The sequence below is a fragment of the Gopherus flavomarginatus genome, chromosome 7 (assembly GCF_025201925.1).
Source record: "Gopherus flavomarginatus isolate rGopFla2 chromosome 7, rGopFla2.mat.asm, whole genome shotgun sequence".
Taxonomy (NCBI): Eukaryota; Metazoa; Chordata; order Testudines; family Testudinidae; genus Gopherus; species Gopherus flavomarginatus.
The window spans coordinates 98,526,967-99,007,116 of record NC_066623.1 but is presented as its reverse complement, the minus strand read 5'-3'; the positions used below and the strand labels follow the sequence as shown (position 1 = coordinate 99,007,116).

Genomic DNA, 480,150 nt, shown 5'->3' with positions numbered 1-480,150 from the left:
CTCATCATAGAAATGTAGAGCTGGAAAGGGCTTGGAGAGGTCATCTAGCCCTGAGGCAGGAAAAAGTAAACCTAGACCATACCTGACAGGTGTTTGTCCAACCTGTTCTTAAGAACCTCCAGGGATGGGGACGCCACAACCTCCCTTGGAAGCCTATTCCAATGCTTAACTACCCATGTAATTAGGGTGACCAGATGAGATGAAGAAAATATCGGGACACATGGGGGTTGGGGGTCCGCCGGTGGAGCAAAAAAAAAAAAAAGCCGAGTTCTGCTGGCAGAGCAAAACAAAAAACAAAAAAAAAAAAAACAGTGCTGTTGGCGGAGCAGAATATCAGGACAAATTGCGTCCTGACCAAAGATCGGTCGGGATGCAGGACAACCACCCAAATATTTTATGGGGACATCTGGTCACCCTACTTGTAATTAGAAAGTTTATCCTAATATCCAACCTAAATCTCGCTTGCTGCAGATTAAACTGATTACTTCTTGTCTAACCTTTGGTGGACCCGGAGGACAACTGATCACCATCATCTTTGTAACAGCCTTTAACATAGTTAAAGGCTGTTATCAGCTCCCACCTCAGGCTTCTTTTCTCAAGAATCTTGGGGAGAACTGTTAGGTCATCTAGTCCCTCTCCTTTCCTCCAATGCACAGTTTTTCCTTACTGTATATATGTGTTAGTGCTTCATCATCTGTCCAGTTGAGATTTTAATGACCCAAGCCGTGGAGCTTCCACCATTTCCCTTGGAAAACTATTGCACATTAGACTTCAAATAACATTGGCAGCACCACCTGCTGCACAAATAATAAATTGGTTGGTAATGAGTGGGCTGAGGGGCATAAACAACAGTTCATATTTTATAAAGCTACTTACTGGAAAATTAACATTTATTCTCCTTTTCCTCCTTGACTTTAACCCACTTCCATTTTGTGAGTGTAACTGGTGCTTAATTATAGTGACACCCGTTTGCAGTACCAGACTGCATCACTGTGTCCCTGTGGGGTCCTTCTAATGCCAGTGTAATATGAAAGTGTCAGGCAGCCGGTCTGTGTATTATAAATAGGGTACTTCATCCATGATAAGCGATTATTATCTTTCTTTCCCAAGTGGAAAAGACCTATATAACTCAGGAATGTGTGAGTGATTTAGCCCTCCTGAGTAAGAATCCAATGAGTCCTGAAGGGGACCCTACCTATGCCGTTATCTTGTTGTTGAACTTGAGATATTCAATTTATTATACGAGAATATATTTTCAGAAGTCAACGCTGGGTAAAATAATGTTAGAGGCTGTTAGGCCAACAGTACAGCACAATTTAGTGTCCCTCTGTGATGGCTTTCTAAAAACCTTAATCACCTTTGGTAAAGAAGAAAACCACTCTTAAAGTTCACTGCCGTTTATGAGCAAAAGGTGTTATTGTCTTGAATTATTTGAATTATTGAAAAAAAATCCGGATTTTCCCCCACTTTGTTTTGTGCAGTTTTGTGGTGGTATTGTGGTCCTAAATACTGCAAACGCTTATCCTATGCTTAATTTTAAGCATCCAAATAGTTCCATTATTTGAATGGATATGCTTAACTTTACGTGTTTGAAGGATAGATGTGTAAAATTTTGACAGTGTTTCCACTGTTAGACAATGCTTTTAAGGAAATTATAGCTAGGAAAAAAATTCTTCTGAATATGGGCTTTAAGCCAGAGAAATTAGTTTATTAACTTAATTTTTTTTTACCTTGAATAGAAAAAAGATTTTTTCCGGTAGATTTTCCCTGCTGAAACAGTGTGGAACTGATCAGCCTCATGGTTTCTAAATCTGCTGGATTTTCAGATTTGGGAGGATGAGTAAAACCCAGCAATAAAAACAACAAAGTATAATCTTTCAATGCACAGTTACTCTTACTAAATATGTCTCCAGATACAGCAAGTCTCTAGTAATAAGAAGCTTGCAAAAAAGCCAACATATATGCTATACATGAGGACTTTTAGCTCGTACATTTAATTACAGCACTTACCTTATCACTTTAGAGACTAACAAATTTATTTGGGCTTAAGCTTTCATGGGCTAAAACCAAAGTGCAACAAGGACTCCTCGTTGTTTTTGCTGATACAGACTAACACGGCTACCGCTCTGAAACCTATCTTATCTTATCAGTGTTCCCTGACCTTTCCAAATACATGTTACACCTACATGTTGAATTTTGTGTTAAATCTGTTAGCTTTTTGAGTCTAAGACTGTGTCTTATTCTGTTTGTATGGCACCTAACGTAATTGTAGGGGTTCATCCCTGGTTGGGGCCTTTTGATGTTACCCTTACACCTGTGTGGTGTCACTCAGGTCAGTCAGACTCTAAGCATAAAGACTCTGCCCTGATCACCTTGTATGACCTCTGTATCTCTGTGGCTAAAGTTCTGATCAGCTCCGAAAACTCAAGTATCAGGGAGTAGCCGTGTTAGTCTGTATCCACAAAAACAACAAAGAGTCTGGTGGCACCTTAAAGACTAACAAGATTTATTTGGGCATAAGCTTTCGTGAGTAAAAAACCTCACTTCTTCAGATGCATGGAGTGAAAATGACAGATGTAGGCATTATGTGAAAAGAAGGGAGTTACCTCACAAGTAGAGAACCAGTGTTGACAGAACCAATTCGATCAAGGCGGATGTAGTCCACTCCCAATAGTAGATGAGAAAGTGTCAATTCCAGGAGAGGCAAAGCTGCTTTTGTAATGAGCCAGCCACTCCCTGTCCCTATTCAAGCCCAAATTAATGGTGTTAAATTTTCAAATGAATTTTAGGCCTTGGCTACACTCACACTTTACAGCGCTGCAACTGGGGTGTGAAAAAACACCCCCCTGAGCGCTGCAAGATACAGCGCTGTAAAGCGTCTGTGTAATCAGGGCAGCAGCGCTGGGAGCACGGCTCCCAGCGCTGCACGCTACACCCGTAAGGGATGTGGTTTACATGCAGCGCTGGGAGAGCTCTCTCCCAGCGCTGCCGCTCTGACTACATTCACACTTCAAAGCGCTGCCACGGCAGCGCTACCGCAGCACTGCCGGGGCAGCGCTTTGAAATTCCAAATGTAGCCATACCCTTAGTTTTGCTGTTTCTCTTTGAAGTCTGTTTCTGAAATTTTTTGTTCAAGTATAGCTACTTTTAAATCTGTTATAGATTGTCCAGGGATATTGAAGTGTTCTCCTACTGGCGTTTGTATGTTACCATTCCCGATGTCCAATTTGTGTCTATTTATTCTTTTATATAAGCGAGGACTGGCCTTTCTCCCAAGGTCTGTGATAGTGAGGGATCATTTTCCAGGATAAGTTGTAGATCGTTGATGATGCGCTGGAGAGGTTTTAGCTGGGGTCTGTACATGATGGCCAGTGGTGTTCTGTTATTTTCCTTGTTGGGCCTGTCCTGTAGCAGGTGATTTCTGGGTACCTGTCTCGCTCTGTCAATCTGTTTCCTCACTTCCCCAGGTAGGTATTGTAGTTTTAAGAATGCTTGCTAAAGACCCTCTAGGTGTTTGTCTCTCTCTGAGGGATTGGAGCAAATTCAGTTGTATCTTAGGGCTTGGCTGTAGACAATGGATCATGTGATGTGGCCTGGATGGAAGCTGGAGGCATGTAGGTAAGTATAACAGTCAGATTGACAGAGTGAGGTGGGTACCTGTCAACACTGGTTCTCCACTTGTGAGGTAACTCCCTTCTCTTCGTGTGTCATTATATAATGCCTTCATCTGTAATTTTCACTCCATGCATCTGAAGAAGTGAGGTTTTTACCCACGAAAGCTGATGCCCAAATAAATCTGTTAGTCTTTAAGATGCCACTGGACTCCTTGTTGTTTTTCTAAAAACTCAGACTCCCAAAATTCTGTTCTTCCTCAGGACACAAATATTAGGGCACTCATCTGTTTCCGAATAGTTGAGCAAATATTCCATGCTGGATCTCTATATCAGTCTATCTCTGGGGAAATGTTGCCTGTTTCTTTATGTTTTAAGCAGTCGTTTACAGAGTGGTGAAAAAACGCATTCCACACACTTTCCACTTCCACTAGGATGTGTCCACATCAGCATCTTTCCCCTAAAGTATGCCATCATTACTACTACCGACTACATTCAACCAGTAGCACTAATAATGGGAGTGCCAGTATGGATGAGGTGGCTGCTAGCCTGCCAGGGTTGTTTTTTTTTACCACTGTTCTGAATAACTCTGCCCACAGCAAGCCTAGACAACAGTGGTTAAAACACCAGAGGACACTAGTAGCTTGTCCATACAAGTGCTCCCACTGTTGCTATTTGCAGATGAGTTGAGCCAGTGATAGCAACAGTAGGACATTTTAGGAAAAAAGTATAGTGTAGACAATCCCTAGAGGCTTAATTCTAATTTTGGCTAAGGATGCATCACCTCATATGATATCTTGGAAAATTTGCTACCGTGTTTGCATTCAGTGTAGATAAATAAATAATAATGAGTAATACTTAGCACTTACATAGTTTAAATTCATGGATCTCAAAGCACATTACAAAGGCAATTAAGAAGCATTATCCCCATTTTACAGCAGAGAAACAGATTCAAAGAGAGTTTAATTGAATCTGTGTGTGAGGGGACAGAACAGAGACATACTTATGCACTATGAAAGCAAAAGCAAAAGACTTTAAATATGTTTGTATTATTCGCAGAATGGCCAGCAGTCCTGGAAGTAATGCATCCCTTTCCTGTGAGAAAACCATACTCTCAGAAAGTTCTCAAGCAAAGAAATCGCAGTATTCTGAAGAGGAGACCTTTTATATGAACTGCAGAGCAGCCTACCTAGCTGTTTTTAAAAGCAGCTTAGAAAATATTAAATCAAAAGAACAACTCTGTTTAGGTAATGAGTAGGAGATAATTTTCTTTACTTGAATTTTGTGTGTGAAGATTACAGTAGTTGATTTTCAAACCAACAGCCAGCATTTCACTGGTGGAAATACCCCAGCGCGTAATGGAGCTTGGTCACAATAGCTTCTTTTAAGGATTCAGGCAGTTCTTGGTGGGGTTTGGGTTTTCAAGCATCAGTGGCTGTATCTATAAAGACACTTCCAAAGTTTATACCTATTATAAAATATATCATAGTTTTTCAAATAGTTTACAGAAAGTACTTTATCTCAATATTTTTCATTTTCCTCAAATTCTTAATCTATATTACAGGTATTGGATGGTTTGTTGAAGTGAGAACAATATACAGAGCCTTTCACCTCTAAACCACCACTCTGAATGAGCAAAAGTCAATACCACCTATCAGCTATTGGGGGGCCTAAGTGAGTTATTTATCAGCAGCACATTTGATGGTAGCGTCATTGCCTACTTGAGGTGGGCCTGGATACTGCTTTGTGGTGGTGACATTTTGCAATAAAGTGTTTTTCTCTCTCCAACAAGTGATAAATTACAATGAGTTATTCTCAGTTCAGTTTCTAGTGGACAAGTGTCCCTAGCACAGAAAATCACCATGGCAACTGGCATTAATTGGCACAGTGGTTTGCAGTCTCATCAGAAAAGTTGTTGATGAGAGATGGACCACCCCTTTCACACCGAGTCATGGTCCCCCAGATCAAGGTTGAGAAACACTGACTATGTGGTATATGAATATCTTTCCCTGCCTATGCTGAATGTGTTTTGTGCATAAATGGATGACTTCAGCATTTCATAAGAACTATGTGCATTAATTTTTTAAAAATATAAATGTACCTTAAGTTAAAGCACTTCTCAATTTCCTAAATTTCAAGACAGATGTTTTATTCTTTTATCAGTATTATTTTGGGCTGTCGATTAATCGCTGTTAACTCACGCGATTACTTCAAAAAAATTAAATGCAATTAAAAAAATTAATCGCGATTAATCACATCTTTATTTGAACTGTTAAAAAATGGAATACCAATTGAAATTTATTAAATATTTTGGATGTTTTTCTACATTTTCATATATATTTTATTCTGTGTTGTAATTGAAATCAAAGTGTATACTATTTTTGATTACAAATATTTGCACTGTAAAAATAACAAACAAAAGAAATAGTATTTTTCAGTTAACCTCATGCAAGTACTGTAGTGCAATCTTTGTTGTGAAAGTGCAACTTATAAATATAGCATTTTTTTGTTATATAACTGTACTCAAAAACAAAACAATGTAAAACTTCAGAGCCTACAAGTCAACTCAGTCCTATTTCTTGTTCAGACAATCACTAAGACAAATAAGTTTGTTTACAGTTACAGGAGATAATGCTGCCATCTTCTTATTTACAGTGTCACCAGAAAGTGAGAACAGGCATTTGCAGCCGACTGTTGTAGCCAACCTTGCAAGATATTTACATGCCAGATGTGCGAAAGATTCATATGTCCTTTCATGTTTCAACCACCATTCCAGGGGACATATACTGTTTCTTTTGTTTATCATTTTACAGGTCTCACTTTCAGGTGACGTAAACAAAAAGCGGCCATCATTATCTCCTGCAAATGTAAACAAACTTGTTTGTCTGAAAGTGATTGGCTGAACAAGAGGTAGGACTGAGGGGACTTGCAGGCTCTAAAATTTTATATTGTTTAATTTTTGAACGCAGGTCTTTTTTATATAATTCTACATTTGTAAGTTCAACTTTCACGATAAAGAGATTGCACTACAGTACTTGTATTAGGTAAATTGAAAAATACTATTTCTTTTGGGTTTTGACAGTGCAAATACTTATAATCAAAAATTAAATATAAAGTGAGCACTGTACACTTTGTATTCTGTGTTGTAATTGAAATCAATATATTTGAAAATGTAGAAAGCATCCAAAAATATTTAAATAAATAGTATTCTATTATTGTTTAACAGTGCGATTAATCGCGATTAATTTTTTTTAATCGCTTAACAGCCCTAGTATTATTCTACTTCATTGTGTGATTAGGTGACATCTGCAACAGTTCAACAATATATCTTTTTGGTTTGGTAAATGCAGTTAGTAGTAGTAAGTATAAATACTTGATTGAAAATTATGATGCTTAGAAAAAGTCTACAAAAATAACTCAAAATTCCACTGCTAATTGGGTGGAACTATGAAAACAACCAATTTACACAGTAAGTTAGTGAAAAAAATGGTTTCTAAGTTGGGCTAGGGGCTGGGAATTGGTTTACTTAAAATGTTTTAATTAGTTATTCTGTTAAATGAATATTTGGAATAGCTTTCACAGTTCCATCTAGAAATCAGTTAAGCTTCAGTGCTGCCAATTTTTGCAAGTTTATCATGTATCACAGTATTTGGTGTTTTTTCTTAAAGCCCCAGCACCTGGAGTCCTATGATTAAGAGAAAAACTTAGCTTCCTTTTCTTTTTCTTATAAAAGTTTTTAGGCCTCATGATCGCAGAGAAAAGCTTGAAAACATGAGCCATAAAAAGGCTGAAAGCCAGGAGGCATATAAAAAGAACCCAAATCTATTTTTTTTTTTAAAAATCCTCATGATTTTGAAGCTAATATGATTTTTGAACACTTGGAATTGGCAATGCTGCTGTGTTGCTTGCTAAGGGTTTATTAATAGTAGATTATGGTGTCAGGGAATAGCCTCTTTGTAGAAAACCATAGAGGTTATGTAATCACAGAACAAACAAAAAGTAAATAGTAAAGCATTCTGACACACTATGGTCAGTCATAATATTTAGGGGCACTGTACTCCTCTTTTCCTTAGCATAAAATTCATTATCTCCAGACTTTCATTCTCTTTAATCTTCGTCCAAACCTACATCATGTGAGCTTTTTACCAGGAAGCCAGTTAGCATGTAAATCTGATGGTTTCAGACTGACAGCTTCTCTCCAAATACCAGTACTTGAAATACCATTCTCTAACAAGCATACTCTTTCAGCATATGACTCAGTCTTCTGCAGACTGTCAGGGTTAAGATAGAAGCCCCTGTATAACATCCTAATGATGGTTTTAAAATAAGAGTGGTGTGAACAAATGTCATCTCTTTTATATATGTGCTGTGCCTTTCATCTCTATCCATATGTTACTTGGGCACATAGCAAGTGTTTAGGCATTTTGATTTCAAGGTCAGCTAAGAAAGGGCAGTTACTAGTTCACACACAGCTCTGAGAAGACTGGGAGCCTGAACGTTTTTCCCCTTTTAAACTTGTAAGCGTTAAGAGTCATTATAGGCTTATGTAAAAGCTTAGCGTAAATCCTGGCAAAGAATCAAATCAGTGGTGTCAATATTGAAGCATCTGTGGTTACATGATGTTTGGTTAATAACACAAACTATGCTATTAGTTTAGAGCCTGCTCCGACAAAACCTTAGAGGAGTCGTAGTTGCTCACTGAATGTACTATAATCTAATGTCCTATCTTATTACTCAGGTATTTAGCAGAATCCAGTTAAAGAAACATAAATAAAAGATGCGGTCTAAACAAACTTTCAAAAATATGGTCTTGGGAGACATGTTTGTAGCAATCACTGATCTCCCTGGAATGATAAATGATACAGGTAACAGCATCTTGCTGTATATTTATCAAAACACATTTATTTAAATACAAGTGAATAATCAGTTCATGAAGGGTGCTAGATTGACAGCCCACAAGACTGGGTTATGCACATAACAACACACATTGAGAATGATTGTCCTTCCTTAGCTGACCTTGAAACAGAAATGCCAAAACAGTTGCTGTGTACATGAATGTACAAGAGGTACATGAATCAAGACACGAGCTATCCCATATTCACGAGCCTCCATTCTGTGCCCATGTGGTCCTTGGGGGTCACACCTTAGATTAGCAATAAAGGTGCTAATTATGAAAAGGGGTTCTTTGGAGATTCTTTCTTTATATGGCCCACCTACTAAGAATTGTAATGATACCACTAACCCATTTCAGATAGGCTGCTGAACAGCTCTGAGCTGGTAAAGACTTACATTACAGACCTGGATAAAAAGCAAACTACTGACTTACCTAGAGAGTTCTCCTAAACCATCTAATTCTCTAAAGTGTGTCGGGGGTTATGACATCTTACTAACTAGACAGCATATTTGAGTTTAGCTTGAATTTAAGATAATACCTTCTTCACATTATAAACTGATGAAAGCCTAATGTAAGTGAAGATTTTTCAGAAGCTGGCTAGAACTAGCAAATCCAACTTCTGCAACTGCCATATACAGAAGCAGTAGGACTTGTTGCAGACATTTTATCAGCTTTATTATTTATTTATTTATTTATTTATTTTATTTTTTATTATTGATTTTATTTTATTTTTTTACTATCTAACAGTTTACTGGGAATTATTTTTCTTTTTACATTTGAAATTCATGTTTTATAATATGAACTATTTGGTTGGTGGAGAAATAATTCTACAGCTCATTTATGGTAGGCTGTACACTGAGAGCCTGACCCAATTCCTATTAAACTAAACGGAAAGACTCTCATTGACGTCAGTAGATAGATCTGGCCCAGAACATGTGGCTTTACAAATAACAGGTTGTTATATTAAAGCCTGCGGATTAAACACAGTGGGCCAAATCCCACAGTTACTACTTGTGGGGGGAGTAGGAAGGAATTTCCCTTTCAAGTCAGTGGATATTTTGCCTGATTGAGGGTCTGATCTTGCAGGTCTTACTTTTGTGAGTAGTCCCATTGAGTTCAGTGGTTCTGTGTACACAAGTAAGAGATAGCTGCTGACTGGATCCTAAGGGCTAAATTGTGGCTTTGCCACAGCCCTGTGTATGAGGCAGCACATAGTTATAGTAGCACTTAGACCCAGCCTGTATCTGGCACAGTGTACTTCCCCAGTATGCCACTGAGTGCATTGGGAGGGAAAGAAACTAAGGCACTGCCTATTCTCACCAACATGTACAGTGGGAATGTAGTACCCCATCAGAGGCTTTGGCTTCTCTGACCTTCATGCTGCTACCCCTGGTATGGGTAGCCTTGCACCGTCTTCCTTCCCAGTGCAGGTGCACAGGATGGTCCACCGTGTAGCATTATTTCAGGAACACAGGATTGAGTCAACATCCATGTCACAGCTATTGCAGTTAAGCAAAGGTTTATCATTCATGCCTACTTTTGCCTTTGATTGATTGGATTAAAAAAAACCTGTCTTAACCTATGAACTGATTACAGGATAGTTTGAAAAAATCATATCTATTTTGTCTGTCAGTGTAAATGAAGAGTTGATATTATATTTTACTGTGCAGTGCTTCAACAGGCTGGAAGAAATCCATCTCAGAAGACGGTTAATCAGTACTGGACTCCCCAGACCACCACACTGAATTTTGATGATTTTTGTAATATCTTAAAAAAAGAAAAACCAGCTACAAAAACAGAACTGCTCAAAGCATTTTTAAAAGTAGATACAAATAATGATGGATATATTTTGCACACTGAACTTCATAAAATTCTGACAATGGTAAGTATCGTGGGAGGTAAATTACAAATTTTGATATAGAGCTATAATTTGCAGAAAATTGGTATAGCAGAAGAACCAATCTTTTAAAATTTTAAAAATCACAGAAACAGTCCTGAATATTCAAAAATGATTTTGTTAGGGGGAAACAATCTATATCTGAGTTATTTTAATGATTTCTTTTTAAGTGTCATACTCCCATGGCTGTCTTTCTCTCCTTCTTTCTTATTTTTTCCCCCTTACAGTCCTGAAGTTGTGTGGTCACCCAACTGCACCTCTCAGTTCCAGCCCATAATGTACAAAGGTCAACAGAAAAATAATTAAATTACTTTTTTTTAAGGAAACACTACCTATCTGTTCCGCACTGGTGCAGCTAAATTGGAAGCACATAGCCCTTGCTAAGTTCAGTGCCTGTTTTGTTCCAGCAACTTCTATGCAAATCCCCTGCTTTTGAAAGGGCCTTTTGCAGCCTTACGGGACAGTGTCATTAACTTAGTAAAGTTTGTTCAGTTATTATCCTCCCTTCACAGATTTTGTCTCATTCATGCATGCTCAGAAATAACTACCCCTCTCCCCAAAACATGATAATTATAGGGTCCATGATCCCATTACAGCCATAACAAAAATACCACATCACTGCAGCCATACCCCTGAGCTCAGGCCCTTACCTCATCAAGTTGCACAATGTAAGCTATGATAGAGCTAGAAGCATAGTGCATAGCAAGGTGGTGTGTGAATTTACAGTGTAGTAGCTTGTTACACACCAAGTGGCCAGGCCGTGTGAACCATGCTGCTGCTCAATAAAAGTTCCATAGTATACTTCGATGTGTGCACTATGAAGCATTTAATGCGCAGCAGCAAGGTCCACACAGACAGATGGTAGGACCCTTAACAATTAGGTGCTGTATGAGCACAAATATCGATAGTACCAACAACAGAGAAATGATCTTTGTGTAGTACAAGGTGAAAGGAGCAAATCTTGAATGTAGCTATAGCCAACACCATGAAGGGCTATAAAATCAGTAGGTCTCATTTAAAGTAAATCCACCATTTTATAAGGAACCAGTGTAAGAGAACTCAGCATGGGCTTAATATAACAGCCTAAATAAGTGACTAAAATGTAAAATACTATTAAATTAGCTCTTGGTTGTAATATGTTAATTAGGTTATATGTAACACTGGGATTGAACCTAGGACCTCAATGCATGAGCCTCTACTGCATGAGCTAAAAGCCACCTCTCTGTTGGTAGACTCATTAATCTCTAAGTGGTTTAGTTGCCACTAGGGCCGGCTCCAGGCACCAGCCAAGGAAGCAGGTGCTTGGGGCACCCAATGGAGAGGGGCAGCGTGTCCAGTTCTTTGGTGGCAATTCAGCAGCGGGTCCCTCAGTCCCTCTCAGAACGAAGGGCCTGCCGCTGACAAATGAAGCAGAGCGGCAGAGGTGCCGCCAAAATGCCGCCAATTGCAGCTTTATCTTTTTTTTTTTCCCCCACTTCACTGCTTGGGGCGGCAAAAAAGCTGGAGTGGGCCCTGGTTGCCACTGCAGGGGAACAGCACCACACTCAGCTGGCATGGGTTGCATATAAATATTAATTTAATTGACTGGGAGTTGCTATGCTACAAATCCTCAGTGCCTGGTACACCTACTAAAGTCAACATTAGTTCCACACATGGAGGGCTTGTGGAATGGGACCTTGAAATTGCATGAGCTTAGCTATTCATCTTCCAAGTATTTAGTAGTGTTTCAAATACATTTAAATATCATTTACAATGCTGATCGCTATTTTGGGGATTCAAACTCAGACCAATGTAAATGTGCTGCAGATAAGATTTCTGGAAAGAATGTTAAAGTCTACTTATTTCCTTTGTGTAATCTTCAAACCAGTGATGTCGTTGAACAATGTTCTTTAGTAGGAACTGACATTTAAACTGTTTATCACAGAGAGGTGAGAAGATGACTGCAGAGGAAGTGAATGCCATCACTAAATTGGCTGATGTAAACAGCAATGGCAAGCTTGATTACAACAAGGTATGGTAAACAAGGTGACAGTACTTTTGTATATGATGTTGGATTAATCAAATTCGATAGCTACTTCCTAAGCCACACTAATAGGTCTTAGTGCTGATATTTTGAGGTTTGCAGATTACCAAGTGCTGAAGGGAGGGCTGGTGCAGGTGATATGGTTCCCAAAGTGCTTCATATTATTATTTATTTTATTTATTTATTATTAGTATTGCCATAGTGCTTGGGAAATCTTGTCATAGACCAAGACCCCATTGTGCGAGGAGCTGTACAGATAATATGGGAGCACCATTTCCCTGGCGCACAATGCACTTCCTTCGGTAATATCCTCAAATAAAGGTCACTTTGTACTTGTGAACCTAGCTATGTTCAAGAATACAACCTGGTTCCAGGGGTGGGACTGGCAGCAGTAGCAGTCAAAGGTGGCAAATGAGAGCAAACCTGGATATTCAGCATGGATTAGCACTGTAATGCCTTTTTAATCTATATTATAAATACTTCCTTGTCTAATGTGCAATTTCTTTTGTGGGAGAGGTTATTGAGTGTACTCAGCATCTATTTTTCAAAGTAGAATATCTCTTCAGTTTTATGTTATTTCAAACTGAACCTCTAAGCAATGACTAAATTTTAAACAGTCAACAGTCCATAAAAGACTTGCACCATAAACACAGTTTCACAGAAAAACAACCCTCCACTAAAAATTAGACATAAAAACGAGTCCACAAATGTCTAGCAGATAATATAAATCATCTGTTGGGGTGAAATTCATATTTCAATTTCACTTTATAGTGCGACCTCTCTACTGAATCATGGCTCCATTTTTACTATGTCACTTAAGAGTGGTCATTCTGATTCATGAAAATAAAATGAGCATTGTGCTTCAAGAGAAACTAGATTTCATCTATTGATTTATCCTGTGCTTACTAATGTGTGTGTTTTCCCCTAAAACTGTATTAAAGAACGTTTCACTTTTTTATTGTGCAAAGTTTTGTAAATTATATATGACAACCGATGAGCAATGTCGTAAGACTGCACTAGAGAAACTAGAAGTTGACAGTAGACTGAGGCGTCAGCAATTTGGAAGTCAAGTTGAAACCTCCTCTGAAAGAGCAACATCACCAACATCAAAACCATCGTCAAGGACCACAAGGAAAACTGATCACAAGCCAGCACCAAAGAGAGGTATTTACTTTTCATGCAGGGAAGCTCCATTCCAGGACTCAGGGCCCATTCTCCCAAGTGAATCAGCAGGTTGAGTAACTTTTTTTTTCACTTTTCTCATACTAGCACAGACTTAACTAATAATCATTTTGACTTTGACAACCACAGAAAAGCGCCACTCGGATTTCTGAGCCCCTTGCTCAAATGGACTTTGGGTGCATCTCTTATCTAAGACCATCAAATTTTTCTTAGGACTAAAATCACTTGATTCTTGTGTGACATAGCCCAGAGGGAAGAGAGAAAATGAGTGTACAGATGTTGCAGTATTTCAGGCTATTTATCTCATATCCTGATAAGAAATGAAGCCTAAAACATTTATCAACAGGAAAGATATTAGCTTGCATTTTTAAAGCAAGGTATTTAAACATGTGAGTAGTATTATTGACTTCAATACCTTACTGAAGAAGGGCCAAGATTACAGGAATATAATGACAGTATATGAAATTCCTGCATTTGTACATAGAGCATATCGGTCACTTTTGGTTTCAATTCAAGGAAAAATCATGCTGAAATTGAAAAAATGCAAAGAAATCCAACAAGAGGAAGTGAAAAGACTGGGATTGTTTGGTCTAGAAGGAATGTAAAGAATACTTGCTTGACATGTACAAGGAGGGAGATGGTGGTAGTAGTACTAGCCCATGGTCAAGTGATTAAATAATGATAAGAGAATTCAGTTTATTTTAATGAAGTTTTAGTTTTTTTGTGTGTGACTTTGAATGCAAAGATATACAAATACAAATACTGAAACAATGGAAAACCGCCAGTGTAAATAAGTTAATATCTATGTTATAGGTGACAAGAGAGCTTCTTCAAGGCCTTCATCAGCCCAAAGTTGCAAGGCCTCCGTTTCTTCCACTATCGGCATGGGCACCAGCAGTAACACAAATTCAGAGCTAATTGAGCCAAACACAGTAAAGGTACTGTGTATGTTAGTTCTGTTTAAATTATGCTGTTTTTGTTTAAGCACACACATTGTTGCATGTTAAATAGAAGCAGTTTTCCTCTGATTTTTTTCTCTTATGTTAGTAGTTTGTCAAGGACAGCTGTTCACTACAGAGAGATTTCATGATGCAAAATATTATTAATATTTTTATATATTGTTGGTTTTGTTGACATCTAGTTACTGAAAATAATTTTTCAGGTGTGAAGGTTTAATAAAACAAAGTGTATTTTTATAAATGAAACCACTGTTGGATAAAACATATAATGACTTTTTGAGAAATATAAAATTGAATAATTTATTAGATTGGTGAGAACTTTAAATGCTTAAGTAGTCTGAAAGATTTGTATCATAAACCTTTATAAGAATGGTAATTGGAAATAAATAACAGATCTCCAAACATATTCAGTTCAATGAATATTAATTTGTAAATATATCCTGTAGCCTGCAAATATTGATTTTATATTTAGACTAATATGTTCTATAAGTATTTTTGTTTAAATAAATCACTCATTCAATATAAATTCATGTGGGAGAAAGACAACAAAGTCACTTTGTTAAGTCAATATTTGTAGAGTGTTAATATTGATCTTTTTCCTTTGTTTTCCCTTTCTTGACTCAACCTTTACTAGTTTTCTTTCAACAGAAAATAATAGCTACAGAAATATAAAACATTAACTGGAAATTGCTAGGATACATTAAAAATGTGCACCTTGAGACCTCTGTGTAAAAGGGAAAAAATGGTTATGACCACATAGTTTAACTACTGCTAGAAAACTGAACTGATTGTTCTCATGAGGTACATTTTGTTTCAAATAACAACTATGTATTTGTTATTGAACTCCGAAGTCCTTTATATCTTTAACATTGCTGGATAGTGACATTTGTTCTATATTAAAATTTAAAAACATGATCTCAGAGGAATTTTTTTTCAATCTGTTTAGGTACCTGCACTCCCATGCAATTTAACCGCAGTTCCAGCATGTTCAAACATGATCTGTAGTGTGCAAAATCATATAGGTTTCCAATATTGGACTCCTCTTTATTTTCACAAGCAAATAAAGTTTTAATGAAAAGCAGTTTCAGAAAGTGACCATTAGTGATTAGCAGCATATCTTTCATCAGATATTAAACCAAATATTGGTCAATAAAAATAAACAGATGTAACTGGTACTGCTAATTTGTTGCATCCATACTACCTAAAGGCCCTAGCCAAAGCCCACTGAAATGAATGGACAGACACCCAATGATTTCTTGGGCTTTGGATCAGGACCTAGGAGCATACATTGTTCTCATTCTTTTTATATTCACGTTTATTTTTCTCCATGGTTCATCTGTTTTCTGGGACAATTAGAAAGAGTTGTTTTGGTGGACCTGGACCAACACTGGTGTTACTGGTCTGATAGCTGAACATAGTGTAATTCAGAACACTTTGAACCTTTATACATTAAAATTGCTGTGGACAAATGTAGCATATTGTACCATCTGCACAATATAACCCTTCCAACTATTCTTTATTTAGTGGAGCTGTGTGACAAATTCAAAAAAAGGCATGTCCAGTATTTTAAGGATCTAACAAATTATTTTAAGGAACACCACAGACTCCCAGCTATTTATCGTCTGTGTCCACAGAAAAATTAAAAAGGGGCCTCTTTTTTCAAAAGCAAACTGTATAGATAAGCTTCCCCTCCCTGCAGTCTGCATAGATCATATTCTATGTGGCACACACTCAGGAAAGAATAACAAGAATCAGGCATCAAGTATAGCCAGGTAAAAACAGTTTGCAAAAAATTAAATATGGTTAAGTCTTATGAGGGCTGAGGATGGTCACTTGGGTCAATTCAGGCACAAGTCTGGAGTCAGGAGAACTGTGTTCTGTTCCCAGCTCTTCCAAAGACTACCTGTGTGACCTTGGGCAACTCACTTCAACTATCCATGGCTTAGCTTCTCATCTGTAAAACAAGGATAAAAATGCTTCCCTAATTCTCAGGGGTGTTGTGAAGCTGGTCACATTAAGGTTCCATTTCTAAATAGTATGTAAAGGGTACGTTAATAATCTGTCACACGCATGTTCCAGACATGAATAGTATTATAGGTGGTTATGAACATATTAGTGGAAGGTGTATAGATGGTGATAAGCAACCTGTTGGACTCTATCTATATGTGTACACTGCCTCTGGGAGGTGTGATTCCTAGTGCGGGTAGACAGACTTGAGCTAGTGCACTATAAATAGCAGTGTGGACTTTGCGGCACTGACAATGGTTCAGGCTAGCCGCCCAAGCTCAAACCCCAGGGGGCTGGGCAGCCTTATATTTCGGTGACTAGCCCAAGCCACGAGCAATGCCACAACATCTGCGTTGCTATTTTTAGTGCGCTAGCACCAGCTGAGCTAGCACAAGTTTGTCTACCTGTGGTGGGAATCATGCCTCCCTACTGCAGTGTAGACACACCTTACAACAAACTGTAACAACAACAATGTAAAACATTTCTTTATTTCTATGAACCATTATTATTTAGTTAGTTCTCCATGCAGATTTAAAGCAAAACTAAATAAAAAGCCTTTTTTTTTAAAAAAAAATGAAAGCATTGTCTCCTCTTTTCATATTGTACTGGTGCATCTGGCAAGTGTATCACTGAGAACAAGCTTCTCCTGCCAAGAACGCTCACCTTCAACATTCTGCTCTCTGTGTACATGAGAAGCTCTCCACTGACATCAATGGGAGACCTGGACACATAGCAGAATACTGAAAAAGAGATCTGAGAGGAGCCTTCTGCCCCAAAGCAACATAGTTATATACCATTTTTTATGCAGTTCGTGTCCTGCATTGAAATGTAATGGAGAAAAACAAAAAATAAGCACAACCAACTCAATTCTTAGTGAAGTATGTGCCAAGATACTGCCGTGACCTATTCCTGAAGTGATAAATCCTGCTCCCTCCATGTGGAGGGGCCTCTTGCAGTGGAACTAGTAGGATTCTGTTTTGCTTGAAGTGTATGAATAGTCCCTTGCACTAAAGATGCCTTTTATTTGCATTTATGTGTAGGTAACTAGACATTTCCTATAATCCCCATAATGCTTTAGAATTGGAATGCCAATATGTAAGACTTACATAAAATTAAGTATTCTACAGTGATGGGTATTGAAAGCAATAAACATTTTTCTGATGTTTTCTCACTGATTAAAGTAAACGTAAGTGTATGTTAACCATATATTTTGTGCTTTTCCATTTCACATTCTCCATTACGAATTGGAATAAAATACGCTATATGTAGGCTGAAAATCAAGCCAGGAAGTTATTCTTTAAGTGTTTATAATTCACGTTTTTGCAATGTGATATTGTTGATAAGTTAAAGAGAGTATAGCACCACCTCATGCTCTGTTTAAGCATAACAAGCCAGTATTTGAATTCTCAAGGGCTCTCAAATTATTTCATAGTGTTGACTAGATGGAGAAAAATTGTCTCAAGACCCACTTAATCCCTGCATTTTTGGATTATAGCACATCCTTGTGATAACTCCCTAAATTACTTAACATGAAAAAGTAATGGTAGGAAAGTAGTAGCTGTTTTTAAAGTGATGTTACAGCTGGAAACAAGGAGAACCATCAGATATGTGGTAAGGTGACTCCCCACAGACCAGCAATGGTCTACGGATCAGTCTGGGTACCCCTGCCCAAGTAAGAAAGGGGAGGTAGGAAATTATTTTTTAAGAGGCATTTTTGTATGTGATTGTCATAAACAGATAGTTAAGGGTTAACGTCTCTTTTACCTGTAAAGGGTTAAGAAGCTCAGTGAACCTGGCTGACACCTGACCAGAGGACCAATAGGGGGACAAGATACTTTCAAATCTCGGTGGAGGGAAGTTTTTGTTTGTGCTGTTTGTTTGGTTCGTTGTTCGCTCTTGGGGCTTAGAGGGACCAGATGTACACCCAGGCTTTTCCAATTTTTCTGAATCAGTCTTTCATGTTTCAAAATAGTAAGTAGTAGCCAGGCAAGGCGGATTAGTCTTATGTTTGTTTTCTTAACTTGTAAATGTGTCTTTTTGCTGGAAGGATTTTTACCTCTGTTTGCTGTAACTTTGAATCTCAGGCTGGGGGGGCGGGGTGGTCCCTCTAGTCTATATGAATCTGAGTACCCTGTAAAGCATTTTCCATCCTGATTTTACAGAGATAATTTTTACCTTTTCTTTCTTTAATTAAAAGCTTTCTTTTAAGAACCTGATTAATTTTTCCTTGTGTTAGAATCCAAGGGATTGAGTCTAAACTCACCAGGGATTGGTGGGGGGGAAAGGAGGGGGAATGGTTAATTCCTCCTTGTTTTAAGATCCAAGGAGTTTGGATTGGTGTAAGCCTCTCAAGGCAACCCAGGGAGGGGAGAGTTTGGGGGGGAAAGGAGGGGGATGGTTAATTTCTCCTTGTTTTAAGTCCCAAGGGGTTTGGGTCTTGAGTTCCCCAGGGAAGGTTTTGGGAGAACAGAAAGTGTGCCAGACACAGACTTCTCGCTGGTGGCAGCGTACCAGATTTAAGCTAGTAATTAAGCTTAAAAGTGATCATGCAGGTCCCCACTTCTTGAACTCTAAAGTTCAAAGTGGGGAAAAAACCTTGACAATGATAATTTACTGTATCTTTTTGAAAAGATACAACACATTTGGCTGCTCTTTAAACAATTTACTGTGTACCTTTAAAGCTCCTAAAACCCAGTCCTACTATTTCATTAGTTTAACCCTTGAATCTCGCCTGAAATGCTGATTGTTTGTTTTTCAAACATTTGTGTAAGCTATTAAGTTTAGAGACTAAAGTGAGTTAACCAAAGGCTTTTGTTTAATTTCATCAGCTGTGTCAAATTTCAAGGACAAATCTCATTTTGCGGCATAAAGATTTTAGGGTAAATAGAAGTTACGTGCATACTGTAACAATAGTTCACCTGGGGAGGAATATTCTCCTCAGTAATGATATAAGAGGCTATCTTGCACATTCTTCCTTTAGCACTGATTTATGTTAACACTAATCTTAGTATAATTTTAAAATGTTGACCCTAATTTCTTTTATAGGTTTATGGAACTCCATCTTCCACTCAATCTCAACCCCTTCACCATTGATCTCCAGTTGTTTTTCACCTCTCTCTCTCTCTCTCCCATTTGTTCTTTGCAGGTTAGGTGACTCTTCCCCATCACATTTCTAAGGGGCAGGGTTTGTTTGGTAAAGGGCAGTGTAAAACGTTGAACAGACTCTATTCAGGGGTCTCATTGAGATCAGATCTTTTTCTTTCTACAGGTAAAAACCAAATAACTAACTATCTCTCCTAATTCCTGTTGAAATGATTTAAAAAATAAGAAGAACTCTAGCATGTTAGTCTTTCATATGAGTAGAACTCTGCAGTAAAGACGGTAGGTTAGAGGAAGGGACTTGGATACCTAGTTCCCATTAGAGATTGCAATTCCAGATACCTATTGAGCTTTGCGTATCTGAGCTTAGAGTTTTTGGTAGAGTGTAGGTTGAGGAATTCTGTTTAAATGGAAAAAAGACTCTATAAGAATTCTAAAACATACAGCAGCAAAGAGTCCTGTGGCACCTTATAGACTAACGGACGTATTGGAGCATGAGCTTTCATGGTTGAATACCCACTTCGTCAGATGCATGTGACATACAGGTTTCAGAGTAGCAGCCGTGTTAGTTTGTATCCGCAAAAAGAACAGGAGTACTTGTGGCACCTTCGAGACTAACAAATTTATTTGAGCATAAGCTTTCGTGGTCTACAGCCCACTTCATCGGATGCATAGAATGGAACATATAGTGAGGAGATATATATACATACAAAGAATATGGAAAGGTGGGAGTTGTCCTACCAACTCTAAGAGGCTAATTAATTAAGAGAAAAAACTTTTGTAGTCACAGAAAACAAAAGTTTTTTCTCTTAATTAATTAGCCTCTTAGAGTAGGTAGGACAACTCCCAGCTTGTCATGTTCTCTGTATGTGTATATTTATCTCCTCACTATATGTTCCATTCTATGCATCCGATGAAGTGGGCTGTAGCCCACGAAAGCTTATGCTCAAATAAATTTGTTAGTCTCTAAGGTGCCACAAGTACTTCTGTTCTTTTGCTAAAACATACAGTTTATCATCAGCTTCTTTTCAAGGGCTAAAAAAAAAAGTGAATTGAGCATAGTCTCAGTTACCACTAAAAAGTGGTCTACATTACAAACTATAAGTTAGCAGAATTTGGCATGATTGGCAGGCTGGAATGAAGATAATGTATATGCTACCAAAGATTGAGGCTGAAATAATTGTCACTAAGGGTCAAGTTTGAGGTCATTCACATGGCAGTGTCAACATGCTTGCATCACAGATGTATAATAATAAAGTACTTTGAGTTTACAATAGTTTCCAGATGCTACCAGTATCATAAGATTCAGAATTATCAGTATTTACCCATATTAGCTTATAAAAATAAAGCTGAGTGGCCAAAATTTTGTTAAGAATATTTTTCTTCCTACAGTTTGAAGTTATTGTTTCAGTTGGATTTGTTTCTCTGGTTTCTTTTTGGGGTTGTTCTATTATTTTGTATAATTGTTTCTTAATAATGAATGATTCAGAGGCTGTATGTGGAACTAGAGAAAATATTTTTGATAGGATCTGCAGAACTTTTTTTCTCCCAATAGCTGTGATGACCTTGCTCAAGGAAATTTTACTTCTCTGTACTTTTATACTCTTTTTACAGATAATTAAAGCAAATTTATTTATCTCAAAGTGATATTGTGAGTCTTAATTTGTAACATGCCATTAGATCCTCAGTTGAAAGATGCTAGTTATAAAAGGGCTTGATCCTGCTTCCGTTGTCTTTGTGGTGCAGTATTGGGTCCCAAAGGAAGACTTATGTTACTCAGTGACTGAATAGAGATATGCAGTTATGAATGGGCAGATCTACATATAAGGCCCAATGCTGCAAACACTACTAAGTGTTGTACTTGGTGTCATTAGTCTTCTTAGGGTAGCAAACGCTATGGGCCCAATTTTGTGTTGCCCCTCACTTGGTGTAGTCATTACACCAGTGCAAAACGCTGTCTAGTCAGAATGGCTGCATTTTACACTCACTTTTCACTGGTGTAAAAAGTCACATAAGGTGAAGTACAATGGAGAATCTGTCTCTAAGTCCAGGAGTGATTACAGAATAAGGGCCATAGAAAATTACCAGTATCTTAGAACAAAATTAAATAAGCAGTTTACCAAGGGAGACGGATCTATCATGAAATGTTGTTATGGTGCATTATCCTTACAAGAAACATTGTATTTATTATGCTCTGTTTTATTGTTGTTTAAAATACGAGATGCAAAAACTACAATGGAAAGGTTCCAGAAGCTAAGCTATGCTCAAAACCAATGTCAATAGACTAAAATGTCAGAGGATAGTGTTCTCCCATTGCTAGGAAAATAGCCACAAAAAACTTGAGGGATTTTAAAAAATAGGCAATATCAGTTATTCCTTTCTTCCCTCAAGGTTGGAAACATCCAGTGACAACACTCCTATAATGACTTTGTTTCTGTTTTCCAAGTGATAGCTTGAGGGAAAATTTGGAACATGCCATTTTTAAAATACCAAGTCTATAATTGTTGTTGTATCTTGGCAGTAGCAACATAACTTCTCTAGAAACCTTGTACGCAAATAGTGCAATCTTCCTTTTTTATCTTTCCACTAGCTTCAGCAATAGCCAAAAATAATTGTTTTCAGTAGGAAGAGGGAGAAGAATTCATACCCACTTTAGCCAAATTCTGGCAAGCCGTGTGTCAGAGGTCATGGCAACTGCACCTGGGTTTCCCCTTACTGACCCAGCAAGTGTACCCATTCTCAGGCTTCCAGCTCCCCAGCTATTGTTGGGTGGAGACACATCTCACTCCCTTCTGACTGGGGTATTTCCAGTTCCCTGCCCAGCCCAGACAGTTTGCCCAAATGTCCCTGCTTGCTTCTCTTTCAGGACAGATAAGTGTAATTGCTACAGATATAAATTGTCACAAAGACTTCCTATGCAAGCCTGCTTTATTCATAAAGTAAAAAACACTACAGAGAAAACATATTTCAAAACAATAAAAGGACATACACACATGCTAATAAGCTTACCAGAATGAACCCCAACCTTAAAATGGACTTTAGCAGGATCAGTTCTTAACCCTCCTTCTCTTCCCCCACTGAAGGGGAACCTTGTGGTTACCAGTTCAGCTTCAGATCAAGCACACAGTCTTGTTAGGCTTCAGTAGGTCCAGTCCTTTTAACCCTATCCTAAGGATTGGGGCCTTCCACGGACCAGAAGACCTGTCCCTTTGCTGGGTCAGGAAAAAAGCCATGAACCAGTTTAAAACCAGACTATTTATCCAAACCCCCTTCTTTTGTCTGTTGGTCTCTGAAGAATCTAGTTTGATCTAGTATATGCATCTCTCTCCAGCGGGATGGATTCTCTGGAGATGTCACAACCTGAGTTAATTGCCTCATCAGCCCCCGTTTTCCTATTTACCCTTCCCCTGGACATACATAAAGTTCCACAATAGCACATACACAGTTGCATTTTTAATACAATGGACCCCAAAAGTTTAATACAGTTTACTTTAATTCAGTAAAGTTCATTCAGGATATTGCAGAAAATTGTCAATTTGTTGCATCCTGAATGAAGTGTGTGTGTCAGGCCAACTTGTGTTAGATTTATAAGGGTGATGCAGCTATATGTTCTCAGGCCCAGATCCCCCAAAGTTATTTAGATGCCTAACAACCCTTGAAATGAATAGGACTTAGGTGCCTAAATATCTTTTGAGGATCTGTGCCTCAGGACCCAATTCAGCAAAGAACTTAAGCACATGCGTTAGTCCCAGTGACTTCAAAGGAACTTTTGCATGTGCTTAAATGCTTTTCTGAACTGAGGTGGATTTAAGTTCATGCATAGCTGAACGGGGCTCTAAAAGAGTATCTTTAGTGAATAATTCATGATTAATTTATTTGACAAATGTTACCTGCTTGTGACTTGTCTGAACAAAGAATTCTTGGTTGTTCAGCCAGTTCATTAGGTTCCCTGATTGGATGACCCGATTGAACTAATAACAGCACAGTTTTCAAATTGCATATTCAAGTGGGAAATTCTCAGTTTGGAGTTCACATAATTGGCTAATTATGCAGCTCAAAAATTCACTTTCCACAAATATTTCAGCAGCTGAGAGTAAAATTTGTGAAGCAGGTTTGCTAGAATATCCGCAGAAAGCGAATACAAAAGAGGTGTACCTGCTGCTTAATTGAATTCATTTAAAAATTCAAAGGAGTATTGCAGGAGATTTTATGCAGTATTCACCCAGCTGAAGCGAAGACCAAAATAATTTACTGAGAGAAAAGCTGTAAAGACCAAGATGAACTTCTAATATATATATTTGGTTTTGTTTCCAGGATTGGCAGTGTGCACAGTCCAAAGGATGCTTCTTCTTAGAGGAAGATGGTGAAATCATTACTCATAAATATAGGTTGTACTTACCTCAAAGGTCAACAATATATATCACCATTAAACCTTTAAACCTTAGCCAGTTAGAAGGTAAGCATATTTATATTTTGTTTGTTTGGAGAATCAGCAGGGAGGTCTCAGAAACTGACATGTCCTACAGAATGCCCTATGGAACTGCCAGGGGTTCCTCTGAGACAAGGTGGATGAGGTAATATCTTTTATTGGACCAGCTTAAAGCTCGAAAGCTTTCTTCACTCTATTCCTTCTACTAGCTCACCCAGCAGTGCATCCAGTCACCTGGCTTGGACATTTTTCTCCAAAAAGCTGTCACTTTTTTCTGCTCAGTCATGTGTAACAGATGCTATTGGGTCCCAAACATGCCTGAGAATCTTCTATAGTGGCTGCTGCTATTCTGCAAATGATTCTGAGACATAGCTGAGAATCAAAAGCTCCTATCGCATCTGACAGAGAAAAAGGAGGTGGTGTATTAACTACATATGAAGCAGGAATATGTCTAGTAGAAAAGCAATTCCCTTTTTTATGAGAACTTTAAAAAAATCTTTGAGGTTTTAACAAAGGAGAGGGCAATGCTTGTGGTATGTAGCATCAACCTACCTTTAACTCACACAGAATTGCTAGATGGGAGGGAAACTGAAGCTTGTACTATGGTTTTGCTTTTGTTGTTAACTTGAAGACCACTAAGTAGCTAATTTGTTTGAGTGCACCAGGGCTTGAGAAATTGCACAAAATCAGATGGAATAAAATGGAATTATGCATAGTAGCATATACAGGATCAGGCCTCCATTCAAACTGGACCTAGCACAAATCAAATAGAGGTTTTGATTCTGTGTGTGTGTGTCTGAGGTGCCTGCAAGGTAAAGCTCAACAATTGTTGTGTCCTATCCTTCAGAGACTTCTGCACCCCCAGAATAACTCCAGATATGTGAGCCATTGTACAGTAATTGAGCATATGTTGCAATTGTGAGTTATTTGAGGACAGTCATGCTTGTTTGGCATTCCAGTACCCAGGGATCTTCACTGACAGTGTATAGTACGAATACACATTGACACATTGCGCTGTTTATTAAGATTTTTCCGCGCTATTTAATAAACAAAAGCTAGATTTCCAATCAAAGTAAATTGTAACAAGATTTACAGACCCTCCGAAGAGGGACTCTCAATTGCTGACATAACTTTAATTGCAAATGCTAGGAATGTCTTGTTCAATAACAAAAGTAATAAACAGTGTTGTTATTTATTGGTAGAAAGGAACTAGTATAACTTCTATAGCTACCAAAAACACTTGGCATTTGAGACCTTTTAACAGTAATCACTATGTGTCAAAAACTAAGGGCAAATTATTTGCTCTGATATACCCTGGGGATCTCAAAAGCATATTATAAACTCATTCTGTGTGCAGCTCTTCCATTGAGGTCAGCTGGAGTTCTGCATGTGAAATGAACACAGAATATATAATAGAAAGGTTCACAGTGTGGAACAGAAGTGAGAATTATGCCCTACATTTATGCAAATATCAAATATTAGTTTTTTGGGGAAGGAGAGGAGTGTTTGGTTTTGGGGAGGCGTGGGGTTTGCTGAGTGGTTGAGGGTTTTTTGTTTTGTAGGAAAAACTTCTCCATGGTTATCAGTGGACACAGCTTTGTATGTTCTCAAGGAAAATGAAAGCCAAGAAAACCTACAGCTTGTGAGCTTTACTGAAGCACAAAATAAAGAGGTCAGACATTTTCCTTACATTTCTCATGTTGATTTAAAAAAAAATCTTTATGTATGTATCAACACAGCACAGTTTGGGGCTGCACAGGTTTGAGAGGGCAACATGCCCGGGTGTGAGGAGGCAGAAATGAGGAACAACTGCTCTATGCATCTTCCTGTGCAAAACTGTCAGGGTTACTGCCACAAAAGTCAGCAGAAGCTAATGTTATTCCTAGCAATATTAACTTCATTCCACACCTTTCAAACCCCAACACCTGAGGTGCAGGGAATTGCAATGCACAGGTAAAGAAGAGTTGCGGTTGCTCCTGGAAGAGCTGTGTTCCCAAAGGGTAGGCCAGGGAAAAATGTTGAGTTGCTGGTTCTCTGTACAGATGTTCCAAAATTCAAGGGATTTGCCTGGGGAAGCTCAGTTTCACCCTCAAAAGCCACCTTCCCTCTGGCTGCAAGAGGAACACCACAAGGTCAACCTCATGGACTTTCCCTTCACTCCTCTTTCCCTCTGCCATGGTATGAGTCCAGCCATAGTTACACATTGGTACATGCTCCTTTCCTGTGGTAAAACCAACAGAGGGAGAAATGACAATGTGAAATCATCTCCTCAGCTATCAAGCCATAGGGAAATAAGTTTGGGGCAGGATTGTGCAGACATAAACCAAGCAACACTCCCTGGCCTGGGGAATTTATAATCTTATAAATAAGAGAGAACTATTATGTCCACTTTACAAATGGGGAGCTGAGACAGAGAAAGATTAAGTGACTTGCATAAGACCACACTGGAAGACTTTGGTAGAACTAGGAGTTGAACCTACGTCTCCTGAATCCTAGCCCTGAGCCTTAATCGTATGACAAGCCTGTCTCTTGCACCTCTTGTTGCTTGTGAACGTTTACAAGGAACCACACAAAACTTTTGTTGCAAATTTGATGCAGGTTGATGAATCAGGGCCAGATTGTGAGCCGGTCTGCAGCTGATTTACACTCTCAGGGGGAAACAGTGAGAAAGTTGGTGCTGTTTTGTCAACCTGCCTTCTCTGGCAGGAAAAGTGTTTTGTTTTGATTTTATTTTCAAGCTTAAAATTTTAAATTGGTTAAAAATCTGTGGGGCAGCAGAAATGTTGAACCATTCCAGTCAGGCTGCTTGTAGTCCTACTACAGCTAGCAGATCCACTAGTTCTTCTTCGAGTGATTGCTCATATCCATTCCAGGTAGTTGTACGCGCCGCGCATGCACGTCTGCCGGAAACTTTTTACCCTAGCAACTCCAGTGGGCCGGCAGGTCGCCCCCTAGAGTGGCGCCAGTATGGCACCAGATATATACCCCTGCCAGCCCGCCCGCTCCTCAGTTCCTTCTTACCGCCGTGTTGGTTGCTGGAACTGTGGAGGGCGGCTTGCTGACCTCCACGTCCCTAGCTCTCCTGTTCCTGTTCGTCGTTTGACTTGTAAATAATTCTTAGTTAAGTAGTAGATAGTCTTTTAGTATAGAAATAGTTAGTTAGAATCTTGTAAATAGTTATCGAGCGTTGCCTGCAGATGGGCCGTTGCCCTCCCCGGCACCCGGCACCAGGCCCATGCCTGGCTCGCTGGGTTTCAAGCAGTGCTCGGCGTGCAAGAAGCTGATGCCCACCAGCGGTCCCCACGACGCGTGCCTTAAGTGCCTAGGGGAATCGCACATTAGCGACAAGTGCCGCATTTGCAAGGCTTTTAAGCCTCGCACTAAAAAGGAGAGAGATCAAAGACTCCGCGCTCTCCTTATGGAAGCGGCTCTGTCTCCGGCACCGGCGGCGCAGTCAGCCAGTTCTACTCCGGCACCGGACCGCGCCGGCACCGGCAAGACTCCCCGGCACCGACCATCTCCGGCACCGGGAGCAGATCTACGTCCCTCGACGTCTGCGACACCATCAAGGCAGGCCCGAGTGGACCGCCCGGCACCTACCTTAGCCGCGGCACCGCCTGCAGGACTGCTGTCGACTCCGGGCCCGGAAGGTCCGTCGAGTCCAGCCCCACCTAGCTCCCCCATAAGATCAGGGGTCGAGCTAAGGGTCCCGTCGACGCCGGAGACTTTCGCCTCGGCTCGGGACTTAATTGCACTGACGGAGCCATCTCAGCCTCAGCCGGCACCCCCGGGACGCATAACTTTCAGGGGTAAGCCGATGCTTCGAGCGCTGTCTCCCGAGTCCCGGCACTGATCACCCCGGAGGCGCGAACGCTCACACTCGGGGCGCCGCTCGGAGTCCCGGCACCGGTCGCCCAGACGGTACCGGTTGTACTCGCGGCACCGATCACCATCCGCACGGTCCCGGTCGGGCTTATCTCACCGCCGGCACCGAGACTCCAGGAGCCGTTCACCTCGGCGTTCGGCCCCACGGTTGACCTCCCGGCGCCGAACCGGTGGCAGGTCCCGAACCCGGTCGACCTCCCGGCACCGCGCTGGTGGTAGGTCCCGGTCTCCGCTGCCGTCCCGGCACCGTGTTCTCAGAAGGTCGCGGTCCCGCTCCCGGCACCGACATCGCTCCCGATCCCTGTCGGGATCTCGGCACAGATCATCACGCCGTTCTCGGTCCCGATCCCGGTACCGATGTGGGTCGCAGCACCGAGCCTCGGCACCGAGGGGAGCGTCAGTCACGGCGCATAGAGCTGCATACCAACCAAGCTCAGCGCCCCCCCCGGCCTTCTAGGGAGCCGTCAGTCTCCTCCCACCTGACAGTGTCTATGCCATGGCACAGGGCAGGCACGCGGCCCTGTTCCAAGACCCTCCACCACAAGAACGAGGGCCTCCACAGTGGGGGTTTTGGACCCCATGGGCATACTCTCAGGCCCAGAGTCCGCAACACATTACCCCCCGCCCTGTGGCGGAGCGCAGACCACCGGAGGCGACAGCGTCTAGAGCCCCTCACTCCCCGGAAACAGACGGTACTCACCGGGACCCAGAGCTCCCTCCAGAAACGGAGGTGCAGCCCCTCACGGAACCCCCCGTGGACACTTTGTTGCCGGGGGTCTCCTCGTCCTCGTCTCCGGATGAGGCAGTGGCGGGTACCTCGTCCTCCAGTCCCCCCCCACTGGATTTGAGGGCACACCAAGACCTCCTCCGCCGAGTGGCACAGAACCTGAACTTGCAGGCGGAGGAGGTGTCGGAAATTGAGGACCCGGTGGTGAGCATCCTTTCAGCCGATGCGCCCACCAGAGTGGCCCTACCCTTCATAAAAACGATCCAGACTAATGCCACTAACATCTGGCAGTCACCGGCCTCCATCCCTCCGACCGCTCGAGGGTTGGAGCGAAAGTACATGGCCCCCTCAAAGGGCTATGAATACTTATATGTTCACCCGACCCCCTGCTCGTTGGTGGTCCAGTCAGTGAACGATAGGGAGCGCCACGGGCAAGAGGCCCCAGCGCCCAAGTCGAAGGAGGCGAGGCGGATGGACCTCCTGGGCCACAAGGTCTATTCGGCAGGGGCGCTGCAGCTCCGGGTATCAAACCAACAGGCCCTCCTCAGCCGCTACTCCTTCAATTCCTGGGTAGCGGCGGGGAAGTTTGCGGAGCTCTTGCCCCAGGATGCACGCCAGGAATTTTCCACCATCCTGGACGAGGGCAAGAAAGTAGCAAGAACATCGCTACAGGCCTCCTTTGATGCTGCCGACTCGGCCGCTCGGACCCTAGCTTCAGGGCTCACAATGCGCCGGATCTCTTGGCTGCAGGTCTCTGGCCTTCCGCCGGAGCTCCAGCACACAATCCAGGACCTCCCCTTCGAAGGCCAGGGCCTGTTTTCGGATAAAACAGACCCTAGACTGAAAGATCTTAAAGATAACAGGGTCATAATAAGGTCGCTGGGCATGCATACGCCGTCGACACAACGCAGGCCATTCAGGCAGCAAAACCAGCAGCAGCAGCGGAGGCCATACCCTCAGTTCCCGCCCGCGGCAGGACCCTTCGAGGCGCCGAGGCAAGAACACCTGCCGCAGGCAGTCTGGTGGGCAAACGGGGCAGAACCAAGGCTCCACCAAGGCCCCTCCAGGGCCTAAGCCTTCATTTTGAAGGTGCGCCCGAGGGCGCAGTACCAGTTTCCCCTCCGGATCCTTCCCCGCGGTTTTCCAACCGCCTTTCCTTTTTCCTCCCGGCGTGGACCCAAATAACGTCGGACCGTTGGGTCTTGCGTACGGTGCAGGCCAGTTATCGCCTGCAGTTTTCTTCGCCCCCACCCTCCCACCCACCATCCCCGTCCCTCGTCAGGGAACCCTCTCACGAGCAATTCCTCCGTCAGGAAGTGCACGTGCTCCTTGCCAAGGGAGCCATAGAGGCGGTTCCGGAAAACGAGAAGGGCAAGGGGTTTTATTCCCGTTACTTTCTAATCCCCAAATCCAAGGGCGGCCTCAGGCCCATCCTCGACCTGCGGGAACTCAACAAGTATATCGTGAAGTTGAAGGTCCGCATGGTATCCCTTGGAACCATCATCCCATCCCTGGATCCCGGAGACTGGTACGCCGCCCTCAATATGCAGGATGCCTACTTTCACATCTCTATTGCCCCCCAACACAGGCGTTTCCTCCGCTTTGTGGCCGACCGCCAACATTACCAATTTGCGGTCCTTCCGTTTGGCCTCTCTACAGCCCCGAGAGTGTTTACAAAATGCATGGCAGTCGTTGTCGCACACCTTCGACGTTGCCGCATCCATGTCTTCCCCTACTTGGACGACTGGCTGATCCGAGGCACGTCGGAACTGCAGGTCCACGACCATGTCGACAGGATCAGCACCCTCTTTGCGGCCTTGGGCCTCGTAATCAATGTGGACAAGTCTACTCTACTCCCCACGCAGCGGATAGAGTTTATCGGGGCTGTTCTAGACTCTGCCCTGGCCAGGGCCTTGTTACCCTTGCCCAGGTTCCAGTCGTTGTCGGACATCATTCTGCGGTTGCGAGCGGCCCCGCTGACCTCAATACGAACATGTCTGGCCCTCCTAGGCCACATGGCAGCCTGCACGTTTGTAACGGCATATGCCCGACTCCGCATGAGACCTCTTCAATCATGGCTCATTGCGCAGTATCGGCCGGCCAGACAGTCGTTGGACACGGTCGTCACCGTCCTTCAGAGGGTGCTGGACTCTCTTCGCTGGTGGATGGACCAATCTGTAGTCTGTGCGGGGCCCCCGTTCCATCCGCCCCAACCTTCGGCATCCCTGACCACGGACGCCTCCGATCTGGGCTGGGGGGCTCACTGCGGCACCCAGAGAACTCAGGGCTTGTGGACACCACAAGAGATCAACCTCCATATCAACGTACGAGAATTGAGAGCGGTCCGCCTTGCTTGTCAAGCGTTTGTCCATCTCCTTCAAGGTCGTTGTGTCGCGGTGTTCACCGACAACACGACGACCATGTTTTACATCAACAAACAGGGCGGCACCAGGTCCTCTCCCCTCTGTCTCGAGGCAATATGTCTCTGGGAGTTTTGCATAGCCCATTCGATTCACCTTTCTGCCTCCTATCTCCCGGGAGTGCAGAACACCCTAGCGGATCGGCTGAGCAGATCCTTCCGTTCGCACGAGTGGTCCCTCCGTCCGGACGTCGCCCTCTCACTCTTCCAGAGGTGGGGTCGTCCCCGGATGGACCTCTTCGCGTCCAGGGTGAACAGGAAGTGTCGAACATTCTGCTCCTTCCAGGGTCGGGAGCCAGGGTCTCTAGCGGATGCATTCCTGATCCCATGGACAGCCCACCTGTGTTATGCTTTCCCGCCCATTCCGCTGATTCACAGAGTTCTCATCAAGGTGCGCAGAGACAGAGCCCGGGTGATTCTCATAGCTCCAGCATGGGCCAGACAGCACTGGTGCCCCATATTGCTGGACCTCTCAGTAGCCAACCCAGTTACCCTGCCCCTTCATCGGGACCTGATCACTCAGGACCACGGCAGGCTCTGTCACCCGGACCTTCCGTCTCTACACCTTATGGCATGGCTCCTGCGTGGTTGACAGACTCCGAGTTGCGATGTTCCACCCCGGTTCGCGAGGTTCTCATGGGCAGCAGAAAGCCTTCCACCAGAGCGACTTACACAGCTAAGTGGAAGCGTTTCTCCTGCTGGTGCTCAGAGAAAGCTCTTCGCCCTATGGAGACTCCCGTCACCACTCTTTTGGACTACATCTGGTCCCTTAAGACCCAGGGTCTGGCATTGTTGTCCCTCCGAGTCCACCTAGCCGCCATCTCCGCATTTCATCCTGGAGTGGACAGATGTTCTGTCTTCTCTCACCCTATGGTGGCGAGATTCCTGAAGGGGCTGGAGCGGCTTTATCCAAAAATTCGCCCTCCGGCCCCTTCATGGGACCTCAACCTGATCCTGACTCGGCTCGTGGGCCCTCCATTCGAGCCATTAGCTACTTGCTCCCTGCTCTACCTCTCGTGGAAGACCGCCTTCCTTGTGGCCATTACCTCAGCTAGACGAGTGTCAGAGCTGAGGGCCCTCACGGTGGACCCACCGTATACCATCTTCCATAGAGACAAGGTACAGCTGAGGCCTCACCCTGCCTTTCTTCCCAAGGTGGTCTCAACTTTCCATGTGAACCAAGAGATTTTCCTCCCAGTCTTCTTCCCCAAGCCCCATTCGTCCCGCAGGGAGGAGCAGCTCCACTCGCTAGATGTCCGACGGGCACTAGCATTTTATGTGGACAGGACCAAACCCTTCCGCAAGTCCCCTCAGTTATTTGTGGCAGTAGCGGACCGGGTCAAGGGGCTGCCGATTTCCTCCCAAAGGTTATCTTCGTGGGTTACCTCCTGCATCAGGACCTGCTACGACCTGGCCCAAGTTCCAACGGGCCGTGTGACTGCTCACTCCACCAGAGCACAGGCATCATCGCTGGCTTTCCTCGCCCGCGTGCCAATACAAGAGATCTGTAGGGCGGCGACCTGGTCATCGGTCCATACATTCACTTCCCATTACGCCCTGGTCCAGCAGTCCAGAGATGATGCGGCCTTTGGTTCTGCAGTGCTCCAGGCCGCGACTTCTCACTCCGACCCCACCACCTAGGTAAGGCTTGGGAATCACCTACCTGGAATGGATATGAGCAATCACTCGAAGAAGAAAAGACGGTTACTCACCTTTGTAACTGTTGTTCTTCGAGATGTGTTGCTCATATCCATTCCACACCCGCCCTCCTTCCCCACTGTCGGAGTAGCCGGCAAGAAGGAACTGAGGAGCGGGCGGGCCAGCAGGGGTATATATCTGGTGCCATACTGGCGCCACTCTAGGGGGCGACCTACCGGCCCACTGGAGTTGCTAGGGTAAAAAGTTTCCGGCAGACGTGCACCCGCGGCGCGTACACCTACCTGGAATGGATATGAGCAACACATCTCGAAGAACAACAGTTACAAAGGTGAGTAACCGTCTTTTCTCCTGTCTATATACTGCCATGAAAAGCATTTTGCTGGGATTTGCCATCTCTAAGGAAAGAAAATATGAGGGCGCTAACAGTGCCAACCTTCTGTTAATTGATCATTATTGTGGGAATATTAATAAAGAAGGCAGGCTTTGGATAAATACTGTAATGGCTCACAGATTTCTCCATTTTCCATTGAGAATAGATGTTTATGTGGAAAGGTGAACTGGGATCTGGTATTTACTGGCTAATTCCATTCACAACTGGCTGTAAGCTCAAGAAGATAAAAAAGCAAATTACTGGAGAAGCCAAACTGGTTTATAAAGATGGAGATGGAGAGCTGGCCCTTACCAAAGAGTTCAAGTGAGTCATGTTTGCAAGGAGACATGCTAGCTGTCATAAAAGTATATATTCTCAGTATCCTTTATGCTGCTGAATTCATTTCTGTCTGGATAACATTGCTTTGGAAACACATTTTTCAATGTATTGGATCATTCACTGCAATGGTGTGAGGAAGGAAGCTGAAGCATTTAAAAACTGTCTCGTTTTCTCTGTCTTTTAGAGCAGCTTTATCAGACATATTTGAAATGATTGATTTAGATGGAAATGGCCTTCTGAGCCTGGAAGAATACAATTTCTTTGAACTGAGGACTAGTGGTGAGAAATGTGATGAGGAAGCCTGGGCTGTATGCAAGGGTAAGCTTATTACTCTGCTTAATTAAACTGTCCAGTAATGTTGAACTTTTGGTGAGAAGTATCTGAGGTATCGTGTTAGTCTGGATCTGTAAAAGCAGCAAAGAGTCCTGTGGCACCTTATAGACTAACAGACGTATTGGAGCATGAGCTTTCGTGGGTGAATATCCACTGTATATGCATCCGACGAAGTGGGTATTCACCCATGAAAGCTCATGCTCCAATATGTCTGTTAGTCTATAAGGTGCCACAGGACTCTTTGCTGCTTTTGGTGAGAAGTTACCTACATTCATGTACAACGTTATTCTTAATACAGATTCATACATATATGTACACTAATTACTGGGTAGCCTAAAGCACAATAGTGTGATAAATACTGCTCCCCGTCCCCATTGTTTTCTGTCCGCCACCGCCCCATCTTCTTTCCGTGTTTTCCTTTCCTCCACTCACCCATCACTTTATTCTTCTTCTGTCCTGTTTGCTTGCAGTAATTGTATTTAACAGTCCATCTATAGAAGAAATGCTTCTCATGGCTATTTGTGCATTTCAAGTTTTGTGTGTGAGGGACATGTTCTGAGTAGAGAACTGAGTGCCAAGAACTATAAAGTTCTAATTGTGGGTCTTATACTGAATCCACCTGCTGCAGTTACTCTCTGTCACAGTTTACTCGTGTGTAAAATAGAGATGGTAATCCCTTCCTACTTCACAGGATTTTGTAAGGTCAGTTAATCAATGTGTGATTGGAACATGAAAAGCAGGACATTTAGTGCATATTATTATTATTGTTTTCACTAGAAAATATCAATTGGAGCAATGCTTCTGCAGATGTAGGTATTTTCCATTGGAAAGCAATCTTTTAAAACTTCATAAACAGTCCATAAAATTGTCCATATTGTCTTTCTCACAGATGCAAACATGCTTTCTGAGACTTCTGTGTCTTCCATATTTTAAGACTCTTACAGCCATGTATCGCTCTTGATCTGTAGGCACTGTTCTAATAATGCCAGTGAAAGTCCTGCACCTTTTGAGAGCATTATTTGGCCTTAAATGTCAGTTGGCAGGGGGAAAAACCACACATTTTTGTGGTATTGTTTAACACTCAAAATCAGTTATACACCTCTACCTCGATATAACGCTGTCCTCGGGAGCCAAAATATCTTTACGGTGTTATAGGTGAAACCACGTTATATCGAACTTGCTTTGATCCACTGGAGTGTGCAGCCCAGCCCCCCTGGAGCACTGCTTTACCACGTTATATCCGAATTTGTGTTATATCGGGTCGCATTATATCGGGGTAGAGGTGTATTTCAAAGCCCTGATAACATACAGCTCTGCCACACAAGGGATAAATTCATTAATGATTTTGTGATGCTCAGATACTACAGTGATGGGGCAGTATAAGTGACTAGATAGAAAGAAAAGTCAGAGTTAGTTGACAGTGGTGATTTGGCTACAATCCCCTCTTAACCTGCTTAATTCTGGCCACAGCATTTTAAATTTTGCAAGTCCTGTTGAACATTTCTGTCTAAAACCCCCACAGTATGTCTGGAACTTTTTCTGAATGATAGAGAGGTCATCCAAGTACTGTTCTCCTGTAAATCAGTTTTTCTACTCCTGTTTGTTCCCCCTAGATTCTGCACCACCTTTTATACCTTTATTTATATTTGTGTGTGCCTATGAGAGAGGAAGTGTCAGTGAACATGGTGGATGGATTACCAGACATTAATCAGTCGAAGGATTCAGATGAATATCATAAATCTTGAGAGCAAAGTTCAAGCAGTTTGTAATAGCATCTCAACCCTGAGATAGATTTATTAAATTGGTAATCCCTTTTTAATGATATATAGTCAAGATTTAACATTGTTATGATGAGAAAACCATTTTTAAAATTCTCTGACATAGGAACATTTCAATTATATGTTTGCTGACACATGTTCTATCAAGAGGGCCCCCAAAGCACTACAGCTCCACTGGACTTTCATTTCCTGTTCCCAGAACTCTCTTTTCTTAAAATCTTATTCCACTGCAGATATTGCCGTGGGGGAAAAAATCATTCAAGCACACACTCTACATTTTGAGACCTCTTCTCTCTTGGGCTAATGAGCCTGCGGCCTCTGCCATTCCCTAAAATCCTAGGGGAAGCCCTGTAAACAACACACATTTCACTCAAGGGAATCTTTTACCATTTCACATTTTATAATGAAATTTGGAGAACTAGAGGCTGCAAGACTAATGGCCAACTCTTGAAGTCCTCACTTAAGTCAATGGGATCTTTGGCTAAGAAAGGCCAGGGTGGAGACTGCAAGTTTGTATGCCTGAGGAAGAAGTAATTTAAGCGCTACCTTGTTTCCTTTTATACAGAGAATTTTGACACAAAGAAGAATGAGCTAACAAGACAGGGATTTATGGATTTGAATCTCATGGAGGCCAATGACCGTGAAGGGGATCCTAGTGATCTTTGGGTCACTTTACTGTCACTGGGCTACAATAAAGCACTGGAAATGACAGAGGTATGATAGTTGTGTATCAAAAATACACAACTTCCCATATAACTTGCTGCACGTTTAACTGCAACACTGCTTCTGTCCTTCATAAATTGATTTCAGTGGCCAGCAGTGCAGCTAAAAAGGTTTCCACTATGCATTTCAGGTCTGGCATTCTATCCCCTGGGCTAGCACTGTTGAGGGGGACAGCAGAGGAGGTAGAAATTGGAGCCGCTGCAGTGACAAGGCTCAGTGTTTAAAGTGAGAACTAAACTATCTTCCAGAGGTTGGATACCAGTATTTGACAGGGCCTGTTAGAGAAGGGGACTAGGGACATACCTCCTGGAGGGCTTGGTGTGACCTGCTGGGGAGAAGCAGTTCTCAGTGAGGTGGTGGGTGGGAAGATAGAGACAGAAAATTGTGGCCTGTCAATGCACCCAAAGGTGCAGGGCTCTCGCTGTCCAAGCTCTGAATCTGGTTTCCAACGTTGCCTGGCTAACTGGGAAAGAATCCTTCCCCTAGTTCAAACCACAAGGGAAGCCAAAAAGCATCTGTGTTGCTGTGGAGAGCATTCCTTAAAAACAAATAAATGGCTGCCATTTGTATTCATTCCAAAATTAACCATGAAGCTGTCAGGTGCAGAATGAAGTATCAAGGATAGAAGCAGGGGATGAGGGAGGGTGTTTGCACTGAGCAGGACAAGGAGAACCTACCCACAGGTGAAAACAATAATAAATACACCTTCCAGGTAATGTATTTTTACATGGACTCAGAGGTCAAACTCTCCAGACAGGATTAACTAGCTATTTTAGGGTTTTTACTGCTGCTTCTCACCATAGTGTCATAGCAATGCCCAGAAAGTAACCTGTATCATATATAGGATCAGGAATTCTCTTCCCCATGCACTCATGTGCCCAAGTGGCACTGAGGTTGGCTTTAAAGGCCCACACTTTTTTACCACGCCGTCAACAGAAGATGTTTTAAAAGGGTAACTCTAGCAAAGGGAAGAAAAGCAAAGCTATAAAGACACAAAAAACCCTCTATAAATATGTGGTAAAATCTAGTATTTATATCTTGTTCCCAAGAAAAGCTGTTTTTATCACCCTATGATCATTTTTTCTTTGTTTACTTTCTCTTAAACCAAAGTAACTCAGAGCCATGAGACTATGTAATTGCCGAAGAAAACCATTCAGTGCACATAAAACAAAAATCTACTAACATAAAAACACTGATGTGGTAGTATTTTGGGATTTGTGAGACTAGAATTAGCCATTCTCATATCAATGAGAAGATTAAAAAAAATTAGCAAATGGTTGTGAGCAATTTCTCACTGTGTTACACTTCACCACTTGTCCTACAAATATCCCGAACAAAGAGTATGTCTACACTATGGGATTATTCCGATTTTACATAAACCGGTTTTGTAAAACAGATTGTATAAAGTCGAGTGCACGCGGCCACACTAAGCACATTAATTCGGTGGTGTGCGTCCATGGTCCGCTACACGTCGATTTCCGGAGCGTTGCACTGTGGGTAGCTATTCCGTAGCTATTCCATAGTTCCTGCAGTCTCCCCCGCCCCTTGGAATTCTGGGTTGAGATCCCAGTGCCTGATGGGGCAAAAATCATTGACAGGTGGTTCTGGGTAAATGTCGTCAATCATTCTTTCCTCCGGGAAAGCAACAGCAGACAATCATTTCGCGCCCTTTTTCCCTGGATTGCCCTGGCAGACGCCATAGCACGGCAACCATGGAGCCCGTTCAGCTTTTTTTTACTGTCACCGTATGTGTACTGGATGCCGCTGACAGAGGCGATACTGCAGCGCTACACAGCATTATTCATTTGCCTTTGCATGACAGCAGAGATGGTTATCAGTCGTTCTGTACCGTCTGCTGCGCCATTGTAAATTGGCAATGAGATGACGGTTATCTGTCGTTCTGTACTGTATGCTGCTGTCATGGGTGCCCCTGGCTGAGGTCAGCTGGAGGTGCAAAGACAAAAATGGGAATGGCTCCCTGAGTCAATCCCTCCTTTATGGTATCTAAAAATAGAGTCAGTCCTGCCTAGAATATGAGCAAGTGTACTAGAGAATCAGTGTATCAGAGAACCAGAGAGCACAGCCGCTCCATGTCAGATCCTGCAGAAATGATGAGCTGCATGCCATTCTGAGGGGTGTCCCTGCAACAACCCCACCCGTTGCTCCCCTCCTCCCCAAACCCTCCTGGGCTACCGTGGCAGTGTCCCCCCCATTTGTGTGATGAAGTAATAAAGAATGCAGGAATAAGAAACACTGACTTGTTACTGAGATAAAATGAGGGGGAGGCAGCCTCCAGCTGCTATGATAGTCCAGGCAGGACATTAAGCGGTGTGGGGGAGAGGAGCCCAGCATCCCGCTGCTATGATAGTCCAGGCAGTACACAATCTTTTCTTTATACATGAAAGTGAGGGGGCTGATGGAGCTCAGCCCCCAGTTGCTATGATGAGGACGGTTACCAGCTGTTCTGTACCATCTACTGGGAATGACCGGGAATCATTCCTATTTTTACCCAGGCGCCTCCAGCCAGCCTCACCTGAGGCCAGCCGGGAGCACTCACAGGCTGATGATGATGACGGATAGCAGTCATATTGTACTGTCTGCCACCGGGGAGGGGAGTGGAGCGGAGCGGATACAGCTCTTAACTGCTGCAGCATCGCGTCTACCACCAGCATTCAGTAGACATAGGGTGACACTGAAAAAAGTCAAGAAACGATTTTTTTCCCTTTTCTTTCATGGGAGGTGAGGGGGTACATTGTCAAGCTATACCCTGAACCACCCCGGACAATGTGTTTGACCGTACAGGCATTGGGAGCTCAGCCAAGAATGCAAATACTTTTCGAAGACTGCTGGGGACTGTGGGATAGCTGGAGTCCTCAGTACTCCCTCCCTCCCTCCCTCTATGAGTGTCCATTTGATTCTTTGACTTTCTGTTATGCTTGTCATGCAGCACTGTGCTGTGGACTCTGTATCATGGCCTGGAGATTTTTTTCAAATGCTTTGGCGTTTCGTTTTCTGTAACGGAGCTCTGATAGAACAGATTTGTCTCCCCATACAGCGATCAGATCCAGTATCTCCCGTACGGTCCATGCTGGAGCTCTTTTTGGATTTGGGACTGCATCGCCACCCGTGCTGATCAGAGCTCCACGCTGGGCAAACAGGAAATGCAATTCAAAAGTTCGCAAGGCTTTTCCTGTCTACCTGGCCAGTGCATCCGAGTTCAGATTGCTGTCCAGAGCGGTCACAATGGTGCGTTGTGGGATACCGCCCGGAGGCCAATACCATTGATTTGCAGGCACACTAACTCTAATCTGATACAATAATACTTATTTTAGCGCTACTCCTCTCGTTGGGGAGGAGTACAGAAACCGATTTAAAGAGCCCTTTATGTTGATATAAAGAGCCTCATTGTGTGGATGCGAACAGTGTTAAATCGGTTTAACGCTGCTAAAATCGGTTTAAACGCATAGTGTAGACCAGGCCAAAGCTGGAAAGATGTGATGCTCTGTCTTTCTGCAGTTCGGACACTAGAGAGAGCTGTTCTCTAACAAAGAAGGGTTCTCTGCCTTGTACAACTGTGCTTTTTGGGTTAGAAGCTTTGTTTCCCAAAGGATAACTACAAACAAACTATATATCGTGTGCTTGAATCGTTTGCTTCAATAGCACATATAATTTAACCCCTCAGTTCCTGGATTACCCTTTCAGCACCACTTTTAATAGCAACTACAGTAGAACCTCAGAGTTACAAACACCAGAGTTACAAACTGACGAGTCAACCTCACACCTCTTCTGGAACCGGAAGAACACAAACAGGCAGCAGCAGAGACCAAAAAACCCCAAACCAAACGCAAAGTACAGTACTGTGTTAAATGTAAGCTATTAAAAAAAATAAAGGGAAAGCAGCATTTTTCTTCTGCCTAGCAAAGTTTCAAAGCTATATTAAGTCAATGTGCAGCTGTAAACTTTTGAAAGAACAACCATAACATTTTGTTCAAAGTTACAAACATTTCACAGTTACAAACAGTTCCTGAGGTGTTCGTAACTCTGAGGTTCTACTGTATAAAGTAAAAATGGAAGTAAAAAATGTGTTGGTGCTAACAGATAGCAGATTCTGATGGTCATTTTAAAAGCAGATGTACTCTTACTGAGCCTACTAAAAGTAATGCAAAATCTCATCGCCTTGTTGGCACACATACTAATCCTAAACAACAAAATGGAATCGCAAAGAGTGTTTCCTATCACAAAATTTCAATTTTAAATCTGCATGCAAAAACCACTCATTTGAATGGTAAGAGTTTGCCAAAATACTAAGGAGGAAAGGGTTCTCTCTGGTGCTCAAATACCCTAGTACTTCATCTTCGGTGCCTGATACATTTTGTAATCTGAGAAGATGAATGGTACAGTATATTTGACTGCATCAAGGCTTGCACTATCAATGAGGGCTGTTTGCTGTGTTGATTTAGTCTAATTTCTGAATTACCAAAAAAGGTTACAAAGAACAGGAGATCCAGAGTTTTCTAAGTCTGTCTATTTTTTTATACCCAATGGTGCACCTATATTTGGATAATTCTGCATCAGAGCAACTGTGAAAACAGAGTTGGGAATAAAAATCCGAGGAATAAATTAGGCATAAGAACTAAACAATATACTGTATATCATTACTGTATTTTTCTTCTATAATAGGCATGCCCCTTTGTCATTGACATCTGTGCTGAAAAATGCAAACCCAGAATTAAAGCTGTTTATCTGGAGGCAGGCAGCAGGCAACTTAACAGGGCAATTTGCAAGTCTGTTGTTAACAAAGGAGATGCCAAAGTACTGGATAGTGGTGAAAGTATAATTGTCTATACCTACAAAAGTGATACACGGATCACTTCTGTTATTGAAAATAAGGTATTGTGTGATATTTCTCTTATGCACATTACACAAAATAATTTTCAAACTAATGTTCATCATTGTTGTTATTCCCTTGTCATTAAGCTTTCTATAGTAACAATTTCTGATATATAGATTCTGTACCTACTTAATAAAAAAAGCCCCCTCTTTAAGGGATTGATCCAAAGTCCATTGAAAACAATGGGAGTTTGTCCATCTACTCAAATGGACATTGGATCAGGCCTAATGAAAACATTCATTTACTAAGAAGATGTAGGGTATTTGCATACTGTATTATCAGCTGAATTCCTATCTGTATTTACAAAGGCATTGCACTTTCGTAGTGTAAAAGATTAGCAACATTATGTCTTCATGGTTAGAACTGATCAGGAATTTTTCAATAAAGAGTTTTTGTCACTAGAAAATGCTGATTAGTTCAAAGCAAAACTGTTCGTGGAAAAGGATCAGTTTCTAAAAATTTTGCATTTAGAAAAAATGTATACTAAAAGTGAACAGTGATATGCACAGATTTTGGTTTTAGCGGCTAATTATGGATGAAGCATTAAACTGTTAGCTTTAAAGGTATCTTCTTTCTGTATCCTCCTGCCAGAGTCGGATTATGGGTTTGGTGGGGCTCTGGGCCAGAGTAAGTGGGGGCCCGTTCCCACCCCTTTCGCCTGCAGTCCCCTCTGCACCACCACCCCCCAGTGGTCCTGCCAGGGAGCAGGCTTGCCTTGATCCGCCTGCCCGGTGGTCCTGCCTGGGAACAGGATTGGGGCGCAGGAGCTTCCCCCGCCTGCCTGGCACTCCAACCGGGAAATGGGGCCAGGGTGCAGGGGTGGGCCTTTCCCTATTCCCTGGTAGGAGTGCCAGGCGAGCAGCATGAGTCGGGGCATGGGGCACCCCAACTGGCCAGGGCCCTGGGCACAGGCCCCTTTGGCCCAGTGGCTAATCCGTCACTGCCTCCTGCACCCTGAGGTGCTTAGGAGTCCACCAGTTTCTACCATTTATTTTGAGTCTTGTCCGGGTCTGTTCAGGTTTTTGAGCATCATGCTGAAGGATTTGGCTTCTTTCTCTATTGTTGTGCAAAAGATTTACTTAATTCTTAATCCAAGCTCATACATGTAAATACAGGCAAAAGTGTTCAGTGAGATGGAAGCAGAAATTTCAAACCCTTTTGCTTAGGGCCTAATGCCAAGTCTGTTCACACTCAGTTTCACTTACCTTAGGATTTCTGAATAAGGAAATAGTGTAGTCAGAAGCTAGAATAAAATTAGGGCCTATGTGGGTAGTCAGATTTTTTTAGAAGGGAACACTCACCGGGAGGGAATGACTTGATGATCTAATAGTAAGTTTGAAATATCTAGATTCCCTGGAACCGCAGGTTCAAATCCTGGCAGGACTTTCTCAGCACTTCATCCTTCAGAGGTAGATAAATTAGATGCAGCTTGGGGATTTTTCAGAGAAGCTCTTAAATACCAAGGGCCAAATTCTCTGCTGGTTAATGGAACTGTCACTTACATCAGTGGAGATTTTTGGTTCCACAAGCTTCTCTGCACTGGACCAGTTGGTTGAACTTTCATGAAAATCTTAGTAGTTTTATTTTTTTTATTACAAAAGACTGCAAAAGATAAATGGGCAATTTTATGCATATCACCATTCTCAGTCTCCACAGAGTGTACTACTAACCTTTCAAATTATAAATGCAGGCACTGATTGCAAGTATAATGGAAATAATGTTTTATTATTTCTAAAGTTAATTAGAAGAGAATATGCTAGTAAGTAAGGGATGGATTCTGTCTGGCCCTTCCCAGCAGCTATAGGTGGAGTAAAAGGCCTATCTCCCATCCTGCTGTGCATAGGCGACAGGTTATATACGTTTATGGTGCTCAGGCACCAGGAGTATTCTGGGGGCCCTGCTCCAGCAATATTTGGTGCTAGGTCTCTCCCCCGACCCTGCCTGGATCGGGCCCCCACCCCGCGGGCCTCCCCCTCATCCCACTGTGTCCCTGCCTGGAGTGGGTCCCGGCCTCCGCCTGCCACCCTTCCCCCTGCGTGTCCCCCCCCCCCCCGCCGCGTCCCTGCCTGAAAGAAAGCAGCGCGACACCTCTGCTGTGCCTGCTTGTGCTGCCAGTGTAGCACATTCCTAGGCGGAGCGGCTGCTGGCAGAACTGCTGTCTGCTGCCCCGGGGTCCTAGTGCCTGCCATCCCCTAATGGCAAGGCAGGCTGCCCTTACCCTGCTCTTCTGCCCTACCCCTGAGACTCTCCAACGCCCCAAACCCCTCACCCCCAGCCAGAGCCCTCATCCCCCTGCACTCTAATCCTCTGCCCCAGCCCTGAGCCCCCCTGCATCATGAACCCCTCATCTGCAGCCCAAACCCTCATCCCCCCACACCCTAATCCTATGCCCCAGCTCTGAGCCCCCCCGCATCATGAACCCCTCATCCTCAGCCCCACAGTCCTCACCTCACTCCCCAACCCTCTGCCCTAGCCCTGAGCCCCCTCCTGCATCATGAACCCCTCATCCTCAGCCCCAACCCTCATTCCCCGGCACCCTAATCCTCTGCCCCAGCCCTGAGCCCCCTCCTGCATCATGAATCCCTCATCCTCATCCCCACAGCCCTCATCCCTGCACTCCCTCCTATCCCCAAACTCCCTTCCAGAACATGCACTCCCTCCCCCTTCCCACACACCCCTTCCCACTCCCAAACTCCCTCCCAGAACCTGCACCCCTCACCTCTTCCTATGCCCCCACCTGCAGCCCAGAGCCTGCACTCAAACTCTATCCCAAAGCCTGCACCCCTCACCGCCTCCTGCACACCCACCCCCTGCCCCAACCCAGAGCCTGCACTCAGCACCCAAACTCCATCCCAAAGCCTGCACCCTGCACTCCTCCTGCACCCTGATCCCCAGCCCAGGACCTGTACCCCAGCCCCAGCCCCTTCCCAGAGCCTTAGGCAGGTGGGGGCGGAGTTGGGGGGCAGGTTCTGGACACCACCAAAATTTCTACAAACTTGCCACCCATGTTTCTGTAGTCTGTGTAAGAGCTCAGCAGATTTCCTGTCCCTGCACAGAGCCCCAAGGGGCGTAGAGAGTAGGTGGAGCCCTGGCTCTTGTCTGCCCATATATACCCTAAAATCAACTCTTTTATCAGGTCATGTAATTTGAAATGAAAATGTACTAAACAATCTCTGCACCTGTTTCCATGCCCACTTGTTATTCACACACAGTACAGAATACTTTCTCTATGAACCATCTTCATCTTGCTTCCCACGTAGAAATGTAGACCCCTCCCAAAGAAAAGATCAGGACATAATAATAATAATGAAAAGATAAACACAGAGTGGTGTTTGTTTTTTTCAGCCTCGGGATATTTCAAACATAATTATATTTGCATTCTAATCTACATAAACCTTTTGTACTGTGAGCATCACAGACAGCACTTCTGCCAATCTTATCTTTATAGAGTCATAGGTAGCTGTTAAGTAGAAGGAGGAGGCTGCTCTCTGATACAATCATATTTCTATTCCCTTTCACAATAAGGAGTAGCAATTGTTAGCATTCTTCTAAAAATCTCTAGCATTTTTAAATGCCCATGTGAAATCCAAATTGATCTAAACATGAGTGAATGACAATACATACTAGCATGTCTTTAATTTAAGTCTTGTTTTCCAGTTTGAAATAGTTGCTTTGATTGTTTTTCTGAGAGCACGTAACATGTTAGATCAGCTCTATGGGGCCAGTCTGGGCTATTTTATACAGCAATAAGTAGCATGTTGAATATACCAGCTCTGCACTGGGCCAGTTGATAATTAGGCCCAGCCCATAGGGGCTTTGTAGTTTGATTGCTATCCATAGAAAAGCTTAAAGTTTCTTCTTATCTGTAAGCTTTCCTATGTAGATTTTGACCATTTCTACTCCCCACTGGGATGTAGAGGTTACAGAGGAGGGCAGGAGAGAGGGTTGGATGAGTTACCTCTCCCTATTCTCTGAGAGGAGTGGGGAGGGATCTTCAGCCCAGTTGACTGATAACTCCATTCAAGAGTCATTCACTGGAAGTTGGGAGCAGCATGGCCTGTTCAGGGAGATCCAACCCCACTGTTGCTCAGGTGTTCAAAAGTCACTGTGTCCCTGACACGGTGCTTTGACTGTCAGAGGTGGCATTTGGGGTGTAAGTCACCGTCTGTGGAGTTGGACGGTCACTTAGCCATTACCCATCTACCCAGAAGGAGGGGCCTGCTCTCCCAGAGTTTGCAAACATTCCTGTCTTTGGAGCTAGAGGCACCACAGAGCTGCTTGAGGTTCTGTGCTGTGGTTGGGCCATACCATTCATTTCTTAAAAACCAGTTGGACTGTCTCCTGTTTTATTATTGGGTCGTATTTCATTCTCAGAAGTGTGTGCACAGCTTCAGTGGGTGCCATGGACACACACATCAAAGGGCAGGATTTACCTCATTATTTAAACTATTTTATTTACATTAATTTTGTTGAATATTTAAGAATTATTTCATAGGTAGGCAAGTTGTATTTTGGAAGAGATTGTTTGTAATGAATCCATGATCTGCACATAATGAACATAATTACCACAGATCTATGTGTGTCTCTTGCTCACAGACACACACAAACACACACACAAATTCTCTCTCACACACACACACACACTCTCTCTCTCTCTTTGAGTTGAATCTTGCTCCATCAGCTCCCAAATCAGTCCCCTACTGCTTGAGCTAGAGATCTCCAGTAGTACGTCCAATATCTTGGATATAGGCCTGGCCCCAAAGCATAACATTGTTTACTCATCATGCATGCCAAACAAGTACATTGTGCACCAAATTCTCTGCTGGTGTGATTTGGCAGAGCTTCAAGGAAGTTAGGGCCTGTGCCAGTTTACACTAGCAGAAAATCTAGCACTGTGGGTAAAATCTTCAAAAGCAATTGTGTCACATAGGAGCTAAAGTCGCATTGACTTTTAATCAGACTTGAGGTCCTAAGTGACACAGGTGCTTTTGAAAAAGGACTTAAGTCCCATCTCAGGTTACTTAGGTGCATTTTAAAATTTTACCCTACATATTTAAAACTTTCCATCCCATTATAATAGCAATTTCAGATGAAATAACCAGCATCTTTAAGTTGTTTTATAAAAAGCAGCCATTTAATCATGAAGACTAATGAGACCTCTAACATTTTTCCACTTACAGTCTGAAAACAAAGTGATTATTCATGTCAACAATGAGCAGAGTAAGAACTGTGTAAATAACAGGGGACTCAATATTTTTGCTGTTGAAGTGGCACCAAAATCCATGATGGTAATGTTATTATTTCCCTAATTTAAAATCTTAGTAAAAATATCATATGTGGCACCTTTAGAGTTTGTTTTTGCAAAACTTTCTGTATTGAGTATGTAGATATGAAGCAAAAGGAGAAATGTCCATCTGCATGAGAAATATAGTTAAGATGGAGGGCCTGATTTTCAAAATTGTGCACCTTGCATGTGCAGGTATTTCCTTGTGCAGATGGCCAGATAAATGTACAACAAGCCAGTTTTTGCATGCAAATGTCTAATTCGCTTGCCCTTTCACTATAATTGAACATACTAATTATGAATACCTTTCAGCATTCACTCCTATTTAAAAAGCAAGCCCCTAATGTCAATAAAAGAGAGTTGTCATAGCAGATTGGTCACCAATTAATAAATCTTGTAAATGCTAATGCAAACCTAACACAACTATTTTTAAAGCAGGAGATGTTTTGCCTGTATGAACCATCAATAATAATGACTATACTTCTTAAATGATTAGTATAAATTAAATCATGTTTTATTATGTGTGTTGTTGCAGTAGAGAGATGCATGTTCATTATACGATTATTAAAGAGAGACAGTTAACCTAACATCCATACGCTGCATATCATGTTGTTTATATTAGTGACACATTAGATTATTAAAAATTAAAAACTTAAAAATCCAATTTACTGTAACTAGGCAGTTTCACTTTTGTGCAAAATCAATTTACTTCTAACACCTGCAGTGGCATGTTTATTTGTTTTCATTGGCATTATCATCTTAGGTTTTTTTTAAAAAAGCAGCTCTTAATCATTTTAATTTTGGGCCAAATTTAAGTTTCTCTTCATCTGATGCATTCCATGAGCATGAAGCACAGACTTAGTGTGTACTTTAACCAGTCACACACAAAAATACATGTATATAATGTACGTTATGTACTAAATAATTTCCAACAGGCAGACTTTAAAAAAAACCTTAATTTATAGACAGTGCTTAGCCAATTGGCAATTTGATTGGCTGACTCCCATTCCAGAAGTTGTACTATTTTTAGTAAAAGTTGAAATAAATGGGTATACAAGTTTAAAAAACCTACTCTATAAAGTGCTAAAAGTACAGTGTCTCTCTTTCAAAGGCAGATCATTCAAACAATATTACTCTGTATTCCATCATTATCGAACTTCTGGCCCTGATCCTGGCATGTGCAGATGGACTGTTGCACCCGCTTGGAGCCCCATTTAGATTGATGCAACTCCATGGGAGTGCAGGATCGGGGTTATTCTAACACCTCTGTTGATATCTTTGATCAGATATAGGAGGCTCCATGCTGCAAGGTGTTTTATTAGCTTCATTTTCCACTGGAACCAATGAGAATTGTAGGCTTAGGGCCCCTTGCAAGATTTTACCTATAATGTAGTTAAATGCAGTAATAATACCTATTATTACACAACTTCAATTTTGCATCAGCTAACTTTTTCAATACATACAAGAAATGAAATTATTAATGTTATCTTGATGGCGTTTTAAGTAGTAAATGTTCAGTTGGGTAGGAATTAAGGAAAGAATGGTAACTAACGATAGTTCATTATATTTTCCCTCTTTTTAAATGCAGGTTTGTCAGCATGTGATGCCTTTGAAAGAGCAAGAAGAATGGATATATAATTGTGTGCATTCTCTTGTACCTTAAACACCATGTTTAGAAAACAGTCCACTCTTGGAGCTACTAAAACAAGAACTAAATCAGGATTGTCCTGTGATTAATAAATAATAATAAATAAATAAATTGATTTATCTTGTCCACTTCAAAACCAAGACTGATACAGATCATTTATTTTGTATCTATGCTTTGCTCCCATGGTTTCAGCTATTCAAGCCAATGAATCACAAAGCCTGACTTCAATCCTATCCAGTCCCTCAGATCTGATGGCCAGATATGGCTATTTGTGACTGCAGAGCCTGCAGCCACAAGCCCCCCCCCCCTGCTGATTTGAGGGAATTAGAAATATATATGCTTTCCTTTGCTGGAGGGGAACACAGCCTTGAAAGCATAAATCAGCTGGTAGGCTTGAAAGGAATAATCATCTGCAGAAGGAACACACACACACACACACACACACACACACACACACACACACACACACACACACACACACACACACACACACACACACACACACACACACACACTCTCTCTCTCTCTCGCTCTCGCTCTCGCTCTCGCTCTCGCTCCCCATAAAATGTATCCCAAAGAACCAGCTTGCTATGCCCTCTCTCACATCCTTAGCTGGTCCTGGGCATAAAGGTAGACAGTGGTCATTGACATGTAGTGGAAGTACAAGTTATTGTTTTTCAGCTGTGCCTCACAAATGTCAAGGCTGGCTCAGCCAGCGACCTTTCCTATAACTTGCTATGCAGTCCTACATGTGCGACTGTCTCTCCAACCAACTGCTCTTTCCTTTTGGATATCCCACCACTATCTCAAACTCCTCGTGTCAGAAACTGAGCTTCCCTCTCTCCTCCTTGCCACTATTGACAACTTCACGCCATCCATGTCACGCCACCTCTAATTTGGTGTCAGTTTTGACTCCTCTCCTTTATATCCAGGTTTTTGGCAAACCCAATTTCTTCTTCCTCCCTATCTCTAAAATCTATCCCTTCCTCTCTGTCAATGACACTGTGTTAAAAATCTGACCAGTTATCTTTTACCCTGATTAATGTAACTTCTACCTCCAGGCATCTCTCCTCTCCACTCTCTCCAGAATCCTGCAACTAAAATCTTCCTCTCTCTTGAGATAACACTCCCTTGAATCCCTTCACTGGCTTCTACACGTTACCCAGTCAGACTCCCTGTACTCCACTTTCAGTGCTGTGCTTCTCCACTCCTGCCTTCATCTCTGCTCTGATTCCCATCTGCACCTCTTTCAGACACACTGCTCAGTCCTTTCTTCTTCAAGCTTCCTTTGTCTCCTTCTTCCCATATTGACTTATGCCTTTTTTTCATGTTTCAGTCCATGTATGACCACACTACAAAGACTATACCAACACAGCTGTGTAGCTGTAGCTACCCCAGTATAACCCTGTAGTGTAGATGCAGCTTACACTAACAGAAGGAATTTGTCCATCCAAACTCCATCTTCCCAAATGACGGTAGCTACATCAATGGAAGCACTCTTCTGTCAGCATAGCTGTGTCTACACTGGGGGTTAGGCCCTTCTTCCTTCAGGGCCTCTGACAGACACTCTTTATTATGAAGAATGTTTGCTTTCCTAACAGAACAAATGCTTAGTTATTCCTATGCAGTCTTTTTCTGAAAAATTATTAGTGTGCAGAGTGAGCCCTACTAGAGGAATGTTGAATTTTATATAGAATTATGTAATCATGTGTATCCCTTTCTCACTTTCACCACTTCAACCCTCTTGACTTTATTTTGCAGCTCGCCAGCATAGCCATGTTGAGTTACCTTGTAAGTGTAGACCAGGCTGTATTTCATAGAGCTTCCACTTTCCTGTATGCCAGATGCCATCCCTTTGCTCCTCCTTATGCTGACCTCTTCCCACCCACAGCTGATCCTTAGCTGTTTGCATTGTGTTTAATTGACAAGGTCAGAAACTTCTTGAGGCCGGTCCTTATTTTCCTACATGGCACCACAATGATAATAATGCATATTTCCATTTTTGGTGTGGTACACTTTACAATTAAAATATGAAGCCTTTTTACATTTGTGACGTTGTTTCTCTACTTTTGGTGTGTGTTTGTAAAGCAGATTCCATGCTATAAATACTGTTGTCCCCAGTAATAAGAGAAGAATGCAATATATCTTTTATAAAATATTGCTGGCAAAGCACTGCAGTCAGTTGATTTCATCTGCCTTAGTAGTTACGCTTGGAAATATTGAAAAGGAGTCATCCCTTATCATTACAGTATTGTGTTTCCACAAAGACTGGATTCTGTAAATCCAGTAGCGCAATGTGAAAATCTGTGCTGGTTTTCCATCTGTTTGTAAACGCTTCCCTGAGGAAGAGCTTGCAATCTCAATTGGGCCTCGGGGCTCTGGGGTTTAATATACACATTTGTGGTTTTGATTGTATGTCGGACTGTTGTCTTAAGTCTGGTCTACACTATAGACCTATGTTGGTATAATTACATTGTTGAGTGTGAAGAATCCACATCCCTGAGCGACACAGTTATACCAGCCTTAACCCCTGTAGGCAGCGCTATGTCGATAGCCATAAGAGCATCTTCACTTAAGTGCTACAGAGGCGCAGCTGCACCGATGCAGCATTTTAAGTGTAGACCTGCCCTTAGTCTTGGAAATATTAAGAGCTGAGGCTCTTGGTTTTATTTTTCCAATCTATCAATGATTTGATTTTTTCCCCCCCTTTAGAGTTTGATGCTGTTAGTGCTTAACTTACACTTGCTCTGATTAAGCCACTGCTTGTTTTTTTATTCCTTTACATTTTAAAAAAAATCTGGGTATAAGGTGTCACACTCAAGCTCCACCTGCAGAACATTTACAAAACTGTTGGGTTTGGGGCCCAACTTGCTGGACCAGTGTTATTTTAAGCTCCCCTTTTTCACTGGGTAAGCTCCAGCCACTGTCTCTCACTTCAGCCTCTCTGGCACACTTCCTGGCCGTAGACTCTTTGATAATCCTTCTGGAAGTGGAATCACATAGCTCAGCTATGTAGGCCCTCAGGACCAGACTAGACCCCCTGAAGGCACCCTAGTAGCTTAAAAACAGCCACTCCCAGAGATCCCTCCTTGTGGGCACTCTGATTTATAGTTTACCCCTTCAGGGATACATGGTAGTTCAAGTATATAGGCACAGACCTTGCACAGAGTTTCTAAAATAATAGCTATTAATTCAAACAGCATAAGAGATTGTGACAAAGTTCCTCCTCTATCTTGGTGGGTCCTGCACTTATTGGTGGATTTGTTCGCCTCAGAGATTCATCATGTGGGTCAGGAAACAGACCAGAGACCTTCCCCTCTGGTAGAACCGACAGTCCAGGTCAATTTCTCCTGTGTTTGATCAGGAGTTGGGAGGTTTGGGGGTGGAACCCAGGTCCACCCTCTACTCCGGGAAGGGCCAGCTCCAGCGTTTTTGCTGCCCCAAGCGGCAGGGAAAAAAAAAAAAAAAGCCGCGATCGACGGAACTTCGGCAGCAGCTCTACGGCCGCCGTTTCATTTTTCAGCAGCAATTCAGCAGCAGATCCTTCCCTCCGAGAGGGACTGAGGGACCTGCCGCCAAAGAGCCAGACGTGCCGCCCCTCTCCATTGCTTGCTGCGCTGGTGCCTGGAGCCGGCCCTGACTCCAGGTCCCAGCCCAGGGCCCTGTGGACTGCAGCTGTCTAGAGTGCCTCCTGGAACAGCTGCGTGACAGCTACAACTCCCTGGGCTACTTCCCCATGGCCTCCTCCAAACACCTTCCTTATCCTCACCACAGAACCTTCCTCCTGGTGTCTGATAATGCTTGTACTCTTCAATCCTCCAGCAATACGCCTTCCCACTCTCAGCTCCTAGTGCTTCTTGCTCCTAGCTCCTCACATGCATGCTACAAACTGAAGTGAGGTCCTTTTAAACTCAGGTGCCCTGATGAGCCAGCCTATTCTAACTGATTCTAGCAGTTTCTTCTCAGTTGGCTCCAGGTGTCCTAATTAGCCTGCCTGCCTTTATTGGTTCCAGCAAGTTGCTGCTTGTTCCTGAAATGCCCCTGTTACCTTACCTAGGGAAAAGGGATCTACTTAATCCAGGACTAATATATCTGCCTTCTAACACTCTCCTGTAGCCATCTGGCCTGACCCTGTCACAAGATATACAGATCTAAGCAAAACAAACACCTATTTCCCATTCCTTGCCTCAGTTTCCTCTTGAGTGTTTTTCAGGATTTGAGTCAGTTTCCTTCCAGGGTTCCCCTCATCATTAGTCCTCTAAGTCTGGCATCTCTTCCAAATCACAGAGTCTCTCTGTTCCCTGCAGTCAGTGACAGTGTCCTTCACCTCTGGCTGGCTGCAGTCAAAAAGGTTCCCTCACTCATGATACAGGCCCCTTTGTCCCTCTCTCTTGCATTTTAAACATCTGCACTAACACCTGATTTCTTTGGGCTTGTCTACATCACAAAGTTGCAGCGCTGGTGAGGGGGTTACAGCGCTGCAACTTAGGAGGTGTACACATCTGCAGGGCATCACCAGCGCTGCAACTCCCTGTTTGCAGCGCTGGCCGTACTCCCGTTTTGTCTCGGGTGTAGAGGATCCAGCGCTGGTGATCCAGCGCTGGTAATCAAGTGTAGACACTTACCAGCGCTTTTCTTGACCTCCGTGGAATAAGCAGGTATCCCAGCATACCTGAGGATACCTCTCTGGTAATCAAGCAGGTCTCCTTCCCCGCGGTTTGCTCCGGTGTTCTCCGAATCCCCCCCCAAGCGGGTCTCCTTCCCCGCGGTTTGCAGGGGGGTTCGGGGAACGCGAGAGCAAACCGCGGGGAAGCAGGTCTCCTTCCCTGCGGTTTGCTCTCGCGTTCCCCGAACCCCCGTGCAAGCAGGTCTCCTTCCCCGCGGTTTGCAGGGGGGTTCGGGGAACGCGAGAGCAAACCGGGGAAGGAGACCTGCTTCCCCGCGGTTTGCTCTCGCGTTCCCCGAACCCCCCTTGAAGCCGCCCAACAGCGCTGCAGTGTGGCCACATCTAACACCACTTGCAGCGCTGGTTGCTGTAAGTGTGGCCACTCTGCAGCGCTGGCCCTATACAGCTGTACTAATACAGCTGTAACAACCAGCGCTGCAAAATTGTAGATGTAGACATACCCTTTGTTCCCTTTCTGGGGATTGTCCATTCCTCCAAATCCCGTTCCCAGCAGACCACCTGTGATGATGACTGCATTATTCCAGACTCCACCTCACCACACTCATTTTTCTGCCAGTCATTAACAACTTCTTTTGTTGTTCTGTAGCTTCTTCCAGACAGGGATTGTGATGATACCTGGTAGGCCCTTATCAGCCTTTGTCTGATTTGCTCAGTGTAGAGGATTGGAATTACCCATAGAGTTCACAAAATCATCCAGAATTCACAAGTTGAACAGAGACAGGTCCCCCAGATTGTCACATAAGGTCATAAGGAAATAAGCTCTGTAAAAAAGATGACGGCTTTGCTTTGGGTTCTTAGCTGCTGACTTTAACCAACTATCTTCAGGGTGAGCTGGAATAAAGAAGCTGGATGTAACACCCAGGAACAAGTTGAAACAGAAATTACACACTTTGTCTATTGCAGTTTTTATAGTTATGCTAAGTGTCAACATAAAGAACTGTGACACCAGTGACTGGCTTCTTAAAAGGCATCTGTTTAAATAGGTATTAAATTTATGTGACCTTGTCTGACTGAGTAGCAAGTAGTCTTGAAAAGCTATATTTATCCACCAGCAACTCTTGTACTCTGACTTATTCTGCTGTAACAGTATATTAGGCAGGGAAAGGTCAGTTCTGAAATGAGAGCACTGTTACAGGACTGCCACAATTTACATACTGTAGGTACCAGTGCTTAGACAGATATAGGGTGACCAGACAGCAACTGTAAAAAATCGGGACAAGGGGTGTGTGGGGGGGGGGTGATAGGTGCCTATATAAGAAAAAGCCCCCAAAATCAGGACTGTCCCTATAAAATCAGGACATATGGTCACCCTAGTCAGATCTTACATGTGATCTGATTTTCTTTAACCAGACAGTAAAGGTCCATTTTCAATATCATTTGGAAAAAGTGTAAGTTGTAGCAACATGCATTGTAAATATTTAATCTCTTGGGCCTGACAAGCTAAACCAGCCAACATTTAGAACCCTTCTCTAAGGGCACTGTGAAAGGATGGCAATAGGACACACCTTTCGAAAGGCTGCCCCAGGGTCTTAATAGTACGCAAACATTTGCTGGAAGTTTCATGCCACTAAGAAAAAGCTGGTAGATTGGCTGGGAAACAATAACAAGATCTTGCTAGATAAAATGGTATAAAATGCATTATTCCTGTCACTGCTGTCCCCATGTTTATAAAATCAAAGTCCAGCTGGTTGTAGCAGGAATCTGATACTCCTTGTATACTCATTTCAAGACTGCTCTTCAAAAACGTATGGACAAATTTTCTCCCAATTTTACAGAAACCATCCTTTGTCTTTGGAGAGTAAATCTGCCATTTTTCTGGCCACACTAGTTTTCCAAACCAAAGTTACAAAGAAGCTGAAATGGGCTTGGACAACACTAGTAGACTGCTACCTTAGCTATAGACGGGGACCTATAAAATCTCCATGATAAATGGAGGCACCAGGTATCGCATCCAGGCACTGACATCTTCAGAGGCTACTAACTGATATGGACAGTGCTAAGTCAATGGAAGAATTCTTCCGTCGACTGAGCTACCACCTCTCAGAGAGGTGGATTAACTACAGCAATGGGAGAACCCCTCCCGTCACTGTAGTGAGCGTCCAAGTGCTACAGCAGCATCGCTGCAGTGCTGCAGCTGTGCACTGTAACATTTTAAGTTGAGATATTTTAAGTTTTGCTGGTTGGCCGGTACTATCTTGTCCTATGTCCAGCAGATTGTGGTTCTCCATGGTTGATGATTGTATTTGGAAATCTGTGACCAACGTGGCTTGTCCCTGCGTTGTTTCTGTAGTGGAAAGCATTTTTGCATGGACAGGTTGTCAACCTGACTCACAGCTCCCTAGGGGAAGGACAAGTGGGATTGCCTTGAGTCTGGCTCCTACCCTTCAACCCCTCTGGCTCGGGTGACCCTATCAGGAGTAATACTCCAGCAGGCATAGCTCTCAGGGTCAGTACAGCATGTGAGCCTTCCCACCCCATCAAGGCGCAGTCCCTGGGGAGGTGCAGGAGAAAATGGAGGATCCTGGACACCCTGGAGGACTCTGACTTACGCCCAGAGAGCACACAAGGGTGACAAGGAAACTGAAGCAGGGAAGGGCAAGTAGGTGTTGCACTGTTTCATCCAGATCTGTGTATCTCTTGTGCTGTGTACAGTGAAGAGTAAATGTTTTAAAAACGCTTTTGCAAAGATTGTGTATTATGTGTTTCAGTCATTATATGTCCCTGGAGAGATAAACTGCAAACCAGTACCCACAAGGATGTGCTTAAGTGACTGGAGTTTGAGGGTGCAGGGTGATCAGCATGGATCAGGGGGCCTACAGCAGCTGGACTGCAATGTCCCACTTCAGTGAAGGGATGACTGAGAGTCTGTGCCCAGGAAGTGGGTCAGAGAGGCCAAAGAAAGAGAATGTAAGGACCTATTCAGACCAAGAGATGCTTAAAAGGACCCAAACACAACAGCCTGGTGATTGTCTAGCTGGAGAAGCTTAACCAGGGGTGTGACTGGGTAAAATGCTGTTTCCAATTAAGTCAATGGCAAACGCCCACTGACTTCAGTAGGGTCAGGACTTTACCCAAGAGCTATCATCTCAAAGCACTCATAGGAAACAAAGAGCAATATGTATCTTCCTTAGCTCTTGTGGCTTCATTGTCTCCCTTCACCCACCTCTTGTTACCCCAGCCCCCAATCTTTCTCTCTCGGAGACTGGCTCCTTTGCCAGAGCCTGATATTTAACCACCGAGGCCCAAATCCTGCAAACCTCTGCAGCCACCTCTGGTGGGACTGGATGAATTAAATTATTTCCTTGATTTCAGAATGAAAATTAGTGCCTTCCTGCTCATGAGACAGAAGGACATTCTAAGTGCTTCTTCACCATTCAGAAGGGTAAGCGTAGTGCTATAAACAGCTGTAGATTGAGCTTCCACTGTGTTCATTTTCCCTCATAAACAATAATAATAAAACATGGCCCATCTATAGTGCCTTGCATCTGAGAATTTCAAAATACTTTGCAAACAATTAAATTTTCTCCTGAAGTAGGTATTATTTTAGCTGTATTACCTGGACAACCAAGGTACAGAGATGTTCAGTCACTTTCCCAAGGTCATATAGTGAATCAGCTGAAGAACCAGGAACTGAATTTAGGAGTCCTGGCTTGCAATCCCCCTGGTCTGGTCTTCAGACATATTGGGTGAAATCTTGGCTCTTCAGAAAACAATGATAAAACTTCCATTGACTTCAAAGGGGTAAGGGTTTCACACACTGGCTACATACATCAAAGACAACTGCAAGCTTATAGTGTATTTGCAGAAAATAAATAGTTACTCAAATGCATGTTGTGCAAAAATTCTGTAACACAACTGGTACAGTATGCATACCTAAGCTTAAAAGGAAGGTGTATGTTGCAATAACACTGATTGTTGGTATCCATTTAAAAGAAAGAAAAACAGACCCCCTGTTGCCCAGCTTTAGGTTAACAATTGCCATTGACTTTGGCAACAAGCTGTAAGAATAGGAAGAAATTAATCAAAGTAGTTAAAATAAATACTTTACCTTTTAATGCAGGCTCTGGCAGTGCTGCTCCCTCTTCCAAATCTACATTTAAAAAAAACAAACCCTTCAACTTTAATTTGAATGAATGCTGTTCCATTTGGGTGCTATAGTGCTTTAAAAACGAGTATTGATAAAAGCATTGCTAAAAGGTCCCACAGAAGGGTAATGTAATATACACCTTGCCATCTAGGAGCTTCATGATTGTCATTGTTTATGGGTTGGATTAAATCTCACTGAAGCTGGGGGTTGTAACCACCGCCATAATTTAAAATAGTTATAAGACGCCCTTAATGTCCTTTATAGAACCAGGCGGCTTACACAATGGGGCCCCAAACCAAACCACAGGCCACCCAGGAATTTGCATGATGTGGGCAGAGGGCTGTAAACTATCTCCTGTTGTTTGATTCCTGCTGTGCTGTATTCAGAGAAGCAGGACTGTGTACATTCTTTGTAAGGAAATAGGATTGCACCAAAGAACACCTATCACCAATTTCTCCCCTTAAGTGGAGCTACCTGTAAGACCTTGAATTTTCAGCTAAGTGCTCAGGTCACCATGGCTATTCAGAACTTCATGAGCTATATATCAGAACCTTGTACTGCAAATGCTCAGCTCTGTTTCCCAAGAGCTAAAAGAGAGTTGGCTCTAGATCACTGGTTCCCAAACTTTTTGGCATCATGCCCTCTTTTTAATTTTCGAGACACCCTCACGCCCCCCACCTCTCCTTTACCATCATCCAACCCCCCCTTTTAACAAATTAAGTTCTTAATTTAAAATTAAAAATAAACACAAAAACTTGGTATATATATTTTTATTTAAAATTAAAAATAAGCACAAATAGTTTTTCTTGGCACAAAAATTTAATAAAAATGTAACTTAAAATAAGAAATACATAAACAAAACAAATTTAATGTGAAGGATGATGCTGAATTTTCTTCACAAGTTGGGAAATCCTAGGTTTGAAAGATAAAAGTGTGCAACACAAATAGTTTTCGACATCCAGTCAATTCCTTTGTTTCATTTTGTTTATGAAAGTTTCACAGCCTTGCGCCCCTCTTTGAATTTCTTCATACCCTCCGACCCCCGTTTGGGAACCAACGCTAGATGTTAGCAGCATAGGGCTTATGTTACAGTTGTGCAGTTCTGATTTCAGCAACAGAGGGCAGTGGTGCACCTACACACACACACACACACACACACACACACACACACACTAACCTTTTTACTTATTAATAGAAGCAGAAAGATGCGGGCTTCAGGGACCTGGTGCTATTTACTGTACTCAGACACAGAAATACATGGTGTGTGCCCTAAAGAGTCTCCAATCTAATATATAATAATATGTTGTCCTTATGTAAGGCTTCACATCTTTTAATTGCTTCACAGCCTTGACTGAATTAATGCTCACTTTCACACCACTCTGGAGGTAGGCATTATGCCCATTATACAGATAGGAAAGAGAGGAGGGTAAGCGATTTATCCAGGATCTCAGAGAATCAGGGGCAAAGCATGTGATTATGGTCTAAACATATGTTTTGCACTGAACAACAATACATTCAGAGAGCAGAGGTCGACAGTATCCATGTATCCATGACCACACTGGATGCCTTTATTTGAAGAACTCCACAGCATTATTACTGATTGGTACAGGCAGGTTAATCACAGGTGTGGTGACTGTGTGACTGTGCCAGTCCATGGCTGGGCAGCATCCCCTCCTGACCTCAAGTCCAGTCTTCAGAGCTTGATATACAAGGTCTTCATCTCTGAGGCAGGCAACATAACCTAAAAGGACTAGCCAACGGTAGCCAACGATGACTTCAGTCCGCTCGAGGCCATTCTTAAAACTATATCCTTATTACTGATCAAGTCAAGCCATCTTATACCCACCAGTCACTGCTGGCAACGCATATGAAATGCCTCTTGCCCTCCTGATGTCTTGTTTAAGCAACGTTCATGTTTTGCATCCATATGAGAGGACCAGAAATAGGCAGGTTTGATGAATCCATACTTTTAGATATCATTTCACCCTTGTTTGGTTCCAGGCCCTATGCAGGTCCTTCGTTGCTGAGGCTGCTAACCCAATACTCCTTAGGATGTCTGGCTGGCTGCGTCTGTTTGCTGACAGTTTACAGCCTAAATAAATTAATTAAATCATATACTACATCCATGGTTTGTCCACAAGCATAGATGTCTGATATCACAACTTTGGGCCGACCCGCTGGATTCTTGTTTTCGCCCAATAAACTCTTAGCCCACAAGCAGCTGCCTCTTGCTGGAAGCTCTCTAGTGCAGTGGGCTCTCAACCTTTCCAGACTACTGTACCCCTTTGAGGAGTTTGATTTGTCTTGCATACCCCAAATTTCACCTCATTTAAAAACTACTCGCTTACAAAATCAAACGTCAAAATACAAAAGTGTCACAGCACACTATTACTGATTTTACATTTATTTTATTATTATTTATTATTATTACATTTATTTTATTTATATTACAAATTGCTTAGTTTTTCATTTTTATCACATAATTATAAAATAAATCTATAGGAACATAAATATTGTACTTACATCTCAGTGAGAATAAACAAGTCATTCTATGAAATTTTAGTTTGTACTGACTTTGCTAGTGCTTTTTATGTCGCCAGTTGTAAAACTAGGCAAATATTAGAATGAGTTGCTGTACCCCCAGAAGACCTCTGAATACTCCTGAGAACCATTGCTCTAGTGCATCTCTGAGGGCTCATCTTCACTACTGCACTAATAAGGGCTTGTCTACATTACTCACCGGATCGGTGGGCAGCGATCGATCCAGTGGGGGTCGATTGACAGCAGAGCGCTGTCCCCTGGACTCTGGTACTCCACCAGAACAAGGAGCACAAGTGGAGTTCACAGGAGAGCATCAGCTGTCAACTTACCGCAGTAGATCTAAGTACGTCGACTTCAGCTACGCTATTGACGTAGCTGACAAGCCCCAAATCAGCACCGCTGCATCAATGTGGTGGTGCCAATTAAGTGCGTCTGGTGAAGAGGCACTATGTGGACCATCGAGGTAATTACTCCACCTCAATGACAGCATCTCCCCTGAACATAACACAGTGTAGACATTGCTTTAAGTCGATGTAAGTTACCTCACTTTGGAGGGGGGGGCATTGCGTTCTGACCAAAGAGGGCAGTCTCCTGCATAATCCAGGTCAGCAAAAGAGGTTGCATATCAGTTATGCAATACTGCACTGACTGTAGATGATTACTGCCAAAGATCACCCAGGGGAAAGCTTATAGTGGCCTGGTAGAATATTATGGTTGGAAGAGACCTCAGGAGGTCATCTAGTTCAGTGGGTCTCAAACTTTTTTATTGGTGACCCCTTTCACACAGCAAGCCACTCAGTGCCATCCCCCTAATAAATTAAACACACTTTTTAATACCATTATAAATGCTGGAGGTTGACAGCTTGTGACCCCCCCCCCCAATCTATTAACCTTACAAACCTTGATCCCCACTTTGAGAACCCCTAATCTAGTCCAACCCTCTGCTCAAAGCAAGGCCAAACCCCAGGCATATTTTTGTCCCAGATCCCTAGATAGCCCCCTCAAGGATTGAGCTCACAATGCTAGCTTTAGCAGGCCAGTGCTCAAACCACTGAGCTATCCCGCCCCTTACAGGAGCCAATCTCCCTGTGGCTCCACCAGTGCCAGGGTCGCCCTTCCCCACTCAGAGCAGACCCGTGGCCAAAGCTACGGGTTGCTGGGTCCCTGCTGCACTGCCCCTATCCTCCCGCAGTGCAGCCCCCATCTCCTGCCTGTGTCTTTAAGCGGGCGGAGGCTAGAGCTGGGGGCGGGAGGCTGATGACAGCGGCAAGCCGCGCCCAGCGGCTGCTCCCGGAGGAGGCGGGGAGCGCCGCTGCTGCCAGCCCTGCAGCCCGGACGCGCTCGGCCGCCCCAGCTGGTGTGCACCATGGTGAAGATCGTGACTGTCCGGACCCAGGCCTACGCCGACCAGAAGCCGGGCACCAGCGGGCTGCGCAAGCGGGTCCGGGTGTTCCAGGACAACGCGCACTACGCCGAGAACTTCATCCAGAGCGTCCTGGCCACGGTGCCCGCGGCCGAGCGGCAGGAGGCCGCGCTGGTGGTGGGCGGTGACGGCCGGTTCTACATGACCGAGGCCATCCAGCTGATCATCCGGATCGCCGCCGCCAACGGGGTAGGGGGCCCGGACCGCGCCCGACGTGCCCGCTGCGCCAAGGCACGCCCGGGGCAGCTCCCCGTGCAACGCCCCTGCGGTGCAGCTTGTGCGCTCCCCGTGCAACTCCCCTGCAGCTTGTGCAACTCCTGTGCGGTGCAGCTTGTGCGCTCTCCGTGCAACTCCCCTGTAGCTTGTGCAACTCCCCGTGCAACTCCCCTGCGGTGCAGCTTGTGCAACTCCCCGTGCAACTCCCCTGCGGTGCAGCTTGTGCAACTCCCCGTGCAACTCCCCTGCGGTGCAGCTTGTGCAACTCCCCGTGCAACTCCCGTGCGGTGCAGCTTGTGCACTCCCCGTGCAACTCCCCTGCAGCTTGTGCAACTCCCCTGCGGTTCAGCTTGTGCACTCCCCATACAACTCCCCTGCAGCTTGTGCAACTCCCCTGCGATGCCCGCGGTTCCCTGCCTTACAGCCCCCCTTCCTGCTGCCCTCCCTCGGACTGTGCATCGTGGGGCGCAATATGCCCCTGAGTTGTGCCCCCCCAAGCGGGCGAGGGCTGCCGTGCCGCGGTCCCCGCGCCTTGCATACCCAACAAAAGCGGGCGGTGCCACTTTTAGCCAGAGCCTAGTCACGGTGACAGCGGGTGCTTGATTCCCCTTTTCCCCATCGCACGTCCCCCTCCTCTCCCTCTCTCCCCCGTCTGCCTGGCCTAGAAAGACTGAAAACAGCAATCTGCAGGCGCGACTGGGCGGATGAGGGGCTGCAGGGGGCAACCAGTGGCTGGGAGATGAAGGCCCTAGTTATCTTGAGGGTTGGAATCGCTGTGCCCTTCAGGCACCGTCTGGCAGAGGACAGGCTCTGATGGTGCATTGAGGTGCTGCCTACCTGTGGATAGGTGAGTTACTGAGGTTTGAGGGTTTTTCCACTGACATCCCTGTTGGGGAGGGGTGCCACTGCTCTTGCATTCATCTTGGGGGAAAGCATTAGGTCTGATGCTCTTTGACATTTAAGTTAACCTTTCAGGCATTAGAGATACAGTTTCCCTAGCTTGCTTCAGCAGTGCATGCAGCCCTTACTTAGACTGGCCAAAGGTTATTCTTATTGACTTTATAGGGCTTTTGTAACACTGCAAGGCAAGACTGCCTAGCTCCTGGGAATCCATCTGATCTGCATGTCAGAAACTTGTCTGGTTAGGCGCAGTGATTTATATACCCAGTTGCAAGCTCACATTATGGCCTCTATGTACAAAGGCTGCAGTGTTTCCACCCCCACCTGCATTTAAGGAAACAGCTCTGGTCTTGTTATGCTTCTGGTTCCTCACCCGCACTAATTTATACATTAGCCTTGCACTAGAAACCAGGGCCTCAGGGCCTGTTGGCTTGGTATGATTGTGGCAGAAGGCAGGAATGGTCTGTCCCCGGCAGTGAAACTGGGTCCTAACTGCTCGTGAAACTAAAGTAGTAATTATTATGAGTATTATTTCTTACTATGAAGAAAGTTCTGTCCAGGCCTGCATTTTACACAAGGGCTAATGACAGAAGCAGGAAACTGATGACATTTTCTGCACCAATACAATGGAAGTAAATTGACTAATTATACAGCAGACATTTTCTGCACCAATACAATGGAAGTAAATTGACTAATTATACAGCAGGCACTGTTACTAGAACCTTGAAATGGGGAGTATGGATTTTAATTAATATTATCTAAGATAACTGGAAATTGTAGTCTGTTGATGTGGATATGCACAAAGATTCAGAATTTTAGTTTCATTGCTGAACTATAGAAGCAATCGGATGTCTGTAACTAAAGATGGATGTATAAGTTTGTCAGCAGTGTTCCCTCTAATTTTTCCCACCCATGTGCGGAATGAATTTTGTTACGTGCACCAATATGGAGGTGATATGTGACACAGAGCAAAATTTCGGGGTGGGTGGGAGGGTCAGAGTGCCTCTCCCCACTGCGGCACCTCCAGCTCAGGATCAGCGCCCCGGCCCTGACAGGTCCGACGGGCTGCATTTGGGCTGGGGGGAGAGGTGCCACAGCAGGTCCAGGCTGGATCCGGGCTGGGATGGAGTTAGACATTTGAATTCAGAATGTGCGGCTGCTTGATCAATGATCAGTGTTAATCGTGTGCCTTGGCTTCTTTTTTTAGCCCGCCAGGCAGGGATGTGATGCTGATAGGATAACTCAGTAGATGCTAAATCTGTGGAGATGAGCCTTGCCTCAGCCAGCTACTTACATGAAATCTGACAAATTGATCATGTCATGCTGTTCTGTGCCTCCTGCCTGTTCAGATGCCTAATCAGCATGAGAGGCTCTCCTTTGTAGAGTGGTGTCTAGGCTGAGCTGAAGATACTGGCTAGTTGCAGACAGTCACTGCAGCAGTGTAGGAGCATGGGTAATAAAATCCACTGAAGCCAGTAACATCTCACAGGGTAAAAATGTAATTTACAATTTACAAGAAAAGTCATATAGTACTTTGTCTTTTATATTCTTCTCACTGCAGCTGCTCACTTTGTAACCTTCAGTCAGTGCCCTAGTTTGTCATCCCTTAACCAGAATGGTCTCTCCTTGTGTATAACGATGAAAGGAGTGGATGAAGCAGCTTATTTTAATTTAAAAAAGAAAAGAAAACAGCTGCAGTGGAGCCGAAATTTTTTAGAAAAGGGGTAGAGTGAGAATATGAACATTAATGTGTAGCATGCGTACCTAGCTGCGCTGGCAGCAGGGAGCGCTTCAGAGCCTCATGAATAAACAAATGATGGAATTAGTTTCAGCAGGATAAAGGACTGGTTTGTTCAAGTTTTTGGAAGCCTACCCAGGCGTCTAATGGGATCTGGTGCTTTTCCAGGAAGCTGATCACCACACCATTGGTGATGCTTCCGCCCACTCCAGGGCCCCCAAGAGATTTGGGAAGAGGGATGGAAGCTAGGCTAGCCTGCATCCTAAACAGCCCTTTCGTTAGGTGTGGTTAGCGCTCTTACACTTCCCAATAACTGTTAGGATATAGATATTCAAGCCTGTCTGCAAAGGCCTATACTTTATAAGAATTTAGGTGTATTCTTATCACTTAGCTAGTTATAGAGGTATAAAAGAAAGAATCAAAAATCATTGTCTCTGTAATGGCCTTCTTTTACTGTGACAGGCTAAGGCCTTCAGCTGAGATGTAGTTAGGCAGCCATAAGCTGGGAAGTGTATGGTCACATCCTCACATTCCAAACTAGTCACATTGAAATAAGGTGCTATTGGGCTATTAGGAATACAATCCTGCCCTGATATTCCTATCACCTCCCGAGAAAGGGAAGAGCCTAGAAGATGTAAAAGGAAACTTAGTTTAATAGCATCCTGTCTGGCAAGAATTCACTTATTAATAGACACAGCTGGAAAACCCTTATGTCTGTATAGATGTAGTTGTGAAATTCTCACTTCTGTATTGTTTTGTATGTTTATTTGCATGGGCTCTGTCTGGTTCTGTAATTGTTTCTGTCTGCTGTATAATTAATTTTGTTGGGTGTAAACCAATGAAGGTGGTGGAATATAATTGGTTAAATAACCATGTTACAATACGTTAGGATTGGTTAGTTAAATATCAGTAAAATGATTGTTAAGGAATAGCTAAGCAAAACTCAGGTTTTGCTATATAATCTGAAGTCAATCAGGAAGTGGGGGGGGATGGGAACAGGGACTGCGGATGGGGGAATTGGGATCATGTTTTGCTAAAGGGGGAAATGGGAACAGGGACACAGGCAAGGCTCTGTGGTGTCAGAGCTGGGAAGGGGGACACTAAGCAAGGAAACTGGAATTGTGCTTGCTGGAAGTTCACCCCAATAAACATCAAATTGTTTGCGCCTTCGGACTTCGGGTATTGTTGCTCTCTGTTCATGCGAGAAGGACCAGGGAAGTAAGAGGGTGAAGGAATAAGCCCCCTAACAATAACTGCTGCTTCTTTGAGGCCTTGGCTACACTGGCACTTTACAGCGCTGCAACTTTCGCACTCAGGGGTGTGAAAAAACACCCCCCTGAGCGCTGCAAGATACAGCGCTGTAAAGCCTCAGTGTAATCAGTGCGGGAACGCTGGGAGCGCGGCTCCCAGCGCTGCACGCTACACCCGTAGAGGATGTGGGTTACGTGCAGCGCTGGGAGAGCTCTCTCCCAGCACTGGCACTGCAACCACACTCACACTTCAAAGTGCTGCGAGCGCTGCCGCGGCAGCGCTTTGAAATTTCAAGTGTAGCCATACCCTAAGTGTACTGTAGTGATGGCTTTTTATCTAGGGAAAGGGACCCTCCTTAGAAAAAGAATTTCTGTAGTTTGTGGTTACAAGGTTTTCCTTGTAATGTGCTTTCTGGGGGACTGGGGAGAACAAGCCAGTGTGTTCTTGCATCTTGGTCCCGCAAACACTTATACGCATGTGTAAGTGTTTGCAGGAGCAGGTTCCAGGATTAAAGCAATCATCAGCCTATGCTTCCCATCCTCAGAAAGCACATTAGAAGGGTAAAACTTTAACCCCGACTACAGAAATATTTCTTTTAAGGAGGGTCCCTTTTCCAAGGTAAGCTGTCACTACAGTACACACAGCTGAAGCAGTTATTTGGAACCTTTAGTCAGACACAGTTGCATGTCATGAGAGGCCTGTTTGCCAGGGGTGTTTGCATTGCTCAGTAATTGGTCTGATTAGGTTAAAATTCTTTGTTAGACAGAATAGGGCTCTGAGGAAGACAGACATTCTGGAAAGAAACAGGGAAACACAAAGCAAAGGAGGAAGAAAGTAACTGATACAGATTGTGTAGGCTAGGAGGCTAAAGGCTGATATGTGAAGGAAAAAGGTTTACTTTATACAGAGCAAGGAAAGGTTTAACCAACTTAAAAACCAAACAGCTACTGCCAAAGACATCATCAGAATATCAGATGGCTGATCATAGCTGAAGATTTCAGTCAAGAATATTATGGTGTTGCAACTCCTCGAAACTTCTACTGAGGCAAGCTCTGTATACTTTCCTTTGTGAAGGAACTGAAAAAGGAAGCCACCAAGGAGAAATTTTTGTCATACTGAAAAGGAGAACCAAATTTCACACTGGCAGACCAGGTCTTCACTACGAACTTGGGTTGACAGAAGCTGCCTTACCTCCACCTAATAATGTACTGTATGTGTCTACACTACCAGGTCCCTTCCGCCAACCTAACTCACCTGTAATGTTGACTTAATTACTTCACCTCCACGAGAGGCGTAGCACCTGATTCAGTGTTGATGGGTCGACAGAGAGGCAGTGTAAATGCAGCCTTGTGTATGTCGATTGAATTGAAGGGTCCCACAATGCTCTGCTATGACCACTCTGGAGATCGTTTTCAACTCTGCTGCATAGCAGCCAGGTACACAGGAAACAGCCCCTCCCGTTAAACCCCCAGGAACTTTTGAGTTCCCATTTCCTGTTTGATCAGCGTGAAGAGCTTGCCAGCCCAGCTGATCATGGCAACTCTATGCTCCAAACACACCTGGAGTACACTGGAGGTAGTGAATCTTATTCGCCTGTGGGGAGAAGAGTCGGGGCAGGCACAGCTCCAATCCAGCCAAAGAAACATAGCGATGTATGAAAAGATTGCATGGGACATGAGGGAGAAGGTCTACAGCAAGGACATGCAGCAGTGCTCCATGAAAATCAAAGAACTTCGGCAGGCATACAAGAAGACAAGGGAGGTGAACAGTTGTTCTGGTTCTGCACCCCAGAAATGCAGCTTCTACAGTGAGCTGCATGTGATTCTCGGCAGTGCCCCCCAATGCAGCGTGGATACCTCCTAAGAGTCTGAGTCCCGGGCCACCTCAGGCAACGACGAGGAAGACATTCTGGATGAGGAAGAGCAGGAGGAGGAGAATGGGAGACAGACGAGAGGTGGATACATTCTCCCCGAGAGTCAGGAGCTATTTTTACACCCGAGCCCCGCCTGTTGCAGGACAGCTTGGTGGCCAAGCCTGATGCCAGGGAAGGCACCTCTGGTGAGTATACATTTCCAATCAAACTGTAGGAGTTACATGCACTTATATTTTATGTTTAATCTGAAGAAAAAGTGAGATGCAGTGGGTATCTGCTTCCCATGGCTGCCTTCAGCAATGCAGAGGGTGCCCCCCAGAAAAGACTGTTTACGTGCATAGTGATAGCCTGGGAATCCTCAATGGAGATCTCCAGGAAACTTTCATGGTGGTACTCTACAATCTTTTGCAGCAGGCTTCTGGGGAGGGCTGCTTTATTTTTTCCACCAGAGGAGGATGCTTTCGCACACCACTCCAATATTAACTCTGCTGGCATCATTGTGTTACACAGCATAGCAGCATAAGGACCAGGTCTGTACCCAGATGCTTGCAGCCTTGCTGCCTCTCTTACCCTCAGGAGACTGATATCACACAGGGTCACCTAAGGGAGACGGTGGAAGTTTTCATTACAAGTGCTTTTACTGCAAACAATAGAGCCTGTGACCCACCACCCATGGTGACTTCCGGATCCCTTAACAATGCTTTCCCTAGCATGCCGCTGATTTGGTTGGCAGGGACTGGCGTTGACCTCAGATTCTGCAAGTCCAAGGTGACTATTACCAGAAGGGTTAAGGGAAGGTGTGTGTGTGGGGGGGGGGGGGGGCGGCTTCCTGTGTTCTCTCATGGCCGCAAATGACCCAACCCTTCCCACCCCCGGAGCCAACTCGGACAAAGACTGCAGTTTGGGAGGCTTAATGCTGGTTCCTGGTCTTAAAGCTATGTCCATGTTGCTAGCAATGTCCATGCTGTCCACCTGCCCATCTGGGCTCCTGATATGGGTTTCCCACAAGTTGTAGCACTAGGTCTGTCACTCATGCCGCTAGCCCATACTCACCACGGCTAAATAGCATACCGGTTTGTTGAATACCTAGGGAGTCTCATTATGTTTGGGGTTGCATCTGAGTGTAAAAATAAGGGGAGTGTTTTTTAAATGGCAACATTGCACTAGACTCAAGGTATGCACTGACAACAGTTGCCTTGTGCTTTGCATGCCTTACAGTGAGAAGCTTGGCCTTCAGCACATCCTTCACACCGGGAGAGAGGCTTTTGCAGATTAGAAGGTGGAAAAAGAGAACACACAATGAATGTTCAGCGAGATAATGAACGCCTCTGCGACAGCTGAGACGAGCTAAGAGCCTGGAGGATTCATTGTCTGAAAAACTGGACATGGAGCGCATCCCAATAGCATGAGCATGCCATGCAGGATGCATTGCTGTGGATTATGAAGGACCAATCAGACATGCTGAGGCATCTGATTGAGCTTCAAGAAAAGCAGCTTGAGGTTAGACTCCCTCTGCGTTCCCTGCAGAACTGCCTGCAAGCATCGCCCTGTTCAAAATCCCCCCTCCAAAAACATTCCAGGAGGCGGGGGTGGGTGGGAGGTGTGGTATCCTTTCCACTCAACACCAGGAGAGGGAACTGAGAACAAAAGGCAGCCATTCGAAGACCTTTGATGGGCAAGACTGCTGGGCTTTTACAGACAAACTGACTTTTTCTTCCCTCTCAATTTTATCCCACCATTTTTCCAAGGTTAAATTATTTTCCTGTTCTTTCAGTTTCTTTGTGCAATAAAACTCAACATTTTGAGAATGAAATGCTCTATTTATTTCAGTCATGGGGGCTGGGAGGAAGTGGGGTACAGGGAAACTGATGCAACGGAAGGCATGGTGTGGGAAGGCACAACACAGATAAGCGGCACACATTACTGTGGCTCATTACTGAAACGGGCTTTCAAAGCCTTCTGGAGACACAGCTCCTAGCTGGGCTCTTCTTATTGCCCTGGTATCTGGCTGCTCAAAATTAGCTGTCAGCCTATCTGCTCCACCCCTGCGGAAACTTCTCTCCCTTTGCCTCACATATATTGTGGAGCACACAGCAGGCAACGATACCAATCGGGATATTGCTTTCACTGAGGTCTAACTTAGTAAGCAAACTGCGCCAATGACCAATTAAACACTCAAAGGCACGTTCCACCATCATTCTGCACTTGCGCAGCCTATTGTTGAACTGCTCCTTACTGCTGTCCAGGTGGCCGGGTATGGCTTCATGAGGCTGGATTTCTCAGGATCTCTGTTGGCATTTCAGCATAGTTAGTTAGTGGTTATTTTGCCATCTGGAAAGAAAGTTCCTGATTGCAGCTTTCTGAACAGACCTGCGTTCCTAAAGATGCTTGCATCATGTGCATTTCTTGATCATCCCATGTTGATGTTGGTGAAACGCTTCCTGTGATCCACCAGCGCCTGCAATACCATTGAAAAGTAGCCCTTATGGTTTATGTATTTTTTGGCTAGGTGGTCTGGTGCCAAGATAGGAATATGCGTGCCATCTATTGCCCCACTGCAGCTGGGGAACCCCATCATGGCAAAATCATCCACTATGTTCTGCACGTTTCCGAGTCACAATCCTTCTTAGCAGAAGTTAACTAAGGACCCTGCAGACTTGGATCCCAACAGCTCCCATGGTGGATTTCCCAACTTGGAATTGATTTCCCTACTGACTGGTAGCAGTCTGGCACTGTTTGCCACTTGCTTCTCCACTGTCAGAGCAGCTTTCATTTTAGTGTGGCTGTGCTTCAGGGCCGGGGAAAGCTCTGCACAAAGTTCCTAGAAAGTGGCCTTCCACATTCGAAAGTTTTGCAGTCACTGCTTGTTATCCCATAGCTACATAATGATGCAATCCCACCAGTCGGTGCTTATTTCCTGGGACCAGAAATAGCGCTCCACCATGTTCAGCTGCTGTGCAACTGCCAGGAGCAACCGGGAATTGTTTCATATTATGGCTTGCAGCAGGGCTGCTAGAAGAATATCACAGTGTTCTGTATGGCAGCTCCTGTCTCAGCACTGGAAATACTGCAGGATAAGGCACCAGGTGTTTTGTAATGATCACAAGAAGAGTGCATGGCTCTGCCGAGTCCATGCTTTTTGGACTATGGCTAAGGCTAAGATTTAGTCACGAGTATTTTTGGTAAAAGTCATGGACAGGTCATGGTCAATAAATACAAATTCACATCCTGTTACCTGTTCATGACTTTTACCAAAAATACCCCTGACTAAATCTCTGTTTCTGGGCCCCACTGCTTTGGAGGGTGCTGCTCCGGGGGGGCCTGCTCTGATGCCAGGGGTTGACTTCCCCTGGCTGCTGCTCCCCGGGGACTGCTCTCCAGACAGCCTCCAGGTGCCTCTGAGGCCACTGCTGCTCGGGTGGTCCCTACGGCACCCCAGGACCTCTGCTCAGGTGCTTCCCAGATCCAGTTGCCTGAGGCCGCCCAAACAGTGGCCGATGCGGCTGGTCCCACGGACTGCCCAAGCAGCTGGCCCTGGGTCGCCCCGGCAGCGGCTGGTGGAGCTGGCTGTGGGGCGCCCTGGAGTCAGCCACAGCAGCTACTGTGGAAGTCAGAGAGAATCGCAGCCTTAGTTATGAATGCATAGCAGGGTTTATGGGCCTGCTGTATGTGTGCTAACAAATCAGAGAAAAGTGCTAGAAATTAGAGTGGGGAACACACTGAACATTTCATATTCACATGCTGTAGACAGTCATAGTCATCTTGTGTGTAAATGTGGAGCTATATAGACTGTAATTCACTTGGAATTCTTGCAGTTAATTAATCTGGAAAATGTAATTCTATCTTGATCTAGAGAGAAAGGCAGGTTCGTTCGTTCTTTCTGTGGGCTTTCCCAAAACTGTTTTGATTCCAAAATGTTTCTTTCACTTTAGAACTGATTGTTGTAAGGCTACTTTATCCAGTAACTTCTGCTCAGGTCTCTCTTCCCATAAGATTCTCTGCCAGAAGGTGAATGTCTTTCAAATAAAAAATAGTGCTCATAGTACAGAGTAAGAATCACTGTTACTGGTCGTATAGAACTTAAGCAATATGGAAAGGTGACTTTGAGAATCTTAGTACTGAAGGCTAAAGGCAGAATTTGGTTCTCTGCGTTTTTCAGAATCACACAGGCTTCAGTTTGTGGTACTGAAAGCCAGTATGTAGAAATAGCAGGAAAATGACCTTTTGACAAAGACTCACAGTCTAAAGTTTACATTTTCTGAAAACACAATCATGTTTAGTCTTTTTTATCATTAACCAAAGTCAGCTGTTAGCAGGAAAAAGTGCATAGCTCTGGCCACGTTCTTGCATGTCCAGTTCCTCTTGGTAGCAAACTAGAAAACTGCACCAGTAAATACTCCACAGCTTTTCTATCTTTAAAAAACAGGCGGGAAATCCAGGATTTTGCGAGAGGTGCCCTTCCTCCCGCCACACCATTCGTCCTCAGAACAAGGATGGCATGGGCAGTGGCAGGGCAAGCTTTCCCACACAATCTCCACTCTGCCAGGGTGGAGACACTGGGTGAAATCCTGAGCCCACTGAAGCCAGTGGCCCACCCACTTCATCTCTCGTTCTGCCTCAGACCTTTTTTCTTTCTTTTGGGTCTGTCAAAAGAGATACTAATTTTAATGGTGATATTTTTTTTCACACAGACACTTGCTCATTAAGGGATAAGCTGTGAAACAGCCATCAGGTAAAAAATAAAGGTAAAAGGTCTTGTATTCCATGCCTATCCCCAACCAGTCACTGTTGATCGGCACTAACATCAAAGTAAAGTAAAAGGTTGATTCCTGTTATCTGGAAACCTCTAGAGTACCTGGTCTAATTTCAGTGTGAGAACTCTGTCGGGACTGCCTGAGATGCCTCTGAAACTTTGTGACAGAAAGTCAAACTAAATGAAGCCATAGAAATGTATTAGACTTTGGTAGCTGAATTCCACTGCTGCTTAATTATACATGTATTAGGGGGTGGTGTGTGTGTGTGTGTGTGTGTTGTATAAGTATAAATCATTGGGTTCATAGTGACCTTCCCCCCTGCCAATGGGTGCGTAGTTTCATGTAAATCTCCCCCATGCAATAAAAGGGGAACATGTTCTAAGGGTAAGTCCAGACTACCTGCCGGATCGGAGGGTAGCGATCGCTCTATCGGGGATCAATATATTGCTTCTCATCTAGACGTGATATATCAATCTGTCAGGGATCAATATATCGCATCTCGTCTAGACGCGATATATCGATCCCCGAACACGCTCCTGTCAACTCCGGAACTCCACCAGGGCGAGCGGCAGAAGCAGAGTCAATGGGGGAGCCGCAGGCATCGATCCTGTGCCATGAGGACGGGAAGTAAGTCAAAATAAGAAAAGTCGACTTCAGCTACGCTATTCCCATAGCTGAAGTTGCGTATCTTACATCGACACCCTCCCCTCCCCTACCCCCAGTATAGATCAGGCCTAAGAGTTTACTTTTTGCATGTGTTTGAATAATGAGACATTTCAAGGGGTTGGACATTCTACAGTAAGTTGAACTTATAGTGCCATCTGGGAGTGAGATGAGAAACTGCTTGCCTAGATGTTTTAATAAATACCAATGGGAATTTCCTATGTAAATCCTCCTGCAGTAATCAGAAAGCAGACCCACTGTGTGAACTGAGTACAAGTAGAATCTTGTTAGTCAACCCTGGGAATTGTTTTTCCACTTCTGTACCACAAGAGGGAAACCTTTACCTAAGGACTTAACCACGGTGCCTGTGCATTTCAGGACACCAAAGTAAAGATGGGTTAGTTAATACTAGTATAGAGCTTTAAAGATGTAAAATTATTGTATTTGGCTTCTTAGCCTATTTATTTCCTCCAGTTGCAGAACTGAAACCTCAAGAAATCATCCCCATAGAACACTTTGCAAATGGTCACAACTATCGAATTGTGTTAAAAATTATTACTTTTTTTGCTTCAGTAGCAGATAGGCTGGACCGTAATGATATGTGGCTTCATAAATTGCTCAATTAATGCTTGTTAAATGTTTAGAGATACTTGGACTAAAGACTCCACAGAAGCACAAAGTATTACTAAAAAGCATTGTTGGTTATTTTTAACCAACATGTTAACTTCCCAGAATTCAGAATGATAGTACTGAATGCATTTTAAGAAACTTGGCATCTCACCAGCCCGGATGACATTTTCTTGGGATTTCAAATAATTTGGCTGTCATACTCTTCTGCCAGAGTTAATCATATTTCAATATTCACAGCTTTATACAAATGTAGTTTTTTCTAAAATAATAGCATTTTATAAATGCTTATCTGGGATAAACTCTGTTCCTAGTTGGACTGTGGTCAATCTGGAGTAACTCCATAGAAACCATTGCAGTTATTCTGGATTTTTCCCAGGTGGATTTTGGCCCATTTTGCCCAGCAGGTAACTGCAATGTTTATTAGAGGAAAGCCATTCAGTTGAGCACTATAGAATACTGGCAATGGCTGTCAATGCCAGTAATATAAGGAAACTGTAGGTAACTGAGATCTTCTGATTGCCATTTTAAGAGTGACCTTTAAGTTGCTGGTCTCCACAAAATAACTTCAGCTGTGTACAGCCATGCTTCCTAAACACTTACCTTCTCAGTATTCTCTTCCCTATGAGGTCTCTCTGACAGTGAGAGTCACAACTGGCAGAACTTTATGAATCTGCTTGTCTGTCTAAAACGATTCCAGCTCTGCATTGGTTTAGAAAGCAGAGCCCAGCAACAATGCTTTTGACTGAAGGGCTGACCTACTAAACAGCCTCTCTTGCTATCCCCATCCTAACAGATAATTGGACAGAATTAACACTGCTGTGGTCTAGTCTGTGGTAATACAAGAACTGCACAGAACTGCTGTCACAATCAGAAGACTACTGCAGGCAAATCTCTTATTTTCGTTCCATTTTCATGAGGGATTGCAGTGTGGAATTATATGTATTCTTTCTGACAGTGATCTTGCAGAACAAGTGCAAGAAAACTTCTTCAGTTACCGAAACCACATTCAGCACAAGGTTCAAGGAGCTATTTTTGGGCACTTGACTGCTTCACAGAACTTCTAACTAGTAGATGTGCCATTGCTGGTGTCAAGATTTCTTTTATTTTCACCATAATTTATTTTAAATGTATTTATATGAAAAAGAAACATGGAAGACCGTCCTCTGCTTATATTGACTGTGCCAACAGCAGCTTACTTTGACCAGAAACCGGGAACCAGTGGATTACGGAAGAAAATCTATTATTTTGAGACCAAGACAAACTACCTGCAGAATTTTGTCCAGAGTATATTTTTTTCCATAGATCTAAGAGATCGACAAGGATCTACTATGGTAGTTGGAGGAGATGGGAGATATTTTAATAAATTGGCAATAGAATTGATAGTTCAAATGGCAGCTGCCAATGGGGTTGGTATATGATAAATATGACTAAATTTCTAGTACTGTAGCTGATCTAAGCAGAAGTATAAAGTCATAGTAATTAAGAGGTATTCTAAGTTTTAATGAACTAATTTCCCATTGTCTTTTAAATGCCTGGTATTGGTTAACTGAGAATTATGGATCATTGTGAAGTGTTTAATGGAAAATTATCCTTAGTGATATTGAAATTACCCAATTAAATTTTTTCAAAACAATGTTGCCATTTAGCTTTGAAGAAAAGTGAAAATACATTTGCAATAGGGTAGAAACATGTAGAAATACCAGTGTGAAAATAAATATTGTTAGTTTCTCATTAATGCTCATTTTGTTGATTTGCATCAAGTTATTGGCATTTGTGCATTTCGTAACTATCTTCATCAGCTCACAATGCCATTGTTAGTAAGTAACTGATTGGTAGAGAGATGGGCTCTTTGTGCTCAGTGACAACTCTGCTTTGCTCTGCAAAAACAGTTTCATTATGGTCTGAGCTGCTCAACAAATGAAAAGGCAAAACACAGTGTTTGTGGTTTCTCAATAGATACAAATAGCTATGTCATGAATGTCACCAGAGCATTTGAAAATAAGGATATCACGTGTTTTAGCAATACAGCTGCACCCCTTTATAGTGGACTCCAGTTGTGGTGACATTCCACATGTTGGCATTAGAACAAAAGTCCTAACATCTTTTAGTGCAGTGCAGCTCACTTCAGTTTTTAATGGATTTCTGGATATGAGGTTTTTCTGTGAAAAATGCAAAGATTCCACTGAAGATTTTATTTTATTTTTAAGGCAGAGAGAAAATAATACTAGCTGCCTCTGCTATTAAATAGCTCATGGGGAATTTATGTGACCAAACCACTGATCTGGTGGCATTATGGTTCATAGCAAACAGGTAGAGAGAGTTCAGCCTCCCGCCTCCCCCCAAGCTCTTGGACAACAAAATAATTTGGGGTGTGTGTGTAAAAATTAGAAATAGCAGTCCACCTTGTCTGCCATTGTAAATCAGTGTAGCTCCATTGAAGTCGATACATGGTCCAAACAGAAGATCTGTAGGATGCAAATTTACATCAGGTAATGATCAGGCCCACTGTTTGGACCATAAATATTGTGTCAATTGCCTTTGATTTCCAGTTTCTTTGTAGTTCATTCACTCTTTTAAAAAGAAATGCTAAGTCTCAAAAAGCATAAAGCTGGTATCTCAGCTTGTCCCTCGTCAAGATGAAGCAATACCCATTTACAGTAGCTGAGGATCTGGAGCTGTATTTATTTCCAGTAAAATAGCCCACACGTGTCTTCCGTAAATTTGACTTTATTGTAATTTTTATATTCTGTCCTTTCTGTCACTAATTAGCAATGCCTATTGGTTTATTTATCAACTTCATGCTAACCCCAGTGCGTAGAATATAAAGTATAATTTTGAGAATATTTTCAAGTGTAAAATTATTATAACGCATGCATATCTCATTTTAAAAGTGTAAAAGGCAGTTCCATTGGTATGTGATGTAGGTGGATACTGTCACCTCTATGAATGTGTGATCAGAAGGATTTCCAAATAAGACCGCCACACTTGGTGTCCCAGTAGTCTAATTTATATTGCATACTTTAAATCTGACTTATTTAATTAAAAGAAATGACTAAGCTAATAGTCCACTAAACCTGGCATGTATAAATAAAGACATCTATATTTAGAGGTCGTAATTATGGCATGGTGTAAAGGATTGGTGAGTCTGCATGTAGTGTACTGTATAGTTCACCCCCCTTCCTGTTGGATAGATGTACTGAAGATGGGGATGGTGGTGCAGACTGCCACCTGCTTGACGTCCTTGCTATTTCAGAACCGTAGAGAGCATCCACCTGTATTATCAGTGAAGAGGAGAATAAGAGCTGGATTCTAGCATTTATCTAATTTTTTTTATTATAAAGGACTTGCATCCTATAGGTTTTTCTGTATAACGACCCAACACTGGCCTCTCAATAAGTTTAACTGGTGTATTTGAAATTCAGATCTGAGCATTGTGGGAAGGGGATTCCTATGTTATGTACGATATATTTCCCTTGTAACAAGAAACTCAGTAAGTTAAAGCTTTAGCTGCAACTTCTTCCACAAAGAAACAACCTTCACGTTGGGGAGTTCACAGAAACTGCTTGGTTATTAAGTAGGGAATGGATGATATTTTGCCATTGGACCAAAATCAGAGGTAAATCTAGATGGTGTTTCTTTTCTCCACCCTCTCCCTTCCGATCTGTACATTCCACAAATATAGATTCTCTAGACTTACTTTGGCTCATATACATTTATCAATATGTAGCTTACACTCTCCCTTACACATTGCTTCTGAATTTGACCTGCTGGGTTTAAGAATCTAAGGGTATGTCTATACTGAAATAAAATACTCGATGCTGACTTATGCCAGCTGACTTGGGCTCATGAGGCTCAGGCTGCAGGCTATAAAGTTGCAGTGTAGATGTCCGGGCTCAGGCCAGTGCCTGGGCTTTTGAACCGTGCAAGGGGAGAGGGGGTAGTTCTAGAGTCCGGGCTCCAGCCTAAGCCTGGATGCCAGCACTGCAGTTTTATAACCCTGCAGCCCAAGCCCAGCGAGCCCAAGCCAGCTGATATGGGCCAGCTGCGGGTGTTTTATTGCAGAGTACACATACCCAAGTGCTTGCTAACAGCGGTGCGTATTGCTATTCACACTCTCGTAGTCCGACCTGCAGGGCAGAGTGCTGCACTGTAACTCCCTCATGTGGACGTGGTGGGAGCAAACTAAGGTCTGGTTTTCACTACGGGGATATCGCTGCTGCTACAATCGATGCAGCAGGGATCAATTTAGCGGGTCTAGTGAAGACCTGCTAAACTGATGACTAAGTGCTCTCTGTTCGACCCCGATACTCCACCTCTCCAAGAAGAGTAAGGTGAGTCGACCGGAGAGCGTCTCCTGTCAGCGCAGCACAGTGGAGACACCGAGGTAAGTCAACTTAAGCCATGTCAACTTCAGCTACGTTATTCACACAGCTGGAGTAGCGTAACTTAAGTCAATTTGCCCCTATAGTGAAGACAAGTCCCGAAAGTAGGCTTGGAAAGATTAGGTTTTTATTGGTAAATGTCAGTAAATGTTGATTTCACTGTACACACACAAACAGATGAAAAAATGTTCCCATTTATAATAGACAAAATTCCCAGATAGGCAAATAAGAAAAAAATGGCTTGAGAACTTATTAGAGTTTGATTGAAGGATATTGACTTTATATTTTGACATTGACAATTTGTGTTTTTAATAGTTATAAAAATTTAACTTTTTGAATCTCAACTATTGTCATTAAATAATTGCTTGACTGCCCCTCATAATTTCCCTCCACTATGAAAATTTGTCTATAAAAATAGAAAAAATGCTTTAAAAATGAACATTGATATCATCTGTCAAAATTATATAAAATAATTCTGCCAAGTCTAAAATTTACACACAACTGTGTGAGAGTTCTATAAATATCTGCATCTGTAAAGTTGCCATTTCTAACTTTCATGCTCTAGTAGTCTTTAAAAGTGTGAATTTTTTTGATAGTTTGTTTTAAATCTTTGTTTTAGATTGGCCATTTAGTGATTGGACAGAATGGAATTCTCTCCACCCCAGCTGTCTCCTGTATTATTAGAAAAATCAAAGCCATTGGTGGCATCATTTTGACAGCCAGTCACAACCCTGGTGGCCCAAATGGAGACTTCGGCATTAAATTCAATATTTCCAATGGAGGTAAAGTTTTCCCTGGTGGTCAACATTTCTTACATCAGTCAATATACCTTCAGTACTGTCAGCAGTATATTTCACTAAACAAAACAAGTGTTCTACTTCCCTTGTAAAATATTACTGTTCCCAAGAGAAACATTCTCATCCCTTGTCTTCTGATGTACCTATGGAATGCATACTTACAGCACACACTAAAAACTTTCCTTCCTTTTTCACTTGTAGGTCCTGCTCCTGAAGGTATTACTGATAAAATTTTCCAAATTAGCAAGACTATTGAAGAGTATGCTATCTGCCCAGATCTGAAGGTGGACCTTGGTACCATTGGAAAGCAGCAATTTGACTTGGAGAACAAGTTTAAACCATTTACAGGCAAGTGACACATTTATCCTTGTATAAATGTAATTTTTACTTTCATGGGGCAATTACATAGTATGGTAGTGCCTTTGTTTGTCAAGGTTATTTAATAGATTTTAAGGCCAAAAGGGATATGATCCGCTAGTCTGGCCTCCTGCATAACACAGACAACAGAATGTTACCCAGTGATTCCTGCATTGAGCACAACAACTTGTGGATGAACCAGAGCATGGGTTAAATTTCCAGTAGCATCTGAATGCGTTAGGGCCCTAAGTCCCGCTTTCAATAGTGACATAGGCATTTAGGAGATTACATCCCATTGACTTCCTGTGAAAATTAGGTTCCCAAGGGCCAGATTTTCAGAGGTATTTAGGTGCCAAGTGACATTGTCAGATGCACCTAGGTGCCTAAATACTGTTGAAAATCTGACTTAAGTGCCTATCACTTTGAAAATGGGACTTCTGAAAATTTACCCCCATATCTTTTTTACATAGGCATCTAATCTTGATATAAAGACTCCAAGTGACGGAGAATGCACGATATCCAATCGCTGCAATTTAAAATGTCTTATCATAGAATATTAGGGTTGGAAGAGACCTCAGAAGGTCATCTAGTCCAGCCTCCTACTCAAAGCAGGACCAACCCCAACTAAATCATCCCAGCCAGAGCTTTGTCAAGCCAGTCCTTAAAAATCTTCAAGGATGGAGATTCTACCACCTCTCTAGGTAACCCATTCCACTGCTTCACCACCCTTCTAGTGAAATAATTTTTCCTAATATCCAACCTAGACCTCCCCCACTGCAACTTGAGACCATTTTTCCTTGTTTTGTCATCTGCCACCACTGAGAACAGCCGAGCTCCATCCTCTTTGGAACCCCCCTTCAGGTAGTTGAAGGCTGCTATCAAATCCCTCTCACTCATCTCTTCTGCAGACTGGATAAGCCCAATTCCTTCAGCCTCTCCTCATAAGTCATGTGCCTCAGCTCCCTAATGATTTTCGTTGCCCTCTACTGGACTCTCTCCAATTTGTCCACATCATTTCTGTAGTGGGAGGCCCAAAACTGCATGCAATACTCCAGATGTGGCCTCACCAGTGCCAAACAGAGGAGAATAATCATTTCCCTTGATCTGCTGGCAGTGCTCCTGCTAATGCAGCCCAATATGCCATTGGCCTTCTTGGCGACAAGGGCACACTGTTGACTCATATCCTGCTTCTTATCTTCTGTAATCTCCAAGTCCTTTTCTGCAGAACTGCTGCTTAGCCAGTCGGTCTCCAGCCTCTAGCAGAGCATGAGATTCTTCTGTTCTAAGTGCAGGACTCTGCACTTGTCCTTGTTGAACCTCACCAGATTTCTTTTGTCCCAATCCTCCAATTTATCTAGGTCACTCTGGACCCTATTTCTACCCTCCAGCATATCTACCTCTCCCCCTAGCTTAGTGTCATCCATGAACTTGCTGAGGGTGAAATCCATTCCATCATCCCAGATCATTAATGAAGATGTTGAATAAAACCGGCCCAAGGACCAACCCCTGGGGAACTCTGCTTGTCAACTAGACATCGAGCTGTTGATCACTACCCTTTGAGCCTGACGATCTAGCCAACTTTCTATCCACCTTATAGTCCAGTCATCCAATCCATACTTCAAGTTGCTGGCAAGAATACTGTGGGAAACCGTATTGAAAGCTTTGCTAAAGTCAAGGTATATCATGTTCACCACTTTCTGCCATATCCGCGGAGCCATTTATCTCATCATAGAAAGCAATCAGGTTGGTCAGGCATGACTTGCCCTTGGTGAATCCATGTTGACTGTTCCTGATCACCTTCCTCTCCTCTAAGTGTTTCAAAATGTATTCCTTGAGGACCTGCTCCATGATTTTTCCGGGGACTGAGGTGAGGCCGACCAGTTTGTAGTACCCCAGATTCTCCTTCTTCCCCGTTTAAAGATGTACAGTATAATTGCCTTTTTCCAATCGTCCGGGACCTCCTGCAGTCTCCACGAGTTTTCAAAGATAATGGCCAATGGCTCTGCAGTCACATCCACCAACTCCTTTAGCACCCTCGGATGCAGTGAATCTAGCTCCATGGACTTGTGCTCGTCCAGCTTTTCTAAATAGTCCTCAACCTGTTCTTTCAGCACTGAGGGCTGCTCCCCTACTCCCCATGCTGTGCTACCCAGTGCAGCAGTCTGGGAGCTGCCCTTGTCTGTGAAGACCGAGGCACTTCAGCATTTTCCACATCCTCAGTCACTAGGTTGCCTCCCCCATTCAGTAAGGGTCCCACACATTTCCTGACCTTCTTGTTGCTGACATACCTGTGGAAACCCTTGTTTCCAGTTTGAACTTTTCTGGCTTCTATTTAGTCAGTCTTGTTGTGGCTTTGTATGCTAGCTTAAAGCATTCACTAGTATCTGATATCTTCTCCCTGTATAGGTATTTATAGAACCATATTGAATCACTTCTTTGTCCTCCAACAGGCACTCTTTTCATGTATTGCATGTGGTTCATAACAAAAAATGTTCACTTTAATTTAAATGAGACTGTTGGGCCCTACTAAAACTAATATGAATGTTATCATTCCATTTGTGCTACAGTATCATGATACCCTTTGAAAATATGTTAGCAATAGCAAAACTTAGACAATTTTGCACTTACATTCCCCCCCTCCCCCCAATAAAAACATTCTAAAACGTTTTTTAGGTGTTTTTTAAAGTTTTGAGTTGATTTTTATTGCTGCATTTGCACTTAAAAAAATCCATCATGTTGCAGGTTTTCTGTAAAATTAGACAATTTTTGCAAACTTACAATGAAATGTTATTTTTTTTCAGATTTAATTGCCCATATTTCACACTGTGTGTGCATGTTAAAAAAAGGAACAATTTGAATATTTTTATAACAAGGAACCTGGTAAAATTCTTAGTTCCTTCAGCCCCCAGTGTTAGCACACTGGGACTTTGCATTAATACATTTTCCACCACATTGCCTTTATGTGGACCAAATTCCTTTCTCAGTTTCAAAGGTACAAATGAGCGTTAGGTGTCTGATTCCCACTGACTTTTAGTGGAAGTTGTAGTCTAACTCTGGTAAATGCTTTTGAAAGTTCCACTCTCATTGTAACTGAGAGCCGAATTTAACCCTCTGGAATGAAGAACAGAGAGATTAAGTTGTACTGGGAACTACTTTTATCTTCAGGTTTCTGGCTGTGTTGATTAGGCTGGAAACCAGCAGGGAATGGCAGTATGTAGTAATATTGAAAATCTTCTAGAAAGTAGAACTGTAAAGTGAGCTGTTACCTCAGACGATTTTCTCCATTGCCATTATTAGGAATTGATACTATGGGATGTTCAAAGACCTTCTTATTTTGAATGGCAGGCCTTTGTGCTAAGGAATGTCATCGTTGTCATAAATAGCAAAGTTACCATTTTGAATAGGATTTTAGTCTATCTGATCAGTCTGGTCATTGCTAGTCTCTCAGTGTATTGGGTTGTTTGTATTTTTTTGGCTCTGCAGTTGAAATTGTGGACTCAGTGGAAGCTTATGCGAACATGTTGAGGAACATCTTTGATTTCAGTGCTCTAAAAGAACTACTTTCAGGACAAAACCACCTAAAGATTCGTATAGATGCTATGCACGGAGGTATGAAATAATTACTGTCTCCTCATTTTTTTTAGCTATTTCTTGGAGGGAGAAACTTTCATTTAAGAACTAGCTCTCTTTTTTTTGGCTATCTTTTATTTTCCTCTGTTTGAGAAGTGCATTGCACCGTCTTTAGTCACCATGAATCCTCATTTGTTCCAGCAGAGCTTTTGGGAAAAATTTTCAAAAGCGCCTGAGTGACTTAGGATCCTGAATGTAATGGACGTTCCTTCTCCCTGTCCCAATCTTCCACATGCTAATTTTCAGTATTTTATTTGTAATGGTGGCAAAAGGGGAGTAGGTAGCTTTAGAAGGGTCTTATAAACCGAGCCACTTACCACACCAAGTGGAAGACTCATTTCTTGCCTTCTCTAACAGAAAAATAGAGCAGCATGTGCATTTGAAAACAAAATCCTACACTACACAAACAAGTCTCCCTCTGGGGAGAGGATGAGAATGAACCACACGTGACAGATGTTAGTCACATTGCTTAATACCCCACTGGAAGGCGCTCAGAAACCACAGTGATGAAGTCAGTATGAGAACCTGTGTAATACATACATATTATTGTAGGTATGTCATTGAGGGGAGGGAAATCTTATTTAATGAGCTTGTGGTTTTGCCTTTCTCCCTCTCATTTGGCATACGGGATGGAAGAGTTGGAGACAAAGAATTGAACATCCAGCTGGTCAATGCTGTCGCTGACTGATATCCTCAGAACCTGGGGACAAAAACGTATTGCGTAGAATATGGAGTACCGCATTTGTCATGCCTCATAGCAGTCTAGAGCTGTATTTGGGAGGGAGGTTGTTGGCTTTTCTCCTTCTGCTCTAGAGAGATGAGCCAAATTCCAGGGAGATGGAAACATCTGTGTAAATTACACCTCTGTGTAAGGAGGAAGGCAAGTTCTACACTAAGGAGAAGGACGGGCAAGTGGCAGCAGGGGAAACAACCAAGAGGAGAGTATGATGAGGTGAAAGATAAAGAAGGGGCTTTGCTCCACTTATGCAGAACTTGCCCCTTTTTGAGGTGAAATTTATGCCATCACTTACATCACTACTGAATTTGGCCCCTTCTCACTCATGCTGCCTCCCTGATGTCAATGGAGTCACTAGGGTCTAATGGCAAAATTTGGCCCATAGTATAGAGAACAAATTTTAACTTTCTACTGTTTTAATACAGTGTGTTGAAAGCAGCAAAAGCCAACTGGGGTCCTCAGGCCTGTCAAAACTGCAGAATCAGCTACATAGTTGCTGGACCAATCTCAGTTGCTGATGAATTGACAGCTGACAGCTGCTGCTTTAAAGAGAGTGTCATGATATTAGACACTGACAGACTTCAAAAGAATCTTGCTAGTAATCTTATGGTAAATAGAATACGTCCCCTAATAGCAAGGTTACTTCCGAACTGCACTGAAAAAATTTTAAGTTAGGGATGTCAGACATGTCGAATCTTTCAGGTTTACTTTTTCTAACTTTTCTCTCTGGTTTGAGTATTTAACATAATAAAAATACCGTGATCTCAAGAAATGAGTGAGGGGGAACTTTATAGCGGCCAGCGGAAATGCTGCACTGCTCAGGTGTGTCGCTCTCATTAAAACATTATTTTCTTGAGGGTGAAACAAGGGTGTAGCTCAATCCTGCAACCAGATCCGTGCAGGAGGAATTTTAAATCCAGGTAAAGTCCCCACTGAAGTCAATTGGGCTCCACAAAGTGTCTGTCCATCTTGATCTGATTGCAGGATTAGAGCCTTAGCTGTAACTATGTAGAGAGAAATATTTGCTTTAGAAGGTTTGTGTGCCAAAGACTTCATAGATAACCTGCCCACAATGTTGCTACAGTAAAGCTTATTCTGTGGGGCATTCTCAGCACCCTGTTTCCGTCTTTTTCAAACCACAGTCATGCTAACTCTGAAATTCCATGCTAACTTTTTTTTTTTAATTGCTTTGCTTATTGGTGTGTGAAACACAGAATATCATGTTGTATTGTTAGATGTTCAGGGAAAGCCTTCCCATTTTCTCTCCTGTTCCATGGGCTATCTTAGTGACATATATAAATTGTGAGCTTTTGGGGAGCAGGAAACATCTTTTAGTTGTGTTTTTGTACAGCATGTAGCACTGTGAGGTCCTGGTCCAGGACTTGGACATCCAGGAGCTACCGCAGTATCAATAACACATTGAGTAACTACGTGCTTGATCTTTAAAAGCAGCCAAGAGTCCTGTGGCACCTTATAGACTAACAGACGTATTGTAGCATGAGCTTTTGTGGGTGAATACGTGCATCCAACAAAGTAGATATTCACCCACGAAAGCTCATGCTCCAATACATCTGTTAGTCTATAAGGTGCCACAGGACTCTGCTGCTTTTACAGATCCAGACTAACATGGCTACCCCTCTGGTGCTTGATCTTGTCACTGTAGCCCCAATCCAGCAAAACATTTAAGCTCTTACTTAACATTAAGCACATGAGTAGTTTCATTGAACACTTTGGGACAACTTGTGTTTAAGTGTCAGGATCACAGTGCTCTACATTCCCAAAAACCACATGCTCCCAGTATATTAAAACGGAATGATCTTCTTATAGTAGACGAGCAGCCTCTGGCTGAGTTGTAGTTCGAACAAAACGTGCAGCTGGTTGAAGTTTAATTTAAAAAATAAAATGTTTAATTGTTTCTCTTTTTTGCTCCGTTAGTTATGGGTCCCTATGTAAAGAAGATCCTGTGTGAGGAGCTTGGAGCTCCTGCAAATTCTGCTGTGAACTGTACACCTCTAGAGGACTTCGGTGGTCACCACCCAGACCCAAACTTAACCTATGCTGCTGACTTGGTCCAGTCTATGAAGACTGGAGAGTATGACTTTGGAGCTGCCTTTGATGGAGATGGGGTAAATGAGCATGTGGTTGTTCTACAGAACCTCCCACCCCCACCGCATTGTCTAGTTGTTCTTAACTACAAACACTAGGGCACAAGCCTTAAAAGGAAGTGCTTCAGTTGGAATAATGATTGATGGATTCATTGATGCACAGTCTGCACTGGATTTATCCTGGGCATAAGCAGATAGAATTTCCATGGATGTCAAAGCTGAATAGGTTGTTGCAGTCTAGTGATATTTGGCAAATGGTAGCTCATCCACATGTTATGCAAAGATGCCAAGACTAGACATTTAATAATGATGCTCCTGTGGGTGATTGGGATTTTTGCCTTTGATTTCAGTGGAAGCAGAATAGGACCAAATGGGTTACAGCAGCGCTGCACTGGTGCCCAATCAGATGCTCACACAGTGCAATTGATAGGAGATGAGGGATTTCCCTCCCATTCTATAGTTATGTATGAAGAAAAATCGCTTGCTCTAGTTTGTCACTATGATAGTAGTTTACAAAGTTCAGATTATACTTAACAAGCTTTGAAGTTATTGACGATACAGTGCTGCTTAAATGATTCAAAACTCCACGCTAACTTTAATCCAGTGGAAAGTAACTCTATGGTGCTGTATGGTTTTTATATGGTGTGCCTGAAAAAGAATGTTTACTCTGATATCTTTGTGCGCACAGTTGTAGCTAGAACTGATTTGTCCTCCTTTGTCATCTTCGTTAGGATCGGAACATGATTCTAGGGAAGCACGGGTTCTTCGTTAACCCTTCCGACTCTGTTGCTGTCATCGCTGCCAATATTTTCAGTATTCCTTACTTTCAGCACACCGGTGTTCGTGGCTTTGCACGAAGCATGCCTACCAGTGGAGCAATTGATAGGTAGGACTTGGGGTATGGGGGTTGGCAATTGTTCGTGTCAGTTTTAAACCTTCCGTGGTGGGTGAATTGTGCTCTTCCCCAGCAGTGACCGTATTATAACATGCCTGAAACAATATCTTTAGTGGGAACAATGTTTAAAAGCCATTTTCATAAGATACTGTTTCAAAAGCTATTGAAAACTTGCGGTTGGGTTTTCTTCAGCTTAGATCCTGGTCCTGAGAGATGCTAAGTGCCATCAACACCCATTGAGGCCAAGAGGGACTGAGGACACTAACCACCAGATGGGGGGCTGGAACAATTTGTGTAGTAGGGGTGGTGAGAGCCATTGAACCAAACTGTAAACCAGTGATTCTCAAACTTTTATACTGGTGACCCCTTTCACAGAGCAAGCTTCTGAGTGTGACACCCCTCCCGTATAAATTAAAAACACTCTTTTATATTTTTGACACCATTATAAATGCTGGATGTAAAGCAGGGTTTAGGGGGGAGGCTGACAGCTCACAACCCCTCACATCATAACCTCGTGACCCCCTCGAGTCCCTACACCCAGTTTGAGAACCCCTGCTGTAAACCCTATGTATGATGGAAACCACTTCTAGCGATGGGGCAGCAGTACCTCTAGTTCCAGCACCTATGCAGCCAGAGAAGAGAGGCTCAGCAGTTTTCACTCATATGATCTGCTGAAACCTATTCACTAGGGGAGGAGGAGGCAGCGCTGGACTGGGACTTGAGGGAATTAGGTTCTGTTTCCAGGTCTGCTGACTGGCAAATCATTTCACCTCCCTGTGTCTCAGTTTCCCCATCTGTAAAATGGAGATAATGATACTGACCTCCTTTGTAAAGTGTTTTGAGATCCGCTGATAAGTTCTACATAGGAGCTAGGTATTTTTTTTCCTTCTTCTTCTGCACTTCCCGATCATTCCTCTCTCTCTCCCTCCCCAAGGTAACACAAGAATAAGGCAAGGGACGAATATACAAAGAATTAATATTTTTAAAAAATCGGACTGACTTGCCTTCACTGTTATGTTAAATGAGATGCTTGATAACAACAAACGTTACTGTTGCAGCATTTCACAAGAGTGTGCTAACAGTCCAGCTGTGATATAACTTACCTTTCTTGCCTTTGAAGAGTGGCCAAAGCTACAAAGATCGCTTTGTTTGAAACTCCAACTGGCTGGAAGTTCTTTGGAAACTTAATGGATGCAAACAAACTGTCTCTGTGTGGAGAGGAAAGTTTTGGTACTGGTAAGTTTTTGTTCCTAATCTCATTAATGATGATGATATTTCTCGCATTTAAACACAGTTTAGCTCTTTCTGGAGTGGTGGGATTTATCTTTCATGTGTAGGAGTTAATGTTTCCTAAATCATAAAAACAAAATTTGTTCACAAAAATTACTTATGGAAAATATACACAACTGTAAAAGTTCCCTGGTAAGTTGAGTCAGGGAAAAGCCAGTTTTCCTTTCAGGAAGGTCTATTCAGGAAGTTTAAGGGCCCCTTCACTAGCCGGTCATTGGGTCTATGGGGATTAAGTGCAGTGCTAAATGTATTTTTTTAACTCTTGGTGGCCAGGAAAACCTTATAAATGTTTTCATTTATGGGAAGAAATATGGTTTGGTTAATGCGGTTTTATTAGGGGAGGTTTTAGGTTGCTATTAAATCTCTGAGCTTAATGGGACCCTGGTTTTCCGGTTCTAAAAACAAGGTTTGATTTATAAAGGTTAAATTAACATTTGCCTTTGAACTGTCGAAGCAAGGTGAATTGAGATACAAAATGAATATCTTAGTAAATCTATTGGAGGTGGGCACGTGACTTAATACTGTAATTTGCATAGAGAAATTAAAATGTATAGAACTTCCTTTGCATAAGATAATGTGCTACAAAGCGTGTGGTATTCCAAGAGAAGTTTTAGGGCCAACTACATAGGTTCTTCTGCATCCATCACATAACATCTGAGTCCTCCTCCTTGCTCTAGCAGGGTCTTCACTGGTATGCAGGAGATCAGCATCTGATTCACAGAAAAGGTCTCTTGCCCTCTCTGGCCCTGATTCAGCAAAGCACTTAACCACAGGGCCGCCCAGAGGTGGGGGGCAAGTGGGGCAATTTGCCCCGGGCCCCACAGGGGCCCCCACGAGAGTTTTTCGGGGGCCCTGGAGTGGGTTCCTTCACTCGCACTGGGGGCCCCAGAAAACTCTTGCGAGGCCTGGGACCCTGGAGCTTGTTCCGCTCCGAGTCTTGCGGAAGGACACCCTGCCGCCGAATTATCGCTGAAGCGGGACCTGCCACCGAAGTGCTGGGTCTTTGGCAGTAATTCGGCGGCAGGGGGTCCCCGGTGGGGGTCTTTGAGGCACTTCAGCAGCAGGTTCTGGAGTGGAAGGACTCCCCCGCCGCCGAATTACCACCGGAGCGGGGTCCCTTCCACCGCCGAAGACCCCAGGCCCCCTGAATCCTCTGGGCGGCCCTGCTTAACCATGTGCTTAGAGGTTTCACTGAATAAGGATGGACTTAATCATCTGCTTAACGTTGAGCAGCACATGATTGGGACTTGTCGTGGCAGCTGCCTGACTGAAGTGCCATCAGCCTATAATGTGAACACATCACAGCTGTCTGACCATGACTTCTTGGACAAGCTGCATCATGGACGAGCCTCTGGTTGAAGGATGTTTTCTGCAGTTCTGGGCCAGTCTTCACTGATGATAATGTTTTTGGAGGGCAAGTGCTATTCCTCTGGATGAGAGGGAGAAGGACAGTTTTGGAAAAATCAGGGTCTCTCTATAAACGGAGCAAAGAAATCTTGGTGATTATCATAAGGAAAAGTGTTTGAGTCATTGCCCTCAGTACCTATATGCAAATGCCCTATTGTGTGGGTAGTGTATGAGAGAGCACCAGAATTGAAGTAAATGACTGTAGCTAGAAAGGGAAAGCACTGGATGGCCTAGGGAGTTGCTGCTAGGCTGTGGGATGGCTCCAGATCAGTGATTTTTAGGTGGTCCCAGATGAATAGTGTCCTAAAATCATTACCATTAGATGCCCCATGTGAAATGGCTTGGTGGTTTCCATCCAACCCAGGAAAGTGCGCGCCACACTGTAACTGGCACCTTTTGAGAGCAGGGAAGAGAGTGAAAGGTTATGATTTTATGACTCCATGGCCATGAAGCCTCTCCTCCCTACAGATTGACATGCTGGCACGGTTGATGCAGAAGGCAGGATTGCATGTGTTGCACTAACACTGCCTGTGTTTTATCTGCTTTGGGGATAGAAAGAGGATGCATGTCCAGGGTTGCCAATCTAGCACATAATTCACTTCAAAGAATTAAAGAGGAATGAAATCCTCTTTACTGTAAGTTACTTGGGTAGTATGGAGCTTGAGGGAGCATGTGGGTCATGTATAACTGCTGAGGGGACATTACCTATGGCAATCATATAGTCCAACAGAATGAAAACAAACTTGTACCTTCTGAAATCAATCGGAATCTAAACACAACCTAAACAATTCTGTGTAATGCAAAATGACAGAATTTCAGACTCCTTACTTGAGCGCTTTATTCCAGGGATGAGTGGATACATTATATAGGACCTTTATTTGGGTATGTACACCTGCTGGAAAAGGGTGCCGGTCTATATGCTCTAGGTCAGAGGTGGGCAAACTGCGGCCCGCAGGCCACATCTGGCCTGTGGGACCCTCCTGCCTGGCCCCTGAGCTCCTGGCCCGGGAGGCTACCCCTTTGGCCCCTCCTATGCTGTTCTCCCTCCCCTGCAGCCTCAGATCACTCCGTCACTGGCACAGTGCTCTGGGTGGCAGGGCTGCGAGCTCCTGGAGCAGCACAGCTACAGAACCCGGCCTGACCTGGTGCTCCGTGCTGTGCAGTGGTGTGGCTGGCTCCATCCAGGCAGCGCGGCTGCCTGTCCGAGTGCTCTGGGCGGCGCAACTGTAGCACTGCCAGCCACCGGTGCTCCAGGCAGTGCAGTAAGGGGGCAGGGAACGGGGGGGGGGAGGGTTGGATAGAGGGCAGGGGAGTTCGGGATGTGTGTGGACAGGGGTCGGGGCAGTCAGAGCGCAGGGAACAGGTGGGTTGAATGGGGGCAGGGATCCCGGAGGGGTAGTCAGGAAGGATGAGGGGGTTGGATGGGGCAGCGGGGGGCAGGCAGGGGCAGGGAGAAGGGGTGGTTGGATGGGGTGGGGTCCCGGGGGGACAGTCAGGAAAGAGAGGAGGGTTTGGATGGGGTGACGGGGTAGTCAGGAAGGATGGCGGCGTTGGATGGGGCAGCAGGGGGCAGGCAGAGGTTCCGGGGTGGTCAGGGAGAAGGAGTGGTTGGATGGGGCTGGAGTCCCAGGGGGACAGTCAGGAATGAGAGGAGGGTTGGATGAGGTGGCAGGGCGCAGTCAGGGGTGTGGGTTCCGGGGGCTGGCAGGGGACAGGGAACAGGGGGGGGTTGGATGGGGCAGGAGTCTTGGGGGAGCTGTCGGGGCATGAGAAGCAGGAGGGGTCGGATAGCGGGCTGGGCAGGGCCATGCCTGGCTGTTTGGGAAGGCACAGCCTCCGCTAACCAGCCCTCCATGCTATTTTGGAAACCTGATGTGGCCCTCAGGCCAAACAGTTTGCCCGCCCCTGCTCTATGTTCTCTTGTTTTAACTGTAAAATATCATCAGAATAATATCCCAGTGTAATACCCTAGCAGTACAATTCAGTATAAACCCTCAGTGGTAAACCAGCCAGCTTAAGGAGCTACCAGCCGGAGTTTTAAAGGTATTCAGGCACCTCATGGGATTTTTTTTAGGTATTTAGGTGCACTAGCTACTTTGAAAATCCCACTAGGCACCTAAATACCTTTTTAAAAATCTGTCCCTAAATGTCTAGTTCATAGATTCCAAAGCCAGAAGGGATCAATGTGATCATCTAGTCTGACCTCCTGTATAACACATGCCATAGAACTTTCCCAAAATGGGTGTGTTTGGGCTGGGGAATTTCATTTGTCTTCATGTATTAAAACAATAGTTAAAAACAGATGAGCTCTGTAAATACTATAATCCAAAGGATGTAGTTCTTAAAGTTCATCATATGTGTTGGTTTAAGTCTGTGTGGTTGGCAGCTTGATGGACGAGAGCTTTATCACGAACTCTCAAGTGAAGGAAATTGTTCGGTTTGTTTCTGCTTTTGCACGTTGCAGGCTCTGATCATATCCGTGAAAAGGACGGGCTGTGGGCAGTCCTGGCGTGGCTGTCTATAATAGCTGTCCGCAAACAGAGCGTGGAGGACATCCTGAAAGATCACTGGCAGAAATATGGGCGGAATTTCTTCACGAGGTGAGGGACGAGCCAGGTGATGGCTCACCATGACGAAGCAGGACCCTTTGCGGGGAGCAGAGTGTGCTCAGTCCCCAGCCCTGGGACAGAAAGGAGAGAACGCTAAGAAGGGGCAAGTGCCCTGACTGCTAAATACTGAAAACTTCTCCAAAACCATGTGAAGTGTGTCACTTACACTGGGAGAATCTTGACCTCCACAACTGGGATGGCTTCTCTGTCCTTAACTCAGCTTTGTTATTTTAGGGCATTACCGATGTCTCAGCAGTTCAGTTTTACATGCCATGAATATTAAAGCATCTCGGGGTAAATTTAAAATGCTAGACTATTAGTCTTAATTCTGCTTTCTGCCCAGTTTAAATTGAAGCCTGTATATTGTTTCAACACTTTCTTTTGGGTATTGATTTTTATGCAGGTTATTTATCTTCTATTAGACTAGCATCTGCATTGAGAGCACAAATGGCAAATTAATTTGTAATCTCTTCAGTGATAGAGCTGAACGGGGTGTGCAGCTCCTAGCACATCTTGTTCTTAGTGTGGGGACTCTGACAGTACTGAAATAGGAATAAACGATATACCACAAGCCAGTGCTGTTCCGTGTCTCACTTCTATAACTGCTAAATTCACCCACTCCAATGTATTCCTTTGTTACTGTTTGTGGGATTTACTTAACCAACTGTAAGACTCTCGGGTGCCTTGAACTGAAGAGACCATTTATAAGGGACTAAACCCAACTTTTAAATCAAACGAGATATTTTTAAAGTGGTGACTCCCAAAACATTGCTTGTCACCGATATAAAGCCTCCCTAACTTTTCATTCTACCATGGCTGGTTCTAGATATGACTATGAGGAGGTGGACGCAGATAGAGCTAACAGAATGATGAAAGAACTAGAAACTGTGATGTTTGACCGTTCTTTTGTGGGAAAGCAGCTGTCAGCTGGTGATAAAGTTTACACTGTCGAGAAAGCCGATAACTTTGAATACAGCGATCCTGTGGATGGAAGCATCTCCAGAAACCAGGTGAGACTGGAAACTACTTTGTCAGTAACTTGCAGTGCTAGATATTTTGAGTTGAATTTTCAGCAAGGTTATCCTTAGCTTTGTGCCAAAAGCTTTATCCCACTATTAAAAACCACCCCCCCAATCCCAGTTACATGCGTTTTATAACTATAGGCCAGATCCTGGCCTCTGGTTGGTGCTGCCAAGGAGGGACTGAAAGAGGAGGGGCCTGGAAGGCTGTTCTAACCTGACTCAGCTGACAGTGGTCCCAGCAACACTGTTAGGGCACCCAGGGATCACCATGGTGCAGGGGTGGCCTGTTCTGGCCTCTGCCCATTCCGCCAGCTCGATGGAAGATCGTGTGAGAGCTATGATGATGACTTTGCACTACCTAAGGATTTTTCTGTGCAGGGGAGATCCTTCAGGAGTTGGATTTGCTGGGTTTAGGGCTGCTTTGCACAGAAAGAGTGGCACAAACCAGGTGAAGCATGGCTCAGGCCCCTAATCTTTAGTTCTAGGTTAGCGATTCCAAAAGGCAAATAAGTTTGTTTTATATCCTGTTAATCTGTTGCAAGGCTTTGTTGCCATCCTGCAGAACTCGGGCAGCACTGCAGCAGCTGTCAGAGAACAGCGGTAGCTAAGGACTGAATTCCAGCATTTGAAAGTCAAGGAGCTATTTAATATATGCAAGATGAGTTACTTCGTACTATGCAAGTTATTTAAATAAAATTGTTCTGTAGATGTGTCTGGTTTGCAGCATAGTGGGGAGAGTGGCATATTAACTGGAAAGGAATAATGGACAAAAGCACCGAGAATTTTTACTTTGCATATTAAATGTTTGAATTATTTTCTTTAAATGGAGTTTGCACAGATGTGCAGTGGTAGCATGACAGGCTGATATGCAGAGAATCAGAGTTGGTCTCTTGCTCCCAAGCCAGTAATAGGACTAGGGTCTTCATGATATTTTGGATTAAAAAACTGTCATAATCTAAGAAATGCTCAAGAGTGGCTCAGGAGGGGGACATAGTCAGCTAGGAGCAAGAGAAACAAACAGGTATTGCAACTTCTGTTGCCCTCTGATGAAGAATGACAGGTGAAATGACATGACAGGTTTGCTGGAAGATACATCAGGTATTTGAAGAGGCATATAAACAAGTGTGTATTAATTTTGTTGTTCTCATTTGCACTTGCTAGGGTTTAAGGCTCATCTTCTCTGATGGTTCTCGCATCATCTTCAGGCTAAGTGGTACTGGCAGCGCTGGAGCGACTGTGCGACTATACATTGATAGCTATGAGAAGGATGCTCCAAAAATATATGAAGATCCACAGGTAACTGTTGTATCCAGACTTTTGGTACCACCCTGTTCTGCCTTTTCTTAAAAGCTCCCTTCTTTGAGGGGGGCATGGCTGAGAGAGCCACTATGACCGTAGGTGCTGGAACTAGAGGTGCTGGGGGTGCTGCCGCACACCCTGGCTCGAATTGGTTTCCATCACAGAAAGGGTTTACAGTTTGGTTCAGTGATTCTCAGCTCCCGCACTATACAAATTGTCCCATCCCTTCTGATTATGAGGTGACAACTATTTCAGAAGCAGGTGTTACAGTTCCTTAAATCTCTCTACTCTGTATGAAGCAAGTAGTTTATTATTCAGCATTCATCACAGTTTCCTCCACAATTGCATTTTATTTTGTCTACTTGTCTATGTGGTATGCAGCATGGTTGAGTATTTGGTTACAAGCTGGGGAAGACACTGCTTCAAAGCGGAATGATACTTTTGATTGGAGAATTGAATCCCCAAGGATCAGAAAAACATTTGGGAATTACATGTTTTAAAACAAATCCCCCAAAATCCATGGGGCACGGAAGACTATGCAGCCCTGAGATAACAGAATCTGTTATCATGTTCTGCACTAGATTTAATGTACCTTCTCCAAGGTTCCATTAAAAAAATGGTGGTAATCTCTCTTGTGCACCTTTTTAACATCTCCCATCAATGTCTCTGAACTCTTTTAGACAACCTGTTAAGCCAGAAAAAAGGAAATAATGTGGTTATATTGAGGATGGGGTACTGTGGTTGAGTGAGTATCATTTGCCATTTGTGGAAGATGGGAAAATCTTGATTTCAGAACAGCATAGAACTGAGAAGTATAGAAGTCACCAAAGTAACAATATTTGTTCACTTTGTGAAGTTCCATAGAATTACTACATCTGTCTTCCTATCTGGGGCAGAATTCACCGTTCATCTTGGTTGCATGGCAGCTACATTTCACAACTTTGAAATAATAGTACTCCAATCCTTTGTGAATGAGGGTTCAGAACTGTGTTTTAGGGACTCCAATCTAACACTCAACAATCTGTTAGAAGAGATTGAGTACTAAAGGCTCAAGTGGTAACATGCCGTTGGTCATAGTTTTGATCCGTCTTTCTCCTTTTGGCAGGTTATGTTGGCTCCTCTCATTGGTATTGCACTGCAGCTTTCACAGCTCCATGAAAGAACTGGCCGCACCGGCCCCACAGTCATCACATGAAAACGGCTAGGACCTGATGCTAACTGCGTGCAGTGCTGAAACAGCTGGCTGTGCTGAATGAGTCAAACAAAATCATCCAGTGGTTTTTATCAAATTGGTCACTAAAAGCAACATTAACTCTATTTAAAAGTATTATTTAAACTGATAAAAGGCTAGATGTTATTAATAAACCAGAATCACCTGTGTTTACACTGTGTATACTGACACATTGCCTCTTTGTCACATGGCACTCCTGTAATTTGGGTATAGTCCTCACTTAGCATATTTTGGTTTAGCATATGTAATTTTTCTTTCTCTTGCTAAAACAAAAAGCTATGAAGAGAACAGTGGTGATAATGGCCTTGTTTTCTGTCTCATGATCGTGCAAGTACCCTTTCTTGATTATACGTAATTTCTTTTACATGTCTTGTCTCAGGGCTTGTCTACATGGTTCCAGCAAAGCGCACTAGACAGGTTTGATTTGTAAAGCTCGCTAACATGTTACACCCTAGCTGCCCTATGTAGCTCCCCTACCCCCTCCTCCAAAAAAAGATACCCAGTTTGTGTTAATACATTCCTGTTTCAAACAAAGCACACCAGAAGGGTTTACATGGGGCAGTTAGAGTGCAACAAGTTAGTTGATCTTTACAAATGGCACCCTTCTGGCGTGCTTTGCCATGTCATGTAGACAGGTCCCCCATGCCCCGCCTGATAGTTTTCTTTTTTAAAGAATGAATTTATATAAATTGATCTTTATTTGCCACATTCAGTGAAACAATAACCCCTCTATACGATGCTAATAATAAACACGAGAGGCTATTAAAGTGAAATGGACCGGTATTACTGATCAGTGCTTTATTTAAAAAATTACTTAAAATTGTAATAGGTTTGTTTTTTGAAGAAGATAGATACTCCCTGAATGTAACTCATCAAAATGTAGTGTAATGATAAGATAGTTGAAATAAGATTTCAGACTCTAATAACTACATATTATACTCTTGAAGCCATTAAGCCAAAAATGGTTGCTCTGTGGATGAGAATGGCTTGAATTGCTTTTCCACCTGTGACTCATATGCTCATGTAACCTGCACTAATACAGTATGGTGCTCTGTCCCTTCTAGTGGTGGCTTAGATGAACCTGCTACTGCCTTAGTTAACAGACTGGGATCCCATAGCTCAGGCTGTAGATGCTCATGCTTTAACATCCTGAGGTCCCAGGTTCGATTCTGGCTGCGGATGATCCATTCAGAGGTATGGTATTGGGAATTCCTTTTAAAAACTGTTGTGAGACTGAAGTGGATGAAAACTGAGAGGAGATTCCCTTGGTTTCTGGCTATGAAAGTGAGAGAACCCAACAGCAGCCAGCTTAGAAAGCTGATAGGGGAGGCAGAGCCAACCAATCTGAGATCTAGTCAGCACTTGCCCCAAATAGTCACCTTTAACACCCTCGGATACCATTTAGCCTCTTAGAAACCAGCCAAGGACTGTGTCGTGAATATATTCAGCTCAGCAACACTCAACAATGTCAAGTGACAATCTCCCCTTTCCTCTGGTCTGATGAGGTGATGCACCTCCATTACCTAATATAGTCTGTGACAAAAACCTTAACAAGAGTCTCTGTTTACTATGAAAATCACCATCAAGAATATACGTGTTCCTCCACAGCTTTCTGTTTTTCTTCCCCCAGGAACAGGAATCCAAATGCATGGTGTCAGACCAGGCTTTTGGTCCAATTGGGGATTTTTCTTTTTGGTTGGTTGGTGGGTGTTTTGCAGACTTTAACGTGGCCTCCCCGTTTATTATCAGAAACAAGTATCTAAAGCTCGGCTCCAAAATCCATATTTAGGTACCTGAATAGTTACTCAAAAAAACTAAGTAGTCAGCAACTCCCATTGTAGCCAATGATTTTAACACAGCTCCATACTGGTGCAGGTACCTGCAAATATGAATGGCTTGCAGGAGTGAGACCTTAGTTCATAATAAGACTGACTTATTTCTGGTTCATTCTGAATTATAATTTACTGTATGTTGGACACTATTGACCTTTACCTTAGTTTTACAGTACATATTATAAGTAATATCTCAAAGGCGGTTTTGCAGAGATGCAGGGGTCTGCATACCTGTACTAGATGGAAAGAACAGAAAAAAACATGAACCAAATAAGACTGTGCCACAGTCATTTAAAGAAGTACAATTGCCTTGAATTGAAAAGCCCAGCAAAGTGTATAATTTCTTCCAAAGCAATTACATGCTGCGTGTGTCAAACCCAGCAATTAAAAGTTGCAAATGAATGTGGTCCAACCCAATTCCAACCCAGTTCTTAGGTTTTGGGTTTATATTATCAAAGGCAAATAAAACCAGAGTCCAAGTGCAGTCTTGGCATAAGGCAGTTACCCCATTGTATCAAAGAGATGCAACTGTTTAACTCAGGAGATGGTTAATGAAATACGGAGGCTTTCTAAGTCACTGTTTCAAATCTTGCTCAGGTTGGTAACAACTGAAAGTAATCCTCCCATGGCTGTTCAGTGTCTTACGTGGAATGAGTTGGTGGTCTCAGTCCAGTTCCTAAGGGACAGATGTCCACAGTACAGAGACTCCCATCACTTACACAATTTTGGAATAGGACTATAGTGAAGAACTATGAATCCATTTTATTCATGGCCTGTGCTCTACAGGAAGTCAGACTGGATGATCACAGTGGTCTCTTTTGGCCTTAGAATCTATGAAAATTAGCACTTATGAAAATTGTAAAGTCATGCCAGTGCTGCAGCTAACACGATGAAAATTGCACTCCATTTGAACTTTGCCTGTCCCGGTTGCCAACTTGGCTACTTTGTCACTAGATTTAGCGACTTTTTGGTTTCCCTAGTGAGAAAATAAGTGTCAAACTGACCAGTGACAAATCTAGCAACTTCTACTGCCAATTACAGTGACATTCAGAGAAAGAAGTCACCAGTATGTATAGTCACAAAATAATTCATACCAGCTCAGTAGTGTTAATAAAATCCATGCTTTTCTTACTACTCTCCCTGCACATCCTACGATGCAGGGAAAGATGGCTAATGAAGCGGGCAGGACAGGGGAGGACAGGTTAGCCAGCGAGGAGAGCCACATGGATAGAAGGGTGGGGTGGGATGAGACTAGGCACCCAGGTCGGCTGGGGTTGGTTAATTTCATCCGAGTCTTGCCGGCCTGGATTTGAGACTACAGGTCAGTGAAAGGGAGGGCCCAGAGCCAGAGGGAAGAGGGCATTCACCTGACCTGAGCTTGATGCTTCCAGGAGCCAAAAAAGTAGATTTACAAAAATCCACTAGCCGGACCCCTTATAGACTCATAGACTCTAGGACTGGAAGGGACCTCGAGAAGTCATCGAGTCCAGTCCCCGGCCCTCATGGCAGGACCAAATACTGTCTAGACCATCCCTAATAGACATTTATCTAACCTACTCTTAAATACCTCCAGAGATGGAGATTCCACAACTTCCCTAGGCAATCTATTCCTGTGTTTAACTAACCTTACAGTTAGGAACTTTTTCCTAATGTCCAACCTAAATCTCCCTTGCTGCAGTTTAAGCCCATTGCTTCTTGTTCTATCATTGGAGGCTAAGGTGAACAAGTTTTCTCTCTCTTCCTGATGACACCCTTTTAGATACCTGAAAACTGCTATCATGTCCCCTCTCAGTCTTCTCTTTTCCAAACTAAACAAACCCAATTGTTTCAGCCTTCCTTCATAGGTCATGTTCTCAAGACCTTTAATCATTCTCATTGCTCTTCTCTGGACCCTCTTCAATTTCTCCACATTTTTCTTGAAATCTTCCACCAGCTTCCAGGGTTTGATTTCTGAAAACAGCTGGGCAGCTAATCCCAGGCCAAGCCAGGGGAAGGAGTAAAGGGGAGCAAAATCAAACTAGCTTCTCCTTTGATCCTGTAGTAAGGGCTTCCTCCCTGGAGGCACAGTGCTGCCCCCCCCACCCCATTGGGGCACATGGCCCTGTCTCATCCCACCCCACCTTCCATCCATGCGGCTCTCCTCACTGGCTAGCCTGCCTCCCCAGCCCTGCCAACTTCATTAGTTATCTTTCCATGCATCACAGAGTGTGCTACCTACTACGGTACATAGCAGCACAAAAGAACACATTTGGCTAAAAACGAGCTCTGGCTAATGTGCTGCTCTCTCCAAAGTGCACCTGGCTTTAGCAAAGTATTTTATTAGCTTCCACAAACTTCTGTTCCTCTGCAAACTTCTGCAGATTATAGCTATCCCAGCCCAAGAAGGGTTTTTTTAAAACCTTAAAGAACAAAAACAAAGCCTGCCCATCCACAAGAAAAGCTGACCCCAGAAACTTAACCACTGTAAGCTGTTGTGGATATGGCATGTGCCCATCTATGCCCACAGGCTTAATTGTACTAACAGCTGATCAACAGTTGTCATACATGTGTGCTCAGCTTTGTCATCCAGCTACAAGGCATTCTGCTGTTACAGCAGAAGCTTATATCTCAGTTTGGGAGAATATTATTCCCTATGCCACAGGGCTATACGTGTTACTGTTGAGTTCAATCCTTTAGTTTCATCCCTTGTCTCTGATCTTAAAGGGAGGGTTGCAACTTGGACCACAAAATAAAAAACTAGAAATGAAGTTACATTGCTGAGACTAGTGGGGAAAAACAATTCAGCCTCATCTCTCAGCCTGATATGTTTTTTACAGTCTTTGTGCCCAAGTGACCCTGCAGTTTATGGTTGGCCTCTTTCTGAAGCAGGTCAGTCTTGAGTTCTTTTTGATGAAACTGGTGTCAGTTTCAGTAAAATGCTTCTCATTAAAAGTTGTTTTCTTTTAAAGAGCCTAGTCTATTGGAAGTGTGATCCAATCATCTAAAGGGACTCCAGAATTATTATAAACATATCCAGAACTTGGTTCACAGCTAGCTTCATTGTTGCTTTATTTGAGAGGCCATACAAATAGCCGTGAGGTGTTTCCAATTGTTTCTTTCCAGTTCACCTTGTAGTATTACAAAGCAAAAATGGAAATGTTCCCCTCTGTCATTATCACTCCCCCACAGAGACAGTTTGTCATTTGGGCTTGTTCTGAATATGGCAATTTAGGTCAGTTGCTTTGGATGTATGAATGGGACAAGGAAAATGCTTTAGGCAAAAGTGGATTGATAACAATTCCATGCTAGCTGCATATATGTAACCACCCAAAGCGCCTCAGGTACCTTATTAGTGTTTGCTGTCGGTGGATGCTATAGATAGAGCAGTACCCATGCAAATTTGCCCATTTGGTCTTAGAAAAAGACTTTGTACCTCAGTATTTCTATTAGTGCCAAATGATTCCTGCCCCAAAGGCTGTGCTGCTCCCAGCTTCCGAACTCATCACATTTAAAAATTTTATTAAAGCTAATGATAAAAAATTATATAGTACACAGGTTAAGAAAAGCAACAGAGTCCTGTGACTCCTTATAGACTAACAGATGTATTGGAGCATAAGCTTTCGTGGGTGAATACCCACTTCATCAGACACATGTGGTGGAAATTTCCAGAGGCAGGTATAAATATGCAGGCAAGAATCAGTCTTGAGATAGCGAGGTTAGTTCAAAGGCTAAGAAAAGAGTGTCTGTACATCTGGGCATAGGGCTAAGATTATCCACAAGTACAAGGTTTTTTTTTTAAAGTCATAAGATACTTATAGTGCCTAATCAGCAATAACTCAAATTTAGGTGAATAAATTTAAGAATACAATTTAGATATTAGCATCCAAGTATTCAGATATATCACTCATGAAAAGTTATACAGAGAGTTGGTTGTGGAAAGCAAATGTAGCAATGAGTGAGGATTGTCCCTCAGTAATTGAGAATATAGGGTAGGTTGTCCATTTACAATCCATGAGGAAAGTCTTTCAGTTACTTTCCCCACTGCTCTTCTCTTCGGCACTCCAGCTCATCCCTCCTGGTATTGCCGATGTTCGGTGATGTGTTCTATGTAGATGTTCCTTGACCACCTGATGGCATCCGACACCAGAGGTGAAAGTAAGCTGGTATGGTCCGGTACGGCATACCAGCAAGACAAAGACCTGGTTGGAGACCCGGGCCCTTTAAATCACTGCTTGAGCCCCGCTGCAGGAGCCCTGGGGTAGCGTCAGCGGGACTCTGGTGGTGATTTAAAGGGCAAGGGGCTCCTGGCCACCGCTACCACTGCAGAGCCCCAGGCCCTTTAAATCTCCGCCCGAGCCCCAGGTAGCGGCAGCAGCCGGGAGCCCCTGGGGCTCTGTCGGCGATTTAAAGGGCCTGGGGATTTAAAGGCCCTGCCCTTCCTGTTGAGGCCACAGCCTCTTCTGGTTGAGGCTCCTCCTCCTGCTCAGGACTCCAGAGCACCAGTAAGTCCTTTAAGTTACTTTCACCCCTGTCCAACACCATGAGTTGCCAGATCAGCTGAGCATAGCGCTGACCGATTCTGCATTCTCTCAACACTTGCTTGTTACTAGGGTCCCAGGTACTCAGGGCTCTGACGCTCTCAAGGTTTCAACCAGAGGAGCATATTTCTCTACTTTTCGAGCTCGGGCGTCGCAGAAGGGCACTGTGACATCCACCATCATTATATTTTTCTGGTCCTCATTGGTGATGACAATGACTGGTCACAGTTGGCTGTTGGCTCCAGGGATGGTGGAGTTCATGGCCACCTTCCCCATGTGTGGCAGTATGGCTCTGACTAGGCGATCTTGGTTTGCGTTCTGTCAGAGCTGCCAAGCTCTCGAATGGGGCTTGCAGCTACACAGGACGTGGGGTAGCATCTCGTTGGCGTAGCTGCACTTCCTGCATCGCTTGTCCTGATTCCCACTTCTTCTCCACTCCTCCCCTTCTCACCCCCACCCACAGGGCATTATATGAAATTATTGCCCAGAATGAAGGCAATAGGATCTGTAACATTGGTAGACCCCTTACAGGAGATATAATTCTTTAGCAGAAAATTCCAGTATCTTGTATCTTAGAGACTAGGTAACATAGCGGGGCAGCATTCTTGTCCAAGCAGCAGAATGGCTTTGAAATCCCTTGGTTTTCTATCAGCTGGTAACTGTGTAATACCTAATATTTCTTTCTAGGTGGCAGCATTGGTAAAGGGTCCCTGCCAAGCCAACCTGCTGAAAACAGATTCAACTCCCTCTTTACCCACATATATTTCTGTGAAATTTTATCTGTAAACAGTGAGTTTATTCAGATTTTAAAAATTACCGTATATCCTTGAAGTGCCTAAATGACTACATAAACTGTGAAGCCAACGACTAGCTTTTCATATTGAAGTGTGGTCTCCCGATAATTTTGTTTTCAAGCCTGGTAAGTGTTTGTACAAAACCAAGCCTGTTAAATCAAAGGTCACTTTTACACCTGTTAAAACATTTAAGGAAAACGAAGTGTCATGCCATTTACACAGCGCATTGCCACATGGTAAGAGCAAAATGTTAAAAAGACTACCACAAGCAACATTTCTAGTTACCAGTGGGAAAAGCTATGTTCATCCACACTAGTCATGAAATATGCGGGGTATTTAGTATGTGTGTCACTTGGAATTATGGAGAATTTCTTTATAGTTTGTTTAATAGCTTTACATTGTAGTTCAGTTTGCACAGGCTGCCCATAGCATTCCTCCTGCATTTTAATTCTGTAAATTCTAAGTTCTTCCAAGGTCTAAATTGTCAAACATATACATGGTTTCAGAGTAGCAGCCGTGTTAGTGTGTATCCGCAAAAAGAACAGGAGTACTTGTGGCACCTTAGAGACTAACAAATTTATTTCAGCATGAGCTTTCGTGAGCTACAGTTCACTTCTTCGGATGCATAGAATGGAACACAGGAGATATTTATACATACAGAGAACATGAAAAGGTGGAAGTACGCATACCAACTGGAGGAGTCCAATCAATTGAGATGAGCTATCATCAGCAGGAGAAAAAAAACTTTTTGAAGTGACAGTTGAGATGACCCATAGAAGGTGTGAGGAGAACTTAACATAGGGAAATAGATTCAATTAGTGTAATGACCTAACCATTCCCAGTATCTGTTTAAATCTAAGTTAATTGTATCTAATTTGCATATTAATTCAAGTTCAACAGTGTCTCTTTGGAGTCTGTTTTTGAAGTTTTTTTGTTGCAAAATTGCCACCTTCAAGTCTGTCACTGAGTGGTTAGAGAGGTTGAAGTGTTCTCCCACTGGTTTTTGAATGTTATGATTCCTGATGTCAGATTTGTGTCCATTTATTCTTTTGCGTAGAGACTGTCCGGTTTGGCCAATGTACATGACAGAGGGGCATTGCTGGCACATGATGGCATATACATGTTAATTTTGATCATAGGTGACTAATTAAGTGTTTATGAGGAAGAAGCCTCATGAAAAGTACCAGTATATATTAAATATGGCAATCTAGTCTTGTGTACCTACAGCAGAGATGAACCAAAGCAACTGTAAAGTGAAATTGGTTTTATCCAGTAAAGTGATGTTATTTAAACATCTATTCTTATGCTGTTTTGAATATGTTGCAATTCATAGATTTTTGAGTCTACTTGTTAAATAAAACCATGATTATCTGCATGAAAAACAGCCACATGCTTAGATTCTGGGATGCACTATCAACTACAAAGCAAAAAAACAAGCAGACCTGTTGGGGATTGACTGGATTCTCTGAACATTTGTTTTTGGAGCATCTGTCTAATGATGTTGTGGGCTAATTATTAACGTTGAACCTGTGAAGGTGAGATGGTATCATGAAACCATGAGACATCACACAATCTAACTGACTTATGGACAAATCAAAAATTCATTATACATACCCACTGAAATTGCATCAACTCAAAGTTTATGGGTGAAATCTTGCCCTGCTAAATTCAATGGGAATTTTGCCATTGATGTCTTGTGGCCAGGATTTCACCCTATATACCTCCTTGTGTATTTTCATCTTACAGTAGCAGTGACTTCAGCACAGGGCATTTCCTGGGGACTAATGACCAGCTAGGGTTAAATGTCCCAGCTGAATCAACTTCTTCTGGCTGATCATTCATTAGCAGGAAATCACATGGCCGTTATTACACACACGCACACCCGTCCCGAGGAAGAAGAGTGCATCAACCCCAAAACATTCCCCACTTACCCACACCATATCAAAGGTCATCACTCAAAAAAGAAAGTAAAAAAGCAAGATTGGATATTGCTGATGGGAAATTACTGTTTGTCAGGAATGCATTGTCAGAGTGTTAGTGAATGATAGGAACCTCATGGCCAACTTTGTTCTAAGCCTTTTAGCTCCTCAGACCCTGCAGCTTCCTTTTTCTGAGGAGGACTGAGCTCCCTTCCAGCCGCCTTAACTGAATGCATCAAATTACTGCATTAAAAGCATGGTCCTTTTAGCACATGGATGTTTACATCACTTCAAATGGTGCTTGGACTATGACATCACCTGAAGAATTCCCACATGGCTGGAGAGACTGTTCCGAGCTTATGGGTGTGTGCAACCATTGAGAGGTTTGGCCCTATTTTGTGTCGGTTAGACATGGTATCTCTCACATTAAATTCACACCAATTTAAGATGAATTCAGAACAGTTTCAAAGGCATTTTGGAGAAGTTGTTAAAACTTTTTCAGGCTACATGAACCAAATACCCCATAAGGTTTTGACACCACACAGGGCCAGATTTTTAAACGCATTTAAGCACTAAAGATGCAGATAAAGGCATCTAACGGGATTTCCAAAAGCACCTAGGAGCCTAACTCCTTAGACTTGACACCAATCTGCATCTTTAGGTGCCTAAATACCTTAAAAATCTGGCCCATAATGCTTATGTTTACTCGTGCAGGATATAACCTGTAGTAGGCAGAAGCTCTACACCTTGACTTAGACTGTAAACTCTTTATAGCAGGGATTGTCTTTTTGTTCTGGTGTTTCTACAGTGCTAGCACAATGGGGCGTGGTCCATGACTGAGGCTCTTAGGACTATAACACAAATAATAAGAAATGAATTCATCTGGAGAGAGATTAAGGCAGAATATATTATACTGGTGCCAGGATCTAAAAAGAAGTGCCTCGCAGCTGACAATAAGCATTTTTTCCCAAGAGTTACAATCAGACAAAACAGAACTTGTAACACTATCTGTAATAGCACCTCTGTTGACTTCCAAGCATATTACAGTCCCCATGTCGGCCAACTATTCTCTGGGGTAGCAAGTTCCCACATGTGCATCCTGTCATTTTCAGCTGCAACTACATTTCAATGTGTTAATGTCTTATAACAGGGTAAAAATAATTACCAGTTGAGGGGGGAAAACATTCAGGGAAGAGCCATGTGTCACTGTTAGTGAGTATGCAAAGCTCTGAATCATTTAATTCTGTTTATCTACTGTTCCTCTGAGAGCTAGAAGAGTTTAGGAAGTTAGCAAGCAGAGTGCTGATGTTGTTGCTAGCATAAAATCACTCTGTATTGGTCATCTGTGTCCATTCACAATGCCTTTTAGCCTCCCATGGTTAGTCTTATAGAACTTCAGAATATGATCAACTCAACTGTTGTTTTTAAATACTAGGCTCTTTACTCTGGCAGCAATAAAGCTTAGATTCCTGGAAGCAGCAGTGGAAGAGGTGTGGCGGGGTGAAGTTAATTCAGAATAAATCTGATAAATGCAGGTTAAAGTGTTAATGTTTGAGGTGGCTGCTACTGAAATGAGAAATGGCTCTCTCCAAACTATGCCAGAATTATGGAATTATAAGTTAGTAGGAAGGGATAGAATTCATCCAATTCAATATAGAAGCATCAAAAATTAAAGAGCTGGTTTGGATAAAGAAACTTCTTGTGTAATGAAACAATAACATGCTGAAACTGAGTGTGGAATGTCTTTAGAGCAGCATCCACTGTGCAGTGCTTCACTCTGAGATTGTCTGTGCGTAACAGTTGTGGGGTAATGCACAGATGACTCTAATTAGGGCGCATTATCTGCATGCTGACCCTTTACAACTAGATAAAGAGGAGGCAGCGTGCCATTATTTAAGTGAAGTCTAGAGCAGAAGTAGGTTGTTCGCTGTCAGTTAAACAAGCTCCTGGCTTGACCAAGCAGGTAATGTTCTGCCATTTAGGAGCAGGATAAACATTGCTAATATTTACCTTTTACATGTAGAAAGTTTACTGTTTTATGTGTGAGTAAGACTAGCTACTAAAATACAGAGAGAGAGACAAGGGCAGTGGGCTAAAGGTTTATCCTCTCTCTAGACTAGGCAATTGCCCAAACCCCCATCTTCTTTTATTGCTGCCCTCCTCTCTTTTCTTATTTGGTTTTTCTCCAGGGTTGCTGGTCTTACTCACACACAAAACAGCGTACTGTGAAGATAAAAGCATTAAACTGCTCTGTAATTGTAACTAGCCTCACAGAGGCAAGTTTATGATGGCAGTATTGAGATTCTTTGCTTGTAAGGTCCATGGCACAAAATGAAAGGATATAGTTTTAAACAACCTTGGGCTTTTAATTCTGCTCAGCAGCAGTTTAAATATCATTCTCCTTTGGGTAGAAATTTGAAGTGGCTACAATATTCAAACCATGTGGGTGACAGCTAAAGTACATATTTTAATTCATAGTCTCTATCTTAGTCTAAACAAACAGGTGCCCACATCACAAAAGCACAGGGAACACACTCCTTTCCAAAAAGGCTGGAACAGGGCGAATGCATTAGTCAAATCCCACTTAAGTTTATGCACTGCTTAAGTTCCCAAACATTGTGTTGGCTGTCTGAAAAGGAGTGAATTTCACCCTTAGTTTACTAAAACTAATGTACAAGTACTGCATGCTCAGGGTCTGATTGTGTCTCCTTCCCCCCCCGAGGTGGGGAGCACTTGGACTCCCATTGACTCCACTGAGATTTTTGTGTGCTCAACGCCACCACAAATCAGCCCACTGAGTTTTTTAAGACAAAATTCTGAATTGAAAAGAAGCTACCATTTTGGAGGTTAGAATCATAAAATCCATTCTTATCCAGTTAATTTATAGAATTTAAATATAGGTTTCCATTTATATGAGATTGCAATGTTAAGCATGCTTTAATTACCCAAAACTTCTTTTCTTTCTGTGTTCTACTGTGCAGTTTTCAAAACAAACAAAACCTATTGTCCCTGATTACATGATCTCATGAGAAGTCCTGACCTTGATTCACCTGAAGCTGCTAGGAACTAAAGGATATGTAGTGTGATGCTTTAGTTATGAAAGGAACATCAGCAGTCTTTGCAGTTTCAGTTTAGAAGAAGATTTATTTTACTGTTGTCACATACTTTGGTTTATACAAGTGCTGTATTGAGCAACAGGCTTCTATGCAAATTAGAAATAAGCGTAGTAAGAACAATACTTAGCTCTTACATCATGCTTTTCATTGGTAGATCTCAAAGTGCTTCACAAAGGAGGTTGGTATCATCATCTCCATTTTTACAGCGCTGGAAACAGAGTCACAGAGAGTGAGGGAATCTGGATGGGTTTATTTTCCAGATTTATCTTCTTACAGAGATAGGCAGATGAGCCACACACTTTCCTTCACTATCGACTCAAGTGTCCTGATTTTTTTTATAAACACCCTTTAAAATGGTGTAAGGGTTTTGCTGCTTCACGTATGAACGTAAGAATGGCCATAATGGGCCAGACCAATGGTCCATCAAGCCTAGTATCCTGTCCTTTGACAGTGGCCAGTGCCAGAGTCTTGAGATGCAATGAACAGAACAGGGCAATTATCAAATGATCCACTCCTGTCGTCCAGTCCTAGCATCTGGCAGTCAGTGGTTTAGGAACACCTAGAGCATGGGGTTGCATTGCTGACCCTCTGGGCTAATAGCCATTGATGGACGTAATCTCCATGAACTTCTCTAATTCTTTCTTAAATTCAGTTATACTTTTGGCCTGCACAAGATTCTCTGGCCACAAGATCCACAAATTCAGTGTGTGTTGTGTGAAGCAGTACTTCCTTGTTTGTTTTAAACTTGCTCGTTTAAAGAACTCCTGATTCTTATGTTATGTGAAGGGGTAAATATTTACTTTCTCCACACCATTTATGATGTTAAAGACCTCTGTCATATCCTCCCTTAGTCAACTCTTTTCTAAACTGAACAGTCCCAGTCTTTTTAATCTCTCTTTATATGGAAACTTATCTTCTTATCTATCCCTTTCCTAACGGTTTCTAACATTGTTAGTTTTCTTTTGACTACCACTGCACATTGAGCAGATGTTTTCAGAGAACTATCCGCAATGACTCTAACATCTGTTTCTTGAGTGGTAACAGCTAATTGAGACCACCATTTTCTATGTATAGCTGAGATTTTTTTTCCAATGTACATAACTTTGCATTTATCAATATTGAATTTCATCTGCCATTTTGTTGCTGAGTCACTCAGTTTTGTGAGATCCTTTTTCAACTCTTCACAGTCCGGTCACAGTACAGATCCTTGGAGGACTCTTCTCTCCCCAACTATTTACCTCTCTCCTCTCTGTGAAAATTGACCATGTATTCATACCCTTTGTTTCCTATCTTTTAACCAGTTACTGATCCATTAGAGGCACTTCCTTCTTATCCCATGCCTGCCTACTTTGGTTAAGAGGCTTTGGTGAGGGACTTCATCAAAAATTTTCTGAAACTCCAGGTACACTCTATCCGTTGGCTCACCCTTGTCCACATGTTTGTTGAACCCCCCCAGAGAATTATTGATAAGTCATGATCTCCCATTACAAAAGCCCTGGACTCTTCTCCAACATATCGTGTTCATCTGTGTGTTTGATAATTCTGTTCTTTACAATGGTTTCAACCAATTTGCCTGGGACTGACGTTAGGCTCACCTCTGGAGCTTTTTTACATAGCAATATGCCAGTCGTCTCGTACAGAGTGTGATTCAAGCAATAGGTTAATAGTAGTCCTGCAATTTCATATTTGAGTTCCTTCGGAACTGTTGGTTGAATACGATCTGGGCCTGGTCACTTCTTATTGTTTAATTTATCAATTTGTTCCAAAGTATCCTCCACTGACACCTCAATCTGGGATAGTTCTTCAGATTTATCACCTAACCCTTTCCCACCAAAAGATGAGGTTTTGATGAACTGGCATTTTCTAACCAAAAAAAAATCACCTAGAAATTGCAACCACTTCTTCTCTTTGGCACTGGATCTGGCTCAGCTCCTCCCATGCCTCACCACCACCAGAAAGATAGGGTTTCTTTTAAAAAAGACAGTTCCATTGGCCTCAGGATCTGGGATTTACAGTTAAGGTAATTCATCTTTTAGCCCCTAAGTATCTCATACAGGGAAGGTGTGAAGTTATGAGCCAGAAGGAAATCTGCCAAAGCAGAGTGGGAAAGGATAGAGGAGGGAGGATAAAACAAAAAGGCATCTTATCAGGCTGGAAAGAGTTTACTATTCAAGTACAACAAGGGTCTGTGTTAGAACTCTGATAATATACCAGGTTATTTTTATAAATAATTTAGATTACAGTAATAACGTGGTATTGTATGCATGATTTCCATATTTGCAGATGATTCTTTGTAATTAAAATCCCCACGTACTGAGGCAATGTGTGATCCCTGGTAAACAAAGGAGACAAAGCTGGAACTCTAGCTGTATGAAAGCTTCTTTGATTGTCTGTAGCTGGAAGCTATTTTCTTTAAAAAGCAACCCCTATTTAAGGAGGATTGTGATTCCATATATTGTGGCACTCCACATCCAAATTTCTAAGGGCAATCTCTTTTAATGTTATTTTTTACAGGTGACAGGCCATTACCTCTCGTCTGAGTAGATGTTTCTAGACATGAATGAAGAATGTGCATTTGAATTTCTGAGTGCATCTGTGATGAGGATGTAAGTGAGAGGTTGCAGGGCCCTAAACCTTGAAATCAGGTTTGTTAAGGTATTACAGTTTAAGGGTCCAGTCCTACACTTACTGCCTGTGCTTAATACCCCCAAATGGTCCTCACCTGCCAATATTTGCAGAATTCAGTCATTAATTAGCATCTGGGCTTTGGTTCACCATAATAGCATCTGCAACAGAATTTCTGGCAGTGTTTCAGATATACATTTTCATTTTAATACTTCATCTGTTTCCAAGCATACAGAGCTGATAATTTTTATGCTACCTTCCAGGCAATGTAAGATTTTTTTTTATTTACTTTTATAAAACAATGGTGATGGATTAAATCATTGCAAACTAAAGATCAGCAAACGAAACTACATGTTAGTGGTTTCAAATTCCCCAACCATGCTTGGGGAAAAGTTCTCATTCCTCCCATCCAGAAGGGAATGAAAAGTCAGTGCTCAATCTGCTATCACAACTTCTACTTCATCCTGATTATTATAAATGTTTTATAAAAAGTAGCTGAGTGGCATTTTTCAATTTCATAGTGAGGGTTTGAAAGCCACTAACTAGCTAAATATGTGTGTGCATGTGAAAGTTATTGCATGATGGATAATAAGGAAACAGGACTTTCATATCTTGCAATATCCCTCCTAGGAGAATGGATTTCTGCTCAGACACATAAATAAAATAAAAATATTTTTAGACAGAACTGAAAATGTTGTTAGGTTTTTCTCATGACATTGCAAAGCGAGAGATCTGGGGTTCCTGGTGCCATGTGTCTGCTGGCAATTGTAGCAAAACTACCTTTTTGGCTGTAGTGAAAGGTCCTAGATTTTTTTCTCTCTCTGCTTCCCATTCATGAAGAATTATGTGCAGTGATTTTACAGCACAGTACTAAATGCAGGGGCGGCTCTGTGTATTTTGCCGCCCCAAGCACGGCAGTCAGGTGGCTTTCTGTGATGTGCCTGTGGGACGTCCACTGGTAATGCAGATTCGGCAGCATGCCTGTGGGAGGTCCACCGGTCCTGCGCCTTCGGCGTACCCACCACCAAATTGCCGCCGAAACTGTGGGACCAGAGGACCTGCCACAGGCATGCCACCAAAGGCAGCCTGACTGCCACCCTCACAGTGACCAGCAGGCCGCCCCCCCGCAGCTTGCTGCCCCAGGCACGCACTTGCTGTGCTGGTGCCTGCAGCCGCCCCTGACTACATGCTCCTCCTATCAGAGTCTGTTTTCCTGTATCTCTCTCCCTCCTTTGTTTCCAGCCTCCTCCCCACTTAGTTTAAAATATTTCCCTAGTCACTTCCTTACATCAACCCAAACTGTGGATCACAACTCCCACCTTCCCCGTGTGATAAGTGGTCTGTTCGTTCATAAGTACATTACATGGCAATCATCCCCTTCCCCCCACCCTCCACAAGCACATTCATAAAGCTGCTATTCCCCTCTGCCATTGGCGCATGCAAGTCCCTAATGTGGCAGCACAAAGCATCTCTGACTTCTGTTGCCTGAGTGCATCCAGCTACAGCTGTGGTAGGTGCACTTTCTGGCTGAGTGTACTGACGCTGCAGCCCCTCGCTGTCATAGGTCCATTCAGGGGGAAATGTCTCACCTCTGGATTCAGACAGATTGGGAAGAGCACAGCAAGCCACAGTAACATGCACTGTACTGATGACACTGGCATCCGAACGGGTCTGTAGATATCTCCAAGGGAATTTCAATCTGCCAAACGCACATTCAGCCACCATTCTACATCGCCTGAGCGAGTAATTAAACCACCTTTTGCCAGGTCCTCTGATATCAGGGTACAACGTCATAAGCCCAGGCAAAAGGGGGTACGCAGGGACCCCCAGAACAACAGTAGGGGTGGTAACTCTGTTTATGACAATGTTATTTGGCAGGAATAGTGGCCTAGCCTGTCTGTGAGTGTAGACTTTTGATTGGCGAAAAACCCTGGCAGCATGAACTTTTCCAGTGCAATCCATGTTGACATTCATAAATCGACCTCTGTGGCTATCAGGGATGGCTCCAGGCACCAGCACGCCAAGCGCATGCTTGGGGCGGCAAGCCACTGGGGGGCACTCTGCCAGTCACTTTGAGGGCGGAAGGCAGGCTGTCTTCGGTGGCTTGCCTGCAGAGGGTCCGCTGGTCCCGTGGCTTCAGCGGACCTCCCGCAGGCATCCCTGTGGAGGGTCCGCTGGTCCTGCAGCTTCGGTGGACTTCCGCCGAAGCCGCGGGACCAGCGGACCCTCCGCAGGCAAGCCACCGAAGACAGCCTGCCTGCCGTGCTTGGGGCGGCAAAATGCCTAGAGCCGCCCCTGGTGGCTATGAGAGCCTAATAACGATGGAGCAGTACTCTCTATGGTTTATGTACTTGTGCTCCTTGAGGAAGGCAAACTATGGGTGCATGAGTCCCATTGGTGGCCCCCTGCACAGTTTGGAAACCTCTCAAAGCCAGCAATTGCTTCAGGATTTTATGCCCAACACATGGGGTAAACCACACACCCGACTGACTCAGAAACCTCCACCACCACTTTACCCAGAGTTGACTTTCAAATACCAAACTGGCTGGCAATGCCCTGTAGCAGGCTGGGGTAGCCAGCTTCCAGATAGCTATACCAATGTGCTTCTGGACCAGCACGACTTCCCTCACGCATGTGTGTTTATGCTGGAGGGTTGGGGTAAGCTGCTCACAGAGCTCCAGAAATGTAGCTTTCTTCATGCAAAAGTTCTGGACCCACTGCTGGTCATCTTGAGTCTGCATAACAATGTGATCCCTCCCACCAGTCTGTGCTGGTGGCCCTGGTCCGGAAGCGCCAGTTTTCGTAGGTGGCATCAGTGGCTATACTAAGTATCATGAGCTGCATCAGCCAGTTTGAATCTGCCATATCTGAGTCCTCCTCCTGCTCCATCAGAAGCTCTGCCAAAATGGTCACCAGCGCCAATGTCCATTTCCTGACACAGAAGTGAAAGTGCAAGTAAGAGAACTTCTTCAAACGGTGCTTCGCCACATTGCTGGCTTCGGCTGCTGAGCGCACGCAGACCAAAAGGACAACTTGGCAGGATGAGTTGGCAGCCTGTTCAAACTTCCTGTAACATGCAGCCTGGGAAGTCAAGTTTTCCCAGGCTGCACCACGGTGAAAGGGCGGCAGCAGCCACATTTTGGGAAGGTCATAGGGAATCTGGGTTCTAGCTGGTTTGACTCAGGTCTGTGCACTGCACTGTGGAGGCCAGAACCCAGGGTTCAAGCCTGGGTTAGAAAATTCTTCACCTAGGATTGACAATCAGTGTAGACACTCGTGCCCTGGGCTCTCTAACCTAGGGTCAGCTGACTCAAGTCCCACTGACCCTGGGCTTACTTTGCAGTTAGATATACCCACAGGGCACATCTGCGCTGCAGTAAAAAACTGCAGCTGGCCCATGTCAGTTGACTCAGGTTTACAGGGCTTGGACTGCAGGGCTATAAAACTGTAGTGTAGATGTTTGGGCTTGAGCTAGGACCCTGAACTCCAGCCTGAGCCTGCATGTCTACACTGCAGTTCTATAGCTGCGCAAACCGGAGTCAGCTGATGGGAGCGGGAGTTTTATTGCAGTGTAGACATACCTGTAGAGACTATGCTTTTCTGACTGCACATTTGGTTGCTCTGATTCAAGGCTCTGCAGTAAGGACCTTGTGAACTGGGTTCAGCAGCTCCTCATCTGATCTGACCCTAAGAGAATGGGAGAAAGCCTGCCCCCTTCCTAGAGCAGCATGAGAACTAGAAACACCTCTGGCTGGGGTCAGTTTGTAGGCTTTCTTAAAGGGGACATTTTTGTATTAGTTTGGTTTTGGTCTCACCCCTTTAGGATCCTGTACACCCTGGCTGGGAGTTTCTTCTTCAACTCCATGTAAGCTCGAAAGCTTGTCTCTCTCAACAACAGAAGTTGGTCCACTAAAAGATATTACCTCACCCACTTTGTCTCTCTAATAGCCTAGTGGGATTTTCAAAAGCACCTAGGTGCCCAAAACTCATTAATTACGATAAGTGTGAGGCACCTGTTGAAAAACACACTAGGCATATAAATACCTTTAAAATATGGCCTTAAGGAACTGTCAAGCACTCAAGTCCCCAAAGCTTATCCATACGTATTGCTAAGATTTGTGGGTGTCCTTCTCTGGTTCTCCAAAGGAGTGGGAAACAGATGAATTGGAGAGGGAGCAAAGAAGAAAAATTATTTCTAGTTTATAAACCTAATTGAATGGTTTTATTCCTTAGATATGGCAGTACAGCTCAGCAGAGGCTGGCTCAAATGACTGTTTCTCCCAACAGCAAAGCCAACTTCAACTTTCACAGGCTGACAAATGGTCGTGTAAATTACCAAAAATCCAAGACTTCAAGCTTGAACTTCTCCAATTGTTTTCACATGATGCAACTGTAAATCTCTCTTTTGAACAGTATTACATTTCCTTTCATTCCCATAAACTTCAGAAAAAGTTGACTGTTCTCACATTTCAAACTGTGACCTAGCTAGCTGGCACTTCCCCCCTCCACTAGTCTGGAGAAGGGAATAATGACATTCAGACAACAATGACCGAATGTGCTGTGTAGAACTTTCTTCTTACAAAACAAGTGAATGCTCCTGGGATCCAAAACACTCCAGGGAACAAAACTTTCAAATCTTGTAGATATAAAATAGTAAGCTTAAGTGGTGACTTCATCTCTTTTATCAGATCAGAAATGTTTTGACAGGCATTGAAATTAAAACCATTTTTTAAAATGATAAATAAGATAAATGAATTTAAAATTCCCATTAAAACAAGTAATTATTAAAATAAAGCCTGTTTTCCAGAAACACTGATGCAAGAGTGGAAAATGCATTTCAGAGCACTACAGAGATGAAAATCTTTATATTTATAGTCATAACTTACAGAAGTGATGTTGCTGAATATAAATTTTCTTTTATAATGACCAGAAAAATAAGTTACTTAATATTTGAGTTAAAAAGCAGTGAAATGTACTCTGTGTTCTGATTTTGACAAGGGCTTGTAGAAAATTGCCATGACTATGCTCAGCGAGGGGCTGATCCTGCAATTTTTGGAGTACTTCTTGTAAGGTGCTGAGCACCCTGAACTCCCATGGAAGTCTATAGGAGTTAGGGCACTCAATACCTTGCCGGATTGTGCTCTACACTTACATAGCAGGAAATATACACTTTACTCCAACATCACTGCTGGTGTGAGTGCAGTTCCAATGAAGTCCACTGTAAATTTAGCTATTTCAGTCAAAACTAAAGCAGCCAAAATGTATAAATTCAACAGAGAGAATTTATGGAGAACTAAACCAAACACTCTGCCTACAAGATTTAGTGTAGCTAAATTGTTATAATTAAATGGGGTACCTACATCATGTTGTCTCCTTGGGGCCTAGTCTCTACTCAAGAGGTATGCTGAACTCGCATTGATATCAGCAAGAGATGTATGTGCAGAATGAGTGGACAATATGAGATGTTGGATAGCATGCTATGGATCTATAAATCTGTCTGATACCTAAAACCTGCCATCTTTTTTGCCCGCCCCCGACTAACTTCCAGGCAAGATCTGCTCATAGCTCTATGACACAGTTTGTCTTAATTTAGCATCTGAAAGGTGAACTGAAATACCATTGGAATAAATACTTGTTTGAGGTGCCAACTCCTTGACTGGATCTCTGTGTAGATTCATAAATACATTTAAAAGGTGAATGTAAAGGCCTTTTTATTAACCTGCCAAGACACAGATACAGGAATCTTTATTTCTTCTGCAAGGGTTGTGATGTTCCTGCTCCTCTACATAACGAAGCATTGTACTGTTTCTGTTCCTGATGGTAAACCCTTTGAGATCTACCGATGAAGTGCTAGATGAAAGATAGATATTAATTATTATTGCTTAAGAATGTGTTGAGATGCTGCAGTGGAACTTCCCTAATTCACACTAATGATTGGAAAAATCCATTGCCAGTAATGGCATTTTGGGAATTGGTGAGTAAATCTCAGATGCCTCAGCCCATACTGTCATGGGTGAGCCCACTGACTTTGTGAGCTAGGGCTACTTGCAAAATCTTCTAGCACAGTATCATTTCATAAATCAAGATATTCGACAACATTAGTTCAGTCTCCCAGAAGATTATCTCAGTAACTCACTCCTCTCTGTGCTGTATTGTTGAGGGTTTGGATGCATACTTTTTTTTAAACAAATAAGACGACACACTGGCTCCACTGAAGTCACTAGGCACGTTGCCATTGACTTCAGTGGGGTCAGGATTTTGCACCATGTGTTTTGCAACAGTGTAAACCCAATATTTTAGTTTAGGAAGCCGTTACCACCATCTTTTCAAGCTCCACTTCTGCTGATCATGGGAAGGTCAGAGGCAGAGGTGAAAGTAAGCCAGTACGGTACAGCATACCAGCAGGAGCCAGCATGCCGCTCCAGACTGGACCTGCTTCCCCAGGCCAGTGATTTAAAGGGCCTAGGGCTTCTGGCAGCGGCTGGAGCCCTGGGCCATTTAAATTGCCATTAGAGCCCCGCTGCCAGAGCCCTGGGGTAGTAGCAGCAGGGCTCCAGCGGTGATTTAAAGGGCCAGGGGCTCCCAGACGCCACTATAGCTGTGGAGCCCTGGGCCCTTTAAATCTCCACCAGAGCTCCGAGCCTGGGGTAGCAGTGGCAGCTGGGAGCCCCTGGGGCTCTGTCGGTGATTTAAGGGACCCAGGGTTCTGCTGCAGTAGCAGAAGCTGGAGCCCTGGGCCCTTTAAATTGCCCGCTAGCCCCAGGGCTCCTAGCCACCTCCACAGCTGGTAGCTCCGGGGGTGATTTAAAGGGCCTGGGACTCCTGGCCGCCACTATCGCAACAGGAGCCCCAGGACCTTTAAATCAGGATTTAAAGGGTCCAGGGATTTAAAGGCCCCGCCTCCTGCTCAGGACTCTGGAGTACCAGTAAATCCTTTAAGTTACTTTCACTCCAAGTCAGAGGCAAAACAGCAACAAAATACACACAACGTTCCCCTCCCAAGACATCACTAAAAAGCCCAATACTTATACTTGCACATAGGCTAGCTAGATGAACATCTGGAAATATTACCCACATCTTCCTTCACCCTTTCACGCCACTAGTGTAAACCCAATATTTTAGTTTAGGAAAATATGCTCACTTGCCATGTCTTGTTTTAAGTTAATGTTTGTCAAACACCCAGCACAAAGGGGAACCAGTTCTGAATGGGGCCCTAGGGCACCACCACAATACAAAAAAAAAAAAAAGAATAATGAATGATGATCTGCAAACCAATCATGTGATAGCCTCAGCTTCCATTTCTTGACTCTCATTTCACTCCAATATTATTACTATATATTCTTGAGATATTTATAAAATGTAGAGCATAGAGAACTTGTGCTATACACAAAATTCCAGTATATTATAATTTATCACACACACACATGAGGGAGAGAGAGCTGTGGTCTAATTTTTTTTGTTGTGTTTTCTGCAGTTTCTTGCCAATTTTCAAAATATTCCAGGCTCACAGGCTGAAGTGAGCTAAAGTCCAAGATTATACTGAATACTCTAAATATGGTCTGTTTAGGGCTAGATCCTGCCCTCTCTCTTCTGGTGCAGGGCCGGGGTCCAATCTAGCTGTGAAGGAAGTATTAAGAAAATTGGCTACTGTGCATGGCTGGCACAAATGTGACCCCAAGATAGCATGGCTTGCTAGCTACAAAACAAAGCCATGGCCCCATCCAGATGACACTTGTTTTCCTGCCACATCTCCCTCCACATATACATGCACCCACCTAGCCCACTCAGACAGGGAAGAGTGGTATCATCAGCCAGCATCTGAGCACTGACCGTGCATGACTTGAACCCCAACAATGGCGGATCAGCCACTGGGCCGAAGCCCCCAGATCCCAGCCCTAGCAGAAGCTGGGGGTGGCAGGGGAAGCCCTCAGTGCCACCCTGACCCCATCCCCAGCAGAAGCCAGAGGGCAGTAGGGGAAGCCCCAGCACTGAGACCCTGCTGTGGCCCTGGGACTGGAGGAGCTCTCGCTACCTAATGCAGCCTCAGGGCTGGGGGAACTCTCACTGCTCGCTGTGGTGAGGGACAGAGTTTCTCCAGTCTTGGGGGCCACAGTGGGGAGGAGGGCAAAATGGGGGAGACCCTGGGTGGAACAGGGCAGGGCCCTGGGGAAGGGCAGAAAGGGGTGGGGCTGTGGGTGGGATCACATGTAAAGGAAGTGGAACAGGGGCAGGACCACAAGTGGAAGGGCTAGGGAGGAGCCTTTCACTGGCTCTGGCCCAGGGCTCCAGGAAACCTTAATCTACTTCTGGCCCTCAAGTTCAACTGCAAAACAGTAAATCAAGTACAGTTCATTGTCTGTCCTTCAGCACCTGGTCCTATTAAAGACACCAGCATTGATGCCAATGGCTAAATGAAGGCATTTGATTAAACAAAGGATATTAAATATGTAAGGTTAGATGCCTTAATAGTACTGAAAGCGAAGGGAAAGCCTCTGGAACATTGTGTTTTATCATGATAGCCAGTTTGAGCATTGTACTCAAACAATAACAGAAAACTGAAAAACACAGTGCTTGTGTTAAATTATCCTATAATGTTTTACTATAAAAAACAATGTACTCTCATTTCTCAGATATATATTTGTTTTCTTAAACACTGTCTACATCCAACACTTGTAAGAAATTTAACTTGCTGAAAAAGAAAACAGTAATATGTAAACTTTTATTCTCTGAGCCTAGTCTAGTCATGTTTGATATTTTCAAAACAATCTAGAGGATTTAGACCTATAGTTTCCACTAATTTTAATGGGCTAAATTATTGTTATTGTTTGTGGTGCAGTAGTGCCTAGATGCTTCAGTTGGGGATCCTTTTTGCTAGACTCTTTGTGTGTGTGTGTGTGTGTGTGTGTGTGTGTGTGTGTGTGTATATATATATATATATATGTTATAAAAGATAGTCCCTCTCCCAAAGTGTTTACAGTCTAAGCAACGATTTGTGTTTAAATCCTCTAGACTATTTGGAAAATGTCAACCATTGTTTTGTATGTTATACTAGGATTTACAAATCCAAGTAAAAGCCTTGGATTAATACTGCACATGTTTTCTTTCCCTCAATCTTTGGCATTTCCAGAAGCAGAATGAACCTTATCCTAAAATTCTAGATTGTGTAGTGTAAATGGGAGTTTTGAATGAGCAAAGAACGCTGGACCTGGCCCAAAATGACTGAAACACATCAATAAAATATGGTATTTATTAGTGAGATAAGGAACTGTGAAGTGGACAATGGATTTGGGAAAGGAAAACAAGGACATTTTTGTAACGTGACATGATCGTAAGAACCAGTTTTGCCAGTATCTTTGTAATGTTGCTCTTTTAACGTGTTGTACTTCTGAGAATATTCCCTTACAACATTTTTCTTAGCATCCCCTTGTTAGCTTTATTGTACTTACAAATCATTCCCAGACAGTGGGCTTCTTAGCTCTCTTTTCATTTAAAAAAAAAGTGTGTAATGCATTTTCTCTGCAGGAACCAATTCTGCAGGCATTTTGTTGTTTTAAATATATGTAGACGTGCATAAGACAGTTGCTTCTGCTCCCCAGAGTGACCCTTCTGAAGTTTTATCTGAGCATTACATCACCATGGAATCTAGTGGATTAGGCAGGAGAAATCTAATCTAATCACTATACCCAAAGCAGTGGGTTTATGTTTGCCTTGGTTATTCTTTGCCATTATGTACTTATGAATACTCTGTGCTATTGGTTTTTCTTTTTTAATATTTAGTCTAGTGCTTTGCTTATCTAGTTTAGTTTAGTTTTTGTCTTTAATATATTTTTAGATCTTCCGCTGTGGCACATTACAGATTTCCTGACTGCAAAATGTTAAGAGAAAAATAGGAAAAATATTTGTATTGACTTCGGAATGCTTCAGATTAAGAGCAGATGTATTCTGTATTCCCAAAATATCATTTTAACTTTCATTTATGTGCTGTGCTGAACTGTCTTCAAGCCAGGAAGTGATTTATATTTGCTAATTGAATGCAGTTTGGTAGACATGCAGCTAAAAATAAGTGTTTTTATGTTTTATTGCTATACATTTATGTGTTCCTCCCTTCACATTGAATATACCTGATCAATTTACTTCATAGATCTCTTTCATATTAAATGCACAGCAGTGATTCCCAACACAATGGCTGAGAGAAGGGTTGTCCAGTGGTTACAGAGCAGACCTGGAGTTCAGTTCCCTGCTCTGTCACAGACTTCCTGTGTAATCTTGGGCAAGTCACTTAGTCTATCTTACCTCCGTGCCTCAGCTTGGCATCTGCAAAATGGGAATAAAAGTACTTCCTTACCTCACAGGAGTGTTGATATTAGGATAAATACATTAAAAGACTGTGAGGTGCTCAGATACAGTGGTAATGGGAACCATATAATTACTGAAAACAGATAATGATCATCAATGTTTTATATGCTCATGAAGCCTCAGTATTGTCTTCTTATTAAGAAGACTGATATGGTTTGAGCTAGTCTTTAAATGCCTGTTGCAGATAATAAAGGTATATTATTGTTACCCCTTTTGACCTGCATGGTTAGCCAATATTCAGGGTCTTGTGGGTTGTTTCTGTTAAGAGCAGAAATTGATCATGGAGTCAGGTGTTTCTTTGATGCAATCCTGTTTATTTACAAAGTATGTACACAAAGTTCTGTTTATATTAACACAGTAGGAAGCAAACAACAGGAGGCAGTATTTTTGCTCAATATTCCAAGCCTCTTGTTCCAGCCAGCATTTCACCCAAACAGTTCTCTGAATTAGTTTTTTTTCTCAGAATCATGCTACAGGTCCTTCTCTGCCTGTCTCTGATGCTTCCTTCCTGCCTCCTGTGTGTGTGTCTATGGCAGTGGTTGGCAACCTTTCAGAAGTGGTGGCCGAGTCTTCATTTATTCACTCTAATTTAAGGTTTTGCGTGCCAGTAATACATTTTAATGTTTTTAGAAGGTCTCTTTCTATAAGTCTATAATATATAACTAAACTATTGTTGTATTTAAAGTAAATAAGGTTTTTAAAATGTTTAAGAAGCTTAATTTAAAATTAAATTAAAATGCAGAGCCCCCCAGACTATTGGCCAGGACCTGGGCAGCGTGAGTGCCGCTGAAAATCAGCTCGTGTGCCGCCTTCGGCACACGTGCCATAGGTTGCCTACACCTGGTCTATGGTGTTTCTGACTGCATCTGTCCACACAGAGCTCCAACAAAACAATACCTAGCTCTCTGCATTTGCATTCAACCCCGATAACTCAGCTCCTGACCAGCCTTGCCAACTTCATGGTTATAACAATGATGCAAATCATGTCCCCTTGGAACTTTATGTTGGCAACAGTGATAAAACCCTAACCCTCCTGGTCTAGGAGCACAGGCCCCCAGCTTGAGATAAAGGAGAATCACCAGTAGAGTATAGGTACAGTCACAAAGTCACATTGTGATTTGTTGACTAGACTATTTTTATTATGTGCACAAACTTCCAATGGTGCACAATTGGAGTCTCATCACAAACACCCAAAGAACACTTCTGCCCATTATATTAAGTGTGTGTGTGAGCCAAGGTTTGATGGGTGGTGGGGAGGAAGGGGAGAGTAAAAAGTGAGTTTAAATGTCACCCCCCACTCCCAAAGTGTAGGGTGACCACATCTCATCTTGCCGGGACAGTTCCCTTTTTGAGCCCTGTTCTGGACGTCCCGATTTGTTTGGCAAAACTGGGCATTTGTCCTGTTTGCTCTTGCTAACTGATCATCAGTTGGCAAGAGCAAATGGGACAAATGCCCACTTTTGCCAAAAAAGTGGGCTGTGCCCTCCTAGGGGGATGAGGAGGAACATTCAGTGGGGCAAGCACTGATGCCAGCTGGTGGGACTTGGGTCATCATCAGCAGCGCCAGCCCCAGGTGGCGAGGCTCAGATGAGCAGCAACGCCAGGTGGCTCAATCCAGCCTCGTGTGGGGGATGCTCAGGCGAGCAGTGACACCAGGTGACTTGGGTGAGTCCCATGCGGGAGGGGTAGGAGGGCCTCGGGCCAGCCCCTCACAGTGTCTCATTTTCACTTTGGGAAATATGGTCACCTCACCAAAGTATAAGGCAGCCGTTTGTTTCCCTTTCATGGACATTTAACTCAGCTAAATTGGGAGATATTTAATATATTAATATATTTTTTTTAATAAAATGAGTTGAAAATGGATGCTGGGCTGCAATCTGATGCTGAAAAGGCAGTAGGACCTCCTGGGACCTGGGTGTGGGGACAGAGAGAAGGGCTCCAAATAGTCTAGGAAATCTAAAACAACAACAAAAAAGAGTGTTAGAAAAATTCACACACAAATATATTCAAATTAGCAGAGGAAAAAGTATGTATAGCTTCCTCCTAACTACTAATCCTGCTTATTCTTTTTACTAGAAACTATTTTTAAGCAGGGCTGCCCAGAGGATTCAGGAGGCCTGGGATGTTCGGCAGTGCCCCTCCCGCAGAATTGCCGCCGAAGACCCGGAGCGAAAGAAGCTCCAGGGGCCTGGGCCCTGTGAGAGTTTTCTGGGGTCCCCAGAGTGAGTGAAACTCCCATACTTAAACACAGGGCTACCTGGGGTGGGGGGCAATTTGCCCCAGACCCCGGGCCCTGCTCCAGGGCCCCTGAAAAACTCTCATGGGGGCCCCTGCAGGGCCCGGGGCAAATTGCCCCACTTCCCCCACCACGGGTGGCCCTGTATTTAAGTATGGGAGAATATACCTGTATAGCCCCACCAGACTATTTTTAAAAGTTTTTTTTTAAAAGATGTAATATTAACCAGCCATCCTGCATTAGCTCTCAGTCACTCCAAGATATACATTGTAGCAAATGGTGTACTTTTCAGGTATGGAAAAGCAGTCAGCTTTCTGTCATTTTCTCATACATGCCTAAACTATACACTAATAGCCTCCTAACACACATCATCTCATGGATTATTGCTACACTATCTACTAGCTATATAGGACTCATGATCCACAATGGAATATTGCTTATTCTATTTAGAGCATTGTAGGTTTCTGTTTTCCATATACACAGTAGCCAGCTTGTCCTAGCACACTAAAGCCTGTTATACCATAATACTGCGAAACTGCTTAACAGTTTCTAGATGATGTGTTGTCAGTATTGTTTTGATGTAGGGATTTGAGATTCGTTCTTCTAAAGAGATCTGTAGAAGTGATTTTTGTCTGTCAGTTTGCAGTTGTTCTGGGTCAATTAGGAGATAAAGGTGAAATATCCAGATGGATGCTGCAAGGTTCAATAAAGTAGAAATTCCTCCTCAGGGCAGGCAGAGTCGAACCCACGTTGTTTAGGGTCAGAGACAAAATGACCTTTTCCTGCAGTTGTGAATGAGCTCAGAGGAGATCTTTGTGTCAATTTTGCCTACTCACTTTCAGATAAAACAGCATCCGCTGGATCACTAACAGAGCCGGTTTTATTTACCATTTTAATTAATAAGATGGAAGAGGGAGTAAACAGCTGCCTCAGTGAAATTTGCAGATGATAATACTGTAAATTGATAGGTGTTCCAAAACCCCTCAAGGACAGAGAAATAATGAAAAAAAAAAGGTGTCTGGAAAGATTAGGAATATTGGCAGCAATAACAAAATAAAATTCATTCTGGAAAAATATACATTAATACATCTGGGGAAAATAATCTGGAACATGGATATTCAATGGGGGGGGAGATGTTTAGAAAGATGAATGGATTGCAAGCTTGCATTGAATTTGCCATGAGTTATCAGGACAGCAACAAAAAAGCTAATGCAAATTTGGGTTACAAGTGAAGAGCCCTCATACTACTGAATATAGAGGCAGCAGTCCCTTTCTATTTGGCTACTGAGACCTACAAACATGTATTTAATTCTGGGCACCTCAAGTGCCAGAAAGATGTTGACAAATGGGCGTGAATTTAGGGAAAGCAACCAAAAAGTAGGATGGGTCTGGAGAGAAGATTAAAAGAACTAAATATGCAGCTTTATTAATAACTAAGGAGGATGCAACAGACATCTACAGGTATCTGAATGTGTAAAACAGACAGGAGGATTCAAAGTTGTGAAGGGTAATACAGTGGAGGCTAGCTAGGAGTAGTGAGATTAAATTCAATCAAGGGACATTTTGGCTACATATGGATCTATTAGACTTAAGGCCATGCTGGCACTGATATCCTAAGCAATGATGGGACTGAACCTCTCTCCTTCATTTCCCACTCCCTTCTCACCAAATCACCCCATACTGCAAGACACCAGATCTCCTATTGTTGCTGTTTCTTCTCCTTGAAAGTTCTCCTTGCCTTGGCTTGCATTTATATCCCAAACATATACAAGAATCCTTTGCCTTAGGATCCTTAGCTTTGAATAGAGGTGACACGTAACTCTTAATAATCAGAGGGGGAATAATTTAAAGGTTCTGGAGGTATGTAGCAGAGTTCAGAGCAGGGCATATAAACCCTGGCAGAAATCATGGAGGGGGACGTGACCCCGTGTGCCTCCCCCTCCCACGAGACACACTTGGCTTTGAAGTGGATGTTGCAGCAGCTGGCGCAAAGGATTCTAGGGCATATCTGGGCATTAAAGTTTACTGATGTACATGACTAATAGAGAAAACAGGAACCAGATGACAAACCATCCACAGAAAAACTATCTGGGACTAGTTTTGAGTAGTGCTGGAAATCACAGTGATATTTTAGCAGTGCCTCTAAGGCTATGTCTACAGTACCTGCTGGATCAGCGGCTAGTGATCTATTGGAGAATCGATTTATCGTGTCTCGTGTAGATGTGATAAAATCGATCCCCAATCGCTCTGTCATTGACTCCAGAACTCCACCATGTGCAAGAGGCGGAAGTGGAGTTGACGGGGGCGTGGCAGCGGTCGACTCGCCACCGTCCTCACGGCCAGGTAAATCGACCTAAGATATGCCGACTTCAGCTACGCTATTCGCATAGCTGAAGTTGTGTATCTTAGGTCGACTCCCCCTCCAGTGTAGACCTAGCCTCAGGATATGGGGCCTTAGGTGGCCAACTGCTTAACCTATGTCCATCTCTGATTAGAGCAAAAGGAAGTACTGGAAACTGCAGAGACATAATTAGAGGGGACAAGGAACAAGAAAGTGGCCAAAGGAAACTATTCTGTGCCCGACTGTTATCCTACGGAGTGTGACCCCCAGGGGTGCCTGGAAGGAAGGCCCAAGGATCACACCAGGGGCCAGGTCCTTCCTGATGCTGTAACACCCTTCCCTGTCCGATCCACCCCACTGCACTGCACTTCTCCCCTTCCTCAGCACAGCCTTCAGCTGGGGCCAACAGTGAGTTCTCCCAGAGGGGGCAGAGTTGCCCCAGAGTTGAGCACTGTGAGCGAGAGAAAACACGCTCCAGCACCCAGTCCATCCCTTCACACAGCCACCCCACTGCCCACAATCAGCCCCTGGCTCCTCGCCACGATCCCAGTTTTGGGTGGCTCCTGGCCCTGGCAAGAAACCAGGGATTGTTTGAAGTCCTGGGGCGCACAGAGACTCACTGGACTAAATGACCCAATAGGTTGAGTCCCTCTCTCGTGGGACGGGGGAGCGATCTAAGGGGAGGAGGCTCCCGGGCACCCCAAGTTCTCCCTCTCCCAGCGGGGCTGGAACAGTTTTTATAGTAGGGGTGCTGGGAGCCACTGAACCAAACTGTAAACCCTGAATATGATGGAAACCCCTTCGAGCCAGGGGGTGCGGGAGCACGCCTAGTTCCAGCCCCTATGCCCTCTCTCCCCTGCCTCCCAGCGCCTTCCCTGTCCCAGGCTCCCCCCGCCGGCCCGGTGCCTACCCTGGGCTGTGGGGCGAGGCTGACGAGGGGCGCGGGTCTCTCCTGCGGCCAGGCCAAGGTTCGCAGGGGCTGGGAGTGACTCGGCGCGGCCGGCAGGGGGCGCTGCTGGGCCAGGCTGGGCCGCCCGCCGGTGGGGGTGCGGGGCCGGGCTCCGAGGGGAGGTTTTGGAAAGTGACAAGTGAGGGGCTGAGGGAGGGAAGCAGCCGCCCCCGCTCAGTGCCCGGCCGGCAGAGCCCCCCCGGCACAGCGCGGCGGGGAGAGCTGGCCCGGGCTCCGGGCGCAGTCCTGCGGATGTCGGAGTAGCGCCAGCCGGCTCAGGAATGCCCCGGCCGGGGGGCTGGGCGCGGAGCCTCCCGCCGCTGCTGGTGCTGCTGCACGCGGGGAGCCTGGCGGAGCTCGGGGGCGCAGCCCGAGGTAAGACGCGCCGCGGTCCCCGCTCGGCCCCGGGCCCTTCGCAAAGTTACTTGCGGCTGCTCTGTGTCCCCCCAGCGCTCCCCACGGCCCTGCCGCTCCGCTCCTCCATCCCCTCTGCCCGCCCCCGGGGCGCCCTCTCGCTGCGGGGCCGGGGCGCTCCGCTGTCATCTCGGCGGAAAGAGGGTGGTCGGCTTCTCTCTCCCCTCCCGTCCCCGCCAAAGAGCCGGAGGCCGCTTGGCTTGGCCCGCGCCGATGTCGTGGGGGGGGGGGAGCCCGGCGGTCTTTCCGCAGGGCTCGCATGTTAGTGAATGAAACTGGGTGACCCCAGACAATGCCTCGATTCACCGGTTGTTCCCTTGTCGCTTCCACCCTTCCCAGCTGCAGCCCAGAGAGGTGGGAGGAGGAGCAGCAGCTGCGTGTGTGTGCGCGCACTATTTGCATTTGCAAAGTACGGTAAAAACTGGGTGCATCTGGGCAGTGGGCTGAATGTGGTTTCTAAGCCGCAGTCTAATGCATACTTGATCTGGATCCTCTTTAAAGACAATGGCAACATTTAGAGTAAAGCTAATAAGAAAGGCAAAGCGTATTACCTTCCCCTGCGGGAAGCCATCAGTGCTTCCCCCTCCTCTCTGTGCTGGGGCACAATGAAAGGGAAGATGGGCTGTTCCTGTGGACACAACTGATTCTTTCTTTGAGGAGGGGTGAAAAGTTGATTCAAGCTGTCAGGGTGTGGGCTTCACTTTAATATTGAATCTGCAAGAGGCAACCCAGTTTGAGTCTCTTTGGCAGGGTATCTGTGTCTGGTGAAGACAACTGAAAGAAACCCCTTTTTGATAGTGTTTTAAGCTGTATTTAGAAAAGCACCGACACAGCATAAGGTACCAAAGAGAAAGAGAGTGAGAATATCTTTTCAAGAGGCAACACTGAACAAGAAGAGGCTTTTTCAACCATCCATAGACATTAGAATGTAATTTTTTTAATTAACCAAGACTAACTTGGAAGCTGCTTATAACAGAAATTGTATGTATCTTTGGGACAGATTCAGATATCTTTACTCCCTTACTGCATGAATAGTCCCATTGATATCAGTGAGGCTACTTACAGAGTAATTAGGTGTTCATCCTAACTAAGGGTACTAGAATCTGGCTGTCTAAGATTAAATGTGTATCAGTTGATAATTTATTAACTGGGTTTTTGGAATGAAGGTGAGAGTATAACCAGGAAGCAGACAGAAGTAAAAGCTTGAACATCAGTTTGTTCATCCAGAAGAATATCCTCTTGATGAATTTTAAGTCTACAATTTACCTCTGTCAATTTGCAAACATTTTAATCCAGTAGTTAGACAAAGTTTTGTTAGGACTTTATATTTCACATCAATATTCTTCTTCTTGAAAAATACTATAACCAGGCTCTTTCTTAAGAGGCATATTTGGCTTATTTTCTTCTGATTTCCAGCATTACTATATTCCCGTTAATGAAGTCCAGTTTTATACTTGATCTGTACAGAATTGCTTTATAAAAACACTTTCCAAGAGTTTGACTGAGTTGTTAGCTAAATGTAACTATACCTAGGCCTTTCATTCTGCTTTTGATAATTTGACTTATGGTCTGTAAGGTAATATTATCAATGATGATTTGTCTTTTTAGTTCCAGCTATATGGAATGCTTTGCCAACTTACTGCATATATATAGTTCCAGGGCAAACTGATAACAATCCTTAAAGCAAATCTCTTGTTTAGTTTTAACCAACAATATTTGTGATCCGTTCATTTTAATAATGTTTTGTTTTATTTTTAATTGTAGTCATTTCAATAATTTTAGATTTGAGTTGTCATATAACACATACATAAAAGAAACGGAGGCTGATAGCCTGGATTGGCATTAGGTAAAGTGTGCATATTTAGGCTAAGATATTTTAAAATGACTAGTGATTTTGCGTGATTTTTGAAAGGCTTCAAAAATGCTGAGCATGCATGACCTAACATCAGGCACCTGTAAGGTGTGTCAAGTTGGTCATGTCACTTTTGAAAATCTTGGCCATAATGTATATTCAAAAAAGAAAAATCTACATTAATGCCATGTTAAGTTTGAGTTTAAATACTCAGAGGTCAAGCAATGAAAAAGTTAAGGTTTTAATAAAGGGTCAAAGTGGATGAGGTAATATCTTTTATTGGACCAACTTCCATTGGTGAAAGATACAAACTTTTGAGCTATAGAGAGCTCTTCTTCAGGTTCTAGGACCAACATGGCTACCAAAATGCTGAAAACAATGTTTTAATAACACCAACTCAGCCAATGGCCATATTGCACATGCTATGGAATGGTTTCTATTAAAAAGTCAACTGTAGCCAACAGTTACCGCACAGTGGTCTGAGATTATCCCTATCTTTCACTATGACCCCGATTCTGCTGTTGGATCCATGTGGATGGATCCTGTTGATGTCAGTGTGACTGTGTGGGTTCTAGGGTCTAATCATACACATTTAATTGCTGGATCAGGGTCTAGCCTTAGAGAAAGAGTTCTCTGACATCTGTGTGGTGACAGCTGGCTAATGTTGAGTTTGAATGTCTTCTGTGGAATATTTTATGTATATTTGACAACATAAACATTAAAAAAGCTAAGTTAATGTTACTATGAACCTTCACGTTTTCATTTCATGACCTTTTAGTGTTTAAATTAATAACCGTAATGTTACCTTAACATGAGGTTTTGTTTTCTTTTTAATAAAGTAAAAGTTAAAAAAAAACCCAAACCTTATTATGCTCAATCAGCTGTTTAAGCCCACAATTTGCTCTCTTGGATTTACTGTAAATTCTGCAGGAGAGAGGCTCATTCTGTGCTACCTACAAGCTGTGTAGGAGCATAAGGGTTTCAATACAGAATCAATGTCTGCATTAAAATATTTTCTGTAGAAATGTTTGCTATATTGTAGACTTTTCTCCTAGATATCAATTAGTGTTAACTTGGTGCCAGATTTAAGTATTGTATTGCCTCAGATTAGCAAACATTATCAGCGTGCAATGAGAAATTTTTAAATACGTATAATTAATTTTTGTTCTAAATATGTAAGGATCTAGACCTCAGTGAAGATTAGCTAAGTTGAAAATCTTAAATGATAACATTTAGCAGATACATCTTTTTGCTTACATATCTCAATATTACCATTTACTTAAACTGGAAGTGTTTCATTTATTTTTTCCATAATTCAAAAATGGGTGAATGGATTTCTCCACTCCCCACCCCCGACTACCACCACCAAAAAAGGTTCATGTGCTTTGGCTGAGACCAAACATGAAAATTTCAGATGTAAAAGAGGATATTTTTTCAGACCTGTGAAAATAAGGCCTTTAATGAACATCCTTATATACTGGTAACCTTAACAACTGTAAAACTTTCACTGTCAGGAAAGCTTTAATACTGATTGATTGGGAATCCAAGGTCTGCCTGCCCATTGATCTTCATGATTATTATTTAATATTTGCATTACAATAAAACCAGAGCCCCCAACGTGTACTGAAATTACCATAAGACGACCTGTTCAAACATTTATAGAGACTGGTTTCTGCTCCAAAGAGTTTATAATCTGACATCCTGATCCTGCAAACTCTTTAGGGTGAGGGTAAATTAATTCATGTCAGTAGTCAGTTCACTAGGACAACTCATATGAGTAAAAATAAGTGAGTCTTCAAGCATATGTAGGACAGGGACTTAAAAATCTGCTCATGTCCACTTTGGGTTACCAAATAATCTAGTTGAGACATGATCATGTGATGTAAACTAGCTTGCATAGTTAACTTTCTAGCAGAGCTGTCTAATCATTTTAAAAATCAACTGTCTGGTTGTTGACTGAGAGAAGATCACATGATCTTGTGAGCTAAAATAGAAGCATTTTGGCACAACATAAGCCTGCTGCATCTATTTAGTACAAAATCATCTTTGTGACATTTAGATGTAACTCATGCTCCATGCAGAATTTGAACAGCGTTTCTTTGGTCTTCAGTTTTTTGTTTTTGAAGGGTTGGCAGTCACAGTGCAGGAAACAAAACATAGAAAAAGCATATTAAAAGCAGCACGCAAGTAAAAGCGGCATGCAAGTAAATAATTTATTTTTAATTGCTCTTTCCAAGTGCACTGAGAGGTTGGCCCAAAAATGTTCTGAGTAAAACCACAAGGTTAGTGTGAATATGAGGAACAGGAATTCTATAACTTGGCTTTTTCCTCTCACTCATTACAGTATCTGTGATGGCTATTGTTATTACACGTCCAGCTTTATTATTGTTGAATACACCTCTTCCTTGATATAACGTGACCCGATATAACATGAATTCAGATATAACGCGGTAAAGCATCACTCCGGATCGGGGGGCGGGACTGCGCCCTCCGGTGGATCAAAGCAAGTTTGATATAACGCAGTTTCTCCTATAACGCGGTAAGATTTTTTGGCTCCTGAAGAGAAGTGTTATATCGAGATAGAGGTGTATCAGGTGGCTCTGTGAGCTAAACTAGGGTCATGGCAGAAATACCATGAATAGGGTAAAACAATTTTTATGCCTAAAAACATATATCCATAGACTATGTATTTTAGATAATAGGAAAAACTGTTGCCCTTTTTGAAAGTTATCTCCAGTGGCTTAACATTCCTCCATCTTTAATTAGGAGTGCTATATCCCAGTTTTCTATTGCAGTCAGTATGCATTATATGTTTACAAACAAATAAAATGTTTCTATCATTGACTAACAGCGTATGGAAGGATGGAAATATGTTTTGGACCTGTTTGACTGATTTTGGTATCTGGATGTCTATTCACAAGTTGCACTAACTACAAATGAATGATTAGAATAATAGTTTGTGTATTACTGTAATTATGTCCACAGAGAATGGCGTGCTAATTATATACACATAGGACATTTTATTTAACTTAAGCCTTTGCAAATGAGATCTCGGCAGGGGTCTACTTAAAGATTTCTTAAAGCTCTTAAATACAGATATCTAAAGCTGAACAAAAAACCTTCCCTGAGGTGTGACACTAGATACTGTGCTTCAGAGACATGCACAGAAATGCAGTAGCCTTCTGAGACACTAAAAAGCACCTCAGAGAAGAAAATTCTTCAAAAACCCCTAACTAAATGCAGCTGCTTGTAACTTATAAGCTATCTTGCATGCCAGAAATATCCAAAAAGGTAACTAATACAAAATAAAAAATAAACAGTGTATCCCTTCCAGGTGCTGTCCTCCACTGTCATCTTGCCATAGCGAGCTCAGTTATGAATTTTATGTTTAGAAGTGTGTGTGATTTTTAGAAACATTGTTTAAATCTGTAAATTTAGAAACAATTTTGTTTAGAAATCTGGTAAACTGTGGTCTACTTACAAAGCTAGTTATTTTGTGCTGCTAAAAATGCGTTTTGTTCATTATGTCAGTGAAATATACCAATCTTGCTATAAGTACTAGAGTAAAGCTGAGCAGAAAATACCCACCAGTGTTTTAGAGGTGAAACTGCTATGTGAACCATAGATAAACTAGGCAGATCATGGTCTGATCTTGGCAAAGCTAGTAAATTTCACACCTTGTCATTCATTAATAAAAAGAACAATACAGTGATAAAATAGTTCATATTTTAAAAATGATTCCTGCATGTTAAAAGTTCTTAAATGAATATACTAAATATACAGTCATATTTATAGAATTATATTTTTATTTAGTTAAAGTAGCAGCATTGAAAAACTAGCAAATCAGGCCTTACTTTTTTGATGTTGTCTTTTGTATTGAAGGCAGTCGGACTATTTATGTGATTACGTACAAGCACAACTCTCACAAGTAAGGGTTTGAAAGACGAGGTCCATATTTAGTTTTATTAGAGCACTGTACAAATGTTAATTATCAAACATCAGCTCTTTAAAGCAGAGATTGTCATCTGTGTTACTTGTCGGTATTGTGCCTGTAATATTGACAGACATTTAATTCAATCATTCATAATATAAACAATGCAGATCTGAATAGATTAGAGTAATTTTCAGTGATGTATAAATAACACAATATTTTGATTAACTGCAGTACATCTCTCTAGTTCCTGTGAGAACAATTTTATGTGATAAATAAGAAACATTTCAAAGTTCAGTGACTATTTTGATGTTTTGGTATCTACAGCATGATCCAGGAAAAGAAGTCACACCTTTTGCTATGTAGTTACTAACAATATTACTTTCATTGTGAGCACTGGTGTAATGTTACATATGGCAGACTTTGTCTTTGGTTTCATTTAATTTCTTTTGTAAATTATATGTCCATTTGAACTATATTTGCATCAATTTTAAATATGAAAATCACATAGGAAAGTGAGATTAGTCTGCTCAGCTATAAAATGGGGATAATTTCAGCTCACATAGATACTATTAAAGTATGTTTATAAAGCTTTTTGAGACCCTCTTGTGAAAGGCACTGTAATAAGTATATTTCAGAGCTGCAATGCAATGTGATGTTAGATTCCCGTTCCATTTAGCCAGATTTGTAAAGCTTTGAAACAAAAGCTATTTAAGAAAAGCAAGCCCTTTATAATGACAGAAAGCAATAAGGCAGGGTCCTCAATATCCTCCTTGGATTTTGTAGTAAAATCCCTTCTTGAAATGGAGCCAGTTGAGCTCCCCTGCCTCCAAATAATTTTGCAGAGTTACATTTGAAAGGAAATGGCTAGTGACTTGCGAAAAGAATCCCAAGGTCCATATTAGTAAGACAGACACACAGATTTGGGGATTGTTTAGCTGTTGCCAGGGCCGGTGCAACCATTTAGGCGGACTAGGCGGTTGCCTAGGGTGCCGAGATTTGGGGGCACCAAAAAGCGCCCCCTAATTTTTTTTTAAATGGTTGAGCAGCCGCTGCTGCTGGGACAGAGAGGGAGTCTGAGCAGCCGGCAGCCCAGGGGGTCCCCCCCCGGGTCAGAGCGCCACCGTGGCAGCCCGCAGCCCAAGGGGTCCCCCGGGTCAGGGCGTCGTTGCCGGCAGCCCAGGGCTTCCTCTGGGTCAGCGCGCCGCCGCAGCAGCCAGCAGCCCAGGGCTTCCTCTGGGTCAGCGCGCCAGCAGGGCCGCCCAGAAAGGGGAGCAAGAGGGCCAATTTGCCCCAGGCCCCGCAGGGGCCCCCACGAGAGTTTTTCAAGACCCTGGAGCGGGATCCTTCACTTGCTCTGGGAGCCCCGAAAAACTCTCGCGGGGCCCGGGCCCCTGGAGCTTCTTCTGCTCCCGGTCCTCGCTGGCGGGGAGTCCTTCCGCTCCGGGGTGGAAGGACCCCCCACCGGTGAATTACCACCGAAGCGGGACCCGCTGCCGACATGCAGCCCGGTCTTTGGCGGTAATTCGGTGGCGGGGGGCCCTTCTGCTCTGGGACCAGTCGCCGAAGTGCTCCGGAGACCCGTGGCGGGGGCCCTCCGCCACAGAATTACCGCTGAAGACCCGGCTGCACTTCGGCAGCTGGTCCCGCTTCGGTGGCAATTTGGCGGTGGGGGGGGCCCTGCGGCGGGTCTCTGGGGCACTTTGGTGGCGGGTCCTGGAGCGGAAGGGCCCCCCGCCGCTGAATTACTGCCAAAGGGGGGGCCCCCCGCCGCCGAAGACCCCAGGCCCCCGGAATCCTCTGGGCTGCCCTGGCGTGCCGCTGGCAACCCAGGGAGGTCCCCTGGGTCAGCACGCCGCTGCCGGCAGCCACCAGCCCAGGGCTTCCACTGCGCAGTCCTGCTTGGAGAGGATGCGGAGCAGAGGTGAGCTGGGATGGGGAGGTACCGCAGGGCTCCTCAGGCAAGGGGGTGGGGAGCTGCCACGGGGGTGAGCGGCACACTTTAGGGGGGGCGGGTAGCTGCTGCAGGGCTGGGGGGGGGCTTAAGGTGGAAGTTTCGCCTAGGGCGCGAAACTTCCTTACACCGGCACTGGCAGTTGCCACATGAAAACTATTAGTTAAATCCAAGAAAAGCACCAACAGCGATGCAAAATTCCACAGTCAGTCCTGAGGAGTTGCATCCTATCTCACACATGAGAGGAGTAGAAATTCGATGTGGCTGCAATATCCTTTTTTTTTTTTTAACCAATGCACGTATTGCTAAATCTGGGCAAAAATAGGGGGAAATCACCAATATTTAATTTTTAAAACATGACATTCCAATATTGGCTTAGCACTGTATGCTGGGAGTGAAATTTACCCCATGCAGAGAGGCTGAGCAAGGGTTATGCACCACTTAAGCCTTGCTGTGTGCTGGCCTACAGCTGTATTTCATGCTAACTGAGTCGTTTGGAAAATAAATATTCATTGTGCAATTTATTCCCATGCAAAATGTTTGAATAATATTCAGATAATTTAACCATCAGCTGTAGTTCATATAGCTGCATTTTAGCTATGTAAATGAACATATTAAAAAATTGAACAGCCCTTTGCATATATGTTCTCTGTTTTTTCTCAAATGTACATGTACATCTGTGTGACACTGTAAACTATGGCTTGTATTCTCGTCTTAGCCTCTGTTATGTCTAACTTCCTCTACTGTTGATTGGAGTTGGGTATGTGCATGCATTAAGGCAGGGGTCGGCAACCTTTCAGAAGTGGTGTGCCAAGTCGTCATTTATTCACTCTGATTTAAGGTTTCGCGTGCCAGTAATATATTTTAACATTTTTAGAAGGTCTCCTTCTATAAGTCTAAAATATATAACTAAACTATTGTTGTATGTAAAGTAAATAAGGTTTTAAAAATGTTTAAGAAGCTTCATTTAAAATTAAATTAAAATGCAGAGCCCCCTGAACCCGGGCAGTGTGAGTGCCACTGAAAATCAGCTCGCGTGCCGCCGTCGGCATGCGTACCATAGGTTGCCTACTCCTGCATTAAGGGGAGTAATAACCCTTAATTTAGGTAGTGTGTTATGACCTGAATTCCTACTGAGTAATAGAAATCATTTTCTGCTACTAATCTGGTTTTGCAGTATGTTGCTATTAAGATATGATTTTAGTCCTTTTCAGCACTTGGCCTTCTGCTAACTCTGTTTTGGAGATCCCAGCAATCTGAGTACTCCATATTAGAGCTTCTTAACACGATCAGCTCCTCTTATGCAGCAGGTTCATATGGCAGTTACTAGAGACCATGGCATAAACCTGCATTTTATTAAAAAGATTTTCCAAGCCTGGCAGGTCACGTGTTGAAACTGATACTTCACAATGGCTTCATGTGACCTGCTGCTCTGTTCCTTTGAGGGATGTCAGTGAACTAGACTTCTGTCTCTTTCCCAGATGCTCTACTTTTTCTGCCGCTCAGGTCTGAACATCTGCTCCAGGAGTATTGAAGTAGCTGGGAAAGAGAGAGAATGGTGTAGTCCTGTGTCAGAGCACAGCAGCAGGCCATGGGAAATCGGAAGATCAGAGATAAGAAAGGAAAAATGTTAAGTAACTTTATAACCTCATCACATATTCCCTCCAGAGAGTAGAAATATATTATAAGACACTTTGTCATTCCTAGCACTCAGGATTGACTTTGGAGGGATATACTCTTTCACATTCACAGCATGGGAATTCCTCTCCAGAGATAAACATCTTGGTTTCATCTACAGGCAGCATTTTCTCTTATTGCTGTGAAACCTTATTCTCAAAGGCTGGAGATGTAAGTGTAACATGCTGGCTAAGAGTATCATGCTGCTGCTCATCTAGTGGTTGGCCCACACATTGTGTAAGGATACTACTACCTAAGGTACTCTTTTGACTCAGGTTGTAGAGGTCTGTACTTTTAGTGCTGATGGTGCCAGGATCAATCCCCACTTGTGAGCCATGATGAGGGGCCATTTTAATAGCTGTAGGTGAACCTCAAAGGCCTGACTTTCAGAGGTGCCGAGTATCTGTAGCTCTCATTGACTTCACTTTCAGTGGTGGGTGTTCAGTTCTTCTGAAGATCTGGCTTCAACAGGGTTGGAGGCTTGGTTCAGCAGGGGGAATTCAGACTATTATTCTCACTAATCAAACTGCCAGGGATAGTAATGCTGGTCTGGAAGTATCAGAACAATAGCCTTTTTATGAGATATCTGGTACTTCCTATCTGCTAGTTGGCTTAATATTACTCTGCAAAGAGCCTTTTCTATTTCAGTGCTCCTGGCCAGAACCAGGAAAATGTCTGACAAATAATGGTGGTGCTTCCAGTGGGAAATAGCTGGACCTGGAGTTTGTGTTTTGGGCAGAGATAAATTCTTCATTTTCCTGAACTTCTCCCCCAGCTGTAACTGCTGTGAAGAGTTCGTTGTGAAAATTCTAACACAATCCAGCTCTCAGATTACAATATCCTAGTCAAGGCAATGTAAATATTTGCAGTGAAACTGGAAAACTTGTATATAACCTGCCTTGTTTTTGCTTCTTGTTACATACTTAAAATTCAGATTAGGATTGTCAAAACATATGCTAGGGTTCTTGAACCTATTCAAAGAACCTGGGACCAGTTTTAAATGAACCACGTTGGTTTATGATTACGTATTACAGCTGTTTCACTTTGAGTTATTGGGTATGTTTGAACCCAAAACATACAGGATATACAAACCCAAGCTTATTGGAAACCATCTCAATCAACCAATGCATAGGAAAACCTGAGTTTCACATGATCCTAAACTTATAAAAGCAAATACTACCTTTTGAATTGTGTTATGATGTTTCAGTATGGTCTTGGTATTTTTTCTCACAGTAGCACCTAGAGGTTCCAACTGAGATCAGAGCTTCCTTGTGCTAGGTGCAGTATATTACCATATGTGATAAATAAAATGGGAGGGGTTGGTCCCTTTGATGGGCACCCAGCCAGCCAGCCAGTTGTAAAATCCCTTTTGGTAGCTGTTCTTTACTTGCTTTACCTGTAAAGGGTTAAAAAGTCCCCCAGGCAAAGAGAAAAAAAAGTGGGCACCTAACCAAAAGAGCCAGTGGGAAGGTAGAACTTTTTTAAATGGGAAAGACACTTTCCCTTTGTCTGTTGTTCTCTGGGCTGGAAGGGGACGGAGCGGCAATGCTATAAGCTGGAATGCTGTGTAAGCTTTGAACCAGGTCTGAAAAAGTATCTTCCACACCTAGAAGAAATTATTTGGATAGAGAATGTTTAGTTAGACACAATCAGGTTTATTTCTTATTTTAACTTGTGGATCTCCTCTGTGCTAACTCCTGATGCTTTTGTTCACTTGTAACCTTTAAGCTGAACCCCCAAGAAAGCTAGTTTGGGTGCTTAATTTTTGGAATTGCTCTTCTAAAATCTAGTAGAAGCCTACATTACAGATGTATTTTTTCCTTTTTGCTTTTAATAAAATTTACCTTTTTTAAGAACAGGATTTGGATTTTTGGTGTCCTAAGAGGTTTGTGCATGTTGTTTGATTAACTGGTAGCCACATCTAATTTCCTTTTTCTTTCTCAGCTCTTCCTCAGAGGGTGTGTGTGAAAGGGCTTGAGGGTACACCACAGGGAGGAATTCCCAGGTGTTCCTTTGTGGGTCCAAGTTTTGGTTTTTTTTGCATTTCGTGGTGGCAGCATTTACCAAGCCAAAGTCAGAGAAAAGCTGTAACCTTGGGAATTTAATACAAGCCTGGAGTGGCCAGTATTAATTTTTAGAATCCTTGCAGGCCCTCACTTCCTGCACTCGAAGTGCCTGAGTGAGGATTTAACCTTGACACCATAGTATCAGCAAGACCCTGTCCAAAAGCATTTAACAGCGTAAAGAGACAAGACAAAGGAAGCTTTATCTGTATTTCACAATAGAGAAATTTAGCCACAGGATGGCCACGTGACTTCTCCAAGCTCACACAGGAAGTCTTTGATAGAGCTGTGAATTGAAACCAGCCCTTCTGAGTCACAGTTGAGTGCCTTAACCACAAGACCACCTTTCCAGTTTGCTTTGGTTGAAAGGCAGTGGCATACCTGTGATGTTCCTTTACAGTAGAAAATACATGGAGAAAAGAACGGGTGCTGAATACCAGTGTAATGAGGCAGGGCTTCTGCTGAACTCTGTAAAGAAGTGGGGAACCACAGAACTGTAACAGCTCTAGGTCTTAGGGCTGGTCTACACTGGAGAGAGTGAGGCTGTTCGAACTAAGATACGCAACTTCAGCTACGCTATTCGTGTAGCTGAAGTCGAAGTATCTTAGTTTGACTTACCTGGCCGTCCTCATGACGGCAAGTCAATTGTCGCAGCTCCCCTGTCGACTCTGCTTATTCCTCCTGCCGAAGTGGAGTACGGGCGTCGATTTGGGGATCAATTTATCGCGTCTAGATGAGAGGCGATAAATCGATCCCCAATCGATTACTACCTGCCGATCTGGCGGGTAGTGTAGACGTGGCCTTAGTGTTCACCATATGAACAGATTCTTGTTTGTTATTAAACAGATTGTTTTTATTCTGCTTCAGTCCCAGCCATTATTAGAAACATTATACAGTGGGTATGTTTGGTTAATCTAAACCAGTTTGCAAACTGCATTTTTATGCAAATATGAACATATTATGGAATTGCTAATCATTGAAGTCTTTCAGATATCCAGACATCTGGCTAAAGCCAGAGTGGATTAACCAAGGTTGAGTGTAATCCCTTGGGGGTAAGTGGGTGGCATTCCAGTCTCTGTATTACAGCAAATTGCAACTATTTTGAATTTTTTTTTTAATATTTGATGAAGCTTTTAATTTTTTTGCTCCTCCAAAGAAAAAACTGTCTGTACCAATGCTATGTACATTGTGTGTTTTTGTATGCTTCCTAAGAGCAGTAAAATCCTTAGTCTTTTAACTTGATCTGTAAAGGGAAATACTGAGTAGAGATGATCTGATGTATCTACCACCAGCATACTGGAATGACTATGGCACACAAGCTGTTTTTAATTTTTTTTTTAAAAAAAAAACCCAAGACAGTCCTTTGAACCTGTTTTAATCTCACTCTTCAAATAATGTATTATTCTAAATATTTGTAATCTCAGTAATTATTATTACTGCAAAGATATTTATAATCTAAGACTATTTTCCTAATCTCACCTCTGGTATGTATACAATGTTATTGAACTATCTGAGTGCATCACAGCCTTTAATATATATATATTCCCATTACATCTTTTCTCTAAAGAACTTCTTTTTCACATGTACTTCAGAAAATTTGATCTAGAGTTAGCAATTAGTGCCAGCCAGATCGTGGCTTTAGTGATGTGGACACTTGTTCATTAGGAGCTAGACTGAGCTAATTACATATAGGCCACAAAATAGCACCATCCGAGTCCCTTGATTCCAACCAGTGACCAGGAAGGGGTGGGGGGTGTTGGCATTCTAATGCCTTCAGCCATTTTCTCTTTCTCTTTTTATCCTTTTCTGAAAAACAAATTTTGATTTGCTGTTAATGATAAACTGATAGGCACATGAAAGGACACCACCACCTCAAGACCTATAGAGAGAGAACCAAAAAACAAAGGTGAAGTCCTTGTCGTTTAAAAGCTGCTGTTAATTGGTTACAGTGAATGGTTATATATGACTGTGAGGCTATGGTCGTTCTTCTCTAATATGATTATCTACTCCTGTGTTACTGCTAGGCTTGACCCCTGAAATGTGTTCTGATTAGGGCTTTGTCTGAAGCCCACTCAGGAGCTGAAGCTAGTAGAGAATGCCGCTGCGCAGCTTCCAAGTGGCACAGACTGGTATGATGCTCAGTTCTCTTCACTAGCTTCCTGTTAAAATCACGGGGCACGTCAAGCTGTTGCTGATCCTGAATGATCTGGTATCTGTTCTGGAGAGCAAAATTGCCTTTTACCTCAGATACCATGGAATCAGTTATGATCAGCAGGGAAACACTTGCTGTTGGCACTTTTAAGTTTGAAACCCTTCACATCTGGTGATAGTGCTTTCTGAATTGAGGTCCCCCCCACCTCCTTTGAAACTCACTTGTCTCAGCAGCTTCTCAGAGCCCAAGGCTACGGCCTCTATGGGCAAGATGCAAGCAACACTTGTTTTGCTCACCATGTGGTTAACTGTTGGTCCTTGTCTTTGTGGTTTTAATTTACTACCACTTAATTTAGTAGCAACACAGCGGTAGAATAAATTAATATGCTGTGAACATTCAGATAGGCTTTGAAGGTCCAGCTCAGTGCAAGCTTAGCCTTTAACTCACACCCTCTGTGAGATTTAGTTGCACCCTTTTAAATAAGTAAATCAGAAGTTGAATAGGCCATGGAATAATTGGAACCTGGTGTGGGATAACAGAGTACACTATGGAGTGCAGTGGTAAGATACATGCTACTTACCCAGAAGTGGAGGGCGATCATCACTTGCAGTTCTGCCTCTCATAAGTTATGGGACATTCCATGGGTCATAAATTGAATTATACTATTATTTATGTTCTCCCTTTGTTTTTCCTTCACAGTATACACTGTGGATATCGTGTGAAGAACACAGGTGTTTTGCCACATTAGGAGAGCAAATATTTTATATCTATATAAGCCAGATTTTAGTACATCCCAGAGCTGTGACTACAAGAGGGCCATCTGAAAAAAAAATTTGTCAAAGACTCTTTGCTCTTTCCCACCTCTTCTGTTAGGTGAGATCTTATGGAAAAAGACCCTGGGCAAGGGAAATATTCACAAAGGTCCATTCTCATAATAGAGGATTTGTCTGTTCATTGGTGAACTTCTAATTTATCAGGGTTCAAAAGAAGACGTTTCCATAACTTTTTTTTTTTAAACATATGGGCAGATTGTATCTGGTTTGCTCTTGTTATTGGTCAGAGTCTGTTCCTGGGGTATGACAGACTCTGACATCATGGTTGTAAACATGTTTTCTTCCACATGCAGACTAATTTAAATCCAAATGTGGTGCTTCCGGCCCATCAATAGCATAGAATTCCACCCCTGCCCTGCTCCCATGACAATGGTGAGAAATGTGAAAATACAATTTTGTGGACTTTCCAATGGGAGAAATTAGGTCAATTTTTCAAACAGTCAAGGGCTGACTGTCAAAATATTAGGAGGGTTTCTTTCTTGACATCTTTTTCTGCCAGGTGACTTACATTTCATTCTATGCAAGCTCCTTTCGGGTTGATCTTTAGTTTGCCACTTCTAACAACAACAAAGAAAAATCTTCTTGTCATGTGGCTGAGCTGTAGTGACTGGCCCTCAACACTTTAGCTTAAGAGCTATAGCCCTAGGGCAAATAGACCAGGTGGAAATGTCACAGTGGAAGGGGGTTAGAACAGTAAATAGTAATCAGTAGTTTGCTATTAGCTGTCCAATGCTATATATGGGACATGTTTGGTTAACTTTCCAGTTTTTTTCTGCTGGGGCTGGCATTAAAAGGGAGTGCTGCAAAGGAGATAGGATCAGATGGTCCCTTCTGACTTTAACATCTATGAGTCTGTGAAGATCAGGATGTTTTTGTGGAGGTTCCTTGACCTCTCTGGAAAGTTAAAGAGGCTCGATTGCCGGCATCAGAGGGAACACCTGTGAGTTTTCCCCAGCCAGATCAGTGGTATAAAAGCCAAGTAGAAGGTGAGGATATAAACATGAAATCCAGAGTTCTGGTTGCAACTTAGAGGACCCTGGAGTGTGTAGGAATGCTTTCTTTTCACTGGAGTAGTACATAGTATGTCCACTCCCCCAGGTAATTCTGTTCTTAGTGAGATTATATGAAGGCCTTTGACTTGATGAGTTCTTCTGCACTGGGAGAGCCCTTTAGCACTGGATGAAAGTCTATGGCCTGCTTTATGCTGAAGGGCCCATTAGATAGTCTTCTGGCCTTAAGATCTATAAATGAATTTAAGCCACCTGCTTTTTCAACTAAGTCCAGTGGGAGGCCTTGACTTGGCGGTTGCAAGTGGGCTCTTCCAGATTGCTGTAGTAAATGACCGAGTGGCTGCATGAGGCACCGTGGACGTCATGGGAAGAGCAAGGCTGGCACTGCAGGGGACTCTGAAAAATAGCACTAGGGAAGCGTGCCTACACGGCTTTCTGTTTTTTGTAGGAGTTTTGGCCAGCTCTATAGCAGTCCCATTTCCAAATCACTTAATTGTCAGTTCTGTGTATACTCCCCCCTCCAAATTATTATCTCTAATGATTATCTGCAGTAATCTCACATGGGCTGATTGTAATAACTGAAAAGGCCTAAGGGGAAGAATTGCATCTCAGCTCTGCAAGCAGGAGGATTAAGTGCATATGCATTCAATACAATTTGCTAAGAGGTACTTATATATGTATCTGTCAAAGAAACTGTAAAGTCATTTGAAATGGTTCAGAGAATAGTTATCTAATGATAGGGAAGCTCCAATTTTCATTTACTTTTCTGTGGATTAGCTCCTTGCAGTTATTTTTGTATTGTAATCCTTCTTTCCTCCCCCCAAAGCTACATGACTATTGTAAGATTCCGTGAGAAAATGCTTATATTCTTGAAGGATTATTGCAGCTAATTTTGCTCAGCTTCCTTCTGTTTGCATGGGGTGTTATCCCGCAGTTTGTTACTGTAAATTACGGACCCCTGAAATGTTGGCTCATAAAACTTAAAATCACACAGGGAAGGAGAATATTAGTTTTCAGATTTTCTCCTTTACTGACTCTGTTGCATTTCTGATTTTCTTTCACATCTTAAAGATTTCACATTGAAATCAGGTTCTTTGAGAGATGGGGCCTAATGATCATTTAATGAAGATTAATCATACTGATGGTATCAATAGGATCTGATGGACTTGCTGCTTGTGTCCATTCACAAATATGAGACACACTTTTTTAGGACGTTAACTGCTAAAATGCAATCAGTCAGTCAACCAGAATCTTCCCTGTACAAGATCACCTCCATGCTGGACACATAATGAAGATGCTCCCGTTCAGAAAAGATCCCAGTTGACAGCATTTTACAAGTTAGCCTACCTTAAAGACACATTTCATATTTTCTGTCGTCTTCTGTGAAAGCCTGAATAATCATTTGTTTTAAATTGTATCTTCCTTTTAAGACATCAGGTAAAATTTTCAAGTGTTTAAATGACTTAGAAGTCCAAGTCCAATGGGACTTAAACACTTTTGAAAAGTTTACCCGTCTTCTTTCCATCCTCTGTCTTGGATATCCCGAGAACTAGATCCAATGATCTAGCTGAGCTTAGAAACCTTGACCTTGGCTGAGGTTGTTGAATAAATGGTAGTTAGACAGTAATAAACTTACAGACTTTTCAGTACCCATGCGCTATAAAATATTTTATTTAAAACCTTTGAAATAAATGAAGCTGATTGCCTTGCTAGCAATGTTGGTTTTTTCTGATGGTTAAAATTATTTTATAACAAATATATTCTATTGTACAGAAAGCTATATCAGTATGTTCCTTTTGAACTGGAACACTGTAGGTACTACAAAGGGCTGAAGCTATTAGTGTGCCCTTTTTATACAGCTAAGAACTAAACTACACATTAAACATTAATTGGACAAATTTTGCCCTCTCATGCGCCCCCTACAACTTCAGTGAGATCAGTCTCAAAGCTCATTTGATGGGGTTTCATGAGTGTAACTGAGAGCAGAATTTTATTCAGCCTTTGAATAAAATTCATGCTGTGCAATATAAATCTATGATTTTAGTATGCTGATGATATCTTTTTACAAGAACTGGTTCTTTATCCAGTGGACAAATATTGACTTTAATTAGTGACAGTTTTATTACTACTGCATTTGGGGAGCCAGTTGAGAAGTTATTTTGCTGTTTATATGTCTGCCAACAGAACTTGGTCATTTATAGATGATTAATTTTTGTACAAAGAAAACATAGTATGCAAATAATGGTCTATTTGTGGCAGTCCGAACAATCCTCTGGTCTCCCTTTCTCCATAGTTATCAAGTACATTTTTGCAAAAGTACATTTTTTCATACAAATAGAATACAGTACAATTTCTGCTTCTTGCACTGAGTACCATGGCAGCAAACGTGGTTTTAATTAATACAAGAATCATACCATTAAGCACAACTTTCTCATCCCCAGGATGAATCACACTTGAAACACATAACATAATAGGAAGGATGTGCAGCTTCTGTTTATGCATAGCAGCCTCGGGACAGGATCAAAGGCAGTACTTTCCAGATAGTAATATGTATGCACAGAGACTGTTCAGTTTCCTTAATTAAAATATTACCTATTATCATTGTGTGCTCTTTTATACCACAGTGGCCATCATCTTTCTCGTTCTGGGTGTGCCCTCACCACACCCCGAAACACAGTGTTCTATCTGTTTTTCTGAAAGAAAAATGTGCTAATGAAATGAAATTTTATTTGCATAATCCAGAATAACTGAAATTGAATACAGATCCTAATGAATGTACAGTATATGTTTCTAATAAAAAGTATATATAAAACACTTAAAATCTTTCCCAGATTTAATGTATGACTTGAAATAAGCATTTTCGTTTCCACTGTTTAAAACCACTCTATGCCTCAGGGGTAGCATTTGTAGCATTTGATGAAAGCAGTTGTTAGATGTAATCCTTTTGATTGTATACTACTTTATATGGTTGCATAAACCACATAAGGCAGGGCAACAAATAATAGTGCTGTAGGCACTAGCTTATGCTTTGCCATTTAGAGGAAGAAAAACAAAACCAACCAGAGATTCTAATTTATTCTATTTAAATTGAGGATTCACTCTTTTTTCCATTTCCTTTATTTTTGGACATAGAAAAAGGGTTTCTTAAGTAGGGTTCTGAATTCTGTTCATTCTTTGGGTCTATAAGACTTTGTTCAAGTAAGTCAAAAGGGAAAGTATATTAGTGCATTGTTCATAGGCTGGGCAGAATTCAGTTTTTATAATTTTAACAGATAATATCAGTGTTTATTTTAAAGCATTTGACATTTTTTATCGATGTTAATTTTTCATAGTTGTGCAAAATTATCAAGTTTAAGCATTTTAATTTTAATTGGTTACAATGTTTGTAGGTGGGGGAAATTATTGGGCACAGACAATAATTATTTAATGACGGTAGTTAAGATTTAAAAAAAGGAAAGCTTTATAACTGTTAAAACACAAATTTTCAACATCACATGTCAAAATATACAAAGTAAATCTCCTTAGTCAAACTCTGAGTACTCAAGCAGCATTTTTCTTTCTTTATCTGTGAATTTCAATGATCATCGATAGATTTTTTTTTTGTCGGTTTGTATGTGTATGGTGAAAATGGTGTACCAATAAAGTCTGTTTACCATACAGATGCACAAGACATCGCCCCTTCAGGAGGATCTTACAGCCTTGCAAAATTTGGTGGTTTTAACCCCAAACCAGGAGAAACTTGGCAGCTTCAGCTGAGTTTTCTTGGAACAATCTAGTAGGTCTGGTTTAATCCAAGATTTTTAAGGTGCTTTTCCCCATAGTATCTAGATGTTGATGTGTCCAAAGCTCTATTCTGCAGTTGGTTTTGCAAATGAACTGTGAGCATCTTTTCTCTATACCCCCACTGGTGAGCTCCATGCCATTTTCTTAGTGAGGATTTGAAAATGGAACCCGATACAACATACGTTGTAATTTAGAACTTCTTTGGTAGCAGATGCTAAAACTACTGGGAAACTTCATCTGGTCCAGAATGCAGCCATCCTTTTACTTAGCAGTGCTTCTAAAGCACTACACTTTGGTTCTGTACCATCGTCTACCCTGGCTTCCAGTCCATTTCTCAGGGCAATTCAAGGAGATGGGTTTTTGACCTAGTTGGCTCATGTTCAGCTGCTGAGCTGTTTGAGTTAATATCATCCTAATGTTGATTGGGATAAGATATTTTCACTGAAGAGTCCATGCTTCAAGAACTCACTGTTCCTTTGGTTCAATAGAGCTCAAGTCTCTTGGCCTTCGAAGTGTGCTGCAAGGTTTACCTGTTCTCCTAGGCTGGTAAGTCAGGTACTTCGTTGGATTAGGGTAGCTATTACAAATAATGAAGGGAGGGGGGGAATTTGTCAGTAATACTGGTCTGAAATTTTTGCATATATTTTAAAATCAATTATTTGTACATGTGCCTAAAATATGGGATAAGTGTGTTTTTATAAATCAACATTAAACTTTCACCCTGATCTGTTGCTTAAAAACCTGCTATGTGTCAGTTCTCATGTGCACATGATAAACAACAGAAAAGCATAACATAGCGTGTTATCTTGCAGAAGTGCCAAATCCTCAGTTGTTTATATTTATAAGCAGATATTTATGCTTGGGGATCATTGACTTATTATCCACAGGGTGACTGATTTTACCAAGAGGTGACATCAGTTTGGTTCCAAGCACAGAGACAAAGAAGTTTCAAATGTTTTTTTTTTTCTTATTTTCCAGTTTTTAGCCATTACGGTTATAAAAAAATTCATCTGCAGCTATTTATTTCAAAAGTGATGTGTAAGAGTTCGGTGCTGGGGCTCGTCCTTGTCAGGCGCGGCGGGGAGCCAGGGCGCCTCCTTACAGGCAGCAATCCGTCCAGGGCCTAGACTCCTCAGCAGGGGCTGAGCAAACAAATGGTCTCTAGACAAGGCAGAGTCCTGGCCCGGGTAAAGCGGAGTCTATAAGCCCCCTGAAGCAGGGCGGGACAGTAAGCAGTCAGGCTCAGGCCTTTCAGCAGGCTGAGCAAACACAGAGTCTCTAAGCCCGGCCCTGGAGCAGGGCGGGGCAATAAGCAGGTCAAGCTCAGGCCTTTCAGCAGGCTGAGCAAACACAGAGTCTCTAAGCCTGGCCCTGGAGCAGGGCAGGGCAATAAGCAGTTCAAGCTCAGCTCCTTCAGCAAGGGGCTGAGCAGCAGTTTAAACTGTAAGTCTATGCAGAAGGCCTCCTCAGGCCAGGGAGTGGGGGAGTCTGCCGCCCTTGGAAGGGTGGCAGGGGGAACGCAGGCCCTCCCACTCCACTGCGTTCCAGCCCGGGGCCCTAGCAGCGGCCAAAACTTGCTGCGGTCAGTGGGGATCCTGGCCGCAACACACTGACATGGGTTCAGGCTCTTCGGGAGCCAAACCAGGGTCGGCTACCCCTGGGCCACTTCCGACCGTCCCCTCTCTGGGTACCTGTCTCTCGCCGGCATCGTCTGATGGGTCCCAGACCATGGGCTCCTCTGGATACCGGGCGTAGGGAAGCTCAGGCTGCTCCTCTGGATACCGGGCGGAGGGAAGCTCAGGCCGCTCCTCTGGATACCGGGCGGAGGGAAGCTCAGGCCGCTCCTCTGGATACCGGGCGGAGGGAAGCTCAGGCCGCTCCTCTGGATACCGGGCGGAGGGAAGCTCAGGCCGCTCCTCTGGATACCGGGCGGAGGGAAGCTCAGGCCGCTCCTCTGGATACCGGGCGGAGGGAAGCTCAGGCCGCTCCTCTGGATATCGGGCAGGGGGCAGGCTCGGCCAGTGCTCCTCTGGATACCGGGCACGGGGCAGGCTTGGCCAGTCCTCCTCTGGATACCGGGCACGGGGCAGGCTCGGCCAGTCCTCCTCTGGATACCGGGCACGGGGCAGGCTCGGCCAGTCCTCCTCTGGATACCGGGCACGGGGCAGGCTCGGCCAGTCCTCCTCTGGATACCGGGCACGGGGCAGGCTCGGCCAGTCCTCCTCTGGATACCGGGCAGGGGGCAGGCTCGGCCAGTCCTCCTCTGGATACCGGGCACGGGGCAGGCTCGGCCAGTCCTCCTCAGGATACCGGTCATGGGGCAGGTTGGGCCCGGCGGGAGCTCGAGCACCAGCATCTGTCCTCTCCGGCAGCCTGCGCCTAACTGAGCGCTGGGGCCAGGCCTTTATACTTCCTGTCCTGCCCCTTGACTTCCGGGGGCGGGGACAGGCGGCGGTGGCTCCGCCCATGCTGGCGTCAGTTCCGGCCCGTCCTTCTCAGGCGCGGCGGGGAGCCAGGGCGCCTCCTTACAGACCCTAACAAAATGCACAGGGAAGCAGGAATACAGATGTCCGTGTAGCCTGTCCTGTAATGATTTTAGCAAATGCTAGATAGGAGTACAGCGCAGTGTTGACTGGTAAGCTAAAATCAGTGACCTGTACGTCTTAAATCTAATCAGTTGGGTTTTTTTCCCCAGCACTTATCCTAAGAGTTCTGTTATGTGTCATGATTTTATTGCAACAGCAATTATATTTCTGTCTAATTTTGAAAAGTGATATTCATTTCACAAAAGATTTCTGGTCACCACTTACAATATCACAGAAAAGCTATTCTTGAGGCTGGATAATGTCTCAGTGTGACTTTTGTTGCAGCACACAAATAGAAGCGTCTTGACGACTTCCAAGCCATTAATATCTAACTTATGTTTAAATATATGACTAACATCACAGGCTTTCTAGAGTTTCATCTTTTTGCAATGTATTTAGTTCTGTAACATACTATAGCCAGATGAGCATTAATCCTTTAGCATTTTGGAGAATAGGAATTTCTCCTTTTTGAAGATTTTGTTACCCTCTAGCAGGGATGCACGGTTACATTACTTTATTTAGTCAGAATTATTTTCTTTTTGCTTACAAGGGTGGCAGTTAATGGAGCACATGGCACGTCTTCCTCCTTTCCCCTCCTCGTTCTGATTTTTTTGTTTTTCCTAGCCTTTCCTGCATCAGTATTTCCCCTTTTTTACAGTCCCTGCAGGCCTCATATCTCCAAATGATCTTCCGCTTGGCTGTTTGGGATCTCTCTCTGAGGAACTATCCCATCTATAACTTCAGAGAGGCTGTTTCTTTTGTCCACTTTTATGTAATTTCATTGCTTTCCATGTGACCAGCTCCTCCTGAACTGAAGAGTTCTAGGAGGAACTGGAACCTGGGAAGACTGACATCTATTTGGAACAGTTATAGTGCTGCAGAGGTTTTTGTTAATCCATGCAGTGCAATTAACTAGTTAAAGAGTCAAGTAACTAGTTGGCACCAGGAATTGCCCATGATCCATGGCAGTAATTTTGTGCAGCCTGGTACTTCTGATGCTGAGGTGCTCTGCTGCTGGTGTTTCTGTAACCTCTAGGTGGATGAGACAGGAGGCAAATTCTGTTTTGTTTTGGGTTTTTTCCTTCTGCTAACGCAAGGGAGTGTAACGTCCGTCCGCCACCACTCCATTCATAGGTGCAGTTGATAAGGGGGATCAAAAGAAATGACCCAAACTTGTTGTTACCCTGTGGTTATCTCCTTTATCACAGCTGCATGACCTACGCATTCTTCCACTTTGACCCTCTCCTCCCTTCATCTGCCTCACCCGCTCACTGGAGGTTGAACCTCTGTTTCTATTGATGTAGAAAGTCACTTAGTTTCTCTTGTGCCGTAAGAGAGAATCTACTGAAAATAGCCACTGAGTTTAAGAGCAGAGGATTTTTAAACCCTATGGTACTACAAGTTGGGAATTTGAGACGGTCAGACATTGACAATGACTGGGGACGTCCTTGCCTTTGCTACAGTTAGGCTATGTCTGCAGTACACAGCTTTTAGCAACATGGCTGTGTCACTACAGCCATGCTGCTAAAAGTCGCGCCACTGCTGTTTGTCGGAGTCAACAAAAAACTTCCATCCCCAACGAGTGGCGTTTGCGTTGTTGGCAGGAACGCTCTCCTGCCAACAAAGCGCTGTTCACACTGATGCTTGTCGTCGGCAAGAGTTTTGTCTTTCAGGTTTTTTATTTTTATTTTTATTTTAACACCTCTGAAAGACAAAAGTTTTGTCGTTCAGTTGCCAGTGTAGACATAGCCCTAGGGTGTTTGCTCAAGGAACAATGGGATATACAGCAGAGAGAAACAGAAAAGATGCATTCTTAATGCAGAGAGTATCATGTTAGTTTCTGATACATTGGGGAAAGTGTTCAGAAATAGCTAAATGTCACTTCAGGCCACAATCTAGCAAAAGCACTTTAAGCACACATCTTAACTGTAAGCACTGATGTAGACCAGTTGATTCCAATCAGAGTATTCACATGTGTGCTTGAAATTAGGCATGTGTTTGAGTGCATTCCTGGATCTGGGGGCCAAGTGAGGGCAGTCTTGGGTTGCTTTCCCTTAAGAGATTGACAAGCAAGTGAGACTTGGTCAAGGGTTCATAGTCTAACTTGAATATTCAGAAAATCTTTTCGGAGCTGTCTGCCTGAATCTTACTTCTCTTGCTCAGATTTGCAAGTTATTTTCCTCATTTTCTGTCCCATTTATTTTATCCTTCTTCCCAGGGACTGAATTATTTCAATGAAACTTGAGTATGAAAGAGGTGCAAGTAATTTGATCATACTAACATCAATGTCTTCAATGATCATCACATTTTTAAAGGGACTTCAGTGCAACTGTTAGTGCTGGGGGTGCAAGTGCTGAAGTTTAAAGATCTGTCTGATTTGTTGGCATAGATTTGCATACCTTAAACTGAAGGTCAGCTCTTAAGATGTATACATGCTATATGGGCAACTCGTCCCTCACTGATACTTGTTCTAAGTCCAAATTCTCACAAGCCCAGTCTCCCTTTTTTGAGTGCATTGTCACCTGCAAATATTGTACCCGCATGATTTGCACCACTGGGCAGTTCAGTTCTTGATCTATGCCTGGATTCAGGCATTTAGCCATGTAAGTGGTAAGATTTGTGCCCTGGTTTACCTGTGGACATGAACATAAAGGTACAAAACTGTGCCCTCTGCACCACTAAAACTTGGCTGAATAGCCTGCTTCTAAGAGAGACTTGTGAAGTGAGAAGCCCTTAGAACCAGAATAGCAACTACAGGAAACCAAGTTCAAGCTGAGAAGAATCTCTTAAAATATACAGCCTATTCCACTACTAACATGTTCTTTAACTTTTGAGCATGAATTTACCTTGATCAGAGTCACTGTATTGGATTTCAGTTACTCCCCAGTCTGAATATCTAATCCATTCTACACAAACTGCTGCAAAGGATCAGGAGTTTTTCAAACAGCTATCCCCATATGACTTTTTTTATTGGGAGGATCTCTATTAAGCAGCTCAGTCCCTCAAACCCTTACTCCTGTGAGTCCCCTTTATTCCTGGGGAGTAGACTATCTGTCTCAGTAAGGATTGAAAGCCATGAAAGTGCCATTTACTCTGGCTTCTGCCACTGGCTTGCTGTGTGAGACTGGGGAAAAGTCACTAATTTCTACCTGCTTCCCAATTTGTAAAAAGTAGGTCAATAACTTTTACTCACCTGTGTAATGCACGTCAAGATCCTAGAATGAAAAGCACCTCTATATAGAAATAAAAGGTGGCATTATTATTTTTTTTAAATAATTGAAAATGTTGACTGGTAGATATAGTTAAAAGTTTTCTTATACAAATAGGTAAGATATTACTGGTTTGAGAAGGTAAGCGCTATTACTGAGGCACTCTTCCTGTAATAGAGAATAACACTATAGCTTGAAACATTTTACTTACTGGTAAAAGACAAATTTCTAATTGTGCCCACTGATGGAAACACAGCTTCGTACTGGACAAGTCTATTTCAGTTAAAGCCACTGTCAAACTCCACCCTTCATCTTTATTGTGTGTATGATTTTAACTCAGTGTCAGGATGGTTCACTCCTCCAAGGAGAAAGCAGAATATATTTGCTCATTTTGTCACAACTTCATTTATTTTAGTGACTTTAGTGCTCATGAAATGGGCTGAGCTGACACCTGTGGGCCCCACCAAGACTTGCGCTCTGGTGTAGGCACAGTACAAACACATAGTAGAAGACAATCTTTGCTCCTTAAGAGCTTGGGCCCAGGTTTTTAAAGGATTCAGGTGTTGGTTTGCTCAGAGTTGCAAGGCCTAACTCACGCAGAAGCTTATGTCTCTTTCAAAATTGACTTCAGGACTAAATCTCCCCGACTCTCAGGTTCCTAAGTGTGTTAGGCATTGCAGTGATGAGTAGAGCAACACCTAGGTACCTTTAAACTCTGGGTCTTTAAGTCTAACGGTAAATTCCTGGTGACATTGAAGTCAGTGACAAAACTTCCATTGACTTCAGTGAGGCCAGGAGTTTGCCTTCAACATACAAGACAGACAGAGGTGGGAGGAGAAACAGAGGCATAGAATAGTGACTTGCCTCAGGTCACACAACTTTTAGTGGCAGAGCCAGGACTATACACAGCTCTCCTGAGCCCCAGCCCAGCCCTCTCTCTGCAGATCGTGCTGCTTCTCAAGAAACACATGGTGAAATAAGTGACACTACTACTAATCTTTCATCACCAGTCCTGGCTCTGTGTGTGTGTATGTGTCCAGTGTACTCTGTAAAGGATCATATAAATGTTGATAAACAAACACCACAAACACACACAAATGTTGATAAACACACACCTGAAAAAGCTATGATTTGTAGAGCCGCGCAAGGTGTCTTTACATAAGGTTGTGTGTATTAATTTGAATTTCTCTGTCTTCCTGCAGATTTTCATACAGCGTTATGTGCTCAAACTATGTCTGTATTTTGGAAGATTCAAGTTTGACCACTGTAAATGGGTTTATATTTCCAACAGGGCAGTTATTTAATTTCCTGTTGGAAGTCTACAAATATTGGCTCTGTTCGCTACTTGGGAGGAAGCCAAAAGAGAGTACAGTATCATTAACATGCTCTATTCCATTGGAGATTTCGCTTAATAAGGATTCCGTCCGTACTTAGGACTGGAACATAATAAAACATATCTTTCTAATTAAGCCCCATAAGTGTAGTTAATAGCGTTAACTTAGGGGAGATGGAGATGGAAAGGTTAGCTTGAGGACAAAGGTTTTTTTCATTTTTTCTTAGTCCTGTTTTTACTCATTTTTATTTTGCTGTGGACTTTGTTGTTGCCTTTTGCCAATAAAATACCAAAACTAAGGTCCCAGTCCTGAAATTGGATGCACAGGGATAGACTTGTATTGGGCCTCAGGCCATTGACTTTAGGATACACTTGCATGGTTTTGATTGAAGGATTGGTGCCTAAAAATGTACTAGTGACACTCTGGTTAAAATTATCAGAAGTGTCTAAGTCATTTATGTGTTTTCAAAAATGTCACTTAGTCCATTAAGTGACTTAGATGTGTTTTGAAAATTTTTACCCCTAAAGGAACAAAAAAACGTTAAATTATTTTGCAAGCAAATTCTATTGCCAAAAAATGCCTTTTCTTTAGTGATCAGATGAAATAAATTTTCTTTAACTGTTTTTAAAACTGGAAAAAAGGAACCAAGTTCTGCTTTATTTTTAGCAGATTTTTAGCAGTGAGAGCAATTAAACATTGGAACAGGTTACCAAGGAATATGGTAAAATTCTCCATCACTTTGAGTCTGATCCTGAGTAATTATGCTGGCTTCAGTACAGTTACTTTGGATTTGCACTGGTCTCCCTGAAGGTAGAATTTTCCCAGGGAACCTAGTTGACCTATGATAGCTGCAGAACGCAATGTATGCTGGATCTACTGCTTGCTGACCTATTTTGGACAAAGGATGACCTGCTATGGGAGAGAAAAAAACCTCAAATGCTGTGTGCCTGGGAATTCTGAATCATCTTGGGTGTCAGGATGGGGAGGAACTCGTGGAAAAACGCACAAAACTTGTACATTTTTGTAGATATTTGTGACCATTTACTTCTGGCTCATTTACAACATCATCAGAAGGAAGGTTACATGACAGATGTGATACCAAGAGCAGGAAGGAAAAGGCATGTCATGCATAGCTGTCATGCCCCTATATCACCTATTTCATGGCCCCTATTGGCTGATGGCAATACACAGTTTAGGGCAGTGGTTTGGATTGAATCAGAACTGGGTGTTGAATAACTTGCATATGTCAAATGATCAAGATTAAGTTCTTTTTCTTGGCCCCCCCCCCCATGAAATTAAAATTCCTTTACATAGAAAATGCACATAAAAATCCACATATATAATAAAGTGGTATGTGGGACAAAAATTTATGAAACATATAGAAATATACTGCTTTATTAGGTCCAGTTTGGGTGGATTCTCCATCACTGACTATTGTTAAATCAAGGTTGGATGGTTTTCTAAAAGATATTCTCTAGAAATTATTTTGGGGAAGTTCTATGGCCTGTGTTATACACAAGGTCAAACTAGATGATTGCAATGGTCCCTGCTGGCCTGGGAATCTATGAATCTCTGCTACCTTCATATTTTTATGAATGATTTTTAGTAACATTTGTATCTGTTATACAGCATACAGGTGAAGACTATTACATGCATTTACTTCTAGGTAGACAAATGTGAGTCTGATTTCCGCCCCTCCTCATGTGCTCACTGAATTCCCATTGTTAATAGCAGTTACATTTGTATTTGGACAGTTCTTTTCAAAGTATTAGGGAATATGGTTCTTATTCCAGTTCAGGAAGCTTTGGGAAAAATCTCTTGGATGGGCCATTGGAACAAATATGGCTCTTTCAGTTTTATTTCTCTGATGTCTGAGTGATAACATCCAGTTGTTTTGAATTTCTACATTAGGTTTCATCCAAGGATCTCAAAGTGCTTTATAAGAATGCTATTATTTAATTACCTCAATACCTTGTGAGTTACTTAAGTCTTTGAGATCTGCTGATGAAAAGCGCTATATCAGAAGTAGGGATTATTATTTTGGCTACTTATCAGCATCCCCATTTTAGAGATGGGTAAAGTGTGCAACACAGGTTAAATGGCTTGCTTAAGGTCACACAAGTGCGTCAGTAGCAGAACTTGGAATAGCACCTAGGAGTCCTGATTTCTATAGCCCTGTGTTTTACCGTTAGACCACACAACTTCACCAAGAATAAAGAAACATGCCATAAAATAATATTTTGCCTTTTAAAATGCGTGTAATAGGGCGTTAGGGCCTGAAGAAACCCATACTAGTTCATCTAGGCCATAGGACTACAGTAGGCACTTGTCTAGATATGACCTGAAATTTTCAAGTGGTTTTGAGTCCACAAGCTCTTTCAGAAGTAGGCTCTTTTACCAGGTAAATATGTGTGCTAACGTTTTTTGGACATATGAAAATGGGCTGAAGTGCTGCTTTTAATGTAATATTGTACTCTGACCCAACAGAATACAGTATAGTTCAAATTAAGGTGGCCAGATAGCAAGCATGAAAAATCGGTTCAAGGGGTGGGGAGTAATAGGTGCCTATAAACGCACTGAATATTGGGATTTTTCCTATAAAATTGGGACATCTGGTCACCCTAGTTCAAATTAATGCAGTTTACTACTGTAATAAGCTAGAATGTATGTGTGCCACTGCCCACTGCTGGACAGAATGAGAACTACTCAGTAGTGTGCCCTAAACAGCACACTCCTGCCCTAACAGAGATTGTCCTGTACTGCTGAGTTCTATCCCAACTATTGTGAAGAAGTTTCAAGGGAACATGTTGTGCAGCAAAGCGACAGCCATGGAATCCTATGTGGTCCTGGATTTGTGCTATACAAACCAAACGAATAAGAGATGGAGAAAGTGGGGAGTTAGTCAACTAAATCCAAATTTAACCAACTTCTGTGGTGAGAGAGAGAGAGAAGCTTTCACACTTACACAGAGCTGTTCTTCAGGTCTGGGAAACATACTCAGAGAAAGTTTTCCTAGACCTGAAGGAGAGCTCTGTGTAAGCTCAAAAGCTTGTCTCTCACCAACAAAAGTTGGTCCAATAAAAGATATTACAGTACCTCACCCACCTTGTCTCTCTAATATCCTGGGACCAACACGGCTGAAACAACACTATGTACATATATATACCTGCCCCTGGATATTTCCACCACATGCATCTGAAGAAGTGGGTATTCACCCACGAAAGCTCATGCTCCAAAACGTCTGTTAGTCTATAAGGTGCCACAGGATTCTTTGCTGCTTTTACGTACATAAATCCATGTTTAGGCACTTAAATAATTAGGCTCATTTGACCAAGGCTGGGGGTAGGGGGTGGGAGGAAATAATGACATCTTTCCTATAAACTCTCATTTACTGCTAAAAAAATAGAAGGCCTTGTCATACTATCTGTAGGACATAGTTGGCTTTGTTTCCTAGTGCTCAATGTAAAGAATAAGGTGCTGTGTAAGAACTAATCAGTGTATATCTGCCTAGTCAACAACTTGAATTATGTCTTGACTTCTAGACATGGATTTTCCTGTGAAGCTGGGAGAATTTATTTTTGTATGAATTTTAGCCTTTTTTTGCATAACCAAGAGGTATAATCAATTTGGATAAGTGCCTGAATGCTTAAGTTCTGTTGGAGTCAGGTCTAACTTAAATTTTGTAAAGTATTTCAACCTTTATATAATCTGTGATCTTCTTGTCTGCAAGAAGAAGAAAAAAAATCAAATTCCAAATCTAAGGGAAAAAGCCTTGTATGCTTTTTGAAAACTATATATTTCTTCATATATGACAATTATAATATGTAAATAAAATAAATGTGTATCCGTAGAACAGTTATAGTACGAATATACTACCCTCAGTTTAAAACTGGAGGGTTGGAATTTCAAGAGTATTCCAGTGTGCACAGCATTGTACAAAGCAAAGAGGGAAGACCCAATCTTTTCCCTAAGTTATTTACAGTCAAGCCAGGATCCCACAGAGAATAGCACTCATGTTGGAATAATACCTAAATTATTTTTCATGTAGCACCTCCCTGTGTTCTATATAAATATATGAGTATTTGCCTTTGGGTAGCTCCAGGTCCACAGCCTGCATACATTACTCACACATAGACTGTAAGGTATGACCCTGAAACTCTTATTCACATAAGCAGTCCTTACTCATGAGGGTATTCAAGTATTTGCAGATGTGTGGGTTGAATGTCTGATTTCATACACACCAGATTTTTACTGTTGTTTTTTTTGACTGATGTGCTAATATGCACCCATGGTGGTTCTTTAAAAGCCAGTTAAGTCTCTCTCCATTACAAAGTACATTTTTAGTTCTGTCCAAAGAGATGACAAGTATTGCCTACTTCAGTAATCACATAAGTCACTTAAGAACCAATACTTGAAATATTGTGAAAACATGAAACATCAGAATTTCTACTGTTTTTAATTTATCTATGTAATGGACTTCCTTGCACTTCTCACTTCCTGAGTGGTTCAAGTCTGCCAAGAAACGTAATCAGCCTGCCCCCCAAGACTGTATCTACTTGAGTTGACTATTGTTTTGAGGTAATATATCATTGAGTCTGGTCCAAATGGAAAAAAAACTTGTCTTTTAAAACCAGTGTGAGCCATCAGGAGGCTGAGCTCAGCAGGGACTAATTCACGTATAAGTTAAATACCAGCCATGAGGGGTTTCCGATGCTGAAAAATAAGCAAAATCTGCTGTTATGTAGAAAACAGAGGCCCATTTCTCCATGTACATATGTCTAACTCACAATTTAGCCTCTAAGGGATTTGTCTGCTGAAAAGAGGAGGCCAAGGTGGCCAAGAAAGAAATACATGCCCTGCTCAAATAACTGGAGTATACAAGAACAGTCATCAGCTCTCTTTTCTTCATTCAAATGAGCAATTTCCCCAAGGGGACTTGTTCTAATCCTATACTGTTTAACCTTTATTCCTTCCATTGCCAATCCAAAAATGGTTTTGCTAGAGTGACTCCCAAGTAAAATGACACATGCTTTCTGAAGTGCAGTGGTTTTTATCATTCTACAAAGAGCAGATTCTTATTTAGCCTTTTAATACAGATCATCAGACTTTAAGGATTCTGTGTCATACCTTATGATACAAGTCCATGGGCTTGACACATGCTCTTTTCTACAATGTAAAATATCCATGTTTTGCATGCAGTAATTTTATACACCATCTGTTCATTTGAATTCTCTCTTCTTCCTGTCAGGCTTCAGGTATTGTCTAATCTATTTTATCTATCTGTCTAATCAATTTTATCTTCCTTCTAGTTGCTCCTGGAGGCCTCACTGTGCAAGGTATGATGTAAACACATTTTAACAGACTGTTTAATGCTCTGGTGAGCTAACAGCCTAAATAAAAAAGATAGGCAAGTGGTGGGAGAGAAAACAGCCACAGAAAGGTGAAGGAAATTGCCCAAGCTCAAAGTGCCTGCCAGTGGCCAGGAATAGAACCCACAGTTGGCGCCTCCCAAGCAGGGCTGGCTCCAGGCGCCAGCGGAGGAAGCACGTGCCTGGGGCGGCATATGCTATGGGGTGGCATGCTGTCCATTCTTGGGGTGGCACAGTCTGCTTCGGTAGTTCGGGCCGCAGTCAGAGTGGCTTTTTTTTTTTTGCTTGGGGTGGCAAAAGTGGTAGAGCTGGTCCTGCTCCCAAGTCAGTACCATAATCCCTGGATTGCACTGTCTGTTAACACATGTAGGGCCCATTAACAAAGAAATTGCATATGCCTCATTCAAAAACACTGTTTTATCTCCTTTAGAGGTAAACATTGGATAGGTATTTGTTTTGGTTATGCTGTTCCACCGCTTATTTCCCAACATTTGTCTTTCCCATTTTGAGTTCTCTTCCATCTCCTCTGCATGGTGCAGGGAGGCCAGATCATCTATAATGTAAGCTCATCCCAGGGGACCTCTGATTTAAAAAAAAGGCAATGGAAAGGCTGGCTTTCCCTTACCATTGTTTTGTTGGTTTATAAAAACATGTTTAATTATTTTGTGCTGGTAGAATTCAGTTCATTTGGGTATATTGTATTCTTACACCATGCATCTCATTAAACTGATGACGGTGAGGATTGTGAATAAACCTTCAGAGTGATACAGAGGAGTGTTGCCTCCTGGTCAACTGTGATTTCTGCATCTAAGCTCCATTAAAATAATATGAACCACAGATAGGCACTAGGAGTGAGGTATGTAGCATGGTTTAATACCAAAAGAGGAGCTAAAGGTGATAATGATCTGTTAATATTGATTTGCAACACTCTACTGTGGCAGAAAAGTCTATGTGATTTCATTTTGCGGGCTGAAGAGGAACTGCAAACATACATTAAGTCATAGACTATAAAGGTGATATCTCCTCCTCTATGGCTTTTGTGGGATGCACTTAAAATATTGTATTCAGGTCTGGGAAATTCAGTGCTGTACTACACACGTTTTGGGGTAGGGACTTAGAAGAGCAATCAAAATGACCTAGGGATTATGTTTCAACGAAAAATAATTATGTAGAACCTGGTCAAACAACAACTAAGAGAGACGGTATAACTATGTATGGTGTGGAAGTATCTGACGGGTGTTAACAGGGAGAAGAGTGGGGTAATGCAGTGAGGTATAAGAAGAAATAATGGGGAGAAAATAAAGCAAATGGAAACTTAGGCTAAATTTCAGGAGCAGTTTCCTAATAATGATATCTGTTGAACTGAGAACAGTTTTTCAAAGTTAAGTTGTGGAAGCCACAGTGCTTGAGATATCTAAACTGGATTAAACCAAAACTGTAGGAAACCATATTGCTGGGAGCAGGCCTTCCTTGGCAGAGGTCTGAGCAAACAGGCTGATCCAACTCCCAGAGAAGTCGATGAGAGTCTCTGGTGAACTTTGGATCAGGACCTGAAGGACATAAGGCGTGTCTTCTGTTTCTGTGATTCAGACTGTGTTAAATGCCAGGTTTCATGTTTCTTGGTGAATTGTGAATAGAATTCCAGTGAAACAGAAAAGCCATGGAAACAAACTTGAGTGTTTTTTTCATTAACTCAGATTGCTGGCTACCAATAAACTCTTTGCTTTTAAAGTTTCTTTTATTGGAATGAGAATAAAATATATCTTATCAGCCAACTCTTCTTTTTTCATATGCTCTATTCTCCCCGCCCCACCGGGATCTCAAACTTTTTTTTAGCTGTATCAGTTTTATTGACTTTAAAGTTACAATATTTTTATTTTTGCTTGAAAGAAAAAAAACACATTTAATGTACATTCCATGTAACTTGAGCCTTGGTGGTCTTGGAAGAAACCTAAAAAATAGTTTTGGTTGATAACGTGTAATGTGAATGCAATTAACTGGAGGCTTTTTCTCCTTTCAAAAAGAAGTTGAAAAATAATGCATAGCAAATTTAGGTCAGAGCAAGGTACTCTTTAAATCTTTATTTTTGTTACCCGAAAATGTATGGAAAATGTTAATGATTCAATTCCAGGCTATCATGACTTTGTCATTAGCACACATTTACTGTATATCAGAAATCATGTTTGGAGGTCACAGTGCTATCTTTATGTATGGGAAAGGGCTGTCACATATTGTGTGTTTCCTCTTTCATTTCCCTATCTTATGTAGTCAACAGAAAAAATAACTGGTGAAGGGCTCTTCTTGGATGTACATTAATGGACAGTCAGGAAGAATAGAGGAGGCCTTTGGCTTCCGTAGTTAAGCTGTCTCAACAATCAGCTGCCGAAATAATGGAGCCACTTAATTATAGATAAGTAATCTTATTATACTGGCACGTGTTAGCCTGGCTACAGTTTAGCCTGTGGGCATAGTCTGCTTTTTAGGTTTTTATAACGTTCCAATTTCAAACTGCATTACGCTGAAACTTATATAAGCTTTTGGCTTTAATACAATTTTTTGTCCTTCTAGAACTCGCTCACATCTACAAATCCTCATCTTTATTCGTAGAAGGGGTTTTTGGGAAAGAAGCAAGAGGTTTTTGGTGGTTTATTAGTTGTGCTCAGGGTCCTGGGGGGATCCTGGGGGGATCTCTATGACAGTTCAGTACTTAGTTCTTTGGCACAGGTGAGAGACTTCTGCTGCTGCAGCCATTTCATGGGGTGCTTCTTACAGAAGTGCAGACAACCTAAACCCATCTATCCTATCTTGTGTGATCCATGAAATCCCCAGCTCAGATCTGTTACCACCATTTTGGACTCTCTCCTCAGAGCGCGAATCCCCACACACCCATTTAAACCTTTGCAAACTTCTGTACACGTAACTTCTTCACCACTGCTGATTGCATCTGATGCACTGGCCCTCAAGACGCTAGCCTAGGGGGCAGCAGTAACTCTATAAAAGGTCTCTGAATTGGTGGATTCAGATGCAAAAATTTTACCAGGGTTGGAGTGAGAAAGAAAAACGATTGTTAGGAGTGTTAGCACAGTGAGGATGTATCACATTGTTACAGGGAGAATTCTGCAGCATGGGGAGAATCATTTGCTGTCAACTAAAGTAGGAAAGAGGATTATTAATTAACCATTAACTTTAATATTGTTGTTGACTGAGTCACATTTCTCTTTCCTTTATCTTTGGCATTTACATGGCCTCCATCACTGTAATATCTGAGCACCTCACAATATTTAATGTATTTATCGTCATAGCACCCAGGTGAGGTAGGGAAATGCTATTATCCGCATAGTACAGCGGCTAAGTGACTTGTCCAGAATCATGTAAAAAGGAAGGACTTAAACCCCAGTCTCTCATTGACCAGGCTAGCACCCTAACCACTGGACAACCCTTCCTGTCTGTCTTGTGTGGGAAAAGGCACAGGCTCAGAACTGGAAGGGAATGGCAACACTGGAGGGACAGATTGGCACAACATACTGTGAGAAAGTAGGGTGCTAGTAACAGGTGCTAATATTTGAAAAATTGTTTCCAAGGACAGTTTCCCAAGTAAACCAGGTGGCTGGGAGCCAAGGGGTAGTGCACATCTTGCTGAGTTTGAGCTTTATTTGAGTGGCCTCAAAATTGTGTGACAGCTTTCAGCCTGCTCTTCTACCAGCCCCCAAACCTGCTAGATCCTCCATCATTGACTTTTTGTACCCTCTGTTACATGCTTGCAATACAAAGAACTCTACTTCATCCCATCTTGGGTGTAACTGTTGGGCTGGTGGAACGTTTTCAGTCTAAACTGTTTTTCAGTGGAAAATTGGAGTGTTTGGCTGTACAGAATTTTTCATGAAAAGTGTCTGCTTTCAGTTGGACACTTGGAGTTTTGACTGGAAATTTTTTAACTAAAATTTGAAATTTGCCAAAATCTGAAATTTTCTACCAGGGAGAGTGGTGTACCAGAATCGTTTTCTGACTGACTCAAGTGATTATGCTAATTTAAGTTATTTGGCATTTAAATGCCAGATTATATGCACCATAGTCACAGTATAGTTGGGTAGAGAGATACTAATTAATTCAGAACTGCAAATTTTGCAATGTGGGGAGGTTGGTTGGTTAGTTTATTAAAACCAAGAAACCCCTTTTAAAACCATTGATTCATTCATTCATTCCCCAGAAAGATTGCTCTTTCACACCTGGGACTGCAGGTTTGCAGGTAGTTAAGGCAGGTTCCAGATTTGTCCCATCAAAGATCTCTAAAGTATGAGTATTGACAAGGGAAGGTCAACTTCAGAGAGCTAATATTTGTGAAGTGCTTTGAGTCTGACAACTGCTTTGGATTTTAATAATGTGCTTTTTCTTAAATCAGTTACACAATATACAAGATAAAGTGCAGATACCCAATTCCTTTGTCTGGAGGTAGCATGCAAAAGCAATTTTCTATACAGATAGAGCACACCACTAATATTTCAAGTATTCTGTGTCTAACCCGTGCAGCTCTAACATCTTATTTTATTAAAATAGCTTCATAGTATATGTGAGCTTTAGTACTGTGTAATCTGCAAACAATACAATTATAGCACTAAATTAATGCAGTATAATTACAAGATATTACTCTATCAGCACAGGAATACAGCTCCTGGTCTTTGTACTGTATGAGTATAAAACAAATTGTACTTAGAGATGTATGGCACATTCCAAATGTGGCTTATGATCAGCTTTCCTGTACAAGGTCTCAGTATATGCAATTGAACTGATGATTTAGAATCATTCTTTAAGTAACTGGCTTTCACAAATAGTTGTTTTGGAAACTTAGTGCTTTCAGGAAGGTGGTGATGTAAGTTGGTATTACTGTACATACAGCCAGGAATGGCAGCTTGCCGTGAAGAGAGTGTGGTGTCAGTGAGGCTTGTTCTGTTGTATAGCATGAAGAGGGTTAATAGAGATAACACTGGGAAGGTCTCCTCACCAGAGGCAATGGGAATTGACCTACCCTGGCTGGAACAGCAGGAAACTAATAGAACTTTTCTGCTCTATTCAAAGCAGGGTAGTCAAGCATCCTAACTTTCCACCAAACTCTGTTTTCTGTTGTGCTTTTTAATTCCAGCTTTCTGCAGCATTAGGAACTGGAAGACAAATACTTGCAACTGTATATATAACTGTAATGTTAGTTCTAAAAAATGTACCAATATTTATCTTGCTTCAAAGGACTATCTTTGTTTAGGAAAATTGATTTTATAAGGCATTAGTAAATATATAGCATACATTTTCAGTGTACATGCAAAGAGAGCACATAAACATTTGTGTTCGGTGATTTTACTTAGGCTGGATTTAATAGAGCATCAAAAGAATCTTGAGTAATGTTTTAAAATGTAAAACTTTTTGATGTAGGATGAATGTCATTTTTATTTGTCTCAAGTGCCTATCCTACTACTTATGCTGAATAAATAACAAAGAGAGAGGGCCAAATTCTGCTGTCAGCTACCCCAGTTTAAATTTAACGTAGCTCCATTGACTTCAGTTAGAAGTACTCTAGATTTACATCACTGTAACTAAGAGCAAAATGTCACTCTTAATTTATGGTTTCAGAGTAGCAGCCGTGTTAGTCTGTCTCCGCAAAAAGAACAGGAGGACTTGTGGCATCTTAGAGACTAACAAATTTATTTGAGCACAAGCTTTTGTGAGCTACAGCCCACTTCATCGGATGCATGCAGTGGAAAATAGAGTAGGAATATATATATATACACACACTGAGAGGACATGAAACAATGGGTATTACCTTACACACTGTAAGGAGTGATCAGTTAAGATGAGCTATTACCAGCAGGGGAGAAAAAACGTGTGGTGCCCAAACTGTTCTGTTTTTCCTGGACTTTGTTACATCACACACTTACATTCTCTTGCAATTGTATGTGAATTACACTTTAGTTTAAGGTACCCAAAGAAAATGTATATAGACTGGTATGTGGATAATTTGTTTCAGTAGTAGAAATAATGTAAATACTCTTCAGGTGAATCACTGAACATATAGGTCACATAAAAAAAAATCTAGTATATTCTGTGAACTCTGTGTTTGTGTAATGTTGTCTAGACCATCAAAGTTGAAGTATTTTCTGAATGCATGTGAAGGACTGTCAAAGGTATGTTGCATTTGAATCATATGAATAACTCTTGACACAGACAACTGTTTGACATAATGAACAGGGAGTATCTGATCTCAAATAGTTGGCAGAAACAAAACTGCCTTGTCCTGACTTTCTGTGATCCCTCAGTTGGAGTCTTTTTGGAAATCATAAGAATGGAGATCCTGTGTTGAAAGACTGTTGGGTGCAATTTTTTTGACGGGGGTGAGGGGAGAGCACGATGAATTTAGAGCCCTTGTTGATCTACTAACCATACTGAAAAGACTAGCTGAAGCAAAAAGCCCCAAAAAGGGTAAGTGGAAGCAGGTGTGCTGTGGACATGATAAGCTGTATCCCTCTCAGCTCTCTGCAAATGTCTTATTTCTTCTTTGGAAAGGAGAAAGAAATGAGTCTAACAACTTCTTTATATCTAAGCATTTTCTTAGGGCTACTTAAGGTGTCCTGAGCCTTGTTGTAAATATTTGCACTGTAAAGGAAAATCTAACTAGCGTCAAGATAGGTGAATATTTCCCGACTAAATGAAAAGTAAATCATTTAATAGGAGTGGAGTATGAGTAAACAGATTAATTTTATCCGACAAATAACCCTCATTGCTTGCACATCTCCTGCTCTAATTATGGGCAGTTCATGTTTCATGCTGCAATCCAATTCAGCTATGTAGTGTTTTTCTCTGTGAAATGCATAGTATGAAGCACTAAATCTACTATACAGATGTATCCCATCCAGATGAGAGATACCAACAGGCTAATTCTCATTGTTTGAAACCTTATAAACAAGAATGGCTATTCTAGTCTACAAGGAGACTGTCTTAAATGCTTTACTGAAAGTTTGTTATAATAAGCATGATAGAAAATATTCCCTTCGATTCTCCCAGTTCACATTCTTGTGTTGTGCTTCCTGCCTGGGACAACATGCAGGAGCGAGTCCATGCAGAAGCCAAAGCTTTGCACTCTCCCTCTGCAAAGCTCCCCCATTGACCTGGACTTTGGGCTTATTTTACACACAAACCTTTCTCCTTCTTGTTTTATTTCCACCATTGTTTACCAGATGTGGCAGGCTGACTGAGGGGCTTGCTCCCAGCACTCAAGTCTCAAGACTTTTCAGATGCTCCGTTTTGGCTTTATCTGTGTATCTAGCAGCACTCTCCCCGGGGTTGGTTCTGCTGCTTCTCTCCCTAGGGCTCCCAGGCCTCTCCCTCAAAGCTGAGCCCCACAGGGCACTTTCAGTCTGTAGGTGATGGCTGAAAACACTTAACACTTATTGTGGTGTTATTCCCTACATACGAGGGTCTGATTGAACCTGGTGAAACTCCTTATTGGATGGTATCCCAGATGCAGGACAGTGGGCTCTGCAAATTACATCTGGTTTCACTAGACTAATCTAGTATGAGAAATAAATTCTTATTTATTTTATGGTTACCTAGTGACTCAGTAGTCGTCCTCTTGTCTCCCAATACTACAGTATTTTCAGTATTGGTACTCTAGGTGTTCTTTATTTTTAGTAGAGCTGGTAGAATTAAAAAAAAATCAAGAAATTGGCAGAGTTCTGAAGCTTTTACCATTGTGTGGGATTCCACTTATTTTTCACTTACTGACATCTTTAATTGAAAATGTTATCGCACGTGTTGTTGAAACCATTGTCAAAATCATCCTGGACATTTTTCATTTTGCCAGAAAATAGACTTTCATTTATCAGAAACTTTAGTCATTTTTAGGAAAGCACGATAGGTTCCCTGTGTTTGATTTTCTGCTGGCTTCCTGCCATGTAGCTGCTGTGAAGGATTGGTTTTACATGAGGCCTCTTGTAGTTGGCGAAAATGAATCTCTTGAAATACAAAACTCATTAGCCTGGAGGCATGTCCATCTTCAGAAACTTCAAACCCCACTCCCTTCCTTTCATGGATTTGGCTCTAAGGCAAGCTAGTCTTAAGGGAAGAACCCTTATTTTATTGGGGAAAACAACACAAACCTGCCAAACCAACCAACACCTAAAACATCCACGCTGTAAAGATGCTTCCCCCTGCAGGAAGTCTATGAGCTGGAACATTTGGAGACTTTTCCCATGGGTCAGGAACATCAGGGTAGCTTTCTGAAAAGATGTGGCTTTCAAACCTTGTGGCCATTGTTTAAAGAACCCCAGGAGGGTAATGGTGTGTTTCTTAACACTATGGTTCTATTGGGGGTGGGGGCCTGGTGAGATTCAGGCATTGTTTTTCCTCTTGTAATTATTACAGTGTTTGCTGTATTTTTTTTCACTAGGATGAACCAGTCGATGCGAATATGTGCAGATTAATCAGTGGGAGTAGGAATGAGAGATTCTGGCCCTCAAGGAATCAGTAGAAATGTAGGAGATTTGTTGCACACGGTTTCAGGTGGCACAGGCTTGCTGTAGCAGCAGCTTGGAGTACTTGGGATGGTGGATTTTATACTAATTACTCCCCCCTTCACACATGTACACTTCTGATTTACGAAGATGGTTTAATAAAGGTTCCTGTTTTAGCATTTTAAGTTCTATCAGGTTATTGTTTGGGAAGCATTGTTGCCCTGCATAGGCAGTCAGGTATCCTAATTGAAGGACTTCAAGACCTTATTAGTTTGGAGATAATTTTCACTTTGGTCTCTTTCCACCAGCTGCCTTAGAGGAAACATAACCAATTTGAATTAGGTGGTCGGAAACCGGCAACTATACTGTTTCCTTGTTGAGCTAAATGGTATTTTGTCCAATAAATCTTTCATATAAAATGTGATATCTGAAGTAATATTCATAGTAATATGCTATATTAAAGCATTACCCAGTACACACATTTTACAGCTGTAAACATACAAGCTATAAACATACAAGAAGTAAAATACTGTCTCCCCCCCGAAGTCAAGGGTAAAACCATTGACTTCAGTGGAGCCAGGATTTCACTTCAGATCTCTCAAGTTGCTTGCTTATCTAGTCTTTGTTGTAGATCAGGGATAGACTTTGGCACAGCAGCTATTTGGCACGTGTTAGAAAAAGTTAAACAAAACTCTCCCCAAAAAACTCCTGATAATGTATTAGTGTAAATACAGAGTGCTCTCTAATAGGAACTGCTATTTATTGAACGGTTTGATCTTTTAATCATAATTTGAGGCGATTTGGGTGATAGTTAATAGTGGCTCTGCTTTTCAGAGATGCAGAGCACGCACAACTGCCACTAAACTCATTGGGAACTAAAGATGCAAAACATTCTCTTCTGCAAAACGGGCCACAGATACTTTGTAAAGCTTGTCTGGAATGTTGTGTACATAGTGTCATGTCCCTTGGGGGAAAGGAAGATTTTCTTTCTCATTACTCTACACTTGCAACTTTTAGGTGGGACTGTTCCCTCTCTTGCTTCATACACCTTGAGCAGAACTCCACGATAGATTTCATTGAAGGATTTTGGCTTAAAAACTGATGGCACGATATGGCCCTTGATCTGGTAGGACTTGCTGTGGTCACTGCCTTGCTTTAGATTTAGCACTGCTCTTCCTGATTCTTCCCATTAGGGTTACTAAAATAGTTGATTGACGTTGCATGCTGGGGAGGAACAACTGACTGACTGCAATTGGGCCTACTTCCTCTCAGCCATGTCTCAGTAGTGCCCTAAACTAGGGTAACCAGGTGTCTGGTTTTCGACCAGAACACCTGGTTGAAAAGGGATCCTGGTGGCTCCAGTCAGCACTGACGACCAGACCGTTGACTGTGCGGTTGGTGGCACCATGCAGTGGGGCTGGCAGGCTCCCTGCTAGCCTCCATGCCACACGGCTCCCGGGAAGCAGCCAATATGTCCCCCCTCCAGCTTCTAGGCGTAGGTCAGGGGTGGGGAACTTAGGGCCCACGGGCTGGATCCGGCCCCGTGGTTAATTTCATCTGGCCCATAGCACCCCACGGAGGAACCGTAAGCGCAGGCTCGCCCGGTTGCGGGGCGGGGGAGGAGCCCTGAGTCTTGCCCTGCCACCCCCCAGGGTTGGAGTTGAGGCACCGGCTTTGTCTCATTGTGGGGGGAAGCCCTGAGCCTCCGCGCCCACCCCCCTGAGCAGGTGTGTGGCCTGGGATTGATTTTTTTTTCTTTTTTCTGTGGGTCAGTGGCCTGTAACAGAAAAAAGGTTCCCCCCCCCAGAGCATGTACCCCCAGCTGAAGCCCTCACTCCCCCCCTCATGCTTCTGTCCTAGCCCTGATCCCCCTCCCGCCCTCCGAACCCTTCAGTCCCGGCTCGGAGCACCCTCCTGTACCCTGAACCCCTCATCCCCGGACCCTCCCCAGAGCGTGCTCCCCAGAAGGAGCCCTCCCCTCCACACCCCAACCCCCAGCCTCATACCCCTTCCTGCACTCTGAATTCCTAATTTCTGGCCCCACACGGAAGCCTGCCCACCCAGCTGGAGCCTTCACCCCCTCCCGCACCCCAACCCTCTAAGCCAGCCCGGTGAAAATGCGAGTGAGTGAGGGTAGGGAGAGTGAGCAATGGGGTGGGGCCTCAGAGAAGGAATGGGGCATTGGAGGACTTGGGGGCAAAGGTGGTCATACCATCCTATGCTAGAATCTGTAGAACCTGAGTTATTGTGGGTAGAATGGTAGAAAGAATTTTGCAGAAATTGCAGTTCCAATAATAGCCCTGGATTTTCTCCAAATACCAGGAAACCCTCACTTAAAGGCACCTCCAACAGATAACCCTAAAATGTTACCAGTATATATTTGTTGGACCTTTAGTTAAAGACCAAGATTGATAGGTAATTGATCTGTTTTTCATTGCTGATCTCTGAGGTGGTCTCTCCAATTCCAGACTAGAACTGGTTGGGAATTTTTCTTGAACTAGTAACTTTTTGCAGGAACTTTAATTGGGAAATCTTTCTGGTGAAAAAGAGAGAGACCCTCTAGAATAGCCAATAGCTCTGTGGTTAAGGCCCTCACTTGGCTGATAGGAGTCCCAGGTTCAAGTCCTTGTTCTACCTGATTGAGATCAAGGACTTAAACTGTTTTTCTCTCATGCTATGTGATTGCCTAAACCACTGGGCTATTGGGCTAGTCTGAGGGGAAGAAGCGGAAGGGTGTGTCTCCCATTTTTTGTGAAACTTTGAAAGGTTGTGGGTTTGCTCCAGTGCAGGATGGGAAAATATTTTGAAATCTTTAAAAGTTTCACAGGACAGAAAATCTGTTTTCTTCTGCTCAGCTCTACTCCAGACTGATTTAACTGTACCTACATATTGGGTCACTGCAGCACTTAATGCTACTTAGGGTACGTCCACACTACCCGCCGGATCAGCGGGTAGCGATCGATCTGTTGGGGATTGGTTTATCGCGTCTTGTCTGGACGCGATAAATCGATCCCTGAATGTGCTCCCGTCGACTCCAGAACTCCACCAAAGCAAGAGGTGGAAGCAGAGTCGACAGGGCAGCCGCGGCCGTCAATCCTGCGCCGTAAGGTAAGTCGAAATAAGATACGTCGACTTCAGCTACGCTATTCCCGTAGCTGAAGTTGCTTATCTTACATCGACCACCTCCCCCCCCGCCCAGTGTAGACCAGGCCTTAATATCTTCCAGGAATAGCGTCTCACAGTGTCTGCCATCCCATTTCCACAAGCTGGACATGGTAGGTGGCAGAGAAAAACAAAATGTAGGGTCAGTAATAGGGGAAAAAGAAAAAAATGGTGGCCATCACTTTGCTGACAAAGTGAAGTAGGTGGGCAATTTCATGTGGCCTTCTAAGCACCTCTTCTTCCTATCCCAATTTAAATGTTTCCAAACTGGTTTAGCCCTTCTGTAAAAACTGATTATTAGTAGTAATTCATAGCACTATTCAGTGATTTTGAAGTTCCAAAGCACTTTATAAATATTAATTATCCATACAAGCCTCTTGGCAACTTAGCACTGGCAGCATTAGAAACTAGGGTTTCCTGGTTCCTAAGCCAGTGCTCAGACCACTTGGCATACTGCAGCATTTACTAATTTGTAGAATGATTTTTAATAGTTTAGGATGTCCTCACTTTGTAATAAGAAGTTTATCATAATTAGACTTACTCCAGCAGCTTATGTATTTTCCTGTTTTTTCTTTCCTGAAGGCCATGAATAATTCTTATATTTGATATTTAATATATTATTGATGCAAGCATGTCATTAAAAACATGATGTATCATCAGAGCTTTGTCTGAGGGCTTTAATGTTTGCAGGCAGAAAGAAGTGGCTGTATCGTACTTTCTATCCAGATGCACAAATAGCAGATGAGGCACATTCCTATCATTACTTGGCAATGAAAAGATCCATTAAGCTAATAGAACAATCATTGTTTATTATGCTGATTCATAGGCACATTTTGAAGCAGTTCATTGATTTGATATGCTCAGGTAATCGTATGGTAGAAAGTGTTCTGTTAAAAGAACCAGTAAACACATTTTCTTCATGCATAACTCAGATAACTTTGAAGTGTAAAGCAAGTATGTCTCATTCATTTCCATGGTCGAATAGTCAGTTTCTATTTCTAATTACTCTGTTCTAATAACTATTATAGTAAGGCTTTGTTTTATACAATTATAAATTAAAGCATGCACCATGCCACCTAATAATATTGTGCCTGTGGGAAAATATATTACACCTGTTGAAAGGCAGTAGAAGCTAAATGTATTTCAACAGGACACCAACAATGTAAAAAACACAATGTTCTTCTGAACACTTTTACATATTTATTGTTAAAATTAGCACCAAAGATCACTAGAACTGAATGGCAGTTCAGAAAAATAAGTGGTTTTCTTTAATTTTTCAATTTGTTTACTTTGTGCTTTTGACAGCCCTTTGTATAGTAAGTTTCCTCTGTTCTCGATGAGGAAATTTTACACAAAAGTGGTGAGAGAAATGTTTTTCTAAAACATGAACCAAAAAATAAATAAATTGCAAAACCACAAAAAAAGGCAGGGGGAGTTAGGCAGCTGCAATACCTGAAACTATTTATAACGCCTCTGAAAACAGACTCCTTCAGATTGACAATTTCTCTTTAAACCCTGTATGAATTGAGATTTTTATTTTATAAAAATGTGTAGGTGTTTTAGTCCATTGTATCACTTACACTGTTGAGTTTGTTGTCACAAATATTCATATTTTACGCAAAACTTTTCTGTGTGGCTTGCTTGTAGGTTGTTTAGGCAAATAAGTTGAATAAAAGGGAGACAATAGTTTAAATAATAAATCCAAATCTATACTGAACATATAAAGCATCTATATCAGCCAAGAACCTCAAAATGCTGTATGGACCGGTTACGCCTGTATTATCCCCATCTGACTTTGGGGAAACTGAGGCATGGAGGTTATGTGATTTTTCCCAAGGCCATACAGTGAATAATTTTGCAGAAAGGTGGGAACGGAATGGCTCTCCCTGATTCTTATTCCTTGTTCTTAACCCCATCCTTTCTGTATAATTTATAATGAAAGTGCTGGGCCTTGTCTACTTGCGCTACTTGTAAATATAACAAGATATGACATATAGAAAAAAGATGGGTTTTAAATATCCAACAATTACTCATCTACATGTAGTTCAAGCTTTTGATTGGAAACAAACTTCTTAAGCAAGATGAGACCTGTAAGGCACAACCATGTGCACAAAGCCTAACCATTTGATAAACATCCATCTCAGCCTTGGAATTGTCAGGTTATTTTGCCCTAACTACCTGTGCAAGAAAAGAAATAAAATGATCTGTTTACATCAAGCTTCAGATCCTAGTTGCGATAACTTTCTATGAGCCGTTTAAAGAGGATGGTAAATGCTGAGTAGTTCAGATGTTAGAAATCATCTTATTGGTAAAATAAGATCTGATGGGAAGGAAAAATGATCGCTTTATTTTATTACAGTCAGTAGCACAGAAATGTTTTGCAGTCTCCTCCCCTTTATGTGTAGTTTTCTGTTGAGTGATTGCAGTGAGATCCTATTACTGATATGAAATAAAGGAAAACCTAGTTAAATCCATTCTCTGATTATTCATCTTTAAAGGGGTGCTATAAAGCCAATGGTTGGATTACATTTAAGTCAATTAATGGAATTTTATGAGCTTGCAAAGGATAAACCGAAATCCTGCGTCATTTGGGGAAGTAGGGTTCTTATGCTGTGTTTTGTTATGTAGGAGACATTAATTAACCACAATTTATATATCAGCATGGTTTTAGTAAATGTAACTATTGTTGTCAGAAATTTTTAAAATAACCCATGTTATGGTTTAAAAAAAAACCCCTCAGAATACTATACAATAAATACATGACAGGGAATTCAGTGCATTCCCTGAAGAGCAAACAAGCATGAATGAATCCTAGATGCTAATTTCTGACAAATGCAGATCTTGGTGTTATTGTACAGTGGTCAGGATTTAGAAATTGCAGCAGTTATTCAAGAAACCCTTTGTCACAACTGGGATTGTCAAATTGGTAATAGTTAAAAACCGGACACTCCAGCAGGAGTGCTGGAACCTCCCCTGCCCTGCCTCTTTCCCAAAGGCCTTGCCCCTGCCCCACCTATTCTCCCCCCCCAAAGCCTCGCCCTTGCCTGCATTTTCTCCGAAACCCTGCCCCACTTCTTTCCCCTGAGGCCCTGTCCCCATCTACTGCTCTTCCCCTCCCTCGCTGCTTTTCCCCTCTCCCTCCTCCTTCCCCTTCTCCCCCAGCTCAGGTCAGGAGGGATTCACTTGTGGAGCCAGGGCTGGGAGTTGCAGCTGCCTAACACAGGTAGGCAGCGGCCCCATCTGAGTAGGGGCTGCTGCAGGTGATGACCTGGCGTCTCCCTGATGCTCTCGCCTGCAGTAACTGGACATTGGGTGTCTGGTCAGTAGATCTGACTGCACACTGTCTGGTCCAGGCACCTGGCCACTCTAGTCACAACATGCTAGATTCAGTTATTTTTTTGTCAGGTTGGGAATTACAGTTCAAATCGAATGTGGTTTTAAAATCCTAAAGCACCTAACAGACACAAGTGTGTGGTGCTATGAGAATGCTTCATCTAGGGAAATAATTAAACATCAGAAGAACTACTAACTGATTTAACTCTACCAGGGATCTTTGCTACTCCAAGGGGAGCAGGATCAGGCCAAATGCCAGCTAGTGTTTTGTCACTGACTTAAATCAGAGTATGACTTAGGTCCTTCATGAGTGGAGAGCAGTGGTCTATCTGCCTGTCTGTGTAGGTGGCCCCCATAACTGTAGTATCTGAGCACCTGAACATTGAAGTTTGTAGGATCCTGTATTTGGGTCTGGCAGTAAGCAGCCATTGAAAGCACCTGTACTCTTCAGTACTAGAGGACGTATATGGATAAACCGAGAGGGGAAAAAAAGGCACATGACCATTCTGAAAAATATCCTCTTACAATTCAGTGTTATAGTGCAGAGTTAACAGATAAGAAACTAATCTGGTTTTCTCACTTATTGTTTCCAGAGTTGATAAATGAGGATACAATGGAAAAAAGCAGTCCAATAATTATTATAGTGGCCTCAGACCAGCTCCTACTGGGACAGGTGTTTATATCACAAAACCCATCAAAATGGGTGCTTTGTGGCCTGTCTAAGCAGAAGCAGGAAGGAATGAACAATGTTAAGACTGAGGCCATGTCTGTACTACAGGTGCTACAGCAGCACATCTACGGCGCTGTAGCTATTCTGCTGCAGTGCCATAGTATAGATATTTCCTACACTGACAGAAGGGGTTTTTCTGTCGCTGTGGTTAATCACTCCTCTATCTGGGTGGCGGTAGCTGGGTCAATGGAAGAATTCTTCTGTCAGCCTAGCTGTGTACACACCAGGGGTTTGGTCAGCTTAACTATGGTGCTTGGGGGAGGGTGGGGGGTTGTGTGTGCATTTTTCACACCCCTGAGCGAGGTAGCTAGGGTGATCTAAATTTTAAGTGTAGGCCAGGTCCGAACTATTCTCTGATCTCCAGAGGTGGTCCCCCCAGAAGTCAGGGCACTGCCGGGAAGCTTGCAGTGTTGCTGCTCGTGCTGTATCCCTGTTTTATAATTAAAATAGGTTACTTTAATCTCAACAGTTCTGCACATGTGATTAAAGTTCGGTACTTGTGTAAGTGCCTTGGTGAATTGGGAACTTTGCTAGTAACAGCAAAAAGCAAAATTCATTTTTAAATAGAGGAACCACAGTATCCTACAGATAGTACAGAAGTCAATGAACACTTCCACTGACCACAGCAGAGCTCGGTTTTTATCTGTGGTTTCTAGCTAGAATTTATTTTCTCTGTTTTCAGTAATGTCTGGCACACTTAAATGTTAACCGAGTCCAAGTGCACTTATTGCCATGTGTTCATTTTTTTGGGGCACTGAACTTGATCCTTCTCTGCCTCAAAATCCTTCTACTAGTTTGCTCTAGCATATGCTGTTTTCTTTCATGATGTCCCAGCACCAGCTAAGACTCTAACCCTGTGAGTTGCTCCATTGGTTGGACCAAAAATAAAAGATTAACTAGTGGATCCAACTGTTTTGAGTTAGGAGGAGATGATGAATTTTGCAACCCCTCACATAAAAACATACTATTTAAAAGGACTAAACTGTGACTAGGCATGCGGGGGATGGTGTGTGGGAGGCAGAGAAAAAGGTGCATGAAGTGCTTCTTCTCCGCACAATGGGCCTGCAGTATTGCTGATTCCACGCAGTCAAAAATCATGTCAGGCCCTCAGAAAATTAGAGGTTTGACTAGAAAATCTCAAGATTTAAAAAAAAAAAAAAGGGACTTTCTGGAGTTGGAACCTTCAGAATTCACTTTTCTCAAGCTTTTCTCAGCAAACATGAGGGATAGAAGCATACATTATTTTTCCTTTAAATGAAAGCTGAGATTCTCAGATAATCACATGACTTCAGCTGGGCCTTAAAGAAGAACATCAACCATCACACGTCTCATGATAAAATTGTGAAAGTTGGCAGCACAACCACCAGTGCCACAATCTGTCCTTGCATTCCCATCACATAAGATCTAGAACCACATTGCACTAACCAGAAGAGAAGGTTGTTGCAGGGGAAGGCGTGTGCTGCATGACCCATTTTCAGCTCTGGTTTTCACTGCTCTAGTTAAAACATGTTCCTCCCTTATCCCTAGACACAAACAGCATGCTTCTTGTACCCATTCTCCAGTGCAAATAATATGCCTCCCCGTTGAAGATTCTGTCTGTAAAGATCAGAATAGAGAACTATTTTGAACTTAGTCTTGTTGAAGGGTAGGGCATGTTGATCTACTTTATCTGGATGATCCAACCAGTGGGCCAAATTCAGTGATGAATCCTGGTCACTTGCTGGGGCACATTGCTAAGAGTCTTAATCACAAGAATGAGAGCAATAGTCAGAGGTGTAGCGAGCGCCCTCCATACTCTCCAACCGGAGGGGGCCCCACAAGGAAGGGGACCCCTAAAAGTGGCAAAAAAAATGTAAGGTATAACTAGGTAAGTGACATTTATTGATGCTATTGCACAATCCATGTCGCTTTTACTGACAAAACCGTGAAGTCATTATGATACATCATAATGCTATTGGCTACATCAGTTGTCTGTCGGTCAGTTTCAAATTTTAATTGGACCCATTCAAAGAATGTGTATTTGCGTTCATAATGGCTGTCGGCGGATAAATGTTATTAATTTAGTTGTTTAGTTTTTTATCGTTTCCAACGCAGAAGCGTGCTTTGTGATGTTTAAGAGAATGTATAAGAGTGGAGCTAGTAAACGAAAGGCAGCAAAAGATGCCGAGAAGGAACTTGAGAAAATTCCAAAGATGTCAACGTATTTTACACTGCAATCCAACGTACAGCTACAGGCACATGAAACGGACAGCGCTAGCAGCGACGAATTGTATCCAGAAGTATCCAGAAGTGCTTCAAGTGAGGTCGAAGGTGAAGCCAGTTGTTCTACCAAACAGACTGTGACAGATATTCCAGCTGCTGCCGGGAAAGAAGTATCTGAATCTGAACCACTGACTGATGATCCAGGAGATTGGCCGTCTGTAATATCGGACAGGCAAGTGTGTGACATTGTTGCACGTGGCCCACCGCAGCAGAATGAAAGTTACGAATTTCCATTTAACGAGGAAAGACGGAGCTTCACAAGTACTCATTTCTATCGAACCATGGCAAATGGCGAGAAAATAAAACGTTCATGGTTAATGTACTCAGTTCAGAAAGATGCCATTTTTTGTTTTTGTTGTAAATTTTATTTGGTACTGGCGACATACCACTATGTCGTGGAACATCTGCTTGGAAAGCACTGTCAAAAAGACTTCAGCAGCATGAAACAGGCAAAGGTCATCAAGACTGTATGGTGAAATGGTTTGACCTTCGGTCAGGCATAGTAAACCATACATCTATTGACCAACTCGAATTGCAGGCTTTTCTGAAAGAAAGAGATTTCTGGAGAAATGTTGTCAAACGCATGGTTGATGTCGTTATTTTCTTGTCCGAAAGAAACTTGGCATTTCGAGGAAGTAATGAAAAGCTCGGCGATCCTTCGAATGGCAACTTTTTGGGACTGTTTGAATTGCTTGCAAAATATGATACTGTCCTCAGCAAACTTTTACAGAGGATTAAGAAGGCAGAGACACATGTTCAGTACCTCAGTCCACAGATCCAAAACGAGCTGATTCAACTTGTTGCCAGTAACATTCAAGAGGCCAACATAGCGCAGCTTAAAAAAGCAAAATATTATTCAGTTATTTTGGCTGTACTCCCGACGTGTCACATGAAGAACAGATGTCTGTGGTGTTACGCTTTGTTGAATGCAACGGTGAAGATGGTGTCAATATTCGTGAAGCGTTCGTTGGTTTTCTTAATGTTCATGATACAACTGGCGAGGGCTTATTGGAAACGTTTCTTGAAAAGGCAAACAACTTAGGAATAGACATTGCTGACATGAGAGGCCAAGCTTATGATAACGGCGCAAATATGAGAGCAAAGAATAAAGGAGTTCAAGCCCGCATGCTAGAAATAAATGACCGTGCCTTGTATGTACCATGTGGAGCTCACACTTGGAATCTTGTGATCTCAGACGCGGCAAAGTCATCGAAATATGCCGTTGACTTTTTTGGTCTGATTAACAGAATATACGTTATCTTTTCTTCTTCACCTTCACGTTGGGATATACTTCAAGAACATATGCCAATATCTGTTAAAGGCTTATCGGACACTGGTTGGGAGTTGAGAATTGATGCTGTGAAGCCATTGCATTATCACCTTGAAGAATTATGCAATGCTTTGTCATCTTTGCAAGAATATGCGCTCGAAAAGAAAGATGACAAGACAGCAACAGAAGCCGATGCGCTTTTAGACCATGTTACTACGTGGCCTTTTGTTCTGACTGTGTACACGTGGTACGATATACTATTTCACGTCAATAAAACCAGCAAATTAATTCAGTCACCAGATGTGTCAATTGACGTACTGCAGGCAGAAGTTGGTGCTACAATGAAGTTTTTGGAAGACTATCGAAATACAGGATATAACTCTGTGGTCACAAATGCACGTGAAATAGCAGAGCATATGGGTATTGAGCAGGTGTTTCCAGAAACCAGGGTGCGACGTAAGAAGAGAATGTTTGATTACGAATGTGCTGATGATTTGAGTCGTCTTTCTGCTGAAGAAAAATTCAAATCGCAGTTCTTTCTTGTTCTCACTGATCAGGCCATATCTTCTGTTTCGTCGCAATTTGACCAACTCGTGGAGTGGGATAAGTTGTTTGGATTTCTGTACAACGCTAACAGCCTGAAGCAGTGTCACAGAGAAAATGAACTGGAGAATCACAGCAAAAATTTTGAAAGAAAAATGGGAGACATTGATGCCAACGAACTCATAATGGAATTGAATCGTTTTATTTATGTCATCGAGAAAGAGAGAGGACTTGTCATGGCAAACAATTTTTTAACGTACATATACACGAACAGCCTTCAGGAGATATATCCGAATCTTTGCATTTGCATCAGAATTTTTCTGACCACACCAGTTACTGTCGCTGGTGCTGAAAGGAGCTTCAGCAGAATGAAACTGATCAAGAATATCCTGCGCTCAACCATGACAGATGACAGGCTTTCTGCGCTTGCAGTTATCTCAATCGAAAACAAGATTGCCAGATCTCTGGACTATGACGCATTGATTAACCAATTTGCGGAGAACAAGGCTCGAAAGAAGCGCTTTGCGTAAATACGGAATACATGTACACTGTAGGCCTATGTATATATAATATGAACCCTGTATATTGTATAAAATAAATACCGCATTCCAGTTTCTGCATTGTAAGGGGCCCCGGACATATGTTCGGAGGGGGCCACGTTCTTTGTTGCTACGGCCCTGGCAATAGTTGACCTACCTTTAGCCCAAAAAGATTTTTGAAGTGGTTATTACATATTAGTGTCTCGCAATTGTTAAGAGTTTCTTATCTCTGTGCGACTCGAATTACACTGATCAAACGTGCTGTTGATCGTTTCTTCCCTATGTTTCTGCCAGTGGTGGTCTTTGGCTGCCCAGAGTGGCCGTCTCTATATTCTCCTCTGGATTATTTAATTATTGTTGTTAATTCAGGAGAGCTATGATTTATGAGCTGTGAGTTGTATTCATGAATACTGTGATAGCTTCCCTCTTTTCGTGTACTGAGCTAGTCCAGATGTATCAGTATTTGTTTTATATAATAGAAAATAATAAATTGTTGAAGGCGAGTGATCTTAAATGTGAGGGAGAGATTTATTCCTATCTTGGGAAGACTTTATTATTTTTAAATAACCCAGATATTAAAGTTTGCAAAATGGCTGTACAGAATGTGCACAAGTTACTGTCTGTCACTCTTTTGCACATCTCTTTGTCAGCACCATTACGTTGTGAGAGGACCACGGGGAATCCTGTTGTGATTCCATTGTGATAAAGACCTCAGATTATGTAATGATGATGTAAGTGTGAGATGACATGGTAGAACTATTTCAGTGCATGCCTATGGACAGTCAGCTATTACAATAGGAGATGTTATATGGGAAATGATTTGGATACTCTGGTGAGAATAGAAAAAGGGATTAAACTGTAGTGTAATTTTTCTGCCATTATTAATGCTGGTTCTAGCAGATTAATTCTGATAAGGCTGCATCACTGTCCTTACCTTAGCCTATTGTGCATATGTACAGTGATGGCTGTTGTTCCCCTATATACTGAGTGCTTTCCATGCAGATAAGAAAGAATCATCTCTGCCTCAATATTCTCACAATCCACAGGGTGCTCTCAGACAAGCAGACAAAGATTAGAGAGAATAGGAAACATATATATATTTCAGTTATTATAGGCAGTGTGACAGAAGCTAGTCTTAAAAACAGACTTGGAAATCTACAGTGTCTTTTTCCACAGTGAAATGGTACAATATCTAAGGGCTTGTCTACATCAGAAAGTTGCAGCGCTGGTGAGGGAGTTACAGCGCTGCAACTTAGGAGGTGTACACATCTGCAGGGCACCACCAGCGCTGCAACTCCCTGTTTGCAGCGCTGGCCGTACTCCCGTTTTGTCTCGGGTGTAGAGGATCCAGCGCTGGTGATCCAGCGCTGGTAATCAAATATAGACACTTACCAGCGCTTTTCTTGACCTCCGTGGAATAAGCAGGTATCCCAGCATACCTGAGGAAGCCTCTGGTAATCAAGCTGGTCTCCTTCCCCGGTTTGCTCTCGCGTTCCCCGAACCCCGAGCAAGCAGGTCTCCTTCCCTGCGGTTTGCTGGGTGGTTCGGGGAACGCGAGAGCAAACCCGGGAAAGGAGACCAGCTTCGCCGCGGTTTGCTCTCGCGTTCCCCGAACCCCGAGCAAGCAGGTCTCCTTCCCTGCGGTTTGCAGGGTGGTTCCGGGAAACGCGAGAGCAAACCGCGGCGAAGCTGGTCTCCTTTCCCGGTTTGCTCTCGCGTTCCCCGAACCACCCAGCAAACCGCAGGGAAGGAGACCTGCTTGTTCGGGGGTTCGGGGAACGAGAGAGCAAACCGGGAAAGGAGACCAGCTTCGCCGCGGTTTGCTCTCGCGTTCCCCGAACCTCCCTTGAAGCCGCCCAACAGCGCTGCAGTGTGGCCACATCTAACACCACTTGCAGCGCTGGTTGCTGTAAGTGTGGCCACTCTGCAGCGCTGGCCCTATACAGCTGTACTAATACAGCTGTAACAACCAGCGCTGCAAGATTTTAGATGTAGACATGGCCTTTACTGGAAAACACTAAGTGAATAAAGCTTATCTCCATGGCTGCTCTTGATACTCATAGCAGATGGACGCTGATGTTTTTTAACTTGGGTCTCCTTTTTATTCACATTTCCCAGGTTCATGCTACCAAATGCCTCACGGTTGCTGGTTTTCTCAAGTTCTTTGCCCCATTTGGTCAGCTTTGTAGTCCACAGGCAGTAGTTTGTGCCTTGGTTTTGTTTGAGGAATTTGTTTTTCATACAAACTTAGGTATGGGGGAAATGGTATATTAATATCTGATGGAACTCCCTACCATGCTTTAATCATGATTTACTGGGGCCTTAGGCAGGAAGTTTGTTTAGTATGGTCTGGATTCCTATGTCGCTTGGTACATTCTCTTTAAAATTACTATATTGCCTGGTTTTTCGTATGATGTCCCAGGAATTTCTCCCAAGACACCTGAAATCACCTGATTTACATTTCATCAATCAATTTTTTTTGTTTTTTTAATAATTACAAGGTGTCTGTTCAAGATATACTTATGTTGACCAAGAGCAGCCCAGCAATGTAAGTGTTCAGTGTTGTGAACAGTGTTTGGAGTAAAGGGAGAGATGGAATGAGTGCAGACGCTGTCAAAGCTCTTCTTTTGCCCAAAGCAAATGTTAACTTTTGTTTAGTGTTTTATGATAAGCTAATTCAAACACTGCAATACTGGCAAAAATCCTCCATTCTGAGAAATGTGCACACCTTGCTGTTGAGTCAGGAACTGGCAGTAGTTACATCAGCATGTTTATTTCTAAAGTATATTTTTGTCTTTTGTTTGAGTATTTTCTGACCTTAAAATTGTCACCACAAAAGCATCCTGGTTTATTTTGAAAACATGGTCACTTTAATCCTTCTAAATGTATCCTTTGCCGTGTACTACCTGCACTATTGGTAATCTGTTGTAATCTTTCATAGGAAAAGTATAATCCAAAGGTGGGGATTTGTTTTGGTTTTTAAAGGAGCAGTTATGTGATTTACAATGGTATCATTACAACAAGAAGCTGTATCTTGAGTTTGAAACAGATTATTTAAACACAGGTATTTGAAAATTTAACATATTTGTCTGAATTTTTGCAGTCTGCTTTACTTTATTTTGTTTAGGTTTACTAAGTCTTTCTATACATTTGACAGTAGGTTAATTGAGAAATGCAATTTGTGTTTATGGGAAGTGAATAACAAAAGAATTCAAGAAGGAAATACAATGAATGCATCCCACAAACCCTGTCGCTCCATAATTTCACAGCCTCTCAGGAGCTGTAATAGAAAGCTCTTAAGAAGAATTATGTTTAATTACTGAAGAGAATCTTGCCTGTTCTCCTAGTTTACAGTTCATTTTAATGCCTTCTGAGAACCAGCCATTCAGTGGAACAGTCATACACAAATCTCTGTTATTCCATTTGGCCAAGATATATTCTCTAGTTTTCTTCTTGCGTCTCCCCAGACAGATTACACAGGGAAGTCACTTCAATGAGAAATACCCCATTGGAACTTGACTTCTGCATTCTCATGGTCTCCTAAAAGCCCCTGCTGTGCTATGCCCACCTTCCAGGTCCAGGGAAAGACAACTCCAACATAACCATGCTGCCTGGCAATCCTGCCTAGGCAGCTGCCACTAGACACTCTCCTTAAAGGACATTTCCCAGTTCAGAGGGGGCATTTACACTGATTCCTTGCGGGGTTTGGGAGGTGCGAAGCACATCCTCACCCCCACCCCTTCTTGACCCTGTGGAGAGCTATCTGTGAGGATTCCAGGAATGGGAGGTGCTGCTACAGAATCCCTTGTGCTGAGAGAGAGTCATGCACAGAAGGTCCTGTCCATGCCTGCATCAGGAGGAACAATCGAGCCCTTGTAGCTTTTTTTAGCCTTATTCTCCTTTTAAAAAAAAGAAAAAAAAAGATTGAGTTCAGATAATGGAACTCTATTGATCTTTTTTTTTAATAGTTGATTGCAGTGAGGATCAATGAAATGAGAATTTTTTTCCATGCAGGGAATAGAAATTGCCCAGTGATTCATTTTCAGGGACTCTAGCTGTTCTTGGTGACACTTCAAAAAAAAATAAATCAGGAAAGCACACATTGCTTGCAGCTGACTGGAATGTCTTCAATGTCTACAGGCTCAAAGATGCAGTGGCCTTGAAAGCAGGCAATATAATATGGCAAGCCGGATTTAAAAAATCAGTGCCTTTTCCCCTTCTTTTCAGGGTATATGGGTAGCCCATCGCCAGTCTGAGTGATCCGTATTTTTACTTTAGACTCTAGGAGGTTCCAAGGGGTTGCAAGGTTACCATCCCTATTCAATAATTTCCTTTCAAGAACTGCCCTGTGTCACTAGACTGCTGCAAGGCACCATTGCTATTTGGCTGTCTCCTCTTCTCCCTCAAGAAGCCAACATGTTAAATTGGTAGAGCTTACTAGATCTGACAGAGAAATTCTTCATGTGTGGACTGGATGTCTAACTAAATCTGATGTGTTTTTTGCAGACTAGGGCAAGTGCTGGAAGCTATTAGAATGCTGAACAAAAAGCTCCATTCAAGGACTGCTAGCTTCCCGCTGGGTTAATCCACGTATCAGAAATTTAAAAATATGGGATAGAGGACTGTGGTCTCCACAAATAAGAACTTTTAAAGGTGTCTAGAACATCTGCTCATTTTAACTTAAAATGTAACTTCTATGGCGTAACAAAGAAACCATATATGTATACACACACGCACTTTATTAAAAGTGCTTGATTTGATTTTTTTAAAGTATAGTTGCAAGCTGGTAAAAATCTTCTCTTGTCACTCAAAGTTAGGACAGGAAAACTTTTCTTTCCCTTGAAATAGCTGTGTTTATTATATCTGACCTGTTCTAACATCTCTGGTTTGACTTGGGAACCAGAAAGAAACAAATACTTTTCATTGTTTGATGCCTTTACGTAGAATGAAAATAAAAATGGTTTCCAAAACAAATGTGAAACTACTCGTGGAACATTTTTTATTAAAAAAAAAAAACTATTTGAATAAGTTATAAACTGTTTACTTTCTGGACAGCAATTCTTTTGGGACTAAAAATAGCAAGCGTTTTGAAGTGACTTTTTTGTGCATAAGAATTTGTTCAGAGCAGATGAAAAGTTCATTTAATACATGCATTTTGTTGTTATAGAATACCAGTTAAAACAGATCACAAATGGATTCATCTCCTAGTCAGATTATACTGTCTAATAAACTAAAGTAATGACTGTGGTTTGCAAGTGAAAATGTTATGGACAGTTGGAGAAACAATGAGGTGTGTTCTGTGCTCAGTTTGCTTTCAGACCATATTTTTGACAAACGATGTCTCTCTTCCGCCTTCATAGGTGAGAATCCTATTTGTGTATAGACTGAAATAGGCTTGCACAGAGTTGGCCTGTTACATGCCATGATTAAACATTTTAGTCACTCCATAGCCAGAAGCATGGTTAGTTTAGATTTTTTGCCTTTTACTTGATTTTAATCGCCTAAGTATCAGCCAGCCAGCTATAAAACTGACACTCATGCAGGGCTGGGGAAAATCACTATTACTGTGGTTATATGGGCCAAATTCTGATGCTACTGAGGTAAATTGGCAGCAGCTCAGTTAGAGCCAGTGGAGTTATACAGATATAAAGGAATCAAGTCCGCTTCTGGGAGGCTGTTTTGTTCACACAAATTGAAAATCACACCCGATGGTATTAGACAAGTGCAGGAGAATGTTGTTGCCCCCAATTTTTGAACATGCTGCTCATAACACTCCCCCTTCCCCCATATCAAACAATGGGCCTGATCCAAAGTCCAAATGAGTCTTCCCATTGATTTCAGTGAATGTTGGGTCTGGCTTAGCTCACCTTCCCCTTCCAGTTTGTAACAGACTTTTAAACTATTAGGTATAAAAAAAATTCTTATACTTTCAAATTGCACATGTTAGTTGAGTGTGTTCATGAGAACCTATGTCTGTCTTATTGAGGCAACACAGTTATACAGGAGTTACTCCTGTCTCTTAGGGTACGTCTACACTGCACATTAAGCCCATCTCTGTGGGATCCAGGCTTGTGGACTTGATGTTTCCAAGGCCTCACTTGAGCATTCACACTGCATTGTAAGCCTGGGTTTACAATTGCTGGACCTGGGTCTCACAACCATGCTAACGCATCCATATGTCACTACACAGACTTTCTGACTCAAGTCTGTGGCTTGAGCAGCATCCACACTGCAAAACAATTGGACTTGGACCCGAATTTCAGTGGGACTTGGGCTCTGACCAGTCTACCTAACAGTTTCCTGGGACTCAGGATCTGAGTGTTTGCTGACCAGAGTCAGACTGAATTATGTGTGGATGAAGGGGGGTTTGGCTCAAACCTGAGTCAGAGTGTGGGCTCAGTGTGCAGTATAGATATACCCTAAGCTGCCCATTTCACTAACACACCGGAAAACTCTTGCTAGTCTAGTAAAAGTTAGATCTAATTGATGTACCTGCCTTTGGTCACTTGGCCTGGTTTATTTTTCTTGTAATCATTTTGTAAGGTTCATAGGGACAACGTACACCCTGGTTATAGGGCAGTTCCTTTGTTCTTCCCTTGTTCCAGCTCAGTTCTGTTACAGCTTGATCCAAAGCACATTGAAGTCAACAGGAGTCCCCCCATTGACTTCAACAGGCCTTGAATTAAGCCCTTAGTATAGACGTTGAGATTGGCTGTCACTGAAGACGTTAATCAATTAATTTATTTAATTTTTCTTCCAAAAGCAAGGATTCTGTTTATGGGTTAAAAGCGCCGCACAATGGCACAGTTCAGCACAGCTACCTGCCTTTACTTAGGAGAAATGTGGCAATGAATGGGAAAAGGTGAGCTAGGTTAGGACTAAAGTAATAATATAACGATACCATGCTTTTGTCTAGCACCTTTTTATCTGCAGACCTCCGAGTGCTGTAAATAGTGGCTATTGAAAATATATATATATATATATATATATATATATATATATATATATACTCATTGCTCCCATTTCACAGATTGGAAAACTGAGGCACAGAAAAATGACTTTACTTGTCCAAGGCAACACAGTGAAACAATGAGCAAGTTGGGAATGGAACCCAGGGGTAATTTTCATAGATGCAGAGTAACCTCAGCTCATATTGACCCTGTTTGGAGCTCGGGGTGCTCACTACTTGTTAAAATTAGGCTCCAGCTCTCCTGAATTCCCGTGGCCTGTTCATAACCTATAGACATTGCCTTTCAAGAGGCACTGGTAGGGATGAGGTTGTGAATCAAAGTCCTATATAGAAGTTTATAATGTATCATTTTTATCTTTCCATAAAAATACTAGAAGAGGTGATTGGTTGATATTGATATTGAGTATGTATCTGTGCTCAATGTATAACACATAGTTTGAGCAGTACTAGAGACATTGTATGCCTAATGGTGTCTTAAATCTATTTTCGCCATTGAGATTCAAAACCTTTTTCCTCTGTCCCTGCCTTTCTTGTCTGCTTTTTCATCTGTCCCCTATTTACCTCTCCTGAAATTTGTGTCACTGTCCCTGTTTTTGAGGAGTTTGTCCTATGTCCAGCATCCATGTATAGGTAGAGTCAGAAATGTGTTTTAGGCTTTGCATTGTTGCAGAGTCGTAAGCGCTGAGGATATCACGTCATGATGAGAGAACATAAACAATGTATGTAATGTATCAGAGGGGTAGCCGTGTTAGTCTGGATCTGTAAAAGCAGCTAAGAATCCTGTGGCACCTTATAGACTAACAGACGTTTTGGAGCATGAGCTTTCGTGGGTGAATACATCTGCATCTGAAGAAGTGGGTATTCACCCACAAAAGCTCATGCTCCAAAACGTCTGTTAGTCTATAAGGTGCCACAGGATTCTTTGCTGCTTTTAATGTATGTAATGTAATAGTTTTGCCCTGTGTGATAAATATAAGTGGAAACCATCCTCCAGATTTAAAAGAAAAACTTTAATATTAAATCTTTTTATCTCTCTGCTGCTGCCTTTTCCCCTTTTTCCTAATTTGGAATTTTTTAAATGACTAGAAGATTTTCTGGCTTTCGTCCTGCTACTATTTTGCTGGGACTGCGTGGTGCAAACAGACCCTTGCACTGGCTTGGATTTGTTTCAGTGGTTGATGATTCAGGCACTACAATGTTGTAACCCTTTGGGCAGAATAACAGTCATAGGTTGAGATATTTCTGTAAGCTGCTTATGCACTGGTATATTGCCAGTGTGGTTTTTGGGGATCTGTTTTGTTCCAATTTTAAAAAAATAATATAAAGTCATGGGAAGGGTGTAGGGGTGTCAGGTGCAATTGGAGGTTAGTTCTTTCCTTATTGTAAATAAAACTATTTCTGGTTTGTTGGAAACTTTATGAATCCTTTACCCCATCCCTAACAACTCAAAGCAACTCTGAACTGACGTTTGTATGGATAATGGTAAAGTTCCCAGGCACATTAGGGATTAATAACAAGAACTATTGTTGTAAGATGGAGAGGCATCAATTGGAAGTAACAGAAGAGGAGAAGGACCTTGGAGTATTGGTTGATCACAGGATGACTATGAGCCACCAATGTGATATGGCTGTGAAAAAAGCTAATGTTGTCTTGGGATGCATCAGGCGAGGTATTTTGTCGAACCCCTGATAAGTGTAGACAAGACCTCAGTTATAAAACATGTTGCCTCTACAGCACTCACTCCCTTTGGGAATGAGAGACTAAGGCTGTGAATTGGAACGCAAGTTGTCTTTCCAATTTCCAGAGCATCATTTTTAGGCTGTCGACAGATCCAGCACCCTTTCATTGTAACTTTACTTTATCCGTTACTTTATTTGTCAAAAGCACTTGCACTGACATTGTTTCACTGTTATTGAAACACGGTCTTCATGGATGTGAATCATAAAGGTTTTCCTCTTGTCACCCCAGTACATAATTTCTGGGGAACCCTGGAGTTATACCAGTACTGTTACAACACTTGTTATGGTAAAAATTCCCAATATTAGTAAATGGGGAGTTTCAAACTTCATGAAAGTCTATGTATATAATTATTAGTATCATTCAAAAATACTCAAACCCGGAAATCCTGGACACCCCATCATCTTGGGCATTGGCACTCTCACTGAAGGACTGTCTGGATATGTGGACTCTCTACTCAGACCCTATGCCACCAGCACTCCCAGCTATCTCCGTGACACACTGATTTCCTGAGGAATCTACAATGCATTGGTGACCTTCCAGAAAACACCATCCTAGCCACCGTGGTTGTAGAGGCTCTGTACACAAACATCCCACACACAGATGGAATACAGGCTGTCAGGAACAGTATCCGTGATGATGCCACAGCACAACTGGCTACTGAGCTCTGTGCCTTTATCCTCACACACAACTATTTCAAATTTGATAACACTATATATCTCCAGATCAGTGGCACCGCTGTGGGCACCTGCATGGCCCCACAATATGCCAATATTTTTATGGCCGACCTGGAACAACGCTTCCTCAGCTCTCGTCCACTCACGCCCCTTCTCTACCTACGCTACATTGATGACATCTTCATCATCTGGACCCATGGGAAGGAGTCTCTGGAAAAATTCCACCATGATTTCAACAGCTTCCACCCCACCATCAACCTCAGCCTGGACCAATCTACACAGGAGGTCCACTTCCTAGACACTACGGTGCAAATAAGTGATGGTCACATTAATACCACCCTATACCGAAAACCTACCAACCGCTACGCCTACCTTCATGCCTCCAGCTTCCATCCCGGGCACATCACACGATCCATTGTCTACAGCCAAGCACTGAGGTACAACCGCATCTGCTCTAACCCCTCAGACAGAGACCAACACCTAAAAAATCTCCACCAAGCATTCTCAAAACTACAATATCTGCACAAGGAAATAAGGAAACAGATCAGCAGAGCCAGACGTGTACCCAGAAGCCTCCTACTGCAAGACAAACCCAAGAAAGAAACCAACAGGACTCCCCTGGCCATCACATACAGTCCCCAGCTAAAACCCCTCCAACGCATCATCAGGGATCTACAGCCCATCCTGGACAATGATCCCACACTTTCACAGGCCTTGGGTGGCAGGCCAGTCCTCGCCCACAGACAACCTGCCAACCTGAAACATATTCTCACCAGTAACTGCACACTGCACCATAGTAACTCTAGCTCAGGAACCAATCCATGCAACAAACCTCGATGCCAACTCTACCCACATATCTACACCAGCGACACCATCACAGGACCTAACCAGATCAGCCACACCCTCACCGGTTCATTCACCTGCACGTCCACCAATGTAATATACGCCATCATATGCCAGAAATGCCCCTCTGCTATGTACATTGGCCAAACTGGACAGTCTCTATGGAAAAGGATAAATGGACACAAATCAGATATTAGGAATGGCAATATACAGAAACCTGTAGGAGAACACTTCAACCTCCCTGGCCACACTATAGCAGACCTTAAGGTGGCCATCCTGCAGCAAAAAAACTTCAGGACCAGACTTCAAAGAGAAACTGCTGAGCTTCAGTTCATCTGCAAATTTGACACCCTCAGCTCAGGATTAAACAAAGACTGTGAATGGCTTGCCAACTACAAAACCAGTTTCTCCTCTCTTGGTTTTCACACCTCAACTGCTAGAACAGGGCCTCATCCTCCCTGATTGAACTAACCTCATTATCTCTAGCTTGCTTGCATATATATACCTGCCCCTGGAAATTTCCACTACATGCATCTGATGAAGTAGGTATTCACCTACGAAAGCTCATGCTCCAAAACCTCTGTTAGTCTATAAGGTGCCACAGGATTCTTTGCTGCTTTTACAGATCCAGACTAACACGGCTATCCCTCTGATACTCAAAAATACTGTATCTTGACTCTCTTAAAAATTTTCCCTCCTATAAGAACAGTAATAGAATGCATACATATATAATACATACTAATTAGGGCTGTTGATTAATCACAGTTAACTCACATGACTAACTCAAAAAATTAATCGTGCTTAATAGCACTGTTAAACAATAGAATACTAATTGACATTTAGTAAATAATTTTGGATGTTTTTCTACATTTTCAGATCTATTTTTATAACAACACAAAATACAAAGTGTACAGTGCTCATTTTATATTTATTTTTTATTACAAATATTTACACTGTAAAAAACAACAGAAATAGTGTTTTGCAATTCAGCTAATACAAGTATTGTAGTGCAATCTCTTAATCATGAAAGTGCAACTTACAAATGTAGAATTATGCGTCAAAAAAACCTACATTCAAAAATAAAACAATGTAAAACTTTAAAGCCTACAAGTCCAATCAGTCCTACTTCTTGTTCAGCCAGTCGCTCAGAGAAACAAGTTTGTTTACATTTACGGGAGATAATGCTGCCCACTTCTTAATTACAATGTCACCTGAAAGTGAGAACAGGCATTCACATAGGACTGTTGTAGCTGGTATCGCAAGGTATTTACATACCACATGTGCTAAAGAGTCATATGTCTCTTCATGCTTGGGCCATCGTTCCAGAGGACATGCTTCCATGCTGATGATGATCGTTTAAAAAAAGTGTGTTAATTAAATTTGTGACTGAACTCTTTGAGGGAGAATTGTATGTTCTCTGCTCTGTTTTACTCACATTCTGCCATATATTTCATGTTATAGCGGTCTCAGATGATGACCCAGCACATGTTGTTCATTTTAAGAACACTTTCGCTGCAAATTTGACAAAACGCAAAGAAGCTCTGAATGTGAGATTTCTAAAGATAGCTATAGCACTCGACCCAAGATTTAAGAATCTGAAGTGCCCTCCAAAATCTGAGAGGGATGAGGTGTGGAGCATGCTTTCAGAAGTCTTAAAAGAGCAACATTCTGATGCAGAAACTACAGAACCCAAACCACCAAAAAAGAAAATCAACTTTCTGCCATCTGACTCAGATGATGAAAATGAACATGTGTCAGTCCTCATTGCTCTGGATCTTATCAAGCAAACCTGTCATCAGCATGGACATGTTCCCTGGAATGGTGGTTGAAGCATCAAGGGACATACGAATCTTTAGCGCATCTGGCATGTGACTATCTTGTGATGCAGGCTACAAACGGTTCCATCAAATGCCTGTTCTCACTTTCAGGTGACATGGTAAACAAGAAGCAGGCAGCATTATCTTCTGCAAATGTAAACAAACTTGTTTGAGCGAACATACAATTCTCCCCAAGGAGTTCAGTCACAAATTTAATTAACAAACTTCTTTTTTTTAACAAACATCATCAGCATAGAAGTATGTCCTCTGGAACATGTGGGTTTCATTTGTAGCCATGTTGTGAGATAGTTGTATTCAGTGGCTTTTCATCATTGTCAGAACTGGTGCTCTAGCCTCACTGTTGAGATTTTCAACAAAAGCTTGAATAGGCCATGAAACATTAAATGCTTTGGATGGAATAACACATCTATCTTAAAAGGAACAGGAGTACTTGTGGCACCTTGGAGACTAACAAATTTATTTAAGCATAAGCTTTCGTGGGCTACAGCTCACTTCTTCGGATGCATAGAATGGAACACAAAGACCGGAGATATTTATACATACAGAGAACATGAAAAGGTGGAAATACACATACCAACTAGAAGAGTCCAATCAATTGAGATGAGCTATCATCAGCAGGAGAAAAAAACCTTTGAAGTGATAATTGAGATGACCCATAGAAGGTGTGAGGAGAACTTAACATAGGGAAATAGATTCAATTAGTGTAATGACCCAGCCATTCCCTGTCTCTGTTTAAACCTAAGTTAATTGTATCTAATTTGCGTATTAATTGGAGTTCAGCAGTCTCTCTTTGGAGTCTGTTTTTGAATTTTTTTTGTTGCAAAATTGCCACCTTCCAGTCTGTCACTGAGTGGTTAGAGAGGTTGAAGTGTTCTCCCACTGGTTTTTGAATGTTATGATTCCTGATGTCAGATTTGGGACAGATTTGTGGACAGAGTGTCAGAGTGCAGCCACCAACTCTTTCTGGTGGCTGCTCTGACAGTTTTTCCTAAAATACTCAGTGGCGTTTGTAAACTTGGACACCTTCTTCTGTACTTGTTGAAAAGGAGCAAACCCCTGTAATGGCAGCAAGGAAGGATTCCCCTGCACTTAGGCTCACCCCACATCATCCATGGTGCTCTTGATGCTAATGAGAAGGGGTGATCTCAGCAGGTTGCATGCACCCCACAGGAACTTAGGTGAGAGCCTACTGGTGGGGCATGACCTCCCTGCAGTGGGGCTGCTCTGGGACTAAAGCCTGAGCCCCGCTACCCCAGGGAAGGTGGGTCCAGAACTTACCATCCTCCTGCTGAGTCCCAGGATCCCTGTTCCCAGCCAGGCGGGAGTGGGGAAGCTGTCCAAGGGAGCGCCCCGGCTAACAAACACCACAGCCTCCTGCACTGACAAGAGCTGTCTCCGGTGCCACACACGCAAGCCCCACATGTCTATAGAGGTGCTTCCAGAGTCCCTGAGGAGGCTGTGCGGTGCAAGATGCCAAATCCTGCTGGGGTGCAAACACCAAGGCTGCTCATCTTGCTGCCCTTGGTAACAGCTATTCAGGAGCAACTGCTGGGCACTGCAGGGATGGTTGCTGCTTTGCCCCCCAATCTCTGCCATGTTATGGAGGCTGTCATGGCCACAAAAAAATCTGCTGATGGCTGCATTTGAGAAACGCTGCTCTATAACCTGTTATATACTATGGCCCCAGCTCTGCAGATGCTTACCCACTGGCATGTAAGTTTTTGCAGGATTGGGCCCATCTAGTGTTGAGAATATATTTAAATATAAAATGGTTGTATAGGATCAACATAATGTTGAGCATCTGAGATGCATTTTGAGCCTACACTTTTTTTTACTTGGGAAATTTTATGAGCTAATTTAAAAATGAACTAAGTTCAAGAAACATTATTGCTTCAGAACTAATTTTATACCTAAAACATTGACAGTTGAAGAGTTGCAATAACTCACTGTTATTGATTGCTGTACTAAACTGATAGCAAACTCTCATAGCTTGAGGGGGTAATGTTTCTTATGGGACAAGCAACAGGATTTCTCAGATATGATCTAATTCTTGAGTGATGGTACATGAGCAGTGGTAGTTTTCTTGGTTTTTTTTAAAATCAGATTTGTATTCTTTTCCATAACTGTTTTTCTTTTTGTTGGCATTATGTTTGACATAGGGCCAAATTATCTCATGGTATGAATTGGCACAACTCCACTGATGTCATCAGAGCAGCAATAATTTATATCACCAGGGAGTTGAACCTATAGATTCTTATCTACCCAACATACAGGTAAATGTTTGGCAATTACCATAAACTTTGAGGGGAGCAGACGTAGGCCAATATTGAGTGCTTTAGAAAATTACACTGTTATTAATTGTGTTTGTTTTCATGGTTTGTAGAAAGACTAGGAAAAATTGTAACCTCCTACACATATTGGGCAGAAAATCCAAGTTTCCTTTTGGATTTACACGTAAATTAATCATTTGTTGCTCTCCATTCCTGAGTGTAGAAAACATTACCAGGATGTGTGGTAAAGATATGATTGATTATATAAACCTACCACAATTTCTTTCCCTTGTATGGCATATTTCTCTAATACTGTGTGTAAGCAACAATGAAACTCTTTAACTGTAAATCACACATATGAACTTATGAGTTAAAAATTCAAACAGAACTCTCAGATCCTTTGTAACACAGGGCAAGACTTTAAGCTTCTCTAGTGGGCTAAAACCCACTTCATTGGATGCATGCAGTGGAAAATACAGTAGAAAGATATGCTAATTTCCCCCTACTGTTACTCACACCTTCTTGTCAACTGTTTGAAATGGACCATCCTGATGACCACTACAAAAGTTTTTTTTCTCCTGCTGATAATAACCCACCTTAATTGATTAGTCTCGTTAGAGTTGGTATGGCAACACCCATTTTTTCATGTTCTCTGTGTATATATATCTTCCTATTGTATTTTCCACTCCGTGCATCCGATGAAGTGGGTTTTAGCCCACGAAAGCTTATGCCCAGATACATTTGTTAGTCTCTAAGGTGCCACAAGTACTCCTCGTTCTTTTTGCTGATACAGACTAACACTGCTACCACTCTGAAGCTTCTCTAGTGGAATTTTTCCCAAGCAAGTATAGCATGTTGTTTTATGATGACGCATTGGGAGCAGTTTGATCCAGTTTTGAATCAGGTTTCCAGATTTCACTTCTCATGAGAGCAGCATTCCAGGATTTTCTGTTTTTTCCATTTGAAAAGAAATGTATTTTTATTATCAGCTTTCATTCTACTTTCCTCTCCCCCCACAAAATTTAAAACTAAGATGCCTCTGAGGTTCAGATCAAATCCCATCAGATGTCAGAAATCTGGCATTCTGGCCTTTGTGATCACGCCAAAAAAGAAGCTGTTTCAAACTCTATTCTTAATGAACTGTATTTATTTAAAGGTCTGATCCAAAGTTCACTGAGATCAATGGAAAGATGCCATTGATTTCAGTAAGCTTTGGATCAGGCCCTAAAATCTTGACCATTCTGAAATGTAGCAGCTTATTTCCCCATTATTCTTTTCATGAAGGAAAGAGGGTTGTTTTTTTTTAAAGTGACAAGAATAAATCTGAAAGATGAATGGAGCTCGGAAGTATTCACAGGCTTGAGGGGTTGATTCTGCCGTCAGCAATACAGGTGTGGGTCTGTGTATCTTGTAAAATCAGATAGTTGCAAGGCTAGGGTACTGATTTTACAAGATATCTAATGATTTACACCTATATACCTTGAGGACAGGGTCAGCCAAGTAATGCACACCTGTGTACCTGAGAAGAAAGTCAGTCCCCAGTTGATTAAAACTATGTATATCTCACTTTGCTAGCATTGACGTAGTGCTAATATAAAGAATGTGCAAAGGAGGGAGATAAATTTGACAAGAAGAACCCATAAAGGGGACATGTCTGGAGAGAATAAACAGTTAAAGCTGTCCATTGCCAAAGAACTGATATGGAGATCAGACCATCTTTCCTAAATCACATGGAATTACAGGTTCTGGAACAATCAGATGTACAGTGGAAATTCTTCACTCAAGTTAAAATCAAGAGAGTCATTTTCTGTTAGGCTGAATTACAAGAGTTCTATGTATGATGGAGTTTATAATAGTGCATTCACATAGATGACATTGTATTGTTTTATCCCACAAGACCTGACTATGCAGGTGTCTTGTTTATAAAGTCCTGAAATCAGGTGAGCACCAAAATAAAGCAGGCAGTTCGAAATGCTGTGGGATCCTTTTTTGCTTAATACATACCAAGCTTTCAAGGTTTTTGTATGTCTGATAATTCACTGCCATTTCCTATAAGTATTGTTGGCAGTTCTTTTTGGGGTCTGGAATTCACTGTGCGTCTCAAATGAGAGATGTACCTGATAGTGTTGAAGGCATGGGCTCCATGATGGATACATCAGTGATGTCCATTTATATAACTGTTCCAGATTGTATCAATAATTAAATATTTATTGGGTCAATGGAGAGACTGGCTCTCTCTAGTCTGGTGGCTAGGATGCACCCTTGGGATGTGGGAAACCCATGTTCAGGTCCCTACTTTGCCTGATGCAGAGCAAATTTTGCTATTTCCCCCCCCTCCCCTTTCACAATGGAGAAATGGGTTTGGTATCTTACAGGTTGGGTTAAGGTGTGGCTTGACTATGCCATTTGCAGTGAGTCCTTTTAACTAATCCATGTCCTGTAGATTTGTCCCATGACTAAAGCTATCCCTTGAGTATCTAGGGAAACAAAGAAAAAAGAATTTCAAGGACTTGCTCCTTCTCCATATAAAGGGACAAGCAAGTGTTTATTATGGAGATTGTATAGCAAAATGCATCCTTGAGTCCTACATTGATTTCAAAGGTGGGGAGGATGCAGGAGGGGAGAACCTTATGAATCCAAAGGGCAGATTACACAATAAATTACACAGTCCTGGATCCAACAGCCATTTCTGTAGTTAGAGCTTACCCCTGCTCCCCACCTGATGGTAGAGAGGTTGGACCCAGCAGAGCCAAACCAGAAAAAGGTGGAGTGGAAGTATAGGTACCAGAGATTCAGTAGAGGCGGTCCTGCTTTGTATGTTGCAGACCTCTTCTCCTTTGGGGGACAACCAGCCTCCAGCATGCAGGCAGGATTATGAACAGGGCAGGCTGGGTAAGCGATGGGAAACTACCCCTTGTCATTCTACACTATAAGGATGGAGTGTACCAGCCTTGGGGGCTATCACAGCCCTGAGCCTGCAGATTAAAAAGTATCAAAAGTGTTTTTCCTTGTCTATGTTGTTAATCTACTTCTAGACTTTTTTTTCCTGCTTGGACCTTTGGAAATTGGCCAGTTTCACTTTAGTCAGTAGTGCAATGTAGTCATTTAAAAAAAATAAAAATCACAAGTGGTCAAGACTGATCTCCTTCGGCAAACAGCATGTGGAAAAACATGGTAACTCCTTACATCATTGGCCTAGTTCTCCATTATCTACATGAATTCATTTACACTCACATTGCTGACTCGGAGAGGTTTGAGATACCTGCACTGAACTACCAACACATGTCCTGCAGCACTTTGGTTTTCTTTGGAGGTCTTCATCAATGCACTGATCTAGTCTGACCCCTATCACCTTGTGTAACCTTACCAAATCCCAGCCTGTGATATTATGATTGCAAGAACACCTGTGACACTTTTTTTTCCCCCAGTGGAGAAATAGCTCAGAGTTAACTTCTTTTGGATCCAGACCATGAAATAAAATAATCACATTTTTCTGCCTTATTTCAGTAGTTATGACCCGAGATTGCTTGATGCTCCCCATCAAGACAGCACTTAGAATTTAATAAAGAGTAAATTGGCTGAATAATAATAATAATAATCTCATGTTGGGACCGTTAACAAATGAAGAATCTGTGGTTGGTCTGTTTACCTGCTTCAAGAAGCACTAAGCCTTCCACCTGCTTTTTTTTAAAGAGGTAAATGTTTTATCTTTGTTCAAACTTGTTAATAAGTTTAAAGCCCACTTAAACATTTTTCTTATTGCTCCTCTTGCCTCTTGAGATTGAGAGAGACCTTTTTGGTTTGGATATAAGATACGCATATGATGCGCATGATTAATAGGTATAACTAGACTGTTTATATGATTAGATTTGTTATATTTCCTGTTTCTGTTTATTTAACTCCTTCAGTACAGTATCTTAAGCTCACCCATTGTGCCACCTTTCGAAAGGATATCTGTGTACTGAGCATCTGCATGGGTGTATAATGCTCAGTTGTAGGATGAAGGCTAGGACTATAACAGGGTTTAAAAGAGAGCTAGATAAATTCATGGTGGTGAAGTCCATTAATGGCTATTAGCCAGGATAGGTAAGGAATGGTGTCCCTAGCCTCTGTTTGTCAGAGCGTGGAGACGGATGTCAGGAGAGAGATCACTTGATCATTACCTGTAAGGTTCACTCCCTCTGAGGCACCTGGCATTGGCCACTGTCGGTAGACAGGATGCTGGGCTGGATGGACCTTTGGTCTGACCCGGTACGGCCATTCTTATGTTCTTATATGGATTCATGAAACAATAATAGTTTAGACACAGGGCATTTTCTGAGGATTAATCATCAGCTCGGAGATGTGATGGCTCATGATGAAACCTTCATAAAATGTCTCTTGTTTCCATTCAAGTCTGTACTGTCACTGGCTGGCTGTCAGTAATGGGACATGTTCTTCTGAGGATGAATGAAGAAAGACCAGCACTATTCTCAATGCTTAGGAAAAACCTACACCTGTGTCCCCTTACTTAGGCAATTCTCCCATTGGAAAAGGGTGTTTGTCTAAGTGCAGAGCACGGGGTTGGTCCCTCTATGTCTAAATCACAATAAAACACCTGTGGCTGGCCCAGGTCAGCTGACTCGGGCTGAGGGCAATAAAATTGCAGTGTAGATATTTGAACTCAGGGGACCCTGTGGGGATGGGTCTCAAAGCTCAGGCTTCAGCCGAAACCTGAACGACTACACTGCAATTTTATAGCCTGAGTCAGCTGACCCAGGCCAGCCTTGAGTGTATTATTGCAGTATAGACATTCCCTAATCAAGTGTACTTTACAGTAGCCTCCAGATGACATTTTTTGACAAAAAAATGACTTTAATCAAAACAGAAATTTCTGTGGGAAATGCCCACTTCAATAATGTTTTTCCTCTGGTTCTTCAAAAAAAAAATCAACTGAAAGGTTTTGGTTTTTGTCTGCAATCTTTTTGGTTTTGGAGTTGGACAAAAATCTGAAAAGTTTTGAAGAAAAAATGTCAGTGATCATTGACATCCTTTGTGGGAACAAAAAACATTTCCTGACCAGCTGTACTTAGAACACATACTCACCCAACTATTAATATTAATCTCTCTCTCTCTAGATCTCACTCCCTGGGAATTTTTACAGAGGACCAGATTTTTAATTGGGCATTCACATATGCACAGAAGTTTGCGCCAGCAAGTGCATTTCACCCCATTCATATGTAAACGTGCCTCTTTGAACATGCATTTTTGTGGGTAGGTTTATTCCACACATGTTAGAAAGTTTGGCCCATGCTGTGGTTTCCTTTTGAGTACTGGAGCCATAATCTCCTCGGGGAGATATACTGCAACAATTGCTCTGATCTGATTGCTAGTAAAGTGATTGCAGTTAGAGATAGCTGGCAGTGTCTTTTTAAATTAAAGGTCTGATGGAGAACAAAAAACACTGTGCCAATTTCCATTAAAACTATTGCTTCTGAGAAATTATAATTGCATGCTTTGGCACAAATAGCATATGCCCACCTTACAATGTTCTTCTAACTTTCCACACGTGGATGTAAAATGAATTTTATGTGCAGCAATTTGGAGGTGATGTGTGATGGGGATGGGGCCGAGGGGGTTCAGAGTGTGGGAGGGGGCTCTGGGCTGGGGCAGGGGGTTGGAGATGTGGGGGGGAGGGGGCGTGGGCTCTCGAGTGGGGCCAGCGAGAAGGGAGAGGCACTTCTCCACGCTGTGCGCCTGCATGGCCACGCAGCTTAGAGGGAATTTAGCACCTACGCCCATGCTTTCAGGTTTGTGTTCTGCCTCATCATGGTTTAATAGTTTGTATTTGCAAATGATGTGGTAGTTTGATTTTTTTTTCTTTATCTCTTGTGATTTTATTTCCGCTGTACTCATTGTTTCTAGGGATTTTAAGCCTCATGCCCCAGGCATCAAGAATTCTTGCTTTAGTTCATAATGTTCTCTCAGACTTGTGACCTTACATAATACATGGAATAACAGTGATTGCAGTACATTTTTCTGGGAGCTGCAGCCTACCTCTTACTGGACATATACTTATTGCATGTCCTGGGGAATTCAAGTGATTCTAATTTTCAGGTTATTTAAATAGTTTTGATGGACTATTTTTTATATTCGTTATATATAACACAACTGCAGGTCATTTATAAAAATAGTGGTTACATTTATATATAAATTATATATATTTATTTAAATATTGCATTGATTTAAATGTAGGATCAGCTCTTTAAAGGGGTTGCAAATTAAAACCAGTTAAGTGAGGAATTTATATCCAGTATAGCTTTGGAACACTTCAGAATCCTAAGTTTATGGCTTTCAAAGCACTTGCCTACTTTCAAATGTTTCTAATAAGATAGTGTGGTGATTTACACCTCTTGAGATATTGAACTCTGATCCAAGAATGCTGCTTGGCTCTTATATAAAGAAAGCAGTGATGGGCCTGATTCAAAAAAAGCCTATCTCTGATTTCCTTGTGACACAGACATTATGCAAAAACATTTGGTAATTAACACTTTCTCTGCACACTGTACATGTATTTGCAATTCGTTGGATGTTAATTTTTCCAGACGGAGCAAGAGGGGAGGAGACAGGAGGAAAAAGCTCCAAATTACATCATTTACACTGGTCCCAACAGGGAACACGGCATCAGAGAGAGAAAATTAGGCCCTGTTCCTGCAGTGGGCTTATTGTTTGTGGACTCCTAAGCTTGTGTGCCCACTGTTGACTTCAGTAATAGTTTGTATTAACACAGGGGTTCACTTTTTTTGCAGGATAAGTTACCTTTGATTGTAAAATCTGGGGCAGGGTCTGTCTCTGGCCTGTGTTTGTAAGGCACCCAGTACAATGAGGTCTACATTGCAACTGAAGCTGCTTGCTGCTACTCTAACACTGATAATGATAACAGTAACCATCTGTGGTTTGATACCGATGATTCACAGTTATGGGAGAAAAAATTGGAAAATAAAATAGGATGTGTTCGTTCTTGCGTGTTCAAGGGTGTGGATCAGCCTGGAGGCAAAGAAATTAAGCAGTGCTAAGGGAAGGAGAGAGAGAGAAAAAGCTTTGCTCACCTTGTGGCTCACAAAATGTATTTGTTGGAATGGTTGCCAGCAGGAAGAAACTATATGTCTTGGCTTGGAAACCTGAGACACGTTTCTCACGTTTGTTTTTGTTGGGGGGGGGCGGGGGGTGGAAGGCTTTCTGTATAAAATCTGAGAATATGTAAATGAAGAGTTCTGGTGCTGATTTTTGTGGATTTGCTCACATGCCATCCTTATGGACCAGACTGCTTCCTTTACAGCCTGTGCCCTTGCCGCCTTCGTTAGAGGTTATCCAATTACATGTGCGAACCTATTATATCAATCTGGTCAGTTGGTTAGAAGAAAGAAGGGAGGGGGAGGTGAAGTCCAGGTTTGTCTTAGCTAGTATGGTTCAAGGTTTAATCAGTATGGTATTTCCTCTTCCTGAAGGCCAGAGGGAACACCTGTGTTTTAATTTAAGTATCACGAGACACAGTTGACGGAATCTATCATTTTGAGAAACGGATTGCTCCCCAGTTCAGAGGGGAAATGAATTAGAGCCCATCTGCATACATTGTCTTCAAAGTGCACACACAACACTTTGACTAACAATTTACAAAAATTAGAGAGTGAGAGTGAAACCCTCTGACAGAGCTAATAAGATGTCTGGTAAACGGCTTTTATGAAGCATCCAGCCTGTACAGGAGGCCTGAGGGTTTCTGTTAAAGGTCAGGGAGGTTTTGTGTGACACAATTTTAAAGCATGTCTGAACCATCAAGGCAGATTTCTTGTGTCAGGGATATGCTCTTTACTTCAAAGGATATTTTCATTCTTAAAGTCATTCTGTTTTTTGTGTAAATCCACCTTAGAACCCTAGAAAAATGTATTTTTCCCCTTTGATTCCCTCCCCCACACACACCTTTTACACTTGGCAAATGTTCTCTTCCTTGCAACACCACCCTAGAAATTTGAACAAAGCTGTAATTAACATGGCTGTTTTTCAGCTTCACAGTTAAGTGTAGCAATGGGTCTTGCCAAAATCTCTTCAGCATCTTTGATGTCAGCACATCTATGGTTTGATCAGTGTTAGTGCAGGGAGAACACACACACTATGGGCCAAGTACTCTTGGAAAAACAGTACTCAGGGAAAAACAAGTCCATGAGAGCCGTTGGAATTGGATGAGTGTAACAGAGAGGAGAATTTGGTGCTATGTGTTCACAAGCTACAAAACTGGTGACTGTGTTAGTTTCTTGCCCATAATTTAGTAGATTTTTGTAAAATTTAAAACAAGAGCTGTGGGGAGAAAGGTTAATTCCGTTTTGTGGAGGATTTTGATATTTTGAAATTCTCTGCAAAAGGGAATAGAGCCCTGCCTTCTGGGGCAGTCCACCAGGTATACTGTCCTGGAACTGTGAACCCTGGAAGGAATACCTGGGAGCCCAATTTGCCAGAGTGGAATGTGGGAGCCACAGTTGCCGGAGCTTCCCAGCTCTCACGTCACTTGCAATGAACTGAAAGGGCCCAGAGCCTTGTGAGCTGGAGCTCCTAATATTTCTAGACTCTTGCTTCCCTGTCAGCCAACATGGCAGGCTGATGGGGAGATGGGAGTCTGCAGTCCTGCTTCACAGTGGCCTGCTAGACAAGCTGCAGAGAGACCTGGGAGTGTCAGAACTTGGGAGCAGGAACTTTCAGGCTCTTGAATCCTTGTCAGGCAGGCTGCTGAAGAGTCAGGAAGCCTGGGACGCTGAGGAGTTGGGAGAGCTGGCAGGAAACCGGGCAACTCTACTGAAATGAACAGTCTCCGCAAAATGTTTTGATTCTGGTGGACTGGCATTCTCCAACGCAGAAAACATTCCAATGGAGAATTTCCAGCCAGCTCCATTTGCAAATCAAAGCTTTTCCCTAATGTCTAACAACTTGAAGGTAGACTGGGTTTGAGGCCCAGACTCCACGTCTTGACCTTTTCTTTTAGAAACAAACTGGAACTTTGCATTTTAGAATAATCTTTAAGTGAAAAAAAAAGAAAAAGAAGAAGAAATGGAAATTCCCCAGAGTTTCATTTTATTACTTTATCTCCATTTATTGTTTGTAGATCTGTTTTTAGTTCTTCATTGTCAAATATCCAAGTGGCAGATAAATATTTTTCAGTCTGCCAGAGGAATCAGTTGTGTTCTTCCATTATCTGAATAACTGAGCCACGTTGACAGATAGGTTAATTCCAGTTTCTCTGTTTCTATGACACCAACTAAAACAACAGTGAGTAGGACTATCCGGAGAGCATGGGTGGAATCCTGGCTCCTTTAAGTCGTTGGGAGTTTTGTCATTGGGGCCAGGATTTCATCTCAACTTGCCATAACTGATGACTCAGGCCCTGATCCTCTCATTGGATCTTCTAGTGTGGGGCCTTGGACCCACCCAGAATTTCAGATTCACTCCTTTAAAAATATTTTGATCTAATTTTACAGAAAACATAGCTTTTCTGAGCTCCTCCATTGGGAAGCATAGTGAATATTATTATTCATCATTATAGTATTAAATATATAGTGTACCTGCAGACCTTTCAGTGGAGAATGCAGAAATGCAGGGCCATAGTATGTCTTCTAAGCTCACAGCAAACTTGCAGCTGAGAACTCCATATGTTAGTTGCAGTATTTACATAAACAGGGTGCACAACTGCTATACTGCTAACTGAATGTGTAAACACATACTTAATAACAGAATTATTTGGGCATAGGCTTTCATGGGTAAAAAGCTTTCATGGGTAAAATTTGTTAGTCTTTAAGGTGCCAACGGACTCCGTGTTGTTTTTGAGGATACAGATTAACATGTCTACCCCCTGATTTGTAATAATATTTCCCAGTGAAGATCTGACCAGAAGGACTGTTCAGTTCAAACACATTCTCCTAGGTTTTTCTGGGTGCCTGTTCATTATGCCTGTTGTGCTCACATGCAGGGCAGGGATGGGTAGAAAGGCATCCAGCATTGCATTAACATGCTTTCATATAGAAGTGTTGAGAATTTAATTGGATAGTAAATATCTCTAGGGTGGTTGGTTTCCTTTTCCAGAGTCAAAATTATGGGTCTCGTTACTGATGCCTTTAGCATTTGTTATTTCTGCCTTCATTTTTTTCACTTATTTGCCTGAAAAATCAAGCCCCTTAAAGAGATTTTGCCCCATTTTTATACGCAGGTCCTCAGCATTCTATAATCTTCTCACCATGGAATTTTCCATTTGGGCCAGGATCTGGCCTGTGAATGGTTAGAGCTCACTCACTCACACACCCACACAAAATTATATGGGTGAAACATTCCCCCATCCCTCCCCATTTCCCTTCCTGGGATTTGTCTTGATTTTTTTTTTAAAGGAACTAACAAAAGCCCCACATGATTATTGTACCTACAAACATGAGAGGGCTTCCCTGGTTCTTCCTCCAGCTCTTGTTTTCTAAGGGCTACTTAGCTTGTTACATTCCTGAGTTGGAGTTCATGCGACCAGAACACTGACTCTCCCCACAGGGACGTAGTCAGCTATCTGACCTGTTTTGTTTTTTTTTTGTTTTTTGTTTTTTTCCAAAAAGGCAAGTTCCGTGGGTGAAATCCTGGCTCCATTGAAGTCAATTGGAATTTTCCCACTGACGTCAATGTGGTCAAGATTTTCCCTTGTGTTTTCTGTGTTTTGTGTTTACTGCCTATTGTACATTCAAAGCAGAGAAGTGTCTTACCAGGTAGGCAATTAGCCTGAAAGCTCAACTTGCTGAAAGCTTTCAACGTAGCCAACAATAGCCTTTCTGAACCATTTTAGAGTGTCTTGTGTTCTTCTTTCCTGCTCCCTTCTCAACTTCCTGCTTTCCTTTCCCTGTCAACGTTCCCCCAGTTGGAGTGCCCCTCAGATAAAGGCCCCTTCATGGAGCTGATCCATCACTGTGTTTTTATTCTTTGCTCCTTTCTATAATCCTTGCTCTTTCAAACTGACAGCTTCCCGTCAGATGGTTTGCCAGCAACAGTTCTGAGCCTAATATCTTACGCCAGGCTCACCTTGTTGTCCTTGCTGAACAAACGAGGCTTATGTACCCTCCAGAGAGTGCTTCTTACCTCTTAGAAGGTTAATGTTTACTGCAATTAAATTGGCAGTGTATGGGTTATGATTAATATTATTATTATTATTATTATTGCTACAATATAAAAATGTGACTGCTTTTAGAACACCTGAGTAATGAGGGAAGAGCAAATCCAAAAGGCAGCTTTTTGCTTACTATCTTTAAAAATAATCTATTTTTATCACCTGTTAGCCCTGGCAAAAATGTTTGTTTTAGATAATGAAATCAGTGGAAAGTATACCAGTAGGTTTGCCTAAAAGGTAATCAGCCATCTGTTCCGTTCTTCTCCTCTCTTTCAGTCCTCCCTTTTTCTCAGATATGTTACATTATACCCTATATGTGAAATTATAATTTGAAAAATATGCATTTAAAGAAGAGCTTATCTTTTTATGTAATTTTTCTGTTGTACTTTTGTTCTTATTGTCTTGGGGTCCAATCCTACAATGACTTACACATGTGAATAACTTTGCTTGTATGAGTAACTCCACTCTGCTGAGTTACCCATAAGCATGTTCCCAGAATCTGGCTCTGTGTGTGCGTGGACAGTGTATGACATTGTGTATGCATGTGTTTTAGTCAATGTGCACACATTTCCTGCCATATTTTAAATAAATTATTTAGAATGTAAAGTTTTTTATTGGTATTTTTCATGTATCTCTCTAGTAAAGCCAAGTTCTCTTAGTTTCCAGGTACCGGCCTTGCCGTGAGAGGAAGAAATACAAAATTGTAACAAAAGAAGCCCTTTAAACAATGATCTGAAATTACTTTTCTGAGAATCAGGATATTGTGATCTCAGCATTCATGGGGTGATGTGGCCAGGCGAGTCTTATGCCAATGCAATCTTTTATATCATATGCTCATTATACTCTCTCTCTCTCTCTCTCTCTCTCTCTCTCTCTCTCTCTCTCTCTCTCTCTCTCTCTCTCTCTCTCTCTCTCTCTCTCTCTCTCTCTCTCTCTCTCTCTCTCTCTCTCTCTCTCTCTCTCTCTCTCTCTCTCTCTCTCTCTCTCTCTCTCTCTCTGTAAACACACACATACACATGTTCTGACACAGTGTGTAATGCATATTGATGGAGATTTTCAAAGCCATCTAGGGAATTTGGATATCCAGTTTCTATTAATTAATTAATGGGACTTGGACATCCAAATCACTAAGTCAGATTTTCACATCTCAGCCGTAAAATATAATAACTTAATCATATAAAGCCATTTTGGTACCTCAAATCTACTAGCCTTTTTTTCATTCTGTTTGACTCCATCAATGAAATAGCAGCCGAATTTATTTACTCCATTATGAGCTATATCTTCCCCTCTCTCCCAAGTGTGGTCTCTGTATCATGTCCTGACAGTGACAGAATTTCTTCCAATCGTTTTCCCTTTGGCTTTCAGGGTTTCTTCACTGGAAAAGAGCGCTGTTTGTTGTATTGCAGGGCCTTATTTTCCCAGCTGGATATATTGCGTATAAATATAAATTAGGTTTAACCAGCATCTGTAGACATCTTTTTACCCACTTTATTTCATTATTATGGCATGTACCAGAATAAACAAAGAAAAAGACAGTCACAAATTAAATGCCAATCATAATTGGTCCAGGTTGTCTTAGATGCAGATACAATCCCTTCCTGCTCACTCAGAGCACAGATGGGGGAGACTTCATCCCCCTACTAAATTCTTGGCCAGAGACGGTTCCTGGCATGGAAACTGGGATGGCCCATCAGGAGGAGACAGCAGTGCAATGGAAGGAAGTAGCTATTGTTTTCAATCTCGACTCTTCTTCCCCAAGAAATCTCTACATATTTTTGAGTGATATGTGGCATGCTCTTGATGTGAGGTTTTATGTACCTAGTCATTTCTGCAAACTTTACAGACTTTCACCTGAGAAGATTCAACTGTAATCTACTGTTCCAAAGGTGGACTGAGCCACAGCCTGCTAATGATCCTCTTTGCCCTATACAGATATACAGGGCCCTGACCATACTGAAACCCATGTGTTTCCTCTATGCTAAGGAAGTGAGAGAAGATGACAGGACTCTGTGAAGGGGGTTGTACCTTCCTTCCTGTGCATAGTAGAGCATAGCTCTGTGGGACAGAAATTAGTCTGGGGCTTGCAGGGATAGGATAGGAAAATAGTGGGGCCCGGGCTGGTAAATCCATGAGTGTACGGACCCACTGAAACTGTCTTCTTTGAACACCTTACGTAGAGGTGGCAGGATTTCGTCTTCCAAAGACACGTGTAGACCTCTTTGTACACAGCACAAGTGACCAGGCTCTACAAAGCTCCATAATAAATAAAGACCTTTTGTAATCTTGCTTAATGAATCTTGAGCACTGCAGGGATGTGGTATTGGTTGAACCATGTGTTTGAATAGGAAAGGTTTTATTTCTTTATTTTAATTGTGGGCCAGTCTCTCTGCTTAATCGTTTAAGCAATAGGGTTCTCTGAGGATGTAAATTCTGTTCCTAATTTAGTGTCCCAGTTGAAACAAATTGAGTGTTGCCATCCTGTTCCCAAACGGGCTACAATCTCCCTTTCAATAATGCCTGACTTAATTCCCCACCCACACCTACACGCCCCTGCTCCGGAAATCATCTTTCTTTAGGAAGAAAAGCCCACAAATAATGTGGAGACTGCAGTCCCTCTCCTCTCCAGGTTACAAATGTGGTCAAGCTGGCAGTCACGGATGGAGCTGAGCAGGCTGAGCTTCTTGCCTAGGCTGGGGATAAAAACCAAATTTCAATTCCTCTCATGACTGGTTCCTAATGTTTCACATGTACACATTTTTCTTTCAGAACTTAAGAAAAACTGTGTTTTGACTAAGGAATGCAATTCCCTCTCCCCCAAAAGAGACATTTATTCAAAAGTTGGAGCAGGTCCAGCTGAAATGTTGAATAGTGAGCCAGCACAGAGACATATAGCACATGTTCATCCCCATGCAGGTGTGAGGGGAAAGGGAGTTTAGGCTTGAGCAGTCTTGAAATATTATATTTACCTACATGTTTGATGTTTTCTGGCACTTTTATAAGGAGTGATGGTAGGCTACAGTTTTCCTCCATGAATAAAATGAATTTCTTGCTCATTAAAGGTGCTAGATTGACAATCCTGGAGACTAAAGTCTTCTGTTTATCCCTGGAATGAGCACAGCATGGGAAGCAGCAGTGCCAGCCAAATTTGCCTCCATTCTGACCTGGAGGGACTCTCTGACAGCCTGTGAGAGTCATGCATTTTCTATGCTTGTTAAATACTTAGCTTCCATGGTCAGGGAACAATGGAGTCAATCAGTTCCAGTTCTGTCATTGTTTCTTACAGAACTTCATTATAACTAAAGCAGACCATGTGACATGCTATCTCACAAACATTATCAATAAGCAGAATATCATTGTACTCTTCCTTTTCACTTTATACTTCAAAAACAACACAAAACCTTTTAAACATGACAGGCTAAACTGCACACACTGAAATAAAAGACGAGTGCCAGGAGAAGCTGAAGAACTGAGCACAACTAGTGAGGAAATCCAAGAGCACTTTCCCTTGTTTTTCATCTCTGGTATTAATCATTACTATATCAATTGCTTCATAGTTACAGACCACTGAGGGACCCACGTATGCAGTCTGAGTAACAATAAATAACGTCACCGTGGGATGAGAGAAATGGCCTAATGCCACAAAGTACAACTTTTCAAAAGAAAATGAAGGAAAAGAAAAACACACCCCAGGACAAAATTAAGAAACTGAAATGTGTACAAATGAGTCATTGCAATCCCTTGTTTCACTTTCATGTAATATTTGGTTAGAGGTGCTCAGATAATCCTGCTTTGGAAAAGGATCTGATGTGTAATTTAATTGGTCTTCTCTGTCAGTGGTTTTATAATCCTGGTTAATATGGTAACTCACTAAGTTCATTTAAAATAAGGAGTTCTTCTCAAAGTGGTCTACTTAACTTTGTAGCGTCTAAAGCGTTAAAAACAATTTACTACATATATTTAGTTTTTTTTTCTTTTTAAAAAAATGTCTTGAGTAATGATTTCATTACAATGCACCCCTACAGGCCTGATTCTGATCTATGGTATTAATTTTCCAACAACAAAATTCCCATTGACTTCTGACTTACACTGGTAAAAATGAGATCTAAATCTGACCCTTAATGTACAGATTTTTTTGGTATCTAATAGACTTATATGTTTCGAGGAATTTTCTTTCTCTGATGGGAATTATTCATTTAGTGGGGTTGTGATTAAAATGTCCATTCGCTAGGTGCTTTTTGCACTACTAGTGGAGAAACTGTAAGCAGAGAAGACAGTCTAAATTTTGGAAGCTGTGTCCCCCAACCTATAGACTTCCTGTTCAGTGTTGGCCCAGACAGTTCTCAAAGAAACTTAGTTTATCACACTCCAGTAAAAAGAAGATTTAACCATGGAGACAAATCTTTCTGACTTCAGCAAAGATTGTCTTGGAGCCAGAATTAAGGGTGATCATTTGTTCCGACACTAACCTTTAGGCTGTGACTATACTAAACTTTTTGGAGAAATCTCCCATTGTTGTACTACAACCAGTACAACTCCATTGGTGATAGCAATAGGCGAAGTGCTGTCGTCAAAAGAACCATAGCATCTTTGCCCAAAAGATCCAATGCAAAAGGAAAGAATCTTACAGCACAAGGTAGCGTTGTAAAATAACAGAATTACTTGCTTCTGTAGGACAAATAATATAGTTCCTACTAAAGAGAGAGAAATATGTTCTTGTTAAGGCACTGGACAGGAACACAGGAAATCTGCATTTAGTTTGAGCTGTCCCACTAACTTCCTAATTAAGTGACCTAGGGTAAGTCACTTAATTTTCCATGCCTCTGTTCCCCTTCTGTAAAACAGGAATTATTTTTAAAACAATCTTTCTTTTATCTGTTTCACCTGGAATTGTTTGGGGCAGGGACTGTCTCTTGCTATTTGTTTATACAATACCTAGCACAATGGCACTGTATTTATAGTATATTTCACTCATCTTTCTGCAGAATTCATTTAGGTGTAAGCCTTAGAAGCTGTCGAAACATTGTCACCTTCCTTTCAGCATAAAAAAGAGTGATGAAGCAAATGTCTTGAAGCCTATAAGATCTATATAGGACACTATTCTGGGGATGATAATCAAGTTTATATAGAATAAGCTGGGGGGCAGAGGAAGCATGACTATGCTCTTGGAGGGTGATGGAATATGTCTGTTAATACATGAATTCATGAGTAAGCAACGGAGGATGGTCTTTTGGTAAGATGCTAGACTGATACTCGAAGATCTAAGTTCAGTTCCTGATGTTGTGTATCTTGTCTCTAGATTGTAAGCTATTTGCACAATGCCTAGCAAAATGAAGGCTGGTAAGTGCTACCACAATACAGATAATCAAATAAAATAATTTAGTCATTGATAAAGCGTTACCTCCCCATACGTGAAATCTTGGACCCACTGAAATCAGTGGCAAATCTCCCTTTGGCTTCAGTGGGGCTAGGATTTCGATTATATTTTTTAACCAACTAAGACCTATGCTTCTCTTGATTTTCATTGGGATTTTTGTACAAGGATATCGGGATTTGGTGCACGGTGGGAAAATGAGAGGGGTGCTTCATTAGGAAACTACATTCAGCATGTGTATTACTTCTAGCATTAAGAATTACCTTTTATTCATGGAGCACCGTACTTGTGCTGTTACATTAGTGGTTTTCAGATAAGGTTTCCAGACATGAGTTCCGTGTTAGGTTTCCCTAATACAAACAATCATATGCATACATTTATTTTTATATTATATAGATAAGTGGTGTTATAAATGTACCTTTTAATTTTGCATGTCAGAGTGAATAAGACACATTTGGACTAATACTGCCGTGAACTTGCTGAGATTGTGAACTTTTAGATGGACAGTTTTACATGTCAAACCAAGAAAGGGAAAAGCAACCAAATGCCAGGGACGGGAAAACACTTAAAGGCCATTATAGATACCATATGGGAAAATTCCCTTTTTGACAAGTTTAAAAAGATAGACTGATATGATTTTGCCCCTTCTAAATAGCAGTAAACATCTATCACCAAATCATATGGAATTGAGAAAAGTATTGGGAGATTTGAGATTCAGGCTGTATCTACACTATGGAGACTATCTATATTGGCATCACTATGCCAGTATAACCTTGTAGCAACAGGAGATTTTCCATCACCTGTACAAACACCACTTCCCCGAATGAAGTGATCTTCATTGACGGAAGCATTCTTCCATTAACGTAGCTGCATTACAATTGAGGTTAAGTCAGCACATGTATATTTGCCAGAGGTCTGTTTTTTTTCATACCCCTTACTGATGTAGCTATGATGACATAACTTTAAGCATAGACCAAGCCTTGGTTACTGCAAGTGCCTGTCTGCTGAATTTGGCACCACAATACCTTTTCTTAATCTTACACTTTTTTATATTGCCATTAGGTTCAGTTGGGTTTGAAGAAATATTCAGAGGAAAAAATCATGTTTTTCTTTGCCTGGTTTTGTAAGGTTTTCTTTCAATACAGGGTAGCTGTGTTACTGATATTTATTATTGTTAGAATATTTTAAAATAAAGGAATGATGCTGTCATTTCTTTTCAGATATACCTGGTTACTTTTTCCCTTTGAATTACGTTTGTATTACAGTATAGTAATTTGGTAAGATCCACAAATCTCTAAAATTCTTATTCATCAAAACATTCGCCCTAGCATCTGTTAGTGCTGTTGACTGAAAGGAAAAATAAAAATGGGGATGAGTTTTTTTTTTTAATTAGACTAGATCTAAAGTCATAATGATTTTTGTAAATTGTTCAAATCTCTGCAAAATCTAGTTATCAAAAAATATGGATCATTGGAAGTCCTCTGGAACCCCTAAATGGATTACTTTGCAACACCAATGTTACCATTTAACCATGTGTTCTCTTAACTGGTTACTGCTGTTATGTTCCAAAATAAGCTATGGCTTTGGATTTGCAGAAAACTATTAATGATCAAGTATAAAATTCATACTTGTGACCCACCACCCTACTTTGAATGCTTAAGTAGGATACAAGTAATGCATGACACTAGTGCTGGCCATCTGGATGGGACAGATTCCATCCCATATGTCAGTAACTGGCAATCTGTATTAAGGATGATATTTCCAGTTAACTAATAATACTTCATATCATAGCTATATTCCATCTCAATTCTATAGTTATTGTTTCTGTCCTGATTTCCATTATCGCTATTATCCAGGATATGCTTTAAGCTTTCACATTAGAGTGCAGTATGGTATAAAAGGTATCAGTCATGGAATGTGCATTTTTGCGCTACACCAATTAGAAATAATAAAAATGGCATTGTCTATTTCTTAATGTATGAGGGTAAAATAAGTAGATCCTGGCTGTTTTATACTCGTATATATCATTTGACACGCTCTAGGGGGGATGCTTTTCTGGCACTGTACAAGCTTTTATGCTCATAACTCCCATTTTGATTAATTGGCAATAAGTATCTAAGATCCTTCACTCTACTATGAAACTTTAAAGATAAATACAGAATTTTCACAGTAAAATAGCAGTGGTTTATTTGCATATGTTAGAAAGTGGATGTTTTTCCATAATGTCAAACCATCATGAGGGGGGAGGGGAGGAGAAATTCCATGGAAATGATGATCATATTCTGAGGTTTATTTTGGGCATAGTGTCCTAGGAATCAGATGCTTAGTTTCCATTAGCTGGAGCTACATATCTGACTGCTTGTGCACTGCATCAAGAACATATCCTTCAGTGCCTGAGGCATATCTGCAAAAGATCACAGTTAATAAAGCATCTGTAATCATCAGCATTTTGTGTGCCTTTGCAGATAGGTTGTAGACTTTTTAACTCTTGATTTCTTGGCTATGCAAGTCTGGCTGATATTTTTAAGGTAACATTTTCAGTTAAGTTTTCCCAGCTCTCACCCATTGTGCCTGCAAATCCCACCTTCGCTTGCACAGACAGGTGTTTATACACACATACAGTAAGAGTAAACTTGTGTGCACAGTTAACAGGTTTATGTGCCCCAAATGTCCATTGTGCATAAGTTATGTGCACACACAACTTTGCAGATTCTATATGATAACTTGGCCTTTAATATTGTAGGAGCATAATATGCTGTGTAAGGGAAAAACACTGTTCTTAAGTCAGCACGGTGGACTTTACTGCATATGTATAAAAACCAAGGTTTTATATGCTATAGTGATTCCTACTGTATAGAGGAAAGTTATATCCTAAAATATAAATGCTGCACAGTGGACTTGTAATTCTTTGATTTAACTTACACACCTCCATGATTTGACTTAAACTGTGAGGCCCTGATCCTGCACCATTTAAGTCAATGAGTGCTTTACCACTGACTCCAGTGAGTGTAAGATCAAGTCCTAAACAGACGGATACATGAAGCAAGATATGAGAAGATTAATAGGACAAGTGTAGAATATATAGATATTATACTGTGAATAATAACTTTTGCATCAGTTTCCAAGCTACTATTTATGAGTCATAGTTATCACAAGATCCATTTTAGAAGACTTTCAATAAATTTGATCCACTGCAGCTGTATTACTTGCCGTGGAGGGACAATTAGAATATTCAGAAAAACAAATGGACTCTCCTGAGCATAAGTCTTAACGGCTCAGAAGTGAGTTGAGCTGGTATGCTGGCACTTAATAATTATTCTCTAAGTCAGCAAATTGATTTCTCCAAAGGTTATACAAGAATGCAGTAAGGAAAAGTGATATCATTATTAGGGTAGAAAGTACTATGTTAAGACTTATATACGCCACAGCGCTAAATTTGTATTTTCTCCCTATTTGTTTAGTACCTTTATTCAACACTCTTTCTTAAAGGGTTTTAGCCCCAGTTTTGTAGCTTGACAAAACATATTTCTTTCTAAATCTAAAATATAGGAATTGTTGATGGTTTATGGTCATCCACAGTGGTTAACTTTTGAGAGGGGAGAATTTAATCACAATGTTTCCAGTACAATGAAGCTTACTTCCTTATTTACAGAAGTAATATGTACCATAACATGTTGAACAGTTTCATTGTTTGTCTTTTTCATGTTTATTTATAATTACCTTAGCATTAGTTAATTTTAACAGACTCTTTTTATATGTGGTCTTCTTATATAATACTTCCCATAGGCCCATACAGCAAAGCAATTAAGAGACATATTTAAAGTTACAGGGATTTTTCTGGGGTGGATTCACACACTTGCTTAAAGTTAAGCATGTAGATAAGTGGTTTATTGAATTGGTACCTCTTACACTATATGTGACTGGAAATTGCTATTTACAGTGCCCTTAAAGGTGCATGTGCAGATGTTACAGATTGCAATGAATTATGCATATACAGAAAAATAAAATAAAATTTAAAACCAGTAATATAAATATACTGCAAAGGAGTGGGCCTCAGTCAGGTCTGCCTTTAAAAGATCTTTTCTATTGTGATTTTCCTTAACTGAATAAAAGTCACATAAAGGCTAAGCAAGAACTATTAGAGGGAGGCATAGTATGTAATGCAGGGGCTAATTATTAACATAATTCCTATATGTGATCTAAGGACACAGTATGATAGAACATTAATGTGTCCAAGAAAGAAGGGAAAATAAACAAATAAAAGGACCTGATCCCATTTCAGTTGAAGTTCCATTGACTCCAATTGTAGTAGAAACAGGTCCAAAAGACATTCCCATTTCCTACAACAGGGTCGGCAACCTTTCAGAAGTGGTGTGCCGAGTCTTCATTTATTCATTCTAATTTAAGGTTTCATGTGCCAGTAATACGTTTTAATGTTTTCAGAAGGTCTCTTTCTATAAGTCTACAATATATAATTAACTATTGATGTATGTAAAGTAAATAAGGTTTATAAAATGTTTAAGAAGCTTCATTTAAAATTATGTTAAAATGCAGAGCCCCCTGAACCGGCGGCCAGGACCCGGGCAATGTGAGTGCCAATGAAAATCAGCTCACGTGTCGCCTCTGTTTAGATTTGTTTATTTATTAGAGTAGTCTGGAGGCTGCTTTAAATTATGCCAGATGCCAACATTCTCCTAGGAAAATTGGCTTGGCACATCCACTCCCACCTCCTGTGATGGGAGGGGCAGGAGCCTGGTACTAGCTCAGAGCTCTCCAGGGAAGCAGAATTCTCAGGTACTCAGATCCAGATGCTTTCTACCTTTATTGTATCACTTGAACATCAAAAAGGGACTGGAAAGCACTAGGCAATCTAGCTCATAGGCAGCATGTGGGATAGCCTTCTAAATATAGCGGATACAAGATCATTACCTGGTAGTAATAAACATTGTTTTCTAGAGAGAAAGGTTGAGTAGAGAGTTATTTGTGTGAAGAAAATTTGGAATTCTCAAAATGTGATAATTTTGTTGGGAATGTAAAATTGGTCCTTGCTCCTCATGTCTATGGTTGAAAAGTTCTATATCTGTGCAAAGTAAGAGTATCATGATTACATATCATGTGTCTGCAAAGCAGAGGCATAAGCAGCTGAACAGCAGAGCCTAATATGGGTTCACTACTGAGCATGAGGGACACATTTTTTAAAAGGCCTCTGCAGTTGAGCCTTGTTTTACAGACTTTCTCATGGGTTGAGACCGTTAAGAATGCAGACCTTTTTTTTCTTTCTCTCAAAGTTTAAGGTGGTTGAACAATTAAATGTAACCATCATACATCAGGCAAAGAACAAAACTGTGAACCGCTTCCTTGGCCTTTTAAATAACAGCTCTTAATAGTAACAGAATAGTTCAGAACCTCAGGATGTGTGGAGGGAAGGATGTAGGGAGGGAAGAGGGAAAAACTGCAGGAGGCAGTTGTCAGCCCAGGCCAGATCCTCAGCTGATGGATGGAAATTGTCATTGCTCCATTGAATTTAATGGGGCTATGCTAATGTACACCAGCTGAGGATCTATCCATGAACTTCTAATTACATCCCTGAAAATCACAGAATATCAGGGTTGGAAGGGACCTCAGGAGGTCATCTAGTCCAACCCCCTGCTCAAAGCAGGACCCATCCCCAGACAGATTTTTGTCCCGGATCCCTAAATGGCCTCAAGGATTGAACTCACAACCCTGGGTTTAGCAGGCCAATGCTCAAACCACTGAGTGATCCCTTCCCCCCTAAGGGAAGGGGGGATACTCAAAATACTCCCCACCAAGCTTGCTTCCCATTTCATAGGAGCTGCTAATCACAAACTTTCACGTGTCAGCAAGGAGTGTGACACCAATAGTTATTGTCTATAATAAAAAAAAAGGTGTGTGTGGGGACGGAAAATACTGGGAACAGTTGTCCCATAACAGTTCTGTGACAGAGCCAGAGTGAGGATATATATGAACTGGAAATGTTTGCTTTGACTGGACAGAGCAAATGCAACACACCTTGAACATCAGTAGCCCTGTCTAGCTCTGTTGTACCTGAGAAAGCAAACAAGTTTCTGTGCTGGAGAAAATTTTTGGATAGACTTGAAAAAAAAATGCCAAGACCATTTTTCAATACTAGGCCAGAGGCACATATGGATCTGTTTTATTCCCATTTCATTTACTAAATCAGCAGGAATCATGCTACAGTGTGTGAGACTTGGATGTTGAATGTCGTTAAGCTATTTCCTCACTTCCCCACTTACTATATTAACTTTTCTGACATTCCCAGCAGTCTCTGAGATAAGAAACTTCAAATGGAAGAAGGTTTCAGGCATTTTAAAATACCCAAGACACTGACCTGTTCAGTTTGACTTGGGCTGTGTTTTGAAAGGAGCATCAGCAAGCTGCATAACTGATGCTTGCTTTTGTATTCATGCTAATAAATTCATGGGGAGCTCTCAAATATTGGGAACAGTATAAGGACCTAGAGTGAGAGTGTCTTAGTTTCCCCATGCTCAAAACATAATTAATACTATGTACGCACTACAGCTTACATTGGTATAAGTTATGTCACGCAGGGCTGTGAATAAGCCACCCCCTGAGTGACATAAGTTACAGTGTGAATAGTGCTATGCTGGTAGGAGAGCTCCTCATGCCAACATAGCTACCACTGCTCACAGGGGCTGGAGTAATTAAGTTGACGGGAGAGCTTTCTCTCTTAGAACATCTGCACTCGCAGTGCTACAGTGGCGCAACTGTAAGCTCTGTAGTGTAGCCATAGCCTTAGTGATATTTGGTTAACCTGCTGCTGGACTTCACACTTAAAAGAAAACCACTCACGTGCATTTTTCCCTGTTGAAGTCTGACTAAGGAGTAGGATGGTGCCTCTACATCAACATGTGCATAACTTAAAATGTCTTTTCTTTTTCTAATAGAAGATTTTCTCTCACTAGTGCTACTGTGGTTAAGGGTCTGTCAGCTTTTTCCATTATAAATTCCTATTTTCAGGGCTTTGTATTTTGTTTACAAAAAATGTTTAGTGTGTGGAAAATGCAGAAATTGTTTCACAGGCTTCTCCCCCCACGCCATTCGCCCTTCTCTAGCTCCTGCAATACTGGTTTTGTTTTTAATATTGGAATTATTCAGGCAATTAACTCACTACGTGGACTGCAGTCTTTGGATCATTTGAGGAGGAAAACAACATGAGATTAAGTTACTCTCTTACATGCCTACTTTTCAACCAACATTTAATAAGGATTCATGGCACTTGGGAATCAGACGCATGCATGACAGCCAAATAAATCATGGATTTAAGACTCCCTAAATAATCATTGACACAATACGCTGCTTCAACTCTATGAAACTTAAAGGTCACAAATTGCCTTTTAAATAAGTCCCTGAATACAGTTTTACACTTCAGAGTTTTTAAAGTCTGTTGGGTACATAATACACGTTAGGAAAGCTCTCTTAATGCAACATGGACTTGACTGAACCTTTCAGCTCAGTGCTGAGTGAGGAGCTGTGTTGAACTAGGGTAATCAGATGAGGCTTTGTCTTATATAGGCACCTATTGCCCCCTATTCCTTGTCCCAATTTTTCACACTTGCTATCTGGTCACCCTGTGTGCAACTGCTCTGCCCAAAGATCAGTTCTGGGAAGCAACTGACCTGGAGAATCACAATTCCTCCTCTGCTCTCATCTTGCCTGGGCAGCAGGGGGAGCAGCCAGCAATGGATCCTTCTTACTTTCTCCTTTGCACGTGGCTGGCTACTTCCACCCCCTCCACCTTTCCACAGAGTATCTGGCCATCCTTATGAAACCCGAGATCTGGGTGAACTAAGCAGATGAGTAGGTCTCTCTTTGGTTTATGATACATGAGCCAGGAACAATGCAGGTTGCCTTTCAAATCCCACGTTGAATTTGCTGGACTGCCAATTTTTTTTTTTAAGTGTATGGATGGGTCAAGTCCTATTAAGGGTCATTTTAAAAAGAAAGAGAAATAAAGAGTAAACAACAAAGTGAGTTAATGCATGCACATACACACACATCTCTCTCTTAGAATTGAGATTTTGGCTAACCAGCCTTGCTTGAAGATATGATCGCCATCTCAGATCAGGGGATGGTCATATGAACAGTGTGAGTTGCAGAGACAAGGCACACTGCTGGGGAAGTGAAAGGATAGAATTTAGCTTTGACTGCAAATTCTCTGGCTTCTTGGGGTTTCATTGGGTCCGGCAGTGTTATTGCTGCATAATACTAGGATCTCAGAGGAGACTTAGCATTCTTGTGCTCAGAGTTGGATATAAAAACTTTCATGATATTATTAAAAAGGCATGATTTTACTTGTAGTTCTTTCTAAACTGATTTTTTAAATTGTTTTATAGCAACTTTTTTCTTTCCAACTACACAATCCCGTGCTAAACAGTGTGGGTGAAATTCTGGCCCCATTGAAGTCAGTGACAAAACTCCTTATGACTTCAATAGGGCCAGGATTTCACCTCTGTTTACTTGTGCATTTCAACAATGGATTTAAAAAAAAAAAAAAAAAAGTAAAGGGCCAAGTCATTTCACGGTTGCCCAGCACGTGGTTTGGGTAAATAGTATTAATGAATAAGCCCATTAGGAAGAAGTATAAGGGGCTTTTTGTGTGGGGTTTTAGTGTTTGTTTTTATATTTTTTCAGTAGACATGGGGATCCCAATTTTAAAACCTACTTTCTCAATTTTTCAACTCTACACTGGGGAAACAGAATCTTTGTCAACGGTATTGTTAAGACTTGCACTTGTTCTAAGTACCTATGGGTATTTGGACATTGAAATGCCAGTTTGGGCATTCTAAACTGGGGGTTGAGTAGCTTGCCTAATTCAGGGACTTTTGCACCTGTAGAACTACATCAGGCATCGTCAATCTTTGGCACGTGGCTCGCCAGGCTAAGCACCCTGGTGGGCTGGGCTGGTTTGTTTACCTGCCGTGACAGCAGTTTTGGCAGATCGCGGCTCCCACTGGCTGCGATTTGCCGCTCCAGGCCAATGGGGCCTGTGGGAAGCGACAGGGAGCACATCCCTTGTCCCGCACCACTTCCCGCAGCCACCATTGGACTGGAGCAGCGAACTGCGGCCAGTGGGAGCCGCGATCGGCTGAACCTGCAGATGCGGCAGGTAAGCAAACCAGCCTGACCTGCCAGGTTGCTTAACCTGGCGAGCTGTGTGCCAAAGGTTGCCGATCCCTGAATTACACTGATGGAACCCCCTCCCCCACAAATCTAGATGTGTTGCACTAATGTAAAGTAGAGCTTGCACTAGTTTAAAATTATCTAATGTTGACACAGCCCGAGTTTAAGCAGCCATGTGTGCAAATTGAGCCAATTATGTTCATTAGAGAATGAATGCAAGTTTTGGTTGTCACGTTCTTTGGCCTAAAAGAGAGATGTACAGATACAAAGGAGAAGAGACAGCGTTGAGTCAAAATAAATGTCAGAAGGAATGGAAACAGGAAATGTGCCTTTAATGAACCTCTTTTTCAGTCATCTCTCTCCTGAGTTTGTGTATCGTCTCTTGCTCTCCACAGAATGACTAAGATATCAGACATATTGAACACCCAGACCATAAGCATTAGTTATAGTACATTCCTGTGAAATGTACCTACACTGAGAGCTGTAATTCTACCCTGAGCCAGCCTCAAGTAATAACTGTTAGAATTACATTCTGTTGTGGGGACTGGATGCCTCAGGGTGTGTACAGGTAACTGTCTGAATCCAGCCTAGGCTGGTTGTGACTCAGAGTTTCTTCAGGTGGCTATTGGGTGGTATATCTGAAATGAGTTTGGTCTCAGTCCAGCTTCTAATTCACAGGTGTTTCCATTTAAAAAACAAAACAAAAAACAACAAAAAAAAAAAAGCCTCAGTCACCACAGTTGTCATTTAACAGTCCACTTTGTTGAGTAGGTATGGAAATTAAACCACCTTGCATTATACTGGGTGCTTCCTCTGAGTTAAGGATGAGGATGTTAACTAACTAGTGTGTGAGACACTGCACCTTTGCTGCTTGTCCTGTTGTTCTGTTGATAAAGAATTTCATTTTCCAAGACTGTGAACCTGACACTTTCTACCAGCATCCAAATCATTAGGTGTAGTGTGTGGGTGGTGCGGGTGGTCTGTGATACACAGGAGGTCAGAGTAGATGATCTGAAGCATCCCTTCTAGCCTTAAACTCTGTGACTGACACACAACTATATTTTTGCTTTAATAGAGCATTAGAATGAAGTTATGAGAGCCACCTGGGACACTTGGATGAATTTTTATATTGATTAGTTGTTACGTTTTCTGATATAGCACAGTCATCAAACTGCCAGGCTGTTGCATGTCTTTACATTTCCAGTAAAATAAGTCTAAGAAAAAGAAAAAAAGGGAGCTGAACCTCTAAAGAAAATTTAGTTTAATTCCACTATCTGTGAACTGAGCCATCTCCTTTTGTGATTTTTTTTTAAGTGTTTACTGTAGCTACTAATACCTTGTGATTCTGTCATCGCCACACTTTGTGTAGGTAGACCTCTGCAGAGCTCACAATAAACAAGCTGTCAGGGCTGTTTGGATAAGAGCTGGGAAAAGGATAATTGTTAAAAAAAAAAATGTAGAAGATGGAAATGGTGAGGTGGTGAACAGGGATGGCTCCAGGCACGAGCACGCCAAGCGCGTGCCTGGGGCGGCAAGCCACGGGGGGCACTCTGCCGGTCGCCGCGAGGGCGGCAGGCAGGTTGCCTTCAGCGGCATGCCTGCAGAGGGTCCTCTGGTCCCGCGGCTTTGGCGGACCTCCCGCAGGCATGCCGTCGAATCCGTGGGACCGGGGACCTCCTGCAGGCAAGCTGCCGAAGGCAGCCTGCCTGCCATGCTTGCGGCGGCAAAATACCTAGAGCCGCCCCTGGTGGTGAAGACCATTCATTTTTAATGGACTTTCACAAACACAAAGTACTTTATTTTCTTTGTTTCAAATAAGTATCCAGAAGCATGCAGGTCTGTAACAATTGCTGAACCTTAGAAGTTCAGCCATGTATGACAGCTCCATGAGTTCCAACGAAGGGTGTGCAGCATGGTGTAGAAGAAAATGACTTCTACACTTGTCCATTTAAAATGTAAATAAAAGTTGTAGATCCTGGTTGTCTTAGAAGGGGCAGGTAAAATATTGCATTGTACAGAGGAGAAGGGATTTTGATGTCACATATGTATGGGACGGGTGATTTGTAAAGTATGCAGCTGCCACATTTGAAACTGTGTAAAGTCCGTTCGTTCTTTTAAAAAAACAACAACAAAACCACTTTGTCAGGTCTGTTTTTTGTCATTTTCCTACATAGACTAAATAGAAAAAAATCCAAAATGAACGCTGTATTATTCAACAGGGTCAGTAACAAGTCTGCAATTTTATTAGAAACAGACCTTCCTGTTGTGACAAATCACCTGCAAACTCTGTTTAAAGTCCCATATGAAACTCTGATGCTTTCAAGAACTTTGGACTGCAGATGGTGAGGGGGAAGGCTCCGGAACAGTGTATTTTTCATGACTGTTTTGAACAGAGGATCTTTAGAGGTCATTTAAAGGAGCTGTGTCCTACCACCTCAGTCCCTATCAGAGGCGGCAGAACTGGAGGTTAATGGAAATATTGTGGGGCTGATCTATGTTTTCACCTCCATATGTCATTCCACTGCACATTCTGGGAACCAGTGTTCCCAGTAAACTGCATGTAAGTGGGAGTGGCGATAGCAAAAGTCAGACACAAAGGGCCTGGAGTGGCCATCACAGCAGGTGGGACTGGCGCAGGGAGGAACCAAGGTAATCAGGCCGAGACCCACAGAGAGATGTGAATAGCTGAGACCCCGTACCATAGTGTCAGTAGCTCTTCTCATTCTACATATACAACACCCATCCTATCCCTCCACCCTCCCATTCAGAGTTAACCTTGTGCCACCTCTGGTCTCTGTCCTTGAAAACGATTCTTCTGTAGATGTTTAGAACTAATTTTGTACTGGTCAATTACTGTCCACATACAGTATGTCTTTGACTTATTCTTGTTTTTACCATAACATTTAGTGGATGTTGCCAAAAGTGGATTTGAATGATTGAACTATAAATGTACTTTTCTGAATCAAATGTAACACACAAAACACAAGTCACAGAACACTGCTACGATAGCAGTGTATTTGAATGTGTTTTTCTGAGCGTATGTTTTCTCTCTGTGTGTGTGTGTGTGTGTGTGTATATATATATATATATATATATATGTATATATGTAATATACACACATCCAGTATACCACATAAAAGACTGGTTTCATTATTCTTATCCTGAGCTGCCAAACACAATTAATCATTGTCACGTTTTAAGCAGCTACCTGGGTGACATTTCTCTTTGTTTGGAACAAGTCACTGATTTCCCCTATTGGAATCCTATAAAAAAGTAGGAGCCTGCTGTCCCGGTGGCCAGGAGGAGGAACTGCTGGAAAACCCTTCTGGGTGTTGCAGATGTGCTCCACAGGCATGTCTCTCATGAGAAGCCAGACTCATGACGGGTCTCTTGGAACTAAAGATTTATGTATTCTGTCAAATATCATCTAGCTTTTAAAGAGCATTCTCCCATGTTTGTTTTGTCATCAGTAGGTTTGTTGACATTAGAACATAAGAACATAAGAAAGGCCATGCTGGATCAGACCAAACGTCCATCTTGCCCAGTATCCTGTCTACCGACAGTGGCTAATGCCAGGTGCCCCAGATGGAATGAACAGAACAGGTAATTATCCCCTGTTGCCCATTCCCAGCTTCTGGCAAAGAGGCTAGGGACACCATCCCTGCCCATCCTAGCTAATAGCTATTGATGGACCTATCCTCCATGAGCTTATCTAGTTCTTTTTTGAACATTGCACCACAGACTGTAAATGGAGCAGAGTGGCTCTACTCAGCGGAGAGGATAACTGATAAACAGTTTTCCTCTATGTCAGGCAGTGCTGATTCTTTCCATTCACATTAATTCTCCACAGTGCTATCTACAGAAATCCCTGGGTGGCCTTGGGCAAGAAGGATGCAGTAGGGCAACTTAACTAGGATTGTAAATCAGTGTAAGTCTAAGCCTGGATCTGGACTTGGTCTGAACAAATTCTTTCGTTAAGTGAGTAAAGATAATCTTGTGGATAAAGCACTGGACTTTAACTCTAGTGATTTGGGTTCAGTTCTCAGCTCTAACACCTCCTGTGTGATATTGGGCAAGTCTCCTAATCTCTCTCTGCCTCAGTTCTCCATCTGTAAAATGGGGATAATAATACTTCTTTTGTCTGGCTTATCTGTTTAGATAATGAACTCTTTGGGGGCAGGGGCTGTCTCTTACTACCTGTTTATACTGGGCCTTTGCACTGTGTGACCCTGATCTCTGTTGGGCCCAGTAGGCAATACTCTAATACAAATAATCAGTAACATGTCCTTTTGGAGGTAATAGGAGGCATGGCATAGCCCAAAAGTGAGTGCTCTTCTGGGTTGCCTTATCCATTGAGGGGTAGTGCAGACAGAAATGACTATTGATTCTGCATGCCCTTATGTTGTGAATCGTAGGTCTATTTTTCATAGACCTGGGTAGCAGGATATTGTATATCCCATCTATTTTTCATAGACCTGGGTAGCAGGATATTGTATATCCCATCTCTCCCATCCCACTCCACCTTTTCCTACTCTTTGCATAGTAGTCAGGATTGTCTGAGGGAGAGATTTTTCCTGCAAGACCATATGGCCCCTTGATGAGCTTTACTGGCAGTTGTGTTAGAGACTTTGAAGTTTGCAGAGAGTCCTGTCCTTCAAAACACTCTTTTCGTTTGACTAATGTTTTGATTTTCATAGATTTGTCATACTTTTGTCCACTGAGAAATCACTTCCCATAACCAGCCCTGGCCAAAATTTGTCTTAAGGCTGCTTTTATCACATAAAAGAAAGATGTAATGGTGACTCTTGGTGCAAAACATTTGTTGTTGAAATCCATGCAGTGGCTTTCAGTTATGCTTGTATTAAAGTCATGGATTCCTCTTGTATAGCTTGCTTGGTCAAGCAGAAGTATTTGTGTTTAGATATTCTGTTCTGGTCAAGCTATCCATCCTGCACAGTGACATTTTAAAGGGACATCATCTCAATTCTGTCTAAACAGTTTTTGCGCGCTATTGTTACAGAGAATACTTATGATTGCCATAACTGAAAGAGATTATCGGGAACATATTTCTCAATTTAAAAAATGTGCTCATGCACTTAGCAGCACACTGTGTATAGTCAATGTCGTTGTTTTCTCTGTTTCTCCCTTTTTCCTGGCGAGGTTTATCCTGTGACATAAGGAAATTGTGGGATGGGAAAAGTGGTGGAGACATTTTTAAAAAAAGGAAAATGGGAAGCGGGATTCAGAGGCAGGTGTAGCACCTTAAATTTTGTTTTGTTTTTTAATTGGTTAGATTTTATCTTGTTCATGTGCCCTTTCATATTTTTTGCATGTATATGCAGCCATTATTTCCTCGTGGTTACAGTTGCTTGTTTGTTCTAGATTCAAGTTTGCTATTTATTCTTGGTTTCAAAGAATCCATATCTATATTATTAATACATTTTTTTCAACTAAGTTTTTCATCCATGAAGCACTAGTAAGTTTTTTTAGGAAACACTTTGGTTTACTCAAGTTGATCTATACAACAACTTACGGTCTTACGGTGAGTATATAAGAGTGCTTGTTAGCAAGCTTGTACAAGTTTAGCACGCCAGAACAAAGCAAAAACAATAGGAAATTGTGTTATAGCTTTTGGCAGACTGATATGCACATTCCTGGGGGCTCTCGATTTCTTCTGGGAGACTCGGATCTTCATTGTGGCTGGAGTTCTTTGGTCAGTTTCTGATGTTAATGCTTGAAAGGAGTCATGAACTCTTTCTGACCCTTCAAAGTGATATTTGAAACTTGCACAAATTTCATCTCTCATTAGAGAGTAAAACGTCTTTCCTTTTTCTTTCCCCTCAACCTGAAACTTGTCACAGTTCCAGATACAATGTGACTTGAGTCAAACATGTGCACCAGGTTAGAGGATAATAGGAATTGGATGCCAAAAGCACATTTAGGTTTAATAATAGATAAGCACTAATTTCTATTTCATGTGCAAAACTCCAAAAGGCAATGATGAATTTGTTGACATTTCTGTTAACTTAGAAGGATCTTGAATGACTGTGACCACCTCTAGCCTTAATTTATTTTGAGAGCAGTGGAAGGAGTAGAGGAAAGTCAGTGGAGCTCCCAGAATTATAGTGGATATTGTCATCCTGACCCAAAAGACTCATGAGAAAAGAGTTCCCTTCAGATTTAAGCAGGAAACACGTAAAAGAATGCTTTGTACCTGTGCAATTTCACTGCATAGTAGAAAGCACTGTCCTGGTAATATAATGCTACTCTGGGTTGTTTGGAATGTTACATACAAAGTTCTGTTAAATTAGAATAATCTTCACCTCTAGTCTGTTTCTTGTCCTCTAGCTCATCACTCACCCAGTTTTCATGGGTGGCCAAAGAGGACTCTGTTGAATATATGAAGGGAGAATAAAAATAGGAACCAGGCAACCAGAGGATATGAATATGTGCTGTTCTCTTCCACTGCTGTGAATTTGAATTCCTCCCCAGAGGAGTGCAGTTCTATGGAGGTGCTCCTTTTCCACTTCTTTATTATAATTATTTGTATTGTGGTGGTGCCTGAAGGCCTCAACCAAGATGAGGGCCTGATTGAGGTAGGCACTGTACGAACACATAGTTTCTGCCTGTCAGAACATACAATCTAAATGGATGAGAAGTGGGAGAAACAAAGTATAAATGCCCCAGTTTCACAGATGGGGGAGCCAACACAGAGAGACTAATACCCAGTGTTGACATACCCTTAAACCTGGCTCCGTGTGACCTGCACTTGCAAATCCATTGTTTCCAAGCTTTCCCTGTAGCGTTCACACTGCAGTGCAGCTCCCAGTGCTTCCTGCTCCTGGAAGTAGAGGATGAATTTTGGAGAGAAAAGGACTGGGATGCACAGGCCCAGGGGACTGTAGGACAGCACAATTGTGAGATAAGCTCCATACATGGACTTCTGCTATGTCCTCACAGCAAAGTGAGCAGACTTGGAGCTGTGCTGCAGTGGGATGTGAGCTCAGACCCATATCCCTGGATGAGTCAGCTGGCCCACATTCTGAGAGCATTCTGGCGCATGTCAGATGGCTTTGTGTATGGACAGTAGGGGGTTGAGGCTTAAACATGAGTCAGAGCCCAGGTTACTATGGAGTGCAGACATATCCACAGAACTTGGCCACACAAGGGGTCTATGGTAGAGCTGGGAAATGAATGCAAATGTTGTGAGCCCCTGTCCACTTACCTTTCTACACTGCAGTTCATTTCTCTTTGCCACCGTCTGCATTATTTCATGTTGCTGAGGTTTTGTCCTATTAATATGGGCTAAGCATGGACTGGAAGACCAGTCCATGTGGTCTTTCAGGAAATGGGCAAGCTGTGCTGTGGGTTGTACCTCTTTCAGAAACTTTCAAAAGAGAGAGAGAGAATTGGAAAGGAAACCCTAACAAGGAGAAAAGGAAGCAGGTGTAGAACAAATGTTCATGCTTCGTAATAAATTTTAAAACTCTTTGGAAGAATATTGGAGTTAACTGAGAATGTTTTCCCCTTAAATGTTTTCAGACTTTCACAAAGGTTGCTTCTGGTGAGCTGTATCTTCCTCTTGGTTATCTTTGCAGATAGGGTCTGTAGCCAGACTGCAAATGAGAGCTCTATCTTCTATACAAATAAATACAGGGATAGGACATGTTTTTAATTAGGACAATTGACTTTTGTCTTGCTTTTTTGGATGTAATAAAGACCTTATTTCTGTAAAGAGAAGAGGGCTTCAGTGACTACAAAGAGAAATGACACATATTGTACTTATTTTGATGTCTTCTTTTAAAATCCATAAAGGTAGTTTTTAGTATAAAGAGCACGTATCTCTCCAACAGCTCTCTGAATCTGTTTTAAAGTGTATGGGGAGACGTAATATAATGGGCCCAATTTTGCTCCCACTGAAGTTAATTTTCCTTGATTTCATTAAGTACAAGATTATGCCCTGTAGACTGACCAAATGTAAATATAAAATACCAGGTTGCTACAGGCTGACCATGAGAACACACACACCAGTTTGTGCTGCTGATTCAGAGAGTAGTGGCTTGCTAACCTGCTTGTAGCATTTTGCTCAGGGGTTCTCAAACTTTTGTACTGGTGACCCCTTTCACATAGCAAGCCTCTGAGTGCGACTCCCCCATATCAATTAAAAACACCTTTAAATGTATTTGACACCATTATAAATGCAGAAGGCAATGTGGGGTTTGGGGTGGAGGCTGACAGCTCCTGACCCCCCATGTAATAGCCTCGTGACCCCCTGAGGGGTTCCAACTCCCAGTTTGAGAACCCCGATTTTGCTGAACCCAACACTACAGTAATTAAACACAAAGGGTTTTGGATAGCAAACACATAGACCGAACCTTCTCTGAATGTCAAATAAAATCTGTTTTACATCAGTCGCTCTGGGTTATTTTGGTCATGTGGTGTCACGCCCACAGTGACATGATGTGTTTTGACAGCCAACCTGATCGTGTTGCATGTTACAGAAGGACATGACAACTTTTTAAGGTGGATTCTTTGCTTTTTAAAGGAAAGCATGAGCTGAACACAAAAAAAAAGTTTGGCAGTATATTTGCTGTTGAAAACTTTGTGGGATTTTAGCCCCAGAGGTTCCATTTAAACTGATGTTATGATACCAGCAAAGCAGTGTTTTTGAACAGAAATATCTTTTCTGGAAATGCTATATCTAAGGACAATGCACTCCTGGAAATTATGATTAGTGGGGTTTGTGGGAAAGCCATTGACTCATGAGTATTTAGCAAAACACCCAAACCTCCAGCCAGTCACAGCTACCCCTTTGTTCAGAATACATCATTTTAAGTAGTCTCTCTCACACGGCTGGTTGGGTTACCTACATTAACTGCTAACTGAGTGGTCAACAATGCCAAATTCTTGGCACTTTTCTGTCCGCATGTTTAAAGAAAATTTGAGAGACAGTGACAGCACAAATGTCTCATTGTTTATTGACCATCATTTTATATAAGCTTTTATTCTTCGAGTGATTGCTCATATCCATTCCAGTTAGGTGTGCGCGCTGTGCGTGCACGTTTGTCGGAAGATTTTTACCCTAGCAACTCCAGTGGGCTAGCAGGTCGCCCCCTAGAGTGGCGCCAGCATGGTGCCTGATATATACCCCTGCCGGCCCGCCCGCTCCTCAGTTCCTTCTTACCGCTGTGTCGGTCGTTGGAACTGTGGAGTGCGGCATAGCTGTCCTCCACGTACCTAGCTCTCCATTGTCTCGTTGTTCTAATAGTTGTATATAGTTATAGTTGTAGTTAGAGTTTATAATATTAGTTGTTAGTTGTAGTACTTGTTGTATATAGTTAGCGGGCTTGGGCTCTAGCCCTCCCCCGCGCCGGGCTCATGCCCGGTTCGCCAGGGTTTAAACAGTGCTCGGCCTGCAAGAAGCCGATGCCAACGAGCGATCCCCATGATGCCTGCTTGAAGTGCCTTGGGGAATCGCATATCTCTGAAAAGTGCCGCATTTGTAAGGCATTTAAGCCAGGAACAAAAAAGGAGAGGGATCAGCACTTAAAGACCCTCTTAATGGAAGCAGCGCTTAACCCTCCAGCCTCGACGCCGAGCGCCGGCTCCGCTCCGGCACCAGGCCCCGACGCAAGGCCTTTGACGTCTGCCACTCTAGCCAAGCAGATGCGGACGGAGCGTCCGGCACCATCTACTGCCGCGGCACCGATGCCAGGGATTCCGTCGACTCCGGGCTCGGGAGGTCCGTCGAGTCTGGTCCTCACAGCTCCCCCGTAAGATCTGAGGTCGAGCTAATGGTTCCCTCAACGCCGGAGACATTTGCTTCGGCTCAGGACCTGATTGCATTGACTGAGCCTATGCTGCCTCAACCCCCGGTGCCTCCGGTGCGGGTCCTGCAATCAAAAGGCAAGCCTGCGGCCATGCGAGCTCCATCTCCGGTTTCACCGAGCCGGCACCGATCCCCATCAAGATCCCGGCACCGTGGACGATCTCGATCGGGACGCCGCTTGCAGTCCCGGCATCGCTCTCCGCAGCGGTACCAGTCGTACTCGCGGCGCCAGTCCTCTTCACGGCGGTCCCGATACTCCCAGCACCGCTCTGGCTTGAGCCACCGCTACCGGCGCCGAGATTCCAGAAGCCGCTCCCATCGTCGGCGTTCGACATCCCGGTCGACCTCCCGGCACCACACTGGTGGTAGGTCCCAGTCTTGATCTCGGCACCGATATGACTCCCGGCACCGAGGAGGTCTCTGTCGTCTAGACCGAGGGACCCATATCAGTCCCGTTCGGCTCCACCCTGGCCGTCCCGACAGCCATCTGTCTCCTCTCAAACAGACAGCGCGTATGCTATGGACGCTGACAGGCCTGCCGCTCTCTTCCAGGATCCTCCTCCTCAGGAGCATGGACCGCAGCAGTGGGGCTTCTGGACCCCCTGGGCATATCATCAAGCCCAAGGGCCACAGCAGGTTTCCCCGCGTCCAACAACATCAGAGCACAGAGCTCCGGAGGCCACATTGTCTCGTCCTCCCCCGTCTCCTGCAGAGGAGGGATTGTCTCACCATCGGGATCCTGATCTCCCTCCAGAGCTGGAAACATTGCTCCAGACGGAGCCTCCTGCAGATCCGCTCCTGCCGGGTGTCTCCTCATCATCCTCCCCGGATGAGGCAGTGACTGGAACAACATTCACCAGCCCTCCTCCGCTCGACCTCAGGGCGCATCAGGTCCTCCTCCGGCACGTGGCGCAAAACATGAATTCACAGGCCGAGGAGGTCTCAGAAATTGAGGATCCGGTGGTGAGCATATTATCTGCAGATGCTTCCACTCGGGTCGCCCTTCCCTTTATCCGGAGCATTCAGGCCAATGCCACTACCATCTGGCAGTCGCCAGCATCAGTTCCCCCCGCGGCACGCGGCGTGGAACCCAAATACATGGTGCCCTCGAAAGGGTACGAGTATCTCTATGTTCACCCGCCCCCGTGCTCCCTCGTCGTACAATCTGTGAATGAGAGGGAGCGTCACGACCAACAGGCCCCAGCACCGAAGTCTAAAGAAGCGAGGCGCATGGACCTGCTTGGCCGAAAGGTCTATTCTGCGGGCGCTCTCCAACTTCGGGTGTCCAATCAACAAGCTCTCCTTAGCCGCTACACTTACAACACCTGGGCGGCAGCGGACAAATTTAAGGAGTTGCTTCCACAAGATGCACGTCAGGAATTCGCGGCGATCCTTGACGAGGGCAAGAAAGTAGCACGAACTTCCCTGCAAGCATCTCTCGACGCCGCAGATTCGGCTGCCAGGACTCTGGCTTCTAGCATTACCATGCGCCGAATTTCCTGGCTACAGGTCTCTGGCCTTCCTCCGGAACTCCAGTACACCATACAGGATCTCCCGTTTGAAGGCCAGGGCCTGTTTTCGGACAAGACTGACCTCAGGCTGCAAAGCCTTAAAGACAATAGGGTCATTATGCGCTCCTTGAGGATGCATACGCCAGTCACCCAGCGCAGACCCTTCCAGCCTCAACAGCAACGCCGGCCCTACCCTCAACCCCGCCAGAGGCAGGACTTCGCCAGACGTCGAAGTAGGAACGGCCGGCGTAGACAATCGGGCAACGAAGGGGGGCAAAACCAGAGCTCCTCCAAGGCTCCCTCTGGCCCGAAGCCTTCATTTTGAAGGTGCACCCGAGGGCGCTGCACCAGTTTCCCTCCCGGGTCCGTCCCCTCCCTTCTCCAACTGTCTTTCGTTTTTCCTCCCGGCGTGGTCCCGACTGACATCAGACCGTTGGGTCTTAACGCACATTACAAGCTGGATACCATCTGCAGTTTGTTTCGCGCCCTCCCTCCCGCCCCCCTCCTTCGTCCCTCTTCAGGGACCCCTCTCACAAGCAACTCCTCCTTCAGGAGGTGCGGACGCTCCTCGACAAAGGAGCCGTAGAGGAGGTTCCAGAAGCCGAGCGGGGCAAGGGGTTTTATTCCCGTAACTTTCTGATCCCCAAAGCCAAGGGAGGCCTCAGGCCTATCCTCGACCTGCGCAAACTCAACAGATACGTCGTGAAGTTGAAGGTTCCGTATGGTATTCTTGGGGACCATTATCCCATCCTTGGATCCTGGAGACTGGTACGTCGACCTCGACGTGCAAGACGCATACTTTCATATAGCCATCTTCCCGCCGCACAGACGGTTCCTTCAGTTCGTGATCAACTGCTGCCACCATCAATTTGCGGTCCTCCCGTTCGGCCTTTCCACGGCCCCGAGGGTGTTCACCAAATGTATGGCTGTAGTCGTCGCCCACCTTTGTTGCAGCCGCGTACATGTATTTCCGTACCTCGACGACTGGCTGATTCGGGGGCCATCAGAGGCACAAGTCCTCAGCCATGTCCGCATGGTCAGCAGTCTCTTCGAGAACTTGGGTCTCATCCTCAATATAGAAAAGTTAACGCTAATCCCCACTCAGAGGATAGAGTTTATCGGAGCCCTTCTGGACTCTACTCTGGCCAGAGCCGTTCTTCCCCTATCAAGGTTCCAGACCTTGACGGCCATTATATGACGACTGCAGACAGCTCCTTTGACCTCCATATGCACGTGCCTAACTCTATTGGGCCACATGGCGGCATGCACGTTTGTCACGCGGTATGCGCGGCTTCGCATGAGGCCCCTCCAGTCCTGGCTCATCAGTCAGTACCGTCCGGCCCGGCACCTTCTGGACGCGGTTGTTACTGTTCCCCAGGACATATTAGGTTCCCTGAGGTGGTGGCTGGACCAGTCCATGGTGTGTGCGGGGCTGCCGTTCCATCCGCCCCAGCCTTCGGTGTCCCTGACAACAGATGCCTCAGATCTAGGTTGGGGGGCCCATCTCGGAACCCTACGGACACAAGGTCGGTGGTCACCTTACGAACTAGACCTCCACATCAACGTACGGGAACTGAGGGCAGTCTGCCTTGCTTGCCAAATATTCCATCATCAACTTCAAGGTCACTGTGTCTCGGTATTCACCGACAACACAACGACCATGTATTATATCAACAAGCAGGGCGGCACGAGGTCTTCTGCCCTGTGTCAGGAGACCGTGAGGCTCTGGGACTTCTGCATAGCCCACTCCATTCACCTCATCGCATCCTTCCTTTCCAGGGTTCGGAACATGCTGGCAGATCATCTGAGCAGATCCTTCCTTTCCCACAAGTGGTCCCTTTGCCCGGACGTCGCCTTTTCGCTCTTCCAGAGGTGGGAATGTCCCCGGATGGACCTCTTCGCGTCCCGAGGGAAAAGGAAATGCCAGATGTTCTGCTCCTTTCAAGGCCAGGAACCCGGTTCAGTAGCAGATGCCTTCCTTATCCCCTGGACAACGCATCTGTTCTACGCATTCCCTCCGTTCTTGCTCGTCCACAAGGTTCTTCTGAAGGTGCGCAGGGACAGGGCCCGCTTGATCATGATAGCTCCAGCGTGGCCCAGGCAACATTGGTACTCCATGTTGCTGGACCTGTCTCTAGCCGACCCTGTCCCCCTGCCCCTTCACCTGGACCTGATCACCCAGGACCACGGCAGGCTACGTCACCCAGACCTGCAATCACTGCACCTCACGGCATGGCTCCTGAGTGGCTGACCCGGTCTGAACTCCGTTGCTCTACCCCAGTGCGGCAGGTGCTCCTGGGCAGCAGGAAGCCTTGCACTAGAGCGACTTATTCAGCCAAATGGAAGCGCTTCACGTGCTGGTGTGCGGAACGCAGTTTCCTTCCCACTGAGGTCTCCATTGCCATTATCTTAGACTACATCTGGTCCCTTAAGGAGCAGGGCCTGGCGATATCATCTCTTCGGGTTCACCTGGCAGCCATCTCCACCTTTCACCCAGGGGAGGATGGCCACTCGGTGTTCTCTCACCCTATGGTGACAAGATTCCTTAAAGACTTGGAGCATCTCTACCCCCAGGTTCGACGCCCTACCCCTACCTGGGACCTGAATCTAGTTCTGACCCGGCTCATGTCCCCTCCGTTAGAGCAGGGAGCAAGTCGCTAATGGCTCAATCTCTCCTGGAAGACTGCCTTCCTGGTGGCCATCACCTCAGCCAGATGGGTGTCGGAGCTCCAGGCTCTCACCGTAGATCCCCCCTATACGGTGTTCCACAGGGACAAGGTCCAGCTGAGACTGCACCCAGCCTTTCTCCCCAAGGTGGTCTCAGCCTTTCATGTCAACCAGGACATATTTCTCCCTGTCTTTTTCCCAAAACCCCACTCGTCCCGCAGGGAGCAGCAGCTTCACTCACTGGACGTCCATCGAGCGCTTGCCTTTTATATAGAGAGAACCAAGCCGTTCCGCAAATCCCCCCAACTCTTTGTGGCGGTAGCGGAACGTGTCAAAGGGTTACCCGTTTCCTCTCAAAGAATCTCCTCGTGGGTAACATCCTGTATTCGAGCCTGTTATGACTTGGCTCGTACTCCTCCGGGTCATGTGACTGCGCACTCTAGCAGGGCTCAAGCGTCATCGACAGCTTTCCTCGCCCACGTGCCCATCCAGGAGATCTGTAGGGCAGCGACCTGGTCCTCCGTTCATACCTTCGCTTCCCATTATGCCCTGGTCCAGCAGTCCAGAGATGATGCGGGCTTCGGCTCCGCAGTGCTACATGCCGCGACTTCTCACTCCGACCCCACCGCCTAGGTAAGGCTTGGGATTCACCTAACTGGAATGGATATGAGCAATCACTCGAAGAAGAAAAGACAGTTACTCACCTTTTGTAACTGTTGTTCTTCGAGATGTGTTGCTCATATCCATTCCACACCCGCCCTCCTTCCCCACTGTCGGAGTAGCCGGCAAGAAGGAACTGAGGAGCGGGCGGGCCGGCAGGGGTATATATCAGGCGCCATGCTGGCACCACTCTAGGGGGCGACCTGCTGGCCCACCGGAGTTGCTAAGGTAAATATCTTCCGACAAACGTGCACGCGCGGCGCGCACATCTAACTGGAATGGATATGAGCAACACATCTCGAAGAACAACCGTTACAAAGGTGAGTAACCGTCTTTTTATATCTTGGATGAAAACATGGTGAGATGAAGCTTGAAAGGAAGCAGAAGGATGGCCTTGTTGGCTAATGAATTAGCCTAGGACTGAGAAGACCTGTGTTCAATTCCAGGTGAAGCTATAGACTGAGTGACCTTGGGTAAATGACTTAATCTCCTTGTGCTTCCTTTTCCCATCTGTAAAATTGGAATAATAATCCTTCATTTCCCCACCCTTTGTGTGTCTTGCTCATTAGGCTATAAACTCTTCAAGGCAGGGCTTCTCACTTACTATGCTTCTGTACTGTGCCCTGCACAATGAAGTCCTCACACCTGGGGCTTTCAGGTGTTGCCATAATAGTAATAATTAAAGAGAGAGCAGCAAGAAGCAGAGACCAAGGCAAAGAGCTATAGAAAGATTTCTGATATTATCCAGAATTGTCCTGATTCCTTTAACAATGACATAGGCAAATACCATAATAGCATGATTTTTTTTATTGAACCTGAGTTGGCATAATTATTTTCTATTAATCTTTACTATAGGTAAGGAAATCTGAATCTTGTAATGTGGCAGGTATGAGAAGCTATATCTCTTTAGTAACTGTTCACTACTATAAAGCCTTCTTGGTCCTTTGCTAGCCCTCCAAGCATAACATACCATATGTGGATTTACATATATCATAACATATCATAGGGGCAAGAAAGGGAGGAATACATTTAACCTCCATTTCATGCTAATACAATAGTATATAACTCTGGTGTAACTTTTTATAGTGAACTGTTAATTGGATACTAGAGCCTGCTAACTTTATAGTCTTGTAAAACTGCAATAAGCGAGGGAGACACATTTATTTAGAGCTACCAAGGAGAGAAAAAGAGTTTTTGTGTTACTCTTATAAATAAAGGTAGAAACTGTTGAAGGAGCTTTTGTGTTTTGTTGTTGGGGTGGTTTCTTTTGTTAGAAAATTTCTAGGTGTCAGATTGTGTGTTTTAAATAACAGTATTGTCTGACAGAAGTGTCATGCAGTTGGTGTCATAAAATGGGCGTAATTATACATGTGTGTTAAGGAGAATTTATATATAATTTTAAAGTTCCATGTTAATTAATTAGTTAATATTTATAATGTTGTAATGAACAAAGGCCTGATCAGGATGGGGACCCTGTTAGCCAGGTTCTGTATAAATACATAGGAAAACATGGTCCTTGCCTATAAAGACCTCACAATTTAAGAAGACCAGTAAGACAAAAGGTGGAGGAAAGGACAACAACATGCAAGCAGAGTGAGCGACAGTGATGGTTGACAAAATTCATGTTGGTTCCATAGACCTATTCTGTGAAAGAAAGCTGGAAAAGGCAGGAAGGGAGGGAGAGGAAGGAGGGAAAAGAGATGGAGAGACAAAGAGTAGGGAATGAAGGAGAGAAGCATGAAGGTCTGAGAGAAGGGAGGCTGACAGAGGGAACATGAGGGAGAGTGCAGGAAGAGATTGGAGCTAATAGCTAACTAGCAGAAAAGAGAAGTTTAGTGTTTACACTGAAGAAAGTGGTCTGGGGCCATCAGTTTGTCCAGAAGTGGCAGTAAGGATAAAGGAGGTGTTTGCTATTCTTTTAAAATGTAAGCAAAATCTTGGAAGAAAGTATGGTCTCATGACTAAAGTCCAGGCCTAGGAGTCAGGAGATTTACTTTTATAGATCCATGTTTCTACTATTGGCTTTTTATCAGACCTTGGACAAGACATTTTATCTTTCTGTGCTTACGTTTCTCTGCCTATATGGGCTTGTAATGCTTATCTGCCTGCTGGGTGTAACCCAGTAGCATTGAAGAGCACTTTGAGAGGTGAAATGGAAGATGATATAAACGTACAACTTTTAACAAATAATAAGTGACCTTTACAGTACTGCTAAAAACAGGTGAAAAGTGTTGGATTCCCATTCCCTCTGCTCAGTTTGGAAGATTCCTACAAGGAGAGTGGGTTCTGTACAAAACATAGACCAGCAGAAGCAAAAGTATAGTCATCTTGTTTTAAAAAAATAAGAATAAGATTAAATAATATTTAAAAATGAACAAAACCTATTTCACTACAATTCTACAGGTTTTGGATCGCCTCAGTCTCCTAAAAATTGTAGGGGAAACCCCAATGGATATTGTCCCTGGCCTGGTAAAGATGATCAAAACCTAATTTTCCCATTTAAGGAACTTATGGAGCTTCCTGTTCATAAAATGAGTTTATCCTATTTCTGTACTAAATGTGGTATGTTCTGGATCACAAGGAAAAACCACAAATGTTCTCTCTGGACATTATCCAGAAAGAGAACAGCTCTATTTGTGTCCACTTCCAGTACTCATGCTGCTGGTCCTTCAGTTCATTCTGCTGAGCCTCCTAGCCTGGGGAAGGGATCAGTGCAAATACTGCTTGTAAGCCCCCATTCCACCTCACTCCAGGGCACAGCTAACCACACTGACACAAAGGGGTGCAGTGTTACTGATATGTGCCATCGTGGGTGAAAAGAGTCCATTGCTTTTAGAAGAGTGCAAGTGTTCACATTTTGCACTTTACCTTAGGGTTGCCAACTGTCTAACTGCACAAACCCCAACACCTTTGCCTCGCCCCCTGCCCCACCCCTTTCCCTAGGCCATGCCCCTGCCTGTCCTTTCTTTGAGGCCCTGCCTCCACTCACTCCGTCCCTATTCTTCCGTCGCTTGTTCTCCCCGACCCTCATGCACTTTCACCAGGCTGGGGCAGGAGGTTGGGATGTGGGCTCTGGGCTAGGGGGTGGGGCTGAGGGGTTCAGAGTGTGGGAGGGGGCTCTGGGCTGAGCCTGGGGAAGGCGGATGGGGTGCAGGCTCCAGCTGGGTGGCGCTTACCTCAGGTGCCTCCCAGAAGTGACTGGCATGTCTGGCTCCTACACTTAGGGGTGGTCAGAGGGCTCTACATGCTGCCCCTGCCTTCAGGAACCACCCTTGCAGCTCTCATTGACTATGGTTCCTGGCCAATGAGAGCTGCGGAGTCGGTACTCAGGGTAGGGGCAGTGTGCAGACACCCCCTGGCAACCCTTGTGCCTAGGAGCCAGAGGGATGTGCTGGTGCTTCCAGGAGCTGTGATGAGCCAGGGCACATAGGGAGCCTGCCATAGCCCTGTTGCACTTCCGACCAGACTTTTACCGCCTATCAAAATCTCCCGGATTGCTTTCAATAGCCACCGGGAAATTGAGGCTGATTCCGGGAGACTTCTGGCCAATCTGGGAGGGTTGGCAACCTTCCTTTACCTGCATAAATAACGAAAGTGACAGTGAAACAGCCCTTATGATATTTTTATAAATCAAATCCCTTGGAGAGCAAATAAATCATTTCCTTAACTTTTAAGATGTGTTAAGCGTATATAAATCTGTATATTGGACCTTGAGGGACTGCTCTCCTGGACTCATACAGGTGCACACAGTAGTAAAAGCAATAAAACGCATTAAGTGGTTGGTGTCGTTTTGTTTCATTCAAATCAATTAGCTTGTCTTTATGTGTAGAAATAAAGTAACGTGACTGTTTTTAGTTTGGAGTACACTGCTTCCATGCCTATCCTATTTATTGGGCCACTCTAATGGCTGCAATCAGTTGTGGTTTTAAACAGAGTGGCTAATACTTTGGAGCAGCATAGGGAGTTTATTTATTCAAAGTGACATGGTCAAGTATCTTGAACCCAAAATAGGATGCGCCATGAGGAAAGGGGTGTAATATGATGAACAGCATTCTCCAGATTACAAATATGTGTGTTCCTTTTAATCAGTCACTCTGTAAATGAGGAAATAAAAACAGATAAATGCTGTTTTTGTGGGTTTGACTTTTCTTGTTCTCTGCTGATTGTTTAACAAGCACACGTCTCCAGAGCCGTGCATGTGCTTGCTAACATTATTGATTCTGATAGATAAATAAAGAAGTAAAGCAAGGAAAGCCATGTTGGCTTCCTTTTTATTAGAAACCTTTAGGGGAAAAAAAATCCAACATGTGTCAAATGGAAAAAAGTGACATCAGGAAAAGACATATTAATGTAAAAATTCTTCATGTTAATCCTGCCCACGGTTTTGATCTTTCCTCCATCTCAAGCACAATACAGTTTAGACAGGCAGCTCTAAATTATGCCAAGTACACAGTGTCCCTTAAAGACCCCAGACAGTGGAGGATTGGCACAACAGAGCACACACCTGAATTGCAGGTCTGGTGCTGACACACTTGCTACCAGCAGAGTTCCTCTACACAAGGAGAACTTTCTGCTGGGCATATGCTGCTAGATTACAGTCCAGATGTGCAAAGCGGTCTTAAATTCAGCAGTGTGTGGTCATTTCATACCCATTCATATAGGTGCTGGAACTAGGGATGCCGTGGGTGCTACCGTACCCCCTACCTTGAAGTGATTTCCATCATATACAGGGTTTACAGTTTGGTTCAATGGCTCTCAGCACCCCTACTATGCCAATTGTTCCATCATCCCTGCCCGTGCACTTATATGTACGTATAAAAAAGGAGGTAAGGCTTACTAAATACAAACTTTTAGTTTTCTATAGCTAGTGTAAATGCTTTGATGTGACACTCTAAATGTACGGCCTTGGTTACATATCATGTATTCTTCCCTCAGTTCTTCATCTGTAATTACTAATCATCTGCCCTGCCTTGAGTACTTGTTATAATTTTATTTATATTTCAGAAAGCTTATTTGTTAATTATTTGGCAGCATACATATAATTCACTGTCATTCTGTATGCGTGCAAGACTGTACAGGTGTGTCGCATCTTAGCCACATTTAACATGCGCGATCTCAGCTTTACACGGTCAGCAAAAATAAGAAAAAAAAAAAGAGAAAAATAACAATTTAAATACTGTCTCTGTAGTGGGGTCAATTCCACCCGCCATTACACTCAATGTAATTTTGACTATATGCGATTTTCGCTTTACACGCTGACTGCGGAACATAACCCCAGCGTAAGATGAGACAGGCCTGTACACAGACAAGCCTTCCACTATCAAAAACCCCATGCAGAAGAGTTAGGGAACAGGTGACATTGCATTTAGAAGGCACCAACTGAAATGCATTCTTGTAGATACAATATTTCCGTTCAAGGAGAGTAAAGGCAATATTCTGCCTTTCACCTTAGGCTAACTGTAAGGGTGTAGAGACCACAGCCACAGTACTTCCTAGGTGAGCATGCTAGAGCCATCCTTGGAGCATGCTAGTGTACTCCTTGCTGCATACTCAACCAGCTCCTTAGGCTAGAGCAAAGGGACCTTGGGGCCATGGCTTCATCCTCACCATTCCCCTTCCTGCCCCCACTTCCTGCCCCACCTAGCACATATGGGGGCACCAAGAGGCATCAGGATCTGTTCTCCCCAGTAAGATTCTAGCAGGCTCCCATATGAGGTTGCCCTCCTGTCCCCAGCTTACATGTTGCCCAGAATCTGCCCCAAGTGTACTTCCAGCACCTTTATTTTGTATAGCTGAGTAGGTCTTACATTTAGGGTACTAAGACAAGGGACTTGGGAACAGAACTCTCTCGAGTCCTTTCTCAGCTCTACCACATTCTTCCTTTAAGTGCCTTAATCTATCGGTATTTTTGTTCTCCATGTATAAACAGGGGGACAAGTTACTTTGCTAATGTGATGGTTCTTGGGGTACACAGGACTGAGAGTCATCTTGTTACCCCCTGCCACCTATGTGAGGAGGTCTTGCTTGTGTCAGCTCCCTAAGAACACCAGCCTGTTAGTTATTCAAGTACTTTCCTCTGGGCCACACCAGCTCTTATTTGCCTTGAAGGTTAATGATAGGTGCATCCAAGTCTCTTTGACACATTCCCCTTTGATATCTGGCTCCTGACAAATAGTTACACACAAAACAAAACTATAACAGGCTTTCTAGAGACTAAGTTTAACTATCAGATTAACCTCTCATCTAAAGTTAACCTCACTCAAAGTCTTTTTCAGCATTTTCCAGCAAGGTTGGTTGAGATCCCATTTTCATGAATGTAAATGCACTGCCTGTTTACTTCCCAGGTGTAGGATGATGATGTCACATTCTGGGGTGCCGTGTAGACCAGTGAGGGATTGTTATCTCCTGGGTCCCTCACAGTGCTTTGCTGTTGTAGCTCTCAACCTAGGCCTCTCACAACCAGTCTACAAGTATGCAGGTCACATCCGGAGGGTCTGTGTGATTCAGCAGCCCTGACCCCAGCAGCCTGTCTACAGCCTCGCACTGGCGTCCACTAGCCTTGGTTGCTACTTGCTTCTTTAATAAAACAAGCTTATTAGCAAACGAAGATAGGCTTTTAGGTGAGTTTAAGAAATAAAGTTTAAAATGGTTGCAAGCAAATAAAAGTGAAACATACATCTAAAAGTCTAAAACTTAATCGAGCAGGTTTTGTTTCAAGGCTTTGTTCATGATGGTCTCTCACTCACTGTCTTCTACAAAGACGGCGATAGACTGCGCTCCATCTCACCTTCGGTCAGGCTCTCTTTCAGAGGGCCAGAGGTGCTGATGCATTTGTCGTCTTAGGTGAAAGAGGTAACTTATGGTTTTCTGCCCCTTTCTTTTATAGTCCAGTGAACCTGTGAAGTGGATTCTTCTGAAGGTTATCCCTCAAAGCAAAGTTATTTCAAGCAGTAAGGAAGGCGAAATGGAGTCTGGTGGTGAAGGAGGCTCCATGCTCTTTTGCTGCCCCATCCCCGAAACTTGTGTTTGTTGAATTGCAAATTGTTCTGTTCCTACCATCTCCTCCCCCTGCTGAATTGATGATTCTGTTTGCTACTTATATGTAAACTGAGGTAAACAAATGTTTATTTATTTAGGAGAGACCTATTTAACAACTTTTACTTAGCCAGGGCTGTATGATTTTTAACATGTGCTAATAATTTCATACAGAGGGAATTCATACCTTTACATATTATATTGCTACATACATTTCACCATGATAATATTGACCAGTGAGTTTTCAAATGATACTTCACAAGGCAGATTTTGTATGAAGATTATTACAATAGTGTGTAGGGTATGAGTATGGGGTGCTTTGGGTTACAGACTTGGAATCTGCTTCATCTCCTGCTTTATACCCCCAAGCTCACTGTCAGTACTGAGAGACAGGATAACCAACTGTGGCTTGTTTTTCTTGTGTGCTGCTTCCCTGTTGACTGCAGAGCCCTTCATTAATGTTTAATTTTGTATGTCAATTGGCATTCATTGTGTTAGTGTACAATGCTTAGAGTATGTCCAGACTACCCACCGGATCAGCGGGTAGCGATCGATTTATCGGGGATTGATATATCGCGTCCTGTCTAGACATGATATGTCGATCCTCAAACGCACTCCCGTCGACTCCGGAACTCCACCAGAGCGAGCGGCGGTAGCGGAGTCGACGGAGGAGCCGCGGCTGTCGATCCCGTGCCATGAGGACAGGAGGTAAGTCAAAATAAGATACATCAACTTCAGCTATGGTATTCCCGTAGCTGAAGTTGCGTATCTTACATCGACACCCCCCCCCCAACCGCCCCCTTCAGTGTAGACCAGGCCTTAATTTACATCATAGCAGAGAGAGAAATTCCTTACCTTCTATCTGGAAGAAAACCTGTTTTTTCATCTCTGCTGTTGACTAGTGCTTTGACACAGACTTCAAAAACATATTTCGTGTGTGTGTATAAAATTCCTTACATAGTATCTGTACGTACATTTCACAGTGATATTAAGGACTGCAGTGTGACCCCAGCTTTCATATAAGACATCTTGATACTTTTTGGTAAACCAGAACATACATACCAGAATCAAAATATTCCTGTAATCCTCTCCCCAGTTGGCATCTTGGGTCCTAGCTACCTCACAGGCATGTTGGGGGTTAAATACGTTAATGTATTATAGATGGTTAGATACCATAGTGATGAGCATCATAGAAACATCCATAATAAAAATGTGTCTGTGCAGTGCACAAAGGCACAAGACTGTCTGTCTGTCTCTATCTAAAGGCTTTTATATTGCTGCTCATCACTACAGTATCTGAGTGCCTTCCGTGTAAATCAATAGGAATAGCAAAGTCCCTAGTGGACTGAATGGAGTCCCTGGCTGGCACTTCAGCGAGTTACAGTAATCCACCCTGGAGGCAGGGGCGTCCTTAGCCATAGGCAGAATAGGCAGCCGCCTAGTGCACCACTAGGTCTGGGGGCACCGCTCTGCGAGAACCTAAACAGACGGGGAGCAGTGGAGCATGTAAGAGCAGGGCTGCTGGGTCCTAGACAGAGCCGAATGCAGCACAGTCTGAGGGAGGGGATTGGCTGTTGGTGTTTCTGGGAAGGGGTGGGGGAAGGAAATAACCTGTGAGTGTGACTCTTTCCCCCCGCGTGAGGTGAGGCAGGCTCGGCCGCTCTGGCAGTATCCTTTGTTGTCCCCTATAACGTCCATTCTTCTCCGCTCTGCCCCACAGAGCACCCCTCCCCTTTTTCTCCCTCCCCCCCACGGAGCACCCCTCTCTTCCCCCCCCCCTCCATCAGGGCTGGGTTGGTGAGGTGCTCGGGGGGGAGGGGAGTCTGGCTGGCTGCCTGCTGAGGAATGAAAGTGAAAGTAACTCACTTCCTCGGCAGGCAGCCAGGATTGGAATGTCACACACGGCTGGGCTGGGGATAGCTAGATAGCAAGTGTGAAAAATCAGGACGGGGGTTGGGGTAGGGTGAGCAGATGTCCCACTTTTACAGGGCCAGTCCCAATTTTTGGGTCTTTTTCTTATATAGGCTCCTATTCCCTCCCACCCCCGTCCTGATTTTTCACACTTGCTGTCTGGTCTCCCTAGATAGAGGTAATTGGTGCCTATATAAGACAAAGCCCCAAATATCAGGACTGGCCCTATAAAATCAAGACATCTGGATCTGGTCACCCTAGCTGGGGAGCGCATTTCTCCCCTGGGCTGGCAGTGATCCATCTCATCAGCGGGGAGCTGCACAGGGCAGGATGAGCTGCTGTGGCTCCATGGGTGCCCCATCCCTGAGATCAGATGCTGTGCTAACTTCACCATGATCTATTGGGCTGGCAGTGGTGCCCATTGGTGTGTGATCGGACCTGAGGGTTTACTGCTGCTGTTGCCACTCTGCACCCCAAGAGGTGGATTTTGGGGTCCTGCAGTTTTCCACCTATCTCCTCCTCTACTGAAGCTGTTGGACCAGCAGGCTGGGAGGTGAGCCAAGCATGAAAGCAGTACTATGTTGCCATTTAAAGTGTCATTTAACAACTTTGTTTGCCAAAAATGCTTGCTAACAATCCTGAATTCAATTTCAATATTTTTTTTAAAAATCAATATCTTAGCCAAAAACAGACAATGAAGTTGTTGACAATTATTTGTGACAAGTTTGCTGTGGGGAAGGGAGTGGGCCAGTTTTCATCAGAGAAACAAAAAATGTTGACTGACTTTCCTATAGCCCTGTTACTGCTAAATAGAGCCCTCCAACAACTGTAATATGTTCATCTCCTTACTAGTGTATAGAGCAGGGGTCGGCAACCTATGGCACATGTGCCAAAGGTGGTACACGAGCTGATTTTTGATGGCACACAGCGGCGAGCTGAGCGGCTCAGCCTGCCACTGCTCTGAGGTTCCGGCTGCTGCCCCATTGGCACCCAGGGTCCTGGCCGCTGGCCCCACTCAGCACCCACTGCTGGCCTGGGGACCCCCAAGGAACCCCAGGCTGGGAGCGGCTGAGCAGGCTGGCGGCTGAGACCCCGGCTGAGCCACTCAACCCACTGTCGGCCTGGGGTTCCATTCACTTAGCTGGCAGCTGGCTGAGCAGGACTAAATTCAACGAAATAGGAAAACGAGCAACTAATGGCAAAGTGCAAGAGCCTAGAGCAGTGGTCCCCAACCCTTTTCATCTGGCGGGTGCCAGATGAAGGATCGTGGTGGCGGACAAGGATCCACCGAAATGATGCCGAATTTCGGCGGCATTTCAGCAGATGCTCGTCCTCCAGCCAGTACGTGGGTGCACTTGAGAGGCCCCTGCGGACGCCGGGGCATCTGCGAACACCGCGTTGGGGATCCCTGACCTAGAGAGCCTCCTGAAGCACGGTGATCATTTTGATTTAAATAGACTTGAACTGTACGAAGAATTGAGTTGTTGCCACATGCAAAATCGATGATGGACATTGTACAGTTTATTCATACCAGCAAACTTGTTGACATATATCCTAATGTGTACATTGCCACTCGTATTCTATTGACAATTCCTGTAACAGTAGCATCAGGAGAACGGAGTTTTTCAAAACTAAAGCTCATTAAAAACTATCTCCGCTCTACAGTGAGTCAGGAACGCTTGACTGGTCTTGCTATCGAACAAGACACGATTTTGTCTTTGTCATACGATGACATTATTACTGATTTTGCAGCCAAAAAAGCCAGAAAGATTGCTTTTAATTAAAACCTAATCCTTGTTTCAATACCTCTTCATATAAATTTCCCATAAAATGTTGACAAATTAAAAAAAGTGATATTATTTGCATCATTCTGTCAAATCAGAATTTTTTCTATAGTGCTAATTCTTTAGTGCTAGTCCATCAGCATTACAGTGTGCTTAATTAAGTTAAACTGGTTTTAATAACATGCATGTGGCAAGTTTTCCAATACTATAAGCTTATGTTTGTGTTGCTAAGAGCAAGACAGGCATGGGGGCACTAGTTTAAAAATCTCGCCTAGGGCACCATAAATCCTAAGGACGGCCCTGCCTGGAGGTGACTAATGCATGGACTACTGTGACCAGGTCCTCATCTGGGAGGAAGGGACAAAGTTTCCTAGCAAGCCAGAGGTAAAAAGGCATTTTTGGAAATTGAGGCTACCTAGTCATCCAGGCTTAGTGAGGAGTCAAACATGATCCAAAGGTTTCATGCCACTTTGACAAATGGAGTCTGTCTGCCTTCAATGGAAGGTGGAAACAACATGCTGGCCAGCTCACTAGAGGCATATTCAAACTGTCTGCATGCATAGCTCCTAAAATACCCAGGGTTTTAAAGCAAATAAATATCTTAGAGCTACGCTAGATAATTGATGGGAAGAATTCAAGAAGAGCCCTCAGCCCCTTCCCTACCCCATCCTCTCCACAGCCCACCACAAAAGGCTGATGCACTCTGCTTCATAAGTGCCATTTTTTTGGATGTAAGCCAGATGTCTTGGAGGACGTAAAGGTCTAAGCCGTAGTAAATCATGCCAAAATTATTCTTAGTCAATGAAAGAAATGAATGATTAAGTGTACAAGGGATTCATGAGTGGCTAACGTGTTATCAGTGCTGGTATTTAAACTATGTACAGCATATCAGAGTGAAGTAAAGCATTTCCTTATATCTGTGTCTGCCTTTCTTCTTGGCTTTGATTTGAAGATAAGACTTGGACTATAATGAATCACTATTACTGGAGATAATATGATTGATTAGGCCTATTACTGAACAAGTAGCCAAGATACTTGCAGCACAAAGATGGACTTAAACTTTGATAACTCTAGGGCTGTGGTTTCTTTTAAAGTTAGCTTTTCCATCTATAAAGTGAGATTTTTAACTCCTTAAACCTGCCTGGTTATCTGCAGAGTAAAGAAGGGCAATATAACCAAATACACTAAATGTTCTCCTTATTTTAGACTTTTGGTGTTAACCTTAGTTACATATTCTGTTGATATTTGACACCAAGAATATGTCTACACAGAATTTGAGACCAAGCTGGATAGAGCCTCTGAGCTTGGGTTGACAGACTCGGGCTAGTGGATCTCATGCTAGCACCCTCAGAAGAGCTATATAGGTAGCACTTTGAAGTTGTGGCTTGTGTTGGAGCTCAGGCTCTGAAGTCCATCCTTGTTGCTAAGCCGCCTGAACTCCAGACCAAGCCACAACTTCAAAGAAATGTCTGTGCAGCTATTTTTAGAGCACTAGCATGAACTCCACTAGTCTGAGTTTGGGATGCTTGGTTCTACCCAGTCCAAAATGCTGTATAGACATATCGCCAGGTGACAGAGACCAGGTAAATATCTAAAATAGATTCCATTGTTAAGTGACATTCTTTCCTCTCCATTTCCATTTCATTCAGAATGTGGTAAAGCTTAAATGTTTACAAGATATAAAACTGTATAAATATATATAAGCTATATTTTAAAGGTGTAATTCCCTGAAGGAGGTGATCAGATTAGGTAGATACTTCTGCTCTGCTCACCTTTCAAAACATCAGGGATTAGCCCATATGAAAGTGTGTACAGGGAATGGGAAAGAGCGAATGAGATGCCTTCCCTTGCCTTACTGGTGATTCTGTCATACCCAAAGGACCAGATCCTGCAACACTTACTCGTTCAGGTAGTTCCTACTCCCATGATTAGACCCAGTGTGGTTAAAGGGATACTTGCATGTGTAAATGGATCAAGCCCTCAGTCTTTGCATTTCTGAGAAGAACTGTTCCAAGTCTAGCCCCAACAGTGGCTCTCATCCCCACACTTGTCACTGTGGTTGGGCAGCTCAGGAAGAGCAAACACTGTAGCCTTTCAGAGCCTTTCACAAAAGTCACTCATATCTATATTTTCCAGACACACTCAGATGTCCTGTGATTGCCTGAGGTACAATGTCTCTGGAAGCTCCTGCTGGGGATGGTGCATCTCTACAACCTATCACCATCACCAGGTGGTGGCTCGATTACATCGGCCTAATTATTCTGATGTCTCTTGTGTCCTGTTGCAATTAATCTTTTGTTAGTGTGTCTTATCATCAGGAAGATATAACCCAACACTCAGGCTTGAAAACACTCTCTCAAACTTGTCTTGCAACATGCAGGGAATTCAGGAGTAAATTACTATTGCCCATTAAAAAAACTCCCATGGGTGACTCTTAAAATGATAGATTGAAGACCTGCTTCAAGCAGATAAAGTTGTGTCAAAAATGTCCTGGAAGAGTTTAGGGGGTAACCCGACCAAATAAGGTGAGACAGGCAATTAATAAGCTACATTGAGGAATCAGTGGAGTTTGGGGTAGCTGACTTCCAGTGCTTCCATACTGAGGATACTCCATTGCTTTTGCCAAATTGAAGTATTATTTTTTCCCCATCCTATTCAAGTTGCTTCAGGCCTAGATCCCAAACTAATTGAGAAGTCTTTCCATTGAGTTCAGTGAGCTTTGGGTTATGCCCCAAAGGAAGATAACACTCCAATTATAGATTTGAGGAATGTAGTATACTTCATAAGACAGGCTGTATACTTCTGAGTCATACAGGAAATACATTCTTGGCTTGAGGCCATAGGCTTCCCAATACAGAATCAAACGTAAATGTTATTGAACTGCTGTATGGCTCCACCTACATACAATTTATGACATTGGTGTGGGCATAATTTGCAGCAGTAGTGGTTCCGTGATGCATGTGGTTTAGGGATATCTCAGGGTACAGCTCATCTGAAAGAGATTACAAGTACAGCCAGAATTAATCAAGTCTCACAAGAGAATCTTCATTTTGATTTCACGTCACTGATTCTTGGAGATGCTAGGCAATTCTAGAACATGTGCAGTCATGGCAAATGATGGTTTTGGTGAACTAACTTGGCTGTAAAGATTCTTATTCTACCTGAATGGCAAAAGTAACGTATTATCCTGACTATAACTCTCTGCTGCAATACGGATTTGGATATTACTGAATTTGAAGAGATGCACATAGTGGTAACTTTTTCTGCACAACAAAAGTAGGACAGATTTGTCTAACTTTAGCTGCACTTATGTGACCTAGATAGTAATAATATGTAACTCTGAAGTTGTTACATTTTTGTTGACTTAAATTCCTACTGGGGTAGGGATGGAGTTCCTTTCACATTACCTGTCTCAGGAATTCTAGCAATGCCTTCATAATTTTCCATTACATTTTATTACTGAGCGTTTGTTTTGTCTGTGGTTTGTTCTGTCTTGTCTGCCTAGCTGCTTCTGTAAGATTTGTGGTTGTTTGTCTTGATTGTCTGATAATATCAGTCAAGGGATCTTTCTGTTCAAATTTGTTAATGCAGACATATAGGAAGCTATTATTTGTAGAACCTTTGGGCTCTGTGTTCTATGTGGTATTGAGATGCTAGTATCATTCCTATTATGGAGCAAAATTGCATGCCCCTCTCTTTATAAACTGGATATATGTGATTTGGGATATATGAGTGGGATGATTTAGTTGGGAATTGGTCTTGCTTTGAGCAGGGGGTTGGACTAGATGACCTCCTGAGGTCCCTTCCAACCCTGATATTCTATGATTTGTGTAATTGTGCCTTTAAAATTAAAAAAAAAATAAATAAATTAAATTATGCAAATAAAATTGAGACATTTACCATTTGGGGCCTTTTTTATGCTCATGTAAATCTAAAGTGATTTTTATAAAAAGTAAAATTTCACCAGTGATTAGAGGTCAGTGGATTCATACTCATAGATAAGAGGGCAGGATATGGCCACAAATGCACTCCTCAAGTTATGTAGCAGACTTTGGAAGAGTTTAAGTCTCTTGGTTAGGTGCTCTCAACTCCGGCACTGTTGGGGACCCAAGAGCCAACCAGCACAGTCGCCAAAGTGGTGGTTGTAACCCGTGAGAAGGCGTGGCCAGGATGCCTGAGAGAGATGCTGAATGGAAATATACCTTTAGGCAGTCTCTGCTAGTGGGATTCCTATTAGATGTCTTACCACAATCTATGGCCACAATCAAACAAAAAAGGAAATAAAAACCCTAATAGATAGAAAGACATTCCTGTTGGCCTGTTTAAAGCAAAGTGAATTCTAGGGCCCAGTCTTGCTACCTGTACTCACCAAAGTTTTCCTTATTTACCCAATTACATTGTCTTATTTCAGTGAGACTGCTCACACGGGTAAATGTTCCTTATCTACATAAAGCTTAAAGGATTGGGCCCTAAGTCTTCACATCTATACTGCTGTTAGATAAAAGTTTCATTTAATGCTACTCCATTAAATGTAGCTTTGTTTCAACATGTTAAATTGCTTTAAATGTAATCATCCTCCACATCATGCTTTGAGTTGATCATTGCCGTATTTGTAAAAGTTGTGGTATAAGTAATATTGAAAGCATTTTCTGGACGTGTTGCAGTCTATGTAGTACAGTGCATAATACAGCCATGTATTGGAAAGGCGTCAGTTATTTTAGTAAAACGATTATAGTGCTGGAAGTCTCAATGTAAATATGCTGAAATGCATAAGTCTGGAATTAGCAATGATGTAAGGACTTCTAAAACTGAATTTTAGGAAAGTAAACCAATTTCACTGAGCTAGATTTATACCATTTTACTTCCAAGATCTTTTTTAGCGATTGCTCTAATACTTAAAATGTCCCTTATCATACAATCTAGATAAAGCTAAGTGACTAACTACAGTTTACTGTTGTTGCTATGCTCTGGATTTTAAAGGATATTTTGAGAATGGGATATGTTTTTTCTGGGGGCGCAGCAGCAAAAAAAAAAAGTCATTGCCTTGATAAAGGCAGAATGTCTGAGGTAGCTATGAACTCCAAAGTGAGTCAGAGCTGTTTTCCATAAATCCTTAACAGACTTTGAAAAGGGTGAACTCCAGCTGGCTATGAAAGTTCAAGTCATAAAGAAAGCTCTGAAATGAGCACACAAGATTATTGTGCTTATCCTGTAAACCTCAAATCTCATTTACGAGCTCAGATTTTTAAACATATTTGTAAATCTCATTGTGGGCAAGAGATCTCAAGGCCAAATTCTGGCTTTCTTCAGATTTTAACCCAAGACAACTTCACTTGAATGTGCGCTTGAATTCTGGCTGACTGAGGTGAATAAATGAAAAGAGGCAGCTGCCATTTTGTGTTCATATGCAGCTATCTGTAGAGAAGCGATGCTATGCACTCTTGTGGAGAACTTACCTTTGTTATTCCTTGTTTTGTTGTTAAAAAATAAACGTCTCCAGGACTTGAAAGTATGAGACAGGATCATAATCTTTGTGTATGGGCAATCATAACACATAATTATCTGACTTGTCCAGCATACAGATAGAACTAGTACTTGCAAAAGCAGCTGGTGGTTATTCATCACCAAAACTCACAAATAACCAGCAGATATCTATTATTTTAAACTCTGTGAAAACGAGCAAAACCCAATAAGTGTTTTTGGTTTGTTCCACTGAGGATAGTTTCTGAAAACAGTGAAGCTATAGAATTGCTCTATCTGTGTTCAGAATGAAGATGATTCTATGAGGCACAGTTAACTTGGTATTTAAAATCACATTTTGTTTAAACCATCTGAAGAAAAACATCTCCAAGGTGTCAAAGAACTTATTAACAGTCCACTGTTCATATATCTTTTCAAAAGTGAATGAATGTCAATGGAACTCCATAAAGGACTAATTCACCACAATCAGCATTTAAGGTCTATCCCCAAGTCAGGACATACCAAAAATGTTTTATGATATTTATCCACCATCCTGGCCTGTAGTGCAAAAATTAATTTAATCTCTAAACTGGAAAACCTGTACTACAGAGAAACACTATGAGAATGTTTAAAGACAGATATATTTAGTTTGAACAATGAATTCGTTCATTCCCATCAGCAACTTCTGAGATGCCATGGTTTCCAGCCATGACAGTATTATATAGGTAGCTATCATGTTTCAGTGTATTAAACATTTGTCAGATTGCCTCCCTTTCAAATTCTCTCAACGAGCATGTGCCGCTCTATAGTCTGACTTTATTGGACTCTGTTGAGATATGTGTGGATGAATGCTGTTTTTGTATTCTATTTTACTGTAATACAGCACATGGGAAGGTAGGAATGAGGGATCATTTTTGCCTCAGTGGATTATTGTTCTATGATTCCTTAGATTATACTAATATATGAGTTAATCATTTTCTTTTGTGTTATGATGAACTCTCTCGTATATCAGGATGAGAGGATAGCTGTTTGGCTGGTAATTAATCTAGCTTTGGATTCCTGACTCTTTAAGAATTTATTTCTTTTCCTAAATGTACAGTTAAACCATGATATTAGGGGCTTTGTCTTGTATATGGAACTATACCCCTCCCCTCCCGAAAAAAACAGCATCTTGATTTTTCACATTTGCTATCTGGTCATCCTACCTTTCAGTATCTCTTAGAAATTCTTCTGCATAACTACTCTTGAGCGGAGACTGGAGGGAGCATGCTTGGTTGTGAGAGAGCAGGCCATTTACATGGAACGCTTTCCTGGAGTGCTTGGATTACTCACAGAGGATTAAAGGTGCTAAAAACAACTGTAGTTTGGGGCCCACCACTTCAACTCCCCACAAGGGAAGGGGACCATAGTTTGGGGAGCCTATGTCTGTCTGCTCAGAGGCTGTACTAGTACTCCTGTTCTTTTAGCTGAGGAATGGAAAGCTTGGCTGGACCAATGAGGGAGTGACTGTTTGTGTCCACGCTTCATGATATGTATGGATTGTGATGAATTTCTCCCAGGATCAATGGCAGTGGGTTGTGCTCTCAGCCCCCCATGATGGGAAGATACCTAGGAGTATCTGTGGCTTTAAAACCACTGATACTTTGCATAATTTCTCTCCTCCTGTAGGGTGACCAGATGTCCTGATTTTATAGGGACAGTCCCGATTTTGGGGTCTTTTTGTTATATAGGCTCCTATTATCCACCACCCCCATCCCGATTTTTCACACTTGCTGTCTGGTCACCCTATCATCCTGTGAGATTCTGAATGGTGAGTTCTGTCTCGGAAGGTGCACGGAGACTCTTCTGAACTCAATCAGGAGGAAAGGAGAATGAAAAGGAAATCCTGCCCTAATTCATACACAGTCAAGGCACCTTAGAAATGTTGAAGATAAGTGTATAGATTCTTTTGATAAAGGCAGGCCATGTGTGATGTTGGTGGCAAAGAACAGCATGGACTTTGAGTCCTTCTCCTCTCCCTTGAAGGCACCATGATTGCTAAGGGAATTCTTGGAGCAGTATGAAACATGATTGATGGGCAGGAGGGAATTGATTTAGATGGAAAAATCTAATTATGTACAGCTTGCTTAAACAGCAATGACAAAGTGAGACAAAAGGAATGGGTTACCTAAAAGTTCAGTTGTCTCCATTGAAAGTTCAGCATTTGCTAATATTTACCGTGCGGCATTGTCTCAACACCACATATTTCCCCTAATGTTTAGAACAGGAACGAACTATTTGGGAAATCATAACTTCTGAAGTGGGCAGTATTGGATATAAAAGGCAGACCCCAAGAAGCTAGGCTCTTGAGAAATTTCAGTAGGAAAGAGTCCTGCATAGGTAAGAGAATGGAGTAGATGACCTCCTATGTTTTTCCATTCTAACCCATTGATTTCCCAGCATAAAGTGTCCCAAGTTTGATGCTCACTGGTCTACGTAAGTCTCAACATTATTTAGTGTTACAACTGTTTAACCAAATAAAAAGCATTTTTTTGGCCTGGTCTGGCCTGACCTACCAGGGTTGCAATTTTTGTCTTTTAAAAAAAAAGTTAAACAAGACACTGACTTACATCCTGTGTCTAGTGTCTAGGACAGAGATATACTGATCTGAAAGGACAGGAGGCCTTGAGGCTCTGTTCTGCCTTATTGGCACTATCAGCATAGGCTGTGCGGTCATATATCTTTTAGGCATTTTGACAATTTAAAGGGCAGTTAGAACAGCTCACATAGTTAATTTTACTTTTTTTAAAAAATTCAAAGGGAAGGGAGAGTGCCAAGGGATAATTTATTAGAGCACAGGGTACCCCCCTATTTTAAAGTAACCCCCCCCCAAACATGCTGGGTTAACTCAGAATGATTATTATTAAAGTGGAGAGAGAGTTAACTTGTTGTTTTCCCACACTGAAATGGGCACAATTTACTCAAAATGGTTAACTGTTAGAGAAAGGTGGTAAAAGTGATTGCTATTTTAACCAAAAAGAATCATTGTAATAAGGTTGCAGCAGTCAAAAAGCACCATTCAAAAGCAGAAGAGTTCTTTAGGCATGAAAAAACAATCATCAAAGAAGCTCCGAATTGGACTACAGAGCATCTAACCCTCTGTAGCTGCTGGAGGCTGCAGGGACCTCCTGACCCCCCCAGATCAAAGGCTAATTGAAAATCCTTTCCCATGCCATGCTGAGAAATTAAAAGTCAGCACCTATGCTGTGGCTGTAAAAGCAAATACAGTAGAAGGGAAAACATAGGATGATACCTTTTTGCCTGGAGAACAGAGAGTTTCCGTTGTAGAAAAATAAAATAAACAGCATTTACTAAAGCAGCTCAACTGCTCTTCCATCAGCCTGGTGAATTAATACTGAAGCAATGTTTACATATTTATCATTTCAGTCCAAATATGAAGCTCAGGGCACACATTCTTTAACTAATTTTTCTACCATCAGGCAGGGCAAGTGTACAACCGTTTACTAGATGTAAAATGCAAACAGGCAGAAAGTAGGAAAAAACAAATATGTTAAGATCTCTAGGTTAGCATCTGAGCTGCATCAGAACTACATCTCTTCTCTTCCACTCCCAAATCCCAGGGCTAGGTGAAAGCTTTTTCGGCCCCAGAATGACTGAGAACAGCCTTGAGTTAGTTCAAAAATGAGCCAAGCTGCAACTGCCCACCAGGAGCCATTCTAGCAGCTGGGGATCACCAGGGCACAGCAGTGCTCCAGCCACGCTCCCCTGGCCATAACTCTGAAATGCCCCCTACACTGGGTAGCCAGCTGAGCAATTCTAAGTGTGTTTTATACAGCTGGAGCAGTGCCAAGCAGCCTTAAAAAGAGCCATGGTCTGGCCTGTGTGTCTATGTTTTAAAAAAGCCCAAACAAATACAGCTGAAAATAAGCTAGGTATGTGTTCTTGGAAAGTCTGACATACTGCAAGCCTCGTCCTGTATTTCTGACAAAATGAGTTCTTAGGATGCAGTGAGTAATTGCAACATAGAAGTAATTGCCTATATGTAGGGATTAAAATGGAGCCATGTACATTGGAGCAGGTTTTGGTAACATGACCAATGTGGATATTGTTCACCTTTCCAAGAGGGATAAAAGAATATTGACGAATAAATAGGAAACATAATTAGACATATTACTAGAAATCCCATTGTAGTACTTGCTAATAGAAAGTGATGGTCAAAAAGAGATGTTACAAACCATCCTGCAAAGAGTATCAGTAACGTGCTTTCTGATGGACTGCACTTTGTTTCATTGCCATGGAAAACACAGAAGTTTAAGTTTGAGGGCTGTAATTGGTTTCACGGTAGACAGAACATTTTACATATTTATTTCCTGCCTTTTCTCTAATTAAAACTTCTCAAGTAATTGGTGTCTGGCTGAGAGGCAATATGGCTAGAAATAATGTTCTTTGGTCCATATTCAGTTAGGGTAATATACAACCCCTGCAGATAGCCAGCACAAGGCCCAAGGGTTGTAAGTGAGGTTTAAACAATGCATAGGCCTTGTGTTATGTCTCCGCAATGGAAGTGAATTTAACCCTTAATGTTGAATTTAGACTGAATATTCTTCTTATAGCCGCAGTGTGGGTTGAACGAAAACTGAATAAGGACCTATGGACATAGTCCAAGTTTTGGTTGCCTTACTCTCCATGACTAATTTGTTTTTATACATATTTAAAAAATAAATTATCCATCCATGAACAAGGCTATTCCAAATTAAGAGGTATGGTAGGCAACTTCAAGAATATAGTTGTACTAGGAGGATGTTAGAACATCAGGCTGGGCTGGCTGGAGAGGAAGGCAGCCATGTTGTTTTTGCTATCCATTATTATTTATATTGTGGTAGCACCTAGTCCTGGACCAAGACACCGTATTTTTATTGTGACATTTTTCTAAAAAATGCCATGGTTTAAACTCTTTGGGCAACTACCATTAGCAACGATCAAGATATGATGGATCCACTCTGTTCCTGTTGCCTTTTCTGTATTGGGCTGCCTCTCATTCTTTCCTGAAAGTATTAAATAGCCATAAAATTCCTGACAGTCATTCTTTCAGTCATTCATGAGATTTAAGGAAGAAGTACAGGAGGAAAGATCCCTGCCACAAGTCTAATTTGTAATTCAGTTATTTCCAAAGTATATATTGAATTAATAGCCAAACAGTCAATAGTTTTAGCTTCTCCACAACTATTGCTGCACAGGGATGAATTAGTTTGAACAAGCTAGTGAATTAATTCAGAAGTAAAAAGCACCCTTGTAACAGACTTTACTAGAACATCTTCAACCATGTTTACATGAGTGCTGGGTCAAGCTCCCAGTAAATTGTTTAAGCCCTGTTAGAGACTGAGATTTTTCTGAATGAAAAGAAGTCTATCCTTTATATCATGGAGATGTTGTCTGTTATATTTATGGTGTATTAATTATATTGATCACTTAAGAATTCTCAGTTAACAATCTCAGGTTTGGTACGTTCTTGTCTCAAGGTCAGGCCCAGAATTAGGAGAATTACTGTTCTGCTGGGAGCCCTGATGTGCCATGGTTACAACACTCATACTGAGAAAGAACCTTCCTAATTTGCATTAGTTTTATTAACACAATTAGTAACGTCAGAAACTGTCCAGCCCAGCAAGTTAGATAGAGATGATACAAATTGAGTGTCTGAGCATCCATACGCTCACGCCATCCCTTACAGAGCACCCTGAAGTTAGTCATTATCTTCCTCATCATCATCATTTTCCTTGTCGCCATCACCCGGGCGTCTCCCAAGAGCTACATCTTCCCTGGCACACAGGCCAGGATACAACTTCTATAATGTGTTAGGCTAATGCCTCTATGCCTAATGCATATTCAGAAGGGGTTTCATCCCCTTTTCCTTGTTTGTATTTCCTCACCCTGCTAATGTTGGGGTGCCTTTTTCCCACAGGTTACTATCCCATTTACATCAAGCTTATTAGATTATATGTCAGTTACTTAGCATGGCACTCTTGTGATCAGACATCTGCTGATGTTTCTAACTTAAAATATCCCAAGCTGGTATAAAATAGCATCTTGTGGTTACCTCTCAGCAGTTTAGTCATTACAGCATTTTATCTTGTGATACCTTATGATCTAGGGTTCCTCCTGGTTAGCAGCTTGTGATAAGGCTTTTGGGCCATATGCCTTGTTTAGCTAAGCTATTGTCTTACAGGCCTTGTAGGCTCATTTCATGACTGCCTTAGCTTATACCCGTGCCTTACCCAGCAAGTACCTATACCTAGAGGCTACAGCAGGGTTTCTCAAACTTCATTGCACCACGACCCCCTTCTGACAATGAAAATTACTACAAGACCCCAGGAAGGGGGACTGACGGCTGAGGCCCCCCTCCCCGCCCGGCCCAGAATATCCACAGCTACTCGCTGAAATGGGACCTCAATTATGGGGAGTGGCTGGAGAGGGGCCTTGACCTGGTCTTGAGGCTTTCCCACTCTTTGGCATACCTCACAAGACCGGACATACTTGGCAACGTCCTTGCCCATCCCCTCCCAGTGGAAGGACTTCCCCAACCGGTCCTTGGTTCTGTTCACCCCAGCATGGCCACTGGGATGATCATGGGCTAAGCTTAAGAGCTTCCCCCGGTACTTAGTTGGAACCACCAACTGTTTTTGCGGCTGCCATTCTTCCCGGTGTCCACCAGAAAGAATTTCCTTGTATAAAAGTCCTTGGTCTATAACAAACCGGGATCGATTAGAAGAGCTGAGAGGCGGTGGGGTGCTCCGTGCCGCCGCCCAAGCTTTCTGAAGGCTGTCATCCGCTTCCTGCTCAGCTTGGAACTGTTCCCTTGAGGCTGGGGTCACCAGTTCTTCCTCAGACTGTGGACTTGGGTTTGGTCCCTCTGGAAGCGATGTAGGTGATGGGGTTGTTTCCGTTGCTGGTGAACCGCTCTCCGCTGGTGCACTTGAGAGTATTTCAGGCTCTGGCTGAGCCTTTTGGGTATGGCTGTCTTTTGCTTCTGCCAGTTCTGGCTCGCTGGCGCCCTCTGGCGTTGAGTTTGAAGATGTGGTTGCACTTGCTGGTGCTGGTTGCTGTTCCAGTTCCGGGCCTGGGACTGGAGATGCTGTGGCTGTTTCAGTGGTAGGCATGGAATCCGGGTCCACTACCTCTGTCTGGGTCTCTGGTAACACAGACGGGGCCTCTGTGGACGGCTCAGGAACAGGAATGGGTCTGGAAGCTTGCCTGGTTTGGCTACGTGTAACCATTCCCACTCTCTTGGCCTGCCTCACCTGGTTGGCCAAGTCTTCCCCCAGTAGCATGGGGATAGGATAATTGTCATAGACTGCAAAAGTCCACATTCCTGACCAGCCTTTGTACTGGACAGGCAGTTGAGCTGTAGGCAAGTCTACAGCTTGTGACATGAAGGGGTAAATTGTAACTTTGGCCTTTGGGTTGATGAATTTGGGGTCAACGAAGGATTGGTGGATAGCTGACACTTGTGCCCCCGTGTCTCTCCACGCAGTAACCTTCTTTCCGCCCACTCTCAAATTTTCCCTTCGCTCCAAGGGTATTTGAGAGGCATCCGGGCCTGGGGATCTTTGGTGTGATGGTGGTGTAATGAATTGCACTCGCATGGTGTTCTTGGGACAGTTGGCCTTGATATGTCCCAGTTCATTACACTTAAAGCATCTTCCATCTGATGGGTCACTGGGCCGAGGTGAGTTACTGGAGACTGGTGAGGTTGAAGGGTAGGGTATCTGTGGCTTTACGTGGGTGGTATGTGGGGTCTTTGGCTGTCCTCGGTTGTAGGGTTTATGGTCTGTGTGCCCCCTGGGGTAATCGTTCCCCTTGACAGTAGCTTTCTTGCTTTCTGCCAGTTCCATCCATTTGGCTCCAATCTCCCCCGCCTCAGCGATATCTTTGGGATTTCCATCTTGTATGTACCATGTGATGTCTTCAGGAACACCATCCAAGAACTGCTCCATTTGTATGAGGAGGTGCAGTTCTTCCAAGGTTTGAATGTTGTTTCCTGTTATCCAGGCCTCATAGTTTTTTGCAATGTAGTAGGCGTGTTTGGGAAATGACACCTCTGGTTTCCACTTTTGGGTTCTGAAGCGCCGACGGGCATGATCTGGGGTTATCCCCATTCTGTATCTGGCCTTGGTTTGAAAAAGTTTATAGTCATTCATTTGCTGCTTAGGCATTTCAGCTGCCACCTCTGCTAAAGGTCCACTGAGCTGTGACCTTAATTCTACCATGTACTGGTCTTCGGGAATGCTGTACCCAAGTCAGGCTCTTTCAAAATTTTCCAAGAAGGCCTCGGTGTCATCACCTGCCTTGTAGGTGGGAAATTTCCTGTGCTGTGGAGCAATAATTGGCGCCGGGTTGTTAGGGTTGGCTGGCACATGCAGGCCAGCTTTTGCCAACTCCAGTTCATGTTTTCTCTGTTTTTCCTTCTCTTCATTCTCTTTTTGTTGTTTTTCCATTTCTTTTTGTTGTTTTTCCATTTCTTTTTGGTGTTTTTCCATTTCTTTTTGGTGTTTTTCCATGTCTCGGCGGTGGGCCGCCTCTTCTTCTGCTTGTTTCCTTCGGTAGGCCACCTCTTCTTCTTCTAGTTTTCTTTTGTGTGCTGCCTCTTGGGCTGCCTGTTCTCTTTGGAAGGCTGCCAGTTTGATGCTTTCTTCCTTTTCTTTCATCTCCATCTGTCGCCTGTGTTCAGCTTCTTTGAATTGCTCTTCGGCCTCAATTTTTGCCTTAGAAGTCATGATTCCTGTTTTCTTGTGTTGGGGTGCCCTCCGGTGTTTATCTTCTGAACTGCAGGCTCTGTTGCCTCCTGGAGTCTGCCTAGCAACAGTGCTTTTTTCCTTTTCTCTCTCTAGCGTAAACTAGAAAAACCACTTTATTTGCATATATATATAGTGCTGGTAATGACTCTCAATGGGAGTGCTATTGTGTGACAAAAGACCCTTAACAGTCTGGTAATGGCTTCTTGCTTAACATGCAAGCCACAAACTGCCAGAGAGAGCAGAAAAAAAAAATTCTCTCTGGTTCCCTTTTAAAACCAACTGTTTCTCTCTCTGCTAAAAAGCCCTTAGCAGAGAAAAGAAAAATATAATATTCCTACTGGCTTCTGGATTCTGTCTATATCCCACCCGCTGCTACACCATATCATAACCTTAGTCCCAGATTTGGACCTTAGCGTCCAAAATATGGGGGTTAGCATGAAAACCTCCAAGCTTAGTTACCAGCTTGGACCTGGTACCTGCTGCCACCACCCAAAAAATTAGAGTGTTTTGGGGCACTCTGGTCCCCCTGAAAAACCTTCCCTGGGACCCCAAGACCCAAATCCCTTGAGTCTCACAACAAAGGGAAATAATCCTTTTTCCCTTCCCCCCTCCAGGTGCTCCTGGAGAGATACACAGACACAAGCTCTGTGAAACTACACAGAGAGACTCCCCCTCTCTGTTCCCAATCCTGGAAACAAAAGTACTTTCCTATTCCCCCAGAGGGAATGCAAAATCAGGCTAGCAATCCAACACACAGATCTCCCCTTGATTTCTTCCTCCCACCAATTCCCTGGTGAGTACAGACTCAATTCCCCTGAAGTAAAGAAAAACTCCAACAGGTCTTAAAAGAAAGCTTTATATAAAAAGAAAGAAAAATACATACAAATGTTCTCTCTGTATTTAGATGATATAATACAGGGTCAATTGCTTAAAAGAATATTGAATAAACAGCCTTATTCAAAAGAATACAAATCAAAGCACTTTAGCACTTATATTCATGCAAATACCAAAGAAAAGAAACCATATAACTTACTATCTGATCTTTTTGTTCTTACACTTAGAAACAGAAGACTAGAAAGTAGAAACTGCTTCTCCAAAGCTCAGAGAAAGCAGGCAGGCAGACAAAAGACTCAGACACACAATTCCCTCCACCCAAAGTTGAAAAAATCCGGTTTCCTGATTGGTCCTCTGGTCAGGTGCTTCAGGTGAAAGACATTAACTCTTAGCTATCTGTTTATGACAATTGTCTTACAGGCCTTGTAGGCTCATTTCATGACTGCCTTAGCTTATACCCGTGCCTTACCCAGCAAGTACCTATACCTAGAGGCTACAGCAGGGTTTCTCAAACTTCATTGCACCACGACCCCCTTCTGACAATGAAAATTACTACAAGACCCCAGGAAGGGGGACTGACGGCTGAGGCCCCCCTCCCCGCCCTGTGGAGTGCTGAAGCTTGAGGGCTTCAGCCCTGGGCGGTGGGGCTTGGACTTTGGCTTTGCCCTGGGCCTCAGCAAGTTTAAAGACAGCCGCGGCAACCCCATTAAAATGGGGTCATGACCCACTTTGGGGTCATGACCCACAGTTTGAGAACCACTGAGCTACAGAGGTAATCTTCTCGATATGAAATAATGTAACACCATTTTAGGCAGCCTGAAACAGCACCTCCTAAAATAGTTGTGACCTGGCCCCATATATCTCAATCAATCTAAGCTGTGAAACCTGATGAGTAATTCCTCAAACCAATGGACACACAAACAAATACAGGAATAGTGGCCTTCCTATAAAGGCCTTGAATCACGTCTCCCTTTAAATAATGCTGAATGCAAATGCTCAATACTCGGCTAGATGACCTCTTGAGGTCCCTTCCAGTCCAACAATTCTACGATTCTATGAATAGAACAGTACTTTTCCTTACTAAGCTAAAATATAATAATAAGATTCTTATAATAATCTAAAAGTTTAGTCACTACAGAAAGACAGACACTGTGTTCTGCCTGTGATATTTCATAGAATCATACAAATGTAGGACTGGAAGGGACCTCAAGGTCATCTAGTCCTGTCCCCTGCACTGAGGCATGATTAAGAATTATCTAGACCATCCCTGACAGGTGTTTGTTCCTTTAATTGTCACAAGTGGGAAATGAGTGTGGATTTAGGGTAGTATATAACCATAATTTTGTACGCAGACTGTAATTAAAAATGTAATAAAGCCCTGTCTACAGAATGGGTTTGATACTCTTGATTGAACCATAGTTCTAAATTTGTTTTCTCCTTAGAATTCTTTTTTAGATCTTTTCCCCTGTCACTGAGTGTACTTATGATTAATCTTTTGTATGTCCCTTATTATGCTAGACAGTATAAACAGAGGGTCAGATTTAGCTCTGGCATAATCACTGACTTCACTGGAGTTGTAGTCACTAGTGCCAGGTCTAAATTTGACCCTCTATATCAAACTCTTACTTAAATTTCCCTCCAGCAATCCCTTTTCCATCTCTATTAAAATGTGTCTTAAGATAGAAGTTGTACATGTAATGTCATAACTGTATTGAAAAAGCATGGAAATCCTTTCCCATTATCTCTCTCCTCTGCTGCATAGAAATTCTCAGCCTAGAGAAACTTGTTTCATAGGCATGATCTCCTTTTTTCCTGCAAACTTCTAATTCCCCAGATTTATTTTGTCATTGTAATTCTTGAAAGTTTACTGAAGAAAAATGAGGCAACTCCTTAATGTGACTCCAGAAAATAGTTAAACTAGTGGTTCCAAGCTCTGGCCTGTGATGGTGTGGCCTGTGGAGAGCTGGCCTAATCCAAAGCCAATCAAAGTCAATGGAAAGATTCCCATTAATTTCAGTGGGTTTTGGATGGGAGCTGTGGTGCTGGCTCTCAGCCTTGTTTCCAGCTGAAAAAATTTCATTTAAAGCTGCTAAAAATATATCAAATATTTTCCTAACATTACTTTTCCATGTCAGCAGTTGCTGTGGTTGGCACATTCTGTGTATTGCAAAAAAACAACTATTAGCCATATACTTATCAAATGCCATCTTTATTTCTTAGGGCACAGACTGCTATTGCAACCCTTGCTGTTGCACATGTTGAATGCTACTCTACCACCAATCCACTCTCATTTTGTCCAGCATACCCTCCTCCAAGTGGTTTCCATTATTAAATGATAATCTCCCCAAAATATCACAACTAGGTTAACTTCATTATCTACAGCAATGCACAACATCCCTTTGTCCATGATATTCCCTCTCAGTACTTGTTCATAATGATCCAGCTGTCATGGCAATACATAGCAGTAGGCCAAAATGGTGTTGGCAGAAGCAACCAGTGCTGTTTTCTCCTCCCCACCGCCCCCCCCATCAAAATCCACTGAAGTCAATAGAGTTTCTCTGTGGATTTTGGATTAGGCCCAAAATGACCTTTAACTTCATGAGTGGTACATGCTCCATAGTAAACCTCCTTACCCTTTGGATACTGCAGACACAGGCAAAAATTTTTCAAAGCAAGTATTTGACAGTTTGGAAAATGCATTGTTCTAATGATTGATAGGCGTGTTAGTGATTAACTTCCCCATTATTGTTGTTCTATATAGCATCAGAAATTTCCATGGTGCACATAAACTGTGGAGTCCACATAGCAGCTCCGCTTTTTTTTTAACCTAATAGTTACCAACTTTTATGCTGTTTGGGATATGCAACTTCTTATGCACCAAGTAGGTTTCTTTGTATCTTCAGACATTATCCAAAACTTATACCAGATTTGGCTACTTGTTGTAAGAGCTTCTGGAGTCATTTCTCAGATCTGCTGCTAAGGACATCAAGCAAGATACAGTAAATTGCAGCACTTGCTTCCACCAGTGCTGATTCCATCATTGTTTCCATCAGGAGTAAAACACAAAGGTTAAGAGCTGCTGTAGCGAACTAAGTAATGGGCTTCTGAACTCATTCTCCCCATTTAACATTGGTCTCTTGTTTTTCTAACTTCTTTTCAGTTGTGATTAAACCTGTACACGAGGAGGAGTAAATCCCATTCCAGTAAGATGGTGTGGGGCTTAAGCTGACCCACTGAATGAAAAGATTTTATGTATATGATAAAACACATCCCCTATTTCTTATGTCTGTGATTCATCCTTTGAGTCTCTTAGAAGTAAAATTGTAGCTCTTGTGAAATAGTGATGTGCAGCATATTTGCAGCTTCCCCTTGAAATCTGGCCTATCAGGATCATGTGTTTTCCACAAATCAGTCTCTGTGTGTGTGTGTGTGTGTGTGTTGTTCTGACAGTTTCTTATATGATGATCCATTTCTCACATGATCGACGACATCATTCTAGGTCTCTTGCTGATCCCCTTTCCTTGACAGAGCAATCAGTTATTCAAGCCATTTCCTGATCTTCTGACTTGTCCCACAAACCTAATGTAAGATCCAGTGCCTTTCTCACCAGCACTTACTATGAATTCAGCAGAAATAGCATTATATTCAGAGGCTTTCCTTTTTCTTCTTTCTTTGACTATGTTTATTGCATTTTCAGTCTGACTTCTTGTGAGTGACATTTCTAATCCAGTAGTAGCTCAGAGTTCTAAATGTATAGAAATGAAGTCCGATATCCTGAAAGTCCCTTTGAACAGCATTTTTATTCTGCAAATGAATGTATTGACACTTTGCTTGAATTATTTGATCCAAGTTAACATAACAGCCTGTGACTGTGTAAGCCTGTCACCAAATACAGCTTTTCTGAGCATAGCAGTATAGACATCTGACATCTGTGCGGGACTAGATCAACAGTAGGTAATATTAAATCCACCTTTGAGATAGTATTTCACAGTGCATTCCATGTAAGGAAATATTTATTCCTTACTGTCTCCTGGCTTTGACAGAATGTCGCGATTTTGAGGTTCACATTTTTAGGGGTATATTTTCCCCTTTATCACTGTGTGGGGTGTGACGTTGCAGTCCATATGTTTTATGGAAATATGCTTATGCGTGTGAATATTATGTAACTGAAATATGTTCTATGCAAAAGGTCTCTTGTAAGGTATCCTAACAAAGGTTATAACCTACTGAACATATTCCTCCTATTTGTATGCATGTATCGTTCTTGTATGTGAAGCTAGAAATATGACGTATAACTCTGAGGTCCTATTGTAATTATGCAAAGTGTGGGCCATTAATGGTGGTTTAGAATCTTGATGGCTCCCATTGACTAGGACAATTGGTTGTAAATGGTTTATTTACCTTCAAGCCTTCCTGAGTATGTGTGGGCCAACCCATGAAGAATGGAGACTAGGGGTTTTACAGTGACGTGTGACTATGTCACATGATACTGGAATCCATCTTAATTCTTGGACTTTTCCATTGAGAGGCAGAGGTGGGGACAAGCACAGACAAGATTCCTGCCTTGTGATAAAGCTATAAAAGTGGGAGGAGCAGGACAAAAGGGGCGGCCAGACGTGAGAAAACCCCTGCTTACCACCTGAGATATTTGCTGGATCTAACAAAGACTGTACCGGGGAAAGGATTGGTCCCAGACTAGGAAGAAGTCTAGTCTGTGAAAGAAGCTTATTGGAACATCTTTGAGGGTGAGATATTGCCTGTAATCAGTTTCTTAATGTATTAGGCTTTGACTTGCATGTTTTTGCTTAATTTTGCTTGGTGACTTACTCTGGTCTGTCTATTATTACTTGAAATCATTTAAATCCTACTTTTTATACTCAATAAAATCACTTTTGTTTATTAATAAACCCGGAGTAAGTGATTAATACCTGGGGGAGCAAACAGCTGTGCACATCTCTCTATCAGTGATGTAGAGGGTGAACCATTTACGAATGAACCCTATATAAGCTTTATACAGAGTAAAACGGATTTATTTGGGGTTTGGATCCCATTGGGAACTGGGTGTCTGGGTGCTGGAGACAGGTAACCTGCTGAGCTGTTTTCACTTGAAGCGTGCAGCTTTTGGGTGTGCTGTGTTGCAGCAGGCTAGCATGTCTGGCTCAACATGGCAGGGTTCTGGAGTACCAAGCTGGCAGGGAAAATGGGCTCAGAGGTAATTTCAGCATATCAGGTGATAGGCCCAAAGTGATCTCTGTGACCGAACCTGTCACATGGGGATTCTGACTTTTTCTCTAGCTGTACTCATTCACAATCAGATTATCCTGATAGGCCGCAGGTTGCCCACCACTGCGTGAACTTTTCGGGTAGGGATATGTATTCTTTTTATTAGTGAAGCATCTGGCTGTCTTCTAGGCACTCAGTAAATAATACTAGCTCTAATGTTTTCTCACACAGTGTCTGCAATGAATGCATAACCAAAGCCCAGAGTGTCAGGTTCCTGCTGTAATATGAGCATGCCGAAATAACAGCATAGACCTGACAGTATTTCTGATTCATTCTAGAGATGGGCCAGACCCAAAACCAAGGATAAGGCCAGCCCTGAGCCTTGAAAAAGTTTTAATCCCACTCTGAACTTCGCAGCTGGAGCCTCTCTCTGGGCTGAACAAAAGCCCTGCATCTGGGAACTGTGGAAAGAGTTCAAAAACCAGATATGCGCTTTGTGACTCAGGCCTGGCTCTCACTCATTTCTAAAGTATTTTATGGCCTTGGTTATCTGGCTGCTTCCTGATGCCTTTAACAGCTTCCTGATTGCGAGTGAAGTTAGTAAATTTACAATCACTGTTCTTGTGGAAGACTCAAGTCAACATGGATTAATCACTTTCTAAAATAATCTTTTAACTTAATGGGCTGGTCGTTCTGCCATCTGACCCATGGCCCCAGCCAGGGATAGGCATTCACACGGGTATTGGTCATTTTTTTAAATTGTAGCTGCTGAAATGAAAAAGGAGAAAAAATGAAAGCTGGGAAAAGTATATCCTCCAGGATGCTGAGTGTATCAGTCATTGAAACATTCCCAAATCCCAAGGCTTGGGAACCCATATTCCTGAGACTATTCCCAACCAGAGGCCCCTGTGTGACAGTACAACCTGTTAATCACCACACCATTAGACTAGCCAGAATGCAGCTATTTAACTTAGTCTTTTGTGCTGCGGTGGATGCTGTCTGAGCGTTCCTGGAACAGTAATTTCCTTTTTGACCTCCATGGACGTTACTTATAGAAAACAGTCATAAAACAATTCTTAAAACGTCAAGAAAAATGGCATCTAACGGTGGTAGTGTAGCCAAAGAAAACATACTTTAGTTTTGAAGCAGTCCCACCAAAATGTTGAAATCTTAAAGCTACTAATAGGCCATGCATCAGTGCCTGAGCACTTTACTGTGACATTTAATAAAGTATAATTCATATACCAGGTTTACTGAAATCATAAGGTTCACCTAGCCATGCTAAAGGCTTTTTCAGAAGAGATCAGAAAAGAGAGAAACCCGTGTTAGACCAGGGCCAATTGGAATGCCTGCTTTAATGATAGAGAGAGATGTGTACTATCAACAAATCCAATTTGTTGTAACTATAGATGTCATGAAGAGAAGACGTGGTACCTGTGTTTCACTGTTATAACCCTCAAATAGTTGGATTGAACTAATATACATGATGTGCTCTGTATTGTTTTTCCAACTGCTTTTTGAAAAAAATAAGGAAAATTATTCTTACAATCTTGCTTATCAGCTGTATCACCACATTTTAAAACAATTTGGAGAGAGAGGAAAAAGTTTCTCACAAGTATTGCAAATTTTCACCTTGCAAGTCCTTTCTATTTTAGTGAATTTAATGCTGGTGAAACATGCCAGATAAGTAATTGCAGCTCATTTTGCATCTAATTTAAATTTTGTTTCCCTGAACAGTCATTGGATGATAATGTTGCATCATTACTGATCAATATCAGATTTGAACCAGCAACTCATGTCCCCTTGCTGATGCTCTGAACCCTACAGTTCTCCGAGAATGCTGAGGAAGAGGTATGCGAGTCCTCTGGCCCATAAGGCACACTGACCTCTTCTGGTCAGTATATAGTGCAAAACAGGAAGGAAGAAGGAACCTTGATCAGTCAGTTGTGCAGCCATGCAGGACACAGAGTACAGCTTTGCAGGAATGGGGATTCAGACCTGAGCTTGCTTCTAGGGGACTCATTTATACCCATAATAGGTCAGATATTGCAATATACCAAGAGATGCTGTTCATCATCAGCTTCCATTGAAGTTGAAGATAGAGCTATTGGTGCAATTTCATTTCTGCAGATGTATGTTTATACAATTCCAGGAAAATATATCAACTATTTTAGAGAAAGCTACATCTACTGTATTCTGAGCAACTGGCAAGCCTCCTGCTATAATGAATGATAATACAGATGAAGCTGTGATAGGACAAACTTTAAAAGGTTCAGAGATTGGTTCATACAAGTATACAAAGGTCTCAGGTGCTTATGAGAAGCCTATCAACCCATATCAAACTCTTTTGGTCTGGAACTTGGGCTGGGCATCTTTCAGAAATCGGCTCTTGTGAGAAGAACAGTAATTGCTCTTTTCAGACAGGCTGGAGGAATACCTTGAGAATAGGCTTCCTTGCAGTGTTTTGGAAGTTGAATTTCCATTACAAAGGGTCCTTGATTGAAATCAAATAGTATTGATGGATGTGAGAATTAAAAGAAAAAAACATTTCACCAAACTTCTTCACATCTCAGCCATGACTCAGGTGTATTTCAAGTTTTAGGTGAAAAGAGCGGGCTTTTCAAAGCTGGCTCTCCAGTGTTAAGGTGCTGTGAATATCTTGTGGACTCTTGACTTTTACACTTTTTTTTTGCTTTATCTTGCAATGGTCTTTAGGTTGCCCCCTTGCTCTTTTTTTTTAATTATCTAAAATACTCCATTGTACCAAACAGTCTGGAAAGCTTAAAAAAAATCATGTGATCACTCTTGTGTAATATTTTAAAATATTTTGGGCTATTTTAAATAATTGATTTTGTGAGTTTTTATTTTCCCCTTTTAAATATCTGCTGCTTATTAATATCTGCCACAAATTTTAGATTTGATACTTAACCCATTTACATTTGTTTTCTTTGCTTAAAAAAATCTGAAAATTGGAACTGAGCTACTTATTTCAGTTTCAGTATAGCTGATGTGGGTGTAAACTTTTACTCTTGAGCAATCAAAAAAAATTATATTCCTCTTATCTCCTCTGTGGATCCAGAGACCCTGGTTGTATATTTTCTGGAGAGAATAATGGATGGATCTTTTCCATTTGGATTTGTTTATTTTTAAGAACAGAAGTTATCTATCTTTTCACTGGTGAGACAGCTTAAAAATATCTGCAATTATTAGATGGAAAGTGGGGTAATTCACAGTGGTTAAAATGATAGATCCAATGCATTTTCTGTTTGCTCGGTGTAGTAGGAATGTAAAGATTAAATATATGAGAACTCTTGAATACATAAAATATTGACAATAGCAATAAAGGGACATGAAAGAGGAAAGAAGGAGAAAATTGCATTGCAAGAAAAATGAAATATGTAATTAATATATTTGCCTCTCTCGAGTTACCAAGTTGATATTTCACTGAAGTAATTAGGTTTTGTTTAGAGCAACTAGTGTGTTAGAAAATTACAACATGATTGATGAACTAATATGTGCGTACTTCCCGTTGATCCTTCCAAAGTGAGGTTGTAAGAGATGTATTCTTTAGCAACTGGCTTTCACTGTCTCATGGCCTAGAACAGAAGTCTTAGTAGAACATATGTACCCAAGTGGGGGGAGGGCCAAGTAAAAAGCCACGAGTGGATCACTAGCAGGAGCTGATTCCCTGGAAGCCCACGTTTGGGCAGGGGGAGGATACGGGGCTCAATGGAGAAAAGTCACGGAGAAGCCTGTAGTTGAATGTGAGGAAGGGGTAGTTTCTCTTTCAGAAGTCTTAAGGTGGGAAGATAGAGTTGGCCCTGGGGAAAGACATCAAGGGAAGCCCAAGGCTCTTGGGGCTGGTAGTGTGGAAGCCCAGAGTAAAGGGGTTGACTGCTGGGATGGGAACGCTGGAAGTGAGAAGGAGTTGGGGCTGTTTGGCAAGCCAGACTTGAGTCAGTCTCACAATGTTTGGAAGGATTGTGGGTTGATACATGTGTGCCTCCACAGCAACTGAGGGGGAAAGGTAACGGTCATCTATGGCGAGCGGTGTCAGCTGAAGGAACATAGATAAAATTCAGATCTGAACTTCCCATAGTTTGAAGAGTTGAAAGCTGTGGTTTTGTTTGGGGCCCTTCTGTAGCTGGAAAGCGTTGTCCCTGGATTAGTGCTGCTATCCTCTGTTCTGTTGTACAAGCCAAGCGATCCTATCTTTAACAGGAAAACCCAGTAGTCAATGACAACAGTCACAGGCAGGAGAATCTGATCATTGTTGATCCTGATTAAATCTGAGGGGTCTGAAAAACAAATGGTTTATTTGGTTTCTAATTTCACACTGAAAATTAACTATTCTTAAAGTTCCATCCTATTCGACAATAAAGCTTTTCATAATACTCTGTTTTTGAATGAATGTCTGCAACACTTACTGAAAACACATTACCGTCTAATAATGCATTTCACTGTATGTGACTATTCCCCTTTAATTTTTACAAGTGTTTTTTTCAATTAAAGATAGATGATTTTTAGCTAGCGTGGCCTTTTCCATGAGTTTCTTTGCATTTACAGCCAGTTTAAATAGATAAATGCTGTGTCTTTAACTTAAGGTCATATAGATATTGAGAGAGTTGGGCCCCTTTCTGTACGAATTTCATGCCTATTCAGTCAGTGGAAAACAGGTCAAAGGGCCATGGTACTTATAGGATGTGATACTTTTATAACTAATATGTATAAGGTCAGCTAAGACCAAGTATGGAATCAGTTCAAGATCTGATACACTTCCTGTTGAGAATCTATAAGCTATACTTCTAAGCAGATGGACTCAATAACCAATAGGATATTTTCAAGTCTAACTTTTATGATCTTTCATCTTACCAGTCCACAGTGGTATTTCTTAATCAGTATAGATGTACAAACCTTATCCGATTAGATAACCATATGGAGCATTAATTGTGATCTGTTTTCCTCATGCAAAATGCACAATAGCATTCCTTTTAGAAACCGTTCTCCTTATAGCTCTTGGACCAGAATTATCAGGGTTTTTTATTTTCTAATTTTTTACAACTGATGTACAGTTCATTGAAAAACCAAGATCTTAATAATTAATAATTCACCTATTTCTTGAGCTTATTGCTCACGTGATGTGATCAGATTCTAGAGATCAGCTCTCTCCCTGTTGTCCATCTTAACCAGTCAAATAGCTGATAGATACTTGGAGATAGAGAATGTATTGATCTAGAGGCTATTTGTGACATTACAAATGCCATGTACAGAGGTTTTCATAGACTCCAGGACTGGAAGGGACCTCGAGAGGTCATCGAGTCCAGTCCCCTGCCCTCATGGCAGGACCAAATATTGTCTAGACCATCCCTAATAGACATTTATCTAACCTATTCTTAAATAACTCCAGAGATGGAGATTCCACAACTTCCCTAGGCAATCTATTCCAGTGTTTAACTACCCTGACAGGTCGGAACTTTTTCCTAATGTCCAACCTAAATCTCCCTTGCTGCAGTTTAAGCCCATTGCTTCTTGTTCTATCGTTGGAGGCTAGGGTGAACAAATTTTCTCCCTCCTCCTGATGACACCCTTTTAGATACCTGAAAACTGCTATCATGTCCCCTCTCAGTCTTCTCTTCTCCACACTAAGCAAACCCAATTCCTTCAGCCTTCCTTCATAGGTCATGTTCTCAAGACCTTTAATCATTCTTATTGCTCTTCTCTGGACCCTCTCCAATTTCTCTACATCTTCCTTGAAATGCGGTGCCCAGAACTGGACACAATACTCCAGCTGAGGCCTGACCAGCGCAGAGTAAAGCGGAAGAATGACTTCTCGTGTCTTGTTTACAACACACCTGTTAATGCATCCCAGAATCACATTTGCTTTTTTTGCAACAGTATCACACTGTTGACTCATATTAAGCTTGTGGTCTACTATGACCCATAGATCTCTTTCTGCCATACTCCTTCCTAGACAGTCTCTTCCCATTCTGTATGTGTGAAACTGATTGTTCCTTCCTAAGTGGAACACTTTGTATTTATCTTTATTGAACTTCATCCTGTTTACCTCAGACCATTTCTCCAATTTGTCCAGATCATTTTGAATTTTGACCCTGTCCTCCAAAGCAGTTGCAATCCCTCCCAGTTTGGTATCGTCCGCAAACTTAATAAGCGTACTTTCTATGCCAACATCTAAATCGTTGATGAAGATATTGAACAGAGCCGGTCCCAAAACAGACCCCTGCAGAACCCCACTTGTTATACCTTTCCAGCAGGATTGGGAGCCATTAACAACTACTCTCTGAGTATGGTTATCCAGCCAGTTATGCACCCACCTTATAGTAGCCCCATCTAAATTGTACTTTCCTAGTTTATCTATAAGAATATCATGCGAGACCGTATCAAATGCCTTACTAGGCAAACAGGTAAGAAGTTTGCAGCAATGCCCAGTAAATTCTCATAAACAAAGCTCTAGTGTTTAGGAATGTTTCTAGGAAAGAAACGAAAAAAGGTGCAAAGAAATACTGAAAATGTATCAGCTGGAGTGTCTCTAAATATCAGAGCTCAGTGAGCTTTGAAATTAAAGCATGGCTTTCACTCCAGAGAGCCATCACCAGTTAGCAATCTTGATGAGAGCAGTGAGCGATGTGTTTTAGAACAGCCTTGCAAAATTCTGTTCTTTCTCACTGGTAATATTTTTGATGGCTGAGTGATTTATTTTTAGTAGATGAGTAAAATAACCTTTGTACACCTCTACCCCAATATAACGCTGTCCTCGGGAGCCAAAAAATCTTACCGTGTTATAGGTGAAACCGTGTTATATCGAACTTGCTTTGATCTGCCAAAGTGCGCGGCCCTGCCTCCCCCCCCCCCCCGAAGAACTGCTTTACTGCGTTATATCCGAATTCATGTTATATCGGATCTCGTTATATCGGGGTAGAAGTGTATCCACTTTTTCATTATCATCCCTATCGTGCTAGGCACGGGCAAATAAACTTTGTGCATGGGCTGCTAAATTTTTAGACTGTTTGGCAAAGTTTCTTGTTAGATGCTAATTTAAATGAGTGCTGAGCCTGATAAATATAACTATGGATAACTATCCCTACAGTATCCATGACATGGACAAATTGCCACACTGAATACATTTTACTTTGGAAAGTGCATTCCTTTCTATTTTAGTGTTTTAATCACTGAAGTCCTCATTCAGCAGACTACTTAAGCACATGCTTAAGTCGTGTTGAGGTCAAGCTTGCTTAATCAGGTCTTGAATTCTGTTCAGTGGAAAGCTGAGTTTTAGAGAGTAGCTTCGTTTTGTTGCTAAAGTTTTACCAGACGCTTGGTGTTAATTGTGCATCATGCATGACTTTGGCTGAGTAATTAAAATTCCTGCTAAGCTTCCTTTAAGAGTTCAAAAATACCTGTTCAAACCCTTGACCTGTCAGAATATTTCCAATTAATTACAAGGTTAGATATGTATAAATTGAATTCTTCTGAATTGCTCCTTCCCCTCCCAATAAAACATTGTACAGATCTGTGTGGGGCAGTAATTTCTCCTCTTCAAGGCAAGCCATAAGAAAGGACTTATTGGGTGGGGGAGGATTATCTGAGCAATCCCTCCCTAGGGGCAACATTTGCAAGGTTTTCTACACATCCACTGTGCGGAAAAGTCTCCCTGCTCCCCACCCAAACCCAGTAAGTTATATATTCCAACAAATAAATGAGATTGGATGAGGTCCCTCATGTGGAAACCTCACACCATAGAATGTATTTATCCTCAATGGAGCTAGAGAAAAAAAAGTCATTTTATTGAATATTAACAACAACATTTCAAAGTTATCAAATTAGGCTCATAGCCTTGCATGTATGGGCTTTTAGCGATAAGGCTCAGATGGATAGAAATGTACTGTAAAATAGCCAAACCACCATGAGAGAAAAAATTAGCTTTGCCCACAGAAGAACAGCCAGCTTCTTTATTGCTTCAAATTGCACACGTTTTTTTGCTCCGAAAAGTGCTGGAGGGGCCACAGTTTCATGACATCTGACAGATGCAAACACAGAAAGAACAACAGAGAGATATTTTACTCTATTTGGCTAATCCTCTAATAGTTGAGGTTATTTAGTATTTTGTTTCAGATGACTGAAATTTTTGTTTCCTTTTCTGAGTGAGTGGATTGTCATTCTCTTAAATATTGACGTTAATCTCCCTAGTTGGAAGCAAACCAAGCTCCTGTATTTCTAATCCTCCCAAATAGTCTATACTTCAGATCAGTTTACCAGACCAGACTATATCACCTTCCCATAAATGCCTTAAGTCATGTTTGCTGTGATATTTATTTATTAGGATGCAGCCATTTTCTACATCAATTATGCCACGTCTCAGCAGACAGAATTCTCTTTTTCAGAGGAGATTGAGTTCTTTGGACTCCTTATGTAAAAAAATCTTGAGAGCCTCTATATCGAGTATTCTGCAAAACTTTTCTCAAATATGCAATATTTAGGGAATCTTTTTGCCCAAAGCATTTTGGGGTCATATTCTGTTATCGGTTTCCCTTTACCACATATAGACTAACAGCAGTGTATGGTTCAAACTGCTGCAGTATAAAGTTTTTATGTATAAAAATGGGTCATGTACATTTTAACCCTTTCCCCATTGAACACCTTATATTGGGTTTGTTGTGCTCTTTTTAAGTCTCTGCTGTGCCTTTCAATGCTGAGTACTGTGCTGGATCTGCACTGCACTACCAGAAGCTCTAGGAGCCATTGGGCCTGCTGCAGGATACTTCTCTTGGCAGCACAAGGGGACTGTGGTAGCTGCCCAAGTCTAGAGCAGGGTGCCAGTGTCCACTCTTCTCCAGCTGCCTCTTTTGGCCAGTGTTGGAGGAACAGGACATTTTCCTGTCTCCCCCCACTTTGGAGAGGTCAGTACCAGCCATGCCAGTGGCCTCACCTTGTCCTCGCTTTTCAAGGGAGGGCAAGGACCACTTTGTGCTCAGCACCTTTGTCTATGAAAATGTAGCCCCTATAGCCTGGATATGCAGTAGTTCAACCATAGGTTACTGGACTCACTGTAGGTATAACTGGGTGAACTTCTATGAGCCTGTGTTTATTCAGGACAGACTATTTTTACAGTGTTGCCAACTCTACAGTTTCATTGTGGGTCTTGTGATATTTATTGTTGTTATAGTCTTCTGATTACATGAGTCTTTCAGCTATCATTAAAAAGAAAAGGAAGCCTCTAGCCTTCATGGTTGTGGAGAAAAGCTTGAAAATGTGGCCGCAGTGCACCCTAAAGGCTCAAACCCTACAAGTAAACAAGAACTCTGTTACCAGATGTCCCGATTTTATATGGAAAGTCCCAATTTTGGGGGCTTTTTCTTATATAGGTATCTATTACCACCCATCCCCTGTCCAAAGTTTTCACACTTGCTGTCTGGTAATCCTACGGGGGGCTGGGCCTCAGCCTGACCCGTGACAAGCTTACCTCATCTCCACAAGTGGGGAGTATGAGTAGTAATTAAGGCAGCCATGTGATTAAGTAAAGCCAGGTCTGGGGAGATAAGCAAAGACAGGCTCTAAGGGTAGTTCCTGGGGAAGGGAGTTCAAGCTGAACCTTTACACTGCAGTTAGGCATGGTTTGAGAGCGCTAGGCAGTTCAAACTCTGGGAAGCAGTGCTGACTGGAGAAAGCAGCTGAAGATGAGTGCTGCAGGGAGCAAGTTGGGCTCCTGCAGGAAGTGGATGGATCTGTTTGGATCTGTGTCTTGGAAGGAGGGCTGTGGGCTCCTCATTCCAGGAAAGAGACTTGGATGAATCCAGACTCCTGACTCAAAGAGGAGCTTGAGTGAGAGCCAGAGTCTGGAGAAGGCAAGTTGTTTGCATTGCAAGACTTGTAGCAAAATTACAACAAATAGGAAAATTGCTTCATGAACAAGAAGGACGATTAACTGCACCTATTTGTGCCTTGGACTGTGCTGAATGTGCATGGTTTCCTGGAGAACTGTGGAAAATAACGTCACTTTTAGGTGACTGAAACGTTTCTGGTTTAAAAAAGGAACAGCCTGATAAATGCCTGCCAATTGCTGTTACCAGCTGATAGGAGAAAATAAGATGCCAAGGGGGATTTTGCTCAGGGAATTCTACACACTACCTGCCTACAAAAATTAGGGTCATAGGCATACCTAGTCAAGCTCTTTCCTCTGGTAGCTGGACTTCTATTAATTGTTTTTGTTGAGGAGTTTCATTGGAAATAGAATATCTGCTTTTATTCCACACCCCACCTCCCCACCAAATTACTGGAGTTGGCCTAAAAATGGAAATATATTTCATGTACATTTTTGCCAAAAAATACCCCTCTTTTTCATTGATAACTTGTGAAATTAAGCAAATGTCAGCTAGGTCTAACAGTTACGTTAATGGCCTGATCCTCTTCCACTGGTGGTCATGACCAAACTTTTGGACAGCAGCATTAGCTCCCAAATGGTGAAACTAGCTTCCTCCCATGGTGAAACTAGCAAGGGTGGTTAGGGAACTAAGAGGAGGAAGGAGACTCTCAGGATTTCCTTGCTGTTTTTCTTCAATTGCTCGGCCAGGTGTTGGATGGGTTCTGAAACCCTCAGAACAAGGGTTCAGTTTGTCACATCTGGAATTCCCCCATGTTTATCCTTTGCATCAGCTATGGAACCTCCGTGCAGCTTAGATGGCTAAGAAGGACAATAGATTATTAAATTAAGCCCAAATGTAGGGTGTGAGACTTCCCAAACTGCTTGGTGCAGGAATATCTTTCTCACTCACTATGTCATAGTGGAGTACACATGTTATAGAATCATAGAAATGTAGAATTGAAAGGGACCTTGATAGGTCATCTAGTCCAGTCCCCTGCACTGAGGAGGGCTGAGTATTATCTAGACCATCCCTGACAAGTGTTTGTCTAACCTGTTCTTAAAAGCCTCCAATGACAGAGATTCCACAACCTCCTGAGGTAATTTGTTCCAGTGCTTAACTACTCGAATAGCTAAGGAGTTTTTTCTAGTGTCTAACCTATATCTAGTGTCTATCCTACCTCTTCCTTATTGCAATGTAAGCCTGTAACAGGTATGTCTATACTACGAAATTAGTCGGCGGAGTGCATCCTCAATACCATGGTTAGCATCGACTCACAGAGTGGTGCACTGTGGGTAGCTATCCCACAGTCCCCGCAGTCGCCGCTGCCCAGTGGAATTTTGGATTAAGCTCCCAATACCTGATGGGGCAAAAACATTGTCGTGGGTGGTTTTGGGTACTTGTCAGTCTCCTCTCCCTTCCTCTGTGAAAGCAATGGCAGACAATCATTTCGCGCCTTTTTTCCTGGGTTACCCATGCAGGCGCCATAGCATGACAAGCATGGAACCCGCTCAGCTCACCGCAGCTGTTGTGAGCATAGTAAACACCTTGCACGTTATCCTGCGGTATGTGCAGAACCTGGCCAGGAGCTGCCAGCACGAGGACGATTGTGAGGAGGACATGGACACAGACGTTCCTGAAAGCATGGGATGTGGTAATTGAGATATCATGGTGGCAGTGGGGCAGGTTGATACAGTGGAATGCCTATTCTGGGCCCGGCAAACAAGCACAGATTGGTGGGACCACATAGTGTTGCAGGTATGGGATGATTCCTAGTGGCTGCAAAACTTTCGCATGTGTAAGGCCACTTTCATGGAACTTTGTGAGTTGCTTTCCCCCACCCTAAAGCACAGGAATACCAAGATGAGAGCTGCCCTGACAGTGGAGAAGTGAGTAGCGATAGGCCTGTGGAATCTTGCAATGCCTGACTGCTACCGGTCAGTCGGGAATCAATTTGGAGTGGACAAATCTACTGTGATCCAAGTAGCCAAGGCAATCACTAACCTTCTGCTAGCAATGTGGGAAATGTGCAGGTTATAGTGGATGGCTTTGCTGCAATGGGGTTCCCTAACTGTGATGGGGCAAGAGACGGAATGCATATCCCTATCTTGTCACCAGTCCACCTTGCCAACCAGTACGTAAACCGCAAGGGGTACTTCTCAATGGTGCTGCAAGCACTGGTGGCTCACAAGGGACGTTTCACTGACATCAACGTGGGATGGCTGGTGCATGACACTCGCATCTTTAGGAACTCCAGGCTGTCTGAACAGCTGCTAGAAGGAACTTACTTCCCAGACCACAAAATTACTGTTGGGGATGTTGAAATGCCAATAGTTATCCTTGGAGACCCAGCCTACCTCTTGGTCCCCTGGCTTATGAAGCCATACACAGGCAGGCTGGACAGTAGTAAGGAGCAGTTCAACTATACGCTGAGCAAGTGCAGAATGGTGATAGAAGGTGCATTTGGATGTTTAAAAGCTCACTGGCAGCGTTTGCTGACTAGGTTAGACCTCAGCGCAACCAATATTCCCATTGTTATTTCTGCTTGCTGTGTGCTCCATAATATCTGTGAGAGTAAGAGAGAGACGTTTATGGTGAGGTGGGAGGTTGAGGCAAATCGCCTGGAGGCCGATTTTGAGCAGCCAGACACCAGGTGATTAGAAGAGCACAGCTAGGCGCGCTGTGCATCAGAGAGGCTTTGAAAATCAGTTTCATGATTGGCCAGGCTACAGTGTGACAGTTGTGTGTGTTTCTCCTTGATGCAAACCCACCCCCTTTGTTGATTTTAATTCCCGGTAAGCCAACCACCCTCCCCACTTTGATCACAGCTGGCAAAGGAAGTGAAGTCACTATTGTTTTGAAATCATGTATTCTTTATTAATTAAAAAAATTGAAAAAGCTGACAAGGTAGCCCAGGTGGAGTGGGTGAGGAGGGGAGGAGGGAAGGACAAGGCCGCATTGCTTATTGTAGTCACACTACAAATCAAAACTGTTCGAATGACAGCCTTCTGTTACTTAGGCCATCCTCTGGAGTGGAGTGGCTGGGTGCCTGGAGCCTGCCTCCCTCCCCTCCCTCTTGCGTTCTTGGGCGTCTGGGTGAGGAGGATATGGAACTTGGGGAGGAGGGCAGGCGGTTACTTGGGGAGGAGGGCAGGCTGCACATTTAACTGTACAACGGTGGTGCATAATTTTCATTTAAGTTGGCTAGATAATATTTACTCAAGCCTAGACAACTGAAAAGTAGGGTAATTTGATTGCTCAGGTTTAAGGAATAGATTACTACTGTATCCAGGTGTGAGAAACAACAGACCAATGATTCTAGACCAGAAAAAGAAAAGGCGTCAGCTCCCAGTAATCCCCGCCCCCGATCATTACATTGACAGTAAATCTTTTGAATGTTGAAGTCAGTTTAAAGATTTGTAGTTTAAACTTTTGCCAACCCAGCCTTGCAAAAATTTTGCCCCCAAATAAGCTTGAAAATGAATGTTGTCAAAATGCTGACTACTCAAAAGAGCAGTATTACAAAGCAAAGCAGTAAATCAGCCTTACTGGGAAAAACAAGGCCAAGAAGAAAGGAAACAATAGGTCTCAGTATGGCTGGCACTGGGATTTGATGCCTGATACAGTCTATACAGGATTTTCAGGAACAGTTACTAAGCCAAAACGCTAGACAATAAAGCAATGCATGATCTGGCTTGCAAGGCTTTCTTCTCTCTACCTCCCCATTTCCCCCCAAGCTAAATGGGTTTTTCTCTGCTTTGACTTCATGAGAAACAGGTAATCTCCTTGACTCTGAAACTGTTTCTCTCTTTTTTCTTTTGCTACTTTGCTTTTCTTTAGTCAGGGTGAGTGATAGCCTTATCTTCAATTACCACTTTGACACTTACTCTTCCTCCTCACAGCAGCAGATTTAATTTATTGATATATACAAATATAGCAAATGGCCAATCAACTCTCATGACAATAGGAGACAGCTTATCTATATTTCAGATGTGTTGCCTACTAACAGTAGGTTAGCAAAACTATTAGTTATTACCTACATAGTTCTGTTGGTGTGCATAATTACCGTAATATAAATGGAGAGGAACATTTTTGAATGGAAGTCACAAGCAAAACAGTGTAATTATGCGGTCACTTTTTCAAAAATGTCTTCTAAAATGCAGACTCTATTTTGTATATGTCCAATTTTCCATTCATCAAACGTTTGTACAAACAAAATGCCTTCATACGTGCCACATTGGTACTTAGTATTAGATGTCCAACTACCTAATTTGTATGTACAAATGCAGTACCCCAAAAACCAGTATTTTACTTGTGAATAATCACTTGCACAGTTTTAGAGACAAGATTAAATCCCCTTAAAAAGAACAGAATTTGTCTGTTACACGTAAATATTGTCACGAAACTGTCAACTGGCTGTTCCTTTCATCTCACTGGTAATGAGCTATTAATCTTTTATTTTTCCAGTGTTCACATTTTATAACATTTGCTTGTGAAATTCAAAGCAATAATCAAATATATTAAGATTAGAAAGGAGCAAGGAACACATCTTTGGTGAGAATTATCCTTTTACAGAAGACTGCAAACATTGTGGGGTTTCTCAGAACGTTTAGAACTAGTTTTGAAGAAATGAAAATAATGTTTTTATAAGAAACTAAATGAGCTAATGTTATGGGTCATGGAGTGGGGGGGAGTCTTAGTGCTGGATCCCTTAGAATGTCTCTTGGCTTTGCATTTCTCTCTAAGGCTCCTTGGTTTTGTTCCCAAAGCTACATCTCTCTTTTTGTTCCAGGGATCAAGGAAAGGCTATTTGTGCTCCAGCTCCAACTGCTTCCTCTCCTCTAGTCCCTAGAGTTCTCTCTGTCCTGTGTGGGTGATTATATTCCTTTTTTTTTTTTCACTATTTCCTAGTCCTTTACCATTGAATGTCAATGTGAGTTAAGTGCCTAACTGCCCTTTGTGCCTTTGAAAATCTCCACATTGTGCCTTTGATGGGGTCCTTCCAGTCACAATGTCCTGCCCCTTTCCCATAGGGTCAGTGCATCATCCAGAACCATTTATAACTAGACTATCCTTTGGTCAGCCTCTCAATCTGTTTTCCTCTTACCTGCTACCAAAGACCTCATGCTATAGTCAGGCCTTCAGAACTAAACCGCGCCACTTTACAAAGCCTTGCTGCTTCACTGGGGACTTCTGACATCTTTCCTTCTTGTCTCACCAAATGTCTGCTCCCACCACTATGCCACATAGCGAAAGCTGTAATACACTTCAGCCCTGGGTTTGGTTTTATACTTAGAATGGCTTGTTATTTAAAGTGGCGGTACATATGAGTCTTTATTACTTGCTTTATGAGTTATGACTATTCCTAACTTTTGAAGATGGTACCTTAATCCCACTCTACCTATCACTTTGCCAAACAACGATGGACCTCACATTTCACTCCTCTTTCCATCTTGTATCACTACTCTGGACAGACATATTTCATAATATTGATTCCCACTTTTAGGCAGCCACACTTGCATATGTTGGTATATGTACATGTTAATTGATGGCACTGACTTAGTGTTTTAATAGCAACACATGTAATTTACAGTGCAATGGCCAACATGGGGGCAAAGGAGCGTGAACGGTACTGGAAATTGTAACTAATAACAGTCTAGTTAAAACAAGGGTCTTGGGTTTTTTGTCTGCTTTCTACCAGTTCAGAAATTGTGCAGAGTTCTCTTGTTAAATCTCCAACTATGCAACACTGAAAGATCCTTGGATACTGAAATTGCTGAGTACACACTAATGGTGCCACAGTGTCCTCGCTCTGTGCCAAAGCAAATTTCTGAGAGTTACGTAATTCTCCTCCCAAGATCTGAGTTAGGTAAAAATGTTCTGCACATTTGAGTTGCTGTAAGAGCATGTAATCTGCAGGGTCCTGGAGTTTATCAGAATTCCAATGGCAGACATCATGGCATCGGATTTCACAAAGCCTTTCTCTAGAGCATTAGCCAGGTTGGCTTGTAATGCTAATTCTCTCACTTATCGTCACTGCACTAGCTTCTACTTTTGATTTCTAAAAATATAGTTCAGCCTCGAATGAGGCACAAGATGCTTCTTTCAGTGGGGTAAGCAAAGCTTACAGAAGGTGAGGACCAAAGAATAACATTTGAATTTCACTGACGGTGATTTAAAAAACGTCTGCAGTGCCCTCGTCAAAGGACCAAATAATTCCTTGAACTCCAAAGACCCCCATATTACAATGTTCAGAGTATTTTACTTCAGGAGTCTGAGCATATACTGTTCCTTTAAGACCTGCTAACTCCAGCAATGGATCCCTAATGTCTTCAAGGAAGATTTTTTTTTTCATTCATAGATTGTTATAATGCAGAGATCGACAGTCTTTGGCATGTGGCCTGCCAGGGTAAGCCCCCTAGCAGGCCAGGGTGGTTTGTTTATATTCCGCGTCTGCAGGTTTGGTTGATCACAGCTGCCACTGGCCGAGGTTTGCCGCTTCAGGCCAATGGGGCCTGCGGGAAGTGGCGCCGCCGGCCGAGGGATGTGCTGGCTGCCGCTTCCCGCAGCCTCCATTGGCCTGGAGCTGCAAAGCCCAGCCAGTGGATGCCGCGATCATCCGAACCTGTGGACGTGGCAGGTAAACAAACCAGCCCAACCCGCCAGGGGGCTTACCCTGGCGGGCCGTGTGCCAAAGGTTCCTGATCCCTGTTATAATGTGTATAGCACATGCAAATACAAACCATTCAAATAAACATTACAGATGGGCAATCCTTATCCTCAGACTGCTGCCACTCAATGCTTATTCATTAAAACTGAGGTTAAACGGACACATCTTGTAGCATGCCATAATGGACTCTGGTGGATTGTGAGGTCCAGAGATGGCCTGGATCCAGACCTGCCTGGCCCCCATTCATGAAAAGTTCACCCATGAGACACAGAACAAGGTCATCTCAGCTGACGACTGTAATATTAGCCAGTTGGCGTTTGTGGTGGATTAGGAGCGGGGGTCTTTCAAATGTCTCCATCAGCGTCTTCATTTGGAAACACCTTTTACTGGCTGCTAACAACTTATAGGGGACTTCTGACTAGCTGGTCTGGAGAATAAAAGTGAAATTTGCAGAAGTTCTCAGTATTGCTTCTTAATTGAAGTTTTACCATTGACTTCAATAAGAGCAGAATTAAAACAAGTTAGTGTGTTTGAAAATCCCACCTCTTAAAGATAAATTTCCTCTTACACTTTTTTAAAAGATAATCTCAGGAGCCAAGTCATTGAGCATTTACAATTATGCAAAGTTTCAGCTCTTGTTTTCCTTGCAGGTCATCTCATTAACTTTAGATAATCTGTTGATTGGTGGTGGAGTGATATGAGCAGGGGAACATATAGACATTTACTGCTATTTAATCTTTCAACAAGCTTGCTCTTCTCTGTGTTTGCTGAGATCAGAAGATGGGATTTGGTTTAAACAAACACAGACTATGTTACTGTAGGCACCTTCCTCTCCTACTCAGGAATCAAAAGTGGCGTTTTATACACATCATAATCTCTTACCTAAGAGTATAGAGCAATCTTGACTGTTTAACTACTCTGTGTGGGAATCTACTGCTTCTCTCAGTGACTGCCTCCAATCTAAACACTGGTTTGTAAATTACACGCTTACAGCCCTACTGCCTGAAACGTCTTCCCTTTCCAATGCATCAGGTGCTTATTCCATGAAATCTTTCCCTGCTAATTCCCCATGCATAGAAGTATGTTTTATTTATTTACTTACACAAACAGGCCAACCTGCACTACCAAGTGCCCCGTGTCTGCCACATAACGTTTGTCTATTTGGGGCAGGAACCACATCTTCTTCGTTTGTTTTGCACAGTGCCAGTTACTATGGTATTCAGTAAACCAATCCTGAAGGCCTTATGCGGCTTTTACTTCATCCTTGCATAGGCAGATTTCCCACTGAGCAGAGTGACAACTTTCCCTGAGTAAGGATTCAAGGAGAGGAAGTATATTTATCGCTGATTGATTCTGTCAAGAAAGTCAGGTGGATGCTATGACTGGAGACGGAGACGGAGACAGCAGCGATACAAATTTATTGAATCATTACTTAAATGTTGAAGGGAGTTTATATAAAGGTTCTTCTCATTAAAGGAAGAAAAAATTGTATTCACGTACTTTGACATTCGATACTCCAGGTTGGTTAAACGTGAGATTAAAAATGTCATTTAAATCTTTTCCTCCTGCTGACTGATCTAGGCAGAACTACCTGATGCATAGCAGAATTTGGCAGGTATGTTTCAATAGTTTGTTGGTTTCAATGGACTTTTAGGCCACAGCAGCATAAAAGGGCTGGATGGGGAAGGACCAGCAGTAAAATGGTTATTAGTAAAAGAAGTAATCAGATTATATAATAAAAATGCCTTTCTGTAGTACAGGAGTGGCCAAACAGCAGCTCGCGAGCCACCTGCAGCTCTTTTACAGTTAAAGTGCAGCTCATGGAACCCCCCACATCCTTCCCCCCATTCTCTGCCTACCAGACTCGGGGAGGGATGGGAGCTTGGGACTTCTGCCCTGTGGTGGGGCTTCAGCCCCATGAGACATGACTGATGGGGTTTGGGGCTGTCATAGTATCTTTCCCCAATCTGAACCTTAGAGTCCAAAAGTTGGGGTACCAGCATGAATTCCTCTAAGTTTAATTACCTGCTTAGATCTGATAAGCTGCCACCAATCAGGAATTCCAGTGCCTGATATACTCTGGTCCCCCCAAAACCTTCCCTAGGGACCCCCAAGACCCAGACCCCCTGGATCTTAAAACAAGGAAAGTAAACCCCTTTCCTCACCATTGCCTCTCCCAGACCTCCCCTCCCTGGGTTACCCTGGAAGACTACTGTGATTCAAACTCCTTGAATCTTAAAACAGGGAGGAATGTCCCTTCCCCCCCATCCCCTTTCTCCCTCACCCAGAGGCAATACAGATTCAAGCTCTGTGAATCTAAAACAAAGGGATTCCTCCTTCTCCCCTCCTTTCCCCTTCCCTGTTAAGTACAGACTCAATTCCCTTGAGCCTCAACAAGGGGAAAAAATCAAACAGGGCTTAAAAGCAAAACTTTTAATAGAAAGACAGAAAAAGGTAAAAGTTGTCTCTGTAATTTAGATGGTAAAAGTTACAGGGTCTGTCAGCTTGTGGAAACTAGAAAGAAGCCTCCCCCCCAGCAAAAATACAATTTAAAATACTTCCAGCAAACTACACATTTGCAAATACAGAAAACAATCAAAAGACTATATCCGCCTTTCTTACTAAAATACTCACTATTCTGAATATATAAGAGACTGTAGCAGGGAGATTGGCAAGAAACCTGGTTGCACATCTAGTCCCTTCCAGGACCCAGAGAGAATAAAGCCAAACCCAAAAAACACAAACAAAGGCTTCCCTCCACCGAGATTTGAAAGTATCTTGTTTCCTGATTGGTCCTCTGGTCAGGTGTTTGGTTCCCTGTTTGTTAACCCTTTACAGGTAAAAGAGACATTAACCCTTAACTCTCTGTTTATGACAGGGGCTTCAGCCCTGCCAGGCATCTACTGTGCGGCTGAAGCCTCAAGTTCCCCCTTCCCACAGGGCTGAAGCCCCGAGCCCCAGCAGGCATGCCTGGCTCTCAAACTTCTGAAGATTATTATATGTGGCTTGGATGGTCAGTAAATTTGGCCACCCCTGGTAGTCAGATCATCTGACTGGGAGTGAGGATTCCAGGGTTCTAGTCCAAAAATGTAATGGATCGTAAGTGCTTTGCTGGATAGAGATGGTTTGAGTAATTTGGTGTGTTGGTGCCTATTAACCTACCGTGGCCATGCCCTTTAACTACTGCAGATCTGTGTCCATGGAGACTTCTGGAGGTCCAGAGCTGATCAGGGTGTAAGGGAATTAGGGAGAAGTTATACACCTAACTCACTGAAAGTCAGTGGGATTTGGGCATCCTGCTGCCCTTAATACCTTTGAAATTTTCCCCCAACCCATATAGACTTTACTCATAACCCCATCGTGTAGATTTGTCATTATGTGTTCTGATAGCTAATAGGCTGCGTGCAGCTAAACAGATAGATGTATCGGTTTGTTAAAATAAAAGGCCAGACACAGAATGAAATCATTCCAGTCTGCATGAGAAATGCTTCTCCAAGAAGTTAAAAAATGGGAAAATAGTATGTTATCATGTGCCCACCTGCAGCAGAAATAATCCTCGGTCAGAGATGAGATGCATGGGATATATATATACACACACACAAGGTGACACAATCTGTGGTACACTGCTGTATGTGCATGTACCCAGCAAAGCTCAAAGGGGTTACATTACCCCCAATCAGTCTCAGTTATAATATATATATATATATATATATATATATATATATATATATATATATATAATTTTTTAAAAATATATAAAATCCTGTGGTTACACAGTTTAAAAGCCAGTAATACAAGGAAACCAAGATCATGGGCTACACTCTGCTTGATGGTTTTGAGGGAACCATATCACTCCAGAATTCCTGCCTTCAGCATGCCAAGCCATAAATTTCAAAGAAGATCCAATCACTGAGAACTGGTGAAAAAGACATTTCCACATGATTGATATTTACTGTGTATACATTTTTGGAGGAAAAATAGTTTGTTTCCATACTCTCTTCATTGCCCATGGTTAGCGGGCGTATTCTGATTGCTTTCCTCTGGAAAAGCCAATACACTGCTCTTGGGGGATCTGGTCCTACGAACTTTATATATGCTTAACTCCTGTTGAAGTTTGGGGTGGTCTCACATGTGGAGTTCCTACTGGATCTGGCTCTTCCTTTGTAATGTGCTTGAGCATAAAATACAGATAATTTTTCTTGCGCATAACTGAGCGAATGTAGTATTGGTGAGAAGAGCCTGACTGACAATCCTGGGGGCTGAAATCCATCATCCACAGAACACTTACAGCCCAGACATCAGGAATACAAGCATCTCTGCCCTGAGCAGCCAGTATGCTAAATCTGATATGGAAGGGTGGCTCACAGGGTGAGAGAGAATTCCAGCCCTTCTGTTGAGTACTTAATCTCCCTAGTTCAGTTGCTGACACAGTTACTAATGTCTGTTACTTGTGATTTCTGTGATGTAGACATTCGGACTGAGACCACCAAACATAACATCATTATCAAGTCAGGTAACCCACAAGGAAATCCCCTCTGTCTTCTATACCACCCTTCCTGTATCTTATACATATATATATTTTAGAAGCTGTTTACATAATGTCACAGTCTATTATCTGAAACCCTGTATACAACACCATTACCAACAGCAGTACACGCAGTCTCAGCCAAAGATGGTTATGTTTGGGAAATTATTTTAAGTAAGAAAATACACAACTTGGCAATTTTATAGTTTTAGAAGGATTTAAAGAAATCTACAAATCTGAGGTGGCTTCCAAAGACATTAACTTGTGCTGGATTTTCCAGGTAATGCCCTGGACTAAGCTCAAATAGTCCTAGAACATCCACGTAATTAAATAATAGAAAGTATCTAGTCTTGTAAAATAAAGGGCCAGATTAATTAATTCAGAACCTTTAAATAAACCCAGATTAGTTAGGACATTTGATTAGGGTCACCAAAAATTAGAAGAGAATCTCTCAAGTTCTAATGAATAGTACAGCTTCCTCTCATAGGTTTTTCATATCTCTGATTGAATCATCTAGATCTACCCCACTCAATGCCCAGAATCCTTCACACATCAAATGAGACGAGAGTCCCTCTTCCAGATGTGCAGTCAGACCCCTAAAGGGTCCAGAAACTGTACATATGCACAGTTAGTCTGTCTCACAGTCCCAGAAACCCCTGTTGCATCCACAGTGATTCTCTTGACATTCTTCTCTGTAGATAGAATGGAAACTTGTGCAGAAGGATTTTCAGCAGAAAGGTATGGGGAAGACACAGAGAGGAATGGGGCTTATGGGTGAAGGTGTTATAGTTAAGCCAGAATTGTAGTGGGTTTAAGAAAGGAAACAGTAAAAGTAATTTGGGTTTGAAAGAGAGGGATGGGTCAATAGCTACTAATGGGTAGGAGGAGAGGCATGCAGGGCATAGTTTATATAGACAAGGAACTAATAGGATACCTACCAGGCATCACCATAGTTTTTTTACGTGCATGTTGTATGCCTCTCTCCAATCTTCTGTAAGTTCTTCAGGGTAGAGGCCATGGCTTCCTATATTTCTGTACAGTATAGCACATTTCTGGTTGCTCCTGTAAAACAGATAATTAATAAGACTTAGTCTACATTTAAAAATGATCTCAATATAGCTGCAGCTCTTGGGGGGGAGGAGAGGAAATTCACACACACCCAGTGCTGTAGCTATGCCGATCTAACCCCCAGTATAGGCTAGATTGACAGAACAATGTTTTCATCGACCTACCTATCATTTTTCAAGGATGTGGAGTTCCTCCAGCAATGGAAACGTCTCTTTTGACACAATACAAAGTGTCTACATCAGCATAGCTACGGCACCATAGTAGTGGTGCCGTACTGTAGATGTGACTTCAATCTGCAGAATCTCACTTTTTGGTTACGATCTTTTTCAGTCAAAGAGGAAATCCAATTGGAGCCTATTAATGTTGCTCCTTAAGTTATGGTGAAGTGAGACTGTGGGTCAATTTCAGCCCTAAAATAAGTGAATACAATGCATTTGTACTCTGTAGAACTTGTTTACACCTGGGCAAAATTTGCCCTACCGTCACCACCAGCTGCTGAGCCTGGTACCTATACAGCATTTTGGACCAGGGAACAATAAATTAGGAACAATAATCAAAACATATTTTTTGGTTAGGCAGTGCAGTGAGCTGCCTCTACGGAACTAGTTGGCCCAATGGACATACACTTTGATCAGCTTGATTTGAATCATCCTTCCTTCCCAATAAAGTCTACATTCACCTCTTGCCTAACCAGTTCTCTAAAGTGTGGCAGTTGCCACAGCTTGAAATATAACCTCTATATACTTGTAATAGCATTAAATCAAATATGTAGCTGCTGTTTTGTTGAAATAATAAAAGAACATCAGTGGTTTATCCTTCCATTAGACTTCAGTGGCTGCAAAAGCAATTAAGATTGTACAAGCCAGCTGTCTGCTTTTCTCTGCTCGTGTTGATTTCTCATGCATAAGCCATCAGCGTTAAGGTTTGTTTGTGTGACATGGACTTTTTAGTGCCATGTACAAACTAAAGAAGCTTACTCCTGGATCTGATTGAGAGGCATGATTAGTATTAGGTTTGTAATTCAGAAATAACGTGAGTGTTTTTTCATATTGATTGTTTCCTTTGGACCTTTCAAGAATCAGCTGTTTCTAATCTGTTCATTCTCTACAATCCTGATGTTTCTGGGGTTGACTCCCATCAGTAAAGTCACAGCACAAGGCCTGCAGTACTTGACTACATGACAACGGGTGAGATTTTTAAAATCACTTATCGTTGGCCTAACTCTTGCTATTGAGATCAATGGAAATTTACTATGGGAGCTGAGTTAGGCCAATGCTGAGCATGTTTGAAAATGCCAAAATGTTGCTTGCAAATATGCAAACAAACTTCAGCTAGACTTGAACTACAACATTTGCATCTGATCTTTCCTAAAGTTTAGAGGTGTTCTGAACCCATGTGGGCCCACCTCTGATGCATACAAGCATAACTGTGGTTAAATCAGTTTCTCTCCATCGCTGTACCTGAAGAGACATTTAAGTGAATGTTTCTGGGGTTTTTTTGTACATTTTAAAGCTTTTGTGTGGATTGATTGTGATTCAGGATAGGGACAGCTCTCATTCAGTCGTCTCTATGCTGCCCCACCAGTGTGTGTCAAATATGACCTGAAGACAATTCCTCTGGCCATGAAAGGGAATGCAGGCTCCATGGCCTATTCCATCCTTGGCCTCTCCTGAGGCTGCCAACAGGTGCAGATTGTTCTGGTGTGTTTTTTAATTTGCCTATAATAGGCTCTGCACTGAGATCACTAAAGTCTTCTCTGCGGCCACCAAACAGCCGTCAGATAGTAACGTTTAGTCACTGTGTGTCTGGACTAAATTGAACCTGGCAGTTTAGAGATGAAAAGGCTCTTCTGTTACTAATTGCCCGAGTCAGGCTATCCCTCCAGTTTCCATTTGCACTTGTGGGCTAAATTACAGCAAGTCCCTACACAGAGGAAGGCACAGGGCCAGACACAAATGTAACCCTTGCATTCAGGAGAATGCAGGGACCATTCCCTCCCGATTCCACTAGGAATACCTGTCATGCTGGAGAGCGCCAGGGAAGGGGCTGCATAATTCCCCCCCATCCCCCCGCGCATGCGCGCGCGCACACACACACACACACAGCCAATGGAGTAGACTGACCACATGCAGACAAGTGAACTACATCCTGTGAAGGTGCCCAAGTCCTGTGGTTCTGGAGCCTTCTAAGTAGCTACACAGAGAGTAGTAGCGAGCATACTGTCTGCCTAATCAGGAGGTATGGGAGGCATTCTGCGAAGAGTGCCTTCCAGTGTTTCCCCTGGCATCCCCAACTCAGAGCTTAGTCCTATAGGCCAGCTGAGCTCCAAATCAAGGTCCAAATCTGAAACCCTTACTCACACTGAATGGCGCGTACTCACACACATCATCAATGGGAATTGCAAAAATCAGACCCCTAGAAAGCAATGGAACATTTTTTAGATTCACTCTTAAAAACGTGTTTCAGAATAGCAGCCGTGTTAGTCTGTATCTGCAAAAAGAACAGGAGGACTTGTGGCATCTTAGAGACTAACAAATTTATTTCAGCATAAGCTTTCGTGGGCTACAGCTCACTTCTTCGGATGCATAGAATGGAACACAGACAGAAGATATTTATACATACAGAGAACATGAAAAGGTGGAAATACACATACCAACTGGAAGAGTCCAATCAATTGAGATGAGCTATCATCAGCAGGAGAAAAAAAACCTTTGAAGTGGTAATTGAGGTGACCCATAGAAGGTGTGAGGAGAACTTAACATAAGGAAATAGATTCAGTTAGTGTAATGACCCAACCATTCCCAGTCTCTGTTTAAACCTCAGTTAATTGTATCTAATTTGCATATTAATTTGTATTCAGCAGTGTCTCTTTGGAGTCTGTTTTTGGAGTTTTTTTGTTGCAAAATTGCCACCTTCATTGTCACTGAGTGGTTAGAGAGGTTGAAATGTTCGCCCACTGGCTTTTGAATGTTATGATTCCTGATGTCAGATTTGTGTCCATTTATTCTTTTGCATAGAGTCTTTTCTAATACTAATGATTCTGCATTTTAGTTCCTCTTGCATGATCAGTGTAGTTCCAGCTTGGCCAAAGCACCCACCTCTGGCATCAGTTAAATATTTACATTCCCCCATTTTTATATAAATTGTGCTCTCTTAGCATACGCTTACAGTATATCCTTGTATTTCAAACCTCTTTATAAATTTGGCTGTTTGTACATGAATCAGCGTCAACCAATGTAAAATCCTAGGTGAGAGGTTGAGGCCATCAAATGTGCAACATATACTGCTTTGTCATAAGCAGGCAATAAGTCCTGCTGAAATGTACGCCTTGTACCAAAAGGATATGGTATAAAATAGAGTGTGTTTACACTAGGGAGACTTCTGTGTATTTAAGCTGTAATTGTTTCAAGACCATTCATTAATTCATGAGCTGACATGGGTATGTTTTTTTTCCCCCTGCTACAAAAATAATCATTATGCTGGAAAAAAAATGAATTTGAACATGGAAAATATTTATTGTAATTTTCTTCACAAATTAGCAGAGAATCTAATTGTAGATCAGCTGTAGCCCTGTCCACCTCAATCATCTGTGGTCCCTGAAGCTCTGAAACTCAATGAGCTACAGTATTCTACATTTGGGGTGAGGGGAATAATTTCTTGTTTATCTTCCCTTTAATTGGCTAGGATTTATTTCTTTTAATTTTTTTATGGGCAAATTTAGTGCCGTGGTGCTGACGTGAGCTGGAGACAGTGCAAGCAGGCACAAAGCACACTTCTGTCAATGCACTTCAGCCTTGGCCTGCAGGCATACTTTCTTTTCCAATCCTGGACCTCTCCTCCGCAAACACTGCTAATTGTATCAAAGGGTGCACTGGTTTTATCAGGTGGGCAAATGGGGACTTTTCTAGGGTGACCAGATAGAACGTGTGAAAAATCGGGACGGGGTAGCGGGTAATAGGCACCTACATAAGAAAAAGCCCTGAATATCGGGACTGTCCCTATAAAATCGGGACATCTGGTCACCTTAGACTTTTCAGATGTTAAGGCAGCAGAGTGACAAATGGCTGCAGCAAGAACCAAAAAAGACACACATCTGGGTGGTGGTAGGAGAGGGGAACAAATCCTTTATTTAAAATAATAAGCAAAATGCTCATCTGTACATATTGGGTATGGGCTGATGTCAGTTTCAGACTAGAAGTGAATTATATGGGAGTAATTTCACCCCTCTGAAACGGACTCCAGCCCATATCTAATATGGACTGATGGATGTTTTGCTTATTTTAAATAAAGGGATTGTCCCAAAGGTGTACCTCACAGGAGCTGGTGGCAGGGCATTGTCAGTGATGGATCCATGTTTCAGAAATTCACGCCTGCCAGAAATGTATCGAAGTGTGATTGTAGACACACATGCACACAGTTCAAGTCTACAAAGACTCATTGGTGAGCTCTGAAATCATAGGCACTCGGACAATTGGCACATTTTGTTTCTCTTTTCCCTGTCTTTAAAGCTGTGGGCTGCCGGAGAATGGGGCATTTTGCTATGAAGTGGAAATGTTAATGACCCCAATGTAAGCAGTGCGCCCAAGTTCCACAGTCATTGTTACTCGTAAATCCATATAACATAAATCCATAATGATAACCTGTAATTAATAATCCTGATGAAAAGCATGTATTAGCTCAGTATGTAGGATCACAGGAGTAGAGCACTTAGAGATAGAAAAGACCTGTTAAATGACTGGCAGGTACATCCTCCTCCCAGGGAGTGATCTAGTGCCTCTGACAGAACATATGTTCAGTATTAAACTGATACTACATTTGACCTTAACCAAAGGCCACGTTACTAAAAATATCTAAAGTAAATGATGATATGTACATGCCATAAACAAATCTGCTGAAATACATCAAGGTACTTTTACAGTTATGAGTATTGTGTGCAGCAGTTACTACTGTTTTTCTCCGATTGCTAAATAACTGACTGAATATATCCTGACTAGTAGCTTTTATGGAATCAGGTTTAAAAAAAAAAAAACAGATTTTTTTAGCTGCACAGCCTCCTCCAGCAGGTAAGACTTCCAGGACAGGTGTTCCTGGGGTCATATTAAGTGCAGTGGGCCAAATTCTGCCTTTGCAGACCATCATGGGGCCAAATTCTCCAGTGTAACTCCATGGAAGTCATAAAGAATGAGAAAGCAGACCTGCAAGCAATTAGGCCGGGGTGTTAAGTGCATTCAGCACGTTGGTTTCCTGTGCATAGTCCCCAGGACAGACAATTTTGTGATGCATCATCATAAACAAACACTGTAATTCATCCGTCACCCAAAACAGTAGCTTTAGGCATTAGTGATGGTTGATTGTAAAGGTTCATAGGTAGAAAGGTTGCTTATTGTATACATAATCATGACAGGTCCAGTGTCACTGATAAGATGCTCTGATAGATTTAATCTGATGTGGTATAAATGGACGTTTGTAACAAGTAGCTGTGCTGCACTACATTAGAACATCTTGTTGTGTTACTGGTTTTAAGTGTGTTCTCTTGATTATATTTATATTATAAATCCACAGAGCTGGAAACATACATATCTGTTGAAAGGTTTCCCTATGTAAAGTTAGTTATTGATATACCCCACACATACACAGCAGATAAGTAGTAGATAGATATGTTAAACATTTTAAATCTTAGCATTTTGAGCAAAATTAACCATTTGAAAGCTTCCAGACACCACTGTCACATCATATCTTTTCCTGTCTGGCCAAAATTATACAAATGGCTTGAGTGGTTTTTGAATCTTATTAGCTTAAACAGTTCTTTTCTAAAAACATTTGCTGGATGGAGGTATGGATCCTAGGGCAATAATACTCTTTGAGGAAAATAGTTGCTAGCTCTTCAATAGGGCTAGTAAAGCATATCTGTCATGACTTGCTTGTGCAGGACTTTAGCTAAACAAGCATTTGCGCTTAGTTCAACAACAACGTAGGAACCAGATGGGAAAAGGGGAGCTACTGTAACTTCGGCATTTTGCAGAGAAATGCTGTGGTTTGACATAGCTCTTCAGCTCAGGTCTTTTCACATCCAGTAGAGAATTATATGGGACTTGTATGCTTTTCTCTTTCAGAATGTTTAAAGGGACGTGATCGAGGTTAGCAGGCCTAACCTCACCCCTTCCTGTGCCCAAGTATGCACGTAGAAAGTAGAGCCTTTTGATGTGAAACAACTTACTTTTTAAAGATTAACTTTGCTATAGATGAGGTTTTCTGCATTTTTGCATACGAGAATGCACAACAGAAAGGGGGGTAGGGGTGGGAGAGCATGTGCTAGAGGAGCACAGTGATACCCTTCCCCACATTGGCCTGCCAGCCAGGAGGAGGAGAACTGATTGGTCCCTTGCTCTCCCCTTTCATTAATTTATACCATAGCCAAGGCCATGAAAGCCGGGCTGGGTGTCTTCCTTAGTTATCTCTCTGCCATCTCCTTTTCTGTCTTTCTGCATTCTCTTCACACCTTCTTATAGATGCAGAAACTAAGGCACAGCACAGAAAGGACTAATTAATTTGTTCACAGAGGCAGAGCCAGGAGTAGAACCAGGAGTAATTTGTGGTGTTGTCCTCTTTCTAATGGACAAGTCTGTGCACACCCACTCAGTGGGCCTACTCATGATATTGTGCACTACTGTGTGAGTAATTGTTGCTCATGATGAGAGAAAGGGAGGAGAGTGTGTGGGGGGGGGGCTAACCCTGTGGTTTGAGTTCAGAAACAGATTTATTTAACTTGCAAAGTTTAATTGATCACAAAGGCTCTTACAGTGTTGACTTGTGTGAAATTCAGTCTACACACATGCAATATATTAATCAAATCAGACATTAGCCAACTTCTCTATAGGGAGTATATTTGAACACACCTTACTTGGCTTCCTATCAAGCGTGTATCTGACTGTAGTGATATCCCATTAACTAAGACCAACATTTTAATGAAAGTAAAGGTTTTAGCAGATATTTATCTTCATATATAAAGATAGATTTAATCACTAATTAGAAATGATTGCATTTATAAATAAAATCTTAATGGCATAGTGGTTCTTTCGAGTGATCATAATCCATAGGTTGGCTTTTTAATAAAAAATCAGCTGCTGATATAATTAAGATTTAAAACAGGATATAAGAAAAAAGAATTTTAAATACTGAGATCTGATAATGAAGGATTAATTTTTAAACTCTCCTTTCAGTGTACAAATGCTGAATAATTTTTTTTAAATGGCAAGAGTGAGTGCACTAAGGCAGTTTGATACCCCAGACATATACCAGTATGTATTTTTCTCACACACAGCATAACATCTTTGATTCAAAATCCAAGTAAGAATTCTATGTGCGTGATGGGACTATTCAATTCTATAAAATCTTTAATATAATCCAACCTATACCTCAGGAACCTCAAGTTCAGATAAATACATGTCAGAGGAGTCTACACTCTATTAATGATGGTGATAATATAATCATAAAAATAGCCTGGTGTACTGTAAAATCCAAACCTGTAAAGACGTAAAATCCTGCATAACTTTGTCAATAGAAATAGTCATTGTGTAGAGTTGACCATGTGCTTAAGTGTTTGCAAGACTGAGGCTAAATCCATACACCCTTATCTGCATGCATATTCTTCTGGGCCCAGATCACGTGAAGGCTGCAAGAGTGGTTGTATGCATATTAGTGGTTCATTTGAGTTCAATGGGAATACTCTTGCAAATTTCTGGAGCCAGCTATGTCTATGAAAAATATTAAAATAACTGAGTAGTTACTGATTTTATTGTCCCCAGACTCCCTCATGTTCCTTTCTCCATTTCAGACTCTCCTGGAAAGTTTTCAGTACATGGGAATCCAGATAATTTCTCAGATCTCGAGTATGTTAAGGCCCAGTTATTCCCTGATCACTAATAGATAAAGATAGATTTAGAGGAATGTTTTTTCCTACTGATTCTGTGCATTAAGCTGAACTAGATGGAAGTAGTTCCCAGACTACTTTATTTATTTCGCCCCATCCCAGGAAATACTTCTACAAAGGAATCTTCTGGCTTCCATCAAGAGTTTTCTAAATATATTTGGAGAGGAGAGAAAGCCAGGATCCAGATTAACAAACTTTGATTAAGGAGGAAGAGTGGAGAAGGCCACTCATTCCTAAACTAATATTTTTAATGGTTCCGCATCTGGAGGCATACTACCTGGATAGGTGGAGCAGGCGGAACAGGAAGTAATTGTGATAGGAAGAGCAGGTTTGTCCTTAGGTAGCTTTGATCAGTCTCCCATTCACAACTCAGGCTATTTTTACACTAGCACTTTTGTCGGTACAACTTATGTTGCTCAGGAATGTGAAAAAACACCCCCATGAGCAAGATAAATAACACTGACAGAAGCACCGATGTGGACAGCGCTAAGTTGGCAGAAGAGATTCTCCCGCTGATGTAGCTATCACCGCTCATAGGAGGTGTTTTAATTATGTCAACGGGAGAGCTCTTTCCCATCATTATAGAGCGGCTACACGAGCGATCTTACAGCAGCACAGCTGCATCGCTAGTGTAAACATGGCCTCAGTTACCTTCTTCCATTAGAAACTGGCTGGCAGCACATCTTTGAAATTTGGCCTATAGCTTAAAACATCCTGTGTTTTGCAAGGTGGGGGGTAGATATCTCTCCTCCCACCTTGATTTACAGCAACCCTGGCTTCCCCAGTCAGACCTTTGAGTGGTGTATTCCACCATGTCTTATGAAATATTTTCTTAGCTACCTTGTTTTTTTATGTATGTACTAAATGGTTGTGTATTCCCACCACATGTAGCTGCTCTGCATGTTCCTTTCCTTCAGATAAAATATTTACTTTAAACAGTAGTAATATTTTGCTCATAAATAGCATAGCAATTTTATTCCTGGGCTATTGAAGCATTTTATACTGACCCAGGAAGCCAAAGACCCAAGAGGCAGATATGTCTTTTAAAATTTGCCTTACAGTGTAGCCTATGCTGAGCAACCACCCAAGAGATGAGCTAAAACATGTTAAAGGTCAAACAAGATTGTCCTTTGGAGAGAGCCTAGGACTGCTGACTTTACACTCCTCACTCCTCACCATAGACAGACAGGCCAAGTGACACACACCTTGCAGATTGTATATGAAAGATTGGTCACTGGATTCTCCCTCACCCAGTACCCTGGGGGAACATGAATTAACCTATAAGCCAGCTGCCCATGAGTTCTTGTCCTAGATTTTTTTTTTTACTCCTACTTTGGGTGAGGCAGATATTGTTCACCCATTGTACAGATTAGAAATTGAGTGGTCACACTAGATCATCCTGGAAATAGAACTCCACCCTGTAATATAATAGACTCAAGTCACATTCATTCAATCATACTGCATGTTAAAGGAATGGGCCAAATTATGTGCTAGCGTAGTCCATGCCAACACAGAGTGGCTGGGCCACATATAGACATTTGAGTTCACTGCTGTCTCTGTGATGGTGAGTCTGGTTCCTTAGCTCAAGTGGTAAAAGCCCATCCTTTAAGACCGTGTTTCCAGGTGCCGTCCCTCCAGACCCGGGTATTGTTACACTTGGCTGTTCTGTCTCTGACCCCTGGACTGCTCTGTTCCCAGACGCCGAAACAGAATGCTGATTCATAGATTCCAGTTCCCGAAGAGACCATAGTGATCATCTAGTCTGACCTCCTGTATATTGCAGGCCATAAAACTTCCCCACAATAATTCCTAGAGGAGTATCTTTTAGCAAAACATCCAATCTTGATTTCAAAGTTGTCACCATGACCAGGGCCGTCCTTAGGCATAGGCAGAATAGGCAACGGCTTAGGGCCTCACACTGCCTGGGGGCACCACTCTGCAGGCAGCCCAGACAGTGTAGAAGCAGGGCTGCTGGGTCCTAGAGAGAGCCGAATGCAGCACAGTCTGAGGGACGGGATTGGCAGCTGGGGTCTCTGGGAAGGGGTGGGGGTAGGGTTGGGAAAGGAGCTCACCTGTGAGTGTGACTCTTTCCCCCCGGCTGAGGTGAGGTGAGGCAGGCTCTGTGGCACTGGAACCAGTATCCTTTGTTGTCCCCCATAACATCCATTCTTCTCTCCCCTGCCCCATGGAGCACCCCCTCCTTTCTCCCTCCTCTCCAGGAGCACCCCTCTCTCTCTCCTCCCTCCCCTCCGTCAGGGCTGGGTTCGGTGAGGTGCTGGGGGTAGGTGGGGGGAGGGGAGGGGAGGCTGGCTGCTTGCTGAGGAATGAAAGTGAAAGTAACTCACTTCCTGGGCAGGCAGCCAGAATTGGAATGTCACACAGGGTTTGGATGGGGTTAGCCAGATGTGTGAAAAATCGGGATTGGGGTAGGGTGAGCAGATATCCCTATTTTATAGGGACAGTCCCAATTTTGGGGTCTTTTTCTTACATAGGCTCCTTTTACCCCCCCCCACCCATCCCTGTCCTGATTTTACACACTTTCTGTCTGGTCACTCTAGGTGGGGGTAATTGGTGCCTATATAAGACAAAGCCCCAAATATCGGGACTGGCCCTATAAAATCAGGACATCTGGATCTGGCCACCCTAGCTGGGGAGCACCTCTCCCCCGGGCTGGCAGCTGCCAGCTATCCATCTCATCCGGGGGGAGCTGCATAGGGCAGGATGAGCTGCTGTGGCTCCATGGGTGCCCTGTCTCTGATATCAGATGCTGTGCTAACTTCACCATGGTCCATAAGACTGGTGGTGGTGCCCATTGGCGTGTGATTGGACCTGAGGGTTTGCTGCTGCTGTTGCCACTCTGCACCCCAAGAGGTGGATTTTGGGGTCCTGCAGTTTTCCACCTATCTCCTCCTCTACTGCAGCTGTTGGACCAGCGGGCTGGGGGGTGAGCCAAGCATGAAAGCAGTACTGTGTTGCCATTTAGATTGTCATTTAACAACTTTGTTTGCCAAAAATTCTTGCTAACAATCCTGAATCCAATTTCAATATTATTTTAAAAAAAATCAATATCTTAGCCAAAAACAGAAAATTAAGTTGTTGACAATTATTAGTGACAGGTTTGGTTTGAGGCAGGGAGTGGGCCAGTTTTCATCCGAGAAACAAAAAATATTGACTGACTTTCCTATAGCCTGTTACTCCTGATAAGAGCCCTCCAACAACTGTAATATGCTCATCTCCTTACTAGTGTATAAAGCAGGGGTCAGCAACCTACGGCACACGTGTCAAAGGTGGCAGGTGAGCTGATTTTTGATGGTATGCAGCAGCAGGCTGAGCGGCTCAGCCCATCACTGCTCTGGGGTTCCGGCTGCTGCCCTATTACCAGCTGGGATGCCAGCCATCAGCCCCACTCAGCACCTGCTGCTGGCCTGGGGACCCTCAAGGAACCCCAGGCTGGCAGTGGGCTGAGCAGGCCAGCTGAACCACTCAACCTGCTGTCAGCCTGGGGTTCCATTCACTCAGCCGGCAGCGGGCTGAGTGGGCTGGTGGCGGGCTGAGCAGGGCCCATGGGGGGTTGAATGGCTCAGTCTGGGGTGCCAGCAGCACTCAGCCTACTGCTACTCCAGGGTTCCGGCTGCCGGCCCCTTGCCACTCAGGAGCTCAGCCGCCAGCCCCACTCTGCCTCCTGCCAGCCTGGGTGAGCAGAATCCCAGGCTGGTAGCGGGCTGAGGGGGGATTGGCGGCCGGGATCCTGGCTGGCAGGAGTTGGTGGTAAGAACCCCAGACCAGCAGCGAGCTGAGCAGGGCCTGGGATCCTTGTCTAGGGTTCCAGCCACCAGCCCCGCTTAGCCCGCTGCCGGTTTGGGGTTTCATTTACTCAGCTGGCAGTGGCCTGAGCAGGACCAGTGGCCAAGACCTCAGATAATAACAATAGTTTATTTATATAATATAGATATAGAGAGAAACCTTCTACAAACATTAAAATATATTACTGGCACGAGAAACCTTAAATTACAGTGAACTTGGCACACCACATCTGAAAGGTTGCCGACCCGACCCCTGGTATAGAGTGACCATATGTTGTACTAAGATTCTCCTGCTTTTTTCTTTCCCTGTGAGTCAGTATAACTTTTGCCAGCCCAGAAGTTGGGCAGCCAATGTTTTACGTTTTCACAATGTTTTCTCCAACTTTCATAAAGTAAATACATAGTTAATATGAGTTAAAAAGGCCAGGGACACTTCTTTGTGAAGAATCTGTATAGCAAATCATGCCCATAGACAACCCAGAAAAGAAATTTGAAGTTGAATTTTTTAATGTTGTGATGGATAAAGCAGTATCTGCTGTTGATGAAAGGTTTAATACCTTGCAAGCACACCATGAACAGTTTGGATTTTTGTATGACATAACTAAATTCAACGAAATAGGAAAAGAAGAGCAACTAATGACAAAGTGCAAGAACCTAGAGAGCCTCCTGAAGCATGGTGATAGTTTTGATTTAAATGGACTTGAACTGTACGAAGAATTGAGTACACTGTCATCAATGTTGCCACATGCAAAATCGGTGATGGACATTGTACAGTTTATTCATACCCGCAAACTTGTTGACATATATCCTAATGTGTACATTGCCACTCGTATTCTGCTGACAATTCCTTTAACAGTAGCATCAGGAGAACGGAGTTTCTCAAAACTAAAGCTCATTAAAAACTATCTCCGCTCTACAATGAGTCAGGAACGCTTAATGGTCTTGCTATTCTTGCAATCGAACAAGACACGACTTTGTCTTTGTCATACGATGACATTATTACTGATTTTGCAGCCAGAAAAGCCAGAAAGATTGCTTTTAATTAAAAACAAATCTTTGTTTCAATACCTCTTCATATAAATTTCCAATAAAATTTTGATAAATTAAAAAAAAATTGCATCATTCTGTCATCAGAATTTTTTCTATAGTGCTGCTTCTTTAGTGCTAGTCCATCAGCATTACAGTGTGCTTAATTAAGTTAAACTGGTTTTAATAACGTGAATGTGGCAAGTTTTCCAATACTGTAAGCTTATGTTTGTGTTGCTAAGAGCAGATCAGGCACAGGGGCACCAGTTTAATAATCTCGCCTAGGGCACCATAAATCCTAAGGCCGGCCCTGACCATGACCTTGGTAAGATGTTCCATTGGTTAATTACTCTCACTCAATTTGTCTAGCTTCAGCTTCCAGCCAGTTGTTGTCTTACACATTTTTCTGCTAGATTGAAGAGCTCATTATTAAATATATGTTGCCCATGTATGTACTTATAAACTGTAATCAAGTCCCCCATAAACTTCTCAATGTTAAGCTAATGCCTAGCATTCTCAAGGCTATCTCACAAAAAGTAGTGTAACTCACTGGTAAAGTATGTGTTGGGTCTGCCTGTGACGGTTGGTCCTCATAGATAACAGCCTGTTTCCTCCACCAGTTACTCCTGTAGGTCAAGCGAAAGAGAATCTGAAGGTTGTGAATTCAAAACTAGCTGATGACCCATATTGGGAAAATATACATTAATGTGAAGATAGTGAGATTGCTGAAATGATTTTGAATGGCAAAACATTTTATTTAGAAGTGAATTTCAATCTTGTGTTGGTGTTTAGTTTTTTTGGCATCTTTAGTGTTTATATTTGCTGAATAGGGGTAGCTGTTTCTGTTAAGACTAGGATTGGTTGTAGGCAGTTGATTGTAGTGTTTTCAGGAGACCGAGAGAGATGTATGGGAGGTTTTGCCTGTTGATGCAGAGTGGAAGATGCTATCTGCATGAGCTCTGAAAAGGTCAGAACTTGATTTAATAAATTCAGTGTTGCCAGTTCTTGTGATTTTTGTTTTTACTGTGAATTTCATGATATTTGGCGGTGTTCATAAAGCCCCAGTTCCTGGAGATACATGATTATTAGAGAATCTCAGCTTTCATTTTAATAGCAAGTTTCTAGCTCTCTTGATTATTAAACAAAGCTTGAAAGGATGACTGGAATGTGCCCCAAAGTCTCAGAAGCCAGAAGGCAAATACAAATCCTCAAAAATTATGTCATATATCTCATGAGTTTTAAACCAATCTCATGAGTTTTGTGATGTGACACATAATTTTTGAATGCTTGGGGGTGGCAATATTGCCTTTCCAGAAAATAAGCCTTATTCTCAGAGGGTGTGTAACGATTAGCACTGCTTGGGGGACTGGATGCTTCAGGGCAATGGTAATTAACTGCAGCACTTTTCATTTGTAAATCACCAGTTTGAATTAGGCCATCTCAGCAGCAATTAAAAGCTGTTGCTATCTAATGGATGACTGGCAATCCCTACATGAGATGAGTTGGGTGATTTGCACATTATGAACTGAGCACCACAAATTTGCACTAATTGGCAAACCCAGAAAAGCAGCCATGGAAACTGAACTATCATGTCTACCCCAGAGGAGGCCCCATGCCCATCAGAAGAGAGCCATCTTGATAAAACAGGGCGTGTGGGTTGCTTGCCTGCCTGCTGCCCTTTAGGTAAACAGAGGACTTCATTCAACAGGGCACTCAAGCCAACGTGTCTCACCAACTCTAAATCCACACAATTTTTGGAAAGTTGAAGGGTATACATATATGCAAATTACTTCAACGTATGCAAATTATCTTATTCAATAATTTGCATAAATGACACCAGTGAGCAGCACAACGCTTGGCAGCTATATGTAGGGAGATGCTTGGAAGAGACAGAGCCATAGCCTGCAGTCTTCTAGCTTATCCTCAGCTGGGCTGTCAGGGGCAGTCCCAGTGGAACTACTGCTACCAGCATATTTTAGAGCAGTACTTAGGCTGCGGCTGCTGTAAGCTGTGTCCTGGACCATGTCAGCCTCTGCATCTGGGAAGTGAAAAGGTGGCACGGAGGTGCCTTTCCTCACCAACCACGCTCCTTATATGCACAGGGTGTAAGCTCAGTGAAGGTGAGCACCTAGCTGGAGGACGAAAGGAATTCAGTGTAAACCCACTGTATTTTAAAAGGTCTTTAGGGGTCTTGAGTTTGCTTAGAGTGGACATGAATTAAAACAACGTAAATAACACTTCAGTTCTGTGAGAGACAAGGGTGGTGAGGTAATATCTTTTATCTTTCGAAAGCTTGCCTCTGTCGCTTCCACCAACAGAAGTGGGTCCAATAAAGATATTATCTCACCCACCTTGTCTCTCTCATATCCTGGGACCAACAGCACTGCAGACTTCATTAACAACACTTAATATTTAAAATACATTATGTTTGCTATATCCTCTGGCTGAATCGTTGCATTTAGCGCCACACCCTTCCATGGTTCTTCAAAGGGAATTGCCCTGGCAGGGGAGAGATGCTGGGGCAGCCCTGCCTGTAGGCAGCATACAGGATCTGAGTCTGAGCAGTCTATTTCTAGCAGCAAGGAAACAGGCTTGTAGCTCTCCCATTTTCCAGCTTTCTTTAGTCTTCCTCATTCTTGTTCCACTGCCTGTCTTGAGGTGAGAAGGCCTGGGGCATGGCTACCAAACTCCTCTGTCCTCCTCCTGCCCCCACTAATCCAGCATCATAGAGATAGAGCTTATTTTACGGTGGGCTCATGTAGCTGCTGCTTCCTATTCCACAACTGGAATTTTTTTTATAGAAGTAATACATTTGGGATTTTTCCCCCTCTATGTTTTGAGCCTATATGGTGCCCTGAGGTTATGTTTGTGAACTTTTCTCGGCAACCGCAAGGGCTAGAGCTTTTCAAACTAAATTCAATGAAACATTTTCATGTTGGAAAATAGTGCTTTGTCAAAATAGAAATTTTCAATGAGGAAAGCCTGGGTGTCACTTGAATCTTCTATTCGGGGAAGTTAAAACAAAATGTTTTGAACAAAAATTTTAATCCGTTTTATACTTTTTCATTCATTTCACAAAAAGGTTTGATGTTTCCAATTTGGGTTAAAAATAAATGCTAAACTATTGGAATTTTCCACAGGACAGAAATTCAATTTTTTGCTCAGATCTACTAAAAACATAATTTATTTTAATGAGAGCTGAGATTCTTCTGTAATCACATCACTCTGGGAGGTGCGGCATTCAGAGGAGCACCAACTATTGCAAGAACTGGCAACACTGCAATTACAGCAGCACTTGAAACGAAGGTCCAACATGAGAGTCATTTGGGGATTCATGCTGCAACTTACTTTAAACAGGGGAATGGTAATTTCTGAGGAAGCAAAATCTTTGAGGCTGACTGGAAAAAAAAATCCTTTTTCCCTTCAAGGACCGACGCATAAAGGGATAAACCTGAGCCAAGAGAAGTGTTTTGGTTTCCCAGTTGCATTTTAAGTTTCCAGATGGATTCTGCCCAGTTTATATTATTATAATAAAGACACTGCTTAGCTCACTGCTGTACATGCATCACAGGTTGTAACTGTGCTAACCCTAATGACCAATTGTGCAGCAGCAATATGTATCTCTCAGTACACTCAAGGCAATATCAGACACAAGCTTAGTTAACAACATGACTCAGAGCGCTTGTTCTCCACCAAACATTTATATATTTTCTGGGGATTAGGAGGAAACTTTCAGTGTTGCCAACTCTTGCAATTTCATTACAAATCTAATAATAGCTGGTATTTTCTTAAAACCGCAGTTGCTGGAATGAGGATTATTATTATGGAATCTTGGCTTTAATTTTGTGTAAAAAAAGAAGAAAAAAAGTATGTTTCTAGCCCTTACAGCTGCGAATAAAAGTTTGAAAAGGTGAACCCTAAATGCTTTGACACCTGAAAATGTATTATTTTTGAAATCTCATTTTTAAGCCCATCTCATGATTTTTGAACTTCTGGGGGGCAGCAATATTGTTTTTCCTGTTTGCAGGTTATCTCATAACTACCTCCTGTAGGATTTCATGCACCTTCCTCTGAAGCACTTGATATTGGCTACTGTCAGTGACAGGGTACGGGACTAGGTGGAGCATACTGATCTGAATCTGTATAGCAGTTGTTCCTAGGTTTATAGGTGTAATCAATACAAGGTTTTTTTTCCTACTAGTTTGCTCTTCTTGCAGAAGTCATTTAAGCTGTTAACATTTACACAACAAATGTTAATCCCATTTCGATTTGCTTATGTTGTTGCTGCACAGTAAGATGTAATCATTGGTATTTCTGAAAACATTCATGAGATCAGTTTTCACATGATCCCTAGTTTCATGGGTTGTTTGTTGTGTTTGTTTTTTTGCTAATGCTCTGAAATGTAATGGTCACATGCTCCTCTCCTATACTGTTTTGTTCAGCGCTTGCTTATATGATAAAGCTCAGACGCTGGCCTGTGGAGCATTCAAGATTGCATGTTAGTGATACCGTCTCCTCAGCTTGTACTGAGTGAAACAAGAGTTGTTCTATGCTCTGAAAGGTATGTGACTGACCCACTAATGCTCTGTGACCTACCAGCCCATTTCTTCTCTGAGAAATACAGTTGGAAATCCCGCCCACCCCAGTGGGGTTCCTAAGAACTGATGTCAATGGTGCAGATCCTCCTCAGATGTCTCTTCTTGTTTGGCAGGATCTCCTCAACTGAGGAGATACTTAGGGTGCCTACTAGTCCCAGCCTGAAGGGCTGATATTTGAAACACAGCTGAATGTCCTCTTCCTAAGGAATAGGACGTGGCGAGGGGGGGAAGCAAAGCACATCAAACCCCTCCAATATCACACATACAAGCACCGATTTTGGGGAGGGGGGGCTCATAAAGAGCACCCCAGTCTAAGAGCCCCTGTGTTTTCCTCTCTATTTCCTGCATGCGAGTTTGCGAGATTATTGCCACAAGTTTATAGAAGCCTCTAGGTTCTCTGAGCAGGGATGATCCAAGGGTCAGGTTCCATGAAAGATGGACAGTGGAGTGACAGAGAGTAGCTCGTTTTCATGAACTCGGCCCACTTGCTTTTGAGCCACATCAGATCCCTGCAGAGTGTGACCTAGCACCCAAGTCTGAGAATGAGGCTGCTGTGGAGCTCCCCCAAGTGGCAGACAAGGACCATTTTCACCTCAAGATTGGCCCATTGTCTCTCAGTTGTCGCTGCCTCTCAGCTATTGCTGTGAAAACCAAGAACTAATTATCTCAAGGTCCAATACCGTCACTTAATGCATCTCTCCAAAGGGATTATCTCCATTACAGCCTCAGATCTAAGGCTCTCTGAGTAGAATAATTAGTGCAGGGAGGTGGTGTTTGGTGACCATGTTTGCTCTCAGCAATGCCATGAGTCTATGCAGTAGACAGCAGTCTGACATTATATTCAATCAGCAAGACAGACTACTGTTGGGGAAGCCATGAGAGATTCAGAGAACTTGTCCCTAAAATCAGGATGGCATGGTAGGTATATATGACAATTATTAAGTCTAAGCATTAACATGACTAATACAAGAATCTGGAACAAAGTCAAGTTTAAGTTTAATCCCACAAAATCCAAGAAATTCAGACAGATAGACTATGGCATCCTGTGGCAAATCTCTCGTGCTTAGGCTGTGCAGCAAAATGGAAGATCCTGTCATTGAGTCTGCGGCACTGGGAAATATGACATTTCTGGGAAAATATTTATTACGCACATACACACTAGCTAAGAGTGCGCAGGGATGTACAGACTTGGCCAAAACTGCTGCTGGTGTAAATTGATTTCTCCACTGATTTAGGTGGAGCTGTGCCAGTTTACATTAGCTGAGGATCTGATCCCACTGAGTGTGTTTCTATCTTGTATATCTAGTTTAGCCCATGAAAATGGATGACTTATAATGCCTTCAAATACTGTGTTTACATTGGAAATGCTTGACAGACTCTTAAATAAGCAGTGCTACCAGGTGGGCTTGTAAGAAAGAGGGCATTTATAAGGAAAGGGTAGTGACCATATCTTATTACTTCGTGCATTTGTGTGAGTTTGCGCATATAATTTATTAAATAAAAAAGCCACTTAAAAGATGGAATAAAAGTAGAATAGATTTGAATATCTTTGTGCTAACAATTTTTATCCATGACATTATTTTCTAGGTATAGAAGACATACTCTGTTTTGATTGCTTGGAACATGTTAACACGGCAGTGTCAGAATACAAATCATATACTTAATAATATATTTATTTCAATCTATATTAACATCTTAGCTTCCTGATCCTGCCTTCTGTTAACTGGCTTAGGTGCACAGTGAATGCAGGATCATGCATTGGCTGCAGAATGAATACAGAGTGTTAAAATTGAATAAGTATAGAAATCTTGTTTACTTTCCACTATTATTCTGGAAATTTCCTGTGTTTCAGTTTAGAACATGAAGCTGAATTCAGTTTCATTTTTTTGTTGTTCCCGCATGTATTAACTCAATCCCACTGTAATGCATCTCCCATCAGCCTTGGGTGGGTTATCAGCAGTGAACCTAGACCTCTGGCTTGATCCTCTGACATTTCAGCTAAAAGAGGTGATTCTGCTAGCTCACAGGCTATAGCAGCCTCATAAACTCTGGGCCAGCCATGCTAGGGGGGCACACTTTGTAGGTGTGGGTTACACCCCTCCAGCTCTGATCCTGCTACTGGACTGGTGCAGGTAGAATCCAATAGTGGGCTCCAAATAGAGAGGCAGTACTCTGCCCCCTGGATCCTTTGGGCAGTGGATTAACAGCACTGAAGTGGAGTTTACACATTTTAAAAAAGGTGTCATTGTTTTAAAATGTAATGAACACATCTGTGTTCCTACTAGGGGTGTGTTTTTAAGACAAATTTTGGGGACTGAACTGAGTTGTCAGTTTTCTTTAGCAGGATTCTATGTAATGTTGCTGTGTGCATGGATAATATAATATTTAAAAAAAAATATGAAGCCCTGTAGCAATAAATGAAAGAGCCGAGGTTACTGAAAAACATGCCTAGATGGTGTTAAAAATGAAGACATTTCAGACTGACTCTGCAAAATAAAATTTATCCAGAGCCTTTTCTTTTTTAAAAAAAATTAAATTAGTAGTAGCAACTATACTTTCCAAGAGCTGACTGAGATAGGATGTTGTTGATGCACAGATCAAGCCCTTACCCATGTGAGTAGGGATTTCTCTCACAAGTAGTCTCATTGACTTCAGTGGGATTATTTGCATAAACAATGACTATTTCTGTGAGCATGGACTTGCAGGAGTAGGCCCCTTAGAAATGTTAATTGATAACACGTTCAGCCACCTTGTAGCATGCTGTTTTTTTCCTGTCAGAGTACTGGGTGTGATACTGTAATATTCCACTTCTACGCAGCTAGAAGAGACGAGCTGAATATTTCCCCCAAAATGTGTTGCTTAATTAATATGAGGTCTCACAATCATACATTTTAAACAATGACTGCATTGCAAAACAAAATTCCAGGCCGACCTTGCCTTTTTCCCTTGATCAGCACTGTTGCTCATACACTTCAGCACAGCAAGGTGGAGCATCCATTAGATTTTAAAAAACAGTAGTATTCAAATTATCTTGTTCATAAGGCATTGTCTTTGGAACTATCAAGTAATTCTGTAAATTAATATATTAACTGTTGTGTTTTTCCTCTCCTTTTCAGGAACAAATTTGTCAGTCTCTGCTGATTTAATGCCTACATCATCATGGAACGTTTCAAGTGAACTAGACAAAGGTAAATGGAGAGAGAAAACAGAAAGATGTAAAACCAGGCTTTCCTCCTCACATATTCTTTTTTGCTTTCTTATTCAAATCAGCAAGTAAACGGGAGGAAAGTGAAACTAAGACAAACCTTGTTTGTCTCATGATCATTTGACATTCAATTACATGCAATTCTGTGATTTTTGAAGAATGTTGGGTTCCTCCCCCCATCAATCAATAAAATGTTCCACATGGTAAAAATATTTCAAGATGTGAATTAAAGAAGTTTATGACCTGCCTGACATTTCAGCTGGTGGATCTTAGGATCTGGACTCAAAATTAATAAGCATTGGCCAGAATCAGTTTGCCTGTATGTGTTTACTATGAAATTTCAAAACATTAGATTAGTAGAAGAGAAAAATACTTCTAAATGTTTGTAAACAGTAATTATGTGAGAGTTTGAACACACCAAAGGAAATAAATTGTGAGAAAAGAAAGAAATGTGTTTCTCATCGTCTTTCATTTAATGAATTATGCAGCATAGATAATTTAAGACAGATTGTTCAGCCTCTTTCAGTCTTTATTGGAAGCCTGTGAACTGCATCTTTCTGGACCAGTCTGGTCTCTCCAATACTTCTAATGTGATTTTATTTTTTTTAGGTGGCAGTGGTAGAACACGTTTAGTGAAGTTTGCCTAACACTTTCATTTAAATACCATTTTCAGTTGCTTGTAACTTTGTCAAACTTTAATAATTTGGGATGAAGTGTCCTATGACAGGTGTCTGCCATTGCAGAGAACAAAATTAGGGGAAAATATGTTGTTTTGCCCATTCTAAAAAAATTGTACATCTGTTTCATCCTCTTGTCATAGATGTACTTTTTGCCATTTTGTGAAATTCTGCCAAAATCTGACCACATTAGAAAACTCTGAAAAATCACAGTTCACATTTTCTCAGTAGAATCTTTTTAGAGTTTGGCTGCTAAATCCTTCAGAGATTCTGTCTGAACTGAGCATGTTCCAGCCCATCCTACCTCCTTTGTCCTGGCCAGACTACACAGGCATCCTCCCCACAGAGCAACTGCAAATGTTAAAACACAGTGCTGCAAGGGCTCAGCGTGACTTTCCTTGCAATTGCATCTGAGAGAGAGAAGTGCCAAGCAGAGTAGGAAGATGTCTCTCCTGTCCTCTTAATGCTCCCACCATTGGCACCAAGACAGCATGGAGGAGAAAGAGGTAGCCTTTGACTGTGATGCAGAGGGGTGAGGAGGTGGTGAGGAAGATGGCAAGAGCTGTGAGACGAGGGGAAAGGTAGACTGGAAAAGGAACTGGTTTTGTGGGAGGAGGACTGAGATGGGGCGAGCTGGAGAGGACATGAATAAAAGGGATCAGGCTTGTTGGGGGACAAGACCAGAAGGCTTTTGTAAGCACTAAAGCACAGGATTCCTGAATCTCAATATTCCTGAGCTGTCAGCAAATAGCTGTGAAACCCACTGGCAAAATGTGTCTTATCTCCCTCCAGTGGTTGGTCCACAGAGGATGACAACATATTACTGTATCAGTTACCCTCTTCGCTCAAGTGGCAGAGGCCTGTGCTATAGATCTAAAACGTTCCACTGCTGATAGCCCATGTGAAGGTCAATATGGTTCCACATGAAGAAATTTCTGGGTTGAGTGGTTTGTTTTCAGTTTTTTAGAACGTAGGAAACTACATAGAAAAGATAGAAAAAGTGCATTAAAAACATAAAGGTCACAGAGTCAAGCAGGCAAAAGTTAGGAAATTCCAGAATTTATGGTTGTGTATGCAACCTTATTTTGAGCCCTTTGTGTGTATGCATTAGGATACAGCATTCATTAGGTGATCTCATATTATTTTGTTCCTTAAGACCCGTACACAGGATGGACCATGATCTGGGGATGATTCAGGGTTGCGTAATGAAGGAGACTGCTGTCTGTAGGATCACAGCTTTCTTGCAGAAATTGGAAGGCGTGTTGTGAATGAGGCACAAGACCACAAGAAGAGTTAAGGAGGAATTGGATTCTGTCCCGGTGTCTGCTGCGGAGTTCTTATCATGCTAAGCGAGTCCCTTAAACCAAACTTTTCACAGATTGCCACCTCATTTTCTGTTCCCCCAACTTGAAATACCCAGGGTCTGATTTGCAGAAGAGCTGAGCACTTGCAATTGCAAATGAAGTCAATGGGTGGTGTGCTCGGATTATAGAAAGTAATTTAAAATGCTAAATACTCTGAAAAATCAGCCCCTGGCTTCATGGTAGGTTCAGTCCGACTGCTGGGCACTCAGAGTGGGTACCAAACTTAGTGGACACTTTTGACTTTATTCTTTCTGTCCTTCAGTTCCTCATCTGTAAAATGTGGAGGAGGATACTATACCTAACTTTTGAGCACTTGACTTTACAATCTTACATTAAAAAACACTATGTTAAAGAACGGTAATAATGTATATTAAATTGAATGCTGCTTTTGCACAGACTCCAGAAGCTTATCCTCCCTACATGCTTCTGCAAAAACATATTCAGAGGGCAAAGGTCAGAAGCTATATGTAAGATAGAGTAAATTAACCTTCCACTAAATTAAGCCTAGTGTACACTGGAGAACTTAGCCCCAGTGGGAGAGTTTGTGTAGGCAAGACTGCTGTGACCAGAACCATTTTTATCACCGTTTTGATTAGACTTTTCAGATGGTAGCAGAAATAAGTCTAGCCACAGCCATTCTTCTCCAGTAGGGTTAACACTGCTGAGGATTGTTTTTTTAAGGTGTCTGCAGTGTGGACATGGCCTATGACTCTCTTAGATAATTTACAGCCATTGTGTTGAGATTCAAGGCAATCTAAATTGATAGCCAGAAGAAAGTATATCGTAAGGGTATGGGCTACTAACTACTCACTGTACACCTTCTTCCAGCTCCTTAGTGTGCAAATTACACCAATTAGAGTCAATGTTTCCCACTATTGCTACCAACATTTCAGTTCCAACAGGAAGCGGTGGTGGGAGTGTTAATGTGGACAAGGCTCTGGCTGATGCCACCATTTTGAGCATCAGGTCATTTTACTGCTCGGAGTAAGGTTTCTGTGATGGTGCTGAATGTGATTGGGTCCTGTCTACACTAGCGGTTAAACTATTTTCAGCATTGTTTCAGTGGCACCTGTTAATAACATCCATGGCTGACAATAGGTAAAAAGTTCACTGTGCTAATCCACTTGGAATGCAACAGTTATCACCTGCTGAGGTAAATTCTGCATTCCAAGGGGATTACAACTTCATCATTATCCTCAGCTCTTATTGTCGTTTCTACAGAACTATACATGTACACAGCTAAAACATAGATTTACAGACGTGGATTAAAACACATTTGCTGCCCAAAAAGCTTACAGTCTCAGAGCCTGATTCTGTAAAAATGCATGAAAACAAACACACGTTTTGTCTTGTACAGGAAAAAAAGCTGAGTTTTTTTAAATGTTAGCTACCGTGTCCTAATGGAATGCTCTAAAATGCTAGCTTAGGTAAGGCAAATTGAACTGTAGTACATGCTAGTCAGTCAAATTGAAGCCTAGGAGGAGGAAATTACATTTACACTTCAATTTCCACCTCACTAGCACCTAGGATTTCAAGAAATCAGCTTCCACCTGTCTTTCCTACAATCTGGCAGGAGATCTCAGAAGTCCCAATAAAACAGATTTTAAGGCTTATGGTTCCCAGCCAAGTTTCCCAATTAAGCAACTGTTCTATTAAGTGGTTTTTACTGTACCTACTGCTGCTTGGAAGTTAACATCACTTGCTTGAATATTTCTTCTTTATTTTTTCAACACGCTATTGTTAAACCATATTACAAAACGCAATGAATAATCATTTTAAAGTTTTCTCCCTGCTTGCCGGCTTCTTCAGTAATTGACTCACAACTGAGCCTCGTTTAAGTTTCAATTTCTATTAAATAAGCCAAATCGACAGCATTAAACCATTGCCTGTTTATTCTTTTTAACAGGAAATGAAATTTAAAAGAGATGCAGTCACCCTTGAAAAGCTGTTGAAAGCAGCGATTGATGGGAGGGAGAAGGTGGTTTCTCACCAAAACCTTAAAACAAACAAACTGCACATCAAAATAAAAATAATCACTTTTTAAAATAGCAGAATCTCAGCCAGTACCATTTTTTCTCATTTCTTCTACCCTTCAATTATGGTGTGTTTCCTGCAGGGAAAGAATGTCATGAATGAAACCAAAAAACTAAAACGTGATCAAAAAGATATTTTATTTCAAATGAAAACTACTCTCATGCACACTTCAGAATAAAGGACTTTGTGGTTGGGAGACAGCCTGGCTCAGGGGATCAGTAACAGGATACAAAGCCCTTCATCCCTTGGTTGCCAGTTCAAATATACTTGAGATGAGGAGTAGCTACAAGCTACAACTGTTGGGAGAGATGTCTGCATATCATAGAGGGCACTTAAGCATATGTAGCATAGTTCCTGGAGTTTGTAAGACCAGTAAAACTGCTTGTTGTTGTGCGTTGCAGATGGCTTCTTTTGTTCTGCAATCTGCTCTTTACATCAGCTCATAATGACCACCAGGTAAGGGCAGTTCAGTGTCTTAGGTGAAATAAGTTGGTGGTCTAAGTCCACCTCTTGATCAACAAGTTTGGCACATCATCAAATCTGGACTGTTGCAACATAATATACCTGGGGATAACCAAGAAGGCCGTACAGATCTGCAGCATTTTAAAATGTGTAGTAGCCTGGTTGACAGGGAGGGCAGGCCAGTGAGAATGCATTGCATACTAGTGTTCCATACTACACTGTCTGCCAGAGAGTTTGGCCTTGTTATCACTGAGTGGTAATCACCCTGCTTGGTACAGCAGCCTGAGAGGTAACCAGAAATGATCCTCAGTTGCAGAGGCAGAGACCTGCAAAGGAAAGAGATTTTATAACAAACAGGATAAGGTAGAGAAAAAATACATATATTGGGGGAGAGGGAGGAGAGAATGAGAAATACTGTCTGGGAGATGGAAATCAACAGTATCTAGGAAATCAGAGTTAGGCCAATGCTGAGCACTTGGAAAGCATGATTCTGAGATTGTGTCAAATGCACTATGGGAGGATTTTTTTCTGTGGCGTAGTCCTAAATCTGAAGGTACTACCATAGTGCATTTGACACAATCTCAGAATCATGCTTTCCAACCAAGGTGATTTGTAATTTTAGGTAAGAGGAAGAATGTTTAGAATGGGAAGCAGGTTAATGTGGGGCCTTCACACATGCAGTCTAATTTTCCGATGCTGTTGTCCTTTCCCAACAGCCACCCTCTAGCCTTTCTTCTGTACAGTTGTAACAGTGCTGCAGCTTCAGTTTTCTTTGCCATAGCGAGAGATTGTTGTTCAGTTCAAAGGGCTGGGAGTCAGTGATTCTGTGCAAGATACTTAACTTTTCTGTGCCTTAGTTTGTTCTTTTGTAACACAGGAAGTGGTGTAGTTAAGTTGGAATGTGCTGGAACACTGTTCCGGTACTATTTCAAGATTGCCAAAGTAAGTGGCCCATGGATTTTTCTGCTTGGATTTTTTTGCAGAGTGTACGACATGGAGGACGCTATTTTGCAGAGCATGCTTTTCTTCTCCCAGTGGTGTAAATCTATTATCTATAAATCTATTATCAATTATAATAAACAACAAAGCCATAAGAAAGGATATAATAATACAAGCAGGCTAGCCCTATGGGCTACAGACTGAATGTGTGAGGTCACGCTGCTGGGGGCAAGCCCACACCATTCCAGTACCTTCAGATTTAGGACTACGCCACAGAAAAAAAGGTATAACAACACCCGCTTCCTGAGGTGATTGTGAGGCTGATTAATGCATGTAAAATGCTTTGAATGCCTCTGATGAAAGATGCCGTATCAGTGTGAAGCTGGATTAAAATGGTGGCTGGTGGGGGTTATTCTCTCTGATACGCTCATCTAATGCCATGCCAGAAGCCTTGGATCAAGGCTTTCAAAAGTGACTAGTATTTTGAGTGCCTTAGTTTTTGGGTGCCCAACTTGAGACAACTTGAAGGAGCCGGATTTTGAGCTGAGCACTCTCCCTCTGAGAACCAGGCCCCTTAAAGTGTCTCAAGTTAGGTACCAAAAAGCACTAGTCACTTTTGAACACCCTGGCCTTGGATTCTAAGCTCCATCTTGGCTTTTGGACCCACAGAAGTCATCTCACAATGAGGCTGAAAGCAGTCTGATGCACACCAGAGGAAAGACCCCTCAGAATGGGAAATATTTCACCATTTCTTTGCTGCTTTCACCATTTCTGAAGCAGGAATTCAAGAACCTGGAGGAGAAGCGTTTTGATGGGCGTACGTTCCATCTTTCACATAGAAAATCAGTATGTATCTGCATAGGGAACATACTTTTTAAGACAGGCTTGGAAATTCTTCATTCTTGTGCCAGGCAAGATTTCCTACATAAATCCTGAGAAGCCTGTTAATTACAGCATATCTTTAGAACAAAATGATATTACTCCAGGGCAGTTCTTGTCACAATTACAGGTTTAAATATCACCCCTTTTGGATTTATTCTAGCTTTTTAATTCAAAAAAGAAAAAAAAAGTCGTTAGTATGTTGTTGCAAGTTATCCCTTGCTGACAAGGCACTAACTCGTGCAGAAATGACAGGTTTTTATGTAATTTTTTTTTTCGAGATCAGTATGAAGTAGAATATTTTCTCACTTGAATATAGCTTTAGGTTATTGATGCCTTAGATCAGTGCTTTCCATCTCTTGAGCTGGAGCCCCCTGTTCGAGGCATACATTTCTGGTCTCCAAAATGTATCCTGGTACCACTTCCTGGCTGAGTCTGACTTGTTTTTTGTCTCCTCTCCTTCTCCACCTCCTGATCAACAAGTTTGGTGCATCATCAAATCTGGATTGTTGCAACATAATATACCTAGTAGGATGGATTTTTCTTTTCTGACCCACATTAGTATAGACAATTGATGTTGGTGACCTTCATTCAGCTGCTCCTCCTCCCACAAAATGCTGCACGCTGAAAAAGAAGAACTGGCTTTTCCTTTCATTGGATGCCTGTTTATTTAAAAGGAGAGAGAGAGGCCTGAATATGAAGAGGAGTCTGTCTGTGCCTGATACAGTAGAGGGATTGTTCAGGCCCAATACATCCTTAGGTAAAGATAACATCAGGAACACTGCTAAGGAAGAGTCACCTTTGAAATATCCCATGCCCCACACCCCCCCTTGTTGTAGATATCATTTAACCTTTGCAGATATTAATTGGAAAATTGGCACTTCTGAGCCAGTCCCAACCACTCTATAATGGACCAGAGAAGCCACTGCTGAGAAAAGTCAGGCATACCATGCCCCCATCCCAAGAGCCACACCTTCGGTCTCCACGGCACTCCCCCACCCTTGCTAGTCTGAAGACTGGGAATGGCTTCTCTCTGTTTTCATTTGTCTCCAGCCTTTCTGAGCTGTGCATTCCTCTCCACATACCAGCCGAGTATCCCATTGTGCAGCAAGAAGCTAGAGTGACTTCCTGTTTCTGACACAGTAGGAAAGAGAATCATGGTTGGTCACTTTTCTGTTTTGAAATTACACAAGAATAGGTCAATAGCATTACTTGCTACAGAGCTTCTGCCCACAGAAGTGAAAGATCTCCAGGTACAATGTCCAGGCAGGTAGCCATTAAGAGGTTTGCATTTACAAATCATCTGAGTAATTGGTCCATTCAGTCTGGATACCCTTCTTCTCCACACTTTTTGAGATTTCTGCAGGGAAAGCTAATTTAGGGTGACTCAGTTGGCAGTCTCATTCTGCTACTCTGTTTCTTTCACTGAATGTGAACTGCATTTCTGTAGATCCCTGAATCCTTGAAGAGCCTTCTTGTGCTCCCTGCCAGGGAATCATGGAATACTCCCTTTGCATGTGGGAAAGGGAGATGCTCATAGAGAGTGTTCCCTCGCCCTGCAGGTCTTGGAGGCATGATTGGGCCCAAAGTTAGTGATCGGTGTTGCAATAATACAGTGAATGTTTTCAGATCATTGACTCCTTGCAGTCCCAGCAGCTTTTCAGTTGTGTTTCCAATTTCCACAACAAAGCAGTGGCCTGTGACTTTTACAGCTGTTGTTTATCTACTTTTTGTATTTCATCGCTCATCTGTTTTGGCAAGGAAGTGTGAAATTGGGCCATCTTGCCTGGCTTAGGAACCATTTTTATTTTCTGACTAGCAATGGGCCCAAGCCATTCAAACTCCCCAAAGTACAGAACTGTCCAGAGCTAGGGTTTCATTTTCAGTCCATTTCTATCTGACAGGCCCCATTACTATTACTAAATTTTTATATTGTTGTTGTGCTTAGAGGTCAACCAGATTGGGGCCTCATTATGCTAGGTCGGGGGTTCTCATACTGGGGAGGGGGTGACCTCTCAGGAAGTCGCAAGGTTATTACGTGGGGGGGTCACAAGCTGTCAGCCTCCACCCTCCAGCATTTATGATAGTGTTAAATATTTAAAAAGTGGTTTTAATTTATAAGAGGGAGTCACACTCAGAGGCTTGCTTTGTGAAAGGGGTTACAGTACAACAATTTGAGAACCATCGTGCTAGGTGCGGTACAGACATATAATAATTGACAGTCCATGCCCCAGAGAGATAATTATGTGATGGCAAGAGTCAAGATTTTCCACTGTGTCCAAAGGACATGCCACAATCAATCAACAGTTGGTTAATCTAGTGTGGGCCAAATCTTTGGGACCCAAGGGACGCTCTATGCATTGATCACACCCTCCCTATGAGGAATAGAGGTTCATTTATCTCTGTAGCAGTCATCCTACACTTAAGCATGAGTGGGAAAGAGAGAGGGAAGGGGAGGGAAGAGAGCAGGAGGTGGAGGACAACACGTGCTGGAGAGATGTGTTGTTCACTCCTGTCCCTAATGTCTACAGACAAGGAAAGTAAATACAACCTGATACTGCATTAATTTTTCTGCAGAGCTGTCTCCATGCTGAGGATCCCTCTAAAAAGGGAGCCCCAGAGTGAGGCACCAGCAGAGAGCTTGCTGGCATTGTGGTTTCAGAATTATGGTGACCCAGAGCACCCTATGATCTCAATGAGAATTAGGCCTGAGTGAGGAATGTATTTAAAAAAAAATTGACCAAGGCCTTGTGTATTTGGCTCCATATCCACTGGAGACATCTAGATTTTCCCCCTGAAATCTCTGGATATGAATTTGATTCACGTGATGAAAGGGAAAGAATTACAACTTTTACATTCATGCACAATTTACCTTTTATTTTCTTTTATTATCTGGGGATATTCAGTAAATCAAGTTCTCCAGATACGTCTAGGGATTCTGATTCTATTTGTGGGGTCCCACTAGTAGCCAAAGCAGTAAATTACTGCTGCTGTGATTGAAAATTTGTTTAGCTACAGTACATTAGCTCCTTTTGTTTGCTTTTCCACTGATGGAGTGTACATTTTTACTTGAGAATTTGTTTCTTGAATGTCTTGTTTATGAATAATATAAGGTGTAAATTGTGAAGGTTGTAGAAGAAAACCTAAAAAAGAAAGCACCCCAAGTAGAATGCAGAATTCCATCTTACAGCCTTTCACAAAATGTTTAATTTTTTTTTTAACCCCAGTGTGAGTAATGAAAGTCTGACCTTTCTACATAAGGTAACTATATATAATAACCTTTTCCTGGGTCATCCAGCTATCTTTGTTTGTTTGAAAGATTGATAGATCACAGGGTCAAGGGACGTGTTTTATTGTAAGTTTCTGTTCCAAATTTCCTGACATTTTTGGTTTTGTTTTTTTTTTAAAAGGACCTCTAAAAGACAGAATAGGGTCTAATAAGAACCAGATCCTAAAGTGATTGTATGTCAAAATGTCAAAAATAACAGCTTTTCTTTGACTCCGTAACATTAATCTTAAGGCACGTACGTTTACATACCCACTGTTTCAATAGGTTGAGTTTTTGTATGTGACCATTTACTACAGAGTGACTTCTAAAGTGACAACAAAATCCCTTGATGGTTTTCAGTAGTTTGGTTTATAGCCTGATACGGACATTTGTTTACCTATTCCGAATCACTTCTTTGTGATTAAAATTAGAGGTCTCCTACTTGTGCTGTAAAACTAGATCCTAAGTAAAGAAAAGCTTCATTTCCCGCTTGCTGGTTTGTAGTGTCAAAGTTATCACCATGGCAGCAGAGCTTAAAGCTGAAAGTTAACTTATAGAAGGAAAGACAGAATGTATATTAAGTGGGAGCTTTCCAAAGGCACAAGGGGCAGTGAGTTGCCCAACTCCCTTAGAAAGTCCACGGGAGTTGGGCATCTTACTCCCTCAGGGTCCTTTGACAATCCCAAGAGGTTTTTACACTATAGCATTTTGTTTTCATTTGTCTAAAAAAAAAGAAACAGAAACCCTAGATAAATATAAAAGTGGTATTCTGTATTAATTTTGAGCAACAATTGTAACATACACTGTACATCTAAAAGTAATGAAGCCCTGCAGAGTAAAAAAAAACAGTAAGTGTGTTGAGAGATCCTTAGATGATACAGTCTACCATAAATACGATCTGAAGGAGGAGAAAACAATGCACAGCTCTAGAAGTGTTCTGCATACAGTGTTACATACATGCTTTACTGAGAACCTTATTTAAACAAACAAAACTAAGCTGGGCAAGCACAGCCAGTAGTGAACTTCCTGCTGTCCCCATGCAGCTTGTATCAAATATTTAAACTCAGTCCTCTGGGCCTCTTTAACTCTCTGATATGTTTCAGGCAGAGTTGCAAAATCATAAAAGTATAGTATCCCTTCCCGTATATAGTCATTGCTCTACTTCTATTAATTTAAAACCATGGAGAGAGCCACCAGGACTCTTTCCCCCGTCCCTTAAAAAACACGGCTTCTGCTGATCAGACCCACTAGTTTGGGCTGCTCCCCTTCAAATATGATAGATAGGCAGATGGACAAATGAACGGCTAGAATTTTTTTTCCCGTTGAGAAGTATGCTCACCCCTGTTTCCATACTTCCATGAGAAATCCTGCTAACTGCTTCCTTAGCATAATTGGAATAATTTAAACCAAGAGTTTATTGAACATATGGAGCAAACAACAAATCCATCCAACACATTCAGACTGGGTGACTCCAAATTGTTGTTTCTTGTCTGTTTAAGCCTGAGTTAATTCTGACATCAGGAATCATAACATTCAAAAACCAGTAGGAGAACACTTCAACCTCTCTAACTACTCAGTGACAGACTTGAAGGTGGCAATTTTGCAACAAAAAACCTTGAAAAACAGACTCCAAAGAGAGAGTACCGAACTTGAATTAATATGCAAATTAGATGCAATTAACTCAGACTTAAACAGAGACTGGGGGCTTGTCTACATCAGAAAGTTGCAGCGCTGGTGAGGGAGTTACAGCGCTGCAACTTTGAAGGTGTACACATCTGCAGGGCATCACCAGCGCTGCAACTCCCTGTTTGCAGCGCTGGCCGTACTCCCGTTTTGTTTCAGGTGTAGAGGATCCAGCGCTGGTGATCCAGCGCTGGTAATGCAATGTAGACACTTACCAGCGCTTTTCTTGACCTCCGTGGAATAAGCAGGTATCCCAGCATACCTGAGGATACCTCTCTGGTAATCAAGAAAACTCCTCTGCCCTGTGCTCACCTGACCCCTCCTTTAAATGCCCCGGGAAATTTCAAAAATCACCTTCCTGTTTGCTCAGTCAGGCGTGGAGTGCAATTAATCAATCAATCATTCAGCGACCATGCCTCCACGCAACAAACGAGCCCCAGCATGGACCAATGCAGAGCTGCAGGATCTAATTAGTGTGTGGGGAGATGAGGCTGTTCAAACACAGCTGCGCTCCAGAAGGAGAAACTACGATACCTATGGTCAGATATCGCAGTCCATGCTGAGAAGGGGCCACGAACGGGACGCCTTGCAATGCAGAGTAAAAATTAAGGAGATGAGGAGTGCATACTGCAAAGCCCGTGAGGGAAACCGACGCTCAGGAGCAGCCCCCACAACCTGCAGGTTTTACAAGGAGCTGGATGCCATACTTGGGTGTGACCCCACCGTGAATCCTAGGAGCACAATGGAGAGTTCAGAGCAGGGAGAAGTGGGGGATGGTGTAGAGGATGAATACAGTGATGCTACTGGCGTTGAGGGGGACACCCCGGAGTCTCAGGACACAGGCAGCCAGGAGCTCTTCTCCAGCCCTGAGGAGACTAGCCAGTCACAGCAGCTGGAAGCGGACGTTGATGAGGAAGCTGAGGATCGTGCTCGTGGTAAGTAGATTGCAATGCTTTGTGATAGCAGGATTTTCGTTATGGCTGATTGCATGCATGCCTAAACGTGGAATAGCCCATTGATGTGGTCTATGACATCTGTGTAATCTGCCTGAGTAATCTCTTGAAAAGTTGCAGCTAGATCTTGGGCAATGTGCTTTAACAAGTTTATAGGTAGAGCCAGCGTGGTCCCTGTCCCGGTCAGGCTAACTCGTCCGATCCACTGTGCAGCGAGGGGTGGGGGGACCATGGCCGCACACAGGCGAGCTGCATAGGGGCCAGGGCGGTATCCGCATTCCTGTAGAAGACCCTCCCGCTCTTCCTTGGTAACACGCAGCAGTGATATGTCTGGCATTATGAAAGCCTGTGGATAGTTTAGGGATAATTGAGGGCAGGTAGCTAGAAGCACGGCTCCCCAGCGCAAGGCGGTCTGTTTCCTCTGCCCCAATCCACCCCCCCCTGCCCTTCCCAGCACGTAGGCATCCAGGCGGGGTGCTTCTTCCTCACCGATCCCCCCTTCCAAGCGTGAAACCTGCCCTGCGGTGTGCTCTTTCCTTCACCGATCCCCCCTTCCAAGCGTGAAACCTGCCCTGCGGTGTGCTCTTTCCTTCACCGATCCCCCCTTCCAAGCGTGAAACCTGCCCTGCGGTGTGCTGTGTCCATCCCCCACCCCCCTTCCAAGCGGGAAGCCTGCCCTGCGGTGTGCTCTTTCCTTCACCGATCCCCCCTTCCAAGCGTGAAACCTGCCCTGCGGTGTGCTGTGTCCGTCCCCCACCCCCCTTCCAAGCGGGAAACCTGCCCTGCGGTGTGCTGTGTCCGTCCCCCACCCCCCTTCCAAGCGGGAAACCTGCCCTGCGGTGTGCTGTGTCCGTCCCCCACCCCCCTTCCAAGCGGGAACCGTGTCCTGCGGTGTGCTGTGTCCGTCCCCCACCCCCCTTCCAAGCGGGAAGCCTGCCCTGCGGTGTGCTGTGTCCGTCCCCCACCCCCCTTCCAAGCGGGAACCGTGTCCTGCGGTGTGCTGTGTCCGTCCCCCACCCCCCTTCCAAGCGGGAACCGTGTCCTGCGGTGTGCTGTGTCCGTCCCCCACCCCCCTTCCAAGCGGGAAACCTGCCCTGCGGTGTGCTGTGTCCGTCCCCCACCCCCCTTCCAAGCGGGAACCGTGTCCTGCAGTGTGCTGTGTCCGTCCCCCACCCCCCTTCCAAGCGGGAAGCCTGCCCTGCGGTGTGCTCTTTCCTTCACCGATCCCCCCTTCCAAGCGGGAACCGTGTCCTGCGGTGTGCTGTGTCCGTCCCCCACCCCCCTTCCAAGCGTGAAACCTGCCCTGCGGTGTGCTCTGTCCATCCCCCACCCCCCTTCCAAGCGGGAAGCCTGCCCTGCGGTGTGCTCTTTCCTTCACCGATCCCCCCTTCCAAGCGGGAACCGTGTCCTGCGGTGTGCTGTGTCCGTCCCCCACCCCCCTTCCAAGCGTGAAACCTGCCCTGCGGTGTGCTCTGTCCATCCCCCACCCCCCTTCCAAGCGGGAAGCCTGCCCTGCGGTGTGCTCTTTCCTTCACCGATCCCCCCTTCCAAGCGTGAAACCTGCCCTGCGGTGTGCTGTGTCCATCCCCCACCCCCCTTCCAAGCGGGAAGCCTGCCCTGCGGTGTGCTCTTTCCTTCACCGATCCCCCCTTCCAAGCGGGAACCGTGTCCTGCGGTGTGCTGTGTCCGTCCCCCACCCCCCTTCCAAGCGGGAAGCCTGCCCTGCGGTGTGCTCTTTCCTTCACCGATCCCCCCTTCCAAGCGGGAACCGTGTCCTGCGGTGTGCTGTGTCCGTCCCCCACCCCCCTTCCAAGCGTGAAACCTGCCCTGCGGTGTGCTCTGTCCATCCCCCACCCCCCTTCCAAGCGGGAAGCCTGCCCTGCGGTGTGCTCTTTCCTTCACCGATCCCCCCTTCCAAGCGGGAACCGTGTCCTGCGGTGTGCTGTGTCCGTCCCCCACCCCCCTTCCAAGCGTGAAACCTGCCCTGCGGGGTGCTCTGTCCGTCCCCCACCCCCCCTTCCAAGCGGGAACCGTGTCCTGCGGGGTGCTTTTTCCTCACCCGGCCCCCCTTCCGAGCAGGAACCAAGGCATCCCACTAACATGGGAGAATTTTAAGCAAAAGTACTCACCCCATTGCTAGACATGTCTTAGCTTTCTTGAACTCTACAGTGTTATGTGAGGTATGTGAGAGGGATGCTACCTACAGTTTCAAATGTCCTTCAAAAGTTGATAATAAACAATGATGCCCCTGTGTATTACATGTCTCTATCTCTATTTTTTCTAGGCAACTCGAGTAATGCAGCTGTGTCACCGGCCTCACGTAGATTGCAGAATTTGAGGCGCAATCCTAGGAAATCAAAAGAGGAGCTGATCAAGACCGTCCTGAACCACTACAACAGGGAAAGTAGGAAGACTGAGGAGTGGAGAAAAAGTGTACAGGAATGGAGGCTGACTGAAAGCAGGAGACAGGAATTGTCTGCCAAAAGAATAGCCAGGCAGATGATGAGACTCCTGTCTCGCCAAACCAAGTCTTTTGAGTCTCTTGTAGCCATGCAGGCAAATATATACCGTGCTAACCCACAGGCTTCCCAAAGCACTGTTCCTTGTCCCCCTGTGTATCCTCAAAATAGCTTTATGCAGCACCCAGTTCCTTATTATCATCAGCTGCCCCCAACACCTATAACATCACCTACTAACCAAGATATGTTTAATTCTTACCCAGTGCACTCCACCCCCATCATTATGCAGCAAAGTAATGGTGAGTTGCATCAGACGGTTACAATTGAGTAAAATAGGAAATAGTAAAACCTCTGAATGTACTGTGAACCACCCATACCCCCTTACCTGTTTTTTACTGTATGACAAATAAAAGGTTTTGGTTTGTATTTCTTTCCATATGTTTTATTGGTGACAGAAATGGTTAATTATACACAGCAAGGTAAAGCAAAGCACAACACATGCACCAAACATTACTGCTGGCTCTCAGCATCAAATTGCTCCCTTATAGCATCCCTAATCCTTGAAGCCCTTTCCTGGGCCTCCCTATTAGCCCTGCTCTCTGGCTGAGCAAACTCATTCTCCAAACGTCTAACCTCGGAGGTCCATTCCTCACTGAACCTTTCACCCTTCCCTTCACAAATATTATGGAGGGTGCAGCACGCGGATATAACTGCGGTAATGCTGCTTTCCATCAAATCTAGCTTCCCGAACAGACTGCGCCAGCGAGCTTTCAAACGGCCAAAAGCACGCTCCACAGTCATTCTACAGCGGCTCAACCTGTAGTTGAAACGCTCCTTGCTCCTGTCAAGCTTCCCAGTATATGGTTTCATGAGCCATGGCATTAATGGGTAAGCGGGGTCTCCCAGAATCACGATGGGCATTTCCACGTCCCCTACTGTTATATTGTGATCTGGGAAAAAGGTCCCGGCCCTAAGCCTCCTGAACAGGGCACTGTTCCTAAATATGCGTGCATCGTGCACCTTTCCAGGCCATCCAGAGTAAATGTCAGTGAAATGCCCACGGTGATCCACAAGCGCTTGCAGAACCACAGAGAAGTACCCCTTGCGATTAATATACTCCGATGCCAGGTGGGGTGGAGAGATAATAGGAATATGCGTCCCATCTACTGCCCCTCCACAGTTAGGGAAGCCCATTTCTGCAAAGCCATCTAAAATGTCCTGCACGTTACCAAGAGTCACGGTTCTTCTTGTCAGTGTTCGATTAATGGCCCTGCAAACTTGCATCAGCACCATTCCAACGGTGGACTTTCCCACTCCGAACTGGTTCGCCACAGATCGGAAACAGTCTGGAGTTGCCAGCTTCCAGACTGCAATAGCCACCCGCTTCTCCACAGAAAGGGCATCTCTAAATCTCGTGTTCATGCGCCGCAGGTTGGGGGCGAGATCATCACAAAGTCCCATGAAAGTGGCTTTCCTCATACGAAAGTTCTGCAGCCACTGCTCGTCATCCCATGATTGCAGGACGATGTGATCCCACCACTCAGTGCTGGTTTCCCGAGCCCAAACGCGCCGGTCCACGGAGCAGAGCACGTCTGTTATTGCCACTAGCATTGTACTGTCTGCATATTGATGCGATTCAGTACCATCGTCCGACTCCTCAATGTCAGTCACACGCACATTTAGCAGCCTAAGGATTAGATCCACAGTAAGGCGAGATGTGCTGGCAATATTCATTAGTAAGGTATTCAGTACCTGAGGATCCATTCTTGAAAGATAATGCAGAAAAACCGCTTTAGAGTCACAATGCTGCCACAGTGCTCCGCATGTGTACCAAAGCAACGCTGGCCGTTGGAACAGGAACAGGAAGCAGAAGGACAATCACACTTCCTTCCCCTTCCCACAAGCCCCAGCGCCGCTGTGGGACGAGGTGCCCTGTGGGATAGCCGCCCACAATGCATCACTCCCAACAGCGCTGCAGTGTGGCCACATCTAACAGCACTTGCAGCGCTGCTAGCAGTAAGTGTGGACACTCTGCAGCGCTGGCCCTATACAGCTGTACTAATACAGCTATAACAACCAGCGCTGCAAAGTTTTAGATGTAGACATGGCCTGGGAATGGTTGGGTCATTACACTAATTGAATCTATTTCCCTATGTTAAGTTCTCCTCACACCTTCTATGGGTCATCTTAATTATCATTTCAAAAGTTTTTTTTTTTCTCTTGCTGATGATAGCTCATCTCAATTGATTAGACTCTTCCAGTTGTTATGTGTACTTCCACCTTTTCATGTTCTCTGTATGTATAAATATCTCCTGTCTGTGTGTTCCATTCTATGCATCCAAAGAAGTGAGCTGTAGCTCACGAAAGCTCATGCTGAAATAAATTTGTTAGTCTCTAAAGTGCTACAAGTACTCCTGTTCTTTTTGCGGATACAGACTAACATGGCTGCTGCTCTGAAAATTGATTAGGTAACTATTTTAGGATCCTAAATGCAGATTTGAATTTCCAAATCCAGAATTAAACACTCTTTTTTTCTGGCTCCTGAGTTGGAAATTGTTCTCATCATGTCTGTCATTCTCTCTTTAAGTGCAGGAAGTAGGATTTGGAGAGCAACTCCAAAGGGACATTTTATAATGTATACAGAATTCTGAGCCGGCTTAGTGTATGGACCTTTCCATTGTGCACAATCCTACCTCTAGGATACAGCATACTCTACTTTAAAAAAAGACACAAAGAGCAGGACAAATCAGGCAACCTTTCTACTTACAAAATGAACATAAAAAGGCCTAATCCTGCATTCCCGTCATACCCTAAACTTATACTGAAGTCAATGGGAGTTTTCATTGTAGAAGAAATGTAAGATCAGACTCTGAGAGATACATCACATATATACAGTGTTATTGAAAAGACTTTCTCAGTGTGGCAGGCAAAACCCTTCACCAGTGTTATTGCTTTAAGATGTGACTTTGGAAAGCTAAGGTAGAGTAACTAGGGGGTTGCAGTGGAGATTAACATTCCTTGGGCAGAATGGCAAGCTTTTATTTTGAAAGCCACCTGGGCTCCACTTAAAGCAGCAAAATACATAAGAATTTATTATGACTGGGAAAGTCTCCTATTTAACCAAATCAAGACATAACTGTGGCAACGTGTGCACATTTTGCCTTTCAAGACACATACTGTGGCATATTTTGTCTTTGCACAATTACTTTTAGAGCACATCTGTCATTATTCTATAACATCAAAACAGCACAAAGTTTCAATATAAAGGATACTTAATATTTAGATTTTATATGCAGTGTCTCCAATTTATGCTCTTGGAATCTTGAAGATGACTTATGATGTGTTGTGTTTGCTTTGGCAAAGGCTCAAAACCAGAAATATATTTCATGCTAAGCTCTACAGATATTATCTCAAGTCATTTAAAAGTTCATTATAGGGCACCCGTTAGTGCTGCTATAGTAAAGAGTCTGTCAGCATTTTTCAAGGGTTTATAACTAAGCCATTTTAAAAAAAAATCTCTGTAGGCTGAAACTCGGCATTCAGGGTCTGGGCCCAGCAGCAAATTATTTTTACAGATTAAAAAAATCGAATAGAATATTTTTAAATTATAGGTGGGTTAATCGTTATTTTGAAATTTTCTACTTTCAAACCATTTCTCTCTCTTTCTCTCACTTAAAATGTTTTCAAAAATTGTTTTATAGGGTGCTACTCTAAAATACGGACAAGCTTTCATTGTGTGTTAAAGCTAGAAAAGGCAGGGATTTAACTCCGAATATATCAGAATACTTTGCACTTGCACAGCACAGCACTCTTCAGCTTCAAAGTGCTTTACAAGCATTATCTAATTCATCTGCACAGTGTCTGTGATGCAGGGAGGGTTTATCCCCACTTTACAGTTAGCGAAATTGAGCCAGAGACCTTAAGGCTAGTTTGTTTGTTTGTTTGTTAGTTTTAAAGGAGCTTAATCCCATGTGAATTTCAAGTGGATTTGGATATCTAACTCCCTTAGGCCACTTAGAAAATCCCAGCCCAAGTGCTCCAGCCAATGCCACAGAAGGCATCCATTTCGAGCCAGGATTAGAACTCAGGAGTTCCAGGTTCCCAGTTTTGCCGCTACGCCATTCAGTTCTCACAGCACAATAATTACTTCGCACAAAAAAAATCAATTTCATTTTGAGTAGCTTCTCGTGTACAGCAATGACACACAACCTGGAGCTTCTCATATATAGCAATGACACTCGACCTGGAGCATCTGGAAGGCTGCTTCATTCCAGGAAAGACCATCAAATTAGCCATGGCACAACATGGCATTGCGCTGTTTGCCCCGTGAAATGCATTGATGTGTAAGAATATGGCATTATGGCTACATGTTGTCATCATCTGTGCACTGGCCATCATAATATTTTATCAGCACCTTTCAGCCTGCTGCTGAAAAGCACTGAAGGAGGTTCTCCTTCTAAGCAAGGGCTTCTGTTTGTAGAAACGTTGAGATAGGGAGGGCTTTGATGGAAGTGCAAAGGGGATAAGAGGGAGACTAGATGGTTTGGGAGATACTTGAATTCAAGAGAGGAATTGAGCTATGTATATTAGTTGATCAATGCACATTGAAAGAGTGGAATAGATGCAGCAATGTTGTGGGGAGGAGTCAGATGTTATGAGTCACAAGCCTCCTTAATAGGGCTGTTAAACAATTGAAAAAATTAATTGTGAGATTAAAAAAAATCTTGATTAATCAGGGTTTTAATAGCACTGTTAAACAATAATAGAATTCCATTTATTTAAATATTTTGGATGTTAACTACATTTTCAAATATTGATTTCAATTTCAGCACAGAATACAAAATGTGCAGTGTTCACTTTATATTATTATTTTTATTACAAATATTTGCTCTGGAAAAAAGATAAAAGAAATTGTATTTTTCAGCGTACATCATACCAGTACTGTAGTGCAGTCTCCTCATCATGAAAATACAATTTACAAATGTAATTTTGTTTACATAACGGCACTCAGAAATAAAACTGTGTAAAACTTTAGAGCCAACAGAGCCACTCAGTCCTACTACTTGTTCAGCCAATAGCTCAGACAAACAAGTTTGTTTACATTTGTGGGAGATAATGCTGCCTGCTTCTTATTTACAATGTAACCTGAAAGTGAAAATAGACGTTTACATGCCACTGTTGTAGCTGGCATTGCAAGGTATTTATGTGCCAGATATGTTAAATGTTTGTGTGCCCTTTCATGTTTCAATCCCTTTCCAGAGGACATGCTTCCATGCTGATTACAGGTTCTGCTTGATAACAGTCCAAAGCAGAGTGGACCAATGCACGTTCATTTTCATCATCTGAGTCAGATGCCACCAGCAGAAGGCTGGTTTTCCTTTTTTGGTGGTTCAGGTTTTGTAGTTTCCACGTTGGAGTGTTGCTCTTTTAAGACTTCTGAAAGCATGCTCCACACCTCGTCCCTCTCAGATTTTGGAAGGCACTTCAGATTCTTAAGCTTTGGGTCAAGTGCTGTAGCTATCTTTAGAAATATCATAGTGGTATCTTCTTGTGTATTGTCAAATCTACAGTGAAAGTGTTCTTAAATCAAATAACATATGCTGTGTCATCATCCAAGACTGCCATAACACAAAATATATGGCAGAATGCAGTAAAACCACGGAGCAGGGGACATACAATTCTCCCCCAAGGAGTTCAGTCACAAATTCAATTAACTCATTATTTTTTTAACAAGCGTCATCAGCATGGAAGCATGTCTTCTGGAATGGTGGCCAAAGCATGAAGGGACATACGAATGTTTTAGCATATGTGGCACGTAAATATCTAGCAATGCTGGCTACGGAAGTACCATGGGAACACCTGCTCTCACTTTCAGGTGACATTCTAAGTAAAGAAGCGGCAGCAGTATCTCCCGTAAATGTAAACAAACTTGTTTGTCTTAGTGATTGGCTGAACAAGAAGTGGACTGAGAGGACTTGTTGGCTTCAAAGTTTTATATTGTTTTGTTTTTAAGTGCAGTTATGTAACAAAATAATCTACATTTGTAAGTTGCACTTTCTTGATAAAGAGATCGCACTACAGGACATGTATGAGGAGAATTGAAAAATACTATTTCTTTTGTTTATCTTTTTACAGTGCAAATATTTGTAATAAACAATAATATAAAGCAAGCACTGTACACTTTGTATTCTTTGTTGTGATTTAAATCAATATATTTGAACATTTAGAAAAACATCCAAAAATATTTATAATAAATTTAAATTGGTATTCTGTTATTGTTTAACAGTGCGATTAAAACTACGATTAACTGTGATTAATTTTTAAAATAGAGTTAATTTGTTTTGAGTTAATCACTTGAGTTAACTGCGATCGACAGCCCTAATCCTTAATAATGATTAATAAAAGAAAATGGGACACACCCACCCACCTCGCACTTCTCTAGTCTGAGTAAGTTCAATAGTATAATGCCTTTAACATATACCAATGGAAGATCTCTCTTACCATACCTCTCTCAGTAAGTAGGTACAACAGTGTGGGATTTTTGAAAGTGTTGTCAGACCTTTATTTTATTTTCACTTATAAAACTACTTTGATCTATGTGAAACTTTCATTACAAAATGCCAAACCACATGAAAATTGCCCAGGTTCAAACTTTTTACTAGAAACTCCAACCTCTATTCAGGTTCACAATTGGTTGTAACCTTGTCTGATTTATGGTTTGGATGCAAAATTTATGGATGTGAAGCTAAACTGAGCTAAATTCGGCAGATTCACCATGTGTTTTAAGGTTAGTGTGATACTTGGGAGGGAAGAAACTAAGCACTAAAACAAATAGAAACCTTAGAAAAGAGTTGGACATTCCTCAAAATCAAAATCACTGTTTTTTTAAAGCTCTATTTCCATTTATAACTTCAGAATAACCTTTCTGTACCCTCCATATAACCAGTACTACATCACTGTCAATTATGACTACTACTTTGGTCTCTATACACTGATTCTCAAGCTTGTTGAAATCTACTCAACACTCACTTCATTCCTGACATCTCATGACTTGCTTCTTAAGAAACATTGTGTATATGGTATTAGTTGCCTGTGGCATTGTCAGCAAGATGGTCACATGGAAATTAATATTCCACTTTCTGACTGTATTGTATAGAAAGCAGCTAAATTGCTGCCTTTGAAATACAATGAAGAATTATATAGATCAGCATGGTATAGAAATGTTATATTAGATAATTAAATGTGGTTATTCAGAAGTTCCATGCTATTAATGTGATTTTATTAAATTCATATTGCAGTGAGAACCCAAGAATGTGTGAGCTGATGTAGATTATGCTTCTGTGTTTTGTAAGATAGTGAGTCGAAAGTATTTCTAGTCCTGCAGAGAGGCATGCAAAAATGATTAAATATGGTATTGGGCTTGTGTGGAGAACTGACTGGGAGTTGGGGGACTGAATCCTCCTTCTCAGCCCAGAGTCAGAATTGCAGAGAAGCATGTCTGTTACCCACCTTGGTGCCTACTCTTACCTATGCGCTGGAACAGGGATTGCTGCCCCTTTGTTATCATTACACAGGAGTTCTTGGCTCACCATATCCATGACAGCACAGATCCACTTGTCTCGCCCAGCTCCTGTCAGCACATTAGAAATTCACCTAGTTGGCACAATGAGTGTGCGGAGATTTCCTTATTATTAAAATTAATAATACCTAGGGAACAACCAAGAGCAGGGATCCATTGTGCTTGGTGCTGTACAAACAGAGTGGTGGTCTCTACCCAAAAGCGCTTACATTCTAAATAGTCTAAGGGTTGGGGAAAGAGATGGAACACACAAGCAGAGTGAACAATGTTGACTGAAACATCGTAATGGCACCACAATTTTTGGAGGTGGTTTAGTTAGGAAGGTATTAGCTAAAAGGAAAGGTGAAGGAAGGGAGAGGGGGCAGCATAGAGGGCAGGGGGTGAGACAACACTGAGTAACCGCGATAGAAATAAATAATAATAATAATTAGTAATAGATTAAGACGTATATGTTCATCATTCCTGTGACGCCAAAGATGGTATTAAATGGAGTTATACAAACCACGTTGATTATTTTGCCAGTAGTCAGTATATGCTGCTTTACTAACCTTTTCATTGGTTTTTAATGCTGAGATTAATATGTGATAATCAAAGATTTTTTTTATTGTAATTAAGTGGGTTTAGTGCTGGTGTTAGTGTGCAAACAAGGAGATTGAACTTTTCTGGGTATCTGTAGAATGGACACAGCATAAATAATACATCAGAAATTTCCCCACCAGTATGCTTCAGTCTTGACCTGAAAGGTTTATTCCCAAGTGTACTTCTTATGGCTCATTCATTCCTTGGCCTAGCTGCTGAGACAGCTGACAGATGATAATACCTTTTGGGCACTAGTGCCAAAAGTTGACTTTGAACTTGTGACATTGAGTTGAAAGGCTGCATATCCCATTACTAATACCCCAATCCATCTAGGTCTCTGATTTGAAAGGACTTAATTAAACCTTGAATACTGTTAACCAGAAGTAGTATTTTTACTTAAAGATATTGGATAAAACAGCACTTGACTGAAGAAGACAATGTTCACAAATGGATTAGAAAAGATTAACATGTCTCTAAATTTTTATTTAACATTCCTGAACCCCAGAAAATTAAAGAATTCTTCATCTTATAATTACACCTATCATGTGAGCTACTTCAGAGTGAAACCTGACTTAAACAGTCTTTGCAAGATAATATCCTGAAATACCAAAATATGTCCCCATCTCCCCCATTTTGAATTTTGGCCTTATTCCTTAGTACACTTAAAGATTATAACACTTATAAAGTGCTTTGCAAACATTAATGAAGATATGTTTAAATCTCATTTTTTCTCTAAAATGTATACTATTCTGCAACTCATTTTAAAATTGCTCTTTTTTAGGGTCATTTCATATTTCATGTTTAGATCCTAATGCATAAAGTGCCAGTTTTTAGAAGAGCTAAGTGCCCACTTAATCGAGTGCTGGGCTCTTTTGAAAATCTGTCCAGAAGCGTCACACTGGGAGCTATTAGGTGGTCAGCACCTTTGAACATCTGGCCCCAGTTGTGGGGCACTGAACACTTGAAAATATCCTTCTTGATCTTATTTGAAAATCCCCCCATAATTGGAAGGCTATGAAGTGAGGCGCGAAGTGCAGTGAGGAGCAATGAACAAATTACTCAATGCTTGTTATGGTGAATGAAGCAAAGTAATATAACACAGGAAAGCTGAGAGCGAGCTCAGAATTAGGGTGACCAGATGTCCCGATTTTATAGGGACAGTCCTGATTTTTGGGTCTTTTTCTTACATAGGATCCTATTACACACACACACACCCCGTCCCAATTTTTCACATTTGCTGTCTGGTCACCCTACTCACAATGCCCATTTTTCTGACTATATATCTGTGTGGGGAAAAGAGAAGTTGCAAGAAGTATAGTGTGCTTCTCTAAATAAGATACATTGTCCCTAGTGAAGGCACCTAAGCTTGTTTCTTTTACTACCACATGACGTTATAGGGGATATAATGCTGGCTGTGAAAAGTATGGCCAGTCTGCTCAGAAGTGCTGAAGTTTGTCATTGTCTGATTTTGTTTACGCTCGGTTCTCTCGTCTGCCTACATAAAGCAGGATTGAGATTTCTTTAAAACATTGTTTTAGTTGGAATTCATTGTTTTAGTTGGAATTCATTGTTCACCATCTTTCCCTGTATTTATTAGATTACTTCTTGACTCTTGATGAGCCTATGAATAACATAACCACCACTCTCGGCCAAACTGCAGAACTGCATTGTAAAGTCTCTGGCAATCCTCCTCCAACTGTGCGTTGGTTGAAAAATGATGCCCCAGTCGTTCAAGAACCCAGGAGGATATCTTTTCGTGCAACAAGCTATGGGTCTCGATTACGAATAAGAAACCTTGACACTACGGATACTGGCTATTTTCAGTGTGTTGCTACTAATGGCAGGAAGACTGTTTCCACAACCGGCGTGTTGTTTGTGAAATTTGGTAAGATTTCTCTCCCTTCAAACTTTCTGGTTAAACAGCTGCTTATGAAAATTACCAAGTGAACAACTCTGGAGATAACAGTCCTGTTAGCTGAAAAGGTTACATGGACCCTCGATTACTGATTTGAAGAACTGGGCAAATAATATATATGAATAATTTATTTGATTAATTTTATTTTTTTTCATAAATTATCCAGATTTTCCTCAAATTTACTATTTTTTCAAAAATTTTCAGTGAATAATGTCTGTGAATAATTCTTGGCTTTTAGATGATTCACAAATAATGGCATCTGAGGATGCGGTATTTGAAAGTCAGGCTGTTTTGTTTGGACAAATACATAGAATTCTCACTTTTACAGAGCACTCTGGTAGTAACAGACACCTGATATGTTTCTGTTTTCTGACAGGGGCAGACTAAATCTCATAATCAGATTTCTGGAGCAAATACTTAATAATATCAATTTGAAATATTATGCAACGTTCTGATTAAAATTTGCTGATTCAGTGAGCATTCCTGCCAGTGAACTCAGTTGCTAGGATATTTGCAGGAAGTGCAGAAGACGGATACAAAAAGGGCTGTGCAAAAAGTCAAAAGGCCCTGATCCAAAGCCTGTTGAAATCAACAGGAATCTATCCATTGACTTCAGTGGACTTGAATCAGACCTAAAGAGATTTTTTTTTAAAAATTAAAACGAATAGTCACATGAACAAATGATGCAGTATTCATCCAGTTATAGTTTCTGGGTGTTGCAAGTGCCCTGCACGGATAAAAATGTGTATCCGCAGATATAAATCTGTATCCATGGAGGTGCAGGGCTGTACTGGGAACTGCAGCGGGGAAAGGAGCACCATGTCAGGCTGCAGCTCCCAGGAGCCAGCGCCCCACACCGGCAGCTCCTTCGGTATGGCTGTACCGTCCCCAGTCCTGCAGACTGAGGTGGGCAGCAGGCACACCGGCTGCTGTCCCTGGTCATGCTCGTGTGTTCAAGCAGCTCGCATGCTCCCAGACAGGAGCTGCTTCCATGCAGTGGTTGTGTCTCCTCTTATGGGAGTGAAGGGGAAGATATAAGACCTGGGGATTGAAAGGACTGTATTGAACAGTGTGCCACACAAGCATGGACTTTTGGAACAGAAAGTGTTAAATGGATTTCCTGGGGAAAGTCTAGGGAGAGGTGAAGCTATGCCCTGAAAAGGGGGCCATTGTCTGCTGAGTATCTATGATTACATAAGACCAAGATCAAAGGCCCAAGCTGCATAAACTATTCATGGTGGTTCTGCCTCTGAGACAGTTATTAACTTGTGACCACAGGGAAAACTCCACTTGTGGGTTTTGAAGAACTGACACCAACCAGAGTCCAAGGGTGGGGTTGGGGTGACCTTCTGTAAGCTTTTTAGTATGCATGTATATTCTTTTATTGTTTTTAATGTGTTTTCTCTGTAATGCTTCACCTTAAGAATAAATATGCTTTCTTAAAAAGAGCTGTGTGGTAACTTGGGCCTGCTGGCAATTATAGCTATGCATAGCCTTTGGAGAGACAGCAAAGCAGAGATGCTGGCCTGTTGAGGCAGTCTGGCTTGCTGGGATTATAACAGTGTAGACAGGGAACTCCGGTCAGGAGGGAGAGATGCAGGTTTTCACCCAAGAGAGGTCATGGCTGAGGATCGGGGAGCCAAAAGTGGGCTCCCTTGAGGGACCATAGAGCAGGAATAGAGGTGCAGTGTCCCTGAACTGTGACGATTTTTTAGACAGCTTCTGATGTATGGTACAGTTTTGTCTTCTGCTTTTGGAAACTGAGAATCATCTGCTAAAATAAATAAACCACATTCCATGTGATATACCATTGCTTTCATCTTTTAAAAGGTTTACTAAAACTTCGTGTTAGCTATCCATTCATAACTAATATCTGCTGTTTTTATTCTGTCGTTTTACCAGGTCCCCCGCCAACAGCAAGTCCGGGATCATCGTAAGTTGTTTCATGTCTATGATACTGGTTTATTAATTCTGGATTTGAGCAGTCAAACCTTAACTCACCATTTTATGTGATAGAAGCAGTTATACATTCTGCTTAAATTCAGATAATATATAGTAATTTAGGATAACTGTATGATCTACGGAATAGATATATAGTAATTTAGGATAACTGTATGATCTATTCTGTAGGGATATTTTTCTAGTATGATGCTGATTCCTATTTTTTACACCAGACTCTTAATTTTCAACATTATTTTCTTTTATAAACGCTTAATGTTCTCACAGGAATCCCATGGACTTCAGCTGGCATAATGAGCATAGAATATGGGTAGATTATGGCCCTACTGTGTGTTAGAGCCCAATCTTGCAACACTTGCTACTGGGTGTAGTTCTTACTACTGCGAGTAGTCATACTTATACTAGAGGATGGTAGTAAGCACTATGCCTATTAGAAATGTTCACTGGATGAGGTGCTTACACACGAAATGTGCACTTGTAAGTGGTGTTTCATTATGTCATGGCAACATTACATACTGGAACTTAGGGTATGTCTTCACTACCAATGTTATAGAGCTGCCACGGCAGCACTTTAACATGCCTGTGTAGTCGCGGCATCAGCGCTGGGAGAGCATTTTCCCAGCGCTGTAAAAAACCCACCCCACACGAGGGGAGTAGCTCCCAGCGCTGGGAGTGTGGCTCCCAGCACTGGTGCACTGTCTACACTGCCACTTTACAGTGCTGAAACTTGCATCGCTCAAGGGTGAAAAAGTTTCAGCACTGTAAAGTGGCAGTATAGACAAGGCGTTAAACTCTGGCTCTGTAATTGGCTTCACACAGATGTACCTTCGTATCTGTAGGCGGCCCCATTGACTTCGGTAGTTCTCACTGGCATAAGGATCCTCCCACATGAATCCAGTTATAGGATAAAAGATGCAAGTTGCTGATCTTGTATTATTACCCTAACTTTTTCTTTTAAAAGGTATCTTTAATTGTTCTACAATTTTGAAGTCAAGTTGTTGGCCCTGTATTATGTGTATAGTTTATTACCTGTGTGCACAGGCGGAATAAAGCTGAAACCTGACCAGTTGTGACACTGAGGAAGCTGCATTGGTTAAAAAATAAATGTAAGAGTAACCAAAACAAATACACTAAACCACTGAATACATTTATTAGGTGTGTGAAATCTTGAGGCTGGTGAATGTTCTGTGTATAAAGATGATCAGGTAACTCTGGCCGTATTGCAGAGAATAAATGTAATTGTTGCAATCTAAGGAAAGCAAGCCTGTAACCGCAAAATGACATGCTATGATGCCCTCTAATGGAATATCACAAAATGTATCTTTTTCCTTCTTTCTGAAGATAATTTAAATAAAAGCATCTTGATTTGTTTAGAAAGGGAGAACTTTTTGTTTCCACTTAGACTTCTTTTGTAGCTTTCTAACCTTGAGGAAAGTAATGGTAAGTGCCTGTTAAATCCCAGTGCTGGGTAAGTTTGCGTTCCTCTGCAGTTCAGGAGACTTGATTAGTAGGGCCTCGTCTACACTGGGGGTGGGGAGGGGAAGAGGGATCAACCTACGATATGCAGCTTCAGCTATGAGAATAGTATAGCTGAAGTCGACGTATCTTAGTTCGACTAGGGTTCAATTGCCATAGCTTCCCCATCGACTTTGCTTCCGCCTCTTGCCGAGCTGGAGTTCAGCAGTCGACGGGAGAGCGATCGGGGGTTGATTTATCACATCTACACTACACGCGATAAATCGATCCCCGATAGATCGATCGCTACCCGCCGATCCAGCGGATAGTATAGATGTACCCTAACTTGCAAAGACACAATCTTCTGTACTTTTGTGTTGGGCTTCTATTAAAAGAGGTTTTGCGGTTTGGATGAGTTAAACTGGGTGTCACTGTCTGGTGAAGAAAATGTGCAAGAAAACAGAGGTGAAGCAAAGAAAGAAGAGGAAGAAAGGCTAGCTTTTCACTGTCTTGGCCAGTCAGAATTTTAAGTGAAATATATTTGAGGACTTCTTCCAGCCTCTCTCTTTATGGCAGCTTCTATGTGCAACTAGCTAAGGCCCTAATCTAATCACACTGAAATAAATGGGAGTGTTCCAACTGATTTCAGAGCATGCTTTGAGTTCTAAGGGACTAATCCAAAACCCATTGAAGTCTATGGAAGGACAGTAACTAACTCCAAAGTACATTAGATTGGGCACTAATTTAGGAAGTAAAAAATGTATTGTTTGCTCCTTAATAATAAAGTATTTCATTTAATTGTCAGCACACATGACCCATTATTTTGCATATGTACAAATACAAAAGTGTTAAAAAGAGGAAATTAAAGTCAGACTTTATTTCCAATAGCTGTTTTTTTATCTGAGTATATTGTAATTTTGTAACTAAAAAATAAACTTTAAGGAATCACACTTCATCACCCCAGAAAAGTGTAGATTGACTCTTAACGGAGATTATGCTGTAATACAGATTGTGGAAAACATGAAATATGAACAGTAAATAGTGTGTGCTTTGTTAGTTAAATTCCGTATAGCGCAAATTTTCTACAATGTGTAATTATTCGGGAGAGGGAGTGTCAAGAAGGGAAGATGCTTATGAAAAAGGAATGGTAAACTGGTAATTCATACTAAACTAGAAGAAAAACCTCGACAAGGGGTCCTGAAGACAGTGAGCCAATTTTGCTGCCAATTACATGAGTGCAACATTTATGAGAATGACAGCAAAGTTTGGGTCCAAGAGTATTAACTTGATAACTAAGGGAAAAAATAGTGTGATGGGAAAAATTAAGGAAAAATAGAGGGGTAAAGTAGACCCCAAAAATGAAATCAACATTGCTTTTCTTATTATTTTCCCTAACATGTTTTTCTAGAAAATTATTTACTATATTCAAACATGTTCCTCTCATCGCAAGCAAGCAACTAAACAAGTCTGATAAAATTTGATTTAAACCAAAATGCTTGCTCCTCATTAGGGAAGAGCCAGTTTTAAAAGTAAAAGCACAGTGCATAAGTTAAGTGCCATGTCTCTTGCTTGAATCTGTAATCCGCAGAGGTAAAGAACATAGACAATGCAAATCTCCTGTACAGGGACATGGAGCATTTTGTCCAGCAAGGTAAATCTCATGGCGGCATATTTGTTTGTGTAGCAACAGAGATTGTCCTGGAATATCTGATATTTTGGTTGACACCTTCTTCAAAGACACATAGGTTCTGGAGTCTGACTCTTCTGTGTAACATCCTTCTTCATTGGTTGCATCTGCCCTCAGATTACTAAATTGGCTCACAACCATGAGGTTCTTTTGGAAACTTCACTGCTGTTGGATGGCCAGATAGTCATGAGTGTGAGTAATGCCTACTTCCATCTGTGACTGGCCGGAAAACTCAGCCCAACTCAGTCTGACTCAGAACTGTGATTTGGTAGGCGGTCTGTTTCCCTTTGAGTTAGTGTGATGCTAGGGAGTGTATTACCTTGCTAATGGAAGTTCTTTCTTCCAGATGAGACACAGAACTGAGGTCCTGGCTGCTTGGGCCATATAGATCACATGGCAGGAATTAGTCCTGATGTTCTGGCCAAATACAGTTTGGGTAAAATCATTCAGCTTACCTAAAATCCCCATAGAAATGGCAGTAAGATTATATTCTCCTTCCCTTGCTCTCCAAAACTGTTGTGTAGTTAGCACATTTCACTGTACTTAGCGGTGATTGTCTCTGTGAATCAACATTTAAATCTGTAAAGTATTTTGGGATCTTTCTATATACATGAGAGGTATTAACTCGACAACACTTTAGTCTGATCTAATTGTGTTTCTCCCCTCACCCACAATAACACAAGCTCCACTGGTAACAAAATAGATTGAGGATAGTGATGTGCTTCAGCGGGCATGTTTTCCCCTGTTATCTTTATTATCTTCCACAAGTGCCTGGTCATTCATGTATTTCTTTTGAGAGCAATGTTAAAAAGCCACATACTCAACACTTTTTCTTCACATAAGATATAGGTGCATAACTCTGCAGTGATGTGGTACCAGAAAAAGATGGCCCAGCTCATGCATACGAATTTTCAAAAAGAGAGCTCTAAAGCTCTTCTGTAAAAGATGGCAGCAGTAATAGATGTCTTGACAATTCATGCATGCTTCACACTGTTATTCTCTCTGCTTGCATGAACAAATTGCATTTTCACTACAGCTACTGCCAGATGCCTTTAATCATTCATTAAGTTCAAAAGTAAATAAGTAAAAGAAACCTCAACAAGAACATACCACCGCAAGTTTTAAGCAAACCAAGAAACCATGGTACTTTCTGCTGCCGCACTGGCACTCCTTTTCTTTCACGTTGTCTCTTATTTTAACACAGAGTTTAATGCTCTTCTTATTTGTGATGTTTTAAGGATACATTCCTGCATGTTGTAGCTATCTACTGTGTATACCCTGGTTTGCAGAAGAAACTTGTATTTTAAAGAGTTTAAAATGAAGGTCCCTTCTTTATAAATCAAATATTATTTTAGTGTCTACATAGTATCTTTCATTTTGAATGAAAGTACTTTGCAAATGATATATGTTCAGCCACTGAAATGCAGCCACCTCTTGCGCTGGAGTCAAGAAATTGTCTACACAACACTGGATGTAGAAATGCCTACTACTCAAAGGAAAAAAAAATGCCAAAGGATTGTCGAGATACAAACAGAGCAGACAGGAAATCGGTTGTTAAAGACCCCTCTGAAATGCGTTCATATGGCAAACTGCATGGATTTGATCTTTCTATGAACGGTGAAAGGGCTAGTCAGCCTTATCCTACATTCAACCTGTGGTTCCAAGGAATCTAATTACTTTTAAGCCGGAGCGTTCTTCTAGTGATGTCAATGAATAAACTGATACTAGTTTAGGGAAGTATGAGCTGGTCCCCTGGTGTTTAGAGCAGGGGTTCTCAACCTTTTTCTTTCTGCTCCCCCCCCCACCCTCAACATGCTATAAAAACACCATGGCCCACCTGCGTGACAACAACTGTTTTTCTGCGTATAAAAGCCAGGGCAAGGATTAGGGGATGGCAAGAAGGGCAGTTGCCCGGGGCCCCACACCACAGGGGATCCCACAAAGCTAAATTGCTCAGGCTTCAGCTTCATCCTCGGGTGGCAGGGCTCAGGCCCCTGGGCTTCAGCCCCATGTGATGGGTCTTCAGCTTTCTGCACTTGGCCTTAGCAAGTCTAATGCTGGCCCTGCTTGGTGGACCATCTGAAACCTGCTCGCAGCCCCCCAGAGGCCCAGACCTCATGTTGAGAACCACTGGTTTAGAGAACTAAGCATCCATGGGTGGCAAGTTTGTAGAAATTTTGGTGGTACCCAGAACCCGCCCCCCAACTCTGCCCTCCCAAACTCCGCCTCCACCTGCCTAAGGCTCTGGGAGGGGGCTTGGGGAGAGAGGTCGGGGAGGCAGATCCTGGGCTGGGGATTAGGGTGCAGGAGGAGTGCAGGGTGCAGGCTTTGGGATGGAGTTTGGGTGCTGGGTGCAGGCTCCAGGCTGGGACAGGGGGAGGGTGTGCAGGAGGGGGTAAGGGGTGCAGGCTTTGGGACGGAGTTTGGGTGCAGGCTCTGGGCTGGGGGTGGGGGCATAGGAAGGGGTGAGGGGTGCAGGCTCTGGGAGGGAGTTTGGGGGTGAGAAGGGGTGTGTGGGAAGAGGGAGGGGGTGCACCCTTTGGGAGGGAGTCTGGGGATAGGAGGGAGTGCAGGGGTGAGGGCTGTGGGGCTGAGGATGAGGGGTTCATGCTGCAGGGGGGGCTCAGGGCTGGGGCTGAGGATTAGGGTGCAGGGGGATGAGGGGTTCATGATGCGGGAACACTCAGGACTGGGGCTGAGGATTAGGGTGCGGGGGGATGAAGACTCTGGCTGGGGATGCGGGTTTGGGGCGTTGAAGAGGCTCAGGGCTAGGGCAGGGTAAGGGCACCCTGCCTTGCCATTGGTGGGGGGCAGGCACTAGGGCCCTGGGGCAGCGGACAGCAGTTCTGCCGGGAATCGCTCTACTCCGGCAGCACAAGCAGGCAGGGGAGAGGTGCGCGCTGCTTTTTGTCAGGCAGGGACACAGCACGGCGGGGGGAGACACACAGGGGGAGGGTGGCAGGCGGGGGCTGGGACCTGCTCCAGGCAGAGACGCAGCGGGGGGGGGGAGGCCCGCAGGGGCCGGGGCCCAATCCAGGCAGGGCCAGGGGAGAGACCCAGCTCCAAATATTGCTGGAGCAGGATACCCAGCCCTGAATATTCCTGGAGCCCGAGCACCGCAGATGTATATAACCTGCCGCCTATGAGCATCCATTCTAACTTTTACTGGAAAAATTGTTCATGCATACCAGCTTTCATACAGTTCTTTTTCTACTGAGTTAATGAAGAATATAATTTAAAACCATACAGATTAATTCTTTTTAGGGCAGTTAACTCACGCGATTAACTAAAAAAAAATTAATCACGATTAATCGCAGATTTAATTGCACTGTTAAACAATAGAATACCAACTGACATTTTATTAAATATTTTGGATGTTTTTCTAATTTTCAAATATATTGATTTAAATTACAACATACAATACAAAGTGTATACTATTCACTTTGTATTTTTTTATTACAAATATTTTCACGTAAAAATGATAAACAAAAGAAACAGTATTTTTCAGTTCACCTCATACAAATACTGTAGTGCAATCTCTTTACTGTGAAATTGCTACTTACAAATGTAGATTTTTTTTGTTACATAACTGCACTTAAACACAAAACAGTGCAAATCTTTAAAGCCTGCTAGTCCACTCAGTCCTACTTCTCGTTCAGCCAATTGCTAAGAGATAATCTTGTCCACTTCTTATTTACAATGTCACCAGAAAGTGAGAACAGGTGTTCACATGGGACTTTAGTAGCCATCATTGCAAGATAATTTACATGCCAGATATCCTAAACATTCATACGATCCTTCATGCTTTGGCCACCATTCCAGAGTACATGTTTCCGTGCTGATGATGTTTGTTTAAAAAAAAATGCATTAGTTAAAATTGTGACTGAACTCCTTGGTGGCGAATTGTATGTCTCCGGCTCAATTTTACCTACATTCTGCCATATATTTCATGTTGTAGTAGTCTCGGGTGATGAGTCAGCAGATGTTGCTCATTTTAAGAACACTTTTGCTGCAGATTTGACAAAATGCAAAGAAGGTACCGATGTGAGATTTCTAAAGATAGCTGGCACTTGACCCAAGGTTTAAGAATCTGAAGTGCCTTCCAAAATCTGAGAGGGCTGAGGTGTGGAGCATGCTTTCAGAAGTCTTAAAAGAGCAACACTCTGATGCAGAAACTACAGAACCCGAACCACCAAAACAGAAAATCAACCTTCTGCTGGTGGCATCTGACTCTGATGATGAAAATTAACATGCTTTGGATTGTTATCAAGCAGAACCCATCATCAGCATGGATGCATGTCCTCTGGAATGGTGGTTGAAGCATGAAGGGACATATTAATCTTTAGTGCATCTGGCATGTAAATATCTGGCCATGCCAGCTACAACAGTGCCATGCGAACACCAGTTGTCACTTTCAGATGACATTATGAACAAGAAGCAGGCAGCATTATCTCCTGCTGTAAACAGACTTGTTTGTCTGAGCTATTGGATGAACAAGAAGTACAACTGAGTGGACTTATAGGTTCTTAAGTTTTATATTATTTTATTTTTGAATGCAGTTATTTTTGTGTACATAATTCTACATTTGTAATTTCAACTTTCATGATTAACAGATTGCACTACAGTACTTGTATTAGGTGAATTGAAAAATACAATTTCTTTTATCTTTTTTACAGTGCAAGTATTTGTAATAAAAATAAATATAAAGTGAGCACGGTGCACTTTGTGTTCTGTGTTATAACTGAAATCAATATATTTGAAAATGTAGAAAACATCCACAAATATTTAAATAAATGGTATTCGATTAATCGCTATTAATTTTTTTCATTGCTTGAGAGCTCTAATTATTTTTCTACTTACCATTTGTTCTGTTTCTCAAATTTTCTTTTTTTAACTGAAAAGCTTGAGATTAGATCTGGTGGGGAAAGGAGCAGGGCCTATGGGACAACGTGAGAGAGACTGACAACTGTGCGCGCACATGTGCAATCTAGAACAGCTTCATTCTATTTTATCCCATGGTCGTCCCCCAGTATCAGAGTAACTAAGCCACAATTGCTGTCACTGTTCCTGGGGAAGTGTCTTAAAGTCAGTTGGAATTAGGAGCATTCAGCACCTCCCGCTCCAGTGCACTCAAGACTATGTCCTAAAAGAGCCTAAAACCTGCTAATTGCACGGAGCTGCTGTGTCTTACATTTGTTTTTGGGACAGACACGTTTGGATAAATCCTCAGCCAAGTAAAGAGGCTCTAAGCCACAATTCTGCTCCCAGGATTGTGGGTGTAAGTATGCTTTACAGAAATGCATTATTACAACACTTCTTGAAATTTCTCTTAGATTCCATGGCCTATTCAGTGGTCTGTTCCTTTAAGCACCTCTGAACTGTTCCACTCACTTAATCTTCGAGCTGTTTGGCTGCTGCTGTGATAGAAAAGCTGACAGGGAAGAGACAGAACAGCTCAGTACAGCAGCAGACTTTGGAGACATGGCACAGCAGATTCCAGGAGATAAGAGGATTTAATATTAAAAAAAAAAATAAAAGATACTTCAGCCCTGGAAAGTAGTTGAATCCCCAGCCACCTCCCTTATCAGGTGATTTTGCCCCCTGTTGTCACCTCTCATGGCTTCCATTAGTTGGAGTGATCTTTTTACTCTGGTTCTGATGATGTATTTGCTTACTCCAGGAAAAATCAGGAGTAACTTATGAAGGCAGTAGAGATGTAACACATTTATGCTGGTGTAACTGAGAGCAGATCTACCCCACTGGAGTTTCATGGGTGTAAAACTGATGTCAGAGGAGAATCAGGCCCATTGTAACGAGCCCTTTCACCTAGTAACGGTGCTTCTGTTTTAACCTCTGGGTATGGCTACACTTGACATTTCAAAGCGCTGCCACGGCAGTGCTTTGAAGTGTGAGTGTGGTCGGAGCGCCAGCGCTGGGAGAGAGCTCTCCCAGCGCTGCACGTAAACCACATCCCTTACGGGTGTCGCTTGCAGCGCTGGGAGCTGCGCTCCCAGTGCTGCGGCACTGATTACACTGAGGCTTTACAGTGCTGTATCTTGCAGCGCTCAGGGGAGTGTTTTTTCACACCCCTGAGCGCGAAAGTTGCAGCGCTGTAAAGCGCCAGTGTAGCCATGGCCTCTGTCATTTCAAGAGTGTAAGTTGGCTCAGCACAGGCACTCCATTTTCAAACCAATGGATTCTGTGCAGAATGAAATTCAGTCAGGAACTAATAGTGCTGAGAATTTCAACATGAAAAAAAACTTTTTCATTTAAAATCAGGGTCAAATTTTAAAACCAATTAAAATGAAACATGCATGCATGTAGCTGATTGTGATGAGGTTCATTTTAAGGAAGCTTAAAAACACTGTATATATTTTGTGCAGAAGCTCTGCAAACTGTACAAAAATCAGAGTGCCTGTTCCTTGGAAACTTTTTCTACAGTTGCATGCCAAGCACAGCTAAAGAAAGGCCTGTTATCCTGCTATGGCTACACATTTTAACTTTCCAACATGGAATTTTGATTTCATCATCCTGCAAACATTGCATTAATGATGTGGCACCACTTCCATATATTTTGTAGGTGTAGGTGACACACGGTTTTATATTTTGAAGAAGAAAACAGTCCAGTTTATCTATATTATTAACCAACTCTTGGAACTGCAATGCACTGAAAAGACACAAGGGCACCTCCAAAAATTAAGTCACGTGTGTATATCATGCATAGGGCACCTTCTTGTGTCAGCTTAGCTATTGAGAGGTTCTCCTATCCTTAATACATAGCATAAGGCTCCACATTAGCAAAACAGATATTTTTTAAAAATTTAACTGCCTTGGAGAAAAATAGGCATGGGCTGTAATTAAAGGAGGAATTGGGTCTTCATTTCAAACTTGTTTTGTGAACCCCAGAAATAGTTTGCAAGGTTTGTGGAACCACAAACTCCATAGGGTCTCTCCAACCCTATTTTCTAATGATTAGTGTTTCTTTATTTAAACACATCGGCAGTATCTTTGCTTTTACACAGAGGCTCTCTGTGGTTGGATGTCAGCATGGTTTTCTTCAACAAGAAAATGCATAACCACTGGCTGGCATCCACGTGGGGCTTGGCCAACTATGTACTTGATCACGCATTTCAAAGAGAAGCAGAGAGTATCATCTGTATTGCCTACAGAAGCTGCTCTTTAAAGAAGAAAGAACACTGATAAAGAATCAAACTTCAATCATGTGCAAGAGGCAACAGATTAGCTTCAACTGACATCCTCATTCTGATGTTCGTCAGGCTCCCCAAAAGTAGTACTTCGAAAACTTCTCCCACTAGTGCCCCTCCTCACTTAGGCAATGGACCAAGTGACATCGCACAGATCATCAGCTGATGAGGATTATCCAATTCAAGACATACAAAATACAGCAACTCCTCACTTAAAGTTGTCCCAGTTAACGTTGTTTCGTTGATACATTGCTGGTCAATTAGGGAACATGCTCATTTAAAGTTGTGGAATGCTCCCTTCTAACGTCGTTTGGCAGCTGCCTGCTTTGTCCACTGCTTGCAGGAAGAGCAGCCCGTTGCAGCTAGCTGGTGGGGGCTGGGTGGACTGGCAGCCCCCTATCAGCTCCCCACTCCCCTATGTTCCCTGTGCAGCAGCTGCCCAGCAGGCTAGCAATTGCAGCTGTTCCTCCCCCCACTGCCATGTGCTGCTCCTGCCCTCTGCCTTGGAGCTGCTCCCCGAGACTCCTGCTTGCTGTGTGGGGGGAGGAGGGGAAGAGGGGGGCTAATGTCAGGGTGTCCCCCTCCTCCTTGCTCCTGCACCCCGCTTATCCCATCTTCCATAGAGCAGGGGGAACACACAACAGGTCTTTGGACAGAGGGAGCTTGCTGGCAGCAGCAGCTGCCATCTCAGCAAGCTGATCTAATTAACAAGGCAGTGTACTTAAAGGGGAAATGTTCATCTCTCTCTCACACACACACAGTGTGTGTCTCTGTCTCTGTCTGCCATGCTCTCTCCCCTCCCTCCATTCCTGCTGCCTTGTAGACTGTGAGAGTTAACCCATGAGGGCTCAGCCAATTGCTAGTTCATCATTTAACAGTAAGGCATTCTCTGGAAAATATCCCACACTCTGACTCCTCCACCTCAGCCAAGCTTCATAATCATCATCACTGTGTACCGGTATTAAATTGTTCGTTTAAAACTTATACTGTGTGTGTGTGTGTGTGTGTGTGTGTGTGTGTGTGTGTGTGTGTGTGTGTGTGTGTGTGTGTGTGTGTGTGTGTGTGTATAATCTTTTGTCTGGTGGAAAAAAAAATTCCCTGGAACCTAACCCCCTCATTTACATTAATTCTTATGGGGAAATTGGATTCACTTAACATTGTTTCACTTAAAGTCGCATTTTTCAGGTACATAACTACAACATTAAGTGAGATGTTACTGTATTGTTGCTGAAAATGTATCAGTAGTCACTGTTTCTCAGTGACAATGGAGACTTGAAGGGGGATTGAAGCCAGATCTTTAACCACCTTAATGCACTGTAGTATAGTAGCCTTATTTAAGACATGGGATCTCTGCTACAAGTGGAAGGTGAAATATTCTTGGCAGAGGCCAGTAAAATATATTTGTGCAATAAAATAAAGTGGTGTGAAAATGAAGACCTGAATATCCGATGCTCAGAGAAGTCATGTTCTATTCTAATACATTACTTCATCTTAGTAAAAATAAGCCCTGCCAATGTATGGGCGCACCAGCATTACCTGCTGTGAGAATCCCAGTCATGTAAATGAACCTCTCTCAGAGGATAGTTGAACTCGCACACTTGGGAATGTGTTTGCGCTGGTAAACATTTCTTTGTTATGCCGCTTCCTCCCCTTTCCTGTTGGTTTGCTCTTCCAATTCCACATGGAATTCCTTCTCCAGCATTCCTTCCCCTCCACCGCCCAGCATGCACAGTAGTGTAATAGCCTATGCTTCTGCTGTGTGCATTTTGGATAGAGGCATGTCCTTTGGCCTTTCTGAGCAAACTACAGTATATGAGAATCCTCCAGTACTGAGGAAAGCATTCTTTGGTATTATAATAAGTGCATTCTTACTGTGTTTCATGGCACCTGCAACCATACATCTCCATTGGTTTTAGTGCAGTGGTTCTCAAACTTTTGTATTGCTGACCCCTTTCATATAGCAAGCCTCTGACTGTGACCTCCCCCCACCCCATATAAATTAAAAACACCATTTTATATATTTAACACCATTATAAATGCTGGATGCAAAGTGGGGTTGGGGTGGAGGCTGACAGCTCATGACCCCCCATATATTAACCTTGCCACCATCTGAGGGATCCTGACCCCCAGTTTGAGAACCCCTGTTTTAGTGGGAGTCACGCTGCTAAAACCCTGCAGATTCCTTTCAAAACATGGAGGTATTTCAGTGCAAGTTGTGCCCATAATTCAGAGAAAATTCTTTGCTACAACAGTCAAATGTTTTCATCTGTCATCTGTCATGAGGTGCTCTACTCTCCACAGGGTGGTGCCGCGCAGTTCAGAGCCTCCTTTTTTCTCTGCCACCATTGCAGTTCTCCTGCCTACAGAGTCACAGTACAGCATCTTTGTGACTCGGCCCTCCGGCCAGGTCATGCTGCGATTTGCCTTCCAGGGGTACCTTCCAGGGTAGTGGATAGTAGGGGAACCCTGGCCCGCCCTCTACTCTGAGATCCAGTCCAGGGCCCTGTAGTGAACAGTTCAGGTCTGTAGCTACATCTACCTTATTGTTTTCTCCCCTGGAGTACTTCCTGCCATGCTTCTCTAAGCTTTTCTTTCTCTAGCCTTCCTACTCACACCCCTCTCTCCTAGGCCTACTAGGTAAACTCTTTCTCGGGGATTCCTTTCCCTGACTTCCTTCTCTCTTACCTTGGGGAGAGAGACAGCAGACTTCCTCCCGGTAGCCTAATTACTGTTGCCAGCCTTTTAGCTTTATGGAATCCCTGCCTGTTCCCTCATAGGTGAGCTTCCACTTAATTAGCCTCCTCACAGCCTAAATCTCCCCCGTTCTCAGCTTAAATGACTGATTAGGTCTGCCTGGCCTAATTCAACTTTCTCAGATCCAGTGTGGGGAATGCATCCCTTCACAGGATCATAATGTGTTCATATTTAATGCACTGGGTTGAATTCTGCTCTCAGTGATGCTAATACAAATCCAGAGAAACTCCACTGAAGTGTGGCTGTGAGCAAAATGTGGGCCACAGAATGTTTTTCATTTTTGGAAGGGAGATGTGATAAATATTTTCACATCTTTTTTATCTGAAATGTTCCAGTGGTAATTCCCCCCAGTTGTGCAAATGAGAAGCCCTCCTGTCTTGGTGCAACCGTTCTTGAGAGAAAGGGTACGAGAGAGAGGTGTATTATCTGAATGAATTAACCAGCTTCATGTAACTAAAAGTGGGAGTGAGGAAAGGAGGATAAATTACTGTCAGGCTTTGATGCAGGATCCCGAATTTCCTCAAGAAATGCGGAAATAGAAACTGTATTAGTTTCCACCCCACCCCAAGTACCCACACTTAACACCATCTATAGAGAAAAGTGTTTCTCATAAAATCTACCTTCTTGGAGTCCTATGCCCTGTATTGGAAGAGGAGTTGTATGTTTATTTCTATTACTCTCTCGGCAAACTCAGTTGCATCTTCAGCAAGTGCTGACGTAAACGTACCATCACGCACACATCACAGTGAGGTGCTGTGAGAGTGATACTAGGAAAATTGGCTGTAATTATTTCATCTTTATTATGAAGCTGATCCATTAGTTCAAAAATGACACTGCTTCCTGCCCACCAGGCTTTTTCCAAGCCATCAGATACATCGCGGAGAAAACAGACACAAGCAGTAAAGAGCACGGCCAGATTTGAAAAGGTGTTTAGGAACTATCCAGGTTTATTTGTGCAAATGGCAAGCTGTGCCTGTTTTCCTTCTGGTCTCTCTGAGTGCACACCTCAGGCGTTAGACGACTTCTTCAGGATGGAAGAACCGGGGAGAGAGCTAGAGCCTCTGCAATGGAAATATTCGGGGGGGTGGATCTGTGTTTCGACACCCTCAATGTCCCATGGAGGCAAGAGCAGGACCCAGCTATGTTTTACTCCTGGGGTGGGGTGGGGAGGCAGAGATAAGAGTGTGACTGGAGGAGGGGCTGGAGCAGCCACTGCAATGCATGAGATCAGGCCAGCCATCAGGAAGCAGAAAGGACTCCCTGGCCCTGCCCAATCCATCCTCACAGCCACCATGGGTCCTGGTGAAGACACCTGGCCCGGGGGAGGGACAGGAGCACTTTAGACAGCTGCCAGGGTGTGGGACAGGACATGACACTGTCACCTGGAGAGGGTGGTGGCAAGTGTGCTTTGGCACATAAAATGCCAGATACGAGGGAATGGGAGGGAAGCAGTTGGCACCAGCCATAGGAAGGTCAGTAGGAACTGCTAGGACCCCCCTTCCCAGTTTAGAGCCAGCTGCCTGGCTGCCCTGGCTATATCACCTGCCTATCACCCTCCACTCTGACTTTTTTGACTGTGTAAGGAAACACATTTGACTGTGTTAAGAAAACGTTTGACTATAAGGAAACACATTTATTTAGTTTCTATCTCTACCAGTTGCCCCCTTGGAAGCGTATTACAATGTTTGCAGGTCAATGCAGATGTTATCTCTGGAGACTATAGTAGTGGAGGGTTCTTAGGGATATGAGGAGGGAAAGGAAATAACGTGCTAAGCAATTCGTGGTGTCTGCTTCCTGGATAACGTTAAGCTTGTCCAATGAGGACAGCCATGTTTGAGTCGTGGATGCTCTCACACTGTGCCCGGGGAAGGCTCTTTCATAACCTCTAGTATCTGGTTACACAGTGCTCTTACAGCTGAGAAGAAGGTTACCTGCCATTCCAACAACACAAAAAAATGCAGTGATCCTGATTGTGGATCGGGCACAAGGGATAACAGAAGAACAAAGAGGTGGTTGGAAGTCACCAAAGCTAATTAATTTCTTGAATCATGCCCTTGAAATGACATTTAGCTGTGGAATTGTCATTTGTGAGGATTAATGTTAATGGACGTCTTTGCTTAAAAGCCTAGAGCACTCTGAAATTGCAACAAAATGTGATAGATAAAGGGGTAACAGTGGGACAAATTCTGATGTCTTTACTAATTTTGAACTCCTTCTTTACTAGGAATAATACTGTTTGAAATACTGTGTGGGCTGGGTCAGGGATACTTCATAAACAGCTCCTCTCTCTTGCTATTTTCACTTCCTGTCATGGTGAATGCAAGAGCAATCAGAAATGGGTCCCCAGCAGTCATAGGACATGGATCCAAAATCTTCTGCCTTAATCATTTGCTATGTAAATATAGATGTTCTTGCTGTTCTGAATGATGATGGCGTGACAGAAGGGGTCTCATCTACCTTCAGTGGGGCAGTTAGCCTCAACAGGATTTTCACATACATTTCTACTGGAGAACAGATTCCTTAATTATTGAGAGAGAATCATTGCAGACCCAACTACAATGAAACTGTTTCTTCCATGAAGACCACTGGACTACAAAAATGCACTGCGTCTTCGTGAGCATTATACAAGGCTTTTGGAGCATAGTGCCACTGGCAGATCCTGTATAGTTAGCTAATATCAGTGAGTGTTATAACAGAGAGTCTTGCAATGAAAGTGCTTAAAAACCTAATATGAAGCTGAAAAGAACAATTCTCAGTTTGAGCTAACAATGCCTCTCATTGTAGTAAAGAAGTATAAGTCATGTGGCCCCCAACTTAAAACTTTCTCCTGTGCTTCTGCAGTATTTAGGATAGCCAGTGGTTTCAATCCTGGAGAATGTGTTTATTCAGTCTAGTAAAAACATTAAAAAGGGGGATAAATCTCCACTGACTTGAAATGCTTTTCATTACTGCTATAAACTGTAAAACATTTAGAAAGGAGTTTAAGAGTAAAGATAATATAGTTTGCATAGCCAGAGTGTATGGCCTTAAGTGGTAGTTACAGAGCTCAGTTGCAATTTGTAGTACTTCATCGCAAAATCATTAAGAAGAAGGGGGAAGATTATAAGGTGTTACATTGGTTCTGATAATTAAAAACATGCATGATGCTAGAGGCTTGGCCACTGGAAGTTGTAAAATTGTGTACATTCAACTACTGTAAAAGGGGTTAATCATTGATTTCAGAATGTGGCAAGTTTATTGATCCTGTTAACAGCAAAAAATATGTGTGGTTACCTCTTTTGGAAAGAAAAACAGCTGTCCGACCTGTTACTAGTTGGATGCTGTTATTGATGCTTGAGCCAACAAGGACCCATGCTAATCAAAAATGAATTGAAACTGGTACTCCATTCCGTTTCCTGCCAGAGTCCTTGCACTGGTAGATTACTTAAATCAGCACAAGCCATCTTTCAAGACCAAACTTCGTGTTCTTGTGCTACAGTTCTGGCCAGTACATAGTGGCAAGGATAAAAATTCTTAGCCTTTAATCTGTAGCAACATTGTTAAGACTAAGGGCTAGAACTTAGATTCATAGATTTTAAAAGCCTGATAGGATAGTTGTGATCATCTAGTCTGAGCACCTCAATAACACAGGCTGTAGGACTTCCTTGAATTACTTCCCGCGTCAAGTCCAATGTCTGTTGTTGAACCTAGAGCATAGCTTTTTAGAAAAACATCCAATTCACCGCAAGCCTTAGTAATTTGTTCCAATGGCTAACTACCCTCACTATTAAAATTTGCAACTTATTTCTAGCCTGAGTTTGTGTAGCTTCAACTTCTAGCCATTGTGTTTTGTGTGCTAGATTGAAGAATCCTCTATTATCAAATTTCTGTTCCCCGTGTAGATATTTATAGACTGTGATCAAATCACCCCTTAACTTTCTCTTTGGTAAACTAAACAGATTGAGAATTTCACTGTGGGCGTGTCTGCACTGCAGCAGGGAGTGAGCTTCTCAGTTCGGATAGGCAGATACATGCTAGCACACTAAAAATAGCAGAGTAGCCACGGGTAGTAGAGAGACAATAGACCTTCCCTACTCCTACTTGATATTCCCCAGTTATACAGCCAAGGATTGCATTAGCCCTTTTGGACACAGCATCGCACGGAGAGCTTATGTTCAGCTGATTATCCACCATGCTGCAACAGATACCGTTCGATGGCTTATCAGTGACCTGTCTTCATCATTATTTACCACTTCCCCCAATCTTTGTGTTATCTGAAAACTTTATCAGTAATGGTTTTGTTTTCTTCCAGGTCACTGACAAAAATATTAAATAACATAGGACCAAGAACAGATCACTAGAAGAAACACACCTACTCGACGATCATTCACCATTTACAGTTACATTGAGACCTGTCAGTTAGCCGGTTTTTCATTCATTTTATATGTGCCATGTTGATGTATCATCCTAGCTGCTTAATCAAAATTTTATGTGGGACCAAGTCAAATGCCTTACAGAAGTTGAGTACTTTACATCAGTGCTGTTATCTTTACCAACTAAACTTGTAATCTCATAAAAAAAATATCAAGTTAGTTTGAAAAAATCTATTTTCCTCACATTTGAAATTTTGGTTTGGGCAATGAGTCTTGTTAAAGGCTGCCACTGTGATCCAAATTCTGATTTCTGTTGTACCAGTGTAAATCAAGGGTACCACCTTTGACTTTGGTAGAGTTGCTCCATATTTGCAACCGTATGAATGATATAAGAATCTGCTCCTCCATCCCTGACATATAATGAACCTTTGCGAGAATAATAGGCAATAGTAATTATTGCCTGATCTATTGATTGTGTATGAATTATATTAATTATTTAAGAATTCCCAATTAACACTGAAGTTTGGTAGGTTCTAGTTCTGAGATCTGGCCCAGTGTTGCTAGAATTTACTGTTAAGTTGAGAACCCCGATGTGCATGGTTGCAATGCACTCACTTAAGAAAACCCTGCTGTATTTATAATAGTTTTATTAACAGTCAGCAAAGTTACAAACACTCCAACCCAGCAAGGTAGAAATAATACAGAATATGCATTTGAGCATCCATAGACTCATACATCATCCCTTGCTAAATAACTTGAAGTGTTAGTTATCAACTTCCTTGTCATCGTCAGTGGGCATCATCCTGGCATCTCCCAAGAGCTGCATCTCTGAAGGCACACAGACCAGGATACAACTTTTATAATGTGTTATACTACAGCCGCTATGCCTAATGCATATTCAGGAAGCCTTTCATCCCCTTTTTGTTATTTGTATTTCTTCACCTTACTAATATTGGGGTATCTTCTCCCACAGTTTACAGCCATTTACCTCAAGTTTATTAGCATATACATCAATCAGTTACCAGGCTATTCCTGTGGTCAGACATCTGCTGTTGTTCCTAACTTTAAAACATCTCAGGCTGGTATAAACTAGCGTCCGGTGGTTGTCTGTCAGGAGTTTAGTCATTACAGCATTCTGTCTGGCGATTTTTTATGATCTAGAGTTACTCCAGGTTATCTGCTTATGCTAAAGCTTTTGCCATGATTGCTTTAGATAAGCTATTATCTTACAGGCTGTGAGGCTTGTAGGCTCATTGTATTACTGCCTTAACTTATGCCTATGCCTGGCCCATAGGCTACATAGTCATGACAAAAGCAAGCCTCACAGTTGGATAACAGGAGCAAAGGTATATAAATATCAATGTTTCCTTTGATTTGCATCTCAAACATAGTAAGCATAAATTGCTCTGCTCTCTTGATAGTCTATATGTATTCCTTTAAAAATAATATTTGGCTTAATCCACATTTAATATTTTGGGTATTTGTAAAATACATGTTTTCTATTACCAGGTCATGGTAAGAGTTAACATTGATATGAACCAGCTCTCCACCTAGTTGTAGATAGAAACCAGCTTTTAGATTTGATAATGTGCAGCTGCAAAAGTATGCCAACAGACTTTATCAAAACAAGATTTTTAAAGAACAATTTCTTTGAAGCAACTTTTAACTTTAATAATAATTTTCCAGTGGAAGGACAGATTAATAGACTGCTTAATGTGCAGATAGTCTTATCAGTAGCAAATGATTTCAGAATAATGTTAGACTTTACCCTTGTCATGCAAATTGAACTAAGCAGTACTTTTCTCACCATATACTATGTGACAAATTTGACAGACACTACAGTACTTACTTACTGAGACATCCTTGACATGGCGAATACTCAGAAATATACTGTGCATCAGAGCACAAGATAAATAATCATCTGTAAAATGTGCTAAAGCTTTATAATAAACTTCATAGTGGCAAAATAATGGAATTGCTTCCTGTGCACAAGGTCTTAACTGTTCACTACTTTATACTGCTGACATATTGACAAAATGAAATTAAAACAAAAATAAAATAACACCCTCCTCTAGGGGAATAAATCGTTGGGATGATGTTCTGAGGTGGGAGAAATCAGTAAGTGGCATTTGTTATGTCCAGTAAAATATGATTCATTTCTTTCTGGTGTCATTTTAATTCATTCAAGTACTTTGTTTTTTCCTGCCTAAAGGGATATTATATTGTGAAGAGGGGCTATAAAAATGGCATTGTATTCCATAATCGCTGTGAAAATACTATTGTGGATTGCCATGTCTTCTCTTTTTGCTCAGTTATAGCTAATTAAGATCATAATATGTGTCAGTGCTGAAAAATTAAGTTGGGTTCCTTCCCCTTCATTTTACCCCAACCAGCACTAAAGATTTTACAATTGGAACTTATTTGGACAAGTCAGAAACAGAATCTAACTTGCTTTCTAATAGCAATACTGATTCTTTTGTGCTACCAGGAGTAAAAAAAGCAGGACGTGTTTATTTTTGTCTGATATAAACAAGTGTTATGCTAAATACTATAAATTCAGGGAGCAGAAAAATGCCACTTTTTACATGGTTACTTTTCTAATCCTTACCACACTTTCAGAATTAAAGACTACATGTCTTCTCAGGGATCATTGAAATATGAAACTTGGATTTAAATGTAGTTGCTTTATACTGGTCCATGCAGTCTAAGTAGTGCAACATAGTGCTTTTAAAGAAAACAAATATGTTGTTCTTGCCCTAATCAATTACCAGTAGTGAATGGATAGACAGGTCTTAATTTTCACTGACACATGTTTTTACAGGTGTTTGTTGCTTTAAGAGTGAGTTTCTTATCTAGAAAGCAGTCTTTTTCACAAGTCATTCTACCTTGATTTAATCGTGCTCATGAGATCCTCAGAGTAGACTGCTTATTCCCAAATGAGTAGCCTCTATTTATATGTGTCTATCAGCAGCAGAATTTATGAAAGATACACAAGTTATGTGAACTTTAAATGTTTTCACAGTTGTTAAACTAGTCCAACTATTTCAACAACGATCACTGCTTAGAACAGTTTTGGACTCACCAGCTGCCCAGTTGAAGTTTGAAAACCCTGGGTGTAAACCAAGCAAATCCCAGACTGCTTGTCAACTGCAAAAAACACATTCTTGTCTGGACATTTCCTACTAAGGAAAACATTTAGAAGATATTTTCTGTTTGAATTATTCAAACTATCCTCTTCCATGCCTGCTGTCCACCCATTGCCATAGTTTTGCAATGAGTACAGAAAAAAAAAAAGTAAGCCTTATTGGCAAAAAACACAGTATGGTACTGGCAGACTCAGAGAGAGGAAATTTCTACAAAACTATGAAGGAGGCAAGAAGATCCTACCACAGGGGCAGCAAGGTCATGGCTTGTGGAACTTTTCTGGCTCATAAATTACTTCATAATTCCAGGCTGCCATACTCAACCACAGAACCTGATACCTCTTGCTGCAAGGAATCATCATCATCTTACTTCACAGAGAAGGTTGCCTTCATCAGAGAGGACCTAATATGCCACCAACAGCAATAATCTGAGGGCAGGATCAAGAATACAGTGACTTCTCTCCAGTAATCCAGTGCTCTCACACAAGAAGTAGATAGCCCTTATTGTTATTGATTCTTCCCTATCACCTGTGATTCTCAGCCGCCTATTCTCCCTGGGCATTGAGTGTAGCTCATACCTGGACTCTCTATTAATGAAGATTATTTTTTGTATGACAGCAGTACTTAGCAGTCCCGACCAAGACCTATGTTGGTAGGCACTGTACCTGCCTCAAAGAGATATGGAAGGGGAAACAGAGTCACAGAGTGGTGAAGTGAGATGACCAAGGTTATACAGCAAGTCATCTGGTGAACTGGAGATAGAATCCATGTCTCCTGACTCCCAGTCTAGTGGCCTAGCCACTTGATCAAGCTGCCTCATGGCCTGCACATGTTTTGATGAGGAGGATTTAACACCCATGCTACAACATGCAGTGGTCTGACCAATACTAAAGAAGCCATTGCTCACCATTGGCTATCTTGTAAACGACCACAGAGAAGAAGCTACTAAAATAAAATATAAAAGTCTCCTGTGCTTCTTCTTAGCTTCCGTCATGCAAGGTTCTTCTCGGTCAGACCTCGGGTCAAGATACGATACAGAGACAGCATTTGTTGTTCTGGTAGATGGCCTCCTCCTCTCCATAGACAAGGGAAATGCATCTAAACTAATCCTGCTGGATTTCTTCTGTGTTTATCAAGGGCTACAGCAAATCACTGCCAAAGCCAGTAATTGTCTCATTCACAACTACCAGGAACTTTACCATTTAACTGTTCATCTATTCTATGTATTTTATATAAGCAATAATGCATGATAGTTACGATACTGTCATATTTCAGGCGCATTGGGCCAAGTTTTACTCTTGGATATGTTTGTGGCTCATTCTAAAGGTAGTAGGAACTGCATGCACGTATTGCAGGGCAACATTTGGCCTGTTCTGAAGAACAAGGCTGTCTTCAATATCCATAAAGTACATGCACAAAACTGTAACTGTATATGATATAGTGTTACAGAACGTATCTAGATATGCTACTGATTCAGCTCATGACTTTTGCCCAGCAGGAGATGGTCTCATATTGCTCATAAAAATTTTCAATCTGTGAAATTGCTGTCAAAGTGTGGAGAGAACCAGCACAAGGTGTGTGTATAATTTAAATCTTGTGGGATCCCCCCAAAGCCATTCTGAAATATTAATCAATGTATTTGCTACCGTGTATTTTTACAAGTTAGTTGCTAACCACTGTAAACAGTGGTGCTGTTTAACATTATGGCATTGGGGGTTTTATAAAAATGTCAATGTGCGAATTACAGAGGAAAGTATGGAAATGTGTTCTACTCGGTTGATATAGGAAGCTTTTTTCTTAAACTTGTAATAAGGCTCTCTAGTAGTCATTTGAAGTCCATTTACAACGGACTTCTTAATTAGAGTTCCTCAGATGACAGTCTTCATGTTGAAGGTTTAATTGTTCTAAACATCCTTGTTGGCCTCTATGCTGCAGATGTCATGTTCCATATTATGGGACTTCCACTGTGATTGAAGAGAGTGTCATTGAAATACAATGTTAATTGGCAGGCTAATAAAATACAGTGTGTATGGCCAGCTCTAAATAGCTAGTGGACAATAACAAAACTCAGACTATAATTTCCAGCCTATTTAACAGTTCTTTAATAGCATTACAGAAGAGAGGTTGTAAGCATGGAAACAGATCTGTAGGCTGGATTCTCTAGACCATCAACTGGTGCAAAGTAAACTTAAAGCCACTAGAGATTTGGACTTGAGAATTCCCCTTGTGTAGGGGGAAATCTCTGCTGCCCAAAGCTGACTATACCACCTCCTGTACACTGCCTCTTTCTCCCATCCCATCCCTAGCATAAGACAGAAGTAGAGGCAGGCTGGCAGCATACCAAGGGCAGGAAAGGAGGATAATGCAGCCAAGCTCCATTGTGCCGAATCACCTGATGGTGTAAGCTCTTGTAAGTAGGCTTTATTATCTGATTAAGCCAGGCAGCCAAGAATTACGAGTCTGTAGCCAGCTTCCCGCAGCCATCTCTTTCCACTCCATCCAATCACAGTTCAGACGTAGTGGAGAATTGAGGCTTGTGTGTACATTTTTTTTGGTAATGTTCCAGTGAACTAAATGAAACCTAAAGACAAAAATTCCCATCTTCCGTAGCAAAAGAGATGTTGGAAAGCATCGCAAACCCCCAACCTTCTATGGGAAAGTTTCCATCTTACATGTGGGTTAAATATATTATTTTTTAATATTAAGGAGTCTTGTACTCCTGAAGCAGCAAAGAATCCTGTGGCACCTTATAGACTAACAGACGTTTTGGAGCATGAGCTTTCGTAGGCGAATACCCACTTCCTCAGATGCATGTAGTGGAAATTTCCAGGGGCAGGTATATATATGCTAGCAAGCAAGCTAGAGATAACGAGGTCAGTTCAATCAGGGAGGATGAGGCCCTGTTCTAGCAGTTGAGGTGTGAAAACCAAGAGAGGAGAAACTGGTTCTGAAGTTGGCAAGCCATTCACAGTCTTTGTTCAATCCTGAGCTGATGGTGTCAAATTTGCAGATGAACTGAAGCTCAGCAGTTTCTCTTTGAAGTCTGGTCCTGAAGTTTTTTTGCTGCAGGATGGCCACCTTAAGGTCTGCTATAGTGTGGCCAGGGAGGTTGAAGTGCTCTCCTACAGGTTTTTGTATATTGCCATTCCTAATGTCTGATTTGTGTCCATTTATCCTTTTCTGTAGGGACTGTCCAGTTTGGCCGATGTACTTAGCAGAGGGGCATTGCTGGCATATGATGGCGTATATTACATTGGTGGATGTGCAGGTGAATGAACCAGTGATGGTGTGGCTGATCTGGTTAGGTCCTGTGATGGTGTCGCTGGTGTAGATATGTGGGCAGAGTTGGCATCGAGGTTTGTTGCATGGATTGGTTCCTGAGCTAGAGTTATTATGGTGCAGTGTGCCGTTACTGGTGAGAATATGTTTCAGGTTGGCAGGTTGTCTGTGGGCAAGGACTGGCCTGCCACCCAAGGCCTGTGAATGCATTGGTCACCTCCCAGAAAACACCATCCTAGCCACCATGGATGTAGAAGCTCTCTACACAAACATCCCACACACAGATGGAATACAAGCTGTCAGGAACACTATCCCTGATGATGCCACAGCACAACTGGCTGCTGAGCTCTGTGCCTTTATACTTACACACAACTATTTCAAATTTGATGTCAATATATATCTCCAGATCAGTGGCACTGCTATGGGCACCCGCATGGCCCCACAATATGCCAATATCTTTATGGCCGACCTGGAACAACGCTTCCTCAGCTCTCGTCCACTCACGCCCCTTCTCTACCTACTCTACATTGATGACATCTTCATCATCTGGACCCATGGGAAGGAGACTCTGGAAAAATTCCACCACGATTTCAACAGCTTCCACCCCGCCATCAACCTCAGCCTGGACCAATCTACACGGGAGGTCCACTTTCTTGACACCACGGTGCAAATAAGTGATGGTCACATTAACACCGCCCTATATCGAAAACCTACCGACCGCTATGCCTACCTTCATGCCTCCAGCTTCCATCCCGGACACATCACACGATCCATTGTCTACAGCCAAGCACTGAGGTACAACCGCATCTGCTCTAACCCCTCAGACAGAGACCAACACCTATAAAATCTCCACCAAGCATTCTCAAAACTACAATACCCGCACGAGGAAATAAGGAAACAGATCAACAGAGCCAGACGTGTACCCAGAAACCTCCTACTGCAAGACAAACCCAAGAAAGAAACCAACAGGACTCCACTGGCCATCACATACAGCCCCCAGCTAAAACCCCTCCAACGCATCATCAAGGATCTACAACCCATCCTGGACAATGATCCCACACTTTCACAGGCCTTGGGTGGCAGGCGAGTCCTTGCCCACAGACAACCTGCCAACCTGAAACATATTCTCACCAGTAACTGCACACCGCACCATAATAATTCTAGCTCAGGAACCAATCCATGCAACAAACCTCGATGCCAACTCTGCCCACATATCTACACCAGTGACACCATCACAGGACCTAACCAGATCAGCCACACCCATCACTGGTTCATTCACCTGCACATCCACCAATGTAATATACGCCATCATATGCCAGCAATGCCCCTCTGCTATGTACATCGGCCAAACTGGACAGTCCCTACGGAAAAGGATAAATGGACACAAATCAGACATTAGGAATGGCAATATACAAAAACCTGTAGGAGAGCACTTCAACCTCCCTGGCCACACTATAGCAGACCTTAAGGTGGCCATCCTGCAGCAAAAAAACTTCAGGACCAGACTTCAAAGAGAAACTGCTGAGCTTCAGTTCATCTGTAAATTTGACACCATCAGCTCAGGATTGAACAAAGACTGTGAATGGCTTGCCAACTACAGAACCAGTTTCTCCTCTCTTGGTTTTCACACCTCAACTGCTAGAACAGGGCCTCATCCTCCCTGATTGAACTGACCTCGTTATCTCTAGCTTGCTTGCTAGCATATATATACCTGCCCCTGGAAATTTCCACTACATGCATCTGAGGAAGTGGGTATTCACCCACAAAAGCTCATGCTCCAAAACGTCTGTTAGTCTATAAGGTGCCACAGGATTCTTTGCTGCTTTTACAGATCCAGACTAACATGGCTACCCCTCTGATACTTGTACTCCTGAAGCTTTCAAAAATTGGTTGGAAGGGTCCACATGAGGAAGAATGGGTTTACTACAGTACTTAGCTGGATAAGGGGACTGGAGAAAGAAGGGCCAAGAAAAGGACACTAAGAATTATGTGCCTAGCCCTCTTTCCCCAATTAGATCATGTTCTTTGGCTCATATAAACTTCATCTTCTCATTTTTTCACTTTGTGAGATGGAGGGAAAGAAAGGATGTGGGGTGAGTTCTGTATGCCCTGTTGTGCTTTTTCTATCCCAACAACTAAGGACTATTTTCCTTATCTGCCTCATACATGACAGAGATTCAGACTTGGCCCAGATTTTGAAACCGGTAAACCTAAAACTGGGCTCCTAAATCCATATTTAGATGCCAGCCTGGTTTCCAAAGTTGCTAGCTCCCTCAGTGCCAACTGGAAGTGTGAGAGAGACAGTGTTTGTGCTGTGAAAGACCATCTGCCATCACATATATGTCCCATATACATTGCCTAAAAGGCATGTCTAATATACTAAGGAAAAAAATGGTTAGAATACTGCACCCTAGCATGGCTATAAACATGGTCATCTACAATTGGAAACTGAATTAATCTGAGGCCCTCTAGCTGCATGGCAGAGCACATCATTAAAAGGACTCAAGACCTTCATAGATCTGTGTGCTAAAATGCCTGATTTAGTCAGGTTTCCCCACAAGTAGGCAGCTCCTGTAATACACTGTGCATTTCAGAATACCTTCAGACATGCTTGGAGATGCATCTTGGATTGTGCTTGGATATCTTAAAAGGAATCTTTGAAAATTGAGCTTAATACTACTGTTAAATAAAAAACAGAGGTTAAAAATAGCTAATATTTGCAATAAGCTTTTCCTTACGGTAGTAACTGTTACTTTTTTTCAGTAATTCTGGCTTATAGAAGTTACCAGTAAATGCAATATTTTGGCTGAATAATAGTTTAAGCAAGTTAACATATATATTATGTTTAATTGTGCTGATGCATGTATTTCACTTCTAATATAAGTGTCAGATTAGTGTCATCTGTTTAGCATGTTTAAGTTTAAAATATTGACTCACCAACACACAGGACAAATTTTAAAGTTAGCTGTAAGACCAAATCAATTAGTCTTCCCTCCCCCCCAAAAAAAAATAAAACAGAGCAGGAAGGACAATAAAATTAATCAGAATTGTGAGATGAGGTGTAAAAGTTACAAACAGATGGACTCACTCAGGTCAGTCTAATTTCTAGGGTCAGGTAGTGACATCACAGAATTCTTCATCTAGAATGAAGCTGGGGCTATTTCAAAGTCTTATTTGAAGTCTCACCAGGGGCCAACAACTGAGTGGACCATTCACCTCTAGAGATGGTCCCTTCAGGTACGATTTCCACAGATAACCTAAGGCTGATTGTTTGCTATCAAGGTAGGACAGGAACTTTAGGATGGCAATATCAAAAAGTGGGATAGTTGGCCACTGTTTTATAGGAAAGGAGGAAAGAAAAGGATTGGGTAGAAAAGCAGGACAATCTTATGAAATTAAGACACTGTCATTCCACTGAGGCTTACAAGTGTATTTACAATGTATTTATTTTAAAAAGGGCACTTGCCTTAGATTAAATGTGCTTTCCTTTTGATATAGATCTGTTATACCTTAACCCCTACAAATTCCAAAGTTTTACTAAGGCTTATAGAAATATCTGTGTATTATGTTTCAAGTTATTAGAGTTGTAAACCAAAAATCATTAGTGTTGATAATGGCAAAAACCATTATAATGTTCTAACTCCTCAGTCTTGTCAGTTGTCAGCAGTGAGTGCAGTATTTCTGAGAGAGACCGAAATCAGTAGTAGAGCTGGTGGAAATTTTTTTTGAATTTCATGCATTTTAATGCAAATAGAGACAGATTTTCACACACAAAAATTTTACATCAAATGGGCCCCTTATTCTGACCAGCTCTTTCACTAAAGCCTTTGAAATATCCTTGTGTCCGTTATTCTGTCAGACCATAAGATCTTCAAGGGCCTTAACCTCATTTATATTAAGGCCCCTTAAAATGGGTGTTAAATGTATGTACACCCACTCTAAACCCCCTTTACAGTGCAAGAGTGGAATAAAGAGCCTTAGTATAAATGGAAATTAAGGCCCTTTCATGTCTAGATTCACCTTATGATAAGGTGGTCTAAACTATAACTGAATTTTTTCATGTTTCCTAACATTCCTGTTGTGTTTAAGGGTTTGATTTATATGTTGCATGGAGACATTTTTATGTAAATTCCAAGAGACATATAGGCTCTGTGAGAGAAATATGGACTCTGCAAATAAGTTTGCTTCTGTGTTCAGTCTTGTCTAATTAAACTCCTTTTTGTTTGCATACAAATAGAAAGATGGGCCTTATCTGACCACTCTTCCTAGTTAATATTATCCTTTACCATGGGGTGAAAGCAGTCATGACTATATTAATATCTATTACAAAAACAGAATTATAAAAAGTATAGCCTACATCAAGGGTCAGCAACCTTTCAGAAGTGCTGTGCCGGCTCTTCATTTATTCACTCTGATCTAAGGTTTCGCATGCCAGTAATAATTATAACGTTTTTAGATGGTCTTTTTCTATAAGTCTATAATATATAACTAAACTATTGTTGTATGTAAAGTAAATAAGGTTTTTAAAATGTTTAAGAAGCTTCATTTAAAATTAAATTAAAATGCAGAGCCCCCCGGACGGGTGGCCAGGACCTGGGCAGTGTGAGTGCCACTGAAAATCAGCTCGCGTGCCGTCTTCGGCACCCATGCCATAGGTTGCCTACCCCTGGCCTACGTAGTTAAAAGGTCAAATCCTGCAGTGCTAAGTATAAGGGAGTTTTGTTTGAGTAAAGATTGAATAAAATCTAAGTATGTACTTTGGGATTTGGTCCAGTGTTTGTAGTGATATATAGAGATATATCCTTCTGGGAAAACGCTGAGAGGTAAAAGGTATCCTGTTCTACACCTCCTATGCCAAAAAATGTGCAAGTCTCACACTATGTTAAGTGCATGTATAATAATTCTGACATATGGCAATAGAATACATGTGTATATCCCTCTAGGGAATATCAGCTTCCTGGTCAAACAGGCCCTTTAAACAGCTTTTGTGCATGTAAAAACAATTAAATGTTTAACTAAGGAGATCCTCAGATACATTGGACTGATATTATTTGTCTTAAGAAAGCTACACCAAGCCATGAAAGATCTGAATCTGGGTGGCCGTTGAAGACACAGCAGTTTGACTGTAAAGTTGTTACAGTTTGTCACTGTTAATAAAACATGTTTAAAAATGTATCATGTGTCAGTTTTTAAGGATTTTGGAAGAATTCATTGTTAGAAACAACCTCCGAGGGGTAAAGCTTAACTAGTTACACAGGGGAAGTTCCTTTCTCTCAAATTTCCATTTTAATTGGTGTTTAGTTTAAATTTCCTAGCCCAATGGCTGAGTGGAAGCATTCCGTACTGTCACATAAGAGACTCTGGCTAGAACTTACCCTCAGTCCATTAGGTATTGGGAGTGCTATGGAATCAAGGAGCCCATCTCAAAATGGATGGAAAATGAGTCTGGTATCATTCAGTTAAGACTCATTGCAGCCAGTTGATAGGAGTTCCATCAAATATTCCTATCTACAAGTCAATGTCCAATGAGTGTTTTATAAGTAACATATGTGTGGGATCATCAGAACTGTGAGAGAGAGCCCAGCATAAAGGTCTGATTGAAGACACAATGGTTAGCACGTATAATTTAATCCTATTTGATTAATCCTCAGAATCTTTGTATATTAGTTTTTCTTCTACATCCAGAATCTACCCTCCAACATAACCCTAAAATATCTTTGTCAAATAAAACATGATCACTAGGAGTTTCCTGCCATTTCCATAACTGCAAGCACATGATTTGCTGTTCATATTGAATCATGATGTAAGAAATCTGCCAGGAAAGATCCAAATACTATTACTAGTGCTGTTTCATAACCAGTTACAGCTGCTGCTCCTCTGAGAAAGAACACAGTTGCCTACCATGTTCTGTGCCTCTCCTGCTTGCAAGAATGTGATTTCAGTTTCTAGAAAGAGTTTTAGTAGGGAAGAAATTATTGTAAAGCATTTAAGAGGAGTGAATCTCAGATGCTAGAATTCCAGCTGAAAAAATGTCAATATTTAAATCAAATGCGTGAACACTAAATGTTTCTACCTGAGCATTTTCTAGGCAGCTGACCATTTTCTAGCATTTTCTCAGGTTACTGAGATTTTCTAGGCAGCTTTTTCTTTGCAGAAATGAATTATATAGATAGAGGTACTGTAAAACTTTCTAACAACGACAAAGAAAAACATACAGTAATTGCTAGTATATCCTTGCCAAGAGATTATTTGCGTAAGAAATATATTTTATTCAGCTTCCAGCACTGCCTTGCTTTCACTAGTAGAAAACACATCAGCTCTCACCAGTGATGTTTATGTCTTTGCACAAACCTGCCTTCTCTCAGCAGAAAAATGCTCTAAGGAGAAATGACTACAGGTTGGGGGGAGGGAGTGAAGTGTTAGGTAGAACTGAGTAATACTCAGAACAGTATGCTGGTGAAACTGTAAGAAATGTGAGTGACTGTGTCACTGTGTTTGCACAGGGCCAAGTACAATGAAGGCCCCAATCCTGATCTGTACCACTGTCCATTAAATAGCAGTTGGAACTCAAATTTATTTTTAGAGGCTTTATCTGCCCATGCATCTGAGGCAACATTTTTAAGGTACCTATCAGTGTAATGTGCAACAGTTAGCAGCGAAGTAGAATAATAAAGAAGCCACCTGTCATGGTAATATGTAAAATTCACTGAAGTTAGGAACCTGAGTATTCATTGGTACCATAGGCTGCACCCCCCCCCCGTACATTAATGATGACAAAACAGCAACATTATTCATTCCTGTTATTGGTATCCCTCTGTTGTAGTTTTCTTTCCTGGACATTAAACCATAACTGCCTTTGGATTTTAAATGGGTGTCTAAACTGGAACAGAATATATTACCCCAGATATCACTTTCCCTGAAATTGCAGTGACATCCAAGCCTGGACAATTCTTTTCCCTTTCCAAACTGAAATGAAACCCTTGCCTTTCTGAAATATTGTTATGAAATAGGACCAATATGTTCCCATTTTCTAAATTAGGCACAAGTAACTGTTTTGTGCTCCTTTGGAAAGTATGAGAGAATATTATTCATCTGTTTGCTTTAATGGATTCCTGCCAAGTAAAAATGTATAAATTTTATTTTATATAAAGTTGGAACAAGAATACAGATAAATTGTATGATGTAGTTAATAATGTAAAAATAAATTATGCAGGTTTAATCTTTATATATGGGTAAACTGTGCCATACATAATAATAAAAATACCCCATCTGATTGCCCACACAAATAATTATACAGTTAAATGGAGCAGATTTCTCTTTTCCATTCTGTCATTTCTTACTATTTATTATGAACTCAGTTCCTCTAAAGCAAAATATCCCCAGTCTTAGGTCACATGTATTCTGAAGTGTGTAACTTTTGGGAAATAAAATTAAGGACTAATTCTTAGTTACCATCTATTCCCACTTCTCCAAGGGAAAGGTGAAGAATGCTTCAATTGAGACAACCCAGAGTTCAAGACCTTTGAGGGCTCAGATCCTGTGGCCCTCATACAGCCAAACCTCTCATCAGTTTTATTGTTAGTTTTGACTGCAGTGGGAGGTTTGCCGATGTGAGGGGACTACAGAATCTAAGCCCTTAAAGCTCTTGAACTTTCTGTTGTCCCTCTTGAAATATTCTGCACTTTTCCCTGGGAAATTAGTGAATTAGAACATTCAGTCATCTGTGCTACTTTCCCATCAAGGCTCAGCTGCTTGGTATAAGTAACTCATATTAATGCCTGGGTCTGCTTAGTTTAGTGGTGCAGCAAGACAAAAATAATTCTTTAATTGTTTTTCTCTGTCGATAAACAGTGCCTCCAATTTGCAGATTTACAAGTGAAAAAAAGCAAATAGACTATATTTAAGGTTAAAGTCGTTCCATCTATCCACTTGGCATATCTCAGGGATAAATTCTGTTTCTTGGTTTTGCCCTCAAAACAGTTAAAAATAAAGCATTTTACTTTGCACATGTATTGTAGCTGTCTGTGTGTTTTTTGCACTGTCATTGTTGAATTTCACTGGCCATCATGTTGCCCATTCACCTACCTTTGTTACGTAGTTCTGAGGTAGATCTCAGTTTCCTCTAATATAACCTATATAATTTAGTGCTATCTGCTCATTTGGCCATCTCAGTATTGGCAGCCCAGCTGTCTAATCTAACTAACCAATTATGTATCCAAGCATTTACACCTTATTCATCACGCTAGTATCTGAGCATCTTAAAAAATGCTCAACACAATAATAGGCCTAGATTCCTCCTTACTTCTTCCAAGATCTTTGGGGTATTTTCTTCCATGTCTTCTCCTTCTCCTCTTCCACTTTTTTTCTTCAGGTACTGTCAGTAGCTTAAGTACATAGGTTTCCTACCTTCATTAGTGATATGATAAAAATAACTGACCCTCTTATGCTGGTTTCTATGTTTTTTCTCTTAATGCATTGGAAATCAGTAGTCCACACACCAAAAAAATAAATAAATAAATAAATCCTGAACCCTCTAACTCCAGTTTTTCTGTTGGTTTAGTAAATACATCTAAAGTTAACTCACATTAACATCTTGCTCTTAAAGCAACAGCTATTGTTAAAGCAAATCCCTAGATCTAGTTCCTTGCATTAAATTTGATGAAATGTTCTTGTTACTGAAATTAATGACCATATGAAAAACAATGCTTTATTTTAGGAGGTGCTTTAATTGGAGTTTGGCTATTTCTGGTACTATAGAAAAGGACTGGAATAGAAAAGGAAGTATTTAAAAAAACTAGCTTTAAAATACAAATCTGGATCTGCAGTGACATTCATATTTCTAAAATGGGGTTGGCAGACTTCTTGGATAAAGTTAAAAGATAACTAATCTAAATTCACACAACATCATTGAATAGAAAACAATAAATGGGGTGCTTAATATTGAGAACAGTTTGTCATTGAACCATAATAAAAGTTGGCTATTTCAGCCCATTTCTAGTTATTTTCTGCTATCAGCACATTAACGGGGTTTGTCTGAGGATACTAATAAAGGAGTAGTTGTTTCATGTCACAAGGTACACTAAAGGCCATTTAAAAATTCCCAGTGGCATCACACTGCAACAAAAAGCCAGTGAGGCAGTTTTGATTCAACAGAGCCATAGTGCAGTATGCTGAGCTGACAAAGAGCTTTCCAGTTATTTGTACTATTGGACTAACTTCTGTCCCAGTGCCCCAGTACAAACTCATTGATTTCAGTAAGAGGAGAATTTGGCCCTATATCTTTTTCCATTCACTCCCCCTTTGATTTTTATTTATTTTTTCTTTTTTTTGTTACATTTTAAACCATGTCACATCTTCATCTCAAATAAGAAATGACCCTTATGAAAAGCCCTTATTTATGGACTGCCTGTCTATGAGTGCCTGCTGCACTCAGTCCTTCTACTTCTTTTGGATGTTACTTACGCAGGGTTCACCTGGAAAAGGGCCAGAAAGTTATGAGGACTGAATGGAACTGGAGTCATTGACAGCTGCATAACCTTTTTAAGAAACAGCACCATGAATTCACATCACAAAGCACCTTTGCATTTTGACATCACGGTGATGTAGCTGAGCTATACTGGTGTTTAAACCCAGTGATGGATGGCTTTATAGTCTGAAACCATTTTGCCTCTTTGAATGTGCCTTTTTATTCTTCATAAGACCCTTGTGTAAGGAGCCATAGCTTCTAAGTGCCATTGGGCTTTGTTATCCTTCCTGTTTACATTTTTAATTTGTCAAACCCAGATGGAGTGAAACAGGATATCCCAAATAGGAGAAATTAGAGTAGGACAAAACTATAAAACATATTAACACTGGGAAAGCATCACAAGTGTCCCTTTGTGAGAAGCAGAGAGAGGAACCGAGAGCATGAAATATTCTGGATTGGTCATTTTCTGGTTTGGGGCTTTATTTTTTGTGTGTTGTGTTATTACATGGAAAGGCCTCAACTGGAGCATTGTATCCAGTTCTGGGCACCATATAACAAGAAAGATATGGACTAATAAGAGAGGGTCACAAGGAGGATGGTGAATATTTGTTCTCCTTAATTTCTGACGATAGGACAAGAAGCAATGGGCTTAAATTGCAGCCAGGGAGGTTTAGGTTGGACATTAGGAAAAACTTAAGCACTGGAACAAATTGCTGAGGAGGGTTGTGGAATCTCTGTCATTGAAGGTTTTTAAGATCAAGCTAGGCAAACATCTGTCAGGAATGGTCTAGTTATTTTTTAGTCCTGCCTTGGGTGCAGGGGACTGGACTAGATGACCTACTGAGGTCCCTTCCAGTCCTACACTTCTGTGATTATTATATGATTACAGCAAAGGCGGCTAGTGCCTAAGCTTGATATAAAAGTTGCCAGTGGAGAGAATTCTTTTTTTTGATCCAAAAATCAAAAGAAAGCTAATGGGAAAAGAATCCCAAGAAAGAGTAGTAATTTCTTTGCCAATGGTTCTCAGCCTTTTACATGCTGTGACCTTTCCCCAGGCCCATCTACCGGGAATCTAGTCAGGGCTACCCTCGTATCTACCAAGATGGGGAGGGGGAAGATGGTTGTGACCCCTCTGACATGTTTTCACAACTGTAAGCTTGCAAACCCATGCTTTGTATGATGATCTTGGGTGGCAGTAGAGTAGGCAGTGGAACATGTTGCATCGGCAATGTAAAGACAAATTTCTCCTCTCTACTCAGCATTAGAGATCTCTACTGCATGTTCTGTATTTGCTTTGCATACTGGACTTCTGTCACCATCAGTAGGAATTCCATAAATATAACGAGTGCAGAATATTCAAACGAAACCCATACTACAATTGAGAAATCTACAGTGCAGCTCCAAGTAGTGACTTTTACTCTTGGTCTTTTAAAATGCATGTGCATTTTTATTTAAATTGGAAAAGTGCAGGTCATTTTTCAGAGATACCAAGTGAGACATAAGGAATAATATGCAAGCAGCTATCTTTTGCAAGCTTTGTTCAATCAAATGTTACTGACACCTGAGTATAGTGTAAATTCAATACGGGGTGCTGCTCTTATATGTAGCTAAAAGTAATGACACATGGGAAACTCCAGCAGAATCCAAATGCAATGGGAAAATTCCAAGATAAACATCCATGCTTTTGCAAAAATATTAAAAGAACCAAATGGAAAGTCATTTTTTTAAAAATCACCTTACAGCAATGCAGGATCATGTGTCAGTAGTTAAAGTTCAAGCCTTTTCTTTTACTCTCCTGCTCTAAACAGACATGTGAACAACATATAAGTTGCCATTGATATACGGAGCACTGGAAGTAAGAGATGCAAAATCAACTATTTTTATGTATGTGTATGTGCAGCACCTAACACAATCAGACTCTGATCCTGACTGGGTCATCTGAGTGCTACTGAAATATTAATAGTTTAAACTAATAGAAAAGAAATAGAGGTGAAAAGTACTTACTGTAAACCAACTTCTGTAACTTCTAAATGCCAAATAAGCTTAAAAGCACTAATTCAGCTATGCACTTGAGCACATGCTTAGGTCCCATTGACTTTGACTTCAATGGGACTTAAGCATGTGTACGAAGTTAAGGTGTGCTCAAGTGCTTTGCTGAATCAGGTCTTACGGGTCTGATCCATCTCCCATTGAAGCCAGGATCCATTCTGTTGCTTTTCATGGAAATTGGAGATGAGGCCTCAGAAACATATTGTCATTTAAATAGTGAAGCAGTGATTAGATTACCAAAAAGGGGTTGAAATATGTAGAACCTGGAGTATGTAAAATGAATTGGTGATCTCAGTTCTGTTTCTAGTGAACAGATATTTGTGTCTTAAAGCCAACCATCACAACTTCTCGGTCCTTCTCGGTCAGGGGTGGGACTAGGTTTGGGAAATGTGTATTCAACAGCCGGTGTGGTCTTTGTTCCGTTGCTAAATAAATAGCTTCAGTTCCCAGAAACGTTGACACTGGACCTTTCCCCAAAGATGAGCTCCCTTCGGTCACAATTGAATAAGCTATAACTTTCCATGCTCCATAATGTAACATGTAATTTTTGTTTAAGTGAAAGAAGTTGGCTGGAACATAGAGTATGTCTACACTACAGGATTATTCTAATTTTACATAAACCGGTTTTGTAAAACAGATTGTATAAAGTCGAGTGCACGTGGCCACACTAAGCACATTAATTCGGCGGTGTGCGTCCATGTACAGAGGCTAGCGTCGATTTCTGGAGCGTTGCACTGTGGGTAGCTATCCCATAGCTATCCCATAGTTCCCGCAGTCTCCCCCTCCCATTGGAATTCTGGGTTGAGATCCCAATGCAAAAATAGTGTCGCGGGTGATTCTGGGTAAATGTTGTCACTCAATCCTTCCTCCTTGAAAGCAACGGCAGACAATCATTTTGTGCCCCTTTTCCCTGGATTGCCCTGGCAGATGCCGTAGCATGGCAACCATGGAGCCCGTTTTGCCTTGTCACTGTCACCGTATGTGTACTGAATGCTGCTGACAGACGCGGTACTGCAGTGCTACACAGCAGCATTCATTTGCCTTTGCAAGGTAGCAGAGACAGTTACCATCCCTATTGCACCATCTGCCATTGTAAATTGGCAATGAGATGACGGTTATCAGTTGTTTTGTACTGTCTGGTGCTGTCATGGGTGCTCCTGGCTGGCCTCGCTGAGGTCGGCTGGGGGCGTATGGACAAAAATAGGAATGACTCCCTAGGTCATTCCCTTCTTTATGTTTTGTCTAAAAATAGAGTCAGTCTTGCCTAGAATATGGGGCAAGTGTACTAGAGAACCAGAGAGCACAGCCGTTCCGTGTCAGAGCCCCAGAGATCCCGCAGAAATGATGAGCTGCATGCCATTCTAGGGGGTACCCCTGGAACAACCCCACCTGTTGCTTCCCTCCTCCCCCAACCCTCCTGGGCTACCGTGGCAGTGTCCCCCCATTTGTGTGATGAAGTAATAAAGAATGCAGGAATAAGAAACACTGACTTTTTAGTGAGATAAAATGAGGGGGGAGGAAGCCTCCAGCTGCTATGATAGTCCAGGTAGAACATTAAAGGGGGGGGAGAGGAGCACAGACTCCCGCTGCTATGCTAGTCCAGGCAGTACAGAATCTTTTCTTTAGACATGAAAGGGGGGGGCTGATGGAGCTCAGCCTTCAGTTGCTATGATGAGGATGGTTACCAGCCGTTTTGTACCATCTGCTGGCAATTACCGGGATTCATTCCCATTTTTACCCAGGTGCCCCCGGCCGACCTCACCGAGGCCAGCCAGGAGCACTCGGGCTGATGATGAAGACAGATATCAGTCATATTGCACCATCTGCCACCAAGAAGGGGATGCTTGTGTTCAGCGCTGCAGCACCCTGTCTACCAGCAGCATGCAGTAGACATAGAGTGACATTGAAAAAAGGCGAGAAATGATTTTTTTCCCTTTTCTCTTTTGGGGGGGAAGGGTGTAAATTGATGACATATAACCTGAAATACCCGGGAAAATGTTTTTGACCCTTCAGGCATTGGGAGCTCAGCCAAGAATGCAAATGCTTTTCGGAGACTGCAGATATTGTAGGATAGCTGGAGTCCTCAGTACCCCCACCCTCCCTCCATGAGCGTCCATTTGATTCTTTGGCTTTCCATTACGCTTGTTACACAGCACTCTGCTGTGGACTCTGTATCATAGCCTGGAGATTTTTTCAAATGCTTTGGCATTTCGTCTTCTGTAACGGAGCTCTGATAGAACAGATTTGTCTCCCCATATAGCGATCAGATCCAGTATCTCCTGTACAGTCCATGCTGGAGCTCTTTTTGGATTTGGGACTGCATCGCCACCCGTGCTGATCAGAGCTCCGTGCTGGGCAAACAGGAAATGCAATTCAAAAGTTCGCGGGGCTTTTCCTGTCTACCTGGCCAGTGCATCCGAGTTCAGATTGCTTTCCAGAGTGGTCACAATGGTGCCCTGTGAGATACCGCCCGGAGGCCAATACTATCAATTTGCGGCCACACTAACCCTAATCCGACATGGCAATACTGATTTCAGCGCTATTCCCCTCATCGATGAGGAGTACAGAAATCGGTTTAAAGAGCCCTTTATATCGATATAAAGGGCTTCGTTGTGTGGACGGGTGCAGAGTTAAATCGGTTTAACGCTGCTAAATTCGGTTTAAACACGTAGTGTAGACCAGGCCATACAGATCCATAAAGCATAATAAAGTATTACCAGAATCTAATCAAGAGTCCAGTTTTGAACTGTTAATGGTCGTCGATACAATAGATACACATGTAATAGTCCATTACCTCATAGGGCTTCTCTTGCACTATCTCAATTCACCCCCACTCCTTTTAGGCTGGGAGCTCTCAAAATGAAGTCCAGGTGGTTTTATAATCCTCTCTTTTTTTTCTCAGGGATGTGTCTGTCAGACTTCAATACTCCTGTTTCTTTCAATTGTTGATTTACTCCACTGCCCTGTTACTGACGCTCATTTCCAAAATACTGCAAAAGATTGCGTGCACCATTTGACCTGCTAATCCTGTTTTGTCTAAATGAATTTTCCTCTGGTCGCCAACATCCAGAGGGACGGCCTTTTGGATCCAGTCAGTTCCCTTTATCTGTAACCTTTATATACCTAAGATTAACTCTTTCTTAGAATCCTGTACCTTGGGGCATTGCAAACAGATAGAAATGTGTGTCCATACTCCCTACTCATTCACATTCCTTTCAGCATTCAGCCACTTACAATGGGTTAAATTTTCTTTAGTACAAGAGTGAATCTGAGAATGAGGTGGAGCAGCCTTGTTAATAAAACTTTTCTTTGGCTCTGAATTGAAGTAGTTTATACATCCATCAGATTTCTTTCTGGTTGTATGTCTCATTCCAATGCTTGATCACCTTCTAAAGGACTTGCTAACTTATCTAGTCCCTAGATAAACTCCAGTATAAATTAGAAATATGTGTGATTTGAGGGAGAATTCACCAGGAAAATCACCTCTAGAGTCCAAAATAGATGTTTGTTTCTAAATTATATTCTTTCTTTAGTTCTTCAAAAGTTAGCAGAGGGTCCGATGTGCAGAAAGAATAGTAAATATGGCAGGCGACCAGCTTAGCTTAACAGTGAAATCATTGCTGATCTTAAACACAAACAAGAAGTTTACAAGAAGTGGAAGACTGGACAAATGACCAGGGAGGAGTATAAAAATATTGCTCAGGCATGCAGGAGTGAAATCAGAAAGGCCAAATCACACTTGGAGTTGCAGCTAGCAGGGGATGTTAAGAGTAACAAGAAGGGTTTCTTCAGGTATGTTAGGAGCAAGAAGAAGGTCAAGGAAAGTGTGGGCCCCTTACTGAATGGGGGAGGCAATCTAGTGACAGAGGATGTGGAAAAGCTAGTGTACTCAATGCTTTTTTTCCTCTGTCTTCACGAATAAGGTCAGCTCCCAGATTACTGCACTTGGCAGCACAGTGTGGGGAGGAGGTGACCAACCTTCTGTGGAAAAAGAAGTGTTTCAGGACTATTTAGAAAAGCTGGATGAGCACAAGTCTATGGGGCCAGATGCGCTGCATTCAAGGGTGCTAAAGGAGTTGGCGGATGTGATTGCAGAGCCATTGGCCGTTATCTTTGAAAACTCATGGCGATCGGGGAAGGACCCAGATGACTGGAAAAAGGCTAATATAGTGCCCATCTTTAGAAAAGGGAAGGAGAATCCAGGGAACTACAGGCCAGTCAGCCTCACCTCAGTTCTTGGAAAAATCATGGAGCAGGTCCTCAAGGAATCAATTTTGAAGCACTTAGTGGAGAGGAAAGTGATCAGAAACAGTCAGCATGGATTCACCAAGGGCAAGTCATGCCTGACTAACCTAAGGTCTGAGGTCCCTTCCAACCCTGAATATGTTCTATGATTCTATGATTTTCAAAAGTACATAAGTGACCTAGGACTCTGAAGGCTAGATTTTTAAAGGTATATAAGTGCTGAAAGATGCAGACATCTAGTGAGATTTTCAAAAGTGTTTAGCTCCCACAGAAAACAAAGGGAGTTAAGTGCCTAGGTGCTTTTGAAAATCCCACTAGGTGCCTCTCTGCACCTTCAGGTGTCTGGATTTATTAATATAATGATAAGAGGTGAAACACCAGCTGAACCTTTCTCACCATGCTTCTATATTTTTTACTGTGAGACAGAGCATGAGAGTTGTGATTTTATTTTTAACAGAAAAAGAAGAACAAGGCACGAAAAATGTCATTAATTGTAGCTTATATAACTCTTCGCGTGCCAGGCATGCTTAAGCAACACAACTGTTCAATCCCTTTGCAGCCATTGCTCCATGAAGCTGAATCTGCAGCCCCAGTAATTTTAAATAAGGGAGGCCTGAAAGATGCCTGAGGCCACCTCCATTTTAATCCCATTAACTCCCCCAGGTCACTGGGCAAGACATTGGACAATCTAAGTAATAAGTTGTGCATGCAAGTGGAAGGCATCAAGGAGTCAAGTTGTAATTTGTATTTCCAAGCATCCAGTGTCTGTGGGAGAGAGGAGAAAAGTATCTTTGTTAAATGGCAGGCTGATTTCTTCCTATCTATGTCATAACCTGATGATTAATAGAATGTTTATAAAAACCTGCACCTAGAGGAGGATGGATTTTGCATGGTCTATGTATATATAGGGCTATATCAATGCCCTCTTTCTCCATTTGTAATCCATGGATAACTTGGATTGTACCGCCTCCCTGCCCCAGGATTCAAATGCCAGCATGAACAATAAGGGGGGTAGCCAGGTGTCTTGCTCATATATTAGTTAGGCATGATCTGTGTGTTGAGGTCTTTGTATAAATGCTCTGTCCATCTTTGCAAGTCTTCCTCCAATATCAGATTTTCTCAAAATGTGAAATCAAAAGGGCCACACAATGCAGCTAAGTGCTTTTTGCACACCAAGTGACCCACACAATCCTCTCCCTGATTCCTTCCGAAAAGGAATTGCATTACATGCCACAATTAGCTGTTGATTCTCTGTTCAAACTAAACACTGTCTAGTTTCTTTGTCTGAGGGTTGGTAACTTCCTTTCCTAGTCTTGTTTGAAGAATATTGGCAAATATTTTCACATCTGTATTTATGTATTAAATGCCTAAATACAAAGTAATTAATGAAGCAAATGTGTTTGTGGGGCTCCCATTCTAGCTCTTGCCCTGTTTTATGAACAATGTTTTAGCATTTGCTAAATGTGGAAGGAGCTCCTCCCCATTTATACATATTAGCTGTGAGTGCTGAGCGGTTTGTGATGTTTTACAAACCCTTCTGTTTCCTTCTCTGTCCAACGTTGCTTTTACTACTGCATTTAGGTTCAAATGATTAAAGTAGATTTGGAAAATGCTTTCCCAACATCATAGTTTCAGTAGTAGAAAGAGCGTCTCTGTTATTTAAAATAAATGTAAATCCGTTTTTTTCAACCATTCCCAGTTTGCTCTTCCGATTGTGACTGGATAGCATTCCAGAATACAGTCTTGCCCTAATGAAGAATTCCTACACTTAAGACCACCATTAGCCTGGGTTTTGACTGACAGGTAACATTGTGTTACCTGCATTCACAAAGATTGAAGAATAAATGTGTATGTTCCGTGTATTTCACTCTGTGATGCTTTTTCAGGATATTGAAAACCACCAACAGAATCTTTTACCATTATATTCAACCAGGATATGAAGTCTGTGCAATGCCCTCTGCACCACCTAAATACCATTTAATCCTTTAACACAGTCTTAAGTGGTGTGGCAGGCCATATGCAGGCTCTCTGCCCTGCCAGACAAACATAGTAGAACCCTCAAAAATACCTAGAATAATGTAAATGTGAACTCCCTCTAGTGACTTTTTGCTACTGATTCCATTTAAAATATGTTGTGTTTTAGCCTTTTGTGTGTATGATTGTTTTTAGTGACGAGTATGAAGAGGATGGTTTTTGCCAGCCATACAGAGGGATTGCTTGTGCAAGATTTATTGGGAATCGAACAATTTATATGGAGTCTCTACATATGCAGGGTGAAATAGAAAATCAGATTACAGGTAGGTTAGCATGTTGCCTCTAGCTCTCAGAAATACACACCTTTTTCCAGAGAACTGCTACAGTGTCTTGCCACTAACATTATCTTTTCCTTATATCCTCTTTTGTTACCTTCCCACTTGCTGTGAGTTTTCACACACACACACACACACACACACACACACACGAACAAGAGGTAGGTATAGGTCACATCTGGTCTATCTTGTGCTATGATCCCCAAGGTGAAACTGAGTCATTACTTGGTTGAGAGACTGTTAAGGAAAACCCCAGGTACTGAAGAAGGTTCTATAAGTAATTCAACAGGTGGCATTCTTGCCTCTGACTTAGTAAGGAACCGATGCCCCAGCAATGTGTGTGGGAAGTGCCCTGTGTGCGACGAGACATAAAGCAAAGGTCTTGATCTCTTGTAAAGACTTCATGGTACTTTCCCACAATTTTCAGTGTGTTGCCCATGGCCAGATTCCAGCCAAGCTAATGACTTTCCAGTGGTCTAAAACACTCCTATGGTTTTAATTGGATAGTGTACTTAACTTCGTACCATAAAGTGTAATGCAGTGTTGCCATGTGCTGTTAAAACATTGTAACACAGCAGTGATGGAAATGTTCCTTAAATATACAGCAGTTCATACACTCCATCAGTTTGTTTATAAAGTGATTTGGGATCCTTTGGGATGAATGATGCAATATGTAAATGTATAATATTTTTGTTGTTATGCATTCTGTAGAACCTGCTGTTCTTACCTAATGGGTAAAAGTAATCCAAGAATTAAAATAAATGAATAATAAATAAATAAAATTTAATTTGTAGTTTTGAGACAGCTTAAAATCAATGCAATGTAGACACCAAATGTAATTTCTTTTTCACCGAAATGAACATTATACCAACTATTAAAATAATTCTTATCCTGTATTTCTAGAATGTGCATTCGTCCCCGCTGGAATTTAGTGTTCTGAAATAATAGTTATTACTGTAATTCCTGAGAAAATGAGTTTGTTCTTCTTACTTTAGTAATTTGCCATTGTCAAATGTGTATGGATGGATTATGGATTATGCTGTTGAGCCTAAAACTCCTGTCATGTTAAGTAAAAATCCGTTTGTGTATCTTACAGCTGCCTTCACTATGATTGGCACTTCCAGTCACTTATCTGATAAATGCTCCCAGTTTGCCATTCCTTCTTTGTGCCACTATGCTTTCCCATACTGCGATGAGACCTCACCAGCCCCAAAGCCCCGAGACCTGTGCCGTGATGAATGTGAAATTCTGGAAAATGTCCTTTGTCAGACAGAGTATATTTTTGCAAGATCCAATCCTATGATTCTGATGAGATTAAAGCTGCCAAACTGTGAAGATCTTCCTCAGCCAGATAGCCCGGAAGCTGTAAATTGTATCCGGATTGGAATCCCCATGGCAGATCCTATAAATAAAAGTAAGTGAAAGTTGCTGACTTAGTTACCCGTGCAAGAATTATCAGATCAGCATGTAAAGGTTTTAAACCACTCTCTGCCCCAAAATGGGTTAGTCATGAACTCTGAAAACTCACAATGATTATAGTCTTGCATGAAGTTGGTGGAAGACTGAGCTGGTTATTCCAGAACCTACAGAAACTCACAATAACTTTTTCAATATTTTCTTAGATTGCCTCTGGATTTACGCTGCTAGCAATTTATTGGCTTCAGATTTTTTTTGTTAATATTAACTAACAAAAAGGATGGTTTCACTTGTGTCATGGTATAATTCCCCACTCTGAACCTTAGCGTCCAAAAGATGGGGTACCAGCATGAATTCCTCTAAACTCAATTACCAGCTTAGTACTTGTAGCGCTACCACCAACCAGGAATTCCAGTGCCTGGTACACTCTGGTCCCCTCAAAACCTTGCCCAGGGACCCCCAAGACCCAGACCCTCTGGATCTTAACACAAGGAAAGTAAACCCTTTCCCCTCGTTGCCTCTCCCAGGTTTCCCCTCCCTGGGTTACCCTGGAAGATTACTGTGATTCAAACTCCTTGAATCTTAAACAGAGAGGAAAATTCACCTTCCCCCCTCCTTCTCATTCACCTTCCCCCCCTCCCAGACTCTCCCTGAGAGAGAAAGTAATCCTAACACAGAGAGAAATTAACCTTTCTCTCCCCCTTCCCTCCTTTCTCCCCACCAATTCCCTGGTGAATCCAGACCCCATCCCCTGGGATCTCACACCAGAAAAAAAAAACAATCAGGTTCTTAAACAAGAAAAGCTTATAATTAAAGAAAGAAAAAACAGTAAAAATTATCTTTGTAAATTTAAAATGGAATAGGTACAGGGTCTTTCAGCTATAGACACTGGGAATACCCTCCCAGCCTAAGTATACAAGTACAAATTAAAATCCTTTCAGCAAAACACAAATTTGAACTCCTTCCAGCCAAATACACATTTGAACTCCTCCCAGCCAAATACACATTTGCAAATAAGGAAAACAAACATAAGCCTAACTCGCCTTATCACCTAGTACTTACTATTTTGAATCTATAAGAACCTGTATCAGGGAGATTGGAGAGAAACCTGGTTGCACATCTGGTCACTCTCAGAACCCAGAGAGAACAACAACCAAAAACTAACAGCACACACAAAAACTTCCCTCCCTCAAGATTTGAAAGTATCCTGTCCCCTGATTGGTCCTCTGGTCAGGTGACAGCCAGGCTCACTGAACTTGTTAACCCTTTACAGGCAAAAGAGACATGAAGTACTTCTGTTCTATTAACTCTTAACTATTGGTTTATGACAACTTGTAACATTTTAAGATCAATAAACATCTAAGGTCCTGGTGCTGCAACCCTTACACATGCAGGACATCCTTGCCTCAGTAGTTCTATATATTCTAATGGAACTGCTGATGTGATTAAGGACTAGTCAACATGATTAAGGTTCACAGGATCGGGCCCAGACTGTACTTGCCTAAGATGTTATTCTAAGGCATAACTACAGGCATTGACAGGAGCACACTCTTGGTCACTGAGTTACTGCAACATCAAATGTTTATATGTCCAAAATAAGATTGATTGATTGATTTATTGTGTTCCATGTATTCTCTACCTTTATGTTAAAATAATTAATGAGATTCAGGTTCCCACTGTAGTCTTGACTCTTCTTATGTATTTTTTATTAAAAAAAGTCAGAGAAAGCTGTTTTCATTACTAAAGCATAAGTTTTAAATCCTCCCAGGAATGTGAATGCAACACAGGCCAAGTGTTACAGCCACAACAAATTGAGACCCCTTACTCCTTGAATTTGGTTTCCAGGCCCCAGGTCAGCAGAATTGTGCTTAGTCTCCAGGAGGTTAATTATGCACTCCTAGATCAACTAGTGGTCAGTATATACAGTAGCATTCTGACTCGCCGCGATCAACTAATGTTTTTCAGATCATAAATGTTACAACAGTACTGGAGTAGATTACCGTGGGACCATCAGTGTGACAAAGTCTGGACGTCAGTGCCAGCCATGGAACTCTCAGTATCCGCACACACATACCTTCACCGCCATCAGATACCCAGAATTAAACGGGGGCCATTCCTACTGTCGAAATCCAGGGAATCAGAAGGAAGCGCCATGGTGTTTTACCTTAGATGAAAATTTTAAGTCTGAGCTTTGTGACATCCCAGCATGTGGTAAATACTCAACCGTCCCATTTTATTTCTAATTGTTTTTTAAAGGGAAAACATTGGAATTACTTCTTGAAGGAAAAAGTGTAACATTTGTCTGATCCATACAGTTGTGCTCCATCACATACGTTCTGTGTAGCTGTGCACAGAACGCCTTTGTTGTGTCTGGAAAGGGAGCTCTGGTAAAGAAGACTACATGCAGTGTTTGTACCTAAAGCCACAGCATCTGAAACAGGAAATTCCCCAACAAGGGAAACCTTACAGTTCTTACCGTGCATCTGGTAAGCAACTGAAGCAACAGCATGAAAATATTTTATTAGGAAAGGTTGTAAAGATTAAACCTCCTCAATGATATGTTGAAGCACAAGTGTTTCTAGCATGTCATGTGTTCTACATTTTCAAAGTAATTGTTAAAATTAATATCACTTCTTAGTGAACTAGAATTGGCTTTGTGGGCACTGATCCTAAATGCATTATAAAAATTGTTTCCCTTTGATTTATTTTTAATCATTTTAATAAATGCAAGCCTCACTTAATACAGGTTAGTCTTTGTTTAAAAAAAAAGGTTGGGTGGGTTGCAAAACACTTGTCAGCTGGGTTTTGGTTTTGATTTTGTAAAACTTCAGCACCTGGATTTAGGTTTTACAAACTCAGGGTTAGCTGAAATCCAGGTCCCATTTTATCTGAACTCCTGATATTTGGAGGTAGTGGGAGGAAGATCTGAATAAATAGTTCCCATTTTATTAAGTCTTCATTAAGACTAATAATACAGATATTCTGTAAAGAAGAACATACTGCTGCTTGCGGGTGCATGTTGGAAAACGCACCTAGCAATGAGCCTTATGACAATAGACTCTTGTTCTGGTAATTTGTGGTAAAAGGTTTCATGCAAATGATTATGTTGCACACAAGCGATGGCAATAATGATAACTTTCCCCTTGGAAATGAGGTGCTTTTTCATGTTCAGTAGCCAATCTTGAGTTAAAATTAATTTTGATTATGGTTACGAACATTTATTAAATCAAACTATCTTATGGATCGTATGCATTCTGGGTCTGATCAAAGGACATTTAAGTAAGTGGAAGGGTTTCCAATGACTCCAATGGGCTTTGGCTCAGGTTCGTGCTGAGATTTTTTGTTAAAAAGGGAACATATACATTACATAGTCAAAACTGTCTCTCTTAATAGTTGTAATGCCCTGTGTTGAATTCATATGGTGGCTGGCAGACCATTCTCTGTGAGGATTGCAAGAGTCTGGAACTTGCTCCCTTCTAGTCTAAAATAGCCCAAATTTGGTGACTTCTAGGGTACACTATAAAAGACATCCGGTTGATAGGATCTAAGGAGAAGGCTGAGGTTGTGCTTCCTAGATGATGAAGGGGTAGGTGTCTGGCTGGCCTGCCCACAAAATTCCTGTGGAAAGATTTTAATGCTGCTAAGGTTTAATTGTATTTACTGCATGATTAATTATATTAAGGTGTCTAGATCCTGAGACAGGGTCCCTATTTAAAATATAAATAAATAGAATCCTGTCAGGTGGCTGGTTGTTTAGTTAAAGGTGCAATTGTTAGGAGCTGTTCTGCATTTTGAAAATGTAAAGAGCTGTGTCGGTATGAAGTATTACTACTCAGCTCTTTTTGTACTTGCTGAAAAAGCCAATGCAGGCACATTTTAAAAATATCTTACACTCCACCTAATTGGGACCTTCTTAATTGGGAAACTGACTTAACTGGGATGACTCCCAGGGAACCAATTTAAGCCTAATGAGGCTTCATGGTAGTGACTGCTACTTAATAGGAATGGTAATTCCACTTGATTGGAACACTGCAGGGGATGAATTGGTGCCTATGCCTCTGTTTGTTTGTCTCCTGTTGGTTCTAACCGGTGCGTAAAGTGGTCTGAAAAAGGTGTTGGGGGTGGGGGGGCAGAGGTCTATCATCACCGTGACATCTGCCCATCCCCCTGCACAACAATTAACGTCCCCCACAACTCCAAAGCAATCCTGCCCCCATCAGTTTTGTCCCCAAATCTGTTCTGTCCCACTGCCACGTCACCTCCATTCCTCCTTCAGTTCCTGGGGCTTTTAATCCCCTTTCCCAGGCTGGGGAGGGACTGCAAGAGTTCCTTCTCCCCCTTCCCAGGCCAGGTGCTGCAAGGGCGGAGGAGGAGAGGCGCTATCCCCTTGTTCACCTCACAGGAGGGGAGGGGAGGGAGGAGGGAACAGAGCTACCCAGAGCTGCTGGGCTCTTTCTGCTCCCTCCTCCCCTCCCGTGAGAATGGCTTGGGCTTCTAAGGGGCAGGAGGGGACTCTGCCTGCTTCCTGCAGCAGCTCCAATTGGTTGCTCTTCCTCAGGAGAGGTAGGCAAGTGGGGAAAGCAGCCCCCCCCCCAGGTGCCCCCCCAACAGTACTGGAAACAGGCGCCCCTTTAGCAACCCTACTTCCTTTGTGGCCATTTTATTTCCCAGGTCTGCGACCCGTTGTGAGCGGCCCGCAGTTGATAAAGCCTGTGATGTCTTTGGCAGACAAATCTGCAGCATGGGACAATAATCCAAGTGTGAGGCTGTGGAGAGACAAGTGTAGGAAGCCTCGCCAGAGGATTGGGGGGAAAGGCTGGGTGTATTGGCACCGGTGTGCAGTAGCATGAAAGGACACATGAGGCAAAGCGTGGTATGGAGACTTCCTTAATGCAGTTGTGGGGGGAAGCAGGGAACAGAGGTGCCAACTTTCTGATTTCCCCTGAGGTGCTTGACCCTCCCCCCCCGCTCCACCCCTTCCCCCAAGGCCCCACCCTGCCTCTTACTGCCCCCCACCCGTCTCCTCTTGCCCCATTCCGCCCCCCAAGAGTGCCCCATCCTCACTCCACCTCTTCCTGTCCCCCTCCTCTCTCTCCCCCCTCAGCACCTCCTGTTCGCCACTGAACAACTGATCAGCAGCATGCGGGAGGTGCTGTGGGGGACGGAGAGGAACTGATCAGCGGGGCCCGCCAGTGGGTACTGAGCATCTGCCATTTTTTTCCCAGGGGTGCTCCAGCCCCGGAGCACCCAGGGACTCAGCGCCTATGGCAGGGACAGTTGCAGTCCTTGTACTAGGTGGGAGCTCCCTTCTAGCAGTCCTGGGGATGGAAGTCACTACCAAAGGAAGGGATGAGGCTGTGGATCAAGCCACCCCTCACCAGTCCATAGAGCCGGCTAGATGCATGGGGAACTGTTCCTCAGTCCCCTCTCCTCACCCCTTGCTGTGGTGTTGTGGCCCTCAGCCAGTGCCCAGTTGCCACAATCTGATGTGAAAGGAGCAATTAGGAGAAAGGCTGCAATGGCAGCGTAAGGAAGGGGAGAGGGGATAAGATGGCAGATATGGGAAGAAGAAAAAGAGCTGTGCAAAGTTAAATCTGAATTCATTTGAACTTTGCCACCCGCATGATCTGAACTGGACCCAAATTTCATCTCAAGTGTGCATTTAATTAGATTTGTAATAGGCATCTGTATGGCCCTCTCAGCACTTGCACAAATCCAGCTTTGAAAACACAGACACACTCAGCTGGCCCAGTGTCCACAGTAAAACGTTCCCTCCCAGCCTTTCCATAAACTACTAAATGCTACCCTGCCTCAGCCCACTGACTCCAGTGAATTCGCCCTCTCAGAAAAATCTAGGGCCTACAGGTCAAGAGACTCACCCGCTCAAAATGTGTATGATCTGCATTTGTGCCAATAAAATCCACCGTACCTGCCCTAAAAAAACACTGACTTAAAAGACAGTAGGACACACCAGGACTCCCGAAGAGAGATGATGGCCTTCAGTATGGCAGGGCGGGGCCTAAGGACATGTTAGAACACGGAGTCTTCCAAATAAATAGTTTTGTTTTTGTTTTTTTCCTGCCAAGCAAAGCGGGGAAGAAGAGAGAACACAGGTGAAAATGATCACAATTCTTGCTGCAAAAAGCAAGGGTGCCATTTAAGGGAGACAGGGGAGGGCTTTAGCCCCCCCTGGGTTTCGTAGGGGAGGTTGCTCACCCTAGCCCCAGACGGAGCTCTTAACTGCAACAGCTTGAGTGTGATGTGATGAATTCGGAAGCTGGGAGCAGCACAGCCTTTGGGGCAGGGAGTTTGTTTATAAACAGAGGCAGGGTGATTAAGATAACAAAAGGCTTATCATTAAATTAAATTAAATTAAGGATCCTGAAAGCACTGCAGAGCACTTCAGTTAAAAGACAGGAAACGAAGGGTAGGAATAGAAGATGAGAATGGAAAGAGGTAAATAGTGGTGTCTCTTAGGAGTCTGTACTGGGGCCAGTCTAAGGGCATGTCTTCACTAGCAACGCTGTGTAATCGTGACACTATACAGATAGCTGTCCCAGTGCTATAAAAAAAATCACCTCCACAGGGGGTATAGCTACCAGCGCTGGTGCACTGTCTACACCAGGGTGGGGCAAACTACGACTCGTGGGCTGGATCCAGCCCCATCAGGGCTTTGGATCCAGCCCGTGGGATTGCCACCCGTGGTGCCAGGGGCCCCACGCCACTCTTAGAAGCGGCCGGCACCATGTCCCTGCAGTCCCCGGGCAGGGAGGGCAGAGGGCTCCTTGCGTTGCCCTTGCCTCCAGGCTCCGCCTCCCCAGCTCACATGGGCCAGGAACAGGGAACCGCAGCCAATGGGCGCTTCGGGGGAGGTACCTGGAGGCGCAGCAAGGGCAGCGCATGTGGAGCCCTCCGCTTCCCCTCCTCCCCCCTTGGGGGCCACAGTGCTTCCTTGAGTGAGACGGGGACAGGGCAGGCAGGCAGGGAGCCTGCCCTGACCCCCCCAGTGCACGCCGCTGCCACCGCGGAGTCACTTTAGGTAAGCAGTGCCAGGCCGGAGCCCGAACCCCTCCTACACTCCGCCCTCCAATTCCCTGCCCTAAACCCCCTGCCTGTACCTTGCACCCTTCCTGCACCCAACTCCCTGCCCTGAGCCCCCTTGTACACCCACACCCTTCCTGTACCCCACCCTTCTGCCTTGAGCTCCGTGCTGCACCCTGTAGACCTGTGCACCCCAACCCCATGCCCTGAGCTCCCTGCCACACCCCGCATCCCTCCTGCACCCCAACCCCCTCCCACAGTCCACACTCCTCCTCCACCCCTGCCCTGAGCCCCCTCCTGCACCTCGCACCCTTCCTGCACCCAACCCCCTTCCTGAGCCCCCTCATACACACCGCACCTCTTCTCTGCCCCAATCCCTTGCCTTGAACCCCTTCCTGCACACTGCACCCCCTCCCACACCCGACACTCGCTCCTGCACCCCAACGCCCTGCCCCAGCCCTGCATACAATTTCCCCACCCAGATGTGACCCTCGGCCCAAAAAGTTTGCCCACCTCTGGTCTACGCTGCTACTTTACAGCACTGAAACTTACAGCGCTCTGGGTGTTTTTTCACACCCCTGAGTGAGAAAGTTTCAGCGCTGTAAAGTGGCAGTGTAGACAAGGCCCTATTCAACATGCTCATAAATGATCTGGAAAAAGGGGTATGCAGTGAGGTGGTAAAATTTGCACAGGATACAAAATTACTCAATATAGTTAAGTCCAGAGCAGACTGTGAAGAGTTACAATGGGATCTTACAAAACTGGGTGAGTGGGCAACAAAATGGCAGAAGAAATTCAGTGTTGATAAATGCAAAGTAATGCACTTGGCAAAATATAATCTCAACTATACATACAAAATGATAGTGTCTAAATTAGCTGAACCCGTCAATAAAGAGATCTTGGAATCATTGTGGATAGTTCTCTGAAAACACCTGCTCAATGTGCAGTGGCGATTAAAAAAGCTAACAGAATATTGGAAATCATTAGGAAAGGGATAGATAATAAGAGAAAAATATCATATTGCCTCCATATAAAACCACAGTACGCCAACATATTGAACAGTGCATTCAAATGTGGTCACTCCATCTCAAAAAAGATATATTGGATTTGGAAAAGGTACAGAGAAGGGCAATGGAAATGATTAGGAGTATGGAACACCTTCTGTACGAGGAGAGATTAAAAAGACTGGGACTTTTCAGCTTGGAAAAAAGATGACTAAGGGGATATATGACAGAGATCTACAAAATCATGAATGGTGTGGAAAAGTTGAATAAGGAAATGTTATTTGCTCCTTCACATAACACAAGAACCAGGGTCACCCAATGAAATTAATAGGCAGCAGATTTAAAACAAACAAAAAAAGTGTTTCTTCGCAGTCAACCTGTGGAACTCTTTGCCACGGGATGTTGTGAAGGCCAAAACTGTAACAGGGTTCCAATAAGAACTACATAAGTTCATGTAGGATGGCTGTGGCTATTAGCCAGGGTGGGCAGGGATCCAACACCATGTTCTGCATGTCCCTTGCCTCTGTTTGCCAGAAGCTGGTAGTGGGCAGCAAGACAACTTGATGATTACCTGTTCTGTTCATTCCCCCTGGAGCACCTGGGATTGGCCACTGTTGGAAGACAGGATACTGGGCTAGATGGACTATTGAGCTTGCCCAGTTTGGCCATTCTGATGTTCTTATATAGAACCCAAATGTATCTGCTCCCCACTGCTTCCCCCTAGACTTCACTCTCCTCCCAGAGCTGGGATAGAACCCAGGAGTCCTGACAGGATCTCTCTCTCCACAGAGTTAGTAATGAAGTAAGAATATATATGAACATTTTAAACCTAACCAATGTCCCTTAAATGATTTGCCACAAGATGTTAGAACATGTTCTTATTAGAGCTGAGTGGGTCTAATATTTATTTACATTTCTTTCCTTCATAAAGGAATTAGATACAGGGCTCCTGTCAGCTAATTGCTAAGTCATCTGTCAAAAAAATAGAGCTTAAGTGCCTAAGTAGCCCCAGGAATCACTGTTAAAGTTGCCCCCACCTACCAAAATCTGAAAGTGGGCTCCTGGCAAAAAGCTTTTTGACTATTTCAGAGGTCTCACATCTTTTCTTATCCTTGGTGATTTATCAGCTGCTTCTGGTGCTGGTGATCTGTCCCTTCCCCTTTGTTGCCACAACACCAGTGGTTTCTTTTACTCAGTACTTTGGACATTCTCGTCCTACTGATCTGGCTGATGTTTCAAGGTTTCTTGTCATAATGGCCCTGCTCTCGCTCAGCCTCCTTTGGTAGAGCTTGAATTGGACTGGGCTCCAGCAACAGGCCCTTTTGGCAGCAGGCCCTTACAGGCACTTGCATTCTATCCTGCTCTTGCTGAGGCAGCTCTTCCAGATGGCAAACTCCTCCACTGTCCCCAAATGGATTGGGGGTTTGCACTTGCCCAGAGTGTTTTTTTTTTTAATGGGAGGGCCACTCATGCACGCATGTGCACACAAAAACATTATCTGTAGAAAGCTCCCCCGTCCCATCCATTCTGCAAAAAGCCAGATCAGAGGGACTAGTAATCACTCTTCAACCAACCCCTGCTGCAAGGGAATAGGTAGCAGCTGGCAAGAGGGCAGAACAGCTAGCAATCCAAAAGTGAAGTGTGGGCAGCAGAAGCACAATTTTCTGTGAGCAGGGGAACCAAGTAAGGAGAGTCGAATGAGTGGAGGTGTAAGTTCTGGGAGGGAGGGAAACAGTGACTTGCATGAAAGAAAGAAGAGACTGATTGCAGGAGTGAGTGGGATAGAATGATTTTAGAGAAAGCAGAGCAGTGCAGAGCCAGCACTCTCAAAGGCATAGCTAGACTAATATCCAGAAACATTTGGAGTGGGTAGAGCAGGTCCATAGCTAAAAGACATGTATGGAGAGTCTGGGGCATGCTGATGGAGAAGTAATGTAAATTTAAAGTCAGGATCCTCCAGAGGGAACTAGAAAGAGAAATGAAAGATGTCTAATGAATAGCTGTCTGCAAATTATTTGTCCACCTCGGTATATGAGCCAGCCAATGTCCATTATAACTATTCACTGCAGGTTTTCTTTAAAAACTGTGGGGATTTTTCCCATTAACTTGGTTTGGCTTAAACGTTAACAGACTGTTTGGCTTGTCTGAATTTATTTACATATCCCCAGTGGAATCAAAATGTCTCAGGCAAATTTGACTTGTGTGTAAGGATATGGATTCCTAGGCACTTGGCCATCCTGTGTGATGCATACAGGATTTATACGTGTAGCTTATGTTAGCACTGAAGAGGTGTTGCTTGCATAAGTCCCTTGTGCACCAAGAGGAGAAGAGACTCCTTTGTTAGTAAGTCAGTTATAAGCTGCAACTTTCTTTGCCAAAATATGCATTAGAAAAATAATTAGCTTTGCATTTAGCACTAAATGAGCCTTGTTAATGACTACTGTCACAGGGCAACCACATCCTGTTTGGAAAGAAGAAGGGCTTTCTTGGCCTACCTCATCTCATTTAAACTCAACAACTGTCAAGTCTTCACTAGAGAAACACACTCTATGGCCTCCAGCAAGTGTCATGCCCTATTGGAGATACATGAAATCTGACACTAATAATGTGAATAATTATTTGCTGGGGATTTAAAAGGTATTCTCCAAAGTTCACTTTGTAGCCTGTAGCTACAGTATTAATTTGTTATACATGCCATATATACTCGATCATAAGCCGACCCCCCCAAAATGGATAAGTAAAAAATGGCAAATTTTTATGACCCATTCATAAGCCGACCTTATAATTCAGGAGTCGGCAAACTTTGGCTCCCGGACCATCAGGCTAAGCTGCTGACGAGCCAAGACAGTTTGTTTACCTCGAGCGTCCGCAGGCACGGAGGTGAACCTAAGTAAACAAAATGTCCCGGCCCACCAGCAACTTACCCTCATGGGCCAGCACAGCAACTGGTGGGCAAATTTTTTTGTAGGGGGATGCTGGGGGTCAGAAGAGTAATCCCCGTGACCACCCTCCACATGACCCCACCCCTAACCCGGGACCTCCCCACACTCTCCCCATTCCATCCCATCCCACCTTATCTGGGGTGGGCCCGGGGAGGATATCTGTGGCCCAGCCAGAGCTGCTCCAGCAGGCCAGGTGGCGTGGCTGCAGCCTGCCAGCCCCGGAGCTGCAGCTGCTTCGGAGGCTGGGGAGAGAGCAGCATGGCCAGAAGAGGAGAGACTCTGGCCCTGCCTCTTCCCTTCTGGCGCTGCTGCCTCTTCTTTCCCCCTCTGTTTGGGGGGTGGGGAGCTGTGTCCTACCTCTCCCCCTCTCTATACCCATTCATAAGCTGACCCTCTTCTCTGACGCTCCCCCTTTTTACCAAAAGAATTCGGCTTATGAACAAATATATACGGTAATCCCACTCTCAGCTCTTTTCAGCATTCTCTTGCAAAGTGTTAGATTGACTACTCTGGAGAGCACTGAGTGCCTCCATGGTAGTTGTCTCTGTGCTGGGACCATGAAAGGCAGCATAGTCCACTGGAAAGGACACTTTACTGGGACTCAGGAGATGTGGGGGTCTGTTCCCAGCCCTCCGCTGACTTGGATCTGTTCCCAGCACTACACTGACTCTTCAGAGGTGATGTGTGGGAGAGGCATGGTCACGTACCCCCCCACCCCCGATTTGCTGCTTGGCTCTTACTGAGCATGCTCACATGGCCTAAGCATGCTCAGTAATACTACTGAAGCCAGCTGCTCTCACTCTTCCTCCCCACCCTTGCCCTCCTCCCCCCAGGTATTGGCAGGCATGGGTCATTATGATCTTGGGCAAGTGAATTGCTCTCCCTATGCTTCTATTTACTACCAACTTCCTACCCCTTCTGAAAATAGCCAGATAAGAGGGCGTAGTGACCCTGACAACAAAACTCTGCTGGGAGAGTGGCAATCCAGCTTCCAGTTCAGAAGTGTTTGCCTTGTTGGTTTAGGTTATAAGCTTTTCAGGGCAGGGACTGTCTCTTACATGTTGGTGCAGTGCCTAGCACAACGGGGCCCTGATCTCAGCTGGAGCCTATAGACACTACTGTGATACACATAATAAATAAAATCTGGACCTGATACTCTGTTCTCTACCAAGGCTGCCAATTAATGTGTTAATTCTGAAGTTACTTTTGCCATAGGCTTCGGTCCACTAGGAACTAAAGCCATACTATCAACACATTTCACACCAAGTGGTTAAGATGTTAATGACTTGCAGCCATTTTATGACCAGGACCAGATTTGAAGTGATACCCAGAGAGGAATGTCTCCTTGGCCTTAGAACTAAGTCATCCACTCCCCTGCTGATATATAATTGTTGAGTAACAAATAAAGTAGTTATGTTGATATTATAGCAATACAACACCAGCAGTAAGTATTCCTCCCATTAAAATGTTTTTGGTGTAGAAGTCACTATATATTGTAATAATACTATCCACCATTTGTTTTATCATTCTCAAGCATTTCCAGCACATACAGGAGTCTATTATTTTGCATGAGATATTTTGTGCCTCATGTGTTTTCATTATTTTCACCTTCTTTTTCTTTTCTGATCCAGATTCCAAAGATTCCAAGGAGAAGAATAAAATGGAAATCCTATATATATTGGTGCCAAGTGTTACTATTCCCCTGGCCATAGCCTTGTTGTTCTTCTTCATCTGCGTTTGCCGCAACAACCAGAAGTCTTCCTCCCCTCCAGTACAAAGACAGCCCAAACACGTCAGAGGGCAAAATGTCGAGATGTCAATGTTAAATGCATACAAACCAAAGGTAATCGTGCACCTGATTTCTGCCTTGTAAATTGCTGTTTTGAAGAGCATGGAATTAGCATGGTTTGCTCAATCCAGAATTGAAATATTACCCAATTGATTTCCATCACACAGTCTCTGTCAGTGTCGTTGGCTGCACTTTTTGAACACCTTCTGTTATCATCATTATACTATATGTTGTACGGTGCAGCATAAAGCGAATGGTCTATATATCTGTGGATGAAAAGAAACTCAAGCTTGCTTTTAGAAAGTAGGCAACTGCTTGTGAAGTGACGTGGAGGCCTTGTTCTAGTTAGTAAGTAAGGAGGGGAGGAGGAAGAATTCTTTCATTTTATTGGCTGTTTCAGAAGACACTTTTTAATGGATCATTTGTATCCTTGCCTCACCTGTTATTCAGCTGAAATCACTGTAAAATGCTCTCCTCGTATGTTCAAGTTTACACATTCTTTAGAAATATTTGCAAGATGAAGCACCAAAACCTATCCATATTTACAGCCTGCCTTATTGAAACATAGGGCCCCTCTTCCCTGACTCCTAATCTTGTTCCTCTTTACTGAAACTCCAATTTCATGAAGCACTTTTTTCCAATTAAAAAAAAAAAAAGCCTCACCGAGCAGTTAAGACACTGCAAAAATGATTAGCAGTGAGCTCATTGTTTATTAGCAGGGCAGGTGCTAGAAATGTCCAGAGCAGCCACTTGCATGGCTGGACATGGGGCTCGGCCACTTCCAAGCAGGAAAATATCCTCAGTATCTAAAACATAATGCATTAGAAAACTGTGCAGAATAATTTACATCAAATTGTCTAGACATACCTGTTGGCAAGCTGTTATTTTAGTTAGCAAAATGAATCCAGATTCAGGCATTAGGAGCAATGCAAACTGTGCATAACCTTCCTTTTATAAATATTGCTGTACACGCCAAAGATATTCTTTCAGAATGATGGCAGTTTTAGTCGCTCAGCCTAAGAAAAGGAGGTTATACTTACGTTTCAGGATCTGTGCTCTCCATATGTGAATATGCTTGTAAGTAGAGATCTGTTTTAGGTTTGATATAGCAATCATGAGATGTGCATCTTGCCTACTGCTTGCTCTTCAGTGTCAGGTTCATAGTCTTAGGTTATGAAGAATTAGTCAGCAGAGGGTCCAGGCAAAATTGTTTAAATAATCCATTGTGCTTTGAATTTGCAGTATGCCCATGTGATGGAGAGTCAGGCTTTAGGACCTCTCGGGGAGAGAGGCAGAGCTATTCTGCTGACTCATGCTGGAAGACTGACCAGGGGTAGTTTTTCTCTCTCTCATGGGCAGAAGCAACTGGGGAAAGAGATGGCTATGAAAGGACCTTGCAGGGACAAATTCCAGGAGTAAGCCAACTCTGCAGAAAGTTTAGATTGAAGTTTATATTTCATCATTAAATTAACAATAAAGGTAATCCCACAGCATCTACTGTGTGGAGAGAACAGAGTGCTGACTTTGCCAGTTCAAGTCATTCATTTTGTATTGTTAAGTCTTGTTATAATTTCATTATGTGAACCTTACTTAGAAAATCTTAACTGTAGAACCTTATTTAGAAAAATAAGTTTGTGGATTCAAGAAGGAAGATGGGTTATAAGGCAACAAAAGGATAGTGAAAAAACGGAGCTGGGGCCCAAACCAGTAAGCATCAAGTTTCAGAAGTGTTTGAATCCAGGATTTTCGTTTGGGCCACTCTTTAGTGAAAATACATAACTGAAGAAGGCTGAGAAGACGGCATGCCATGGCTTCCCTGCATGGTTACACATGTAATGCAAACAACTGTTTTTAGTTCATATTTTATTTAATCTTCCTTACCTGAGATCATGCCTTTGACTCCATATGAATCTTTATACCATCATTTTATCATTCATGGGTCAAAAAACTACACCTGCTCCTCTTCTTCAAGATTTGTACCAGGGACAGGGAACAGTAAACGGTTCAGAGGTTTCATACAGCAAAGCACTCAAACATTCTAATATTAACCAAGCCTTAGTCTTTAATCGCTAGAGTCTGCAAACACTAGCTGGAAATTCTAGAGGAAACCTTCTTTGTGAGATTTCTGTTTGTTTTTAACTGGTTATTATAGCTGCTGGAAAGCAGTCAGCTCTAACCAGGTATTAGACCCTTTGGGAAATGTTTGTGTCGGGATGCACTGTTCTACACAATTTATAAACCATACATGCAGTCTCTTGCTGATGTGTTATATAGGTGCTAAATCAGCCAAAATTTGATATATGGTACTTTACATTACAAATTAACTGAGTCCAATAAACACACAGAACATAGTCCCTCATTTTTATCATTCTGCCCCTTAAAGTAGAAGTCAGTACTTTGAAAAACAAAAACTAACCTAACCCTAACTTCTACTTTAAGGGGCAGAATGATGAAAATGAGGGACTATCTGTTAATTCCCATAGAAAATCACAATATAAATCTAGTGTTCAGTACAGTATACTTTAGATTAAAGATTACCAAACCCAAACCCCATGTCCAAACCTCCCCTTCACTGGATCCAAATTTTGAATCTTAGTCCTTTCTTTATATTAGGTACTTGGGAGGAAATCCTGGCCCCACTGAAGTCAATGGGAGTTTTGCGATTGACTTAGTGGGGTTCAGGTTTTACTCCTGACCACCAACATATTAATGCTTTACGCACACAGCGTGGGCAAAGTGTCTTGCCCGTAAATGTCTGGAAATATAGACCACAGTGTTTTCTTTTCATGTTTAAAATGATATGCTGCAAAAACCACCTGATTTCATTTATGACGATTGTATATTTTCCTGTTGGGAGAGTAGCTGGCTGTCCCACTGACACAACTGTTTTGGCTGCCTTTCAAACAAAATTTTAAAAAAGAAAGGAAGTAGAATTCTATTTTAAAATATTGTATCCAATACCAATGTCAACATTGGTTAAAAACGTTCTAGCTCATACTGAGGTTGATGTGTGTTTACTCTTCCAAATGAAAATGTTAACATTTAAACCAAAAGCCTGTTTCAGTTTTAAGGTACTTAATTGCCTTAGAGAATATAATAAACTGAGTCCATCTTGTCATTCAACTAATGGAAGCAACTGATAAAGAGATAGAAGCAGTGGGCTTCATTCTTTGTATTTTCCCTTTGTACTTGGTTTACTTTGGCGTGATGCCTCGTATGTATTTTACACTTCTTTACACTTTGTACACCACTGTATGACAAATACTTGTCAAACAAAAACTAAGCAGATTTATAACCGCTTAACGTGAAATGAGCCCCTCCTGCCAAAACTTTATGACTTCATTTTCTTTCATAGTTTTCCACTATGTTGGTTCAAACAGACAAACCCTGCCTGAGGTCAGACAGAGGTCATTTCACTTTCATTACTAAAATATAATTTACAATATGCCAGACCTAAACAAGTTTTAGCCTAAAGGATTTATATAATATAAACCATCTGTTCTTCAACAATACAGCTAATTTCCTGCCATCACCATACAGTCTACTGGCTGCTTATTTAAATGTCTTTATGATTTTATTTTTTTCCTTATGAAATATTTATCTAAAATTTGTAAGTGGTCAGTATAACTAGAATTCATTTACTGTGAGTATGTAACTTTAAAATTGTTTTTAATGTCAATTTTTGCATATTACTCATGCAAAAAACTGCATTGACAATATTCCAGGAAAGCAAATGCTGATGTTTCTGACTACACAGTTTTACTGTATGTGGATTCCAAACTCAGGTGCCTACCATTAGGCTACCAAGTCCATAATTTAGGCATCTCAGTAAGTGACCTGATTTTCAGAGGTGCTGAGCACCCACTGACATTAACTTCTAAAAATAAGTTCACTTATTTAAGTGTCTGAATATGGATGTACCTGCCTAAGTTAGGCAATCAAGTTTGAAAAAGATTTGGCCCTTGTTTCTATTCTCCTTTGACCATAGTCTGATGTTTTCCCAGCTGATTCTACTTCCTTGATTTTTTTGAGGGGGTGGGGGAGAGCTTGTGCACTCCCTCAAGTGTACAGAGAACTAATCTCTTTTGTACCCCAAGGGGTTAACTAACTAACTCTAGGATGAAACTTAACTGAGTCCTAGGTCAGAGTTAAAACTTTAATTTGCACCTAACATTATATGCCCTGGTCTCTTAAAGCTGGACTTAAGCATGTGTGTAGCCCAGCTGCAATCATTGGGACTAGTCATGTGATTAAAATTAAGTCCATGTTGAAGTTCTTTGCTGCACTGTGACCATAACCGATCCTATATTCAGTCTTTGTTCACCTGCAGTCTTGTGTAAAGGATGGAAAGTTATTTTTCATTTTGGTACAGGAAAATCCTCCTCCTCCCTCATACACAGCAGGAGTAAAGAAGCATTCAGTGAGGAACTGCATGGGTCCTAGAGTATTGGAATCCCCAGCCTCAACCAGGCTCCCAATACTTCTGCAATGTGGTCACAGCAATATCTCTGCTAGTGGTGGCAACCCACACTCCTGTGGACGGAGCCACTACAGAGCTTGGATCAACAATGTAGAGTGTCCCTAAATGGCTTCTTCCCTGTCTGGTCTCCCTACACAGAAGAAGCACGGTATTTCTACTGCCATTTGAGTTATAGATACTATTGCAGGGAGCTGCAGGTCTGTGGCCTTGCTGAGAGAATAGGTCTCTAATTTAGGTACCTTTTTGACCCTATTATTATAACCTAGTCTTTGATTTGCTGTTTCAACAGAGCAAAGCTAAGGAGTTACCTCTTTCTGCTGTTCGTTTCATGGAAGAACTGGGTGAATGTGCTCTTGGAAAAATCTACAAGGGGCATCTCTATCTTCCAGGCATGGATCATGCTCAGCTTGTTGCTATCAAGACATTAAAAGACTTTAACAATCCTCAGCAGTGGACAGAATTCCAGCAAGAAGCATCTCTTATGGCAGAACTTCATCACCCTAACATTGTCTGTCTCCTAGGTGTTGTGACTCAGGAACAACCCGTCTGCATGCTTTTTGAGTATATGAATCAGGGAGACCTCCATGAATTCCTTATCATGCGATCGCCACATTCAGATGTTGGGTGTAGCAGTGATGAGGACGGTACTGTCAAATCCAGTCTGGACCATGGGGATTTCCTGCATATTGCAGTTCAAATTGCAGCAGGAATGGAATACTTATCCAGTCATTTTTTTGTCCATAAAGACCTTGCTACTCGCAACATTTTAATTGGAGAACAACTTCATGTGAAAATTTCAGACCTTGGACTATCAAGAGAAATATACTCAGCAGATTATTACAGAGTTCAAAGTAAGTCCCTATTGCCGATTCGCTGGATGCCACCAGAAGCAATTATGTATGGCAAGTTCTCTTCTGATTCAGATATTTGGTCCTTTGGTGTGGTCTTATGGGAGATTTTCAGCTTTGGACTCCAACCATATTACGGATTTAGTAATCAAGAAGTCATAGAGATGGTCAGGAAACGACAGTTATTACCATGCTCTGAAGACTGTCCTCCTAGAATGTATAGCTTGATGACAGAGTGCTGGCATGATCTTCCATCTCGGAGGCCAAGATTTAAAGATATCCATGCCAGGCTGCGTTCCTGGGAGGGACTTTCAAGTCACACTAGCTCTACTACTCCCTCTGGTGGAAATGCCACCACTCAAACAACTTCACTCAGTGCAAGCCCAGTTAGTAACCTAAGTAATCCTAGATACCCTAATTACATGTTTCCAGCACAGGGCATACCACAAGGCCAAATTGCTGGGTTCATTGGACCACCAATACCTCAAAACCAGCGATTTATTCCAATCAATGGATACCCGATTCCTCCAGGATATGCTGCTTTCCCAGCTGCCCACTACCAACCACCGGGCCCACCCAGGGTAATTCAGCACTGTCCACCTCCAAAGAGCCGTTCGCCAAGCAGTGCAAGTGGATCAACTAGCACAGGTCATGTGACTAGCTTGCCTTCTTCAGGATCCAATCAGGATGCAAATATACCTTTGCTATCTCATATGTCAATTCCAAGTCATCCAAGTGGAATTGGTGTAACAGTTTTTGGAAATAAAACTCAGAAACCATATAAAATTGACTCTAAACAGTCATCCTTATTAGGAGACCCCAATATTCATGGACCTAATGAATCTATGATTTCTGCAGAGTTGTAAATAAGTCAGGCCTTTGTGCATATAACTATTTACAGTACAAATTAGAAAGAAGTAGAAAAGATTTATATTCAAATATTTTATTAAAGATTTTTCTGGTTGTTTAACAGACTTTTGCAACAAGTATCTTCTGTGAAGTTTAACTGTGTTTAACAGGATAGGCAGACACCAACCAGATAAAAATCATTGTAGTATTAACACGCAACAATGTGAACAGACATTTTTTTAAGTACCAAACTAATGTTTATTTCAATAAGGGACAAAAACAAAAAAAATCTTTGTGATGACCATCATACACTTTGTCACAGCTGTTTAAAGCTCTAATATGGTTTATATCATGGAAACTTTATTATTCTGAAAACATTTTAATATTTGTCAATCACTTTTTTAAGAGATGCAAATATTCAGAGATTTATTGGGTATGCAATTCACTTCCAATAGCTAGTTTAAACATTTGTAAGGTTTTTTTCAGTCAGGAGTGGTATTTCAAATATGTGACTCAATGTTGACATCTGATGGCTGGATTAATTATTTCAGGTAGGTTTTTGTTTTTCACCCGAGGTGAGAGTCTGAGTTAATATTTAAACCAGAAAACTGCATAAAATGTCCTGACATTCAGTAGAATGACTTATCAACTCACAGGCTACTAAAATAATCTGGTAATGTCTGCTAAAAATAGATGGAGTTATAAGAAATTGCCTTTAAAGGAGATTAAATTAAGAATTTTAATTTCAGAGCATGAATCAACTGGTTCAAAGTTAACATTTCATAATTTTATATGTGTAGTTATAACAGAAATTTTGTATCCTTTTGTTGCTATGCAACTGTTTAATGAAAAAGCTTCAAACCACAATTTTATATGAGACAATCAGTTTTCCCAAGAAGTATTTATTGTTTCAAAGCAGTACATAATTTCAGTGACTATGACTCCAGAAACCCCTAAAAATGGGAAATCCACATTCTATCAAGGATTGAAAACATTTATGGCAACTTTGTCTATCAGTTAAAATAATGTGAATTAAAGTTAACTTTTTACTTAGAAAAATGACATTTGTATTATTACTGAAATTAATTCAGGTATAATCAATCTAGATTATTCATTTTGAAACCACTTTAATGATTTACAGAAGTACTATGTACATTACATCTTTTCACAATGTTGTTTGTATTAAAATAATATCTTTTGTGTCCACACAATTAAAACAATCCTTTGCTCAGTTGACAAGGTTGTATAATATGACTTTATTTTTCACATCTTTTTGCACAAAAGTGTTTTGTATAGCAGAAGTGAAATACATCGCTGCATTTTATATATTGGTCTGTTTCTTTTTTGTTTTTAACCTGCTGTAGATGTTCTTGAAATATATTATGGTGATATTCAGCCACTACCTTATACATATATTTTGTTTTTGTTTGTTTTCACTGCATGCATTTAATCACTGTATTACTTGATGATTGATTTATTAATTATGGGCATTTCAAATAGGCAAGCATGAAACTGTAATGCCAAAGACTATTTTATACTGAAGATATGTGCATTTTTGTATTTCACACACCAGAGATGATATTAAACACTGATTATTTTATGCTGCTGTTTATTAAAACATTGTTTTAATATTAAAATCAGTATTTCCTGAATCTTGGTATAATGGGTATTTGGAAAACCTAATCTGATGGAAGGCCAAATCCTGCTCACCTTACTCAAGCAAGGAGTCTATTAAAAGCCAGAACACCTCATCACCTGAGTAAAACAAGCAGGGGTTTGCACATCATATTTTATGACAATTGATGTGGAAATATCCGAATCTTTAAACTTTATTTAAAACCTGACCATGCAGATATTTTGGGGAGATACTAAAAAGACAGCAATAATACAATTACACTGAGAAAATAATGCATTCTGTGCTATTCTCTGTCGGTGAAGTTCAACCCTGGAATAGAACTCCAGCATACCATTTAATAAGCTTCTTGTTAAGGTCTTAAGTGAGACTTCAGTGCTGCATGCATGCAAAAGCTCTGCACAGTGTGTACGCGTGGGGATGTATAGCCCAGATCTTCAAATGTATTTTGACTCCTAACCCCCATTGATTTCAGTGGGAGTTAGGCACCTAAATACCTTTGAGGATCTGGGCGTATGTGTGCAACAAGAACCCCATTAATAATTATGCAATAAATACTTTTATGACCAGGTCTTCAATATTTCATGTATACGGAGCCCACAGAGCTGACATGTCATTTCCAGGTTAATTGTATTCAGATCTGAATTGCAATTAAGACGTTTGCTGTATTTAAGGTGAAGTTTTGTATTTGAAGCAAAATCAATCACTAATTCCATCTATACCAAACTTCCACCTGGCTGCAGGCTACTATTGCTCCAAACTCTAAGTGTTAGAAAAGTAATATTTTGAACACTGGAGTTTTGTGTCCCTTGATCAAACTTTTATCTCTGTGCCCATACGTAACAAACTGTCATCTCATTAGTAATATGAAAATGTTTGGGAAGATCACATTCTCATGCACATGTGACTCACACACCTGGTTTTTTTTTACTATCTTGTTGATATCCTGCTCAATGCAAGATGAATGCATTCTCCTTCCTGGTTTCCACTTTTCTCCCCACTCTTCTCCCACCCTTTTATTAAGTAGTTGCATCACTGCAAACATCTTATGCATCCTAAGCCTCAAACATGCTGAGAAAGTGGAAACTAAAATTTTCACCAGGGTTTCAGCTGGAGGTTTCTTGCCCTATGCATTAAGGGCTTGAAAAAACACCAGTGCCATCTTGAAGTCAATCTGCCACTTTACTGGCATCTGTTTCAAGTACAAAGGAAAATGCATGCAGACAATTAAGCCCTGTGGTACTGGAGTTATGTTGCTGTTATAAAATCTTCAATAAATAACACAAAGCTGTGACTTGAAAAAAAAACGCCTTTTACTGTGGCTGGCACATGGCTCTCCATGTAAAAAGCATGTTTGAAAGTGATACCAAGATTCTTAATTTTGCTTATTATCAAATGAATGCCCACAGTGAATGTGGGTATGAAGAAACCAAGAGCATCCTCATAACAACTCCTGCCACCTACTACTACTACTAGATTCGTTGGTTTGAGAAGAATGTAATGTCCACATGACAAGAGAAAGTCCCTAGTTAGCTAGTCCATCACAACTGGTGTACTCCTATCATGCATCTGACATACACCACAGCAGGCTGTCTATGTCCCTTAGTTGCTAAAACAACTACCAACAGTCATATCAAAAACTGCTGTGAAATCAAGTATAAACCACACATAAGCAAAAATGTACACATAATAATGCTGCAAATGCTTACTACCCCAATTAACATATCGCTTGTTTAGGTGCCTATGGATATAAGTGCATAGCTTTACACATACCAGTTCGAAAATGTGCCTACTGGAGCAGCAATGGCAGGCTTGAAAAAAATCTTTCACATACTTTTTGGTTTTGCATAGAAATACATTAACTACAACTCCCACCCACTCACAGTTATATGTAGTTTTTTTACTAGAAGGTTATCCGCAGCAGAGATCTGTCAAAGAATCATATACACTTACAGCTGTTACGAAATGTAAGATCTGCTTTGAGCAGAAAGCCTGTAAACCCTCAAGCAGAGCTTTTTTCCCCTTGGTGAATGAAGTTTGTGAATTCTGGGACTCAAATCCTAGACTTGTCTCATAGCTTGCAGTGAGTTAATGAACGCTAAAACAGAGAGACAAGAATTCACTTGGGAGCTAAAAAGAAAAACTACAAATAAATTGGATAATGTGGAAATTAAACTGCCAAAAAGTATCAGAATGTTGGGAATTCCTGTTTGGGTGGAAATTCAAAGAACCAAATATGGTTTTTGCATCACAGAAAAAGGAAGAGAAAATTTTAGAGACTTTCTAATGGTAGAATCAGCATGGCAACTTCCTCCAAAGAACTATTATAGTTGTTTGTGAATCTTTGGAGGTTTGGAAATAAAACTTAAGAATTGTGACATGAGAGGGCAAGATACTGTCTGTTCAGTCTGGCATCTCATCCTTCCCAAATTAGTCTGTCTTTACATAAATAGAAAACTTTTTGTGTTTAAAGGCCAAAATGCATGTCAAAATGGGGGTTCACATTACTATATCCTCCGCAGATAAGGATTAATTATGGCAAGTTTGTACAGAATGAAAACTGCTGATGTAGCAGAGAACTATTCCACAGAAAACTGGGTTGGAAGACTTGGATGTACAAGAACTGCTAAATGTGTATTGCAGGGCCTGAAATATTTAATAGTAAACCAAAGAAGAGTCCATTAGTGCCTTGCATGAATGAAATCGTGCAAGCATTTACAGGTTTAGAATATCCCTACTACATTTGCTAGTTGTTTCAGTATTATTCTGTTACCTTTGGTCATCAAGAGAATTTTAAAAAGCTCACCTAACTCAAAGTACTGCAGATGGTATTTGTATATTCATACTTCAGTGCTGTTATAAGTACTGTTATACTGGTCAATTTGGACCAATACTACAAGATGTTGAGTTCCCTCAACTTCCATTGAATCCAATGGGCAGTGAACGCCCCTGGCACTTAGCGGGAGATATGTGGCCCTTTGCCCTATATGTGGCCCTATATTTTTGAGAATCTCGAAGGCAACTCTGCCTCCTCACAGGACCTGTATTAAGACAATTGGCTTGAAAAATGCTTGAGAGATTGCAGCTTGCATCATTGTGCCATGTTGATTCAAGGTGTAGAGCACTGACATATCTATCACTTTAGCATCATCTAACAGATATGCTCTAGGAATTATTTTGGGGAAATTCTATGGCCTGCATTACTCTAGTGGTCAGACTAGATGATCATAGTGGTCCTTTCTGTCCTTGGAAATCTGTGAATCTCTTACAATAACCAGTGAAACATATTGATGGATTAACAGTTTATACATGATACTTAGATTTCAGTAATCAATTATGCATGTGATAGAACTGCAAGATGGGAGGGTGGAAAATCTACATATGGCTCACAGGTTAATCCTGAAGGATGGACTGTCTTGCAAGGAGCCAGTTTTCTTCTTGGTCTCTTCATGACTTGATTCAAAACCCATTGAAGTCAATGAGAGTCTTTCCCTTGCAGCAAGTGTTTAGTGTGTTTCATGCCTCAGGTGAGAGCTGGTTCTCAGATGCGTATGGATGGGAAATACAATCTTGTATGAATGTCTTTGCAAAGGGTACTGTTATGTATACTGGGATTTATGACAGAACAGGTTTAAACTCCAGTACAAAGAGAAATTAAATCATTGTTCAAAGAGGATAAGCTATTTTTTAGCTTCAGGATGCTTAAAAACTAATTAGTTGAACATGTTTTTGATTTGCTATAAAAAAAACAGCATTTTAACTGAGTTTACCAAAAATGCATTTATTTAACATCTGAATTGCCAAGTCCCTACTATGCTCAGGGAACAGAAGGGTGCCCTGAGAGCTATCATGCTCACCCCTGGGCTCACAGAACAGAAGCCCTTCTGTGGAAAACCAGCAGAGCTGCGATTCTGTGTGGAAGACGTGGGATGGCAGCATTGTTCCCAACACAGAAGCACTAGCTGTGTTACAAAAATGGAACATAACTAAGTTAAAGCACCCTGAGCAACCTTCTTGTTCTAACAACTCTGACTGCGGACGCTATTTTCTGCAGCCAGCATCTTAGTTCCCTCTTGAGCAAGCACTGACACGCATCACAGTACATGGAGAGCTACAGATAGATGGTATGTATGCTTGCACCTTTGTCCCCTTGTCTTCTCTGTACTTGCTCTGGAATGAATGACCACATTTTACCTGATCAAAAGGAAATGAATGATTTTCCGATGTTCTGCTTACAGAGCACTGCTTAACCAAGAAGGTTTTATGATAGGAACCAGTCCTACAGCCTGTAATCATGCAAGCCATATCTATGGGTTCTCTGAGAGCACTCTGTCCTCTGGCTGTATCTTCAATGGCTATGGTGGGCCTACAAACCTCTCTATTCCAGAATATAGTGTCCATGGACTATCACAAGTAATTTTTACCCTCCTATAGGCTTTTTTTTTTAATGATAGAGCTTATCACTTCTAAGTCACTCAACATATAACCAATTGTATTTCTTCCTGTTTGATCTTTAAAGATTAAAATTTAGTATGTTTTAGGACAGTTATATTACTGAGGTAATATAAAATTATTAAAAATAGAGAGTCACAATCTTCTGATTATACACCAAAAGGGTCTTTAAGATGAAGGGGGGAAGTTGATTTTAAATTGGAATTATTAAAAGCATATGTGGTGTCCTTTATTTTCTGTTTATCTGTGCAACACACTGTAGAACAGTGTCTAAAATACTTTTAGTAGCTGAGTTAATTGAGGTTTAGTGTTCCAGACCCCGCTCTAAATGAGAATCTCTGCTCATTGGGGGAAATTCAGCTACACAGACTGCTGTTGGATAACCAGTGTACCCAAAGTTGTATCATCAGAGCAGCACATTGCATTGCTTTAATCTGTAGACTGGGTTAAGAAAATGTTGTTTTTTTGAGATCATTCAAAGAGTCTAAATAAAACTGAAACCATCTGTTTGATTCATAAGAAGTAAATGAGTTCAGCAAACATTAAAAGTGCTTGGAATGCATATGCATATGTGTTTATACACACACACACACGTTGTAACTGATTTCCATACATTACAAAGATATACATAGATGCAATAATATTTTGAAAAAGTACAATTATATTGGATAATATTTGGTTCCCAATCACCTTTACAACTTCTACAAGTACCAGTGACATGAACTTTGAGCAGATCTGGGACTCTTGAAGGTGGAAAGTGCTGGCTCCAGGGCATTGTCCCTAATTTCTGGCTCCTTTTTACAGAAGGAATAATATCACACAGATTCATTGGGACTGGATTTTGGGATTCTGTGCAACAATCAATAGTCAAATTAGACATTAGGCTGCCAGATGACTGGGGAGAATGAGAACGACCTCCTTGAGGGACATTCTTTCATGGATACTTCTGCCTTGATAACTTCTTGATTTTTAAAGCCAAAAGGGACCATTCCATTATAGTCATCTAATCTGACTTCCTGTACAACACAGGCCACAGAATTTCAACAAGCGATTCCTGCATCAAGCTTATAACTTCTGGTTTAGCTAAAGCCTATATTTTAAAAAGCCATCCAACCTTTGATTGAATGACTTTGTGACCGAAAATCAACCACATCCCTAGGTAAATTGTTCCAATGGTTAATTACCTTCATTGCTAAAAATGTGCATCTTATTTCCAGTCTGAATTTCTCTGGAGTCAACTTCCAGCCATTAGAGCTTGTTATGATTTTGTCTGCTAGATTAAAGAGGCCTGAACCATCAGAAATCCCCTCTTCATGTAGGTATTTAGAGATTGTGACCAACTCACCTCTTAAATTTCTGTTTGCAGATCCTCCCTTACACATTCCAAATCCCCCTCCTGAGAGAGACCAGTCATAGAGGAACGGCAAAGCAGTAATTCAGATTTTCCTGGCCTCAGCATCCATTCCTAGATGTTTCTCTGCAGGAGGAGATGATTGTGCCCCTAAAACATAGTTGACATTTCAAGAAGAACTCTAGAGACAATTCTTTTCAGTGAATTTCTACTTAATCATAGTCTATTTTAGGGTATGTATGTGTGTGAAGATCTTCTCCTTATTCCTTAACATCTTGTGCAGGATCAGGCCCCTGGTGTGACAAGACTATGGGAACCTAACATCAGTATCAGTGCAAAGAAGGTACAATAATATGTGCAAGGAATTTTAGATTTCTACATGCTGGTCAGAACATCTGGGCCAGCTTCTGGACAGTGTGGAAAACATACACTGCCCCTTGCAAAAGGATGTAGTAATAGCAGATGTAGCCATTCTGGGCATTCACCCAGTCATTCCTGGGAGCATTGTATCTAAGCAAACACACTGTCTCAAGGACCTGCTACCATTATCCCTTCTTCCTATCTCTCCCCAGCACCAGCAGTGTCTTAATGACACACCTAGCTTTTATGCTTTATCTCTGGGATTCTGATTATCCTCCTATGCTAGAGACAACAACTACATTTGATCCCAATCATATGGATACAAAACAGCCAAATTATTTTCTGATATTACATGTGCAGAGCACTGGTAAACCCAGAGGGTTTTGTAATGTTGAGGGCCCCATCTTGCACAATTTATTCCTAGAAGTAGCCTTATTTCAGATAATGTCAATAGGACTGTCCTTGCTTGAGTAAAGGTTGGAGAACTGGGCCTTTAGCAAGCTATATCCAACATGATGCCAATTCTCCATTTTTAATTAAGGAAGGATTATCCCTCACCCCACCGCCAACCGTATGGCCATTATTAATGTATTTATTAAATAAATATGAAAATATTAAATTTAGCTATAACAGATTCTGCCCAGATGTTAGAGAAACTATTTTCTGTAATCAGCTGGCTGCTGTATTAAACGTCTCTCATTCCAGAGCTAATGCTGGAAAGGAGGCAGCATTGCAAAGCAGTCAAACTACAGGACTTTGGGGGTCAGGAGAAAGCAGTTGTATCCTGAACTCTGCCCTGTTTCAGTATGTGACCTTAGGCAAGCTGCTTTTCCTCTCCCTCTGGGGACAGTGATACCTAACCCTTATTAAAGTATGATCAGATCTGAGAAGAGAAAGTGCTCTGTCAGTGCTATTCATAGCACAGGCAGATTTTTAATATCTCCCTCCCTCTGGCAATGAAGGGTTTGCTGAATTTCTCTGGAGTCAACATTTTTTAAAATTCGTCTCCATTCACGTTGACCCAGATGCTTGGGACTGAGGTGTTTGTGAATCAGGCAACCAGATCTGGCTTGGGCAAAGGGGTGCACTTCAAGATAAGTGTGGGAGCTGGTGGAGTTGTAACCAGACATAGTTTTATTCAGTGGTACAGACTATAAGTGGTGTGTGTGTGATTTTTAGTCTATAAAACTCCCCAATCTTTAAAACTCGTGATGACACTTCCAAAAAAACCAGGGACAAAGCCAGCCTCCAGCAGCCCTTTGCCCAGGTAATTCTCAACCCAGGAAGATGGATGCCACATAAGGGCATCTTCCTAGGCTCATGTTCAGCCTTTAATGTCAGGACTTGACCTTTGCCTCTAGAGTCATGGCTTGGCCTCTAGGCTTTGCCTCTAGTGTCATGGCAGCTGCAGCCATGGGGAACTGCCTTTTTAAGTGCTGGGTGAAAGGCCACTTCTGATTGGGGCAAGCTGATTAATGAACTAAGACTTCCTGTGATTGGCTGGGCAGGGAACAAAGCTATAGCCTTACCAACTGAGCAGACCAAGGAGTGTGTTGCTGGGTAACGCTATACACAGAGTCCAGCCTATTGTACTTCTGCTATGTGCTGGGGAGGGCTCCCAGCTGCCCTGACGCTCCTTCTCCTCCTATAGACACTCTCCAACCGTATAAGAAAATTCAATGGATCAGGAATAAGCTCCTTAGCTGGGTTTGTTTAGCCTCTGCTACTCAGCGTTCACCAGCTCTGTGTGGTGCTTTTAGCTCTGACTGACCCTTTTGGATTTCAGCTCAAGGCCATTAGCCTCTTTAAACTCCATGCAAACCCCTTAGAAATTATGTGCACAAGCCACTAACCGCTGTGAGGCAGGAATTAGGGTGGGAGGATCACCTGCCCTTTTGCAAGACGACAGCCTCTGTGAAGCAAGAACTATATTGTGGGGGAAGGCGAGAGAGAAAGAGTCCTGCACAAGTTCTCTTATTGCTATGCATTCCAGAGCTTACTTCTTGTTGGAAAGAGAATATCTGGAGTATAAAGAAGCCAACATTTTTGTGAGTAGTATCTTTGTATACTTCCAATATCTAAGCTGGGTATAACTAATTAACATGCAGCTGGCATCTTTTTTACATCCTGAGCCTGGCTTTCCCCCATTTTGTGTTAGCATCCCTTCCCGCTAGGGTGACCAGATGTCCCGATTTTATAGGGACAGTCCCGATTTTGGGGTCTTTTTCTTATATAGGATCCTATTACCTCCCCCACCCCATCCCGATTTTTCATACTTGCTGTCTGGTCACCCTACTTCCCGCACCCCTTCTCAGCACAAGAAGTAAAACCACAAAATTATATACAGAGCACATACCTACAGTCTTGACCAGAATTGCACTTGGGCAGCCTGCCAGTCCCACCTCTTGCACCACTGCTTCTACATTTCTATTTTTAGCAAGCTAGCTTGATCAGAGGTAGTGCAGGTATGTCTACTTGAGCTGGAACCTACACCTTCCAGCTCCAGTGTAGACATATAATTCTTGGGTGGTGGTGGTTGTTTTTGGGAGGGGGAGAATTGGAAGGGGGGATTAACCCTAATATCTTTAATTTTCAAAGTTAATTCCACAGATCATCAGATGTAATTTAATGACCTAAAACTGTACATTGTTTCATAATAGTGGAGCTTTATTCTTTTGGAATTTCATTGGTAATTAGAGGAAATGTAATAAGAATCCAAATGGAGGCCCTGATATTACAGTCCCCATATGCATGCAAAAATCCCACTGACTTCTGGTTAGCTTCACATTGTTTTTCTAAGTGCCCCATTGGTACTTCTGCAGTGTGCACAAAAAACCCTTAAGGGAACTTGGGAAAGGAATTTTGGTGTCAGAGTCCACCAAAATTCAAGTGGCAAGTGAACTATTTAACAAAAATGTAAAACAAAATATTCATGTGGACTGGCTGGCTCTGGGCCTGAAAACTAGTATATAGAGTCATTTGCCTTTAAACAGACAGTTCAAATCCAGTGCTAGCTGATGATGCTTGGCTGTTATCTTTTCATAAAAATATCATCTACTGTAGCAATATGCTGTATTTCCTACCCATCCACGTTTCCCAAAAAAGCCAGGTTGAAAAGGACTATGACTACATTTTATATATATGCTTATTTTTATTGTTAGGTTTCATAAGAATCCTTCATGCTTCCACGTAGTATTTTCATGCATCCAAGGGTCTCAAAGTGCTCTAGAAACATTAATTAACTAATTCTCACAACTCTTAATTTTAACTTAAAAAGTAAGCAAGTATTTTTTAAGGGAACATGTCAAGTTCATCATGTTCCTCACTTTATCTTCGTTTTATACCTTTGTTTTAGGGCATCTTTGTCATTCCTACAAAGGATAATTTGCTGGAATGGCTAGCCGAAGTCCAGGGACTCAAGGATTCTCTTTGGGAAGGTAACATATAAAGATTTTACTATACCATGTGATTTTATAAGTGTAGTGTGTGTGTAATGTTATGTCTATCCATCCATCCTTCTGGCTATTTAAAAAAATTGATAATGCAAACAGTTTTAAGAAAGCATACAGAACTTGACTGGTTTTTCATTATTAGCTGCACATTAGTTTTCAGTACCCCTCCATAACTACATTAATACTTTGTAAATTATGTTTATTGTTAATCAATGTACAACAAAGTGAATATTTTACAAAATAAGGGATGGAATTTTCATAGGAGGCATTGAATTTCAAATCCCAGCCAAGAGACTTGTGTCTCAGGAAATCACTAATAACCGCTTTATCTGTAGATGGTTGACATTTACTCAGCACAGGTAGAGTAACTAATGTAACTATTGAGAGTTATTGTGTAATCCCATTATTCCAGGAATTGGGACAATAGGCGTAGGTTTATAGTGCTTCTGCCTTACTCCAGCCCTGCTGTGCCGTGGCACATCGAGTATCTGTTCTGTGAATTGATTTCAGCTTCCAGACCTGTTTATCTGACATTCTTCAATGGTACTAAATTCAATTGATGATGATAATGCAGCAATCCAATAAGTGTATGTAGAATTAGCATTTTTATCTAATGTGAAGCATCCTGCTTCACCTGTTGTTTTCCAGAACTTGTTAACATTAGCACAAGGAACACAACTTTCAAAACAAAACAAAAAACCTATAGCAACAAAGCCTTCATTGGACAAATGCAACACAGATGTGCTTGTTAAATACAAGATAGTATTTTAGTTAATACCAATCTCTTTCTCATAATAGGGGCTGTTCTCCAGCTGTCAATAATGTACACTGAAGAGTACAATCGTGTCCCTCCAACTCTGATATTTAACACCATTCCATTCCATCCCAATGGTAAGGACCATGTGAGAAATTGTCTGATCATGTAGTTAGATATTTCAGATACTTGTTTAGCTTGACTTTTATTTCCCTGCACTATCATTGCTCCAACAGAAACCTTGTTCAAACCCTCCCAAAAACTGTGTGCAATTTTCAGGCAGAGGATTCATAAACCATGTCTAAACCATGCATTTGAATGCTCAGGTTGTCCCACGGGTGCATAAATCTCCATTTTCGTGCCCGAATGCCCAAATGCAGGATTCATTGATTAAATGCAGGATTTGGGTCTTAAGACTCATATATTTGAAAACTGGGCTTTCTCTGGCCACAGCATGCCCTTAGGGAAAATGCAAGCACATGTCCCTTCCTAGATAGAAGAGAAAGTGTATGCTACTGAAGCAGGAGCTCCCGCTTCCCCTGTGTCATGCATAACTTCCCATCCTGCACAAAGTGAAATGCAAGAAAGAAGTCTACATAATCAAAGGCGTTAATAAAAGCTGAGCAGACAGAGAGGATCATAGGTCACATTTGCCAAGCATTACAGTGCCTAGCCAGTAGCTGGAACAAAGTTGTTTAAATTCCCCTATACCTTTCTATTGTAATACAGCACATCACTCTTACCAGAAGAGGTAACCTCCACAGCACTGACAGGCTGGCTCTTCACCTGGGTTTTGGGGGCATCTCTGGCGCTCTCTCTGCCTCAGGGTTTGGTGTACCAAAGAGATCTTGGCTGCCTAGGGGAATAGCCCCCTGAATGGGTTTGTGGTCATTTTCATGCCTTCAGATGCCTTGGCCAAATTGTCCAGAACCCTATGCTGGGATTCATGGGTAGTGTCCTCATCAAAAATCCAGTACAGGTCCTCATAGTAAGGGCAGGTACTGAGAGCATTACCAGAGGTCCTGTTTGTGTCTCTAGTGGTGGTGTAACTTTGCTGGAGCTCCTTTGCTTGAGCACAACACTGGGCTTTGTCCTGTGAGTGCCCCTTCTCCCACTCTTGCTCCAATTGCCACTTGTAAATCAATGTAACAGTGACTGCTGCTAAAATGGGACTGGACCTGTCCTTGTCCCCAGAGGGCAAGGAGATCCAGGACTTCTAGACAGACCCACTCCGAAGCACAATGCATGGCTGCCATTATGGGAATGTGACCGTGGGAGTGTGAACTTTCCACAAGCTGAAATTGTAAAGGGGTGCATCCGAGTGTGTGCCAGCATTTAAAAGGAGGTGACATCCAGTCAAGCTGACCCTGAAGCAGTAGAGGACACACAGGTAAACAGATGTGAAGCAATGCAGTTTGGGATGGCAATGGGAGGGCTGCCAGAAGTGATAGGTTTATCCAAAATCGAGATGTGTCCACACAAACCTTATACTAGTATAACTCATTTTGAAATAGTTATCTTGCTTTAAAAACAGATTAAGGGAAATGGGATTCAATGACAGATAAAGATTGCACAGGTAACCATACATCTGGCATTTCCTAATTTTGAATGCTTGACTTTGCAATGTAAATATTCTTTTAACATACTTTTTTATGTAATTTCTATAACAAACTTTGAAAGAGAATTTTTTGTGGCCAGCTTTAGTCCTGGAAACTCATACACTTCATACACTAGGGGCCAAATATTAGTCTCAGTGATACCTTTGCATCCCCAGTGAAAGGATACATTGATGCTACTCAAAAGAGAGTTTAGCCCACAGTTTGATACTTTGGTGATTCAGTGCACTTCAGAAACAGAAAGCAAATTGCTATGATGATCAATGTAAATCTGTATTATTATTTAGTACTTGAATTGCAGCTATGCCAAAGGCTCCACTCAGGGTTTTGACCCTTTTGTACAGACACCATACAAAAATAAAGTAAGAGTATAATCTAATTGAACAATCAGAGGGACTGTGGACAAGTGTGACAATGATAGAAACACCCAGTTACATTGATTTGCCCTATGCAACACCTAGATAGTCTGAGTAATTTAAAGCTATAAATAAATAAAACACAATAACTCTCAATAGTTCTTCTAGCATACAACAGCCATGTTGCTAAATTCTTTTGAAGTTACACAACAATTTTATTCAATACAGTGGATCAACATTCCGGGAGACCTTGTATAGATTTTCTAGACAATCCTAAAGAGTGGAATGGAAAGTTAACGATGAGTAGCATTTTACTCGCTATCCAGGTAAGAAAAGAGTATTGTAAATAACTCAATTTAAATCTCTTTTCATAAAAGAAAATACTAAAATGTACTTTACCTATATCACAGGGATTTCAAACTTGCAGACTGATTCTGTGATGTAGGATTGTTCATTTGGTTTAAAATTAAAAATGCAAATGGCTGCATGGCTTCAGAGCCACAGCAAATATATTCTGTAAACCATATTTTTTTAATAACATTAATTTATTTTTACTTCTGTATTTGTTCCCTGGTGTCTCATTTAGCAGCACATTACTTCTGAGTAAGACAGATAGATAAATGAATGAGTATGATTGAAACTGCTGCCAGTGCTAAATATTTTTAACCAGTAGCTACTTTGATCTTTTGGATTTATGCTCTCTTATCTTGAGTAAGCCACTGCTCAAGACATGTGTAATCTGCTTGATTCTTTGTACTTTTAAAATGCTGATAGCTCTACTTTTAAATTCCTGAATTATCTCATGGTCAAAGTCTTGATCATGAGTGTTGGCATAGGTCTTGAGATTAGTGAGTAACTCAAAGCAGCTACCTTTAGTTTTAACACACAGGCCTCAGTGTTTCAAATTTACTGCCTTTTCTTCCAAGAAAAAAATTCATACAGCCTTCTCCTTGGAGCAAGTCCTACCCCTTTTTAAAGTCTTTCCCATCACTATGAAGGATATCCTGCCCTCCACTCATGACTGAAAATGGCCCCCCGATGTATGCGTGATTTTTGTGGCCATCCTAATATTGGTTATGAGTAAAACAAATGGCAGTCATGTATCATTCATGGCTGTCTGCTTGGAATTATACAAAAATCTGATAGAAAACAGGAAGAAGGGAGCATAGGTTATGACCTTTTTTAAGAAAATCAAAATGAAGGGCCCAATCCCAATCCTAACAAAGCCACAAAGTGGCCTTGTTTTTGCTTTGAATTTAACATACCAGTATGATTGTTATTAATTCATTGTAAAACTATTAAATCAATAATTTTGATGGATTGTGAGTTCTGTGCAGAATAGATGTTTTAGAGACCAATTTGTACTCTCTCTCCCTCCCTCTCTCTCTCTCTCTGTGTTTATACTTTTATACAGGTAATGCTTTCTAATCCAGAACTGGAAAATGCAGTGAATGTGGAAGCAGCAGAAATGCTGAAAAACAACATATCCTTGTACAGACAAATGGTTATACAATGTGTTAGAACTAGCCAACACCTAGAAGGTAATACTGTGCTTGCTTTGTTATTACCCATAAATAGAATTTTGTTTCGTTTAAAACTCCTTCTTTAAAAAACAGTTTATTGTATGCTCAACAGTAAATTTATATTAGTATGATTGGTAATTTAATGTCAACAAACACCAGTTAGGGAATATGCTGGGCCAAATTCAGAGCAAATGTACACAGTCCTATAAATTACACGTTGGTGAGTGAGCGCCAGTGTAATTTACATAGTGATATTAGGGAAAGTCAGATTTGTTGCAGGAAAAGTACGTAAGAGGAAGGACGTTAGATGAATCAGGGAGCCAGAGAGCAGAAATACTGCTATCCTTATCATGACTTGCCTGCCTAATATGAATTGTATTTGCCTGGTAAATCTTCATGAGAATGGCATTTAGTGTGCTATGGTTATGCTATACAATGACGAACCTGCAAAAGCAACTACAACTAGAGTAAAAATTGGGGCAGAATTTGGGTCAGTATATTTAATGTTATTGGTGCAACCAGGGCATGTGGCAGATATGAAAGGTGAGTACTGTGGCTGTACTTGCTCTCAATGAGCCAAATTCCAGTCCACTCTGACCACTGTATGCCACGGAGGTGCCACAAAGTGGCTGTATTCTGGCAATAATGGGTTGGTGCCTATAGGAGAATTTGCCTGTTGCAGAGGACATTGCTGCTGGTTCAAAGCTATCAGAATCTGCTGCTGTTTCAGCTGCCTACCCAAACCTCTGGAGTACTGTGTGGGACAGCTGCACTCCTTTTGGCAGGGACAGGAGGACTAGTGCACATGCAGAGGGGAAAGAAACCCAGTATCTGTACCATAGTGCAGATGTGATGAGTTGTTAATTGTATGAGAACTGGGGGAAAATATAGGACCAGATCTTTATCTGATGTAAATCAACATAGCTCCATTGAAGTCAATGGAACTGAACCAATTTACAGGATCTGACTCATAAAAATGTTTTTAAAAATGTCCATCTTCTCCTTTGCAGACCTTTCTATTACTGGGAAAGATTGTGCTTCTTCTCTGAAGTATTACTTGCCATCTGAAGCATCTTCTCAGGGCCATGTCAGGTAACAAGTTATGATGAACTAAGAAATCTTGGCCCCACTAAAGTCAAACAGAGTTTTGCCTGTGACTTTAGTAGGGCCAGGATTTCATACCTATTGTGCTAGACTCACTCTAAATGCTAGTTCCTGGAGATAGGGTGAAGTAGATAGCTTCAAACCCTAACACTAAGGGAATTCACAGGTGCCCAGATACAATCAGATTCTGGAGTGGTGCAAAGGGGCCTGAATTAGGAAGAGAACGTGGCCCCGTATGTTAGCTTGAAATTTAACCTCAGAATTACTTCAGTGATAATGTCATGCACAACTCTAGCACTATAGAAATAAATACAAAATAAAAACAATCTAGTGTATTCTAGAAAGAATTCATTGGTTTCCCTGTACTATTAAAATAATAAAATAAATAAATTATACATAAATATGTTTAATCTCCTGGAATAAATGTCATTGACTACGTCAAACCAAAATATCACTTGACCTAACAATGACACAATTCCTGGCTATGCTCCTGTAGGTTGGACATAGGACTTACTGGCAATAACTGTGAAGGCAACCACTTGCCAGATGTTTCCATAAGAAAGTTAAATAATTGGGAATATCCACTAACAGGAAAAAGAAAATAATTGCCTCTTTTGGGGTATAGCTCTTAATGCAACCTGAGCCCAATGTTGCTCCTTCTGAAGTTATCCGTGGAAGTTTTGCTGTTAACTCCAATGGAAGTGGGATCATTAAGTTTTGCATGAAATTCAGAGGATACTGAATCAGAACCATTACAAAAAGAATGAACAGTATTAGTTTGTCACCAACATATTATGGATCAATCCCACCTTCTTTGGACACCCAAAACTTCCATTGACTGAAGTGAAAGTTCTGAGTCTGGAATGGAAGGTACTAAGGGTCAAGGTCCATTATGGAATTATTTCCTTTTCAGGATATAGCTTTAAATATTGGTAAATGCAAAACACCTCTGAAGAGCTGCTTTTGACATTTTACAGGACCTAAAAGGCTAGGGTGTGGCGGGAGGACATCGGATAGATAAAAATAATGGTGGTCATTGAGCTCAAGGGTCCATGTTTTCTCTCGGGCTCATTTCCTGCCTCTCAACTTCACTCTTGCCTCCTGAATGTCTGACGGCAATGAGATTGCGGTGGTTTTCCTGGTTCACACGTACAATCATCTCTTGTTATTTATAACATTATATAGAATTACATATACTGATTTGTTTTATTTGACTTTTTTGAGTGTAACTTTAGCGCCCTCATGGCCAAGATGGAATCTGCTCTGCAGGCAGCTCTGGCCAAGAGAAAGCATGCACAGGAATGCAGCAGGAGAAATCCCTTCCACCCCAGGGGCACCTGTTCCAAAACCCCCAGAGTGAACACACAGATCCACTGGAACAGTACAATGGATATAAGAAAGGGAAATATTTATTTACAGAGAGATGAGAGGAGAAATACAACAAGGGGAAATATAGGGGAGCAGTAAAACCGGGTTGCATCCAAACCAAGGCCCCACAGGCCCAGTGGTAGCATAGTCTGGAAGGACAGACACCGAGCAGTGTGCCTGCACACAGAGTTCAGGAGTCCTGAGCAAAGTTCCAGTCCAGTGGTGAGTCTTGGGTGTTCCTGGTTGTCTTCAGCACCAGTGAACTTTCCCCCAACAAACCCCTCCGGTGCCCTCTTCTGCTGCTCTCTGCAAAGCCACACAGAGCAACCACTTCCCCACTTAACTAGCTAGCAACCTCCCTTCTTGTTCCCAATGCAGAGTCACAAGCCCTAGTACTCACAGCCCCATGCAGCTCTGGGCAGCCGTGATACTGGATCCAGCTCCAGCTTGTCCTCCTCACGTGATTCCTCCCTGGCACAGTGCTCTTCCTGGCTCCTGTCCTGGAGTGTCCCCAATCGGCCGCCCTGTTCTTTCCATGCTTCAGATAGGTTCTCTGCTGCTTCCTTTTCGAGGGTCTGCGGGCTGCTGCCTCTCTCTCCCTCTGAGCTCCAGAGCCCCCCCTTTTTTTCCTTTTTTCTCACTCTCCCCCTCTCACCTAGGAAAAAGATTTAAAGGGGCCATGCTCTCTAAACCCCAAAGGGGTTACATGAGGATTAAATTGTAAAGGTATCTTTATTGAAACAAGAGCACCTAGCACAAGACAATGCAGTACATAATGAAGAGCCAAGCAAGACAATAAATTTGTGGTGTTCCAAGTCCATGTATTACAAAAGCTGATGCTATCGGGTAGGATTCTCAAAAGCACCCAGTGTTGGCCTAACTGCTCTCACTGAGGGCTTGTCTACACTGTGCTTTAGTCAGTATACATTTTAGTCCACACTAGCATGTTGCACACCAACTGGCCTACTGGTCCACAGGACCCTGCTGGCTTGCACTAGACTTTCCCTACTGCATGTTAACATATTACTGTTTGAAATGGGACTACATTAACATGTACTAGGGATCATCTAGTGCATGCCAGCATGGTCCACATAGGCCAGTTAGTGCATGACACATAGTGTGAACTAAAATGTACACCCCTCTGGTGCAGACTAAAGCGACATGTAGACAAGCCCTGACACACAGGATAAAACTCCCACTGATTTCAGTGGGGGCAGAGGTAGGCCGACACTGGGTGTCTGAAAATTATTATTATTAGTAGTAGTAGTAGTACTGTAGTAGCGCCTGCAAGCCCCACTCCTGGACCAAGACCCTATTGTGCTAGGTGTGGTATAGAGGTAGAGCGAAAAAGACAGTCCCTGCCCCACAGAGCTAATAACCTAGGTAAAATCACCCCCCCTCCCCACGTTCAAACAAGAGTTTACTTAGCTACTCAAACAATTTTTTTAAAACGTGTAATGGCAAGCGAGATAATATATTTCAAAAGGCCAATTGATATTGAACAAAATAATATATTGTGGAGATATATTAGTATAAGGTCGCAATCAACTTTTTTCCCCCCTGATTTTTGGCCTTAACTCCCTCTTCTAAATGCCTCAAGTGAAATCTCTGTAATTGATGTCTAGTGTAAATGGTCTTTGACCAGATTTTTGGACCGGAACCAAGTGGCCTGACATGCTGTTTCTGAGACATGTCACTAACAAAAAAGATGTCTTTTTCTCTTTTTCAAAACTATTTTCATGTTTTTTATGTTATTTCTGAGGCAGCTGGGCCATGAAATCCTACTCTTGTCTTTCTTCTAGAGTCTGTATAGAGATTTGAGGTGAAATCTTGACTCCACTGAAGTCAATGTTTAAACTCCCATTGAGTTGAGTGGGGCCAGGATTTCTCCTCTTGAGCTTAATCCTTGGTATAGATGAGGGGATAAGGCTGTCTGGGGACTGTATTAGCCTTGGTGCAAGTTAAAGTGAGCACAGTTTAACTGAGAGGAGAATTTGGTCTAGTGTGAGTGTGAATAAACCAGATAGTAATGCAATTAATAGTTTAAAAATGCAATATTTAAATAACCATTTTGCTTCATTTATATTGACTATATGTGTAGTAGTTTTGAGACTAAAGATATAACCATAAAACATATAAAGAAGGTTTTAAAAAACTCTACCCTGTGTTGTTTGTTGGTGGGGTATGGTAGCTATTTTAGAAGGTATATATTTCTTCCCTATTAGCTATATATTCTCTTAACCAGATCTGCTTTATAAATAATCAGAAAATTGGTTCTTTTCTGCTAAACTAATCCCTGGAAGGGCCTGGGGGGGTGAGGAGGGCAGACTATGAAAATAATCCATCTGGTTGTCTCATAAACTGATAACATGTAAACATAGCTAAAACATCTTTAAAATATTAGTGTTTGCTCTTGTTTAAGCTGGCTGTTTTACACACTAGTGACTCTATATCTCTGTCATTTGCGAGCAGCCAGTAATGCAATAATTTAAAACTCTTTTAATTCATTCTGTTGTTTTGTGGAAGGTTATGCATGAAAATCTGTGTTTACTACCGAATTGTCTGATCACCAGAAACTTTACTATGCGTTTATGTTTTCAGAAGGATTACAACCATTTCGTTTGAAGATTACCACAGGATGTGGTCAGGAATAGCCACATCAAAAGCAGCAGAACATTTTAAAGCCCCATGTAAGATGATATGCCTGATTTAGCAAAATTAAACATAATGGACCTGATTCTTCTCTCCTGCTGGATTTACACTAGAATAACAAATTTGACTTCAGTGGAGTTGTTCCTGATTGTGAGATCAGAATCAAGCCGTATATCTTAAGCATCCACAAATTAGGGTCAGATCCTCAGGTGATGTAAATTAACATAGCTGCAATGACTTCAGTAGAACTATGTCAGTTTTCACCAGCTGAAGATCAGGCCCTTATTCTTATTTATTATTGCACTGTCCTAGGAGTCCCAGTCATGGACTCTGCCTAGCACAGCGGGTCCAGTGTTCAAAGATGGAACAAAAAGAAGATCTCTGCCCCCAAGAACTTACAATCTAAGTAAGTTCTTGTTAGGAAGTTTGGAAACCTGGGTTTGTATCGAAGAAAACATATGAAGGTGTCATTAGTGAAGTGTATACAATTATGATGAGTAGGAAAACGTTTTGGGAGGAGGAGAAGATCAAAACAAAACAGATGTGAACTATGGCCAACACAGTGCTCTGATGACAATGCGGTGTTCCACCACCAAAGAATGTTATAACTAAGTTACCAGCACACTTGGATGCATGACAGTGCTTTAATAGGATTTTAGGGGAATTACTTTTCGGAGTTTCGGTCTGCAGGATCAGGTTTATATTGTTATTTATTATATATTCTATTCAAAATAAATGTGTGTCATATAATCACCATTTTATGTTCATGCATTTCATTGGTCATTTTTGTCCTATTTTGTTGTTTTATTCATAATACGTTAAAAAGGCACATATAGTGTTGCCATCCACCTAAGATAAGAGATCAAAATTTGCTCTCAATTACACTAGTGTTTATCAGAGTAACTCCACTAGGTTCCATGAAATTACTTCAAATTTACCCCATTTTAACTAAGGTCAGAGTCTGGCCCAGGGACCTTATTAATAGCAATTATGTAGTTGTTAATGGTTGAGGTCCTGATTCCATTGCAGTTGATAGCAAAAGTCTCATTGACTGTAATAGTGCAGGATTCCGCTATAAATTTCTCTATGTCATGCATATGCTTGTACTACTCTGATATTTAATATTTCTTTGGGGAATGTGATGATTGGTGCATCTTTTTCTCTAACTGTAACTTTCTGTAATTATGCCATTATAGTGTTTGAAGATCCAACATTTATAGGGAACTGCTATGGCTGGAAGGCAAAAAATGTGAAAGAAACAGGAGAGTGGGATGAGAATACGTAAGTGTCTTAAATCCACTGAGCTTAAATTGCTATATATTTAGACCCAGGGTCTTTGCATATGCAATGGCAACATTTGAACTGTAGTGCTTTTCTTATAGTTTCAGGCTGTTCATATTTGTACCCTATAAAATGTTACCAGACTGTTGATAATTGTTCTGAACTGTGTCTTTGATTTCGAGGTGTAGGTCCAAATCCCACCCTGTGTTGTGTGGATGGTCTGAGGGTAGAGGACATTGGGAACAGAAGCAGTGTAGGATTACTACCTAGTAATGTGCAAGAAAGTTCTAGGACAAGGCTCTGCTAGAATTAGGGTGACCAGATAGCAACTGTGAAAAAACAGGATAGGGAGTGGGGGGTAATAGGCACCTATATAAGAAAAAGTCCTCCAAAACGGGATTGTCCCTTTAAAAACGGGACATCTGGTCACCCTAATTATAATGGATGCATGCTGCTTTTTTAGGGACCAGCAGTAAGGTGAGCCTCTTGAACACCAGAATCACTCTGAGACTCCCATAGATTCTTCACCACTTCCTTCCACCCTGCCAAACACAGCTCAGACAAGTGAAGTCAGCTGAGGATCTGGATCAAGGCCCTTAAATTTTGAGTGCCTACTCACATTTTTCTCTAAGTTCCCCTGTGACTGAAACCCTGTTTCCAACTGCGTTTCTAAGGAAAAGGCAAAGCAAAATGCAAGGTCATTGTGCTGCCCTGTAACCTTTCAGCTCAGACTGGACTTTCTCACTCCTTTTTATTACTTCTGAAGCTTTACAGCAGGTCAAAAAGTTAGGAACTCCTTTTACCATTCAAATCTTATTTGCCTTCAGCATGAATTGGAAGAAAATGAACGGGTAGTTTCAGGTTGAATTTGAAGGACAGCAAGTTCTTAACTCAAATTAAAAGCTTATTTTTCTTTCTGAAGAAACCTCTAGAATATAAGGTTAATTTTCCTTTGACATGACTTCCTTGTTTTATTTCCTTTAACAGAACTCCTTTGTTTTGTATGTTTGATAATTGTTTCATTATGTATTGCCACAGCATCCTCTTGACCCAAGAAAATATTCAGAAAAACCAGGAACTTGTCCTTTTAAACTCAGCTGTCCATTTTTGCATATGGTTTAACAGTCAGGAGTTGTTTCAGAAAACTGTCTTTTTCACTGTCAAGCGTAGCACATTTTTCATGTTAGTTTCATTGGAGCTGGAAAGGAAATTACTGTGTGGTTTCTTTGAGGGGAGTGGGTAGAGGAGGGAACCTATTGGTTTGAAATCTCACTGCCATCTGGTGGTAGGAGACCATGTACTGTTAACCGATTTTTTTTCTGTCTTTTAACTTCTGGGCTTGATTAAACACAGGCAGGTTCAAATGCCCGGAACCAGGTTCAAACAGAGTTACCTCTCATACAGTATTCTTTCCCCAATTGCAAACAGCTCACAAAACATGTTTGAGCTTTAAAGCTTGCAATATGTCCTTCACTCGTAGCATTGGGTAGGAAAGTAAGAGGCCACATTTTCTGACATCAGTGCAGAAATAACCTTAATTGTTGGCTATATAATAATATAGTTTATGTTTTCTTATTAAAGTTGTAGTTCATTCATGAACCATTATAAAGTAGATTGCAACACAATTTGTTTTTGTATAACACTATTCAGATAAAAATATTACAAGATCTTTCACAGCTGATTATGTACATTCATTTACTACACTAGTGTGTACGTAATTAGTGTTGAGTCAAATTCAGCTCTTGGTTACAAAATCTGGACTAACTCTGCTGAGCCTATGATTCACCCTGGAGTAACAGACAGCTGAATGTGGCACATCATTGCTAGATGAGATAGTTGCCAATTTTGGTCTAGATGAATTCCTGGAAATTTCATCACATGATATAATCTTTAATTAAAGATTAATCTTTAATTCCTGGAGGCTCCAAGACAATTCAGGGGGCACCCCATAGGGCAGTGATACAGAGAGAATGGTTGGTCACAAGCGACACCCAGGTACACAATATGTTGTTTATAATTTTAGTGATGTTATAAAGTCATAGGCCAGAAAGCAGAAATGGATCTTGAAATGGCATTTAAAGCAGCCAGAGAGTCAGGGCAGATGGATAAATCTTCTGATAGTGTCAGAAGGAAGATAGTGTGCAGGGACAAAAGGGGTGAACAATAAAGAATTAGTATCTGGAGGGCATGTGGAATGGCCTGGAGTGTTGGAGGATCTTGAAAATTAATGGTTAGGTTTTATGTCAGAGTGAAGTTTTCTGAAGATGAGAATAAAAGGAATAATGAAGTTCCCCAGCACACAGCTATAGGCCCCCCCGTTCAGCAAAGAACTTGAGCACAAGCTTTCAGCTGAGGATTTCAGAGTGCTTTACTAATTAATGCAGCTGCACAATTCCCCTGTGTAGCAGGTGACTCCATTACCTTCATTTTGTGCATGAGGAAACTGAGGAAGCAGAGAGGTTTCGTGACTTAATATGGTAATTAATGTGTAAAGATTGATCCTTTTGTATTTTTCCTCCTCTGATAGGAAAAAACATTCCAATCATGTAAACTAACTGAGCACCATTTCCTTTTTAAAATTCAGTGCTGCTGGGTTACTTCACAAGAAAAAGTAAATAAAGCCAATACACGTCTACATATATATTTTTTATGTTTTAACTCTTCCTACCTGCAAACAGTGGTGCAATATTACTAATCAAAAGCTAAAACCTTGTTTGCCACCTTGTGGCTGGAAAGCGAATGCATTGAACAAATGTTCTTTTTATGTAGCTGAACTTTCAATTTCATTTTATCCAAGATAAATTAAAAGTCTCATTAACAGCAGCCCATTCTATAGCCTTTTCCCCACTGCATAGGGATCATAAATGTTCCGGAAGGTATGAATATATCAAATATTCTCTACCAGCCAAGAGAAGATAACAAGACATTAAAAAAACATTGGAGTGGCATCCTGTTATGCCTATGTTTTAAAGTACATCATACTATGAATGTAATTACTCCAACAGTTACTTACTCACACCCTTAGTTATATTCTAATGGTGCAGACAGAAAGTGGAGAGAAGTTTGAGACATTAACAATAGTAAATGAATCCTTGAGGCAAAATGTGAGTGTAGGTGTGATGTAGCAGGGTACAATCCAGATTAATGAGTAGCTGTGCCACCCCTGCCCTGTAACCTGGGGTGCCCTGTACAATGCTTTGTGGCTCACAGCCTCCAGCACGTAAGTCACTCCCAGCTATGTCTCTGTGTGTGATGCAGCCAGCTAGCCACACTTGGTTCTTACCAGCCTTGAGGTACACCAGCCCCAACACACTCCCAGTCTTAAATTTCCCCCCAGAAACATGTCTTGTGCTGCCCAGCCCTCTCCTGGGCAGTGCAAATATACTGAGTCCGTTATTCCTTTAAGGGAATAATATGCACACGACTTGTTACCCCAAATGGAGTTACCCAGAAACTTCAACCTGAACAGACTGTTTGTTTTATCTAAAACAGTAAAACAAAATTATTAACTACAGAGAGAGATTTTAAGTGACTACAAATAATGAGGCATAAAAGTCAGAAATGGTTACCAGGAAAATAAAGAGAAGACATTTACCAATGCCCAAGTTAACAAACTGTGTTAGATTCAAGCAAAGTTTCTCACCACTTGCTTCAGCAGATAACTGATCAAACTGTCAGGTCAGGACCCATTCCCCAGAGTCCCATGCCTGCTTCCTTTGTCTCTTCAGGAACAGTGAATGTGATAGGCAGGGAAAGAGAAAGAGGTGCCACGGGGTTTTTGTCCCTCCTCTTATAGTTTCAGTCTCCTCTTGAAAAACATTTCCAGTTGAGACCCAGGAGGCAAAGAGTCTATATGGAAAGATATTCACTCCTCTTTTTTTCCATCTGTCATCTCTTTTGCTTTGTTTTCATTCCTGCTTGATGATTCTGTTACGGCTTAAATGCAAATTAAGTAGAGCATACATTTCTTTGTTTAGGACAGACCTGTTTGCCAACTTCTGTTTGGGCAATGCTGTGGCATTTGGAACACGTGTTAATAACACCATACAGGGGAATCTTATAACTTCACATACAATGTTGTCACACGTATTTTATCAGGACAGTACTGACCAGCAAATTATGAATTTTTGGATGATATATTGCAAAGCATACTTTGTACTAAGATTATTAAAATAGTGTGCAGGGTTTGAATGTAGTGGTGTATTCTGTTCCAGTAGGACAGAAACAATTACTTTTTAGAGTTGCACTTAATCCAGCCTTCCCATTGGACATCCCTTTACCTTTTCAATCCACTGCTTTGCACTTTCTGTCTCCAAATGTAACCTGTTTAAAATGGCAGGCAAGTTTTTTGAATGAGAAGACTGAAAGGGACATTGTCAGCTTAAAAATCATACCATGTGCTAGAAAGTCATGTTTTTGTACTTGTGTCACAAGTAACACCTCAAATTATTAAAGTGCAGGGAACCTTAAGTGCACACCAGCAGGTCTACGTGGACTAATTAATGCACAACCCATTAGTATGCTTTAGAAATCACACCCTAGTAGAGTAGCATTACCCAACCCGTGTAGACAAGCTGTTTTATATACGTCTGTAAGGCTCAATTCTGCAAAGTGCCAAACACTCTGACCCTGATCTAGCAAAGCACTTAAGCACATGATTAACTTTAATTATGCGAGTAATCCCATTGACTTTAGTGGAACTATTCACATGTCTAAAATTATGCATGTTCATTAATTTAGTTCTGTTTCTGTTTACAGATACAATGCTATTGTCTCTCAACTCATCAGAAAGCAAAGGCAACAAACAATAGATGAGAAACTGATAGAAATTAGGAAAATGGAACAGGATAACAACCTGCTTTACCAAACTCCAGGTAAAGAATCAGTAACATACAATGTAATGTTTCTGATATGTGCACATAGAACCTGATTTACTGTTCACTTACACTGGTGTAAATCAGAATTAGCTCCATTTTATTTTAAAACCAATGTGAAATTTAAATCAGGCCTGAAGAGTGTTGGCATTATGGACCCAATCCTGCTTCTGTTATGGGTAAAACTCCAGTTGACATTGATGGAGCAATATCAGGTTCCAGGGCCGCCCAGGGGGAGTGGGGAGGGGCAAGTGGGGCAATATGCCCTAGGCCCCGCAGGGGCCCCCACGAGAGTTTTTCGAGGCCCCTGGAGGGGGGTCCTTCACTCGCTCCGGGGGTCCTGGAAAACTCTCACAGGGCCCGGGCTCCTGGAGTTTCTTCCACACCGGGTCTTCGGCGGCAATTCGGTGGCGGGGGTCCTTCCACTCCAGGACCCGCCGCCAAAGTGCCTGGTTTTCGGTGGCAATTCGGCAGCGGGGGGCCCCCGCTGCTGAAGACCCCAGACCCCCTGAATCCTCTGGGCGGTCCTGTCAGGTTCAAGGGCAGAAATTGTGTCGATCAGTATATGCCTGGATTCAAATCTCCTACGCCTTTGTACTAGTTGCAGTTTTTATTCTCTGTTGACCAAAGCATAAATGGAACTTGCATATGAACTTCCACCCTTCAGTGAGAACTGACCAGGCACCTGATCCAAACCTCATTGAAGACAATGGGAATCTTTCCAATCCCTTCAATGGATCAGGCGCCAGATGAGAATCAAGTTTACAGGTCTGAATCTCCTGACTTGCTCTAGTGAAAAGTAGGTGTAACTCCACTGAAGTGAATGACGTTTCACCTGTGTAAATGAGAGGAGAATCAGACTCTACATTTCTAGGATCAGGAATTAGGTCATATTTTCACTAGTAAAAGATACAGGGCAGGCTCTTGCTGAAATGGAGAGCTGAACCGTAGCTGTTACATGTGGGAGTCAACAGAGTCCTACTGACACAGTCTTTAATACCCTGAGTATGGTGGTGTGAATGACAGAAAGAACTAGTTCCTGTTCCAGGACAGAACAGTGCTTTGTCTTGAGCCTGAGTCTCAGTGTAAGATGTGGGAGAAACTCCACATTTGATAGGTTGGAGGTTTGGTTTTAATTTGATGGCAGTTGATTAAAGCAATTTGTGATGTTAGAAGTAGTCCCAGTTTAGATGGGATAGCGGTCAGAGTTCAGAGGACAGAGCTGTATGATAAATGTGGTTTATCACATGATTCTGCCATTTTTTCACATAGGTATCATGTGATTTATAGTATGTACAGTCTCTGTATATCCCTAGGAGATATGGATCCAGAAATCAGGCAAATTAAGATCTGCATTTTAAAAAAGAAAAATGTGACTGTGGCCTGTTTCGGAAAGGTTATTTGTACTTATCTGTTGTCTCCTTTCTCTTCATTAATCTGTTCTGCTGTGCATATTTCAAATCATCGATGTGCCTGGTCCAGTACCAAAAAGTCAAGCAGCAGGTGAAAAGAGACCCCTCAGCAAAGAAGAAGAGCCGTGGGAGAGTGAAGTGGACAATCTAGTAGCCTGGACTAACACTCTTTGTACCAAAGGATTAGAGGATTAAACTGTGAGATCACACATACAGACACAGAAATACTTTTTTCTTACCATTTATCAAAAAACTTCTGTACCGCTCCTATGAGGTGAATCCTCAGTTCTCACTCACTCCTTATTCAGGCAAATTCCTATCAGCTTCAACGAGAAGGTGAGTAAAAACTGAGCAGGCATCTCAGTTTCACCTGTGTAAACTAGCTTATTTGCTGATACCTGTGCCACCACATTGTCTTCAGTGGATTTGCTGTGGAGTTACCAGTTGGATCTTATTACATCTCTCTGTTGGTGCTGCACAACATAGAATAGACTCTGCAGTGCACTCTCTTAGTTGTGTTCACTCTAGAGGAGTAAAAAATTGGTTGATCATTACAGACAGAAGATCTGCTCTCTCTGTGTGTTTGGAATCAGATCTGTTAAGAAGAGACCATTTCTCCATAATCATTTTTATAGTCAAACCACACTTTAAGGTTCTGTCTTTAAGCACTCAAAAACCAGAAAATGGCAACCTAATGTTGCTTTTGTAACCTTAACTCTGACCTTTCATGCTTATGGGATATGATGCAGCCTTTAATATACATGATCCCTGAACCAATGTTAGCTGAGAAAGGAGTGAATGTTGTACAGCTTCTGGGAAAGAACTTAATGTGTCTCTTAACACTAACTTTCTGGCTTATCAAAAGTGGCCTTATCTAGGTTATAAAGGCAGCTCAGTTTAGGCCTACTGGTCTGGTGGCTAACAGTCTGGTAAATCACAGGTATGTGAAAAAAGAAGGGAAAGATTCATAAAGGAAGAAATAAGGCCTATGGCCTTAATCCATGCTACCTAGATGTCAAGACCCAATCAGGTTCTCTTATTTAGGTCAGCAGGGGATTTGCTGACTTAGGGACTACAGAGTCAGGCCAACAAAACCTTCTAGTTTTTGGTGGCGCTTACAAAAGTTGTAGATTGTAAGCTGCTTGAGCCGGGGACTGTCCTTTTGCTCTGTGTCTGTATGGTACTATTCCTAGTACTAGCCCTGACTGGGGCTTCTAGGGACTACTATCATTTAACTAATAATAGTGGTGCACTGTGTGTCATAGGGGACCCTAAAGCCAGAGAAGACTGGTAAGGAGCACAAATGATAGTTTGTGGTGGAATCCATTAGAAATGTCAGTTATTTGGTAAACTGAAAAATATTGAGAATCTAGTACAGCTTCTCCTCTGTACAATGAGGATAATAGACTTCCCTACCTCACAGGAGTGTTGTGAGGATAAACACATGAGATATTGTTAGATGCTCGGCTATTACAGTGAGGGTGGGGAGCTGTGATGAGGCAGATAGGCCCCACACTGGCAACGAAAGGGTTAATGAGAGCCTGGGGAGCCAACGAGCCCTATCCTACCATGCTGGCAGCAAATGTGAAGCATGAAGAGGGGAATTAAAAAGAGGAGACCTAGCTCTTTCAAATCTGCTTCTCCTGATGTGAGAAGCCTGGCTGCAGCTCAGAGACTGAGCTAGCTTGTCAGTCAAACAAGCCCCATTAGAAGGGACGACCAGATCCTGGCAGATCAGCTGAAGTATGGACTGTTTGAAGACAAGCCCTGAACAGAAGGTAAGGTCCCACTGAACGTTCATCAGAAAACCCTGTTTCGAGCTGTGATTTCTTGTTACTGATTTCTTTGGGACCTCAGCAGCCTGGAAGGGGTAGGTCTGAAGTGTGCCTTAGCTGGAAGGACAGCTGGCCTACAGTCAAAGACCTGTGGCTGGGTGAGTCATGCCCTGATGGGCCATGAGGGCACACCACAGAGGCCCGCCCAGTCAGAGGGGCACTGTAAGTGTCTAAGATAGATGGATAGTGTACTCAACTGGGATGTAAATGACCTGGGATCTCTTCCTGGCTCTGCTGCTACCTATTGCATGCTGTGGACAATTCACCTCTTGGAGCCTGTGTTTCCTGTCCCATCCCTTGTTTGCCTTTTCTGTTATGATTGCAAACTCTTTGGGGTGGGGTCTGTGTCTCTCCATGTGTTTGCACACTGCCTACCCCAAAGGGGCTCTGATCTCATTTGCAGTCTCTAGAGATCTCTAAAAATGCAGGCATTTAAGTTAAAACTTAAAAGGAAATTATTGTATTGTTTCTAAGACAAAAAAGCACACGTTTGGAACTTCCCAATGACTTTCATAAACTATAGGCTTCGTTTAGAAGAGCTAACATTTCTGTTTAGTGCATTTTATAGCCTCTATTTACTTAGGAAGTTTCATGAGTTCTGAGATCACCCATCTTAAACAAGGAACATAGCTGTGGGAGGAACAAAGTTTCAAGCTGTGCAGAGCTACACATACACATCTGGAATGATTTATAAACTCTTTTGCCGAAAATAATATAAATATTTCCACACACTGCAGTCAAAGGACAAAGAATAGTCCTGGAAAAAAATTAGCCCCAGCAGACTTGCATTTGAGGAGAGGGGAAGGTCACTGTTGCCCTGATGTTGACAATGTCCATTCAGACAACTCTGTACATGGCTTTAGAATGCAGAGGGTTACAGGACTGTGTGAAGCTGTAATCAGAATTTCAGTTTGTGGATACACATCTTATTTTAATCCTGTCGAACATATGTGGAAAAATGATCTCAAGCAACAATTGCCTTCTATAATTTTCAGTCTAAATCTAGCCCCAATGTTTCCAGCATACAACGTGTCAGGGCTCTGCATTGCAAGTTTGAAAGGTCCCTTAAATTTTGGATCAGATTTTTATGAGCTTTTGTGCCTAACCTTTGCTTCGTATGCCATATGTTGTGTGGGAGGTGTTCTCCCTACAATGCATGTCTGCGATGCTATGCGCTCATATCAAGTCTATCTGTATTGCGGAGTAATGGGATACCCAGTCAGTTGTGCATACAGAGAGAAACTTGCTAATTCATTGGTTTATCTGCATGCATTAGATACAGATCAGCCAATAATACTCTTTGGACCCAATTCTGATTATACATGCATTGGCTTTACACCGATATAATGCTAGAGGAATTACTTCAGATTTACACTGGTAGAAGTACAATCAGAATTGGGCTCTCTGGTTTTGCTTTTAGTTTTTTTTTAACGCACAGTATCCTCTAGATGGCGCTATATTACTATGTAATACACAAACTGTTGCATCCTCTTCAGAGAGATCTGCATTTTAATGTCTATTTTTAGTGACATCTTGGGTGTTTCTGTCTTTAATTGTTTATAACTATAACTCCTTAGCTATTTATTAGAAACAGTGTATCCTTTGGTGTGGGAGGATGTTTAATGCAGCATAATGGAATGTCTCTGTGACAAAACTTCTGTTGTGCTTTATCATGGCAAGTAAAGAAAGTTGATCACATGCATGTCAGTTCCCTTATGCGTGCTATCTCTTTTAGTAAAGTTTCACCCAGTAGGAGCATCGGATTCAAGAAAACTGGCAAAAGTTGTATATAAAGGCAGCACTATATTTTCATGTAGGAGCTGTTAAATGCGTACTGTGTATATATGTGCAACCACTAAAAAATTGGGAGAGAAACCAGACATCATGGTGATGAGCATTATATAAAAGCATTGAGAGAAAATGCATGACTCCTGCTGCAACCACATTAAAGGGGTCATCAACAGGATAGTAAAAATACAGGGGAGGGACACATCCCTCCTCATTATCCTCAGTAGATACATCTATGACTTCAAGTATCAGGAGGTAGCTGTGTTAGTCTGTATCCACAAAAACAACAAAGAGTCTGGTGGCACCTTAAAGACTAACAGATTTATTTTGGCATAAGCTTTCGTGGGTAAAAAACCTCACTTCTTCAGATGCATGGAGTGAAAATTACATCTATGATTGTATCTCTACATAGAGTTTGTGTGCAAACTAGCCTGTATGGACCATCTACTGTCTTCAGGCCACAGTGTAATTCACACCACTGTCAATGGGGGTTACCCATACAGGCTGAGGGCAGTGCAATGACCTTATGGCTCCTGCGCTGCTATACTTTCCGTGGTTGCATGGAGTGTTGTAGTCATGTCGATCGCAGGATATTAGAGAGACAAGGTGGGTGAGGTAATAATTGCTCCAATAAAAGATATTACCACACCCACCTTTTCTCTCTAATACTTTCTGTGAGTCACACTGTGAGAACCTAATTTTGAATAGTACCTTGCATCATGAATAATCGCATTGACATCAGTGAGGCTACTTGTGGAGTAAGGTACTACTCATTGTGAATAAAGGTATCATGGTGACACTTTACATTAAGGGCACATTCAAAATTAGTTTAGAAAGAGTCAATGAATGATTAACATGCTAAATGTTCAACTGTTACAGAGTCCAACAAGTCAATAGATGGCTTATAACTATCCAGCACGTCTTACACTAGTGTGCTTATCTATAGCCATGTACACAGTACTTACTACCTGTGTGTAACATTTATAACATCTAGTAATAACTTATTAAACTATTTATAAGCATACTACCCTTCATTTAAAGGATGAGCCGCACCACAACGTGGCCCTATGCTTGTACAAATCCAAATGATCTGCCTAGATCACCAAAAAGTTCTGAATCTGGTGGGAATTGTGCGTGCTGATCACTAGGGATTCTGGAAAGGGCTGGCTCCCTCCCTGTTTTCTTTCTCAGCAGTGTAGCTTAGCATCCAACAAACAGGCTGATCAAAGATACCCAGTGAGAAACAGCAAAACTGGCTTGACTAAAGGGTGAGAGAGTAAAAGCTGAAGGTTCTCTTATCTTGAGCACACTGTAGGATATGTTAATAATTTAGAACAGCCAAGGACAAAAAGAGAGCACTTTAAAAATAGGCGAGATAAAGGTAGAAGTTTATAAATATTGTTTGCAATGCAGTTAAATCCAATAAATCTTTCATTTGACTCCAGATGAAACAAAAAAGAACAAATTCTTAGTGGGACCAATGCCAAGAGCAAAGTCTCTTATGCCCAACTTATAGTGCATAGTTTTAAAAAAAGAGTTCTAAAATCATAGGCTTGGGTTCTCTGCTGTGCTGCAGCTGATTTGTGCTACACTGCTGGTGCAAAGTAGCCCTAAAGGCTGCGTAGCTTGCCACAGGAGGAGCAACTTCTTGTACGGGGATCTTCTGGCAACACAATGGCTGCTAGACCAATCCTCCCTTCCAGCTACCTGTGCAGTGACTATGTCTATTCCCTAGGGAAAAGGGATGTGGCCAGGGCTTCCCTGTGCCCCAGTGATCTCCAGCAATTGTGTCAGCTCCATGGAGATGTCAGCAGCTAGCATATGTTAGAGCAGATTTTCAACCAGGGTCTGTATTAACTCTTCTTTGGAGCAGACATCACACATCCCTTCTCACACAGACAAATCTGGGAACGCTGGGGACTGCCACTGGGTGAGGGACGTCCCTGTTAGTGCCTCTCCAAGGAGTGTTGCTGAGAGCCTATGCGAAAGCATAGGGCTTCCATGTGGCTCTCCCCAGCTCTGGAGAGGTGATCCATCACTTGGATGCAGGCCCTTTATTAGTTTCCTGGAGCTTGCATACCCTGCTCCCCTGCTATGATGATGAAGAAGAAATCCACATAGGGATCCTTACCTGTTCCCAAGTCCCTCCTGCAGGTTTTGTCATAGGAGGGGAAGATGAATGAGAGTCATTGCAATTGCTCTAAATCAGGGGTAGGCAACCTATGGCACGCGTGCCGAAGGCAGCACCTGAGCTGATTTTCAGTGGCACTCACACTGCCCAGGTCCTGGCCACCAGTCCGGGGGGGAGCGGGGCTCTGCATTTTAATTTAATTTTAAATGAAGCTTCTTAAACATTTTAAAAACCTTATTTACTTTACATACAGCAATAGTTTAGTTATATATTATAGACTTATAGAAAGAGACCTTCTAAAAACGTTAAAATTTATTACTGGCACGTGAAACCTTACATTAGAGTGAATAAATGAAGACTCGGCACACCGCTTCTGAAAGGCTGCCGACCCCTGCTCTAAATGATTTAGCAATTTCAAATACAAGAACTATTCAAGTATATCACTCTGCAGTGCTTGTTATTTTTGAATACATCTAATATCCCAGTGTAATAGGTGAGTTAAGAGCAACATTACAGCTTTTCCTTGCTTTTGTCTGTAAGTTCGTATACTGACACTAGAACTCTAACACTCACTTTTTAATACGTTGAGTTCAGAGGTTTCAACAGCCTGAACATATGCAGTTTTTTATGGCTAATAAAGAAGGAATTGGTATCCCCCAAATATATGATCAGTCTTTCTTGGTCACAGATGGAATGGAATGGTTAAAAAAGGGGGTCATGGTTGGGCAGATGAACTTCATAGAGCCCAAGGCTTTGCAAAGTTTTCCAACTATTGCCCTATTTCTGTTGGGTTTTGTAGAACAACTCTGATGTTTTCTGAGTGTCTGCGAAGCAAGGACAGCTGGACTTTAAAATAATGGCACATTGATTCTTAAATTCCCAGGGACACATAAAAACCCCATTAATTTATCATGATTAAATGTGCAAGGAATAGCAAATGAATGATTGATCAGCCTCTTATTACCACCATAGCTGTCTATTGTTATTACGGCTGGTGGTTTGTTATATGGATTACTCCAGTCAGGGACTGGGTTAAAACTCTCAGTGATGGCCCATAATCTACATACTATTTGTGGATGTCAGTGTACTGTTTCCGGTGGGTTAGCTGCACAGGCGGCACCTGTAAAGTTTAGCCTGGGTGTAGAGTAAACACACCCAAGTATTTTTTCTCCCCAGTAGCAGTTAGCCATACTGCTAAAGACAGAAGGAGTAAGCACTCCCAGAAACACCCCCAGGAAGAAAAACAAATACTTCCTAATATGCCTATTAATTCAGCTCCCTAAACTCAGCAACTGCCGTGTGTCACATACAAAAGCTAGAGGGTTGCTTTTGCGGTCTTTGCAGTTAGTTCAATGGGATTATTCATGTGAGTGCTATGCAACATGAGTAAGGTTCGCAGAGAAGTCACAGGCAGGCAGTCCTGTGCCGCACATGCATCAGGACTTGTCTCACATACATCCACATTGATTTTCTTCTTGCTTCCTCTCTCATCTCCTCTGAAACTGGGGATAGTAGGTTTTGACTGGGATTATGTGAGCCAGTGTCCTTCATTCCAGTTCCTGCCACATACCCATTTTTGTAGCTCTTACTACAACTTGCCAAGGGCTGTCCATGGGCAGAGGGAGGTGCTGTCCCAGCTCAGAAGAACTTGGCCCACTGGCAGCAAAACAATTCAAGCATATGTTTAGCAGTTAGTTAATGTTACAGTAAACTGTCTATTTTTGGTATTACTGCACATGCTGCTAAGGCCTGACCCTCCATAGTGCCTGTACCAACTTTCTCTTTTTTGGGGTGGGTGGGTGGGGCATGATGTTTGTGAGTTAGCTTTGTTTCTGACTGTATAGTAATGAACTGGTGCGGGAGGCTTATGCTGAGAAGGTGTGACTAACTGCAGTGACAGGGCAGTGCTGGTGGATTCACTGCAGAGAAATTTAAATCCCTGATCAGACCATGCTATGGAATGCATGATGGGCCCCAGAGAAAGAGGGGGAGGCATATACTAAGGGGGAGAAAAGTCAGACATCAGTGATCACACCCAAATTCCCAACTAGCCAATCATTTATTTAAATTGGTAATTATGTTCATGTATGTGTCTCAGTATGAGTCAGACTGATTGATTAGTGATAGAAGATCCAATTACAGAATTCAACATTATCTGAGTTTCAATGACTAGATAGTGTTGGCAGGTAGAAAAACACATCTTATTTGAAGTATCTGAGAAGTACTCACATTTGTGACAACTTTTTCAAATTACTTCTGTCCATCAATTAACTCACCTCCAGAAATGAAGCCTGAATCACTCTCTCCAGGATTCATAGCCAACACTAATATGCCTCAAAAAGTCCAATTTTCCTAATGAAAGTTCAAGTAGACACATTAGAATCCTTCAGCTAATCCTTTGATTTCTACTGGTCGTTTCTGGTTTCTTTTGCTTTCAGTTGAAAGTGAGTAGCCATAGGAAACGGAAGCCCATAGACCAATTTTGTGCTTCTAAAACCTAACTACTACTTGGAAGCAGCTGACATTTTTTCAACTGGCATTTCTATTAGAGTTAAAATATTAAAATAAAGTGAACTTAGGTCCCCAGATAGTCTGACAGAGGTAAAACAGCTGCTGTATAACTTTATTATTAAATAATGAATTCAAAGACATATGAAATAACTGAATGAATGAATTAAATATTAAAAGTGAATTAAATAATAAATGTACATTTGTTTTTTAATTTACCATGGAAGCATAATTTATTAAAGAAAAATTCCACAATAACTTTTCTTCCATAATAAGACTGAAAACACAGCCAATTAAATCCTTTAAATATTATTGTAATTGCTAGCAGAGACTCATTTGATACTTTCAGAGCAGCACAATGATACTGGAGCAGTGCTGATCTAGAAAGTGCTGAATGGTAGGATATTTTTAACATGTGTTTGCATTAACCTATAGTTTAAAAGCTACCAGTGGGCCAGATCTTCAGCAGCTGCAAGTCAGTGGAGCTGTTGTTGATTCCAATGGACTGGTACCAGTTTACACTGAGGACCAGCCCAGTATTTTCAAGGTAAGTATTGTACAATCACTCTGATTAGCACAGTATCTGTTTATACAAACCTTCATATGCTCAGAAATAAATTATAGGCGACAGTCAATGGTAAAAGTCTTCGGTCAGGTAAGATTGGACCCATCTGTATGCTTAACAATGGGAATGGGAGCCTCCTAGATCTCCCTCCCCAGTAGGGCCACTTGGGCGGAGGAAGCAAAAGGAGAAGTGTGCTTCAGTCCCTCAAAATGACAGAGAGGCAGCTGGGCCACATTTGAGTAAGAGGCGTTACGACCTGGCACACCGGATAGCAGCACCAGTCAGGTTTGGTGGCCGAGGTCCACAGGGCGTGGAATGACTCACCCACCCCAGCTGAGCATCCTCACCACACCAGGCCTGAAGTGACCATCCAGGCTAAGAGCCCAGAGGTAGGACTGTGGTCGGGGATACCACGCCCACCTGCCAGAACTCAGGGAGGGGAGGGACTGAGAGCACCCCCCCTGGCTGCAGACAGGGCAGAGCCACCTCCTCCTCATGAGAAGGGCAGCAACTCCACAGGCCTGGGACCTTCCTAGCCCTTCATCCCAAGGGGGGCAGTGACCTCACAGGCCTGGGCATCTCTGTTCCCCCTCCTTCCCCATGGGGAGGGCAGTGACCCCACAGGCCTGGGGCCTCTCTGTTCCCCCATCCTTTTCCTGGCCCCCCTCAGCTCCTTGGGGGATGGCAGTGACCCCACAGACTTGGGCCCTCTTCCCCCTCCCCCACCAAATCTCTCTTCCTCTTAAACTCTTTCATCTCCACGGTAATTTTTTGGAAGGGTGGGGGCCTCAGGTTCCAGTTTTGTCCCCGATTCCCAGAAGGCTGCAGAACAGCAAGGAAAAATTCCTACCGAACTCCCATGAGAGCATTAGGCAGGCAGGCTGGCTGCCATACCTGCCAGTGCACCAAATCCCTTAAAGAGGTGTGGTGTCCTTCTAGCCAGGAGCTCTGGGGCGCCTTCCAGCCAGCCAGTACACATGAAATAGCCAAGCAACATGTGCTAGTTGGGGACATGCTAGTCTCCTTTTCAGAGCTGCCATAACAGTTAAAAAGGCAGCTCCCCTCCCCTGACCTGAGCCATTCTACGCTGCACCAGCAGGATGGCTCTTGGCCTGTATGCTTGGGTGGTACAGAAGTACTCTGCTCCCTTCCACCGCTCCCAGCTGGAAGGGCAGGATTTTGACTTAATATTTTTCATTAAAATTCATTTGCACTTTGATCCAAATGATCTACAGGTGCCTCTGTGGGAGGACTGGATTTCTATAATTGCCATTATCAGAGGCAGCCTTAAAACAAGAGACAAAAGGAAAAACAAAAGGAAGAAAAGGAAAGACAAGCAAGTAAATGAGGCATTTCTGTGCCACTTCTTAAAAATGTGATTCAACAAGTAATGAAGCCCAGCTGCTTTCTTTGAAGTGTCACGGCAGGGAGGAGGCTAGTTTGAAGGAGGGGAGCTGAAGAGCTCAGGCAAACTGAGCCAAGGTTATTATTAAATGATTAACTTTTCACAAGAGGAAGAATGTCTCTCTACAACAGCTAGAATGGCTGCAGGATAAAAGGAGCTGAAACCTTCAACAAGCAGGAGGAAATGGAGACAGGCCCTGCCACTCAGTGCAGGGGAGAGCAGAGGTAGCTGGAATCATTTTTTCGATTTTTGAAGGATAACTCCAAGTTCAAATCTCACTTCTGCCAATTTATTCCAAAGGATTTGCACGACTGACCATGGACAAGTGCACTTTGAAGAGGTCAATCATTAAAATACCTGCAGAAGAACAAACAGGTCTAGACTTGTGTGTGACTTTCACACAGAACAAAAAAACACACATACAGAAATGTACACACCAAACAACCACAGCAGGGAAAAAAATACAATGCAGAATCTTGGAGCAAATTCTGCTCTCATGTACTTCAGATTTACACTTCGGAGAGTGAGAGCCATTCTCAATGAATAGAAAACTGGACAGGATCCTGACTTCAAGGAAAAGTGTTTTTCGATTCTTCACAAAGTTGCACCATTTTTATGCCTGTGTAATTCCAGTGAAATCAATGGGAGTTTGTCTGAATAAGGATCTTGCAAAACTGAGTAAAGACAACACGAATTAGAGAAGGTTCATGAAGACTTTGAAATGATGCAATGAAGACACCCAATTGGCAGGCTCAGAGACAGACAGCTCAGAAGTTGTAGGACACGCATGAGTTTCTACCATTAATAAAGTCTTATAAAGTAATACGTTTTCACAGGACAGACTAGAATGAAAGGCTGGTGCCAGGTAAATAATGACTAAATATTAGCCCTTTCTGATGTTACATTGCCAGACGTGAGTAGTTTATACCATGTTGCTCAGCATTCTTACTTTTGCCAAAGAATAACAAAGAAAACTAATGAATATAGAACAGTAAGATGATGCAGAATGACTTAACCGGCATGTTACTCCCTTTACTCGGTTTGTCAGGGAGAACACACTAGGATTCTTTAGCTAACATTGTCAAATACCTGTTGAAGTCATTATTTGCAGTTGCTCTGGGGCTGCACTCCAACTCCTCACACTTCTGCAAGTCCTCGTCAAGACAGTACAGGAAATCAGAAGTAATTCCAGGGGAATTACAATGGCATAAAACTGGTGTGAGGGGGGAACCAGACCCTCCATCTCTCTCACCTGTCAGATCAGATCTTACAGAGAAAGAGCCCCTGTCGGCTCAGAGAAGATTTTAAAGACCTTGTGGCACTCAGTGCTGGCAAAAATAAATGGAAGAAATACAGCAACCCTGAGGTATATGTTCAGGGTTTGACTGAGCAGCCACTTGCTTAAGTGCTTATATCTACCCTATATTACTGTCATATCTAAGCACTTCACAGTCTTTAACATATTTATCCTCACAACATCCCTGTGAGGTAAGGCAATACAGTTATCTTCATTTTGTAGATGGGGAATTGAGGCACAGAGTGACTAAGGGTACAATTTTCAAAAGCGCCTAAATAACTTAGGCACCAAAGTCTCATTTTCAAAAGTGATTTTCATTGCCACTATGGCTTTGTCTACTCTAGATAGCTTACAGTGATAAAGCTGTACTGACGTAAGTGCTAGTGTAGAGATAGCCTTCGGCTCTGACGTGCTAAGTCATTTTAGAAAATGGGACCGAGGCAATTATTACCATAAATGTCTTGCCCAAGGTCACACAAGAAGTTTTGGTGGAGAAGGGAATCGCATCTCAATTTCCCAAGTCACAGGCTAGCAACCTAACCAATGTACCACCCTTCCTCTGTTAACCCCACTTCAACAGAGATTTCTAGATTGAGACTTTTAAAACTATATAAGGAAGTTGGCAAGCCTTAGGCCCAGTCTACAGTAAAGTCTCTTGCACCAATGTACTTACATCAATTAAGTTAACAGCAATGCCAATTTGTCTATTGTAACCAGCCTTCCTGCCCACTTCACACATTGCATTTGGCAACAAAGACTTCAGCTGGAATGAGCTGTTGTATGTTATTTATCATGTAACAATTTACTAAGCATCCATAACCCTGGTCTCTGAACACATTACATACGCTTCATAAAGCCACCCAGTTGCCACCCTTATCAAACACCAAACACTCACAACCACCAGATAGAGAACTCGCCAGCATCTGAGCCGAAAATCAAATATGTGGCCTAAAAGATGATCCCTTCACTTAGCGCTCATGTGTCAGCTTCTTATGTTTGTAGCCCGAAATGCACAAGAAAAGCATGTTCGGGCACAGCTGGTCTAGAACAAGCTCATTGTTCTTCTGTACAAACTCTTTAATATTCCTGTATCAAGGTGAGTTTTACCTGGACTGGTTTGCATTTTAGGTTCCCACAGACAACTTCTTCGTCTCCTGCAAAACCCTCCTTTATACTCATTGCTGTTAGGAATATTTCCTATTTTCTCTCCCTCCCCATTAATCTTTCCACATACCCCCTTTCCATTATCCATTCCACAACCTATCACTCATGTGTCATCTTGTCTTGAGTTTGTTCAGTTTGTTAGATTGTAAGCACCTCAGGGCAGAGGACATGCCTTGCTCCATGTTTGTAAAGCACTGTGTACATTTCTGAAGCTATATAAGTAATTTGTCACAATAATTTTCATGATAGTCACATTTTTTTTGGAATTTGGTGCCTCCATCATGAAACAGAGGGAAAGCCTGAGCTAGAGTCAATCTGCATTTTTGCTGAAATGCTACATGCTGGGATTTGCTTGTCTCCTATCCCTCCACACATGGACAATGTATATGTTAAAATGTCTGTCATACAACTGTATCACAAAATAATTTTAAATCTGATGTAAAACATAGAATTTTACAATCATGAAACATACTGGAGATATTGACAAAAGTCAAGAGGGGAAAAAACCCTCTAGAAAGGGGCAACCCTGGCCTGATTCTCCTCTCACTTACATAGCAGAAATCAGGAGTCAATGGAGTTACAATAGTGTAAAGCTGATGTGGGGAGCCAGGCCCTTCATCTCTCACCTTTTCAGATCAGGCCTTAGAAAGTGAAATCCTGCCTGCTCTGGGAGTGCAGTAAAGACCTCATGGCACTTTTCTTAAGAGAGACAGTTTGTTCCAATGTCCCTGGACAAAAGTTGCCTTTCCCACTGCTAATCAATTTCTGTGCCAATTGGCTCCTGTCCTGCAGCCTAGAGATAGAAGCATGTCAGTGGACTTGTGTGCATCTAGTTTGTGGAGCACTTCAAGACCTGTCAATATGAAAGGCTCTATACACATGTACAAACAGAACTTCTGTATCAAGTGTGAAGCAGTGGATGGGGGCTAAAAGGCAAAAGACCAAAAAACTGCCTTTCCAGGTAGGATGAAAATAGGCCAAGGTGGTCAATGAGAGGGAATTTTTGTGTAGAGAGATATACACCTATCTCAGAGCTGGAAGGGATCCTGAAAGGTCATTGAGTCCTGCCCCCACTAGTAGGGCCAAGTACTGATTTTTTGCCCTAGATCCCTAAGTGGCCCTCTCAAGGATTGAGCTCACAGCCCTGGGTTTAAGCAGGCTAATGCTCAAACCACTAAGCTATCCCTCCTCTCCTTTAGAGGGAAGTTGTTCCACAAAGAATGATAGGCAAGTTAAGATTTACAAATGTCACCAGAGATGTGGCGAAACAAGCCAAGAGAAAACCACAGCTAGCTGAATAGAAAAGCAGAACTTTGCTTCAGAGACCTGAGAACAGATCCAACTCTCATAGAAGTGCGTGGAAACATTCCCGTTGACTTCAGTGAGAGCTGAATTGGGTTTTTTGTATAAAGAGGTTTTGTTTATTAAAGAGACATTGGAATTAAAAATAATTCATCTTTTAAAAACACAATTTGTAACACGGACAAGGAAGTTTATCACAGACTATTAAAACGCAGAATTTTTCAAATCTAGTTTACTCTTTTTTTTGTGTTATTTTCTGCATTTCTTAGGCTTGGACAATGAAACTAGACTTGTCAGTATCACTTTTTAGTAGTCAGGTTTTGGTTAATTTCACTGTAAGATTCTTATGAACAGCCAGGGGACATTTGTGTGTGTGTGTGTGTGTGTTACACTCTCCTGAAATGATCAAAAAAAACAAAAACTTGGAAGCATTTCTGTTAGTCACAGGTTATATAAAAGGTTATTCATACAAAGCCTAAATTCAAGGCCAAAGATGACCTGAGAGCATTCTCTTTGAAGTGTGTTAAAGGATCTAATCTGTGATTAACCTGGAAGGAAAAGAAAAAAAACCACTTCTGAAATCATTAGAGTAAGTTAATGGAACTTGGAAAGGCTAAAGCCCATGATGTTAATCTGGTGGTTGTAAAGCTCTCCCTGGAGCACTTCAAGGTTAACATGCTCCAAAATAATTTTCAAAGTTTACGTTTTTTGTTTTCGAGATCTGGCATAGCACTTTAATTAGTCCCCATGATGTAAGCCATACAATTAGACATAATGTAACAATCTGTACTGATGCCAGCAGTATTTTCCTCTCATCCCGTGGTGTTTTAAATAAGAGTTTATGATAACTGCAAAAGAGAGAATGTCAACAAGCCACCACAGAACTTTTCTCTTTTGCAGGTTGTGCTGTGAATACAGGGACTCCGGTCTGAAGGTAAACTAGCAAGCCTTTCTTGATCCATCTCCTCCACCCCACACCTAGGTTAGAGTGGTATTTGCTACTATGGCCCTGAGTTGTGTCTTTGTGATATGTTTTACTGTCAATATATTTAGGGAAAATGCAGATTATGAGGTTGAAAAGCTTTATGTCTATACAAGTTTGCAGATTTACATTGCTCATGCTTGTCAAGCCTGCCATGCCTTCAGCTCATTGGATATGGGTTATCTAGATTTAATCAAGCAGGATTTTTACCTGTCAAGTGCTAAAACTGCCAGACAGATTTAAGAATCTCAAATCCTGGGGTACTGAAAATCTTCCATTTGAGTCCTCTGCAAGGTAATCGTGCTGTACCCCAGGCTGGTGTTACACTCAACCATCCAGTACATGAGCAAGTCAGAGGAGCTGCCAAGCATAGTATGCCTTTTGGATTCATTGTTTTCAACACAGTGCTAATTCACTGATTTGGAGCATCTTTGGTATGAACAATCCTTGCAGCTTCATTGCCAGATACATCAGTGTAATTACCGCAACACTTAACATACAACTTTTCATCTTCAGACCACGTTACAAACATTAACACAGAGATTTATAGATACCAAGGCCAGAAGGGACCATCATGATCATCTATTCCAACCTCTTGTATAATACAGGCCATTATTATCCTCATTCCATCTCTGTGGAGCAGGTAAGTATTACCACACCATCTCCTTGCTAATACTGATTATTCTTCTGAACGGAGATGAATACAGAGAACTATTCTGAATGTTGTCTTTAGCCTCAGAGTATGTGGTTTCTCCATTCAGTTCACTGGGACCGTCTGTTCCAAAAAGGCAGCCCTTTGCCACAATCTTGTAATGTATGACTTGTATTATAAAGAACACTTAGAATTATCTCGCACTTTTTATCCGTCGATCTGAAAATGCTTCAGAGCTGAGTGAGCTTTTTTTAAGCCCAATTTTACAGATAGGAATACTGAGGCTCAGTGATTTTTCTAAGGCCACACAGCAAAGTAATAGGGGAGCCAAGTGTGCTGTATCTCAGTCCAGTGCCCTATCCACTGAATCACACTTCTTCCTGATAGTGCTAGTATATTTTATAGGGGAATGTCGTATGATCTTCCTTTAAAGGAGCATCCACATACACACATAGTGTACGTCCTGATTGCCACAGTTCTGTGCAGCTGCAGCAGGCCATCAAGGGCACCCACTCTAAGGCGTCTGGCTCCCCTGGCTTCACATCTCTTGAGTGGAGAGTATTTTCCTCTCATCTCTGGGTGCTTAAAATAAGAGCTTATGATAATGGCAACTGAGAGAATGTAAACATGTAACCACAGGACTTTTCTCTTTTGCAGGTTGTGCTGTTAATATTGGGACTCCAGTCTAAAGGCAAACTAGGAAGCTTCCCTTGGGCAGACTCCACCCCTCATCTTAGAGTGGCATTTGGGCATCTCTCTCTGACTGAGGTATTTCCAGGCTGCACAGTTCCCTGCCTTCACTGTGTATTTGCCAGCACAGGCAGGTTGCCGAAGGGCATCTGCTTGCTTTCTCTTCAGAGCTGGTTCAGGGGTGTAGTTGCTGTAGTTACAAGGTACCACAAAGGTTTCCTAGGAAAGCCTGCTTTATTCTTAAGGTAGCTTCAAAGGGTTGATAACAAAGGAAGTGCATTAGCATCCCCCGTCCTTACTAGACAAGGTACATACAGTGCCACAGTAACACATACACAATTGCATTTTTAATATAGTGCACCCCAGAGGTGTTAACCTTAACTCAATAAATTTACTGAATTAAGCTAAACCTTAACTTAATTCCATAAGGTTTGTTCAGGATATTGAAAGTCTGTTGCATGGATAATTTTTTGGGGTGATCTTTAAAAGCATGGAGATCGGCATGTGAGGGATTAAACAAGGCGGGGCAGTGGAAGAAAAAAAGGGGGAAAACTGTGAATTAAAAGTAAAATCCTAGTTTTCAAAATTACGGGCATATCTGAATAAGAGTCATAATTTGTAAAGTATTTTGGCCCGTGTTATACAGGAAATCAGACTAGATGATTGTGATGGTCCCTTCTGGCCTTGTAATCTGCATTCTGGCAATGAAGTTACTAGCTCTTACATTAGCCAAGAATTTTCATGCGTAGGCCATTACACTGTTAGCTCATGGTAACAGTATATTTACTAACTTACTGTTTTAAATTTACTAAGATTTTAGAACACATATTTGAGGGTAGCTTGACATGGGTGTTTATATCGTTCTGTAAAACCAAACTAATTTTGATTAATGTACACAATATAGCACATCTAAAATCAGTTCCTGCAGCTAATAAAATACAAGGCATATCAGATTAGATTCTTCCATCCATATTCACCATGAGCGGTACCTCATTCCATGACTAGTTCCTTACTCAATCTCAATGGGAGTAAAGGTAGCAGAATCAAGCCCATCATTTCCCCGCTACTACAGGACATTTTTCTTACAATTATAATGCCAGAAAGATCTTTGAAATATTTTAAAATGTTTTTGTTAGTTTTTAAAGCATGTATTGACAATCCATTGCAGAACATCGGTGGGTGGTTTACATTTGCATGAGAAGGATTATTATTGAAAGCTGAAAAATGACCTTGTTTCCTTTCCAAAGAAAATACAGGCAAATAAATTCAAGTTAAAACATGCATATTTACCTCCTCTGCATGCCTGACACCAAAAGTCATGGATTACAGTTGTGTTGTAGCAGAAAGGTTCAAATTAGGGAGATGCATTAGCTGCAAAATTCAGACTCAGATTTAGCTATTGAAATGCACTGTTTCCCCTAGTTTGGGGGATGTTTGTATCGGGGGAAGGCATAAGGGCCAATCAAAGACTTGGATCCAGGTTTGGTTTGGAACTCCTTAAAATTCCAGGAGTATCTAGGCCAAGAGATTTTGACTCGTCTCATTGCTGGTGTATAACTGATTGTGAATAATGTATATGCAGTAGATAATTCATGCTCCAGCTAGAACAGCGGTTCTCAAACTGTGTGTTGGGACCCCAAAGTGGGTCACAACCCCATTTTAATGAAGTTGCCAGGGCTGGTATTAGATTTGTTGCGGCCCGGGGCCGAAGCCAGAGCCCCACTGCCCAGGACTGATGCCTAAGCATGAGCCACACCGCCTGAGGGCTTCATCCCTGGGTGTCAGGGCTTAGGTTATAGGCCTAAAGCTATGGCTTCGCTCCCCTTTTCCCCTGCCTAGGGCAGTAGAGTTTGGGCTTGGGCTCCCCTGCACGGGGAGGCAGGGCTCAGGCTTCAGGCCCCTCTCCAGGGGTCATGTAGTAATTTTCATTGTCAAACGGGGGTCGCAGTGCAATGAAGTTTGAGAATCCCTGAGCTAGAAGTTTGACTTGGCTTCATCAGAAATTTTGTACTGGATACTCAAGCAAGCTTGTAGTGTACTGTGGTCAACACAGCCAGGTATGCCACAGAAATCACAGTGTTGGTTCCCATTACCTGCCTCTAGTCACTGTGGCACCTTGCTAATGTCAGGAGAATACATGCCTTCCAGGGGGGACTTAAACTCAGTGTGTGCCTTGGCTCTTGAGACTGTTTGTGCCACTATCCATGGCAGTGCTTGTGTTGCTGTTCAGAAATTGCGGCTGCTGATGTGACCTGTGGAGGAGAAAGCAATATTGTCTCATCTGTTCCTTCACATGGATGTATAGCTGGGTTACTCAGCACTGGGTTGGAGACACTGTGGAAATCTCTATGAACTGTAAATTGCGACTTTTCTTTTTTCATTTGACTCTTGCTTCTTTTTCTTGCCCTGAGCACATTTACTGAATGACTTTAGTGGGATTCTCATTTTATGGACTGAGAAGTTATTCTGGGTGCCAGGAGAAGACAAACATGAAGTTTAGATCAACAGTGTTTTGTTTAACTGAAATAAACTCTTCAGTCATTTGTAACTGATCAGCTGGGATTATTTGGAATGGATTTCAGCTACTCTCTTTGGCCTTGTCTGCATTGGGGAAACTTAGAAAACAAATCTGACTATATTAAACTTATCGTGTGGCGATCATATGCTTACATGTTAATAGAGAGAGACTAAACAATATCCCTTTGTTCCTTCCTTAGGGCCAGATTTTGAGAACATATTCATGCTGAGTAGTTGCTGACTCCATGAATACTCCCATTGAAGACAACAGGACTACTGGTGCAGTAAAATGCTATTCAATATTAGTAAAGGAAGCCGAAATCTAGTCCTTTATGTTTTAGAGAAAGCACTATAGGGGAACTTTGAGACTATATAGCTACAGGCATTAGAACTCCTGCAGGCCTTGTCTGTTGAAAATGGTCTCAAGCATTCAGGGGCAACTGTAGGCACCAGCAAAGCAAGCAGGTGATTGGGGCAGCCCATTTGTAGGGGTGGCAGCTGGCAGGGATCCAGCTGAGAGTTGAGAACCAACAGGGGGCCCTGGGAGCTGTAGTTCCTTGGTTAGCTCCCTGCCTACAGAGCCAGCCCTGGAGCAGGGAAAGAACTACATTTCCCAGCATTCCCTTGGCTGCTATCAACAGGAAAGGGAGGGGGAGGGAGTATGGCAGCTGAAGCATCATACTGCAGCTTGCTGTGACTGGAGAGCTCCTTGCTAGAGTGGAGTGGCACTGTGAATGGGGGACAAGTGTGCCCAAGGAGTAGAAGGCTTTGGCCCAGATATCCCCTTCAGAAGACATCCCCAGACTGGAGTAGGGATACTGGTGGGACCTCACTTTGCAGCCCCCAAAGAAGGAATTGGGTGGGCTCAATGGACAGTGCCCCTCTCTATCTGAAGCCTAGCAAGGGAGGTATGTGGATCCCACTAGAATTTAAAATGAAAAGTAAAGGAGGGGAGGCTCTACTGGACCTGGGCAACTTCAGATACAGTACCAGGCATGTAGGAAGATGTCCACTTCTGAGCCATGGAAGCAGAAATTTACTTTTCCTTTCCAGATTTAGCTAATATTCAGAAAGGGAATCTAGCACCTGCCTTCCAGTTTTGAACACCTCAAAATTCAGGAGTACTCAAGCTCAGTTTGGGCAGCTGTTACGTCATTTCTCCCAGATCAAATATACTGATTCACTGTAACTTGCTGTAGAAAAAGTAGGATAAAATTGAGCAAGAAATGCTTCCCAGTGGTTTTTAGGACTGGAATTGCTATTGTCAACAGCCATTGCCTTTTTTTTTTTCAGTTTTATTTGTTTAAAAGGAAGACAGTGATATTGCCTTGTCAAATTCCCCATAGAAAGAAAGAGTGGAACAAAAGAATAATAAAGGGACCTCAACTTTTCCTCATTTATGTAGGACAGTCTTATAATATGCGTCCAGATATCCTCCAATCACACAAGCTGAAAATTGTTCCACTTTACTGCAGTTCTGTAACCATATGGGAACCAATCCTGTCTGTGTTCTGTGCACATCCAAAATTCCTGCTGAATGACCCGCCCTTGGATCAAGATACAAGTGACCCAGGGCTGGGGAGGAAGGAGGGTGCAGATGGTGTGGGGGGAGAGCCCAGGGCTGGGGCGGCAGAGGGTGGGGGGGCACTGGTGGGGGGGAATAGAGGAGCCCAGAGCTGGGGCAGCACGGGGTGTGGGGGGGGGAAAGATCAGGGCTGGGGTGGCAGAGGGTGCGGGGGGGAGCCCAGGGCTGGGACGGCAGGGGGGTGCAGGTGTGGGGAGGCCCAGAGCTAGGGCAGCAGAGGATGCAGGTTGGGGGGGGAGAGTCCAGGGCTGGGGCAGCAGGGAATGCAGGTTGGGGGGGGAGAGTCCAGGGCTGGGGCAGCAGGGGGTGTGGGTGAGAGGAGGCCCAGAGCTGGGGTGGCAGGGGGTGCAGTGGATGGGAGAGAGCCCAGGGCTGGGGCAGCAGGGGGGTGCGGGTGGGGGAGAGCCCAGGGCTGGGGCAGCAGGGAGATGCGGGGGGGAGCCCAGGGCTGGGGTGAGAGCAGCCAAAATTTTTTTTGCTTGGGGTGGCAAAAAACCTAGATCTGGCCCTGCAAGCATTGACAGACAGGAAAAAAAAATGTGAATGGAAAACTGGGATTATGCTATTAAATTATATTACAAATGAATCAGTATCAGTTCAGTTTGAATATGTAATTTGGCATTAAAATCACATAACAGGCTTAACCCATCACTCAGACACATTGCAGGCATAATCTTTAAGGAAGTTATTTATATGGAGAAGCCAGGACATTTGTGCTTTTTTATGGAAAGATAATGGAAAATGGGGAATGATTTATGTCAAATAGAAACAATCTCTTATAATTGCATGAAGTGCTTAATACCTCATTGCCACCTTCATGAGTAGGAAACTGACTCAGTGACAGATTTAGTATTACCTGATCATTAAAAATTATCCATAAATTGAAATCTCAGCAAATCATAGTCTGAAATAAAATGAAATATTTTCCCCTGAGAAGTGTCTCCAAAACCCTTATTGACAACTCATTGCCAAACACATCACTTCTTTTCCATACTAGTTACACCTTTAATAGACCAGTTCTTAATCATATTTAACTTCTCCACTCAGAAACTAAGCCTAAATATTCCCCTCTGTTGTACATGTCTCTTAACAGAGCAAGAATTGGTAGCACACCACATTCAAATAGCAAACATGGAAAACACACTTTTTTTGTTATAATAGTCTTTGTTGCTTTACAGCATATTGCAAAGCAAGAGAGACTATAGTTTAGAGCCCCTGGGCCAAATTAATTCCTTATGTAATTACATTGATTTCAGTTGGCTTGCATTAGGGATGACTTTCTCCTACTGTTTTGCAAATAATTCTATACAAACCACCAGCTTGGGCTGTCCCCTTTGGTTTGTTTGGATGAAGAATATAAGCAGGAGTGGTATATTTCATTACACACAAAGAGCAACCATATGTGTCAACAAGAACTTTTTTATATTAAGAAAACAAAAGCAAGGTCTCCAAGAGAGAGCATAGTGTGCCCATCACCTCTGTAACTGGCTGCATCTGAATGCAAAATAATCGAGCCAGGGAGGTGGGTCCTCTCGCCACTTAACGGCACAATGCACTGAAAACAAATCATAACAAACACATGCTACACACAACACAGGTGTCACATGAGAGATATGCCGCCAGGCAGAGCTGAGTCACCTCTTATTTTGTAGACATGAATTCACCTGGAAAAACTGAGCTAAATTAGTGGTTCTCAAACTTTCTGAAGCTAAGGACCCTTGTTCTGAATAAAATCACAAACTCTAATTTAGTGGCAGGGCTTGAACTCCTAGCTCTCCTCTCCAGCAGACCTTGACATTAGCCAGCTTCCCCACTGCCTCCTGTCACCAATATAATTTTAAACTACAAATAGTTGCAGGGTATAAACACTAAGGAGGGAGAAGAATTATTAGGTTGCTGTGGAAAGGTTTGTAGCCAGAAATAATGAGCTGAGAAATGAATCACTTAGGCTGAATATTAGTAAAAAATTCCTGATGATGAGATATGAGGCTGTTTAATAGTCACCTAAAGGAATAAGGAAAAAAAACAGGAGTACTTGTGGCACCTTAGAGACTAACAAATTTATTTGAGCATAAGCTTTCGTGGGCTAAAACCCACTTCATTGGATGCATGCAGTGGAAAATACAGTAGAAAGATATATATACACAGAGAACATGAAAAAATGGGTGTTGCCATACCAGCTCTAATGAGACTAATCAATTAAGGTGGGCTATTATCAGCAGGAGAAAAAAACTTTTGTAGTGATAATCAGGATGGCCCATTTCCAACAATTGACAAGAAGGTGTGAGTAATAGTAAGGGAACAAAATTAACCTGGGGAAATAGTTTTACTTTGTGTAATGACCCATCTACTCACAGTCTTTATTCAAGCCTAATTTAATGGTGTCCAGTTTGCAAATTAATTCCAATTCAGCAGTTTCTCATCGGAGTCTGTTTTTGAAGTTTTTTTTGTTGGAGTATTGTGACTTTTAGGTCTGTAATCGAGTGACCAGCGAGGTTGAAGTGTTCTCCGACTGGTTTTTGAATGTTATAATTCTTGACTCTGATTTGTGTCCATTTATTCTTTTGCATAGAGACTGTCCGGTTTGGCCAATGAACATGGCAGAGGGGCATTGCTGGCACATGTCGTATATCAAATTGGTAGATGTGTAGGTGAATGAGCCTCATAGACTCTAAGGTCAGAAGGGACCATTATGATCATCTAGTCTGACCTCCTGCACAAAACAGGCCACAGAATCTCACCCACCCACTCCTGCAACAAACCCCTAACCTGTGTCTGAGTTATTGAAGTCCTCAAATCATGGTTTAAAGACCTCGAGGTGCAGAGAATCCTCCAGCAAGTGACCCATGCCCCATGCTGCAGAGGAAGGCAAAAAACATCCAGGCCTCTGCCAATCTGCCCTGGAGGAAAATTCCTTCCCAACCCCAAATATAACGATCAGTTAAACCCTGAAAATGTGGGCAAGACTCACCAGCCAGCACCCAGAAAGAATTCTCTGTAGTAACTCAGATCCCACCCCATCTAACATCCCATCACAGACCTTTGGGCATATTTACCTGCTAATAATCAAAGAGCAATTAATTGCCAAAATTAGGCTATCCCATTATGCCATCCCCTCCATAAACTTATCAAGCTTAGTCTTGAAGCCAGATATGTCTTTTGCCCCCACTGCTCCTCTTGGCAAGCTGTTCCAGAACTTCACTCCTCTAATGGTTAGAACTAACACTATGAGTGTGTCTAAACTGTTCCCTACCTGGAAGGCTTTGCTGTGTCTTTGACCAGGGCCTTCCCTAGACCAAATGGTGCCCCAGGCCAGAAGTGTCTTCAGCAACCCCCCCTCTATTTGTTAAACATTTGAATACCTTACAGCACCCTGAGCCCAGTGCCCCTCCAAGCCTGGCATCCCAGGAAGTCACCTGGCTCTCCTGCAACTAAATCCGGCCCTTTCTTTGACTGAAAACAGATAACACTTCTTGACCTTTTGGTTTCAATCCAATACATGTCTTGGTAAATCTCCAGAGGAACTGACCATTTAAAAAACAATAAATCTTCTGCTTCTGCCTTGGACTAAAAAGATAATGGCCTCGAAAATAAACTTTAACATTCTTCCACTTCCAGGCCCTGTCTCTGTAAACAAAACAGCCTGCTGGCCCTTCCCCTTCCCCATACATCCTTCAAACAACATTCTCATTTAAGGGCCCCACAAAGTATGCAGCAGTGCCCAGGTGAGATGACATTTCCAGCAGAATGTGCTGTTCATAATGACATTATGCAGCAACTGCTAAAAGGACAAATACACCAGTAAGTCTGAGTTATGTAGGTTATGTTTGTTTGATCAAAAGTGGAATAAAAGTTTCATCCAAGAAAAGGCGCAACCAGAGCCCCAGCCTCGTTTATGCCAAGACTGCTAAATACTGTGGCTGATTATACAGCAGTTGACTGTAATAAGCAGCTTTTTGGAATGGAAGTCTTATAATCTTTTTTCCTCATGGTCATTAAAGAATATGGGAAGCCAGCTAAATGAAACCGATTTAGTCAGAGGGTAAACACCTGCTGTTGCTGTATTCACCACAGGCTAGACCCACATTCCAGTCCTAACATGAAAATATCTGGAGAGAATGGCTTAGTGATTTAAGTTTCAGCTGTAAAACATCTACACTTACTTAAGCCACGAGTCCTGACTGTTTATTCTCACAGATGTGTGACGCTTGTGCATTTTTCATTATGGCACATAGTGCAACACAGTGGTGTGAAATGAAATGGAAACAGAAAATCTGTTTCCTTTCCTGAATCCTATTGAAACGGATTATTATTAAAATTAAGAGAGAGTCAGCATCAGACAAACACACACTACCAATGTTCAGTGGCTAAATGACCCGAGGGCCTACACAATACAAGATTGCCATCTGACACAGTTCCCTACCACCATCCCGTCTTGCTTGATCCAGACACTGCTCTGCTGAAAAGACTCTGTACAGCAACAGCCTCTCAGCTACGCTTGTTCTACTTCTCCTGTGGAAGGAGAAGGTGCAAATGAAGCAGGGACAGAGCTGTTGATAAATTACTGTGTTAAACTAGCAAAGAATCCTGTGGCACCTTATAGACTAACAGACGTTTTGGAGCATGAGCTTTCGTGGGTGAATACCCACTTCCTCAGATTCACCCACGAAAGCTCATGCTCCAAAACGTCTGTTAGTCTATAAGGTGCCACAGGATTCTTTGCTGCTTTTACAGATCCAGACTAACATGGCTACCCCTCTGATACTGTGTTAAACTACTCTCTCGCTCTCTTTTTCCTTCCTTCCACTATCTTCACAAATGATTGCCCCACCTGTCCTTCAGACTCCTGTGCTTCTCTAATCCTTTCATCATGCTGTTGTTTTTAGGGAAGTGTCTATGGAACAGTGTAGTGCAAACCTTTCAGTGGATGACAGAGTGATCGGAGAGGGAGAAATGTACCCCAGAGAGAGAGGGACAGCAGAGATTCATGGCCTTAAATGAGATTTAACTGGTGCATAGGCCTTGAAATGGCTTTCTGCACAGGAGAGAATTGCATACAGGAGGAATAAAAATCAGGAGCTTTATTGACCACTGGTTAGCACAGTGTGTTTAGCATTGGCTGGCATATTCGGGGATATCCTGAGCAGTTTGTATTGAGTTGACTAGTAATGTAATGTTAAAACTACCCTTTCACCTTGTGCAGCTCCTGCAGTTATTACAATAGAACCTAACTAATCCACATACCACCTAATCTGCTCAAAAACCACCTGCTATCTCACCCCAACTCCAAGCAAAGATTTAAATAGCAGAGGCTGCGGTGAGGTATATTACTAAGACTTAATCTCTTTTTATAAAATATACTACAGAGTATTTCCTGGAACATAGAGAAGTATTAGCATAAATCGTTAAAATTGAATTATATATGTATACAGGGCAGAGTTGCTGATGTATTACATTTGATCCCAATCTTCTGCAGGGCTGGGTACTGGATGGCTAGCACAGGGAATGTGGGAGAAGGGAGGATCAGTGTAGTGGTTGATACTCCAGTCCTGTCTTTGTCTATAGCCAGCAGACTCAGACCCCGCTCCTGTGAGACAGGGAGCTTGCATGGAGCAAAGCTTCCCCCCTGCACAAAGCATAAAGATCCCAATATCCAGCCACCCCTCACCTGCCAGCTGTGCAGTTTGGGGAGCCTAGCATCAAGCTCAAGGGACTGGGATTGGATCTCTCAAGGGAAGTAGGGGAGGCACCATGCATGAGTCATAGATGACAATGCTAATTCAATGGTATTTCTCTCCAGTGCTGATCAGACCTCTGCTGCCTGCTGTTCTCTGCAGGTGTAGTCCACTGATTCACTATTGCTTTCAGCTGATGATGAAGAATTAGCCATTTTTTCTCCATCCACTCTGGAGTTGTATTTTAGCCAATGCCTGCCTGAGGGACTGGACTCCAAACGTATAGACATGGCAACAGCCAATATGTAGCATATTGTAGAATCCTGAGTATGTAGCCTGTCTTTCAAATTCCAGCCCTGTCTGGGATTTGTCAGCAGCCATACAATTCTTCACAGCTGAGCACCCAACTCTGTGACTGCACTGATATTTGATAGACAAGGTGGGTGAGGTAATATATTTTATTGGACCAACTTCTATTGGGGGAAGAGACAAGCTTTCAAGCTTACCCAGAGCACTCTTCAGGTCGATGGCATTCAAAAGGTTGTGTGGTTCACCAACAAAAGAGATTACCTCACCCACCTTGTCTCTTTCATATCCTGAGACCAACACAGCTACAACTAGGCTGCAAACAACTGATATTGTATAGCAAGTTACCAAATGAGTGATATGAACTCTAGGCCACATCCCCAGCCTGGTGTATATCAATATAGCTTCATTTGAGTTATGCCAATTTACACCATCTGAGGATCTGACTTACTAAGTTTAAATAGGATTGTTTGACTAGATCCTGTGTGCATCATCTTACTGTTGATAGCTGTGATCATGGAATGTAGATTGCTATTGTTCATCATAGGTAATGAAGTTATGCTTTCAATAAGAAGCCCTACTCTAATATTGCACATCAGCTGAGTTATATCCTGCCTGGTGGGAGGCATTTCAATGCCTGGTGCTTGAAGCTAGGAAACTTAGAAAGTGACAATGAATTTATCTTGCCCATCTTTTTTGCATATATGCCCAACCTAGCTAAAGATGGTCTCAGTTATTTTTCTCGTGATCAGTTGTGTTTGTGATTCACTGTACAGCTTTATTTCCTTACACAGGACTCCTACAGAGCAGAAATATATTTGAGTTGTATGTTTGTCAAACAAATCAAGGATCTTTATCACAGTACACAAAATCCTTTTGTTGCTAACACAAGCCTTCTCTAAAAATTCCTTGTTAATGTTATGAGTAAAGTAAGCCACTGTTTTGTCTTTTATGTGTTTCTCAAATATGCCCCTCCACTGTGCACTTTGTCAGATAACTGATTAAAATATGTGGCCCAAGATGGGAGTAAATGATGGCACAAAAGTACCTTACCTGCTCATAGGAGAATTGTTACTAAGCACTCTTTAAAAGTAAAACTATTGTGGATTAGTTTTAATTACTGTTTAATTGTATTCAAAATAACTATAATTATAATAGAAGAACTGTCACCATCACAGAGGAAAGTAGTGACATAAAGCAAACAGCAAATGTTCTCTGGATTTCTAATATGAATTAGAGCTCATGGAGATGAAAACTTGATGGACCAGTTTTCATATTGTTTTCAGACATGTTACATTTCTGCCTGATGATTATGAAGTAAGTTTCAGTACATGTATAGACTCTATACTACAGTATTTAAACACACTGTTCTCATTTTGACTTCTGCTTCAAAACAGAAAGCAAAATTTCAAGTTATGCACATGGCATTGTGTTAGAGAAGTCTGATATATTCATAAAATACCAAACATGTCAGTGAAAATGCAGCAGAGGATGATGTAAAGAAGGAATCCAGATTTTTATTAGCTGAGCATATGATATTATAGCAAATTAGACTAGAACAATCATAAATATTCCACTAACATGAAACACTGAACTTTGGTTACAAAATCAACTTTGCCAAACTTTAATCATTTGGACTGAAATTTTCCATGCCAGTTGGCCATCTCAGGCATGAAGCAGGGGGCCTGGGGAAAAAACTGTATGTGGTCCTGTAGTTAAACACTGTCTCACAATGCCTACACACAAGGGGGGCAAATTAAGGTTGCATAGGCTACCTTATTTCTGGCATTTCATAACTTTTGACTTTGCAACTTTAATAATGTTCTTTTAACCTAGTATTTTTGTATATAAGAAATAGATCACCTCAGAGTCTTAATTGTCTTTACCAGTGGTAATAGATAAAATAAAATTGTAATTTTCAAATATTAACTCATTAATCCTGACAACACCCTTCTCACAGAAGTGGATATTGCTATTCTACTATCCTCCTCTACATTTTTTTAAACAGATCAGGAAAATGAGTAGAGGAGATTAAGTGACTTGCCTAAGACCACAGAGGAAATCTGTGTCAGAGCTCAAAATTCAGATTAAGTAGTTCATGTGTTTAGGCCAAGTAGGCATTTAAACCATTATTAATCCATGCCTCTCTGTTTGAAATGTATTGGAGCTCAATTCTCTAGTACTTGTGTACCTAGACTCCAGCTGCAATTAATGAAAAATCCCATAGCACTTTCCTATATGCTGTTTATCCACCTGGCAGCTAAAGCACTTTTCTTCCTTTATTAATGGAAAAATGCTCTGTATATCAATAGTAGTCCACCAGAGGGGGTACACATCTGCTTTTTAAGTTTGTGTTAAGAGAAGGTTTTGCACTTAAAGGGATTCTAATCATGTTTTTATTCTCCCATGGCTAGTATTTTGCTTTTGAAAACACCAGGTTTGTTGTTATACTTATAACCAGGTGGCAGTTGTCATTTAATATCATGAAATGTTTGCTTTTGTTACCTATACTCAGAAAATGTCAGAGGTTTCAAGTCCTTACACAGTTTATTCAAACTTTAATCAGGCAAAACTCCCCACTGACCTCAATGCGAGTTTGGCCTCAGTAAGGACTTTAGGCTTTAGTTTTGAGAGAATAGGTCAGCCTGGTATCTGCCACTGCCACTGTACATTCTTGTTTCTTGCAAAAACAGTGCATGGCCTGAGCTATAAAGATTGGAGGGGGCTCCAAATTTTCTCAAAGGTCAAGAGTCTTTGAATTTGTCAGGATTAATTAGTGAATATTTGAACAGCACAGTGTAATTTTTAATTTATAGGTTACCTCTGTTAAAAGCAATTAGGACTCTGTAGTGCATATACTGGTACTTATTATATACAAAAATACTATGTTAAAAGAGGCATGGAGAAGCATGCATTTGTACATTCATTACAGGTGATTTTCCAAACTGAAACTATCAGACACATATAGCCAAAAGAATAGAGAGGAGTTAAAAATTCAGAAGAGAGACTAAAAAACCTGGTTTGATTGTTTCTGAAATCTTGTGATTTTTTGGGATCTGACTCATGATTTTTGATCTTTTGAGGTCAGCAGTGCTGCTGATTTGATTCCACCAAAATATTTCTCTTTCAGTTCAGTGGGTGCATCCCTGGATAATTAAAATAATAACAATTCCTAGTCTACCACATTCAGTGTAGGGATATATATGCAGAAAAAGGCACATGACTGTTATGGATTTTTCCCCTTCTGTTGTTTCTTTTCAGTTGCAGCACTTTCAATTAGAGATGAGCCCGAACCAAAATCAGGGCCAGCTTTAGGCCAATTCCACCAATTCCCCCGAATCAGACCCCGCGCCTAAGAGGGCCCTGCGCCGAGTGAGAATTCCTTCCCTGGCTAGAGGAGCCTTTTTAATTTTTACTCACCTGGCGGCGCTTTGGGTCTTCAGCGGCACTTCAGTGGCAGGTCCTTCACTCTCTCCGGGTCTTCAACGACACTTCAGCAGTGGGTCCTTCAGTGCCGCTGAAAACCTCGAGCGAGTGAAGGACCCACCTCCGAAGTGCCACCAAAGACTCAGAGCACTGCCCGGTAAATACAAGCCCTATGTGTTTTTTTACATGTGTTTTTTTTAAGTCATCCCTGCCAGGGCCCCGTCAAAACTCTTTGAATTCGGCCCTGCAATTCCTCAACCGGCCCTACCCTTAGCAACCCTAGCCCTAGAGTGGGAAGCCCTACCCATAGAAACTCTAACCCTAGCTCCAAGTTCCCTACCCATAGGAACCCTGAACCTAGATCCAAGTGCCCTATCCATATGAACCCTAACCCTAGCTCCAAATGCCCTACCCTTAGCTATCCTAGCCCTAGGGTGGGAAGCCCTACCATAGAAACCCTAACCCTAGGGTGGGAAACCCTAACCATAGGAACCCTAACCCTAGCTCCAAATGCCCTACCCTTAGCAATCCTAGGCCTAGGGTGGGAAGCCCAACCCATAGAAACTCTAACCCTAGCTCCAAGAGCCCTACTCTTAGGAAACCTAACTCTAGGGCGGGGCGCCCTACCCATTGGAACCCTAACCCTAGGGTGGGAAACCCTAACCATAGGAACCCTAACCCTAGCTGCAAGTGCCCTACCCTTAGGTACCCTAACCTTAGGGCGGGAAGCCCTACCCATAGGAATCCTAACCCTAGCTCCAAGTGACCCACCATTAGGAGCCCTAACCCTAGGATGGGGCACCCTATGCATAGGAAACCTAAAACTAGCTCCAAGTGCCCTACCCCTGGGAGCCCTAACCCTAGCTCGAAGTGCCCTACCCATCGGAACCCTAACCCTAGGTCCAAGTGACCAACCCTTAGGAACCCTAATCCTAGGGCTGTGCACCCTATGCATAGGAACCCTAAAACTAGTTCCAAGTGCCCTACCCTTAGGAACCCTAAACCTAGGGCGGGAAGCCCTAGCCATAGGAATCCTAACCGTAGCTCCACGTACCAGACCCATAGGAACCCTAACCGTAGCTCCAAGTGCCCTAACCTTAGGAAACCTAATCCTAGAGTGAGAAGCCTTACCCATACGAACTCTAATCCTAACTCCAAGTGTCCTACCCATTGGAACCCTAAGCCTAGAGCGAGAAGCCCTATCCATAGGAACCCTAACCATAGCTCCAAGATCCCTACCCTTAGGTACCCAAACCCTAGCTCCAAGTGCTCTACCCATCGGAACCCTGACCATAGATCCATATGCTCTACCCATAAGAACTCTAACCCTAGGGCGGGATGCCCTACCCTTAGGAATTCTAAACCTAGCTCCAAGTGCCCTACCCATAGGAAACCTAACCATAGTGCGGGGCGCATTTCCCATAAGATCCCTTACCCTAGCTCCAAGTGCCGTAACCATAGGAACCCTAACCCTAGCTTCAAATGTCCTACAAATAGGAACCCTAAACCTAGCCCGGGGTGCCCTTCCTATGGGAACCCTTCCTTTAGCTCCAAATGCCCTACCCATAGGATCCCTAACCCCAGCTCCAAGTGCCCTACCCTTAGAAACCCTAACCATAAAGCGGTTTTCCCTACCCATAGGAAACCTAATCCTAGATCCAAGTGCCCTACCCATTGGAACCCTTACCCTAGGGCAGGAAGACCTACCCATTGGAACCCTAACCCTAGCTCCAAGTGCCCTACCCTTAGGAAACCTAACCCTAGAACGGGAATCCTTACCCATAGGAAATCTAATCCTAGCTCCAAGTGTCCTAACCTTTGGAACCCTAAGCCTAGAGCGAGAAGCCCTATCCATAGGAACCTAACCATAGCTCCAAGAGCTGTACCTTTAGGAATCCTAACCCTAGCTCCAAGTGCCCTACCCATCGGAACCCTGACCGTAGATCCATGTGCTCTACCCATAAGAACTCTAACCCTAGGGCGAGGTGCCCTACCCTTAGGAATCCTAACTCTAACTCCAAGTGCCCTACCCATAGGAACCCTAACCCTAACTCCAAGTGCCCTACCCATAGAAAACCTAACCATAGCGCGGAGCGCCCTTCCCATAGAATCCCTTACCCTAGCTCCAAGTGCCGTAACCATTGGGACACTAACCCTAGCTTCAAGTGCCCTACAAATAGGAACCCTAAACCTAGCGCGAGGTGCCCTTCCTATAGGAACCCTTCCTTTAGCTCCAAATGCCCTACCCATAGGATCCCTAACCCCAGCACCAAGTGCCCTACCCTAAGGAACCCTAACCATAAAGCGGGATTCCATACCAGTCGGAAACCTAATCCTATATCCAAGTGCCCTACCCATTGGAATCCTAACCCTAGAGCGGGAAGCCCTACCCATTGGAACCCTAACCCTAGCTCCGAGTGCCCTACCCTTTTGAGCCCTAACCCTAGCTCCAAGTGCCCTACCCTTAGGAACTCTAACCCTAGAGCGGGAAGCTTTACCCATAGGAACCCTAATCCTAGCTCCAAGTTCAGTACCAATTGGAACCCTAACCCTAGGGCAAGAAGCCCTACCCATAGGAATCCTAACCATAGTTCCAAGTGCCCTACCCGTAGGAACTCTAACCCTAGGGCAGGATGCCCTACCTTTAGTAACCATAACCTTAGCTCCAAGTGCCCTACCCTTAGGTACCCTCACCTTAGGGCAGGAAGCCACACCCATAGGAACCCTAACCCTCGCTCCAAGTGCCCTACACATGGGAACCCTAACCCTAACTCCAAGTATCCTACCCTTAGGAACTCTCACCCTAGCTCCAAGTGCCCTACCCATAGGAACCCTAAACATAGCACACGGCACCCTTCCCTTAGGAACCATTAGCCTAGTTCCAAGTGCCCTACCTTTAGGAACCCTAACCTTAGCTCCAAATGCCCTACTCATAGGAACCCTAACCCTAGGGCAGGAAGCCCTACACATAGAAACTCTAAGCTTAGCTCCAAGTGCCCTACCCTTACGAAACCTAAGCCTAGGGAGGGAAGCCCTACTCATAGAAACTCTAACCCTAGCTCCACGAACCCTACCCTTAGGAACCCTAACCCTAGGGTGGGAAGTCCTACCCATAGGAATCGTAACTCTAGCCCCAAGTACCCTTCCCTTAGGAAACCTTGCCCTAGGGAGGAAAAACCTACCCATAGGAACACTTACCCTAGCTCCAAGTGCCTTACCCATAAGAACCTTAACCCTAGCTCCAAGTGCCATCCCATAGGCAGCCTAACCCCTGGGGTGGGACGCCCTACCCGTAGGAACCCTAACCCTAGCTTCAAGTGCTCTACTCTTGGTAAACCTAACCCTATGGCATGAAACCCTACCCATAGGAACCGTAACCCTAGGTCCAAGTGCCCTACTCTTAGGAACTCTAACCCTAGAGTGGGACGCCCTATTCATAGGAACCTAATCCTAGCTCCAAGTGTCCTACACATTGAATCCCTAACCCTAGGGCGGGAAGCCCTGCACACAGGAACCCTAACCCTAGCTCCACATGCCCTACCCATCGGAAACCTGATCCCAGATCCAAGTGCCCTACCCATAGGAACTCTAACCCTAGGGCAGAGTGCCCTACCCATGGGATCCCTAATCCTAACTCCAAGTGCCCTACCCATCGGAACCCTAACCCTAGCTCCAAGTGTCCTACCAATAGGAACCCTAACCCTAGCTCCAAGTGCACTACCCTTAGTAACCCTAACCCTTGGGCGGGAAGCCATACCTATAGGAACCCTAACTGTAGTGCCAAGTGCCCTACCCTTAGGAACCCTAACCTTAAGGCGGGATCCCCTACGCATAGGAACCCTAAAACTAGCTCCAAGTGTCCTACCCTTAGGTAACCTAACTTTTGGGTGGGAAGCTGTGCCCACAGGAACCCTAACTCTAGCTCCAAGTGCCCTACCCATAGGAACCCTAACCCTAGCTCCAAGTGCCCTACCCTTAGTAACCCTAAGCCTTGGGCGGGAAGCCATACCTATAGGAACCCTAACTGTAGTGCCAAGTGCCCTACCCTTAGGAACCCTAACCTTAGGGCAGGGCACCCTATGCTTAGGAACCCTAAAACTAGCTCCAAGTGTCCTACCCTTAGGTAATCTAACTTTTGGGTGGGAAGCTGTGCCCACAGGAACCCTAACTCTAGCTCCAAGTGCCCTACTCATAGGAACCCTAACCCTAGCTCCACGTGCCCTACTTTCAGGAACCCTAACCCTGGGGCGGGAAGCCCTACCCATAGAAATCCTAACCCTTGCTCCAAGTCCCCTACCCTTAGGAACCCTAAACCTAGGGTGGGAAGCCCTACCCATAGGAACCCTAACCCTAAGGTGGGAAGCCCTACCCAGAGAACCCTAACCCTAGCTCCAACTGTCCTACCTATAGGAGCCCTAACCCTAGGGCGTGGTGTCCTACTCATAGAAACCCTAACCCTAGGTCCAAGTGCCCTACCCTTAGGAACCCTAACCCTAGAACGGCAAGCCCTACCATAGGAACCCTAACACTAGCTCTAAGTGCCTTACCCATTGCAACCCTAACCCTAGGGCAGGGTGCCCTACCCATAGGGACCCTAACCCTAGGTCCAAGTGCCACACCCATAGGAACTCTAACCCTAGGTGGGGTGCCCTACCCATAGGAACCCTAACCTAGCTCCAAGTGCCATCGCATAGGAATCCTAACCCTAGCTCCAAGTTCCCTATCCTTAGGAACTCTAACCCTAGGGCGGCAAGCTCTACCCGTGGGAACCCAAACCCTAGCTCCAAGTGCCCTACCGATAGGAACCTTAACCCTAGAGTGGGTGTGCCCTACCCATAGGAACCCTAACCCTAACTCCAAGTGTCCTACTCTTTAGTAACCCTAACCCTATGGCGGGAAGTACTACCCATAGGAGCCCTAACTCTAGCTCCAAATGCCCTGCCCATAGGAACCCTAACCCTAGCTCCAAGTGCCCTACCCATTGGAATCCTAACCCTAGGGCAGGAAGCCCTGCTCATAGTAACTCTAACCTTAGCTCCAAGTGCCCTATCCTTAGGAACCCTAACCCTAGCTCCAATTGCCCTACACATCAGAACCCTGACTCTAGCTCCAAGTGCCCTACCCTTACGTACCCTAACCTTAGGGCGGGAAGCCATACCCATAGGAACCCTAACCCTAGGGTGGGAAGCCCTATGCATAGGAACCCTAACCCTCACTACAAGTGCCCTACTCAGAGTTACCCTAACCCTAGGGCGGGAAGCCCTACTCATAGGAATCCTAAGCTTAGCTCCATGTGCCCTACCCTTAGGAACCCTAACCCTTGGGGGGGAAGCCCTACCCATAGGATCCCTAACCCTAGCTCCAAGTGCCCTATCCTTAACAACCCTAGCCCTAGGGCAGGATGCCCTACCCATAGGAACCCTAACCCTAACTCCAAGTGCCCTACTCTTTAGTAACCTTAACCTTAGGGCGGGAAGCACTACCCATAGGAACCCTAACTCTAGCTCCAAGTGCCCTACCCATAGGAACCCTAACCCTTGCTCCAAGTGCCCTATCCTTAGGAACCCTAACCCTAGCTTCTAGTTCCCTTCCCTTAGGAAACCTAACCATAGGGCGGGGCGCCCTACCCATAAGAACCCTAGCCCTAGCTCCATGTGCCCTACCCGTAGGAACCGTAACCCTAGCTCCAAGTTCCCTACTCGTTTTAACCCTAACCCTAGCTTCAAGTGCCCTATCTACAGGAACCCTGACCCTAGCCCCACGTGCCATCCCATAGGAATCCTAACCCTAGCTCCAAGTGCCCTGCCCTTAGGAACTTTAACCCTAGGGCTGGAAGCTCTATCTATGGGAACCCTAACCCTAGCTCCAAGTACCCTACCTATAGGAACTGTAACCCTAGTTCCAACTGCCCTACCCTTAATGATGACTGTGAACGACCTCCAAACTTTGTATCAGGATCCCACCCCCAGTCCTGTGGCTAGCCTTATCTTTCTGGAGTGGTATCAGACCATACACTGAAGGCAATGTCTGGGGGCAGGACAGACCTGTGTCCTTAGCTCGAAGGCTGTCACACTCACAGCTCTGCCCAGCCCTGAAAATTGCAGGAGTGAAGGAGGTTCTCAAATCATCATGACCACTCCTTCTGCAGGCTCCTAAACCCTGTGTCAAAAATCCCACAATCTAGTTGCAAATTAGCAATACTGTAACTTTATCTATCCCTGGCTGCTCAGAGGGGACTTCCCTTATGCACCACTAATATTGGTATAGAAGCATAAAGCTTGCTCAGGAAGAACGGGCAGGGGGGAAAGGGAGGAAGTGTTCCCTTGGGTATCAAAGATGCATACAGTTGCACTAAGGTTGAAATGGAAATAGGAGACAGACTTGTTGAAAGTCTCTCGGTAAGCAAAAGAAGGGTAAAAATCAAGGGTGATATACTGGTAGGATCTACTATAGACCACTTAACCAGGAAGAAGAGGTAGATGAGGCTTTTTCTAGACAACTGACAAAATCATCTAAATCACAGGAGATGATGGTGATGGGGGACTTCTACTACCCAGACATCTGTTGGAAAAATAATACAGCAGGGCACAGATTATCCAACAAGTTCTTGGAATGCATTGGAGACAATTTTTTATTTCAGAAGGTAGAGAAAGCAACAAGGGGACAGGTTGTTCTAGATTTGATTTTGACAAATAGGGAGGAACTGATTGAGAACTTGAAAGTGGAAGGCAGCTTGAGTGAAAGTGATCATGGGATGATAGAGTTCTTGAGTTTAAGGAATGATAGAAAGGAAAACAGCAGAATAAAGAAAATGAGTTTCCAGAAGGCAGAGATAGCTCAGTGGTTTGAGCATTGACATGCTAAGTCCAGGCTTGTGAGCTCAATCCTTGAGGGGGTCGTTTAGGGAACTGGGGTAAAAGTCTCGGGATTGGTCCTGCTTTGAGCAGGGGGTTGGACTAGATGACCTCCAACCCTAGTATTTTATGATTCTAAGGCAGACTTTAGTGAACTCATGGAGTTGGTAGGTAAGATCCCCTGGGAAGCAAGTCTAAAGGAAAAAATAGTTTGAGAGTTGGCAATTCTTCAGAGAGACATTATTTGGAGCACAAGAGCAAATTATCCCAATGTGTGGAAGTATGACAAGAGACCATCCTGACTTTACCAGCAGATCTGAAACTCAAGAAAGAGTTCTACAAAAAATGGAAACTAGGTCAAATTATGAAGGATGAATATAAAAAACAACGCAGATAGGTAGGAACAAAATTAGAAAGGCCAAGGCATAAAATGAGATTAAATTAGCTAGAGACATAGAAGGTAACAAGCTGGAAGGACATATCAAGTGGGATCCTGCAGAAATCAGTCCTGGGTCCAGTTCTGTTCACTATCTTCATCAATGATTTAGATAATGGCATAGAGAGTACACTTATAAAGTTGTGGCCAATACCAAGCTGGGAAGTGTTGCAAGTGCTTTGGAGAATAGGATTAAAATTCAGAATGCTCTGGACAAATTGCTCTGACGTAAATCAGATGAAATTCAGTAAGGATGAATGCAAAGTACTCCACTTAGGAAGGAACAATCAGTTGCGTACATACAAAATGGAAATGACTGAGCAGGAAGAAGTACTGCAAAAAGGGAGCTGAGGGTCATAGTGGATCAAAAGCTAAATATGAGTCAACCGTGTAACAACTGTTGCAAAAAAAGCAAACGTTATTCTACGGTGTATCAGCAGGAGTGTTGTAAGCAAGACATGAGAGGTAATTTTTCCACTCTACTCCATGCTAATAATGCATCAGCTAGAGTACTGTGTCCAGTTCTTGGCACCACTTTTCAGGAAAGATGCGGGCAAATTGGAGAAAGTCCAAAAGAGAGCAACAAAAATGATTAAGGCTCTAGAAAACATGACCTATGAGGAAAGATTGGAAAAATTGGATTTCTTTAGTCAGGAGAAGAGAGGACTGAGAGAAGAGATAACACTTTACAAGTAAGTTGTCACAAGAACGAGAGTGAAAAATTGTTCTCTTTAACTACTGAGGATAGGACAGAAAACAAACGGTTTAAATTGCAGCAAGGGATGTTTAGGTTGGACATTACGAAAAACTTCCTAACTGTCAGGGTGGTTAAGAGCTGGAATAAATTGCCTAGGGAGGTTGTCGAATCTCCACCACTGGAGCTTTTTAAGAACAGGTTAGACAAACACCTGTCAGGAATGGTCTAGTTATTACTTAGTCCTGCATTGGGTGCAGGGGACTAGATCTGATGACCTATTGAGGTCCCTTCCAGTCCTGCTCTTCTATGTTTCTACAGCCAGGCTGGGTAAGCTATCCTCCATCTCCCACTCATCACTGTCCTCTGTGCACACATCCTTAGCATCCCTTCTGCCACCAAATTCCTGCTGAACTCCCTAATTCTGCCTCCTGCTTTGCCAGTGATGTATTCCTCTGCTGCTCCTCACAGTCCCTGTGTCCTGTCCAGCCCCCCTGAACCACAGAGCAGCAGCCATTTGTCTGTGGGCATGGGTTCAGTCTCAGTGAGAGTGAGAGGTGGCAGTCAACTTTATTAGTTTCATGACTATATGCAGGTAGGCTGTAGGGAAATGGCGGCCATCTTGCTTGCTTCAGTCCTATTTTAGCCATTTTGAATAAGGGAAAATTCATGTGTTGGCAGCCTTTCACATTTTTATGGGACAGTTAAAGAAACATCCCAAAATTGCTAGGCTCGCAATAAAATCACAAGAGTTGGCAATACTGAGTCAGTCACTCATAGATTATAATTAAAGATACATACAGATAAATTCTCCTTTCATACTGATGCAGCCCCATACACTTAAAAGGGATTAACCACTGGTGCAAATGGGAAGAGACTTTGGATCACAATATGAAAAAGCTGGGACCTGTCAGAGTCCTTTCAAATCACTGGACTACTGTCTTGTTGAACATCTACCTCTGTTGGCTGATACAACAACAGAAGAGATGTGAACTGTCTCCATTCCCCTTACTGGAGAGTTAACGTAAGCAGATGGTATAGTTACATTTTCAAGGTGATGCTGTTGAGAAAGCAAATATGTCCTTTAGCAAGAGCCACTGCAAATGCAATTCTAAACTAAAGCTAGATCCACTTGTGGTTTTCAGCCTGATTGACTCCTTTCCCTCAAAGAAACTTTAACTGTTGTTTCTCACCTTTTGTCTGAGTTTAATAGATAAATCACTGGTGTTAAAGGTGTAGTTTAGCTGGGGAAAAAGTTTCCAGTGACAGAATCCCCTTTCCCTACCTTTGGGGGAGGGAAGAAGAAGTGTCCACAACCAAATTTAAAAAGTAGGGAGCAGAGATGACCCATGCCTGCCAACAGTGGAGGAGCAGAGTAAGGCTAGCTGCACAGTTGCCAACTTTCATGTGGTAAATAAGCACCCCGATTTTCACAATAAGCCAAAAATCAAGCTAATCCCATTTCAAAACCAGCCAGTCCCTAAGAACCCCAACACTCTATGTGACTAGATCCCCCCGGCATGCAGTCTGGGACTGTGGTGGGCCCGCTGTACACCCCTGACTCTCTCCCCACCTTGCCCCTGCTTGCCAGGAGTCAAAAAAAAAGCAACAAGCTACAAGCCAAATGAGCTACAAGCAAAAAACTAGCCATAAGCAACTCACAAAACAATTAATCCAAAAGCAAGCCCAATTTTTGCATATTTTTTGTGGGTTTGGCATGTCTGGATAGCCGGCTTCAGCAGTGTTACCAAGCATGCTCAGTACAAGCCAAGCAGCAAATCTGGGGAGGTGACCCCACACACCCTGCCATGCATCTCTTCCGGCACACAGGAGAGAAAATGAAAAATTTATTCACAAAAATTGCAGTCAGGGGCTCAATTCAGCCCTCAGTGGCACTAGTTTCTACTAGTGTCATCCAGGTCAAAGTGCCTGTGGTATTAGCACATTCCTCTGGAGTGAGATTGTGGCCAAACCCTCACTCTGCTGCAGGGCCTATTGTTGGCCAAAACCCACCCACAAGTGGGTGGCTCTGTCCAGAAAAGGGCCTGGCCAGGGAGATGAAGGGGTGCAGTGAGTCAGTTCATCACCCAGACAGCTTACCTTGGTGAAGCTTCTACAGATCCCCAGTTGTAAATTTAAAATGTCCTCCTTTGGGTGATCCCCAAGGACAGGTAGGGATACAAACATTACTTCTGCACCCCCAGAGTGACTCCTTCGTGGGTGGAGGTGCAATGTGCCAGCAAGACTGAACTGAGTCCTGGATCTTTATATTCTATCTGTATGGCAGGTGAGAGTCATATTCTTTACTGATTGAAACAGCAGATGTGCGAGACCATTGCTCAGATAAATTGAACAAGGAAACTTCACCATTACTGCACAATGTACGTTCACCAGGAGATTGATTACTTCCTGAGGGCTAAAGCAAGAGTTGTGCCTAGAGTTTCTCTGCAGGATTGGAAGAGTGGGGATCCTCCTCCCTGCCTGTAAAGCACTAGCAGAACTGCTCTGCAGCTTGTTTCTGAAGCCTCAGCACTGGATAATGTCTATGACTTCCTTAGGGGTGGGGTAGATTTTGACCAATGAATGCCTGAATCTTTTTATCACCCCTCCCTCCCCCAACCACTCTTGCACATTGCAGTGGAGAAAGCTACTATGGAACACATGCAGCGTCTGCGTTTGTAGGTTCCCGTTCCACCATCTTGCACAGTGGAACTATGTGGATTCACCTGCGTCAAGGGCTGTTTGTGCCTCTGCGGGATGAGAGCAGGATTTCACCATTAAGAAACCCTTCTAATATAAGTTACAGAGAGGATCTGTGCACAGGCCAAGGTGAGCATTCCCATTTGTCTGGGTAGTGTGACAAAGTCAGGCTAGAAGGCTGCAAGAGGGTGCTCTTATTGGGTTCTGCCCGCCCACTGCTAAAGGATCCTCCCACAGCCTGTGGGGTGCAAGAGGGTGCTCGAAGGCAGATACATTAGCCCCAGAATGTTAAAGGCCCTCTTCCTGACTAGCTGAGAAGGGGTTACCTCAGGTTAATGAGGGACACCTGATTCCAATTAAGGCCTGTCTGAGGCCTTTAAAAACCCATCCTCTGGTGAAGGAAGGAAGGAAGAGCTGTTCCTAGGCTAGTGGTGGTAGGGAAACAAGCTTATCCAGAGTAGAAGGCTGGGCTCCTTGCCATGGGGGAAACTGCCAAACCTGAGGCCCGCTGTGGGACAGACTGACACCCCAGGGCAACCAACAGGGTGACACCCAGCTCCAGGGAGAAGGCAGTGAAAGGTACCCTGCTGGGCTTCCTTTGTTCAGGGGACTGTTTCCTTTTGTTTGTGGGAGGATCAACCCTTTGGCCAACCTTCAGGCCTATCTTCAAAGTATGACTAAGGGTGCACAGAAGGGGGATGACAAATCATGTGGTGAGTAGGGCTGATTACCCCAGGCCCACTGAGCCAGAGATGGAAGTACTAAATCTGGTGAGATGAAGAAGGTGTCTTGTCACAGTAGGTATCCCATGTAAGGCATTTTTCCTACAGACTCCTACTATCTTATGGGAGTCTTGTTATCTTACAGGAAGAGTCTGAGGTCTCTCTCTAGGGTTATTGGAGGAAAATACTCCCTTGAAGTACTTTTTCCTGTTTCTGAGATATAGATAGAGATAAATGCTGCTTTTTCCCAGGGACAATGTCTGCAACAGTTGTTTCTGTGATGCAGTTCTGTAAAGGGACTGGACTGGATACGAAACACTGGAACCACTCTATTTTGATTGTCATCCGATCAGATTGCTCTCTCTGAGAAACATAAACCAGTTCATTATGCTCATGATTAAAAAGCAAATTAGCTCTGCACTGATTAAAGGTGAATGTTCCAGAAGCAAACAGTGCTCGTTTATAGAATAAGAACAGGGTCAGAGGTGAGCTGAACTGGTTTGGCAGAAACATCAATGACTTGGCAAGCCTGAGAGTCACCAGAGGTCAAATTGATTTGATGATTTCACCTCTGCATCCTATTCAACTCCAAAGGGTTAAGAAGCCCAGACTTCTCCCAAGACTTTTGGAAAGAGGGAGACTTCAAGACTTTTTGCAAGTGCTTGTTCTATGCCCATGTAAGTTCATAACAGGCAGGAGGAGCTATGAAAAGACCTTTCTCTGAAAGAGGATTAAAAATAAGCCAGTACCTGTGCCACCCTTAGAACTTCACCAAAGGAATCTAAATAAAACAGCAAGATTATTTTATTTGGACAAGCTGGAACATGATGCCAGTGTGCTCATTCCAGACTGATACACAAAACCAGGACAGATACTGAACACACTATTTTTCAACATTTATGTTTTTCTTATGTCAAATCCAAATGACAAAAACAAATTTCCAAGCATTTTCTCTAGCAAGACAGTTGTTCCTGTGCTAATATTTGCTTTCATAACAAGGTCACATGATTTTCAGACTTATTTTTTACATTTCTAAGCCAATGCCTCTCAGTCTCTCTGTGCTTCCCTTCCCCATCTGTAAAATGGGGATGATAGTACTTCCCTACTTCACAAGGGTGTTGTGAGGAGACAGACATTAAAGGTTGTGAGGGGCTCATAGCCCATGGTGATGAGGGTTATGTAAGTACCTTGGCTAGGCTCTCTGTGGAATTAGTGAAATGATATCAGAAGAGCTAAGAAAGTGATCAATAAGTAATTGAGAAGGGAAAAGTTTTTTTCATGGAACTGTTTAAAACATTTTATTTTTGTGATGTTCTTGTTAAAGTCTGTTTAACTTCAGTGTCTAACTAGCAGTTTAGATGGAGGAAATCTGTTAAAGATTAAACATGGTGTTCTTTTAATTAAGAAGTGGTCACAATGTACACATGTTGAAGTATCTGGTACATACTTCAGGAAAACCAGGGAGGACCAGACTTGACTTTTCCTGTGTTTTTATAAGGTAGAAAACATACAGGAAATGATGAAGACCATGACTTTCAGGCTTTAATCTCTTATGAAAAAGCAAAGAAGGCGCAAATCTAATTTTTAGAAAGTTCTTTTTCAGGTCATCTTTTAAATAGTCTTTTCCAATCATAATCCAGCAGTTCCTTGATAAGGAGTTTGAAAACAGTTTTTCAGGTGTCAGCACTTGGAAAGCAGAGAGCCAATATTTTCCCAGATTGGAGGCAGTGCCCCTTACTTCCTTAGTGCCCAATATGCATTTCACTAAACAGGCTTAGCCCATTCTTCTTCCCTCACCAAACCCCAGCTGTTTTTAATATCCCCAGATGGAAAATAACTATTCCCAGATGTCCATCATAATCACTTGGTCTCTTCTAATTTGAAATCAGCACTGTCCATTTCACCAGTAACCATTTAACATCAGCAAGCAAAGTCAGTGCTGTACTGGCCAAACACTGAAGATCACGTTCTGCCCTCCGTATCTCCACACATCTTGGGATATAAATGGTGCTGCCTGCATATGGCTCTAACATTCAAGCCCAGTAATTACAAACAAGAATTGCCAAGCCTAATGAGGCCACCAAGATTTTTAAACACTTTCTTGGAGGTTTTTAAATGCATTAGATAACAGTGAACTTTTTGTGCTCATTATTTATAATGGTGCTACCTGCCTTGAAATGGGAACTGCATGCATTCTGCCAATTGTTAAATAATACTTTGCATTTCTATAGCATCTTACAGCTGAAGTTCTTAAAATATTTTACAAAAATTAGCTAATTAAGCCTCAACACACCTGTCAGGTAGACAAAGGGATATATAAAGGGGAAAAAAGGAAAAACTCCACCAGCACTGGAATACAGCCATGTTTGAGGTGGAATGCAGCAGCTAATTAATGGGACACAACAGTTTTTAACACAGAAAATGAAGAAAAATTGACTGCCAGAGGAATTTAGGAAAGTGGCGCATAATTACTTGTGTTAACATTTGGCCAGAGCACAAGTGTTGATAACCCTACTCTTACAAAAAGGGCCATAGGATCTTTAACAATTCTTAGTGGTCCTTGCCTAAGTTCTTCATCTCATCTGACCTCCCCTCCCAAAAAAAAAAGGGCAGCAGCATATCGCCTTCTAACCCTGCACTAAGGCACATTGGTTCTGCAGTCTCTCAAAAGGTAGGGTATCTCCTTGGAGGTTTTCCATACAAGAACTGATCCTGATGGGTTTTACTTGGTATGTGAGCTCTAACAGGGTCACTACACCCGGTGGTGTGGCAGTTCAAAGTGCTGAAAGGTTGGTTAGTTTCACTGCAACTCCTCAGGGCACCTCTATACCCTCTGCTGAAATTCTATTTTGTAATTTCTAGAGCAATGTTCCTTCATGCATCACAAGACGAATCTCTGCAGCTTATGCAGCAATAGTGGCCTCTTTCTGCAGCTCTGTTAAGTTCAGGCTCTGGCCTTTGATCCATAATAATACACCTAGGCCTTGCTTTTAAAAAGCACTTAACCCCGGTACATTCGACTGCTGAACTTAAAACAGTAAAGTTATATAACCTAAAACCAAAACAATAATAATCATACTTGTGACAAATATTGTAAACATGTGCAAAATCTTTGGGGACCCTACCATATTACATTTCTGAATGAATTAAGCATCACTGTCGACCAGGGATTGTACACTACACCACAGGGGAAACGTTGCCACATTTCTTCCTGGAACTGAAATCTGGTGCATGATTAAGGTGAATCACTTAGGTTATAAATACTTCCAGAGAGATACCTTCCACTAGGGTGGTTGGCAAGTACTGGCTCAAACTGATCTTTTTGAGAAAACAAGAAACAAAGAAAGGGCTTTTGATCTGAAGAAGCTTGATTAAATTGACTCAGGGCTTTCTTTCTGATCCAGCAAACAGATAGGACAGGGATCAGCAACGTTTGGCACACTGCCAACCAGGGAAAGCCACTGATGGGACAGGACGGTTTGTTTACCTGCAGTGTCTGCAGGTTCGGCCGATCGTAGCTCCCGCTGGCCGTGGTTCGCCGTCCCAGGCCAATGGGGGCTGCGGGAAGTGGTGGCCATCACATTCCTTGGCCAGCACTGCTTCCCGCAGCCTCCATTGGCCTGGGACGGCAAACCACAGCCAGTGACAGCTATGATTAGCCGAACCTGCAGACGCTGCAGGTAAACAGCCCAGCCCACCCGCGGCTTTCCCTGGTGGACCGCATGCCAAAGGCTGCTGATCCCTGAGATAGGATCTTCTGCCCCAGGGCCCCATAAGACTGATGGGTGACTTCTGGTCTGTGTACTATGTGTTTAAATCTGCTTATTGTTTTAATATATTTTCTTTGTAATGTTTTTACCTTAAGAATAAAGGTGCTTGCTGAGGAAGCACTGCGTGGTAACTTGTAACTGTGAGGGCTATGAACAGTGTATCGCCAGCAGAGAGAGCAAAGCATGGGGGCTGGTATTAGGCAGACTGGCTTGCTGGGGATGTCCCATTGTAAGGCAGGGAGCTGTGCAGCTCCAAAACTACACAGTAGGAAGGGAGTGGGACAAAAGCCCCTGTCCAGAGACCAGTGACTGCGGGAGACTTGAGACCCAATTGGACAATCCTGGAGTAGACCATGGGGGGTGGGTTTACAGGTGCATTGATGATGACCATGATCAATAACCATAGCCAATAGCAAAAAAACCCAAAAAACCTCATCCCAACTATTTGAGCAAACTTGTAAAATGTTACATTTTTCCCCATTGAGGTTTTTGGTGAAGCGAATACATTTATTTAGTGTCCCTGTGTTCAGAGCTGTCCCTAGGGGACAGTGAATTGGGATAACCTCTCCGGGCCCCATGCTTTGGGGGGCCCCACAGGCTGGTACAATTGGCTAGTGCCACTGGCCGGGGGAGGCTATCCGCAGCCCTGCCCCTTCCACCCAAAGGAAAACGCCTGACGCCTCAGCATCCCCAGTCCTGGAGTGCCAGGAGGGAGAGCATATGGTGCCGTCGCAGCCTCCTTGGCTCTGGGAAGGTGGATGGCATGGCCCCAGCCCCCTAGAGCCCAGTGGTGCCACCAAAGTGGGATCCTGGGGAGCGGAGTGTGGTCGCGGGCCAAACTGGCTGTTTGGGGAGGCACTGCCTCCCCTATCTGCCCCCAGTGCAGTTGGTCCTGGAAGTGATGTCACTTCCACCCCAGCCCCCCCCACTGTCTGTCCCATCCTCCCCCTGCACCCCCCAGGACGGCCCTGCCTCCGTTACAGGGTTTGGGTGCAATCCAGACCAGTAATGGCTTGTGTCACCACTTACTATGCAACCCAGAGTTACTCCCAATACCTTGCTGCTGTAAGGCCCAGCCTGGGATGCTCACAGCCAGCCTACAAGTGTGCAGGGCACACTCTGAAGTGTCTGTGTGCTACACAGCCCTGGTTCAGCAGCTCTGACCCCAGGAGCCTGTCCATAGCTACACTCTGGATTCCACCAGCCTTGGTACCAGCAAGGTGACTCCAACACATTCCCAGTCCCAGATTTTCCCCAAATCATGTGCTCTGCAACATCCAGCCCTCTCCTGGACAGTTCAGATAAATAATAAGGTTGTTCTTGTAAAGAAACAAAAGCACATTACAGCTGATTAACTTAACAGAGGCAAATATATCTTTAAACATAGCCCTGAGTTGGTTTATAGTACAAATAAAATAAATTTATTAACAATAGGACATAAGTTAAGTGATGCCAAGTAAAGGAATTAAATTAGAAAGGATTATAAGCAAATAAAGTCAAAAACATGCATCTAAAATTTAATCTGGTAAAGTACAGATATTCTAGATGATTTCTTGCTTAGATTCAGTTTCCAGAGACTTCAACACACACCCCCATTGGTTGAAAGACCCATCTTTCTCAGTTTTCAGGAGTTCTGTCTTTCTAGTGATGGACACCAAAGATGGCTTCTGTCTTTGCTGATATCTTTCAAAGTTCAATGACTTTGTTTCAAGGGGCAGGATGACCTCATACTATTTTTCCTTTCCTGTGGGCTTCCCACCTCCTTGTATGAAAATTTGGCTTCCATTGTTTTATTCTGCCATGCTTAATTTGCAGAGGAAACAGGTAAATAGCTGCCTTCTATTTTATCTGAGGTGGAATCTGTTTCTCCGTTTGGCCACAGAATCTAAAGTATAATATTAAGTATCATTTTTTTCCTTGAATAGTGTTAATACATACGTTTTATAATGCCATTAGTCACCAGTGTGTCATTAGCTCCCAGAAAAAAACCCTCACCTCACTGGGTTATAATACAGTAATATTGTATATAATCAGTTGATTCAATTGCTTAGCACTTTTACCCCATGAAGTAAAGTTTATTCAAGCTGTGAGTAAAATAACATGGAGTCTAGTGATGAAGGAAGTTCCATGCTCTTTCTTCCACCACTTGTCAGCTTAATAGCTTTGTTCATCTAATATGTAAAAATGGACCTTCATGGTCTTTGCCAGACTTGTCAGAGAAGCAAATACACATTCCTTTGCCTAAGGCAGACCTCTTTACCAACTCCCCCTAACATGCCTGGTTTAAGCACCCTTTAGTAATATTTCCAGCATACATCCTAATAACTACCGACATACATCACACAAAAATGTTAATGATCAGTGAGTTTAGTTTTCAAAGGACACGTCACAAAGCATATTTTGTATAAAGATTATGACAATAGCGTGTCGGGTGTGAAGGCGAGGTGCTTAGTGTCACAACCTCCAAGCAATAGGCACCAGCTTTGCCCTGTGGTAGCTTTGTGTTGGTGCATCATTTACTTGTTCCGATCTCTGTAGGTCTTTTTATGCACTCTGATTCACCACCTTGTGGGGCTGAAGTCTGAACATTCTCAACTGATTAGCAATGTTCATTCATGGGACTTCAGAGGCTTCTAGTCTTGGTCTCGGAAAGCGACCAGAATGCTGCTGCTACACATTATGATTTAGTCACTTTCACCAACCTCTATTAGGCTGCTTTACAGTGCACTAGCAGGGATGGGCTGATGTGCTGGTGTATAGGCAACACTTCTAAGCATTCTCCAGTTTATCTCAACTTTTTACTTGAGAGATGATCAGAAATGTCATTAATGGAAAATTCTACCTAAATATTTTGGCAGAAAATGAAAAAAATTGATTCAGAAATGCTGCCATTGTGGGGGAATTATAATTCTGGTGCTTCATGCTCCCATTCTCCTCTATTAGTTGGGCTTCTTGGTCAGACTATATCTCCCACAATGTACTGTAATGGGGGGCTTGCCCTTAAGAGCTGGAGGGCTTGGGGTGATTCAATCCTGATTACTAAAGAGGTACAGCTGGGTTGGATCAGATAATTTCTTATAAAAGGCAGCCAGTGGCTGCAGTGAAGGGGAAAGCCCAGGTGCTTGCTACAGCGATGGAAGGACTTCTTCCACTGCAGTAGTAAATCTACCTCTCTGAGAGGTGATACCTAGGCCAATAAAAGAATTCTTGCATCACAGAATATTAAGGTTGGAAGGGACCTCAGGAGGTCATCTAGTCCAACCCCCTGCTCAAAGCAGGACCAATCCCCAGACAGATTTTTGCCCCAGACCCTAAATGGTCTCCTCAAGAATTGAGCTCACAACCCTGGGTTTAGCAGGCTAATGCTCAAACCACTGAGCTATCCCTCCCCTGCAACCTAGCAGTGTCTACACTGTGGCTTAGGCTGGCTTAACAACACTGCACAGAATGAAATTTTTCACAGCCATAAGTGATGTGGTTAGGCCATCCTAACTTTGTAGTGTAGACCAGGACCCAGAAACCAGAGGCTCCAGCCAAGGAGGGTCTGGGTATGGCTTACCAAATCTCAAAAGGCCCCCCAATGCAGGAAATCTTGGGAGTAGGATGAATTGGAGACTGCTACGAGTGAGCAGGCTCCAGCAGAAAGACATGGAGTTTCCCTTTTGAGACTACAGGCAGGAAATCTGACAAGAGCATAAAGCTGAGGGACTTTGTTTTAGGACTGAGTTTTATTTTGGAGCTTTATGTGAACACACTTGGGTGGGCCCTGAGAAGGAGTGATGAATAGACAAAAAAAGCCCGTGTGGAAATTGTTTAAGAATGCTTTGAGGGAGAAATTATCAGGACATTGCAGAGGTACCCCTAACCAGGAGGGGGTGCACAGGAGGTGACTGACCCTGCTATAGCACCATGATTTCCACTCTTGGAAAGGGGAGGCAGTGCATTGTGGGAGTAACTGGCCATGGCTCATCATGTGAAGTGTACGTTGGCAAGGGACCCTGGCCCATAGTGGAGAATGGAAGCTGCTACAGTACCCAAAATATATCTCCCATGGGTACTGTAGCAGCATATCCATATTGAAATTTGATTTGGGGTGTTTAATATTTTTGATGAAAAATATGAATTTGCCATGAAAAGGAGACACTTGTGGAAAAAAATCACTCAGTTGAAAACCTAATTTTCAAAAATGGAAAAATTTCAACCAGCCCAACTTTACTCTCTGATTCTTTATCAAAACTCACTCTCTCACACTGATCTTAAGTATATCCCTGTAGAGTAGAGGTGGGCAAACTACGGCCCATGAGCTGTGGGGGGAGGAAGCAGAGGGCTCTGCACTGCCCTTGCCTGTAGGCACCGCCTCCCGCAGCTCCCATTGGCCCAGAACGGGGAACTGCGGCCAATGGGAGCTGCAGGAGAGGTACCTGCAGGTGAGGGCAGTGAGCAAAGCCCTCTGCTCCTCCCTCCCACAGGGGCCACAGGAACGTGGTGCTGGCTGCTTCCAGGAGCAGCGCAGGGCCAAGACAGGCAGGCAGGAAGCCTGCTCTGTCCCTGGTATGCAGCACTGCCACCCGAGAGCCACTCCAGGTAAGTGGTACCAGGCCAGAGCCCAAACTCTCCTGCATACCACACCTAGCCCCCTGCATGCACCCCAATGCCCTGCCGTACCCAGCACCCCTCCTGCACCTCAAGCCCCCGCCTTGAGCCCCCGTTGCACCTCACTCCCCAACCCCCTGCCCTGATCCCCCTGCTGCACCTTGCACCTCTCCTGCACCCCAACCCCCTGTCCTGAGCCCCCTGCTGCACCCCACACCCCTGCTGCACCCCAACTCCCTTCCCTGAGCCCCCTTGTATATCCTGCACCCCTCCTCTGCCCCAACCCCTTGCCCTGAGCCCTGTCCTGCACACCACACCCACTCCCACAGACCGCACTCCCTCCCGCCTCCCAATCCTCTGCATGCAATTTCCCCACCCAGATGTGGTCCTCGGATCAAAAAAGTTTGCCCACCCCTGCTATAGAGCAAAGCACTTGAGTACTTTGTTGAATCAGTGCCCAACTCATTTGAAAGCATGGTCCTTAGGACAACACTGGGGATCAAATCCTTTGTCAGTCTTTACTAAAACAAAACTTCCAGTGAAGTCAATAGGATTTTCACCTTGGTAAAGACAGTTCAACCCACAGTATTGAAAGCTCTTGTCAGGAGTTCTAACGAGACTATCAAATGGATTGAGGCTATAGATAGTTTAAGGAAGCATTTTCTCACAACATTGAGTTTCCAAGCATCTTAAAAGAGAGAAGGTTATATGGGCCATCTTCCTTCCCGTTGACAATCACACATCAACCCTGTGATGACTAGTCCTCAACAATTGCTTACAAGGAAAAATAATATTCAGGAAGTGTGTGTATGTGTGTAGTTATCATCAGTGCAGTAAGTGTGTGCACCTTTTTGGAAGCAGCCGCTAATGCTTTCCAAGCTTCCTCTTCATTTCGTCTCTTCTTCTGTCTGCTCTCAGCTGAACCCCTGGAGGAGAGTTACAACCATATAACCAACCTGCTCTCCTCAGACCACTAGCAAGTGCTTCATGGATGACAGTTTAAGAACCTCTACCCTAGCACATCGGTGCTGATTATCCCGCAACATGATGCAACAAGTAGAATATCAGGGCCCATCAATCTCATTGGTGCCCAATTGTCTGGCTTGTCCTGGCAATTCCCATGCCTGATGATTTACTTCTTTTGGCAACCTGATGAATTTTGTGTTCACTCTCACTCAGTCTTACTGCAAATCACATCCTTTCCTGACATAGAAACCTGTTACAGAGTATCCAACACGCCTGTAGGGGATTGGATTTGTCTTCCAACATTTTAACCAAAAAAAAAAAGCAAAAAAAAAAAAAAAACTTTTAAAGAAACTATTCAGAAAGCTAATTCTCCCTGAGCTTTTCAGAAAATGAAGAGAATGAGGGTGATATATAGGCCTCTGAGCCACAACCCTGCACTGGGAATGTGCCAAATTTCACCGCCGCAGCAGAAGCACTAGTAATCATGCCTCATGGAACTGCCCAGCATACAGTTTGGATGCACCCATTTCTATACTCCATACAGGGTTGCGGCATATGCTCCCCTGTATAGTCCATTCTGCTAATATAGAGAGTTAGGTGGACAGGACTGTGGCCTTACCTCCTCCCTGCCATCTTTGGGGAGGTGACTAGTGTCCCAGGAGACAGCAAGGGGCAGATCCCTCATCAGTAGTAAAGAGATGGGGTTGAGATTAGCCCCCACTCAGTGGTCACTTTCTTCTCTCTTGTGTACCCAATGTCCGCCCTAATCTGGCCAATGATGTTCAAAAGACCTAGAAGTGTGGCTGGGATATCTCTGGCTTGTTTTTCTCCCTCCATCCTTCTCTCTGGTCTCCTCTCCATAGCTGGTCCCTGCCAGTTCCACTGTCCTCCTCCTGCAACTTGCTAGAGGGGAAGAATAAGTGCTGTAGCTACATAATCTTTACTGACACTCTGAGAGAGGCAGCGGGGCCAGGACCAGCTGATGGAATAGAATGGAGGGGGAGGATGTTGAAGGTCAGTGCTGGCCTTTGTGGTTCCCAGGAAGCTCATAACTGAGATCCCCAGCCCTCACCTCATAAAGGAAAATACTTTGGCATGTTCCCTATGCTTAAGTAGCCATACCTTCATAAAGGGCCAGTTGAGTATGCCAAAGAATCATCTGACTAATGCCCCCCCACTGCACACTACTTAGGCTGGTACTGTGACATGGTGGACAGGAGGTCTGCTACAGAGAACAAAAAATCATTAGCCACAAAAAAATGCTAGTTCTGATACTCGTGAATAGGAGCCTACAAAGGTGCTACAGCACAGATTCTTTCTGAAACTATACAGTCCACACATTCATTGCACTATTGAGAAGACTAGAATGCATCAGGTTTACCCACATAGCTGTGTGGTACTGGGTATTTTCTAGATTGTGCCCATTACTGTGGCATCTGAAGAATGTAAGGGTTTTGGTTTTGTTTTGTTTGTTTTCAGTGAGTCAAGAATCTGGAATTGTAGCAATAGCAGTAGAACATGAACTGTCCAAAAGCTTTAAGTACACCAGTCGGATACATAATTTGTATGACAAAAGGAAATCAGACTGTGCTCGTGCTGCTGCAAATGTTCTCAACATTGAGACTGTGTTTATTCTGAAAACAACATAGCTAATACTGAAGTGGCATATCTGGGAGTTGGGAAGGACTGTGGATATCCATCTTCTCTGTGTATCTCTCATCTATGTTTGTGTTCTTTATCTGTCTTAGCCTCCATCGTGATCTGTGAAGTCTTTCTAGGTATTTCAACAAGCGGACAAGACAAATTCATCAGCAATTTCTATTAATGCTTATTGGCTATGCACATCTCTCTACTAGTTTCAGATTGCCCAATGGATATTATCAGAATACACATACGATGCCAGCTACCCTGTGTAACTCCTGAGTATGGTAATTTACATTAGTGGAGTTACTGACACTGGTATAACTGAGATCAGAATATCTGACCCAGTGAACTCAAATCTATGGCATGGTAAATATTAATTAAATAAAGAGCCCAAAATTCTTATTTAAAAATAGCTTTTAATACCAGTCCAGGGGGAAGATTCTGGCCAGCACAGGTTACCTTCCATGTGGTGTCTAATCAGTAATATTAATGCACCATTCTTAGTTGGTGTCCATATAGGGAACCAAAGGCAAATCAACATCTTTTCAAACAATAGGGGGCACTTGCAAATGTCTGTATTTAATCTATTACCCATTGTTTTAAAGCCTCACGATTAACCAATAGCTATTTAATATAATCCAGTCTTAATTCCCATCTAATTGGCAAACATACGCTGTGAGCCTGTCAGAGTATCCATGCTTTAATGCTGTAGGAAATGGCCAACATTCCACAGCCTTTTTTTGGTCTCAGGTCTTAACCATACTCTGGTGTGGTCAAACCAAATGACTCGGATACAAAATGTTTTTTAATTGATTATATGAAGTTTATTGAAACCTCCACTAAGTGTACACATAAGCAATTGGCAGGACCTCCCACTACCCCAGCAGAGAACTGGAATACTATGACAAAAGAGGGTAGCCAAAATAACAGACCAGTCTTTATTTTTTCCAGCAAAATGTTTCATTTCTTTCATTTGATTTAACTTCTGTGCCTCTATTACTGTCTTGAGATCCATTTTTCCCCATCTGTATCATTAATGTACGATACTACTCCTCCAAAATGGAGTCTCTAACATGCTTACATCATGCTTTGTTAGTGCATGAGAACATAGAATAGGAAAAGTGTTTCTTCCAGGAAAATATATATCCTGCTCAACAATGAATGAACTATGTAGCCACCTGGCCTTAGGATCAGTGCAGCAAACCGATCGGGTTCCCCCAATGTAGAGGGTCCCATGATTCAGGAGTGCAAATGGAAATATAATGCATACTTCCAGGGTCTCCCTTAGCCCCTTTGTGCACCCCATACCCAACCTTGCAAAGCCTGTGGCTTGTCTTGCTAAGAATGATATGGTATCGCATTCGGTCTCTGAGTGCGCTTAGGAAGTTGTACTGTATCTTCCCACAGTGGGTGGGCTCTCCTGAGCTGACTGCAGAAATGGATTTAAGTGTCAGTCACCAAATGAAAGACAGCCCAAAAAAGACTAAAAGTGATGATGATTATGATGACCAGAAATCCTTCTACTAGACCAAGGGAAGAGAGAGAATTCCCTCTGGATAGAACACCAGGTATTTCCTTTTAAACATTTTGTGTTAATTTAGCCTTGCGACATTGGACTTGGTTCCCAATCCACAGCTGCATGGGAGAGCATCTGCCTTGTTTTTGGATGGAGTAACTCCTCAGCTAGTCAAGAATTCAGTCTGCGTCTGCAGCTCACAGCTTAGGTGGATGATGCAAAGATCTGTGGAACAAGGAGAGGTGGTTAGTACAGATTCTTCTTTCCTTGTGGAACATTGTTCCCTAGACCTGCATAAAAGAAGAAAGAGAGATTTTGATAGGCCAGCCTACATCCCTGCTGAATGTAATGACCTGTAAGAGCACCAAGGTCTGAAATCTTTTGTAGCTTGCATAGTATAAAAAGCAGGTGGGGAGAAAGTGAGAGAAAGCTCTCTGTAGCCTATCTCAGTCCATATCCAAGTGATCTGCCATAGACTATATTGAACTTTTCTGTAGGCTCCCTTATCTGCATAAATATTTTGGGTTGCTTTTTTTATCTAACACAGATGGTCTATAATATTCTTTTTCTCTTTTTTATCTTTTATTTCAATCCAAACCATTTCTGCATTACTTGCGAAACTATATATTGCATGACATTCTTTCTTTCTTGAGACACAATATCCTCCCTGACGCATATTGGCATGCGTCCACCTGCCCTGTTGTGTCTATCCCTAGTTCAGCATTATCCCATCTGTTTTTGCTTTTTTCTGTTCTTTGTTATCCTTGTTACATAATGTATCTGTTAGACACAAGGAGCCAAATTCAGATTCCATTGACACCAGGAATGAATTTGGACTATTACATCCCTCTACATTTACTTTCATTTAGTATTTCTTTGGTACAGTATGTATATTCCATGCATTTACAAATGTGCCTGCTCCTATTGAATTTAATGGTTTCATTCTCATTGACTTCAGTGGAACCAGGAACAAACATTTCAGTCCTTGTAATTTTTTTAAATTGTAACCATCTTATTCCACATGTTGTTTATCTATTTCCCCATACACCCAGCCCATCCTTCAGACTGTGGTGCTTACAGCTGTGTATCTTTGTGTGTGCCAAAAAGTAGTTTTCAGAACTACAAATTGTATTCTGTATAGCATGTTGCTTCTCTGTTAAATTGCTTAGGTACAAATAATTTCCCTGTTGCAGTCTGCTTTCGCCCCTGAGAATTATCTCTGTCATAATTTGTACCAGTTCATCATTCTCCAGTCTTACTTTCTGTTGCTAGAAAATCCACTTGTGAAAAGCCAGTATGTGTTCTGAATGTTTGTGGTATAACTCAAGTATACTCTAGCATTATATTTGATGCATACTAAAATAATAAGCAGATTTTTTACTTCTGTTGTTAATTTGTATTACCAGAGCACCTAGGAGCTAGTCATGGCCTAGGATCCCATTGTACAAACAGGACAAAAAGACAGTCCCTGTTGAGGTAAATATCAAGGTGTATTGACCAGAGAGGTAAAAAGTGATTGGGATACTGTCAATATAAGTATTCCTGTATACAGTGACTGATCAGTAACCCAACTCCCAACCATTTCTCAGCACCTCTGTAAATGTGGTACTGTACATTTATGGGTACGTTAATTCAAACTGATGAGTCAGAATTCAGTCTCACTGCATTAGCTTTCAGCAGATTTTGTTTTTCCTTTGACATAGTCCTAAGGGGAAACAAATTCAGAGGCACAGCAAAAATCTCTTATTCATCGCTACCTAAGAGGTTTCAGTGATCATTCCACTGAACTCATCTGCAGAACCAATTAAAGAAAAGCCAAGCCATTCAGTTGCCCCCACACAGCCCCAGGGGCCATGATTCTGCATTCATCCATGTTCAAACCTGTCCCAGATTCTTATGTCATGTCAGCTGGGCCAGGGGAAGGAGGTTTTCAATGCCGTAGAGAAGGAAGGAGAGAAAATAGTGGGCCAAATTCATCCCTAGTGCATGCAACTCCATTGACTACAGTGGAGTTACAGTAGGGATGAATTTTGCTCATTGGGTCCAGGTCTGGTGCATGTTTGCCTGGAGGGAGTATGAGAACAGTTCATGGAGTTTTCCCTTTTAACTGGAGCACAGGAGGTAACCTATGATTTCTCCAGCCACACCTCTGATAAAGGGAGAAATAGTCTAATTCTTCATGAGGCTCACAGAGCTCTTGTCAGCACAAAGCAGCTCGTACCACACAGCTCCAGAGGTGAAGGCCCAGAATCCCATTGCCCATGGGTTTTTGCAGCATTGTCTGAACCAGCCCCACTAGGCAGTAGCCTATTAGGATGTGCTAATTTGTATTCATAGAATATCAGATTTGGAAGGGACCTTAGGAGGTCATCTAGTCCAACCCCCTGCTCAAAGCAGGACCAATCCCCAGACAGATTTTTGCCCCAGATCCCTAAATGGTCTCCTCAAGAATTGCGCTCACAACCCTGGGTTTAAGCAGGCCAACGCTCAAATCACTGAGCTATCCCTCCCCCTAGCAATACCTCAGTGTTACTGACCTCTGAGACCTAAATAAGAGAAACTTACTGATTCACCATGTGACTGTTTGCTGCCAGTCTTGAGCCAGGATTGTTTTATTGTGTGTAACTGTAACACCGTACAGTATAACCTATAATGCAGAATGAGGGAAGTAAGTACTTCTTAAGTAAGTAAACTTAAGTTTGTATTATGTTTCAGTCATGTTAAAATAATAAGCAGTTTTCGGCTTCTGGAGAGGTGGATGTAAAGGTTTATTACCCTAAGAAGTGAATATGGACCAAGGGGAAAAATCAGACAAGTCTTAAAAGCAAAACTTTTAATGAAAGAAAAAAAGAATAAAG

At 42.5% G+C, this 480,150-nt stretch overlaps 5 protein-coding genes across 12 annotated transcripts; all 5 read left to right on the top strand.

Annotated features, from left to right (window-relative positions):
- Positions 1 to 4,671: 4,671 nt before the first annotated feature.
- EFCAB7 (EF-hand calcium binding domain 7) lies at positions 4,672 to 48,694 on the top strand. Of its 2 annotated transcripts, none has more exons than XM_050962005.1 (13): positions 4,672 to 4,858; positions 10,176 to 10,387; positions 12,327 to 12,413; positions 13,394 to 13,658; positions 14,421 to 14,545; positions 23,987 to 24,128; positions 25,664 to 25,773; positions 33,328 to 33,485; positions 33,685 to 33,818; positions 36,177 to 36,325; positions 41,015 to 41,224; positions 46,406 to 46,513; positions 48,098 to 48,694. In XM_050962005.1, the coding sequence occupies exons 1-13, from the start codon at positions 4,672 to 4,674 to the stop codon at positions 48,170 to 48,172; spliced, it is 1,962 nt and encodes a 653-aa protein (XP_050817962.1). In that variant the 3' UTR covers positions 48,173 to 48,694. The 2 variants fall into 2 exon arrangements, with proteins under 2 accessions (XP_050817962.1, XP_050817963.1); XM_050962006.1 differs by having other exon boundaries at positions 13,394 to 13,589; positions 48,098 to 48,693.
- A 3,895-nt stretch (positions 48,695 to 52,589) lies between these two features.
- Positions 52,590 to 321,462, top strand: LOC127055264 (uncharacterized). 2 transcript variants are annotated; one of them, XM_050962064.1, is made up of 3 exons: positions 52,590 to 52,726; positions 317,784 to 318,559; positions 320,862 to 321,462. In XM_050962064.1, exons 2-3 carry the CDS (start codon positions 318,037 to 318,039, stop codon positions 321,365 to 321,367), a joined length of 1,029 nt encoding a protein of 342 aa, XP_050818021.1. In that variant the 5' UTR covers positions 52,590 to 52,726; positions 317,784 to 318,036; the 3' UTR covers positions 321,368 to 321,462. The 2 variants fall into 2 exon arrangements, with proteins under 2 accessions (XP_050818021.1, XP_050818020.1); XM_050962063.1 differs by lacking the exon at positions 52,590 to 52,726 and adding an exon at positions 179,130 to 179,201.
- On the top strand, positions 60,762 to 94,840 carry PGM1 (phosphoglucomutase 1). 3 transcript variants are annotated; one of them, XM_050962022.1, is made up of 12 exons: positions 73,738 to 74,326; positions 77,922 to 78,084; positions 78,301 to 78,447; positions 81,940 to 82,065; positions 84,758 to 84,948; positions 85,659 to 85,813; positions 86,943 to 87,058; positions 90,984 to 91,119; positions 91,955 to 92,138; positions 93,312 to 93,446; positions 94,555 to 94,671; positions 94,707 to 94,840. In XM_050962022.1, exons 1-11 carry the CDS (start codon positions 74,069 to 74,071, stop codon positions 94,642 to 94,644), a joined length of 1,701 nt encoding a protein of 566 aa, XP_050817979.1. In that variant the 5' UTR covers positions 73,738 to 74,068; the 3' UTR covers positions 94,645 to 94,671; positions 94,707 to 94,840. The 3 variants fall into 3 exon arrangements, with proteins under 3 accessions (XP_050817980.1, XP_050817979.1, XP_050817978.1); XM_050962023.1 differs by lacking the exon at positions 73,738 to 74,326 and adding an exon at positions 60,762 to 61,084 and having other exon boundaries at positions 94,555 to 94,840; XM_050962021.1 differs by having other exon boundaries at positions 73,739 to 74,326; positions 94,555 to 94,840.
- Positions 125,647 to 397,018, top strand: ROR1 (receptor tyrosine kinase like orphan receptor 1). Of its 2 annotated transcripts, none has more exons than XM_050961985.1 (9): positions 125,647 to 125,740; positions 306,230 to 306,301; positions 330,792 to 331,079; positions 333,012 to 333,042; positions 374,873 to 375,000; positions 376,109 to 376,426; positions 378,394 to 378,639; positions 389,047 to 389,258; positions 393,974 to 397,018. In XM_050961985.1, the coding sequence occupies exons 1-9, from the start codon at positions 125,647 to 125,649 to the stop codon at positions 395,396 to 395,398; spliced, it is 2,814 nt and encodes a 937-aa protein (XP_050817942.1). In that variant the 3' UTR covers positions 395,399 to 397,018. The 2 variants fall into 2 exon arrangements, with proteins under 2 accessions (XP_050817942.1, XP_050817943.1); XM_050961986.1 differs by lacking the exon at positions 125,647 to 125,740 and adding an exon at positions 245,476 to 245,539.
- Positions 397,019 to 404,778: 7,760 nt separating this feature from the next.
- Positions 404,779 to 477,257, top strand: UBE2U (ubiquitin conjugating enzyme E2 U). Of its 3 annotated transcripts, XR_007775436.1 has the most exons (12): positions 404,779 to 405,225; positions 406,533 to 406,614; positions 407,428 to 407,520; positions 409,584 to 409,681; positions 410,770 to 410,896; positions 411,889 to 411,970; positions 415,952 to 416,040; positions 417,199 to 417,283; positions 422,042 to 422,157; positions 423,640 to 423,905; positions 439,856 to 439,966; positions 477,184 to 477,257. XR_007775436.1 is itself a non-coding variant. In XM_050962066.1 (10 exons), the coding sequence occupies exons 1-10, from the start codon at positions 405,160 to 405,162 to the stop codon at positions 423,762 to 423,764; spliced, it is 960 nt and encodes a 319-aa protein (XP_050818023.1). In that variant the 5' UTR covers positions 404,779 to 405,159; the 3' UTR covers positions 423,765 to 427,627. The 3 variants fall into 3 exon arrangements, 2 of the variants coding, with proteins under 2 accessions (XP_050818023.1, XP_050818022.1); XM_050962066.1 differs by lacking the exons at positions 439,856 to 439,966; positions 477,184 to 477,257 and having other exon boundaries at positions 415,955 to 416,040; positions 423,640 to 427,627; XM_050962065.1 differs by lacking the exons at positions 439,856 to 439,966; positions 477,184 to 477,257 and having other exon boundaries at positions 423,640 to 427,627.
- The last annotated feature ends 2,893 nt before the right edge of the window (positions 477,258 to 480,150 follow it).

Bases quoted from the DNA above. Each gene is read 5' to 3' on its own strand.
- EFCAB7 (XM_050962005.1), top strand. From the start codon at position 4,672: ATGGCCAGCAGTCCTGGAAGTAATGCATCCCTTTCCTGTGAGAAAACC. The intron at 13,659-14,420 runs GTTGAGTAACTT...TCTATGTTATAG, and splicing joins TCTCCCAAGTGAATCAGCAG to GTGACAAGAGAGCTTCTTCA. The intron at 25,774-33,327 runs GTCAGACATTTT...CATTGAGAATAG, and splicing joins CTGAAGCACAAAATAAAGAG to ATGTTTATGTGGAAAGGTGA.
- UBE2U (XM_050962065.1), top strand. From the start codon at position 405,160: ATGCATTCCAGAGCTTACTTCTTGTTGGAAAGAGAATATCTGGAGTAT. The intron at 409,682-410,769 runs GTAAGAAAAGAG...ACTTTTATACAG, and splicing joins GCATTTTACTCGCTATCCAG to GTAATGCTTTCTAATCCAGA. The intron at 417,284-422,041 runs GTAAGTGTCTTA...TTCTGTTTACAG, and splicing joins GGAGAGTGGGATGAGAATAC to ATACAATGCTATTGTCTCTC.
- ROR1 (XM_050961985.1), top strand. From the start codon at position 125,647: ATGCCCCGGCCGGGGGGCTGGGCGCGGAGCCTCCCGCCGCTGCTGGTG. The intron at 331,080-333,011 runs GTAAGATTTCTC...TCGTTTTACCAG, and splicing joins CGTGTTGTTTGTGAAATTTG to GTCCCCCGCCAACAGCAAGT. The intron at 333,043-374,872 runs GTAAGTTGTTTC...GATTGTTTTTAG, and splicing joins ACAGCAAGTCCGGGATCATC to TGACGAGTATGAAGAGGATG.
- PGM1 (XM_050962022.1), top strand. From the start codon at position 74,069: ATGGAAGACCGTCCTCTGCTTATATTGACTGTGCCAACAGCAGCTTAC. The intron at 85,814-86,942 runs GTAGGACTTGGG...TTGCCTTTGAAG, and splicing joins ACCAGTGGAGCAATTGATAG to AGTGGCCAAAGCTACAAAGA. The intron at 87,059-90,983 runs GTAAGTTTTTGT...TGCACGTTGCAG, and splicing joins AGAGGAAAGTTTTGGTACTG to GCTCTGATCATATCCGTGAA.
- LOC127055264 (XM_050962064.1), top strand. From the start codon at position 318,037: ATGCCTCCACGCAACAAACGAGCCCCAGCATGGACCAATGCAGAGCTG. The intron at 318,560-320,861 runs GTAAGTAGATTG...TATTTTTTCTAG, and splicing joins AGCTGAGGATCGTGCTCGTG to GCAACTCGAGTAATGCAGCT.